The sequence below is a fragment of the Marmota flaviventris genome, chromosome 11 (genome assembly GCF_047511675.1).
Source record: "Marmota flaviventris isolate mMarFla1 chromosome 11, mMarFla1.hap1, whole genome shotgun sequence".
Classification (NCBI taxonomy): Eukaryota; Metazoa; Chordata; class Mammalia; order Rodentia; family Sciuridae; genus Marmota; species Marmota flaviventris.
Genome location: NC_092508.1, coordinates 78,171,922 through 78,592,261, shown reverse-complemented (window position 1 = coordinate 78,592,261; position 420,340 = coordinate 78,171,922). Strand labels below are relative to the sequence as shown.

The following is a 420,340-nucleotide window of genomic DNA, read 5'->3' as shown; positions in this document are numbered from 1 at the left end:
TTCTCCTTATTGAATATTGAATATTGTTCCTTCTACACAATCAATTCAGTTAAAGTTGAATGTGGACACCAAGGTGAGTGAGTAAGAGAGTCTGGACTCCAGGAATAGAGAATATAAATTTCTAAACACTTGGAGAAAAAGCATTTTCAAGCAAAACTCTTAGCGAAGTAAAGGTCAGTAAAGGTCATAGAGCCAAAATGTCAAAAGGGTCAACTGAGGGACTGAGGCTGTGGCTCAGTGGTAGCACACTTGCCTGGCATGTGAGGCACTGAGTTTGATTCTCAGCACCAAGTATAAATAAATAAAATAAAGATCTCTCAACAACTAAAAAAAATTTTTTTTTAAAAGAGTCAACTGAGTTCTGTACTGCTCTAGCATGCTGCAGTTTATCTCACGCTTTGAATTAGAACACATAAAAATAAATCTGTCGATAAATTGTAAGAGAAAAACAGAAACCTCAAGGCAATGGGGTTATTTTCTTCCGGAAAACCATTGGCTTATACGGATTTTTTTCTTTCTTTTCTGTAGCTCTTGTTCAACCCTGAAAGGGAAAAAAAATTTTTTTTAAAGCATTGGTTGAAGTATACATAAGATTATAGGTCTTTGGCTTAAGCTTCTAATTCAGGAACTAACGAAAGGATCTCCCAAGGCCTTTTCAGTCTGATGCCAACAAGTGGGGCCTTCCCATATAAGATGATGATGGCTGGGAGCAGCTGTCCCTTTGCCCAAAGATGCTTGTGTGTAAACCAATACCCCACAGTGGCTGGTTTTATTAAGCTAGCGAAACCACCCCTCCATCTGAGGCCAATGAAGCCCAGTAGAACAGGATAAATATAGGCACATAGGACAAATGTCCTTCTTCATACTAATATACTTAGGGGAAAAACTTGAAGGCAAAAAATGAAAAAAAACATTGTTGGACAAGACAGTCAACTTGGTCAAGCAATAAATCAGTCGGTGTAGGACTTGACTCTGATCAGACATGCTACATGTCAGATATCCATAGGGCCTTTGTAGGGCAATAGGATTACAGGCTTTCTTGGGCGCATTTCTATCACTATTACCCCCAGTTAGGACCCCAAACTTTGAAAATTACTTCAAGGGAAACTGTGGAACGTCTCTTGAGAGAACATTAGAGAAAAAGACATAAACAGACCTTACCTTCAAGCTATCAAATAAACTTCCTCAGCAGCAAATCCTCTCCCAGCTCTCCCCTCCTGAGAACCCCAGGCAAGAGCCTGCTCAGTGCCTGGGCTTCGAATTATCATGTGGCAGGAGCAGCCAATCAGACCTTGAGTTGCTCAAATTTCAGCAGCTAAATATACTGAGTGATCTTCTGAAAACCACCTGTTCAACAGTTCCACTAAAGGATAAAGGGTAACAAATTGCTTGCTTAGAACTATTCCAACGCGATGGAATTTTACCTAACTTCCAAACTCTAGAGGTCAAATTTCGGTTCCATTTTTCATTTTATTGCGGCTTTGTTCAAGATCCTATTCAGGCAAAGGAACTTACAGAAAATAAGCATGACTTTGAGAGACTTTGACCCTTCGATAACTGTGTCGTCACACCATCTGTACAGGATGGTGTGACGCTCACCAGGTGAACTACTGGCAAGTTATACTGGTGCTGCTGTGAGAGAAATAAGATCCAGAAAACATCAGGTTGTCAAAAGCAATTTTTAAAAATGTGATGAATGGAATTATAGGTGAAAATATTTGATGGTGACACTAGATAAGATATCCACAGTATAATGAGGTTAGGCCGTATCATTTTCTGTAACAAAACCAAGGGGTCTGCCTACTCATTTCCCTGACCTCCAACCTAGGTAGGGCCTAATAATGAAGAGCCTCTCAGATGGAACAGGGTCACTGATTTCTAATTTCCTATTAACTTATAACTCCTGGCTCCTGGGGACAAAGTGTGGACATAAGCCTCAAAAGACTCAATTTCTAAACAGCAAGAGCAGAAAAATTGAAAATCAGTAAATTACCACTCAGGATAAAGTAATGTCCTACTAGGCAATTCCGAATGTAATCCATTTACTTTGTAAAAATCATCCAACAATTTTCTTAAAACTTACCTGTTGTTCCTTGCTCTTGCACTTTCTTTGCTCCTGGACTATTCTTTTCATTTAAAATCTAATTCTGTCTGTATGTACCTACATATAGCATAGAAATCACAAGCTCTTATAGGGCAGAGAATTGCCCTTTTTCTCTGGGTTGCTTCTAAATTGAGGCCAAAACCCTACGGGTCATTCCTATCTTGATAAAGATTTGAGATAAACATATTGCAACTGTTGAAATTAAATGTTAGAAAGTAATCTCATATTTTAAACATATTTACTTCTCCTCCTCTTCCTTGATTCATACAGTGGTAATAGTTAACCTCATTTTATCATCTTAACTATTTGTACCTGTTCATCTCATGTGCTCTCACAAGTCTTATGACCAAGGGATATTTGTGTAACATGAGATCATTCACTTGGTAGCTGCAAACTTGAAGAATCGTGACTTCCTATTTCACACATGCTGTAAAAAGTTGTTGTTAAACTGAAAAATAATACATGTTTTTAAAAACAGTACAAAATTATGAAACTAATAAATAAGCATAGACCTTCTTAAAAGTAATCAATTTTAAGTTTTAGATATTTTCAAGAGAGTTATTAACATTCATTTACAAATTTAACAAAATTTAATGGACATGTTTTATGAAAATTTGCATAGCTATATCCTACTCTGTTTCCCATAAGCAATTCTATTGAATAAATAGAGTATAATTTGTTTAATTTTTACTTCATTCATAACCACTAAGATTGTTTTACAATTTTTGCTATGACAAAATAAAACATATAGTAAGTATCTCTGCACATTATCTTTGTATACTCTATGAAATATATCTATAAATAAATCTCTAGAAATAGAATTACTGAGGCAGAGGATATATGCACATATTGAGAACTGATAAATATCATCAAATGCACCATTGAAAATAGTTACACTAGTTTGCTGTGCACACATCTCAATAATATTAGGGATTAACAACCTTTTCAAATATGTACACTCTAATGGGCAAATATTCAACTCCTCTGTTGTAGGATGAATCTTGTGTCCCTTCAAAATCTATATGTTGAAAACCTATCCTCCAATGTGTAGAATCGGGAGGTCAGACTTTGGGAGGTGGTTAGGTCATGAGGGTGCAGCCCTCATGAATGGGATTAGCATCCTTATAAAAGAGGACCCAGAGAGTAGCCTTGCCGTCTTTCTGCCACATGAGGATGCAGGAAGATGGCAATATGCAACCCATATTCCTCTTCAGAATCCAATCATGCTGGTACCCTGATCTCAGACTTCCAGCTTCCAGAACAGATAAAAGTAAATTTCTAATTTTTATAAGCCACAGAATTTATGGTTTTTCTGGTATAGCAGAGCAGAAAAGATATCCTTCATTCATCACTTTTGAAAACACCACAGCAGGCAAAAGAGAGACTCCAGATGAGTAGAATTCCAAAACCCATTTATAAAATGGATGTATCCCAGAAGAACAGGGTCTAACAAGTTATGGGGCCAGGATAATGAGTCTGCATAAATAGACCTTGTCTCAGACTTCTTGGGATGGATCTCTTTCTAAAAGAACAAAGGTCCCAAAGTCCCAGCTACACTGGCCTGAAGAAAGTTGCCCTAATAATTTTCAAAGCACATAAAAAGGGAAAGAGTCACAGGAGAGCAGAACTTCAGGCGATGCTTTCCTAAACATCAAAGTGTAGAAATGTTGGGCCTGGGGAACAGAGGAGATTTGATGGGGGAGAGGGCATTGTGACAGAGTGTTTGTTGTAAGTTCTTTGATTTTATTACTTATTTTGATTAAATTATGTATGCACATAGTTTAAGGATCCGATGTTTTACAAGGCTTGTTAAATCAGTATCCACTTGCACTCTTTCTCCTTTTTTTTTCTTCCCTAGAGTAATCACAAACTCTCCTTTAGCTATCTTTGTTACATATACCTCAAAACATTTTACAAAACACTAGTATGGAGTTCCACATGGCCAGGTGACCAGGAGAGAGACCCACCCCATCACCCCACGGCTGGAGACCAGGAGAGAGGCATCCTGTGCCCACAACCCATGTGGGGGTTCCTTATTCACCAATGCATGGCTCCACAGCCCAACATCAGGTTATATATAGGCTTAAGGCTGCCACTGCCACAAAACTGGGATATTGCCACTTCTATCAAGGGACAACAATAAGGATTTGGTAAGACGTTATCAAGGTTCCTGTGAGCCTGGCTGCACCAGAGGTATCTCTTCTAGGGGTGCTAACGGTTATCCTGTTGCTGAGGTAACAAGGAGTCTTGCACAGGTTGCCTCTCTCTTGTTTCTCCTACAAACAGCCAACTTCTTATGATTACCCTCTCACTAGTCATATATAATCTAATATCTTGTATTCTAACATCCTACCTCATAAACATCTCAGCCAACCCCCCAGCCTCCCATTCTACCATTAGAAACTGTTACCCATTACACAAGCCAATTGACTATATGGTAGAAGATAACCAAACTCAGCATTTCTGATTATAGTGACAAAACTGTAAATGAAAAATAGAAGCTAACTGATCTATGGCTGAATGTTGGGTACACTGAGTGCTTTAATATTGATCTCCCCCTTAAAGGTGAGGCATTGGTAACCTGTGAGGACACCATAAGACAATAGGGCAGAAGCTGTAATACCTCGGATCAACACTGCAAGATAGGAAGACACATGGACATCATGAAAAAACAAGGGAGGAAAGTGGCCCAAACAAACCAAGGTACTACAACAATAGAATCCATAGATAGTGCAGTAGGTGAAATGTCAGAGAAAGAGTTCAGAATATGCGTAACTAAAATAACCTGGGAATTAAAGAATGACCTAAGTGAGCAGATAAAGGCAAAAATCAATCACTTCAAGAAAGAGATAAGAGAACAAATACAGGTAGCAAGAGATTACTTCAAGAAAGAGACAGAGATTGGGTGGAGGGGAAGAACCAAACAGAAATCCTTGAAATGAAAGAAAGAATAAGCCAAATAAAAAACTCAATAGAAAGCATCACCAACAGACTAGATCACTTGGAAGACAGGACCTTAGATAAGAGGCCTACAGGACACGAAAAGTACAAAATTACAACAGATCTACACCAAGACACATTATAATGAAAATGCCTAGCATGCAGAATAAGGATAGAATTTGAAAGGCTGCAAGAGAGAAAAATCAGATTACATATAAGGGAAGACAAATTCGGATCTCAGCAGATTTTTCAACCCAGACCCTCAAAGCCAGGAGATCATGGAACAACATATACCAAGCTCTGAAAAAATGGGTGCTAACCAAGACTTTTACATCCAGCAAAATTAAACTTCATATTTAATGATGAAATAAAAACCTTCCATGATAAACAAAAGCTAAAAGAGGGGTGGGAGGGGAAAGGAGGGGGTATGGGGTTAGAAATGACGGTGGAATGTGATGGACATTATTAACCAAAGTACATATATGTGTAAAAACACAAATTGGTGTGAATATACTTTGTTTACAACCAGAGATATGAAAAATTGTGCTCTATATGTGTAATAAGAATTTTAATGCATTCTGCGGTGAGATATAAATTTAATAAAAAAGAATTTATAGCAAGAAAGCTGCACAACAGAACATTCCGTGGCAAAATATTCCACAAGGAGGAAATGAAAAACAACAATGAAAATCTGCAAAGGGAAGAAATTCATTAAAGGAGAAACCAAGTCAAGTTAAAAACCAAAACTAAACAAAAATGGCCGGAAATACAAGTCATATCTTAATAATAACCCTGAGTGTTAATGGCCTGAAATCACCAATCAAAAGATATAGACTGGTAGATTGGTTAAAAAACAACAAGAACAACAATATGCTGCCTTCAAGAGACTCATCTCATAGAAAAAGACATCCACAGACTAAAGGTTAAAGGTTGGGATAAAATATACCATTCACATGGTCTGAGTAAACAAGCAGGGGTTTCTATCCTCATATCAAATAAAGTAGACTTCAAGCCAAAGTTAATCAAAAGGGATAAAGATGGACATTTCATACTGCTCAAGGGAACCATACATCAATAAGACATAACAGTTAAAAATATATATGCCCCAAACAATGGAGCATCTATGTTCATCACTCAAACTCTTCTCAAGTTCAAGAGTCAAATAGACCACAACACAATAATTCTGGGTGACTTTAACACACCTCTTTCATTCAAACAAAAGCTAAACAAAGGGAGTATATAATAATATAATAGAACTCAATAATATAACCAATAACAGACTATATATATATATATATATATATATATATAGAGAGAGAGAGAGAGAGAGAGAGAGAGAGAGAATATATTATCTATCAATGAGCAAATATACTTTTATCTCAGCAACACATGGATCCTTCTCTAAAGTAGACTATATATTATACCACAAAGCAACTCTTAGTAAATACAAAAAAGTAGAGATACTACCCTGCATTCTATCAGATCACAATGGAATGAAATTAGAAATCAATGATAAAATAAAAAATAAATGCTACTCCAACACCTGAAGACTAAATAATATCATATTGAATGAATAATGGGTTGCAAAAGATATGAAGAAGAAGATTAAAAATTTCTTAGAGATAAATGAGAACAATGATACAACATATCAAAATCTCTGGGACACTATGAAAGCAGTTTTAAGAAGAAAGTTCATTGCATGGAATTTATTCCTTCAAAGGAAAAAAAATTAACAAATAAACGACCTAACATTACATCTCAAAGCCCTAGAAAAAGAACAAATCAACCCCCAAATCAGTAGAAGACAGGAAATAATTAAAATCAGAGCTGAAATCAATGAAATTGAAACAAAAGAAACAATTAAAAAAGTGACGAAATAAAAAGTTGGTCCTTTGAAAAAATAAAAAAATTGATAAACCATTAGCCATATTAATGAAGAGAAGTAGAGAGAAAACTCAAATTACTGAGATCCATGATGAGAAAGGAAATATGACACACACTACAGAAATACAGAAGATAATTAGAAATTATTTTGAAAGTTTGTACTCCAATAATATAGAAAATATGGAAGACATCAACAAATTTCTAGAGATATATAATATACCTAAACTAAATCAGGACTAGATACACAATTTAAACAGATCAATTTCAAGCAAGAAAATAGAAGATGCCATCAGAAGCCTACCAACAAAGAAAAGCCCAGTACTGGATGGATACACAGCTGAGTTCTACAAAACCTTTAAAGAAGAACCAACAACAATACTCCTCAAATTGTTTCATGAAATAGAAAAAGAGGGAACACTTGCAAACACATTTTATGAAGCCAATATCACCCCAATTCCAAAACCAGACAAAGTCACATCAAAGAAAGCAAACTTCAGACCAATATCTCTAAGGAATATAGATGTAAAATTAAAGGGATATGGATAGGAAAAGAAGAACTCAAATTAGCACTATTTGCAGATGATATGATTCTATACATAAAAGATCCAAAAATTCCACAAGAAATCTTCTAGAACTAATAAATGGATTCAGCAAATTAGCAGGATATAAAATCAACACATAAATCAAAGGCAATTCTGTACATCAGTGACAAATACTCAGAAAGAGAAACTAGAAAAACCACCCATTTATAATAGCCTCAAAAAACAATAAAATATTTGGGAATAAACTTAACAAAAGAGATGAAAGTTCTCTACAATGATAGCTATAGAATGCTAAAGAAAGAAATTAAAGAAGACCTTAGAAGATGGAAAGATCTCCCTTGTTCTTGGATAGGCAGAATTAATATTGTCAAAATGATCATACTATACCAAAAGCACTATACATATTAATGCAATCTTTAAATTATACTAGAGAGCAATAGTAACAAAAACAGCATGGTATTGGCACCAAAATAGACCTGTAGACCAGTGGTACAGAATAGAGGACACAGAGACAAACCCACATAATTATAGTTATCTCATATTAGACAAAGGCGCCAAAAACATATATTGGAGAAAAGATAGCTTCTTCAACAAATGGTGTTGGGGAAACTGGAAGTCCACATACAACAAAATGAAATTAAACCTCTAATCTCTCACATGCCTAAAACTTAACTCAAGTGGATCAAGGACCTAGAAATTAAACCAGAGACTTTGTGCCTAATGGAAGAAAAAGTAGGCCCAAATCTCCATCATGTTGGATTAGGCCCCTACTTCCTTAATAAGACTCCTATAGCACAAGAATAAAAACCAAGAATCAATAAATGGGATGGATTCAAATTAAAAAGCTTCTTCTCACAAAAGAAACAATCAGTGAGGTGAATAGAGAGCCTACAGAATGGGAACAAATCTTTACCACATGCACATCAGACAGAGCACTAATCTCTAAGATATATAAAGCACTAAAAAACCTTAACACCAAAAAAAAAAAAAAAAAAAAACCAACCCAGTCAATAAATAAATAGGCCAAGGAACTGAACAGACTCTTCTCAGAAGAGGATATACAATCAGTCAACAAATATGAAAAAATGTTCAACATCTCTAGTAATTATAGAAATGAAAATCAAAACTACTCTAAGATTTCATCTCACTCCAGTCAGAATGGCACCTATCAAGAATACAAACAACAGTAAGTGGTGGAGAGGATGTGGGGAAAAAGTCACACTCATACACTGCTGGTGGGACTGCAAATTGGTGCAGTCAATCTGGAAAGCAGTATGGAGATTCCTTGGAAAACTTGGAATGGAACAACCATTTGACTTAGCTATCCCACTCCTTGGTCTATACCCAAAGGATTTAAAAACAGCATACTACATTGACTCAACCACATCAATGTTTATAGCAGTACAACTCACAATGGCTAAATTGTTGAACCAACCCAGGTGCCCTTCAGTAAATGAACAGATAGGGAAACTTTGGTACATATACACAATGGAACATTACTCAGCATTAAAAGAGAATAAAATCATGGCATTTGCAGGTAAATGGATGGAGTTGGAGAATATAATGCTAAATGAAGTAAGCCAATCCCCAAAAGCCAAAGATCGAATTTTTCTTTGATATGAGGAGGCTGATTCATAATGTCGATGGGAGGGGGGAGCATGGGAGGAATGGAGGAACTTTAGGTAGGTCAAGGGGTGAGGGGAAGGGAGTGGGCATGGAGGTAGGAAAGATGGTGGAATGAATCAGACATCATTACCCTAGGTACATGTATGAAGACACAAATGGTGTGAAAATACTTTGTGTACAACCAGTGACTTGAAATATTGTGCTCTATATGTGTAATATGAAATGAATTGCATTCTGCCATCATATATAACAAATTAGAATAAATAATTTAATAAAAATTAACAAAATCAAAGACAAACAAACAAACCCTAGTATGGCTCTTTTGAGGCTTGTCAATCCTAAGCTTCATCTACTGAGTGTCCACCTGGGAAGGCAAGGCTCACCCACACAGCCTCGCCTCCCACTGCTCCACTCACCCAGTGAATTCAGGATTCCACATTGACATTATTATGACTAACAAAAGGCTAATCACAGTCCAACCCCACATATTTTGATTGCTTTATTTTTCTGCCTCAAGGCTCGTTTTTGTGGGAGTTGATATTTTTCTCATCTCATATTTTCTCCCCTGGCTTGATCTTTCTGGACAAGCAGTCTTCTGAGAACTTCCTGCAATGGTGTGAATGCTCCACCCCAGCATGCCGGGTAGGGTGAGCATTGGCCATTTGCCACCATGGCACATTCACAACGTGCCGAGTGTGGCTGTAGAACTGAATTCTTAAATGTTTTATTTAAACTAAACAGCAGATGGCCATGGTGCTGGGCAGCACGATTATACACACTGGCACTAATTACCTCAAACTTTTTAAAAATTTGCTCCTGGTATTTTTCAAAGACATCAGCCCGCAGCATTTATCAGAAGATCCAGAGAATTCCTTTCTCTGCCCTCCCCAAACCTTACACTTTAGAAGGAGTGACTAGGCACAGTCCAGCCCTAAAGATGAGGAGATCACCCCTCTTCCAGGGTGGAGTGAGTGCCTAAATTATTTGAAATTCTTCAGCATAGGAGGTTTTTATCTTTTCCCCAATCGATCAATTCATTCAACTATTTATTTATATCAGAAAGGGTCATGGGGTTTTATTCTGTACTTTTGAGTTATAATCCCATGCTGCTTTGTTTATTTTGTTACTTCATCAATCTTCTCCTTTTTGACTAGTGCTTTCAATAAGATACTTTGTACTCCAAGGTCACACAAGATATGTTTTAATATACTCTGAAAAGTTTTAGTGTTTTACTTTAACATTTAAATCTTTAACCTATCTGGAAAATATTTTTTATGTGGCATGAAGGAGAGATTTATTTATTTATTTATTTATTTTTTTGCAAAAGGATAGCCAGTTGTCCCAGCACCATTTATTGAGAATTTTGTTTTTCCCCCCGGATGAAATTAGTTTTTCTCTACTAGCAATCTTGCTCTCTTACCCATGAGCTCTCTATGGGCTCCTATCCACAGGTCTGTTTGTCTATCTCTGCACCAACAGACACTGCGTTAATTCCATAGCTTTACAGTAAGCCTTGATTTCTGGAAAGGCAGGCAGCTTAAATAAACTTGCTTCCTGCTAATTCTGCAGGTGTCCACCCTCAACTGTCTTACATCACCACTTTATTCTTCATGTCCAAGAGAGTTTTGACTATTCCTGTCTTGTATATTCCATCTGAATTTTGAAACTACTTTATCAATTTTCCTAAAAATTGTCTTACTCAATTAGTCTCTTAAACTGTTCCTAAGTCAGTGTCACACTATTTTGGGTTACTATAGCTCATTATTGAGCTTTGAGATCTATAGGGCAGGCTGCCTTCATCCTTCACTATTGTTCTTAAAGAAGAGGCATCCAAAAAAATTATCCTTGAATTAAAAAATAATAATTGCATTGAATTTATAGATTGTTTTGCAAGAATTGACACTTTTACAAAGTAATCTTCCCTTCCATACCTCTTTTTATATCCTTCAGCAAAATTTTGATTTCTCTATATAGGTCTTGCATGTTGAATAGTCTGAGAATATTCTTATGCTTTTTTTGGTATTTGCATGTATTATTAAGATTTATTGCAAATTCTTTAATGGAATGACAATACTGCAGATATAGCCTGCCTAATACGATTAGAATGTAGGCTTCTTGGGTAAAGTTACTACATATTTTCCTTGGAGGAAAATAAAATGTGTATCTTCTACCATTAGATAACCAGTGAGACTAAAAAAGCTATTTTGAAAGCTTTTGTACAATTTAACATTTTTCTTTTTCTTTTTTTTTAAATTTGCTCTGTTACAGTACAATTTAGTGATTTTTAGCATATTTACAAAATTGTGCAATCATCACCACTAATTCCAAAACATTTTCATGACTCTTAGAAATTCCATACCTATTAGCAGTTATATCTCCATTCCCTCCTCTCTTAGCCCCTGACAACCATTAATATACTTTCCGCCCTTGTAGATTTTTCTATTCTGGATCTTTTATATGAATGGAATTATAATATGTGGCCTTTTGTGACTGATTTCTTTCACTTAATGGTTATCCATATTATAGCATCTATCCATACTTCATTCCTTTTTATGAGTGAATAATATTCCATAATGTAATATATATTCAGATTCTAATTCTGTTTAGCCATCCACCAGTTTATATTCTCTTAGGTTAATAATAAATACCTTGGGGCTGAGGGCACAACTCAATGGTAGAGTGCTAGCCTAGCATGGCACGGCCCTGGGTTTGATCTCTAGCATTAAATAATAATAATAATAATAACAACAACAAACAAATGCCTTATATCCCAAATTTATCTTAGTGTCTATTTCTGGAGACCTGACCTGCAAACTACCCATACTTGGAACCCTTATGTTCCTATGTATTTTAAAACATTTACTTTCTTTTTTTTTTTAGAGGGAGAAAGAGAGAGAGAGAGAGAGAGAGAGAGAGAGAATTTTTTTAATATTTATTTTTTAGTTTTCGGCGGACACAACATCTTTGTTTGTATGTGGTGCTGAGGATCGAACCTGGGTCGCACGCATGCCAGGCGAGCACGCTACCACTTGAGCCACATCCCCAGCCCATTAAAACATTTACTTTCATTGTGAATAAAATTCTAGTAGAATTTGTAGATTCTGTGAAGAATTTCTAGTAGATACTCTTTATCAAGATTCTTGGTTTTTTATTGCTGTTGTTCATTTATTTATTTATTGTTTTTGTAAATTCATTGAGATTTTGAGAAAGGTTGAACGTTTGAGAGTTTGATGCATGTCACCAATCTTGAACCCAAAGCATGGAGCTAGTGTTCTCTATGAATTTTATATAGGATTTTGAGGACTAGACATGACAGGAGAGCATTCCAGGAGCAGAGGATGGTGTGAGCAATACCATAGAGGCAGAAAGGCATGTTTGGGGAATGTAGATTAATCTGGTTTAGATCAAACATAAGGTATATGTGGCAAAGCAATGGAAGACCATGGTGTAAAGCTACACTAGGAGGATCTCAAGCCCCAGCCTAGCAGTGGAGGATACTATGTTCTGACATTGTCATATTGCTATTCTGTTCTACAAAATGTAAAGCTTTAAGACAAATCAGACACTGAAAAAGTAGAAATACTCCAAAATACATTATTCAGTATACAATTAAACATATTCACTTGTGAAGCATGCAGATTCAAGAACACAGCAGGAACATCAGGATAAGTATAAATTCATGTGAACATTGAAAACAACTTTCACAAACCATCGAACCTCCCAAGTGTTATCTGCTTTTCAAAATCCTTGTGTAACACAATACATTTCGCCAGTGTTGCCCACTCTCCCTTCTAAATACTCCTACCTCCTCCTACTGATGTTCCCTAAAATCAGACCCTGTGAAAAATACATAAACACAAATGAGAAAGAAGAGGTTTAAAAAACATTAAGTTTTCCTCTGACCTTTCCCCCCCCCCTCGGTTTCTTTTTTTCCTGCCCTTTATTTCTTAAGGGACTTGGGCCATAGATTTATCTTCTAAGTGAGTTCTTGTGTTAAATTTTATTATTTGGAGAAGTCTGAATTTTAAGTCACATGTCTTTTGATTTCTGCATTGAAATAAGAATAGCCAATGTTTTCAATGTTTTGCTTCTAATCTTCCCCTCTCACAGCCAATACCAAATTGTTCTTTCAACTACATTATCCAATTATTAATGTGAACAATCAGATGAACCACAATTTACTAACCTTCTCCAACCAGACTCACAAGTGCCCATCCTTAATGGCTAACTTCTAAGGAGTTTCCAATATGCAATATAAAAGATAAAATAGCAAAACTCATTTTCTTGTGTAGCAGATTTATAACTGCATAGGCTATATCTCCAAAGCTTGCTCCTCACATACCAATTATTTGTATATGTATGTGTGGACACACGTGTGCATTTGTATTTATGTGTATATTTTTTCAGAAAAAAAATGACTTATCAAATACTAATTTGAATATGTAAGTCCTTACACTGTTGTCAAAAATAAGTCTGAGCATTAGAAAATGACACATTACATGTATCTAGGTTTTCATGGAAATGTGAATATGAACATAGAGGCAGCTACAGAATTTTTAATACAAGAGGTCCTCTAACTCAGATGACAATTTTTAAAATTTCAGATTTTTCCACATTCATTAGTTTTCATATGAGTTGGTCTTGGGGAGGAAACCATCACACAACTTCTAGTTAGCCAGAAAAGGCTGTGTGGAAGCAGGTGACATTTTACCAGGTCCTTTAAATGCCAAACGAACCCAACTAAGCCTTCCTTGGACAATAATTTATTAAATGGTTCTCTTTTCTTCTTTTTTGTTAAACAATTTGATTATATAGTTATTAATGATCTTTATGAGTTAATGAACAGTCTGGAAATGCCTAAGTCACTTGACCAAGTCTTAACTAATATCTAACTCATATTCCCATCACTGTTACTAAAAGTATCTGGGACCAGAACAGGTCCTTTTCCTAGAAAGTGAAGAGAAGTTTGTCTGTATTCACTTTTTATAATCAATTACATAGCATCTGTTGAAAGCTTGACAATAGAAAATATGGGCAGGTAAACAGTGAAAAACAGTTATCACATTAATTCCCAGATCCATATTAGTTTGGGGAAAATGTCTAGAGCACAGGTCTATTCCTAAAATCCACTTCGTCATATACTGTACAGATGACACATTGAACACTGGTAGTTTGGAAATCACTAAAAAACTAGGTCAATTCTATTGTCTTCAGTGACCTAGAATATACTTATGAAGGGCCAAGGCAGCACTGTGAACCCTGAATTAGACAGATAATCTCAGACCCACAATGAAGCCTGACTTGATACATCCCTGGAATTATCTTTTCAGTAGACTATGGAGTAGGCATGATCTAGACCTTAGTTAAACTTGAGAATTTCTTTTTCTAAAATAGAAATCTGGTCCTATAAAACCTCACTGTGGCTTCCTTTGGGACTGACCTTGTTTCATATGAGTTTTTAAGAATCATTAATCCCATAAATTGATCCATGAGAAGGGGGTTCCACGGTCCGCAAGTGTAGGAGATGCTCAACACTGTAACTCCCCTAAGATATTTGCAGGCATGTCGAGTTGTAATGACTCCAAGAAGCTGATCCTTGAAGTAAAAAAAGAGTCCTACTGGCTTTCTTTCACCTTGCATGTGTGAAATTACACAACTTCAGAATAATATCTTTAAGTAACACCAGTTAGTTTTGTCACCCAACATGTGCTTTGTGAATCCCTACCTTAACCTTGTCAAAGCAGCAGCTCCAGACCTGGCCTGGTCCAAACCCAAATCCTTGGGGCTGACACAGAATAGAACTGGCACCCAGGACTGGGGAGAGAGGCTCATATTATCATCCTCCCCATTTCTGACCTATATGCCATTTAATTGACAACTAAATGTGTTACTCTTGGAAGTCATTCTCCTGCTGTGGGACTCATTTTCCTCATCTGTAAAATGAGTGAGCTTCATGACCCTTTCAGCTCTGTCATTGCATGAAATACTTTCCTCTGGGTCAGGTTCACTTTAGAACTTGACCTCTCTACAGCCCTTAGGCTGCTGAATGACAGACACCACAGCTAATCCTCCATAAATAGATGTTCCATGTCTTGGGTCTCAGGATGAATTTATAGCTGAAGATTGACACTTAGTAACTTTCAAACCAGACCAATTTGACCTCCAAGAATAAGTATTTTGTACTATTTTTAAACCATTGTATTACATTACATTGCAAAACAATCATATATATTTTATTTAACAAAAATGAAGGAAGGTCCTGATTTTTATTTTTTTAAAGGTATGCAAATTTAATAAATACTGGGAAATGTCTCTGGAGAGGACAATACCCAAGAAGAATTTCAGTATAGTTTGGAGTTACACCAGGAGTCATGGGTCTAATAATGACATCTTACCTTAAAGTTTTCTGTTTGCTTTTGCTTTTTTATAAAAATAAAAGACATTTCAATATGATTAGTACAGTCCTTGAAGAGTCATAGGCGCAACTCATTCAATCATCCCAGGACCTTAACAAGTGGTCAAAACATTTTGTTTCTCTCTCGTTTTGCTTAAACTGTAAATGACAGCAAAGAAATATCCTTCTACTCATCTAAAAATGAATTTGAAACTGCAGAGACTGGAAGAAGCCAAAAGTAAAATGCAAATCCAATTCAGATGACCAAGAAAATATAACTTACAGGAACAGGTATTTGTTACAGATGGCATATTTGTATCCTCCCAAATTCATACATTGAAACCCTAACCCCCAATGGGTTGATATTAGGAGAGGGTACATTTGGGATATAATTAGATTTAGATGATCCCATGAGGGTAGAGCCACCATAATATTAGTGATTCTTTAAGAAGAGAAAGTCTAGAGCTCGGGGCTGGGATTGTGGCTCAGCGGTAGAGCGCTTGCCTAGCATGGGCGGGACCCGGGTTCGATCCTCAGCACCACATTAAAAAAAAAAAAAAAAAAGGCATTGTGTTGTGTCCATTAAAAAAAAAAAAAAAAAAAGAAAGTCTGTATGAGGATAATGAGAAAGAAGATGGTCATCTGAAAACCAGGAAGAGGCCTTCACCAGACAATGCATCTGCCAGCAGATGCTGGACTTCCCAGTCTCCAGAACTGTGAGAAATACATTTCTATAGTTTGAATCATTGTGTCTGTGGTATCTAGGTACAGCAAACCAAATTAAGACACGGTATTTTAAAGAATACCCAATGAAAAATACAGATTGAGAATAAGTCATAGGGAGAAACTATGAGATGATAAACAAGCAATGTGTTCATCTCAAATGAATATCCAAAATGAAATCCAAGATCCCAACAGCAGTTTGGAACTTCCTTCTGCTTCTTAGAGTAGGCAAAACAAAACAAAACAAAACTCCCACATGAAGGAAAGATTAACTCCAAAACGCACTATTTCCAGAGGCTAACTATCTGGCATCCTCAGAATACCAAAAGGAATCCTCCCTACCCCACCTCAACCCAAGCGTGATGGATTTCTCTTTCTCTAGATGCACAAAATAAACACAGAATCACAAAGCCCTTTGTTATTGTACCATGGTCACCACAGGTCCAAATCAGAAGCCTTATCAGGGATTTATTACTGGCAGATGGTACTTTATATATAGTCACCCTCTCCTCAGGATCATTGATCCCCACTACTTCTAAAGCTCATATCTGCATATCTGTGTTTGAGGCTCTTTCCCTAGGGCTAAGGGAAGCTGTACTGCTAAAGCAAAGACCAGAAGTATCAAGGGATTAACTCATCTAACATGTCACCTTATATGGCACTTAATAATGATGCTCAAGAATTAGTGTACATATATTCCAGTTCCTTTCCATCTTGGTCAGGAAAATTCCAAGGCATGTGATTTGAACTGATCCCAGTTTCCTGTGGGTTAATAACAACCTTCTCTTCCCTATGCACTATGCCTTTCTCCCTTGAAGTTGTCTATACTTCTTTTTTAAAAAAATATTTATTTTTAGGTATCTATACTTCTTAAATGAAGCATTGTCATTTTCTCTGTGTCTACATCTAGAAGAACAAATAGTAAGTCACATTATGTCTGATGACCATTTCACAACATGAGCAAGAAGAGTTCTCAAAAACAGGTAATGCCACAAAAGCACATGGTTGTGAAAGGAAGTGTCATCTCCACCATACTCTGGTCCTCAAGAGACCGCTTGAATGGGCATGTCACAAACTTTCATTACTGCCTTGCCCATGCCACTTAGGTCTGAAAATGCTTTCCTGTGTTTTCTCAATCTGTGCCTCAGTCTTTCCAACTGATGCTACATCAAACCTAACTCACCATTAAGAGGGATAGTGGTTCTCAAAGTGTGGTCCCAGGATCAAAAGCAACATTGAGACCATCTAGGAACTTGTTAGAAATACAAATTTTTGGATCTCATCCTAGACTATTGAACCAGTACTCTTGGTTGGGGCCCAGCAGTGTATTCTAGCAAGCCCTCCAAGGGATCCTGACACATGCTGGAGCTGGAGAACCATTGCTCTAGGAAGTATTGCTTGTCACCCTCAATCTGACTATAAGAATCTCAAATACAGCTCTCCATCTCTGCCACATCTACCCAGTCAACAGAAACTCTCAGCACTGCCTGGAGAGCTGTCCTAAATCACTTCTTTTCTTCTCCTTTATTGTCACTGTTTAAATTCAAAACAACCAATATTCCTCATTTGGACCCCTGATGGTCTCTCTGAATCAAGGCCTCCTATCTATTCAAGTCAGTGGCTGGAGTTATCTATCTAAAATGTAAATGTGTTAAGTCCCTCTAGTGCTTGAAGGAGTGCCTGGAATATCTCTAATCACAGCTTCATTTCTTAGCTCTAAAGGGCCCCTTTGGTCCCTCCCCTTAAGTGAACAATAGGCATGTGGAAAGCAATCCTTTAAGGCCCAAGCAAACCTTGGAGATGATTATAGTTCAGAGCAATTCAGCAGGTTGGGTGGCTCATGCTGGGGAGGCTGAGATAAGAGGATCACAAGTTTGAGGCCAGCCTGGGCCATTTAATGAGACTGTTTCAAAATAAATAAATAAATAAAGATGGGCCAGAGCTTTTAGGTAGAGCTTGCCTAGCATGGGTGAGGCCTATAGTTCAATCCCAAGTTAAAAAAAAATATATTAAAAAGAGCAATTCAGGCTGCTGCAGTGAAGAATGAGTAAAGGAGGGAGGATCCTTTTACTCAGGGGGTTCTCAGCTCTCAGCGCCTAGTTAGGCACCCTGGCTTCCAGACCCTTCTACATCTATCATTGAGGCTCTAGGATTTCATATGATCCTAAACTCTAGGATATGAATTCCTCCTCTGTAAATTAGTGATCAATACTTTCCTTGTCTATCACATGTGAATGGTTGGGGGTCACTTGAGAAAACACTTACAACAAGCTTTGAAAGCTTTGGCACACAAGATGAAAGTAAGGTCTTACTAAATAATTGTAATAATTATACTCGCCAACATTTAAAGAGCACAAGCTTTTTCTAAGGCCCTAATCTGAGAGTTTAACATACATCATAAGGGGGGATTATAATCCCTCCTCATTAATTGCAAAAAAGGAAACTGAGGCATGCAGATATAAAAAAAAAAAAAATCTGGCCCAAATTAACCCAACTTGGAAATGACACTCAGGTAGTGTCACAAAGAACCCCAAACACTCACCCCTGGGCCTTACTGCTTCATGGCATTTAGACCACACCTGGCCCCCTGTAGAGGAACGTCTATGGAGGACAATAGATGCGTGAGCTGAGAGCGGATAGAAGGATGAATAGACATAGAGCTATAGATTGATCTGTGCCTCCTGAGCTTGACTGACCCACTCAGGATACGTCGGGTCCTCGAGATAATGTCTCACACATCTGCTAAATAAAAATTACAGAAGGGCATGATTTTGAACCAAGCTGTACTAGCCCCAACAGACCAGGCTATAGATCAAAATGGAGTTAGTCATGCTAAATTCCAGTGACTAAACTGAACCTAGTCCGTTTATCTGACCTTAGAAGAAATAAGAATTAGAGGGAAAAAAAAATGACCAAAATTTCCCAAACAGGTCAGTTTCAACTGACATGGAAATGAAGTTAATCCTTACACAAAAGAAGGAACATGAAATAACCCGATATTAACTAATCAGTCATTTTCCTATTGTTGTGTTTCCCTGTCCCCATCTCACAAGAAAAGTAACATTAGAAATGACTGATCCACTTCTCGTTCCTGCCTTGTTCAGCAGTTTGCCTGTAAAAACCAAAATTCATGTTTTAAAACCTATTCTTAATCAGGGCTATTCAAAGGCAGGGCCTTTGAGAGTGAGTTTTCAGGGCATGAGGACAGAGCCCTCTTGAATAGGATCAGAGCCCTTGACAAAAGAGGCCCCAGAGAGCTCCCCTGCCCCTTCTGCCATGAGAGATTACGTCAAGAAGATGGTCATCTGGGAACCAGGAAGTGGCCCTTAGCACACATAATTTCTGTTGGCACCTTGAACTTGGACATTCCAGCCTCCAGAACTGTGAAAAATAAACTGCTGTTTACAATGACTTACTTACAAAATGCCAACAAAAATCTTTTTCTGTTGTTTATAAGCTACCTTTGTCAATGGTATTTTGTGATAGCAGCCTGAAAAGACCAAAACAGAATTAACAGTAGTGAGAGATCTTGTCCCTGGGGTGAGAACTCCTGAGTGGTGGGCCACCTGGCTCTGCAAAGATGCCAACAGTGTGACTGTTGGATAGTCACCTAGCCCACAAGGGACCTGCTTTGTCCCTTGGATTCCTTATCTATAAAATAAGGATAATTTTTATACCTGCTTTGTAAGGATTTGTGCAGATTAAATGAGAGAACCTAGGTACGGAGTTTAGCACGGTGCCCAGTACACAGCTAAGTGTTCAATAAACTTGGTTATTATCACTTCTCTGGGGCCGGGGCAATGGAGTCTGGTGAAGCAATCTCTCTCCATCAGATGTGGAAATTATACTACAGCAGGCACCACAGTGCCTCGAGAGAACACTTGCAGCACTCAGAAAATTGTTCTGGGCCCAGAGACCTCTCAGGTCATGGGACAAGAGCAAACAGGCTTAAGGCCTGGGCTGAGTTGTGTGCAGAGCTCACTGCTGCAAATAGCAGCCACCTGCAGCCTTGATGGTGGCACGTCCACCCTCTGGCAAAGAGCAGGCAGGATGCAGAAGAGGAGAGGGCAGGAGTCAGCCAGATACTGCTCTGAGTCAGAAGCATGAGGCCGGGAGGAAAGCTAAGCCAAGCAATGGCAGTGCAGATGGCTCAGCAGGTAGAAGGGAAGGGACCAGGCACATTCCAATAGAAATTGCTCTGCCAAGCAAGAGCAGCATCCAGGCCCTGTCTCCAAGGACCTCAAGAGTAGGTGTCTGAAGTTATGACTGATGAGCTTCATAGTTGTTGGTGGACAGAAACCAACAAATACATCACCATTCATCTGGGGACTTAACATTTATATCCCACTTCTGACAATACACTATCAATTGGTTGGTTTGGTTTTGTTGGTTTGTTTGTTTTGCGATACTAAGGATTGAACCCAGGGCTTTGCACATGCCAGGCAAGTACTCGATGACCAAATGATATCCCCGGTCCTCAATGAGTATTTTTAAAGTTATATCTGTAATTACCCTGTGAATCACGTACTTGTATTGCCCTCTGCTTTGTGTATTAGAAGTTTACTTCAGATGTTAATTGAAACCATCTGAAGTGTCTCACAGTGTTTATAAGTTTAATGAGCCTGCTGCAGTATTTAAAAAATCTTGTTTTAAAGCAAATCAGAGACTTTGACAAGGAAGTGGAACAGGCCAGACTCAGTCTCCCAAAACTTTATTTTTTTACAAACTAGATCTCAGGGGGTTATCAGTTAAATTCGCCCCCCCAGAAGATAAGCTGAAGGCCCAGCCCCCAGGGGCTCAGATTGCAGCCTCATTTAGAAACAGAATTGTTGAAGATACAATTAGTGAAGATGAGGTTTTGCTGGAGTAGGGTATATCCTTATCCCAAATGACAGGTGTCCTGTGAAAAGTGGAAAGGCACCCAGTGAATAGCACCCAGGAGGAGACAGGGACAAAGGGGAGAGGACATTCATATGCTCCCAGAGGCAGAGATCTGGTGACCCATCAGCAAGCCAAGAAACACCAGGGACCACCAGCAAACATCAGAGGCTAGAAGAAGGAAGGTCCTCCCCTGCAAGTCTTAGGGTGCCTGGCCCTGCTGAGCCCTAATTTGGAATCTTTAACTAGAAGACAAAGATTCTTTATCTTCTAGAACTACAAGGTAATAAATTTCTGTTGTAAGCTACCCAGTGTGTAATATTTTGTTACAATAGCCCTAGGGATCTAAAATACAGAGTTACTCTTACCCTCTGTTTTCACAGCCTATGTTAGATGTTCCAGGCATCTGTTAGAACAGGGTCTCCTGCGTGGTATTGCTTTTGTCACTCATCACTAGGCTGTGAGCAGAAGTGGTGTTATTCATCTGTAACTCAGCACATAGTAGCTGCTCAATGAATGCATATTCAAGCAAATGAATGGATCTACCTCTAGCCTTCAGCCCTTGAATGTTGAACTACTTCCCAATCTAATAGGCATATGGAGATGCCAGTGTGAGAAACCAAGAAAGCAGAAAATAGACCTGGAGGACACTGTGGAACCTGAGACCCTGAGTTAGCTCCTCAGTCTGGGCCTCAGATCTGTCCCTTACCTCGGAGCAACTCAAGCTACACAGCTGGCCTTTGGTTTTTTTTTTTTTAAAGGTAAATTATAAACAGTTGACTTGCCTTACTGTTTCACCTCAGAAATTAGTCTTTGTAATTAAAAAATGAGTATAACTTTGATGTTAACTTTTGAGTTGATAAAAGATGTCATTCAATGTCCCCATATGCTGCACACATGCGTGTACATATACAAACACACATACATGTGGTGGATGTGGGTATAAACTTCTGATATTGGTGTCAATCAACACCATTTGATTTGACATATTATGACCTTTACAATCAAGCTAAGGCAACTATTACTGTATATGCAACCATTGACGGAAAATAATCACATTATTAAACATGTCAGTTATGGAAAGATGACATACATAGCAAAAGGAAAAGGAAAACAAAATTGAAGTCCTGAAAGTTTGTTTTCAGACGTCTCAGACATCTAAAATTCTTCAAAATGTGTCACTTCAAAGATATCCAATTTATGCCTCACTAGAAAAAAGTTGTATTTTCTTATTAATCTTTAAATGCAAATTAAGTTATTTCTAACAGAGAATCATCGTGACTTGAGCTTGGAATCATCCAGTCAGCCACAGACAGTTGCCGGGAGGATCAGATGGGAAAGAGAGTGACTCTGTACTCACCATCTGTTTCCCCTTTTGCCTGAGAAAAGATCGAGAAAAATCCAAGTTTTCAAGGCAGTTAGTTTTTCAAATCAGTCACCAAAAAGAGAAATGGTTCCTGCCACTTCTAAACTGACCACACTAAACACACCTCACGGTCCACAGTCAGAGTCTCCATGGCCTGGTGTGCTCTGAACAATCAGATGTCAAGAAATCTAGAGATCTGTCACCCATCTACATGATGCTTTCAGGCACAGTGACTTATGTGGCAGTTGGTTTCTCTGGGACCTTCTCTTCTCTGACTTGACTCTCAGGACTGTCTATTTGCTAAGTAATATGAGTTCAATAGCTCCCCAAAGAGTTAACTAGACTGTGGTTTAAATTAGTGGCATCTTACTTAAAACTGGCTATTGACATAGAACTGACATGTAACCACCACCACCCACTTTCTAACATTTAAAAATATTCCTTGCTTAGAGGTTTCCTGACAATGGTTTTTGGAGCCCATGGTTGTAAGGTGTTCCCATGAGTTTACCCCAGTAGAAGCTTATCACAGAATTGTAGCGCCCCACCACTCCTTTTTTATATAGTGGGATTTTTCCCTTGAAAAGCAAGGCAGAATTGGATTTTTTTTTAAATTAATTCATTGTAGAACACACTCAGTAAATAGTTATGGAATAATGTAAGACTCAAAATATATGTGCTTGGTAACTTTTGGATTAGCAGATGCTAAGTGATATCACAGCTTATGAATGCAAGCCAGACCCAAAAGACCTTGTCAACAAGAGCTGTGGGAATGATGTACAGGTAGTGACCTTTCTCACGATACTGCCTGAGGGTATTCAAGGAGACCTAGGCATGGCCTCCAGTGGATGAGAGAAGTCCCAGGAAGAGAACTCAGAGATCTTGAGGTCTCTTAAGGACCTTGAACTGTTTCATGTAAACAGAGTAACCACACATTAGTCAAACAACTCCTCAGCCAAGTGGCTGAAGCCAGAGAGCCCTATGGCTGTGTGGGAGATCTGAGATGAAGCTCCATGTGTAACAGTTCGTGTCTCCACCAGCTCATGTGGAATATCTTTGGAGACCTAGCCTTTGTACTGCCTAGGAGCCAAGCACCTCCTGCATCCCTCTCTGTGCTCACCAGGGACACCTGCAAGGCCAAAGGCCTCATTTCCCTCTAGTTGCTGAACAAATGGGTTCCTGACTTTGCATTCATGGCTAATTTGCAATTTTCAAAAATCAAATCAAAGTATCATTTTTAAAGATGGGATCTTACTAAATTGCTTCAGTTGTCTTTGAACTCACAACTCTCCCAGTTCAGCCTCCTAAGTAGTTAGAATGACAGGCATGCACCATTGCACCCAGCTATAAAACTATTCTTCCCAGGTATGGTGGCATATAATCCCAGTGGCTCGGAAGGCTGAGGCAGGAGAATCACATGTTAAAAGCCAGCCTCAGCAATTTAGCAAGTCCCTAAGCGATTTAGCGAGACCCTGTCTCAAAAAATAAAAAGGGCTAGGGATGTGGCTCAGTGGTTATGTGCCCCTAGGATCAATCCCTGGTACCAAAAAACCAACCAACCAACAACTATTCGTAACTCACAAGCACACACACACACTCTCAGACACAGATAGATGACCAAGAGATATGATCAATGCAAGTATTATCCATAGTCATGTGTGCCGACCTCATGCTGGAGAGAGTGGGTAGCCCAACAAGTATGACTCTGCCCCACAAACCAAAGCGTTTTTCCATATTTATGGAATGATAACTGTGCTAGGGACCATTACAGTGCTGAGGACACAGTGATGATAGAATGGACTCTACCCTCTGCTTACATTCTAAGGAGGGAGACAGAATAATATTCTCACAGGGGAGGGAAAAGCTGTTTATGAGAGCCAGGGAGACTGATAAGGTACTGTTGGAGCATTGACCTGAATGCAAGGAGAGAGTGAGCCTGTGAATGTCAGAGGGAGGACATCCCTCCCTCTTTGCAAATGCAAAGGCCCTGAGGGAGGTCTGTGATTGACTCAATCAAGTAAAAGATAAACCAAGGAAGCAGAAAGGGAGAGATGGGAGGAGAGGTGTGGGGACAAGTGCATGGAGTACTGCATACATGGCTTATGTTAAGGGCGTCTGAGTGGCAGGCCATTCCCCTCGTGCTAGGCATGTGAGCAGCAGGCCGCTTACTCTGTAGGCACAGCCCTGGGCATGAGGCCATGTGTTGCAGTCGCTGCTGTTGCTCCACAGCCCACTCCTCTATTGGTCACTGCAAGAGCAGTTGGCAGAAACTGTGTTGGTGGCTGCCTGTAATCTGCTTAGCTACTGCTTGAATATATATACATGCTAACTGTGCAATAAAATCAGACCTGCTTCCTGCTTGGTTTCTGGAGGTCTGAATAGTGACTCTGCAGCCACACTCTCCTCTATCCTGTTCCGTGGACCTCCTCGCTGGACGAGAGAGAGTCCACGCAGAGAGGATGCTTGGGGAAGGTTTTGAGTTATGGAGTGCCCACTCTGTGCAGTGTGTTCTTCCTTGACAACTCTTAGAAAGGGTATCACTTCTGAGGACTAGCCAGTGTCCTTGGCAGAATTTTCAGGAACGGCCAAACAGCCACCATTACTTTCAGAGAGTAAGTTCCGATTCAAGTCTCAAACACCACGGGGCCAATTAGGGGGTGAGCCTGGTTCTACCTGCTCCTCTCTTCTCCCTCCTGCTCCCCACTTTCTGGGACTGTCCCTTCCCTCTAGGCTTCCAGGAAAGGCGAGCTGGGGAAGACACACAACTCAGGCCAGCCAATTCGAATCTTTCCCCTTGGGTGCAAGCGTAGGCAAAGGAAGGGCTATTTAACGGCTGGTCCCAGGTCAGGGATGTAGCTGAGCAACACTGGCCATTTGTGTTGGTCCTGTGCGTTGGATTATTCAAGCCCTAGACTTGCTCTGTTCATTTACTTGTTGAATTATTTTTTTTTAATTGTTTCTGTTGTTCGGTTTTAAAACTTGAACATGCCCCTGTCCCTCCTGGAAAGTAGATGTCCCCTTGTACAGCCCATGCTGCCCATGCCAGGCCACCACCTCACACCTCCACCTTGGGAGAGACTGAGACCAGAAGAGCAGTGGCTTTTTGACTTTAAAAGATTTTATTGAAAGAATGACTTTGGAAGATGATATGGGATCAGTTTCTGCACACACACAATTATTCAGCTTTGCACACATTTTTAAAGTAAACTAAGAAACAAATCATGGGCATTGGCATCGATCCTCTGGGTTCCAACTTCAGAAGGAAATATAAGGGAAAAAAGAAAGGTGGGAGAAAGCAGGGTTTGCCTCCTCATTCCACGTAGTGCCTTCAAGATTTGAAGACATGGGATGAGCTGCGACACAGGCCCTGTCCTTCCTCTGTCATCAACTGCACATGTTCCCCACAGAGCCCTGCCAGCCCCTTGCTCCTTCTCTGCTCCTCCCAGCCTCTGCTCCCACCTTCCAATGCCCAAAACCACCAGCAGGGAGGTGTGGAAGGTGGGGAAAGCATTTTTTTACCTGTGACACATGGGCTGCTCATAAAGCTCTAAGAACTGAAATAAAATGAAAGCATACTTCCAAAGAAACCCAGCCTCCTCCCATCGGTCCTCTTCCTGCCCTCCAGGCTGGTCCTCCCTGGGTGACTGCTCCACGGCCCCTGGACTTCTTTCTGGGAGTTCGGGACTTCAGGACTGCTGTGCCCAATACCTAGGACATTCTACTTCCAGGACACACAGGGCTTCCTCCTCCTGTCCTAAAGCTCACCACCCCATCACTCTCCATCCATCATCCTTCTTAGATTCCTGTCGTGGTGCTCATCACTGTCAGACCTTTTGCCATCTCTGAGTTTATGATCTGTCTGCCTCCCTAGGATACAGGTGTCTGAGAACAGGGACCTTGGGATTGTTCTTCACTGTGAAATCGTTCCTGCCTGGTATGGGTATGCAATAAACTTGAATGAGTGAGGACAAGGATCTAGTTTTGAGACTCATACACTAGAAATTGTTTCCTATTTGCGGTGTTCACCTTAGATCCACACAGCCAGGTAGCAGCAGAAGTCAGGGCTGGAAGTCCAGGAGCCCTGACTCTCGCAGGCAGTGCTCACCACCCCGCCCTGCCCCCAGCTGCTTTGCGCTAGGTTGTGCTTGCTCACTCTTTTCTTTCCCCTTCTTTTGCTTCTAATGAACAACAAGAGAAATCTCAAGTAAATAATATTCAGTAAGTGGTTTTCTGCCTCAGCATTCAGAGTTGGAACTAAGAAAGGCAGACAGGTAAGAACTACAGCAATCATCATATTCTGGAGCCTGTGAAGCAAGGCAGGGATTTTATCCAAGTTGGACAGGTGGACACTGGGTGCAAAGGGAGGAGAGAAGGTGGCTCAGCCGATATGCTGCAGTGCTGACACCAGCCCTCTCTCCTGAATGCCCTGCTGGACTCCCATAAGCAAAGACCCAGCTCCAGGCCTCTGTGTAGGTGATGCCTCTGGGGCTACAGTGACTTGCAGCTTCAGTTTCTTCACGACCACTCAGTTGCTGCTCATCAGCCTTAGGGAGCAGCCCTGCCTTGGATTTGGAGCTCAGGATGTGTGTGTTGGGACTGAGGGACAAGTGGGCAGTGGTGGCACTTTGGGGGATGTGAGCTCATTTGCACACCCATCCTCTGAGGGTTCCAGGGACAGAGAAAACTCCAAAGTTCCTTTCCACAAGTCCCTCTCATCCTCCCTCATGCAGCAACTCACAGGAAGCAGCTGCATGCTCCCAGATGCAGATCACTGGGCAAAATGACCCTTGAGATTGACGAACTCAGCAAGCACCCAGCAAGGGTAGGTGTAAACCTGCGTGCTCCAGCATTAGAGCAAGGGGCTCATCCCTGAGTATCTTCCTAAACTTTATGTTTTCTCCTTCCTTTCCCCAACACACACACACACACACACACACACACACACACACACACACACACAGAGTTTTACTTATTTATTTATTTTTTGGTCAGAAGTAGGCAAACTTGGAGTTAAAACTTGAAAACAGGCATATGTTAGTGCTCCATGGAGGGCAGGTTAGATAGACTCTGAGCTGCTCCCGAGGGCAGAACGAGGCTTCACAGAGGGCAAGAAGAACCACAGAGGACCTAACAGAGATTTTCAGCCAATGAGAGCTGTTTGACAAGGAGTAGCCTTCTTGGGGAGGGAGTAATTGTAGAGCCCCAAAGGGTACAGGGACACCTGCTCAGCCTCTGATTAGGAATACTGGGGGGACCACAGCCTCCCTCATGATCCTTTCACCTCTAAGACATCTTGAAATAACTCACTAGCGGCGGTAGCAGTTGGTTGTCTTGTGTTGAATCGTTTTGCTGAGTCACAATTTCCTAAAGTCACTGTGACTCATAGCTCGTGATAGCAACTTCTATCTCCATATCCCAAATGTACTCACTCTGAGTTTTTAGGAAAGAAAATAATCTTGTACACAGGGAAATTACATTTGCTTCTCAGGCAACTTTCCTACATTTCTCACATTTTTCCTCTTTTCCTGGGGTGTATTTAAAAATCACTTCACTCCAAGTAGTATGCTTAGAGGGCATTGTCAAAATGTCCTCAAAACTCAGGGGTTAAAATTGATGCCAGGCTTTCTGAAATAGCCAGATAAAACCTTTAATTGTCCTAAAACTCTGTTTAGTACCTTGACTCAGTTTGTAGCTGGGAGGTGGAGGACTTGCTAACCTTATCATTGATATTGTGAGCCTACTGTGTGGCCTTCAGAAGATTACTTAGCTTTTCTGATCCTGTTTACTCATAACAAATATGGAGATTAGAATATTACCTACAGTAACAAGTTACTCTTGGCATTAAATTACATAATGCATGTAATTTAATTATAATATCTGTTGCATGACAAATACTCATGAAGGTTAGTAACTATTATGTGAGCCAAAATAAATATTTTTTTTTCCAAATTGATTTGTCTCAGGCATTTGTTACAGTAACAGAAAGGTGAGCTAATACATACTCCCTCTGCATTCCAACTAGCAGAAAATAGGGGGATAGGGTTTGGGAATGGACATGTTACCTTTCCATAGTCCCATAGAACATTTCTGCCTCTATCCCATTGGCTAGAACTCAACCACATGCCCACACTTGACTGTCAAGGAGGTTGGAAAATGTCCTCTTTAATTCTGAGTAGCAAGAAGCTCAGCTAAAAATCAGGTTACTAAGGAAGAAAAGATATGGGGGCAGGCCAAAACTTGAACTCCTTTCAGCTGAACCTACTATCTACTCTCTCTCAACTGTCCTGTCCTACAAAGAGGCTCTTCTGCTCCCACCAGGGAACTTCTGGGTCCCTGCTCATGACCTGGCTTGCAGTGGCTCCCAGCTCAGCTTCTCTTGCTGCCTGCAGTCCTCTTCCACCAGGTTCTGTTGAGCGCTCCCTCCCCTGAGCACCGTGACTTCTCATTTCCCAGGAAGTGCCACTTTTCATGTTTTATCTTACTGCAAATTTACCTTCGGAACAATAGCATGAGGCTATCAGGCTCAGGATTGATCTTACTTTTAACCAAGTTCCTGCCACAGGAAGTTCCTCTCTTATTCTGAATATTCCATATACATTTGATTTTGTTGCCAAGGAACGTGATAGATGAGAGCTGGACTCAGCATTTACAAGTTTGGGTAATTATTTCAGCTTGTCAAACTCTCTCTGCTCCTTTGAGTAGTCTCATGAAACCACCATCTCCCCAACCCTCATTGGAGTATAAATAGTCCAGGTTGCTGTTAGCAAGTCTCAAAGGAATATGAACAAGATTGAGGGAATAGCAAAATTTTATACAAACTTCACAGAAGACATTAAAAAAATTTTTATAATCCCTACTTATGGACAAAGACAGGGTCTTCTGGAAAGTTTTAGGTCTCTGTTTAACTCTACAAAGGTTAATGAAGCTCTTAGGATCAAAGGCTAGAGAAGTCTGTAGGGACCCTATAATGAAGTCTTTTCATCCATTACACAGATTGGCAAACCAAGGTAAGTTGAGACTCGAGATAGAATGTCTTGGCCAATGGACAACCAGAACGAGGAGGCTGCAGGCTCCTACCACATCCCCACATGAGAAGAACTTTGTTTTCTTCACTGAAGTCATAGGATATAATTAACCCCTCCCCTGGACCATTCTGCAATCCCGTCTCTCTCCCTTTACTAGTTTCTCCTCCTTGTCCACAGCCCAGAGACTGACACCCCAAAAAGAGCAAGGCTGGACCTGAGGGATTTAGAGGCTAAACTTGTCTGGACTTCTGCAGGCCTTGATTTAGAAATGGAGACCCCCAAATCTAGGCTCAGCTGCCCCTTCTTTCCCACCGTCTGGATGAGATGGAGCAGTTCCAATATAAGCCAACTTGCCATTTTCATCGCCCTGCCATGTTTACATTTAAGATTTGCCACTGTTTTGTTTTTCTCTTCTCAGATCTGCCCATGGACTAAATAGAGAGGTGACATCAAACAGTTGGGCAAACACAGCTGCCCAGAGCTGCCCCAGTGCACTCTGGGAAAGCAGTTGGTTCTCCTCCAGGAACCTGGACTCACACGGAAAGGTCATTGACTACCAAATGGCAAGTTTGCTCCGAGGTGTCGGAGATGTGACAGTTGTTTGGAGTCCATGAGTGCTGGTTTTACTCAAGAGCTTGTTTGTTTCTTGAGGCAACTGTGGCTTATGACTACCAGCATATGCTATTTATTGAGGGTTGATGGTGAAGCAGGAAAGGGGCTGCCTCTGTCTTCAACAAGAAGCCAGCACACTGCCCCTGCTCTGGGAGGGAGCACCACACTTCATTCTGCTAGATCAACAACAGATGGTCCCGCTGTAGCCCTTGATGTTTCACATGTCAAAAAAAAAATCCTACTCCTCATTCCCCACCTGGACCAGGGAGGGTTCTGACACCTTTAGGAGACAGTTAGGAGGTAGTTTGAGCCATGTGTCTCCAATCGCTTTTCTCTCTGGAAAACCTCTTGAGCTGGAATCTCAGTCAAGACTGAAAATCCCCTAAAACAAGTGCAATTAGCTACAGAACACTGTGGGGACTCAAAGATGCTCAAAATGAAAAACTGAACAGTAACTCCAACCAGATCCTTCATACCGCTGTGGAGTTTACTGAAAAGGGCAGTAACTCCAATATTTCCTAATCCATTCTCCCTGCTTTATACTACATTCCTGTGTACCTGCTGGAAAAATTCCAGAGTCTGGGTTTTCTGAATTTTGTCAGGCAGATTATTTTTTTTTTCCTGGCATATGCATTCATTTATTTCACATTTTTTATTGGTGCATCATAGTTGTACATGATGATGGGATTCGTTGTTACATATTCTTACATGCATACAATATTACAGTCGGGTTTGGCTGATATCATTCCCCAACACTTACTGTCAGGCAGATTTATTAGCAATGTCCTGGACTGATTCTGTAATTGTTCAAGAAATCCTGGAGTGATGAAAACTCAAGATAGACTTAAGGAAGAAAAGAAAAAACAAGTCCAATTCAGCCATCTTGTAACTTAAGAAATGAGGATCCACCTGGGGGTTTTCAGCACCTTGGCATCACCTGGACAACTTTGTTCATCATCTTGCTATAGAAGAGGTGAAGCCTGTGCTTCTAGATGCAGATGTCTCGATTATTCTGTCCAAGAATGGGCAAATTAACTCTCTTTTCTACTAAAGAGAGTTATTTTCCTGGACTTTAAAGAAACCACTCTAGCACCAGAAAGTCTCTCTAGGAAGTAAGTTTCTACTACTGTGTTCCTCCACGAGGTGGAATGAATTATTCCCTCTTCTGTATGCCTAACAGACCCCTGAATGTTTTTCACGGCACAATGGTACTTTATTTGATGGTGTGCCAGAGCTGGCTGGTCCCAACTCCAGTGAGAGTCAGGTGTCCTTTAAGCTCTACTAATATCTGAATTATTTGGTTACTCTAAAACATACAAACCTGGAGAAAGTAGGCACATTAGATATTAAACCATATTATTAAACTATAGAAATTTAAAATAGTTTGTGATATTGTATGCTGATTCAGAAGATAACTACATCATAATAGAGGATAAAATAGACATGATAAAAACAAAATTTTTAATCAAGAAAAACAGATTAATCAGTTAATGATGTCAGAACTTAGTTGGTTGGAAAATTTTTTTAAATTTAGATTTCTTTTTGAACATAAAAATTAATTTCAAATAAATCCAAGATGTATGTACAATATAATGAAGCCATGAAAGTATGAGACATAGTCTTGTGATAAAGAAATACCTTCTTAAAAGCATACAGATATACTTTACATAAAATTAGGTCACGTTATGTACATTATTATGTATGTATATTATTATTTCTTAAATAAGATGCAACCCAGAAATCATATGCAAGTCTGGTAAACTTACTACATAAACTTCACATTAAAAATACTATAGATGAAGTAAAAGAAAATAAACTGGTAAGAAAAATTTGCAATTTATATAAGAATGGGATTAATTTCCCTAAGATATAGAAGCACTTCCATAGCAATTTGAAAAAGGAATCCAGTTTTTTGAAAAATGAGAAGAAACTGTGAAGGTAGTACAAAGTAAAAAAAGAATAGGCCAATAAACAAATGAAAAGAGTTTTTATCTCAAACATAACTAAAGAACTGCAAAATCAAATGAATTAGCTAATGGCTATATTAATTCACTTGATACATCCAGAATATGAGGAAACAGTCACAGTTTTGAAGAGCAATTTAGTTATGTCTTTCAAAATACGAACATATCCTTTGACCTAGCAACCCCATTTCTAGCAATTTTGTTCTGGGAATACTTATACAAATGCATAGAAACCTCTTCAGCGATATTTATATCAGAGAAATGATTGTGATAGGGGAAAGCAAACAACTTAAATGCCCATCAATAAGAAATTGGGGTAGGGGCTAGGGTTGTGACTCAGTGGTAGAGCACTCGCCTAGCATGTGCAAGGCCCCCTGGGTTTGATCCTCAGCACCACATAAAAATAAATAAATATAATAAAGGTATTGTGTTCAACTACAACTAAAAATATTTTTAAAAAAAGAAATTTGGGTAATAAATCAAGGTTCATCTAACACTAAATGCACATGGTTGTTAAACAAACGAGGTGCATCTATATGGGTGAACATAAAAGATGTCTAGGACAGAGTACGTAAAGAACACAAAATGTAGAAAAGTGCACATAACATGACCTGATTTATGTAAAGTATATCTGTATTCTTTTAATTTGTAGAAATTTCTGAAAGAAGACAAACTATTAGCAGTAGTTGCCATTTATTTGAAAGTTAAAATATGCAAAGGCAATATTGTACTTCAGCTATGATTCATACACATAGAGCAAAGGGGTGGAGGAGGCACATGAGAATCTTTAAACATTTTTTAATGTTTCATTAAGAATGTAGCTGTAATATTCTTTACAAATATTTGAAGGTGGAAAACCAAATGAAAACAGTTGGACTCATTTGACTCTAACACCCATTAACCTCTATAAAATCTCTTAAAATAATCAGTGATAGAGTGATGATTCACTTTTTTTTTTAAACGTGATAGCCTGTGGTGAGTAGGGATTAATGTTTACTTAGAGAATTGGATCTACTTGGTGGAAGATTCTTACACTAATCTTTCTTGTTTACCATATTTTTCTATTAATGCAGTCTGAAAGAACAGTTGTGCTTTTATGGCTTGTCTCTGTTTGTTGTCAAACAGCAGCTGATATTTATTAAGTTAGCAGTGTTCCTAGAGCTGAGGAAAGAGCCCCAGGAACCCCTTACCTCTCTCATTCACCTGGGAAATCTCTCACCAAGATTACTAGACCTGTGGGTCTCCAACAAAATATTACTTGCAGATCTTATTTGAAACTTGGAGGGGTGAGGAGTTCTTCATTTTGTGAAGAAACCAAAACATTACAGTTGTTCACTCTGAGCTGTGGAGCAGGATTTTTGAATCTGCACTGCACAATTCTCCCTTAATATTCAAACTCCTACCTGCTTACAAATCCTCACTGATGCCTCTGGGAACTCTCTGTGCAGAATGACTCAGAATCCACCACCCAGGTTGCTCCATTAGAGCCAAGAAGAGGGTTTGATGACTTCCCACTAATTGCCCTTTTGTCCTTCTGATTCAGGAACTCAAAGTGACAAGAGAGAAAGGCAAAGAGCCAGATAAAATGTAACAGTCAAATGTAGGTGGGAGGCAGTTCTTGCTTTGGATACCAGAGTGTCTCATATTTTACTCTCATAGAATGAAAATGGAGTTTTAAATATGCATAATGGAATTTTCTCTCAAGCACTGTACATTGGATATGATGGCAATTATTATCTAGTGAGTGTCTCACATCAAAAAGTCACCTTGTAGGAGACAATTTCTCACCCAGAAACCTGGAGCAACTTCATTTCAAAAGACAGCTGCATTGGCCAGTTCCAGCATCCCAAATGGGAAGCATGTTTACAGAAAGAAAAAAAAAATCCACCAAATAATAGATACCAAAATACAGTTAGATAAAATCCAGTTAGGATAAATTCTAGTATTCTGCAGCACAGTAGGGTGAATATAATTATAACAATTTATTATGTCTTACAAAGAATTAGAAGAGAGGTGTTTGAAGTTTCCCACCGTGATGAAATGATAAATGTTTAAGGCGATGAAAAGCTGATTACCCTAATCTTATCATTATACATTACATACATATATCAAATGATCACACTGTAAAACCCTATTTATGTACAATTTTAAAAGGACAAAAATTATAACCTCTTTTTAAAAAACTGCATTATGTACTGCTGTGGTTGAAAATTAATTACCAATGTGATAGTGTGTGAGGTGGCCCCTTTAGGAAATGACTAAGTCATAAGGATGGAGCCCTCAAAGATGGGATTAAGGACCTAATAAAAGGGTGTGAAAACTCGACTCCACTAGACATGAAACCTGCTGGCAGCTTGATGTTGGATTTCCTAGCCTCCAGAACTATGAAAAATAAATTTGTATTGTTTGTAAGTTACCCAATCTGGCATTTCGTTACAGTGGCACAAACAGGCTGAAAAGCTGCCTTCTGCAAGAAGTAAAATCAAGAATCAATAAATGGGATTGCATCAAACTGAAAAGCTTCTTCACAGCAAAGGAAACAATCAAGAACATGAAGAAAGAGCCTACAGAATGGGAGAAAATCTTTGCCACTACACCTCAGCAAGAGCATTAATCTCCAGGATATATAAAGAACTCAAAAAACTTAACACTAAAAAAACCTTTCAAATAACCCAATCAATAAATGGGCAGGTCTGGGTTGTAGCTCAGTGGTAGAGCACTTACCTAGCATGTGTGAGGCCCTGGGTTTGATCTTTACCACATAAAAATAAATAAATAAAAAATAAATGGCCAAAGAACTGAACACATATTTCACAGAAGAAGAAATACAAATGGTGAACAAATAACTGAAAAAATGTTCAACATCACTAGCAACTAGAGAAATGCAAATTAAAACTACATTGAGATTCTATCCCACTCCAGTCAGAATGGCAATTATCGAGAATACAAGTAACAATGTTGGCAAGGATGTGGGAAAAAAGGTACATTCATACATTGCTGGTGGGACTGCAAATTGGTGAAACTATTCTGGTAAGCAGTATAGAGATTCCTCAGAAAACTTGGAATGGAACCACCAATTTGCCCTGTTATCCCACTCTTCAGCATATACCCAAAGAACTTAAAATCAGCATGCTATAATGATACAGCCACATCAATGTTCATTTCAGCTCAATTCATAATAGCTAAGTTTGGAACCAACCTAGGTGCCCTTCAATAGATAAATGGATAAATAAAATGTGGTATATACACAATGAATATTACTCATCCATAAAGAAGAATGAAAGTATGGCATTTTCCTTTAAATGGATAGAACTGAAGGCTATCATGTTAAGTGAAATAAGCCAATACCAAAAAATACAAAGGCCAAATGTTTTCTCTGATCACAATAGGCAGCGGGCAGGAGTGGAGGTTCACTGGACTGGACAGGGGGAAATAGAGGGAAGGGAGGAGGAATGGGAAGGGAAAGATAGAATGAATAGGACATAAATTTCCTATGTTCATATGTGAATATGTAACTAGTGTAACTTCACATTATGCACAACCACAAGAATGAGAAGTTATATTCCATGTATGTATAATATATAAAAATAATTCTACTGTCATGTATAACTAAAAAGAACAACAAAAAAGTTACTCTGCTTCCAACAAACCCCAGTGAGAACATAGTTCCCTCCCAAGAGTCTCTGCTGGTGGAGACCCTCCTGCTACACCCACCTCCTCCTCCCACGATGTATCAGCCAGTCACCCTCCTGGTGTCCTCTGTTTGCCACTCTGTGAGTTTCTAGAAGGTGGGGGCTCTTGCATATATGTCCATGTTGCTCCCCAGTCCAGGGGCTTTACTCACCCACCAAGGCACTTTAGGTCTTCTTGTCATTTAAGATGTTAGCAGGAATGAAGCCTCAGTTACCCTGTGACTTGGCCAGTGGTACAGCTCTGCATCATCATCATCATCATTATCATCATCATCAACCTTCATCATCTTCATCATCTACCAGCTAGCATATATTGAATACTAGTATGCTGCAGACTTGCATTGTCCAGTAAAGGAGTTATTAGCCACATGTGACTAATGAGCACTTGAAATGTGGCTCATTCAAATTGAAATGAGCTCTCAACATAAAACATGCAATAGATTTTGAAGACTTACTACTGAAAAAATGTAAAATACCTCCTTGATAATTTTTGTGCTGATTATGTGTTACAGTAATAACAGATTGAACATATTGGGTGTGTTAGTCTGCTTTCCATGACTGTAGCAAATACCTAAGTTAATTGACTTACAAAGAGAATAGATTTGGCTCACAGTTTCAGAGATTTCATTCCCACATCATTGGCCTCATTGATTTGGGGCCTGTGGAAGGCAATACCTCGTGGCAAGGAGTGCATGGTAGAGAAAAACTGCTCACCTCATGTCTGGGATGTGAGAGAAGAAGGAAGAGGAGGGTCCTGACTGCCAATGACTAGGAGATCTCCTCCTGGACTCCACCATCTCCCAATAGCAACAACTAAGCCTTTAAGACATGGGTCTCTGGGTGACATTTAGTGTAATAACTACAGCAGTGGATAAGTAAAATATATTAATAACGTTAATTTTACTATTTCTTTTCACCTGTTTTAATGTGCCTAGTAAATATTTGAGCTATATATGTGGCCCACATCATATTTCAATCGAAGAGCTTTGCTCTGAACAACTACTTCTTCTTTCTTGAATGTTATTGCTGTTTTCTCAAAAGGACAATGGTATGGATGCCCAGCTCCTGGGCACAGAGAGTCACTCACATTAATTTTATTTAAACTTTAAATAAAAAGCAGTAGTCTTTTATGGATATACCAGGTTAAAATTAGACCAGATGGCAATTCCTTGAGTTCTCCTAAGTGAGCTCAAGGAAGAGAGGTTTGGGGGTTACAAATACTTCCTCCAACTAGGCAAGGCTATACCAGCATCTCAATGAGAACTAGAAAGCAAAACAGATCAAAGGCTGTTGTTATGGTTTTTATGAGCCCAAAGCTCATGTCTGAGATGATGTGAGAAAGTTTAGAAGTGAAATGATCAGGTTATGAGAGTTTAAACATAATCAGTGCATTGATTCCCTGGTAGGGATTAGCTGAGTGGTAACTCTAGGCAGGTAGGGTGAACAGCTATGCTGGCAGTGAGATTAGACATAGCATGTGCCCAACACTGTGCTGAGCACTTTACCTGTGTCAATGCATTTATAACCTTCACATCAATTCTGTGAAATTATTCTATTAGCATTCTCATTTCACTGCTGAAGAAATTAAGTCTTGGGGAAATTTGCCGACTTGCCCAAGATCATAGAATCTACATGCTATATTTTAAACACATGTGGCTTTCAATGGACCAGAACAGAGGACACAGAGACAGCTGAGGCTGGCTTTGAACTCACAATCCACATAGCTACAGTCATCTGATTCTTAACACAGGGGCCAAAAACATGCATTGAAAAAATAGAAAGCCTCTTTAACAAGTGGTTCTGGGAAAGTTGGGTATCCATACATAGAAGAATGAGACTAGATCCTTAATCTCTCACCATACAAAAAAAAAAAAATCTCAAAATAGATGGAACACCTAAAGTTTTAGACTTGAAACCTAGTAACTATTAGAAAAAAAATAGGTGAAACACTTCAACATATAGGTGTAGGTAAAGATTTTTCCTAATAGGATCTCTATAGTTCAGGAAATAAGAGAAAGAATCAATAAATGGGATTATATCAAGCCAAAACCCTTCTGCATAGCCAAGGAAACAACAGAGTGAAAAGATGACCTACAGAATGAGAGAAAATCTTTGCCAGATACTCTTCCAACAGAGTATATACTGAAATATATAAAGAATTGAACTCATCAGTACAAAATGAGTGGCATAATAAACTGGCAAATAAACTGATAAAACACTTCTCAAAAGAAGAACAAATGGTCAATGATTAGATGAAAAAATATTCCACATATTAGTTATTAGGGAAATGCATTAAAGCTACACTGAGGTGCCATCTCATTCCATTTAGAACGGCAAAGAACCCAAATAAATAACAATAAATGGTGGCAAGGATAAAGGGTGGAGAACACTTATACACTCTTGTTGGGAATATAAATTAATACAGGCCTTATGGAAATCAATATGGAGGTTCTTCAAAAAGCTAAAATAGGCGGTTGTTGTGGTGCATGCCTATAATTCTGATGGCTCTGGAGGCTGAGGCAGGAGGATCTTGAGTTCAAAGCCAACCTTAGCAATTTAGCAAGGCCCTAGGCAACTTATCAAAATCCTGTCTCAGGACCAGGGCTGCAGCTCAGTGGTAAAGCACTTGCCTCGCATGAGTGAGGCACTGAGTTCTATTCTCAGCACCACATAAGAGTAAATAAAGATACAACCAAAATAAAATATTAAAAAAAGAGATCCTGTCCCAAAAATATTTTTAAAAGGGCTGGGAATGTGAGTTAGTAATTAAGCGCCCCTGGGTTCAATCTCTGGACCAAAAAAAAAAAAGAGAAAAAAGAAAACTAAACTAAAAATGGTACTACTGTATGACACAGTTACCTCACTCCTTGGTATTTATCCAAAAGAATTAAAATCAACATACTTTAGAGATACATTTATATCCATGTTTATCTCAGCACAATTCACAATAGTGAGGCTGTAGAATTGGCCTAGGTATCCGTCTACAGATGAATGGATAAATAAAAATATCATCTGTATACATAAGAGAGTTTTATTCCATCACAAATAAGAATGAAATTCTGTCACTTGCAGGAAAATGGATGGAACTGGATATGACAATTTTGAGCAAAATCAGTCAGATTCAGAAAATTATGTTTTCTCTCATATGTGGAAGCTGGGGCCAGGGGGCAGGGGACAAACAGGAAAAAAGGGATTTGGTGAAAGCAGGAGTCCATTTGGGTAGAAGGGGCCCAGGGGGAAGAAGATAGGTGGGGGAAGTATTGAAGAATTAAATTGATCAAATTATGTTTTTATGTATATAGAAATATGTTATGATGAAACTTACCATTCTATATCATTAAGTGCATCAATTTAAAAAATGTCTTCTGAAACACTTCAGTAAGATAAGATGGACAGAAACCTGTGTAAAGATCAGACCCTAAAGCCTCTTCCAGATGACAGTCCAACTATGGATTGAACCCAGGGGTGCTTAACCACTGAGCCACATCCCCAGCCCTTTTTACATCTTATTTAGAGACAAGGTCCTGCTTAGTTGGTTAGGGCCTCACTAAATTGCTGCGGCTTGCTTTGAACTCATAATCTACCTGCCTCAGCCTCCTAAATTGCTGGGAATACAGGCATGTGCCACTGTGCCTCGCTAGAAAAGGCAAACCTTAACTGGGTTATTGAAAGTTGGTGTATAAATCAGATGCCACCATCATACCTACTAAAAAATTAATTAAAACAAAAACAAGTTGTATTTGGTTGCACCATTTAATTGTGGAATATTTATTCCATTTGTCACAATTGAGTGAATGTGATTGATCTATTCATCTACTCATCTATTCATTCACTGATTTGCTGACATATGCTAGGTATTAAAAGACACTGAGGATATAAAAATTCATGAGGGCCTGGTTCAGAAAGTAGGAAGGGGGACAGGACTTTTCTCCATCCATGCCCTCTCAAGTCAAAAACCTCCAAGGAAGGCCAAAGTACAAGGAGTCCTTCTGTGCACAGAGTCGGGCTTTGTTTCAGCAGGTCTGCAATCTTCCAAGTTTGGTTTTCAATTTTTCCACTCTTAGGTCAGTCCCATGTGGTAGCTTCCTCTCCATTCCTCTTTGCACATATTTAAGGATACAATTTGGTAAGTTATAAGGTATGTTTACACTCATGAAACTGTCACACACACACATACAAACATATACCAAGTATATCTATCACTCCCAAAAGTTTCTTCTTGTCCCTCTATAATTCTACCCATACCTTCCCAGGCCCTTTCTTCCCAGGCAACCCCTAATCTGCTTTCTGTCACTATAGATTACTTGGCATTTTCTATAATTTTATACAGATGGAATTATTCAGTATGTAATCTTTTTGTCTGGCTTACACTCAGCATAGTAATTTTGATATTTACATATACTCTTGTGTGTATCAATAGTTCCTTTTTTGGCCAAGTAGTCTTCTATTTTATGGATATTAATAAAATCTGTTATGCATGCATCTGTTAAGTGACATTTGGGTTGTTCCAGTTTGGGAATATTACAGATAAAGCTGCTATGAACATTTATGAACAAATCTTTGTATAGGCATTTTTTTTCACCTGGATATTTTTTTCATTTGATGGGTATTCATTTAACTTTTTGAGAAGCTGCTAAACTATTTTCCAAAGTGGTTGCACTATTTTACACACATCCCAGCAGTGTGTGAGTTCCAGTCCTTCCTCATCCTCACAGACACTTGGTTTAGTTAGCTCCACTCCCAGTGCTTGGGATTGAACCAGGGAACTCTTTGAGCTACATGCCCAGCTCTTTTTATTTTGAGTCAGGGTCTCTCTGAATTGCCTATGCTGGCCTCAAACTTGTGATCCTCCTGCTTCTGCCTCCCAAGTAGCTGGGATTACAGGTGTGCAACACACCAGGCCCAATTTAGTTGGTCTTTTTAATGTTAGCAGTTCCAGTGAGTGCGTCATGATATATCCTGTGATTTTAATTACATTTGCCTAATGATTAATGCTGTTGAGCATATTTTCATGTACTTATTTGTTATCTGCTTTGGTGAAATGTCTGTTCAGATCTTTTGCATATTTTTAAATGGAGTTGTTTATTTCTTTGTGAGTTTTGAGTTCTTAATATTCTGGATACCTGGATACCAGGCATGGTAGTGCCCGCCTATAATCCCAGAGGCTTGGGAGGCTGAGGCAGGAAGATCGTGAGTTCAAACCCAACCTCAGCAACTTAGTGAGGCCCTAAGCAACTTAGCAAAACCCTGTCTCTAAATAAAATATATTAAAAAAGGACTGGGCATGTGGCTCAGTGGTTAAGCACCCCTGGGTTCAATCTCTAATTACCTCCCCCCCAAAAAATGTGGCTACAAGTTCTTTATAAGATAGGTAATTTGCAAATATTTTCTAAATGTGTGGCTTATTTTTTCATATTATTATAAGTATATTTCAAAGAGCAGAAGTTCTTAATTTTGATGATATCCAACTTGCCATTTTTTTTCTTTTATAGCTATATTTTGGTAACATATCTTAACAAAGTTTTGCATAAGATCATGAAGATTTGCTTCTGTTTTCTTATGAAGTTTTAAAGTTTTAAATTTTACAGTTAGGTCTATATTCCACTTGAATTAGTTTTCCTATAAGGTGCAAGGTATGGATCAATGTTCTTTAAAATTAGATTGTGTGAACTCAAGTTTCAAAAACACTAAAATATAATGTTTTCTTAAGGTGCTTGATCAACAAGGGAAGGGGAGAGATTGGATGTGATTTTAGATCATAAAGAAGGAATCACTTTACAGGAAGAGTGAGCAACCAATAAAGAAGACTCCCTTCAATGGAATAAAAACTCTACCTTGATCATCTTAATGGTCAGGACTGTCTTCCCAGCTCTAAGCACAGTAGCATGCACATAGTAGATACTCAATAAAATTTTCTGGAAGGAAGCAAACAAGGAATTAGTAAAAGGAAATGGAAGCAAGGGTATAGTTACAGAAGGAAACCCATATCAGCCTTAGTAACTAGAGGAACCGCCAAATTCCCAGAAAATGGGTAAAAGGAGATAAATGTATAGAAAAGCAGGAAGGAAAATTAAGCAGTTCACACTCACAGCATTTTACTAACATTACTAGTATTATGAAGCGAGGGTATCTGCTGAGGGCAGGGAAAGGACTATGGAGGAGGAGGCCTGAGACCAAGAAGCCTGGCAGTACCCCCTGAGGGTGAAAGGCAGGAGCGCCACTGCGTACCGAGTTGGGTGTTTCAGGATGTTGTAGGAGACAGCATCCCCTACTAATTAATCAGCCTTATAAAAAGAAGGAATCCTGTCATCTGAGACAATGTGGATGCACTTGGAAGTGCTGCACTAAGTGAAATTAGCCAGAAGAGGAAGAACAAATCCTGCATGACTTCACTTACACTGGGAAACTAAAAGCTGAACTCACCAAAGCAGAGAATAGAATGGTGGTTACCAGGGGCTGTGGGGGTGTTGGTCAGAGTACAGACTGTCAGTTAGACAGGAGGAAGGACTTCAAGAGATCTTGGGTCCTACATGGTTACTGCAGTTAGTAACAATGTATTATAACTTGAAAAATCACTGAGTGGAATTTAAATATTCTCATCACACACACACAAATAAGTATGTGACATGGCACATATGTTAATTAGCTTGACTTAGCTATTCCATAATGCATGCAAATTTCAACATTATGTTATATAAAATAAACATATAGAACTTTTGTTAATTAAAAATATACAAAAATATGGGACATCTGTTTGTTATTCAGTGAATGCATCCATTTTCAGGGTAAGGGTATTCCCATTGTGCTCTGAAATAAAAATCTCTCCTTAACCAAAAGAGTGACATTTTAATACCAAGCACTTTGAAAAGTTCTAGGGCTAACAAGGGGTTTTGGAGAGGCATTTTAAATACAGAATCCTCTCAGAAACGCCTTTGTATCACATCCTTTACATAACTGTCTTAAAGTTTGCTTTTTAATTGAGATTTTTCTCTTTCCTAAACTATTGCTTGGTCTAATGAAGGAATTTTTGAACAGTGCAAGACTCCAAGAGAATCAGGTGCCAGCTGTGGGGTGAATGTCATTGTCTTACACAAGAAGGAAGCTTTCTGAATCTTGGTCTTTGCAAAGTCACATCTATAATGTTTCATTTTTGTTTTTTAAAGAATCAAGATGTAGCAATATTTGGCATTATTTTCTTATTCCTTCCTCTGCCTATACCTGTTGTCTTTTTCTATTCCTTCTGCATATGAACCTGTTCCCATTATGAGTCAGCTAAACCGAGAACATTAATTTGAACAAGCATAATGTCACTCTAAAATAATGAGTTTCATACCAGTATATTGCATTGGCCCATACAATTTAGAAAATGTTGTATTTGGGAGGATGGGGCAAAAAATGAATTGTTGGGATGAAATCCTTGGTTTAACCTATTACAGCATGACATCAACCCAACTCCCTGCCTAAAATCCTAATAACTCTCCATTGAATGTAGAATAAAATCTAAAATTTCCTCCATGATTCATAAGACCGGCCATATGGTTTCTCACCGCCTCTCAGACCTCATGTCCCCCAACAGATGCATCAGCCAAGTGGACATTGTTCTCCTCAAGTATACTAACCCCATTCCCATCAGAAGACTTTGTACTTATCAGTGCCTCTGTCCCGTGTCTGGTGGCTCCAGACCCTCACTGAGTTGGTTACTTCTCATTGTTTGGAGAGTGAGACTCCAATCCTTATGGAGTCTACATCCAGCACACAATTTTCCCTTTGACCCTAAAGGCCCTTTAGCTAGACCTTTGTCTCACTTTATCATGGCGGCATAGGAGAGTCCATGAATATTGTACTACTTTTGTTTTCCTCATAGGCCAAATTCTTTCTAGTTTCCTTGTACTTTACAGTTGTTTTCTCTGCCTAAAATATTTTTTTTTCTCTTGCTTCACCTGGTCACCTTCTTTTAAGACACAGCTTGAATGCCTCCTCTTCCCAAAAACCTTTCTTGATCTGTTTTCCACTCTCAATTAACTGAGTTAAACATATACTATCCTGTGGTGTTGTAATTAATTTTTTATTTGCCCATACACGCTCTGTGATAGAGCAGCTCCACTCTTCACATTGCTTGTAACACAATGGTAACTGGGCAGGGGCTGCCCAGCTGCCCAGCTGCCACATGCCTAGTTCTTGACAACAGAATACAAGCAGAAGTGAGGTTTGTTACTTCTGGGGCTAAGGTCTCTAAGAAGCAGATATTCATTGCTATAGTTTGGATCTAGACGGTCCCTCAAAGGCCCATGAATTAAAGGCTTGGTCCCTGCACCTAGCATTACTGGGAGGTGGAAGAACCTTTAAGAGGTGATAGGTCATTGGGGGCATGGCCTTGAAAGGGTCTCCTCCTCTCGCTTCCTGACCACCACAAGGTGAGCAGTTTCCTCTGCTGTTCACTTCCACCATGATATACCATCACAGGCCCACAATCAATGGGACCATCTGATTAAGAATGTACTGAAATCTTCAAAACTGTGAGCCCAAATAAACCTTTCCTCTTTCAATGTTTATCTCAGGTATTTTGTTACAGTAATGGAAAGCTAATTAATATACATACCTCCTCCATGCAGTTCCCTTTTCCAGGCTTGTACAGATGACAAGGCTTTAGGGATGGTGGAGAAACATGATGGAAGGATCTGGCCATCAAACTGTAACAATTACCCTGTATACTTATGGGAGAAATAAACAACTTCAAGGGATCTCTAATCTATTTTTTTTGTAAAGAAAATTTATTAAAAATATAATTCGAAGGCTAGGTGTAGTGGGGCACACCTGTCCCAGTGGCTCAGGAGATGGAGACAGGAGGATGGCAAGTTTGTGGCCAGCCTGGGCAACTTAGTGAGACACTGTCTCAAAATAAAAAAATAAATAGGGCTGGGATTTCAGCTCAGTGGTTGAGTGCTTGCCTATCTTGTGTGAGGCACTGGGTTTGATTCTCAGCACCACATAAAAATGAATAAGTAAAATAATGGTATTGTGTCCATCAACAACTGAAAATGAATGAATGAATGAATGAATAAGGCTGGGGATGTAGCTCAGTGGTAAAGTGCCCTAGGGTTCAATCCCCAGCACACACATACACCCACTGCCAAAAACACACACACACACACACACACACACACACATGCATATATATAATTCAAATAAAGCATTCATTTGTAGGTAAATGAGTAAATTTGTAGAAAATTAGCCAGTTAAATTCAGTAGCATCTGAATCCTTTTATGAGATATTTGTTCTTGTAAACTGAGTCAAAACATTTATTTGATATAGGTGGTTTGAGTATTTGAAGGAAAAATAATAAATGCCAAGACAACTAGAAAATCTGTCAAAACATGTTGAATTTCAATTCAGAGCTATTCTCTAGATGGGTGAAAGAGTGTTAATAGGCACAAATAAGAATAAAAAAAAAAGAAACCTCAATGGAAGAATCACAATTACTACTGACACCTAACTGATAACCTAATAAAACAGAGAGATGTCCTGGCACAGATTTATACTTAGAGGTCTTTGAGTCATTCCAAAATTGCACAGTCAGAAATTTTATTCCTGAACGCAAAAAAATTTACATCAATTGTGTTTTTTTTTTTTTTTGAAGGGGTGGGAGAGAGAGAGAGAGAGAGAGAGAGAGAGAGAGAGAGAGAGAATGAGAATCTTTTTTGTAGATGGACACACACAATGCTTTTATTTTTATGTGGTGCTGAGAATTGAACCTGGGTCCCACCTGTGCTAAATGAGCGCTCTACAGCTGAACCACAATCCCAGCCCAATTATGTTTTTAAAACCACATAAGCTATTCATAAATTTGCTCCACCAGATTAGGCAGCAACAGGGGCATTGAGTGGTTTCATTCTCTACATCCCTGGCCCAAGATTGGGGATGGGACTCAGTGACAGAGCTTTTGCTTAGCGTGAACAAAGCCCTGGGTTTTGATTCCCAGCATCACCAAAAACACTAAAACAAAACCAAAAACATGGCTGGTCCCTAGCACAGTTTCTAAGACACAGTAGGCATCCAAATGTCTGTGGAACTGTATTTTGTTATAAATAAAAATTTGCTATTATATATAGAAAGCCAAATGACACATTTTGGACACTAGGAAAGAGGAGTGAAAGGACATACAAAATCATGTGTAGCTAAAACATTGTCCCAAGACAATAAGATATGCATTTTCAGACTTTTGCCCAGGTTACTGGTTCATTGAATACTAAGCATTTCATTTGTGTTTCAAGCCAACAAGAGGGTGGGAATTTTAACTCTTGCTTTCATGTCACTGGTGTTCAATCATTAACATACTTGACAGTACGCTGAGAGAAAAGAGACGATTAATAAACACCTCTGAAACACATTTCTTAAATCTCAAATGAAATGAGTAATGTAGGTCCAAACAACAAAATAATAATTTCCCCCAAGAGTTCTGCCTCCAAAGAATCTTTCCAAAAAGCAAACTTCTTCACACTCTCAACTTTTCCTGAGTTCCCAAGTAAACTGGCATGGTTACATATTGAAGAAACACAAATATTAAAAAGGAAATAAAAATACTCAAGGTTTCCTTTGATTTTAGTGAGTAGACTTCTACCTCATTTCCTTTAAAATAGTGCCCCTGAATTGCAAATTACTTCACGGTCTTTTTTTAAGTGAGATCTCTTCTCAGACTGACAGAACCAGCTGCAGAATTGTACTGTCTATGGAAATGATATCACCAGCACTCTGTCCTTGAATAAGACCACAATCATTACATTTGGCTCCTTTTCACATAGCAGGAACTGAATACTCGCTTGTTTACAGCAACAGTATTCAGATAGTTATTGCTCTTGCAATTTATCGGTTGGCCATGTCAAATCCAACGAAAGTTTAGCAAAAAATACCTGAATCTCTTTTTAAAGTAAGTCATTTTAATTTCAATACGTTTATTACTAATGCTTAAACTATTAGCTTGTTGTCTAATATTCAAAGAGCATATTATTTATCATCAATGTTGATACTGAGAGTGGAAAACTATAAAAGTATATTTATTTGTTTATATTCATTATATATTCTTATAGTCATTAAGACTTTTCTGTTCCAATATCAAAATTATAGTTAGTATTAACATAAGATTGTAGTCTAATGATTAAATTGAAGTATTAAAAAAACCTAAAATTTAATATAAGTACTTTCTATATTTGGTATAAAAGGTAGTCTTATACCCCTACAGTCCTATTCCTAGAGGCTAATGGAAACCATTGGTGGCATCCTTTCATATCTTTAGTCATATACAAACTTTTCTTTACATGGGCTTTTATATTTAAGGGGCATAAAATTATGTTGTCCAAATCAAATCACTGTGATAGAATCAAAGGATAATATAAAAATAAAATATTTGAGATTCATGTTAATTATAAAGAATGCCGAATAAATCCATGCCATATATATATATTTTATTAAACTGAGGTCCTCACCCGGCAAAATTAGTAAAGTAGTCCATTAAACTATAAATAAATTTAATTTCACTCTCATTTACCAAGCAAAATACAAACAAGTGCCTGGAACAGTGGTTGCAAGTCTGTAACGCTAGAGATTGGGGCAGCTAAGGCAGGAGGATACCAAGTTAGAGGCCAGCCTCAGAAATTTAGCACACTCAGGAATTTAGGGAGAACCTGCCCCCAAAACAAACAAACAAACAAACAAATAAATAAGTAAAACAAAACACACACACACAAGAACAATGAAAAACTTAAAAAAGGAAATAATTTTAAAATCTGAGAAAAGAGTTTGCATCTTCATGAAACAAACAAAGGCAAGCCTGGCACAGTGTTGCATGCCTGTAATCCCAGCAAATTGGGAGGCTGAGGAGGATTGCAAAATCAAGGCCAGCCTCAGCAATTTAGCAATAACTTCTCCCAAAATAAAACATAAAAAAAAAAGACTGGGGAATGTAGCTCGTTGGTAAGGTGGCCCTGGGTTCAATCCCCAGTCCTCCCAAAATAAAATAAAAGATAAAGGCAAAATGTTAACATCATTTACATATAAAAGACCATAAACATTTCTAAATTTGTCATTTCTTTGTTTCTAATGAATAAATTTTTGTTTTTGTCATTTATTTCCCCTTCAAAAGTCGATTAAAGACATTAATAAATTAAAAATAGAAGAGATTTTAATTAAACAGTAAAATTTTAATTAATTTTTACTTACATAATTTCTTGTGGTATTGGGGATTAAACCTACAGCCTCATGCATGACAGGTAAACGCTCTGCCACTGAGCCTTATCCTTAGCTCCCCACCCCTTTTTGAGACAAGGTCTCACCAAGTTGTCAAGACTGACCTTGAACTTGGATTTTCCTGCCTCAGCCTCCTGAGTTGCTGGGATTACAGGCACATGCACCAAACCGGTCTAAATTTACTTCCTTTTAAAATATATATATTTTAGTTTTACATGGATACAATGTCTTCATTTAGTTTATCTATTTTTATGTAGTGCTGAGGATTGAACCCAGTGCCTCACATGTGTGAGGCAAGCACTCTGACACTGAGCCACAACCCCAGCCCCCTAGATTTACTTTTAATTAAACTGCTGAGTTCAAAGTTAACAGCCAGTTTAAACTAAGATAGGGAATCCTTATAACTCAATTACTTTTAGTTTCAGACTGCCATTAGTCAAATTATTTCCCTTAAAACAGAAAATGCACACAAACCAATACATGATCAACTAAAGATTTAAAATCAAATGAAGATTTAATTTTGAATTAAAATTAGTTTAGATCCCTCCCAGGACTTTGAGACTAAAGATGCTACATGTAAAATCTATTTGAAGTTATGGTGCTACTGTGGGGAAGGTAACAAATGGGAGACAGACTCAGTTCCTAATCAAGAACCACGTAATTTCAAAAATATTTAAGAGTAAAGAAACCTCTAAAGCACCATATAAATATCTTTTTATCTATCTATCTATCTATCTATCTACCGTTAATAAGACAGTTCTAGTTGTATTATACTCACATCACTTCATAATAATTATGTTCTAAGTAACTACAAAAATGGCAAAATCCTGAGTGCTCATATTCTTTTAATTTATTCATCAACACCACCAGTGCATGCGGTACTGGTTGTGTGGATCTGAAGTTGAGTGGAACAGAATCACTGTCCTCCAGAGGCTCTCAGTCTAAAACATCCTGAAAACAACCAACAAATAGAATACAACAGAACACAATAGTATGCAACAGAGAAGGATGTACTGAATGGTCTTCCATGTCAAGAGCTCTCCCAGCATGACTGTCAAAGCTTGTATCAAAGATTGATATGTGGGATTGCCATGGGAGAGGAGGTGGAAAAGGCCCTGATGAAGGGAATAAACTGGATCATGGTATGGGACTCAGAAAGAAAGAACACATGTTTAGGACACATTTAATTATATTGCAATTTAATAATCGCATTCAGGGTTTTCTTTCTTTTTTTTTTCTTTTTAGAAATTCTTTAACAAGACAATGGACAAAATGTGTTAGTTATAGAAAGAAAAGTCCAAAGATGTTAAGTTGCTTGCTGAGAGTACTGTGGGCATAATATTCATGTTTCTTTTTCATATTATACTGATGGAATTGCTGTATTAGATTTATCATTGACTTAATTTCCAGGCTTATGATTTTTCTTGGTACTACATCTCATTTACAGTTAGCTTTCTTTAAAAAAAAATCAGGTTAAGTAAAAGCATTTTCTAGTTCTCTGGTCTGACTCTCATCAAATTTAAAATAGCAGTACTCTATATGGCATAAAGGCAGCTAAAATTTCTTCCAGAAGGAGGAGTACAATTTAGGAAATTCCTAGGAGTAGTCACTCCATTGTAGGCCCAATCTGACACATCAATTGCTTGCCATTTCTGACGAACTTAAGTGTTATTACTAACCATTCTTCCTTGCCACTAAATTTGCCTTGTGTTTTTACTTCAAACATAAAACTACCAAGAAAGAAAAGGAGACTCTAAGGTAAAACCATAGACTCATAATTGTAAACTGAGTCACAACTATGTGCTTGGATTACAGAACCAGTTTTAATTTTTTCATCAGATTAACCTAATAGTATCATTATAACATTTGTACAACTGATACAGAAAGTTGGCAGAAATACTGGTTATTACTCTTCCAAGTTGATAAATTAAAAAGGCCCCATGTTTTTTTTTTTTTCTATTAGCAATACTTAATTTTCACTAAAATTCATCACATGACTATGAGCTCATTTTGTTCTTTTAGAGGCTTGGTTTGTAGCTCAGTGGTTGAGCACTTGCCTAGCATATGCAAGGCACTGGGTTCAATACCCAGCACTGCAAATATGTAGTTTTCATTGATACATAAAATTGTACATATTTATGGAGGCCACATAACACATTTATACATGTATATACTGTATAATGTTCAAATCAACATATCTATCGTCTCATTTATCATTTCTTTGTGGAGTACATTCAAAATCCTTTCTTCTAGCTTTTTTGAAATATACATTATTATCTATAGTTATCTACGGTGCAACAGAACACCAGAACTTCTCTCTCCTATCTAATCATAGCTTAGTACCCATTGACCAACTTTCCCCACTCCCCCTTCCCCCATCCTTTCATAACCACTGTTCTTTTAGATTCTACATGGGAGTAAGATCATACAAGATTTATCTTTCTGTGCCTGACTTATTTCATCTATCATGACCTTCAGTTCCATTCATGTTGTCACAAATTCTAGGGTTTTATCTCTTTTATGGTAGGACACTATTCCATTCTGTATATGTTCAATATTTTATTTACCCATACATTAGTTGATAAGACTCTATTTCTTGGCTATTGTAAACAGTGCTGCAATATACATGGGAGTACAGATGTCTCTTTGATGTACTGATTTCATTTCTTTTGGACATATACCCAGTAGTGTGATTGCTGGGTCATGTGAGTTCTATTTTTAATTTTTTTTAGCAACCTCCATACTTTTTTTTCCATAATGGTTGTACTAAAGTACATTCCCACCAACAGTGTGCAAGGCTTTCCTTTCTTCTCATCCTCACCAGTACTTACCTTTTATCTTTTTTTTATAATAGCCACTTTAATTGAAAGTTATAGCTCCTTATGGTTTTTCATATGCATTTTGGCCATTTCTTTTTAAATTTTAAAAAAATTTTGTTACATATGACAACAGAATGCATTACAATTCATATTACACGTATAGAGCACAATTTTTCATATCTCTGGTTGTACACAAAGTAGTCACAGCCTTCGTGTCTTGTCATACATGTACTTAGGATAATCATGACCATCGCATTCCAACGTCTTTCCTACCCCTATGTCCCCTCCCTTCCCTTTTCCCCCTTGCCCTATCTAGAGTTCATTTAATCCTCCCACCACCACCCCGTAACATATTATGAATCAGCATCTATGTCTTCTTAAGAAGTTATCTATGCCTATTGCCTATTTTTAAACTTTTAAAAAAATATTGCTTGGAGTTCTTTTATATATTCTGGATATCAATCCCTTGTCAGATAAGTACATTGCAAATATTTTCTCCCATTCTGTAGGTAAGTTGTCTCTGTACTCTGTTAAGTGTTTCCTTTGTTGTGCAGAAACTTTTGGAGAATGAACTAATCCTATAAATCTTTCTCCTTTTGCTACTTGAGCCTTGGGGTCTTATCCAAAAAAAATCCTTGCCCATTCCAATGGCCTGAAAAGTTTCCCACAAGGTTTTCTTCTAGTAGTTTCACAATTTCAGGTAACTAGTGAAAGACAGGGTTTTAGCTCCATTCTTCTGAATGTAGACATTCAATTTTCCCAGCACCATTTATTGAAGATTGTCCTTTTACCAATGCATGCTCTTAGCACATTTGTTGAAAATCAGTTGGCTGTGGATGCATGGGTTTATGCTCAGGGTCTCTATTCTGTTCCTCTGATTTGTGTCTGCTTTAAGGCCAGCACCAAGCTGTTTTGACTGCTACAGGTTTATAGCATATTTTTTGAAGTCAGGTAGTATAAAATCTCTTGCTTAATTTGTTCAAGATTGCTTTGGTCAATGATATAATGTGATTAATTTCAATTTAAATTAATAACATTAAATGGCTTATTATAGTGTTTCAATATAAACAATGACTGTTCGTTAAAAAGAAAACTTCACAAATGCTGGTCAAGTTTGCTACTACATTCATTCGATTACAGAAAGAATTACCAATTGCCCCTTGAGCTGACAACTCCCCTTTATTACCATCACTGCAAAAACATGTTGCCTATCTGAAAGTGGCACTTTTGGATGAGATTGAGCTAATTCAAAATACACTTCATAATTAACAACATAATTTCACACCATCCTGACTCTTAAGCCTACTCTTTTTGTGCTATTGTTTTAATCCTGTCATCACTTTTCCAGGTATCCAAGCTCAACAATACTTTGTGCCTCCTTTCTCTCTTGCTCCTCATATCTAATCCCACAATTCCTAATTGGCCCAGAACAGTCCTCGAGTAATTTTTTATTACCCATTTTTTAAAACTGGATTTTTACATTAAAACTTTTAATGACAAGTTTTAATTGACAAATTACCACTGAATGTACTCAACCCTCAGTATTATGTTGGGGATTGGTTTCAAGTCCTCCTGTAGCTACAGCATGGTGTTTGCATAAAACCTATGTTCACCCTTACAGTTTATGACATAGAAGTTTGTATGTATTTAGTTTTCTACAATTTTTTTTTCTGAATATTTTTGATTCTTGGTTCCATGGAATCAGAACCTACAGGTATCAGGGGCTGACTGCATTTATGGGGCACAATTTAATGTTTTGATATGCTGGGGTAATTTTTAATAGTGCCCTCTTTGACTCTGAAACGTGTCCTTTTTTGAATAAGTTATATGGTCACCTTACTAATATTCCATCTGATGCCAAGTTGTTATTTCACCCCCATAATGATCTTATATTCATTATCTTTGCTGTTCTTGCTGTCCATGACATTCCAGGTCTTCATCTTCTCTTTCACTAAGGCTATCAGAATAGTCTTTATATGGTGTTATTTCCATCTTCTCTTTTTAAGCCACTTTAAAAGTTGCCACATAAATTTCCATTGAGAGGCTAGTCTTAAAACTGTTTCTACTCAGACTCCCCAATTCTTCTCTTGCTATTACTTAGTTACTCTAGCTTTTGAGGCCTTTTGAATCTTGCTATACTATTGTTCCCCTTCATCCATTTAATCTGAAACATTTGTGTTAAATTTCAGGTATACATTTTAAAATTTAACTTTAATATTGTAGGGGGAAAAGCAATTAAAAATTAGATAACATTAACAATTCAAGTACTATACTGTTTTCCCCCTCAGTACTGGGGATTGAACCCAGAGTGCACTACCACTAAGTTACAACTCCAACCCAACCCCATCTACCCTTTTTATTTAGGCAGGGTCTTGCTATGTTGCTGAGACTGGCTCTGGTCTTGAACTTGAGATTATCCTGACTCAACTTCCGGAGTTGCTAGGATTTCAGGCATGCACCATCATGCCTGGCTCAAGCACTACTTTTAACAAACCATATTAGGTTATTTGAAGAGTGGTATGGTTTGGATGTGAGATGTTCCCCAAAAGCTTATGTGTGAAACAATGCAAGAACAATGCAAGAGGTGAAATGATTGGGTTATGGGAGCCTTAACCCAATCAGCGAATCCCCTGATGGGATTAATTGAGGGGTAACTGAAGGTGGGGAGAATGGCATATTTTGGGGGTATATATTTGGTGAGCTGAGCTTAGCCTCCGTTATCTGATCATAATGTGAGCTGCTTCCCTTCACCACACTCTTCCACTGTGTTGTTCTGCCTCATCTCAACCCCCAGGAGGAGCCGGCTGTCTAGGGGCTGAGACCTCTGAAGCTGTGAACCCCCAAATAAACTTTTCCTCCTCTACAACTGTTCTAGTCAGGGCTTTTAGTCACAGCAGCAAAAAAGCTGACTAAAATGATGAGTATTTAAAAGGTCATTACCATGTACAAGTCCTACTTATAACAGTTAAATCATTTAAAAGGTCATTACCATGAGCACTTGATGTCAACATTATACAACCAAAAGAACCTACCCCCCCAAAAAAAAAACCTAAAACACATAAAATCAGATGCAGAGGTTGATGTATTTTCTTTATACCCAATTACAAATTTTTATGTTCATCAAAATGTCATTGTTTTCACAAAGTAAAATGTCAAATTACAGAAAATGCAGACAACTAAAAGGCAATTTTACCTGTTGTCTTTTACATATAGGGGTTCCACAAACTATGACTTATGAAAAAGTGATTCTGTTGCTGAGAAGGTTTTGAATGATGAGGTTTCACAGCACTGAAAACTGTATATATAAAGTCATGCATTCACTGGTAGCAGACCTATGACCTATGATCAATGGGACTTTTCCTCTGTCATCCAGTCCCGTGTTTCTTTTATTATACCACCCTTGTTGTCTTCCAGTCCCGTATTTGGTTTATCATACCACCCTACTTGTACCTGCGGCTGGAAATAATACCTTTTTTTCTGTCACTGCATTTTAATTGTATCTTTAAAAAATAATCACCATTGTGGAGACTACCTGTGCTCAAGAATTCTTCAAAAGCAGTAAAATGTTAAGTGATAAGCCAAACAGCTAATCTCTTTTTAACTGCAATAATTGATGAGAATTCTCAAAATCAATCAACTTGCACTGGAGTTTGCAAATGGTATTGCACTACTGAATTAATTTTTTACTGATCATATTGATCTCTGAACTGAGAGCTGCATCTCATTAACTTTTGAATTAAAAACTGTTTTTGTCATTATCATGTTTTTTATGGCCTAAGTGAGATTAAAAAATAATTTTCTTTATACCAATCAACAAAAATATTGTATCAGAACAATGTGCTTTAAATAATAAAGCATATTCATGACACATAAAAAAACGAAACAAAACTGTTTTTGTATTCCTTCCCACCTCCATTAACACAATTCTTTAAAGGAAACAAATGATCCAACACTGCTTCCTGATTTCAGTCTGATGTGCTCAATATGGAATATTTGGGTTATACAAAAGCATATTTAAAAAATTTTAAATAAATCAACCATAATGCTGGTGCCTACAATAAACCCTAATGTTATAATACATTTTCTTCCTATGCTTTTTTTCACATGTAACTGAGATGTCCCAGGTACAAAAGTTTGCACCACTTTACTTTCATTTAACATGTTACAATCCTCATTTCCCCATACTATTAAAATCTCCTATATATTTAAGACAGCATGTTTCATATAATTTACCTATTACATTAATATGCTGGACATCGATGGACACCGAATGAATTTTGCAAATGAACTAACATTTTCCTTTTTGCCTTTGAACAATATTCAATGTATGGCTTAAGTAGGGTCTGGAAAAAAACAGAAAAGCCTTAAACACTTTAAGAAAATGCAGGACATTAAAAAAAACAAAGGACATATATTCTGAAGGGTTGAAAATTAAATTATGTCCTCTTTATTGATTCTCTCACATTAACTGCAAAGAGTTCACTGGAAAGAAAAAAAGGAACAAACAGAAAATCACTGTCATCTACTGAAAGTACAGACAAGAACCACCTACAACTGAAACCAATGAGGGGAGAGAAGAGGGGACGGAAGGGGATCCAGAGCTGGTGCTGATTTTAGGTTTCCTTTCTTTTCATGCCTATGTGACCAAAGGCAGGAAGAGAGCCACAGGGGGTGACTGCTTGTGTTGGAAAGTTCAGTCTCTCCCTACACTCCCAGACAGTTAACTGGGTGAAGGGAAGTGTTATCTACCCATTTCCTTTTCTTTGATATCAGTTACCTGTCCTTTGCCTTGTCTAACAACTATTGGTTGTATTATTTTCTTTTTCATTACAAAAATTTTTAACAAGAAGCACAACCATAAAGATAGGCTGATACATTCAACTAATAATTATCTTATTCACCTGAGATCAATTTATAGGTATTTTTTTTTTAACAAAGCCAGTAGCAGAAAATGCAAGGGATGTAGAAAGTTTATATAAGTAATAAAAATCACACACACACACACACACACACACACACACAACTATGATGATGTTCCAAACTCTATAATAGTGACCAAGAAAAGTAAAAGTGAGGTATTACTTTTTACCCAAAGATTGCCTAACATTTTAAAGAATGAAACAGGTACTGCTTAAAAAAAAAAAAAAAAAAAAGGTGTGCCCCTCCAACTTTAAAGCTTATTCACTGAACACAATTTTCTTAAAAGAAATAATGTTGAAATGAGAATTTTAGTCACAGTCGAGGGAAAAGTACAGTTTAGACTATTAATGTAAACTTCTAGAAAACCACCTACATTAGAAAAGCAAAAAGCATTGGCATTGGGGTGGACACTTGTAGATTGACACCTGAGTGGGAAAGCACCATAGGTGCATAAGACTGGTCACCTCTGTTAGAGACTGAAAGGTGCTGAAAATTATATTTTCCCAGCATCAAAAAAAGGTCAGCTGGGAGATTCTTTCTTAGATTTTCCCTTCTGTCTTCCCCCAAATGAGTTCATTTTTAGCATACACTGGTTATACGGGAAGTGGGTTAACAAGTATATGCTTTGCACAACAGATTAAAAGCTAAAAATAACAGAATGCCAGTCCTTTAAAATAAAAGGGAAGCAGAAGGGAGTTAGTTCAGCCCTTCCCTGTGAGGACTGTTGAACATGCAGCATGACCGGAAAGTGTCCAGATACAGTGATGCCTTCTGGGAACAGTGATAACAGGTTAACTTTCGTATGTGTGTGTGGTGCTGGGGATTGAACCAAGCAGGGTCTTGTGCATGCTAAGCAAATATTCTACCACTGATCTACATGCTCAGCTCACTAAATCTTAATTTAATATAAAGTGTCTTAATATACAGATGGCCACATTTATCAGTGAAGAACTGATCAGGATGTGAAGAATGTTTTGGGAAGATACTTGGGTAATAAGCCACCAAAGCCTTTTAAATGTTTGACTTGTGAGAATTCATTCTATGAAAGGGGAATTCACAGGTTAATTAGTTGTTTTCAATGGTAAGAAGGAATGACTTAATGTACGTCAACAGAAGATTGGTTAAATAAAGACATATCCAAACTAGCAAGCATTAAGATAATATTTTACATTAAAAAAACATCATTTCAGGGGCTGGGGTTGTGGTGCAGTGGTAGAGTGCTCGCCTTGCATGTGTGAGACCCTGGGTTCAATCCTCAGCACCACATAAAAATAAATAAGTGAAATAAAGGTACCGAGTCCAACTACAACTAAAAAATATTAAAAAACCCATTTCATAGATGTCCATAGTATGGTGTGAAAAATTTAGCTTTTTAAGGGAAAAAATATATATATATATATATCTACTGAGTGCTGGCTCTCTTAGGATGCTGGGACAATGTACATGTTTTCATTTTCTTTTGACTAATTGTGTTTCTTTTCTAGTTTTCAAAGAATTTTTTTTCAAAAGATAATTATAAAAATAAAGAAGCAAACTAGAAAAAAATCTAAAAAAATATGACAAAGGGTAAATTATGGGTCACCCAAAATTTCCTGTTAATTGCAGGAGGTGAAACGATTAGGTCATGAGGGCTAATCAGTCTATCCTAGTTTGAATGGACTAGGTACCTGGGTGCTAACTGTAGGCAGGGGGGCTATTGCTGCAAGGAGTGGGTCAGTGGGGAGTATGCCATGGAAGGATACATCTTCCCTGTAGAGGGCCCCCTTTACATCTTTGCTTCCCAGCAACCATGAGGTGAATAGTTTTCCTCCTTGCCTCATCTCAAGTCCTCAGGAATGGAGTCAGCAGAACATAGACTGAACATCTGCAACAGTGAGCTCAAAATAAAATTTTCCTTCTCTAAGTTGTTCTTGTTAGTTATTTTAGATGCAGCAACCAAAAGCTAACAAAAAGGGCTAGTATATTTAACATTTAACTTATTCATAACCCCTCCCCCCAAATGATTCTAATAATAAATGAAGTAAAATTCTATCATACCACTTTATCCAATAGTTTCACTTCTGGGATTCTAGTTAAAAGAAATAATGCTTTAAAAAATTATTTAGAATTAAGTGGAAGATGGCCGTCACAGAGTTCCTTGTAATTATATACAATTGAGTAGTACTGGAGGACTTAAATATATTAGAACTGTTTAAAAAGATTTTCAAATAAACATCCTTCTGATACAAAATGGTTTGCCAGAATGTAAACCATGTAGGTAGGGATGTGAATAACTGTCACCTAAGCATCCCAACTCATGGAATCCCAAAAGGATGGTACCAATCATTAAAAAGGAATATCAGGTTATTTTAATATTGTGAAAATCTAATTGATTTTAGGGAACAAGTTATTTAGTAGCAAAAAAGGGGTATTCCAGATATGAAAACTGAAGAAAAGGGGATGAAAGATCAATAAGATGACACTGCTATTTTTTCCAAAAGAGCTATTGTACCATTTACTATTTCAATAGCCACAGATGTTTACAATAAACACTAGTAGGTTACTGACATCCCTAAACATAGACCCATAGATTTAAAATAAATGCAATTTGTATATATTTATCTAACCTTGCATGGTGGTTTTAAGACATGTTTAAGGATATAAATCCTATCTCTATTATAAGAACTCATGTGGAAAACATAGTCACCTTGAATTCATTTTGAAATAGATACGAATCATTAAAGTTAACACCCAGGTTCAAAAGCATTTTGGGTGCTTACCACCTAGTGGAGGGGTAAAAGATAATAGTCAAATATGCATATGCCTGGGGGGGTGACTCCCATCTCTTCATTTTTTGTTCCTTTTTTCTTCTGCTTACTATCATTCATAATCATGGATGTTCACTAATATTAATTTTAAATGAATTGATTCTTTTGACATTTTAAAACAAATCAACCACACATTGGTCACCATTATTAAGCTCAATTTGTTTCCAATTATCAGGTTCATAAGTAAAAAAATAGAAAGCTTTCTTTGAATGAACTAAGTCCTAAAAAGTTTCCAAAAGAACAGTAAGACAATCTTTTGTCATTTACATAATGTATCTATAATACCTTTTCGATTGCCATGGCAGATCCCAGCCCTACCACCAATGAATCTGCAAATTTAGAGAATGAACAAAATAAAAACACTGACAACACAGAGGTGTGAAGAGTAATTATAATTAACCTTTTCTAAAAGAAAAGGAATATATAACAGTACATAATAGAATAACAATTGAAACTCAAGTATGTTTCTTTTTACTTGAAGCATAAAGCAGAGACAATACTTTGTACCAGGTTAACATGCAACTTTTTTGTTTTAAAGATTAATGTACATATCAAACATGGAAATTTACCAGTAAAACTTTGTCATTACTGCTCAAACTACCTTGACATTATTCCTTCACTTCATAATCCACAAGGTCCTATTACTGGTCATCTGGCCAACACCTTACATTTCTGGAGCCTGACATTTCAGTCAATTATGGGCATAAGAACGTTGATGCAAGTATAATGAAGTAGCACATCTGCAAAGCAGCTGATTACACTGCTTTACCAATGAAAAGGTCCCCACTCCAATATGCCCGCTTCCTCCTTTCTTCAGAGTAAACATAAATATCCTCCAGCCATCCATGAAGCTGTCTGGTCAAGCACTGCTTCCTAGACATCTAACACATCTGCACTGAGGAAATACAAAAGCATCAAACAATTTCAACACCCTCATTTCCTGGAATATTCCTTCAGTGTGAAATATCCTCAGTATGTAGAGAAACAGTTCATAAAACAGCAGAGAGGTAAGACAAACTTTCCAACCCTTTTTGCATGCAGACCTCAAGTGAAAACCTTTTGTCATACTGAAAATTTCAAGAAACAAAAATTTTCAAAAGGCTTTCTAACTTGTCAATATTCAGAGAGCTCAATTTGGGGTAGCAATTGTGGTGGAAGTTATATAAACAGGCCAGTTGGAACACATTTTTACTTAGGCTCCTCTGGGAAAATATGATAAGAACAATATCTACAAGGATTTGTCATATTTTAAATCAAGACAATTAATAAAATGTATTTTGTGCAGAAATTAAAACTATTAGTATATACTTTTCTCATCTCTAGCAATCAAAAGAGCCTTCATTAGATATAGCTGCCTCCTCAATGCTGTATCCTGGAGATTAACATAAAAAATATCTTTAAAAGTGCTTTGCAGGTATCACCTTACCTCATGGAACCTAGAGGGGCACAATATAAGAAAAGGCTACTGCAATCTAATGAACTAGAATTCTGTATAACATCAATGTAAGAAGTTTGGGGAAAGGGAATAGTACACATTAATTTAAAATAAGATACACATTTCATTTTTCATGCAAAATGACTTATGAACACAATGTAATGTACATTGCTGAAAATACAGTCAAGCTTTTCTCTAGAATTTACAGTTATTTTATGGTCAGTTTTATAAACAGAACAATATACGAGAAATGTATTGATTTTATCAAATATTTCGGTTAAGCACTATCTAAACAAAGGAAATGAAATGACTGAACACTAAATGTTTTGACACTCAAAACTGCTAACCACTAACCGAGAATGAAGAGGCTCTTACATAAGCAACAAACTCTTATTTTGAGGTCTTCAAATATAAACATTACATTTTTAAAAAAAAACTGTTTAAAAAAACAGGAAGAGTTCAGTTTTCTAGTTGCTGCATTAACGAATGACAAGGTCATGAAAAACTGTTATTAGAAAAGACAAAAAATAATTTTGCTGATGCTTTTATTCTATGCTTGATGAGAGTTAGGTGGATATCTTTAAATTTAAACCTTTTTATTCAAATAAAGCATAAACTGTGACTTAAAAACCCTCAGGTCTGTGTCATCAGTAAGACAAGCACATACAATACCATATAAAACACATAATTTATTAGATGGATTTAAAAATCAACACAAATCAATTTTAGGCACTTCTTGGATACAGACTATGGGAATTTTCTACCAAAGAATGGCATTATCTAGCATACAATACCATAAAGATTTAAACTTTAGCTTTCAGAACAACATGTAAAGGAGGAAAGGCTACAAAATCAATAAGAAATATTGCATAATTAACCCAACTGTATCCTATTACATTTCTTCAAAATTTCATACCATTTTAAGGTTAAAGAGAAGCAGACACTTTTTAGCAAAGTGTTCTATTCTAGCTTGCCTTCCTTGACTCCACTATCATGATCTTAAAATAATCTTTAATACATTCTTTTGTGTAAGTGGAGCTTTAAAGTTTAAAGGCCTTTTTCTTTTTTATACCTGCATTTACACAGCCAATACATAATGGTTGATTATTCTAATGTCTTTTAAAGTCCATCCCAATAGGCTTATTTTGTAAAACTAAGTTTCTTATTACTAATTCCTTTAGAAATCTAATATTGATCTTTGTTCTTTAAGTAAACATGAGGGGGAAAAATGGAATGTGGGCAATGGTTTAAGGATATCTTTAAGTTAAACACTACATAAAGATTTGGTATCTTTTTCCAACTTAAATTACTTGAACTGGTATGCTCCAAAACATAACCATTCTTGGTAGTGGGAAAATAATGCACATATAACTTAATATCCTCCAGACCTTACTAGTAGCTCAAGGAACTGGCAGAGTTTAAGTATTTCTCTTATCTTTCTGAATCTACTTTTGCAGCATATGAAAAATTAAGAAGCATTAAATGTTAAATACAGTATAATATACAGGATTCTACTATTGGCACGTATATGCTGTATACATTGCAATCTGGTCTTCTGATGGACTCAACAACTCTTAAAATGCCCTTTAATGAACAAAATCCAAACAAGCAAACAAAGGCAATGGTGGGTAGATAGCTAGAAACTAGATGAGCTATTTAGAACTAGTGGTTTGGGAAATAATGGTTATAGACAAAGTTTAGTGTACCTTCAGGAGAACAACGGATAATTGAGCTATGGGAAAGGTCAATCCTGAAGCAAGAAGTGGAAGGGATCAAAGTTGAGTCATGAGAAAAATCTTACCTCTACCCAAACCCTGAAAATGAGATTGAGGCCAGGATACCCTGGGCAATTAAGAGAAGATGACAAAAAGTCACAGGTAATCTACAATGTGCTCTTTTCCCCTATATACAAAGCAGAGCAGACTACAGTACATTCCCAAAACTGCCTGCACAGAAAACTAGAAAGTTGTCTATAATTTTTCTATTTACATTACTTTTATAAACAGATTTTGAGGTTGACTGTACTGTATGTGGCTGCTGTACTGACAGCAAGAAATGTAAAGTGCCCATGAGAGAGACAATACAGTCCCATTTCTAGGCATCTTAATACTATACCCTAAAGACAAAAGAAAAAGAACATCTCAAGGACTTCACACCTTTCCTCAAGCTCTCTGCACTTTTCTGTGACTCTGTATCTACCTACCAGGCACTTCTTAAAAGGCCAGAAACTCTTCTGTTCTCTATTTTGTGTCATACTTCTAAAGTCACTTTCTCCACCTGCATTAAATATGCCAACCAACAGTGCTAAACCACTTTTTTACTCTTAAGGCAAAATATCATATAAGGAAATGAATGCCCACTCCCCACTGCCCCTACCCCACTTGTCTTCACTGTATTCTTTGCCCATTGTGAGGGCCACGATGTGCTAGGAAGATAAAGAAAACTGAAAATTTCAAACAAGAATCTTTAATATAATGTGAAAGATATACTTTATAAATGCTATTATGACAAAATTAAGTATATCTTAATGCTTTAGCATATGCTCATTTTTAATTTCTACCAACATATCAAAAGAAGTTATGACTCTCAAAATTAGTATCAAAACAGGTATTTAAATCTTGCTACATGTATAGAGATACAAATCTTCGTTCTTTCCAAAGCTGAGCAACCCCAAATAACATTAAAAACCCAAAAGAATTATTCTTTGCTTATTTCCACTTAAACTACATATAAATTGCCAGAATGACTGTTCATGAGGCTCTCCATCTTATTTGGAAAAATACTGTTAAAATGATTTTGATATTTTCATAGAAGAAATGATATCTTTTTTCACAGTTGCAATTTTGGTTTTACATACAAGCACACAGGTACTGTTTTATTTCTGATGCTCAGTCTAGAAGGGTAGAAAATAAAAAAGTCATGTTTTATTAATGTCATGTAAGATACCAAGCATTCTCATGATATCATGACAGTAGTCAATTACACTAAACCACCTCTTAATAATGCAGTGCATGCTTTCTTTACACATCCAATTAAAATACTTTTCCAACACTTTGATGACAATTGAATGTATCTGTATTGTATTGACAGGACAGCAATCCAAGGATAAGTACATGATTACTCACATTAAAAAATAAAAAGGACAAAGAGTGTAGATTTTGGGACTCTATTAAAGGATATTTGTTTCTGATGAAAATGCAAAATAGAATTGGGTTTTTAAGGGAATTTTTAATATACAACAAGTAATTCCAAAAGTATGAGTACATATGGACAAAGCTTAGTAATTTAGAATTCACTTTTGTAAAAGCATGACAAATATTAAATGTTATATTTGCATTTTGAACACTGCAACATAAATATAAAACACAAAACATCCAAAGTTAACACTGATATACCACACCCAACTTGGATTTAGATACTGAGCATTTTATATTTCATAGAAAGAAATTTTCAGTTTTGTCAATGCTTATAGTATATACTATTATTCCTACCAAAATCTTCATGAAATTTAAAAGGTTGGTATTAAAAGTAATTTCTTTTTTTGAATGTTCTAAAACATGCCAGTATGGATTAACCTTCAAATTTTCAGGGCATAAAAGATACACAAATAGAGTATATATTTTAATACAGGATAATTCTGTTTACAATTATGACAAAAATACCTTCAATTTTCAGACATTAAAAAGAAAGAAAGAAACCTAAGCAAACAAAAGGTATTTTGGGTCAAGTTATTTCTTAGTACGAATAATATATCATACACCAATCAGTTTTCCAGCCAACAGCATTAAAAATTTACCACTATTAATTGTTAAACAATGCATTTACAAGGTGAAAGATCAAAGAAAACTTAAGAACAACAAAAAAACCTCAAAAGGATTCCAAATCCTAAAATAAGAAATAAGAAATCTGCAAATTAAAAAATTTCAAATGTTGCTCAGAATTTTTTTATGCATTACTTGTACTCTCATTTTAACAGCTTGACATATATAATTTTATACTTAAAAAGACTCTAGCTAATTGTTTAATAATATTTATAGAATGTTACCTCTTTGGGTAGACATGTTTCACACAATAGATTTTAATTAAGAAGAAATCACTTGATAGTTTTAATCACAATTTATGATTGATTTATAAGTGGATTAATAATCTATTCAATAATTTAGACCAATACAAGGATTAATCTGATCAATGCTCCACTGTGCAATTCTGTCAACTGGGTAAGCCAAAAATTTGACAGATATTTCACTTAGTTGGATTACACATTTCTATGTGTGTTACTGATCAACAAAAATGGGTATACAATGTCAAGCTTTTTCCTGTATCTTTTTTTTTCTTAAGAGCAGCTCAATGATTGGGGGAGAGGGGACGTTTGATTAGTACAATACAGAAAACAAACAGGAAAAGTATAAAATGGCACTTAATACCAATGCCAGTACTTATCTTATTAGGGCAATAACTAAGGATATTACTAATTTTTGAGTTATTTGCTTTTCTTTAGAACACAAATCAAAGCCATTAACTTGAACTTGAGGTATATACATAATACACACACAACCTTAAGTAAAATACTTTTTTTTTTTCATAACTAACATGACATTTAAAATATTGGAAACAGTATCTGTGCTGATTTGTATTTTGACTTAGTGGAACAAAAAGAGAACAACATTCAGTTGGGGAGGGGTATACTGATAATAAAGCTCTTGAAGTTCAAAACATCTTCCTCTCCCTTTGTACTTACCACAGGCTATACATTGTCCTGAGAGGATTCATTGAGAAAAATGTCAATCACAGCTTTAATAAAGTACTTTGAAAGGAACTAATGAGAAAGCAAATTGGAAGATGAGACTCCCATCTTGTTTTCAAATAAGTGGTCTTAATTTTTCTTCTTATAGAAAAAAATTGAAATCAGTTTATTATAAATATATCTAAACCATTAATTTTTGCAGCTTTCAGGTAAAGTCCAGCACTTTGTTTATACAAAGTCTATGAGAAGAGGTCAGTAGAGATCATCTAATCTTAAGTCGTGACATCATCCATTCAAGTCCTTGGCATAATCTATAAAGAAACCAAAATCATTTGATTAAATTCTGAACTAAAAACTACGGACTACAAACTAAAAGATGATATTTTTAATTTACTTGAACAACAGAGTTTTAAAAATCAACAGTATTCAATGCAGGAGCTGTTGCAGTGAAACCATTCTCTCATATACACAGTACATCCATGCTTTTGGTTTAATTATATCTCTAGTATCTAGAACACTCTGGCTGACATAAAACTGAGCTTACTAATTACACAATGAATACCAACAGAACATAATCTGGCAATAGGATAACAAAAATATTAAAAAATTAGAAAAATTTTTCTAATTCTAGAAATGTATCCTAAAAAAAAAAAAAAAATCAAGGGATTATTTATAAATTTACACATAAGACTGTTCATTAAAGCCTTTTTTGCAGTGCTGGGAATTGAACTCAGGCTCTTATAAAGCCTAGGTAAGCATTCTACCATGGAACTATACCCTCAGTGCTTCATTAAGCATTCTTAACAGGAAAAAAAGAACGAACATTAAAACTGTCCTTTCAAAAATTTTGATACCAAAAATGCTTATGAGATACATGAAACAAGTGGCAGGATATTAAATTAACCATATAGCAGAGTTGTTAACACAAAGTAAACATGTATGTATATTACATTTATATATAAAAATCTGTGGGCAGTAAAATTTTATATCATAACACCAATTAGATTGCTGAACAACGGGTAACTGGATTAATCCAAAACACAGGGATATTCATTGTGATAAGAGAAATTAAATGTTTAGCAAGAAGAAAATGGTTTCAAGTTTTATTACAACAAAATGAAGGTACAATATTAAAGTTTTTTTAAAACTCAGATTTTTCTATCAAATACAAGTCTAATATTATAAAAGAAGATAAAAATAAATGGCAATGAAGTAAACAAATAGTTGTGGCCTATATTTTTCTCCTTTAACTAAATTCTACCTATAAACTACTGATAGGAAATAAGGCACAATAATAAAAGCAACAAATGAACAGTACTTAACTAATAGCAAATTAGTAATTATTACTGTTCTAAGGACTTAACACCCACTATTTTATTTATTTATTTTTATGTGGTGCTGAGGATGGAACCCAGTGCCTCATACATGTGAGGCAAGTGCTCCAGCACTGAGCTACAACCCAGCCCCAACATCTACTATTTTAATTAATCTTCACTACAGTGAGGTCAGAAGCCATCCCATGATTTTGTTTTTTCCATTTATTTGTTTGCTTTGGTACTGGTGATTTTGGGCCCCTGGCATTTTACCACTGAGCTATACTCTCAGCCCTTTTAATTTTTTAAAATCTTAAGTCAGAGTCTTTCCAAGTTGCTTAGTCTAGTCTCAAAGTTGAGATCTTCTGATCTTCCTGCCTTAACCTCTTGAGTATTGGGAATTACAGGTGTACACTACTATATCTGGGAATTTTTTTCCATGTTACAGAGAAAATCCAGGTTTAGCAAGGTTAGCAAATAGCAAAAATAGGTATAAAAATGAGGACAAGCTCCAAAGTTTGTGATCTCAAATTCACTGAATCAAAATGCTGAACAAAACTAAAATCAAGAATTTGGACCAAAGTATCAAGAATTAAGAAGGGAACAGAACATTTTCCCCCAAACTAAACATTTCTCCGGGCTAACTGCTACAAATAGAAACCCACATGAAACAAAGTTTGAAAATACACCTTCATCTATTGTTTTATTCTTTTTAAAATGTAGTTGACTTCATATGTAATCTGTACATATTTTCTAATTAATTATCAAAGAATACAAATTAAATCTTATGTAAATCCTAGATGACTATATTTACTGTTAAATTTAATATTATAATCAAGTGTTTTTGCTTTGAAATATATATATATATCAACATGTATTCAACTTATTTTCATGTGGTGCTGAGGATGGAACCCAGTGCCTCATTCTCTTTCCATTTATATTAAACTATTTGACAAATACATAACTTTTTTTACTTAAATATATGGGTAACTGGTATTGTCTGAGATCTTAAAAAAATTAATAGATTTGCTTTTTTTAAAGTTAAAATTAGCTCTTCTGTCTTCTATTTCAATAAGATATGGCTTCAAAAACTCAATTTAACTAGTTCACTGTTCATCAATCTTGAAAGGAAAAGCATTTTCTTGCCTTACCTATTTCATTCATCTATGCCTCAAGCTTCTGCTCTTTCTGAATACCTCAAGAACCTCAACCAAAAATTTAAGACCTCTTTTTAGAATCCTTCTTCTGTCATTTAACTCTTTATTCTGTGTGCATGCACAAACATATAACACAGAGATTTACCATATCTTTGAAAAAAGAAAAACAAAACCAAACTTTTGCTTGCCCCTTCTTTTAACCATTTTTCTTCCCTTTTTTTCCCCCTAATACTGAGGACTGAGCCCAGGTGCTCTACCATTGAGCTACATCCCCAGCCCTTTGTGACTGGCCTCAAATTTGCAAAGCGCCTGCTTTAGCCTCCTGAGTAGCTGGGGTTATAGGCATGTTCCACTGAGCCTGGCTCTTCTTTTTAGCTTTTTATTCTATTTCCAACCTCCTCTATATCATCCCTCCTTCCAAGAGTTTACAGTTGGTACTCTAAAATCCAATTCTTCTCTGAACTACTCTTATCCTCTGCCCACTTTCCAATACAGAGAATTTGCTCTAACTGAATTTACTTATTCACAGTTAAAGTTAATACATTCTCTCTATCCTCCTTGTTGTTGACCTTGTATTTGACAAAGTTGACTAACACCTCCTTCTGGAAATACTTTCATCTCTGGGCATTAGACCTGGGCAAAATCCTACTGTTAGGCATCAACCTACACTTCAACTCTTCTCACTCCAAAACCAAGGACCCTCATGCCATTGCTATCTCCATGGGCCATACTATCTTCTAACTTTGTTTTGAAAATGTAAAATTTTTCTCTTGACAACACTGGTGGCAATGCAAATATCCCTAAAATAGTCTCATGCATGGGTCTTCTTCTATTTCAGATTCTTTATTCATAAAATGAGTTAACATAGTCTATAGGGCTGCCCTGAGGATTAAATAAGGCACCATATGGAAAGCACCTGAGATGGAATATACTCAGCATTAGTTCTGAGTATATTCTGATGATACATTCCATCATCATCATAAGAAGCATTCCTGACTTCTCCAGCTCTTGATGACACACTCATTTCTCTGAGTTTCTACAGCAACTGCATCATCTATATGCTCAGTTGATTTATATATATTATGTTTATATTGTATGTTTTAGAATTTACAAAAACATCCTAAAAAGTCTAACTGTAGACATCAACCATTTCTTACATCTTTTCCTTAAATATTTATTGGGTTTAAGAAGACATAAACATTTCCATGCTAAATACATGTTACCTAATAGGAAGACTTCTTACCCCTCGCCAGTAAGAGCACAGCATGCCTGGATATGCCACTGATGATCTTTAATAGAAGTTAGCTTCAAAAACTGGGAGATTTCTGCTACACTCATGCATTCTTTAACGTCTTGTTTATTAGCAAAAATCAGTAATCCAGCTTTTCTTAGGTCCTATAAAAGCAAACAAAACTTGAAAGACAAACTTATTTTTCTACATATTTTCCAACTTAACAGACTGATTTTCATCTTATTAACCTAGAATTTCTTAATGATTCTTCACAAAAGTATCTTGTAGCTCACAGGCTGATAGAAGCAAACTTAACACCAAACACATTTTGAAAAAATAAATATATACTAGTATGGATTTACATATTTCTTACAGCCTTAAACTATATTTTTATGATTCTAAGTACTATATTTAACAATCATCTGTTCAAATATAAAATATACCCATCACCCAATGACATGACTAGGCTTATATGGCTAAGAGCTAGCCTTTATCCTGGTACTTAAGAGTTCTCCAAAACCCTACCCTACTTGTACCTTTCTACCTTATCTAGATATTCTGCCTTACCAATCATCACTCACTATATAAAACACTCTAATTAGCAATCTATCTATTGCTCTCTGAACAGTTCTACACAGTCCCAATTCAAAATCATGTTATTCACACCTCTGAGACGATGTTGCTCTCACTTTACCTGCATATATTACCTTCTAAACCAGCCTTTCACAACCACGGTTCCATGAGAACTAAACTGTAGAAAATGATGTGGGTGATTACACTGCAAGTTTCCCAACAATGCACATAGCTAATACCTTTTAGATGCATAGGAAATAAAGGAATTCATTACATAAAATGCATGCCTTAAGGCCTTAGGGCTTAATTCTCAGTTAAGAAGCACTATTCTAAATCAGTCCTATCCATACTGAGATCTAACTCCTGTTTGTCCAGGAAGATTTCTTAGATATAAATATATGATAAGGTCATCTTATTAGCATTAAATTTATCAAATTTACTCGATTAGTAAGTTATACCACTTCTATGCTATGATTCTGAGCAAGTTCTTTTAAAACTTTCTGCATTTGTTCCTTACAATTAACATTTATTGTGTATCTCATCTGAGAAAGACACCATACTATCCTTTTCTAAACATAATAATTGTGCATACTCCAAAATGGTAAGTTTTACTCACAAAACAGGCCCAAGGTTCTTAGTATCTTTCTGGCCACACTTCTTCCCAACCCCAGACTATTTTAAAGCCAGAGACTTACTGGATAATCTAGTCAAAGTTACAGATCTTTTCCTCACAAAAATGCACATATGTATATGTGCCAAAAATGTTTTTAAATTTACATGTAATTTTAATGTTTTAAAAGATACCCTAACTTCCATTTATGGATCGTAGGCCAAGAATCCCTGAAGGATGCAATTCAACTCCCATAAAATTCTGCCTATATATATGAAGAGATACTAACAAAACTAAAGTTATGCTTGCAAGTTTTCTAAATTGTGTTGAATGCTGTCATTCTTCTGAGGGATTTTAAAAGGATAGTTTGGTTTTAATAACATGTACATATATTTAAAGCAATATTCTTCTATAAGCACAAGCTGATAGCTTTACATTACTCCTGTTAGAATATAGTTTTGATGACTTCTTTGATTGTTATATAAATAAAAAATGTAAGTGGTAAATTTTTTATGTGATTAAAAAGAATTATGCAAAATATTTTATATAATAATCAAGATTGATTTTTAGTTAGAGTGCCCTCTGCAGGGTGGCAACTATTAATGCTACTATAGCTAGTGATGTAGCTGCCTGAATACCATGTTCAAAAAGAGATACTGTTAGAATGTGAACAGTTTTTAAAATTTCATGTTCAACTAGTCTCACCTATAGTTCAATTCACATGTTATATAAAAGGCAAAAATATTGAAGGGAAATACTATAACTTAGGTATATATAGTCATCATAAAGGATATAATATTTTTCTCAAGTAGAAAATGGAACCATTATCAATAGTTGATATGTGGCTGAATAACTAAGTAGATGGACTTTCCATGAGATTTAATTCCTATCTTCCTATCTTCTAGGTTTCAATATCTCTTGAAAGTGTGTGTTGAAGTCTTTTATATAGGTCAGGTTTGCTACTGCTGGTATGCTCAAAGAAAAAACTTCTGTTAAATACCTGGCATAAGATGCATAATTAAATTTTATTTGTAAGTAATCTGTGCTCATCACTTAGTGCTGAAATTTACAGAAGCCCTTGAACTGGAAATATAAAAACACAAGAAATAAAGTCATTTATCAAGTCTTCAAACAAAACAAAACAAAAAACTGAATATAATTCTTTCTAGATCACAAAAGCCCAAACTTCACCTAGAGTTCTTGATTAAACAAAGTTATTTTACTTATTTTTAAATATTTAGGGAGAAAAATCTTCCATTGCTTTTTATAAGATAACCTTAAGGCTATTCATTATTAGCTTGACTTAACGAAAGGTCAAAGCATAAGGTGGACAATGGTGATCTTATGTACATATGCCATTTTAAAAACTTTAAGCTAAATATTGCAGATTATCTGATCTTAAGAGTCTAAAATGTATTTTAGTTAAGAAGACAAATAACAGCAGTGGAAGAGACATTTACTTAGTATTTTCTATATGTCATACATGGGTGTCCATTTGTTTCTCAAAGCTTCATTTGTGAAGAAAATTCCTAGAAGTTGAGTCATTCTAAAGAATATTCAGATTTTGGTGCTTGAAACTATTTTAAAATTAGTGTCAAAGTTTTATATTTTATTTAAGAAAAATCTTTCAGAAGGTATTTTAAATTTTTTTATAGTTTTATATTTTGGAATACATGTGAAGAATCATTATCAATGATGATAATAAGGTATTGTTGGTTAATATAATACTATGAAATGTACAACTAACCTCATGTCTAAATTTATTTTTCATTGACATGTTCTCATTCTCTGATCCATTTGTCCCTATTTGGAACTCTGCCTGTTGGGCTCTATTTGACCCCACTGAGCAGTTATGCTAGCTCTCAACTTCATCTGCAATTCCTTTCTTCCATAATCTTCTATTCAGACTCTTTTCACTTTCCAGTTAGGCCTTACTTATGTCTCCCCCGGCCCATCCAGAACAAAGAGGCTGAGCAAGAATGCCTAAATTCAAATCCTTACTCTTAAAAAGCTTAATTAGTCATATAACTTTGTAGGTCTCAAGAGTACACTCACCTGTAACAGAAGAGGTTAAGTGATCTGTCCAAGTTAATGCCCCCAGCTAATAAAATTCAAAAACTTTACTGGAGCCCTACTAATGGGCTCTTCAAATACTTATCCTGCTACATATTGGACAATTAGAACACATATCAAATAGGGATACTACCTATTAACAAATAAAAAACAGCCCAGAGACAACATGTGATATCTATTTTTCTTTCCAAAGTCTTCACAAAACAACCCTTCAAACAAACTGAAGAATGCTGGTAAATTTTTTAAAATACAAAGTTGGAAAGAAAAAAAATTTTTTCTGCCTCTTTTATGGCTTACTGCATATAACCCAAACTAAAACAACTTTTCGTAAATCAATGCACAATGGCAAAATTTACATCTTAAAAACCCCAGAGGTTTAACATGGCTGTCAGAAATTAGAATCAACTAGGAAAAGGTGCAATTTGGTGGGTATGACCACCATAAGAAATGAAGAATCTCAATTACAAAACCACTTCACTGGGTTTCCTTAAGTCTTGAAAGGCTGCCTGAAACATACTAAAATTCTTAAACTTTAAAAAAAAATTACTCAAATCAATAGTAAATTAATATATACCTTCATTATAAAGATATTTAAAATTTTCTTTATAAAAATTTTACTGAAATTAAAAAGTATTCTCTATACATCTAAATATTAACTTTTCTATTCCTACTTATAAATGAGAAAGTGGCATTTGTTATGAAAGACATTCAAAAGAACAATTGCTATTACAGTAAATATTATGATTTTATATTTCTATTTCATTACTAAGTTGACTAAATTATTCAGTTTGTTTGTTTTGCAGGTAAGTGCTCTACCTCTGAGCTACATCACCAGTAGTAGCTTATTTAATTTTTAACTTATATTATTAGTAATATTTTTCAAAGAATAACAGAATGTAGCTAGTCATATAATTTTGTTTGCTTAAAAAAAAAAAAAAACAGTATCAGAGAAGCCTAAGAGCAACAACTACTACATTACTTTACTTTATTCTGTTTTGTTTCATTCCATTTATTTTTAGTATTGGGAATTAAACCCACAGGCATTCTACCACTGGGCTACATCCCCAGCCCTTTTTATTTTTATTTATTTTGAGACAGGATCGTATTAAGTTGCCTACGGTGGTCTCAAATTTGAGATACTCCTGCCTCAGTCTCTCAAGTTGCTGGGATTACAGGCCTCTGCTACCATGTCTGGCAACAAGCAAGACATTTAAATATCTGTCTGATAAATGACAAACATTTTAAGAATTGCAGCTGGGCACAATGGTACACACCTGTAATCCCAGCTGCTTAAGAGGCTGACGCAGGAGGATCACAAGTTCAAAGCCAGCCTTAGCAAGATCCTGTCTTTAAATAAAATATAAAAAGACTGGGGATGTGGTTAAGCACCCCTGGGGGTTCAATCCCTAAATTGCTGTGTACTCAGGTACTTTAAAATCTTTATTTCCAATGATAATACTCTGTATGATAAATTTATTTAAAATGTAAAATAAAAGGTATTTTTAGGAATTATTCTTATCAGTAAAACTTCTACTCCAAATTCATCTATGATAAATGAAATAACATTCTACTGTTAATTCCACAAACTTTCTGCTGTTTCCAGATAATCTGCAAATTTTAGAAGTATCAAAATCATAAAATAGGCATGCCCATCAGGAATAGCCAGCAGACAATTTTTCAAAAAATTTAAAATGGCATCTTCAAGAGAAACTAAAAAGAAATGTAATACACATACTCCTTCTGCCCCCACCCAGCATTTTATGTAAAAAGATAACTTACCTCATGTGCTAACATTTTGTAGAGTTCTTCTCTAGTTACAGAAATCCTCTCTCTGTCTGTACTGTCCACAACTACTATTACAAACTAAAATAATCACCAAAAAAAGTCATTAGTGAGTATATAATTTGATATGTGAAAATTAATAGTGCTTATTTGACTCACGGACTATTAATATCAAGATATTAGAAGCTTATGGTATTGTTGGAAAACCAGAGATATCTAATACATATTGTAAAGTCTAAAAGTCTAATCCATTTCTAATTCAAATATATTTACTAATTTTTAAAAAGATAAGAGAAAAAAGAATACAATGCTAACATTCTAACCAATATACAACATACTTGCTTTCTAAATTAGTATCTTAAATGCTAATGGGCCTAAGTCCATCTTTATGCCCTATAACTTAATAAGAAAAAAAAAAACCACATTATGCCCCTAATTTGAAGATACATCCAAATATTAATATCCATTTGAAAATTTAAAAGGACATGTGCATGGGAGTAATGTCACAGTTAAGAAAACAATTTTTTTTTTAATTAACAAATTGAAAGAACAAATCTGTACCTAAAAACAAGCTCTCTTCCTTATATAAACAGCACTTGCTACCTGAAAAGTAGAACTTTTTCCTGAACTGACGTAACTAATATCAGAAGATGCAATAAAAGACTTAAGGCTCCGAGTGGGATGACCTCTATTAAACCTCTTCCCAACTCCATGAGCATCAAAAAGCAACAGGAAACAGAAGTAAATACATAATTCACTAATTTATGATGGTATTTATGATGCCCAAATTAATTCTGACTGCCTACGATTAAAAAGCACTATTTATTTTTTAGAACTAGATATGAATTTCCATTTTAAGTCTCTTCTATTTTTCAGTTTTCATCAACCATAAGAGATGAATAAGAGAATTACTTTTATCTCTTCTTTCACTTGACAGTTTACTGATAAATTACTTTCATTACTGTAAGATCCATTCTTTTTTTTAAAAAAAATAGTTGCTAATTTTCAAAGTGTTGGCATAATTTAATACCTATAGCATTATAACAGTGGTACCCATGATACTGGGGATTGAACCCAGGACCTCACACATGCTAGGCAAGTAGCTGGTTGCTTGTGCCACTGCAGCCAGCCCATATTTACCTTCATACATATCATTCCTTCTCCAAAAATATATAGTTAAACGCTTAATGGAATGTTTGGGGTCAGACTATTAGAGATACTTAATAGTGTCTTATTGACTTAAAAGATATGTTTAGAGTATATTTTATTAACTTATAATCAACACTACAAAAACAATTAGCACAGTCTTTCAATTTACAGGGCTATACAATGAATACAAATGTCACAGGTCTAAAATTTTCTTGTAGGAAGTAATGTGTAAATAAAAACATATGATTATGTCTAAAGTATTTCATAATCAAAAGAAAAAGATTTCCTTAATGTAAAATTGTGTTGCATAAAAGAAAATGCACAGTAAAATTGGTTAAGATTAAACCACCAAAGCCCTCTCATTTAACTAGGATTTCCAATACTTAACCAAATATAAATAGTAAGAAAGAAATGAAATTACAAACTGGAAGATAAAGTCATTATAAAAATTACCTGAGACAAGTTCTAGGATCAATAAACAATCAGACCAATAAACCACTAATTTTCCCTACAGAGATTCAATGACAATGAATGTACAGAATAATTGACACTGAAACAGGGAATTAAGGATTCTATTATGCTTAAACTCTGTGTGTCAAAATACAGCTATATCTTTATAACTATAAGAATTCAAATCTAAGTGTTTCTCAAGCATTCTCTTTATAGAAAGAAGTTTAAGCATATTAAGAAACATTACCTCCGTGTTAGTATAATAAGTATTCCAGGAAGAACGAAGAGATTCTTGGCCACCAATATCCCACATTAGGAAACGTGTATTATTAATCACTATCTCTTCTACATTACTTCCTATTGTAGGGGATGTATGTACAACTTCATTCATAGAACTGGGGAAAAAAAAGTTCATATATATTACAATTAGTAAAGAGGCTACCTTGTTTGAATAATTTTCTAATCAAGGGACAAAGCAGCATGAACTTTTACATTTTATCCCCAAATACCCTTTTTCCACCAGTTCATACCAAGAGAAAGCTAAGGATTTATAGGGCTGGAAATAGACAAGAGATAATCTAGACTATTATAGATCATTAAAAGAAACTATATAAACAAATATTTTTCTACTTTCTATAAGCAAAAGAGCTTTAGTTCAAAACAACTAAATAATGCACTCGATGTCATATAAATATCTAGCTTTCTATAAAAACTTACTTAAATTTGGCTTCAGATTTATGGACAATCTCTTTTCTTACTGAGTAACTTAGATTCCATACAGTTTTTTCATTATATTCATTAATAGAATATCACCCAGGAAGAAAAAGTTAACTAGAAATTACAAAATAATCTATTAAGGTAGTACTTACAATTGGTAAAGGATGGTAGTTTTTCCTGCATTATCCAATCCAACAATGATAACTTTGTGCTCTGAAATAAAGAAAACACCACTGATTTCAACATGCACATACTATTTCACCCTTCTTTTTTTCTATGGTATATTTCAGTGCATAGCACTATATACCTTTTTTGGAACTCAAAAAAAGGTCCCACCAAGACCAGCAGAAGTGGCTCACTTTCCTTATCCTCCTCATTCTACTGAGACCTCTCATCTTTCCAACATCCTCCCTGGGAAGCCAGAAGCACTGTGTGTTCCTCCTACTCCTATGGAAGTCTATTCTCAGTAAAGTATTCCAAATGTAATCATGACAATTTACAAATGATTTAAGTTATAAGTGTTTCACATTAGAAGTTCTATCTGTGAAATTTTAGGCTTCAATTGAGTATGTATATGAGAATTGCAGTGAATGGGAAGAAAAACAAAAGATGAGTAATTATAAATTATATGTACACTGAAACTACAAAACTGTTATAACACCAAATCTAAGGACCTGAAGCTATGGTGAGAGTATCCACTTCCCCTGGTTAGCTTCTATGGCATCTCTCTCTCTTTTTTTTTTTTGGAACTGGGGGGTCGAACCCAGGGCTTTGCGAATGCAAGGCAGACGCTTTGCCACTGAGCTACATCCCAGCCCGCATCTCTCTCTCTTAACTTTTCTTCTGATCTCTTGACAGCTGTCCTCTCTCCCCGTTTCTTATTGGCTTCTCTTCTTTGAGTCTTCTTTCAAACATTTGTGTTCCCAGGACGTCTTCTTCTACCCTTCTTATAAGCTAGCAAGGCAACTTAGTTTCATCTATTTTCAGGCTATCTATAAATAATTGCCAAAGCAGCAAAGTGTGTGGAGGAAGCTAATCTCCAAAGATGGTGTGATAGTCCCTGGATAGTCATGCCCTTGGCTATCTCCTCTTCTAGAAGCTGAACTGGCCCTGGGACTCACTTTTGATCCACAGAATGCAGCATAAGTGATACTGTATGACTTCTGGGCCTAGATCATCAAAATCCTTTCAGTTGCTACCTGGCTGTTTTAGACAACTCCCTCCCCCACCAAGCCACACACTATATAACAATCCCAAGACTAATGTGCAGTTGAGTGAAGAACATCAGGCTAATCACTTGGTGAGACCTTATTAAGAGAGATAACCAGCCAGCCCCCAGCAGTGATCTCCCCTCACCAGTTCTTCCAGCCATTCCAGCTGAGATGTCAGACACATGAATTAAAGAAGCAAATTTGTACACTGAGTATGGTTGAACCTTGAGATGACTCTATAGTTCCAGTTGCCTCTGATTACAACCAAATAAGAGTCTCCAAGTCAAGAGCTTTCTAGCTGAGGTCACTCATTCTCAGAAACATAAATAATAATAATAAATCACTGGTTTAAGTCACAAAATTAAGGAGTAGTTTGTTTTAATCCCAACAGGTAATGGAAGTATATGGAAAAATTCATGGGAATTATTTGAACAACTATTTGGCAACTATTTCTCTGATTCTAAGTTTCTTTATTGTAAAATAGGGGAAATACTACACATCCTTCAGGGTTGTATAACAATTAAAACAGTATACAATGCTGCCAATCATCAAGAGACAATTCCTAACCTATGTTCCCAAATTTCTCTTCAACTGTACTCTACCTGAGCCAACACACACAATGCCATTTCCCATGTCCAAAACCCAATATTTGAACCTGTTTTACATCTGTCTTACTAAATTGCTTAATGGTGCTACAATTAATTCAGATGCTCTGTACGTTTAGTCTTTTCCTCAATCCCAACATCTGTCACTAAATTCTATTGATTCCTTATCAAAAAATATATCCTCAATCTGTCTCCTTCCCACTGTCCTAGTTGAAATCCTCCCCACCTCTCACTTTAAAACCCTCCCTAAGTAGTGTTATCTCTAATTTATCTTCCCATTGTTTCCAGAGTAATTTTTCTGCAAAACAGAGCTGAAAATTCCACTCTCCATTTTCGTCATGACTCTATTTTTGACAAAGAGAAAAGGTACAAGTTTTCAGGCTTATAAATTAAGACAGTGAAAACTGACTAGACTTCAGCTTTTTCTTACTACTCTATCAGCTATCAACACCAAATTTCAAACACCCTCCTATTCTGCATACATGTTCATAGCAAATAAAGTTTTACTGCTGCTCTTGGGTTCTCTCTATGCTGGGATTACTCTAATTTTCCATTTGAGGAATTCCTACTAATCTTTTAAGTTTCTAGTTTTCCATGAAGAATCACTTTCTCCTGCTTTATTTTTAAATAATACCTCTAACATTGCACTTATAATTATTTACATGTCCACTAATCTTAGCTTAATGAGGTACCCTTCAACTATACAGAATACATATTAATCATCTTATATTCCATGTATTCCTCATGACTATAATTCTTCCTGGCACAAGGTAGGCATTTAATAAATGCTGAATCAATTAAAATTCATTCTATAAATAATAAACTGAGAATTTTAACACCTCAGAATAAGGGGATCTTTACAATTCAAATAGCAACAAATAGCTGCCATTTACCATAGAGGGGGATTCCTAGTGCTATTTCAATTCTCCTGTTACATAACAATAGGAAAACCAATTAAATAAAAAAATTTAATACATCACATTTTATCCAGTTACCTATTTCTCTAAAGAGCACACAGCTTAGAACCACTGGGTCCTTAAGTGTGACATGAGTACTGTCCCCTTATATAGGTTCTTAAGAATCAGGGCCTAGACTATTTCATGTTCAGAGACAATGAGGGTGAAGGAACTGAGAGTAGACTCAATTACAAAGGTAATACTTGTTAAAAGTGAAGGGTTAATAATATATAGAAGACACTTAGGAAAGTTAAGAGATCTTAGTAGCTCATATTCCTCTGGAGAATTTGCCTAAAGTATGGCCGCCTTGGGCCTCCCAGGTCAACAAACTCAATCCTGTTACTATTCCACAGTAGACAGATTCAGAGAAGGCAACTCATAGATGTGAATAATATATAAATAAGAACGCCAAATGAGTAACATATAATAAAACCAAATGTTTAAAACTGCCTGATAAGCCTATTGTGGTGGCACATCCCTGCAATCCCAGCTACTCAGAGGCTGAGGCAGGAAGATCATATGTTTGAGACAAGACTAGGCAACATAACAAGACCCCCATCTCAAAAACAAAACAAAACTACCTAACAAGTGCTATCTCCTTACCCTAGCCTAACACAGCTACAAGCCACACTCATCACCAACTTCTCTATCCACTCCCTCCCCAAACTTGTCCCTATTGAGTTTTCTGGTTTTGTTATTTTAACATTTTCAAAATAAAGCACTAATTACCATGTCTCCCTGAGGAAAAGCATATAATATAGATGAATTAAAACCAAAAGATTATTTGGAGAACACGGAACCCCAAATAAGGGAGTGTTATGGGCTATGACGATCAATTAATCCATTTTTACAGCAAGGCCATGCCTGCATTAGGGGCAGACAATGGAGTTCTCTGGATAGGGTACCTTTTTTCCCCCCCGGCAAGTTTTTAAATTATATGGTAATTCTGCCTCTCGGTTGTGTGTATTTCTGTGTCCCCAAATTAAGCATCTTCCTTTCATGACATAGCTATTCTTCACTTCTATAAATATAAGCACCTCTAGACAATTAATACAACCAGAAAGTCTCCCACCTGAATAATGTTTTTTAATCAGAGGAGTCTCAAAATGTCAGTTTAGTTCTTTATGTTCTAGGAATACATTTTGTAATACCCCAATGTATTAGCTACAGGACAAAATATGGATAGATTCACCAACTGTCTGGAAGAAAACACATTTACAATAAGCAGTAAATAAATAGTACCCTAAAAACAACACAAAATTAATGGGGCAAACCCAAAAATAAACAATAAAAATATATGCAACAATCTGTGATATGTAACTGTAAGTATGAAATAAGTGTGTGTGTGTGTGTGTGTGTGTGTGTATGCAATCATTGAAGGGAAATTAGACACTTGTTTTAATCATGTTATCTTTTTTTCCAAAAAAATTGTTACTTTTCTTTCATAATTGTTTTTAGACCCTGAAGTACACCATTCTAAATATTCTCAATATTGAAACTCTTTCAATCTTTTGATTTTAAAGAGAAGGTCACTTGATATCAACTTGGTTATAAGGGAAAAGGGACCTAAAACAAGTATTATTTTTTTATTGTTTAAGTGTGGTACAGTCTTTGAATAATATGAACGGATTTAAAAATTTGTCTCCAAAGAAATTCTAAAAGAAGTTTCAAAAGATACACTGAATAACAGTAGGATATATCAGTTGAAAAACTATCCAGCCTCTTAAAACGATCCCTTTAAAGTTAAAAAATGCTCATTTGGTTTTGGTATAGGTATTTTAAAAAGTGATCTCCTTATCTTAGCCATGCCCCTACGACTTATTTCTCCATTGGAACATATTGCCTTTCCAAGCTATTAGGTAGGACTAACTAGACCAAAAAAAAAAAAAAAAACTGAAGAAATATTTTTTGTCATACCTGGCCCCATGCTGAATGTGATAAGCAAGGTAAAACTGCTCAGAACAAACCACTCTGCAAAAACTCAAGAGATACTGAGATAATGCAGATGGCAGAAGAGACTCATACCAGAAGAATCTCATCTTCTTGTAACACAAGTCGGTTGCCTGCCAAGGAAAGGACGGAGTTAACAGTTCAAGATGTATCAATTTTTAAGCCATTATACAGAATGAACTAGAGAATCAAAAGGCTGAAATTAGATACCACAACCTGAGGTGAAGACAGATATAAGCTGTTTTAACTGTTAGTAGAGCAGAGAAATTAAGCCATCCTGGGGAGAAAAAGTATGGTAGATGACACAGGGTGAGAATCCATGTCTCTCTCACATGGTAGAAAATAACAGAGTGTTAAGAGATGATGATGAAAATTTAATAAATCAGCAAGCCACAGAATGTAGGTAGGGAAAGAAATTCAGTGTTACCCTACAAGGATAGGAATGACTAGAAGCCCTAGTAAGGTTAGTTAGCTGATTGATAGGGTAGTGCAGGTAAAATGAGAAGGCTATGGACAAAGGAGGAGAAATACCCCAAATCTGAAACCTTGGAGTTTACATACCCTTTGGCCTATGTACTATGATGAAAGATAAAGTAGACAAGTGAATAGAGGTTAGATCAACAGACAAACACAGTAAAAAATAAATATGACAAAGAATAGTTAAAGTCTTAACCAAATCTCTTAATTCTTTCTTTTCTTGACCTCTTTACTAAATTTTTGGTTAACTAGTCTACTCAGTCCCCAGAATGTCTCATAGACTTCCAATCATTTAACTTTGCCAACATGGCTCTCCATCTAGAGACACTTTCTCTCTCCTGCCTATCTAATTTTACAAACTTGGCAAATTCCTATACATAAAAATTCGAACACATAAATATGCAAACATTTCCCACTTCAGATTTCTAAAGTCAATCAGAGCGATATAAGCAAAATAATCAAATACATGAGATTTAAAATAATGGTTAAAATACTTCAAAAAGAAAAAGGAATAAATTCCAATCAAACATGCAGAACTTAGAAAGTCTCCAAGGAGCCACAGACTCTGTAGAACTGTCAAAGACCCTTTGGAGGACTATTCCAATGAAGAATTCATGATCCACAGTATCTTCATCTCCTCACCCCAGCCTATATCTACCTACAAGTCAGATTCATTATCAACATCTCCTTTTGTCCCCTCCCAAAACTAATTTCTATTTGAATTTTGTGTGCGTTTTTACACTGAAACATCAATGGCTATTTTTAACAAATTCCTAAATCTAAGATTTAGAATGTAGGTTACAATAAGAACTATAAAATTAAGACCTAATTGTGTAATGGGCTCAAAGATAAAGGTACCAACTCATTGGTAACAAACTAGTTATTTCTAATGATAGGGGCTAATTATTCATAGATACTTTTATCCTAATACTAAATCAAATTCATAACATCCTTAGGCTCTAATTATCCCAGCCTGTTCTTATCATTACCAAGATGGCACAAGATTCTATGCAAAACATAAATTTGTAGCTAGAAAGTGTTATATAATGTCCTTCAAAACAAATACTCCACAGAACCTTAAAATAAAAAATGTATACTAGGAGATATTGTTATTGTGGACAAATATAATAAAATTTCCTCATTCTAATTCTTTGCTGCATGGGAATCATCAAAAGTTTATTGCTTAGTAAAAATTTTCTTTTAGAATATCTATGTCACAGCATTCCTACATTTACGCAAATAAACCAAAATAACTATAGTTATAATGTTTTGATGAAATTCTAAGTTATTATTTAGGCTTGAGTTTACCAATAAATACTATTTTATCACAAAATGCTTCTTACTGCTGGTGTAGTGTGGCACATGCATGTAATCCCAGCTACTTCAGAGGCGGAGGCAAGAGGCTGATAAATTGAAGGCCAGCTTGCACAACTTAGTGAGACCTTGTCTCAAAATAAACTAAAGGACTGGGGATGTAGGTCAGTGGTAGAGCATTCACTTAGCATATGTGATTCTCTAGATTAACCTCCAGTATGGCAGGAAAAAAATAATAATCTTATTTTTTCTTGTATCACTTTTTCTTTCATTTCCTTTTGACACACTCAGGCAGCTAATCAGTTCCATTTATTTACAGTTGCTGAAGTCTGTATCTCTCCAATTACTAGTCATTAATTTATAAAACCAAAACAAACTGAACTATTGCCTAATCACAAACACCAAGAAAAATACACTATTCTTTATTTTCACTTCATATCCAAATTATTACTTAGCCTTATTAATTCTGTATCCTTTAGAGAGCACAAAATCTATTTGTCATGTTCACTATTGTTCTTCCACTCCACAGCACAAAGCCTGGAATAAAGCATGGGCTTAATAAAGTATCATCAATGAATGAACAAATAAATTAGGAGGCAGGTATCTGATCCAGTCACTTTGTAATAAAAACTCAATTTTCAAAACTTAAAAAGTATCATCAATAAAAAAACAAACATAAAAATAAACTTGCTATTTATAGCAACAGTCATGAAGTTTCATAGGGAAAAAACAAACTTATTTTGTATGAAGAGGTTGCTTAAGAAAAAGCAATTGAATATACATGACAAAATTAGAAATCCAATCAGGAGACATACAATAATTTGAACTTGGAAAGTTTAGAGAAAATAACTGTTACAGGAGACTGGAATAATGAGGAATTGGTTAATAAGAAAGAAAAGAGCTACAAAGATTACAGGAATGACAAATATAAGAAGAATCCACTCCACCTATGGCTGAGACAGAGCTCCTCCATCCCTCTTGAGACTAAGATAAAGACCTTGTCCGACGGCATAGCTATGGATCAATGAATGGCAGAGAAGGTGCCCCAGTGAGTGCTGGAAATCCTCCATCCAGGGGTGCTGGGGAAAATTTTTAATGGAAGGTACTTCTCTGGAGGACAAAGCTGAGGGGTGTGGAGGGTGCTAAGGAAAACTGCTGACTGCTGCCGACCACTATGTAGTGCAAGAGTCAGGCAGGCACTGGTGAGGGTATTTGTGTTGAAAAGACTTTTTTTTTGAGAGCACACTGTAACCATGAAGAAAACCCCTTTCTTTCTGCAAATGTCCCTCCAGTGCTGTCTATCAACAAAGTTTAACACTGTGCCAACTGACAAAAGAAAACTATTTAAAGGACCCAGGTCCACTTCTACATAGTATGAAAAAGGGTTCACTCAGAGCTAAGAGATAATATATTGAAAATGGTATAGTCGACTCCTTGGCTACTTAGTTACTACATGTATTCACCTACATATGTTTGAATTTGTTAAATAAATTTTTAAAAAAACAGAAGCAGAATTCGCTTTATCAGAGCCAGGTTTGTGCAGCATAGGCAGCTTTTCCAGCACTCATTTGTAATATAATTCCTTTTCTAACAACCAATCAGAAAAGCAATACAAGACACCAATGGGGAAATTCCAAAACATCTTTCATAGTTCACGTAAGTGTCAAGAGTTCCTCCTTTTATTTAGCATGAGTCCTTCTTATACAAAAAAAAGGTGTTTGTGTGTGTCTTTAAGAGCACTAACTCTAGCAATAGAAAACCTTGGTTAAAATCCCAGGTTCATCACTTTGAATTATAGTACTTTATGAAAACCACTTAAGAGGATGGGGAATGTAGCTTAGTGTAAAGCACCTGCCTAGCATGTGTGAGGCCCTGGCACTGCAAAAACAAAACAACAAAAATCCCAAAAACAAGACAAAAAAACTGTAAAACAGAGTTGCCTCTGTAGGATAGGAAGAAAAATCAACCAGGTGCAGATTAAATCAACCAACCTGTATGAAATACTGAAAACGTAGCCTTGCAAAAGTCAGTAAATGTTAACTGCTTTTATTTTATCTTTAGAGATGAAGTAAGTTTATTTTCCATCTCCCTATACTATAAAGAAGCTCCATAAAGGCAGGAAAATTTGTTAGCTGGCTTTGTTCTAATTCCTATGACTCAGCACAGGTCCTGATCCAAACAGATGCTCAAAAATATGTTTAGTAAACTACTATTCATATGAAAAGTCACAAATTGCAACTCTTCAAAATCCTAGAGATTTGTAGTTTAGCAACTGAGAGACTGTTAATAAGGATGAAAAATAGGAAAATAATGATGTGAATCTCTTTTTTAAAGATGGACAATAATAATTAGTAACACATTTCTTTGGTGTTTCAAGTTGCTGGGCTCTGTCATATAACAGATATATAGTCTGGGGAAATGACTCTGCATGAGCCTCAGTTTCCTCTTTTCAGGGGAAATAAATAACTACTTCAAAGGACCACTGAAACTTTTTTTTTTTTAAATAAAAAATAATGTAAAAGTAACAGAACAGAGAATAAAGTTTGTGCTCCACTGAATCTAAGTATCACCTAAATATAACCTATAGTTTTTCTTTTGAGCAGTATGCAATTTGCTTTCACTGTGCACTAAATCTAAGCTTTAACTAAAAAAGCTGTTCTGAAAGGATTTCAGAAAAGAGATCTGTCACAGTTTAAGTTTCATCAGCACAGCAAATTCTGCAATCCCCCAAAACCTTCTTTCCAAGAATTTCTGTGAAAAGTACTTAGGATCATGTCCTAACTCTTCTGTAGGTAAACTAATGCACCTAAGATATATCTGATTTACATATGTCCAATTTAGGAGAGAACCAAAAAACCAACAAGTATCTAGCATTAGACTGAGTTGGGAATATTCTGAAAAGTGACTATTGAAAACACAACCAGTGTTTAACAGAAAAGAAACAATTTATTCACTTTCACAATATTGAGATGCAACTTTTTAGAACTTGACTCCATTAATTCCTCTTACTATTAATTTCCCATCACCAAGAAAAATGTCCATCCAATTATCACAGGATACAGCTTATAAGAATAAAACTACTACTAGTGATCTGGAGTGGTACCCATGCACATATTATTGTTTACTACTGGCAAGTATCTGTTGGCAAACATCTAATTTCATTAAACTATAGAAGCAAATATCTATTTTTCTGGCTGTATCAGAGCTCAATTAACAAGAAAAGTTTTTATAAGCCTCATTCCAGAATTGAAACACTAGCTTCATTAAAAATAATTCAAAATTATGGATGTTAAAACTAGATCTTATCTATGATAAACATCACTGGTTTTACAATAATGTAAATACATTAAATCTAGAGATTAAGTTTTCAAGTAGGCCGCACAAATTCCTGGTGTTGCAGGTTAAGAACACCTGCACCGAGAGTTTAAGTGACTACTCTCCCATCACACACAACCAGTCAGAGAGAGTGCTAATTAGAACTAGTTTTCTCCACTTTCTGAAAAATCCCCATGTCACCTTCCATTACATTTAGAATCATGTGCTCTACACTTTTTTTTTAAAGGTAACAGTAGAGACCACAAGGTCCAGTCCCTTCCTTCTATTTACAAGATGAGTTCCATTACTGAAGGGGAAGGAGGCAGCAGTGGGCCTGTGTAATAGATGATACCATTCATTTTAGGTTTTAACTGGAAAACTTTGGGATGTGATAACACCACTACTTTATACAAGAGAAAAACATAAGTTATTGACAGCAGGAATGATGAAACACCTAACTTGAGTTTAAAAAAATAAACACTGCATCTCATAACCATGGAGTCTTTTTTTGTTAAAACTGTCTCCTCTTTCCACAGCTTTACACTCATTTTAAAATAACAAATTTTAATAAACCTGCTATGCATTTCAAGACAATGCTGGTGTTCTGATGAACTTTAAGCATCCCTATACAATACACTCTATACTTAGTAACTTGCTAGTTTCCTACCCTCAACAAACGTTTCATATGGTATGTTTTTTAAAGCTTTCACTGAAACACCCAACCTTAGAAAAAAAAAAAAAACTCTAATAACCCACACAAGTATAACAATGACCTTAAGTTTAACCTTAAACAGATGTATAAATAAGGTAAACGGAGAAAAGTCTATCACTTTTAGGAGGCCTAAGTCTTTAGCCCTCCTCCTCACAGAGGGGGTTGAGGGTGAAGTTAAGGTTCTTAAACCCTAAGTGTACAGGGAAAGTCAAAAGCAATTCCTCACGTTTTCCGCATTCTGCAACCCGAGGTCGCTCAGTAGTGCGGCTAGGGCCATAAGCTACAACCTTCATCTCAGAAGACCCCAGTATTTCTTCTCGTCTCCAATCCTAACTGCTGGCACAAGAAAGGGCCGAAAGAGACAGGGCCAGGCCGTGCCTCTCACACACATCAGACCTGGGGCAAGAAACCTCTTCTACCCTCAATAGAAATCGGAGCAATGGGTGTACTGCTTAATGGACTTCTTAGGAAACTCCCCAAAGACAAAGGGCTGCGAGTCGGGAACCATCCCCAAACTCGCGAGGAGGGGACTGAACGGTCCCAGGCCCGCAGCCGCGCAGCTCGCACCGGCGCAGAGACAGCGCCCGACCGCGCCGCCCACACTACCAAGTATTCGGAAACCCCACCAACCACCCCGCCAGGACTGACCCTCTCCCCAACCCGTACGCCCGCGGCCCGAGCCGCCTCACCCTGGTGATTGAACAGTCTCCATATCCTGGTGAAGAGAATTCCCATTCTCGGGCAGCGGACCCCCTCCAGCCACCCGGGCTGCCTGGCCTCCCTTGGCTCAGGCTAAAGGGTAGAGAGACGCACTGAAGCCTCCGCCTCTGCTGCTGCTGCCGTTCCCGCACTGGCCACCGGCCCGCTTCCAGGGAACCGGGGGGAGGCCAAAACCCAGGCCGCCCTGCCGTGCGCGAGGCCCCGCCGCTGCCGCCGCGGCACTCGCCTGGCTCGCGGACATCGCCGCCGCGTTGTCTGCGACGAGCCTCGCGGGCCACCGTCCTCCCCCAGCTCCTCTCGGACGGCTGCGGTGGAGGCGACCACGCGGGCGGGGGAGGTGAAGAGGCGGAGCGGGCGTGCCGAGAGTGCGCAGGCGCGCGGCCAGAGGGGCGGAGCCTGGGAATGGGCGCCAGCCTAGTCCTTGCTTATTTGTTGAACGAAGTTATCTGAAAGCTGCTGGGCTATGCCTCTGGATCCAGTCTGTGCGGGTTGCGGGCTGCGGGTTGAGTCAGATGGCTCTGATTGCTGGCGGTTGCGTTCGCAACAGGTTTTATGTTCTCCCTGAATATCTTCCATAGAGTCATGATGCAAACATGTAATTTGTGTCTATCTCCAGTCCTACGCTCCCAAAGCCCCACGTCTTGGTCCTGGATGATTCTGTGTTCCAGAGGGCCTTTGAAGGAAACTTAAGAGCTTTCTATTTCGAATTTCTTGTCCCTGGATACCAGCTGAAATCAATGACCTTATCTTGACAGTGGGCTTCTCTTTACTCATCTCTACACCTCAGGGTTCTTTCCTCTTTCATCTCCCTCCACTCCCCTGTTTAAAAACCTTTAGTGGCCTCAAAAGCAGTCTGAGTGGAAGAGTTCAAACACTTGAGATAGATATTGTTCTCTGCAGGATGAACCCAAATATCCTTTCTGGTTATAATTCCAGGCGTTTCCTTGCTATGAAATATATGGCCAAGTATTCTCTCTGATCTTCTTCCTTGCACACTCTGAACAGCTGTGTCCCACGCTATGTGAGTGTCACACTATACAAAGCCCTCTACTTTGGGATATTTAGTTGAAAACTACAATATAAATAAATCATTAAGTAACTTGATAAATCAGAGTTCTTGTTCCACATGTTCTATGTTCCACATAGACAAGTTACTTGACATCTCTAGGGATGTGTACACACATACACATATCTCCAGATTGATCTCAGAAGCCCTTGTTCGGTTCTGGGTCACCTGATGAGTGTGATAAGTCAGTCCTGACTCTTGTTAGAGGTAAAGGGTGGGAAAAAGAAACTGGATTGTTTGCTTCTTTTCTTTCACAAATAATCCAGAAACAGCATCATCCCTTTCTGTTCTCCTTAACTTTGGCTTTAAAAACTAGAGATTGAAAAAGGTGGGAGAGTTGTAAAAGGCATTTTGCCTTCCATCTCCAAAATCCAAATGAAATTAAGCAAAATCAACAATAAATTCCACCTTTCCACCTGACTTCTAGCCAAGCACTATCTTCTCTCAATATATAGAAAAATTTCTTTTGACTTCTTTTGGGGGCTATATTAAAAAGTCAAACTATAGAGGAGACATATGTGAAGGGAAAAAAATCTTTAGAGTAATCCACAAGTAATTTATGAATGGTTTTGTCTGAATTTAAATTTACTTAAGAAAGTACTCCATAGGCTATTTAGAAAAGCAATATTATTTGCATAATCAACATTTCCATTATTGCACATTATAGGTAATGCCTTGGCAACTCCTGAGACATTTTACAAACTTCCACACATCTCTGTCAATTTATTAAATGCCCACATTAACCTGTGAAGCTAGTTTTTTTTTTCTTTTCTTTTTTGTGGGGAAGGATAGTAGGATTGAATTTAGGGCCATTCAATCACTGTACTGCATCCCTGGCACTTTTTTGAGACAGAATCTTGCTAAATTGCTGAGGCTGTCTTCAACCTTGTGATCCTCCTACCTCAGTCTCCAGAGTGGCTGGGATTACAGTAGTATGTCACAGTGCTTAAGTTTATCAAGAAGATAACCTTTCTGATTATTTTCTAAGTGTCTTTCAAAGTAAGAAGTAATGAATATACTTAATAAAATCTTGTCTAACTATATGCTCCATAGGTGAGATACAAATATGGAATTACTATAGATGTAATTTGGAATCTTTGGTGAGTGGTGTGAAGCTATTTGTAAAAGCAGAATCCTCTAAGACCTTTTAAAGACTAATTATAGTAATGTGTAAAATGTCATTGGAGAGATTTCTGCTGCAAGCCATGAGAGAATGGGATGATCCAGATTGATCCCCTACTATTAACAAATTAAACACTTGACACAATACAGGAAACAACTGTTTTCAGATACTGGAAAACACACAGTGCTGAACTGTGACCAAAAGAGAAACAATGGGTTTTACCATTGCTTGGACTTTCTGCCTGAAAGCAATTCACAGACAGCTGCAGAGGCAGTAGAAACCCACCCCCCCCCCAAAAGTAGGATAATCTCTTAAAGACACAGATAAACCTTCCCAGAGATCAGGGGGGCTAGAATTTGTGAAATCGAGTAACTGAAAGGAAGCTATGCAGAGAAAAACTCCAGAAACAGGCATAGGAGACCTCCACTCAACCTTTAGCAACACATCAGTCTATACTTGTGTAGTTTGGAACACCAGGAGGCTGGCCAATAACAATTTCTGTGGAAGAAAACAAGTAAGTGGGAGCTGTAAAACAAATTGTTCTCAGAGATTAGAATGAACCAGAAATCATTTGAGTTCCCTTCAGCCTGGGAGAACCCATTGATATATAGGACATTCAATAGACACCCCCAGAGACCTTAGAAGAAGAACTAAATTAGCCTAAGAAAAAATTCTCCTTTAAACCAGTTCCAAAGGAGCCCGAAAAAGGCTAAACTGTCATACAAGTTGCCTGTCAAACAAGTCCATCATTCTTAAAAGGAATACAGATCAAGTCATCAACATGTAAAATTTATAATATTGAAATATTATATTTCATCAATAAAAACTTACTGGACATGTAAGAAAACAGAAAGATGTGACCATAATCAAAACTCTTTAGACAGATCCAGGTATAGGGAAGTCCAGTGATTGCCCCAAACTGACAGCTGAATCTAGGCTTTGAGTCCAGGCAAGGGTTGGAGTCCACACTCTAACCACTATACTAATCTGTATGTCATATGAGAGAACAAACAAGATGTTTCTTCTGGCAGTCCATTTGCTTAGTAGAAATGTGCTGATGATGAGAGGTGGCTTCAGGCTCATGGCCATTTGATGTGAGCAACTGTAATTCCTCCATTTGGGAGTTTCAGATTGTTGGTTGAAATGTTTTGATAGTTGAGGTAGCCTTATATAATGTCTCTCCAATAACTGAGAAACTGTTCATTCAGCCAACATTTATTAGATGAGCAGCTTAAAGGCATTTAATAAATGAATTTTTAACTGAAAATACTTCAAAGAAAAAAGATACAATGAGTTTTGGTTTCTTCATTCATAGTTGTGTCTAGTAAACTACTTTCTGGGGTGGTCAGAGGGATTAAATTGATAATGTTTGTGAAATAACTTGGCTATAATAAATCACTGTATATTAATCAACAGAGTATCTATTTCTTTTGAACATCTTGAAAAATAACTTTTTTTTCTGAAAAGTTAAGTTCCAATCAATTCATAGCATAGACAAATGACCCTGAGTACATGAAATGTCAAGTAATAATCTATATACTATCCATGGAATTCTTACAAGTATGGGATAGCTTTGGAAACTTTTGAGAACTACTACATTACTCATTTAGGGGTATCTTGTGAACAAAAAGTTTCATGCAGTATATTTTTCTATATTATATTCAATTCTATTTCATGCATTTATTCTAATATAATTCTGTTTCATGTGTATTTAACTTACAAATTCTTTCCCAATAGTACTTCTTTTGTGATTCACTCATAGAACCTAGCAGAATGTTCAGGAAAACAGTCAATTAGTTGAGTTTTTTTTTTTGAAAGTAACTGTTTAGATTTTTAATTTTACCTATAAAAGGTATATAATTATACCCAGTGATTTCCAGTATTTCTTCAATATATCTCTAGAATAATATAAAGGAGAGCTATAACGCTGGTTTCAGTGTTTTTTCATTTATTATATAAAAGAAAAAAATTAATGCAATTGTTTTGTACACATTTAAATTCCATAAAACAAATCCATAGAAATTAGGATACTGTATGCATGCACTCTGCATTTTCTTTGTTAAATGTCTTGTTCACAAAAATAACACCACATTTTTTTTCTTTGAAGCCACTAAAGCAGAGGGAGAACAAAAACATGCAGCACTGTACACATTTGCATAGTATATTTTACCCAGCATGCCTTGTAGAATGCTACACATACCTATATCAGAAAAATAAAAGGGGTTAAATTATCAATATAAATAACTAAAATTTAAAGAAAGAAAAAAATTATTTGACAAAGGCATTTTTTCCCCACTTTATCACTGGAGATATAGCAATAGTCAGGGATATTCAACAGGCCTCAGAATAGAAGGGGAAAACTTTCTGTATTGTTTTGCCATTTTCATTTTTTAATGTTTTATATTAATAACTTTATTTTTATTCCCTCCCCCATCCCTTCCAAAACAAATCTAATGGCTTTAACTTATATTTTAAACTAGTATCCAGTACAAAATAAATTAAGGAATCCCTAACTAAAATTTTTGCATTGGGACATCTTGGTTGATCATTCTAATTTGAGGCTGTGAAAAACAAAAAATTTCAAACATGTCCAAAATTCAGAGGAGCGCTGAGAGCTCACTTGCTGTGACATTTTGTAGTTGTTATTGAAGGAGAAGAAATAAGAACAGAAAATATAGTATGAGTCTTATCACAAAATAAAATTTAATAAGTTTTATGGAAAGGAATAAAATAAATTACAACCACAGATTGCAAGGCTATGAAATAAATTGCTGGAAAGGTATCAAGCAGCAAGTTAAAAAGATGGTAGATGAAACATATAACTAAATCTATTTACTTTTAAAAAATAGGACTGCCAAATTTAACAGTGGATTTTGTTGTAAGTTTGTGCTATAACAAATGTGCTTCTTTCTCCTCAATCTATTTTCATATTATTGGCAAAATATATATATATATATATTTTATAATTTTGTACTGTACAATATATATTTTTGCTACATTATTTATTTTTCTACTGCTATTGCAGAAGTAACAACATAGATTTATTTTGGCAATAAAATGCTTTCATTTTAATAACGTCCCAGAAAATATTGTAAGGCATATGAAAAATAGTATGCAACAATATAGCTTTAATGATCCCGCATCTTTAATACATCCCTTATGCATACAGAATTCACACTGATTTCAGTTAAGTGTGTGAAAGTGGCATGCAAGTAGGGCAAGAGAGGCCCCTACATAAATATAGACATAGCCATTGGTTGAGAAATTTTAAGTGTTCAAAACATAACCAAGAACACTTAGAAAATATTGAAAAGCTAGAGGCCAGCCACTCTTGGTTCTTAGTTCTCATTTTAACTCCTTATCATTTTCAATTGAGGAAGTATCAGTGTATACCCCAAACCACTTTAAATTCATTAGTATCATTTTCTACCATCTTTCTGCAAACATTTTACATCCATCAAAAGAAACAAAAGAAAGTGTCATATGAAACTATGACTCCCCAAAACTCAGTGCTCTTCACTTATATTTATACATTTTTCATGTAGGAGTTACAGCCCTTAATTATAATATCTGATGAGATACTTTCGAATCTTCTCATAGCTAAATTACATGCAGCATTTGAGATTAAATTATCCATAAGTAGTTAGAGACGATTGCTATCAGAGGATGTATTTCATTGGAAAATCCCTTCTAATAAAAGAAGAAAACTTTAAAAAGTAATTTTTTTAATGCTGTAGCTCTGTCTGCCCCTATAAACCAATTTCACTATTTTGACCAATTTGACAGCTTAATTCAAAGAAAAAAGTTGTTTTTGTTGTCTATTGTATTGATTGATTTGATCATGATTATCATTGAAAAGAGGAGGACTGTTCTATGCTGCATAGACACAGCTTAAGTAAGTAACTTAGGAACAGTTACAGTATGACATTAAAGTTATAAGGAACTAATAAAACAGATTTTATTACATAATTTCCTATAAAGTTTTCATTCATATAGTCATTCAAGGATGAGTTTTATATAATTAAAAAAACCAGCATGCAACATTGTCATGAGAGACAAAGGCAGAAATATAAAAGGACTAAGGAATACATATGTATTTATTTGAAACACTGATATGAAATTTGTTCCAATTACATGGGAGTCCAAGATAATGTATACCCTTACCCAGTAATTGGTTAAGTCATGTTCTTGGTGTTCTCAAAAGACAAAAATTTGAATTTGCAAAACAGCTGCATTTAAACATCAAGTCTTTGGAACTACTCTCTTTTAAACTTAGAGCTAGATATCATAACATGTTGTACACAAAGATAAATTACTTTGCAGTTTGTTTTGTTCCCTATTATGATTCATTTGTTAAATTAACCAAATTAACCATACTTCAGGATAATCTGTGAACCAATTCAAAGAAAACTTCACTAATATGGAAGAAATGAAGGGTGACAAGAGCATATGGAAACATGCAGCATCTGGGATAAAATCATCAGTTTAAAATCTAAAGGGAAGGCAAATTTTAACACTTTATGCAATTAGCTTTCAGCAAAGTTAGCAATAATAGTAAGAAATTTGATCACTGGTTTTTGACAAGTTATTTCCCTTTTAAGACCAACTGTCTTCTCTAGAGAAGAGGTAGTATATAAATATCAATATAGAGGGCAAATTCTACAGTGGTATTATGTTTTGTTTTTTAGCAAATACCAAAATAAAATTGTACAACTTAAGAAAATATGCCAGCATGCAAATTAAGATTACCTAAAAACATTCTTAACTGACATCCTGGGTTGCAAAAATATTTTGTGATATGTTCATTTAAAGAATTTAAATTTGCAAACTATCTTTTGCCATAATTTTCTTCTCGCACTCTCTTTCATTACCCCCACTTTATATTATGAATTTTAAGGCCCCCACACAAAAGACAAGTTCAAGTATGCAGGTATGAAAAGAGGTTAACATTCCAAAAATACATTTTGCAAACAACAACAATAATAATTAGAGTAAGTGACATTATTTAAAGGGAACAAATAATTGTCTCATAATTTGTTTCACATTTTAAAAATTCATTTCATTAAGGACTAAATGCAATGACTTGTATAGTCACAACATTAAGACTCTCTTATTAGGAAAGACCATTAGTCTCAATTGTTAAGAATTTCAACCTTTCTTCCAATAGAACTGTATAAAGATAAGAGAGAAACATTAGTCATTTATAAACATTTCTAAGTGTTGCTTTAAATATTGCAGTAAATGAGATAATATTGTTGATTATAATATTAGAGTCACATTATAGCCTTGAGAATTAACATCAGGATTGACAACTTGCATTCCCTTTTTTTTTTTTTTTTTTTTTTGTCTAGGACTACATTTCCACATTGTCCCATGAGTCTTCATTGTTACATGCCTGCTGACTGAAGTGACAGAATTCTAACAGGTATTTTATACTATAAGTTAAAATAGCCCCCAAATATTATAAGACTTGTTTCTCCTACTTGTGATAATTTGCTACTTTAAATAAAATCAATGAAAAACAAAGTATTTGTGGAATACATCTATTCCAAAGGTGCTTAGTGTGCTTGACAAAAATAAAACTTTTCACTTAGTCAATATCTGGATTTTAGTATCATTTACACAGAAACAAACCACTTTGTAATAAAAGGAAGATGCATATTTCTTATTCATTTGGAGGAAATAAACTTACTACAGAAGGAAGATGAAATGTCAAGTTAAAGTGAAATTTTAAATATATCCATTAAGAAAAATATACATTATACCCTTTCCAAGATTGTTAGCTTTTGAATAAGAATGCAAAGCAAAACGGTATGGACATCTGATGGTAAATGATGGATTGAATTTGTACACGGATACTGAATGGGCCTCCCTCTTTTTCAGCATGACATGGAAGTCTAGAAACAAGGCTTTGAGAGACCTTTAAAACTAAGTGACTTTTTAAAAGTTGAAAGAAAATGGTGATCTTGTTGACTAGGAAATATATGTAAACGCTGTTACAGCTACCTGCCATAAAATGTAAATATCTTAAAGTAGTTAAATGACCAAATTGCTAATGCTACTACAGAAAAAGCTGAACAGCTGTCTAGTCTAAATTTATACACCTTGGTGCACTCTTTGCAATTAAATACTTTAATGCACACAAACAAGAAACCAGTAAAGCATATAGAAAAATGTTTGGCTAATGTTTTCTTTCTCATGCAAATATGTGCTGTACATGTAATAAATATATTTTTGTTTGCTGGAAAATGCTCTTCTATGTTCTAACAAAGTATTTAGTAATGGCAGGTTATATATATATATATATTTTTAAGAGCCTAATGGAGATAGCTCTCTTAAATGTCTTAACTGAAAGTTCTGTAAACTTTGCTAGATGACAAAAGAACTTCACAAGCCAGTGTCACGTTAACTTTTAAAATTTACTGAGCCCATGTTTAATTGTATCAAATGTGTGAATGACTTACAGAATTATAGGCATCCTCATTATCAACTAAACAGGTTCATAATGGGGCACACGCAGTGAACGTGAAGGGAGACTGCAGGATGAGACGGCAATGAGGTTCAAGATGAGGGTAACTAATCAAGAATGTGAAACTTTTCTTTTTTCTTGGGGGGGGGTGTTGCTGGGGATTGAACTCAGGGGCACTCAACCACTGAGCCACATCCCTAGCCCTATTTTGTATTTTATTTAGAGGCAGGGTCTCACTGAGTTACTTAGCACCTCACTAAATTGCTGAGGCTGGCTTTGAACTTGCTATCCTCCTGCCTCAGCTTCCAGAGTTGCTGGGATTATAGGCATGCGCCACTGCACCCTGGGACACTTATTTTCTTGATCAGGAAAAATTATTGAACTGGTGCATGCTTTGAGAGTCTAAATATTGAAAAACTTGGGGAAAAATAAAATAATATAAAATTAATTTTCTTGTTTTCAAAAATAGTCTTTATAACATGTACCAGTAGAAAAGGATTTCATGCTTGGTTCCTATCAGGTTTGAGAAAATGCATACATTTTTGGAATTTTAGAAACAGGAGTCTTTTATAAAGACATTTTGTCTTGTATAAAAGGGTCAATTTCCACAACTTTTTGGATCATAGGGAACCTAAGTCTTCCTTGATAATAGAAGACATTTGTCACCAATTCTATAATTATAGTTACTGTAAAAACTGAATAATTAATGAGTGATTAAAAATGCTCACTAGAAGTAAGGTATCTCAATCTCCAAATTCTTCATAATTCTTTGCATTAAAAATGTTGTAATTATAGTGTATATATTCTGCATCTATGCGTTTGCAAGCTTTTGAATTTATCATTTGTTTTAACTTTTCCAATTTGTAAAAAGCTAACTTCCAATACCTAATTTTTATGTGTCATGGAAAAAAAAATCCTTAGCATAATTTAAAACATTTGGCGAAGGGCTAGAATGTTTAGATATTCAAAGACATAAACGGAGTGATGAAATAGAAAGATACTTAACTACGCTAGCAGGAAAAACTGACCCCATGTTTGTATTAAGTGGGATAGCTGATCTCCTACCTGGAGTTGTTAAGCTTTGTACTCAGGAGGATCTATACCACATTCTTGGTGTGACTTCAGTTCCCTGGATGTATGTAGTTGTGCTCAAACTGATTAAAGAAACAACATCTCATTTCCCATTTCTTATAATCAGCTATGCTCGGGCTTCTCTTTACTATTCTTTCTCTCTGCCAATTTTTTTTTTTTTTTGCCAAGTTCAAACGAGCTAACAGTATTGACTGAACAGAAAGCAAAACACTTTGAATACAACAGCTGTGCCAGCAAAGAAATAAAAATATTAAAATCTGAGGCGACTATATAGTTTCTGCATTAAGATTTGAGTTTTTTTTTTTTTTTTTTTTTTTGGCACTATCAATACATTTGGTAAGTTTGAAAAGCCATTCTGGCAACATTAACATATATTAAAATGTTTATACATTCCAACTTTTAAGTGTAAATTTAGCTTCCAGCAAATAAATAGCTAGTTTTGGCTTCTATTGATACTTTGATTTTCTTATTGGTTTTTTTCCCCAAGATTTCAATTGATTGCAACATGCTCAAGTAGACTTTCTAGTCAATTCACCCAAATTCCAACAGGAATTGGTTTATAAATTGGTTCCAACTGGAACTGGTCATTTGGAATTTCCAGCATGGGAAATTATTTTATATGTGCCTTGTTAAGTACCCTAAATTACAAATTGATGTGTTTAAATCTATGAAGAAAACAAAAGGTACTGTTATGTAAATGTAGCACTTAAAATATCTATATGATTGGGCATCTAATATCCATCTAGACTCAAGGGCATAATGTACATTTTTTTGTTGTTGTTTTTTGCCCCTTAGCATCAAATGACAGCAGCCCATAAGCACAGTCAATACTGTGCTGTGCTTGCCAAGTTAAGATGATTGGTTTATCCTAGCAGTGCTATGGCAAATTGTCAACAGATGAATACATATTTTTTTGTTGTTTTGGCAGCCTCAAAGCCTATGCCGGGAGTCATGGCTGTATCCCCCAGGTGAGCCTCGGTTCCTGTGAGGTTTGTAAGTGTCCTGGTATGAGTCAGGGTAATCTTCTTCCACAAGAGGGTAATGATCTCGGCTGTGCTGGGAACTGGAAGACAAACGGTTTCTACTCTTCCGAGCTCTCTCATTGTGATAATTTTCATCAGAGGTCATTAGACTTCGTCTTTCAATCGGAGAGTTCTCTGTGGAGTGGTTGCTGTGCCTCATTCGCTGACTCTAAAATATCAGATAGTTCACTGATTAAATAATGTCAGCTTCATTCACCTAAACATGTAAATGAATGTACAATAATAGGATCTGTCTAATGAGAAGAGAGATATCTGACTTGATAAAACATTTTGATGCACAAATGATCTGCCCCAAATCTCTGGTTTTATTTATTTAGGACACAACATGTAAAGATGCCATAGTGCTGATAATTTATGAATTTAATTACATAGTGCTGCATGACTATGCATCCTATTGAAAACACAGAATTGAAAGTTGACTGTTAAATAGAATTTAACATATTTAGAAAGGCCTAATAATTGTACTTCTACTGCAAAAATGAGGATTATTTTACTATTGGGAAATAAAGTTCAGAATAGCATCATTTATTTTATTTTTCCCTTGAACTGATAAAATCTTTCTTCTTCTAAAATCATATGCTTCACCTTGATCTAGCTGAATTTTCCTAAAAAACATCTCAATGAAATTATTATTTGTGCTATCTATAAAATAGTGCATTTGTTTCTGAAGCCTACATAAACGTTAGACTCTCAACAATATTCTTTCCACAGGAGTATATAGTAATTATGGAGCCTGCTAATTGATGCCTCATAAATCTTGCTTCCTCAATTGAAATGTCCTGCAAAAGTAATTTTCAGATAGAAAGTAAATTTCTCTAATATCATTAATTGAAAGTATCATCTTAAGTCACTTATTTGATGGATCATAAAATGTTATTCAAATATTTTTCTCTCTATGGGAACCATGGATCAGTGTGTATACAAGCTTAGGTAGGCCATCTCAGATAAGGAACAAGATTCTGATGAAACCATGGGCCCAGTCACATCTTCTCCAAAGCACATGCAGCTTCATACAGAAGCAAACTCATTGAGTGGGTCATAGACAGTGCCATCAACTTCAGCCAGGTGTCTAATAATTTAGACCCTATATTCCTGGGAGAAGTACGCCTTGAGACAAAAGCCACCCCATTAACTCATTAAGGAAACTGGGAAAACTACTCTAGGTGGGTGTGTTAGGGATGACAATTCAAGAGTGTTGCATTCATAACAAAGTACAACATTCTACTTCCTCCTACACCAGAGAAGCATACTGTTTCATACATCCATTCCTCATCCCACTAATTTATGCAAAATTCAGAGCCAACTCAAGTGAGCCAATGGAAATGCTATTCTCATCAGCACACAAGAAGGAAAACGAGGCAGGAAATAGTCCTGATGCATACAGATACACCGTACATTGCCATCATACATTTCCAGCCTCAAAAGTGATTCATTTATATGGCAGATTTTCTGCTTACAGAGATGAAATTTTGCAGAAGAGTAATACAGTTATAATAGCATTTCAGAGAGTGCCATTTATCTCAGAGTTAACTCTACATGATCTACAATTATGACTATCATTATAACCCATTAAAACAAAACTAGTCATGATGAAAGAGGGCTCAATTGACTACATGTTCCTCCGTCAGCTGGGGGTTTGGTCATATTCCAGCAGCTGCTTGATAAATGGTAAATAATAATTAATGTAGAAAGGAAAGAGTCATTTTGTATCATAATGCCTCTGGCTCCCTATATATACTTCTGAGTACAGCATGAGAACAGCGGAAGAGAGAAGCTCCTGGTCCTGTGCTCTTTCCTAGCTTCTCTAAAGGACACTTTCCATAGCCACCGAACAAGGTGGACTCCTGGACCCCTCCAAGAAAACTCAGAGACCTGTCACCATTTCCAAACCGAGTAGTTCTACTCACATTCACATGCTGTCTTTTGCAAAGTAAAGGACATGTCTAGCAACCTCAGGGGTGGAAAAAGTTAAGGGCAATCAAAAGCCCTATCTGTCCCCAAATATCTTATTTATCTAGCTATGGTAGCTGAGATTTGCACTGTCCTATAATCATTAAAAAGTGCCACGGAGAAGCCATGGGCAGCTGCACTGAGTAAACACTGAATGATCAGGGATTGATTCATTATAAATTCACAGCAAGAAAGTCTCTAGAAAGGGTTTCTGGGTAACCTGCTGTAGGATGGAACATGATTAGGTAATAGTTTATATTTTCTTTATATAAAGGGCCCCTATGTTTTCCTCTTCAGATAAGGACAACCCTAGTCATCAATTTAATCAAGTTTTCTATAGAATCTTAGTAATGAGGTAGTAAAAGTACAAGGGGCAATACCTGTAACCCAGAAATTGCCGTGGGATATGGTGAGAGTGCTGTGGAGCCCAAATTCCTCCCCAGCAGCGGGGTCATGGGGGTGCTGCTGGTCGTGTGGGTGGCTCGCCAGTACGCCTCAAGGTACTCTCCTAGATGTTCACAAGCATCCTCAAGCTGATTCTCATCCAATATAACATCGAACATTTCCTGTAGGTGACAAGAAAATCCATTGTTTTCCAAAAGTTAGGTTTTAGGCAATGAAACCTAAAATACCCCTTAAGGCAGATAATAGCATTTCTCAAATCTAGATGCTAACATCAAATTTGAGAACATAAATTAGCAGTTTCTAAAGTTAAAATCTAGTAAATACAGTTGCAGTTATCCACATGCAAATGTAGATATTTACAGAAAAATAAGAATACTCATTAAATATTCACATCTTTCATTATTTTAAAAGAAAAAATGAGGTTAATGTGACAATTGTATAGGTGATAAGTGAAAGTGTATAATGAATTCACATTCCCCCCACATTCCTCTGTAACTGAATTCTACTCCAGAATACAAAAGAAGCAAGTTAACAGAACTGAAAGAGGAATTCTAAAAATGTTTTGGGTAGTGACATTATCATTGGAATAAACATTTCATCTCCCAAGGTAACAATGTTGAAGGGAACACCATTTACTTAATTTTCAAAATGTTTGGGGAAATGATATTATTTGCCTCATGATAAAAAAACAAGGAAACAAAGCAGGATTAATGCTAGAAAATCACATTAGAGTGATTGCTGCTACCATAAGATTGTTACAAATGTAAAAAAGAACAGGGTGTTTAACCAGGGTCAAAGGTGTTTATAAAGGAAGTATTTGGGGGTACATGTTTCTGTCAGCAAGGACTTTGCTCAGCATCTGCCCTGTAAGCAGGAAGTTGTTCTTCTACTCCAACAGAAGAGTGGCCCTTCTGTTAGTCTAGTGTGGCTGGGAACATGGACAGGATACACCCAGGATAGATCCCTTGGAGAGCCAGCCAGAAAACCTTGGCACCTCCCTGCAGGTGTTAGTACATGACATAAAAGCAGGTGAGTGGTGGAGGATCTAACTTTCAGTAGCAGGATTGAAACATCTTCTCTCTCACACCACCTCCACCACTACCTGCCTGCTTTTATGAGCTAATTTTACTAAAATAAGAACCTTCCAGTAATGAATCAAATACATGGTTACTGTCATAGCACCAACATCACTGGATGGATTGACCCTTAATAGCAATTTGGAATATAAAGAGTTGACAACCAAGCTCCGTTGGTTCATTCTCTTCAGTGCTTAGAACAGAGCTCCTTGAAGCAGAAGTCACCATAGAAACTCTTTCCCACTATCACCCCAACTTTTACTATTTATTCATTTAGTCAGTTAGTTTTGATGCTTGGGATCAAACCCAGAAACTCAGGCATGCTAAGCACCCGCTATACCCACTGTGCTTCATTGCACCCACACTTACTATTTCAATTTTCCATTATATCCACCTTTACTGTAAAACTCCCCTCTAAATTGGAAAGCTATTTGAAGGTCTTTGGAGTAGAAGTAGGAAAATAATAAGTAACTTCAGTTCAAACTGATGCATATTTAAGAAGACTCAGCCAATTCAATTCATGTAGAAAAATGCCCCCCAAGAGCAGTTACTAGTGGAATTTCTAAATGTTATATTCTATTCATTTTTAAAATATTTATTCAGTACCTATTTAATGCTAGGCACTGTAGATTTACAGTGGCAAAGAAAGCACCTCATCCTATGCTCAAGAAGCATAAAGTCTTGTGAGAGAGACAAGTATTAAAATTCTTAATAATCTATGTCACACTGGGACTTTAGTTCAGAACAATATAGAGAACAATAATGTTCGGGGCTGTAAGCTTAAAGTTTTTGGATTTAGAAGGAGACCCAGAGAGACTTATAAAAATGAAGCTTTGGAAGAAAGGGAAATTATAAGTAAGTTAAAGAATTCTATCTGTAGAGGGAAGAAAACAAAACATAAAGGAAAGCAGAATTACAATAAAAGACAGACACCATGTGGCCCATCAGACAGGGAAAGGAGCTAGTTCCTAGAGCTTCAGTTGACATATATCCTTCCCATAATCTCCTTTCTCACTGAAGTAACCTGTGGGAGTTTCTAGTCTCTTGCCACCAAAAGCCTCCTTCCCCGGTTAATATAAACTTTCCACAGTGCCAAATGTAGAATCCAAGAAGTGCCCATAATGCTCTGATATAAACAGTGGCAGTGCAGTGTTGACCTGAGGGGGAGCAGAATGGCTATACCCTAAAAGCATCCATGAACTCAGATGGCACTGGAGGAAGAAAGAGGAAACTGGCAGCACCAAACAAAGGGTCCTTCAGCTACTGTGGGCTCCAGAATTTCACAAATTCTATGCTGCATGTGATTAGAGCCTGCTGTTTGTATCATTTTATTTATACTTACTGTAAAATTTGATTACATAAATCTTACGCTATAATGTGGGTTTGGTTAGTTCCAGTGAATCATTTTCTTGCTTTAACAAGGTCCATAATAATAATAATAATAATAATAATGGTCCTGACAATGACAGCCTGGATTGCACAATGCTGCTTGGGGGAGGTTTACATCTGCTTGGCTATTTACATGCTACATTGTCACTGTTGTAGACATATTTAAACACACATTTAATTACCAGAATTTTTAAAAAGTATTTTTCTTTGCCAGTGGGTAGACTCTGTATACATCAGCACATGGCTATTTGCTTAAGCCCGATCATTTCTTGCAAACCATGCTTTTGCACTGCTAAAAGACAGTTATACGATGGAAAATGATTTGAAACTGCTTTTATGCTTTCAAAAGCTCAGGGAAAAAAAAGCAAATTTCAGCTTCTGAATGAATACTGACATATGTACCTTATTTCCAACTAGAAGGAATTTCACAGCCTGCATATCTATGACAATTTTTCTTTCTGTTTAGGAAATAACACAGCTGAACAGACTAGAGTGCTAGAAAGTCAGTATAAAGGGAATAAAACACACACACACACACACACACACACACACATTCAAGGAGAAGCAACCCAATGACTTATGCATACGAACTTTGCCAATTCTTTACAAATTTTTTTTGTTTTAATTAGTTACACATGACAGTACAATGATCTTGACATATCATACATTTGAATCAGATGGGATATAATTTCTCATTTTTCTGAGTGTACAAGTTGCAGAATTACATTGGTCATGCAGTCACGTACATACCCACTGCAATAATAATATCTTTATTCTGCTGTCCTTCCATTCCCCCAGTTCTTTACAAATTTAAAGGTTCACATCTAATCAGCACCTAATTTTGCAATATGCAAGATCCATAGTGTGGGCTAGGGATGCAAAAAAAATATTTAATCAGCAAGATCCCAGGAGGTAAACAGTTACCCACTCAGTGACACCAAGCCCTTGGTGACAGCTGAAGATAAAGGTAATGTGGAGTTGTTTTCAAAGAGTTGCTACAGTGACTACCTCTGACATTCTAGGATGGGATATTTTCTACAGCTGGAGTAGGCGGAAATGGTTTGGCTGCCAAAGTAAATAAGTAATGAACAGAGGAATCAAAACAAACCATCAAAAATTCAGGCACAGTAGCTCCTTCTCTGGATAACCTCTTTCAGGAAAATTAAAAACTAAAGCATTGTAAATAACCAAGATCAAAACATGCCTCTAGCTCATCTGGTGGCCTAGAGAACTAATGGCAGGGAAGAAAGAAAGGGAAAGAAAGACTGAAGCTGAATAATAAGAAAACAAAGAAGATTTGTAATATTTTTAAAAAATTGCAAGTATTTAACCCTCTGTCTAGTTCTTCATTCAGAGAGTAATATGTGACAGTCTTTCCTGGGGAAACTATCTGAATTAAGGCAACCAGCCATCTTGGTGTGCTAGGGATTATTTCTGGAGATGGGGGGCTATCACTATTAAAACCTGGCCAACACTGAGCAAATTGTAATGTTTGGTCACCCCAATTTTAATAGAAGTTGTAGTTCTTTTTAGGTCCTACACTGAGGAACAGTGCAAATTCTATTCATTTAAATTCTTTTTGGAGGGAAGATAGAGGGACTGGGTAGATCATCCTTTATAACTATATAATATCCAGTTTCTAGCCTAGAGGGGGTAGTCTCATTAAAATGAATGTATCTTGTCAAATATTTTTATACAGGAAGTTGTTATTGAATGTTTCAATAAAAAGTTTACAAAACTTAAAAACTAATTATGCAGTTTAATTTTAGCTTTTAAAAAGTTTGGTTCAAAAAAAAATAAAAAGTTTGGTTCGTAAAAAAATTTGGTTCATTATTGCATATTAGCTAGACAGGGAATTAAATATATGTCAACTCTTATGGTACATGCATAGCTTTATGTTCATTTGTTGTATATAGATAAAACCTCACATGGGACATCTTTCCTATTTCTAAGTGGATAAAAGGATACAATAGGGATCTGCATGTTTTCATTTCTTTGTTACTGTAATATAAGACTGAAACTGCTACCATTTAGAACAAATGAGTGGCAAATACTGTTTAGTACAATAAAATGACTGAGTGGCACCAATGTTTGTTTCATGTCAAACCTGCATTTTTTCTTTATTAATGCTTTTGAAATCTTGAGTACTAAACTTACTGGTCAACTTGTGATAGGAAACTAGACTCTAAGTTAAAGCATTTATAAAGACCCAGGTCTTGTGGAGATAAAGGAAAACCAACCAAAATTGTGGGGCTCTAGCAGTTCATCTCAGGTAGTTTCTACTTTAATGAGCTAAACATGAAAGACAATTGTAGTTCCTGCCACTAATTAGTGTGAGTAACATGAAAGCAAAGAACGTGGTGACTTTGATCCCTTCCTCCTCTTTATTTGTTATGAATCCAAATTAGTTCTAGTTATGAACCCCAATGTGCTTTCCTCCCCACATTCTTCCATCCCATCTTGTCTTATTCTTCAAAGACTATTGCAACATTGGCCAGTTTTACTGTTTGCAGAAAAGACACCCATTATTCACATTGATCAGTAATATAGCATTTGAGGGAATGAACTATCCTGAACTATCCTGAACTCTACATCCAAGTTGGGTGCCTGAAACCCTAGAAATATGTAGTCTTCTTTGGACTGAGAGAAACTGGATCCCACGTGGCCTTGTTTCATAAAGAAAATATGAAATGTATTATTCCTTTATTTAAAAGCAGTGTTAGGAATTAAATTCTGGACATTCAGACACTCTATAATAGTGAATGCACCAGTAGGGGCTGGCACCTCAAATAGATGACTGAATCTACATGATTCCAACTTATTTAAATAAGATTACTGGAAAAGGGCACTGGAAAATTACTACTATGAGAGAAATACGATCCAATATAGTGGGCACTATCATTTCTTCATTCCCTTCAGAGCTCTTGTGCGTAATAGAATAAATCTGAGTCCATTCAGAAATGGAAAATAAAATGGAATAGAAGAGAACTACTATGGTTACTGTAACACGAGAGGTTTACAAGATTCCGCTGAGGAGATGAGTCTCACAGAGAGAACGATCAATGTCATTTTACACACACACACACACACACACACAAAACCATTACAAAGCTCAAACAGCCACAGGGTCAGCTTTTGGTAACACAAGGCAGCTTGTAACTAAGTAGGATTAAAGGATTACATGTCATTTATATATTCAATTGTCTATCTGCTTTTCTCCACCATACATTATGCAGCTCTTATTATCATAGTACCAGGGCAATCTGGTCTTCTTAAAACATACTATTCTCTGGATCACAAAACAAGACCCAACAATATGCTGCCTACAGGAGACGCATTTGATAGGAAAAGACATACATAGGCTGAAGGTGAAAGGTTGGGAAAAATCATATCACTCATATGGACTTCGGAAACAAGCAGGAGTATCCATACTCATATCAAATAAAATAGATTTTAAGCCAAAGTTAATCAAAAGGGATAAAGAGGGACACTACATACTGCTCAAGGGAACCATACACCAACAAGACATAACAATCATAAATATATATGCCCCAAACAATGGTGCAGCTATGTTCATCAAACAAACTCTTCTCAAGTTCAAGAGTCTAATAGACCACCATACAATAATCATGGGAGACTTCAACACACCTCTCTCACCACTGGACAGATCTTCCAAACAAAAGTTGAATAAGGAAACTATAGAACTCAATAACACAATTAATAACCTAGACTTAATTGACATATATAGAATATACCACCCAACATCAAACAGTTACACTTTTTTCTCAGCAGCACATGGATCCTTCTCAAAAATAGATCATATATTATGTCACAGGGAAACTCTTAGACAATACAAAGGAGTAGAGATAATACCATGCATCCTATCTGATCATAATGGAATGGAACTGAAAATCAATGATAAAAGAAGGAAGGAAAAAGAATATATCACTTGGAGAATGAACAATAGGTTACTGAATGATCAATGGGTTATAGAAGACATCAAGGAGGAAATTAAAAAATTCTTAGAGATTAATGAAAACACAGACACAACATATCGGAATCTATGGGACACATTGAAAGCAGTTCTAAGAGGAAAATTCATTGCTTGGAGTTCATTCCTTAAAAAAAGAAAAAACCAACAAATAAATGATCTCATACTTCATCTCAAAATCCTAGAAAAAGAAGAGCAAAACAACAGCAAAAGAAGTAGAAGGCAAGAAATAATTAAAATCAGAGCTGAAATCAATGAAATCGAAACAAAAGAAACAATTGAAAAAATTGACAAAACTAAAAGTTGGTTCTTTGAAAAAATAAACAAAATCGACAGACCCTTAGCCATGCTAGCGAAGAGAAGAAGAGAGAGAACTCAAATCACTAACATACGGGATGAAAGAGGCAATATCACAACAGACACTTCAGAAATACAGAAGATAATCAAAAATTATTTTGAATCCTTATACTCCAATAAATTAGAAGATAGTGAAGGCATAGATAAATTTCTTAAGTCATATGATCTGCCCAGATTGAGTCAGGAGGATATAGACAACCTAAACAGACCAATATCAATTGAGGAAATAGAAGAAACCATCAAAAGACTACCAACTAAGAAAAGCCCAGGACCGGATGGGTATACAGCAGAGTTTTACAAAACCTTTAAAGAGGAACTAATACCAATACTTTTCAAGCTACTTCGGGAAATAGAAAAAGAGGGAGAACTTCCAAATTCATTCTACGAGGCCAACATCACCCTGATACCTAAACCAGACAAAGACACTTCAAAGAAAGAAAACTACAGACCAATATCTCTAATGAACCTAGATGCAAAAATCCTCAATAAAATTCTGGCCACTCGGATACAAAGGCACATCAAAAAAATTGTGCACCATGATCAAGTAGGATTCATCCCTGGGATGCAAGGCTGGTTCAATATAAGGAAATCAATAAATGTTATTCACCACATCAATAGACTTAAAAATAAGAACCATATGATCATCTCGATAGATGCGGAAAAAGCATTCGACAAAGTACAGCATCCCTTTATGTTCAAAACTCTAGAAAAACTAGGGATAACAGGAACATACCTCAATATTGTAAAAGCAATCTATGCTAAGCCTCAGGCTAGCATCATTCTGAATGGAGAAGAATTGAAGGCATTCCCTCTAAAATCTGGAACAAGACAGGGATGCCCTCTCTCACCACTTCTGTTCAACATAGCTCTCGAAACACTGGCCAGAGCAATTAGACAGACGAAAGAAATTAAAGGCATCAAAATAGGAAAAGAAGAACTTAAATTATCACTATTTGCAGATGACATGATTCTATACCTAGCAGACCCAAAAGGGTCTACAAAGAAACTATTAGAGCTAATAAATGAATTCAGCAAAGTGGCAGGATATAAAATCAACACGCATAAATCAAAGGCATTCCTGTATATCAGCGACAAATCCTCTGAAATGGAAATGAGGACAACCACTCCATTCACAATATCTTCAAAAAAAATAAAATACTTGGGAATCAACCTAACAAAAGAGGTGAAAGACTTATACAATGAAAACTACAGAACCCTAAAGAGATAAATAGAAGAAGATCTTAGAAGATGGAAAAATATACCCTGTTCATGGATAGGCAGAACTAACATCATCAAAATGGCGATATTACCAAAAGTTCTCTATAGGTTTAATGCAATGCCAATCAAAATCCCAACGGCATTTCTTGTAGAAATAGAGAAAGCAATCATGAAATTCATATGGAAAAATAAAAGACCCAGAATAGCAAAAACAATGCTAAGCAGGAAGTGTGAATCAGGCGGTATAGCGATACCAGACTTCAAACTATATTACAGAGCAATAGTAACAAAAACAGCATGGTACTGGTACCAAAACAGGCGGGTGGACCAATGGTACAGAATAGAGGACACAGAAACCAATCCACAAAACTACAACTATCTTATATTTGATAAAGGGTCTAAAAGCATGCAATGGAGGAAGGATAGCATCTTCAACAAATGGTGCTGGGAAAACTGGAAATCCATATGCAACAAAATGAAACTGAATCCCTTTCTCTCGCCATGCACAAAAGTTAATTCAAAATGGATCAAGGAGCTTGATATCAAATCAGAGACGCGCCGTCTGATAGAAGAAAAAGTTGGCTACGATCTACAGTCGGTGGGGTCGGGCTCCAAATTCCTCAATAGGACACCCATAGCACAAAAGTTAATAACTAGAATCAACAAATGGGACTTACTCAAACTAAAAAGTTTTTTCTCAGCAAAAGATACAATAAGAGAGGTAAATAGAGAGCCTACAACCTGGGAACAAATCTTTACTCCTCACACTTCAGATAGAGCCCTAATATCCAGAGTATACAAAGAGCTCAAAAAATTAGACAATAAGAGAACAAACAACCCAATCAACAAATGGGCCAAGGACCTGAACAGACACTTCTCAGAGGAGGACATACAGTCAATCAACAAGTACATGAAAAAATGCTCACCATCTCTAGCAGTCAGAGAAATGCAAATCAAAACCACCCTAAGATACCATCTCACTCCAGTTAGATTGGCAGCCATTATGAAGTCAAACAACAACAAGTGCTGGCGAGGATGTGGGGAAAAGGGTACACTTGTACATTGCTGGTGGGACTGCAAATTGGTGCAGCCAATTTGGAAAGCAGTATGGAGATTTCTTGGAAAGCTGGGAATGGAGCCACCATTTGACCCAGCTATTCCCCTTCTCGGTCTATTCCCTAAAGACCTAAAAAGAGCATGCTACAGGGACACTGCTACATCGATGTTCATAGCAGCACAATTCACAATAGCTAGACTGTGGAACCAACCTAGATGCCCTTCAATGGATGAATGGATAAAAAAATGTGGCATTTATACACAATGGAGTATTACTCTGCATTAAAAAATGACAAAATCATAGAATTTACAGGGAAATGGATGGCATTAGAGTAGATTATGCTAAGTGAAGCTAGCCAATCCCTAAAAAACAAATGTCAAATGTCTTCTTTGATATAAGGAGAGTAGCTAAGAACAGAGTAGGGTCGAAGAGCATGAGAAGAAGATTAACATTAAACAGGGATGAGAGGTGGGAGGGAAAGGGAGAGAGAAGGGAAAATGCATGGAAATGGAAGGAGACCCTCAGAGGTATACAAAAGTACATACAAGAGGAAGTGAGGGGAAGGGGAAAAATAATACAAGGGGGACAAACGAATGTCAGTAAAGGGGGCAGAGAGAGAAGAGGGGAGGGGAGGGGAGGGGAGGGGAGGGGAGGGGGGATAGTAGAGGATAGGAAAGACAGCAGAATACAACAGACACTAGTATGGCAATATGTAAATCAATGGATGTGTAACTGATGTGATTCTGCAATCTGTATATGGGGTAAAAATGGGAGCTCATAACCCACTTGAATCAAATTGTGAAATATGATATATCAAGAACTATGTAATGTTTTGAACAGCCAACAATAAAAAAAAAAAAAAAAAAAAAAAAAAAGACTTTACTTGCCTGGGGTTGGAGAAAGAGGAATGAGAAAATAGAAGAGAGACTGAAACTACAGATGAGGGAGTGGACGAGGCTAAGTAAAAAAAAAAAAAAAAAAAAACATACTATTCTCAACCTCTCTGAAGAAGGGAAATGGTAACAATATTTGGTAGAAGCCCATATGAAAACTAAGTATGCCATATAGATGTATAGTGGTAAAACACATCAGGCTGTGTTTTATGAAAAGAAAAGAATGTTTTATGTTATGAAAAGAAAAATGTATGAGATGGGCTTGTGGGTCCTGGCCCCACAGGCCCCTTTTCCTTGTGTATTCCAGACATCCTCACAGTTTATCTTAGTCTATAGAAGATTAAAAATGGCCATAAGCTCTTTGACACCTCCTGCATTGAGTGGAGGTCTATGTCCCCTCTCCTTGAATCTTGGCAGTCTTTGTAAAACTATTTTGATGAACAGAATGCTGGGGAAGGGATCCTTTGCTGGTATCTGAGATCAAGTCTTAAGAGATTTGGAATACTTGTTCTTGGAGCCCTGGAAGCTATGATGTGAGCAGCCCACATCCCTGTGGAAGGGATGCCACAGAGAGAGCCCAGGACAACTGGCAGAGGGAGAGGAGCTGACTGACTCCCACCTTCCAGCCACCTTCCAGCCACCTCTGCTGGGTGACTAGGTCAGCAGCCAGCTGAAGACTACCAATGGCTGCTGTTTGAAGTCACAAAGTTTTAGGGGAGCTTACTGCACAGTAATAGATAACCACAACTTGTGCCAGGACAAGGGTGGCAACTTCTTTTGGCTAGGTAAATAAGGCCTGCCTCCTGCTTCCACCAAACTTGTTTGGGGCACAAGCCCTCCCATTTGTTTACATATTGCCTATGGCTACTCAAAGGCAGAGCCCACAAAGCTTAAAATACTTATTATCTAAACTTTTGCTAAAAAAGTTCACTGATCCATCTCCTAGAAGAAGCCTTATCCTCGAAATCCATGATTTTCTTTCCAGGAGAATACATAATAACTACTTTATTGCCATTCACCATCTAAAGCATCACCAACCTAAGCATCAGAGATCTTATGCAACTTTGGCCAAGACGTATGACCTTTGGAAAGCCAGGTCACCTCTCTCGGTCTCAGTTACCTCATTTATAAAACAAGGAGACTGGACTGGATTAGTCTTCCCTTGAAACATTCTGCGAAACACTAGACCATAGAATGATCCATGGAAAAACAGCTCTACAGTCACACCAGCAGAAGCACCACATACTACCTATCCTATTGGAAATAGAAAATGCATAGTCAGGATTCTGCAGCAAAGAAAGAAGACCATCTTTGTTACATAAGTATTTTTTTCCCAAACACTTTTGGCATCATAGTCCCTTTCCAAAACCACCTGATATCATCACAGGGAACCCGTATCATAAAGAACACACCCTAGGAAACACTCTACTGGGTTCTCTGTAAGGTCTTTTTTTTTGCTTCAATAGTCCCTGAATCTAGAATCCATTCTTCTGGCTAGAGAGAGTTAACTTTTCCCCCCTGTGTTCTTTTAGATTTCCCTTTCCAAAAACTGCTGCCTTTAATTTCTTTGCAATGTGAAACTCTGCCAGTAAAATCTGCTGACTTTTCAGACTGGAGAAGCACGGGCCAATTAAGCAAGTTGCAAATTCTCCTAAAGGAACTAAAATGACACAGTGATCACCAATCTTTGGATGACAATTATAATTATGGTCTTGAAGTAAAAGGACAAATGCAGACACATTTTTAAATTGTTATTGGTTTTTATAAGCTGAAGATTTCTTTGTGTGTGCCAAAACAGAGTGCACATTCCTTCTCAGCATTACACATGCTATTTATGCAACATCAAATGTTTAGAAAATGTTAAGTATAAGGTAACCTTACATACTCAGACCACTTTGTTTAAAATGGCAAGTTATCTGACCAATTATATTAAACAAGGAGGTGTTTGTCCCACTAAGTTAATAATAGGACAAGGCTGTCTTCCAAGAGCCATTTGAGTGCCATTTGTTCCCCTTGGTGGGGGCACAAGTCCTGAAGAAGCCCACAGTATTAAGTATGCACATGCCTTCTCTTGGTTCCAGCTATTTCAGACTTAACAAGTTATACTAGATGAACAACTCAATGATCAACTTTCTCAGCAAAACACCTCAATTTTAATAGCACACAAGTATTTTCTCTAGTAACTATCAAGAATAAATATTAATAAACTCATTCTCATAAAAAGAAAAGGGATTTTCTACAATAAATCTTCTGCACTTCTATTTCCATTTGAGTATCCACTTCCCAGAACACCAAACTGATAATCAACCTTCTAAGATTGTTCAGGGGGAAAAATGGAAATAATAGCATGGTTCTGGCCTTTGAGCTGGTCAATAAAGATACTCTCCCTTCAACTGTGAAGTATTACTGAGTCAGGGGCTCCGTAATACATTCTTTTATATTCATTCGGTGCTTTAATCACGCATTCCACTGTGAAAGTGACTTCATTAGTAAGAAATTCTGTGTTCTTAACACAGAATTATCTGCATTGTAGGTAGCCAGGTGTGTGCATATTTGCGTGTAGGATAGGTAGGGTTCAGAGGAGAATAAAGTGGTTTTGGAACCAGAAAGATCTAGATGTAATTCTAATCTGCTATGTGACCTTAGAGAAATCCTTGAACCCCTCTGTTTTCAATTGACTCAATTGTAAAATGGGAATTATATTGCTTATTTTATTAGGTAACTGAGGATTACTGACAATCTATGTAAAGCATCTAGCACACACCAGGCCATTGTAAGTATCTAATGAAAGGATGCTTTATTACTCCCTGTCCCTGTACCTCCATTCATTCATTCAACAAATATTTATTATGATGAGTCCACTATGACAATGTAGTGAGTGAGTTACAAGAGTGAGCAAGGGAGACACGGGTCATTACAAAGTCTAACCAACCAGACATCGCATGGCACAAAGTATACCTAGTAATTACAACAGAAACACCTGGACAGTGTGTACTGTGTACCAGGTGCTGTTCTAAGAGCTTTTCCACATATTCACTCACTGAATTCTTACAATAACCTCATGAGGAAGGTACTTGCCTAAGATTACGTAACTAGTCAGTATGGATTTGAACTTAAGCATCTGGCTCCAGAGTCTGCTTTTAAAAGTGATGCTATGTTGCCTCTCTAAACATTTGAATTTAATTTTATGCTTTAAAAGCATAAATGGTCCTTGAACAAGAATATAAAAAAGCCAGTGAATCAGTTGACCAAAAGAGACTGTTATTTCCTTTAGAGAAAAGTCATAGAAACAGTAAGTAGGTCAATTGAGCAAGTGGTGACATGGACTGGCCAATACCCAGTGCCAGGTGATACCATTCACTTCTCCTGACCCTCACTCCATCATTGTTTGCCTTTGAACCCAGCATTTGTTTTCTGGCAATGGCACTAAATATTTACTGTAGTTTTTTATTTCACTCAACCCTGACCCTTTCATCTCCTACAACCACAGGACTCCTCTAGTTCTTATCAATTCTTGACCTTTAACATCATATTTTTTTAATCCTACCAGAACCTTCTAGCAGAAAAAGTTAAAGGAAAGTCAAATTGGCATGCTTTATTTTATTCTGTTCTTTGCTTGAAAGTGTCCATATGACTGGATGCTACCGGCTAAGTGGTTTCCTGAGTGTTTGCCAGGAAATCAAGGGATCAGGAAGGAAAGCAGGTATCAGACCAAGGTTCAGGTCTTATTAAATAGACACCATCTAGTTCTGGAAGTCTGAGCACAATTAACAAGATAGCAGCAGCTTGTTCCAAGAGACCCTTTAGATTTTAAACATACGTCATCACCATTATCATAGAATAAAAATAACAACGCTAATATAAACAAGAACCACCCTTTTCTAACTAGTCAAGAATGATTAAGGGAAAAAAATGGTCATACTTACAGGAGGGCACTGTGCAAGTTTATCAGCTGCTACTAGTTGAACATTCAAGTGTTTACTTTGGGATTTTCCTCTAGATTTAATCAATCGCTGTAAAACCTAAGAGAAGACAGGAGCCGAGCTCTTATCAATGAATTGAAAGAAAATCAAATAAAACGGGATCTTTTTTTAGTCTGTTTAGCCTTAAGGATTAGTAAAGAGGAAATGCAATGTGAGAAATCATATACTATACAAACTCTGTAATGATGTCATCCATTTGCAGTGGCTTTCAGTATAGTGGATTGATTCATGTGTGTTCATGCTGTTCTACCTCTGTGTGAGGTCTTGGAGGGCCCTTGAGTTCCCACTCTGTATTTTATAATTTCCTGGAAATTTCAAAGACAGTCATACAAAAGTGGAGGAACTGCTCTGTACCAGGTCACTTATGTTCGGTAATATTTTGATTTTATTCAGTTGAGTAATATTTTGATTCACCACCTTTATGTCAGATAAATATCACAGTTGTTTACATATTTGTTTATTTTGTCATAAGTAATTAATAGGAAATTCTAGTTTAATTTCATATTAATCAGACTACTCATAATGGAATAATATATTCCTCAAAGAACCCAACCTTCAAACAAATGTCTAGGGCTATGACATTTCCATAAGAAATGTTCATCCAGTGATATTTTACCTTTAATATGATAAGTATAGTATAAATATCATTATCTTTCTTGAACTATGTATTCTCTCAACTGGGGAGAAAATATAGGTGATCCAAGAATCAATGTTATACAAACAATTTACCAAGATAGAACCTGTAGTCTAGGAAAAGCCAGAGTCGTCTACTTCTGACCTTTCTTAAATTTTTTAAAAAATTTCTATTATATACTTGTATAACACTCTGGTTTGAGACCAATGAACATCTTATAAGAATGGACTCTTCTTTATTTGCTATTTCAAAATTCCTAGAACCTGGAGACTGTTTTAAAATGGGCTCATCAAAAAGAACCTCAATTTTTTCTTGCCCACTAACAACAACAACAACAAAACAGAGAGCAAAAAAAATATCTCAAAAGAAATGTGCTAATCCTCAAGACTGAAATGAGCCGATTACCTTTGGAGATGAGACTTTTACATGAACAATAATTGGTGCTAAGGAAGTCTTTATAAGTTGTGCTGGGTGATTGATGGTGTCTGCATCAAGAACAACCAATTGCAAAGATCTTGCCAACTCAAAGATTCTTTCAATTTCACTTTGTACTTCCGCTAAAAGGAGAAACAAGAAATAACAGGTACTCTTTATTCTCATTAGTCAGTATTTCTATTAAAAAAAGTATATATTTCAGATATGTTTGTCTACATTACAAATCAAAATATTCTGAATTTTCCTAACCATGTCTAGTTTAAAGTCTTCTAAAGAGAGAGAGATGGTTTGAGTTTTTCATAAAACAAAACAATTGGTGGAAAAACTCAAGCTTTTTAAAATTTGCTTCTTACATTCAACCTAACATTTAGCTATTTATATAGCCTTGGTGGGGTTTTTTTATGTTGTTTTTTGATTATTGCTTTGTTCTTCTTTACTTTTGTTTCAGCTATCAAAACTGAAACCATATTTAGGAAACAACTGAGATACGTGAAGCAACATCAGAGAGAAAGCAAATTACACTGAAATAACAGCATTATTATTATTATTGCAGTACTTGGAAGGGAGCCCAGGGTAACTCTGCTACTGAGCTACATCCCCAGCCTTTTTTATTTTGAGACAAGGTCTTACTAAGTTGCCTGGTCTGGACTTGAATTTGTGACCCTTCTGCCTCAGTCTCCCTAATCCCTGGGATTCCAGGTGTGCACCACCATGACTGGCACAGTGTAACGGTTCTACTATCAACAAGTTATATATTAATATTTTGTAAACATTCTTTTTAAAAAAAACTAGGAATAACTTGTTTTGACTGTTATGCACATCTTCATACCACAGTTTAATTGTTCAGTGTTTCCTCTTACAATTAACAGATTAGCAATTCTAGCTCAATTTAAGAATTGGAGCCAGTGGACTTTTCTAAAACATAATCATCTTTGGTATTAAAAAATACCCTAAGGCTAATTATATTAAACTGCTGCATTACATCTAGATGCAAATCTTTTCAGCTGTTTATAAGAGTCAAGTGACCCAAATCTGCATGGATTTGGTCAAATGAAAAATCGAGTTCTTTTCAAAGGTCTGAAGCAACCCAACTATTTCTTTTTTAAGGAAAATGGATAATCCAAATACACTATAACTTTCTGAAATATAAGAAAGTTCCTTATATATTTTATAATTCATCTGATTTAATTGCGCCATGTCCAAAACGTGAATTAGACTATTTATTTTCAGAGAGATTATTTTGTTTTGTTGTTTTGGTCTTTCCTTATTTTTATGGATATTGGTGTGACCTAATAATATTTCAATCTGGTGTACTCTATAATGTTTTAATATAGCATACACAAAGCTATTTAAATGATACCAAAGGTGGCCTAGAGAAAAGGTAGTGTTACTCTAAATACCCTCACTGAAAAGTGTTTGTGACAGAATCTCATAATTTACTTTGCTTGTCCAGGATAAACTCAAGTTTGTATCATCCACACACACACACACACACACACACACACACACACACACACACACAATTCTCCTTTCTTTAACCAAAAAGATTAACAGGGTATATGGGGTCATAAATACTCCAGGCTTATCATGTAGCTCTACTTTTTTATGGAAGAAGTTTGTTTTTGTTTTTGTTTTTTTGTACCAGGGACTGAACCCAAGGGTGTTTACATACCTAACTGTATACTCAGTCCTTTTTTTTTTTTTATGTTTTGTGACAGGGTCTCACTAAGTTGTTTAGGGCCTCACTAAGTTGCTGAGTTTGACTTTGAACTTGTGATCCTCCTGCTTCAGCCTCCCAAGCCACTGGGATTACAGGTTTGTGCTACCAAGCCTGGTGAAGAGGGTTTTTTATAATATCAAAAAGCCTTATTTTCTATACAACCACTGATGTTTAACACATAATGTATGAATTTAAAGAGTCAACATATCTGTTGTTTTTCATATTATCTAATATCAATGATTTGAAAAATTTCACATTGCTTTGAGGAGCGACTAGCTTTCAAGTTATCAATTTAAGGACATTAGATAAGTAGATTTATTTGCCAAATTCTTCTGAGACAATATTCTACATTTGTTAGTAATAATAAACATATTTTCCCCTTTTATTTCTGGCATGTTAGAAACAGTTTAAAAAGAAATTTGTCTTGGGGCTGGGCTTGTAGCTCAGTGGTAGAGAGCACTTGCCTCGCATGCGTGAGGCACTGGGTACGATCCTCAGCACTACATAAAAATAAATAAATAAAATAAAGATATTGTGTCCATCTACAACTAAAAAAAAAAAAGAAAGAAAGAAAAAAGAAAAAAAAATTGTCTTAAGAAGGAAGTTTGGAAAATTAAAAACCAATTTTGACTATAGAAAGTTTCAGTCGCAGGATGTTGGAGCATGTCCTCTATGCTGTTTTCATTAAGCTGCCACTGGGTTTAAAGAAGCTTGTCACCAGGACTATCCCTGAACATATCTACATTGTTTTATGCTTCAAATTGGAATGTGATATCTTCAGAAGCAGTGAAAAGGCAGTAACGCTAACTGGACTGCCCTGGTATAAGGATCCTCCAGGTCCTCCAAGTCCCTGTCCAAATAACTCAGAAATATCTGGATCTATTTACTCTGCCCTAGCAATGAAGTTAAGTGTAGTTTCTGACGGAAGAAGAAGCAGGCACACCTATTGCATAACCATCACAGAACCTTTGGGCAATAGGCACTCTGGCATAAGCAGAGAGGTGGAGTTTAGATTGACAGAGGAAGCCAGGAGGCCACATTACTTACTGGGATGAGCCCAAAATTCATAATGTGTGTGTGTGTGTGTGTGTGTGTGTGTGTGTGTGTGTAAGAAAAAGGTATCTTTATTTACATAGATAATTTTCTCTAAAAAAAAAAACCTCAACCATGCCAAACAATCCTGGTTACCTAGACTAATTATAAGAGGGATTCCAAAGGAAGTTTCTTCCTGATCCTATTCTAGGCAAAGGAAGCTGAGGATTCATAGATTATGATCTGGAGGCCCTCAAGGAACATTTCAAAAAGCTGACCACAGGTGACCCAGCCCGTCTTTCTAGCATCTCTTTGACTGGTGATACTCCTATACCCACATCTATTCATATTACTGCCATGGGCCTAGGTAGCATTTCCCAACATTTCCTGGAACAGTAATCCCACAATATTTCCCATGAAAGAAAGGGGTTTAAGCAAGGGACATATTGCATACTAGAATAGCTTCTTTTAGAATTTCAAATGTGTTACCTTTCATATCTTCAGGGCTATAAGAAGTCTTGCAATGAAGAAAACTGCCAACTGTTTAATTCATCATTTCTAAATTTATTTGACCATGGAAAACATTTTAATGTAACAACTATTAATATCTTATAAAATAAACATTTCATAAAATCTATTTAAGAGATCTCTTTAACAAGCAACACTATTTAGCTCTAACAGATTGACGTCAATCTACTCTTTCAGTCTCTTTTCTGGTTCCTCTAAAACCATGCCTGCACTCTCCTTTCTAAGCATGCTCCACACAAATCTAGTTGTTTCTCAATCACGCATGCTTTTTTTTTTAATGGGTCAATGTTTTTATACATTCTTGTGTGCCTTGAAGAACCAGCTCAAATATAACTTCTAAAAAGTCCTCACAAACCGCTCACCCCCACCCTTCTTCATTATCCTCTAGCTTGCTCTTTGTAATTTCATTATCCCAGAGTATTTTAACCATCTGTCCCTTCTTTTTCTTTACCCATGAGCAAAATACTGAGTCTTAGTACTATCTGTATTTCCTGAGTCTAGCATAATGCATGGCACATAACAAGTGTTTGATAGACATTTGATGAAAGAATCTACAAATTATGTATTTAATAAGACAACAAATAAGCAACTCAGTGTTATTTTAGATTGACATTAGATGAATTCCAATTGTTGTGGGTACATGACTTCACAGAGTACAGTTAAAAACCAGTGAACTGAGATCTACTTTGTTTCTTCTGAGTATTAATACTACCCTTCCTCATATACCTCACCAACTCTTATGACAGGTAACTAGAGTATAAGGACCAACTTCAGGGAATATCCATGAACTCCTTAGCTGGTGCAAATGGTTGAAGGAACAGGCAACCTCATTTAGCTTTTTAGCATCTTTAGCCTTTCATAATATACCAGAAGGAGAGGTGGTTAAAAGTTAAAGACACAAAGATAGAAGATAGGAGAACAGAGAATAAGAAGCTTGTTTGAGAAATCTTCAACCTACCTGACTGTCCTCATCACCCATGATATTTTATTTTAGCCAGCTACCTGCTATGATTCACCATCAACATGCCACCATCACTGTCTCAAGGCAAAATACTGTGCCTTTAAGAATGTTTCACTTTGTGGAAGGCTCTAAGCACAGGACTGGACAAGGAAACACTCACCTCTAGGATATACCCCTCACATGCACTGGCATGTGAGGCATCCCCTCACAAGCAACCATCCCACAAATATGTATTGGTGATCACCATGTACCAATCTCATGCCAGGATTATAGAGATAATGCTTTGTATCTTCTTTCCAACCTTAAATCAGGGTCAAGGCAAGCCTTTGGTGGATTCTTTTCTCTCTCTTTTTTTTTAAAGTTATTTTTAAGTTATAGTTGGACACAATATCTTTAATTAATTTATTTTTATGTGGTGCTGAGGATTGAACCCAGGGCCTCGCCTGTGTTAGGCAAGCACTCCACCACTCCCCCTTTTTTGGATTCTTGATGAGACATTAGGACATGCAGCTGGAAACGCTAGTTACTATTATTGTTATTGTTTTTATTATTTAGTTTTCTATCCTCTGTACAGCCTATTTCAGCAACATGGAGGAGTAGCATCTTTCCTAGTTAAAACAAGTTGCCCTTAGAATGTGAATGCAAAAGAAAATTCAAGGAAAGATTCTGCACCACTCTTGATAGTCATGGAGAACAAGAACATACTTTCAGGATGAATAACGTGATTCACCAGCAGCATGGACTCACTTCTATCCATAGCCCTGCTCATCCACAGCTTTTTGCTCTTCTCAATCATGGTGAATTTTAGGATGCTTTCTCACTAGTACCCCAGAAAAGACACATTTTAATTCCCTGCATGTAATTAATGGTGGTTGCCATTACTTCAAGGTGTGACTATTCTGTGTACTATCAGCTAGCAACAGAAGCAACACCAAGAGCACCATTATCGATTTCTTCTAAAGATCTGAGAAGACTGAACTTAGGATTTCCTTTCGTGTCAGCTGTGAGTCAGGTATGACAATTACCATTAGCCTCATTGAGAAGCTTAGGCAAAACAGAGATGAGTGGTTTCCCGTTTTTAGGCAGTAACAGACCAGGGGAGTCGTTGAGGATTCTTCCAACCAGACTACCAATTAGCTAATTGACTAGAGCTGAAAGAGACAGAACAGGCTCTGGCTGCTGCAGAATTCTGCTCCCTTCATGTCCATGCTAGCATTCTCTTCAGTTATTGGCACTTCCTCATTCAGACCAGGGAGCAAACTGGAAAAGACATTCACAAATACATCCTGTGTCATGATAGTCTAAAAGTACAGGATAGAAAAGTACCACATTTGAATATCTTACCTAAGCTGGACCGGGTGTTTGAACGTTCAATTATTGCTCTCTTGCTGGGATTATTTAGGACAGACCTCTTAGCAAGAGAAATGTCAGCTGTCACTCTCGTTATTGATATCCTATGAATAGGAACACAGAAGAGAACAAGCCAGTAAAAATGTTACAGGGCTCTCCAAGTGAATTATAACCACAGTACTTAATAACCATTTTACATACTATAGTAGAACCACAGTATAATAAATATTGGCCACAAGAATTTTAAACAGGCTTTGGCTAGTATTAAAATACAAGCAGAGCAAATAGAGGAAGGTTTTTGGCTATTTAATTGAAAAATTACTCCAGTAAAAATGCTCTTCTCCATTATGGCCGTCCTGGCCAAGTTCCCTTTACAATTCACACCACACCAGGAGGGAATCAAAACATATGCATACACCATGCTCTTTCTAGGAAGCAGCAATACAGTTTCCTCACAATTCACAGATGATCTGCTCTTGAACAAGACCTTCAGGAGCTACCAATACTCTTTTCCAGCATTTCAATGCCTCTGGCTAAAGGAAGAAACCCTCTTCATTTTGATCATCAAAGACGACCAATCGGTGATAGACTAAGTTGTATTCCTATGCTCAATACTTCATTCATGATTCATGGAATGTTTCTCCACAGGCTCAAAGGGAGGCTTCACTTGTAAGAATGTGAGAAATATGGTTTCTTTTCTACAGCCATAGGATTCTTTAGCATATTTGCATATGACTTTGAATGCACATGTTGGGCAGTCCTAAGAGAGTACAGTTGAGGGCAATGTGAATATTATGCCAGGGTTTTGATAAGTTAGAAAGAATCCTGCAATCATGGAAGAAAAGAATAAAGACATTGCAAATGATGAATGGAGACAAGGGTCTATTTGAATATAATTTATCAAATGAGAACATCTGGAATCCACACTTTTAAAACTGTTTTAAGGATTGCTCAATTTCCAGCCATTATCTGCCTGTAGAATCCAAAGCTTGCCTTTCTAAGTCAGTTACTAACATCAGTGGGCCTTTCCCCATTCTCATCTTCACAGCTTCCCAGAAATAGATGAGAAAAGTAGCACCCTCTCGCTTTTATACTCAGTGAACATACCTATTCTTCTCCATAGTCAAAAAATTTTGAGGGTTGGAACAGAGAAGAGGCTAGAGTTATTAGCAATTATTCAATCACATGTCATCTCATACCTGTTTGGGAGATACTGGGTATTGTCAGAAGACTCTTTACCTGACTTACATGATCTGAGCCTTGGAGAGAATTTAAAATAAACCTTTTTGACAAATGGTTGGAAATCACTTCTTTAAACCTACAGACTTTAAACTTCTGGTGTTATTTTAAAGCAAATCACCGCCTGTCTGTGTCATTGTATTTATGTACTGTAGGTGGTCAGGACATTTAAAATTATTTAGCTTTTTAGAATTTTTATGCCCTAATAAGTATTAGATGCATTCTCAAATGTCCTTTGCAGAAAGATCTTGGCAATCATTCTGAACACTAAAGAAAGGCCAAGTGGGTGAGGCTCCAATTTTACCACACAAGGCAAACACTTCTGCATTTCTATTTTCTACATTGGGCTTATATGTGAATTCATTGCAAAACATTGTTCAACTGCTAAAAGACATTGGAAAACACTGGTGTAACAACTTCTTCATTTTACCAAGAAGGAAACTGAGAAACGGAGAGTTTCACATGATTCCACATAGGCTGAGGAGGTCTGAATTAGGTTTCTGAGCACCAGGCCAGGGCTTAGTCATTTGACTTCAGAATTCTCTTTCATTTCAGCTTTCTTATCCAGCAACCCCAAATCTCTAAATAAGGCAAATTATCAAGCACAGATGCACAACCTTGGCCTTGGTCTGAGAGATGGTCAGGATTTAAATCAGTTTAAAGTCAAGCGAACCCACATCTGAGTTTCTATTACTCTGTAGCCCTCTAAAGCTTTGAGGCATGAACTCTCATAGGCAATTCCTTTTCTTTACAGAACAGGGTTTTCATGTTTATTATTGTGATTCTGGGTTTCTTGTATGTTTATTTTAAGAATGGAGCTGCTGGAACACAACAGACACTAGTATGGCAATATGTAAATCAATGGATGTGTAACTGATGTGATTCTGCAATCTGTATATGGGGTAAAAATGGGAGCTCATAACCCACTTGAATCAAAGGGTGAAATATGATATATCAAGAACTATGTAATGTTTTGAATAACCAACAATAAAAAATTAAAAAAAAAAACAGCACCAGATTCTTCATCTAAACAGTTCAGAAAAAGGACATGAGATTTGAAGAAAATTTGTTTGCAAAAGGTAAAACTACATGCTAATATTTAAAAGAATCTTATATTGAAAGTTTAAACTATTATAAACTTTTTTTGTATATTTTTCATTAACAGCTATACCATGGCCTGCCCTCCCCATCCTTTATCTATTATATTCTGTTCATTTTTCTCATTAAACTTTCATGACCTTTTTTTTTTTTTTTTCTGGAAAGCCATGCCATTGGATATGCTGGAGCTTCCTGAGATTGCTCAGGGCCCCCTGACAGCACATGAACTGTGGGCTCTGGGCCATCTCCTAGGGAGGTGACCTGAGGAATTTTGCTGGCTTGTACTGCACTGCCCACATTGCCCATTGTTTCCTTCTTATTCGTTTTAGTCAAAACCTGTTCTACCCCCCATCCTTCTGAAAATACCAGAATTTGTGTGTTAAGTTGAAGCACCTATAACATTCAAACCTAAAAGAGAGATTAGGAGTAACATCATTATTGTAAGTAGTTCTGTGTTACTCTATTCAACCAGCAACCTTCAGATGTATTTATGTGCGTATTATATGTATCAGTCACATTTGCTTTCGAATTCTAAATAAATGATTTCTAAATAAATATTATTACAAATTAAAAGAACAATTTAAAAATCCTATTGGTGATTAGCCTACCTGCAAATTCATTCAATTCACCATATTTTTTGATTCAACATTATTATTTACCAATAAAAGTTCTATTTCTCAAAAAAAAAAAAAAAAAAAAAAAGAATGGAGCTACTGGATAAAAGTCATATCCAGAGCAATCCAGATATCTGATTAAAGACAAATGGGTTGGTTTAAAGACAGAATTCAACTTTCTAGAATAATGATTTTTGGTTTGTTGCAAGATTTTATTCTGCTTACGTGAAAATCAAATATTCTCATTCTACAAGCCAGATAGTAACCCTTGGTTTGGGGTTTTTTGTTTTGTTTTGTGGTACTGGGGATTTAATCCAGGGACATTTAACCAATGAGCCACCTTCCCAGCCCATTTTTTAATTATTATTTTAAATTTTGAGACAGGGTCTCTCTAAGCTGCTTAGGGTATTGCTAAATTGCTGAGGCTGGCTTTGAACTTTCGATCCTCCTGCCTCAGCCTTTCCAGCTTCTGGGACTGTAACCCTTGGTTCTTAACACTTGAAGTGTTTATCAACAGATGCACGGTCTAATTCTGAGTTATTAAAGCACTTTTACAAAGCCCTTTTCAAATACTATCTAAGTCCTAAAAAACAAAGATATAAAACTGTTTCATATGTTTGAAACAGAGGGAAAGGTGTGGGCAATAAAGCATTCTTTCTTATTTTATTTGCTGATAAATTACAAGTTCATTTGCTAATATAAGTTACTTGTTAATAAAATTCAGATGCATAAAGTAGAGATCTGGAACATATAGACACTACCCTAGCAACTCTAATAAGACAAAATAAGTGTTTATCTTACAAGGATGCTCACTATTATCAAAATCAGACATCAAATCCAAATCTTCTTTTTTTAATAAGACTCCCAGCAAAGAACTATCAAATGTAAATACTTTTTAAAAAATTTATGACATCCTTTCTATTTATTTTCTTGCTATAGTCATACCCGGTGTCTTTTGGCCCTTCTATGCATCTCTGGAAAAACTTTGTTAGTAGTTACTGGCCAGTAGGTTAAAAAAAAAAAAAAACAATAGTAGGAGTAGGAGATTGGTTCCTCAGCAGACTGGATGTAGCAGCAAATTCCCTAGAAACTAGCAAAAATAATTCTCTAAATGCAGTAAATCTGAAACACAACCATTGCTTATTTTTACTTTAGAATTCACCTTAATTGCTATAACCCAATATATCATGGGCTATTCATATTAGTTTTCTGTGATAGTCTATGTAAAGATAGTTTTCAGTTATGACACATGCATAAAAAAATAATTTATAGTTCCATGATGGTAATGCAACAGCTGTAAAGCCCTTCAATATTTTACCCTTGCTATATCCTAGTATTTATAGGGAAAAGTGTTTCAAAGAACAAGGGAGTGTGCTGTCAATAGAAATGGATGAAAGGCACAGGAGGACCTGAATATTGCCCTGGATCTTTCTCTTCCTGGTTCTATGGCCACAGAAAGGTCATGACATCTTTTGAGTCTTAGTATCCTAATCAATAAAATGGTAATGGTAGATTTGTCAAAACTGTCTCATGGGTTTGTCATTAGGAGCAAACAAGATAATATATAAAAGTGCTTTCTTAATTATCTTAGTGTTCTATGTTGATAAGCACATGTATAATGTAAGCAAGACAAATGATTATTAGATAGTTGAAGACTTGAAGGAGACAATATCTTTATATCCTGTCCTCAGAAGTTAGTAGAAACCATAGATTCAGCCATCCCAGAGTTGGTAAAATTCAAATACATTGAAAGGAAAGATAAATCAGGTCAGACAACGATGTAATAAAAATCTGTTAATTTACACATTCAAGTCTGGCCCAAAAGTGTTCAATTAGACCCAGTGTTTGTGGACTAATGAGTCCACATTTGAGTGAGAGGGTATGACAGGAACCGAAAGTCACTTGTTCTTTTCCCCTTTGTTCACTGAAATTACAAATTGTGTTCATTCTTCCATGGCTTGGCTGCTTTGTGATAGCATCAATTGTTCCCATTTCCTTTTACAAGTAAATACTATCTATTTTGAGTCTCTCTAAATTGTATTCTCAGCTTCTTCTCTTTCAATTTCTTTCTCAACTACCTGCTTTGTTTTCCTTATATGTTGTCTGGATAATAGCTTCCTTTAGCTGAAGATCCTAACCCTGTAGATTTTGTGCTGTTTAGGATTTTAAGCCATGATTGTGTCAGTTACAATGCGTTGGATAATGCCTAAGAATTGATCTGATCCAGTTGTCAAAAAAGCCTAAAATAACAGACTTCAGAGGCTTTGACATGAATGGCATAGGTCAACAAACTGCAACTGGTTTGACTTCGTGCTATTTGGCCTAAAAATTGTAGATTCAACCAGCTGAGCAAACCTCATAGGAAAGGATCATTCCCAATGAATATGTGAAATGAAGAGAGAAGCCCATAGTGTAATTACTGTGTCCTCACCAGACTGAGTACCATTTTAGCAGATTGTTAGGGCCACTTAATTTATAGTATGGCCACAGGAAGTATTACTATATGTGGATATTCACCTATGCCTTTTATTTTTCTTACATGTACTACAGTTAGGCCTCACAATAGCAACCACAGCAGTAAAACTGTATAGTAACTAGGTCTCAATGATTCAAGGAGAAAATCTTTGCCAGCTGCTCTTCTGATGGGGGACTAATATCTAGAATATATAAAGAACATAAAAAACTTAACATCAGAAAAATGAATAACTCATCGAAAAATGGGCAAATGATCTAAACAAACATTTCTCAAAAGAAGAAATACAAACAGCCAACAAATATATGAAAAAATATGTAACATCCTTAGCAATCAGGGAAATGCAAACCAAAACTAGACTGAGATTTCATCTCATTCCAGTTATAATGGTAAATCATTAAGAATACAAATAATAATAATTACTGGCAAGGAGGTGGGGACAAAGCTTTATTTATACATTGTTGGTGAAACTGAAAATTAGTACAACCACTTTGGAAAGCAGTATGGAGATTCTTCAAAAAACTAGGAATGGAACTACCATATGGCCTAGCTATCCCATTTCTTTAAATTTATACAAAAGAACTAAAATCAGCATACTATAGTGACACAAGCATACCAATGTTTATAGCAGTGCAATTCACAATAGCTAAGTTATGGAACCAGCCCTAGGTATCTGTCAGCAGATGAATAGATGAAGAAAATGTGGTGCCTCTACATGATGGAGTTTTACTCAGTCATAAAAAAAGAATGAAATTATGTCATTTGCTGGTATATGGATGGAACTGGAGAACATAATGATAAGCAAGATAAGCCAGACTTAGAAAGTCAAGGGTTGAATGTTTTTAATGATTCCTTTCATATGTGGAAGTTAGAGGGAAAAAAAAGGAATCTCACAAAAATAATGAGACCAATGGGGATCGAGATGGAGAGAAGAGGAGAGAGTATGGGAATTACGGGGGAATGAAATTAACCAAATCATGCTATGTCCATGTATGAATATACCTCAGTGGATTCAGCTTTTATATATAACTATAATGTACTAATTAAAATAATAATGATGATAATAGAAAGGAGATCAGTAGATTACAGCAAGCAGATCAGGAGGAGAGATAAGGGAAGAGGGGAGGGAAAGCAAAGTACTAAGGAATGAGATCTATCAAATTATGTTATATGCATATATAAATATGACATAATAAATCTCGCTATTACATATAATTATAATGCATCAATATAGAAAAACTAAACTGATCATACCTAAGGTATCAAAAAACCCTCTCAAGTTTATGACTCTAATAGTTAAGCAGTTGGACTCTAGTCTAATTCATTGAATTAATTTTTAACTAAGATCTGAAAAACAGTACTGAATAGAAACACCTCTTAGCTAATGGATAGTTTTGCTCTTTCTGAAAAAAAAAGGCAGGACTTTCTCCTGCCATTTTGTCTAAACAAATTGCATTCACAGTCAATGAAACACTGAGTAGGTTTCCACTAGAACATATTGTTTATGCTGTGTCACTGAGTGAAAGCCTTCCATGTGATTGTTCTCTTGGCTGGTTTCATTTAAAGTCTACTTGTCATTTTCTCTCCTTTTATTAATTGGTAAAACATAATGTAGCATATTTTCATAGCTCAAAACATAAGGATATTCTCCAAGCAACAGACACATCAGAGCCAGTGAGAAGCTACCAGCCAATTTCTTCTTCCTTATTAAAACAATGAGTTCATGCACCAGTGAACTCATTGTTTTACCTGCTGCACTGGCTTCTTATTCTTAACAGTAAGTCCACTCTGTCACATGACCTTTAACATCTTTCTCCCACTGCCACACATGGGTCCTTTCCGGTGCTAAGTCTGTGTGTAGCTACTACCTACACTGTTACTGGCTTCTTCCCCTAGATTCTCTGCCATGTCATCAGACCTCATGGACACTTGGCACTGAAACTTATTCTGTTTCTATCAGAACCAACTTCAGTAGTGTGTATGCAGACCAATGGTACAGAATAGAAGACACAGAGACAAACCCACATAAATACAGTTATCTCATACTAGACAAAGGCACCAAAAACATACAGTGGAAAAAAGATAGCCTCTTCAACAAACGGTGCTGGGAAAACTGGAAATCCATATGCAGTAAAATGAAACTAAAAATCCTGATCTCTCACCATGCACAAAACTCAATTCAAAGTGGATCAAGTAACTAGGAATTAGACCAGAGACCCTGCACCTAATAGATGAAAAAGTAGGCCCAAATCTTCATCATGTCAGATTAAGCCCCAAACTTTCTTAACAAGACCCCTAAAGTGCAAGAAATAAAATGAAGAATCAATAAGTGGGATGGATTCAAACTAAAAAGCTTCTTCGCAGCAAAAAAACAAAACAAAAACAATCAATGAGGTGAAGAGAGAGCCTAAAGAATGGGAGCAAATTTTTGCCACATGCACATCAGATAGAGCACTAATTTCCAGGATATATAAAGAACTCAAAAACTTAACACCAAAAAAGCAAACAACCCAATCAATAAATGGGCTAAGGAACTGAACATACACTTCTCAGAAGAAGATATACAATTGATTAAGGAATATATAAAAATAATGTTCAACATCTCTAGTAATTAGAGAAATATAAATCAAAACTACTCTAAGATTTCATCTCACACCAATCAGAATGGCAGTTATCAAGAATACAAACAACAATAATTGTTGGCAAGGATATGGGGGGAAAGGCACACTCATACATTGCTGGTGGGACTGAAAATTGGTTCAACCACTCTGGAAAGCAGTATGGAGATTCCTTAGAAAACTTGGAATGGAACCACCATTTGACCCAGCTATCCCACTCCTCACTCTATACCCAAAGGACTTAAAATCAGCATATTATAGTATTATAGTACTATAGTAATGCATCAATGTTTATTGCAGCTCAATTCACAATAGCTAAACTGTGGAAGCAACCTAGATGCCCTTCAATAGATAAATGGATAAAGAATCTGTGGTATATATACACAATGGAATATTACTCAGCATTAAAAGAGAATGAAATTATGGCATTTGTAGGTAAATGGATGGAGTTGGAGAACATCATGCTAAGCAAAGTAAGCCAATTCCCCAAAAATCAAAGGCCAAATGTTCTCTCTGATAAGTGGATGCTGATCCATAATAGGTGTGGGGGGGAGATGGGAAAAATGGAGGAACTTTGGGCAAAGGGGAGGGAGAGGAGGAGAAAGGGGCATGAGGGCCGGAAAGATGGCGGAATGAGATGGCCATCATTAATCTAGGTACATGTATGTATGACTGCACATATGAGAAGTTGTGCTGTAATTGTGTATAATGAATCAAAATGCATTCTGATGTCATACATACCTAATTAGAATAAATAATTTTTTTTAAAAAATAGTGTGTATGCTCTCATTGATGCAGACAATTCTACTTGATTCAAGACAAATAACTGCTGATACAACAAAATGAATTTCCTCTTTCTGGGCCAAAGGATTAGGAAGACATCAGATTCTTCATTCTTGAATCCAGTAATTAAGCCACTCATTTTCTCTTTGCTAAATTATCTTTTTTTTTTTTTTGATCAGTGCTATCTGTCAAACTTTTAAATAACATTGCTGTTTATAGGCATGTCATGTGGGGACCAAAACACAAACATAGGCAGTGTTATGGGATGGAATTTGTTCAGATCAAGGGCTGCTATGGGGCCAGAAATTGAGGCACTACTCAGAGCAACCTTAGGTAAAGTCAACACAGGTTAGAACCGAGTGACTCCAAGCATCACTGAAGGAACAGAGGCTGGGCCATGCATGTTAGCTATCTTTAGTCCATGGAGAGTGACAGAAGGATAAGGGTTAGGGCTCAGAACAGCACAAGGCAGGACAAAGACCACTGCTCTTAAGTTATACAGAGCTCAGCTGTTTCTTTATATTGCATTTTTTAGGAAAGGATTTCCCACCAGCCAGAAGTGTTCAAAGGGAAGCTGACTGTCCATCTGACTGTGTTGTGGAAGAGGGAGATTAGAATGAATGAACTTCACCTTGTCTTTCAATACCAATATTCTAATATTTAGCAAGTTTTGCTGGTTTTCTTTGAAACTCTTTCATTTTCTGCCTGTTTTTAAAAAAGAGAATGGGATAAACATGCCTTTCTTATCAAACTCTTTGTGTCCACTAGATGACTGCAGGAGAGACTGTTATTGGTTCAACAAAATCTATTTTATCTTCCTCTTTAGGTATAGAGCAAGACGTACTTCCCAGACTCCTTTGCAAGTAGGTATACCACATGACCAAATTCTAGCCAATTAAATGTGAGAAAAGATGGTCACTACTTCTGGGTCCTGCATGCTCCTTTCTCCAATGGGTTGACTGGAACGGTCACCCCAGACTAAGGGCCACACACAACAGGTGGAACAAACTTTCTGTCCACTTCTCCCCTTCCCCCAACTAAAGTGTCCTTCCCAGGTGGAACAGTTGACTCACTGTTAAGTGAGCAACTATAAGCTTCCACTGTGTTTAAATCATTATGCATTTTGGGGTCAACAAATTAAGGCAGCCTGGCCCATATTAATGTATTTAGAAACTCATATAACAGCACAGAGGTATTCTTATTTCTTCAATTAGAACCTGTATATAACTTGTATTTAAAACATTACCATGTTTGCTTTTTCCTTACAATACCATATTCATTAAAATCTACTTGAAGATATTTAAACATTTTAAAATTAATTAGCCCATTTAAGGTGACAAATTGGATACATTTACCCAGATTTCTCAATACACACTATTTAAATTTTCTTCATTTCTGATAACTCTTCAGGTTTTCTCATGTGGTTACTTTCACATGGAGTGCATTCTGCATTGTGGAAGAGCTTGTACTCAGTATTATGTCAATATGGACTTTTTAACCATTTCTCTGTAAAACACAGAAACCTTCTCTAGACATTTTCACAAGACTTAAATGATAAAATTATTTGATGGTTGGATAATATTGATGATGGATCACAATAGGATACATACAAAACAGATCTATAAGTAGACCAATAAAATAATGAGGTTTCAAAATGACCCCCACTATTGTGTTTAACTATAATGTGTGCATGTGCGTGCAAGTGCACACACATACACACACACAGAGTCATAAATAAAATAAAACTAATCCAGAACTACACATCCAAATAAGCACTATCTCCTACAAAATGGTCATTTTGGAAGTCTTATAATAAAAACAATTTTTTGGAATCCTTCTTTTGAGGAAATTCAGTATTTTATATTTATACTTCATCTCTCTCTCTCTCTCTCTCTCTCTCTCTCTGTCTCTCACACACACACACACACACACACATACACACACACACACACACAATTTCCAAATAATATTACCCAGCATGACCAGTGAACCATCATATTCATGAGAAACATATATTTTAATTATTTTTTTTCCTAAAAATCAGTTTGGTATGAATTCACTAATAAGTGAGAAAATAAAGACAAACATTTCCTTTTCCTTTTGAAGGCCCTTTTCTCCCTTGAGAATTCAATGCCATGCTTCATATTTTCAGAGATCATCATCATTCTTCCCAAGAACACTCTGTTACTCTTTAATTATAGAACTTCTGTAATTACTGGAAACACAGACCCACATATCAATTCATCATACATGTTCGGTTAAAGGAAAATAAAAATACAAAAACATCTATATGTCTCACCTCCCATCAAACCTGTGCTTCAGGAAATCAAAGAGGGCTTTCTGCATCATGTCTGTTACCTTTGCAGAGGTGAGAAAAAAAGAATGAGGCAAACACACGCAGAGAGAGAGGTCAAAAGTGAGAGAGGTGGAAGGGAGGGCACTATGTCCCAGCAGAGACCTTATCACAGCCTAAGGGAGGTTCCCAGGGAAGGTGCTTTCCATGCATCAGGAAGTGCAGTTGCCAATTTCCCCCTTGGTCCTCCTCCAGAGTGCTGAGGAATCAATCAGCAGTGTTCATCAGCCCAAGGCAAACCTTCTTCCCCTTTCCCTTATTAGTGGGTAGAACTGCTGCCAGGAGACAGCAGGCTGGCTTTGGTCTGGAGTGCTGGCCACCCTGGGGGCGCCTGAGTTGTGCTTGCCTAAGGCAGGGCCTGGGCCCAGCTGTCCTGCTAGTCTGTGCAGTTGCTGCAAGTTCTCCATAACCAGGGCAGACCTTTGTTCTGTTCATCACTCTGACATTTCTAACCCAGAGGAAGGCAGAGAGATGGAATTCTTAGATCTGCTTCAAGAGATTAATTAATTCATTCAACCAATGTGCAGTAAGTGCCTACTGTGTGAAGACATTGTCCTAGGTTAGTGGAAACGGTGTCTTGCGGGTTGCCTACCTTCAGATTCAAATGTCACATCACACCTGTTTTGTACCTGTGCTAACTCAAAGCCCAGAAAGCAACATCTGAAATGTCATGTATTTAAGTCTCTACTCTGTCTTGTTTCATAGTACTGTTTAATTCATCTCTAGGGTTCAGTAATGTTTTAATTTTTTTTTCTATATCTGTCCTTAAAAACAAATAAGCCTAAAAAACATTCGGTGGAATAAGCCATAGTGTTATTTACCCAGTAGGGTGAAATTGGTTGGTGCTTTCAGTGTTTGGGTTTTCTGGAAGACTGCTTATCTATTCCCTTGTGCGGATCATTCTCTATTGTTTCTAATAATAATGGGAATGATTGAGACAAATACAGTCCTTTTCTTTGAATTTAATGCAGAGCAAATCTTTTACCAGAACTTCCCATTGTAAATGATTTGAGGGAGACTATTTCTAAACAATGTAATGCATAAAGATGAGACGTGTGCAAGAGAGGAGAGAAAGGACAAAGGGTCACAGAAGCCCCATGTAGTGCCACCCGCCTTCACATCCTGAGAGCTGGCTTCCATTAGTTCTTACATAATGAGACCCTGGAGGAGCAAGTGCACAAAGGACCATGTCCTGGGTTCTCTGTCAAGAACTGAAGAGTAACAGATGATATTTGTACCTCATAACCTTTCAGTGACGGCCCCACTAACACCACCGGACGCATTGATGGCACAACATCGTAAGGAGGAATGTGCTCCGTCTGAAAGAGATGATTCAACATGCGTGACAAGGTGAGGCTGAGCACGCCTCCTCCATAGCCACAACATTCACAGTTCTTGGGTTGAGCCATTAATGATAACCAAAGGTCCCCACTGGGGAGGCTCAGCCCTTACTTTATAGCTATGTGGGTTACTGAGATGGAGATTGCAGGCATGTATGTACAGGAGCCTTAACAGTAAGTTTAAAAAGGAAATACAACTTACCACTTTTTGCTTCTGTTTTGCTAAAAGACAACAATGAGAGCCATATCAAAATACGTAATCTCTGTAAATAATAGTACATGAGTTAACAGAGGGATGAATGTACCGTTGGTCCTTAGTCATCCTTATTGCTTCCCTATCACCCCTCTGGGGAGCTCTGCTCCTTTATTTCATTCTGGACATGTCACTTTTGAAGACACATGAGAAACAGGTAACTCTCCCTGTATAAATGACCTTGTATCCTGATTTTGAGTTGGTGGGGTGGCGGAAGGTTTTGGCTCCCCATTAATCTCTAGGTTGTTCCAGAGCCGAGCACAGCACACAGTTTGGCTGAGGACAGCTGGTCAAATAAAACTTGACACAAAGAAGCAATAATGATTTGAGCAAAAATGACCATCACCTCAATCTTGTCTGTTTATAACTTTGGTGAACCATGAGATAATTCTTCAAATGTTTTTTGGCCATTTTCTGGAACACTAATACTTTCTTTCTACCATGTTGTTTTTAAACTTCAAATCCATTCCTGGTTTTTCTTGTTTGTAATAGTGAAAAGCTGCCACACCCTTCAAAGCCCAGCAAATGGGCTAGCGAAAGGACCAGGCAGGCCCTGTTACTCTGGGGGATAACCTGACATGTAGTTGGGTTCACAGTCCTAGAGATCAGGAAGGATTCATATGAACAAGGACCAGAGCCCCAGAATTGCTTCAGAACCAATCCAGTTTTGACACGCATCAATACAGCCTTGGACCTACCATTCTGAAATGGTACTGGCAGATGCCTTAATGCAGTGTCAGTTCTGGGCCAGAATGACATTAGCCTACGGGAATCAGAGGATGTGATGGAAGAAAAATTCCTGGGTGGTTATTTCCATAATTCCCCAAAGCAAAAGGAATTCCTGATTGAGCTGCCACTGTCCTTTCATTAATATTAGTTCCAGGGCTCAACTCTCTGCTGTCCAAATAGGCAAAAGGGGTCATCTGGGCCCTACTTCATTCTCTGCTTTAACCCTCCCAATCTCCAGCTGTACCAATACATCCTAAAGTTTCACATGGAGACTGATCACAGCATTTCCTTGAGTGTCCAACTTGTTAACTTTTCTGTTGGCCCTTAGCATCTTAAACCTTGTTGGGTTCTTGAGTAGAGTAATGAACTTGTTGTAAATTGGTTTACATAATGAATAGTTATTACCTCTGGTGGTGGGGCAAATAAGAGTTTTTGAGATTATATTTTAATGATCTAAATTTTTAGGTCATTAGTATTCTTTAAACATATCACCATAGAAAACAACTGAGCAATGAAATATTATATAAAAGACCCTGAAAACCAAGCCTTTAACTGATTTCAAAATTAATAAAAATGCTTGCATGTATATTCCAATATTTAAAAAGAAATATATTCCATTAAAATAATTTAACTAAACCCCTCACCTGTTGATGTGGGAGTTGCTCGAAATGTCCCTGATACCATTTCCCCAAGACTTGATGAGGAATTTCCACTTGATTTCCTATGATAGAGAAAGAAACTCCTCAGACTCTTGGAAAATAGAACTTGAGAGTATTAAAAAAAAAATCTTGGCCTTAATTATACTAAATAATTCAAAGCACACCAAATCCTGCTAGAAAGCAACTTCAAGAATCTGTTCAAATGTTTTCTTTGACCTCATTTCTCAGAGGAAGAGGAGAACTAATAGTGGCCTGGAAATACTTTGCAAAAGTTATTGAATGCAGAAATTAGGCAAAAGAATCCATGGCTGGAATGTTCTGGTGAACTGCTTTGCTCACCCCATACCAGTCACCAGGTACCAGTCAGATGTCAACACAGCTCAAAACAAGCAGGAAGACCTAGAGCAACAATTTCTTCTTAAAAGTGATCATGGAGCTATGCGTGGTGGCACACGCCTGTATTCCTAGCAGCTTGGGAGGCTGAGGCAGGAGGATGGCAAGTTCAAAGCCAGCCTCAGCAAAGGCAAAGCACTAAGCAACTCAGTGAGACCCTGTCTCTAAATAAAATACACAATAGGGCTGGAGATGTGGCTCAGTGGTCGAGTGCCCCTGAGTTCATTCCCTGGCATCCCCCCACCAATAAAAAAAAAAACAATTATGGGGGTTCAGAGTTAACAACTCACTATAAGGAGTTCTTGTTATCTGTATCCTGATAACAATAGTGTCCTGTTGGGTGCTTTGGAAAATTTCCTGAACCTGCGGAGGCCTGGGGAGCTGAGCTTCTTACTTCTCTGATGTTCTTGCCTTTCAATACTCTTGAGTATGACCCCGAAGGTCCCCCATTTGATTCTTCATTCTGTCCTTGTCACTCACTAGTTGTGGGACCTTGGCACATACAGCATGTCTTTGAGCCTTAGTTTTCCCATCTATAGATGCAGGAGCTCCCTACTCCTTACAAGGGGATATAAAGGTAAAACAGGATACTGAGTGTGAGCTCATGGCTTTATTACGGCTCCTGCCACAAAGTGATCTTTTAGTTAAAAAATCCATAATGATATTATGGATTAATAATAATAGTTACAACAAAACTTTGACGATAGTAACTCCTTTATTTATTTAACATAAATTGATTTTGTATCTGAAATATAGAAGCTAGGGATACAACAGTGGGAGTGAGGGACAAAATTTTTTCTCTTTGTATGTCACTGTATAGTAGGAGATGTCAGTGCTACACAAAATAAATAGGTAAATATAAGACAATTCTGAGAGTAATAAGTGAAAGAGAAAAAAAATTAAGTCTGGGAAAGGATTAGAAACATGGGGAAGGGGTGGGTATAGTTTTAAATATGGTGGACAGGAAAGGGGTCATTGCAGAGGTGATATTTAACAAAGATTTGAAGAACTTGAAGGAGTGATCTGATGGAAATGTGAAGGAAAGGGTTCCAATGAGAGGGAACAGCAAGTGCAAAGGTCCTGAGACAGAACCATGCATTCCTGGGTGAGTTTAAGGAGGAACATGGAAAGCAAAATAACTAGAGAAGAGGGGGCAAGAGGATTCACAGTAGTAGTTTAGGCATGTTATACATTTAAAAGATTATGATTAAAAGTAGAGTTAACTGTACTTGTATGATCTATTACCATTGAAAATTATTCCCATTAGGACAAAAGCAAAAGAGACCCTAAAACCCAGGAGAGTTTTTAAAATAACAAAAGATTCAATGGAAAATGGAGGTTGAGGGTCAAAAGAAAAAAACAATTACTTCTATTTCAGGGCTTCTGAGGAATTATAATACATCAATCCTTTAGTTCAAGCTGCAACACATACATGCAAGAGTGGGAGGAGGATTTTTTTTTCTCTCAAACTGTGCTTATATTCCTGGGACCTGTAGCCACCTGCCCTCTGAGGCCTACATAGCTGCTTCATTAGTTCACGAGAGGCTGATTCATCTGAGCTAGACAGGGTCTTCGCGCCATTTCCAGGAGATGGCTGATACAGAAAGCTCAGGTGGAGAGGGGGCTACGGGTGTCCATGCACCATCACATTCGGCATCCACTTAAGAAAGAGTCTTTGAAAGTGAACCAAGAAAAGCCACGATGGCAAGTCAGGTCAGCTCGCACTTGTTCTGAGCAACGACTGCCCACTGTGACTCTCACAGAGGAGAGTTTTGAGTTCTGAGGAGGGTTTGATGAGGCCGCAGAAAACCATCTCCACTGTGGCATTTGTGTGGATTGCAGGGGTGCTGGGCTCCAGCATATGCAAGGGGTCCTGGGAAATCCGAAACCTTTTCAACTTCAGAAATACCCCATGCAGACAAGTATCTTTTAAAGCATATATTTTTAACTTAATAAACAAGCAAATCTAAAAAAAAAATCATCTAATTTTCCTACAAGAAAGAAAGAAAAAGAAAGAGCAAGCTAGTTTACAGACAAGATGGGACCTTACCCTCCGTGAAAACGTCCTCGTTTCTGTTCTTGCTGAATCCGTATGTTCTCCAATCTGAGTGGACTTGGGATGAAGCCAATCTCACAGCCCTCTTTCACCAGCCTTCCTATCCACCAATCATTGTTGTATTTCTGGAATGCAGAAGGAAAACTGCTATCAATAGTAATTCACTTATCTTCACATTCCAGGAATTAATTTCAGGGGACCAGAAAAACAAAACACTATTCATATGATATACTATATTATATTGTATCTATGACATACAAATACTATTTATATCACACTATACTATTTACATTACAGTAAATATTTTAGGTTCATAGACTAAAGCAGGGTGCTGCAGATTTTATTCTGCAAAGGCCCAGATAGTAAATATTTTAGGCTTTGCAGGCCGTATGGTCTCTGCCATAACTACTTGAATCTGCTGTCCTAGTGTGCAGTTTTTATTACTATAGCAGACACAGACAAACATAAACAAGACAGCATGGTTATGTTTCAAAACTTCTTTTCAAGTAAGGCAGTGGGCCAGCCTCAACCTGTGGGCTATAGTTTGCCAACCCTTACCAAAGCCAAGTCCTTCCCTTTGGATTCCTTTGTTCCTTGTCAAGAAGCCCTAGCTTAGATATTAACCCCTGGTTCAGAAAAGTAACTGGCAAAGATTTTCTCCCATTCTGTAGGCTTTCTCTTCACACTCATAACTGTCTCCTTCGCTGTTCAGAAGCTTTTTAATTTGATGTGATCCCACTTATTGATTCTTGGTTTTATTTCTTGAGCTTTAGGTGACTTATTAAGGAAGTCAGTCTGTGCCAATACGTCAGAGTGTTGACACTATGTTTTCTTCTAGCTGTTTCAGTGTTTTTGGTTTAATTCCTAAGTCTTTGATCTACTTTGAGTTGATTTTTGTGCAGGGTGAGAGATAAGGATCTAGTTTCATTCTTCTACATATGGATATCCAATTTTCCCAGCACCATTTATTAAAGATTATCTTTTCTCCAACATATGTTTTTGTCAAGGATTGAATGACTGTAACTATGTGAATTTGTCTCTGTGTCTTCTATTCTATTCCTTTGGTCTTCATGTCTGTTTTAAGGCCATGACCATGCAGTTTTTATTACTATAGCTCTGTAGTTAATTTGAAGTCAGGTATTCTGATGCCTCTAGCATAGCTTAAATAGCTTTGGCTATTCTGAGTTTCTTATTTCTCCATATGGATTTTAGGGCTGCTTTTCATTAGAATTCAAAAATCTTAATATCACCAAAACAAATAATCCAATCAATAAATGGGCAAATGAACTAAACAGACATTTCTCCAAAGAAGAAATACAAACAACCAACAAATACATGGAAAAAAAAGTTTAGTTTCCTTAGGAATCAGAGAAAGGCAAATCAAAACAACACTGAGATATCATCTCATTACAGTTAGAAAGGCAATCATCAAGAAAATAAATAATAATAATTGCTGGAATGGATATGGGGATAAAGGTACACCTATATATCTCTGGTGGGACTGAAAATTAGTACAACCACTTTGAAAAGCAGTATGGAGAGTCCTCAAAAGACTGGAATGGAACCACCATGTGACCCAGTCATCCCATTCCTTGGAATTTATCCAAAAGATCTAAAAATGGTGGCACATGCCAACTAATATAAGCAGCACAATTCACAATAGCCAAGGTATGGAACCAGCCTAGGTATCTGTCAGCAGACAAATGGATGAAGAAAATATGGTATATCTACATTATAGGGTTTTACTCCATCATTAAAAAAAGAATGAAATTATGTCATTTGCTGTAAATGGTTAGAACTGGAGAACATTATGCTAAGTGAAATAAGTCAGTCTCCTGAAGTCAAGTCAAATGTTTTCCTTCATGTATGGAAGCTAGAGAGAGGAGAGTGGGAAGGGGAATATTTTTTTTTTCAAAAAGGGGGGTGTATCACAAAAATAGATGGGTGTCCAATAGAGCAGAGGGAGGGGATGGAGAAGGAGGGAAGGGCATGGGGATTTGTTGGGGAATGAAATCTATCAACTATGCTATGTGCATGTACGAATTTACCACAATGAACTATATATATGTATATATACAGATGCACACATATACATACATATGTATATACCCATATATAATTCACTGATTAAAATAAATATAATAGATGGGCAATCCAGAGTAGTGCCAGTGGATATAGGGAGGGTAAGAGAAGGTACTGAGGAATGAGATTGATCAAATTACATTATGTTCATGTACAGATATAATATATCCCATTCTTATGTATAATTACAGTGCACCAATTTAAAAAAATTAAAAAGAAGCCCTAGTCAATTCTTCTGGAATACATTTTATCAGGCAAAATATGAATCAATGTAAATGGAACTATAGAAGCCAAGATAGCTATATCTCAGATGAAATACATCCAATACTATGTTATTTGCTAACAGCTGTCAGGTAAAAATTTCATGATACTATATGTAGTCTACTCTATTTCAAATACAGGTTTCAAATTAGGGTCCATCTTATTATATGAAGAAAAAGAAGTCTACTCTTATAAAGTCTGAGCCTATTTTAGATCTGTAGGAAGAATTTTTGGGAATAATCTTCAAATGGCCTGAAGCCAACAAGAACTCCACAATTTCCACTCAAATAGGCTTCATGACATGTAAACTTGAGACACAAGTCCACACAAAGGTTTCAACCAACATGGGGCAAGACACAGTCAATGGGCCTTATTTGATGTGTCAGCAAAACTACATTTGTAATTATTGATTTGCTGAATCCTGAGGCAGGAGGCAATTTAGTCCAAGCCACCAGCCTCAAGGGAAGGTTTCGACTAGGTCATTTTTAGAAAAAAAGATATCAATTCTATTATTTAAACCCTCTAGAGATGAATATTCCCAAAACTTCCTTCATTATCTTTACCAGTGTTGAAAAATGTGTGTGTGTGTGTGTGTGTGTGTGTGGTGTGTGTGCTGTGTGTATTTCAAAAGGCAATAACTACATGTAGGATGATTTGCTTAGCTTAGAGAAATGCAGAGTTTACATGTCTATGATACTGACACATTTGAAGGAAGCACGGATGGTTTCCTTGGATCTTTACAGCATGAAATTCTGAGTAACTTTGAGTAATTCTGAGTAACCATCTCACATGCAAAAGAAAATGACAGGGTAGGAGCTGGCCTTTTATTATGCACACAGCTCCTGTAAGAGGCATGTAAGGCATGAAGTATGAGCCTGCACTGAAAGAAATGTGAGCTGACCTGATAGAAAAACCTTAACAATGAGGTCTTGGTTTTCCTCACTTTCCGGTCTTTTATTTCAGGATAACAGGCCTGAAATAACAAGCCTGTTTATTTTGTAGTTAAGAAAAGGCAAGTGGACCCTTTTAGAATCTTTGGTGTATAGGTCTGGAATTTAAATTTTACTGTGGTAGGGACAAAACAGAGCATGAGTCATCGTTTCCTAGGGCTTAAGTTATTTCCTGAAATTAAGTTAGCCCACTGGAATACTAATTTGTTAAATAGTACCCAAGCGATCTTAAAGGGCTTCCAAAAATGTTTAATCAAACTCCCCAAAATGTAGGAAACAGCTTAGGCTGAGGCAGAGTCTGACTCAGCGAGGGGGCAAGTTCTGTGAGCTACTTGGTAGTAAGTCACGATGTGAATCCAAGAGCTTAATTCACTCATAATTTGGCTTGGGGGGCAACATAACAGTCACTTTTCTCTGCATGCAAGATTTTTCATTACTGAGAAAGTACTTAGAAGGGTGCCTAAGAGATGGCTGTCTAGGTGACAGATGAGACAAAAGATTATGACTCGATGACAGAAATGTGTGTGTTTGTGTTGTTGATATTCCTGGAGCTTGTGCCAGCTTTCTGGAAAGGTCACCTTAGTGTTGTTCCAATCTTTTTCAACTTCATTCCCTAAAAGGATTAGGATATTCTCTTTCTAAGATCTTTTTTTTTTTTAATCTGATTTTTCAAGAACTGAAAACAAGCGGCTCTGGTCTACATAGGATTACCAGGTCAATACCACACATCAAATGCCAGAGAAAGTCCCTGATGGAAGGTATACAGACCTAAAAGCAACCAACAGGACAAGAGAATATTGATATTAGAATATTGATAAAGAGGAGCATGAAGCCTCCAAACTCAAAGTAATGATAAGGAGATAGAAACATTAATTACCCTGATTTGATCAGTACATAGTATCAATGGATCACACTATACCTGATAAATATGTACCTGACAAATATGATATTAATCTAAAACTTCAAAACAAATGTTAAGGAGATAGAAATGTTAACTATCCTGATTTGATGGCTACATATCATACACATGTATCAAATGATTGAACTGTGCCCCATAAATAAGGACAATCGAAGTAATAATTAATAAAAAAGAGAAATACTGATAGAATGTAGAAAAGCAATCAAGTACAGCAGTGTTAGAATATTTCTTTTTTTTTTTCTTTTTAGTTGTCAACGGACCTTTATTTTATTTATTTATATGCAGTGCTGAGAATCAAACCCAGTGCCTCACACATGCTAGGTAGGTGCTCTACCACTGAGATACAATCCCAGCCCCCTCAGAATATTTCTGTGAGTGTGTGTGTGTGTGTGTGTAATATGGGAGAACTTCCCTTATTTTTTAAAGAGTTGCTTCTCCTTAGAAACACTGGTAGTTGGCAACTAATGAACATGGTTTGTTCTTTTTTTTTGGTACTTGGGATTGAACTCAGGGGCACTTAACTACTGAGCCACATCCCCAGCCCTTTTCTGTATTTTATTTAGTGACAGAGTCTTATTGAGTTGCTCAGGGCCTCCCTAAGTTGCTGAGGCTGGCTTTGAATTCACGATCCTCCTGCTTCAGTCACGTGGGATTACAGGCGTACATCATTGTGCCCAGCAACCTTGATCATTTTTTATGGAAATGGTGAGATAAAATCAACTTAACCAATCTTACGCTGAGGTGCATGTTTCAGGTCAAGGGTCCTTGTCTTCTAGGTAAATGTGGGTATCCTCACCTTGTCCACCATGGAGAAAATGGAAGTCATGAAGTTGATGTCCCTAGTTTCCCATTCCACAGGCTCTATGCCCATAGTCATCTTTTTCCTGAATGTAACTTAACAAGTGCTCCTCTTTCAAGGTCTTTCCCTCTACTCTGGGTCTGAAGCCCACCCTTCTTGCCTACTCAAAAATTTTACCCCTTGGCCCATCTCTCCTATCCACATCTCCCCCTCAGTTGTTAATATCAACATATGTAGATGCTCCAGCAGCTCCCACTGTGAAAGAAAACCTCCTTTGACCTGGACCCTCCAAAGTCTATAGGCTGGTCAGTGTTAACCCCCTTGCAAGCACTGTCCATAAATGCTAACCCATTTCTTTATGCTCCCTTGTCTCCTCACTACATTTTGTTTAGCTTCCATCTCCACAATTCCACAAACAATGGTCCCATTGACCTCCATGCTGCTGAACTAGACTTACAGAATGCAGAGTTTCAAAGACAATGATTTTTAAAAAGGATTATATGTTTGCACATCTCATTTTTGACTGGGGGGGCAGGTAAGGGCAGTTTGGACTCAGTGATGTTAATTGATGTATTTATGTTTATCACATTCTTTGGGACCTCCATTCTCAGGTTTCACTTCATTGTTCTTCCTTCATGCTCACTTTTCTTTAAGATTCTATTTCTCACCTCCAGCAGAGCTAGTGGAGATTATTGAGTGGAAACACCCTCCAATGGATGCCCCTCCCCATTGGGAAATTCTGTACAGAACAAGGAAGTTCAAAGAAGATGAGGCTTTCCACCAGACTCAGCCCAAGTCTCGTGTTCATCTTCCAGATGTTGTCTCCTCCCTTCTTCTCTAGTCCCTCTCTTGGTCATCCCTTTCCCTTCCAATTTATTTTACAGGGTTAAACACCTCAGCATGGAAAACAAACAAATCTTCCTCATCCTGAAAAGCAAAACATGTACAGCAAATTTTAAAAAGGCTTCCACAGCCCTATGCTATCTTCCCCTAGCTAAAAACCATTCTTCTTTCAACCCAAAGCATTTAGGGAAAAAACACAGTTACAATTTCTATTATCTGGCCTCCACATGATGTGGGTAAGGACTTTTCAAGCATCTTTACAGGAACTTTCACAACACCCCAGATCCAGTGCATCTAAGAGCAAATTCATAACCATGTTCACCCTTGCAACAAATCTGCTCCCCTCTCCATCTTCTCTGCTTTGATAGCTGATACTAGAGGCTAATGCTATCTTATATCCTTCCAAGCAAGCCAGAAAAACTGGTCTTCATCCCTCATTTCTCTCTCCCTTATTCTTCACCATGTGCAATCTCCATACTCTATTTGCCCCTTAACTCTCTCTCTCCAAGCCACTCCCTATCTCCATCTTTTCTGCTAACACTACTGTCCAGCCTCCAGAATGTCTTGGCAGGCCTATGCCCTGCTCCCTTGCCCACTGGTGTTACTCTACTTACAAGATTGGTTATATCTGTCCTTTATTTCCAGTTTCTCTTTAGCCTGCTATGTGGTAATAAAGACCAATCTTCTCACCATGGCCCAAGAGATCCTTTTAAAAATCTGACTCTTGCCTCTCTGATCCAGACCTTACTCTCATATCACTTCTACCACTGCCCTCCAACCATAATTCCACCAAGTGCCCAGCCCTGTCCCAGCCTGGACTACCTCAAGTTTCACCACTTCTGTAGAGCTTTATGATCCCCTGACCTTCTTCCTCCCCTACGAGATGGTCCTTCCACCTCTTCCTGTGGGCTTCCACAACATCAATCAAATTTTTTATAATAGAACTTGTCATTCCATGCAGAAACTATGAATACTTCTCTATCCCTCCCATCAGACTCATAGTTCTCTGTCCATGGGGATGGTGATCCTTACGCCTGATCCCCCAATGCCTAGTACAATGTCTGACATGAAGTAGAATTTCAACATACCTGGTTTGAGTAAATAAAAAAGTTTGATGTCACTATTCTGCCTTTCTAGATTTGAGGCCTGAAGTCTTCCTTGCATTATTCAATTCCTGAAGTGCTGTTTCCCAGCATCCTCTGCTATTTTTTAAAACTCTAACATTATCTTCTAATGATGACATACTCTGGTGTTAATTCCAAAATCAGTTCATAGGACTATTACCCAGTGTCTATGATTATAACATCCCTTATGAATAGTCCCATCTAGGTAGGTGCCGTGATACCAAACTTATGATTCCCTAAGCTGGATCCATAGATCAATGGCTCTATAGCCACACAGACTGATTAAAAGATGGTTTGGGAAGTAACTCAATGGTGCAGTGCTTGCTCAGTATGCATAAGATCCTAGATTTGATTCCCTAAATTGTTTTGTTTTGTTAAAAGGTAACCAGAGAACCTAAGGTCTGTCCTAGATCCATCCTATGATTTCAAGGATGGACCAAGATCCAATGTTGTAAGTACATGACAACACCAGCAATGAGCACACGCTCCTGCCTCTCACTGAGACCGAATGCATGTAGAGGGCCCAGAGAATTGAATGAGGCACCTCACTAGCAGCTCCTCAGTTCTCCTCATTGGTGAGTTTAGCTCAGAGTTGATTTCCAGCTTTGGTTTTATGGCAGGTGAAGAGATGCAGTGTGTCCTACATTTACCTCTTTAATGTGTAGAAAGTCCTTGGCATCAAAGGAGATGGCTGTGCTTGGAACAGGCACATCCTCATCCAGAGCTCCACAATAGCTCACATTCGTCTTCACGGCAAAGGCTACGGGTTTGGACTAGAGACAGAACCGCAAAAGAAGGAGTGAGGGAGGGAGGAAGAGAGATGAGCAGTTTTCATATTGCAATGTATCATAAGATGATTGATGGTACCAGACAGCAAGGGAAATCACTTTCCAGAGAGGGATTCTCTTAGGTTTTATATTCCCAGGTAATATCAAGAAATCTGCAGAGTTGACTCTGAAAATGATTCAGTCCTACCAGCCCCATCACTTTTCCTCTCCTGTAGTACTTTCCAACATCCCAAATAAAGAGCTGTCCCCTAAAGTATTAGGGAGGATGGACAGAGGTGGGGACAGTCTCCGCATTGTACTCTAGTCATAAAAGTTATTTCTTTTAAACAGTAACAAACATCCTCCCACCTAAGGTTGCAGGAAATATGTTCTGGGTATTTTTTAAAGGGTTGGGAAGTTGGTAAGGTAAGTATTTTTTAAATAACCTCATATCTGAAAATCAATAAGATCTCATGCAGGAGAATACCTTGTCTGACAGGGGAAAAAGGGGCCAGTCTGGGTGAAACCCAACAGACAGGGCTCTTCATTCATTCCTTCCTAGCTTACAAAAGCTGGTTCTCAAACTCTTCTTATACAAATTCTTAAAGCATTCATGAGTTGGTGCAACCTTGAAGGGGCAAATCAAGACACCAGTCTTAGCTAATGGTGCTGCCGTCAATATCTGGGTGACCATAGTAGCCACAAAATTGATTCCAAAAGAGAATTTTAAAACATAAATTAGCCACATATGAGACACAAGGTTCCTGAAATTCTGGGCTGCTTTTTTACTAGTTCATTTATTTGCATAGGGAATATGGCTGGGGGTCAATGGTTGAGACAGGACACAAGTTAGAGTCTCACTGATGTCCACAGAAACCTCACAGGAATTGCTGAAAACAGAGCACAGATCTATAGATGTCAAAGCTAACAAAGACATCTCAGGCACCTGTATCATTTTCTTGTTGCTCTCTAAAAGATTTTATTGTAAAAAGAGAAAAGGGAAAGAATTCATTTTATTTGGGCTTGAGTTTTTCTTTTTAAAATTAGAAAGGCTAAATCAACGAATCCTTGGAGTCTGTCATAGTGAGCAAAAGGAAAGGCTGGCCATGAGTTCTATTTTTTATGTTGCTACTGTAGATGAAAATTCATTTGACAAAAGGGTCAAAAGAACAAAGGAAAAAAAAATAGAATGGGAGATTGCTAGTGATTCTCCTGGTTCTAAAATTCAACCATGGAATCTATTCTGTGTTGTTTCCTATGGGTCTACCGGGAGAGGAGTATCTGAAGGTCTAATCTGGTAATGGCTTTCGTCACACATCTTTGCTGCTTCTGTCTGAGTTGTTTGAAGTGTGAAACTTAGCCAGGTGTGGTGTTGCACACCTGTAGTCCCAGCTACTCAGAAGGATGAGGCAGGAGGATGGCTTGAGCCCAGATGTTTGAGAACAGCCTGGGCAACGTAATGAGACCCCATCTCAAAACAAACAAAACAAAAGGAAAGTTCTGGACTTCACACTGAACTTGAGATGGAAGATTGAAACCTAGAGCGAGAAGAGGAGAGAAACCAGTAGGGAATCCACAGAGCTACAGTACATGCGTGGCTTGTAATAAAGGCTATGTAACAGACAAGGGGAGGTGGTCAAGATGGCGGGGCACAAGCCGGTACCTTAGGAGGCTCTCTGCCAACACTAGGCATGCAGGCTTGATATTGCCACATTGCTAAGTTACAAGATGACAAAGAATTCACCATCAAACCAAACATAAAAGGATGAAGGGTCTCAGGAAATGGCCCTCTGGGAATGTTACTAATCTATCTTACAAGTGAATGGTCCAGAGAGGTTAACAATCTGGAGCTTTATCATAATGATCAGAAAATGATTATTCTAGAGTAACAATGTAAGGCAGGGAAAGGCAGCTGACAGCTGCTGAGCAACTGTCAGTTTTTGAACCAAAGAAGGGGAAGAAAGTCACCTTTGCTCTCTCAAGTTGGATAGCCGCTTGCTGTTCTCTCTCCTGTCGAATTGCTTCCCGATCCTCTTCCAAAGAGACATCGGAGTCAGACGGCCTGCTTGTGTAGGAATCCGCTGAACCCTGGAAAGAGAACACAGAAAGGTTTAAGTGAGGTGACGTGTAGCTTAACTGTCATAGGCATAACAGTATCTTGGGGTGAGTTCCTTTCATTTGCATAGAATCTGATGCACGCACTCTGAGCCTTATTGCAGATATAAATTTAGATGGCAGAATATAATTATGCATCTGAGTTATTTGGAAGGTAGCAATGTTGTGAAGGGAAATATTTTGAATAGATTAAGTGCTGGGAAGTAAACTGCAAAGAAAACGATGCGATGTTCAGCCCCAATTCTAGTTTAGTGCTATCTTTATAGTAAGCCCATACTCATTTGTGGAACTGAGGTTTCTTTCATTCTCTCCTTTGCATATACTGAACATCTCAAGGAAAAAGAGGCTCAGTTATTATAGGAGCTAAATCCTACCTGTATCTTGGGTTACAGATCATCAATTTGTCTAAGATTTCAACACAGCATAGCAGCATCCTACATTAGTAAAGTGACTTTTCCAGTTTCAAGGTCAACACCATTGAAATCTTTCACTATTAAATTTTCAACCATTGTTCTACACCAGTCAGTATGTAGTTAATATGGACACTGAGAAGAAAAACATTTTGAGACAGAAACAGGGGTGTTCTCAGTTGAAGCCCATGCCCAGAAGGCCTATTTGATCAATACTAACATCTAGCCTGACTCATGTGGTCAGGGGGCTGGAGATGCTCATGCCATAAGGAGAGAGGAATTCCAGAGCAGTAAGTTAAAGTTATCTGCCCCACCCCCACCCCCACCCCAAATAAACAAGCCTGGAGGCTTATCTTCTGGCAGCTCAAGGAACATAGTCACTCTTACAATTCCTTCAGCTGGCATTAGAAGTTGATATTTGCATAGATGATGACATTTATACAGCAGAGGTATTGGTAGGACTGCTGTACTTGGCACATTTCATAAATAGATCTATGTATTTATGACAAGCATAGATCTATCCACATAATGGAGAACTGCAAAAACATTAAAATAAATAAAACATTTTAAGAAATAGTTGACTGGCCCTTTGAAAGTTTTTCCAAACTTGGAAGTGTTTATTGTGGGTCTGTGGGGGTAGCTTAGCAGTAGATCTCTTGCCCAGCATGCACAAGGCCCTGGGTTTGATCCCTAATACCATAGGAAAAATAAAAAACAAAAATGAAAAACATGAAAAAGAAAAAACAATGTTTATTGTGAATTTGCTGCCTATGGGGGCACCTTTGTCTCTCAGTAGAGAGCATCATTCCAGCTATGGTGGTGTTTCCTATAATAGAAAAACCCCAGTACAGATATTCTGGCAGCCTAGAAGAACAACTCTCAGTTAAAGGTTTTATCAGCATTCTCAAGCAAGCCCAGTTTTACACTGTGACTCTGGAACACACTTCTGAAAACTATGCAAGTTACTGGATTACTCTGAGAAAGTCTTCTTCTCTATAGAAGAGGGACATTGAATGCCTACTTCACAGGATTAAATGGAATAAGATACAATGAGGCACTAATGTTTATTGAGTGCTCACTGCTGCACCCGCATGGGGCTAGATGCTTTGCACACCTTATCACTCTGAATCCTTGCAGCAGTGAGGAAGCTGAGATGTCAACTTGATTAGTTCAACCATAAAGCCAGCAGCAGGTTCAAAGTCCATGCTAAGCAGGCACACAATAAATTATCTTTCTTATCTCCATGTCCTAATACCGACATTTCTACATCGACTTAAAAGAAGATCTAAGAAATTATATTCATTTTTCAACATGTACAATAGCCCATCTTGAAATGTAGCCATTCTTCTTAACTGTATTTGCTGCATAGAAAGCATGCTGTAAACTTGATAACTGCAATGTGTCCAAATTCATGTATGGAATTTAGCACTTTTGAAAGTGTCCTTAACAGAGGAAACACATTTGTTAAAAAAATTATAATCAATTCCTCTGTGCAAATCTACAGGAGAAAAAAAAAAAAACTGAACCTACCAAAGGGATAAATGTAGACTGATCCTTACAGATGCATTCATTAGCTAAAAGGATATCTACCTTGAAATCCATTAACACAGTGAGTTCTCTCAGAATATATATTTTGTCCAAAGTTATATACACCTGTATAAAATCCAGGCTAAGAGAGAAAGGAAGTGATGTTTCTAAAATATGTATGGAAAGAATTTGGAGTCGGTCCTTGGCAATGCTTTGCCGGCAGTATGGTCCATGGAGCTGCCCATTCTAACGTGTTAGGATCAGCTCCCCTGAGGACTCTGGACCACAAAATGATTACAGTGTAGAAGCCAGGAGGAAGGCACTTGCCTTGTGTGGGGAAAAGAATAGTGACTATAATTCACAAGAAAGCGGGCTGCCTGCTGGAGCAATGAGTCAAACAGCTATCAAACATACGCAATCCAGCCTTGCTACCAGGAGATGGCTAATTTCCTGAAACTACCTTAATGACTTTCAAATCCTGGCATTCAGTCATCTCTGAGCACAAGAGAAGCAACTCAAGGACTCCTGCAAATACACTTTATTTTGAAATGTGAACTACACTGCAGGAATCCCAAAATTACTTAATAAGTTCTACCATGGCCAAATGGGAGCAGAAGTTTCTGTTTACGTCCCTATTTCTAAGAATATTGATGGAGAGAAAAATAAAGCACTGTGATATCCAGTTTCATAATTAGTATTATATTACCACAACATTCATTCGGTTTCTTTTTCCAATGTCATCTATATTTCTTTGAATATGAAAATCATTCTGGACGTCTCTCAAAGTCCCAGTGAGTGATAGCGGAAGCCCAACATCAAGAGCCCAAATTTGACCCATGGACATAGTTCTGCTGGTTCCGTGATGATTTGGTTTCTTGCTTTTATTTGTTGTTTTTAAAATATTATTTCAACCAGTTAAAAAGAGTACAAACATGTCTCAGAAGAAAGAAGGGGAAAGATAGGAAAGGATCTGGGCCAGAAAAATGCTCATAGACTTCTCGATCTCCAGAAGCAGGGGCCAAATAGATTTCTATTGTGTATAGATTTAAAAAAGAAAAGAATCTGGTTGTTCACAGAGGCAGAGGGGGAAAGAAGGGCAAGCCAGCAACAGGGAAGCCAAGAGGAGACCTCCTGAACCAGACCAGAGGAAGGACCTGGAAAGAAGAGGAGGCTGAGGCAGGCTTGGTGAGACTGGGACGTAGGAGGGGGTTACCCAGAGGTCTGAACAGACTTTTAATGATCAAGAAAAGAGAAATGGCAAGAAGGAAATAAGGCCTAGATGCTAACAGGACAGAACCGAGGACGTGAAGATCAGTAGCCCTGGCCACAGCTGGAAAATGCAGTCCCATGAGCTTATGATTGTTCAGAAATTCATTTCATAAAATGGTTGAGGAGTGATCTACTCAACTCATCAAGTGATCTAAAGTTGGGCTATTGACCCATCGGTGCAAGAGGCAGGACAGTGACTAGGCCCTCAAAGGTTCTTAAGCAGATATCATTGAAGGTCTCATCTTCAAGCTTCCAAGGAGACAATCAAACCAATTGCAGACTTGGAGCCTCCAATGAATAGAATATTTATATATTTATATATAGAGAGGATATTATATAGTTTCTATATAAAGACATAAATGTGTGTGTATACATATATACACACAAACATGAAGAAATATATAGAGACTTTCAGCAAGTGTGAGTGTCTGTGTGTATGTAAGTTATTTTAAAAATTATTAAAAAAAATGCATTGTATCCAGGCCCAGTGGGTTGGGCTTGTAGTTCCAGCAACTCGGGAGGCTGAAGCAGGAGGATAGCTTGAATCCAGGAGTTCCAGGCCAGTCTGGGCAACACAGCAAGCTCTCGTGTCCAAATAAATAAATAAACACAATAAAGAATGCATCCTAGTGAACATCAAAAGAAAGAAACACATACCTTTCCATTAACATAAGGCCCACACTCTTTTTCACTTGAATTCAATTTGAAAAAAAAAAAAGATTCTAGCCTTATTCCTTTCATGAACTTTTGAGTATGAAATACAAAATGCTGACACAATCATTGGAAAATCCTTCTATTGCTGTTTCCAGGTAGAAAAAGATGATCTCTGGTCAAACAATGGAAGAGCTTCACATTCACAGACAGGGTGTGTGAGCAGCCCTAGGCTTTGGTTGCAGGCAGTGCTGGGTTTACACTGTCACCAGCTCTTGTTGGCAGTGGATATTGGGTAAGTTATTTTAAACTTCTGAGTCCCAAATTCCTTCCTTTGTAAACATGGCTAACAATGTACCCACTGCAGAGTTTCTGGGAGTTTGATTTGAGATAAAACATCATTTTTTTATAACTATCATGGGGAAAATTCAGGAAATGTAAGCAATTAATCTTTGACTCCCTAATTAAAGGTTTGGCAGCTTTTCAACAATAATTTTTTGGTCATTCGAGAGTTCTAGGATATAGATCTTTTTTAAAAAAACAGTTTTATTGAGTTATAATTACATAGTATAAAATTCACATGTTTTAAGTGTACAATTCAATGATTTTTAATAAATTTACAGAACATAATTTACATACACCACACTCTAAAATTAGAACATTTCTATCATCTCAAAAGAAACCTTGTGGGGCTGGGGTTGTGGCTCAGTGATACAACACTTGCCTAGCATGTGTGAGGCACTGGGTTGAATTCTCGGCACCACATATAAATAAACAAAATAAAGGTCCATTGACAACTAAAAAAAAGAAAGAAAAGAAACCTTGTGCCCATTTGCAGTCACTCCCCATGCTCATCTCTACACTCCGGTATCCACTTTCTTATCTTATCCTTTTAAAGCTGAAACAAATGTTCTCTTTTTAGGAATAACTTTCAAGTGTATATGTATCATTGAATTAAAGCCAGGAGAAGGGAAGTCTACAAATGTTTGGTTTCAAAATACAATAATAGTGGATCAAAATCTTGCTATTGTTGGGACTGTTGGCCTACGTCATCCAACAGTGCTGGGTCTCTCACTAACTAGCTTAGCTGTCCATTCACAGAACACTGACCACCTTCCAGACATCATAAGAGCAGTGACAAGAGAGAAAAGCTAGAATTTTCCAAGATTCCTTTCCCATATGCAAAATAGGAATGAGATCCTTTTCCAGGGTTATTTTGGGGAATAGATAGATAACATAGATACACATAGCGTACAAGCCTTGTGCTGGTACTCATACCAGTGCGGTTGAACAGAACTTTCTGCAATGATGGAAAGTTTTGGTGACAGACACATGTGATCATTGAGCCACCTGAAACGGGACTAGAGAGACTCAGATACTATTGAAATTTTTAACTTAATTTTTTAAATTGAAAAGTTTTATTTCCTTTTAATGAAATTTAAACATTCATATATTGCTGTGTTTACCCTACTGGGAGGGTAAACAAGAAACTCAAAAGTTTCTCTTCTGGATCAAACAAGTGAATGTTAAATTTGGTATAAATTTAGTACTGTAATGATTGCATTGAGCGGACTGAGCACTGGGAGAATCCCATCACTCCAGGTGGGCGTGAGCCTGCTTCTCCTCACTGAGCTTACAATAATTCAACTATGCACTTTTCCACAGTGGAGAAGGAACACAGCCCTTTCTTTCTTTCTCTCTCTCTCTCTTTTTTAAATTGGTTCTTTTTCGCTATACATGACAGTAGAATCCATTCTGATATAATTATACAACCATGGAATATATCTTATTTGAATTAGAATCCCAGTCTTGTGGATGTATACAATAGTAAGATGCAGTTGGTGTATTCATATATGTACATAAAAAAAATATATCAGATTCATTCTACTGTCTTTCCTCCTTCTCTTCCTTTCACTCTCTTGATCTAATCTAATGAACTTCTATTCTTCTCCTCCCCCACTTATTGTGGGTTAGCATCCACCTATCAGAGAGAATATTTGACCTTTGTTTTGGGGGGATGGGCTTATTTTGCTTAGCATAATAGTCTCCAGATCCATCCATTTACTGGCAAAAGTCACAAAGTCATTCTTTTTATGGATGAATAATATTCCACTGTGTATAGATACCACATTTTCTTTATCCATTCATCTGTTGAAGGGCACCTTAGTTCCATAGCTTAGCTATTGTGAATTGAGTTGCTATAAACATTGATGTGGCTGCATCACTGTAGTGTGCTGATTTTAAGTCCTCTGGGTATATGACAAGAAGTGGGATAATTGGATCAAATGGTGGTTCCATTCCTAGTTTTTTGAGGAATCTCCATACTGCTTTCCATAGTGGTTGCACTAATTTGTAGTCCCACCAGCAATGTATAAATGTATGCTTTCCCCCACATCCTCGCCAACACTTATTGTTAGTTGTATTCTTGATAATTGCCATTCTAACTGGAGTGAGATGTAATCTCAGTGTAGGTTTAATTTGCATTTTTCTAATTACTAATGATGTTGAGCACTTTTTCATATATTTGTTGGCCATTTGTATTTCTTCTTTTGAGAAGTGTCTGTTCAGTTCCTTTGCCCATTGATTGTCTGGATTATTTAGGTTTGGCAGAGGATTTTTTGGTGCTATTGTTTTTTGAGTTCTTTGTATATCCTGAAAATTAATGTTCTGCCTGAGGTGCGGGTGGCAAAGATTTTCTCCATTCTGTAGGCTCTCTTTTCACCTTTTGATTATTTCCTTTGCTGTGAATAAACTTTAGTTTGATGCAATTTATTGATTCTTGATTTTATTTATTGTGCTTTAGGAGTCTTGTTAAAGAAGTCAGTTCCTGAGCCAATATATTGGAGTATTGGGCCTACATTTTCTTCTGGTATGTTTAGGGTTTCTGGTATGTTATGAGTTTTTGTTTTGTTTTGTTTGGCACAGGGGATTGAAGCCAGGGGCACTAAATCACTGAGCCTCATCCCCAACTTTTTTTTTTAATCTTTTATTTAGAGGTAGGGTCTCACTAAGTTGCTTAGGTCCTTCCTAGGTTGAATTTTGTGTAGGATGAGAGATGGGGATCACATTTCATTCTTCTACATATGGATTTCCAGTTTTCCCAGAACCTTTTGTTGAAGAGCCTATGTTTTTCTCCAATATAGGTTTTTGGCACCTTTGTCTAGTATGAGATAACTGTATTTATATAAGTTTGCCTCTATATTCTATTCTGTTCCATTAGTCATCATGCCTGCTTTTGTGCCAATACCATGTTGTTTTCATTACTATAACTCTGTAGAATAATTTAAGGTCTGGTATTGTGATGCCTCATGTTTCACTTTTCTCAGTAAGGATTGCTTTGGCTATTCTAGGCCTCTTGCTTTTCAAATGAATTTCATGACTGTTTTTTCTACTTCTATGAAGAATGTCATTGGAATTTTGATGGGAATTGTTTTGAATCTGTTACCCTTTTGGTAGTATGCCATTTTGACAACATTAATTCTGCCTATCCAAGAACATGGGATGTATTTCCATCTTCTGAGGTCTTCCTCAATTTCTTTCTTCAGTGGAACACAGACCTTCCTTGATGACTTTCTCAGAGTTCCCAGGGTAGCTGGGTGAAAGCCTCAGACCCAAGGGTGCCCTCAGGGTTCTTAGGCAACCTTTATCTTTACAGGTCCACCCCCACCTTTCTGGCAAATAATCTTTTTTCTCCTTCACCAAGCAGGTGTAGAGCTCTTTGCTAGTGGACCCACTAAGGTCCCCACTCCGTCTCAAGTACATAGGCCTGTAGAGTGCAGGGCACAGCAGGACCTCTAGTTTGTAGAAAGAAAGATGCAGACCCCATCAGAATCTATCTTTGTTTCGTGATATCACAGTATTGGGTAACTGGTTCACTGACCAAGGTGGTGCTTAATTATTGCGATGTTAATCATTAACAACCCCATCCTCATAACATGGGTTGCTTTTTAAAAGTGTGGCTTTCCAATGCCTTAATCCAGAGCCCTGGATAATGCATGCATTCCCAGCACCCTAGCAGAACAAGGAATGGTTGAAATTATATTTCTGAGATGACAAGTTAATACCAATCTGAGATTATGGAAAGTGAACTGCAGAGTGCTTTTCAAAAGATATGTTTTACTATTTTTGAGTTCACAAGCTATCTCTAGACTATAAGGTTTTGGCTTGTGATTTCTTTAAACTTCTACCTAAATGATATGGTTTTTCCTCAGCATTTTAGATACTGGTGATGATTCTAAGGTACCTGTAAGAGTTTTCTTTTTAAGTGTAACTCCTCCAATTGTGTGCTCACTACTGATTTACAAATTACCTCATAATTAAAGGGTAATTATATACAAACACACATTTTAGTAAAAAAGTAAAGCACAAGATTTGTATGAATGTTCTCATAAATAGAATACAAAGTAGTGGGTTCTATCATAATGATTTTATATGATTTATTTAAAAGGAAATAATGATCATTTAGAAAAGTTGATAACTTATCCTGCGTGTTGTGCTGACTGATTTCAGACAGGTATTTCTCTCAAAGGTCATTCATGAAGATAATAGCAGAAGAATTTTAATTGACTTCCACAAGTATAAGGAAGCAGGTGACAGAACTACCCAGACAGAAATGGAAGGGAATCTATACCAGCCATGATTATTTAGACACTTCTGGGAAAGAAGCTGAGATGCAGCCACCAGTGGATATGTAAATTAAGCTGAGACGGGAATTTAGGATAAAGACAGAGATATAGCCAGGTGTGATGGCACATGCCCATAATCCCAGCCATTGGGGAGGCTGAGGCTAGAGGATCACAAGTTCAAGGCCAGCCTCAGCAACTTAATAAGACCCCAAGCAACTCAGTGATACCCTGTCTCAATCAATCAATCAATCAATCAATCAATAAATAAGAAGGGCTGGGGATGTGACTCAGAAGTTAAGCATCTCTGGGTTCAATCCCCAGTACCAAGGGGGGCAGGCGTACTGAGTCTCAAAGGAAATATCCGCAAGTCATTGAGTTGCAGAAAGCACGGCTGTAAGTCTTGAGCAGCATGTCCTCTGCAGTGCCCATGTAAAATGAGGGAAATATGCAACTACAGGGAAAATTGGCATGAAACTGTGCATCTCCACCCTGCCTCAACTCCAGCCTGGCCCCTAACTACAACCTCTCTATAAGTATCAGACCCCTAACTCAAGGAGAGGTTTCTTACTCTCAAGATAGCCTTCATTCTTCCTCAAATGTGTACCTACTTCGTAAATAAATCTCTTTCTATGCCTTCGCTGTTGCATTTTGAAATTCCTTTCCATCGTGGATGCCAAGAAAACTGCAGATCCTGAGGCAAAATTCCTCTCCCCCTTGGGAACTCCCTTCTCTAGACAGACATCTCTTCTATCATGACAAAAGCACTGGGGATGATGGTAGCAGAAGGATAGTTCCCTCTATACTGGGTTGAACCTCATGGTTTAACCTAATACATGGGCAAAGAACAAAGATTACTTTATATGAATGCAACTTGGCAAAATCTGCCTTGATATTCAGTGCACGATGCTGTAGATAAAAGAAGTGTGTTATCAATAAGCACAAGCAGCAGTTCACCTGTGAGACTAAAGAGGAACAAGTTGAGAAAAGCCACTAATATTTTTGTTTCCAACAAGAACTCTTTCTTAATGCTAGGGATGATGAGTTTGAGGAGCCTGTCTTCTGGGAAAGGGAAAGTGACCACCTGCTGGGAGAAGGTGGCCTCAAGCAGTCAAGCCTTACTAGTTACAGGCCACAGAATGACATCATGAGCCACTGAGCAGCCAACTGGGAACCAGAGCAGTCAAATCTTTGTGAGAGGTTCTGACAATGTGACACAGGTGAGTGACTGGGCCACTCCACCTGGCTGATCCCAGCACTGATACATGAAAGCATCGATCACAGGACAAGGCCTTCTTCCAAGGGCAGTGTCTCAAGCTGCACTAATCTAGTTCCAGCAGAGACATGAACAAGGAAGCAACAACATTTCTCAGGAAATCCTGGCTGTGCTGCTGGTAGAAGCAGTGCCGCACACCATGGGGCAACTAATAGTTTCTGGTAAATGTGGATTTCTGTGGCCCTTCTGGAAAGATGAATGACTGAAGTGCTTCCTTCCCACACTTGCCCCCAGAGCATTTTACAAAGCTGCCTTAAAACACTACTTTTACTTTGTGGCCTATTTTTCTGAGAGTCAGATTAGAGATGTGACAACAGTAGACATGTTTCTCCTAAAAGTAGCTTTGGGCAATCACTACAGAGTCTTTAAAAAAAAAAGACTTTTCCTTCTATCAAGGGGAAGAGTAATACAGCTTGTTTCAGAAGAGAAGACGAACTTGAACCTTTCCTGTGTGAGCTTTGTAGCCCCGGGAACTGTCTGATGAAAGGCCATCTTTAAATAATTCTTTGGGATGATGTTTTCACTGGTTCAAGTTTCTCATTAAGGGAATACCTGCATACAGCTAATGGAATCCAGGTGTGTCATCCAGAACAGAAGTGCTGGGTGCAGGGTTCAGCTCAGTGCTAGGGCATGTGCTAAGCACGTGTGAGGACCTGGGCTCAATCCCCAACACTACTCCCCCCCAAACCAGAAATGCATTCCCTAGGAAGCTAAAGATACAGTGGCAACCAGAGTCGAGCATCATTTCAGGCAGGGGTTGTGTCACAGTAGGTTTAGTGGTGCCCAGAGTTTCTGGCACAAAGCCCTGTACCTCATAGGAGCTCAAAGATACCTCTTGGATGAAACAGTAAATGAGATGGCTTCAGGGGACAGGGAGGAAACTTACAAGGGGAGCATAATCCTCCTGCCTCCAACTGCTGCTGGAAACATGCTGGAAAGATCCGTGAAAGGCAAAATTAATTTTAACCTGAGTGAAGGATGTGAGAGTTGGCTGAAAAAATTCATTTTCAGAAATTGCTCAGAAAACATATTTAAAAGAAAAAGGAAAATTATCCTTTTAAATAGGTATTGAAATATATTCTAAAATAATAAAAATGAAAAATGTTTGGCACTGGCAACGCGCAAATCAACCCCTAACATGGAAGATTACTATATGATGTAGGAAACAATTCAAATCAATAGGGAAAAAGTGATTGTTCAATAAACAGTGCTGGGACACTTAGCTAGATAACTGGCAAAAAACAAAACACGGATCCCTATTTCATTCCTTATTAAAAACTGAATTTCAGAAGAAGGGATTTAAAGGTAAAATTCACACACCACCACTAGAAGAAACTATGGCTAAAGATTTAAAACAGCATGCCAACATGTTCAGAATTTTTTTAAGGTGGAGAAATTTGACTACGTAAAAACTTTTAACATTTATCTGGGAGAAAACATAATAGTCAAAATGAAACTGACAAAAAAGAACAGACTGTCACCTAAGTAACCTGGGTTTAATGTTCTTTGTATTCATTGAGCTCTAACATATTCATAAGAAAAAGACAAACACCCTATCTCTTCACTCACCCATGTAAGAAAGGATAAAAACAGTAAGGAAATAGAAAAAGAAAAAAGAATACACCCGAAACACATTGAAAAGATGTTCAATCTCTTTCCTAAGTAAAGAAATGTCAATTAAAATATGATAGATCTTTTACCTATTAGATTAGCAAAGATCAAAACATCTGATAATACTCAATGAAAACACAATAAAACTGTCACTTACATGAGTGGTAAGAATGTAATTAGTTTAATAATTTTGGTGGTAATTAGGCAAAAACAACTGAGCCATTCTACTTGAAGAAATTCATCCCATAGATAAGCCTATATCAAATTTGTATATATAAATGTATATGCAAGAATATTCATGGCCATATTGTTAATGAGAGTTGTTACTATTTATACGAGGTCAGCTGGGTACTGAGGTATACCCCTGTAGTTCCAGCTACTCAGGAGGCTGAGGCAGAAGGTCCCTTGAACCCAGGAGTTCAAGGGCCAGCCTGTTCAACATAGCAAGACACCATATAAGGGGGATGGGGAGGGGAGGGATGGAGAGGAGGAGAAAGAGAAAATGAAAGAAAAAAATTTATGGAAGGTCATTGGTTTGGACTCAGCTCCTGCACGAGGTACAACAGAGTCCCTAAGTTGACACTTCAGGTCACCAGACTGAAACTAAGTTGTTTGTCAGACCAGAGAAATCAAGAGAAAGATGAGAGCCAAATTCCTGAACAGGCCAGTTTTTGCTGCCATGGTAAGGAAGTCCTCTGTGCTTTAACGTTTTCAAATAAAGTAACTTCAAATTGACCAGTCTGCTTTTTGTTCCTAGTTTTCGTGTGTGTGTGTGTGTGTGTGTGTGTGTGTGTGTGGTATTGGAGTTTGAACCCAGGGACTTGTGCATGCTAAGCAAGTGCTGTGCCACTGGTTACATCATCAGCCCTTTGAATTTTATTTTGAGACAGTCTTACTAAATTACCCAGGCTGGCCTTAAACTTGTAGTCCTCCTGCCTGGGCCTCAAGAGCAGCTGGAGCCAAAAATACAGGTGTGTGCCACCATACCTGGTTCCTATTTCTACTTTCTTCAGCCCTTTTCTGCCTATGAAGCCAATTCCTTGATTCAGCTCATTGGACTAGTTTTGAGGTGTTGTTTGATTCTAGAATTGCATATAAAAGACAAACAGATCTTTAAGCTGAATTTGTCTTTTGACATAGCAAAACAATCAGAACCTAAATGTTTACCCACAGCAGACATGATTTTAAAAAGTAGAGCTCATTCATACACCACAATAGTGTACAGACATTAAAAAAACATGACGTAGAACTTTAAGTGATGTAGTTTGGAATGTCCTCCAAAGGCTCATGTGTTGAAGGCTTGGTCCCCAGTGCAGCAATGTTCACAGTTGGGGCTTTTTTGGGGAAAGTAATTGGGTTGTGAGGGCTCCGATCTTATCAATGGATTAATCTATTGATGGATTCATAATTTGAAGGCATTTTATTGGGAGGTGGTGAAAACTGTAGAAGGTGGGATCTAGTTGAAGGGAGAAGGTCCTTGGGGGTGTGATCTTGGAGACTGTGTCTTGTCCTAGCCCCTTACTCTCTTGTTCTCTGCTCTCCAACCACCTGTGAGACGAACATCTCTGCTCTGTGACAACCTCCCCAGCGTGATGTTTTACCTCAGGATCAAGGGAGCCAAGTGACCCTGGACTGAAACCATGAGCCAAAATAAAATTTTCCTACTTTAATTGTTTTTCTCAGGTATGCTGTCACAGTGACAAAAAGGTGACTAACACACTAAGTAATGAAATATAAAATTGTGAAGTCACAAGATCAAATTGCAAAACAATCTAGTAGATTGTTTTTAATTGTGTTAAAATAAATACACTGTAGATCTATTGAAGAGGGAAATAAATAATGAATTTCATTCTATACCCTTCTGTATAGTTTGACTTTTTACTTTGAGACATTTTTTTTTAAAAAAGAAACTAATATTATACATATGTTGTATATTTAAAATGAATAAATATTTTTATGAAGTTACGTACCTTGAAATTACCTACATTGACTTCAAAATAGTGATACCGATAGGTAGCATTAAATATGGTAATCATCATCACAAATTATAGCCATTATTATTTATTAAGCACTTGTTATGTTCTACAGTTAGTTTAAAGTACTTCTATTAATAATGTTCTTTAGGGAAAAAAATATTACCCAATGACAGGCTCCTGGGGGCCCAGACAATGGCTATGATAATGGAGTTTTTCTCTTTGATCACTTATGTCTTAAATTTGTGAAGCTGTAGGTCTCTATTAAAAAATGACTAATGCAACTTAATGTAGTAGTTCACTTTAGGTACTGTGAGCTACTTTAGGTTATTAAATGGTGAGCAGTTTGAAAGTATTTGCATGTGTGGTGGGTCCCTTGTGTTCTGCCACCCCAGGAGATATAGCTACTCCTAGTTTCTTACATGGAAGAAGGAACCTTCCAGCAAAGGTACTCAAGAGTCACTCTGTCCCTCAGCATTGCTAGCCCCCCTTCACCCTTGGGGGCCTTGATAAACACTACACTATGCACACACATCCCATCAGCAGGGACCAGCCCCATCTGGAGTTGGCAGTAACTCAAATCCATTCTCTTCCCTGGGTGATGCTCTTCCTCTCTGATCAGGTCAGAAGTAGGAGGAGACAGAAGCAAGGCTTGCTTTTTGACTTTCTATCTGCTAATTCTCTGTTCTCTGAGTTAGAGATTATTATGTTAGAGGAAAAGAAGTTATTCTTTTTAAAAAATATTTATTTTTTAGTTGTAGATGGACACAACACAATACCTTTATTTTTATGTGGTGCTGAGGATAGAACCCGGGCCCCACCCGTATTAGGCGAGCACTCTACTGCTGAGCCACAATCTCAGCCCCAAGAACTTATTCTTAGTTCATCAACCTTTGGAACTAGGAAATGAGACTTTTATCAGAATAAAGCAGCACTTTACCAATGTTATCTAATTTAGTCACCATAAAAACTTGAAAGAGTGCAGTTCATTATCTGCATTAGTGTAAACAAGGCTTAGAAACACCACATTGTATGCCCAAGGTCATGAAACTGACAAAGCTCGGTGAACCCTGGGCAGAGCCCCTCTAAAGACTTTGCTAATGAGCTAATAACCATGCCCAGCTGAGATGCTGGTAGGCACTGTTGGATTAGCAGTTCACTGATGTTAAAGGCATTAAAAAAAAAAATCTTAATATCTCTCTCTGTCTGCATTTAGACTGAATTTGCATTACTGTTCTTGCTATGTTCTCTCCAGGACATTATCTTGATTTCCCCAAAGTTATTTTGAGGACTTACAGGAAGGTTAAACTGCATGCCAAAGTTAGCCATCAGCTGGTGAAGCTAAGACTTGCATTTGAAACAAATGCATCTCTTGGATGATTTCGGAGAGTCCTCTGAGGTCTTTTGTTAAAGACAGTTTCTAGAGTCAGGGATTGGTCTCCCAGTACTTGTTGATGGGAGCATTCATTTGAGCTGATATCAAAACACACACAATCAACAATTACTAATGATCTGATTATCAAACTTGTACATCTTCTCCTTTTCCTTCAGGCCTATCTCTTCACTCATTAATATATTCAAAGTGGTTAGATAGGAAACCCACATTTGTTTTTGTGGTTGTTGTTAAAACTTTTGGGGAACCAAAAAATAAAATAAAGTATAAAGAATCAAATTACTGACTGAAATGAGTCAGGGACAATCACTATGACTTAATTTCCTCTAATCACCTTTATTTTTTATTAGGAAATATAAAGAGAGAAGGCCATTATTCATGTGAGAGCTGGCACTGAATAAGCAGTTCTGAGTAGGGCTTTGTAGGTAGACAGCCTGGGTGGAATCCAAGCTGACTCCGTTTGGTTTTGGCCAAGATCCTTAAGCTTTCAGTGCTCACTCTCCTTCCTGGAAGTGAGCATCTTAACCTAACTGTGGAGCCGTGTGGGATCATGGACTCACCAGTGCAATCGCTCTACTGAGGAACCCCTCCACACAGGTTAGGGTGGCACTGGTTTATAGATTGGCTCTTTGTTTCTTGGGGGAGGCCAATTTGCTGTTTTTAACCCTTCTGTTAAAAAAAAACGGTTAGAGATATAAAGCTTAATCAAAGTGAGTAGGAATCAAATGCTATAGTGAGAACTCAGAGACCATTAAAGATATAGACTAAAATGAAACTTAGGCTTTTTTCCTCCATAATTGTTCTGCCTGTAGGCATCAACTCTTAGGGAATAAGCTAGAAGAGGGTCAGTTCTTCTAGATTCTTCTGTTGTCTGGTCAGAGGGCAACATGAAGAAGTTGCTGTCCTCTACATACGAAGCTTGGGCTCCTGACCTACTCTCCACTCCGAGCACCGTGGCATGACTGAGTGATGCTCCCACCAACTGGGATTGCTCTGGGCTGTCTTCCTCCTGTAGTTGTATTTGATGTGATCATAGGGCAAAATCCAAATCTAGGTGAAGACAGAGGACGGAGAAGAGAAGTTAGGGGTTCTAATCAAAACAAAAGAAGCAGGATGTCCATTCAGTAGGAAAACTTCTTCCTCAGTGGGCTCATCCTGAAAGTTCTCCTCCCACCAATATTTCAGAAATATTGAAACTTCTTCCATGTTTCCATAATAAAGCTCAGAGAGACCCATGGAGAAGAACATAAGAAACCCAGCCAGTATTTAGCAAGTGGAAGTAGATGAGAGCCCTTCCTGTCATTCCAGTGTTGCATGCAACTCTGCATTCAGCATGGGAACAAGAGAGTCAAGTTCAAGAAGTCTGACTCAGGGAGACTCAGTACATTAAAGGACACTTCAGGCTAATGCAGACACAAAGACATAGTTTCCTTATCTTCTCCAAAGCAAGAGTGCTACCAACTTCCATGGATGAGGGACTAGAAGTTACGAGTCACATCTCTGCAGATTCCTTGCAGCTTGTCGTATACTTTAGTGAAATTTTGCTTAGCCACTCAGACCAACCCTACAGTATAGCATGTCATTCTTACCAAGTATTTTATTATCTTTATTAGGTTCCAAATAAAAGAATTCCTTCTGTTATTTATTCACACACACACACACACACACACACACACCACACATACACACACACACATTTATACATACCAGGTGAAACTGATAACTGTTGCCTGGTTCTAGGGACCTTGAGAGGACAGAGCTGGTAATTGGCCCTCCATATGCCAACCACACTCAGTGCCCTAACAGCACCAGGTCAGGTCTGACTGTCTCCTAATATGCAATTCAAATAGACAAACATGTGTTGAAAAATTAGTATGTATGAGGCCTATGCTAAGTGAAACAGCAGGCACAAAGATAAATAAGACATGATCTTTGCCTAACGAGAACTCATAATCTAATAGAGCAGACAATTACATAAATAACCACATTATGGAGGAGAGAATGAGAAGCACTATAACAAAAATACAAAACCAATCAGCAAGTAGGAGAGGACAGGCTAATTCTGTTCAAGGGAATAGAAGGACTCAGGGAGATGGCAGGGCTTTCAGGATGGCAGGCAGTAAAGCTAAAGGGTAGGAAAATAAAGGGTATGTTTGCAGAGATGAATTTTGACCGCTGCATAGTCAGTACAGGGGTGTATACTGAAGAAGCAAAAGGCATATGTCTTGCTTGCCCTTAAACAGCTTATGCTCATGATGGGGAGATGGGATGTATACTCATGAAACAAAGTGATTCAGTGCTATCTATTTTATCTAAGGTCAGAATCAAGGGCAACCGACTTTGTAGTCATAAGAAGGCAGAGGTCAGTCTTGAGGCAATCACACCCAGGAAGACCCCTGAAGAAGGTAGAGTTTGATTTGCATCTTCATGATCTATCTGTTGAGGTCACAGTCGTGTTGCCAAGGCCTATCAAGAGCACACATGCAGGCATGAAAGCAGTACCTTGCGTCACGAATTGAAGAATGAGAAGTTCAGAGACTGATGTTGAGCCGTAGCTGCAAATAAAATTGTAGAGTAGAAAAAAATGTGGATCAGGAAAGCCAGGAGGAAATGTCTGAAACCATATGGCTGGGAGTGGATGGCTGATGCTGCACTTAAGTAAATGAATGAGAGTTTCAGATTGAAATGGATGCATCTGGGAGATCTGTCTGGAAGTGTGAAAAATTACAGTCAGACAGTGACTGGGAGATTGATAGGGTAATGACAGCAGGAAAAGAGAAGAAGCAGTAAACCAGAAACATATTCCAAAAAAGATATGAAAATGGTTGATGGGATATGGGGGATGCAAAAAATTTACTGACAGCTCAGTATGTGCTAATCATTATATTAGATGCTGTATAAAGGTTATAAAAGAGGGTGAAAATACATCTTTTAATTGAATCATTTTCAACTTGAAGACTTCAGTATTTTTCAGAATGTTTTAAAAACTGTGTTAAATCCAGCAACAAATGCTGAACATTTTGTCTATCTTCTGATGTTTAGATGAAGCAAGGAAAACCAAATATCAGAGCTAACGATAAAGAACACAGTCAAGGTGGGAAGGTTTAAAAACATATTGTTATCTAACAAGTCCAGAAAATTATTATTATTAATGTCAACGTTTTGTGAAAAAGGTTCTTCAACAATTTAAGCCTTGAGGGTTTAAGACAATATTATCTACAATATTATGAGATTAAAATAAGTTAAAAAAAAAATCCTTCTTACTAGAAGAAATTACAAAGGATTTTTGAAAGACGGTGACTTGAGTTTTGAAAATTGCTATTGAAATGTGATCTGATACTTGTTCCAAAAGTTATTTATAACCAAAGAGCATAAAAATTGACAATGATGGACAAGCAAAATGACTTCCTGGGTGGAGGCTGGGATTATACGGAGAATAAGAATTGGAAATGCAAGCCTCTCTCATTTTAAGCAATCATTGTTTTCCCAAATGAATTCCAGGGAACTTGGCTTTACTGCAAATCCTATTACTCCACTACAAAATTGGAATACAACAAAACCTATCACCATTTAGCATAAAATGCTATAAAGATGCTGAATATGAGAGAAAAATGAAACACATACTTGCAGAACACACAAATTTTACCAGAAAACAAATCGTTAGGAATTACTGGCAAAGAAGAGCAGTCCTCATAAGAATAAAATAGTTGGAGGTGAAACTGAATCACTTGTTTTTTAATGAATCTTAATTTAAGCCTCCATGAAAACTATGTAGTGAAAGTGCATCATGCATGAAGAACAATGGAAGTGCTCACATTAGTGACAGGGAGACCTGAAACCCCAGGGAAAGTACTCCTCAAAGCATGGAAGTCTGAACCTGTAATTAGCTTATACCTGGATCTCTCAATGAAGAAAGGCTCTTTGCAAGTATTATAACCTTGTGTTATGGATAATCATCTGTCTTAGGATATTTTCTCTCTATGAATGAGGTGCCCATAATTAATTATATTTTGGTTCTTGCTTCAGTCACCAAAAAGCTCAGAGCTAAATTCTACCGTCTTCTTGGTGTGTGTGTGTGTGTATGTGTGTGTGTGTGTGTATATATATATATATATATATATATATATATATATATATATATATATATATATATATAGTGTGTGTGTGTGTATATATATTTCTATCCTAATTTATATTTTCCCTGATCCTGATCTTTTGCTTGTCCCTGTTTTGTGGCTTTGCATAGTCTCCTCAGCCACCAACAACTTTGTGACATGAGATGAGAAGAGAAATTTTTAAAAATCCACCACACTTTTCATCCAATTTTATCTCATTATATGAAATTTTCCCCCATTATACAGATGTCTAGAGAGATCATTCTTTTGGACTCTCAGTTGCTGCTACCTGGTTAAAATAATTGTTAATAGTTTCTCTTTTCCAATGGAAAGTTTTAAATTTCTTTCTTGAAGGATTTCTAGCCATGTTTCTTCGAGCCATTTGAAAATTTCCATATAAGAAATTACGTGGTTTCCTGTGCCATGGTTTGACCTAGTTCTGCCCTTGAATGCTGAGTTTGTGATCCATGTGTATTTACGAAGTTTGGATAAAATGTGTACTAGATCAACTCAAAATATTTGTCCCATTCCACTTCATTTCATCAACATCAAGTTAGAATAAAAATAGGAAAATGTCTGTTCATTCACTTTGAAACAGAAACAAACCATGAGAGACATGATTAAAATATCATTTTAAACTGTCCCTATCAACCTCCAGGTTTATCTTTTCTCTTTCTCCTCCAGCATGCTCTGACCATAGTATGTTTCTCACACTTTTTAAAACATGCTTCATTCCATGTGCAACACATAGTCCAAGATGCTCGGACACACTTGAATGGGGTCTTGACTGTATTTGAAAAGCACCTTTCTTCCTTGCCCATCTGGCAAACTCCAAATGGTGCATCAATTGCACGGTTTCACCTTTCTGACAATAAGTACTCAAGGGCAGGTAGTGTAGCTTTTTCATCTTTAATTCCCCAATGTGGGCTTGGCACGTGGTAGGGATATAACGACTATTTTTAGGAAAACAGGAGAAAGACAAGAAAGAAGGGATAAGCATTTCTTTGCATTACTCCCAAGAACGTATAGCATTTTACAAGCCACTCAGAGTTACAGATGTTACATTCACTAGAAAAAAATACTTGCCTCCAATTTTTCAAAACTACCACTGCACAAGCAGATTGAATGGTATGTTTCACTGAATCCATCCATTCATAATTAATTGGGTAGTTAAGCACTTCCAGTTACATGTGCAGCTGGGAATTCCTCGAGCTGTCATTTTACTAAAGATTCAAATCCTCAGTATTTATCTGCTGAAATGGAGCCACAGTTACTCCTCCGCCAATCAAAATTGAGTAACCTCTCCCATTATTGAATAACAGCGGTGTAATTTACGAATGCTACAACTATGCTAAGTCCAGTTTTGATTATTGTCATAATAAGTGTGGTATTAGTCAAGCTCCTCCTTTCTTTTACTAACCAGATGGGGTAAAATTCCAAGATATATCCCATAAGTTAGTGAACTTTAACATACTCAAAAAGACAGTGATAGAAATAACTTGAAGACAGAAATGAAAGTAAATATATTTCTTTGGCTTCCAGAATTTGTAGAAAGATCTGCACTTGAAACCTATGCACTACCTGGCAATGAAACCCTCTCAAATGTAAAGCAGACTTTTCTAAAAAGAAGCAGCAGAATACTATCCCATACTCTGCAATCAAATAATGAAGCATGAACAAGATCCAGCTCATTTTGGCTGTCAGCCTCTCAGCACAGTTCAAGTGCATGCCATCCAGACTCTTAAGTATAATATAAGATGAACCTAAAATAGTCAACCAATTCTCTAAAGAAGGGGAAAACAGAAAGCTTAGCACCAGGCCTAGGATACCTATAATCGTCATTTCCTTCCCCAAAATTGAGATTTTCACCAGTCAGTAGCTTGTGACCCATTGTCACTCCACTTGTTAATGTGCTTTATTTTCAATTTACAGTTTTTCATGGGCTACAGATAATACAAAATGTGTATTCCACCTAACACACATCTTCCACGTGCACACTCATCTTTCAAACTAAAAGATCCAACTTTCTCTGTAGCCTAGGAGAGCAATTCATAATCTTTTGGGGGAATGGGGATGGTACTAGATTGAATCCAGGGGTGCTTAACCACTGAATCACATCCCCAGCCCCCCTTTTTTTGTATTTTATTTAGTGACAGGGTCTCACTGAATTGCTTAGGGCCTCCCTAACTTGCTGAGTCTGGCTTTGAACCCAGGATCCTCCTGCCTCAGCCTCCTGAGCTGTTGGGATGGGGCATGTGCCACCACACCTGGCACAATTCTTAATCTTAAGAAGGGAATTGTTAATCATCAAAGCCACGCATTTGCAAATCTTGAGGAAACACTGCTCTCTTCAATTCAGGGTCCTAAAGAAAACGACAAAGTGTGTGTGCATGTACAAACACATAACAATAAATCCCATTATTATGTACAACTATAATGCACCAATAAAAAATATGGAGTGAAAAAAATTCAAAATAAAAAAAAGAAAATGATAACATGACAGAAAAACCACAAATGTATTTTATACTTTGTAGCATAGAGTACCGGTCAGGTTTAGCTGATTTACTCCTTCCCATCAGTTGTATGATATACAGGCAAGGTCTTTAGCTAACAAGTGGTTATTCTTTACAATATCCTTGGTATTAGGCTTATCAGGTAAAGATTACTAACTAGGATTGAGATCAGGAGAAACCAACCAGAGAGGCTGGAGCAAGAAGAACTGGATTTCAAGCACTCCCTGACTGGAAATGGGGATATGTCATTTACTGCATGAAGTAATCTAATGAAACTGTTCACTGAAAGAATACTCAACTTCTTACATCAAGTTCATGTTCAATGCAATGGAGTAAACCTGATATAGCCAGATCACTTTTAAATAAGTTTATTCTAAACAACACAAGTGTTTCTATCTGGCTCTGTGAAGGTATCTACCTCATCCTGTCTTTCCACGCATGGCTGTGTACTGCCCTCACACACACACACACACACACACACACACTCATACTATCAAACCTACTCAGTAGTCTCCAGGAATTGCAACAGATCCAGATTAAAAAAATAATTTTCTCCAAAAATTGAGGACTCTGCATCAATAAAAATTATTCAGATGCACTCTTTATTCTTAGCCCCAATTCAAGCATGATCAACAACGTGAGAACATTTTTTAAAAAGCAAATCATCAGTCATTTAGATAAGAACTTCTCATGTTTCATCACAAGGGTTTTTAAAAATATAGCGTTTCAAGATTGGTTGCCCTATGAATAAAAGCAAAAGATTTATTTTCACTCTTTTGCGAGGGTGAGAAAATTATTGTCTTCTGTGTTAGGATTTACATAGAAATCATTATTGACCTTACTACTTAAGTAAACTCTAAAAAGAAAACACTGTTTCCAGCTACTAGGGTAAAAGCTAAAGGCCCAAGAGCTATTCATAAAGCCAGCAACTCCTTTCATTGCATGAACATCTCCTTTGGAGTTAGCCACATTTCTAGGAAACATCTGAGCCATTGTAATTAATGGGAAATAAAGCTGTTCTTTCAGCTGATTATGGTATAAAGGGTGAAACCTCAGCCTTGTCCAGCAACAAAAAGCTCTCCTAGTCCTGATGGCCCTAAGACAGGCTCCCATCTTCCCAGCCTCATCTCATTTTACTCTCTGCCCATTCCGGTCTCTGCTCATGCTGTGCCAAAAGGCTTGTAGCTCCCTTGTTGCCGAATGCTCCTTGTACAGTGGACTCCTACTGGCGGGTGTCTTCCTTACTTCTGTCCTAACTCCTACTCATCCTGAAAGAGACGCGGGTCACCTTCAGGTTGCTTTCATGATAATCCCCCAGGCTTGCTTTATTTCCACTAAAACTGCTGTGTCCACTTCTTATCACTGCACTTACATTATTTAATAGGTACCTTTCTGTATGTTTATTCCCCAGAGCTATGTGCCCTTCGAGGGTGGGAATCATGAGCCCTGGGGAGTGAACATACAGAAAGGTATCTATTAAATAATATAGTGCAGTCATGAGAAGCTCATCTCTTTCCCCCTCAGGGTTAAGCTCAATACTTGGTTTTATAAATGATTATTGAATGAAGAATCACATAAATAAGTAAATAATTTACAGATAAGCAGAGAACACAAGATAGGGGACATAGCATAAGCAAGGACACTAATGATTAGGTATGTTCATTAAGGGTATAAATGAGCTAAAGGCTCAATAATTATTTTCTGTATATTAAAGCTGCACTTTATGTTCATAATTTTTCTCTGAATCAAGTCCTTAATATACTGACCACCAAAAATATACAGGTGAGTAACTCAAATTGCTTTATAGAAAAAGATATGAGGGCTGGGGATATAGCTCAGTTGGTAGAGTGCTTGCTTCACATGCACAAGGCCTGGGGTTCAATTCCTGGGGAGGTGAGGTGGGGAGATATGCTATTGCTTAAAATCAACTTTATTTTGGAATAATTTCAGATTCATAGAAAAGTTGCATAGATAAGAGAATTCCCATATACTCTTCACCCAGTTTCTCCTAATGTTAGCATCTTAAATTAGCAAGGTGTGTTTGTGACAACTAAAAAGCTGACACTGGCACGTTGTTATTAATAAACCTCCAGTCTTCATCAGATTTCACCAGTTTTTCTACCCATATCCTTCTTCTGTCCCAGGAGCCAATTCAGGATACTATATTGCATTTAGAATATGCCTTTAAAAATCAAATATTGAATTAATTTGAAAGAAGAAAAATGACTTTAAAGATTGGTTAAACCTTCCTGCCAGTCCTACAGTTTCCTTCAGCCGAGTGTGCTGGGTGGCTCAGACCCCTCCAGGTCTCGGCCAGGCATCATGCAACAAGTCAAGTCCTGCTTCAAATGCTGGCGCCGCTGTGAATTCATGTGGGCTAAGAATATTTCAATCAGGTCAGCGCACAGTTTCTAAATAAAGGAAACTGAGGTAGAGTAGAGATAATAGCAAATAAGACAACCAGCAATAAAGAGCATCCTGCGTTGGTTTTTCAAAGGGGTCACAGCTGGATCAAAAGTTCTCAAATCTTCTTCAAGAGGATTTTGTCCTGAAACATAGCTTGGTGCCATTGGTTAGGAAATAAAAAAACTGCAGGAAGAGAAGGTGAGGATGGCATGGGCATCTGCTGCTGTCAAAACCTGGGGGTGGGGGGGTGGGGAGGCTGGGGAGGAAAGACAGAGGCGGGGCAGGAACAAAGGCACCAGGAGAGAGTCTGATTTTAGCCAAAGGGCCTTTTAGGGTGTACAGAGCATAAAAAACAAACAAACAAATAGAAAATAAGGAGCTCATTTAGTGCCAATTTCTGTGTTCCCAGACCTTTAAGATTGAGTGGTATATTTAGGGAGAGGTGGTGAACTCGCGAGGGCTTTGGAAAGTTTGAAAGCAGACATCACGCAGGGAGTATTTATAAGGCAAAGAGAAGCTGACCTTTTTGCCTGGTGATAAAGAAGAGAGGGTTTTACTGAAGTTGAAGAGCAGCTTAAAGCCAATCAGGACACTAAACATGTGCTCCAGGTATAGACCTTCCAAGGTATCTCTGGGCACCCCCTGCCCTGTGGTTTCAGGGATCTGCCATTCAAAGGAAAGTGAAGACCTCAGAGGGAGGGAGGGAGGGCTGCAGATGATGAAGGAGTTTATGAAAATCACGGAAAGGAAATCTGGATCAACTCATCTGGAGACGGAAAGCCAAGGGAAATTTTTAAACAACGTGCTTTAAGAACGTGCTTTTTTGTCAAACTCAAGAGCTGGGAATAGCCATTCTTTTTTATTTTGTTTTGTTTTGGTTTTGTTCTTCTTAGTTTTATATGACACACTTCCCTGTAGAGTGAGAGATTTAAGTCAAAAATAAGGATCTATTTCCTGACCAAGACAGCAGAGGTTTAAGGCACAGAACTAAGTTTCTGACATATTTATATAGATATGGAATATATCTTATTCTAATTAGGATTCCAGTCTTGAGGATGTACACAATATTGAGATTCACTGTGGTGTATTTATTTATATATATATACACACACACACACACACACACATAAAAAGTTATGTCAGATTCATTCTACTGTCTTTCCTATTCCCATCGCCTTCCTTCACCTTCATTTCCCTTTGTCTAATCCAATGAACTTCTATTCTTCCCTCTACTCCTCCCTTGTGTGTTAGCATCCACATATCAGAGAGACCACTTGACCTTTGGTTTAGGGGAATTTATTATTTTACTTAGCATGATAAGTCTCCAGATCCTTCTATTTACTGGCAAATGTCCTAAAGTCATTTTTCTTTATGGCTGAGTAATATTCCATTGTGTATACCACATTTTCTTTATTTATTCATCTGTTGAAGGGCACCTCGTTTGGCTCCATAGCTTAGCTATTGTACATTGAGCTTCTATAAACATCCATATGGCTGCATCATTTACTAGGCTTATTTTAACTCCTTTGGATATATGCCAAGGAGTGGTATAACTGTGTTAAATGGTGATTCCATTCCTAGTTTTTTGAGGAATCTCCATGCTGTTTTCCAGAGTGGTTGCACCAATTTGCAGTCCCACCAGCAATGCATGAGTGTGCCCTTTTCCCCACATCCTCGCCAACATTTATTGTTTCTTGTAGTCTTGATAATTGCCATTCTGATAGGAGTGAGGTAAATCTCAGTGTAGTTTTAATTAACATTCTTCTAATTTCTAGAAATGTTGAATTTGCTGACCAGGGGAAGGACCATTCTGCAGTTACAGCAGGGTGAGAAAAAAACCGAACCACAAATACACACTTCCCTGTAGAGTGAGAGATTTAAGTCAAAAATAAGAATCTATTTCCTGACCAAGACAGCAGAGGTTTAAGGCACAGAACTAAGTTTCTGAAGCAGGATGTAAAATCTCATGCCCTGGCATCTTTTCAAATTTCCTTATAGTCCTAGGGTTGTGTCTTAAATGAAAACAGACTGGTATCTTAGATATTTTCCCATTTTTAAAAATTAAGATGCAAAAAAAATCAATATAAAAGATCTATGAATATTTTAGAAGGAAAGTAACAGGAATTAAGCTTGAAAAATATTAACCAGATAATTTATGAAGAAAGAAAGCTTTGGGTAAATTTTTTACTTTTGGCTAGTTTACTTATTTCTTGGTCCTTTCTTAAGGTTTTTCAGCCTTTTTATGTGATTATATTCCTTACACTCTCCTAAAAGCATAAAATGAGAGACTGAGGATCCCTTTCTATATGATTTCCTGTTATAACCCTTCTCTGTTTGTTACAGAGAAAAGCAAATAATTAGAAATACATGAGAAATCAAGAAAGATATATATTAGACCAGTTTATTCTATATTCCTATGAAGGCTTGAAAGAATGAAAGACTGTAAAGCATAAAATTATTTTTGCTATTTTAAATGATTTCCATTGGGAAAAAAGAGCTCTCATGGAATAAAAACATTCAACAAAAGACTATCATCAGTTTTTAAAGAGTCAACTAAAAAATCTTATCTTGATTACAAATTGTTGAAAGTAAGAAATAGTGCATATTTATATTTATCTAAGGATTATACAGCACTTAGTGATCACTCATAGCTAACACAGAAAGCCAAAGTATTGGCAATGTTTGCAACTGGCAGAGCCACAGAGGAAGCACCAGATGTGTGTTTTAGTGCACAGTAAGACTTTTTAACCATGAGCTTAGAATATAGTTCCTCAAGTAGGGGTAATCCCCGTCCCGACTCAGGATATTTGGCAGTGTCCAGAGACATTTTTCATTCTCACAAATTGGGCAATGGAAGAGAGGTTAGGGAGATGCTACTAACATCTGATGGTTAGAAGCCAGGAATCTGCAAAATGCCCTATAATGCACAGGACAAGCCCCCACAACAAAGAATGACAGTCCAAAATGGCAAAAGTATCCAAGTTTGAATCATCAACTCTCCTTAGTAAGCTGTTTAGTGTTTCAAAATTAAATAGATACGTTTAGAAATATGTTTGTGTATTTCTGATTACACAAAAGCTGTTTACCCACAAGTCAAATATAGAATTCTTTACACAAATCCTTCAATAAGAAGGCAGCCAGGATGTAGGCACACGCATACAATGTTAACCAATATGCACAGGCTGAGTTTCAATCACACACCCTTTGAATATCCGGAATAGCTCTCTGTTATGAAAGAATGAAACTATAAAGTTGAAAAGATGACTGTGAACTTGGGAGACTCTGGGAAGATACGAGAAATACCTGTTTGGTTCTCAGCAGGATCCCTACGTGTGACAGCTCTGGAGCATAAGGAATTCACCCATAAAAGGAACACCTCTGGTGGTAATGGGCTAAAAAAGATAATTGCCACATAGAATGAGAGGCTAAATAAGAACTTCGCTCAGGGCCAACACAGTCATTGTTCAAAGACGTTTTAGTGATACCAAGGAGAAGGATGACAACTGCTACTGTTATTCTGAATACCCAATCTAGACAAAAAGAGTTATTTCTGAAATGAACGCTATGGTTTACCCACAAACTTCACAGCTAGAAGGGCATTAAAGAGAAAGTTAGTGGAAACCTCAATGTGCTGATAACTAAGGTCCTCTGTCTTACCTCCTCCTCTCAAAGTGGCAGAAACAAATGTTTTGAAACAAAAGTGAAAAGGGTTGGTGAAAAAGGGTGATACCAATTTCCACATTTGGATACAACAGCCACCCTCGACCATATGCAGTGATTTGTTCTCTGCCAAAATACGGGGTTTGCCCTTATGGAGACATGGCCCATGTTTTCAAGTTGCCACAAAACCTATATGGAAAAAAAAAAAAAAAAACCTATATGGATTTTTTTTTTAATACAGCAGGCACTCAGTATTGATTGAACTCACTCGTTCAGTCGATGAATATGTACTAAGCATTCAACCACAGGCAGAGCACCATGGAAGACACAAAGTTCCTCCCAAAGTGTTTACAACCAGTTAAAGAGAACAGTAAACCTGTGGCTGGCAAGAGGCAAATCTGAATGGCTCCAGAGAACCATTTCCGTCCCTTTGTTGCAAGCTTAGCAGAAAGCTGTCTCAGCTCTGCAAGAAAATAGGCTGATGCCAACTATTGGACTCCAGAGGCTTTCCCTTTCTAATAAGGCCACTGTCCTAACCAGAGAGCTTCCACTGTTATGTAATCACAGGGATGGTCCCTGACCACTGGCTCTGTAAATACCTAGAGCATCACATATCAGAGCTGTCGCTATGCGGCATGCAGACATACACCTAGCCTAAGCTATCAGATGCACGTTAAAGGCATTGTGTGTATGCCACTACAAAATTGCATTCGGATACTTTTCCAAATAAATTCTACATGATATCTGTTCTGTGTAGTGTTAGTATTTCATGCAAGCGACCCCATGCACAATAGCCAGAAACAACAAAGGCAGGATGTCCAGTGATGAAAATATCACATTCACCTCATCACCACTCTGATTTCGTACAGATTTTGTGAAATTTGAAATGTTTCTGTGTGTGCAAAACAAATTCAAGCAAAATGATGGAAAAGTTTTCCTGAAATCAGAAGGTATATTGGAGAGCTGTGTGAATCTCTGTTCCGTGAAGTTTTATTCCACATGGAGGGTGTGATTTCAACTGGACCCAACTGTAGAGTCCAGCACTCCTGAAGGGTGGGCCTTGAACCTTGACCAGGGTAGCCTCGGGAGGTATGCTTCCTAGGAGGTATGGCATTGGATTCTGGATTATCTGGGGCCATCGCAGGTTAAGCCTTCTGTGAATTCTCTCTCGTGGTCCAGAGTTTTCCAAAGAAGGGTGGTACTGAATGTATGAGGAGACCTAGGATAAAGTCTGACTTCTAAGCTAAAAGGATAAAGCAGGCTTACATCCTCATTATAGCATCATCAACCAAGTCCTTACCTCCAGGGTAAGATTACTGAGTCAAGTGAGGCCTCCTTGGGAGCAAAAAGTTCAGAGGCACTCACGCTTTTTAGAAGCACTTTTAAGAAGCACCCTTAGAATCCTGCCTGGTGCAGGCACAGCTTGCCATATTCCAGAGGGTGAGCACCTCCTTGTATTTTCTACCCTGGGCACCTCTCTTTTCTAACTACAGTTCAGGTCCTGCTCACCTCTCCCCTTTTTCTTCCCTCCCACATCAATACTCCCCTTACCTTGTAAACCTTAGTCCTTCATACACACTGTTAAGGACCAGGATCTAGCCACGGCTAAAGAAAACATTAAAACCAGATCACCTGAATAGAAGCATTTCTTAGTGCAATTTGTAAAAAAACAACTACACAGACCTAAATTTTTCTCCTCACACCAAAATCCAGAATACAACTTGGAAATTTCAAACAAAACTTAATTCCTAACGAACTCATTTTTTCTTCCTGCCAATGATGAACACCCAAAAAATCTGGCTACAAACCTCTTGTAAAGGTTGTGATTTCCAAATTAAACGCCTTGTAATTAGCTCCTCCTATATATATTTGGCAATCCTATTATGGTAACCCATTAAATGTCACACCAATTTAGGAATTATTAGGTGTCAGATGTGCTTTTTTTTTTCTTTGTGAATACTAATTAAAAGCACAACTGTAAAAAGACTTCATTTTACATCCCTTTTGACTTCACGAGTCTGGAGTCCTGGTAGTAACCTCAGACATCTACTGATCTCATATAATTTGTAATTTGATTCTCTGTTGACCAAAAAAGAATTTCCACTTAAATATACAACTGTGTTTTATGATCATAGTCACAACTGACAAATGAAATAGTGCCAAGTGGCTAGGTTAGGATGGGTCTTCAAAATATTGAGAGGCAGCCTTAAGAACTTTGACCAATATAAAACTTGGTTAGTTTAGATAGTTGAGCATTTCACCAACAGTATCTTTTGGAAACAAGCCATAATGCATCATTTCAGAAATTAAGGCTGTTGCAAATGCCTAATTATAAACATCAAATGGCGAACCTTGGTTTAAAACAGCATGGATGACAGGAGATGAGCCACACTGATGTATCATGCCTCAGTCACTCTGTTCTCATCTAAGAGTGCATTGTTTCCCATTGCTGCTGAAGCAAATCACCACAAACTTAGTAGTTTACACCATCACTAATTGATTAGTTTATTGTTCTGGGAGTAAGAAGTCCAAAATGGATCTCACTGGCCTAAAATTAAGATGTCAGTAAAATTATGTTCTTTCTAGAGGCTCTAGGGAAGAATCTGTTTTCTTGCCTTTTCCAGCTCCTAGAAGCCACCTGCTTTTCTTGGCTCACAGTCCCCTTCCTCTCTGTTCAAAGAAGTGATGTCGGGATGAATCCTTCTCATACTGCCCTCTCTCTGGTTCTCTCTATTTTGCCTCCCTCTTCTTCTTACAGGACCCTGTATTCGTTTTCTGTTACTGTAACAAAATACATGAGATAAATCAATGTATAAAGAGAAAAGTTATTTTGGTTCACAGCTTTGGAGGATTCAGATTGGTTCTGTTGCTTTGGGCAAGGCAGCACATCATGGTGGGCAACATGGTGGGAGCATGTGGCAAAGCAAAAACACTCACCTCATGGCAAGAAAGAGAATGAGGAAGCATCTGGGGTCCCACGACTCATTTCAACAGCATGCCTCTGAGGATCCTAGAGCCTCCCATTAGGCCCCACCTCTTAAAGGCTCTACCACTTCCCAGTAGCCCAACTCTACCTTTAACACATGAACCTTCAGAGGATCCTTAAGATCCCAACTATAGCAGTAATTATGTTGGGCTAATCCAGGGTAATATGCCCACAATCAAGGTCAACCAACAGCAAACTTAATTCTTTGTCATGAAACTAAACTGCTATCGTTTGAGTATGTTCTCCAATAATTCATGTGCTAAACTTTGAGGTATGGTGGGGGGTGGCACAGAGCCCTCAGTAATGGATTAATGCACTTCTCCTGTGGGTGACTACTCACTCTCATGGGAACAGATCAGTCACCCCAAGAGCAGGTTTTTGAAAAGTAAATTTGTCTTCTTCAACTTTGTCTTGTTTCCTCTCTCTGTGTGATCCTTTGCTTTCTGCCATGAGTTAAAATGGCATAAGACCCTCACTAAAAGCCAAGCAAATGCTAGGACCTGATCTTGGACTTCTTAGTTCCCAAACTATATACCAAAATAAATCTCTTTCCTTTATAAATTACCCAGTCTCAGGTGTTCTGTTATAGCAACAGAAAATAGCCTAAGATACATATTCACCAACACATTAATATGTGGACATCTTTGGGTAGCCATTGTTCTGACCACCACAAGTTTATATAAAATTTTTCCAGTGTAAGGGCAGGGGTTTATGAGATTTATATGTTTCTAATGTCAGACCTTTGGCATGTATAGTCTAATGTTTTTTGACATTCAGAGCTTTCAAAAACTTTGGATTGTGCAGAGGGGATTAAGGGGAGGGGAGGGGCTGTGGAGATGGGAAGGACAGTGGAGTGAGATAGACATTATTACCCTATATGTATATTATTATTATTACATTATTACCCTACATGTATGATTATACTACCAGTGTGACTCTGCACCACGTTCAACCAGAGGAAGGAGAAGTTGTGCTTCATTTGCGTATAATGTGTCAAAATGCATTCTACTGTCATGTATAACTAATTAGAACAAATTTTTAAAAGTTTTTAAGAAAGAGCTTTCAAAAAGATAGTTATTAAGGCAGTTGTATTCTGTAGACTCACATAGTTGGTGAAAATCATAAACCCTCTTCTTATTCCATTGATTTTGAGACTGTCTGAACTTTGCAAGGCAGTTTCATAAAATATTGAGTGGATTCCTAAAGGACCACACCTAGTCGATACCCAAGGTTTGTTGACATAGCCTGTTGCAAAATAACTTCAAGTTGGAATTTATCCACACTCATCTTTGTGAGTTTATGAGGATTGGCACCTTATGTCAAAGAACCACGCTTGCTCCGGGCCAGCTATGCAATACTCAGAACTCTGAAGAAAGAGCAAGCCCAGGCTTACTGAGGACACGTCTGAGTGGGTGTGAGACCACAGGTGGGACTGTGATGAAGGGGAGAGTACCTGACCTGCCTACAGGTATTTTAAAGATAATAGCAACTGTGCTCAACCAAACAACTGAACTGCAGGTTAGGCCCTAGGCTATGCGTTTGGCCCCCACCCCAACCCAGGCTGCCTGTTGCTTCCACTCTGAGCCTGACTCCAACTTCTAAAGTCCCAGAGGATCCCAATACTTTTCCATCAGACCCTCCCCTCACTTGTCATCTCAGCTCCTTGGGGCAGGCTGTCCTTAAAGACCTACATCTCATCTTGCTCTTCACTTATGTACCAGGTCTCCTGTAGACACATCTGAACTCCTGGGCCTTGCTCCGAGTCTTGGCATCAAGCCCATGACCCCGTGTGACCCCTTGCTGCAGCTACGGCTAGGCGCTTAGCCTTTCCTTGTAGCCACCGCGGGGAGCCTGGTCAGAAGCCAGGCCCGCGTCTAGCTGGCATTCCATTCTTCAAGTATGAAATATCAATTCTTGGCCACACCATCTCAGATTTTCCTACACAATTCTGATGGGAAAAGCTGGGGGGTTTTTTGTTGTTGTTTCTGTTGTTGTTATTTTTATGTTTTATTTTCTAAACAGAGACTTTTAAAATTCTATTTTATTTATATTTTTATGCTAGGCAAGCACTCTACCACTGAGCCCCAAACCCAGCCTGGAAAAGCTGTTATAAAGCATCAGCCTGTGAAATCATGTTGACAGAGTGGAAGAAGGAGCACAGGACTGAAGCGGAAACTTGGATCCTATTCCTAATCCTTCTGTGGATCATTTGGGTAATTTAAAGAAAGTTCCTCACCTTCAAATTGGTCACAGTTATCTCTTAAATAAAAGGAGGGAGATTGGGAAATTATTTCTGAGTTCTGTGTAACCGGTTTTTAGTAAAGTAAGTTTAAGAACAAAGTTAATTCTTTAACACACTTGGGCAGCATGCTGTATTTTGTTATGCTGATTAATTCTCCATCATTTACAACTCATCTCCACTCAGGGGAACTGGTTTTTAAACTCGCGGGTATGTTACATGCATATATGCATGTGGTATGTGCGTGTTCTCAAAGCTCCTAACGTACATACGCATACACATAAATACGACTAGGGGAACAGGTGTAACATGATGGAAGCGATTATTTATAATGATGGAAGCGATTATTTTTAAGGTAGGAGTCCCTAAAACATTTTCTGAATCCCTGAATGAATAAGAGAGGTGCATTTTAAAGGGCTGAAAATTCTATACTTTGTGCTGTTGTTGGATCTAGTACTTACCACCTACCTACCTCCTACTTTCTGTGATTTCTGAAGATATTCAATGGTTTTTGTTCATCTTTGTATCCCCAGCACCCACTGGATTGCCTGGCACATAAAAACCATTCAATGGTGTTTATTGAACAAGTGACCTAATTAATAATCGCTAAGAAGTTACTTACACTCCAAGCTATTTGAGGCATTTCTATTATTTTCTGATTCTGTAACAGAGAATGAACAGTAGATGGACATGGCTTATTAGTGAACACATTTTGTGTGCTTGGCAGCCACACAACAGAAATAACAAAATCCCTTAATATTTGAGGGATGTAGGTCACAATTTTATTTCAACATTAAAAAAAAAAATAAGCTCCTAAATTGAGATGCTCTGCTTTTGAAACCATCTTTCTATGGGAAACAAACCTGTAGGGCTGTATTTAAAATCTTATCAGGTTCATAATTTAGCTGCTGAATGAATTCTGTAAGGCACTTAACAGGAAAACACCCATCACTGTGGAATCGCACACATTAGCAATACCTGTAAGGGTTCTGAATTTCATTCGGCACAGCTTATGTTTCTTCTGAATTCAAGGGAGCAGAGTGGATGTTTTGCTTATAAGATCTGTAAACTTTCGAATTTAAGGGTAGAAAAAAGGATCAGCAAGAGGAATGAGGAGGCTGGGACAATATTTCAGGGAAGAGGCCTTAGAGGGGATGGACATTGAGACAGCAGAAAATAGCAACGTCCAAGAAATTTTGACACTAACAGTAATTGCTGATGGATTAAATGTGGGATGTGAGAGAAAGAAGAATTAAACATGACTCCAGTGTGTTTGACCTGGAAGAATGGAGCTGCTATTGGCTGAGGGGAAACAGCACAAGAAAAGCAGGTTTGGAAAAAAACAATGGGAACCCAGATTGGGTCATGACAAGTTGGTTTTCCTATTATGTAACCAAGTGGAGACAGTGAGTAGGCATCTGGACTTTGAGAGCAGGGGTGAAGCTGGAATTACAATTTTAGAGGGGCAATGGAATACAGTGGGCATGTCAAGCCTCCAAGCTGGCAGAGACCAATAAAGAATGCACACAGACACAAAACTGAAGGGTTGAGTTGGCTCATTCCAAGATTTAGCAGTCAGGAGTTGAGGAATCAGCACAAGTATCAGAGAACTGAGTAGTCGAAGATGTGATGTTTTTTCCATCTAAATTAGTGAGCTTTATGAATTCTATCCAAGGATTATTTGGGGACCCCAATTTAAGAAACCCTGCTTTTTAAATCAAATTTCTCTTTAAAAGTTGTTCTATTTTCTGCCTTCTCCTTCTCTTCTCTCTTGAGAAGAGAGGAAGGGGCTAGGTTCCTGACATCCCCCTTCAAGGGTATGCCCCCCATGACCTAAGTTCCTTCCACTAGACCCCATCTCCAAAAAGGCCAGAGGAAAACTAAGACAGTGTATATCCTTGAAGCCAACTAAATAAGAATGTACCAAGAAGAATGATCAATTGCGTCAAATACTCCTGATCAGGTGAGCAAGATCTGTCATCATAGCAACATGGAAGCCACTGGTGGCCTTGGTAAGAACAGCGTCAGTGGATTATGTGGGCAAAAGCCTGATCAAGTGGGCTTAATGGAGCAAGAGAGAGGGGGGCTGGGGTTGTGACTCAGCGGTAGAATGCTCGCCTAGCACGTGCAAGGCCCTGGGCTCGATCCTGCGCACCACATAAAAATTAATAAATAAAATAAGGGTGTTGGGGCTGGGATTGTGGCTTAGTGGTAGAGTGCTCATCTAGCACGTGCAAGACCCTGGGTTCGATCCTCAGCACCACATAAAAATAAATAAGTAAAGGTATTATGTCCAACTACTTCTAAAAAATAAATGCTTTTTTTAAAAAACATGTGTTGTGTCCAACTACAACTTTAGAGAGAGAGAGAGAGAGAGAGAGCAAGAGAGAAGTAGAACGCAGAAAATGGAACAACTTTTAAAGGAACTCTTGTTATAAAAAAACAGGGCTTCTTAAGTTAGGAACCCCAAGTAATTCTCAAATAATAATCTCTGAGATAATTCAGAGATTTAAATGGAAAAATTCCATCTTTATTTTGACTACTCTGTAACTAATCTAGCATTTTCATTACTTACTAATATCAGCAGTATCTATTTACTTTGTGACCCACGGAAATAGTGGATATATTCATACCCATTACAATTGGTACAGAAATTTCAGAATATCATGCTCACTAGTAGTTTAAACTGATAGCATCCTACGTGTCACTAGGTAGATCTCATGTGATTGTGATTTCCTGCACTGTAAGTGTTCAGATAAACGTGGCTGGCAAGTCTTGACACATGTGCCCAGAGTTGCTCAGCGGCCGTGTTAGTCAGTGTTCCAACGCTGTGACAAATACCTGAGAAAATCAACTTACTAGGAGGAATGGTTTATTTGGTTTCATGGTTTCAGAGGTACCGGTCCCTTGCTGGTTGGCCCTATTGATTCTGGGTCTGTGGTGAGGCAGAGCAACATGGCAGGGAGCATCTGGTAGAGCAAAGTTACATTTCATGGTAGCTGGGAAGCACAAAGAGAGGAAGGGCCAGGGTCCCAATATGCCTTTCAAGGGTACACCTCACTAATGTCCTTCCACTAGTCCCTACCTCCTAACATTTCCACCACCTCCCAACAGCATGGTGGGCTGCTGACCAAGCCTTTAACACAGAAGGTTTGGGGGGGTCACTTAAGATCCAACCACAACAGTTATGTATTCTTTCAGTGGCAACTCAGACCACTTCATTGCTTTCCAGTATTCCTTTCTATTCATGTTTGCCAATCAATACATGCAAGAAGATGATTTCCATTGTTTAAGTAACAAAACTTAACAGATCAAGAGAATTCTTAACTCTCATAAGATGACACAATCTTTGGTGAAACAGATAAATGCAAGAGACAGCAATAACTGGAGAGAACTTTTGCAGTTATATGACTTATTTTTATTTGAAAAAAAAATAAAATTGAACTTAAGCTTGCTTGTATATTAAATGTATTATTTAGTACATGAGTAAAAACATGTTTCCATATCACAATAGTTGAATGTTGTTTTGATAACCGTATCCCTATATCATGTATTTCTTTTTAGTCCTGTGTTTTCTGAAGCACTTAAAAACTTTTTTCTGAGACAAATTCCTTAGGCTTCATCAGACCATTAAAGGTATTCAGGGCACAAACCAGTAAAGGATGCCACAGAAACAGAAAAGAGAAATGGATAAAAGGAGGAGGAGGAAGCATCCACAGAGGATGTTCTAACATGGGAGAAATAAAAGGATATTTATACTGCAGATGAGAATGATTCAGTGGAAACTGGTGATGTAAGAAAGAGAGAATTGCTACAGCAACACTCTGAGTAGGCAAGAGGAGATGGATCTAATGCACAAGAGGAGAGGCTGGCTAAGAGAGAACATGGGCCATTCATGCAGCTACAGGAGAGAAGGCAGAGAATATGGGCAGGTATGAAGATGTGATGGGTAGGTATGAAGACGTGATGATGAGATCCTATGGCACTGCTTCTACTTCCCATTAAAATAAAGCAAAGTCATCAGCTGAGACTGAGGATGGAGAGAGGTTCCAGAGGTTTGAGGGGTGAGCAGAAAGCAGGGATGAAAGAAGGGGGAGCAAATGGACTAGTGAGGGTAATGTAACTGGTGAACATCACTGGAGACTCACTTGAGGTCAGTGATTGCAAACATGAAGTAAGTGAGCATGATAGCATGTTTTACTCATCCAGTCACAGGGGTGTGGTGCTGAGTGGGCAGTGTCAGATACTACCAGAATTATGTAAGGGAAGACGATGCAAGAGAATGGCAAGACTGTAGAGCGTGGCCAATGGGCTGGAAGATAAAAAGCTCCTGCACAGAAGAGGTGAACTTGACCAATCACATTCATTTTCTCTGACTGCTTTCTCTACCCTTCTTTCTTGACAGTCAGACATAAGAAAAAGGAAAATTATCTGGCAGGCAGCAACAGATGCAGAAACTGAGAGATTACGGATGGAGGGGCATGAGGGGGCTGTGAGGAAGCCAGTGCTTTAAGCAGAAACTGGCTTGAGTATGAGGTAGTTGCCAGGCATGATGATGCATATCTGTAATCCCAGCAGCTCAGGAAGCTGAGGCAGGAGGATCACAAGTTCAAAGCCAGCCTCAGCAAAAGTGAGGCGATAAGCAACTCAGTGAGAACCTGTCTCTAAATAAAATACAAAATAGGGCTGGCGATGTGGCTCAGTGGCTGAGTCCCCCTGAGTTCAATCCCTAGTACTGCCCCCTACCCTCCCCCCGAAAAAAAGAAGAGCTAACTTGGTCATGTGGATGGTGAACAGTTCCTGCAGCTCAGGGCATGACAGGAGACATTAGTTCCCCAGCTGGCCTCACACTCTGCATGCAGACAGCTATCCACATACAAAGACATAAAAGCAATGAGAAGGAAAGAAAACTAAGAAGAAAGAAAAAACAAACAAACAAACAATAGCCATGTATTTCCTATTTTTACTATTGAATAACTGTCAACTTAAAATGGAAATTTGAATCTCCCTGATGTCTCATCTTATTTTATTTTTAAAATATTTATTTAGTTGTTGATAGACCTTTATTTACTTATATGCCGTGCTGAGAATCAAACCCAGTGCCTCACACGTCCCAGGCAAGTACGCTACTGCTGAGCCCCAGCCCCAGCCCTGATGTCTGCTTTTATAATAAAGCACTTGTTACATTATGAACTGAAGTGTAAATATTTGATTAAATGTAAGTATCTGAATAACCATAAGGGAACAGAACCGAAAGCAGCCCCATGAAGATAAGCACCATGACTTTTACTCCTAGCCCTTCTACAACACCCCTCTGTGCTTGGTTGGCAGTCTATAAATGACAGGTGAGGTAACTTTCAAGGGACTGTGTCCTGATTACATCTCACCTATTTTTGCTTCCTTGAAAAAACTGAGTTACCTAAGTGGTCAGAAAGGTAAGTAGAAAATGAAGTTGTGAATTTGCAGTTCTTCCTCCTACTTAACAGGAGCCAAGAGAAAGAAATGTCCTCCAATTGCCAAAGGAAAAGGATTTGTAAGTTCCGGAAAGAAAACACTTATATACATATACTTCAAACTTTTTTGCTGTAATCTGCAGTAAGAAATTGATTTTAACTATGATCTGGTAAACAAACACACACACATACACATACAATCTGGAACATAAGATTCATAATGCTTACTGTATGTAATGCTGTATTTTTATTCTATTTTATGTGATTTTTAAAACTTCTGATAATAATACAATGTATGAGCTTAATGACCCACAAGTAGGTTGTTACCTGTGGTTTGAAAATGTTAACTTATGTGATGTAGAAAACAAAAGATACTACTGTCTTTATTTTATAACAGTACACAAATAATGTATTAAGATGGAAAGTAAATATTCATAATGGAAAAGAAGAGGCAAGAATTACCATTATTTGCATATAACAAACTTTATACCTGGGAACCTCAAGATAATCAACTGAAAAACTGTTAAGAATTAAGTCAAGAATTGAGTAAATTGTTCACATACATAGTATAGTCAATAGTTTTCCTTTTAACAAATAACAATCCAGTAGGTAACTAAAAGGAAAAAATCCCTACCCATTTATGATTTAAAAAAAAAATAGGAAGAATTCTTGTGGGGAAATAAGCAGTTTTGGGGTCCTGTGTGAAGAAAAACACAAATCTTCATTGATGATCATAAAAGAACTGAAAAGAAGGCCATGCTTTATCCCGAGAGGACTAGATATTTATGAAGCTGCCATTTTAGCCGGGTGGGATAGCACACCTGTAATCCCAGCAACTCTGGAGGCTGAGGCAGGAGGATTGTAGGGTCAAGGCCAGCCTGAGCAACTTAGTGAGACCCTATCTTGTAATAAAAATAATAAGAAGAATAAGGGCTGAGGATGAAGCTCAGTAGCAGAGCACCAATGGGTTCAATCCTCAGTGCCAAAAATAACATAAAATAAAAGTAATCATAATCAAAATGTGAATATAATTCTTTGGAGTGAAAATTAACAAAAGCATACCTAAATTTATATGGAAAATAAATTAACGATAAAGACCAGGAAAAATGTCAGAAAAAAATTTGAACAGAGAAACTAACTCTACTAAATTTTAAAATGTATTAGAGAGCTGTGAAACAGTTGGATGGTAACATATAAATGGAAAAAATGAAAATAAATACACATTTCACATGATCTGAAATGTATATGGGTATTCTGAATATGGTAATGAAGTCCTTCAAAGTCAGGGTGGGGCAGGGAGATGGTGATTTAATTAAGATTGATGTTAGGATGGCTGGTTGGCTCTGGAGGGAGAGGTTACAGTTAATTCCTACTTTGTTATTCTCCCAAAATGTTCATATAGATCAGAGTCTTAAATGAGAAGAAAACTAAACAAACACCATGCCAGAATAAACTATATACAAATTTAAATTTTTTATGTGAGTATTGAAGCATGATCCAAATCACAGAAGTTATAACAATTATGCATGTATTGGTCAGTGTAATTTTTTTTAAAAAAGGTGGGGTCTCACTATGTTGCCCAGGCTGGCCTCAAACTCCTTGGTTCTAGTGACTCTCCTATATCAGGCTCCTGAATAGGTAGAATGACAGGTGTGTGCTATTGCACCCAGCAATCTATCTAGAATTCATTTATTCCTCCCATGCTCCCCCTCCCTACCCCACTATGAGTCAGCCTCCTTGTATCAGAGAAAACATTCGGCATTTGTTTTTTGGGGATTGGCTAATTTCACTTAGCATTGTCTTCTCCAGTGCCATCCATTTACCTGCAAATGTCATGATTTTATTCTCTTTTATTGCTGAGTAAAATTCCATTGTGTATATATGCCATATTTTTTTTCCATTCATCCACTGAAGGGCATCTAGGTTGGCTCCACAGTTTAGCTATTGTGAATTGTGCTGCTATAAACATTGATGTGGCTGGGTCCCTGTAGTATGTTGTTTTTAAGTCTTTGGGGTATAGACTGAGGAGAGGGATAGCTTGGTCAAATGGTGGTTCCATTCCCAGCTTTCCAAGGAATCTCCATACTGCTTTCCATATTGGCTGCACCAATTTGTAGTCCCACCAGCAATGTATGAGTGTGCCTTTTTCCCCACATCCTCGCCAACACTTATTGTTGTTTGTCTTCATAACTGCTGCCATTCTGACTGGAGTGAGATGATATCTTAGAGTAGTTTTGATTTGCATTTCTCTAATTGCTAGAGATGATGAACACTTTTTCATATATTTGTTGATCAATTGTATATCATCTTCTGAGAAGTGTCTGTTCAGGTCCTTGGCCCATTTGCTGATTGGGTTATTTTATTATTATTTTTTTTTTGTGCATCCAGCAATCTAAAACTTAATATGTATAACTGCACAAAGATAGTCCCATAAATATGTTATTTGTAATATTAGTTGTAATATCAAAACACTAAAATCTGTATGAGTGCCATCAGTGGGGGACTGGTAAAACATTATGGAACAACCCAACAGGATTGGTAGGCAGAGCTGATAAGAATAGAGTAGATCTAGGTGTAGTGATAAGGAAATATTCTGAACATGTATTATTTAGTGAAAATGAAAAGTTCCAGAACATTATATACCTTTTTATTTTTTAGACTAATTTCTTTTTAAATATACATGTGTGTGCATATACAAGTGTACCTTTACATATAGTACATATATATATACAATATTACAGATCAACACACAATACATACAGCAGTATACTATGCATAATGTTCTATAACTTTTGTTTTCTCACTTAACAATACATCTTGAAAATAGGATGAGTTAGCAGCCACCTCTGGGGATTAGATTATGGAACTCCAGATTTTCACTTGACATTTTATTCCCTTCTATGCCATTTGAGGTTTGTTTATTTTTACTATGGGCTTATAAGAAAATAACAGTACCATATCCAAGTAAGCCATGCTCCCTCCTTCCCTATTTCAGTCACTATTTTTACATCAGTTAAAATACATAAACCTATACACTCATTTCCTGCAGTGAAACTCTCAGTTTATCCCAGGTCACTACATGGACTAGCTGGCTACTGCCCAAGAATGGATAAGGAATCTGTTCTGGGTTTGCCCTAAAAATAGAATTAGTTTATATGAATGATGCTAACTAGTAGCTAGATCATGATGAATAGGAACCTGTCACTGACATTTCTGTGGACAACCTAAACCCTGAAGAGCCTGTTTGTCCGGTCTAACAGGCAATAACCCGTGTAATAAATTGACACATGAAGTCTATTTTCAGACTTACAAAAGCAATATGGCGACATCAATTAGTAAAACTCAAGCATCATTAAATTAAGGGCTCAAAGAAGCTTCCAAACCAGATTTGGAAGCTTCCCCGCTTGGTTTCTGGCTCCCTCTTTGTCACTTATCCAATAAGGGCATAAGATGAGAAAGTGTCAATGGGTGGGCCAGCTCTTTTATCATGCTATGAAAGCCTCAGGATATTCCTGTATCTGTTAAGAACTTAAATTTGGGGTTTAAAAATAATAATTGTTCAAGTTGCACAGTAGGAAAACAAAGGGATGAGTTTTGCCTCTGCTCAAAATTCATTACAGCTTGAAATGGAAAAATAGCAATCTAAATTTCCATTGGTAAGTGAACAATTGAAAATAAACTGTAGTATACCCATACATTATGCAACTATTAAAAAAAGAAACAGCTCTTTTTCTCTGTTGACCCAGAAACACGAAAGGTAATGAATATGATACAATCTCATTTTCTGTAAAAATAAACAACCCCAAAATGACAAGGTATATTTGCACACGGTTGAGCAGGGAAAAGAAAAAAACCATAAAGGACAGACACCATGCTATTGGTTTAATATTGGAGAGGATGAAAATGGAAGAAAGCTAGGAAGAGGTCGCTAGCTTTTCTTTTATATATTACTGAGTTGTTATAATAAGCACATATTATTTTTCAATTTTAAAAGTATAAAATAAAGGGGGCACTTTAAGAAGACAGTAAAATAGGTCATTGAATAAGTGTACATCTTAAAAAAAAAAAGAATCTATACCAGAATGAACAATTTCTACCAAATCTGAAGGCTACAGATGAAGCATGTCCCCCAAATTCTGAAACATCGAGTTAATAAGAGTTGGTAAATACCAAAAGAGTGAAGGAACATCACCAGCAGAGCTCAAGGTTATAGACAACATTTGAGAATACATGTTGGCTATGAGTTGAATTATGTCCCCTGAAAATAGGTTGAAATTCTAGTCCCTCCATACCCCTGAATCTGATCTTATTTGGAAATAGAGTTTTTATAGTAATCAAGTTAAAATAAGGTCATTAATTACAAACAGCCATTGTAATCATAGAAAGGGGAAATTTGCACACTAGAGGGAAGATGACAGGAAGAGACACCAAAAGAATGCCATTATGTTGCTACAAGCCAATATACACTTAGGTTATCTGAAGCTGGAAGAAGGAAGGATCCTTCCCTTCTAAGTTTCAAAGGGAACACAGATAGCTCTGTTGATACCTTGTGTTTGGACTACTATTCTCTAGAACTGGAAGAAAATGAATTTGTTTTCTAAGCTACCCATTTGGTGGTACTTGGTTAGAGCAGTCCCAAGAAGTTAATACCTAAGAAGATAAACTAGAATTCTCAGCGTCTCGATGTTAGCCTTATCATATATTTTACACAAGTAGTATGCTAATAAAAGGATTATAGCCTCCAGTTGTCCTATGGACACATGCTATTTCTTCAAATGATAGTAAGGCACCTTGACCACATCTCACTTTATTTTTTATTTTATTTCTGATAACACTGAGGATTAAACACATGGCCTCATGCATGCTAGGCAAGTGCTCTACCACTGAGCTATATCCCAGTCCCCATGTCCCATTTTATGCTAATACTGAGTATTTTTTATTACTTACCAAGTATTAAACATTGTGTTTTGCACACATTAGTTTATATAAACCCACCATAAGCTTTGAGATCATTAGTTACATTGTTATCATCATTCTCCTTTGTAGAGACAGGGAAACTGAGGCTCAAAAGACTGAACAAAGTATGCAACATCAAACAGTATAGGATAGGATCTATAACTAGGATTTGAGTCTGTTCAACACCACGTCGTCTCCCAACCACTACACCTCACTGCTGCTACTCAGGCTTGCCCCACAGAACATGGCACTATGGTTAGTAAAGGATAGGCATGCAGTATTTTTGTTTTTCAATCAGATTGTATTGGCGCTCAAAATCCAATTCTATATCTTTTGAGGTGTTTTTTAAAAAATTATAATGTCACAATTAGAGCAATTAGAATGAAGAAAAAAGGTCGTTTTTTTTTCAATTATGGGTAAGGCAGTTATTCCTTATACATAGCAATCCAATTTATGAAATTTCAATGACCAGAGCTGATAATGCAGGAACTGATGTGGAATATGAACTCTGTAATCTCACAACTATAGAATCGGAAGCCCTGAGGAAGATAATACTCCTTTTCTATTCTGAATATAGGAGTACGGTGGCTGAGGAGGAAGGAACCACTGAACTGCATGGATTTTGGAAGATGCAGAGGAAACCAAGTTTTCTGCCCCTCAGGGAAAGATGTGCTTTGTGGGTTGAACAATCAGAACTCAAGGCCATTGTCCCCACCATTTGATCCTGGAGGTGAAATGAAAAAAGAATGTTTCCTATGGGGAATCACAAACATTCTGCCCTCTTCCTTTGTCATATATACCTTGTAAATTTGCAAAATGTGAAAAAAAATGGCTAAAGAAGCAAATGTGCTACTTGGTGTCAGATTTAGAGGCCAACAAGCAAGGCAGGCTATGACCATGCCCAGCTATAGATTCAGTTGAGGTCACAGGTGTTTGGAAGAATAAAATAAGCAAAGTATGGCAGAGTGCTTTATTTTTCAGTCAGCCAGGTACCAGACACTGTGCTAGATGCTTCAGGGGTATTGTTTTAATTTATTTATTTTGCTTTATGAAGATTCAAAGACATAAGAAGCTTAGCCAAGGACCAGAAGTAAAGAATGTAGAGGTGAGACTCAATTAAAACCCTTATTTACTCTTTCCATGATTCCACTTTAATTATAGGAATACAAAATTTGTATGCTAACTGTTGATTAATATGTTATGACTGCACATACACTTCCACTGTGAACATGCCACACATACTTGCTTCATGCTTTCAGAATAAAGGTATCAGAGATGCTCTCCTTCATGTAGTTAATAAAGGACCATCTACCTTCGAAGAACTCACCTGAAACATCACAGGTGGGTGAAAGATAAATGTTTCATTATTGGCCAATTAAATTAGAACTCTCAAAATTACTAGAATTTTGAAATAGTTACTTCGTTTGGATGGTACTGTACAGTGGGAAAGAATGCTTTCTTGTGCAGATGGAGGGAGAGATCTTATACTGTACAGTGAAAGGTTTTAGAATCAGGGACCTTGGTTTAAGTCCTAGCCTCTGCTACATACCAGCTTTACCCCTGGTTACTGGACTCACTAAGACTGTTTCTTAATTCATAACAGGGCAACAACTACAATATACACCATAATGGACTTCTGAAGTAAAGGTGAGGCTATGCATCAAGGCACTTCACATGAGGCTGAATTAATGGCAATTATTACATAGTTTAATGCAATGCTTCTGAATTTGTATAATTTATGCTTTGACTTTTGATTTGTAGAGACTGTCCTATTTTAACATCAGAGTATCTTAAATAAGACCTGGTTGTCTAAACTTTGTGAAGCAAACTATGTTAGTGTTAACAAATTTTGAAAATGATCATTATAGTAACTGTAATACACTGTTACAGACAAATTCATATATGGATAAAAATCCACTTTGTTTTCATGTGGATGCTGAATTAACTCAAGAAAATTCAAGTTATTTATATTCATAATATTTTATTACACATTATCAAATATGTGACATTGACATAGACATGAAAATGGTGACAAGATTTGAAGAGATGGTGTTGATTAGGCTGTTAGATATTTTTCATAGTAAGATACATTCTTTTATTCAACAGAAATACTAACTTTTCAAAAACAAGTTCAAGAAATACGAAGTGCTTAGAAAAAGGAGCTCTGAATTGCTTTTTGAAAGACTGTTACTATCCTTTTACTATGATTTTCCATGTAAGTGAATGTACCTTCTTTTCAAACTCCTAAGCTAGTTTGGATCCAAATTGTGAAGTACTCACAGAAAAACTCTTAAGCCAGCTCTCCAAAACAAGATGAATAAACCCAAACAACTATACCAACTCTACCTTCAGATTTAGTCAATTAAGCAATCTGGTCTACAACAAATTAAAGTTGGAGAGTACAGTGCACTTCATGACTTTCTCTATGCTCTGAAAAGGAAATGTACACAGCAGAATGCCAGAAAGCCCACGTTAATTTTCCAAGGAGCCAAAGTTCAAACAGCATGCAGTTAGTAATCCTTGACTGAAGAATTCCAGAAGCCAACTCTGCTTAATACCCAGAGGATTGTGGCTTCCTTGCAAGAAAAAGTCATATTTAGACTCACAGGAACATTCAGGGATCACAGTACATTCTGCTTTTGCCACTCTTGGGGGAATCTTATCCAAAAACCTCCGAAGAAATTTTGTGCGAACAACTTTGCTTAAATGCTTCCCACCCAACAAAGAATAGCAAGAGTCTATGGGCTGTGCTGTGAGATTATTTTAAATCCTTTCAGTTAATTTCAGCTCTGTAGAGGAATTAACATGTTTTGTGCCTATAATGTCCTGGGACATTTGACACCTTTGTCATTTGTATATCAAGTAGCTCCTTCAGAGATGAAAACCAGCCTTTTTAAGAGCAGGTCTGACTCTAGACAGTGAGAGCTGCCTCCTCCTTTCATCTTTCTCTCTCAGGAGTTCAGGGTTGGGTAGGTTGGGGCTTGACCACCTCTCATTAGGGAAACAAGATGTCTATTACATCATCAGGTATAAATTAGATTCTTTCCCTGCAGATATGTGATTTGGTCTAACATGAACCAGAATAACTACCACTAGAAACCTCAAAAAGCCCTCCTATTTGTTCCAGGATTATAAATGTTCTCTGGGCTCTCAGAGCATAAATCACTGAAGATGCTTCAGTTGATTTATGGAGGCCATGTCATGAGAATACATTTGGTATCTTTATATGTCTCACTGAATAAGATGTTTTTGTGTAGGGATCAGAGGAGGCCTTCTCAGGAGAGACGTGTGGTAGTCATGGAAAAGGCACAATTTACCTTTCAACCCAGTTTCTGCAACAAATAAATTCTACTCCACGTGCCTGTTTGGAAACCATTGAAATTAACACATTTCAGTGAATTCCGATCCGAGTTCGCCTTGTAAGTGACTAGGTTAGATAATGATCTGTAGGCCAGGAAGGCTCTTCTCTCTTACAGTCTCCCTGTCCCCCAGATCTTTGTCTGCAAGTTCCAGGGTCAGGATCTACAATTAGTAAGTAATTTTTCTAATTTGTAATCATTTTGCTTCATTTTTCTTTGATCATCTAGAATTCCCCACGAAAAAGCAAAGATCTCTAGGAGAGGCACGACATTAAGCCTTTTCCTGCTATCAATTCAGAGATGACTTCCCAGTTACCAAGTAGTTAAGAGCTGGAGATAAAGGTGGAGGTAAAAAGAGGGATCTGGGCTGTCAAATTCTCCTTAAAGAAAGGAAACCTTTCTCAGTTAATTTTCATTTGCTATGTACTTCTGCATATCATGGAGAAGAAAAAAAAATATATATATATATATATATATATATATCTTGGAGTGGTACCAGAACAGAAGTCAGAGGAAAAATCTGAAAGCTTTCAAAGAAACCAATGCATCATATCTGCATCTGTATTTAAAACATCTATCTGCAGGGCAAGGGACTGCACGCATTCAATTGTCAGGGAATTCTGACATTTGATTCTTTTGTTTTATAAAATTCTGCCTCCCTGAGACTTCAAGCCACTGGTCCTAACCCCATACTTTGAGTTCTCCCAGAATAAGTTAGACACCTTCTACAAATGACAGTCATTCAAATACCTGAGGACAATTCTTGTGCCCCCTGAGTATTTTATGTACCAGAAATGATGAATAATAAACACATTGGTTTTTGACTTACAGAAATTCTAGCACATTCTCAGCAAATGTGAGCTAATAAGGAGAGTAAAAGTCTTGTCAGAGGTCCTCTCTGAGGGCATATTAATGTGCTAATTCAGCCACATGACCAACCATGGCAATTTTGTCCAGCAGACACAGAGATATGCTGAATGTTCCTGCCTATGTAAAAAGTATGGAGTGTCTATTAAAACTGTTCTGAACTTTATTTCTTCCTCTCAAGCCATATATACTTGTGTTGCTTTTTAGAAGGAATATGAAATAGAACATTTTTAAAATCTTGGACCCAACTTAATTAGCATGTGATTGGTTATATAAAACCCTCTCCAGTAAAAGTTCCCATTGCTCATCTGTGTCTTTCCAGAGTGGCTTTGTATCTGAGGGTGAGACTAGGAAGAAATAAAACCTGCTCTGCCTGTGTATGAAAGGACACAGGATATCACTGGTACTTGCAAATTCATTCATTTCTACTTTTACCTTGGGTTGGATATCTAGAAGTAAGATCTTTCTTCTCGCCTCAGTATGTTATCTGGATACCAGAATATCCGCGAGAATAAAAGAGTTTTTTAAAGTCAAACCAGATATTTGAAGTATGAACAAGATTGAGCTACTATTCTTTTTCTTGCTGCCCTTCCCCTGAATACCCCACAAAAAAATAAGCTTAATCTGGAATTCCCTTGCATCTGGAGAAAGACAGGATAGCATAGTAGCAAACACAGACACAGATGCCTAATCCTGTGGTAAATACAGTGGGAAAAGTCAAGGCGTAGAACGGGCACTGTTCCCTGTTGAAAGGAAAGTTGCATTAACAGCCAGGAGACTTAGATTCTATCAGCTCTGGGACCTTCGTCAGATCTCACATCTCATTTCCCCAAGGAAAACAGATATGATGCTTCCCCTATGTATGTCCCAAGATTCCCCCTGTGACAATCAAAATAAGCTGGTGTACCAAACTGTTGCAAGATATGAATATTTTGGCTTTTCATTTTTGCTATTTCTTGGTGGAGACCCTTCCTCTCAGTAGCATCCTCATTGCCTCAAGGGCATTTAACACTAGCATCCAGACAGCAGGAATGTGGGGAGGGGAAAAAAAAGAATGTGCATTCAGTTTTGATTTCCAAAATAGTTTGGTTTTATTTATTTATTTTAAAAACTTGCATCAGAAATAACAGCTTTGAAAGGTAAAATGCATATTTTAAAGTAGAGGTTCTGGTTGAGAGAAGGAAGTGCCCTTGAGAATCCAAAGAAAATGCTAAAGGGGTAAGGCAGAGAAAACCAGAGCTTGGTAGTGTTAACATGTGCACAGAAGCAGACAGTGAATTCCTTAGCAACAGACTCAAATTTTCTTTAAAGACAGCTTTTTTTTCAGCTAATGATACATTTCTAGACAAACTGTGTTCTGAGTTCTTGTTCCACATCTGAGACATGCGAAGGGCAAGGTGCTGACTTCAAACCAAACCATGACACAAAGGCCTTCTAAAATCTCCCTAAACAGGAACCTTTGGATCTGAGTAGGATTTAGACAGGAAATATGTAAGTTGTACCAGAAGAGAGAAATGGCATGAGTGAAGGTGAAATGTAGGAAGGGGTTAAGTGTTGAGGGACTAGGCAGTTCCTTCTAAAACTGTCTCTCCAAAACAGCATTCCAAAATAGAAGGCCGAGGTTCTGACCACTGATGTCTTGTGATATGGGGCAAGTCTGAGTGCTTGGAGTTTCTTTGGTACATCCAAAGACATGGGAAGTCTAGACCTGAATTTAAGTCTCAACATTTATTACCTGTTGAGCTTTGGCCAAGAAATTTATCATATCTGGACATCAATTTCTGCATGTGTACAATGGAGGCAACACTATCACTACCTGACTCACTGAATCCTTGATGAGAAAATCTGGAACAAGTGTTAAAGATTTGGTCCTCAGCTTGGCATTAATGCAAGATTGTAGAAACCTGTAAGAGATGAAGCCTAGTAGGATGAGCAACACCCTAGTTGGGGTGTGCCCTTGAAGGGGACAGTAGGATGTTAGTCTCTTCCTCTCTCTTTCATTCTGGCTATGAAATAAACAGGTTGCCTCTGCCACATGCTTCTTCCACAATGTGCCAAAACAATGGGGCCAATAAACCATGGACTGTAACCTCTGAAACCATGGGCCAAAATAAACCTTTCCTCCTGATAAGTTGATTATCTCAGGTATTTTGTTACACTAATACAAAGGTTACTTATACCAGGTCTGTTGTCAACTATAAGGCATCAAGAAATACAAGGGACAGCTAAATGTCATTAATTCTCGAAAGTACAAATAAAATACCTTTGCCAAGTGGTAGTAGTGTTATAAAGGACCTTGGAACAAAAACATATTAATATATTGTTTCATTATTGTCACCATCACTGTAGCACTCTTAGGCAGACAAAATTAGCTAGGAAGACATCTGAAGCAGAGTACTTTGGAGCTACTAAATGGAAATATACTTTCTAAGTGCTATTTGCTCATCCAGAAGAGCTCTTTGTCTCTCAAATAATAGCATGGGAGAATCTAATACTTTTAGAATAAGGCTTCCTTCAGTCCACAACTTAAGAGTTTCCAAAAATAAAACACTAGCTATGTTTGTAAATCCGCTTCAAAGGATATGAGTAATTAGTTATTAGTCACCGTGCACTTATAGAGGAAACCGATAGATTAACATATCGGTCACTGTTAGCAAATGCCTATTTGAGTACCTTTTGTGTGCCCAGGTCTGTGCCATGCATTGTGTAGGAGTTTAAAACAACTAGAAGCAATGTACTGTTCATTTTAAAAATCACTAATTTTAGGCTTTGAATTTTACCTTGATAAAAAAAGTGAAGAAAATTATTAGACTAGGGGCTGGGGATGTGGCTCAAGCAGTAGCGTGCTCGCCTGGCATGCACGGGGCGCTGGGTTCAATCCTCAGCACCACATAAAAAAATAAAATAAAGATGTTGTGTCCACCGAAAACTAAAAAATAAATATCAAAAAATTCTCTCTCACTCTCTCTCTAAAAAAAAAATTATTAGACTAGCATCTCTCCTCAAGGAAAGTATGGTTTTGGTCCGATCCAGACGGCAAGACTTAACGTCCATCCAACAAACATTCACCGAGTGTGCACTTCTTCACTCTTGGCACACTCACAATACCAGGCAATGTACAAAGAATGCAAAGCACCTGAAGGTTAAATGTTAATTTGTATTCTATACTAAAAATTAATGCTTGGAATTAAGGGAGAGAAAGCAGTGCTGGCTTCTTGGAGGAGGTAGAACTGTCCTGAGAACATTATGACTATAAGAAAAGATGGAAAAAATTTAGACAGAAAGAATAAAAACCCGCACCAAAGTCACTCTAGCATGGACAGCAAGGGATCAACCCTTGATCTCAGTACTCTTCTGTGAACTCAATGCTATCTCAAATTCATCAAGAATTTTTCAGAAGAGGCAGAAATGCAAATGGTATGATACATAGCTAGATTCTCATGTGCCTGAACAATCATAGGATGCCTACTATCTAATACTGTGCTCCTGGATCCATGATGTGTCCTAATTGTCATGATCAAAAACTCAACTGAAAACATAAATGATATCATTCAAATTGAGGGTTGACCATGACATTGGGAGAGAACATTCACACATAGGATAACAGATGGAAGATCCAGAAAAGAATTCTTCTAGTTGAAATAATGGCCAAATTAAACAAGATTATATTTAATATAGATAAATTAACAATTTATGAGAAAACAAAAACACTATCCAAGTATAGTCATGAGAGGCATGACTTAAAAGTAACACAAATATTAATATTAAAATGGATTGTTGGCTATAAAGCTCATATCAATCTCACCTTTCACAGAAATGTGGGGTTCCATTCCTCACCTTAGAAGAAACTCTATTAGACAAGAAAACTTCCAGAAGAGAATAACCCACAGGAAAGGAACTTCTGAGAATCATTTGAAGAATGTGTTCATGTATCATTTGGGGAAGAAAAAAACCTGTAACCATGTGCAAATCTTTAAAGGATAGCAAATGAAAAAGGGAAGAATGAAGTCCACTAGATAATTGTAGAGTCCCTCATTTTACCTGTACTTGAAAAAGGGATTTCTGAAAAAGTGATTAAAAAGCGGAATGGACATGATAAAAGTTACATGTGAATACAGTTCTAGCAAAAGCATATGAAATAGAGAAGGAGAAGGAATGGAACCCAGGAAGTCATAAATGGGTTTGTGGCAGTAAACCTGTTGTGAGAAAAGAAGGCCTGAGTTGGACAATAATTAACAGATATGAGAAGGAAATGTCATAATACATAACATGAGAAAAGACTCGAGGATTTAGTCATCAGCCACTTACAGGGAATAGAGTAGTGATATAATCTTATTCAGGATACCAGAACAGAAGAGGTAAGATTCTCATGAGGAAACATCTAGTAAGCCATTGGAGACATGGTACTAGAGACCAGATGGTCAATCAAAGATAGAGTAACATATTTAAGATTTATTAGAATAAATAGGATGGTTGAAACTGAAATAAAGGAGCCATTGAAGGAAGATTCGATGAGAACAAGATAAAGATCTAAAATAAATCTAAAAAAGAATAGGTGTTGGGGATTCAGAGGTGATGTAGGAGGGATTACAGGATTAGAAGACTCTGGAGAGCAAATCTCATGAAAACCAGTGAAGGAAAGTTTACTAGTCCATTTCTGTTACTATGATGAAATACCTGAACGCTGGACAACTTAAAAATAAATGACTTCTTTAGCACAAAGTTCTAAAGGTTTAGGGGCATGGTGTCAGCATCAGTTTGGCTCTGGTGAAGGCCAATGGTAGATGGAATCACAATGGTGGGGACAATTGAAAAATAGAGATCACAGCATCAGAGAGAAGTCAGTGTGAGGACAGGAGGCCAGTCTGGACCTTTTTATAACAACCCTCTGTTGAAATGAATTCAGAGATCGCAGAACTTACCCTCTCCCTTCCAAGGACAGCACCCTCAGTAACCTGCCATTAGGCTCCAGTTCTTAAAGGTCTACCACCTCCTAACCCTGCCACAATGAGAACCAAGCCTCCAATACATGAACCCTGGGGGACACACTCAAACTACAACCAAACCATAGCAAAAGATCTAGGAAGGGGGAGCCATTGTACCAAATAGCTGTTCTTAAAGTCTTAAATCTGTTGTCTCAAGAAAACTAATAATGGAAGAAGTAGTTTACTACAGAGGGGCCACTTGTTTTGGCACTCCACAATAGCTCTGCTCCCTGTGGGATTTTGCGCCACTCTAATCACTTTATGTTACATGGCTGTAAGTTCCAACTAGACTCACATATGTGCACATACACGAACACGCCCAAAACCACCACCACCACCCATAGTCTGAATTGTGGAATTGGAGAACCTAAGCATAAACAAGATGGATCCAAGTTAAGACTATGCCACATTTTTCATAAAATGGCAATATTTTATCAGTTTAATATATAGAATTAACAATTTAAGGAGTCATATAATCACCCTTCACTCATGAGGCACACCAGTGATGGTACTAAACCCTGAAGCAGGGAGTTCTGCCATCCAGATTGTTATGGGCTGAATTGTGTCTCTCCAAAATTCATTATGTTGAGGCTAGTCCTAACTTCTAACGTGACTGCTTCTGGATAGAGGGCCTTCTAAGGGAAATAAAATGAGGTCAAAAGGGTGGGGCCCTGCTCCAATAGGATTCGTTCTTACAAGAGGAAGAGACATTTGTGTGTGTGCATGCACATACATACACAGAAACACACACACTCACAGACACTCACACATGCATGCATATGCAAAAAAGCTATGTGAGGAGACAGTGAGAAGGTACTGTCTGCAAGATGAAGAAAGAAGCCTCACCAGAAGCCAACCTAACTGACACCTTTACCTTGGAATTACAACCTCAAGAACTGTGAAAACATAAAATTCTGTTATTTAAGCCACCTAGTATGTGGTATTTGATAGGGAAGCCTGACTATCTGTTGACTATTATACAGATAATGGGTCTACTTTATGTCTTGCTTCAATAACTTGAGCAACGTTTAATATCTTTACCTGGGGTCTCAATCACTCACTGAGACTAAGTTCAATATTTATTGAAAAAGAAACCCAACGTACTAGTCAGCTTTCCATTGCTCTGACAAAATACTAGAGATAAACAACTTGAAGGAGGAAAGATTTGTTTGGGCTCATGGCTTCTGAGGTTTCAGTCCATGGTCAGCTTTCTCCATTGTTTCTAGTTCTGTATTAAGGCAGCATGTCATGGTGGAAGATCATGGTGAAGTAAAGCTGCTCACCTTGTAGCAGTGAGAATCAAAGAGGGTTGGAGAGAGGAAGGGGCCAGGAACAAGATAATACACCCTTTGAGGGCAGGCCCCAGTGACTTACTTCCTCCACTAGGCCCCGCCTACTACAGTTTCCATCGTCTCCCAACAGTCCATTCAGTTATGAACCCATTCATTGATGAACATAAGAGAACAAGATCAAGGTTTAAAATAAATCTTAGGAAAGAACAAATTTTAAAAATGAGGGAGTGCTATAGCAGTTTGGATGACATGTTATTTTTAATAATTATTATGGATTAGTTCTTCATAATATCAAAAATATCTGATAAGGAAATTTTGGAATTAATATATTAAAATTCTTAAGACTGAAGAAATAGGTATTTCATTTTATGCCATAGGTTTGGATATTGGAAGAGCATGTGTTTGTTTATTTTCATTTTAGGAAGCCAATTATGATAAAATACAGAGTGCACTAATTAACAGTTAATTAGGTGGTTTTCATTTTTGCTGAGTTAGGAATCTCTGCAACAAAGGAAAACAGGAGAAATACAGAAATCTGTCTTGAAGATTGACTCCAAGACTTTAAGTAGCATAATCTTTCTGATCCTCCGCTAGGCATTCCAAATAGCTAAATATGCATTTGTGAAGTACAGCATAGTTTGCAAAACTAAAATTTCAGTATATATTTTTTGTATTTCTGAAGGTACATGATAGTTAAGGAGAAAAATCCAGTTTAGAGACACAGACCACATATGTTGGTTATATGTGCCAGTTCAATATACTTCAGCTTATTTTCACAATGATGACAGAGCATTGGGACAAATAAATATCAAATATGCAACTAATACCCTACATGAAGGAAAATAATAGAAATGCATAATTTGGACCCAGAACTAAAACACTGACTTACATGATAAAGTTCTAATCTGAAAGCATGAACATCCATTTAAAGGCAAAAAAAAAAAAGTATAATATGAGACCAAAAAACAGAAAGTTTTTGTTAGTATAAATAAAGTTTCTGTTAATATAAATTGAAGTTTGTTAATATAAATGAAGTTGTTGAATGCAAAAATTTCCATTGGTTTTTTAAAAATTCCTATTCAATAATATATCAGTTACATTGATCTGATTGATTTGTTTAAGTCAAGTGTTTTGTTATTTTGCTTTTTGTTTTTTTAGCACTCCCTCATTTTTAGTTATGGGTTTCTCTGAGGTCATGACATGGCTTGGATTATAATAGGACACAATGATGAAAAAGATACAGTCTAAATGTGATATGTGCCTATTGAAATAATTGCTTTCATTTAAAAATAGTTATTTAATTCCATTAAGTTTCATCATATCTTTCAAAATTTTTAATTATTATGGATAAAAATGAATGTATTTAAATCAAAATTATTATTACTTTAAAAAGAAAATCATGCAATTTCAAATGCCATGTGTAATAGGACAATATAATATGTAGTAAACATTTGCATAATTGACTCAGAATTTTAATAAAGAAAGAATATTGATTTTTATACCATCCTTCCTATAAAGCATAAAACAGATATGTGAAGCACTGTTGTGTTTTTTCATGGATAATTAAATATAATTATATTTAATAAACAGAGTAATCACCCACTGCATATATATTAATAATTTATTATGAAAGATGTAAATATAAATATATTTATATAAATATGTATTTTAATATAGTTATTAAGATAAGCAATTTTCTGTATCTTAGGTTAATGCATGTATTATGCATTGTCCATTATAAGTTTTACATACTGAAATTAGTTATGTGGACACAATTTTGAAATAAAAATTCAGTAATTATTGATTTAACTTTAAAAAAAAAAAAAAGAAAGAACAAATTTTGGGGTGAAGTAGGTGGGATCATGGGATCAATCCATTGATGAGAATAGAACCCTTGTGATTCAATCACTTCCTAAAAGCCCCACCTCTGAGCACTGCTGTATTGGAGACCATGCTTTCAACACAATGATTCTTTGGGGGACACTCCAGATCCAAATTATAATACCCAGATTGCAAGCACCAAGGAATCTTCTGAAGATGCTCCAAAGTATTTGTTTGCTGAAATTATTTTTTAACTTTACCACTAACCTGAAAATACATTGAAAAGAAAGCTACATGGGATAATGGAAAATTGTTTTGAAGACAATTTTATCCAAGAACTACAGGAATAAAATTTCAGGGTGTCCTGATACAGAGGTAGAACAGGCAGGCACATGGCTGCTAATTTATGGAATTCCAGAAGATCTACTTTGCTGCATGAATTTGGGCAGGTATGTCTGTATCTGGGATAATGATAATACGTATGCCATAGGGTTGTTGAGAGGAACAGATGAGGTAATATATACAAAGAAGTTAGAATAGCACTTGGCACAAGGCACCATGTTAAACATTAGCTGTTATTATTACTGTTGCTGCTGCTGCTGCTATTGCTGTTATTATAAAATGGCTCTTCAGTGGGAATTCTCCGCTTGCCTGGGAAGGAGTGTCTCCCAAGGCACACGATAGTTCCAGTCAAACCCAGATGGTGGTCACCTTAAGGGGCCTCAAATTCCGACATCTCTTTCTCCTCTGGAGGTTGTTACTGAGATGCAAATGTTAGTGTGCACTTTAAACCATTAGCATTCCTTAATGCTTTATAATGAGATCATCCACATAGCTAGTGAAATTCTGAGGACAAGAGTCACAGGACAGCTAAGTTCTGCTGGGCAATCAGCAGTCAGAAAAAGATTAGAGCTTCAGGTTGTATCTTAAACAACAAGAGCTCCAGCAGGTCATTAGAAATCTGGCACACCAAGATGGAAAGGGGGCCAGAATGCCCAACAGGGAGAAGAGAAAGAGATGCACTGCCCGTGCCTTGTGGTTTTATCAGAAACCATCCATAGGTGAAGGGTACTCTCCCAGGCTTGTGAGACTCTCTTCTATAGATCCTTATAGAAGGAAGATTATGACTCTGAAGGACTGTGGTAATTCTGAGCCCTTTAAAAACAAAATCTGAGTAAATCCTTTTGTCCGGTGCCATAAATCCTGGTGTGACATGTGCTCCCAGCCTGAGATTTGATTTCAGTCCAGTCCCCCAAGGAGAGACACCGGATGAAAAACATTCTGTGTATGGCCAATGCAAAAAAAAAGGAGCAGTCATCAGAAAAAGCAGCCCAGCTGAGAGGGGATTAAATCATATCTCCAGAAGAGCCTTCTATGGCCAGCAGCAGGTGCTGTACCCGTGGGCATGTCATCCTGGACCACGGGATCACCCAGGTGAGAGAACACAAAATAGGCTGCACAGGCATGTAAACAGAGATGTCTGGAGCCTGCTTGTCTCTGGATCTGCAGCTCTGCAAAGCTGCAAAGACTGTGGTTCTGGATCTCACCTGGGGGGCTTATCAAAGAATGGGCTCTCTGCTGCCCCTGGTAGAGTCCTGAATAGGGTACCAGAAACCACCTTCCTAACCAGCTTTCCACAGGATTCTACTGCAGTTCCCTGGGGACCACACCTTGAGAATTGCTGCTGCAGGAATTCTGGATCAAGCATAGACTAAATAACTTTAGAAACAGGTCCCAAGTGGTCCTGAGAACATCTATGCACTTGCCAAAAGTGCTTCTGGAAACATTCACTCAGGGCTCCCTTGGGAAGAAGGTTCTTTGATTTGCAAAGAGCTGTGAGGTCCTCTGGGTCTGCAATGAGGTTTCTAATGGGAGTGGGCACTGCCAGCTCTACTTACCTACTGAGCCCACCCAGCACTTTTTGCAGGCACCTACCCCAGCACGAAACCAAATAAGGAAACAGATGAGATCTGATTTTGATCCTTATTATAAGAAACCAATTTGTTGGCTCAGAATCCCTAGTTTAACAGAAACAATCAGCAGTAGCCTTAAAAAGAGAAGAAAGGCAAACCAAGGAGTGCAAAAGTAGCATATTGAGGACCTTTTCTTGGCTGAGATTGCTTTCTGGTGCTCTACTGAGGAGTTCAGGCCTCAAGGAGGCAACAACTCACTTGGAGATTTGCTTGGGCTTTCAATTTGAGGCATGCACAAAGCAATAGGTCTTTCGTACATTCATTGCATTTGAATTGGTTGCTTAAAAATTCCTTATGAGAAACTAGGAACAACCCTGGTGTCATTTTTCTCTTAGAGATCTGACTTTAGAAAGCTTCCTCACCCAAGGCCAGAATTTCCTAGAGTCTTTCCTGTTTAGCTGCAACCAAAGGCAGCACATCACCCAGCAGATGCTCACAAAGGTGCAAATCATATAACATGTGCTGTTAAACAGAGGGAAGAAGACAGCCACTCCCACTTCAATTTTGAATGTCCCTTTTTGTGCTCCAACCTGGTGATCTCAAAAACAGACTAAAATGACGGATGTACCGGAAGCAGCTATTCCTGCCAAGCATCCTGAATCCTCAGGGTATCCTTCCCCTGGTCACAGAGCAGAATGTGGGGAATGGGGTGCGGGAGGGGAGACACTCATTCCAAGCTTCCACCTTCACTCCAGCTTTTCTCTCTTCACACTTACAATATGCAAGCTCCTGCTTTAATGTAATAAGTTTGTGAGGCATAGGATGAACAAAACTTCATATTTTTGAAGCTCAGTGCCACTGGTATCTATTTCTTGCTTTCTTCATTTGCAGTCATTTTTCTCCCTCACTTTTTACTTTTGTCTTTTTATTTGCCTCTTCTGCTTTCTTCTCCTCTCATCTCTCCTTCTCCTCTCTCTTCCTCTGTTCCTCCCTCCTTCTTCACCCCTTCTATTTCCCTTCCACCCTTTCTTTCATCCAACTAACATTATTGGTTACCTATTACCTCCCAGTTAGCAGGAAAATGAGAAATGCCATCTCAACCTAAGAGGGTGATGCTCATTCAGCCAACACCTATTTTGAGAATCTTTTTGCCAAGCACAGTTGTAGGTGTTTGAGACACAAGATGAACTAAATAGAGTAATAATCCTTGCCGTTATGGAGTGAAAAATATAGAGAAGTAAACAAGAAGTTAAAATACAAAGAGGACCAAAAGTTCAGACTAGAGAATCATGAGGGGCTTCTGGCAGCATATGGTGTTGAGTTGAGCCTTGAAACGTTCAGTTTTGTAGACAAAGGAGGTCAAGGGGGAAAAGGCAGGAAGGAATGAAGGAATATGACCGACTTAGGGACCTACAAGTTGGTGAAGAGGGAGAAACTGAGGCTAGAGCCCTCAGGAAAGGCCAAGACATGTCAAAGCCCTGATGTGCCAAGGAAAAGCATCTACAGTGGAATCTGAAAGCCATGCTGAACCATTCAAAGATTTCATACAGGTAAATAACAAGATTAGATTTGCATTTTTAAAAGATTATTCTGAGATAAACCACTCCAAAGGAAGGAATGGAAAATGACAAGGCCAGACGGAGAGAGACCAAAGAAGTTATTTTAATAATCCCAGTGAGAGATAGATAGACAGGGGTTACTTAATAAAACTCTGCTCCAACATGGATCCACAGCCATATTTTTATGGCTCAATAATGGCCTCTAAAAGGCATCCTAAGGGACATTATTAATCATGTTCCAAGAGGAATATACTTTGTGTAGAGACAGAATCATAGGTGCTTACTTGTCTTCATAGTGTCTATCCTAAAAATCTCTATTAAGGGGCTGTGGTTATAGCTCAGTGGTAGAGTGCTTGCCTAACATAGAGAAGTAAACAAGAAGTTAAAATACAAAGAGGACCAAGTTAAAAAGGTGAGGCACTGGGTTTCATCCTCAGCACCACATCAAAATAAATAAATAAAATAAAGGTATAAAAAAATACAATAATATTTTTAAAATCTCTATTCAACGTAATGACCCATGCTTCACTTCCTGTGGAAAATCTTTTGGTGGTTTCTCAAAAGCTTATTAGAATCACCATATTTCCTAGCCATCCACTCCTAAGTATATCCCCATTATAAGCAAAAACAGTACCCCAACAAATACTTGTATGTGACTATTCCCAGCAGTACTGTTCTCAATAACCAAAAGGTAGAAACAGCCCAGATCTTCATCAGTGGATGAAGGTGGCATCTCCACACAGTGGACATTATTCATTTGGTCATAAAAAGGAAGCACTGACGCATACTATAAATGGATGAACCTCAAAAATGTTACACTATGCAAAAGTCAGAGACAAAAAGACATATATTATGTGATTCCCATGTATATGAATATTCAGAACAGGTGAATCCATAGAAGCAGAAAGCAAATTGGTAGCGGCAAAGGGGGGGAAAGGAGGGGAGTGGGGAATAACTGCTTAATGGATAGAATGGTTTATTTGATAAAAATGCTTTAAAACTAGATAGAGGTGATCACACATTTTGAATGGACTAAATGCCACTGAATTTGCTCATTTTGAAATGACTACTCTCGGGTATATGAATTTTCCCTCAATTTTTGAACATTAAGAAACCTAATAACCCAATTTCTCCCTCCTCTTTCTCCAACTCTCTTCTCCTCCAACCAATCTCCTGAAGACTGAGTGTTAAAGGCTGGCATTGGCTGGAGGAACCCTAGACAGTTGGCACACAGCCACAGATGCCCACGTTTTCCAATTCCTGTCAAGGATGCTGAGTTAAGAAGAGCTGGCAGGATCAGAGAGGTCAGTATGAATAGGTTTCAGTTTACTCCTTGGAGTGATGGAATCTGATCGTTTAAGAAAATGAGACATGTCATAAATCAGGGCAACAAGATGAGATACAGGCAAGAGGGAAGCACAAGAAAAAAACTTAGGTCCTGTTGCAGAGGCAGGCCAGACAAGGTTTCAACCAAAGAGCGCAAGAGATGCCTGCGGACTGCAGTGATGCACATGATGGACTGCCATGATGCGCCCGTTTCTTCCTAACAGAAAAGACTAATGAGGAGGCTGGAGCACTGTGCACAAGGAATCTGATTAAACCTCCCACCTCCAGACTTGGAGAAGGAGGCTTTCTCAGAGACCTTGCCTAGTGAATAAAGCTGCAAGACATTCCTTAGGTGCACCGAGAACTGAAAAGATATTTTACAGGGATTAGAAAGTAGCAATGCTTAATAGAAAGGCCTGGAGGCTCTGGGTATAAATACACACCAGTTCTGCCACAGAATTGTGACTGAACAGAAGCCATTTAACCTCTGTGTGCCTCAATTTCCTCATTTGTAAAACAGAATAATACCACCTACCTCATCTGTTTTTAGGAGAATAAAAATATACCCTGTATTCAGAATAGTGCAGAGTACCATGAAATTATTTGATAAATGGTGTGATACAAATACCAACTAATCAGAATAAACAATGAAATAAGCAATTAATCAGAATGGACACCAGCCATGTCCCACCTGTGTGCCGCACAAGTAACATACAGAATGTCCCTGAAATTCTCTGGTTCGTGGTAAGCCTTTATTGGTAATGAGAATTTGGAAGAGACAGCTGGAAACTGGATTCTCTGGGTCATCTTTTCTGTAAAACGGACCATTCTTGGATAGCTCTAAGACAGACAAACAGACAAAACTAAGTACAGGGTGGAAAAGATCTCTGCAGGTCCCCCTGTACCTCTGGGCCTCCTCTTTTACCCATTCCTTTACCACACTCACCTCCAGAGACAGGCGATCTCCAGGGAGGGCAGCAAAATGGATCCTGTTTCCCAGATGTTAAAAGAAAAGTAAAAGGGAAATGGAAATGTGCCTGAGGTATATTTAAAATGACTAATAACCTGCGTTAGAACTCCACAGGCTCCAATGAAGGGACCTCACAAGCAGCTAATCTAGGACTTAGAGGCTGCCCCAGAAGGAGACAGGAGCTTGCACCCGAATGCAAATCCATGCCCCTGATTCCTTCATCAGAGAATGATTGCTACAGGGGGAAATGTCAGCTGAGCAGAAAGTGTGTTTGTTGATGTACTGGATCATACTCTGGCACTATTTACTTATTAACATTTGAAACATTTATATTCCTGGGAATGAGAGGTAAGTTTAAGGGAATTGTGCTAGAAGGATGAAAAACAGTCTCTGGATTTGCCATTGCTTTTTGCTAGCACAGGCTTCAAGCACCCTGACCAGACTAAATAAAAACATGAAAAAGCAAGTGAATGGCTTGTGGAGAAGTGGAGACAGGGGACGTCTAACAAGAAGAAAATGAATATTAGGTGGGGTGTTCGGAATGCAATTTCTGCACCAAACTTAACAAAATTAGGGACGACTCAGCTGATAGAAGATTCTGCCCTTATGAGGAAATGCACATTAAGAGGCTCCATCAGCAGCAGCAGGAACAAACACAGAGAATGGATGTGATCATAGGAGACCACCATGTTCCCAGGATTCTTCCAGTGCAAAGGAAGCTCCCTGTTGAGAGGCAGAGGACCCTCCTGCCACTACCCTATCCTCATTAGTCTGCCAATACCTGGTTTATCCCTTCTGTTTTTGTTCTCCTTTTCCATTTGATCTGCCCTGCTCTCCTTTCTGGCCACATCAATCCTTTGTTTCCCTGTTTTAGGAAGAGGCTTTGGAGTCAGACACCTGGGTTCAAATTCTGGTGCCACCATTTACTAGCTTTGTGAATGTGGATGAATCGGGTAGCATTTTTAATGCCTAGAAAATGGATGATGGAAATGTATGCATCATAAGGTCATTGTGAAAATTAACCCTTAGAGCCAATCCACATGAGCCACTTAGAGCCATTTGGGCCCTCAATCAATGGTAACTATTATGGTAGTTACATTAGTCAGGCTTAATATTTTTTTACTTGTATGTCATTTCATACAGCCTAGTTCATGCCTCCAAATCTCTTTATAATTCCCAGTTCCTTGGAGCTATGAATCCAACTGCAAACACCCTCCGCTGTTTTTCAATTATTAATGATAATATCTAAAAATTATTAAACTACTACACACCAAGAATTTCATTTAGCTCTTGACGTATATTATCTACACTGATTTCATTACCATGATCACCAAGCAAGGACATTATCATCCACATTTTACTGATAAGGAAATTCTCAAGGAAGTAAATAATTTGTTGAATCCAGCGGGTAAATGAAAAGCACTGGGAATTAAGTTATATTTGCAAACATAAAGCCCATCTCATCATTCTTTGCTCCTCCTTGTTTCACATGCATGATCTGGTCCTCTTGACTTAACTCCAAAAATTTTCAGGCTAAGAACATCTTCTATTCCTATTATTCTTATAAGAATTGTCACCCTTAGCATGGTGTTGGAAGTGGTACTCAGTAATATTGAGATGCTCAGAAAGCAGTGTATCTGTAAACAATTTCTTCAGTAACATTTTGACTAATGTATGTATTGGCCCTCTACGAAGGTCATCAAGAGATAGATCTAGGGTTAATTTACGAAGCTCAGATGACTTCATGACAAATTGTTTTTGAACAACTACATTAACATATTGCATATGAATGTCTTAAGATGAAGGACCTGAAGATTCAAGGATAACTTCCAGTTAAAGGGATATGCCATTTCTCTACCTACTACCACTGTGACAAAGGAAATTGGTGGGGCTCTGAAGTAACAACCACAACTTCACTGTGATATACACCTTCTCTAGACCCCTCAGCAAGCCCCTCATTCTTCACTAGGGTAGCAGTGACCAACAGAGACTGTCTTGGTCCTAAGTTCTTTTCAACATCACACAAAAATTAAAGCTATGAATTAATAGAGCGTTTTTATCTAGGCAGAATTATCCATGGAGCTATTTATAAATAGCTCATAAGAAACAAACTAGGATTATTTCTTTAACTCTTTCATCCACAGGAAGATATCTGGTTTTATAAAGAAATGGGTAAAAATTTCATTGCCAAGTATCAGAAAAACTAAAATATCGTCATTTTAGTTCAAATTGTTATAACTTTCTACCTGATTTCCGGTTAATTTTTGTTTTGTTCCCATGTGGCTTTTGATATTAACATGAGAAGTTTCATTTGTGTGTGGCTCGTTCTAAGAACTGACCTTGTTTGTGAAGTCAGAGATTTTGGATGTAACTATCACAGACACAATGGGTCTGATAATAATACAGTTGCTAAATTATGATCTTGAGTTCAGAAATAAAAGAGGAAATTGCAAGGATCTTATTTTCAAGACAATGTCCCTGAACATATTCTTGCAAATGCTAACAAGTAAGAAGAAATGAAGAGAATATATGATGTATAGACAAGATTGTTTCTAAACAGAATGCCTTTCAGCATTTTCTGTGACCAATCAGCAACTCTTTTTTTCTTTTTTCTTTTTTTTTAACTTTCTACTGCTTTATTTAATACATTTTAAGAGCTCTTAAGAGGTCTGGGTGTGAATTTTTTCAGACCAAATCTGATAACACCTTAGCCGCCCCCCTCCCAAGCTAACATAAAAAGTTTGTGCTGTATCAAGAACAAATGTTCCAGTCTTCAGCACAACACAGCCATGACAACTTGGGTGAGTTCTGATAACATAATCCTGGTGTGGATGTCGCTGAGATGTGACTTTACACAGAGAATGTTTTTCCATTGTTTTCCAGTCAACAACTTTTCAAATGTGCCCCTCACAGTATCAGAGCTGTACCTGGTTTAATTGATGACCCTTATCATTCCCTCCCTGGTTGGTGTAAGCTGGTCCCGAGAACATCCACATCCCAGAACTACAGCTTTCACTCACTTACTCAACACTGAGTTGTTGAGTGTCATTGTGCAACATGTTTTTCTATTCATGTCTCTATGCTCACAGTTGGGGTTGGGAAAGGGAAGCACAAAAGACCAGTAGGACTTGATCCTTGTCCTCTATTGTCTTTTATTTGCAGAGATGAGATGCAGACACATACAACAGTGAAGGAGCCACGGAGGTTGGAGGAGGTTAGTGGGTCAAATTCAGAAGCTGACAAGAGTCACCTGAAAGAAGTAAAATAAGGTTGGGCTTTGCACAGTGCAAAGTCTTTAAAGGGGATATGGGTGAAGAGGAGCTTCCCAAAGGGTGGAAATGGTGTCCCTAGTTGTTGGACTTGAGACAGCATTGTTTACTCACATAGCTGAGAGAGGGTCACACTAACTAAAGCAAAATTGCACAGAATTAGCTAAGAGAGAGTCACATAGGTCATTGGGGCAGGATTCAATATATCTTGAGTTATTAAAATTGACTTACATTATAATGTGACAGGCAAAAAGAAGGTCCACATATGCATAAGGATTTGTACACAAATGTTCAAGGCAGCATTATTTAAAACAATCAAAACTTGGAAACAACCCAAGTAGCCATCAATAGATGAAACAGATGAACAGGTTAAAAAAACAAAAGGTGATATATCCATAAAATGCAATATTATTTGGCAATAAAAAGAAATGAAATGCTGACACATGCTGCAATACAGCTGAATGCTGAAAACAGTATGCTAAGTGAAAAAAGCCAGTCACAAAAGGAAACTCTGTGATTCTGTATATTTGAAATGTCCAGAATAAGCAAATAGAGACAGGCTAGGAAAATTGGGGGAAATTAAGGAAATGGGGAGTGACTACTAATAGGTATGAGTTTTCTTTGGGAAATGAGAAAATGTTCTGATATTGATTGTGATGGTTGCACAACTCTGAATATTACTAAAACCCACTGACTTGTATCTTATATAGGTGAATTGTATGGTACATGAATTACATATAATAAAGCTATTATTTAAAAAAACACTTAAAATTGGTGGGCCCTAGAGTGTAGGTCTAGGAGTGTGGGTAACAGGGAAATTTACATTATCATGAATATGTTCAGAACCCAATACAGCTCAGTTGGTAATATAGAAGAGAAAGAATGAGCTTCCCTTATCACACTCTGGCTTTCTTCAAAATCTAGGCCTTTCAACTTCCTAAACCTTCTAACGCCCAATTTATGAATTTACTTTGAATTTTCAAAGAAAAAATTAATAGAGGGCTGGGCATAGACATGAGAGAAAGACACAGAGAGAGAATTGTGTGTTGGGGGGGGGCGTGAGTGCATGCGCAGCATTTGCACACACATTCCTTGGGAATCCCTGACAAATATATCTGTTTAGTTATTTCTGACCACTTTCCTAGAACCTTCTAGATTCCTGGTGGAATTAAAGTCATTGAAATTCAATACATTCTAGCAACCTTTTATCAAGTGCCTGTCTATAGAAGCAAGCAAGACTACGCCAAGGTAGGGGAATGGATAAAAAGGATATTCCTATTTCAAAGTTCTGACCATTCCACATACAAGTATCCAGGGACCTAAAAGGAAAGGGAAACTCAGTGCCATGCACACAGTAATCACCTCTCAAAGTATCTATGTGAGTATTTGCAAAATGCAAAATCCTAAGCCCCACCCCAACTAACTGAATCAAAGTCCCTGAGAGACTTTGGCCAGTCCCATGCCAATCCCACAAAATCCACCCAGTCTAAGACACTGAGATGATCTGCAGCAAATATGAGGTTTGGTGTAAATAATCAAGCCAGCATTTCCCCAGTTGCATTTTGCAGAATGCAAATTTTTCAAGTAGTTAATAGACATTCCTTAGGAAAAACATGGGTTCTGAGATCAAATAAGGTGGGATATTTTGGAGCTGAGTAAAATTTAATTAGCTTATTACTGCAGAATACTAAGAGACACTATCTCACAAGGGTACAGTGGGCTATTGTGTGCTGTGGACATTTAAGAAAGGCATGAGACTGTGGTGATTACCGCACTTATTGGACTGGGGGCTCATCTTTTTCCACATGTGTCCATGGGCATACAAAACCCATAACTAGAAACTCATTTACCAAAATTAAAAGATGATAGAGTCTGGAAAAATGTTACAGTCTATTTCTAAATAGAAAAAAAAAACATATTTTTGAGACAAATATACAGAAATTTCCTCTAGAGTTTCCAAACACAGCTCAATAGGCTGTGTAAGGATGGGTACAGGGTCAAGCAGTCTAAAGCAAAACTATTTCATGATTTTAGGGTGAAATTGTTCAATTTCTTAGCCAAAAATCCAGATCAGCAACTAAGAATTGAGGACTTTCAAACCTGGACCTGGTTCCTGACCTGTGCTCCCCTGGGTCAGTTCTGAAAGGCATCACAAGAAATGGCCCAGTTTCTCAATCTCAGTGGCATCACTGTCCAACCAGTCTGTCATCCAAGCCAAAAGCAGAGGAGTTCCTCTTCCTTCCTGGGCTAATTAGTCATTAGACAGCTGCGCTGATGACTTACATATTTCTCAGTTCATCTCCTCCTCTCTATCCCCACTACTACTGCCCTAATTCAGCCTCCATCATCTCACACCTGTGCTATTTCCACAGCTTTCCCATTGGACTCCCTGCCTGAGTTCTTCTTCTACCTGACCAACACACAGGTGATCACACCGTTTTCCAGTTTTTAAAAAATCCCATAACAGGCCTGGGTTTGTGGCTCAGCAGTAGAGCGCTCACCTAACACTTGCGAGACCTTGGGTTCGATCCTCAGCACCACATAAAAATAAATAAATAAAGGTGTTGTGTCCAACTACAACTAAAAAATAAATAAATACATTTTTAAAAATCCTATAACAGCTCCCAACTACCAATTGTAAATAATCTCTGCTAAATATGTTCTGTAAAAATTAATATAGTATGTGATCCATGAAAAAGGTGTGTAGGGGCCAGCTCTTTTCAAATAGGAAGCTGGATCTTTTTGATTGAACTTATTAATTTTACATATTAATGGGGTTCAGTGTGATATTTCCATCCATGCATACATACAGTACGCAGGTGTTCAAATTCAAGCCCCTCTTTTTTAAACCCTCCCACCACCCTCCATACTAGTCACTATTCTACTTTTAAGGAAATTTTTGTTAGCTAGCATATATGGAAGAGAATATGTGATACTTGTATTTCTGTGTCTGGCTTGTTTCATTTAATATAATGCCCTCCGGTCCCATCCATTTTTGCTGCGAATGACAGGATTTCATTCTTCTTCATGTCCATAAAATACTCCATTACATATATACCATATTTTCTTTATCCACTCATTGTGGATTTTGAGCACCCAGGCTATTTCCATATCTTAGCTATTGTGAATAGTGCCACAATAAACATGGGTGTGCAAGTATCTCTCCAGTTGGCTGATTTCATTTCTACCAGATCCATACCCAGAACTAGGATAGCTGAATTATGTGGTAGATCTATATTTATTTATTTATGTTTTGAGGACCCTCTACACTGTTTTCCTTAGTGGTTGTACTAATTCACCTTCCCAGTACCAGTGTATAAGAGTTATTTTCACCACATCCTCAGAGGTGAGGGTTTTTATGTATAGGTACAATAAAGAGGCTCCTTTATTAGTGTTTAATCTGTCATTAGTATAGAAGAAAGTTCCAATAATTCATTAGTGCTATAGTTTGGATCCTGAGTGTACCCCAAAGGTCCATGCATTAAAGGTTCAGTCCCCAGTATGGTGCTGCTATTGAGAGGGAGTGGAATCTTCATGAGGTGGGGCCTTGTGGGAGGTCCTTATGTAATTAGGGACATGCCACTGAAAGGGACAGTGGGACCCTAGCCACTCCTTTCTCTTTTGCTTCCTGTCTGTGAAGTGAGCAGTTTGCTCCACCAGGCTCTTCCAGCAATTGTCATCTGGCACCCCACCAAAGACCTGACAGGCCCATCAAGGACTAGAGCCCGTAAAACTATGAACCAAAATAAACTGTTCTCTTCATAAACTGGTTACCTCAGGTATTTTGTAATAGTGATGAAAAACTGACTAACACACTTGAGGATTAAGGACCTACAGAGAGGCCCAATTAGTAAACTGAGAAATGTTTCCAGTCTATTGATACCCTCAGTTAGGGAAGCTCAGAAGTCATTTAACACAAATACTTACAGGATGATGGTCACTTTTTATACCTCCAAAGAAATTATAGAGCTAACAGTTAAAGCCTGCTGAATATTCTCATTTCCCCAGAAAGGCAATCTGGAACTTTGAAATCATACATCTTCCATTTAATACATGGAGGTGAGGCTTTGTGTTCACAGCACCTTTGCAAGCTCCACTAGGAACTCAAAATTCAAATACACTGAGAATCACATCAATCACAGCTGATAAAATTCTGGCTGAGTTTCCAGAAGGTCTCTGATGTGTGCCCTCCTCCCAACCTCCTTAAGATATCTTCTTTCTAAACCAGTCACCAAGTTACACAAATCCATATTTGAATTGGCTGCTGGCTGGCATTTTGAAAGCCAGCTTCTCTATGTAAATGCAACACTCAAATGAAAAAATCTAGCAACTAGTTGCACATCTTACAGTCAGAACATATTTTAGTTAAAAGGGATATGAATCAAAACATTCATAAAATCTAGGTTATGCATTTCCTTGTCTGCTTTCAACTTTATTTGTATCTCTCTCTCTCTCTCTCTTAACTTTTTGGGAGAAATTCACCTACTAAACTTAGTATGTGGCATGAACAATTTTTTTAGCTACCTTTATACCCATGTATATTTTAAAATCAGAGCAAAACAAGATATTTATCAACATATTATTTAATCTTAATAAAATCCTGACAGTTAACAATATCTTGCACTTGTTATATTGTAGCTTTGATACAAGGAGCTTAACATTCACACACACGCACACGCACATGTATGCACATACACATGCACCATTCAAAAATACTACAGTTGATGAAAGCATCTATAATAACAAATGGTAATAAGTATACTTCAATTATAAGACCTACTTCACCCTTCTTACAACACTGCACTCTGCACTAGCAATAATTTAATAATTAGAGCTATCAGAATAGTAAAAAATCTTTTAAAATAATAAATAATATTTTGCAAATATATAAATCTTGAAAATGAAGACATTCAAGCAGTGTTCATATGCTATGAATGCCAGCTTGACCTTAATACAACTATATATATATATATATATATATATATATATATATATATATATATATATATATAAAGACTTACGCAGCACCTCTCTTCTGAGTGTCTCTGAACACCTCTGTTCAGGAGTAAACATATGAAACTTAGAAACTTATTAAAAATAAACCTCAAAGGAGACTCATGACAATTATTTCATTCCTTATCACTGGAATTAGTTCTCTGCTGTGGCCATTGGCACAGTTTTGTAAGCATAAGGACCAGCTCTCACCACTGAGAACAGCCTGGCTCTGACCCTGCAGAAACAGCTAAAGGCAGGGAGAAATTCTACTCCCAGAGTCTTCCTTTCCTTAAGAACTATGGTTATTCAGAGAGATGAGGCATCTGCTGGCATTGGCATGTGACCACTATGGTGATCTGTCCCGGTGAGCGCAGTGAAGCAAAAGATCTGGACACCACCAAGGACAGTGCCTTCTGTTCCAGGCACAGGAGGATTGTGATCTCCCCATGGCCTAGGAATGGGTCATGGGTCCCCCATCCATGGCCAACTGGTCTACCAGTCAAAGGCTAGTCCCCTTCTATACTCAGGACTCAGTCAGCATATGAATCTACTCCCTTCTGCATCTCAAAATCCCTAAAATGAGAAACAAGGGCCCTCATTATATCCATAGTAATCCTGATGTCAACTTCCAGAATTTCACTAATTCAATATTTTTTCTCAAAAGACCCCCAAAACTTCTAACTAAAGAAGAAAACATGTACAGAAATGTACACAGATCATATATGCACAGCTCAATGAGTTTTCACAAATTTTACATACCGTGCAACCAGGAACCAATCAAAATTGAGTTTGTTAGGGTGTTTTTTTTTTTTTCTGTAGTTGTAGATGGAGAGCATGTCTTTATTTTATTTGTTCATTTTTTTATGCAGTGCTAAGGATCAAACCCAGTGTCTCAAACATGCTAGGAAAGTGCTCTGCCATTGAGGTACAGCCCAGCCCTCAAAATAGAATTTTTAATAGAAACACACAGGGTCTGTTTAGCCTCACTAAAATTGGCAAGGCTGACCTCCAAGCAAGTACTTTCTGTGGCCTTCCTATACCTTGCAAAACAAGTTCAGCTTTCAATACCTTTTGGCTTTCCCACCCCTGCCCAGTCAATGTCTTTTAATAAGGAGGCTGTGAACAGAACTGTAAAGTCTCAGGTTGACAATCCCTACCCTCACCAACCCTCCCACTGTTTTATGTGGTGGGAATCATAATGTAATGGCATTTGAAAAGATCCTAAGAATTATTCTGATCTGGCCATGCCAAGAGAGCACATGGTCTGTTATATAATTTAAAAAAAAAAATTTTAATATCTTCTCATTATCTGAAAATACTTTTTTGTGTTTAAAAGTAGTCATGGAAGTCTTCTGTCTTACTCCATTTTCTGCTACTTTAGCGGAATACCACAAACAGGGTAATTTATAAAGAAATTTATTTGGGTTGGGATTTTAGAGGCTGGGAAGTCCAAGAGCATGAGACGGGCATCTGTTCAGTGTCTGGCGAGGGCCTTCCTGCTGCATCACATCATGGTGGAAGACATCACATGGCAAGAGAGCACCAGCTTGCTAGCTCAAGTCTCTCCTCCTCTTCTTTTAATTTCAAAGCTATCGTCAGGACTCTGACCTCATTACCTCATCTAATCTTAATTACCTCTCAGACGCATCACTCCGAACACATTAACATATGAGTTTGAGGATGAAGTTTCCAACACAGGAACATTGGGTGTGGGGGACACATTCAAACCACAGCACTCTCTCAGCTTTGCTTCTTAAGCTTTTTCTAAAATCTAACTTTTGAATCTTCTATTTCTTCCTATTGCTAGACTGTGTTAAAGTACCCAGGTATTCATTAAAAAAAAAAAAAACAGATCAGGAATTAAAATCCAGGTAACTATTTGTAGTGTGACTATGTCCACATATGAAAGTCAACACATATCTCCAATGGAAAATGACCAAGAGCAGTTCCTTCATAGCTTCGCTAACATCTTCAGAGGTGTGTTGTAGGGATGTTTTTAAAGGGCATGCTTTCATCCATGGATGTGAATATACACTCAGACAATACATTAATTGGACAAAACCAACATTACTTTTCCTTTCCAAATCACCCTCCACCCTACCCCACTCTGCTCATGTGCTGTGTGGCTGACCTATACGCTCAGCTCTTTAGCTTCTGGTTGGGTTTGGCCATTGGATGCCCTTGCAGAGATCAGAATAAAGGAGGAGAGTGAGAGTAAGGTATTTGTCCCCTAGCTTCCTCCCTGGTAATGCCCCCAGGCTAGCTCTATCCTTCTATAGAGAAAGCTGCAACTTTTTCAAGGTAACTTTTTAAGCAGAACTCAGTCCTCCTGGGTTCCTGTAAATATGACTTTTCTTAGTTCTTCTGGGTCTAGGTGTGTTAACAACTTTACAGTTACCAGCCCTAGGGTAGTATATGGTTCTCCTTGTTTCCTTACATCACTGACACCTTTTTATCTTATTAAACCCGCTGAAATTATCCTAATTTGAGCAGGTTATCTGTTGTTTGTTTGTTTTTGTGTGTGTGTTTTTGTAGGAAACTTGACTGATAGAGGAACACCTCTTGCCTCAGAACTTAGAGTTCCCTATACATTTAACAAATATGGATGTCCATTTTGACCTTTAAAAATATGTTCCTGAATCATGCAAATATGTTTTTGAATTGGAGTTCATGGTGATGAATCAAAAATGAGAAAGGGAATAAAAATGGAACTTGGATTCTCTTGGCTAAGACCAAATGTAGCATTAACTTGTAACTATCATCAAGATCTGCCTACAAATCACAAGAACACTAAAACACAAACCCCTTTCTGACATTCTCTAGCACTGAGATTTTATGTTCATTTAAGTTTTAGGAATGTATTTTCATTTTAATCCATTAATGACTCAGGGCTTCAGTCCATATAATAAAGCAATATTTTTAAAAAGACTTGAAAGAAAGTGAGAAGTGTTGTGTGTGGTGGTATATGCCTGTAATTCCAGTGACTCAGGAGCTAAGGCAGGAGAATTGCAAATTTGAGGCCAGATTCAGCAATTTAGCAAGGCCCTAAGCAACACAGTAAGACCCTGCATCAAAATAAAAATAAAACTGGGAATGTAACTCAGTAGTAGAGCACCCCTGAGGTTCAATCCCTAGTATAAGAAAAAAAGAAAAAGAAAGAAGGAAAGAAAGAAAGAAATCAGGAAGCAAATCCAGTCTCCAAGTAGCTAAAGGTCTGACCATTTAGGTCAGAGAGCAATCTGTTCTGTTTTGAGATCCTCCCAACTCCCAACTGCTTTGTAAACTGTCAAGCACCAAATAACATAATTATACCATGCTTCAGAGGGTTAACATAGTTTTTTTATATTACGAACCCTTGGATTATGGCATCATACAAAAGAACATTGCTTCAGAAAGAGATGTGAGAGGCATTCCAGGTCCAGTTCTTCCACAATTCGTTTGGGTCATTCTGAACAAGTCACCTAATCTCTCCAGCACTCAGTTTTGTTTTGTTTTTCATCTATGAAATGAAGTGGGGTGGATGTAACTTCTCAAGATTTGTGGTTTGTTTGTTTTGTTTTAAACCAAATTATTATAACAAAGAATTAAAAAATTCCTCCTACAGAATCAGGAAGTCATAGCCTCCTTGATTGTTTTCCACAATCAAAAAACTTCTTGTAAAAGTTTTACATTTCAGGATAAAAATTTCAAGCTAGCTTAATTTTTTTTGTCAATTAAAAAAAAAATGTTTATTTTGCTGGATGGGATGGCACATGCCTGTAATCTCAGATACTCCAGAGGCTGATAGAGGAGGATCACAAGTTGGCAGCCAGCCTCAGCAATTTGGTGAGACCCTGTCTCAAAATAAAATAAAAGGGCTGGGGAGGTAGCTCTATGATAGAGCATTTGCCTAGCACGCAGAAAGTCCTGGATTCAATCCCTAGAATGATGCAATAAAAAGAAAAAATAATATTTTAATATAAAAATGTTTCATAATACTCATCAATATATGAATCTTAAAAATGTGCTAATCCCTTTATCCAGCAATTCTTTTTTTGAGATGAGGTCTCACTTTGTTGCCCAGGTTGGTCTCAAATTCTTGGGCATAAATGATCTTCCTGACTCAGCCTCCTAAGTAGCTGAAACTATAGACGTGTGCCACTGTACCTGGCTTTATCCAGGAATTTCTACTTTCAGAATTATTTTAGAAAAATGCCCCATGTGTATACAAAAATTCATGTAAGAAATGTTAACTATTGGCTTTTTCTGCCAGACTGAAAAATGAGAAATACTGTAAATCTCTCTCAGTAGGTGACATTCACTCTAGTAAGTCCACACTGTAAAAATGGTATGTCACTCAAGTTGCTGTAAGCAATCAATTAATATGAAAAAACATTCATGGTACATTTTTAGGTGAGGAAGAAAAGTTAGGAAATAATATTTATAATGATCTTATTTGTGTTTTTAAAAATATAATTATGACACAATGTGTGTTTTTAAGTATATTTTGCTAAATCCTAGAGTTTATCAAAGCATTAGAAAAGATCTAAATTGAATTCAATTCAATTCAATTCAATTGTTGAAAATTGCCACTGGTGGGGAAAGGAGCAGTTGAGGTGTCATCATAGAAGACTAATTTTCCCCCTATGCAGTTTTGTACTCTTTAATTTTTTCCCTCAAATATTTCACTGAATTTAATATGCTAACTATTTTAAGATTTAACATTAGATCATGTACCACTAAAGGAGAGAAAAACTGCTAGTAAAACTATGAGACACAATTAGTTTCAAAATACATTTCCATGGTAGCTATGTTAAATGTAAAACAGAAGTGTATGTGTGGATCAATAAAATACAGTATACTCTTTAGAAATTTTACAATATAGGGAAAAAACTACCATTGGCACTCTAGGAACATGCATTACATTTTATGTACCCAATTTTTGACATTTGACCTAATGATGACATTTGACCATCAAATGGTCCTTTTTGTTTAGAATCTAATGTACATCTAGTCTTCTTTGATCTGTGTGGTTAATTCATTACTTCACTCTGCAGTATCTCAGTACTTTGCAAAGGGCCCTATGTATCACGATAACCAAAATGTTCTGCATTTTCCTACCTTATCAACTTTACCTTGATCCCATCCTTATATTCTAAGCATTACCAACATGATCAAGTGTGAGATGACTGAAATGACAGATGAGTTCTAAATTCTGTCACTCGGATCAATAGAGCCATTGAATCAAATAAATACCAAGACATTAATCCCTGTGATATTTTTCAAAATTGACCCTATCAAGCTTCCAATAGCAGCTGTTTGGAAATAAACTAGGGAACTCATTTATTTACTCACTTACCATTTCAGCATGATATTCACCATATTTTTCTAGCTTGATCTTAATATTTCCCTCTAGCTCATGCTTTCTTCACACAATATTTAAGGGGATATTTCAAAGACTGAGTTCAAGTTAAGATTGCCTCTTTGTCCTTCATCTTTGTGTCCTTTCACCTTATTGTAGATGAAAAAATTTTTAAAAAGTTACCATTACTCCTTTTAAAATGATTGCATGATTGTTTTAAAATAATGAATATTTCTTATTATAATCCTTAGGTTTTCCATTTGGTTTATTATTGGTTTAAAATAGCCTAAGGATAACAAAGATGAGTAGAGGACAATTTTTAAAGCAAGAAAACAAAGAACAAGAGATATTCTTGATGTCAAGGCATCACAATGATCAGAAAACATTTAAAACATTTTTCTGTCAACATCTCTTTAATGTACATCTCAGACACCTTAGCCTGAAGGAAAGAAAATTTAGAGCAGAAATGCTTTTCGTGATCATCGGAAAAAAGTTAGGAGAAACTTCTCAGAAAGCTTTTGCCTTTGGATTTTTTCTTAGAGATGAGACTCATATTTCCAGCTCAAATCGCTGTGGGTTGGAGGTACATTGTGAGTATTGGCAGAAAAACAAGCAATAGACAAAGGTTTTTTGTTTTGTTTTGTTTTTGCTTCTAGAGTTAAAAATCTTTCGTAAAACAGTTCCCTCTTCACTCTCAAAGAAGTGCACCACACACATGTGTTTCTCTCAAGGATTCTGAAAAGGCCAAACATCCAGACTTAAGGTCCAGACGCTGATACCTTGGTTAGTATGTACAAAATAACACGGTCATTGATCATATCAGAAAGTAAATGGCATATGGTGGCATTTGTATCCCAATGGAAGAAGTTGCTCACCAGAAAATGGAATCAAATTTTGGATGTGAAAAAACCTTAGACATTTTCTAATCAACCTTTTTCACTTTGTAGGAAGGAAAAATGAGCATTAAAGAGACTAAGCGACTTGCCCAAGGTCACTGCTAATAAGTAGCAAAGACCAAAACCTCCAACTCCTAGTGTTCTTTCAATCATCTCTCCTGACCGCTTTTCCAAAACAAGATACAATGAACTAATCATAAGGGTTCAGGAGATAAATACACACTTTTATCTGTCAATAGGTATAATAAGATTTTTGGAAATCTCTGTCAAAAAAAACATGTGAAAATAAACCAAAGTTCTGTATGGGAATATAAGACCCTGTAAAGAAAGGGTCTTGTTTAGTTCCAAAAAAATAAAGGCATAATTATTATATGTATAATATAATATTTTTCTATATTTTAAGGGTTCACACATATTAACTAACTTAATATCCAAAACCACACAAGATGTAGATTGCATCATTACTGGCATTTTGCAAATGAGGAAACTAAGGCACAGAGAGTTTAAGAAATGTCCTTAGGGCCACAGGTAAGAAGGAGAAAGTCAGGACCCAGGCCTTAACAATTTGGCATTGAGTCTCCACTGTTAATCACAACACCATTACACTACATTATTGTTTCATGATACAAAGTATGAACGTGCACTTGACATTTTCTTGGCTGACAGACATGCTCACTAGAAGATAAAATTTTTAAAGTCCTATGAAGATTTAAAAAGATTGAGAAACACTTCTAACTACAACCTTATCATTCACCAAAATTTCAGCAAAGTTTCTGGTAGAGTAATAACACCAAAAGTCACAATCTTTTTCCTAGATGATGCTCAAGCTAAAAAGAAAAAAGAGATTAAGACATAATTGGAATAAAAAGGATACAATCAGAAAACTGTTGTTCATAAACTACGCAATCAAGTCACAAAATCAATAAGTGGCAGTTACCAATATTCATATTGGGGTATATCCTCATCTCAATTCCATTGAATACAAAGGCTAAAAGCAAATCCAAAATATTCTGTTTTAAATGTTAAGGCTCTTCAATATTTCTGATAACAGATTAAAAAAACAATATTCAGGAAGTGCTTGTAGTGTCTCATCATTTAAGAAAGGAAAATATTTATAACTAAAACATTTATGTTATAAAAATATATAAATGTAGAGCAAGAACAAGTATCTATTTAGATCTCAAAAATTATCTCATGTGCTATCTGGGCTACCTTCTTTTGACAAACCAATAAGTGTTGTAAAAATAGCAACACAGTTTTATCTTGGACTCATATTCTTCAAAGTCTTAAAAGTTCAAAGTCCAAGGCATAAAAATCTACAACTCCCAATCTGTTGTCATCATTTTATATTAACTGTAAACTCCTTCAGTGTGCCCACTCAGCTCTGGCCTCCTAGTGCCCTGTCCTCCACACGAGACCCAGGCATTCACTCCACGTATCCTTTCAGGGTGGAAGATGAGAGCTGCTGTCTTCACAGCCCCATGCCTGAACGCACCTAAATCAGCCCAATTTAGAGCAGAATACAGAGCCCACATCTGAAGAGATTCCTTGAACAATTCTAACTGAATTTCGTGGGTATGCAAGCTCATGACTTGATGATTATCTGAAAGGACAAGTGAGAGAGAGAAGAGAGTGAAAAATGAAAACCAATGCAGTTATGTCCTCTAGTCCCCTGCAGGTGGCTTTGTTTATCTATATAAGGGATATTAAAGGGAGATGGTAAACAGAATGACAAGAACTGTCCACACAGAAATAAGGTCCAAGTTGAACTTGGCGGCAAGGGAAAAGCTAAGGTGATGGAAATCCTCCTCACCATCTCCCTAAAAGAATGGTTTTGTGCAGTTACTACGACTTTCCCATAAAGCATCCTGTGCCTCGGAACAATGTAATGTTCATGGAGGACGTACAGACGGAATCTTGGGACCATATTCTAAAATCCTGGACTGACTTTTGTAATCCAAGAACTCCACAGGAAGAGGATATACAGAAGTACCCAGGGAAGGGTGAGGATTGGTCCTCATACTTCCCTATGTCACTCGGAAGTGGAAAATTAAGAAGATAGCACAAAGATGGATGACCCTGGAGTGCCAAACTCATGGTTTCTGGTCAGATTTAAGGAGTTTCTCCCCTTAGTTCCATGACAATTCCATGTGGAAAACATTTTAATATATATTTTAGAGAACCATCATGTCTAAGAATTGATTGAAGAAAAAGTTCTGTTCATCATTTACTTCACAGACCCTAGCTAAACACCAAAATAGCTTAGTGGAGTAAAACAAATTGACTTTCTCAAATTCCTTACACAAACCATGAGTGGCATTTGGTTTACTTCTCTAGTTAGTGATGCCCATAAACAGGCTTTGTATTACGGACCAGTCCTCACTCCCTATATGTAGGCCGTGAAGACTTTCAGACTCCAGAAGGGATGCTCTGATCCACCAAACCAAAAACATTTCTTGTCTTGTTTCCAAAAGGAATCCAATCCTTAATATCCCTACAGTGTTTTTCTGAAGGCCGTTGAATATATCAATCCTTCCGTTTGAAGTTTATTCTCCTCCCTAACAAGCACAAGGACATGTCTTCATATTTAAAATAGCTTTATTATATCTTTGAAAATAGCAAGCCTTCATTCTCTTGTGGATACGTTGCCTTTCAACCCTCTTGGGTTTCCTTCTTCACATCAAAGGCAGTTAATTTTCCCTCTCCAAAAGCTCTACAGTAGAAATCTCCAGCTTAGCATTAACCATCAGTTAGCAAAATATGAAGCATGTCTACAGATGAACATGTATAATGTTCCAAGTATACAGTGTACATGCATGTGTGGGTGCACAGACATTTAAACAAACACACATAGTAACACAGTTTATAGAAAATGAATAGTTTAAATAATTAAAATGTAGTTATCCATATTATAGTATACAGGTACACAAAAATTTAAATATGTGCTTTTATACATGCATTCAGATATTACATTCATGTTAAAATCTGTAAAATCTACCTTCACTTTTAACTTTTACATCTGTAAGATTTCTGACAGTATTATGGCTCCTTCCTATGGTTGAAAACATTTAAGGAATATATTTTCCTCTATAGTAAATGCCCTGAAATATGATATGATCATCCTTTTCAATGAAATAGATCAGGTCTTTCCTTCTAAATACTTTAGTATTTAAACATTTGGAAGGGAAGCAATTGTGTCAGAGAAATCAACCGCTAATTTTATGTGCAGCAAACCCTGGCTTCTCTTTACAAGTAAGAATCTCTTTCCTTCAAGTTGCTCAAAATCCCAGAAGAGCCATGTAGGAGCTTTAAATTTTGCAATGCGTCGCCTCCCAGGCCAATCCTAGAGTATTATGCTCAGTATTTTATCATGTAAGAACAACATTTAACAGAATAGGATGCAACAGCAGTAGCCGGTTGTGAACAAACTATTTACATATTGTGCACTAAGTCTGAAAGCAATAGTTAACAGTAAACAGAGACTATTTCTGGGTGGTGGGTTTCAGGTAACTCTTCTGCTTCTCTGCTTCTCCCATGTATCTCTATAAAACATCCCTCCTGTTATTTGTAAAATAAACCTATTGAATAAAAAAAAAAGAAATCTATTCCTAGAATGATTCCACAAACATAGAAATACACAATGAATCCATTTATAAAACATGTACACCGAGGAACAGGTCTACCGGAATCCACTGTGAATCAGACAAAAATAGTGTCCATTGGTGGCTTAGTCAGTCAGTGAAAAACCTTTTGGCCTCCAGGGCCTGTATTAAGACACATTGGGGACAGTAAAGATAGAACAGGGCAACACTTATGCAAAAGTCAAGAAAAATAATCTGTGCACAACCCATCAGAACTGCCTGGTCTCAGTATGGACTCATCTGGACCACACACTCCTTATCCATATAAAGGTAACAGAAGATGTGCCACTCTGCATGGAATCTGTTCCCAGGGAAAACCTTGCTGTGGGACACTGAATGATCTTTTATATTACCTTATAATTCTGAATCATGCCAATTCTTAGCTACCCTAGTGGAAATGAGAGCAGAAATTACCAGACTTGCCCAAAAAAGGCTCCACAGGACTAAGAAATCTAAAATGCCACACTCAAGTGTGTTCCAGCATTTTTCCAGTTCTTCTCTTTGTATAGACAGTGTATGAAATACAGAAGTTAAAGGCTAACATTTAGGGGATTATGAGTGCAACATCTACCTGCAGACCAGACTCTTAAGGAAAACCTCACATCACAGTCCGAATCTCTCTCCTACTGTGGGAATAGGGGGTGCTAACAGTGTATAATAATGCTTTATTCTTACTTAGCATAAAATCTCAGTCCCTAGGTGAGATTATCTTATTACAGGCTTACTGTGTGGACACATGAATATAATCACTTATCACATGCTAACCCTCACACACCCCACCATGATATTTCCAACAGCACAGAGTTGGTAGGATGTATGTGGACGACTTCCCAAACCCCCTCCCAAAGGAAGTGCCATACTCAGCTCTTAGTGCCTCTATATTCTCGGGCTGCAGGTGGCCATCTGAAAGAAGCCTCTCCACACCTATCTACCAGACCTGCGCCGAGTGATTTGCTTCAATCTGGACAAACCCCACACTTACAGCCATAAATGCATTGGCACTGAGAAAGGCTGTTGAGGATGTGGCACTCCAGGTGTGGCTTTATCTGTTACTTCACCGGTTCAGCTATTTAGGCCTAGTCTTCTCCATTGGCTTGAAGCTCTGTTCACACCATCTTGGGTAACACATCACATTATTCTTCCTTATAAAAACAAATAAACTCAAATGAGCATTCAGAGTCAGTTCACCCCTCCGAACATCTCTGTCTTCCCCTCTTGATTTATGAGACATGGTTTCGATCCCACCCCAGAAAGCTTCCCATATAAACCAAGTCTCTCAACTGAGGGTTGGCCAAATGCTTTCCTCCACTCCTCTGGCTGCCCACTTTCCTCACCTCTGCAGATGTGCACAGCCCCAGGATCTCAGCCTGCTGGCCACCACTGAGTCACCAGGAGCACAGCACTGCAGTACCTAGCACTACCCACATCAACTACCACCGCGACTCAAGTCACTGCAATCTGCGCTTCCCACCCTACGGGAAAATTCAGCTGCCCTATGAAGCTGGACCAAAAAGAAAAACAAATGTTTTCATACTTATAATGGCTCCCCTCTGAACCAGTGCATCTGAAATTTATACAGTTCTAGAGAACAAGGAGCTGGATACATTAGTTCCTAGCCGACTCTCTGCTCATAACAGCTGTTCACACAGGCATTTCTGAAATAAGTCCAATCCACTTCAGTGCGATACACTGTCCAAGTTTAAAATCCATGGTCAAAAATAAAACTTACAATTCAATAAGACATCACATATTTCATAACTGAGTGTGGAGACAGGGTGTAAGAAATAATCAGGCCTCCTGCATAACCCAGTCAGGGAAGCTGGTTAACTGAACTCCTATAGTTGCTTTTGCCATTCCCCCACCCCACCTGCAAGTGTGGACCTTCTTGATTTCAGCCACCAATGTTTCAGACTACAGTCCCTTGAAATAAACTGACAGTCTGATCATTTACAAGAACATTGGACAACATGCAGACAGACTTTGCGGAAACAGAGTTAGAGTTAGAGCTAACACAGACAGGAAGGAAAAATGGAATGCCTTATCAGAACTAGGATTTCTGTCTTCCATGGGTTGCACACCTCATTTGAAACATACGTCTGCATTGACATATACCATAGGTTTTTGTTGTTGTTGTGTTATAATCTGTTTATTGGGTGGTTTAGTCAGAGAATCTTATATAACACATTCTGGTTTTGAATGTAGCAACATGCATGGCATTGCACTCATATAAAATTCAGACCATCCACAGAATGTCCCATTAACCACCCAGAGTCAATCTACCTTGCAAGGTTTCTATGTAACTGATAAAAACAGGTACTACCACCACCAGCAATAGTAAGAAGAAAAAAGATTCAGCAATCAGCTTTACCCTATATTCAAAAGCTAGCATCTCATGGTATGGTTTTAGGGAACTCAGAAAACCATTTCATCCTGATTTTAATATTACATGAGCCTGACCTATGAGGAGAAAACAGTCCAGTTTATTAAGCCCAAACACACGTGAGCCGACTTCAGTCTTCCAGGGTAGAGTATGGAAACACTGCCTACTGCCTCTGCACTAGGGTGCTGTGTGACTACAACCCTTGCATCTGATTTCCTTAACAAAGAAGCAGTAGATCTGCACTGCTTGTTTGGCCAGAAAGAACATAATAATACAGCTACAGCTTAGTAACTTCCATTCATGCTAGCTCAACAAACAATGTGTATTATATAATGAATGAGTCTTTTCTATGAACCCTGCTATTGGAAAACACAGGCACTTTCTGCATAGTTTAAAGCAGTCTACGAGGAACAGTTACCCCTTGCGAGATCAAACGTGGACCAGGTAACAGAAATACGAACAGCCCACACTCTTAGATGCCTTTGCTATCACTCTAATTTCCTTTTTGCTTGACAGTACATAATTTTAGTTAACTGCAAACTGCACAGAGAACATTTACAAAGCAGCCAGCAAGCACCCGAATGATGTTGGCTTTCAGCTCCATATTCCCTGCGTTGCCTAAGAAATGGGGGGCGGGGGGGGGGGGGGGAGTGGGAGGAGGAAGAGGAGGGGAGAGGGAATCAGCTATCTATGAAATACTTACAGCCTCCGAGTCTTCAATTCCATGCAGGTACAAATTGTCATACATGGAGGTCTGATAATCCAGAGCACCTCTCTTAAGGCAAAAACAAAACTGCTGCAGAAACCACAGCTAGAGCTAAAAGAGAAAAGGCCTGTTTGGAAGAGCTGCGCCTGCCTTATCAATTCCTGTGGATTTGCCAGGCAAGATGCTATTCATTCACATCACACAGGGTGAGGTTATCCCCAGAGGCAGTCCAGACCTGGCATTTTTATCTGCCTTCCCAATACAGAGCATAAAAAGCAAAACCCTTCCTTAACCACAGACTGGTAACTGAGCTAGGAAAGCGGCCTCTGATTGGCTCGGCTCCCCTGCTTCAGTCAGCTGAAGAGCGTTCCCTGGGAGAGTGGAGGGTGACTCGGAGCATCCTACCCAGCAAAGAGCTGCTTCCTGTTTCGCCTGTATTGTTAGTTCTACAATAAACAACTTATCCATATCCAAAAGGCTGCTTGGAATGTTTAGAAAGGCAGACTACTGAATACTCTAAACACAACCACTCGTCTTCTTGACTTCACAGTTGGAGGGCAGAGGGCAACGGAGTGATTTTATTTTGGGAGAATACTGTGTAAAGACGGGCAAACAGTTAATAATCTCTGTCCAACATCTGAATTTAACAGATGTGATTTAAGTCAAAAGTGCCATAGGTCATACAGAATTTTTTTTTTAATTTAGTGAAGAAAAAATGAATAGGGTAAACAGATGGTAAGATTTCTTGTGGGAATTTCTATAGTAAAAGTTTTCAATATTCTCACTGAAGTCTCTCTGCCTCCCTGGCAAGAAAATACCTCTGTGTTACAACTAGCAAAGTTTTAAAAGGAAGCCCCAAATCTCTCAACTTTTAGATGCAAAATTGTTGAATGTCTCTTGAATTTGTTTAGCAACCTTTAGATAACAGCCAAAGTTTTTGCTTAAATCCTTCATTCACTTTCCCATACATAAATCTTTAATAGCCCTAAAGTAACAAAAGTCCTACTCGCACGCCCTGCTCCTACCACACCATAACTCAGGTTGACTGAAGCCAGGTCCCATGTTGGGGTCACATGATACGAAGCTTCCCTAGATACTTATAGCTTTCTGGTCAACCAATAACAACCTCAGAACTCACTCTAAAAAAGTAGCTAAATTTGGAGGAAAAAAAAATAAGAAGTTGGTGAGGGGCAAAAAACATAATCTGAAGAAGCTGCATGAATTACTGGGGTAAGAAATGACCTAGAAACTCAGAGCCTCTGAGTCCAATATGGGCTTCTTCATTAACCAGTCACATGACTCTGGACCAGTCACCATCTCAATGGGCTTTCCTTCACCTGCAAAACTGGGGTAAGAAATAACTCAAAGAACTTTGCAAATCTAAAGTGCAACATAAACACTTGTCAATGACAACCCTGCTTTGTCAGCTGAAGGCACTGGCTGCAGTTCATGGGAGCTCAGCACAGGAGAGACTGGCTGGCCCTAGACCTAGGAAATGAGGCCGGTCCTTCTAGCCAGTGGCTCTAAAAAGTGTAAGCCTTAGAGGAATCAACCTGAGTCACAAAAAGCAAAACAAGACCTACCAACACTGAGAAAAGCACATTCTTCCAGGTCTGAGCTGACCTGCTAATATCTTTCAACCACAGCTGCACACCTTGAAAACAATATTGAGTCACTTTCAAATATAAAAGATGGTGGGGGGGAATCAGCTCTGCTCCAGAATCCCAAAATGATAGAATTCACTCACGATGTCATCTTTAATGCTGTGCTTGCACAGAGGGAGGACTGCAGAACAGGGTGAGTGAAATCAACAGGCGCTACCTGTTGACAACTGTGTGTGTTAGAACAAAACCCTGCCCAGGTGAAATTTTAGCTTCTCTTGCCCCCATACAGAGAGAGGGCTGGGTCAAAGGATTTGTGAGCTCAAATTCATATATCAGATTCTGTTGTTTTAATTAACTCTCTAATTACAGACGTACAAAGTTTTAGCCAGAATCTATAGATACTTGAGATTAGAAGGTCTTTTATTCTCCTTAAATTCTCCAGATCATTTCTTTACTTTACCACTTCAATTGAGAGAATAGATATTTCCTAATTATTTTAAAATGGGAATCAATTAAAGAGAGATGAAAGAGGCAGTCCTCTGTTGTCATTCACCAAGATGAGAGAAATTGTACCTGCTGGGAAAATTGTGCATGGCTCAACTCCTTTCCAGCATTTGGCTGCCTTGGAGGGCTCCCTGGTTAATGTAAGGGTAGAAAGGAAGTTCTTAAAGAGTAGGGGCCTGTCTTAGGATATACTAATACACACAGACAGTGAGTCTGATTCAGGGTAGGATGCTAGCAGGGAGGTACCAGATCAAACACAGCAGCTGAGGTTACCCCTTGCAAACCTACACCCAGCTCCTCAAGAACAAGAACTGATGTGTAGCAGGAGCAATCTGTCTCTGACCACTTCCCAGGAACACAGAAAAATGCTGGGCTCAGAAACACAAACTATTAGGGAACCAGAGAAGTCACCTCATCCAGCCCTTTTCATACCCAGAAAGAGTCAGCTCAGTGGTGGAGTACTTGTCTAGCGTGCATGAGACCCTGGGTTCCAATTCCAGGGGTGGAAAAACAATGTAGAAGGAATTAAAAAAAAAGCCATATCTTTTATACAACTTGAATGTTCCTTCCCCACTCCTTTCTTGCTATAGCTTTCAAGATAAGGGAGGAGGGAGAGAGGGCATATTCCCCAGAGGAATTTGGTGGAATATAGAAAGGTGACCCTGTTCCTTCCCATTCCTTTCATTCCCAAAACTGTGTAATCAAAAATCATTTGGTCGCACTTGCAGACAGCCAAAAATTAAACAACATATTGAGAAGTCTGCCACTAAGGTCTGGATCTATACAGAGTGAGCATCACACCTACAGATCACCTTAAGGTTTTAACCCAATGCTCAGGCTCATGCTAGAGCCCAGAGGAATCCCAGTGAGTAACAGTTCTGGATCTCCCCAAAGGAACTCGGAGGAGTTCCCAGAGAAGTAAACTCAGAACTCTGGAAGGATCTCAGAACTGGCCACCTCTGTCCCAAGATTCTCTGCACTGAGACACAACTGAGAACTACTGAGAGGTTACTGAGAGCCTCCTATTTCAGATCACCTCAAATCCTCAGGTTTTGGTGCAAAGGCCCCATGATTCCAACAGGTTCAAGTTCCAAGGGCCAAATTTCAAAGGAATCACACTCCACCGCAGCAAGAGATAGAAAAGCAACCAAGGAACTGGCACACTCTTGGTTTTGACTGTAAGGCTTCAGTTGAGTGAGGGGTCGAGAGGAGGAGGAAGAAAGCACTCCATCCCCTGATCTTCTCCTATCTAGACCAAAGTGAAAACAAGTCTGAAAACCCTGCGGCTCACCTTGTGTCGGTGTTTCCGTCACCAGGTAGCCTCGAACACTACATAACCTCAAGGAGACTGCCTCCAACTCTGAGGTCACTCTCTTGACTATGTTTCTGACCCATTTCCTTTCAAGTCATCTCTCATTACAATCCACGATTCAGTCAAAAGACGCTGTAAAAAGTCATTGCCTGTATGATTCTGTCTATAATGCCCACACAATTCTTGTCAGGAGATTATCCTTGCAATTTGACAAATGTCTCAGCTGACCTCAGTTCAATGGAGGAACGGCGTGGCTCTCAACAATTCAGGAAAGCTTTATTTGGTATTGCAAGGCAACATTACTTTCAGTTAGCCCTTGTTGGCTTCAAACTTAGAAATAAGGAGTTCATTTTCCTCACCTTGCTCTGGGCTATTCGGTACAGCAAACCACAGTGGACTCAACAACAAAATACAAAGCTCAAGTATTTCTCTTTTCCGTTTGTTTGGAAAGGGAAAAGAAGAGGGACAGAAAAGTCGAGAATGAGATGATCACCTGTGAATTGTAGAGATCAAGACAAAAGGTGCAGATTTAAAAATGAAAAGGAACTTTGCTAACCAATTTTCTACCCAGACTTCTCTGGATTTTCCTTCTTCTAAGCCAGTATAATTATGTATTCTATAGCAGGACTCTGAAAGTTAAGGAAAGAAGAGGCAAAGGGAAACAATGTTTGGATTTTGCAAAGGCTAGCCTTCCTGTTGCCTGTATGGGCTAGAACAGCCCAAGGCCTTTGTCAAGTCAGTCTTGGGAATTATTTTCTCTTTGTTTAAATTTTACTAAGGGACCACAGTGTGCAAAATGATTTGCTTCTCTTCTGCTCTGCAAGTACTAGACTACACCTTTGCCTCTAGAAATGTGTGAGGCACTGCAAGTGTTAATAGCATTCCCTTGTTTGCTCCCGGATGACCCTCAGACAGGTAGTAGCAACAGGGCTGGGCAGACAAGGGAATGAAAATGAAATAAAGCAAAACCTGTAGACAATAGATTCCGCTACTAGTTCTCTGTTATAGTCCTCTGAGTTTGAATTTAGACCTCACTGTCTGGTTAGGCATGTCTTTGTGCCCCTCTGGGCTTCACATGTAACGTGGCAAGAATCATAATTCCAAAATTAATGAGCTAACAGATGAAAGACAGAGGAAGTAGCAGGGAAGAACTGTTATATTTGTTAAAGAAAGTAATACGGAGCCAGGGCTGCCTATGATGCCCAGCTCCGGGGACCCGTGCGCACTTTGTTCTATGGAAATGGTACTCTCGGTGTGTAGCAGGAATACTCTGGGGCAGGGTGATGAAGAGCAGGACCACTTCTCAGCTGTGTGAACCTCAGCAAACAACTTTGCCCTTCTGTATCTCCACTTCCTCATTTACAGAATCATTATACCAAAATTCTTGCACAGATTAAGTAGAGATATTAAAAAAAATGCCCCAAAGATGTCTGATGGTGTGGTTCTTATTAGGTTCTCCTCCTAGGCTCTGGCCTGAACTCCTGGTACCCTTTGATTCTGGGGCAGGATGATACCCAGCACTTGCCCCTGATGCCAACCTGGTCCTCTTGTACCTGCCTGGGTCCCCAGTTTCAGCCATCAGAGCTGAGTCCAGCACCCTGCCTCCTGCTGCCCTACTTAACTTCATGCCAGCTCCTTCCGGCTGCCTCCCAGCTTCATCTGGCCAGGCCGACTGCTCCTTATGCTAATGCTGGCATGCCTGCCCAGGCCTCCTCTGTCTCGGGACAACACCCTCCCCACAGCTCTCTGCATCTTTCTACCCTGCCTTGATGCTGAATCTCACACTGGCCTCTGCCATCACCTGGCCTCCGGCCTCCATAGCCCCCTCTAAGCACCCCTAGACTGCCCTATCCTGTCACAAGCCACAGCCCAGAAAACCGTCCTCATGAAAATCCTGTGACAAATGCTACTAATGGATGATACCAAGGAACTAAGCTGAGAGTGAAAAAGGCAGAGACAGAGAGATGGGAATAAAAGGGCAGAGACAGACAACCCTACAGACACTCAGAGGAAGACTGAGTATGTGGACTAACTCCGCTCCTCCCTGCCATTCTCAATAGCTTCAGGAGAAAATAATACTTCATAATTCATAAAGGAGTGAGTGTAGGTAAGGTTAAAAAAAAATTGCCAGAAAATGACAGATCTCTCCCTGTGATTGACGTATTACTCAGAATCTCCTGCTCTCTGAAATTTCTGTTAAAAAAAATAATAATAATACAAAAGCCAGTCTTTTGGCAAAAACATTCCAGAAAGCCACAGTTTTCATGCATGCCACACAACTTTATTTCCAAAATAAACCTAGGAGACGAGGCCAGCTGGTTTCCTCCCTGTTGCCCACATATCGTTTAAGCTCATGTCATCGATACTAATTTAACAATTAACTCTCAGTCAGTCGTTGACTGCTCCACAAAGCCACCATGCAGATGGGGGACAATGGGACCAGCAAGACATGGCTGCATCCCCTGGAAGCAGACAGGAGGATGGGATGGCAGCAACAATGGAGATCCTGAAAGACAGGGATTGAACCAAGGAGATGGTTGCCACCAAAGCTCTCACATTTGAAAGCTGGGGAGTAATTTGATTCCTTTATCTGCAAAGCTTCAGCAGGAGTGGGAGGCAGGAAAGGGGGAAGGAAGGGAACAGCTCCACTCACAGTACAGGGCAGAAATGAATCAGCTGCCAACTTACTACTTGGCCTTGGGCAAACCACCTCCCGCAAAGGTAGGACTCCTTCAGTCCCTGCCATTCCAAGTTTGCTCTAAAGAGTAAATGGTCTTGTTTGTTTGTTTTAAATATAAAATTTGTAAAAAATTTTTCTTTTCTATTTTGTTACTACTGTTAGAACAAAAATCAAGCTTTTCCCTTTCAGGAGAAGTTTTTCTTTTTGATTTGATGACACCATTAATAACAAGCCTCCAGAAGTGCTTCTTGAGTACCCAATGTCTCCACTAAACAGATATCACATGTGCTGACTCCTATTCAAAATCTCTCAATGGCTCCCCATTGCTCTTAGGTTAAAGACCCAAATCCTTGATGTGGCCTACAGGGCCCCAACATGGCTCTTCTTGCACCCTTATTTTGCTTGTCTCTCCCCTCTACAGACAACCTGGCCTTCTGGAACACATCACTGTCCCCCACCCCTGGGCTCTGTCTATTGTGAGCCCTTTGCCTAGACCCCTAACTCCCCACGAGCCCCCACGTGCACACATTAGAGATTGATGGATTCCTGCCTGTTACTTGAATGTGAGTCCTATGGGAAGAGAGACCAGGTAGCTTTTCACCACCATTACAATCCCTCTGCCTGGCAGAGTGCCTTGCACATGGATGGCTTTCCATAAATACATCAATAATTCATGATGGCCTTGAACTCCTTGGCTACGTCTGCACTTTGGCTGCCAAAACAGTGCAGTGACTAACAGAAAAGCTCGCAAAGTGAAATGTGGGTATTTTATGGAGCTAAGAAAACCTAGAACATGAGCATCCCTAGAGGGGCCTCACCAAATTGTTTCCATGCCCCGATTGGAAGATATAGATCCTGTTCAAATTCAAATTCTTACAAATTATATAATCTAGGTATGAGGTGGAGATATTATTTTAGTAACATCCTTATTTCAAAGAAAACACAGTTTACAAGGTGTCAATGGAAAACTTTTCGGTTGTTTGGTTTTGTTAATGGAGACAGGATGCCACAATCTTCCACATCTTTACACTTGGCATATGCTGCCCCCTCTGTCTAGAAGGCCACTACCTCCACTCTGCCACCCCTAACCATGACTTTTGCTATCTGGTGGTCTCATTTAAGACCTTCTTTAAGACCTTCCCTCAGACATTAGGTAGACCTTGTATCCAGCCATAGCACTCCGTTCTCCTGAACTACTTCTGCAGGGCTAACCACTCTAGAGTAATGCATCCAGGAGATCTGGTTCTTTCACAACAAGATAAACAGCTCAGAAGCAAGAACCAGGTCTTATTCGGCTTTCTATCCATATGCTTCATCCATAGAAGATCCTCAATAAATACCGGTTGCCAAGAACTGAACAACAAATATGAATAGTCACATTTGAGCTCTGATGTTCTTTCCTCCTCCATAATCCAGGCAGCCTCATTTAGAAGATGTTTGAGATCTTAAAGCAAGTCAACAGAGAAAGAAATAAGCTGGGGATCTGTAAAGTCGATTTTAGAGCTGCTGGGGATTTAGAAAACAAGAAAACAAACCACAGAAATGGAAAGGAATGAACTCTGGTCTGAGTTGGACTCATGTCCATTGGTAGGGGCTCTTCTTGGGTAGAATCTATGGGCAGAGAGGATATTGGTGGAGGATGGGTTGATGGTAGTCTTAGGGACTGGGATATTTCCCCACCAAAACTTGGAGGAAAACCTAACTCCCTTAGGAAAAGAATGTCATTACCACACAAACCTCAGAGGCAGAAATTATGTCTGACTCATCTTGTAAATATATCCTTCTCTGATCCAGTGCCTATTGCAATAACTGAAAAACAGTAGCAGTTCAAAAAGCCAAGATAACCTCCATGATGGAAGATAACATTAAGGGGACCCTGTGTCAGCAAGAAAACAAAAATTGCAAACTCCAAAATCCTGAGATTAGAGTAGCAACACTCATTCTAGATTCTTCCTGACAGTGGAACCCTGTGAGATCAGTAGAGAATGGTGGTTTTGGTATACACTGAAAAGCACTGACTTCTCCTATATTGTATGTGGAAAAGATGATTAAAAGCCCTAGTACCCCTTCTCCCTTTCTTCCACTTAACAATAAGCCCAGTTTGCTCTCCAGTATTAGCAAAGCATATGACTCTTCAATAAAAAACCACACTTCACAGCATCTCTTACCACTAAATGTGACATTCCTGCCAACAGAACAAGTGAAAAGTATCGTGACCTAATTACCCTTAACATCCTTACTACATATTTTCTTCCCTATTTTCCTTTAGGCATGGTGCAAATGAACTAGCTTCCATCATATGATGAGGACCTTACACAGAGGATAAAGGATAAAGAAAGCTCTGCATTAATAAGTGATAAAGAAAGACATTTCCTTTTTATTAGAGTAAATTTATTTGGGGATCTTTTGTTGAAGCAGCTCAACCTAACTAATACCAACTGCAGAAGTAACTAAAATATTGAGGTCATTAGAACAGGAATAAAGACAGCCAGAGAAATATGTCCAGAAGGCAAGAGCTGGACTCAGAAAGGGGCATCTCACTAGGTTAGTTTATGTCATTTCTTGTACTACTTCTTTCACAAAATGCTGTCAAGTCTAAGATGGTGGTCAATGAATCCCTACTAAAACATCATATTGCTATGTACATATTTAGCCTATTATTTTCTGAAACTAAAGACTAGGGGAGGAGAGGCTTGTAAGCTGCATGCATAAATACACTGCCAACTTTACACTGCTTTTTCAAAGCCCAAGTGAGGTTTAAAATTTAAGTAGACCAAAGAGAAAAATATTCACCACCTTTTAGCAAAAGCTCATAAGGATTTCCTCAGGAAGATTTGGATTTTCAATATCAATTTCTTTTAGATCCCAGTCTGTTTGGCCATTTCCTTTGCTGTATTGGATAGAAAATTGGTTGGAGCACTAAATCCAAAGTCTTTCTTCAAAAGGCACAAATGGAAACAAACTAAATTTCTTGATCTAAATTCCAATTCTCAAAAGTGATTCTTACATCAAATATTCAAGGAAAATAACAATCATCTCCATAGAAAATAGCATAAATTTGAAGACAAATAACATGTAGTTGTATTTGTAGAAAATAGAGGAAAATGAAAAACATAATCAGTAATCCCTTATATTTCATAGGCGTGTTTCATAAGTCCAAAAGCACAAACAAACTATGAGCTTTTGGAACACACACACACACACACACACACACACACACACACAAATACACACAGGGCTTTGCAAATTTGTTTGGCAATGCATTTTTCTTAATAACAGAAGGTGAATTCTCACATATTTAAGAAAGATGGACTGAAGAATTTAAAATAGCCATATCCAAATAAAAATTTAGCTGTTGTGTGCCTTAGAGCACCCTACCCTCACTGCATTTCTGAATTGTGTGGGAGGTAAGCTGCAAATACGACTTGACCCTCCCGTCTTGTATACTTCAGAAATCCATTTCCTTTTAAACTGGGAGCAACAACAGTATCACAATTTTCAAAAACAGTAGTTTAAACAAATTATTTCTAATAGTTCTTCTAAGTTCTTCTTTCAACACCAAATTAGCCTTAACTAAATATTCAACATTACCAGACAGTAAAGTAATAACAAGTCAGAGCAGAAGCGCTGTCAATTCATAATGCTCCTGCATTTCATGGGCTCCACTCACCACCCATTTAAGCCTACGGATCACATGCACACGGAGGAGCTGTTCACATGATTTGGAAATGTCAACATGCAACAAAAGAGAAACTAACAGACACTAACCATCCATTCCAGAAAGCATAGAGAAATTCATAAACACATTGCTATGACTCTCAGAATACTATAAGCAGGCATTAGGAAAAGGACTATTAGAAGTGAATGTTCAAATTGACCTAACTTAATGAGAAATTATGAACATTTCTTAACCAGAAATGTTCTGGTTCTGTAGGCTTTCTATTAAAGTGTCGAACTGAAAGACAATGTCAGGCACATGATTGATGGGCCTCAACTAACACAGGTTCACTTTTGAAAAAGACACCTACTAGAATAGTAAGCAATGTTAATCAACAAAGCAACTTTGGAAATCTTGATCCTATCCTCATCCAAGCAAAGCAGCTACCAAAAAAAAAAAAAAAAACGGGTAGAAGAATAGAAGGCCCAGAAGGAAATGGGATGACCCAACTAATTTCATAACCAGCTGAGTCATCTGTTTCCTTCCACATTCAGCTTTTGGTTTTTGTTTTTTGTTGTTGTTGTTGTTGTTTTTTATTTTTTTATCTTATTTTAATTTTCAGCAGACACAACATCTTTGTTTGTATGTGGTGCTGAGGATCCAACCCTGGCCGCACACATGCCAGGTGAGCGCGCTACTGCTTGAGCTACATTCCCAGCCCCATTCAGCTTTTGGTAGTTCGCTTCATTTAACTATCTCATTGATGAACAGAAAATAATCAAAAAGACCTGAAGAGTTAGAAATCACAGAAAAGCTTCTAATGCTACACAACTCTGAAACTATAAAAGAATATAAAATATATTTTCCAATATATTCGTCTTCCATCTACCTGCCTCCTGGACCTCTACAACATATTTCTCACATTATTCATGTTTTATCATTCAATACACCTTCCACAAAACACGTGATTATGATCTAACCTCCTGCTGCTTTTTATGCTTCAAAGCAACTAAAGCATGTTTCTGGCCTACTGAAAATCTGCCCCCCAATTTCTCCCCCACCCCACCAATCTTCTTTTCACAGATCCACTCTCTATAATGAGGTCCTCCAAAGCCAATTCTTCCACAAAATTTTTGCCTTTAATGCATTTCCAATACATGTGTTTCCTTTTCTGGTTATAAAAATAAAATATGTGTTCTAAAAAGTGATATTGTAGAAAACTTGGGATATTCAGAAAAGTACAAAGAATAAAAAGTTGTAGTCTTATGACTAAAAGATATTATTGATTATTGTTATTTTTCTGTTTGCATTTTATTTTACATTAGAACATACTTGATGTAAACTTGTATTCTTGCAGCAATAACAATAGCATTTCTTCACATTACTAAAAACTTCTTATAAACTCAGCTTATTGCAATTACATAATATTGCATCATAAGTATATTTATGCAGTTCTCATTGTTTTGCTAATATAAATAATGTTGGAGTTATATTAGTCTGAAATTCAGATTATTTTCCTGGGCTATATTCCCAGACATTCTTAGGCCAAAGTGCATGAACATTTTTAAGCCCCTTGATCACACCGCCAAATGTCTTATGGAAAAATTGTACCTACTAGCTTGATGTGAAGTGCTATCCCTTAGGGTCTGATATTTTAATGTATTAATTTGATATTCAGTAGTTGCATCTCACTGCTATCATAATTTTCATTTTTTTGCTAGGGAACAAACATATGAATATATCTAACATTTATTCTCAAGCATGGCTAACTTACTGTCTTTGAGTGAGGAATTTCTATATCTACATAACAGATACTATCATGTTCTTATCTCCACCCTTTTTCTGGAAAGTCTCATGGAAATCGCATCTAAGGTAATGGCTCTCAAACATAGCAGGAGAACAGAATCATCACACTCCAGACACTCAAACTCAATACAGGCTCTATAATCCATATTTTCTAAAAATTCCAGTCATTCTATTGGGCAACTGAATAAGAAGGTTATTGAGCTAAGACTACAATAGTTAACTACCACTTCCATTAGATCTATGAGCTACTACATGAAATTCCTTAGGCATATGAAGAAAATAATTATTCCCTAAACTATCATTTGTTCTAGAGTTATGACCTGACACCCACAAAACAACTTATTCACCCTGTGAAATCTACTTTTATAGGGTGAATAACATTGCTCATAGCTGTTAGTCTAAGAATAATCTTGTTTTATATGTTGTTTTATTTGAAAAGGAAGTAATCTAAACACTGATATACCTTTTATTTATATACACAGCACTTGGCAGAAGTATTTACACAGTGGATAGGATGAGACCTAGTCTGAATTTTCAAATTGTCACTTTTCCCAACTCAAGGAGAGCCTCTGCCTGCATTCCATGGATGGGGAATATGTGTTCACGTTATTTATTGACTTACAGTGAAGTTCACAAAAATAGGAAACCCCAGCAAACTTTTCAACCCACCCTCAGTCCCACTCCCAACTCCAAACTGCCAATTCTCCCCCTTGACCACAATTAAGTGCCATAGTGAAATAGTCTGTGGCTACTGATACTGGTATCACATTTAATATACTCATCAATTTGAAATACCTGGGCTTAGGAAGTGTCTCATCTCACTCTCTGAGCTTGGTGACCTAACACTCTCATGGGGAAAAATATGTGTAGGAGCAGGGGTAGGGAAGAAGGCTGGATGTTAGAGAGAAAAGTTCTCTGCATGTCAACTCTGGTATAATCCTGATTTGCTGGAGTCTACCAGCATAAGAACAGCACAGTTCAATCATACTGCTAGCATTGTTGGGACCCGGGAGCCACCTGTAGACTAGTCCCTTACTGGGGGTACAAACTGAGGTACTGGGGGTCCTATAAATCATTAACATGAGAAGCTCTGCAAGACTAGTTTCAGAAATTGCTCCTTTTCCTCTCAATGCTAAACGTGGTTGTCCCCTACCACCACAGAGATCATTCTGGAAGGAAGAGATGGAAGAATAACACCAAGTTAAGTGCCAACAACCAGCACTCACAGTAACTTTTGGGTCAGATGAACAAGTAAACTGATATTTTTGACAAATCTACCAGTGGAGAACTTTATCTAATTTTCCAACAAGAGAAGAACAGACTTTCAAAATTAGGTAAAATATGAATCCAAATGAAATATTTTATCTGCTCTGCAGATAACCTCCACCATGTATCAGCATTACCATGCCAACCATCTTGCACTCTTGGTACAAAATTAATTGGTAATGATGGATAGGCTATTTGAACCTCAAAAATTAAATCTCTCTATGGCGATGAATATTCTTTATGGTATACTACTACAGCTCAGGGGGTGCTTCAATCTCTGGGCTTGGCTGAGTTCAGAGAAGCAAAGTGAACATTCTGTTTCCTTCTGTTCATCTCTCTCCAGGGGCTATTTTGCCTGACTTTGGATTGTTCCTACCATAGACATCGTCCTCAAAAAAGCCTCAGGACAGAAAAGCTTAGATGTTGCTTAGTGAAAAAAGCTGTGATGATGCATCCAAAAGAAGAGCACTTTGTTGATGTTTGCAGCTAAACAGAAGAAAACGCATTAACAAGTGCACCCAACTTGGTGTCTGGAATTAGCAAACCAGGACACATATCCAAAAGCATAATCACAAGGTCACACATTCACACCTCAGCATTAGCTGTGTGTCACTGTAAATCACCATGCCAGCACTTTCTCTCCTCTTCATTTTATTTTTCTAAATTTAGTGCCATTACAAATGCTGCTACTCAGATAACTTAGTACCTATGAGCAAGGAGAGTGAATCATAGTTTCGATGAGACCCACCAATTTAAATGCAGATTTCCATTTCTAATGACAATATCTCAGACACTATGTATGTATCATATTCTGGTGTTCATTCTTGCAAATTTATACACATGTATAAAATATCCCTTTAAATACATTCATTAGAGACTAGATCCTAATTTGAAAATTCAATTTCATAGTCATTTTATATGTTCCTTTTATTACCAAATAACTTACTACCAACTGAAATATGACTTTTTAAAAAATATCTGAAGACAAGAATACACTGCTAAATTAATCTAGATATCAGAGTAAATTAAAATTTTAGTGGGAAATTTTTATAGGTGATCAGCTATAACTTAATGTTACTGTCTCCCCACTCCCCCCAAAAAAAGCAGTGCAAAAGGACAACAGAAAGAAAGGGACAGATAAACTAGGCTTCTTTGCCAAAGGATACAACTGCCTCTATTTATCCCACTGAATTTGTTCTCCTTTACTCATACTCAATTGCTCTTGCCCCACTGAGCTCTCAGGTCCTAACTGCCTCCAGTTTTACCCAACACATCAGCCTTTTCTATGTTCACTTCACCCACAATCTGGTGGAATTTTAAAACTTTCTCCACACTGCACCTGGGTGGACAATACACTGATTTTTTTTTTTAATCTCAAAAATAGCTTGGCACAGTGGTGCACATCTATAATCTCAGCTACACTGGAGGCAAAGGCAGGAGGACCACAAGTTCAAGGATAGTCTGTGCAATTTAGACAGACCCTGTCTCAAAATAAAAAATAAGGGCTAAGGATGCAGCTCAGTGATAGGAACCTTGGGTTCAATCTCCAATAAGAACAACAACAAAGAAAAACCTCCTCACACTTAGGTAGATGCAGGCTTATAAACTCAAGCTTCTTCTGATCTCTCAATACTACTATTTTAGTCAGCCTGGACTTCTCTAAAACTAATACCATAGACTGGACAGTTTGAAAAACAAAGATTTCTCTCTTTCAGTTCTAGAGATGGGGAGAGCAAAATCAAGGCACTGGTTTATTTGGTGAGGGCTCCCTTCTTAGTTTGCAGAAGGCCACCTTCTTACTGTGTCTTACAAGGTATGGAGAGAAAGTTCCTCTTCTTGTAGGGCACTAAGCCCATCATGAGGGCCCCACCCTCATGACCTAATTACCTCTCAAAAATGCCAGCTCCAAATACCAAATACATTGGACATAAAGACTTCAACATTTAAATTTTTTAGGAAGACACAAACATTTGGTCCATAAAAATTTCCCAGCATGCCTTTCCTATCTATTATCAGTTTCTACCTCAGTCTATCCGTAGCTCCATAAATCTCAAAACTCTAACCTCATTTCTCTTTTGCTATTAACAAATTATCTCACCCTCTACACAAAAATCAACATTCCCTCAATTTCCAGTTCTACCCTCCAAATTAGACCTCCTTTTATTCCATTTTGGTCAGAGGTATCCCTCTTCCTTCTAAGTTGATTTTTTTTCACTGGAGTTTAGAATCCCAATTTCTCTGGGCTTGATATGAACCTACTTCCATATGCTCTCTTGACTGTAATGTCAACCTGCACCAGTCTTCTGGCCATAACCCTTCACACATAAAAATGCTGAAGTCCCATGCACTTTAAAGAATAACCTTTCCATGGCTTTGCCTCTTTCAGCTATCAACCTATTCCTACCTGTCCTTCATACCCAACATCCAGAGAGTATATCTGAATTTTCTGTCTCCATATCATATGCACAATTCACTCTTCATAATCTAGCCTTTCTCCCCATCTCTGATTCAAACTGTTTTTGCCAATGTCACCAACAACTGAGGTCACTATATCTAACAGAGTCTTACATGGCCCCTGGTGCTGCTGACCTCCCTTCTACCAGAAAATCTCCTGTTTCTGGTGCCTGTAGCATGACCTTCCCTGGTTTTTCTTCTACATCTCAGGTCATTCTTTCTCCATTTCCTGTAAGTTCTTCAATCTCTGTGAATCTCTCAAATATTCCTGAGTTCCATCTCCCATCTTCTGATGATTCATAAATAAATATGTCCAGTTAAATATAGGTCTGGAGTTCTAGACCACATATCCAACTGCCTACCAGGCGCCTCTCCTTAGATGCCCCATAACCCAAATATATTAGACTCAGCATATCCAACAATGAACACAGCTCCACCTCCTTCAAAATTAAATCCCTGTATATAAAAAAGAATAGCACTATCCACACCCAGATGTCTGATTTAGAAATGTGGAAATGATTATTCACTCCTCCCATCTCCCTCACCACTGAATTCCATGTTCCATTATTATTCTCCATAGCATCTTTTGAACATTTCCTCTTCTTCAATCCCTTCAGTTTACGGTCTCCTAATTTTCCCCTACATTATTGCAACGGCCTTCCTAATGGTCATCCTGACTCCACCTGTGCCTACTTCTTGTGTCCCATGCATCTTTCTATCTAAAAACCAAAATATTCTGAAGATCTAATCTTATGATTCTGCTGAGACAACATCCATGCTGCCCTTTCTTTGGGATAAAATGTGAATTCTTTCAAGGGTAGAGCACAAGCCACTTTCTGGTGTGACCAGCATCATCTCTTGCCATGGTTCCTTATGCCACTTGCCCAGTCTGGAAGGAAGAGATGGAAGAATAATTAGTTTTGCTAACTAATTCCACACTTCTAATTTTCTACTCTTGGTCATTCAAAGGTCATGCACATCTCTTCACTCAAAAGCGTTGCTAAAAGACACTCCTTCTCAGTCAGAGATTGCAATGTCCCTGTGTGGGATATCCCAGGCCAGGGATCATCACACCAGAGCATTTAACATGCTGCACCCTCCTCATGCAGGCACAAGCATGAGCTCCAGAAGGCAGAAACAGGATAATGTCAAACCACCTCATATATTTAAAAAAAAAAAAAAAAAAAAAAACACTGAATTCTTGACAACTTCTAACTACAGTGTCTGCTATATAGAAAGTGCCCTCAACATTGTTAACACATGGAAGAGTTCTGCAGGTTCTGGAATTAACCTGGTTATTAGCAAAACAATTCACATGAAACACATTTGATACCTTTTACTCTCTGGTTCTATCTTAACAGCATAGGCACAACACTGATCCTGACCAGAAGCTACATCTTTAACTGAGCAAACAAAGAGGACAAGGAAGCAGTTAACCACATCACAAAGAGATCACTGTATATGAGACACAGAACAAGGAATGTGAAGAGAACTAGAATCTAAAATTTCATTTAACAAAATAGCACATATGTGCACCTAAAATCCTGTTAATATCTGCTAAAAATGTCACTTTAAGATGATGGGTATGGGTGATTTATGTAGCTATATAAAAATGATATATAATATCATGATAGTAAGTCATGGGAATAAATTTGCAATGTATACCATGTATAATACAAGTTTTAATAAACTTTTTTTTAACAAATGCATATCTAGTCCTACTTATCTTTAAACCTTTGGTTATAACAGAAAATGTCTCTCAGGAATCTACTCATGATGAGATTCAGATTACCTCTATCCCACAGCTGCCAAACTAAAAATTACTAAATCTTTTTTAGAAAGAGAGCTTGGACCCTGAACACTTGAGTTGAGTAGCTTATTAGCTTCTAACTCAAGAGTTCAGCTCCAGATTAGATTTAGGACTCTGAGTATGCTAGTTCCATTATGGAGATCCAATTTAGATTTTATTAATCAATAACACTCAAAACCAAAACTCCAGATTGGATGGAGCCTGGCCTACGAAACCAGTCTTTGCAGAAGCTGGTCTGCACAGTTCTGGGAAGCCCAGTATGGCATGTCTTTATGTTGCTTCCTAACAAGACAACTGGAAGGTTTGGGTTTCACTCTCACCAGCCTTAAGACAGAGGGTTAACCAGATGACTTTCCACTATCTCCTTTTACAATTTGACACATGTGGTTCTGAATTGGGAGGAGCCATTGGGTTCCAAATTCTGAAAATGTGCCAAGTGACACATCAATAACTGAAAATGAGGTGTGAAGAACGGGCTTCTTGCCATGTGAATGCAGGCACTCTGGAAGTCTTCCCCCCCACCCCCATCTTTCTTTTACATGAGCATAACAAACACACATTCCTTTTCTTCATCTTTCCATGGTTTGAAAATTTTTTAAAAATCTAATAAAACTATCTTTCTCTACATGGACTTAAAAGGAGATAATGAAAGAGATGTTTCTAGTGCTTTCTAGTCCTACTTATCTTTAAACCTTTGGTTATAACAGAAGTTGTCTTAATTTACCTTCCCCAAGAGCAGAACCTAAAATAAGGACTTTAGGAGGGAATCTCAATGCAGGAATGAAGAGATAAGAGAATCAGGAAAGAAGAAAAGGGCAATAAAGAATGTACCGTGGGGTGGGGCGGGGCTGGGTTGTGGCCCTGTGGGAGAGCACTTGCCTAGCATGTGTGTGAGGCACTGGGTTTGATTCTCAGCACCACATATAAATAAATAAATAGAATAAAGGTCCATCAACTATAAATATAAAAGATATATATATATATATACATATATAAATGAATGCACTGTGAATTTACCATTACAAGTAAATGGGGCTCAGTCCCTCTAGGACTTCTGAGCAAAAGCAAATTGCCTCTCTGAAGGACAATGGACTAGGTAGGTCACTTCATCATCAATACTTCAGCTCCCTTGGTGAACAGGAAGTCAGCCACCCTGCATGTGAGGACAGACTTGGATTTGTAAACTCTTGAGGATTCAAGGGAGATCGCCGAGGTGAAAAGGAGAGGGTAAATGGGCTGTGTGAACAGGAACTGCCCACCACACCAGCAGCTGAAATCCAAGGTCAGCCAAGGAGATGTGGCACAAGGCCCCAAAAGTGCCAGCGGTAGCTATATGTGGGTATAAGACTCTGTGCAGTGTGGCGAGTTACACTACTGGTTTTTTTTTTTTTTTTTTTTTTTTTTTAATAAAGCACTTTTCTCTTCAGTTTATCCCATTTCCTGGGGATTTTAATGAATAAACAGTACACATTTTCTCCATGCATTATTAGTTTACCTTACTAGAATTAAGAATGAAATGTAAAGGCAACTATAGCTTTGGGAGGTTGTTAGTACATAACTATGGAGAGAAAATAAATACAACAACCATTGGCAGGAATGACTAAATGAATTCCTGCTCTGGAGGGCTTTAACTTACCAACACAAAGTTCTAGCTTTTCCCATCAACAGCATGGCTATTTCACATATCATTGTGACAGTTCTTGAGATGTATGCATGCAAACTAGCACACGGGGGAGCAAATATAAGTTTCTGAGAAAGTCACTATAGCCACTGTGTGCAACAGAGGATGCAATGCTCAGAGTCACTCTTTATACTTTATTTAAGCTGGGACCCATTCTGTCACCCAGAGGAAAAGTTGATGCTATGAGCACTTAACCAATGTAAGTTGAGCATTTTACAGCCTTTGACTTTTACTCCTCCAAAGTCAAGGTCAAGGTACATCACTAAAGAAGCTTCAAAAATATTCCACTTCCTAAATTGCAAATGGGTTTGCAAGCAATGCAAACAGCAAACTTCAGTTCTCAGTACTGTCAAAATGACACCTTCATCAGCTCCCAAATTCAGTAATTACTGTTTTCCTCACACCCACTGACAGGGCTGAAATTGAGTGGAACTCACAAGGTTCTCAACTCTGGCTCTTTTTTTTGGTAAGTGTGGGAAGAAAGGACAAGAAAACATCTTGAATAAGGTCAGGGTCAGAGTAGTAAGCTGTGTTTTAACATCTTTTTACTATCAAGGCTTTATCCACAAGAAACACTTTTTTTTTTTTTGATCACTAACTATATCTAGAAGCACTCTTGGAGACAAAGTAATTTGTAGATCCCATTTATGTTTGACCCAGGAAGCCCAGACCTACTTTCAAGGACAGGAAATAGGAGCTTGGGGCCCAGGAGAGATGATATTCACGGTAGCAGATGAAAGTTGAGTCAGACCAGAAGGTGCATAGGGCAAACAGAGCAGAGTGAGGAGAAACAACACAGCAGAGAGGGATCTGTAGGTCAGAGGAGGAAAACAAGTGGCCTGAGGGGCCAGGAAAGGCCAAAGAAAAATAGGCTTGTTCCAGGAGCCACTGCTCTGCACAAAGAGCCATAGGCTGGGGACCACTTGAAATGGATAATCCCCAAGAAAAACACTCAGAGAAAATCAGTCAAATGTGCCAAAACATCCTTATGTTGTTGTTTAAACTTTACTACCTGTAATCTGGAAAAGGGTATCTTTGCTATAACCTTGTTATAGGCTCAGGCAAGTGGCACTGCCCGTGTCACCTACAACTAGCAGGCACAGCATTTAGACCAGGTTCTCTTTAGCCAACCCCAGCCCCCACCAATTCCTACCAGCCTTGCAAATTCTTGCCATGATTTTTGTGCCCAAGTGAATATAGAAAACAAATAGACTTGAGGCCTACAGGCCGATTAAACAAGAAAAGTAGACAGATTTTCAGAAACTTTGGCTTTTATGTTTTCCAAAGTTTATACTTAATAAGACATATTCCAAATTACCCCTGGCCAGCCAAGTTGGCAAGCTCAAGTGCCAAAAGGTTGGTAAGCATCAAGGCCAAAGTAACCACTAATGTGACTCTCCCCTTAGACACACACCAGGAGTGGTCTTGGGTCCTTTATGTGGCAAAAGTAAAAGAGTACTTTGAAAATTTTCCCAGACAGTGGCAATAAACCACAAGGCCAAGGTCGTTAGGAGGTCAAATAGCACTAACAAGTATTCTTCCTTAAAGTCTGTTTGTCATTTAGGGGCCTGTGGAGGCTGGCAATTTCACCTGAAAGTTGAGTCTTAACAACGTGACACCACCACCTGTTAGAGCTATCAGGGGCACCAGAGATCACGACAGACTTTCCTTGGACCCACTTACTTAAAAAACATTTACTCCAGCTCCCAAATAGCTTTGATCCTACCAAATTGTTGGAGAACTGGCCTCACAGAGAAGTTCAAAGCAGTTCAAAGTCTGCACAGGGAAAATTTGCTTTTAGTTAAATGGTTGGACCAAGTCCTTATTAAGAAAGAAGAAAGGCTGGGTTGAGTGGCGGGAGGAGCCCTTATGGGAGCTGGAGCTGCCGACTGACTGATCAAGAGGACATCCTCCCAAAAGCTTTGTGGCAGAGACCCTGGTGGAAAATCCAGTGGGGAGCCTGGCCAGGATGGGTGAAGTCCTGGGCAAGACGCTGGAGGGAAGGGGCTTGGGGCAAGGCCTGTGTGGTCCTTGGCCAGCTTCTGGTGCTAAAGAAAGATGAGGACCTCTTCAAGGAGTGGCTGAAGGACATGAGTGGTACCAGCACCAAAAAGCCCTAGGACTGCTGTGGGTGCCTTCAAGAGAGGTATGACACCTTCTTCTGAAGTTCTCCAGGGAGCCTTCAATCCCCAGTCCCAGCCTCAAGTCTCCTGGGTTTGCAGCTGAGTGGGAGCTCCTCCCTGTCCCCTACAAAGGAAAAGATCACTGTTGTACTTGCCTCCTGTGCACCCTAAAGGGTTTGGGGGAGTTCTCTCTCCCACCACTTCATCCTTTGTGGAATCCCTCACTCTCACACATCTCCCTTCATCGCCTCCCCTGCAGCTCCATGGCCACAGTCGCCAGCCTTCCTAACTGGATTCCTGGCCTCTTCCCTCATCCCAACTTCACCTCTGATCTGTTTTGATGACATTTGATACCTTTTTTTTTTTTTTATTTTGGCAGAACAGTCATTGTCCTTGCAAAGTTTTTAGATCCATAAAGTCAGTGGCCTTCATGAGAAGAAAAAAAAAAAAAGAGGCAAAACTGTTTTGCTATTCTTCTCTAATATCACTTCACCTCCCTGACTCCAGCCACAGTAATCCTGGAAACAACTTACTTGGGTCTAAGGAGGGCATTGTCAGTGATTGATACTAGTATGGAATGAAAAATCCATTGGCTTACAGACCCCAAGCCACAAGCCAGCTTAGAGACAGCCTGAGCAACAAAACACTTGTTTCTTTTATTCATTTACTGAATGAGGATCAAAGTCAAGGTTTAACTTCCCCATGTGTTCATCTGGCCGAGTGTCCAGACCCTCGTGGACTATCCAGACAAGCAGGGATTTATGGGGTAAGAAGCTCTCGAGATACAAACTGCGATCCAGGGGCTCAGGACAAAGAACTCAGAAAGCCCTGAGTGTTACTGCTGGGTCAGCCCATGACTTGCCAAGTGACCTTACATAATCCTTCTGGCTTTCCAGTTTTTCCATCTACAAACTGAAGAATGTGAGCTACTCAAAAATAAATAGCCCAGTATCTGCTTCTTCCCCAAGGTTTTTACCTTTCTTTCCAACCTTGGAGCTAAGTAAACCTGCCAATCCTTCCCAAGACTAAAGAATACAGAAGCCACAGAACAGTTTTCTCATTTTCTTTTGCTTGATTTTTTTTTTCTCATTTGTATTGCAGTTTTCATGACTGAGAAATCCAAATGTCTTACCCAAGAAAAGGAAAGAGTGAAGGGATCATCAGAAATGTCAACACAGACACAAGGAAGACCCATAAAAACCTCTGGTTTTCAACAGTCAGCTGTCCCCATTGATATTCAAGAAACAGTAACACAGACCCAATCACTAGGGATGAAGTATTTCTGTGGTTAAGTAAATACATAATGCAGGGCTTAAGGGCTGAGGGATTTTTTATTTCACTGTCAAAAATAAGTAAATAAAATATTTATACCCTACTGTGGGTTGAATGGTGACCCCTCCCCCAAAAAGATGCCCACGTTCAATCCCTAACCTTTAAATGTGACCTAATTTGGAGAAAAGATGTTTGCAAATGTAACTAACTTAAGGATATTGAAATGAGGTCATTCTGGATGACCCCGGTGGGTCCTAAATCCAGTGGCATGTGTCCCTGTGAGAGAAGAAAGAAGACAGAGACAGAGAAGAGAAGACAATGTGAACATGGAGGCTGGAGGGATGGGGTCACGCAGAGGAGTGCCTACAGCCGCCAGAAACCGGAAAAGCAAGGAACAGAGTCTCCCCCACAGCCTTCAGAATATGAAACCCTTCGTCACACCTTGATTTCAGACTTCTGACCTCTGGAACTGTGAGCAAACAAATGCCTATTTTTTTTAACACTAAGTTTGAGGTAGTTAGTTACAGCAGCCTCAGGAAACCAATGTATACTCCATCCACCTCCAATCAGATTCCTAAATTAACCCCAATAACTTTTACCATGTCAAACTGCTCTTCAGGGAGAGGGGTGTAGCTCAGTGGTAGAGCTTCTGTATGTCCTGGCTTCAGTCTCTAGAGCGACACACTGCCTCTCCAACAACAATAACGAAAAATCTGTTCTTTTTACAACTGCTGCTTCCCTATGAAGAAATGAGCCACCATTTGAGAAAACTTCTCAATAGTTTTCGACTTCTTTAGGATATTACATTGGCACATGCAACAAATTTTATCCAAAGACCCCCAAGTCTGCCAGGCACCGTGGTGCATGCCTATAATCCCAGTGGCTCGAGGGGATGAGAGTAGGAGGATTGTGAGTTCAAAGCCAGCCTCAGCAATTCAGCAACGCCCTAAGCAACTCAGCAAGACCCTGTCTCTGAATTAAAAAATGTAAAACGGGCTAGAGATGTGGCCCAGGGGTTAAGCAGCTCTGGGTTCAATCCTTGATACAAAAAAAAAAAACCCAAGTCTGTTCTATATTCCAGAAATGGGTGTTCAGCAAACAATTGAAGTTAAGTAAACTGGAAACTATGAGACAAGTGGAAAGATGACACCTGATTTTATATTCGAACTCACATATGATCGGTATGAACTTGAATTAGTCTCCTTAACTTCTTGGGAGCCTTAACTGCCTTATTTGTATATAAAAGAAATAGGAATAAAAGTGCCATTTAACTGTTGGAATTATTATAAGACTCAAATCCCAGATGAGAGAGTGACAGACACTGGATAGAAATCAACAGTGCTTGTCATCCTTGCTCTATTTCTTCTTCCCTCTACAAACCAGCAAACAGCACTAAGTCCATCCAGGAAAATCAGTGATGCATGTGGCTAAGGCTGTGCCTGTGCCACGTGTGGATTATCGGGATGTTGGTGTGATCAGCACATACCCTAGAACATCTATTTTTACAGCTGGCCTCTCCCCTGATTTCAAGTCAAGTCTGTGGTAATTGGCAAGTAAGTGGGCAAACCAGCTGATGGCCAAGCTTCCCTTTGGGCAAACTAGCAAGTGGTTGACCAACCCCTCCACCAAAGTAGGAAACACTTTACTAAGGGTTCGGTGAGCTCACTCCCATGAAAGTGCAAAGGTGCCTTCTGCTTCTGTCACCTAGGTGCCAATGTTAGGAACTCTCACCTGAAGGCAGATCCAAAATTATATTTTGAGAACAGTTCTTGCAGCATTAGCCTGGGGACAAATGCTGCTGTCAGCTGCTTGGCATGAGGAAGCAGGTGGGAACAGGGTGTCTTTTAATTAAATACCCTGGTAATCAATCACTCCAAGACCTAGTCCTGACCTCCACTAGATGGCGCCCGCATGCTTCTTACCATTTCTGGTGCCAAGACAGGAAGTTCAGGCTAGCTCCTTTGGGGTTTTATTCTCTCTCTTTTAATCCAATCCCATCTTCTGGCATCTTCCAGAAAAGACTCAAAATTTCCTGTCAGTTGAATGTATATTTTCTGCTATGGATCTTACCCCCTATTTCCTTAGGGGAAATCATTTCAAATAGATTGTGAGGTGAATAAGAAATAAATATTTATGTCATTCCATCAATCTGACAGAAATATACCTAATTTTAAAATGCATTAGACCAAAAAAAAAAAAAAATAGATAAAAATTCCACAGTCCATTCCTCTACCTCCTTTAATTTAATGAACCCAAAACTCACAGGGGCAAGAAACATGCGTTTCTTGGTTCTTTAACTTAATGAACCAAAACTCTCCTAAACGTGCAGTTTCTTAAAGCTCCTTGGTGATTCTGAAGCACAGAGACGAGAGCCATGGTGTCCAACCCCTTCTTAGTGCTACTGAGGCGGTTGTAAAGTCATTGGCAATCACTTCATGCTGTTTAGGTGCCAGACTGTGCACCCTAAAGGTTAATTGAAAATGACCAACCCAACTCCAGGACTTAACTTTGCAATCTGCACCCTCTCTCAGTGTTTGCTTTTTCAAATACTGACACTCAGTATTTGACATTCAGTATTTGACTCCCACTCAGTGGGGAATATCTAGCTGGGATTCTATTCATATATTCATTTCTTCCTATGTACCCCTAATAATAACACTTCCCACCTACTCACCTCACAAGAGTATTAATTTAAGCAATGCAAAGGTGATAAGAAACCTTGCTGACTGAAATGGACAACGAAAGTACCATATCAAATCAGTGCATTTAACAAGAACTTTTAACAAGAACATCACCCTCTTACTTGACCTTTCCTCCCAGAAAAAAAAAAAAAAAGTCAAAACAACTTTGATTTACGTTAACTCCACTCTCTGATTTACATATAACTCCTTATATTGATCCTGTATCTGATTTACGTATAACTCCTTATATACTTCAACAATGGTGCTCACTTACACCAACAGAGGAGTTTCTTTCAGCCAACACCCACCTCACTCTGCAGGGTCTTTCCCTCCCCACACCTACATGTGCACACCTTCTGTCCTCTGAAAATACAGATACAGGGCTATGGAGAGTAGTGGCTAATATGCAAGCTCCATAACCAGACTCCCAATCTCTGCACTATTCCTAATTAGTAGCACAGCCTTACACAAGTGACATAACCACTCCACATCTAGTTTTCTCATCTGTACAATGATAATAAGGATAGTAGCTCCTTCATTAAGGTAGTTGTGAGAAAAAGTGGTATAGAATCTCTGAAGAGCTGAGACAGGGACTGGGACACTATAGTCTATATATGTCACATGTCATTGTCATTTCATATGAGCTATTGTTGTTATCGATGCATCCCAAACACTACAAATTCAACATTATAACTAAATTCATTGCCAACCCTTCTACACTGCTTCCAATTTTGGATCCCTTTCTCATGGTGTCACTGTCAACCTTGTCATCCAATCTGAAAATCTGGAAAGTACTCTGAACTCTCCATCTACTTCCCTATGTCCACTCAGCCATCAAGCCCTATCCCCTCTACCTCAGAATTCTCTCTGAGACAGCACTGTGCCCCTACTTCCCCAGCAAATACACACCGCCAGCTGGGACAAAGAGGCTTGAGCTGGGGCAAGACTGCAGCAGTACTGGGAAGTGCAGCAGGTCATAGGCCTTGGGCCAGTGCTGACAGGCTCTTCCACAGCCTCTCCTGGGCCTCCAGTCTAGGAACAGGCATCACTAGGAACAGCAGCAGCTAAGGCTCCTGTTGCACTGACTGAGTGCCAGGTACCACCTAAGCACTTTTCCCGTTGCACTGCACTGAATCACTCCACAACCTGTGCAATAGGTACCATTAGGATTTCCACTTTACAGATGAAGAGGCTGAGCTACCAAAGGCCAGGGTCAGGAACCAGCAAACAGGATTCACACCTAGGAGGTTGGGCTCAGAGTGCAAGTCCTAATGAGTGCCACCCTCTGACTCTCAACAAACTGGGCCTGACCCAGGGCCCAGAGCATAGAGCCCAGAGCCCAGAGCTGAGGAGAGGTAGAAGAACCCAGTAACTGGAGTAGAGCCTAAGACTCAGATCCCCAAATCCTGTCCTCCTGAGGCTTACACTCAAGTAGGGGGGATGCAACAAGAATAAAACTACCATCAGTCAAGGCAGGGTCCATTTAATAAGTCATAGGGGTAACAAGTGCTTTTGGAGAGTGAAGTTGACAACATGCTGGGATTTCAGGTAAGAAGTTCAAGAAAAGTGGTTCTGATGGGCGATTGAGCAAAGTGTATATAAGTGTAAAGGGCCAGTGGGAGCGTTCGAGTCAGGTGGAATGGCAAGGTAAAGAAAGCTACCAGGGAGGTACTTGAGGTGTAGTTGTTTTAGGAAATCAGCCTCTAGCCCGGTGCAGTGTATGCACCTGTAGTCCTGGGAAGCAAAAGGATCACTTTAGCATAGATGTTGGAGGCCAGCCTGGGTAACACAGCAAAAACCCAAAAGGGAGAGAAGGAAGGAGTGGGGAAGACGGTGGAAGGAAGGAAAACTGACTACTGTCATCCTGCCAGGCAAAGACCTAAAAAAGCTAACAAGGAGCAGCCCTCCGTGGCACCCAAAATCTTTGCACACGGTACAGCACTGCAAGAGGGGCGGCTCACACCCACTCTTGTTTGCTTCAATCATGATCACAGGTAGGAATAACAATGCTGTGCCTTACTATCTGCAAGTACCAAGCAGATAAGTAAAAGCTGTTTCACAGCCTCACCAGTGGCTGACGTGCAATACAGGACCATTTTTCAAGAGACAATTTTTTTTTCATTCCTCCCTCCTCCCTCTCTCCCTTGATTTAAACACACACATACTGGCGCTTCTAAATTCAATCAATTAGGAGTAACAATTTTTTACGATGATAATTTCTGAAGTACCAAGTCATGTGGAGTTAACGTAAATCAAAGTTGTATTGACTTGGTTTTTTTCTCTGCACACATATATATGTAACAAATACTGCTGAGGTTAAAGAGTAACTGTGGCCTAAATATCTGCAATGGAAGATTTTGCAGATACTTCCCCAAAGCAAAATGTTTATTAATGGAATCTATTAATTTTAATAAGAATTCATCAGAGATCAAATATGCAACTTATCCAATTAGCTAATTGTGGCCTTGGGCAAATTAATTAACCTCTTGGAGCCAAGCCTTGGTGCATTCATTGTCCTACCATCTATCAAATATAATTAACAATGTATACCTCACACCACACGGGGTTGCTGTAAGAACTAAATGTAATCACATATGACAATGTGTGACTCAAATGCGTGGTAGAACCATTATTATTCTTACCAAATAGACACAGAGGCATCCAGATGATCCTGATGCTATTCTGTGGGGTGTTGGCGATGACTTGGGACTCAAACGGAAGTAACCACAGTTCACACAGCAGAGGGGTTATATTTCACGTGGTTAGTAGAAAGTCTTCATTTCAATTCAGAAAGGTGGAACATTTCTTCAGAGTACCACCTATATTGTCCCAAATTCGCAAAACACATTCTACCAATGAACATAAAGCAAGTATGGTTTCTCCTTCTGTGCAAGTGAATTTCAACTTCCAGGTGCCCTTCAAAAATACGAAGTTTGCCTAATATATATATTTCCTTCCTATAATTTAAAGACATTCATCTCTACCACTTGCTTTATTTTCCAGATTTTAAAAAAAAGATTTCTGCAGATGTTCTCATAACTTTTGCAGCCTGTTTTTCAAAACAGCTCCTGATATGCCTATTATACTTTGACCTTCTCTCCAAAAGAAAGGAGATGCATTTTGGTAAAAGCTCTGAATTTTTTTTTCCCCAGCATTTTTCCCCTTTGCTCTACTTTTGTATGGGTTACATTTCATCATATTTTATAGAACTCTCTTTACTCATTTTCCTGCCTCAAGTGAACTGAGATCAAAAAAGCAATTCATCACTGTATTGATTTTATTTAGATATAAGTATAGAATTCTCGAGAAGTTTACAGTAGAGAAAGAAGGTTTTAAAATTCTTTGGAGGATGCTGGGAGAGCGGAAGAAGGCTCTGAGGAGGAAAATAATCTTACACGATTGATTTGCTCAATCTTGACAAATGTTTGTGGGTGCTTGAAGTAAAACATGTACATTCTGGAGCTCTATTCTGAATCAGTGAGTCCCCCATAAGGAGAGAACTATCGGCTTCTTCTGTCTCCTTCTCTTTCCCTGAATGAGCCCTTGGTGTACTCTCCTCAACCATTCACTGGCCCCGGGAGTCTAGGACACCCATAACTCCCTTCCCAGTTCCTCTTCTCTTTTCCTGGCACCGTGTGCACAAGCCCCATTGCTGCCCTTCTGTGCAGTTTAATTGAGCCTCTACTTGTTGCTCTTCTATCTATATAAGCATGTTGTCAGGGAAGGCCTTAACTTAAAGCACTAGCCCAATTTGCAAGAGCACATCTCAGGATATTTGAAACTAGAAACAAGGCTCTCTCTTTTCCAGGGTCCCTCTCTCTTTCTCTAACATGCATGCTCACGTGCACACACGCACACATAGACACACAGACACACCACCAATAAAACCCCCTTTGACCAATCCTGTCTTTCCTGCCTTCAGTGGAGCAGATGTAGGAGGGAGCTGACTTATGAAATGACAGAGTTCCTATTGTTTTTTTTGTTTTTTTTTTGCAAAATTGCAAAGTCCATCTGTAGAATGGAATTCCAGCAGCACAAGCTAGCTGAGCTGGACCAAGATGGGAGCAGGAAGGAGACAGAGTGCTGTGGCAACAGGTCACATCGAATTTTCCAACAGGAAGACCACAAATACCAGTGATCAAATGTTTGTTGGTTCTGTTTTCTTCAAGGTGAAGTTACTGCATTCCCTGTTTGTGTCACTTTTTTAAGGAGCACTGGGTAGTGCCATCTAGTGGTCCTTATTTAAATTACCCTTGGACTACAGTCCAAGGGGGGAAAAATCAAACACAGCTTTCAGGAAACTTAAGAGTTAATTATAAGTACAAGAATCATTGTATCCTGCTGCAATCACCTCGGGCAACTTACTTCCCTCTGGGCCCCTCCACTTCCTCATCTGCAAACCGTGATGATAAGGATACATAGGCTGTTAGGAAGACTGAGGGAAACAATATATGCAAAGTGCTCACTGGGGTGCCCAGGACATAGCTATCATTAGTATTCTACTCCACCTGTCTTTGTCATACCACAAAAATAATATTTTAAGTACTTAGTGACATTGCATTAGTTTTTATCCACAATGATCTAGTGTTACTGACACAGTCCCAAAGAGATGCCACGTGCCTCTCATGGCCATGCATGCCCTTGTCACTCCTCTGCACACTTTCAGGGAGACAGCAACCTTACCTTCAAAGGTCACTCACTACTCACCAAGCCTATCTGTGGTCTACACTGCTCAGGATTTACATTTGCCATCTGCATGTCTTAAGTGGGCCGTCTCTGTTCAGTTTTCCATAATCCACACCACTCCCTATCACCTTGCACTAAGACGTCTCCCATGCATGCTGCATGCTGGCCTCTAAAAACACTTGAATTTGACACTCCCTGTTTATGGTCCATATCTCCTTCCTTGGAATTGAAGGTCTTTCCTGGTTTTCCCTTCTAGTCACATCTCATGTGAACCGTCCACATCAGCCATAATCCTGCTGGCTAAATAGCTAAATCTACATACAGCCTCCATGTCTTTCCTTAGCCAGTTTCTATTATCCATCTAGAATATCTCCTTCCTTCTTTCCAGGAAAATCCTGTCGCTCTTCCAAGGCCCACCTAAATTCCAGAGATTCCTTGGAGACCTCTCCCTGCATGAGCCTTAAGTAATCTCTTCCCTTCCTTAGTCTTGTCATCTATGAAGCAAGGCCAATCAGTGCCTGCTCCACAGGGTTGGAGACTGAATGTGTTCACAAGCACTTCAGGCCTGGTGAGTCACCCATGATCAATAAATGAGGCCATACTGTTAACATGTATCCATCTCATGTGACAAAACTTTTATGACCTATTATGTTTTTGTATATGTCTTTTTAATCATGTTTTAAGTTATGATAAAATAGACACAACAGAAAATTTTACAATTTTAATCATTTTTAAGCATACAGTTTAGTGGTATTAATTACATTCGCATTTTTGTGCAACGATCATTACCACTCATCTATAGAATTTTCTTGACTTCTAAAACTAAAACTCTGTACCTATGAAACACTACCAAGACCCTGGCCACCACCATTTTACCTTCTGTCTCTGAATTTGACTACTCTGGGTACTTCACATATGTGGAATCCTATAGAATCTGTCCTTTTGTGACTGGCTTCTTTGACTTAGCATCATGTTCTCAAAGTTCATACATGTTGTAGCACATGACAAAGAGTTCCTTCCTTTTAAGGCTGAATAATATTCCATGTATCTATCCACAATATTTTGTTTATCCATTCATTGGTTGATGGACATTTGGGTTGCTTCCCATTTTGAGCTATTGTGAATAATACTGATATGAACATGGGTGTATTGTTAAAGTTCCTGCTTTTTCTCTGGGGTGTATAACCAGAAGTGAAATTGCTAAATCATATATGGTGATTCTATGTTTAATTTTTTAGGTAGTTGCAATGCTGTTTTCCACAGTGGCATTTTACATTCACACCAGCAATGCATACGCAAGAGTTCCAGTTTCTCCACATCCTCTCCAACACCTGTTATTTGTTTTGTTTTGTTTTAATAGCCCATCCTGATATATGTGAACTATCTACCAATTATTATCTTAGTCTCCATCTTGTATGTTGCATTTACTCTTTGTTTTGTTCAGTCTTATTGTTTTCCTAAGAGAACTACAAACTGCTTGATGACAGAGACCGTCCTATGCAATTTATCTAACTTTTCCTCACCTTCCACACCAGTCCTCTGGCTCTCACTGGCACTGCATATGAAACTTTACATAAATCTGGTGTCTTGATTATCCAAGTGTGGTTCCATGAGGTATGACTGCACCAGAGAACTTATTAGAAATGCAAAATTTCAGCCCTGGCCATGGAAGAACAAGGTCTTTTTTTAACAAGGTGTTCAGGGGATCTATAAGAATCTTGAAGGCTGAGTGGCAGTGGCATGGAGGAGGACAATTTACTATGCTTCTGTCATTAGTTTCAGTGACCTCATCTCTTAAGAACTCTATAAATGTTTGCTCACTGAAGAATTAATGGGAAAATTCAAGAGCCGTTAACATTCACCATTAGACATGTACCAAAAATGTGGGAAAGCATCTCTTAAAAAGTAGCTCAAAGCAGGCTAAAAAATAGGGCAGAGAAAATTGTCACAGCCAAAAGGAGTCTAGGAGACATGACAACTAAGTGTCATGTGGGATCATGAATGGTATCCTGGGACAGAAAAAGGTCATTCGGCAAAAACTAAGGAAATCTGAATAAAGTATCAACTTTAGTTTATAAGAATGTATCATTGTGACAAAGGTACCATAATGTTAATAATGAGGAAATCTGGGTGTACAGTATATAGGAAGTCTCTGTACTGCCATCACAGTTTTTCTGTAAATCTAAAACTTCTCTCAAATAGTTTATTTAAATTGGGAGGCAGAGAAGATACAGGACATTTAGAGATGTGCACAAAGTGACATTTGTGGCATTAATCCCTCTGTAAAATGTGCTGGCCACTCTAGGACCCTATATCATCAACATGACACACGAAAAGATGATCACCAGCTGGTTGTTTTCAAATATGAGATCAGTTCTGCCTCCCTCTGCAGGACCTGCTGCTGGCCTCTACTCTCCTACTTATCTTTTCTCGTGGAGGCAATAGTTCCCTGCTCAAACATCATCAAGAAACTGGGGTTAAAAATATAGCAGACTAAGAAATAATTCAACACTATCTTATCTGGCTTTCTTGGGTTGAAATGTAACTTCTTGAGATTGAAATGTAAGTTATATCAATTCTTAAAAGAAAGCATTGATACTGAGTCACAACTAAAGTCAATGTCACGGGGAGCTAAGTTTTATGAGTAGTTACTATATCCAGGCAGTGTACCAACCCTTTATACAAGCTCATCTTCTTTAAGTGGAGTGATTTATTTCTCTCTTAGCTTCTCAAATAATCTTCTTTGTTGATCACGTTGTATTTTGTCTGTGTCAAAATATGACCTTTGGGAATAAACACCATTAAAATCAATCTGTACTAAATGAAATAGTAATAACAATAAAGATTGCAGCTAGCATTTCTTGTTTTTACTATTTTTTAGATACTGTGTTACCTGTATTACGTGTATTATTGCATTTCATTTACTCTGTGAAGCAGGTGCTGTCATTATCTGCATAAGATGCTTGCCTCATTTTCATCAGGTCAGAAGAGACTGGCTTAACAACAGGGTGTGGGGAAGACTTTGGAACTTGAGCTAATTTCAAGTTCAGTGGCAAAGGAATGATGTGGCTACCAAAAAGCTGATGCAATATTAACCTGAATTATAAAAGCATAATACCCAGAACAATGGGACAAACATGGACTGAGAACAGAATCTACAGCACACACTGATGTGAGATATTCCAAACAGCCCCCTGCTCAGCACTCAAGTCCCACGTTTATTCCAGGCCCAGCACTGTGAAAGGTAGGGCCAAGGATGCACAGAATTGTACCTCCAGGACAGCAACCAGAGGAAAAAGAAAGCAAAACTATTTACTGTAAGAAATGGTGAGGGGGAAAACTTGGCTTAGAGAAAAGACATTACATGGAGATATGACTGCTCTTCTCATATTTAAAGATACCCCCCCGACCTCCGCCACCCATGCAGTAAAAGAAGCAGATATTCTGAGTGACCAAAGAAAGCAGAAACAAGGCAAAAGAAGCCATAACTCAAGACATATTTAAGTTCAATAATAATAATTATTCCAAAAGAGAATGTCTCATGAAGTAGTGAGGTCTATATCCCTACAGTTGAGAGGCCACCAATGATCTAGATGTGTGAACAGGCATCTAGAACTCTAAATAAACTTCAGTATCTCTTCAAATTGAAATTCAAGATTCAGTTTTCCTAGGGAAGGTTCCCCCATTACCCCTGATTATTTTATTTTTCCTAAATAAGAAACTCAAAGTACCTTGACCACTCCGTGACCTGGATGGCCACATGTCATCCTCTGCAGGCTTAAACCCAAGCCAGGGCCTTGAAGTCCTACGTTTATTCCAGGTACTGAACATTTCCAAACACTGATAAAGGTGGTTAGGGTGGTTGCTCAAAGCATAAAAAAAAATGAACCGTGTTGCTAAACACGTAGAAACTAGCTTCATCACTTAAACCCAAGCCAAATTACTTAAACTCTTATATAAACTCTCATGACCAACTCCCTTGTTACAGACATACATGGGAAGACTTTCTTTTCTTGCTGTCCAAAGGACACTACCACCCTGGGGTCAATTCCCCTAATAAAGCCTGTGAACTCATCATCCTGGCATTTAGTGCTGCTTCCTTTGGAATCCCAGGCGGCCCTCATCTCAGGATGCAATGGGGCAGTCCCCAGAGGGAACTCCACTACCACTGCTTTTTGGGTGACTCCAGCCATGGGTTCAGCCAAACAGAACCCCCTAACACAGAGTCTTGCCACACAGCCCATTATATACACAGGCCACATAAAGATTATAAGTTTTCAAGAGATCAAGTTATAAAATACGCCCACTTTATACCAAACACACTGAAGTCTTTCTCAGCAGGTCAGGGACATCAAGTAGGAATATTAAATTTCATTAATCAGTAGGTATTCAGAAATGTCAGCAAAAGAGAATCTTGGGTTACAAAGAAAACTTGACCAAGAGGTGTCCATAAGACTGATGGGTCTCATACGGTGCCCTGGTGATGGAATTTCTAGGCTTCTCTTAGCAGAGTGGCTTCCAAGTGGGTACCAGGAGGGCCTATCACGCACCAGGCCCACAACAAAGCACCTTGCAGGAGACTCCTCTGGCATATAAGGAAGTCCTCTTCAATCCTCTCCATGTAACCATTATGAAGGAATTGGCCAAGGGCTGAGGTTGTGGCTCAGAGGTAGAGCGCTCACCTCCCAGGCATGAGGCACTGGGTTCGATCCTCAGCACCACATAAAAATAAAATAAAGATATTATTATAAGTAAAAAAAAAAAAATCGGCCAACATGTTTGAGACTTGTCATGTTATACTCACAAGGCCATGGTCACTGTAGTAAGAGGGCTCGCTCTCCTATTACTCATTATGGGATGGGATGGTGCTTTCCTTCTGAAGAATGTCACCTTCACAGCACACTTTTGCACATTTCCCAATTTCACTCCATAGAAGGCTTCTAGGGCTCCAGGAACAATATGTCTCTTCCACTTAGCCTCCCTACTTATTTCATATATCAGTTCTCTGGTGAAGCAAGATAGGCCTTTCCTAACTGACTGAAAAAATACTGACACTCCTCTGTGAGCAGACTCTTCCATGCAAACAGTGACAAAGAAGCATCGACTTAGCTGCTTTACCTAAAGTAGTAGAAAGGCTGATGGCAAACAGCTTATGTTTTCTCCTGGGCTAACATCACACAAAGCAAAGGGTCAGACATAATTCATAAATAATTAGTCATGCACCTCCATCTTGTACCCACAGTTCACACAATGCCCCTTGGTTATTCAACGTTGCAGGACAGTTCTCCAGGTAGCCTTAGGCTGACATGTTTCTCTCCCCTTTCTCCCTTGTAGCTCTTTTTTTTTCTTTTTCTTTTTTTAAAATTTTTATTAATGGTTGTTCAAAACATTACATAGTTCTTGACATATCATATTTCATACATTTGATTCAAGTGGGTTATGAACTCCCATTTTTACCCTGTATACAGATTGCAGAATCACATCGGTTACACATCCACTGTTTTACATATTGCCATACTAGTGTCTGTTGTATTCTGTTGCCTTTCCTATCCTCTACTATCCCCCTCCCCTCCTCTCCCCTCCCATCTTCTCTCTCTACCCCATCTACTGTAATTCATTTCTCCCCCTTGTTTTTTTTCCCTTTCCCCTCACATCCTCTTATATGTAATTTTGTGTAACAATGATGGTCTCCTTCCATTTCCATGCAATTTCCCTTGTAGAACAGTTGTAGAATGTGCTGGGAAGGTGACATCCTATGATAAGGGAGGGACTGGCTGGAATAGCCAGGCTCTGTTTCAGTGACCCACCCCCCTCCAGAAACAAGATGCCCTTCAGAGCTTTACCCCAATGTGTTGTATTGCCCCCATGTATACAAACGAGGGTAGTCTGCCCTTCCGTGTCCTTCATAGCAGTGCAAGTGGGGTACATACAGACAAGACTCCATGTTCCCCAGGGACTTTTCCAGAGCTGTGTGGGACTGGCTCACAGTGACTCCTAGACTTCTGTTGTCCCTTGCTGCCTTTTGTATAAACCTGCTTTATGTCATCTCCTGGGTGTGAGCACTCTGTCTCAGACTCACACAAGTTGGGAACCAGAACACAGTGCACCTACTTCACTAGTGTTACTCAAGCACAGCTCGAGTGTGCCAATCAACAGCACCTTATGTTTCAAAAAGTCCTAGGCACAGTACAAACCTCTTTCTAGATCATTCTTCTTACTGATGATTTCAGTGTAATCCAAAGAATCATAATTTCAAGTCAATATAGAAAACTACTGTGAGAAAAATGTCCAATTAGCCCTTTTCATCTCTTGGAGGTACTATGCCTCAGAGAACTAATTATAAAAACATTTATGCAGTCACTATGTTCCACTGTTAGAAATTAAAATGTTTAGCTTAATTTAATTATCCAAAGTAATGTTAATCAAAGGACAAAAACAAATGGAAGACATGGTACTTTAACCTAAGGCTGAAGATGTTGTTATCTTACACAAAGAACTCTTCTGTCAATACCAGGAGACCCAGCTTCCTAATTCTAGGGAGAAAAAAATGCTAGACTCAGGCTAAAAAAATGTTAACAGGGATTTTGGGGGGTTTGTTTGCATGTGTGTGTGTGTGTGTGTGTGTGTTGCATGCCCAGGGCCTCACACAGGTGAGGCACACACTTGGTCTATTACTGAGCTAAAACATTAGTGTCCATTCTGCCACTAAATGACTACACGGAGTCTATAATCCCCCAGACCTGCAAGCACCATTACTCCCACCACCAACACTTCTAAGGAAAAAACCTATTCTCTACAAGCTGCAGTGTCCCTGCTATGGCAGACTTTCTGACCACAGGAGGGATGACATTCACTGCCTTGCAGAGGGGTTCTATCTTCCCCACCTGTGGATATAGGCCCAGACCAGGGATTCACTTTGGACAATGACTTGTGAGCACAAACGTGTGTCCCAGAAGCTTTAGGAGTCAGCAATTGCTTCATTGTGCTCTTTTCCCTTTGCCATGAAGATGGCAATGTTCCAGATAGGAGCTACTCTGCCAGCCCAGGTCTCAGAATGATGATGACAGGGAGAGGAACTACGGCAAACCTGTAATGGGCAGGAAGCAAAAATGACAAACTTTGGTTGTCGTAAGTCACTGATGGCTGCAGGTATGTTTGTTACTGTGAAACTTAGCCTGTCTTCACCAATATGACTTGCAGTTGCCAATCCGTTAGTCAATATCAGCAAAAGATTTTTGTCTTGGCTATTATGAGATCCAATTTTTGAATTGTTTCAGAAAAAAATACATGCTAAAATTAATCTGTTCAAAATTAGGTGTTTACTCTAAAGCTTTTTCTTCCAAGTTGCCACTAAAAATAGGTTGACTTGCTAACCTGGGAACTGGGTAACAGTTGCTCTCTCCTCTTTCTCATTACTATAGTATTAGTCAGAAAAATCAAAAATACATAGTGCATCTGTTATGAGCAACAAAGTGAAACATTAGCTATTCACAGCAAAATGAGCACTTTAGGGCAGCTTGAGATGCTCATTCAGAGACACAGAAAAATTATAGGAATGTAGTACTATGAAATTGTTAAAATCATTAATAGTAAGCTATAAGAAGATAAAAATTCCATTTAGAAAGTACTTTGCACAAACTATATATTCCATAACTACAGAAGGAATGAAACCTGCCTTTTCTACTCTGAAGAAGCTTCTAAGATCCTATTTTGAATTCAGGTTGCCATAGATACCAGTAGAATTCTGTATGGGATTCCATCAAAATTAACTGCATAATTTGGTTCACACAGAAGAGCTCTACCTACTTCAATGCCTTAACCTAAAGTCACTACTCTCCTTTAATCCTTTGATGAGTCTCACAAATTTAGGCTAAATTATCTATTTTAAAAAATCACAGCTCATAACAATGATATTCCTTCAAATGTAGACACTTTACTTTCCAAGAGGTGAGAGCAAACACCAACATGACCATGATATACCCTCATGCTATTTCAAGCCAGTTCACAATATGTTATTCCTGTGTGTCAATGTATACCTGCTCAGGCACAAAGGTGATTTAGAAAAATATTTTTATATACATTAGCAATAACTGCATTTTGGATAAGCCACAGAAACTACAATAAGCCACTGTGTGAAAATATGATAGCTAACAATCACTCTTGATACTGTTTCAAATATTTTTCTATATTAATGCAACAACCCCATGAGATAGGTATTATTATCATCTCCATTTTACATGCTGAGAAACTGAGGCACAAAGGGTTTACATAGGCTGCTAAATATCATATATTTGTCAGAGGTAGAAGGGGGATTTTTAAACGGGGCAGTGTATCTCCAGTGTCTGTACTTTTCAGCACGAGGTTTTTTTTTCTATTTCTTCAGAACATCTCATAAATTTGCAACTATAGGTCAAGCATCTCTAATTTGAATACGTCAGATCCGAAATGCTCCCAAATCATGTTGGTTTGAGCACCAACATGGCACCTCAAGTGGAAAATTCCACACCTAACATCGTGTGACAGGTCACAGTCAAAATGCAGGTGCACTAAAAATACTGTATAAAATTGCCTCCACGCTCTGTGTATATTGTATATATAAAACACAAATGGTCTTTGTGTTTAGACTTGGGTCCCATTTCCAAGACATCTCATTATGAATATGCAGATATCCCAAATATGTTTAAAAACCCAAAATCCAAGACACTTCTAGTTCCAAGCATTTCAATACATGTACTCAACCTGTACAAATAAAAAGACAAGCTTAACTGAGATTAAAAACAAGCATAGCACCCATCCCGATAGTTCTCAAGCTCTAGGGCATACAAATAGCTAAAGCTGCTGAATAAAAATGTATGATTCTTCGGCCCTCCATCCAGAAATCCTCATGTGACATGTCTGAGGTGACTCATACTCCTGCATTTTAGCAGCACCCCTAGTCATCATGACACAGGTGGCTCAGCAGGATATGCTTTGAAAAATAATGACCTATTCAAACTCAGCAAAGGAGTGGTTACAGATAGATGAGTTGAAATAGGGGACAGCCTCAAAAGCAACAAACAAACAAAACTCGGAGTAGAGAAAAGCAGAAAACAAAGTTCTAAAACAATAAATCTCTGTACTTTATTCCTTCAATTCTTCTCAGGCCTTTGGTCAGTATCTATTTCTTCTAATTTGACACATAATTCTAAGAAGTCATCTCATTTTCAAGACAATTGAAGATTAGAAGCAAAAAATGGGGAGGGGATATGGGGCAATGATGGACCTCAAGCAGAAACGCTGGCAGCAATGAAGGAAGGTAGGCAGACAGGGAGGAAGGAGGAGGAGAAAAAGTTTCAAAACCCAAACATTCAAAGAACCCAAGACCTGGGAGAGTCAGCATTGAGACCAGGAGTCCTCCACACACCTGAGAGAAAGGACTATTTTTCAGAAGACAGTAAAAAATAACGTTCTTGATGCTAAGCCATCCAACAATATAAAGGACAGGGAGATCATCATTGCTTATATTTTGCATATTATTTCAAAAGACAAGATAGCAAGTATTTGAGGAAACATCTCATTTACAATAGTTGGAAGTAGGAAAATGTGGGTGCTTAGAAGTAGGAAAATGTGGGTGCTTAGAAGCTGGTATGTGGCATATTCTCCCTCTCTCTCTCTCTCTCTCTTTCTCTCCCTCTCTCTCTCTCTCTCTCTCTCTCTCTCTCTCTCTCTAGCTAGAGGGATGCTAAAAAATTCACTGATGGGGTGGGTGAAGTCCAGGGAAAGGGTTGGTTGGTGGTCAGCACTGGGGTGGGGATGTACACATACTATAAAGCGTTTTGTCTTCTGCTTCATTGCACTGACAATGGCACAAGGAGCAGATTTTCAGGTTGAAGGAGGACCAGTATGGCATTGGCACTTAATGGTTGGGAATATTTTTTATTAGAGTGCCAGCTTCTCAGGACACTTACTCACATGGGGATTTTCAACCAGACTCCAATTTCTGTAGTAAAAATTGGATAAAAGAAGTTATTTCGGATCATTTCTTGTTTCCTCTATGCTTTGGGAATCTGATTTTCTTTATGAGCACCTTTCCAATCTCACTTCTACTCCTAAAGTCAGAACCAATTCAAAAAGTTAGGTGTACACGAGTTCAAGGTAAGGGAGAGCAAAAGGAAGGGACACTAGTCTCAGATGTTGAGTCCCCTATATTGAGTGGTGATGGTACAGCACAGTTGCACAGCAAATGTTTAATGAGCAAATGATGAGTAGAGGGATGGATGGATGGATGGATGGATGGATAAATAAATCTGTGAATGTCTGGAAGGATGGATAGATAAATGAATGAGAAGTTTTTCTGAAAATACAGAAGATGGCACCTCCCCAACACAGATACACATACAAATTAGGCTAACAAGAATTCAAATGGCAAGTGAATTTAATATAGTTAGGTGACCACCAAATACATAATGTGTGTGCATCCAAGTATACGTGTATATACACTTACACAGTTTGGAGGTGCTTCTTAACAAGTTAGCTTTCACCGTCTTCTCTCTTAATATTTCAGGAATGTAAAACAACTCATACCGCTGCCATGAGACAGGTAGCAGGACCTCACAATGGCAACGTGGGCCAAGTCAGCATATCTGTGGTTGTCCAACGGAGCAAGCGGCAGTCCAGAATGAGAGCTGGAATGGTACTGAGAGCTCAGGCAGCAAATGAAACCCTAAAAGTCTCAGGGGAAAAAAATCACGGTGCTTCTATGTATCCCCAACTCAAGGATTTTAATCCTGCAGTACGGTGCTGATTCCTGACCTTTCCCAAGTCAATGTCTCTAGAGCTTGAAAGCATAGAGTTCTGTGTCTGGTTCTGTTTACTAAGGGCTCTAGCCTTTTGAGAAAGGACATCTTCCTCAGAATAATGAGAAGTAACAGACACTATCCACGTAAGGTGCCAGGGCCATGACAGTTTAACTGCCAGGCGTCTCAATGTCCATTTGGGTTTGGGTGGGATCCAGCTGGTGATCTTCACTCTGAGAAAGTCCTCCAAGGATTTCTCCCAGCATTGGCTCTCAAAGAATTGGTCAAGATCTAAGAGTAGAGAGTGTGCACTATTTCTATTGCTCTGGACATGATAATAGATAATAGGTAATAGAGAGCACAAATAGCCCCAGAAACTGTCCTTGTGACCATAGCCCTCCAATGTTATAAGCATTTTTGTTGCCTCTGGTGATTCTTTTTCTTGGTTCCAAAGTCAAGGAGAAATCAGAGACCCCCTCTGTATAACGGCAAAGAAAAAGATAAGACCATGAGATATTCACTATGCTACAGAATGTTACTAACGAGGTCATCATACAAGTGGGATTCCAAATTTCAACCAGGAATATGAGTGGGAAGGCAAGAATATCAGTTAAAAGAAGAAAAATATACTTGAACATTAAATGGAAAGGGAAGCAAAGAGATAACTCTGGCCTGGTAACATGTCTTCACCACTGGGATGGCTATAAAAGAGTGGCAATATTTCTAAATCATACGTAGCTGTCTGTTGAACAAAAGCCTAACTCAAAGAGAGGAATTTCCTGGTCCTTTGGGAAGGGACATTTCCAAATGACTGAGAAGCTTTGACTGCTTAAATGGTAGCATCAACAGACCAATTTGTCTTTGTCTTTCCAAAAACACTTTGTAAGTAACGTTGTCTGAGAAAAAAAAAATGATTTGGGAGCCTTCAGCACATAAAATGAATATGGCTGTCCATAAAAAATGAAGAGTGAAAATGTGATTGGGTCTGGACTCTGGAGAACTCTTAACAATTATGAGACAGTTGTTAAAGAGAAGGCAGCTAGAAAAAAAAAAAGCAAAGCAGGAAGAGGGGTTGGAGTATGGTCAAGACAGAGAGGAATAGCTCAGAAGCCAAGGGAGAGAGTTTTCAGAAAGATGAAATGCTCTAGAGAGAATAAGCAGAGGTCTAGAACATCACTGGCAGTGATGTTACAATAACTGTTCAGAGAGCATTTCCACGTGGGGTAATGAGACAAGAAGCCAAGTACACTCATCTGAGAAGTGAGTTGGACAGGAGGGAACAGGCACTGGATGATAAGGAAGAAAGGAAGGAGAGACCCAGCAGGAGTCTGAGGAGAACACTGTAGGGAATTAGTGGGGTTTTGATTTTACTCCAATACAGTCATGCAGGACAGAAGTTCTTGGAGGACAGGGAGAGTCTCAGGTCCAAGAGCAAAACCAACAGGGGTAATTGACAGATAGTGACGGGTTAGAATTGAGAGTACACCTGGAAGAGATGGCCCTGGAGAGAAAAACACTAGGCACTTCCTCATATGAAACAACACTGGAAGAAGGTAAAACTCTAAACTGGGATACCTAAAAAGTATCTTATATTTTTAAAAGTATGTATTTAATTTTCCATCTGCATCTATGGATTGTTCCCAAAGTAATGCTTAAAGTAACCCTGGGATGTTAATATATTTTTTTCCAAATTATGTTCTCTGCCTTCTATTTAAGTATACAGAAAAACAAAATCCATTAGAATGATTTTAAATAAAATAAAAACATAGATTGGGTATGCAAAGAGTTAAAACTCCAAAGAAGAAGAAATGTTGCCATTCTGGTGATCAAAATTTTGACTTAATAAAAACAGGGGTATTAACAGCACTGACCCATCATTTCTTAACATTTGGTTCACCACAAAATTTCAGTTAGCTACCAGTGAACTTGAGACAAAAAGAAATCTCTTAAAATGAAAATATTGTTCTTTTAAGAATACTGTCAAAACTTGTAAGAATATTTGATAGCCATTCTAAATATTAAAACAATGCCTATCTTCCCTTCTTAAACATTTGTGTGATAATGTATCAAGGATAAAAATATCATTAGACTTAGACTTCACAGAACTAGAGACAATTCACAGGGAACTAGACACTGAGTCATAAAGATGAAAGGAAGAAGACTAACAAGCTGAAAATAATTGGATGTTTCCTCTTTCTTCAATTATCATACCTCACTCTTAAGAAGGACAGCTTCTTCTTCTTCTCCTTCTCCTTCTCCTTCTTCTTCATGGCACTGAGAATTGAATCCCTACACATTCTTCTACTGAGCCACATCCCCAGCCCTTTTTATCTTTTACTTTGAGATAGGTTCTCACTAGGTTGCTGAGGCTGGCCTCAAATTTGCGATCCTTCTGCCTCAGCCTCTTGAGCCACTGAGATTATGGGTGTGCACCATCTAATTTTTACCTTACCAACATTGGCTTTTTATATTTTCTTCCTGAAAAGATTTTCTTTACTACAATATATTCTTACACTATACTTAAGACTATATAGCTTCAAGAAGTATAAGATCCTTGTTTTAGAACATGCCATTTTGATCCAGCATCCCAAGTTTTATTAAAAACCATGTCTACAGGGCTGGAGTTGTGGCTCAGTGGTAGATCACTTGCCTAGCATGTGTGAGGCACTGGGTTCAATTTTCAGCACTAAATATAAATAAACAAAATAAACAGTCCATTAATGACTAAAAATTTTTTTAAAAAAAGAAAAAAAACATGTCTACAGACAAATTCCTTCACAATTGTGGTGACTACACATGAGCCCACCACAGAAAACTCAAGGGGAACAAAGACCCTCTTAACCCCTCTTTGGCCATCTGCTGTGTACTTGATCATCCTCAACCACACCGACACCCACAGTTCAAACTGCTACTTTTCACTTATAAATAAGTCCTGTTTGTTTTGTGTCTGCCATTCATTGCACTCTGGGTGAAGGGCAGAGATGACTCATACACAGGCCATAGTCATCAAAGGAAGAGAAGTAGTGGAGGGAACGTGAAACCAAAACCTATTTTATAAAGAAGAACACAATCAATGTCTCCAATCATACAAAGACAAGTGCTTCAAAGTGCTTTGCAAAAAGCAACTATTTCAGTCTGAGTACGATATAAAACACAAACAGTGACCCAAAATAATTGCTACCGCTACAATTTCTTAAAACATTCTTGTTTTATTTACTTGGTACTGGGGATTAAAACCAGAGGCATTTTGCCACTAAACTACACCCCAGCCCTTTTTATTTCAGAATCTCACTAAGTTACTTAGGGCCTCTCTAAATTGCTGATCTGGCCTCGAACTTGCAGTCCTCCTGCCTCGGGCTAGGGATATAGCTCAGTTGATAAGAGTGCTGGCCTCTGGGGCTGGGGTTGTAGCTCAGCTGCAGAAAGCTTGCCTCGCACATGTGAGGCACTGCGTTTGATCCTCAGCACCATATAAAAATAATTAAAATAAGTAAAGAAAAGATATTGTGTCCATATTTTTTAAAAATCTTTAAAAAAAAAAAGAGTGCTGGCCTCACATGCACAAGGCCCTGGGTTCAATCCCCAGCACCACAAGAAAGAAAAAGAAAGTATGTCTGGGGGCTGGAGTTGTAACTCAAGGGTAGAGTGCTTGCCTCGTAAGTGTGAGGCACTGAGTTCGATTCCCAGAACCACATCTAAATAAGTAAATAAAATAAAGGTCCATCAACAACTAAAAAAAATTTAAAAGTATGTCTGATTTGGGGCTGGGGATGTACCTCAGTGGCAGCATATTTGCCAAGCATGTGCAAGACCCTGGGTTCAATTCCCAGTACTGACAAGAAAAAAAGTGTTGAGCTCCTGCCTCAGCCTCCAGAGTTGCTGGGATTACAGGCATATACCACTGCACCCAGCCTTGGAAGTAACTTTCAAATAACTTTCCTCCAAAAAAAAAAAATAGTTGACTCTCTGATTTGGAAAACAAATTTAGTGTATAACTCAAAGAACTGAAAGTATTTATGTTATCAAAGCCAAAAGAAGCTTACCTTAGAGGGCAGGTAAATTAGAAGTATGTCCTAGAAACACACAAGTGATATTATGTTGACAACTGCTTACCTACTGACAAGTGATATTAAAGTATAATAAATGGGGTGCAAAAATATCAGCAGCATCCTAATATGTCTAGTTTAAGGACTAATTGTTTTCTGGTTTGAGGTGAATTGAGAAAAACACAAAGTGGTTAGGAAAGGAATGTGTAGAAACTGATTTTGTAATTATTTAGCTTACGATAGCTACTTTAGACATTTTTTATTGTTTCTTTTATATTTAAGCAGCTTTCATAGAGCCTTTACATAGATGACTTTGTAATTTTTATTGGATAGTGCTAAAAGTGGAATTCAAACATTATATATTAATTTAGCTTTGAACTGTTAAATATAGAATTAAGAAACACTTGCTTCAATTATTGCTTAGTGATTTAGCATACCAACCAATAGGCATCATTGTATCTTTCCCCACCAGCGTATTATTACAAAGTGAAAGTTATTACACCCTTCATGACCTGTCACTGTTGTAATATGGTAGACATCACCCAATTAAAAATTACAAAACCATAAATCTAAATCCCAGTATTAACTTCTAACTTGTCATTTTATCTAGATTATTTGCAACCACTAGTTTCTATATTGCTAAGCCTGTAAGTAAATTCTGTTCTTTTCCAATTCTACCCTAACTCCAAAACCTCCACTTCTATTTGTACAAATTAAGTCTGAGGCCTTTACTGAAAGCAGGATATATTCAAAAGGCTTAATTTTTCTTTCAGACCATACAATGCATAACAGTGCAAGCTTCAGGCTAAGAGCTGGGAAATGGTGGGGTAGGAATCAAGAAAGACAAGGACATTTTATCCCCATTCTCTCAAATTGGGTACTTCCAACTACCTTATTCCAGAAAGGAACACAAATTAGCTTGACTGCTAGCCCACAGCATGTATTGAAGCATATGACAGAGCAGAAAGAAAAATCTGCACTGTGCTTTAAATGCAAAGGAGGTGGCTGTAAAAGTAAAAGAATGATTACTCAGGGGTCAAATTAAATTAAATGTCCAGGAGTACGGCATATTTTAAATGCTCTATGAGGTGCAGAAACTATTTTGCTATTGTGACACAAGAGCTTCTCATTTAAAAGGAAAATAATCTTCAGGAAATTGAATGTCAAAAATGCCATTGTTTCAATCATCCAAATTGGATATAAACAGTACTATGGTTTTAGAGTAATAGTGCCCCCGTGTGGCTTTTGAGGCAATTTCAGAAAACGATGGGTCGTCCCAGAAGTCACACACTATCAAACCGTGAGTTTCTCTTGCGTGCATTTATTTTTGTTTACATTTCTTTTCGGAAGTGATTACAGATGTGCCTAGAGCATCGTAGAAAGTTTTAAGTACAAGTGCAGCGCTGTCAGCTTGGGAGGCCAAGGCAGGAGAATAGAGAGTTCAAAGCCAGCCTCAGAAAAGGCGAGGCGCTAACCCTGTCTCTAAATAAATACAAAATAGATCTGGGGATGTGGCTCAGGGGTCAAGTGTGCTAAATACAACCCCCAGTACCTCTGCCCCCTCAAAAAAAAAAGTGGCACGCTGTACTTACAGCAGAAGAGCTGTGCCACCAATTCCTATGTTTCTGAAAACAGATGGAAGTGCATGCCAAGGGCACCACTGAAGCGCCGATGCACCTCTGGAGGGCCGCCAGGGGTCACTTCACAGGACTATCCATCAGAGCTTCCTAAGAGACGCCAGAAGGGAACCTCCACATCTACCCTTCTTCCTGCAATGGATGCTAACACTTCCCTTTCTCCTATTATGAACAAACTCCCCAAACCCAGTACAGACCAAACCCCCACATGCCCAAATCTTACTCAGAGACTAGGCTCCAGCGAGTCTCCCTCTTTGTCCTGAATCATCAGTTTTCTTTTCCACTGGATTAGTCCCATCAGCATCACTTATAAACATGCTATCATTAAACCCTCCATGGCCCCACAGTCACTCCCTCCAGTGAGTATCCCATTTCTCCACTCCCTTTTCCTGCCATACTCCTTAAAGAATTGCTGATATAAAACTGACTCCAGTTTCAATCTTTCTATTCTCTCTTGTACCCATTCCAGTAAGGCTTTTCTGCTCCCTGGTCTTATTGAGGTCACCAATGGTGTCAACAGGCTCAATCCATAAGTGAACCTCAGCACATCTAACTTGGCTCTCTGACAGCATCTGATACAAGTACCTCTCCTACTTCTTGGAACCCTTCTTTCCAGGAAACTCCTCCTACTTTTCTTGCCAATCCTTAGTTTCCTTTGCTGGGTCTTGACTACTCCACCTCTAAACCTGAGGTTCTCAATCCTGACTGCGCATTAGACTCACCCAGGAAACTTTTAAAAGGTCGTGATGCCAGAGCCTGCTCCCAGGAATTCTGTTCTAATTCATCAAGGAAGGTCCCCAGGCATGGGGGGTTATTAAGTTGCCATGGGTGAGTGCTCTAAATGATGAACTGCCCCAGGGCTCAGTTCCCAGACCCCTTCTGTTTCAGTCTACCCTTACTCTCTGGGAGATTACAGGCAGTCTAGTGGCTTTCAAAGCCCTTTACAAGTTCTCTTGGTTTGGATTCACCTGAGAGCAGAGTCTGAGACCAGGGCTTGGGTATAGGGGGTTTATCTGGAAAGTGATCCTTTTAATCAGGAATGAGGAGATGGGGAGGGGGAATTCAAGTGTGGGTGGAAAAAGCCCGCATAAATGTGTGTTTTCAGGGTCACTCCTGCAAGGACCTGAAGGGTGCACAGAGCACCCGCCCCCAGGGTATTGAAGCACTTACCCACTGGCTGCATCTCCCACAGGTGGGAGGTTTCCCTGGAGGCATTCACTTTTATGTACAGCAAGGTTGCGGTGAGCTTCAGAATAGAATGTAAAGAGAGAGGCACTGAGGCGAGTCTGTGTGACTGCAGCCTGCCCCGTGCAGCTGTGGCAGAATCAAAGACAGGTCGACTGGCACCCAAGATATGTGCCATGTCTGAAGCCTCCAAAATGTACACAGTAGTCCCTCCTTTGCCTGCAACTTCAACTGAAACATTCCAAAGTTTCAGTTACCACAGCCAACCATAAAGTAATAAGTGGAAACCAAAGTAATAAATGGAAAATTCCAGAAGTAAACAGAAGTAAAATTTCAGAAGTTCTAAATTGCATACCTGAGCAGTGTGATAACATCTCTCACTGTCCTGCTACATCTCACCTGGGACATGAATCATTCCTCTGTCCAGAGCACTCTTTCTGTACATACCACCCACCTGTTAGTCATTCAGTAACCATCTCCATTATCAGATCCAATCCCACAGTACCACAGTGCTTGTGTTCAAGTAACCCCTATCCTACTTAATATTGGTCCCAAAGCACAAGAGGAATGATGCTGGAAATGTAATCATACCATGTTGTTATAAGTGTTCAATTTTAGCATTAGTTATCATTGTTATTCTTTCATTATGTCTAATTTATAAACCGAAATGTGTCACAAGTATGTATTCATGGGGAAAAGAACAGTATATATAAAGTTTGGAATACCCATATTTTCAGGCATCTGCTGGGGTCTTAGAATGGATCCCCCAGGGACAAGGGGAGACTACTGTATATCCAGCCCCCAACCTTGTCTTTGAACTTCAGAATTCCATATCCAACTTGGATATTTAATAGGTATCTCAAACTTAACCTGCCTAAAATAAAGTTCCTGGGCTACTGCCTTCCTCCAAAAAACCTACTCCCGTCACTAATTTTTAAAAATGGAAACCCCATTCTTCCAGTTGTTCAGGCCAAAACCTTCAAAGTCACCCTTGACTCTACTTTTTCCCAGTCTCCACATTGAATCCGTCAATAAATCCCCTTCACTCTACCTCCAAAATATTTTCAGAACCCAATCACTTTTCACGCCCCTCTACTAACCTGGTCCAAGCCATTAGCATCTCTTGCCTGAATTATTGCTATGGCCTCCTGACTAGTATCTCTGCTTCCACCCTTCCTTTTCCCCTTGACTTAATTCTCAATTCAGCAGCCAGGGAGATCCTATTAAAACATAAATGAGATAGTAGAGGGAACTGGGACCAAACACAGAGCAGGCCCAGCGGCCTGCTGAGGGGCAGAGCCGCCCCCCACCCCCCTCGCCTGCCAGGTAGGGGAAGGGTGACCACCGACAGAAAAGGCCCAGTGGCCCGCGGCGGGACAGAGCTTCCAATCACTCCTGCAAGGTAGGCGGGCCTGCGACCCACCGGCAGAAGAGGAGCAGCTGCCTGCTGAGAGGCTGAGCCGCCCCCTCCCCCTGCGCCGGCATAGTAGAGGGAACTGGGACCAAACACAGAGCAGGCCCAGCGGCCTGCTGAGGGGCAGAGCCGCCCCCCACCCCCCTCGCCTGCCAGGTAGGGGAAGGGTGACCACCGACAGAAAAGGCCCAGTGGCCCGCAGCAGGACAGAGCTTCCAATCACTCCTGCAAGGTAGGCGGGCCTGCGACCCACCGGCAGAAGAGGAGCAGCTGCCTGCTGAGAGGCTGAGCCGCCCCCTCCCCCTACGCCGGCATAGTAGAGGGAACTGGGACCAAACACAGAGCAGGCCCAGCGGCCTGCTGAGGGGCAGAGCCGCCCCCCACCCCCCTCGCCTGCCAGGTAGGGGAAGGGTGACCACCGACAGAAAAGGCCCAGTGGCCCGCGGCGGGACAGAGCTTCCAATCACTCCTGCAAGGTAGGCGGGCCTGCGACCCACCGGCAGAAGAGGAGCAGCGGCCTGCTGAGAGGCAGAGCCGCCCACTCCCCCCCGCGCCTGCAAGGTAGTCGGAACTGAGACCACCATCAGAACAGGTCAGACCTGCAACCGAGAGACAGAACAGGCCCAGTGGCCTGAGGAAGGGTAGAGCCGCCCCCCCCCCACGCCTGCAAAGTAGGCGGACCTGCGACCCACTGGCACTACAGCCCCAGAGGCCTGCAGAGGGGCAGTGCCACTGCCTGCGCCTGCAAAGTAGGCAGAACTGCGACCACCGACAGAACAAGCCTAGCGGCCCGCAGAGGGACAGAGCCGCCGCCCGCGCCTGCAAGGTCGGCGGACCTGCTACCGACTGGCATAGCAGGCCCAGCGGCCTGCCGGCGTGGTAGGCACATTGCCCCAATTGGAGGAGGGGCAGAGCCGCCGCCCGCGCCTGCGAGGGAGACTTTGCAACTATACAAGACCAATATAAATATATAGGGGGAAAATTCAATAGCACAACAGTTTCACCAAGAAGAAAGGAACGGGAACAGTATGAAGAGACAAGGAAAGAAAGGACCACAAGCATTGCAGGTCAACTCAAAGTTAGAAGAGGTAATAACTGCAGCTGATGGAATGTCAGATAAAGAATTCAGGATATACATGCTTCAGATGATCTGGAGTCTCAAGGAAGACATCAGACAGCAAAATCAGACAATGAAAGATCACTTCAACAATGAATTACATAAACAAATCCAAGAAGCAAAAGATCAACTATACAGGGAAATAGAGGTTATAAAAAACAAACAAACAGAAATCCTAGAAATGCAGGAAGCAATAAGCCAACTTAAAAACTCAATTGAGAATACTACCAGCAGAGTAGAACACTTAGAAGACAGAACATCAGACAATGAAGATAAAGTATTTCAACTTGAAAAGAACATAGACACCTCAGCAAGACTGTTAAGAAACCATGAGCAGAACATCCAAGAAATATGGGATAACATCAAGAGACCAAATTTAAGAGTCATTGGGATACAGGAAGGAACAGAGTTTCAAACCAAAGGAATGAGCAATCTATTCAATGAAATAATTCGAGAAAACTTCCCAGACTTGAAGAATGAGACAGAACCCCAAATCCTAGAAGCCTACAGGACGCCGAATGTGCAAAATCATAAGAGACCCACACCTAGACACATTATAATGAAGATGCCCAACATACAGAATAAGGAGAGAATTTTAAAAGCTACAAGAGAAAGGAAGCAGATCACATTTAGGGGTAAGCCAATCAGGATAACAGCTGATCTTTCAACACAGACTCTGAAAGCTAGAAGATCCTGGAATAACATATTTCAAACACTGAAAGAAAATGGGTTCCAACCAAGAATTGTGTTTCCAGCGAAATTAAGCTTCAGGATGGAAGATGAAATTAAAACCTTCCACGATAAACAAAAGTTAAAAGAATTTGCAGCTAGAAAACCATCTCTTCAAAACATCCTCGGCAAAACATTACAGGAAGAGGAAATGGAAAATAACAATGAAAACCAACAGTGGGAGGTAGGACACTAAAGGGGGGAAAATAATCAAAGTGGAAAACAAACCATGTTTAGTAACATAAATAAACAAATATGGCTGGAAGAACAACCCATATCTCAATAATAACCCTAAATGTTAATGGCTTAAACTCACCAATCAAGAGACACAGGCTAGTAGAATGGATCACAAAACAAGACCCAACAATATGCTGCCTACAGGAGACGCATTTGATAGGAAAAGACATACATAGGCTGAAGGTGAAAGGTTGGGAAAAATCATATCACTCATATGGACTTCGGAAACAAGCAGGAGTATCCATACTCATATCAAATAAAATAGATTTTAAGCCAAAGTTAATCAAAAGGGATAAAGAGGGACACTACATACTGCTCAAGGGAACCATACACCAACAAGACATAACAATCATAAATATATATGCCCCAAACAATGGTGCAGCTATGTTCATCAAACAAACTCTTCTCAAGTTCAAGAGTCTAATAGACCACCATACAATAATCATGGGAGACTTCAACACACCTCTATCACCACTGGACAGATCTTCCAAACAAAAGTTGAATAAGGAAACTATAGAACTCAATAACACAATTAATAACCTAGACTTAATTGACATATATAGAATATACCACCCAACATCAAGCAGTTACACTTTTTTCTCAGCAGCACATGGATCCTTCTCAAAAATAGATCATATATTATGTCACAGGGAAACTCTTAGACAATACAAAGGAGTAGAGATAATACCATGCATCCTATCTGATCATAATGGAATGGAACTGAAAATCAACGATAAAAGAAGGAAGGAAAAAGAATACATCACTTGGAGAATGAACAATAGGTTACTGAATGATCAATGGGTTATAGAAGACATCAAGGAGGAAATTAAAAAATTCTTAGAGATTAATGAAAACACAGACACAACATATCGGAATCTATGGGACACATTGAAAGCAGTTCTAAGAGGAAAATTCATTGCTTGGAGTTCATTCCTTAAAAAAAGAAAAAACCAACAAATAAATGATCTCATACTTCATCTCAAAATCCTAGAAAAAGAAGAGCAAAACAACAGCAAAAGAAGTAGAAGGCAAGAAATAATTAAAATCAGAGCTGAAATTAATGAAATCGAAACAAAAGAAACAATTGAAAAAATTGACAAAACTAAAAGTTGGTTCTTTGAAAAAATAAACAAAATCGACAGACCCTTAGCCATGCTAGCGAAGAGAAGAAGAGAGAGAACTCAAATCACTAACATACGGGATGAAAGAGGCAATATCACAACAGACACTTCAGAAATACAGAAGATAATCAAAAATTATTTTGAATCCTTATACTCCAATAAATTAGAAGATAGTGAAGGCATAGATAAATTTCTTAAGTCATATGATCTGCCCAGATTGAGTCAGGAGGATATAGACAACCTAAACAGACCAATATCAATTGAGGAAATAGAAGAAACCATCAAAAGACTACCAACTAAGAAAAGCCCAGGACCGGATGGGTATACAGCAGAGTTTTACAAAACCTTTAAAGAGGAACTAATACCAATACTTTTCAAGCTACTTCGGGAAATAGAAAAAGAGGGAGAACTTCCAAATTCATTCTACGAGGCCAACATCACCCTGATACCTAAACCAGACAAAGACACTTCAAAGAAAGAAAACTACAGACCAATATCTCTAATGAACCTAGATGCAAAAATCCTCAATAAAATTCTGGCCACTCGGATACAAAGGCACATCAAAAAAATTGTGCACCATGATCAAGTAGGATTCATCCCTGGGATGCAAGGCTGGTTCAATATAAGGAAATCAATAAATGTTATTCACCACATCAATAGACTTAAAAATAAGAACCATATGATCATCTCGATAGATGCGGAAAAAGCATTCGACAAAGTACAGCATCCCTTTATGTTCAAAACTCTAGAAAAACTAGGGATAACAGGAACATACCTCAATATTGTAAAAGCAATCTATGCTAAGCCTCAGGCTAGCATCATTCTGAATGGAGAAAAATTGAAGGCATTCCCTCTAAAATCTGGAACAAGACAGGGATGCCCTCTCTCACCACTTCTGTTCAACATAGTTCTCAAAACACTGGCCAGAGCAATTAGACAGACGAAAGAAATTAAAGGCATCAAAATAGGAAAAGAAGAACTTAAATTATCACTATTTGCAGATGACATGATTCTATACCTAGCAGACCCAAAAGGGTCTACAAAGAAACTATTAGAGCTAATAAATGAATTCAGCAAAGTGGCAGGATATAAAATCAACACGCATAAATCAAAGGCATTCCTGTATATCAGCGACAAATCCTCTGAAATGGAAATGAGGACAACCACTCCATTCACAATATCTTCAAAAAAAATAAAATACTTGGGAATCAACCTAACAAAAGAGGTGAAAGACTTATACAATGAAAACTACAGAACCCTAAAGAGAGAAATAGAAGAAGATCTTAGAAGATGGAAAAATATACCCTGTTCATGGATAGGCAGAACTAACATCATCAAAATGGCGATATTACCAAAAGTTCTCTATAGGTTTAATGCAATGCCAATCAAAATCCCAACGGCATTTCTTGTAGAAATAGAGAAAGCAATCATGAAATTCATATGGAAAAATAAAAGACCCAGAATAGCAAAAACAATGCTAAGCAGGAAGTGTGAATCAGGCGGTATAGCGATACCAGACTTCAAACTATATTACAGAGCAATAGTAACAAAAACAGCATGGTACTGGTACCAAAACAGGCGGGTGGACCAATGGTACAGAATAGAGGACACAGAAACCAATCCACAAAACTACAACTATCTTATATTTGATAAAGGGTCTAAAAGCATGCAATGGAGGAAGGATAGCATCTTCAACAAATGGTGCTGGGAAAACTGGAAATCCATATGCAACAAAATGAAACTGAATCCCTTTCTCTCGCCATGCACAAAAGTTAATTCAAAATGGATCAAGGAGCTTGATATCAAATCAGAGACGCGCCGTCTGATAGAAGAAAAAGTTGGCTACGATCTACAGTCGGTGGGGTCGGGCTCCAAATTCCTCAATAGGACACCCATAGCACAAAAGTTAATAACTAGAATCAACAAATGGGACTTACTCAAACTAAAAAGTTTTTTCTCAGCAAAAGATACAATAAGAGAGGTAAATAGAGAGCCTACATCCTGGGAACAAATCTTTACTCCTCACACTTCAGATAGAGCCCTAATATCCAGAGTATACAAAGAGCTCAAAAAATTAGACAATAAGAGAACAAACAACCCAATCAACAAATGGGCCAAGGACCTGAACAGACACTTCTCAGAGGAGGACATACAGTCAATCAACAAGTACATGAAAAAATGCTCACCATCTCTAGCAGTCAGAGAAATGCAAATCAAAACCACCCTAAGATACCATCTCACTCCAGTTAGATTGGCAGCCATTATGAAGTCAAACAACAACAAGTGCTGGCGAGGATGTGGGGAAAAGGGTACACTTGTACATTGCTGGTGGGACTGCAAATTGGTGCAGCCAATTTGGAAAGCAGTATGGAGATTTCTTGGAAAGCTGGGAATGGAGCCACCATTTGACCCAGCTATTCCCCTTCTCGGTCTATTCCCTAAAGACCTAAAAAGAGCATGCTACAGGGACACTGCTACATCGATGTTCATAGCAGCACAATTCACAATAGCTAGACTGTGGAACCAACCTAGATGCCCTTCAATGGATGAATGGATAAAAAAAATGTGGCATTTATACACAATGGAGTATTACTCTGCATTAAAAAATGACAAAATCATAGAATTTACAGGGAAATGGATGGCATTAGAGCAGATTATGCTAAGTGAAGCTAGCCAATCCCTAAAAAACAAATGTCAAATGTCTTCTTTGATATAAGGAGAGTAACTAAGAACAGAGTAGGGTCGAAGAGCATGAGAAGAAGATTAACATTAAACAGGGATGAGAGGTGGGAGGGAAAGGGAGAGAGAAGGGAAAATGCATGGAAATGGAAGGAGACCCTCAGAGTTATACAAAAGTACATACAAGAGGAAGTGAGGGGAAGGGGAAAAATAATACAAGGGGGACAAACGAATGTCAGTAAAGGGGGCAGAGAGAGAAGAGGGGAGGGGAGGGGAGGGGAGGGGGGATAGTAGAGGATAGGAAAGACAGCAGAATACAACAGACACTAGTATGGCAATATGTAAATCAATGGATGTGTAACTGATGTGATTCTGCAATCTGTATATGGGGTAAAAATGGGAGCTCATAACCCACTTGAATCAAATTGTGAAATATGATATATCAAGAACTATGTAATGTTTTGAACAGCCAACAATAAAAAATTAAAAAAAAAAAAAAAAAAAAAAAGAGAACAAACAACCCAATCAACAAATGGGCCAAGGACCTGAACAGACACTTCTCAGAGGAGGACATACAATCAATCAACAAGTACATGAAAAAATGCTCACCATCTCTAGCAGTCAGAGAAATGCAAATCAAAACCACCCTAAGATACCATCTCACTCCAGTTAGATTGGCAGCCATTATGAAGTCAAACAACAACAAGTGCTGGCGAGGATGTGGGGAAAAGGGTACACTTGTACATTGCTGGTGGGACTGCAAATTGGTGCAGCCAATTTGGAAAGCAGTATGGAGATTTCTTGGAAAGCTGGGAATGGAGCCACCATTTGACCCAGCTATTCCCCTTCTCGGTCTATTCCCTAAAGACCTAAAAAGAGCATGCTACAGGGACACTGCTACATCGATGTTCATAGCAGCACAATTCACAATAGCTAGACTGTGGAACCAACCTAGATGCCCTTCAATGGATGAATGGATAAAAAAAATGTGGCATTTATACACAATGGAGTATTACTCTGCATTAAAAAATGACAAAATCATAGAATTTACAGGGAAATGGATGGCATTAGAGCAGATTATGCTAAGTGAAGCTAGCCAATCCCTAAAAAACAAATGCCAAATGTCTTCTTTGATATAAGGAGAGTAACTAAGAACAGAGTAGGGTCGAAGAGCATGAGAAGAAGATTAACATTAAACAGGGATGAGAGGTGGGAGGGAAAGGGAGAGAGAAGGGAAAAAGCATGGAAACGGAAGGAGACCCTCAGAGTTATACAAAAGTACATACAAGAGGAAGTGAGGGGAAGGGGAAAAATAATACAAGGGGGACAAACGAATGTCAGTAGAGGGGGCAGAGAGAGAAGAGGGGAGGGGAGGGGAGGGGAGGGGGGATAGTAGAGGATAGGAAAGGCAGCAGAATACAACAGACACTAGTATGGCAATATGTAAATCAATGGATGTGTAACTGATGTGATTCTGCAATCTGTATATGGGGTAAAAATGGGAGCTCATAACCCACTTGAATCAAATTGTGAAATATGATATATCAAGAACTATGTAATGTTTTGAACAGCCAACAATAAAAAATTAAAAAAAATAAAATAAAATAAAATAAATCTAAAAAAACAAAACAAAAAAAAAAAAAAACATAAATGAGAAAAGATAGTTCCTCTGCTCCAAACTCCCCAAAGGTTTCTATTCTCAGAGTAAAAATCAGCATCCGACATGACCTAGCGCCCTCTGCCATAACCTCTTGGATCACATCTACTACTCACCCTTTTTGCTCCTCAAACATCAGGTATGATTCTGCCTGGGGTCCTTTGCACATACTATGACCTCTGCTTAGAACATTTCCACTTACCCACTTGCCTCCCTCTCTCATCTCCTTCAGCTCTTTACTTAAATGTCACCTTCTTACTGAAGTCTTTCTTCTGCCACCCCGATTTAAAATTGCAGCACTTTTCTGACCTTACTTTACTTTTCTTCTTAGCACATTTCACATTCTAACATAGTATAAACATTTCAAATTTATCTTGTTTATTTTCAGTCTCTCCTATGGATTTTTTTTAATATTTATTTTTTAGTTGTAGTTGGACACAATACCTTTGTTTTATTTATTTATTTTTATGTGGTGCTCAGGATCGAACCCAGGGCCTCACATATGCTAGGCAAGTGCTCTACCGCTGAGCCACAACCCCAGCCCCTCTCTTATGGATTTTGATCCATTTTGCTCACTGCTAATCCCCAGCACCTAGTCTAGTTCCTGCTTATAGTCGGCACTTGAACGGGAGTTGAATGAATGAATTCAAGACTAATAATTATAACAGTATTTATTGAATTACTGAGTATTTTCCATGTGCCAGGCACTATTAAGCATTTACATATATTAACTCATTTAAACCTTACAACGAGTTTAAAAGCTGAGTTCTATTATCATTTCCATTTACATTTGAAAACATGTATGCAGGGCTGGGGTTGTAGCTCAGTGGTAGAGTGTTTGCCTTGCACACGTGAGACCCTGGGTTCTATCCGCAGCACCACATAAAAGTAAATAAATAAAAATAAAGATATTGTGTCCATCTACAACTAAAAATTAAAAGAAAATATGTATGCAGAGAATCACTGAGTAAATTGTCAGTTCTGCCATTATTAAGTAGCCTGGATAAATCCATGTAGAGCCTAGTCCAAGGTTCAGACTCTTAACCACTAAAAAAACAGAGATGATAACTGCTGCTCCCCACGTTTAATCACACCCCAAATCTTCTGGGGAAACAAATGCTACTCCAACAATGATGCCAATGTGGATAAACTCCTGATGCAAAATAGGGTCCACTAGGTGACGTGGGAGCCACAGATATGAAAGACTAGAAAAGAACGCCCAGGAGGAGGAGTGAGAGATGTGGACAGGTCTCTGGGCATCAAATCTGTTCATGCCACAGCACTCATCCAGCAGACATCTACAGAGATCCTCTCTACCACGCGGCCTGCGCAATGGTTTCATTAATGAGGTTCTAGGCATAAAGTTAGTTAGAAGAGATCGAAATAAAACACACAGACACAGTTACCTTATTTCTATTGCCAGGTCCGAGACGGCTCCCCTCTCTGGCTCCGACCTCTAACCGCCCAGCAGGGCAGCAAGGATTACTCAGGGCTAGCAGGAGAGAGAGAGAGTGAACACGCCAGGGAGTAGCCTTTTATTGGGGAACAAGAAATTCAGGGGATAATTCCATCCAATGAAGGTTGAGGGGGGACTGCACTCCAAGGTCAGGGTCAGTGATTGGGCCCCTGGGGTCAGTGGTCAGTCACACCCCCACACGGACGGGTTCTCTCATCAGGAAAGGGCCGGGAAAATTCCGACACAGCCAGAAGCCTCAGACCCTTAACGGGAGTCGCCCAGTCACGTGTCAGGATGGCTTCCCACATATTCCCCCTTTCTATTCTTAAAAATGAGGCGGCGGTTCACTCTTTGGAGTTTCTGTATTCTTGTTCCGAAGACTCGCCATCCTATAATTATAACACAAAAGAGAATTAACAGCAAAGAGAATAATCCAATAATGTACCAGGCCGAGTGTTTAAGAATATTTCCAGGGTTGAATCCATTTAACTCCTTCAATATTTGGTTTGCCAGAGAAGAAGGATCTGAAAAATCAGCTCTATTATTTTGAATGTCTTGGATATGGTGATGAAGTTCCAGAATATCCAAGCTATTATTACTATTTTGCCAAATACCTAATAAATGGTTTTTAACCTTCTCCCAATCCCAGAGAGAAGCATTGTACTTGGCAGCTGTAACACAAACATACTTATAATTGGCATGGCATTTAAGCCTTTCCTTAAATTTTAAGGCTGAAAGTTCATTACCTATGTCTATAACAGTCGCCTCTAAGGCGTTTAATTTAGTCTCAATCCTTTCATCAATATTTACTTGATTACTCAGAGCCTTGGAAGTATTTTGAGCTAAATTATTAAGAAATTTGGCATGCTGAATATTTTGAGACAATGTCAGAGACGCAGAGACAGTTGAGGCAATAAAGGAGACTAGCGCCAAAACACCAACAATTATAACTCCAATAGCACGTTTTGGTCTTGTTAACTGGGCATGAATTTGCTGTAAGACTTGTAAACCAGTATCAGCATACCATGGCTCTGAAATATTAGCAGGTAATAAAACAAAAGAGGGCTGATGAAGTATCAGCACTCCTTTTCCTCCATTATATCTAGTAATACAATTGGTTAGGTTACATTTATTACAAGTAACAATATATCTGTCATCTATCCATTTAACTTTTACATTTCCAATAATTAAAACATAAGGAGATTGGACACAGGCTCGTAAGCCATAGCAAGATCCCTCTTTACAGTTCTTGCCAACAAATTTTGGTAAAGGTTTGTCTGTAAAATGTAAGAATTCTGAGGCAGCAATTAAACGCCAAACATCTTTCTGAACTCCTCCTTTACTATAAGTCAAAATATTACTAACAAATCCTGCAGGTGTCATAGCAGAATTTCTTCGTAATTGTCTTTTATCAATTTTTGGAGACCAGTCTAAAATATACCCACTATCTTTAGACACCTTATGTTGTACAGGAAAGGTATTTACACAATCCATCCATCTAGGAAAGGTGCCAATCTCAATTGTAGAACTATTTGGACAGTGGGGCATCCGTGGAGGTTTTGCAGAAATGACTGGCTTGTTATGGGAAAGTCCCATCTTAATTACTGATCTAGTATAAGGTCTTAAGTCCCCATAAAAAGAATTATTTGTCAGTCTATGTCTACCAATCGCTGTCTTTTCTTCGAATGATACTTTTAGACAGCCGGCATGTTTATCATGTGACCAACACAAAGGTAATTGGGCACTGTAGCCAGAATAATTAAATCTAGTCACATGATTGGGAGTAATATGGGTATCTGTAAATCCTCCCATCATGAATGAGTCATTAGTAAATACTGGAATAGATTCTCCAGTCCACACAGCTGGGTGTACCAGGGGTGGATCTGGGAAATATGTCCAGTAAGTGTCTACTTGATCCCCCTTTACCTGACAGCCCAACAGGGCAATTACTGTTGCTACCATCATCACTGGGGTCCTGTTCTCTCCTAGGTGTCGAAGTATTCGGGAAGCCTGGGTTGTTAGCTTCTTCAAGTCTTCCCATGAAATCAGCTTTTCGGCTGGGTCAATCTGGTCTTTCTTCATCCTTTTCCGATATCTCCTCCTTCTGGATAGGGCCTCCTCCTGGTCAATCCTCAGTCGCTTGAATCTGGGTTCTATCTCTTCCATATCTGATAGCACGTTCAGGTACCCAAATAGGACGAAATGCACCTTCTGGGAAAATACAAGCATGACCTCTACCCCACATTATCACTGGGTCTGGGCCCTTCCACTGACCAGTCTGTAAATCTTTCCACAAAATTCTGCCTAAAGGGCCTGTTACTGAGGGAGACATTTGTCTCTCAGCAGCAGTGTGACCTTCTGCGTCACAGTTTAAAAAATTTAAAACAAACAAGGCATGATTAAGGCTATTTTGGGGAGTCATAAACCTATTCCCCCCCTTTAATTTTTGTAATTGAAGCTTAATAGATAAATGAGCTCGTTCCACAATGGCTTGGCCTTGAGGGTTATAAGGAATTCCTGTTTTATGATTAATTTTAAACTCTTGGCAAAATTGTTGAAAAGAAGAGCTTACATAAGCTGGAGCATTATCTGTTTTAATCTGCATAGGGCACCCTAAAACAGAAAAAGCTGCTAGGCAATGAGAAATTACATGTTGAGTATTTTCCTTAGTACGTGCTGTGGCAAAAATAAATCTAAAATAAGTGTCCACTATGACATGTACATAACATTGCTTACCAAATTGAGGAATATGAGTTACATCCATTTGCCATATTTGATTTGGTTTTAATCCACGGGGATTTACCCCTGATGGCAGAGATGGAGTGTGAATAACACACTTAGGGCATTGGCTTACAATCTGACGAGCTTGTTCTCTAGTAATATTAAATTTTTTACGTAAGCTAGAAGCATTTTGATGATGTAAGGAATGGGAAGCTAGTGCACAGTCATATGAAGACATCTGTTGACAAAAAGCTACTAATTTATCAATCTTGTCATTACCAGAAACTAAGGGTCCTGGAAGATTAGTATGAGCCCGTATGTGCCCTATGAAACATGGGTACTTTCGCATTAGCACTGTCTTTTGTAAATTATGAAATAACTCAAATAACTCTTGTGATGAAGTATACCCAATAACTGAAGTTTCAATATTTTTAGTAACTCCGACTGCATATAAGCTGTCAGAATAAACATTAATAGGCTCATTTGAAAAGTAATTTAAGGCACAAATCAGAGCTTGAAGCTCTGCTCTTTGGGCAGAAGTATAAGAAGTTTGTATTACCTCTGTGTGAACACGACTATAAAAACCTGCTTTACCTGAGTTAGAACCATCCGTGAACACTGATAAAGCTTCATCTATAGGATGTGCACGTACAATCTTTGGAAAAATAAGTGACGTTAATGATGCAAATTGTATAATCTTATCACGAGGATAATGGCTATCTATCTGGCCAGGAAAATCAGCAAAAGCTATCTGCCATGAGCTAGAAGTTTGAAAAAGCCAATTAGTCTGTTGAATAGAAAATGGAATAATTATGATATCAGGCTCAGATCCAATTAATTGTAAAATCCTAGTTCTACCTTTAATTACTAATTGAGCTATAGAATCATGAAAAGGAATTAATGTCTTTTGAGGAGAGTGGGATAAATAAATCCACTCAATAACTCCTAATCTTTGCCATATGGCTCCTGTTGGGGTATGTTCAGTTGGAAATATTAATAAATACACTATTTCTTTAGGATCAACTCTAGTAAGCTGTGCATTTTTAATTGCATGTTCAACTCTCCTTAAAGCCATTCTAGCCTCTAAGGTTAGCTGACGTGGAGAGGTTGGAGAGGGATTTCCTTGTAATATCTGAAATAAGGGACTTAAATTAGAAGTAGTTAGTTTTAAAGATGGCTTCAGCCGATTAGTATCTCTTAAAAGCCTTGAAAATCATTAGGGGTTTGTACGGAAACTGTTCGTTTCGCTCCGGTAAAATTAAAGATGGCGGCCCCCATGGTCGGCGCGATGACGTCACATTGCGCGACCACCTACTTCCTCATTTTCGGCCCGGGGGGCGGGCCGACCGGAAGTTTGTGTTCCGGCCAGGCGGAAATGATGACAAGAAGGCGGGCTCATCCGCGCCATCTTGATCTGCCGCACGGGGCTGAGCCTTGCAATATCTATTATCGCCAGTAGATGGAGCCCTGAACTTAGAATTGCGCATGCGACAATCCCGCGCAAAATGATTATTTCTCCCGCAAATGTAACATTTTCCGCGGGGTTTTCGTACTAAATCCTGTGGTTTCAAAGTTTCTTTTATTGCTGCAGCTAGGGCCACTGTTTGTAAATGAGTAGAGTCTATGTCAGAACATAAGCGAATAAACTCAGAAACTGTCCCTTTTTTACGGTGCGGTCTAAGAATATCCTGACAGTATTTATTTGCGTTTTCGAATGCCAATTGCCTAACAATGAACTCACTCGCTCCCGAGTCCCCGATTGACCTGTTTGCAGCCTGGTACAACCGGGCTACGAAATCTGAGTAAGGTTCACTCGCACCTTGCCTGATTTTGGTAAGAACTAAATTGGACTGGTCCTTGGAGACAATCTGCCTCCAGGCACGTTTGGCACAATCAGTTATTTGATTGTACACTACAAAATCATAATTTAACTGTCTTTCTAGGTCAGTAAATTCACCTGTCCCTAGAAACATTTCTACTGGCGTTTCTATATCCTGTCTTTTGTTCTTTTCTGCCTGTTCAGTACAGAAATCAGTCCAGTAAGTCCTCCAAAGTAAGAAATCTCCCCCGCTCAGACAAGATCTGGCTAAAGAAATCCAATCGCTAGGAGGAAGGGGTTGTGAGCAAATATTTTCTATCAGGCTCTGTACAAAAGGCGAATTGGGACCATACGTCTCACATGCACTTTTTAGTTCCTTAATGGTTTTAAATGGGATTACAGCATGAACTCTAACTCTCTGATCTTGTTCATTAACTTGCTCAAAAACTGGAAAAAGTTGAAAACCGCTAGTATCCTCCCCATCTTCCTGTGCTTTCTTAATACCTCGCTGGAACGGGGTAAGAAAAGTCATTGTTAACCCAGCGCACCTGTTAAATTTTGTCCTTTTAGCAGGTACCGGCCGAATTCGAATAGTCTGGACAGGCGGTGTTAAACGCAGCCTGTTAAGATTCCTCTGTAAGTCCTGAATTTCCATGTCTGATTCTTCTCCCTCAGATTGCAAGTCATGGTCAGACTCTGTACTATCGTCATTTTGAATTTGGTTTTCTAAACCACGTGGCGGAGAAGAACTCTGAGCCCCTCTAGGAATCTCTTCCGGATTTTCCTCTGTAGGAAGATCCTCTACCTCTTCCTGAGGGCTTTCTAAGATCTCGGAGGTTTGTCCTCTATGATATTCGTCCCTAGAATCTCCCTGCGGGCTAGTCTGGTCTTGCAAGTTTAAAGTCACATTCCTAACCTTGGGTTTGGCTTTTAGCGTTGTCTTTGTTTTTAAACGGCCTAAGGGAAAAGGAATTAACTTAGCCTCAGGCGAATTTTCCATTTGAATAGACTTAATAGCCCTTTGCAAGCCTTTTAACAGGTCTTCAGGGGGCCACGAACTTTGACCCATATATTCAAAAAGACAAATTTCTAGAGCTGTCCAAGTTTTCTGAATACTTTCTATGCCTCCAGGTAGTTCATTAGAAAAATAAACTTTTTGTAACTTTCTTCCTAATTTCTCCCAAGTAGATAAATTTGGAGACTCTTGTTCACAAAACCAAGGACAATATTCACCTACAATCTTTAAGAATTGTAATAACTGAGCTTTCTTTATCTGTTTTCCTTTCTGATTAATTATACTGTCTAAAATACTCAGATACATTTCCTTATCCGTAGAAGTTGAATTTCCCATTTTAATTAATTTAACGTCTCTTTCCTTCAATAGCTCCAGGTACTTTTGTGACCCAAATTGTCACCTCTTCCTTTATCTTTATCTTTATCCTTATCTTTATAGCGCGCTCCCACTCAATCTAACTAATCTAGAATGCCCCACGTTGGGCGCCAATTCTACCACGCGGCCTGCGCAATGGTTTCATTAATGAGGTTCTAGGCATAAAGTTAGTTAGAAGAGATCGAAATAAAACACACAGACACAGTTACCTTATTTCTATTGCCAGGTCCGAGACGGCTCCCCTCTCTGGCTCCGACCTCTAACCGCCCAGCAGGGCAGCAAGGATTACTCAGGGCTAGCAGGAGAGAGAGAGAGTGAACACGCCAGGGAGTAGCCTTTTATTGGGGAACAAGAAATTCAGGGGATAATTCCATCCAATGAAGGTTGAGGGGGGACTGCACTCCAAGGTCAGGGTCAGTGATTGGGCCCCTGGGGTCAGTGGTCAGTCACACCCCCACACGGACGGGTTCTCTCATCAGGAAAGGGCCGGGAAAATTCCGACACAGCCAGAAGCCTCAGACCCTTAACGGGAGTCGCCCAGTCACGTGTCAGGATGGCTTCCCACAATCCTCCCACTGCCCAGCATGGTTCTCAGCCCTGGGAGCTGGGTACTGAACAAACCAAAGCTCTTAGAGCCCAATGGGAGAAAAAGCAATCAGATATATCTTCAATTTAAAAAAAAAAATCAAGGAGTGATTCATGAGTGGTCAGAGAAGGCCTTCCAGAGAGGCCAGCTCCATTTTGATGACTGCTGACAGCTTTCAAGTCCCTCCCCTCCCTTTTCCCCTGCTGACCCAGTAGAAAGCTCAAAATAAGCCTCAGCCCCAGACCCAACCAACAGCCACTACGGAAGCCAAAGCCAGGTGAGCACAGTGGTGCACGTGTGACCCCAGTCCCTTGGGAAACTGAGGCAGAAGAATTGCAAGCTCAAGGCCAGCCTAGGATACTCAGCCAGAGGATGTCTCAAGAGAAAAATAAAAAGGGTTGGGTGTGGCTCAGTGACAGAGTGCCTGCCCAGCAGGTGCAGGGCCCTGGGTTCAATCCCAGGACTGCAAATACAAAAAAGCCAAAGCCAGTTGTCCCTCCCTGGTCTGTCAAGCCATTTTTCTAACAAGGGAGAGCCTGCCCAGCTCACTCCAGAGTGATAATCTTTTCATATCATCTCAGAGCATGTGAGGCACCATCTCAACATCAGAACCAAATTTTGAGAGGTCAATTCCCCATTCCACAGAGCAACCACAAGACAAGAGCCATCTGAGCCAAGACCTAAGTGAAGTGACAGCATGAAAGAAGAACAAATGAGGGGGTAACTCACAGTCTTCTTTTAACTGACAGAAATGATTTAGGACTGGAGACTCCAGGGATTTTGATGGTGCACACTGAACCAAAGTGTTACTGATTTTGCTGGTTATCGTAACCTCCCGGTCAGCAAAGGGCTCGACCAGGAAAAGCTACTTTAGAAAATTAAACTTAAAACATGTAGCTGGAACATGAGCCAGAAATTTATCGTTAACTTATGTGAACTTATTTTTGATTTATGTTAAGACTGTCTTCCTATATTCTGCAAAGGACCTGCCTTCTTGCCATTTCCACCAGTGGTTCTGGTTTGGCCTACAAAGAGGAAGCTCAACAGCCCTTTTAACAGGTCTTTGACTATTTGGAGAATTGGTCCTGCAATTGGTCGTGCACACTATGTGAATCAATGTGCACATCCCGACACCTAGTGACGCCTCCCTTTTTACAACAGACAATAGCACAAAGCGAATCCCTATCCTACCGTTCTACCTCACCCTACAGACAAATCACTTTGTAAGTGCACCTGTGAAGAGTTAATCTCCACCATGTCCAGATAATGATGCAGTCACTTTATCACAATGATGCCAACTCTATCACTGTATCATTTATTTATTAGCCTTCCTGTGAAAGAAGCAGACAGACGAGAGTATTATTTTAATTCATTCTCCTTGGCATGGGACCAAGACTGAGACTAAATGAGCAATCTGTTGGTCAAAAACATTTCATGTGTAACCACGTGGTGAACAGCTTGCACTGAGGTTTGAGGAAATCACAACGAAAGGAATTGAGCCTTGTAATTAGTGCTTAGAATCTAATAAGCAGGAAAATGATAGATATATAAAAATGCTCTGTTGTATCTAAGTGCTAGGGGTAGAAAACTAAAGAGAGTATTTTTTTGGTGCTTGGAATACTGATCATCCATTTGGAGAAGAATAAGAGTAGAACTGTCTCTCTCACCCTGCACAAATGTCAACTCCAGAAGGCTCAAAGGCCTAGGAATTAAACCAGAAACTGCAACTGCTAAAAGAAAATGTAGGGTCAATAACCCAATATACAGGCACAGGCAACGATTTCTTTAATAGGAGTCCTAAACCTCAGGAAATAATGCCAAGGATTAATAAATGGGATGGAATCATATTAAAAAGCTTTAATTTGATGTACAATTTGATGTACAATGGAAATAATTAAGAATGTGAAGTGAGAACCTACAGAAAAATAAAATACTTGCTAGCAACTCTTCTGACAGAAGATTAATAACCAGAACATATAAAGAACTAAAAAAAAAAAATCACCACCAACAAAACCCCACAAACAAATAACCCAATGAACACATGAGCAAATGAACTAAACAGACACTTCTCAAAAGAAGAATACAAATGGCCAACAAATACATAAAAAGATATTCAACATCTTTAGCAATTAGAGAAATGCAAACCAAAAATATACTGATACTTCATTAAAAATGCAAACAATAAATGGGGGAGAGGATGTAGAGAAAAAGAAATATTTCCTACACTGTTGGGGGGTTGAAAATTATTACAACCACTACAGAAATCAGTATGGAGGTTTTTCAAAAGACTAGGCATGAAACCACCATATGACCCTGCTATACCATGCCTCAGTATTCATCCTAAAGAATAAAGTCTGTATCTACAGTGATACATGCATACGCATGTTTATAGCAGAATGATTCATAATAACCAAGTAATGGAATCAGCCTAGGTGCCCATCAAAGGATGAAAGGATCAAGAGAAGGTGGTATATACACACAATGGAATTTTATTCATTCATAAAGAAGTGGAGCCTTTGGGAGGTGATGAGGCCACACAAGTGGAGCACTCATGATAGAATTAGAGCCTTTATAAAAGGGCCCTCTAACATTTTCCATCCTGTGAGGACAGACCCTGTACAAACCAGAAAATTGGCCCTCACAGCACCTGACTCTGTTAACGCTTTGATCTTGACTTCTTAGCCTCCGGGGCTGTGAGAAATAAATCCTTGTTGTTTGAGGCCTTCTGTCTATGATGTTTGTTGTGGCAGCCTGAGACAATTAGTATAGGCATGTATTAGGATGATCGGCAAAGAGGAAATTACAGATAAAAAGGTACATGGAGGAGAGAATTTTGAAGTCCAAGTTCGAGAAGCCTCATTTTCCTTTGAAGAAAACTCTGAGCACTCTCACCTCTGAGACGGAAACACAAATCAGAGAAGGCTGGGGACGGTATTTCAATCACTGAAGTCTTGGACCTGAGCAAAAGACAAGGCAGTAACAGGGAGGCAGACATAAGCTCTCTAGGGGACAAAATGTTTGGAGTAAGCAAGATATTTCATAGATAAAAGAAATAATAATTTATTGAGAAACTTCTGGCCAGAGAGAAAGAGAGGACCTAAAGCAAGGAGACCATCTATCCTGGTCTGCCAAGAACTGTTTCAGTTTTAGCATCTAACATCCTGTATCCTGGCAAGCCCCTTGGTCCTGGGGACAACTGGTCACCCTACAAAGGGCACTTCACAAATTATTAAGTCTCTGCAAATAATAGGGATAAGGTATTATAAAGACAATAAAGTAAGAACAGGATAAAAGTCTGAGTGAATCATGATTTAAATCTCATTCGTGTGTTATATGTGACATGTTGTTCAGGTTGGCAGGAGGACGTTCCAGAGACTAGATAAGCATGGGATATCCGGGGTGAGAGAGCACCGGGAGTGGAGAGTTCCTTCTCTCCTCATCTGCCATTTACAGTCCCTGTGATTCCTGTGCTGTGGACCCCAGTGTGGCCTCCCGGGCTGCACAGCTTGAGGTAGGAAGGCAGGTCAGAGATGAACAGGTCTTGCTCAAAGGCCTGGGACTGGGCAGAGGAGTCTTCACAGAGGGAGCTCAGGACTCCTCATCCTTAATCCGGGGCTATCTCACCTGCCCCAAGAGCCCCTCCTAGTGGCTACTTACCCCCTTATATCAGTGTCCTGAGGGCCTCTAGGGAGTGAGAGGGTCAGTGGGGGCTCTGGAAGCTCTCAAAGAGAGACCTGGAGGTAACCATAGGGAACTTCAGAGCAGGCAAAGAAAAAAGAAAAACACCTCAATGATCGGATTTTTTTTAAATGGATAGATCCTCCATCACTAAAAATCTGCCCTTTCTTCAGCATCAGGCTCTCTAAAAGGTAAGCGCTGTGACAATGGCCTGCCACGCCAAGGGTGGAGGCTGTCAGCCCTGTGGCTTGCTTTAACTAGGGCCCAGCAAACTCCCTTACTTCACATTCAGGCAAGTACAGAGTGTAGCGGAGCCTTGATGAGTCAAGAGTCTGGATCCTTCCAGGGAGGGAGGTGGGTAGGGGGAAGGCGGAAGGTGGCAAATAAGGGAGAAAGAAAAGGTATGAAAAGCATGTGAAGATGTCTGATTTTTCAGAACTTCTGTTAAAAATGTCCTGAATGTGGCTTCACAATATGAATCCCAAGACCGCTGGAGGTGAAGGATCCTCTTTCCACCCATCTTCATTGCACAAATAAGGAAATTGCCTCAGGAGGGAGAGACCTGGCCCAGGCCAAGCAGCCAAGAAAGGGCCAAAGCCAAGTCTTCAGCGACTCATTTTTAACCTTCTTGCCCCAAAAGGACATTGGATCTGCAGCCCACAGAAATCCACGAGCCATTGCTAACTTGCAGTTAATTTAATCCATCAACTATTGAAAACAGCACATCTAACTCAGTGGGTCACAATTTGAAAAAAAGCCGCAGTGAATTACAAATTCCTTAAGGAGTATTGTATTAAGAAGTGAAATACACCAGATTCAGAAGTTCAAGGGTCATATGCCTCTTGCATGTGGAAGCTAGAGAGGAAAAAGGAAACAAAAGGTAGGGGGTGGGTATCTAATGACAATCAAAGGGAGACCTTAAAGTAAGGGGGCCAAACGGAGGGAGGAGGAGAGAGAAATGGGGAATAATATTGGCCAAACTGTTATATTGTGTGCATATATGAATTTATAACAAGTTACACCATCATGTACAGTTATGATACACCCATAAAAATGCAGAAAAGAAAATGAATTCCTTAAAGACAATGAATAAAGACTGTGGTTTAACCATATATTATTGATATGTTTTAATAAAACTTAATTTTGATTAGTAGGGAATTTAAAAATATGAATGCTTTTCTATTCAAAGTACTTTATATCTTTCCATCTTAAAAAAGTTTTTTGCTTTGCAGCTGCAAGATTGATAAGCAGATCAAATAAAAACAGCAAGCACTAAACTCACTGGTTTACATGTATTAATTCATTCATCCTCACAATGCTATGAGGTAAGCCATTCCAGATGAGGAAACTGAGGCCCCCAAACTCGACCAAGGTACACAGTTCTTTGAGAGGACCAGGATTTGAACAACAGAAATTTGATTCTGGATCTGTTATAATACAAACTTTTCCAATTCCCATTTTGTCAAGCTTTCCAGGCCTGGCCCACCCTTCCCCCCACCCGCATACTGGAACCTTGTTGAATAAATCACTATTTCAACTAAATTAGCTTAGACATCTTTTTAGGCATTTGCCAATTTTTCTTCTTTGGAATCAGTCCCACAGTTTCATTTCCCTTGTATAATCAGGGCACTGACTGCTGTATGAGTAATTAGGATTGTTAAAACAGGTTGCAAGATCTTCATTATCAGAAACTCCCTAGAAAATAAATGAAGTATAACAGATTTTTTTAAGCAGTCTACTTTGCACAAAACATTAATTTATGTGTATTCACTAAATCTTTAAATCACCCCAAACCTTTTATACATATAAAGACTAAATGACTCTTATTTACTGTCTCATCCTCCTATCCCTCCTTCCCACTCTCCTGCTTTAGCCTAAGTACAGTCCATGGTTCAATAAATCCATAGACCAAGACTGCAGCTACATAAAACCATACTACTCCTGCTAAATACTAAGAGGAGTCCAAAAAACATTTTAAGGATTGATTCAATGCATTCATCAAATAGTTCAACTGCCACTGTGATCCAAAAGACACAGAACAAAGATACATTTTTCATCCTTTAAAAAGGTGGATAGTGCATTTATTAGGCTATATATTGTACTTTCAAACAAATTAATTTCAAGTGAAAAATAATATTCACTAGCTAAGTATTATAACATTATGAAATCTACATTACCCCCAACATATGCTCTAGAGTTATAAGCAACCTTGAAACTTAAGTTTTTCCTAACTGATGGGTTTATATGAAGCCCCAAAGAGAAACCTGTCCAGTTAAAACCATGATTTGGGATTTGTTTGTTTGTTTTTTCCAAGTAGGAAAAGTTGGATTGAAAACCAAATGCCGAATGTTTTCTCTGATACGAGGATGCTGATCCATAATGGGGATGGGGTTGGGGGGAGCATAGGAGGAAACTTTACATAGGGCAAAGGGGAGGGAGGCGGGGGAGAGAGGAGGGAGGTAGGAAAGACGGTGGAATGAGATGGACATCATTACCCTAAGCACATATGTGAAGACAAAAAGAGAGAGAGAGAGAGAGAGGAAAAGTTGGATTGAGATTTTGAAAAATACGGACAATTTAATAAACACATTTACTAAACTGAAAATTAGCAAATTCAAAACTAATAAGGGTTGATAAAATCAATGTTTATTTAAAATTTTTAAATTAATCTCACTTTGCAAATATTATAGATTCAAGTGAAGTTCATTTATAATTAATAAGTGATTTTTATAACAAAACTTGACACATGCAAGGAATGTTTCTTGAACTGAAATTTATTATTGAAATAGAGTTTCTGGTTGAGAGCCAGTTTAAGTAAATAAATAAATATAATATTTAAAGTCTATATAACACATGTTAGAGAGTTTACTTCCATTTCTCTGCAATGCCGGAGGGCATCTTCGAAATACATATTAACAATCTGCTAAATATTTCATCACTGGGAACACACAGTTTATCATAGTTTTATTTAGCCAGCTTTTTCAAAAATATCTATTTGCTAGAAAATGCTCTCCTATTTACAACCTGATTTCTGGTCTCTGGTTTAAATCCTGAAATTTAAAGTTTTCCCAATAGCTTGCTGTTCCTTTCCGCACATCAGGCTGCGTTTGTGTTTTTCTCATGGGCTGCCCAACAAGGCAAGATACATTCTCATAATAGGAAGCAGGACAGGAGACTGACAGGCAGTTCTGGGGCTCATCCACCTGGCTCAGGCTGGTCTGAGCCAGGTGACTATGCAGAGTCCAGCTCAGAGGGGTCTCAGGCTAGGAACACCCAGCTGACTCCAGACACGGACAGCCAAAGACAGAGAAAGAGCAAGAGGTTGGAGGTAGAAGGGCAGGAAGGCAAGGAGGAGGCCTGGGGTAAGCTCCTTCATCTTGGGGACATCTCTGCTATGGGACTGGCAACGATACTTCTTGGTATTCCTTAAGAGGCCTTCAGGTACAAGTCTGTTAGGAAAGAGGCATCTACATAGCCATTTCCAAGAGCCAAGAGGGGGTTAAAAACAACCACCACAACCAAAACCATACACACCTTGAGTGTGTCTACGGATCAGGCACTTTCTAGAATCTGGGACTGCAGCAAGAAGATAGGCCCTATTCCCCTGGAGCATGCATTCCAGTGGGGGCAAGGGCAGCAAAACAAAGGTAAACAGACCCATCATCATCACTGTGATAAAAATAACAGCAGCTGTGTACATAATACCAAGCGCCAGGCACCCTGCCTGTATCAACTCATTTAATCCTCCAGAAAAACTCTGTGGAGGTGCTGTTACTGTGTGCACTGCACAGGGGAGGTAACTGGGGCACAGAGAGGCTGATTTATCCCAAGTTCATTTAGTGGTTATATTCCCCTGTGAGAAGTAAATGGCACTCTCAAACTGATTGATTTGGGGGGATTTAATAAATGGTCTTTTTACAAAGGTGTAGGAAAGGTCTCCAGAGACCAACAGGAGATTGTGCAGAACCCTGGGGCACAAACAGGGGGCTCTGCCGACCTGAGCAAGAAGGGGCAAGGGCAAGGCTCCAGGAACTCGGAGCAGGTGGCTGTATGGAGAGTGCTGCCCCCACTGAGGTGGGGCCTCGGAGGCCTTCCACGGAGGGGTAGAGGACGTGGGCTGGGAGAAAGCTCAGGGTCCAGCACTGGCCACAGTTCCCCTCCAAGTAAGGAAGTCTGTTGATGTGGCTCCTCAGGTCGGCCTCCTGCCATGCAGGGAGACCCGGGAGAACAGATCACATCCAGCACTAAGGTATGGTGATGAGATAGTCTAAGAAATCTCACAGCAGAAACTCTTCTTTTAATGAGCATCTAAGGTGATTTCTGGAACCGAAAATGCTTCGAAGATAGAAAATAGCAAAACAAATAACCAGGTTGCTGTGGGAAAACCATCACCCAACCCCCACCTAGGTGATCTTTCTCTTAAGGCCTGAGTGAGGAGGAGGGAGCCAGGAAAAGATCTGGAGAGCATCAGGGCAGGCAGAGGCGACCCACAGGGTAAAGGTCCCCAGGTGGATGGGGCTTGGCCTATCTGAGGGATGAAAAGAAGGTCCACATGGCTGGTTAAATAAGGGGAATGAGCAAGATGGGATGAGAAGGGGTGCTGACAGCTGTTTTTGTGAAAGAACAGATTTCTACCAGCTGGTGAAAACTAAATCCTTGGGTTAAATTCTCCCCTTGGTGCGTGGATGAGCTGCCACCCCTTTACACTGACCCCAGACAAGGGCGAGAGTGCTGTGGGGTTGAGACTCGCATGTGAAGAGCATCCTCAGCCTCTCCTTCGGCCAGCCTCGGCAGCCGCTGTTGCTTGGTTACCTTGCCGTGCAGGTCTCCTAAGGTCTCGAGGTGGTCTCCAGCTGCCTCTGCAGCACATGAAGATTTTAGCCTATCCTCATCTGCCACGGAAAGTGAGAGGCAGATTCACTGCGATCTGAGTAAATACCATTTCTAAAAAGGAAACAGGCACCCAAACCTCCCATCTTATAAATTCTCCTGCACAGACGGTATATTCTCAAAGGACAGAGGCGCCAAACTTGCGGGGGGGGGGGGGGGGTTTGAAAAACATCATCTACCCTATTTAGAAAGTTCTAAATAATCTGACACAACATTTAGCTAGTGTGGGTGGGAGGAAGTGAGGAGGAAGACTATGAGGCAAGTCACATGAAACAGAGAAAAATGAAAAATGTAAGCTTTTGCCCTTTTGCAAGGTCTCCTCTAAGTCTTGTGATATTTCAAGTTTCCCCAAATAGAAATTATTCACTCCTTTAGTTTTTAGGTAACAGATATTTCCATTGCTTATTAAAAGGATGCAGGTAGTCAGCAACATGATAGAGGCAGGAACTTTTTATTATTCGAAGTGTCTGGGTCACATACTATTTTTAATTCCTGTTTCCTAACACCTGGGAGAAAAATGAAGTTCAATAGCTCCTTATGCAGTGGGGGAAAAAATGAGCATTTCCACCTCACTAACAACTCTTCCAAATAAATCCTGTCAGGCTCAGAGTGATGTTCTCATTACTTGTCTCCCAACAGGGGCTACTGAATTATCAGAATGCACTGGGTTGGTCCACTTGAATTTCATTTCAAATAAAAATCGCAACAGAAGTCAGGTCTTACAAAGTAGGTCTTAAAAATACTTCCAAGCTGGGCTGGGCAGCAGAGATCTACAGGGAGAAGAGCAGCAGAAGCTGAGATTCAGATGGCAACACTTCATGGACTGAATGTTCTTGAAGTCTCCATTAGGGCCACCAAACAGGACTCCAGTGAAGTGGAGATGATGAAGGGAGGCCACAGTGAGAGGAATTAGGAGTAAGGACAGCCTGCATCATGCAAGAGCAAGTTCACCTCATGGCCTCCTTATTTTAAGCCTTGTTACCACAAATGACCAGGTAGCTCCTCCAGCAAAAAAAAAAAAAAAAAAAAAAAGCATCACATAAATGTTAATTTTCACTCAATGCTTACAAGTGAATTAGTGGATGTGGTTTCTCTCCTCTCTCCAACCCTCTATCTTTTCTTTCTTTCTTTTTGGTGCTGGGAATTGAACCAGGGCTTCAGACATGCTAAGCACAGGCTCTTCAACTGAGATCCACACACCTCCCCACCCCTTCTCCTTTTAAAAATATGGTCTGGCTTTAAAAGACTAATGGCAGTCATCGGGTACAGGGTTGCTGTACTCTACAATAGTGTCCCCCACAACTCTCAAACACAGCTAAGCTCCAGGGCAAGGAAAAGTAGTTATAGAGCACAGGGTTTCCTCGAGACCTCCTGTTCTTTAATAAGTGCTGGGTGGTGTTGCTTCACTGGTACTAACTGGTTTTGACTTTCTGTTTTCCCTGGGATCAACAGCAGGCTTGAGGCAGAGGAGCTGACTAACAGAACCTCAAGGGCAGCTGGGAGTCCTGGGAACACAGTGGCAAAAGCATTTGAAGTGGCCAGTAAAGTGGCCCCTGTTGTTAAGTGAAGAAACTACCAACGCCCAGACCAAGTCGTAAAATAGCTAGTTCATTTTACAACTGAATGCCCTTCAAAAGCCCAGACCTCTGAGAAGAAGGGAAGTTTAACATTCGATGAAACAGAAAACTTCTGACATTATCTCCACCACACATAGTATTCTAATGCCTCATAAGAGGCAAGACCTTTACTAAATATTTTATTTTGTATATTTATTCTCTTCCTTGGTCCAAGAATGATTTAAGACGACATTTTAAAATACATTCACTATATTAAGATGCACCTGATATGGATTAAGACTGTCCTTGTAAGACAAACCACAAGATTACCTAAGATTAATCAATGAAAATTTCTATCGAGCTTTTGCCATCAAGCATTTCTGAGTTTACAACACTAAGAATAAATTAAATTCTTGCCCGATGCTGTGGCACACGTCAGTAATCCCAGCAGCTCGGGAGACTGAGATGGGAGAATTGCGAGCTCACAGCCTCAGCAACGGCAAGGTCCTAAGCAACTCAGTGAGACCCTATCTAAATAAAATACAAAGTAGGGCTGGGGATGCGGTTCAGTGGTCAAGTGCCCCTGACTTCAATCCCCAGCATCAAAAAAGAAAGAAAGAAGGAAGGAAGAAATTAAATTCTTAAATTGTCATTGCAGTATTATCAAAATAACTAAGTGATAAACCCAATCCAAATGTCCATCTGTGGATGAAGGGATAAACACAGCATGGTAGACACCTATGATGAAATATTATTCAGCCTTTAAAAAAGAAAGTCTGCCATATGTCACAGCAGGAGTGAATGTTGACATCACGCTAAGTGAAATAATCCAGGCATAAAAAAGACAAATATTGTATGATTCTACATGTATGAGGTTTCTAAGGCAGTTCAACTCTTAGAAATAGAAAATAGAAGAGTAGTTTCCAGGGGCTGGGAGAAGGGACAACAGGGGCATAGATGAATGGGTATGAGTTTCAATTTTGCAATATGAAAAAGTTCTAGATATCTGTTGCATAACAGAACATATGATGAATACTGCTATACAGTACACTTAAAATTATTATGATGGCAAATTTTATGTTACTTTTTTATTAAAATAAAATTTTAGAAGGTGTTAAGTGTGATCAAGGGCAAAATTCAACAAGGCTGTCAACCTCCAGAAGCAGAGTTCCAAGGGTCCAGGAAGTGACACTCTCAGGACCCTTGAGACTGCTCTGACAATATGTATAGAATTCTAGTTCAGTGGTCAAGTGCTGTCCTTTGTCTTACAAGGACAGTCTTAATCCATATCAGGTGCATCTTAATATAGTGAATGTATTTTAAAATGTCATCTTAAATCATTCTTGGACCAAGGAAGAGAATAAATATACAAAATAAAATTATTCTGGACACAATGGTCTATGAACTATGCTATAAAGATTGACAGCAAAGTCTTGGCTCTACTTTCTTATATAATGGAACAGTTTTCCTGTGCCACCATGCAAAATCCCTTCAAAACGTTTCATTTGAAAAAAAATATTAAGTAAACCAGAAATGGCACTAGATGCTAGAAAGCAGCTACCAAGAATTCTACTTTCAAAAAAGCAGTGAACTAACTGGCAGAATGCCTCAGTATTGCTGTCTCAAAACGTTTATGCCAACCTCCACCAGAAGGTGGCGCACTTAGACCACACTGCACACTTGCTGTCTTGGCCACGGGTTGTTCTTGCCAATGGGGTGAGATAGCCAGGTTCCCAAGTGCTTATTTAGGGCCTTATACCCTCTTATTCTGTTTTGTTTCTTCTCAAGTATTCTAATGCCTCATAAGAGGCAAGACCTCTCAAGACCTTGAGAATCTTGGTTTGGGCAGAAATGATAACACCCTGCCCACCTACTTCGATAAGTGCTCAAAGGTGGGTGTAAAAGTAATATTATACCCAGTAATACAACAAGGTCTCTTTTGTGTATGAATCTGGGAACACATTTGTGTGGCATTCTCTATCCTGTTGATTTACCAACTGAGTCATTCCAAAAATAAATAAATAAATCATGCTGGGTCCAAATTTCAATCTTCGCTAAAGAAATGTGTCTGCAAACATTATATAACTGTGCTGCTCTTGAGTCTCCTTAAGCCCTTGGTCCTCAAGTGCTTATATATCTGACTTTTTGTTTTAGTGAATTTCAGAGCACAGAAGTACATGCTGAGCATTTTTAAAATTATTCCATGAACTACTAAATAATGTGACCTGCTGACTTTGGTGGATCTTTGTCTCATTCTTGCTTTGACAAAAGCACCCATCCCCTCCTGGATGGGGTGTAGGATTTAGAATGGCATTCTTCTTTTCCTAGGGATGGGAGGGAGAAAAGGAAATGCTACAGGGCAGCCACTGCTTCCTTCTGAGACTTGAAGGGAGGAGGTGCTTAACCAGGAGATTTTTCTCCTCCTAGTTGGTTGAAAGTCAGCCAGGGCAGCCACCCCACAGCCAAAACATCAGCAGGTCTGCAGGACTGCTGCACATCCCTGTTCCTTAGAGCTGCCTGCCAAATGCTACAGCAGGGAGCTGGCAGAGCCCCAACACCCACAGGGAAGATAGATCCAGGCTTCAACAGCTGGATGTGAAAGGCAGTGACCCCCAAAGAGGTTGTGACAAAATGCAGGGCCCAGGGAATGTGTTCAACCTTCATGCTGATTGAGAAAATTGGGGAGGGTGAAGGGACCCCAAAAGAAATGCTTGTCAGGGACCTACAGTGATCTACCATGTTGTCTGGGGGCAAGAGGTAGGAGAGCTGGTAGCTTTCATAAGCCCTCCCAATGGCAAATTTCCTAAATTTTTCAAAGCATCAACAAAGCTAGCCTGCAACAGGAACACAGAACAAAAAGCTTTGGGAAGCAAGGGGTTGGTAGCTTGTAATTCTAGGGTTTACTAATTCTCACATCAGAGCCTGCACAAGTTGCTGGGAGCAGAGAAACAGCCCTTCCCAGGCCCTTTCCAAGTTCTGCAGCTTGCCTTTGGTCTAATGGGCCAAATTCAGACTGAAAATCTCCAATTCAGTTTCTACTCAAGACAACCAGTGTTTGATGGCTGGCCAGAAGACACAGCGCGTCCTGATTGCAGATAATGAGTGTGTTCAACAGAGATGATGAGCACTTAGGACGGAGGCTTCTACCTCAGCCCGAATCTGGCTCAAAAAACATATTTAGGTGTGGGGGAGCAGCTGGAAGTACAGAAGAGGAAAGGCTGTCCTCACCTGGCCCGGCCATTTACCATGGTCCAGCATCTCCTTTTACAGCTCATTAACAGCAATCGCAGGCTTGGGTTTCTTCTTGAATCTCTCACCACAAAAGACACAAGCAAAGAGAGCAGGACATGCTGCAAACTCAGTCATTTTCAAAGACGTATGCAACATGAGACTGTGGAGAGGTCAATTTCCTAAGTGAGCAGGGACATCTTAGATGGACAGGTATAGAAGAAATTGAAAGACAATTTATTGGGTAATTAAGCCGCACATTGTTGGCAGTTCAGCTCTATAAGCTAACATTTCCTCGTATTTAGAAATAATCCAGACCTGGGTCTGGGGTTGTGGCTCAGTGGTAGAGCACTCACCCAGCATGCATGAGGCACTGGGTTCGATCCTCAGCACCACATAAAAATAAACAAATAAAGGTATTATGCCTGCCTATGACCAAAAGATATATATTAAAAAGAAAGAAATATTTTAAAAAATAAAATCAATTAAATAAATAAAATAAAAAGAAAGAATCCATACCTGTAGCTTTCTGATCTCACTACCTATATACAGGTTTTATTTTCCTCCATGCTGAACTCAAGTCTTTCCTTGCCAAGTCTTTTGCAGAAAGCCTACACTCATATGCTCTTTACATATGGAAGCCTAGAATATTCTTAATTGTTTTCATACCGTTTCTATATTATCATCTAATACAGCTTGCTCTTGTTCTATGCTTCTTTTTATCTCTTAATGAAAACATCTGCTTGAGAATTCTGGGCATGTGCTTATAGGTTCCATCTGGGAATAAAAAACAACCAAAGGTCCATGAGTTAAAGACTGAGTCCCCAAGGTGACACTATGGGGAGGTGACAGATCTTTGAGACATGGGGCCTAGTAAGAGGCCCTTAGGTCATTGAAGGGTGTCCTCAAAAAGGATTGTGAGACCCCATCTCTTTTCTCCTCTCATTTGCTCCCTGACTCATAATGTAAAAAGTCTTGCTCTGGCCATGGCAGGCTGCCTTGCCACAGCCCCAAAATAATGAGGCCAATTGATCATAGAGCAGAACCTTCAAAACTGTGAGTCAAAAGGAACTTCTTTTCTTTATAAGTTTATTATCTCAGGTGTTTTATTATAATAACTGGAATCTGACTAACACATCAGGGCAGGTGTGCACGGCAAGGGAGTCCAGTGGGATCCATGTGGCTCATAAAAATGTAGAAATTCTTTATAACCCTGGACAAGCAGAGCAAACCTCTAAGAAAACTAAATAAGTCCTCAGAAACACAATCTTTAATCATCTATAAAGTAAAATTCATTTTCCAAAAGAATTTTAAATAAAGAATACAGAGCAAATGAAGATACAGATGACAACATGCATCTTGTGCACAGTTGAGACATAATCTGTTGACACAGATAAAAGACCCTTCATTGTATTAGGGCAATGAAAATACTTTCTGTCCAGAGTATGAATTCTACTTACACTCTACAAACTGTTATGGGCTAAGTGATGGCTCACTGTTTTCATTGCAGCTAAGTGGGAATGTCTCATTTATGGGTTATTCTGTATAAACTAGGTAGGAGATTTTTTTTAAGTATCAAAAAATACCAAGAGGTCTAACCCATATACTAGTTTAAAAGTATAATTTTATACATCTGCTGTATCAGAAACTTCATGATTCTCATATTTGTGGTGTTTAACTCCTAAATCTTATAAACAAGTCAATAACATCTACAACCTTTAAACTTATAAATCCCTATCATCAAATCTGATTTAAATAAGAACTGCCTCAAAGGACATGATGCCATGCCTGTCCAAGTCGTCATACTCTAATGATAGTTCCTTCCGTTCATTAAATTCAAAAAGAATTTTTCCAGATTACTCAAACATCCAGACTTTACCTAAAACTATGCTCATACCCAAAGTGCACCCTGCCAGAGCCACATGATGGTAATTAACCTCCGGCTGAAATTTCTGTGGAACAAATTGATATTTCCTAGTGAGAAAATGGTCACAGAAACAAAACAGCATTATTATAAAGCCCATGTTGGTCATCTCTGCAAAACCCTCAACACCCCAACAGTACAGCAGGAGCTGTGATCCCTGATCTCAGCCTACCGGGGTCCCTCCAATAAGCCAGAGCAGAGTCTGTGTATTCCATGGAAGGAATACAAGGAGTGTAAGCCAGATAAAGTCCTTCAAATTTCTCTCAACAAACCTATGGTATTTAATATAATGATTCCAAGACATTAAGAAAGACAGATGATTTTCCCTTTCCCATTAGCTAATTTCCCCCCTTTGGAATTTTTCACTGCAGATTCCTTGCATATAGGTGGATCTGTGTTCTTAGGGTGAAGAATCTGTTTAATAAAGCATGAATTTGGGCTGGGGATGTGGCTCAAGCGGTAGCGCGCTCGCCTGGCATGCGTGCGGCCTGGGTTCGATCCTCAGCACCACATACAAACAAAGATGTTGTGTCCGCTGAGAACTAAAAAATAAATAAATAAATACTAAAGTTTCTTTCTCTCTCTCTCTCTCTCTCTCTCTCTCTCTCTCTCTCTCTCTCTCTTTAAAAAAAAATTAAAAAAATAAAGCATGAATTTATAAGTCATTACCGTATATTTGTTGCATAAACTGAATACTCAAGGGAAACATTCGTGGAATAAAATAAAGGGAAATCTGTAACAGGGACTATAAATTCCCATTTAAGTTTGCCATGAGTGATTAAAGCCAGCAAATAACAACAATATGACAGTGGCAAGAAACAGAAGGCAGGCAATTGGCCAGGCCTGGGCTGAAAAGCCATGATTGCTGGGTATGAGAGAGTTTCCTAAAATCACTACCATGAATGGTCAGAGTCTGGAGACTTTGCAGAAAGAAAGAAAAGGTGCCAAGATCAGTTCATGTACCCCCTCAAAAACAAACAAACAAAAAACCCTGGAGAGTATATTACTGGAAATACCTCCTTGTCAGTATAATCCTCTGATCTTCTGAGAGCGATTGAACTGAGAATCAAAAAAAGGAAACTTCTGCAATGTTTGAATAATGGTGGACAAAGGCAGTGTTTTGTCCATCATTTCTGGAAGGTATGTTCACCTGGAAGTCAGAAGACCAGGTGTTGCACTAGCTCCCCTATTAACTCCATCAGAACATCAGCGCCGGAGGGTAGAGCCTTGGTCTGGCTCACGTTCCCACCGCTTGAAATGATGCTGACACAAGGGAAGTGCTCAGGTATTAATTAGTCGAAGGCATGAATGAAAGAGAAAAGTGTGTAATCTGTAAAGTCGGATGCTCTTATGGTCAAACCTCATCCCATATGCAGGGATAACTAAGGGCTGACTCTGCTTCAGGAGCAAAACTGTCTTCCCCAAGCTCAGGTCAATGACTCTGGAAGGAACAGGCTCCCAGAAGATTCCAAAGCACTTGTCACTAGAATGGTGAGAAGGCCATAAAGCCCTTTTGGGTCAGCCGACTACCCCCTCTGGGGTCACCAACAGGGTCCCATACAGCATGGCCTTCCTCTCCCTCTGCAGCCGGAGGCAGGCTTTCCAATCTTGTTTCTTCTTTCCATCCATCTGTTCCCTCCCCAAGCCCTATCCCCATATGTATGCCGTTTTTCCAGGGGGTTGGAATGTATTTCTCTGCCCAGATTCTTCACTTCTTCAGGCTCCAGCTTAAGCAAAGACACTGACCTCTCAGACCTCTGAGGCTGAGAAGTTCACCTGGAAGGACCGAGTCCTACAGTCCAGGCAGGCTGAGCTCAAAGGAGCTAGAATGGCAGTACCACTGACCTGGATCATCAGCTGAATTTACTACATTATTTACTGCTCATAAGTGTGGCCATCTGCTGATAGCACATAATCATTAGAAAATGATCAAGATTCCCCTTCTGGATAAAAGTGCTAATTTTTTTACCTTCACACTAAAATTAAAAGAGAGTGGGCTGGGGGTATAGCTCAGTGGTAGAGCATAGCATGTGTGAGGCCCTGGGTTCAATAACCAGTAACACAGAAAAAAAGAAAAAGGGTATGCGTGTGCACATGTGTGTATACATATGCATATACATACATACACATATACACACCTGGGGTTTTATTCATATTTGTGTAAAGATATCTAGAATTCACTTGTTTCCTTTGTTAAATAAGTCACTAGAAAATTATCCATTCTTCAAATACTAAACTATTCAACTAAACAACATATATTCTTCAAATATTTGATTGTTAAATTGAGAAGGCTTCCCATTTTCCACACTTCACAAACATTTGATTCAATTGGATTTCATTAACTAAAAAAAAATCAAAAAACAATAAAAGTACATGGGAAAAAAATCATAATAATTTGCAAAACTTCACTCTTTGAGCCATGGAAAATATCTAAAATTGTATCAAACAAAAATGTACTTCTCTTAATACAATTTTTAAAAATTTGTTCTTTTTAGTTATACATGACAATAGAATGTATTTTGACATATCATACATACATGGGGTATAACTTCCCATTTTTGTGGTTGTACATGATGTGGAGTTGCACTGGTCGTGTACTCATATATGAACATAGTTACGTTATGCCCAATTCATCCTGCTATCTTTCCTATACCCATCCCCCCTTTCCTCCCCCCATACCCCTAGTCCAATCTGGTAAACCTCCACACACCCTCACACCTGCCTATTGTTAATCAGCATCCACATATCAGAGAGAACATCCAGCCTTTGGGTTTTGGGGATTGGCTTATTTCATTTAGCATAATAATCTCCAGTTCCATCCATTTGCCTGCAAATGCCATAATTTCATTCTTCTTTATGGCTGAGCAATATTCCACTGTGTATATATATCACATTTTTTATCCATTTATCTGTTGAAGAGCACCTAGATTGATTCCATAGCTTAGCTACTGTGAATTGAGCTACTATGAACATTGATGTGGCTGCATTATTATAGTGTGCTGATTGTAAATTCTTTGGATATATGCCAAGGAGTTGGATAACTGGGTCAAATGGTGGTTCCATTTCAAGTTTTCTGAGGAATCTCCATACTGCTTTCCAGAGTGGTTGCACCAATTTGCAGTCCCAGCAATGTCACCAGCAGTGTATGAGAGTGCCTTTCCCCCATATCCTTGCCAACATTTATTGTTACTTGTGTTCTTGATAATTGCTATTCTGACTGGAGTGAGATGTTGAACATTTTTTCATATATTTGTTAACCAATTGTATTTCTTCTTCTGTGAAGTGTCTTTTTTTTTTTAGTTCCTTTTGCCCATTTATTGATTAAGTTATTTGTCTTTTTTTTTTTTTTTTTTTTTTTTTGGTGTTAGGTTTATTTGAATTCTTTATATATCCTAGAGAGTAATGCTGTATCTAAGGTGCAGGTGGCAAAGATTTTTCTCCCATTCTGTAGGCTCTCTCTTCACCTTCTTGATTGTTTCCTTTGCTGTGAAGAAGCTTTTTAGTTTTGATGCCATCCCATTTATTGGTTCTTGATTTTATTTCTTGTGCTTTAGTAGTCTTGTTGAGGTTCCTGAGCCAACACGATGAAGGATTGGGCTTACTTTTTCTTCTAGTAGGAGCAGGGTCTCTGATCTAATGCCTAGGTCCTTGATTCACTTTGAGTTGAGTTAAAACAAATTATTATACTGAAACTTCCTATATAAAATCTACAATATAGAACATAGAAAAGAAGTCACCAATTGCTCCCAGGTAGAAAACTTATCAAGCACATCCTACTAATAAAAAATATTTGAAGCCCACCATACAAACACAATAACTTAAAACAAATATTCCCAATATTTTTCATCCCACATCCTTTGCTTGAGTTATTTTCTCTGGCTGGAATATTGTCCCTCATCTCTCCATCCCTTTGGAAGCCTGGCCACCATTACATGCACATGGCCTGGCTCACTTGACTTGGTATCATGGGTCTCGTTTCTAATAACAGACCAGGAACTACCCAAGGGCAGTTTTTATACTTCTTCAAATCTCCCAGAATGCCTTTCACACAAAAAGTTAGCAATAATAGAAGTTTGCTAAAGTGAACTGAACTAAGAGATGGAGAAGATGGGGGGCCTGGACAGAGAGTAGGTGGAGAGGAAAGAGGATATGAATGAAGCAAAGGTATAAAATGATGCTGTTCTGGTTCAGGATTTCAGGCTAGCAAAATCATTTACTACCATGTAACTATTCCCAATGCATATGACTAGATAAATACACGAGCATATGCATATGTGTATGGACATGGACAGGAATCATTTGCCAACTTTCAGAGTTTTCACAAAGCAACTGAGGCTTTTGATACGCTTTTAAAGATAAAGATTTGGGGAATACAGAAGAGTCCACAGCTATTGTTTACCATAGTCAAAGTGGAAATGATCCAAGGGTCCACTAACAGGGGAAAGGATAAAGAAAACATGGTATATGTCTACAAATGGAATATTATTCAACTTTTAAAAGGAAAGAAATCCTCTCACATGCTACAATATGGATGAACCTTGAGGACATTACGCCAAGTGAAATAAGTCAGATATACAAGGACAAATACAGTATGATTCTGCTTATATGTAGCACATGGTCAAATTCATGGAGACAAAAGTTAGGGAAAGGAGATTGAAGAGGCAGGAAGGAAGGATAGGGAAAGGAAAGAAAGGTAGAATGAAATTCACCAAATGATGCTATGTGCATATGTGAATATACCACAGTGAATTTCACCTTTATGTGTATCTATAAAGCACCAATTTTAAAAACTATAAATAAGTAGAAAGAAGACCACTAGAGTAGAGGAAGAACAGGGGAATGGATGAGGGGAGAGAAAGGGGAAATGCTGGGGACTGAAGTGGAACAAGTCATACATGCATGGAATTTAATTTGCCCCATTTCAATTCCCAGTGTTCCCCATTCCCTCTTCTGCTGGTCTTTCTTCTATTTATTTATTTTTATGATTTATAATTTAGTATTATAATTTTGGCTCTTTATAGATATATATAAAGGTGGATGGAATACATTGTGGTATATGTACATAGCACAGTTTGGTCAAATTCATTCCATATTTCCTCCCCTTTCCCATCCCTCCTACCCACTCAATCTCCCTCTTCTATTCCACTGATCTTTCCTCTATCCTTATGAGGTCCAACCCCCTTGCCTTTCTCCTTTATTTTGTTCTAGCTTCTGCATATGGAAAAAAAAACAAAACACTAAACCCTTGATTTTCTGAGTCTGGCTTATTTCACTTAGCATGATGTTCTCCAATTCCAACCATTTACTGTCAAATGCCATAATTTCATTCTTCTTTGTGGCTAAGTAAAACTCTATTGTGTACATGTACCACATTTTCTTAATCCTTTCATTTATGGACAGGCACGGAGGGGGGCTGGTTCCATAACTTGGCTATTGTGAATTGTTCTACTAAAAACATTGATGTGCCTGTATCACTATAGTATGCTGATTTTCACTCTTTGGATAAATAACGAGGAATGGGATAGTTGGGTCACATGGTGGTTCTATTCTTCATCTTTCGAGGAATCTCCATACTGCTTTCCAAAGTAGTCATACTAATTTACAGCCCCACCAACAATATGAGTGTACTTTTTCCCAACACCTCACCAGCATTTATTTGTATTCTTGATGACTGCCATTTTAACTGGAGTGAAATGGAATCTCAATGTAGTTTTGATTTGTATTTCCCTGATTGCAAGGGATGTTGAATATATTTTTAATGTATTTGTTGGCCACCTGCATTTCTTCTTTTGAGAAATGTCTGCTTAGTTCTTTTGCCCATTTATGTTTAGATGATTTTGGTTTTCTAGTTTGGGGGGTTTTGTTATTGTTTGGTTTTGGTGTTAAACATTTTGAGTTCTTTATATTTTCTGTATATTAATCCCCTGCTGGAGGAGGAGCTCTTTCTTCCCACTTATTTGTTTCCTTTACTGTACAGAAGCTTATTTTAATTTTTGTGCAGAAGCTTTTTAATTTGAGGCCATCCCACTTATTGATTCTTGGTTTTATTTCTTGAGCTTTAAGGGCCTTGTAAAGGAAGTCGGCGCCTGCATCAATATGTTGGAGTGTTGAGCCTATGTTTTCTTTAAGCAGTTGCAAAATTTCTGGTCTAATTCTTAACTTTGATCTACTTTAGGTTGATCTTTGTGCGAGGTCAGAGATAGATTTAGCTTCATTCTTCTACATATGGATATCCAGGTTTCCCAGCACCATTTGTTTAAAAAAAAAAAAAACTGTCTTTTCTCTAACATGTATTATTGGCACCTTCGTCAAGTATCAGATGACTGTAACTATGTCATCACACTTTAAAAAAAGATAAGGATTGGGAAAGAGGATCTGAAGTGTAACCTTATAGATAAAAAAATAATTCTTCCTCTTCACATGCTGAAAGCAGACTAGGAATTTCCAGGCCTGTGGTTCAAGAATTAAGACGATGCCTTATGTATAGCTGTACATTTTGCAGCTCTAAATACCTGGACTTGGGCTGGGGCTATAGCTCAGTTGGTAGAGTACTTGCCTAGCATGTGTGAGGCACTGGGTTCCATCCTCAGCACCATATAAAAATAAAATAAAGGTATTGTGTTTATCTACTATAAAAAATATTTTACAAAAATAAATACAGGGACTTGCAACTAGCAGGGATTCATTAAACATCTGCAGATTCATCAAAGAGGAAGAAACTCAGGTAATGAACAGTCGGGAGGATTTTTGTTTTTTGAACAGAGCTTCAAATACAGTGGGTAAAAAGTTCTGATAAATGAACTAGAATAATGAGTCAGATTAGAAATCAACAAGTCTTGATCTTTAGAATAAATGACAATAGATGAAAGGATGAAAAACTTTTTCCTTAGTAACAACTTCTATTAGAGGAAAAAATAAATCAAGTCATAAATAAGTAAAGTCAGGGGCTGGGGAAGTAGCTCAGTGATAGAGTGACTGCCTAGTGTGCAGGAGACCTTGGGTTCAATCCCCAGTAACACCTAAATAAATAAATAAGATCAACTTGAGCTAGCTTTTTAATAGATGGTAAGAAGTGAGTTCTTAGGGAGGAAATGACAACTGTTTTACCTGGAACCTCAGATTATGTAATAGTACATTTTTAAACCCCACTGAGCGTCCATTCACAACAGACTAGAATGTCCTGGAACACAGAGCACCTATTTTCTCAAACATGAGCAGAGCAGAAACACACCAAGAACTCCTTCCTGGAGAAAGACAGCATGTCAGAAATACAAATGCACTCTGTGCCTCAGCAAGGTAAAAAGAGGTTAAATTATAAAAACCGCCTTTGGCCTAGAGCAGTTTTACAGAACAATAACTAAGATGGTAATCTTCTCTCCATAATTTCTTCCCTGCAGCTGTGGCTGGTTTCAACTTGAGTGCTGCAAATAGGACAATCTATTTTGCCCTCTTAAAAATCTCTCACCCTTCAATCTCGTGTTCATTTCCTTTCTCACTGAATTCTCCCACACCTGACAGCTGTATCCATTCCACAACAAACTCTGACCGCAGGAGGACTACAGCCAAGGCGGTCCTTGCTTCCGTCTGTGTAGCACGTCACACTAGGCAGACCTCTGCATGGGGAGTGGGTAAGACATGTTTGCTGCTCTGCAGATGTGGAAGAGAGAATTCTGCCTGCTCTTCATCAATCCTTTGCTTTTTAAAGTTAAATAACTTGAAAGTTCTGAGTTGCCACCTCAGTCAGTTTGCTGGAACCCCAGGCACCCCAACAAAACTGTCCCTAGGAAAAAAGGGTCCTTGACTGTCCTGAGTTGCAGGTATTGAACTTCCATCTATGACAACAAAATGTCTCCAAATATTGCTAAAAGTCCCCTGAAGAGCAAAATCACCCCAGCTGAGAATCAATGGGGTAAATTGAGATTGCAACCTGCTGCCCACCATGAGAAGGTCTCCCCAGCCCCATCCACCACTGCTCCAGAGAACCTGTGTTAGATCCAGGAGGCACGCCCAGCAGGCAGCTGAGCAAGATCCCAGTTAGAAAGGGTGAAATCTGTCCAACTGGCCTCCACTTACCATCCCCAAGCTAAATGGAAAGAATAAGAAGTAACTGAAATGCCCAGCTCCCAAATCTGAAGAAAGCTCTAGACTGCATTAGCTGCCTTCTCTCCCACCCTCTTCTTTACCCTAGAGATTTCTTCAGGATGTGAGCAGCAGGAGCCAGCTCTCTTTGTACAGAGAGTGGGCCCCTGCACCCATGGGATAGAAGTTCTGAATTGTACTCCAGTTTTGCAATCCACCAGTTATAAGACCTTGAGTAAATCATAGTATTGCTGGATTTCATTTTTCTTAGCTGTAAAAGCCAAAGAGCCAAATCTTAGAGCATCTCTGAAGTTACTTCTAGAATTAAAGTACTACTATTAGAAACCAAGCGCTTGAGGATGATAAAGAAAAGAAGGGAGACAATAAAGGCAGAGGAACCAGGGAAGAAATGGATACTCTGAGTAACTGCATGGTGTGCATAAGGGAGAACATGAGTTGTGAAGAGTCAGGGATAGCAAGGGGCAGTGGAGCATGTCTGTAATGCAGTGACTTGGGAGGCAGAGGCTGGAGGATTGTAGACTCCTCCAGGCCAACTGCAGCAAGACCCTCAGTCAAAATAAAAAATAAATAAAAGGGGCTGGGAATGTAGTTTAGTGGTAGAGCACCCCTGAATTCCATCAAAAAAAAAAAACTAAGGAATAGAAAACCTGAACAGACCAGTAACAAGTAGCAAGATTAAAGCAGTAAAGCCTCTCATCAAAGAAAACCCCAAATATTCAAGGTAAGATACAGAAACAGACTAGGTAACCATCAAAAGAGAAATGAATAAAGAAAATATGGTGTATACATATCTAATGAAAGATTCAGTCATAAAGAAGAATGAAATCCTATCATTTACAGGAAAGTGGATGGAACTGGAAGACATCATATTAAGCAAATAAGCCAGACACAGAAAGAAAAGAATCACAAGCTTTCTTCCACACATGGGAACTAAAAAATTTCAAAAAATTTAAAAAGATGGCCCAAAAGTAGAAGACAGACTATTAGGGACTGGGAAGAGGGCCAGAGGTATGGAGAAGGGGAAGGCAGAAGAGGGTGGATGGACATGATCAATGCATGATATATGCACATATGGAAATACCCATTAATTTAAGTATTTCCTCCCAAATTATTGTTACAAACTAAATCCAATTAATTTATACAATTAATATCATTAATAATTATAATTTAAAAAAGAAAAAGTTGAGCATGGCAGCACATGCCTATGATCTTAGCTACTCCAGAGCCTTAGGCAGAAGGATCACAAATTTGAGGCCAGAGTGGGCAACTGAGTGAGACCCTATATCAAAATAAAATAAAGGACTGGAGTGTAGCCCAATACCTCAGTGATAGAGCACTTGCCTAGGATGTACTAGGGCTAGGTTTAATCCTTAGGATTGAATTTTAAAAATAATAATAGTAAGAAAAGAAACAAAATGAAAGAGGGAAAGAAGGAAGAAAATCTCAAAGTATCTAAAACAGAAATCAAGAAAACAATCTTATTTATGATAGATACCAAAAATAAAATAAAATACTCAGGAACAAATTTAGCCAAAGAGGAAAAAAATAAAAAAAAACTCTACCCATAAAATTATAAAGCACTGATGAGAGAAACTGAAGAAGACATTTAGAAAACAAAACAGTGGAAAGACATCCCATGTTCATGGATTGGAAGAATCAATATTGTTAAAATCTTAATACTACCCAAAAGACTTACAGATTCAGTGTGATCCCTATCAAAATACCAAGGGTATTCTGAACAGAACTAGAAAAAAACAATTCTAAAATTTATATGGAAACACAAAAAACTTAAATTGTCAAAGCCATTTTGAACAAAAAGAATATAACAGAAGGCATTGTGTTACCAGACTTCAAAATATACTAAAAAGCTGTAATAATCAAAACAGCAATGGTATTGGTATTTAAAAAGCAGACAGACACACAGACCATTGAAATAGAATAGAGAACCTAGAAGTAAAGCCACACACCTACCGTCAACTGATTATTTTGGTAGGGGGAGGTACTAGAGATTGAACTCAGGGACACTCAGCCACTACTTTGTATTTTATTTAGAGACAGGTTCTCACTGAGTTGCTTAGCGCCTTGCTTTTGCTGAGGCTGGCTTTGAATTTGTGATCCTCCTATCTCAGCCTCCAGAGCCTCTAGGATTACAGGTGTCTGCTGCTGTGCGGAACCAGTCAACTGATTTTTTTTAAGTTGGGCAAATATCTTTTTTGTTTATTTTCATGTGGTGCTGAGGATTGAACCCAGGGCATCATACATGACAGGCAAAAGCTCTACCACTGAGCCACAACCCCAGCCCAAGTCAGTCAACTGATTTTTGACAAAGGTGCTAAGAACATGCATTGGAGAATCTTTTCAATAAATAGTGTTGGGAAAATTGAATATGCATGTGCTGAATTAAGGTAGGCCCCTATCTCTCACCAGTTTAAAAAAAAATCAACAACAATTAAAGACTTAAACGTAAGACCTGGACATATGAAACTACTAAAAGAAAACATAGGGAAAATACTTCAGGATGTTGGAATGGTCAAGGAAGTTTTTTTTTTTTTTTTTTTTTGAGAGAGAGAATTTTAAATATTTATTTATTTTATTTTTTGGCGGACACAACATCTTTGTTTGTATGTGGTACTGAGGATCGAACCCGGGCCACACGTATGATAGGCGAGCGCTCTACCGCTTAACCCACAACCCCAGTCCCAGTTTTTTGTTTTTGACAAGACCCTCAAAACACAGAAAATGAAAGCAAAAGTAGAAAATTAGCATTACATAAAATTAAAAAGCTTCTGCATAGCAAAGGAAACACCACAGTACAGAGATAACCTACAGAATAGGAGAAAATATTTGCAAAGTATACCTCTGACAAGGGGTTAATATTCAGAATACAAGGAACTCCAAAAACTTCATAACAGTGTAACAAATAATCTGCTTTAAAATGGGCAATATATCTAAATAGATATTTCTCAAAAGAAGATAAACAAATGGCTACCAGGTACATAAAAAAATGCTAAAATCAATAATCATCAGATAAATGCAAATCAAAACCACAAGGAGATATCTCCTCATCCCAATAAAAATGGGCTAATATCCAAAAGACTAAAGATAACAAAGTTCTGGCAAGAATGTGGCAAAAGAGAGTACCCTTGCAACACTATTTGTGGGAATGTAAATCATGGAAAATAGTATGGAGATTCCTTAAAAATTAAAAATAGAACTCCCCATTGTGATCCAGCAATTCCACTGGATTTACATCTAAAGGAAATGAATCAGTGTGCTGATTCATTTGCACTCCCGTGTTCACTGCTACAGTATTGACAATAGCCAAGAAGTGGAAACAACCCCCGTGTCTATCAATTGATAAATGGATAAAGAAAATGTGTTGAATCAAATTGTGAAATATGATATATCAAGAACTATGTAATGTTTTGAACAGCCAACAATAAAAAATTAAAAAAAAATAAATAAATAAATATACAAAAAAAAAAAAAAGAAAATGTGGCACATATCACAACGGAGGTCATGGAAAAAAGAATAAAATCCTGTCATTTGAGACAACATGGATGGAACTGGATGTCACTGCATAAGTGAAATAAGTCAGGCACGGAAAGACAAGTGCCACATAATCTCACTCACAAATGAATCTAAAACAGTTGATCTTACAGAAATTGGGAATAGAATAGTGGTTACCAGGGGCTGGGGACAGTGGGGCTGGGGGTGGGGTGGGGGAGTGTCAATCAACGGGGACTAAGTTACAGTTAGGTAGCAACAAGAGGCCCTGGAGTACTACTGTACAGTGTGGTGACTATAGATGACAATTATGTACTGTACGTTTCAAAAAGCTAGAAGAAAAGATTTTGAATGTTTTCGCCCACAAAGAGTTGACAAGTGTTTGAGGATATCTCAGATTACTTAGCTTGACTTAAACATTATGCAAGGTACACATGTGTCAAATATTACATGGTACTTCATTGATATGTATGACTTATGTTTTTCTGAATTAGTTAAAATCTTTTTAAAACAGAAAAATTGACATAATCCACTTAAAAAGAGAGAGAGAGAGAAAAAGAAATATCAGGGAAGCTCAAGGCCAACCCCAATCAAATGCAATTTCTGGGACATAAGAAGAAAGAATCCATTAAAAGTAGCTTTTTGTATTTTGCAGAACTCCCTACATGATTCCCCATCATATTTACATTTTCTTATTTCTTATTTCTCCTTCTTTCTCACTGTTTTTTTTTCTCCCATCCCTTAATTTCTTTTCATTTGTTGTGATTCTCGGTGGCTCTCTGGCTTGTTTGCTTCTCTCTTGCTTCTTCTCTTCTCCCTCCCTCTTTTTCTTATTCTCTCTCTCTGACCTTCTTTACCATAAAAAGGAAGTAGGCCAGCAGCCCTGGCCCTAGATTCTATCTCCTCATATTACTCAAATCTATAGAAAGCAAGACGAGCTGTGCTCTGAAGGACGACAGCAAGGAGCCCAGGCGACATGCTACAGTGCTGCTTTAGAACATGAGTGATAAACAGGGAACCGACGGTTCTACTCCCTTCAGAGGACTGAGTTGGGACCTGTTGGCTTGACAAATGAGCACCGTGAATCTAAGATGAGAAACTCCTTGTGAGCCACAGACGTGTGGACTTGGTTGTGAGGCAACCAGAACACCGCAGAGAGGTGGGGACCCAAATGTCTTGATTGGACCTGCAGAAGCCCCCATGCACCTGCCTGTGCTGTGTGGATGCATCTTACCCAAGATGGCACCACTTCAGGACACAGGCTGGGCAAAGGCCACAGATTTCTTGTGAACTGCATCTCCCAGCTGTGCCAAGAAAATGACTTTCCAAAGGAACGGGCCACAGGCCACGCTGCGCCCACTGACTGTTTAGACACAAGGAAGGAGTGCTTCAGGCTCTCCCCTGCCCAGGTGCAGCCCTCACTCTGCTCTCCCTCCATATCCAACACTGGCCAATCAGGACGCAGCCTGGTAAGGAGGGCTCTTAAGAATGCTGATCATGGGAGCGAATCACAAAGTAGATTTGCTCCAAATGAGCCAAATCAGCACAAATGGAACACGAACAAAACCTCTAATCAGTCACAATCAAATAAAAAGAGCCTCCTGGAGAGTAACAGCCAGATGGGAAGTTAATGTAGTTCAGGCCATTAACATTCCACTAATGCTCACTGCCTTCCCAACAAGCAATGGGACCAGGTCTGGCAGACAGAGGAAAGAAAAATGCAGACACATCCACTTTTTCTTAAACACACACACACACACACTGATCTATATATAGACAGGTGGCTGCTGAAGCCAATCTACCTAATGACGTCATTTTCCTTGACCACCCCATTCCTGCCAGCAGCCCAGCTTTCTCTTTGGCCCTTTACTAACAACTTACTTCTTTGCGGGGGGGCGGGGGGGAGCAGCTTTATTGAGAAACAATTCACATAGCACTGCATTTATCCATTTAAAGTGAACAAGTCAATAGTCTCCATATGTTTATAAAGTTGTACATCCATTACCACAGTCAGTTTTAGGATATTTTCGTTACTGCAAAAAGAAATCCTTTCTTTGGACTGAATGCTTAAGCTCCCCATCAAATTCATATATTGGAACCCTCATTCCCAGTGAGGGATAATTAGGTCATGATGGCAGAGCCTCTGTGATGGCATTACTGCCCTGGAAAGAAGAGAAGAGAGAGAGCTTGGTTTCTTTCTCTTTGCAGTCTGCTATGTGACAAGATGAGGATACCATAAGGAAACAGAGAAAGCAACTGTCCACAAAATCAGAAAAGGGCCCTTACCACAAAAGCCTCCATGCTGGTACCCTGATCTCAGACTTTCAGCCTCCAGAATGGTGAGAAATATATTTCTGTTGTTTAAGCTGCCCACCTATGGTAACTTGTTATAGCAGCCCAAGCACTAATACTCCTGTTTCCGCTAGCAGTCACTCCCCAATCTCCTCATCCCCCGTATCACAGGCAATCACTAATCTCTCTTTCATAATTAGAAATATGCAATATGTGTTTTTTGTACGTCTGGCTTATTTCGTTTAGCATGTTTTCGAGGTTCTTCCATATCAGAGCATTTAAGCACACTTCATTCCTTTTCATTGTCAAATAACATCCCATTGTACAGATATTCCACTTGTGATATTATGAGAAATATATATCTGATCTCTTCCTAGCTCCTGACATACAGCTCCCAAATGATGAGTATATTTTGTATACTAAGGGAATGAGTGGTCCCCAGCAGCTTCAGGGTGGGGACTAGAAAGACCAAGGCATGACTGGAGAGTGGGCTGAATGTTGAGTTGTTCACCAATGACCATTGATGTAATTAATCATGCCTGTGTACTAAAGCCTCCATTAAAAACCCAAAAGGACAGGGTTTAGAATGTCTGAATAGCTGAACTGCAAAGGCCCTTGGAGGGTAGCATACTCAGAGAGCTCCACATCACCACCCCTGTTCTGGCTGTTCATTTGTATCCTTTGTGATATCCTTTATAATTGACCAGTAAATTTAAGTATTTCCCTGAGTTCTGGGAGGCAGTCTAACAAACTAATGCAACCTGAGGAAGAGGCTGTGGAAACCCCCAATTTATAGTCAGTAGGTTAGAAGTATAGATGACAACCTACTACTTGCCATTGACATCTGCAAGGATCGGCAATATTGTGGCACCAGACCCTTGATCTGGGAGTCTAAAACTAAATTCAGGTAGACAATGTTCAGAACTGAATTAAGATATAAGGTAGGCAGTTGGGATCCAATGGAGAATTGATTGGAATGGGGGAAAAAAAAACAATCCGGTATCAGAAATTGCTGAGTGACTATGTGAGAGTAGAGAAATAGTTTTTTATTTCAGACCATGTTTTATTTACCCATTCACCAGCTGATGGCCACCTAGGAATAGAACTGCTAGGTAATAAGGTAACATTATATTTACTCTTTTGAAGAACTACCAAAGTGTTTTCTAAGGTATTTGCACCAGTTTACATTCCTAACATCACTGGGTGGGGATTCCAATTTCTCCACATTCTTGCCCAAAATTGTCTTTTTTTTTTTTTTTAAACCAGCATAGAGGTACGAAATGGTATCTCTTTGTGGTTTTCATTTGCACTTCCTGGGTGGCTCATGACATTGAACATCTTTTCATGGGATTATTGATCATTAGTATATCTTCTTTGGAGAAATGTCTGTTCAGATCCTCTGGTATTTTTGAAAGGTGTTATCTTATTATTGGGTTGTAAGAATTCTTTATATATCCTAGATATATAAAGTTCCTTACCAGATATATGATTTGCAAACACTTTCCCCCATTCTGTGGGTTGTCTTCTCACTTTCTTAATAGCATCTTCTGAAACACAAAATTTTTAATTTTTTTTTTAATGCTGGGGACTGAACCAATGACCTTGCACATGCCAAACACACTCTACCACTGAGCAACAGTTGCAGTGTTTAATTTTGATGCACTCCAAATTATCTAGTTTTCCTTTGGCTACTTGTGTTTTGGTTTCATATATTAAGATCAACGTCTTTTTTAAACAAGCTATTTTCAGCTTGTTTCTCAGTCTCAGGCACTGATTCTTTTTTATCATAGCAGCAGGGCTTCTCCTTGGCTGGACTCATTCACTTGTGGAGAAACAACAGCAACCCAGCCCACAGGCCACACAAGCAGAGAACTGGCTTTCACTCCCCGCTGAGTCCTGCTGCTCTCTGATTATTACTGAAAGCTCATAAGTCTAGGTAAGGCTTTTAAGCTTCTTGGGGCTTTCCAAATTATTAATTAATCCTTAAAATAGCTTTGCAGGCTAGGAAGGAGGGTGATTTTCCCCTGGTTCTAACAAGACAATTAAGAAGCTACTGTGGAGACAAATAACTTTCTTCAATGTAATTCTACCCTCATAAATTCTCTAGTTTAAACTACAAAGGAGGAAAAAGATAGAAATTGTGCCTTGAAAAGCAGTCAAGGCACACAGCAAGTTAGGTGGTAGAGGCTTAAGGTCTTCTATCACCACACACCTGAGTTAGTATATAAACACCTTCTAACGCAGTTTCTTTTCACTACCACTCCTTTCAAATATCTGGTTATATCAATTAGCTCATCAATAATTGCAAGTTTGTTCAAAAATTAGGAATTTTCAGAAATTTCACAGTTTCAAGTACTTCTTCAGCTCATTTGCAGCAATTATCTCCTGTATCTCAGACACTTGAGCATCATCAAATTTCCCTCTGTTTACCAAAACCATGGACCACTGAAACTCCCCGGAGCCTGCTCTCCATCTCCCCATTCCAGATTCTGACTCACGTGTGAAGACACAGACATGCCACATCTCTAGCCAAGTCAACATGTTTCATCAGGCAACTAACAGATTCTACGTGTAGGATACCCTTGGCATTTTCTTCAGAGTCCTGTCATGGTTATAACCCCGTTGGTAACTGGAACCACACTGCCCTTTATACTCTAGTAACCACTGGCTCACCCTGCGATTCCATATCCTGTGGGAAATTCAATACCCACCCAAAATCTCTGAGGTTCCTAGAAGGCGAGGAGAGAATGGTGCTTCATCCTTGTGGACACTATCACCTTTGACTTTCTGCCTCTACTGAGGTCTTGTTCTCAGCTGTGTGTCTTATGGCTATTTCTTACTGCAACAAAGATGGACCTTCAACCCCTTATACTGATTTCCATTGAAAACCATGCTAGATAGCCTCTAAGATGACCCCATCAATCCCAGTCTCCTAGTATTCCTGGTCTCGGGCAATCCCCTCCCCATGAGTAATGTTTCCAACCAACAGAATACAACAACATGCCAGGACATCACTTTCTTGATCAGATTACAAGATATTACTACTTTGGTCCTGCTAGCAGACTCCGTCTCCCTCCATAGCAAGATACTGACGGCCCACATAGTAAGGTACTAACAGTGGTCTCCAGTTAGCAGCCAGCAAGGAACTGAAACCCTCAGTGTAGCAGACCTGAAGGGAGTTCATCCTGCCACCATCTACATATGTGAGCTCAGAAGCAGATGCTTCCCCTCACAAGTCTTCAGATGTCGCTCCAACCTTAGGTGACACCTTGACTGCAGCCTTATGACTGAAGGTGATGCAGAGGACCCAGTCATCCATGCTCAGATACAATGATGAAAAAACTAACAAGTAAACAACCTATGCATTCAGGACTTAAGTGTATACAAAAGACTTTATTCATGATGTAGAGAGACAGGCTTTAAAAATCACAGAAATGCTAACACCGCAAAACTGAATACTAGACATTTAGTTGGTGAGAATCCATTAGCCAATAGATTATGTCAGTCTCTCTCCCACTTTTCTCTCCCTTCTCTTCCATGAGTCTTCTATTTATATCTTCTATACATAAAAATATCTCATGCACACTGAACTTCCGCAGACATTGTGAGTTGATCTGACCCTGGGAAGTCCTAATGAGGTAGGTACATTGACAGAGACCACTCTTCTCCCTAATCTCTGCCTGGTGGGTCGTAGGGAGAGGGGCTTTTATTTTTCCAAAAAATAGTATAATATAATTCAACTTACCATGATGTTTTATAATTATTTGTTTACACAACTGTCTCTCCTATTAGAATATTTGTCAGGGAAAACTATTCAGTTTCATTCATCTTTATAGCCTTCATGCACAGTAAAAAGTTGATTAAACAGGATTCAGTAAGTGTTTGCTGAATGCTTATTCATTAAATACCATTACACTAAAAATCTGAAATTAATTATTAATGCAGTATTAATTCACAGGAGAACCACTGTGCTGGGCTACAAGGAAAACTATATTACTAATGAAATCCTCAGGTATTTCAAATAACTATAACTCCTTTGAATAGATTCAAGAAAAACTATTGCTCTGATAAATCCAATGCTCTAGCATGCTGTGAGGCTCAAAATGTATTAATTAGACACATTTAAAAAACATATGATCCACATTACTAAATAATCTACAATTCCTAGCAGGGGGTGAGGGGGTAGTGTGTGTTAGATTCTCATATTAGACTACAATTGCTCAGGCATTCCAATTCTAGGAATTTATCATAAGAAAATGAAACATCGGTATCATTTTTGCAAATGAAAAATTGGAAAACCAAATATGCAGCAACAGGAGCAAGTTAAGTTGTAAATCATGGTACATCCACATGTTGGATTAACAGTGATAAACCAGATCTCATTAACTGGGAAAGATGACATAGTCATGTGAAAAGAACAAGCAATAAAATGATATGTAAATTTTTGTAAAAAAAAATGCACTTGCCTCTACGTGTGCATATGCACAGGAAAATACAGAGACATACACCAAAATATTAACAGATAGTAGTTACCACATTATAGAGGATCTGTATACTTTTCTACATTTCTCAGATGTTTTGCAATGAATATTTCTTTCTTCTTTTTTCCTTTATTTTATTTTTTAAAAATATTTAAGTTGTTGATAGACCTTTATTTATTTATATGTGGTGCTGAGAATCGAATCCAGTGTCTCACACATGCCAGGCAAGTGGACTACCACTGAGCCACTGCTCCAGCCCTGAATATTTTTAATAGAAAATATTTTAAAATATTTTTTTAGTTGGAAATGGACACAATATCTTTATTTATTTATTTTTATGTAGTGCTGAGGATCAAACCTAGTGCCTCACATATGTGAGGCAAGCACTCTACCACTGAGCTATAGCCCCAGCCCCAAAAATATTTTAAGTGATTTCAAAATATAGCAGAGAGTTAATTAGTATTATTCTAGTTTAGCAAATATGGATTACCAATGGACATTTACTAAATTAATATTCCAGAATGTTAAAACAACTTATATAATCTATCACGTTTTATTTTTATTTTTTTTAGATAATCTTTTTTTATATCTTTATTTTATTTATTTATTTATTTTTATGTGGTGCTAAGAATCAAACCCAGTGCATGTGAGGCAAGCGCTCTACCACTGAGCTACAGCCTCAGCCTTCACATTTTATTTTTAAAAACTTTAGGTAAGTAGACTTAGTTGAGCTTCCTAAATTTTGTGAAATAGAAAGAGCTTATTAAGCATATTTTATAAATATCAAATGACTTGCCCAAGTCACATTCCAAGTAACTAAAAAATAAATAAAAAGCCAGATCTAGAGATCATGGTTTCTGACCACCAAAGTAGGAAAGAGAAATGTTATGAATGACTCCAGATGCAGTTGATTATGTCAATGACAACGGGAGGAATGACCATAAAAATCATGATTTTTGAATAATACTATATGAGTTTTCCGATACCCTGAATAATTCTTAGCAAATACTTAGTATTACTAGATAAATTCAATTTCTATCTACATTATTTGGAAAAATTTCTCCAACTTTTCAGTTAACTATTCTTTCCATCGATCCAACAAATGAGTAAAAGCTGATATATGGAACTCCAAATGCATCACAACAGATAGAAAGAAAAAACTAGGCAGAGAGTTTAGAGAGCACAGGTGAAGATGCTGTGAACATCCCCCCAGCCAGAGATTTAGTAACACTGTTGAGACCACATTACCAACATTTCACTAACTCTTTGAAACCATTTTATAGTTTTATTTTTTAACAATTTCTTAGTTGTAGATGGACACAATATCTTTGTTTTATTTATTAACTTTTTTTTTTTTTTTTTAAAAAGGAGGCTTAGACAGGAAGATTGTTAAGATTGTGGTCCTAAGGATTGAACCCAGTGCCTCTTACATGTGAGGCAAGAACTCAACCCCTGAGCTACAACCCCAGCCCTATTATTTTATTTTTGATTATCTTTTCCCAAACTGTGTCAATTGTAAATTGTAAATCACCACAATAGAGAAATACCCAGGAAGACAGCACTCTGATAGACATGTGCATTCCCAAAGCCAAAGTGGTACACACAGATGGGCATGGAGGCAGGACCCCTTGTGACTAAACCAAATTGGAAATGAGGTGGCGTCAATCAATCTCCTCATCTCTCAAGAGTGAAGAAGGCTGCTCTTCAAGGAGCACTGAACTTGGAGCCTCTCTTCCTACCAGCAGCAGCAGAGCTGCTCTTCACCTCACCCATCACAGCCAGACAGAGGCTGAGCTTTTGCCAAGGACAGACTACAGGCATTTGGCTGAGGACACGGGGGAGGAGAGGGAACTTCCTTAAAATCTAGCTTTGCACAGACCCGTGTAATGACAAATTAGGAAGGAAACCAAGCAGAAGACAAGGCATGAGGTGTGAGTTGTAAGCAAATTTAGACAGAAAGTTAGCACTTCTCTGAAATTAGCATATCGGCTCTGGGACAAGGAAGTGCCCCAAAGTGCCTTTGGAACTCAGATCAGCATGAGGGCAGCACAGGCCAGCCAACCATCTAGAAGAGGATCAGCAGATGAATTGAGAAATGGTCAGATACAAGGACAAAGACAGTTCCCTTGGTTGCTCCACACTGAGGAATTCACTGATCCCTTAGTAAACAGGGGTTGGTTTTAACCTCAACTACATTGAAATGCCACTGGGAGTTTATTGCATGTGTATGTGATTGGTTAATTGTTCAGTGAACTGGATACAGATCATTCCACATTGTGGATTTATTCTCACTAGTTTAGATATTCTCTAACAGCTACAAATGTGTACATAATCACGATCGAATACCTAATAAATTGAATTAGTAAATTAAAGATAATATAATATAAACTGAGCACGGTGGCGCATGGCTGTAATTCCAGCGATTCAGGAGGCTAAGACAGAAAGATTGTTAAGTTTGAGGCCAGCCTCAGCAACTTAGCAAGACCCTGTCTTAGAATAAAAAAATAAAAAGCTGGAGATGTAGTTCAGTGATAAAGTGCCCCTGGCTTATAGCCCCAGTACCAAAAAAAAAGATAATACAACAGCCAGTATGTATTAAATGCTTATTATGCACTTATGCGCCAAGCAATGTTATTAGCCTGATATTTTACACACATTCATTTATTATTACCTCCGTTTTGCAGGGGAGGGAAATGAGGCAGAGAGTGGTTAACTAATGTGCCTAAGGTCTCAAAGTTAGGAAACGAAAAAGTCGGAATCTGAATCCAGACAGTTTTGCTCCAAGGAATGTGCAGTAAGCCTCACAACACCAAGTCAACTCCATCTGGTGTGCTCAATCAAGATGCTAGAGCTCTGTGCAAATAAGCCAGGTAAGGTCTGAATGGGTTTTCTGCATGAGACATAATTTTAAGAAAGCTCTCTTAACATAAACAACTCACAAACTTTAGACCAAAAGAAACTACTTAAATTCTATAGAAGACACACAGGTAACAAGTGGGTGAAGCATTTTGGGTGTGAGACATGAGCAGAGTGAGTGTTAGTGAGGACCAAGAGGGCAGATGCCTATCTAAATGAGGCTGCCACTGATCATCTGCAAGCAACTTTCTTCCTAGAAGTGAAGAGCCAGTTTGTCAGTATTCTTGGGTTTTCCAGAGAAGCTGAAAATTCAGATTCTTGTGCAAAATTCCCCGACTTTCAAGTCTTGGCAGTCATTCAAAATATTTTTTTCTGAATGATGAGCCAAACAAAACCTATCTGCAAACACAGGCTGTCACCTCTGTTCTAGATTTATTGCAGTTCTGGGCAGACAATGCAATAACAGTCTTTTGAATGACAGAGTACTAGAAATTAGAAACTCTGAAATGTTAGCACAACGGTCTTCAGCATTTAACAAGACACAGAGATTAGTTTAGATCCTATGTCACTGGCAAGTGCATGGACCCAAACATCTCTCAAGCTTCCTACCTGCTGTAGTAAATAAATGTAGCCACAGACATGCAAGTGTCTCCAATGTGAATGGCAGGCTCCCCAAGTGGTATACAAAAACATCAACTGGAGGGCAGGAAGAAAATATTCAAATCTATAATTATTTGCTTCATTCTTTTAAAATTTTATCTTTATGTGTTCCAGAATATTCATAACATACTTCAAGTCATACATGTCTGTTTTCTTCAAATAATAAATATTCATAAAAAAGAAAAGACTTCTTGGGGGTGGGAATATAGCTCAGTGGTAGAGCACTTGCCTAACATGTGTAAGGCCTGGGTTTGCTATCAGCACTGAAGGGGAAAAAAAAAAAAGCAACCATGACTGTGATTAATAGAAAAAAATAACAAAAAAAGGAAGACTTCTTCCTAACAGTCAGCAATGACAGGTATACCAACAATGGTATCGAATACAGGCAGGCAAAGAAACTAGATCAGAAAATCCAAGAAATTGTCTTGATGATCATAAAATCCAAGAAATCCTGTCTACATACTGTATTGTAAATTCACCAGCAAACTAGACACCCAGTATTAAATCAAAAAGCTTGACCTTTCACTATCCAATCAGCTGCTCCACAGCAGAGCTCCTACAAACCTCATGACTGGCAGAAGGAAATGCTCTTGAGGGCAAGGGCAGATTTTTATTCATCTTTGAATGCCAGGTACCTAGCACAAAATAGCAACATAATGCATACTTTTACTTGTATAGTAAATATTACCTTGTCCCCAACCCTAACAACCAGAACACTTCCAATTTAACCTACAAATATGTATAAAATTTGCTCCAATTTAAAAAAAAAAAAATACTTTTTTCTCATGGAATTTCACTTCTGGCAAGTGCCTTGACTGGTAACAACATCCATTCTAAAGTCTTGATTAGATCTGTTGAAAACACACACACACACACACACACCAAGTAAAAGGGATAGGAAAAATACCAGAAAGAGGAATTGTTAGCAATGAGCTGTTCTAACCAAGACTTTAAGGACTTCACACAGTACAAATTCAGGCTCTTTGTTATAATGTCTAACTTCCCCACATTCCACTCAGAAAATAACAGCAAGCAGCAATTTAATTACATGATTTTTTCTCTCCTCTCTGCACTCCTCACTTTTCCTTCCCTCCAGGCAGTACTATATATCCTCACTTTAAGCCTACAATATTTTTTAAGAAGGGAGTAATAAATTTAAGGAACATTATTCCTGATTAGAACAGCTAAGAATATTCATATTATAAAAATGACAGGAAAACATGCATACATTAATTAGCATAATACATGAATGCACCTAATCATGGGTTAAATGGAATGAAGCCCATATCAGACATTTCTCAAGTACTTCATGACTTCTCAACCCACATCTTACTCCAGCCCCTGCTGAGGTGACCAGATCCATGCAGAGCCAACCAGATTCAAGCAGGTGTAGTCTGAGACAGTGCCCTGCCTCTGCCTCCCCACCCTTCACCTCCAGCTTCAGCTTTCTAAACCAGCCCAGGCTTAGGAGCCCACAGGACCTCCACTCTCATGCATTTGCAACCTGTGGACCACCCTTGATCAATGGTGACAGAAGCCAACAGATGATTCTGCATCAGTGCTCAGCTGCATTTGGGGTAGGGGTATGGGTACTAGGGATTAAACCCAGATTTTGCAAGTGCTCTACACTGAGTTGCATTCATGTTTTTTTTTTTCTTTTTTCGTACTTAGGATTGAACCCAGGGGGCATTTAAACACTGAGCCACATCCCCAGCCCTTTTTATTTTTAATTTTGAGACAGGGTATCACTTAATTGCTTAGGTACCAATAAGTTGCTGAGACTGGCCTCAAATTTGTAAACCTCCTGCCTCAGCCTCCCAAGTTGCTATTATCGCAGGTGTGTGCCACTGCAACTGGTCCACGGCCCTATTATAAATTTTCTTTTCAGACAGAGTCTCGCTAAATTTCCCAAGATGGCCTCAAACTTGTGATCATCCTGCCTCAGTCTCCCAAGTAGCTGGAATTACAGGGATGCAACATCACACCTGGCCTGAAATGCATTTTATATGGCTTCTCAAACGTTTCTGAGATCAAATACTCATTAGTCTCAGCAGTGGTGGTCAATTAATAATAGATGCTTGTATTGGCTTTCTTTCCTTCCTTTTTCTCTTAATAGGTCCCTTATTCCAACTGGAACTATGTCCCAAACAAACTACCTTTATGCAAACATTTGTTTTAGGCACCGCTTTTGAAATGACCTAGACTAAGAGTTGATAATCAAGTGGCCTTAGAAAGCAGACTCTCTGGATTACAGAGCTGGATCACCTACCAAGTTGCTGGTGGTAAGTAGGCTGGTCATACTCCCTGGTATACAACAGCATTGCATTTGCTAATACTCATAGCTATAGTGAATTGGGATAAGGTACAGAGGGAATGTGAAATAACAAATTAGTTGTGGTATTTGAATGACACGGGGTCAGTAATAATTCTAAAAATTATATAGTTGTCTAGCTTTTGTTAACTCCTTTGAAAGCCTCAAAAAGATAAAATTAAAATTACATGTTCAGTAATTACAGGTCAGTTGACTATCAACGCAGGACACTAAAAGGCCTCTTTGACAGCATTTTGGTTGACTCATTTCCTACAGCCATAGAGAAAATGGTGCTGAAAATCAGGCTCAGGGACTAATTATAAAGTTGCGGGACCTGCATAGAAGACTGAATGCATAGTCTATGTCAAAGTCAGGGTACTGACAGGAAAAGAGGGGACTCAATGACCTGGAACTGGGGCATTTAGATGGATGAGTTTAGAACTCTTCTATCCTCAATTTCCCCTGAAATCTCCAAGCCATTAACATCTCCCTCCTCCTTGGTAGGGAAGAGCACCCTGCTCTTAGAGAGACTGCAAAGTCCTCACACAAGGTGGGTACCTAACAAGGTCATTCTTGTCCTTTTTAAAATCCATGACTACTTCATCATTTTCCCTCTGAGCCAATAACTAGTCTGGCCTTGGCACAAGTCAAAGCAGAAAAATAAACTTCCTGCTGCAGAATAAACTGCTTATACAACGAAGGAATATGTATCAGCAGGAACCAACACAGGATTATTTGAAGAGGATCCTGAGGATTTTAGACTAGGGGGTACTAAATATCAAACTGGATAAAGAATAATTTATTGACATGGGCACACTCTCTTGGTTCGAGGTACTGACAATGAACGCCTGAAACTGTGTCCTAAAACCCAGCTGTAATGGCTCCAAGGAGCTTGGACAGCATGCTGTTAAAGAAGAAGAAATTCTGTAATTAAGGAAGGTATCAGAAGGGCCAGGGTGGAAAGACTGTTAGTATGTATTTAGTAAATGAGACTGAGGAATTCATACCTGTTTCCTGTACAGACAGAATTCTCCCTTCCCAGAGGCTGTAAGAAGTGAACTGATGAAGGAGGCACTGGTGTCATTGAGATGTACACTTGCATCATTTAGGAACCACTTCATGTCCTGTAGGTCCCACCATTCCAGCCACTCATATAGCAATCCCTTCCACACAGGCTTTGACCAGATTCACACAGGTGCATGGACCTTTGGCTTCCTGGCCCTGGGTTTCTCTGACAATGAGGTATAGAATGATTGGCACTTGAATATGTACAACCTGGTAGTATGACAGACCTAACTCTGCAGGGCTACTGGAGATCAGTGGGGGATAAAAGCTTCACCCTTTCCTTGTCCTAGTGGACAGTTCTGTTTGTTTGTTTGGGGTGTTTTGTTTTGTTTTGGATTTTAAAGGTGTCCAGTTCTGACATGCATGTCATAGGGCTCCACGGGGAGACATGCATTATCAATTGCTAGTTGCTCCCAGCAATCTGGTATTGGTTTTTCACCATTTCTACTCCTGCTTCTTAGAATCACTTCCCAAGTAAACTACCTACACACAGGCTTTCAGAGAAAATGAGCATTTAATAATGCTTCTGTAGTTGGGGGAAGGAGGGAGAGAAGGTGTTCTGATATGGGTCAAGAGCTCCCTAGGAAACGGGTCCTGCAGCAGAAGTAGCAGTGAGAAGAGTGTTATCAGCAGATACCCACCCCCAACCAACCTCCCACTAACTCTCATCACAAGCAAATAAACAACACCCTTCTTCTTCCCCAGTAGAATCAAACGCTACTTTCACACACCTCCACACTGGGTCTTTTACAGCTCAACCTGATCAGCTGACAATAAAGTAAGTAAATACAGAGACATGACAGTGAAAAACTAGGAGGAAAAAGTTTTTAACAGATATTTACATAAACTCACACAATCTTGCAAGAGGAGTTTAGCTCCAAAATATTTAAAAGAACCCATCACAGGGCCAAGCACTCAAGATATGCTTAGTGCATGTCTGCTGTTTGACAGAAATTTCTCCTTCATTCTAGATCTTTTAATATAGAATGATCTAAATATTAACAACCTCTATTAATATTTACAACTAAACAAACAAGAATATTTCATGACTTCAGAAAAATAAACATGTAAAAGTAGACCCGAGAGACAGGAGGAATGCCTCCGTGCTAGAGTGTGTGTCCAGCATGCCTGAGGCCCACAGTTCAACCCTTAGCAACAACAGTAGACCCAAGAATAAGAATTGCTCTAGGGCTGGGGCTGGGGCTCAGTGGTAGAGCACTTGCCTAGTAACATGAGGCACTGGGTTTGATCCTCAGCATACACATAAAAATAGATAAATAAAATAAAGGTATTGTGTCCATCTACATTTTAAAAATATTTTTTTAAAAAAAGAAGAATTGTTCCAAACACCACATAGTACCAGTACCTCATTTTCACATGTTAGTCAAGGATTGATTTTTCCTTAATTAACTAACCAACTATCCTCAGTCAAGAATAGGGCACTTCTTAGAAAAACAATTTTTTTTTTAAATTATCAGGGTGCTCTACTACTGAGCTACAAACCCTCCCCCTCTTTTTTTTTTTTTCAGTTGTAGATGAACACAATATCTCCATTTAACTTATTTATTTTTATGTGGTACTGAGGATGGAACCCAGTGTCTCACATGGGCTGGGCAAGCACTCTACCACTGAGCTATAACCCCAGCCCCCTTTTTATTTTTTTAGACAAGTTCTCACTAAGTTGTCCAGGCTGGCCTCAAACTTGTGATCCTCCTGCCTGAGCCTCCAGAGTAGCTGGGGATTATAAGTATAGGCCACTGCACCCATAGAATTTTAGCAAACCAAACTCATTCTTTGAATTATTATTATTATTTTTTTTTTTGAGAAACTATCTCACTATGTTGTCCAGGATAGTCATGAATTTGTGGGCTCAAGTGAACCTACCACCTCAGCCTCCCAAGTATCTGAGACTACAGGCCTGTGCTAGCATACCTGGCTACATGTCTTTTTTACAAATACATTTTCATGCCACATTAGTCTATCTGCCTTAAAGAATCATTTATGCACTATCTGGGATTGGGGAATGTTTTTGGTGGGGGTATACAATTATTTATCATTGATGCTTAGAATCCAAGCATGGGGCTGAGGCCTTATGAAGTCATATAGACTTTTTCTATTTAGCACAAAATCACACTTAAGACAAAAATGGGTGTCATAGAAACTGTGCAGCAACAAGAGACTTTGGTTTTATCTTCCAAATAGATGTTAAAATAACTTGGTGCATTATTACTATACTGTTGACTCTTCAGTATAGTACATAATTTGACTTGGCTAGCAAATGAAAGTTGGGAAGTAGAGTCTACTTTAAACAGGTTGTCTAACAATTAACCATTTCATCAAACTAATTGCTGCATCCTAATCTGCATGAGTATAAAAATTGTTATTCATATATGCTTCATCATAGTTGTTATATCTCACAAATGACTTTGGATCAGAAACAAGTAATCAAAGTCTGCATATTTAATAACTGTTGTTCACATTGAAATTTCTATGCTATTAATATCTAAGTTCCCTTCTGTGACTTTAGGCTGTTTTAAAAAGGGGGGGAAATAAAGAAACCTTGTTACCATGGAGACCATAAGCCGGTCAGCCCATCTGCTGAAGAGGATATAAAATTTTGTAAGTAGAATTTTAAAAACCTTACTATGAGAAAGATTTCCTCAAACACAGCAGTGGGGAGGGAGCTATAGACAGTCTGGAAAATAATCATTTGCAAAATTGGGGCTATCATTACTTTGCTACTAACCAGGAATTTGCAACAATTCTCATTGGAAGAAAACTATAAGATCTATAGGTTAAGATGCTAAAGGTGTGAAACATATTTAGTATATTCTATGTTAATGATATTATGTCATTTTTAGGGGAAAAAATAAAAACATATAAAAAAATCCAGGGTTGATTCAGTTTTGAACAACTGTTCCAGATGTTTATCACATTTTATAAAAATAGCCTATAGCAATCAAAAAATAAAATTAAGATTATGTATTTTAAACAATTATGGTATGAAAGTACAACAGTATTGTTAGTACTTTATAATATTTAGCTGCCGCCTTCTGTTTTCTAACTATATGAATTTCTAGTCCAGAAACATATCCATTCAACAAACACAGTGCAAACATATCAGGCAGGGACCAGGCTCTGACCAAAATGAAGGCACGAGAAACATCAATGTTCATCCTTTAGGAACCGATAGAGGTGACTTATCTTCATTCATCCACCCATTCCATACAGATTTACTGAATACTAAGGGCCAAGCACAGTTCTAAGCACTGGGAATGTCACAGTGATCAAAAGCAACAAAAATCCCTCCCTTCCTGAAGCTGACATTCAGGTAAAATTCACAATTAGATGATAATAATTGAGAGAGGCAGTTTAGAGATAAGAATAAGGAACTGGAACATGACAGAAAGACTCCTTCTTCCAAAAGCAGTCTGATAAAGATTTCAAGATTTCAGAACAGGTGACTTTTATTTTGTTTTCTGGTACTAGGGATCAACCCCACGGCCTCACACACATGCTAGGCAAGCACTCTACCGCTGAGTTATAATACTTTTGGTCCCTCCCTCCTTCCCTCCCTCCCACTAGGGAGCACTTAACCACTGAGCAACATCTTTAGTACTCCCCCCCCCTTTCTTTTTTGTATTTTGTTTAGAGACAAGGTCTCACCAAGTTGCTCAGGTCCTTACTAAGTTGCCAAGGCTAGCTTTGAACTTGAAATCCTCCTGCCTTGGCCTCCCAAGCCACTGGGATTAGCGGTGTGTACCACTGCCCCCAGCCTTTTCTAAATTTTATTTTTAGAGAGGGTCTGGTCAAATTGCCCAGTTTGGCCTTGAACTTGTGATCAGGACTCCTGCCTCAGCTACCCCAGTGGCTGTGATTACAGGCATGAGTCACCTTGCCTGGTAAGAGGTGACTTCTGATCTAAGATCTGACAAGTAAACAGTAGTATACTTGACAAGAATGGGGACTATTATTCAAGCCAAGGGAGCATAGAACTGAGATAATGTCTAACACAGGGCCATCTTTTATTTCCCCAACTCCAAGAAACCTTGAGAAATTCATGTGGCTAGAATGGCTTCATGAATATTAGATTTTAGAGAAATTTATGTACACAAAGTGATTTAAGAGTATAATTAGTTTTCCTAAATAACAAAATTCTAATTAAAGAGCATTCTTGCCTCAAGATAAGATCACAATCAAATTTAATAGTACTAGTTACCTTTTAATGTTTTAAATCTTTTTCACAGGTAACATCTCAGTCAAAAGCTCTAAGAAAAAAAATCTTTATGATGAGGCATTGAAATTAATTATCTCCATTCTACAAAGGTGGAAATTAATTCAAATGACTTTCTCCAGGTTTTGTAATTGACTAAACTAGACCTTGAACTCGAGATGTTGCTGAAAATACTGTGTTCCTTCAACTACAGCAGAATTTAGTGCCAATTCCAGCGTTTTCACAAAATATCAAGAAAATCCTTTCAGAGAGCAATATATCACAAACACTACAGGTCTAGGAAAAAATCTATACAGATCTATTTCATGCACTTGGCAAAGAGAGTAAAGCCTAGGAGAACTGAGGATAGTCAGCTATCAGCAAACTCCAGCATCACTAATACAGCACAATGATTTCCTTAAGGAGGGGAGCCAGTCAAGAAGAAAGACCATCTTCTTTGTCATCAAAGATTTTTAAAAAGTGTCTCCCATCCCACCCTCCACTCCCAACCCCTGCACCAAAGTTAAATCCTGCCCACGAGGACATCCCCCAATTGGAAAGGCTGCTTCATCTCAGTGCCACTTCTCCCATGTAATAAGCTTGCAATTATGATTTTGCTATGTTTATATGAGAATCTAGCCACCACCCCCAGATTCTAGTGCCATCACCAAGTCTGGCATCAGTTAGCAGAAGAATGGAATAATTATGAATTTTGAACAGAGACCGAAACATAAACAACTAAATTACCAAGAAAATAAATAAGTAAACAAGTTAAATAATGTTAAGAGATTGTAATACAATGCAGGATAATGAAAACTTACTGCGAAGATAATTAAATACACTTTTTTAAAACAACCAAAGAGATCAGGGTGGGCAGATCTGTCAATCTGCTATTACTGCTTTTAAACAAAAGTCCATTCTTCATTGCCAGCTGTGTTCCCCGAGAGGGGGACTCTCAGAACTTCAGGCACATCCTCCAGCAACTATTGCAATCCTTTAACATAAAGTTTTTTATGTAATAATTAATTCAAAGGAAGTGTCTCTGACCGCTAGGTGCAGAGCAGGAAAGAGGACCAGAAGAGGCAAGACTGTATGAAGCGGAAGAAAGGGACAGGTAGGATAGGATTCTATGCTAGATCCAGGAGACTGCACCACAGCTAATGTCCAAATAAACTAAAGGGTGGAAAGTCAGGTGAAGAGCCCTATAGAGGCCCATGTGAAGGGGCTGAGTTCAGAATCAAGTAGGCAGGGGAGAAAAAAACAAATTCAATGAAACTGTGAATATCACTATAGGAGTTGGGGGCCATGAATCCCAACTTGTAAGGCTACGCAACAAAGGTGCGGAACTCAAAGTAAGTGCCAGAAACTAATTTGTTTCCCCCAAACTTCAGAGCTACCAACACCACCACTATCAACACCACCATTATCATTTCTACCTCCATCAGAACCCCACCCTTTCCATTCCCACCAGCACCCCCATAACCATCAGCACCAACACTTTAACACTACTGTATCTTCATCATCACTACCAGCACAATTATCATCACCATCACCATGCCATCATCACTACCACTACTAACACCCGTCCTCATCTACACCTTCAACTCCACATCACCTCTTTACCACTACCACCTCTATCACCATCACCACCACCACCATCACCAACTCCACCACTTCTTCCCCATCCTTGCCATCACTCCCATTGTCATCACCATCACCACGGCCACCCCACTTTCATCACCAACCCATCCTGACCTCAGTACTACCAACACCATCATTATCACTACTGTCACCATCACCACCCTCACTGTCCGCATCACTGTAGGACATTCCCTTCACAAGAACAGAAGACACAGCAGAAGCTTTGAACTGTCAGCCTTCCCACCCACCTCTAAAAATGAAGGCAGCAGTACTAACACAAACTGTGGTCCTGGCCCTGCTGAAAAGAGGGAATGGCTACTGTGGACAATGCTTTTAAATCATCATCATCATCATCATCATCATCATCATCATCATCCATCCAGTATATACATATATCATCTCATTTTTCAAAATTCTCATACCACCTTCTGAGAAAGGTATCATGATCCCCATTTTATAGAAGAGGAAAAATGAGCCTCAGGGACATTATTGCTTGCCAAAGGTCACACAAATGGAACTCTACGGCTGATTCCAGCAACAGCTCTGCTTTACTGCCTGCAGAGAAAATTAAGATACAGCCAAGTCCTTGAGGGGCTCACTGTCAACAGGAGAGACCTGTAAACATATCATGTCAATACTGTGTAGACGTGCTCTGCGTGCACTAAAGGAGGAAGAAACTAATTCTGCCTGGGGGTGTTGAGAAGACTATACAGAGGATGTGACATTTATGCAAATGTGAAGAAAAGGAGTAGGAGTTCACCAGAAAAAGCAGTGGAGGGGACAGCATTCCAGGAGCAGCACTAACGCACCAAATGACACAAGACAGTGTGGACTTCCTCCTACTGGCTCTGCTGGCTTTCCAATGTCTGAGCTCTGGCCTGACAGACAGCCTCCTTTGGGTCCAGTTCAACTGAGCCCTACACCCCTCAGCCATGCCCACAGACCTCTGTCTCAACCTTGCCCTACCTAGAGTCCAAATTCCAGAGCCCAATAAGCCTTTTCATCCCTAAGGAAGTCTGGGACAAAAGGGATCTGATCTGCAGGAACCCAGGCACCCAATTCTGGGCACCAGACCAAGCATCAGCCACAGGAGATTAAGAGCTGAGGCCAGAGGTTGTGCTGACCAAGGAGCTACCTTGATGCCTTTTATTAGGGCCAAAATAGTCTTGAAATAGATCCAGGATAAAATGCCCTAAGGACCTAAGTAAGACAGTAAAATATTTGCCCACCTACATTTCACCAAACTGCACCAATATTCTTAACATTAAGTCACCTAACTCAGGGTTTGGAGTGTGCGTTTTGTTTTGAGGTCTTCGGGGAAAGTAAATTAGGAAGGAAATTGCCCAAAGCTAACAGGCAATGGGAGCAACTAATAAGGTAGGCATGTGATTACAACCATATTTAATTTCTTTCCACACAAAAATTAATGCACCTATACATTTGGGATTGTGGCCCATGAACAACCACTTCATGTTTTCAAGCAACTCCAAACACGTTTCTGAGAAGTCCCTCTAAGCCTTCTTTTCAGGAACCCTCTTTTCTCATACACCTTGATTCTTCAATATCATATAACATCCTTAGCACAATTCCTCACTTAACAACAAAGAGTTAAGTCTTACCCATATTCTTACCCAGCTTCCAAATCTTAAAAATCACTGTCACTCTATTCACCTACCAATCATTATTTTTAAAACACTTATGTTCCAGATGCCTATTCTGTCAGCCTGGAAGGTACAAGGACAAGGACAGATCACTTGTCTGCCTTTTTGCAGTTTTCGTTCCAATGAGGATTGACAGGAATGAAGTAAAATGAAAACTACATAAAGTAATTTCTGATAATAAAGAAATATGATAGAGAGTAAAGGGCGGGGATCTATCTTAGATTGGGTAGCCAGAGGAAGTCGAAGAAGGTGATGTTTGTATCAAAATAGGAAGAGTAAGAAGGATCCAGTCAAGAAAAGCACTGGGGGGGTGGGTGGGGGGGAAGCATTCTGGAAAGAGAGCAGGAGTACAGAAATGTCGAGGCAGGATTAATCTGGACTTAGCCAAAGGACATAAGTCCAGAGATAAGGGGAGGAGGGCTGAAAGGTAAAAACTACATAAGATAGTTTGGCAAGAGTTAAACCATTACAGAGCCTTATGACCCACAATAAGATGTTTAGGTTACATTTTAAACCAGATTGAAATCCACTGGAAGGTTTAAACAGTGGAATGACAAGATCTAATTTCCTTTTTATTTATTTTTTTATTTTTTTGGTAGTTGTAGATAGACAGGCTGTCTTTATTAGTTTATTTTTATGTGGTGCTGAGGATCCAATCCAGTGTCTCACATGTGCAAGGCAGGCACTCTGCCACTGAGCTACAACCCCAGCCCCTGATTTCCTTTTTAAAAAGATACCTCTGACAATTGTGTGCAGAATAGAACTTGGGTAGTGAAAGGAAAGAGGAAGATTCAGCAGATCAGAAGAGAGATAGCAGTAACTCAAGCTGGGAACTACGTGGCAGGAAGAGAGATTGACAGATATAAGATGGTTTTCTGCAACTGAACTGACTGGAGTTCATTCAGGTTCATCAATTCCATTACAAAGTTTTTTCTGTGAAGAACAATAGTTAGGGAGGATGCTTTACAGCATATGTAAAATCTCAGTTCATCTACATCCATAATTTTCATAGAGTCCTCAATTTCCTTGAAGATGCCTCTGGAACTGCTGCAGACAGCATGAGGAAGAAACTGGGAGGGTGGTCCAGGATATAGCCCCCCCATCCCATCTGAGCATCTTCAAATATGCTGAGTACCAAGGATGACATCTGCAGTTTCACTTGAAGAAAAGGATTTCCAATGCTAAAATCAAACTTTGAAAACCACTATTGTGATAAGGCAGAATCTGCCTAACTGGCTCCAACATCCGTTTTCTCCTTCCTTCCAAAAATAGAGCTGTCCTGATTTTTAGTCTTTACATGGCAACTGAGTTTCAGATGACATTTCTCAGCATCCTTTGAAGATGGAGGTGACAATATGACAAAGTTCAGGCCACGAAGGGTTGTGAGTAGAAGAATCTTTAACTCCTGGTCATCCCTTTAAAAATGAAGTTACTTATCCTCCTCTTTCTTCTTTGAGGTGTTTAGGAAATGGTGACAACTGTAACAGCCACATTGGACGCATACATTCCAAATGTTGAGAACCGTAGGGCCACACACAAGTCCGCATTTTGTACCACTGGTCTCTTGATATAAAGCCATCTCCCCACCCTAAACATCCAATGTACCTGTGGACTATTAATTGACTAAGAAAACAGTATATTTTTGGTTTCAGTGTAATTGCATCTTAGTATCTATGAGCTTCAAGAGCCAATGCATGATCTGTCTGTCTTTCATTCCTGCTTCTGCAGCCAAACAGTCACATTCCAAATGGTGATTGCTCTACTGGAGAAAGAACAACAACAAGCAAATCCCCAGCTAACCCAGGAGACACATGTAAAGTGAGTATAAAGCAAACTTTTATTGTTGTTGTTGTTGTTGTTCTGGAGATGTGTTTATTACTGCAGCATCACTAAACCTATCCTGACTGATAATTCTGGAAGAAAAGAACTACCCCAGACTCTCTCCCTAGATTTCATCAGACCAGAGATTTCATCAGACCAGAGATTTCCTAGATTTCATCAGACTAGATTTCATCAGACTATATTCATCATCTGGAGTTTCAGAAAGTATTGATATCTGAGTCCCATTCACCATTTTTTTCTTTTGGTTTTGCAATACTGGGGATTGAGCCCAGAGCCTCAATCATGCTAAGCAAGCAGTCAACCACTGAGCCACATCCTCAGCCCTTTTTTTATTTTTCATTTTAAGGCAGGGTCTCCCTAAGTTGCCTAGGCTGGCTTCAAACTTGAGATCCTCCTGCCTCAGTCTCCTGAGTAGCAAAGATGACAGGTATGTGCCACTGCAATGACTGACAAAGGATTTTTAAGATTCCTCTGGTGATTCTATCATGCAGCCAAGGTTGAGAATCACACTGTAAACCATAGAGCAACAGCTATCACATAATTGTTTTTATTGAATTGTATTCCAGCGTGATGAGACATTTTCTGGATACTAAAGGATTCAAGAAACAACTCCAGAATTATGATAAGATGTAATTATTCAGAGTCTAATTTTGTAGAGTGTCAAGTCTATGAGGACATGGGAGAAATTTCTCTCTAGTTCTAGTGTAGGAAATATTTGTGCTTTTTCTAAATGAGTTTACTTTTACTCTTGAACACTGTAAATCTTGTAAATGACCTTTCTTTCTTCTCTGAGTAGTTGCTAGAGTTCAAAGTCAAACCAGTGAATAGGGTTTCATTTTCACACATTTTATGATTCAACACACTATGTTACCTATATTTTCTCTTCAGTTCGTGATATAAACTTGTGATATCATATAAGCTAACTTAAATAATTTTCAAAATAAGGGAGGATATGAAAATATTCTCTACGTAATAAATAAAGAAAGAGCTTGTGCTACTGACTAGAAGGGATTGAGAAGGTAAACAGTGAAGCATGCTAGCTTACCAAGTATGTTAGTCAACTCAAGCTGCTCTAACAAAATACCACAGAATAGGTGGAATGAACAACAGGAATTTATTTCATTAATTTTCTGATCTCTCTTCATTTTACAAGAGCCCTAATGCCATCATGCGAACCCTACCTCATAATCTCATCTAAGCCTCATTACCTCCCAAAGATCTTACCTCCAAATGTCCCATCACATCAGTTACAGATTCAACCTATGAATCTCAGGGGATCACAAACTGTCAGTCTAGAATACCCAGATGACTTGAAGTAAGATCTGTTATTCCAAAAATATCCACCAGAGTCCACTTATTAGTTAATGTCACTTAAAAATAGAAATCCCTGCCTCATTTATTGGAAAATAGGCAACCATGATGAACTATGTATTCAAATGTCAGGCCCCTGAGAAACAAGAGATGCAGGAAAGTCAGCATTGAAAGCTCCTAATGCAGCATTTTCAAATAAGGACAATCAATCTTGTGGTTCCACTCACCTTCAGCAAAGTTCCAATATGGCAACTTTTGTTATTCTTTATTACAGATTTAAAGCCCCATTAGATAGCTGCTCTTCCTGAGGCTGTAATAATTATAATAGCAGGAGCTACACTACTCCTCGGCAGACTTCCTCTTAATAGCTTCCAGGACACGTATCTGAGAACCACCTCACTATATTTCACAAACACTTCATTCTTGACAACCCACTCTCTTCTCTGCACATCCTTTCATGCCTCATGCATATGCTTGAAAGGGTTATAAATTCCAGCTTATCCCAAATTAACCTTCCTCCTGTAAACTTCTCCATATCATCTCCTTGCTATGTTTTAGAAGAATGTCCTCGTTTAAAGTTTGCAAGGACCCTATGTTTATAAGTTCATCCCGGCAGCTAAGTGTCACACGCTTTCTGCAGAAGCCACTATTGGGTCTGAGAACATTATACCCCAAAATACGGTGCTTTGCTATGCTGAGTATCTGGAAGTAGAAGAGTCTGGAAGGCCTCGGAAGCAAAGTCTCTCTGATCTTCTACTACCCTCTGGTTTCCTACCCCTTTTCCTCCCCTGTGGTGAGTCATGGAAACCAAAATTCCTCTTTGCCAAGGTAGGTCACAGAACCTAGAACCCCTACAAGCCATGAAACCTAGAAAGGTTATTTTCTCCGTTCTCCTCTCTAGACCCTCCTTTCAGACAGGTCCTGCCCCATATCCAGGAGAAGGAATGGTACACAGAGAGATCAAAAAGGCTCAGCAAGGACTTCCTGGGTTTCCCCCACTTGATCTATTACCTTAGACCAGGCCCTTTTGTCCAATTGCAGTTCCACATAGATGTCTAATATTCATACAAACTAATCAAGATAGTCTTGCAGGGCATGGTGGCATATGCCTATAATCCTAGAAACTCTGGAGGCTTAGGCAGGAGGATCACAAGTTGGAGGCCAGCCTGGGAAACTTAGTGAGACCCTGTCTCAAAATAAAAAGTAAAAAGGGCTGGGGGGTAAACCTCAGTGGTAAAGCACCCCTGGGTGGAAACCCCAGTACCAAAAAAATTAAAACATACAAGAAATAGTCTTCCCTGGACCTTTGGGTCCCCATTTCTGAAGGCTCCTGAGACATCTAAAACTTTGATTAGATAAATCTGCTATATTATTCTCTTATTAACTTGTCTTTTGTTACAGAAATGTCAGCCATGACCCTTATCATGGATGAAGAAAGATATCAAGTCTTTCCACCACTATGCTACAGATACAGCGTTTTCTACTAAAGTTAACGAGTTGACCACACCCTTCTATGGATACATATTAACCTCTATAAAGTATAGCTTTTTGGAGGTTACCTAGTCCACCCCAATCTCACCCTAACTTTGCAGAAAGGAAAATGGAGGCCTGAGAAATATTAATTCCAGTAGTAACCCCATGTCTGTACTTATGTGGTGCCCCAGAAGCTCACAGTTTAGTTAGTTGAAACTCCATGCATATTTTCTCATTAAAAAACTGTTATAGGCAGGCTGGGGTTGTGGCTCAGTGGTAGAGCACTCACCTAGCATGTGCGAGGTCCTGGGTTCGATCCTCAGAGCCCCATAAAAATAAATAAAATAAAGTTATTGTGTCCAACTACAACTAAATATTTTTTTTTTAAAAAAACTGTTACAACAGAAATTCCAGCTACCAATTTAATCTATTAAATCCTATTTAGGATGAATGGTGATAACAGAGGTAGCACAGCCATGTGAATGTATTTTACTGTCACTGAACTGTCTTAAAAAATGGTAACGGTGGTAAATTTTATATTATATGCATCTTACTATAATTTTTTTTTAATCCAGGAAAAGACTGAAAAACACTGGGTACCAGAGGAAGGAGGAGCCAGACTTCCCACCCTCTTGCCTGGGTCCCTCTCCCTGAGAGTGGGGGCCCTCCCCATCCTCAGCCAGGGCAGAGCCAACCTCAGCCTCGTCTCTAGGAGTGGCCAACTTTACCTGCAACTGGAAGATTCCTAACAGATACAGTTTCAGAATAAAGTTTGATTCTCAGTCATTTCCTTTTCTTATACCATCTCCCACCAACCACTGTCTTTTTCTCTCCACCTTCTGTCCCAAGGTCCCTATTCTGACACCCTATCCAGGCCCCAATATTACCTTTCCCTTTCTGTTTTCTTCTTCTACTACCCACCCTTTTCTCTACCACAAGTGTAAATGCATAAAGTAAAAATATATAAAGTGTTATCAATATGTAGCAGCCAAGCCTAAAAGGGGATGCAAAGATTGTCAACGTGTCTATCAATGTGTGCAGGTTGACGTGCATCTGTGGGACAGTTGTTGCTAGAGGCAAATTTTGTGCACTCGCCTAGCACGTTCTGAGCAAAGGCAGAATATCTCCTCCCACAGGGGCACCCTACAGAGAGACGCAGGCCAAAGCTGCAGAAGCTGGCCTTACAAGGGAATCTGGGAGATGTGGGGCACAGGAATTGGCCCTTGAGGGCCCTGGGGAAAGAGTGCTGAAGAAGTCTGGAACACAGCTTCTCTAGAGACGCCAAAGAGTATGGAGCTGAGAAACAGGATCTAAGTTAAAAAGAAGCCACAGTGGTCTCTCAGGGGAAGACCAGAACTGCATCAGAGCCTCCTTCAAAGCCTTGGCAGCAGACATCTATGAGGGGACAGTGCTCTGAGCACTCAGGGGTCAACACCTGGGCTCACAGAAAAGATGTTAGGGGGCAAGGTGTCAAGGTCTGTTTTAGTCAGCTTTGCTTCTCTGTGACTAAAATATTCAACAAGAACAACCTGGAGGAGGAAAAATTGGGGGGGAGGGGCTCCCAGCTCCAGGTCTCAGTCCATAGACTCCATTGCTCTGGACCCAAGGTAAGCAGCACACCATGCGGGAAGGGCCCAGCAGAGGAAAGCTGCTCAAGTCACAGGGTCAGGAAGCAGGGGTGGAGAAGGGGCTGCAGAGAAGATGTACCCTTTCAGGGCACCTCCAGTGACCTACCTCCTCCAGTCACATCCCACCTACCTACAGTTACCACCTAGTCAGTCCATTCAAAGTCTAACCAGATTACAGCTCTCACAATCCAACCATTTTACCTATGAATATCCCTGCATTAACAGAAGCTTTTGGGGGACACCTCATATCTAAATCATAACAAGGATACTATATCTCCATGTAGAATAGATGAACAAGTAAAATGTGATCGTTGATGTGACAGGTTACAACTTCTCTGCTCCTCCTCCCTCCGGTCCCACATGTACCTCAGCAATGATGCCAGTGTGGACCTGAAGCCTCGCAGGGCCTAGGGACATGTAGAATACACAAAGGAGGATTTAACCAGGGAAGAGTCCCAACAGAGTGTCGGGGCAGTGACCGAGAAGCGCCCTATGAATGAGCCTCACAGAGGAAGAGATTCCAGAGGCTTTTGACAGATGAAAAGATTATATTCTTGAGGGAAAACGGGGAGACCCTTTTTAGGAAAAGGAATGGCGTGGTGGAGAGAGTGGAGGGAAGACAGTGGGGACTGAGTCCAACTCTGGTACTGTGGTTGCCCTGGAAGCAGGAAAAGCAGAGGGGAATGAGGGGAGGACACTGTGTAAAAGAGTAAAGGAACTCAGGACCTGTTTGGGAGCTGCCGGCTTTGTTGTGATGGGGTTTTTAAAGAGAATAACATGGGGGGCGGGGGGAAGAGAGAGAGGATAACATGAGCCTACTTGGAAGCAATAATGTGTGAATGAGAAGAGCCTCCTAAGACTCCTGGGAACCTTTATATGTTTTAAATAGGCTGCTCATTAACCCAAATCATCTTGAAACTGTTCAAATTTCAGACAGAGAAGGAAAAAGGAAAGCAGTCAGCTTGTGAAAACAGATATTGGGGGCAGGGGTCCACCCCAGGAGTTCCCACCCTAAAAGCCTGGGACTTAATCTCTTCTTGACTGTGGAACCTGAATTATGGTGAAGCAGTCCAAGGGCTGATTTTTTGTTGCTCTTATTGCTTTGACCAAGTCCAGAGAGGTGGTGGAGGCCTGGATAATGGTGGATGTTTTAAGCCTTTTTATAAGTTGGATATGTATAAGTTTTACTTGTCTTTTAAAATCACCTGCCACACCCATTAAGAATAAAACAAAAAGCACTTGTGGATGTACTTAATGCCCCTTAACTTTATACTTAACAAGGGTTAAAATGGAAAATTTTATGTCATGCTTATTATAACACAGTGAATATGTTTTTAAAACACACCAATGTCCTTGCTTTTTTAAACAACTAACACTCTTTACTCTTATGTAGAATTATTAAATGAAATGCTTAGAAATATGACATTTTTTGAGCATCTCTACCAATATAGAAATAACAGTTATAATAATATAATAATATAGAAATAACAGCATACATTACTCTTACAATGCAGGTTTGTTGTCATGTTTTTAAAAAAGATACATGGCCTGATTCTCACTTTACCTCTTCAAAAGAAACTTTATTTTGTATTAAGGTAAAGAAATGTGACAATACCAAATGAAAAACTGAGCCTTCCCTACCAGAGTCCTCAACATAGAGACCAAAGAATCAAACATCCCCAAACAAAATCAACCCTCGAGCTTTCTGAAATTAGCAAAGAATGTTTGCAGCTGACCTATTTCTCTCCTAAATGACTGTGTTGATAATTGACTTTTGTCCCCCAGGGAAGTGCTCAAATATAATTGAGCAGCACCTGCCACATAGAGAGTACAGTTTTATATACCAAATAATTCCCATAAATATTGTACTTAGCTTGGGACTCAAGCACTCTGCTTTATCCTTAATTGTATTTCTTAAAGAAGGAATATTATAATTACCAAAGCTGCATTATTATAAAAAAAAACCTAGATAAAAGCACAAGAAGCATTTTGAATTACAAGTACCCAAGACATTTCTATGACTGGAAATTATTGGAAATAATGGCAATAACCATTTCTATTGCTCAGATACTTTTATTTTAATTCTGTCAGTGACATCCTATTTATAAACTCTGTCTGTAGGTGGGAGCCACTAATGACAAGGAGGCCAGGGGGTCAGGCTTGGTTTCCACACAGGTCATATAGTTTTGCCAAAAGAACTCTTCAGCTTTATGACCTGAGACTGTGACTCCTAATAAATGACCCACCAACACCATGACTTGAATAGCTCCGGTGGACATCAGCTTAAGGAAAGGCAAGTCCATTTCCAAATGCAAGCCAACACCTGCACATTTAGACTAGGGGCAGCCACTGAAACCCCGTGGGTTGGTGTAGAGAATATGTTAATGAAAAATCAGTCACAAAAGACCACTTAATTGTATGATTCTGTTTATGTGAAAGATCTAGAATAGACAAATATACAGAAACAGAGGGTATATTTGTAGCTGCCCAGTAGCTGCCTATGGTAGAGGGTGAGAAAGAGGATGAGGAAAAATTGCTAATGGGAATAAAGTTTCAAAGTGGGTGATGAAAATAGTAGATTTGGGTGATAATAGAACACAGTCCCCAAATTCCTGAGGAAAATGCCTTCTGCCTTTCTGCTCAACACACACACAAACACACACACTCACACATACATACATAAAGAGGCCAAATAAAAGAGCCGTTGCTATGGAGCCTCCTAGCCATGACATGGCCATTTTATCCACCTGTGTGATTCTGAACCATAATCACCATTCGGGTTGTTAATGATGCCACTGGGCCATTTGAAAAGATAGTAGAAGGAATGATAAATATCCAGACAAGGTGTTATACATTTCCATGGCTACTAGGTTTTCCAAGTATTGAAAAAGAAACTACTAAAAATTTTTCCATAATGAGTTTAAAAATATTATCTTAATATATGGACACAGTTAACACCATGAAATTTACCACTTCTAGTGATTCTGCCAACCCAGAAAAATGCATAATCTTTTTGAAGTTCATGTTTATAAAATACTTCCTTTCAAAACAAATACTGCTATAGTAATTAAACTGCAGCCCTGGAGAAAGATATCTCCACCAACAGAGCAAAATATAAAATGAGAAACAGACACAATTTGTCTTCCAAATGAAATGATCAGGAAGGTTCAGTAGCTGTCGAATAAGTTTTACAGCCCCTACAAATTAACATTCTTTCAGAACAGAAAGTACAAATGCTGAATGTCATCACTTCAAATTCAAATATTCACCCCTACTCTATATATGTGTGTAATAGGAAAAGTTATGTAAAAAAAATGGGAATGTTTAAAGAGGAACATGTTTACTCTAGTAGAACTGAGAATTATCCTCAAGGAATTCCAAAGCACTGTTTATAGTCAAACCAAGTGTTGATAATACATCAGCTTTATCTATTCCGAAAGCAGGTTGCCATAGTACACAGCTTGTCATCATTGTTACTTGAAAGCAACAAAACTCTTCCCTTAAAATTGAGTCTATAATTTTGCCTTCTGTGAATTCTGGCTTCTTTTTCTGGTCTGTCATGATTTGGGTAAGTATCTCAAGGTCCATATGTTAAAGGCTTAGTCCTCAGGGTAGTACTACTGGGAGGTGGTAGACCCTTTAAGAGATGGGCCAAGTGGGAAGTCTTTAAGTGATTGGGTAATGCTCTTGAAGTGGACAGTGGGACCCCCAGCCCTTTACTATTCCACTCTTTTTGGTATCCTGGCCACAAGGTGATACCTTGCTCCTCCTCTAGGCACTCCCACCAAGATGCATTCCCTCCCCACAGGACTAAAATCCATGGGGCCAACCCATCATGGACTGATATCTCTGAAATTATGAGCCAAAACAAACCTTTCTCTTTATAAGCTGATTAACTCAGGTATTTGTTATTGTGATGAAAAGCTGACCACACAGAGTCCTACCTCTCCTCAGCATCCCTCTGCCTTCCCCCAGAATCATGGTTAAATCCACGCAAAATTCCTGATGCGTTTCTGTGTAGTCAAGTGTAGAACTTACACTCTTCTAGAAGGAAGAGCACTGCACTCTTCCTCACTGTTTTCCTGGTTCACGAAGTGGGAGGGCATATGACCACGTGAAGGCAGGACACTACCAACTGTTCAAACCAGAATGGTTTTTCTGGGGGTTTGTTGGGGATAACAGTGTAGCTCTCCCTCAGACTTATCAATTTGGTGTATTATAATCTGGATAGGTATTAGACAGAGTGTATGCCTGGGGATGGTTGCAAGCTTTGTCATGCCATGGCCCACAGAGGAAATACTTGTGTAACACACTGGATCCAAAGGAAATGGGGAGTCCAGAGGCTCAGCATATGCCAGACATAACCCACTAAAGGACTAACTCAGAGGACTGATGGTTTTGAGACCCACTACCCATTCTCAACCCATACAGTCAGATTGGCAAAGAAGCTCCAGCCAAGGGCAAGCAAAGGAAGCATTCTGCTCCAAAATATTGCTAGAAAGCATGGGGAGGCCAAACAGAGAAAGCTACAGAGCAGAATGGGGCCTGCATCCCACCCCACACACATCTGTAGACATTTCAGTGAATCTGAGTAAGCTGCAAGCTGCAAGCCCTGGTTAGGGATTGAGCTTCAGAAGTGAGACCAAGGGTTTTATTCTGTGGTTGAGCTTCAGAAATGAGACTAAGAAAGGGCTGGACTTTGAGGAAGAGGATGATCTTGGACGATGCTACCACCACACCCAGAGAAGAGGCCACATCCAGACTTCATTGGCCCAGGGAAATCCAATAAGTTAGTAGCCTCACCAGGAGTGGAGAGATGGTTCCTACAACTAGCCATACCCTGTGGTTTGACTGAATGACACTCTCTTCAGCTCTGCCCCTGCTTTTTTTTTAATGAAGTAGTAGTTTGGACTCCTTGAAACCCAGGGACACTAGGGCAGCAGGTGAAAGGAAGGGCCGAGGCAAAGTCAACCATTTTCAGCTTAGGTTTCCACACAGCTTCCTAGAAAGTTGAAAACTTGAATAAGAAGTTTTAAGTTTGAATAAAACCCTATCACTATAAACTGAAGGATAAATATTTGTTTATTCTACAGAAGTGAAATTTAGGGAACTCTGGGCCAAGAACAGAATCTTGGAGATAAGCAAATATGACTGCTTAATTGGTTAGCTGCCCCGTAATTAAATTTCTTAATAGTGAGTTTTGTAAATCCAGTTTAACTTATTCAAGCCCCCCAAAAAAGAACAAAGCCCAGTTTGCCAGGAGAGACAGAGTTCTTCCTTGCTCTATCAGATCTCTTTGGAAAGGTTCATTCCACAAAAAAATTTACAAAGGAAGTGTGAATTTTTCCTTAGAGTTCATTGTAACTGGACCATACCATTTAACAAGGGAGTAAGTGGAAACTTACAGAGCAAGAAAAACTGCCGACTTGGCTGATGAAAATAATTCCTCATCCATACAGTCTCTAAAATATAATGGTTGTGCTGGTCCTAGCCTGTTTCCCTCAGAGGCACTCCTGCCCTTCCCCAGGCAGCTGTCTATATCAGGGAGCCAGTGTTGCAGGCTGCTTCCCAGGCTCCCTGGTCAGCCAAAGCAGAGGACTGGAGGGTGCGCGAGGAGAAGCAAGGGAGTTCTCCCCATTCTGTCTACCTCAAGCAGCTGCTTTGACAGAGGCTGCATCTATTCTTTATCTAGCTCTCATCAAATGGGATCCCTATGGTTCTAGCTCTTGCCAAGTGACTCTGACCATTGAACCCCAGTAACAGTTTCCTCCCCTTGTCCTTCCAGCCTAAAGGTGACAGTGGCTTCTTGCTTTGGCCAACTTCTGGGTCTAGCTTCTAAGTTGTCATCACCTGTTTACTCGTGTCCACAGTTGTCAAAACCAGTTTTATTAAACTGGCCAGACTAATACAACTACTAGTTAAGTAAGTAAATATACAAACAAATCAAGGCCCCAATGTGAACTGTGAACCATGCAAACAAAACGTGTCATCCATGATGGAATTCGGGAGAAACCATGGTCTCCAGATTCTCCAACTGATGCTTTGTTCTTCACAACAACCATATAGATTAAGAATACTTCCTAGATTTAAGAGGAATAAACTTCTATGTCCTTTAATGTACCTATATCTCTGGAAGTTTGTGTGTCTATCTTGATTATCCAGGGATAAGCGTGCTGTGGTGAGAAAACAGCAGTATGAGTCAGGGTCCGCTGTTTCAGTTCCACCACTACCTATTGGTGTGATCTTTATGTCCCTGGGCCTATGTTTTATTTATTTGAAAAGAAGAAACTGAAGTATTTTCTTTTTGCAATCTCTTCCTGTTCTAAAATTCTGTGATTCTATGTTTATGGAAAAATTTTGCATATATACATGCCTCCAGGCATATAATTATTCTTAGAGCTAGGCACAAGGCAGATACCTTCTGTTGATGAATTTGCATTTCATCAGAGAAACGTGTCTATATCCAGTGCTCAAATTATAATCCAAAGAATTTGTCTGCCAACTTGTTTTATTATACTATCAACTTAGAATCTGAATATGTTTTAGATCTCTAAATACAATGTGGGCTCAATGAATTATTGTAAGGATCATCTGATTAGCATACCTTAAAAAACACTAGGTTTCTTGTTCTAAGGTAGATGGTTCCAAAGATAGCTACAATCATATATTCCATCCCACAAGTTCTTTCTTTTAATGGAAGTTTATTACATATTATTCTATAACTTTCTTTTCATTTGAACATATTTCAAATGAATGTCTAAAATGTATTTCCATACCATTACATTCATTTGTACTTCATTTTTCTCTTTAAAGGCCAAATAGTACTTTGTAGGTATGCTGTTATTTAAACACTTACTGATTGGTGAATACAAAAGTTGTTTCTAGTTTCTCAACTTAATATGGTATTTGCTGTGAAATGATAGTTTTTATTAGATTTAATTTTTACTTTTAATTTTTATTAGATTTATTTATTTATGTATGTATGTATGTATTTATTTTAGAGGAGTCTCACTATGTTGCCCAAGCTGGTCTTCAACTCCTGGGCATAAGTGATATTCCTGTTTCAGCTTCCTGAATAGCTATGACTAGAGACATGTACCACCACACCCACCCAGCTCCTTTAAATATATCAAATGCCCCCTTTTTTGGCATCTATTGAATATATATATATTTTTTTCCTTTAATTTGTCATTTTGATTGAATAACATTTAACTTACTCGATGTGTAACATTCTATTAACACTGAATTTGATTTCCTATTTTATTTTGGTTCTTTTGCAATATGACCTTGTAGTACTCTAACAAGAGACAATCTCTTTTCCCTCCCCCTAAAATGGGACAGGATCTTAGATGGGTTTTGACTTAAGAGAATGCAAGAAAAGTGATGTCATGTCACTTTTGAAACTGAGACTCAGGAGACCTGCAGCTTTCAGCCTTTGATTTTGGGGATGTTCCTGCTTGGAATCCAGCCACCATATTATCAAGAAGCTCAGGCAGCCATGCTGAAGCCCAGGTGGAGGAAAACTGAACCCCCTGCCAAGAGCTCTAGCTGAGCTCTCAGCCAGCAGCCAGCACCAACTGCCAACCACATGTGTGAGGCTATTTTGGACCTTCTAGCCATCTTAGTGCCTACATAACATCATATGAAGCAAAAGAACTGTCTGGTCAGTGCACAGAAATAAATTGTTGTTTTAAGCTACTAAGTTTTGGTGGAGATTTGTCAAGAAGCAATTTCTTCCATTAAATGAAGCATTTAATGTTGAAGCAGAACTCCATGCCTAACACAGGTCAAGTTAGTCCTCCATTACCCACTCCTTCGTTCATTCCAGTGTTTATTGAACATGCACTATGCTAAATGCTGGGGACACAAAGAAGGTCAAATACAGACATGTCTTTGTCCTCGTGGATCTCATCATCTGGATGGAGAGACAGACATTAACAGAGAAATCTAAGTACACACTAAATTATAACAATGGGTGGTGCTACTGAAAACTAGCATAAAGCACTCAACTCTGGGAGCCCCTAGTTGGGTAACTGATATTTAATAGGGTGGTTAGAAAGGGAAGTGAAGACTAAACTCCCAGATATCAAGGAAGATTAAAAGTTAACTAGGCAAAGGAGATAGCAAGAGTACTCCAGTCAAAGGGCTCATCACGTGCAAAGGGAGGATGGTATTTTCAAGCTCTGTATACATATATAAGAGATCATGGCTCAAGATGAGGCTGGAAGCAAATAGGGGCCAGGCCATGTGAGACCTGCACAGTCCTCACAAAGGCAGACTTAACAAGAAGAGATCAACAACAAATCCCACTTGGATCAGATTTTCTCTTCAAACCCCAGTGGGAAGAGGACTAACCTGAAGTCCTCCATCATAGATACTGCATATACAGTGACACCCATGGGTGTTTCAGCACTCAGTGTACACGGTTATTGTGACCCTCTCCCTGTTACATTTCATTATACTATTTGCATACATCTCCATCTCCATAACTAGACTATAAAATACTCTTTGTGTGCAGAAGCTGAGCCTCATTCATCTTGTTATTCTTCTCCCATAATATCTAACACAGTACTGGGCACACAGCAAATATTTAAGTGTTTCCTAAAAACGCAAAAGACGAATAAATAATTCATTCACAAATAACCTGTCAGAAGGAATCTCCTGGAGGAAAATTCTATGGCCACATGCGGAAAGCCATTCCAATGAGAGCAATATTCTTAGCAAAGTCTTGCTGTAAAACATCATTCCTTTCTAATTTTAGCCAATTTTGAGTTTCATCCTCAATGAAGAACAAGAACACTCCATCACATTTTCAAAGAATGCTTTTGTGTACACTTTGAAGATGATTTCTGGGTCACCCCTAGTTTTCTCTCCTTTCAGTGGCAAAATATTTAATCTTGTCACCTTTCCTCAAAAAAGCCATTAGTTGCTCCCTGGATTCATTCCAAAACCTCCATCCCTCTTAAATTGTGGAAGCCAGCAATCTAGTAGACCAGGAAACAAGGTCAAAGATGCCTGAGGGACTTTGTGAGCAGCCCTCAGTGTGGAGGCAGGCTCTCAGTCTGCTCGTTTTCAGGCCAGCTCAAATGAGTGCATGTGTATGCGTGTACACACATGTGCACAGCACACACAAGCAATGAAATTCATTTACCAGCTTGAAGAACAGTGTTTTTATTAAGTTTGCCAAATTCCCTCTGCTCTTCACCAGTCTTCCTCATCTGATGTGACACATGGTTTGTGTGTGTGTGTGTGTGAGAACTTTTCCTCCATATCTTTGTAAATGACATGACAAAGAAATGAGCAGCATTATTTTTATTGGTATCCCACCATCTTCTTCTGTGTGAAGGCACTGAACAGACTGTGAAATATCACCAAAAGTTCCACACTTCAACATTTCAAAAATTTAAATATCAATAAATCACTGGTCATTCTACAAATAATGAAGCTCTATTAACTCAAACAGCTGTTGTGCTTTTTGAAAAAAATATTTTTGACATTTGGGTGAAAAACTGTACAATTTTATTCTAAACATACTGTTAAATTTCATTTACAATTTCCCATATTATCAAAGAAATATAAATCACCCAGTTTTTTAAATTGTAGCCATTAGAGAAGTCTGTATGATCCATTTAAATGAGATCACATGTAGGATACTCATTCTGAGCTGTAAAGTGCTCAAAAAATTAGGTACTATTTTTGTGCCAAAAAAAGGAAGATTATGTACATAATATTATTACAAGTAACTCTTAAATTTAAGTTAGACCATTTTATCAATTCAACAAATCCCAGTTTCAGAAAGATTTATGAAATATATTTATTTTTAAGGCCTACACTGATCCAAATTGCTCCAAAAATTACTTTTGCAATAATCATTACATTTTTAAAACAACACATAGCAACACACTTAACAAGAGTTTATGCATACATTATTTCAATCATTTATTGGCATAAGAATAAAAAAATTAGAGAAAATATTGTTTTATTTGTGATTTGAAGACAAAAGTGTTAGTGCAGTAATGATGAACTGAAAAGTTTTATTTTATCAGCTCATATAATGCACTGCTATATAATTAGTATTTCCAAGAATTTGCAACAATAGAGCACTACCAAAAATAGACACCTACAAAATAAACATCTGCAAGACCTCAAACAGTTGCATAACTCAAATTTTTTTTAAAAAAATGAACATCTTTACCTTATCAAACACATAAATAATCTAAGCAACTGCAAAAAGCAAAGAACATACTTTTAGATTAATCCAGAATCCAAAGTGTATTTTAATAATGCACAAACTGAGTGAATGAAAGGGTAGTAATAATCATTTCTGTTTCTGCAGAAAGTAAAATTCTGCAAATATCCAAACATGCTTTATAGACCCTTTAGGAGAAGATGGAGTCCAATTTTTAATCTAAAACCTCATTCCAAGTTGAAAATCTGTTGAGTTTGATGATAATCAGGAAAGAAATACCACAGCTGTCATCACAGGTTAGAAACACATTACACAATGTTCTGAGTGACCTAGAGGGAAGAGAACTTCTCAAGGTCACTCCAGCAGCCCACAGCGGAACCTGGGAAAAAAGTGTCTGGGTGAGGTGATCTGTCTTTCCAACTCATGCTCAAACACACACGACCCAACATTTTCTGCTCCAAAGAGAGATCAAGGTGACTTACTTTTGCATAATTTTTCTAGCACCCAGCAGCTAGGGATGGTTTCATTTACAGCACAGGGACAGTATAAAAATTGAGGACCAATTTTCTGTGTCGGGGTGAAAGGCACCTAAGAATCGAGCATTATCAACCACCCTCAGCTCAAACAACTCGCACTAGACTCACGCAGAAGAAGGCAAGCACAAAGAAAGCAAACACAAGTGTAATTCCACTGAGACACCCCCCCCCCCCCCCCCCCGGACTGAGTTGCCCGCCTCTGCTCATTTTAGGTTTAACCTGATCCGGCGGTCCTTCCCTAATTAAAGGAATCAAAGATGTGGTCCCAAAGAGAGATCAAACTTTCTGCTCAGGGTCTTTCTTTTGACAAGAGCTTGGAGATCTCTCCAAGAACTAGACAGAGAAGAGTATTAAAAATGAGATAAAAATAGGAGAAACCACCTATCTCTCACTGTGAATCAGCTCCATGGCCCAGGGATCAGGGTACACAAAGTCGAGTTACACCCCTTAAAGATGTTTCTCCACACACTGACGGTGTAATCAGATACATTTCTAGCTCTTAAATTCAAAGTCCCTGACCAAATGTCCTGTTTCCGCTGACCTGTGTCCACAAGTACAAACTAACTTCCCAAGCTATGAGGAGACACCTGGACCCGAACACCTGCAGCCCAGGATACAGGGAGACGGACGGAGCCCCAAAAGGCGCGCGCGGGGATGAAGATGCCTGGATTAGAAGACTTTGGGAGCCAAAGCTAGAGGGAGAGGAAACGAGTCCGAAGAGGCGCGCGTGGGGACCGGACCTGCGGCTCCCGCACACCGGAGTAGCGCTCGGCTGCAGGACCCCAGCACCGCGCGCTCGGGCTCCTCCCCACCCTGCTCCTGGGTAGCCGCAGCCTCCTACCTGTCTGAGGATGAAGCTGGTCGAAGTGGTACTGCCATCGGATCTTTTCAACCTGCTCCTCCGGGTCGTGGTGCCTCGGGCCACCTGGACTCGACACACGGGGCCAGAGAGAAGCCAGTGAGGAACGCAGCGAGGAGCCGGGCGACCACCCCCGGCTAGAATCCACCTCCGGACCAGCACCCTGGGGTCCCCCAGAGCCCGCACCCAGGTCTCCTTTGCTTCTCCCAAATGCAACCTACGCTCCCTCCCACCCACTCCAAGCCTCGACGGCTAAAAAAAAATTCCCAAGAACAGCCCAGGAGCACCCACCACATCCATTAACAAAGACTCCCAAGGTGCGGGGTCCGAGTCCCCGGCATCGGCTGGGGGAGACTGCGGGCTCCGGAGCGGGAGCGCGGAGACCCGGACGCGGGTGAGGAGGAGGAGGAGGAGGAGAAAAAGAAGAAGGAGGAGAAAGAGGAGGAGCGGGAGGAGAAAGAGACGCGGAGAAGGGGTGGGGGAGCCGGGCCGCCGACTCCCGGACCCGGGGCCGGCACTCCCGGCACAAAGGCGGGGCGCTGTCGAGCGGCAGAGGCGGCGGCTAGGAGGAGGAGGAGGAGGGGGCGGTACCTGCGAGGTGGGGGAGTGCGGCCCGTCCGCGGTCCCGTTCTTGGCGTAGGAGGACATGGTTCAGAGCCGCCGCATGGCCCGCCCGTGCGCGGTGGGCGGAGGGCCGGCGGCCCCCGGAGGCCGGGATGCGGGCGGAGGGGGAGGGCGGCAGGACTTCCCCACCCGGCTCCTGGACCCGCGCCGGCTCCCGGGCTGCCTGCCCGCACTTCGGGGAGCACGGCACCTTAAAGGGACCGAGGCGCTTCCCCCGCGCCTGCAGCGGGGTCCCACGGAGGGGGCTTCTCCCGATCTCGCCTACTCGAGCCGTTTGGGAGAAGCGCTCTCCCACCCCAGCGAGCGCTCTACCTCAGAGCTTTCCAAAGGATGAAGGGAGGGGAAAATCTGGGATGGGGGTGGGAGGATTAAAATAGTCTGCACAGTTTAAAATGAGACAAAGGTGGCACGGTTCATGAATCAGGACTTGGGGAGTGGAGCTGGTGCAATGTGGCGGGGAGTGGGGGGAACCAAGCGGAGAGAGTGTGTCTCTGTGTGTGGTGTCCCTGCACTAGAAATTTAAAAGAGCAAGGGTCGAACCTTCCCTCAGAGATTTCACTCCTGTGCCCACTGTGGTAGGGCACAAGATTTTGTGGTTTACCTTTTGTCCATGTTTTTGTATTGTTTTGGCAACTCTAGTCCCATAACCGCGAGTCACACACAGCCAGGCTCGGGTGGGAGACCCTGCCAGCCCAGGTCTGACGGGAGATGCAGCCCCGCTAAAGACCAGCGTGTCCTAAGGAGTTTTGAAGGTCACATTAAACCTGCTAAAAAGCAGGAGTTGGCCACGTGCCTCCCATATTTGTACGCTGATAGCTGTTTTCAAGGGAGGAAACTCTCTGAAACCATACACAACCTTTGCATTGCAAACCTTGGTTTCCCGCAAATCCGTGCTGAAGATGAATTTGAGATGAAATTAAAAGCAAGGGATTGTAGAAAGAAAGAATTTTAAGTATTAGGGGAGGGAATACAAAATTAGAGACTCCATTTAACTATAGTTTCAGCAGGAGGAATCCATTAAAATATATATAGTATTTGAACCAGCTAAGTTAGCCCAACTCACCTGGCATTCTAGTATTTTATTTATTTGAGGAAACAATTGCCATGTTTGTTTTAACAATTGATTGGCCTTATTAAAGTCCTGGTTACATTTTTAACATCCACAAAACCCTTCCTTCCACTCCTAACGACTTCACTTATTTCAGACTTTTTCTAACAGCCTTTTAACTAATCAATCTCCTTGCTTCCAGGGTCTTCACTGCCAGCCACATGTATGTACTCATGTGCATACACACACACACACACACACACACACACACACTCATTCCATCCACACTACAAACAAAGCCAATTTCTAAAATCTCTTTTGCCTCTCTAAGATAAAAGTCCATCGACCAAGTCTCTTGGCATTTCTGGTCACCTACCACTTCATGGCTCCAAACTGAACTCTCTATACCAACCTTCCAGCAAGAAGGCAGGTCTACAGATTGCTATTACCCAAACATACCAAACACAACCCCACTTCAGCAACTCTGCCTTAGAATGCCTCCTTGGAATATACCCTCCATTCACCTACACACACACACACACACACACACACACACACACACACACTGAATCATATCCTTCTCCAAACCTCACTCAGCTCACTCTTCCTTTATAGAAATCTGCCTAGACCATTACAGTTTGGGATAGTTCAAACTGAAGCATTTATTCTCTGGGCACTTGGCATAGGCTGCCTTGGTTTATCTATCTATCTATCTATCTCTGAAAGTCAAATTTCCAAAAATATTTTCAGCTCTTTCTCTTCATTTCTACACCTTACATATATTAGATACGCCATAAGTTTTATGGGTGAGGATGTATCTAATAATGCAGAACTCCCTACTTTAGTTACTGTCAACCCAATCCTTTTTAGTTCTGAGGCATTTTCATAGTTGAAAATCAATATATACAGAATGAATTATTATGTGGGCACTGGAATTTGAATTTTCTGATTTTCTGCTGCCCACAGTCTGAGTTGTCAAAACAATCCATAATTGCTCTACAGCATGAGGAATGATGCCACCCTTCTATGGTATCACCAATTCCACCCAAGAGTATAGAACCCTTATGGTGTAATCAGCTTTGAAAGATTCTGTCTCTTAATAATGTTAGAATGGCAATTAAATGTCAACATGAGTTTTAGAGGGGACATTCAAACCACTGTAGTAGCTTATTGTGGTTTATTTGCATTTTCAAGATGACCAATAACATTGAATCTTTTTTTTACATGCTTCTTGTCTTCTTTGGAAAAAAATACCTATTCATATCCTCTGCCCATTTAAAAAATTTGTTTTCTTATTCTGTGGGTTATTTTCCAATTATTGATAGTATCCTTTGAAGCACAAAAGTTTTGAATACAAAAATCTTTATTTTATTTCTTTATTTTTATGTCGTGTTGAGGATCAAACCCAGTGCCTCACATGTGCTAGGCAAGTACTCTACCACTGAGCTACAACTCCAGCCCAAAGTTTTAAATTTTAATGAAGTCCAGTTTGCTTATTTTTTTCTTTTTGTTTTTTATGTTTTTTCTTTTGTTTTTGATGTCATGTCTAAAAATCCATTGCCTTTTGTTCTCTTGTGGCCCTTCTTCCTTCTGCTATGTTACAACACAGCAAGAAGGCCCTCACCAGAGGCTAGCACCTTGATCTTGGACTTTCCAGCTTCCAGAACTGTGAGAAAATAAATTACTCTTCATTATAAACTACCAGTCTCTAGTATTCTGTTATACCTGCAAAAAAAAAAAAAAACTGAGACAGCTAATTACCACTTTACACCAACTAGGATAATGTCAGGCAATAACAAGTGTTGGTGGGAATGTATAGAAATTAGAATCATAATATACAGCTTAAGGGAATATAAAATGGTATAGCCACTTTGAAAAAAGTCTGAGATTTACTTGAATGGTTTTAAATAAGTTATATGACCCAGCAATTCCACTGTATTCCACAAGTCACATAGTGTGATCACCTTTATCTGAAATGTTCAGAATAGGCAAATCTATAGAGATAGAAAATAGGTTAGGGGTGACTTAGGGTTGGGAGGCTCAGAGGATACTAAAGGTGATAGCTAAAATTTATGGCTTTTTTAAAAGAATTTATTTTTAAGCTGTAGATGGACAGAATACCTTTGTTCTGTTTATTTATTTTGTATGTGGTGTTGAGGATCAAACCCAGTGTCTCACGCATACTGGGAGAGCACTCTACCACTGAGTCACAACCTCAGCCCCAAGGTTTTTGTTATATATGAAGGCTCTAAAAATGAGCATTGTGATGGTTGCACACATTTGTACATATATTAAATACCACTGGATTAGCAGGACATAGTAGCGACACTTATTGTCCTAGCCACTAGGGAGGCTGAGGTGGGAGGATCACATGATCCCAGGGGTTCAAGACCAGCCTGGGCAACTTATCAAGACCCCATCTCAAAAAACAAAACTAACAAAAAGAAACCTCAATGAATTGTATACTTCAATTGGGTAAACTGTAAGACATGTGAATTATATGTTAATAAATTATTATTTTTTAAATCTTAAGATCTTTAAAAAAAAATAACAACACAAGCTAGGCACAGTATGGAAGAACATGCCTATAATTCCAATGACTTGGGAGGCTGAGGCAGGAGGACTGCAAATTTAAGCTAGCCTCAGCAATTTGGTGAGACTCTGTTTCAAAAAATTTTAAAAAAATTAAAAGGGCTGGAAATTTCATTCAGTGTTAGAGCACCCCTGGTTCAATTCCCAGTGCCATACACACATGCGCGCGCGCGCGCGCACACACACACACACACACACACACACACAAAGACCTTAAAATGGATTGTAGGCCTACGTGTAAATGGAAAATTTAAAAACTTCTGGAGAAAATCTTTGTTGGTGATGAGGTTTTACTTTTAATTATCTTATTAACACATATTAATTGTACAAATTAATGGGTTTTGCTGTGACATTTCCACATATGCATATATTATGCCTTGATCATGTCCACCCTCCTTTGTAACTTCTCTTCCCCTTCCCTCTAACCTCCCATCCAGCTCCTTTCTCATTCCCTATGATCATGAAGTTTGAAATATACCACCACATAAAGCATAACCCAAGAAATTAAAAATTGATATGTTGGGCTTAATTAAAATTAAAATCTGTGAAAGATTTTAATTTTAAAGATTTTAAGGCTTTGTGAAAAACCTTGTTAAGAAAATGAAAAGACATACTAAATACTAGGAGAAAAAAAAATTTGCTGGACACAAATCTGATAAAGAACTTGTAAATAAAACATATAAGCAATTCTCAAAACTCAGGAATAAAAAAATAAACAACCTAATTAAAATGACAAAAATTTTGAATAGACATCCTACCAGAGAAGTCAGAATTCAGAGAAGCCATATAGATAACAAATAAGCATATAAAAGATGCTCAACATCATTTATTATTAGATGCTAATTAAAACAATAATATAATACCACTAATACATATTTATCAGAACGGCTTAAAAAAGAAAAACTGACACTACCAAATGCTTGTAAGTAACAGGAACTCTATTCACTACTGATGAGAATGCTAAAAAGAAAGTATAGGGGCTGGGATTGTGGCTCAGCAGTAGAGTGCTCGCCTAGCACGGGTGGGACCTGGGTTCGATCTTCAGCACCACATAAAAATAAAGGCATTGTGTTGTGTCCATCTACACCTAAAAAATAAATGTTAAAAAAAAAAAAGAGAGCTTAAAAAAAAAAAGAATGTATACCCACTTCAGAAGATAAGTTTGTCAGTTTCTTTCTTTCTTTCTTCTTCTTCCCCCTCCCTCTCCCCCTTCTCCTTCCCCTTTCCCTTCCCCTTCTTCACCTATCTTTGAATCTGTGATCCTTCTGCCTCAGCCTCCCAAGTAAGTAAGACTACCGGCATGTACCACCACACCAGCTTGGTTTAGCAGTTTCTTAATAAGCTAAACCATCTTACCATGCAATCCAACAACTGGGCACTTAAATATTTACTCAACTAATATAAAAACTATGTCCACTCAAAAACCAGCAGGCAAATGTTTATATGGTTTTATATGTAATAGCCCCAAACTGGAAGCAACCAAAACATCCTTCAGTAGGTTGAATAGATAAACAAACTGGTATAACCATACAATGGAATCCTATTCAGCTAACAAGCCCTAAAAAAAAACATAAATGAATATTGCTAAGTGACAGAAGCCAGTCTGAAATATATATTCTACTATTAGATTTCTATGAGCCCAAAAAAGGCAGAGCTATTAATAGATCACTGGTTCTGAAGGAAGTGATAAAGATGAAAAGTTGAGTAGGTGAAGCACAGGGGATATTTTAGGGTGATGAAACTATTCTGCTTAACACTATTAATAATGATGTTATGCACAGTCCAAATCTATAAAATTTTAAAGGACAGTGAACCTTGATGTATACAAATTTTAAAAAATCATGTAGGAAAGTGGGAGGTTCCAGGATATAATTCAGAGTGACTCCCCCCACCAAATATGTATGTATGTATACATATATATGTGTATTATGTATATGTGTGGGTATTATGTATATGTGTGCATATATATCTGTAGTACAAATACAAGACATGACATCACTGAAGGGCATAAAGGAAAACAGTGCTGGCCTCAAGAACTCTGGAAGTGAGTGGAGTGTGTAGGCTAAAGTGAGTAGTACTGCTACTGTAAAAGCTATTTCTGAAGAGTATGGACTAACAATTCTGAAATCACAATACATATATTCTGGAATTGGAAAATTCAGTAAAGGAATGGCAAATAATAGGAGCCAGGTTTTCTGCTGTTAGAGTAGATTATAGATAAGCATGGGAAAATGATTAGAAAGATTTCATGTGGTAATGGATGAGAATCAGAGACATTTTTATGAACTCAGGTCTTTAACATAGGTACAGATGGTTTGGTTATAAACAAAAAAGACATTTATAGATATATTGTACTTATTTGGGTTAATACACACTTATATATTTTCCTGTTTTCAGCTAAGGGACTGGAAGCAATAATACCTAGTAGCAATAAATACATATAGTATCAAAATCTTGGTTTTTTTTTTTTTCTTTTTTAGTGGTACTGGAGATCAAATCTAGGGCCTTATTCATTGTAGGCAAGTGCTCTACATCAACCTACATTCCCAGCCTTTTTATTTTGGGGCAGGGTTTCACTAAGTTACCCAGGCTAGCCTGGAACTTGGAATCTTCCACCTCAGCCTTCCCAGTAGTTGGGATTACAGGTATCTGACACCAAGGCCACCTCAAAATCTTGGTTTCTAATACCATATGCTAATAAAACTGCCCAAGGGACCTTAGAGAAATAGCTGATTCTAGGACTGGGACAGGAAATTCATGAAATGAATCTGAAGCACTTTATGGTTCTAGAAAGAAAAGAAGTGCTTTAAAAACAAAAAACAAAACCACAATGATGGAGACATGTCAAAGGGACACAGGAACAAATTGAAAGATCTCCCAGTGGCCAACACTAGAACAATTTGAGCAATAAAACAAAGTAGAATTGAAATATAACTCAAAGTATAAAATAAATCCATAATAATAAAAGTAGTAAAATAAATAAAGGAGACAAATCTTCACTGCAGAATTCCAAATAATTTATGTAGCTACTTCACCTTCAAGTGAGGGAAGCATAACTCTTACCCTGTTAAATGTGGGCTTTGCATAGTAACTGCCTTCCAGAGTACAGGATGGAAAGAGAAACATGGGGAAAACTGACAAACAGTGTCCTTTACTAGGTGATCAAGATTAACATCAACAGTATGTCAGGGTGATAGTATGCACTCTTGGGCTGGGAGTGGCTCAGTGGTATGGCACGTGCCTAGCATGTTTAAGGACCTGGGTTCAATCCCCAAATACACAAAAAAAGAGTTGGGGAGAAGATAGTATATGCCCTTGATATAACGTGGTAAGAATGGCATTTTACCTATGTGATCTTCTTCCAATCCCACAACCCAACTCTAACCATGAGAAAAACATCAGACAAATTCTACTTGAGGGACCTTCAACAAAATATTCTAGAGAGAGATGTTTTTAAAACAAAACAAAATGAATCATTGGACTTAACACTTATCAACTGGGCCCCAAGGTCCCTTTGTCTCTCAGTAGTTAAAATGATGCCATATTCCTCCATTTCTAAGTCAACTTGGATTTTAAGATGTATCAAGTTAAATAGCCTTAAGAAAATAAAATGAAATCCTACAGTAAATTCTGATTTCAGAAATGTTAAAATGGAATGATGATAAACAATCACAGGGTTAAGAAAAGGTCAAAGAAAACTCAAGTTTATTGAATACCAGGCACTGTGAAGTTCCATGCAGCTTTCTGTTAGATCCATTTTCATTCTTCATTCTATACAAGTTTTATGTGCCTATGCTAGTCCCTGGGAAAACAATGAATAAAACATAGCTCTAAGTTCTAGATAGTAATGCTTTCAGATAGAAAAAGCAAAACCCTATCCAGTAACAGTTTAGACAAATAAGGTTAACAGATAAAAATTTTACTTTCTTCCACATGTGAAACCCAGAAGAAGACAATCTAGAACTGGTATAGCCACTTAAAAATATTAAGGAAACAGGGGCTGGGGTTGTGGCTCAGTGAGAGAGTGCTTGCCTAGCATGTTTGAGGCACTAGGTTCGATTTTCAGCACTGAATATAAAAAAACTAAAAAAAAAAAAAAATTAAGGAAACCGGTACCTTCAATCTTCCTAAATCATCATACTTTCTCACTCATATTCACAGTACTAAATCTCCTGGCACTGAATCTGCTTTCTAAGCCAAAAGAAGTGAAAAGAGTTTTTTTTTTTTTATAAACATGTTTTATCATTAACATTTATTGATAGGATGGATAAAAACAGATTGAAAAACATACTTGACAATAAGATACCAAACTGATAGCCAGCTATAAGATGTATACAACATACTTCTTTAAAATTTAAAGAAAAGTTTTTTGACTTTTTTACAAAGAGCCCTTATACTAATGATCACTAACATCCTACCATTCACATAATAGCAATAGAGATCCCAAGAATTGAATCCAAAACTGAGGTCCCCTACAGAGAACAGAGACAAGAGCAGAATAATATGCTGAGAAGAACTCTTAAGAGCAATAGAGACAACATGCTCACCATAAAATTGTACCTGAGTGACATAAATTGATAGACTTGTTTTTGTTTTCTTTTTCCTTTTGGTCAGAACAGCCTCTTCTTCTTTCAAAAGTTTTTTCTTTCCTCCCAGAATGTTCTCCCCAAAACCTCTGACCTAAATATTTTTTTTCTTTTAATTAATTTTTTATTTATATATGACAACAGAATGCATTACAATTCTTAATACACATATAGAGCGCAATTTTTCATATCTGGTTGTATACAAAGTATATTCACACCAATTTATGTCTTCATACATGTACTTTGGATAATAATGTCCATCACATTCCACCATTATTTTCTAATCCCATGCCCCCTCCCTTCCCACCCCTCTGCCCTATCTTAGAGTTCGTCTATTCCTCCCATGCTCCCCCTCCCTACCCCACTATGAATCAGCCTCCTTATATTAGAGAAAACATTCGGCATTTGGTTTTTTTAGGATTGGCCAACTTCACTTAGCATTATCTTCTCTGACTCCATCCATTTACCTGCAAATGCCATGATTTTATTCTCTTTTATTGCTGAATAATATTCCACTGTGTATATATGCCATAATTTTTTATCCACTCATCTATTGAAGGGCATCTAGGTTGGTTCCACAGTTTAGCTATTGTGAATTGTGCTGCTACAAACATTGATATGGCTGTGCTCTGACCTAAATCTTATTGGCCAAAGCCGTGTCATGTGGCCAACCCTGACTGCAATGGATTTTAGGAAGGGAAGTACAATTATATTGTTTACTGACTTTCATATAGAGCAATCTAAATAAGAAGATGGTTGGAAACACATGTTGAATGAGCCAAACTGTAGCATCTGCCACACAGACAGATTTATAAACAGCTCATTCCAATGCACATGACAAATGTTACAAGATTCTTCAGAAGCACAGCATGGTTTGGGAGCTAGTGAAATTTGGGATGACATTTGATAATCAGATGGACAAAAGTATTTCAGTCAGAAAAAAAAATATAACAGGGTCAAATAGGTACGAAAAAGAAAAATTGACTCCTGAGGAATTTTGAGTTGGTGGTTATAGTCTAGCATATGTGAGAGTAGAAGAGGTTAGAAAGATTGCCAAGAAGTATGGCAAGAAGGTTCAGAGGTAGGATGTTTGTCCAGCATGCATGAGGCCCTGGGTTCAATCCCCAATACATAATGTATGTTGATTCTAAAGCATTTGGCCCTCATCCAAAATATAACAGAACCTGGAGCTCAGGCTGGACTTTTTCTCAGCAATCTTGGCTCATGCAGAAACCAGGTTTTGCCTGGGCTCCCAGTCCACAAGTCTTCAACTCCACTACTCTGATCTTGATGTCACCTACTTCTTCCTCACAGCAACCCTGAATTTAGCTCTTTTCTGCTTGTAAAACTGTACACTGGAAGCTTTCTCGTTTCCATTGCTGCAATGTTTAACTCAATCTGTATGAGAGCCACATCAATTCTCAGAATGAGCCCATCTATTTATCTCAACAAGCTCTGGATTCCCCAATCTACCTGTGTGACAGAGCTAATTGCACTATAATGTACAAATTAAATAGATATATCCACTATTTTGCTCTTCCATGCATTACTATTCTCATATCTGAAGGCATTTTCTACCCAGTAAACCATTTGGGACCCCACCCATCTCACAGTGATGTATGGCAAAAGAAGGTGAAGAAAGTGGAACTCTCGTTAATTATTAACAGAAATGTAAAATGGTTCAGCTGAGGAAAAATTCAGCAGTTCCTCAAAAGGTCATATGTAGGATTAATATATGATTCAGCACTTTCATTTTTAGGTATATATCCAAAAGAACTGGAAATTGTTACTCAAATCTACATATTCATAGTACTGTTCACAATAGTCAAAAAGTAGAAATAGCTCAAATATTCATCAATAGGTGAACAGATAAACTGTGGTATATACGTAAAATGGATATTACTATGCCATGAAAAGAAATAAAATCCTAGTAAACACACTATAATAGAAATGAACAGCAAAAACATTATGCTAAGTACAAGACAACGTCATTAAAGTCAAAGAATCCAGACACAAAAAGGTCTAGTTTTTGAACTAGAGGTGACAATTGTACAGAATTATAAAAGCCATGAAATTGTTTACTTTAAAGTGGTTAATTTTGTTATGTAGACCAAAATGTAATCAGTAAAGATCACTTTCCTGCTTTGAAAGTATTGGAAAGCCTTTATTTTCCCCATTAGAATAGTAAATGGTATAAATAAGAACAAAACCAAATCTTCATTCTTTGTAGGGGAATATTCAACCAATTTTTTTTTCTTATCTGTTTTTCTGTTCACCTTTTAAGATTTTCCCCATCATTAAATATCCATTAATCAAGAGGGGCAGAGGAGTGGACAGTAAATGGGAAAAAAAATTGTAACCTCATAAACACTTCTAGCACAAAGAAATATATTCCTGAAATGTAGGCATGGGATTAAGAATCCGTAAAATGGAGCAGGATGCAGTGGCATACACCTGTAATCTCAGCAGCTCAGCAGGCCGAGGCAAGAGGATCACAAGTTCAAAGCCACCTTCAGCAACTTAGGGAAGGCCTAAGCAACTCAGTGAGACCCTATATCAAAATAAAATTTAAAATAGAGTGGGGATGTGGCTCAATGGTTGAGTGCCCTTGAGTTCAATCCCTGGTATCAAAAATAAAAAACAAAAACAGTAAAATGGAATTATGGAATTTACAGGAGTCTTAGCTTCATCTATCCAAGCAATTTCATTGTTTTAGCAAAAATCAAAAGAATGCTACTGGCTAGGTGTGGTGGCGGACACCTGTAATCCCAGCAGTTCGGGAGGCTGAGGCAGGAGGACTGCAAGTTCAAAGCCAGCCTCAGCAAAAGCAAGGCTTTAAGCAACTCAGTGAGAAAAAAATGGCTGGGTGTGGGGTGGCGTTGTGGCTCAGTGGCAGAGCACTTGCCTAGTATGTGTGAGGCACTGGGTTCGATTCTCAGAACCACATATAAATAAAGATCCACTGACAACTAAAATATATTTTTAAAAAATGGCTGGGGATGTGGCTCAGTGGTTGAATGCCCCTGAGTTTAATCCCTGGTACCAAAAAACAAACAACAACAACAACAAAAAAGAACCTGTTACTAGACTATATATTTTTCTCAGAACTCTTGGGCTGATTTTAGGCAAACTACAAGTTCCACGTGTTTGATACTCAGAATTCTTTGCACATTTTTAGCCATGTGTGTTAGTCTCCTAAGATTGCGTAACAAAGTACCATACACTTGGAGGCTTAATGGTCAAAGTTTATTTTCTCACAGTTCTGAAGACCAGGAGTCTGAAATTGAAGTGCTAGGTAGGCCATGTTCCTTCTGCAGGCTCTAGGGAAGAATCCTTTCCCTCTTGCATACTCTGATGATCTTAGTCAGTCCTTGCTTTGTGGCAGCATAGTTGCAACTTCTGCCCCCATTTCACATGACCTTGTTCACTGGGTCTTCTCTTAAGGACCTCAGCATTGGATTTAGAGCCCACTCTAAATCCAGAATGATTTCTACCCAAGATCCTTAACTAACTGCATCTACACAGACTGTTTCCAAATAAGGTTATATTCTGACATTCCAGGTAGACATAAATCTGAGAGGGCTACTATTCATTTTTTTATACTATGTAAGCAGCAGCATATTTCTTTTAGACCCAGTAAGTTTAAAAAAAAAAAAAAAACTTCCAAATTCAAATTTAGCTTGATAAAATTAGAATAATTTCATCTCTGGGGAAAATTTTTTAAAATAAACTTTGAATCTTCAAAAGAAAACTAAATCAAATAAAAATTAAATGAGTCCTCCTTTTACTTACTGAAACTGATGTAAATAAAACTACCTTTTGATATAAACAAATGATAAATCAGTGCTATGTCATTTATAATTTAAAATTTTTAAAAATAACTTCAGCTTTCTCATAATATTGACAATTCAATAGATCCTCTCCTGGAATTCAAGAAACCCTAATATATATATATATAATTTTTTTTTAATTCACAAGCCTATTTATTTATTTATAGCACTGGCGATCAATCTCAGGGATGTGCACATGCTCTACCACTGAGCTACATCTCCAACCCAACCACATTATTTATTTATTTATTTATTTATTTTTATTTTTGCAGTACTAGGGATTGAACCTAGGGGCATTCTACCACTGAACTACTACCCCAGACCTTTGTATTTTATTTTGAGAAAGGATCTCCACTCAAAATAGTACAAAATGACAATGTACCTGTAAATAATTTCAAATGAATGATATTATATAATTATTTAATGTTCAGGTAATTTTCTACATAAAGTTCCACAAATTAGGCAATATTGGTTGGCTGTACATTTTTCAAACTATATGAACATATCCCACACTTCATGTATTTTAATACCAGTGGCATTTTTCTACATTAAAATCAATTCCATTATAAATTTGCAGGAATTCCTTCTAAGGTACTAAGATTTCATATGAAAAAGAAATTATTTTTAAAATTTTTGATATTAAAACAGTAAGTGTGAACCCAATGTAGAAATCTCAAGTTAGACCATTCCTTTGGCAAAAACATTTAGTTATAAATGTCTTAAAATAAATATAATCCATAAAATTATGGAAAGAAAAGAACAACCTTGCCATTCTTATTAATAGTAAGAGTCAGGTCAATTCAAATTTAACATAATTTTTATACTATCAACCTGCAACACAAAACTCCTTATAATGGCAAAAATAAAATTATTTTTAAGAGGAATAAATTTTTACATATATAAATGTTCACAGATTAATGCCAATATACACCATTTATATACATGTCATATATTTTATTATTCCAAATCTACATTAGCTGAATTGGTCAATTCCAATTTAGTGGGTGTGCAGTATTTATACTGGCTCAAAGGCTTATGATGAACTAAACTTTTCCAATTTGACACAATTAAATATAGTATATTTACACAAACATTAAAATTAATTTATTAAATACAGTTTGGAAGAAAAATGTAAAATTTTTTCTCTATATATATGCAAATACTAACTTGAATTACCAAAAGCAGCTTTGGATGTTTTTTACATTTTGTTTTCTTTCTTAAAGAACAAATAATTTGTTTCTAAAAAGTAAGGTGCCATTTTAGGGGCTGGGGTTATGGCTCACTGGTACAGCACTCGCCTAGCATGTGTGAGGTACTGGATTTGATCCTCAGCACTACATAAAAAAATAAATAAACAAAATAAAGATATTGTATCCATCTACAACTAAAAAAAGCAATTAAAAAAAAGGAAGGTGCCATTTTAGAATATTTTTTATAAGTATATAGCTGAATTTATCTGAAAGGAAAATACTAAATGAAAAAGTAAAAATGGTGTGGAAGGTTAAAACTTTCTTTTGATACCTGATTAGAAATAATACAACAAAAACTAAGTTTTCAAATACTGCTTGTTTTCCTTTTAAAATGTAGACCAAGTATTATATACAGTATTTTGTTCTGGAACAAAGTATCTTCGAAAAAGGTACATCCTTACAATAAAATTACTGTAAATAGATAAATGACAAAATTTTTAGTCTGTTTTCAAATGGATTCTTAGTAGAAAGATTATTTTCTTTAAAAAACCAATATAGAAATCTAGAATCCATGCAAAAAAGTTTTAACTTTTTAAATATTCAACTTATGTCCATTATTTTTCCAGTCTAAATATCATTTATCTATAAGTATATGCATTTTCAATATTATACTATGTAAAAAGTTGGTAGATAATAAAGTAGTGTGCAAATTTTGAAGAGAGAAAAAAATCCTTATTGGTTTTCTACCAACTTCTACAGTATGTGGAATCTATTAGCTATAAACTAATTTTTAAAACATGGGCTTCAGAAAAACTGACTGAACTGTCTATCAATCCATTGTTCTATCAAATCATCACCTGCTATTATTCCAAAGGTTCAGAATTACTTGTGAAAGTAAAGATGATATTTTTCAATAGCTTGGCACGATGACATCTTAGCAGTGGTATTTGAATCACTTCTTTTACAATAACAAGACTTCAATAAAAACTCACTCATCATCCATGCTTGGTTTATATCACATCAAATTATTAGGTATGTCTCATGGCTCAAAGTCAGGTATAATCCATAAAAAAGAAACGCAGAATCTCTGCATATCACAACACAGGAAGTAAAATAAATGGATCATATTGCATTAGACAATGACCAAAGTGATTTGATAAGGTCATTAGTGACAATTTTAAATATAAAGATGCTTGTAGAGAAGAAAATGTTTTTCCTCAGGGAATGGAAATTCTTTAGCCCACTATGGGCATGAGCAGGGAAATGGCTAAGTGCTTTCTCACACATCTGCATTTACATGGTTTTTCCTATTAATAACAGAAAACATTTTTGTTCCTTCCAAATCGCTCTTGTTTCTGTAGACAATTATATGCTAATTATTACTCAACATAACACTGAGAGCAAAACTGACAGTACTGCAAACACAACTGCAATTTAAGGAGCCAAAAGGAAGCATGTTGGCAAACGAAATGCTTATACAAAAAAAGATGTTCCCTCGCCTTTTAATACAACAGTGTGTGGGAAATGGTAAAAAAAAAAAAAAAAAAAAAATGCAGACAAAAAATATTTAAAGGTCTTCAATTCTCTCATTAAGACATTTTGCGGATAAACAATGGTAACAATGGTTTCTTTAAAGTAAAATTTTTACACTTTTATCTCATACTGTTTAGTGTCATAAAGCTACTTATTGGGTGTCCAGATTCACGGAAAGACATTTGAAAGTATGACAAAACTAACTGGAAGCATCTTTAAGCTGCCTCTGACTTCAAACAAACTGGTCTGAAAAAAACTTTTATGGCCTTTAGAGTAAGTTAGGTTTTGTGCTTTTATTTACTCATTGTCCTTTTGAGTTCAGAAGGAAAAAGTTTCCTTTTAATATTTTCAGATTAGAATCACAAGTGACACTTATGAAGGTTTCCACGAAAATGCTTGGTTTTTCTCTAAAGGAGAGGTTGCTGATAGTTTGTTTGCCGCTGTGCAACCGACTGAGCTGGGACTGCCATGGGAAAGCCTGCCAGATGCGGCATATTGGAAGTAGTGTTCTGGTAAGATGACATATCCACAGACATCCCCATCTGCTGTGAGTAAGCAGCTGTACCAGTAGCTGACTGAAGGTTAGAGTTCTGGTTCATATAAGGAGGACTGGAAATAGTGTCTTGTCCAGTGCTACAAACAAAATTTAAAGAAGAAAATCATATTTACTTTACATTATCTAGATTATGGTCAGGATCAATCATCATGACAAAAATTGACTTTTCAATCTTTATGTAGCTCTGCTGTTCTGGTTATAATTTAATCACTCCAACTACCAAATACTGTATATAATTTTTATATTTGGTAAGAAGAGAAGAGTGCTCAAAAAGCAAGATAATATAAAAGTATAAATCTTATTTAATTTGCTTTCTTGAAAATCTCTCACCAAAAACATTTAAAAACTGAGAAGATGCTGTTCTGACTGTGGCCAACTCCAATGAGGACAGAGTTGGTTCAATGTATATTTTCCAGCCCATATTCTCCCTTCCCCATTTTCCAACACAGCACTGGGACTATTTCACTAGGTGGATTATAGTACAGTGCTAAAGCACAACAAAGGCTTAGTCCTCACAAAGGACAGTTAGCTTTATTTTGTTCTAGGGAACTAAACTGTAGGCTTATATCTAGGCAACCATCACAGTATGAGTAGCAAAGTTAAGGGTAGCAACATTTCAGTTCATGGGACTATGAATGGGCATTTCTATATAATTTTATGTGTGTGCGTGTATGGTACTAGGGATTGAACCTAGGAGAGCACTATCATTGAGCTATATCCTCAGCCCGTTTTGATACAGGGTCTCCTTAAGTTGCCCAGGCTGGCCTTGAACTTGTGATCCTCCTGACTCAGCCTCCCAACTAGCTGGGATTACAGTATGCACCACCACACCCACATTATGATTTCATTTTAAAAGTAAAAATTGGAACTATTATTACAAAGTGTAGGGTCAGTATATTCTGATTTTAAAAGTCTGTGGAAAATTAAGATGGCTCTCAAAACTTACCTTAAATATGGAGTTTGAGCAGGCTGTGTTGTTACTGAGGAATTTACACTTGGAGGCAGAGATCTCAGCGAACCAATATGATCTGTTCCCAGGCTGTAGTTTTGGGCAACAGTTACTTGGTGAATGTTTTGACCTACGTAGTTTCCACCATGTGATTGAACTGGATATGTCTATTAACCAAAAAGAAAAAGTTGACTTCACTGCTATCCCAAACATCTCCTTCACACACTCTTTTACATACTAGTTTTCATAAATTAACATAAAATTTGTTCATTCAAGATCATTTTGATTGGTTAACTAGCTAAAATTTGAAAAAGCCTTCAGAATGGGGATACTGATATAAGTATTCATGTTATCTGGCAAGCACAAAAAAGAGTGAGAAGTATTGCAAAAAGATGCTGTTTACAGATAGCTTATGGCACCTACATCTCATAGAACTGTATCATATTTTTATTATGCATGAATTTTTTAACAATTTAAGTCATGCACTAACAAAAAATAAATATGTTCTGAGACCAAAAGTTCATTAACTAAGTGCTGTTATAATTATACGTCAAAGAAATCTTGAAAAAAGATTTTTAAAGAAATGTTCAATCTTCTTGCTGAATAGCAACAACAGCACTAGTACCTCACGCAGAGAACCTTTGGTACACCAGATCCTAAATCAAAGGATGTGTAGTTTATACTTACAAAGGATTTATATTTAAAGATTTTTATGTTTTATTCTTACAAAAGCACATGAAGAACCAGAATTCCCCCTATATATTTAATACTGTTTTCATTCATGATAAAATTGAACTAAGTGTTTTTGTGACATTATCAGTAACTAATTTGTCCTGGTGAACATTAATGTTCAGCCAATATTTCTAGAAACAAAGACTGGTTTTATAATTTTATTCAGGGACCACAGAAATTTCAATATTTCAAAACATTTTTTTAAATTCAAAACCATGTTCTCAGAAAACATGCTCACCTGCACTGGAACCCCAGCTGATGTAGATGGATAATGTGCTGGAGGATGGAGTTTTGAATAGACTGAATATACTGGTGCTTCATTCACCAATTTGTTATATAGTTCCAGAGCTTCCAGGACTTTTACATTCAATTCAGACAATTCTGAATGCTTCCTGATACAGAAGAGAAAAGTATTTTCATACTCTTCTCATTTTAGGTATATATTTAGCAATGTAAATTATTTTTTAAATTTAGCACACTCTTTATTCATATTTTAAAAGGTTCTTTTCATATACAATGAAAGAATATTCACAATGAGAAACCGGGAAGAAAAATTATTTAATTCTTGTAGTAGCCAGGCTAATATAACTTCATAATATCCTTTCCACATATCATAAAATGCAATCAATTCATAATTCTGGTACTAGAAGAATTTAGTTTAATATATTACAGGTTTATGTTGAAAATTTAATTATAAAGAAAAAGTTCCTGAGTGGAGGGAATTATAAAGACCCACAGCCCCTGTGAAGTACAATATGACTAAAATGAGAGCAAACTCTTATTTAAAAAATAAAAATCACCTTTTATTTGCTTATATGGTAAAAAGATCAACTGAAAAAATTATTTAAATAAAAAATTACTCTTGAAAATACAAATAAAAGCAATGTATATGCATGGAGATCTCTACTGTTCTTATCTATTGGTTGATTTTGAGAAATTAGGTGAAACCAGGCACCTTATTGTGAAATAACAAATCCAAATAAGAGCATTTTCACATTTGTTCAAGGAACTCCACAGCAAATCCTTCCCTTCTGACTTGGTACAATTTTGTCTGTTCCCTTGGGAATAATAAACAACTTTTTTTTTTTTTTGCAATTTCCAAGTTTAAGTCAAATGGCCACTTTTTATCTGGCTTAAAGCATCCAAAAGCCTGTTTATTGGATGTGGTTCTTTCAATGTAACCGAAAAAGGTAGGAGGCACAGGCAGGCAAAAAGATACAGAGTAACCAAGTAAATGATCTGTCTGTGCTCTATCAAAATTTATAAGCCCTTTCCTTTATAATACTATTTACCTCTGAACAACAAAAACAGAAAGTGCTTGTTTCCTGTTGCATGAATGTATAAAAACTACTTTCAGATGTATCTGTGACAAACCACCTAAATCTACAGAAATTAGGTGTGTATGAAATCACCTTTAAAGATCTGAGATATATAACTTCGAATCAATAACAAATTTTTACTAAACTATACTCAAAACTATACTGAAAGAAAGAGAAAAAGCAGAAAATAAATCACAACCTATCAGGGAGACCAGGTTAAGAAAATAGCAAATGACATAACATATAACTGAATGCAAAATTACATGAAATAGGTAGAAAACAGAAGAATTTAGAAGAGTTTATTCTGGGCTACAGTAGACCAAAAAGGCTTTATGGTAAAGCTGGGACTAAAGATATCCCCTGAGGAAGGATGGACAGACCAAACTGAAATACTAGTGAATAAAGGCAGACAAAAGTAACACATGGAATACACAGGAAAAGAATGAAGAAGCATCTAGATCAGGGCTACAGAAATTACTTCAGAAGTATAGTACAAGTTTAGAACAGTTCAGATAATAGATATCTCTTACCTATCTAAACATTTTTGGAGTTGTTTTCATGTTTATCCAAAATTCTCTCTTAAGGTGATGTGAATTATTTTTAGGCTCCAGAAAAGTTTGTAACTGTACTGCTAGTCATACCTACTTCATGCTGACCATTTTTCTTTTAAATCTTTTCCAATTTGATTATACACTAACCATTAACTCCTTGCAGTGAAACAAAGCAATACATATTTACTGCTTTCTCTAAAAATATGATGAAACTGTCACCATCATGTCATTAACTGTCACAGGGATTTATTTTTAACTTTTGTAGAAAACACAAAAGATTTATGAAAAATGCTCCATGGAACAAAGATTATAATTTTTAGTGACTGGAAAGCCTTGCTGAAGGTACTTCTCTGTAGAGACAGGAAAAAAGTAAAGTACTTTCTGTTCTCCTTCACACTTTGGTCCCACTTGATCCCTTTCTTCTTGTGTTGTTTACATAGCATTTCAATAAAGAGAGGCTAAGGCTAGAGATATAATTCAGCAGTAGCCCGTTCACTTAGCTTGTGTAGGGCTAGAAAGGATGACAATAGAATAAGAAGGTCTAATCTCCTGCCTTTCCTCTACTATAGCTTCTTCCTCTAACTTCAGAGAGAAAACTCGGAAGAATAACAGATATCAGAACCAAGTTAAAAGCTTACAACTCTGATAGCCCATCCTCCAGTGCTGCTGCTATTTCTAGGAACAGTAAAACTAGCTGGGATAACAAAATTAGAAGGACAACAGAAACACAGGAACATAGGAAGAGAAAAAGAAGAAAAAAATTGTTGCTTTGGATTAGCTTCCCAAATCAGGAAAATTTCACTTGAAACTACGTTTCACATAATGATATTAATGATATTTGCCTAAGATTCCTGTTCATCTTGTTCTTTATTCACTTTATTCTTCATTGCTCAATATCCCCTCAATTCCAGCCCAAGTAAAAAAATGGAATGATAAGAACAAGAGTCCAGGATTTTATGTATACTATTCATACTGCCATGAAAAAAACTGTTACCAAAATGAAAAGCACCTCCTTGCTATTAGCTTCTGGAGTCTATAAAATAATTGCAACAGATAATACAGTTTGCCCAAAACTATCACTAGTTCTAAGCGTGCCCAAACAAGTAAACCTATAAAAACTCTACTTATCATTGTTTGCATGAAAAATCTCACCTATCAATCTCTTCAAGTTTTTCATCTATCATTGGACCCATCTGTTGACAGATATCTGTAAATACAAAAATGCTTAAAACTGTAAGAATTTCAGTTTAAGCCAATTTCAACAATTTTTAAAAATACAACACCATCCATAATACACTGAGAATTAACTTTTTGCTAGAAAAGGGACTATAAAAGATTGACTGTTAATACTATTCAGCACCAATGCTATTACATATTTCTATCATGTAATCAAAGGCAAGATCAAAATTAAAATAAAAATCTCATCATGTTCCTATTAACTAAGTTTACAGACTATGACATTTGAAATCATCCCCAAAAGTTATCTAGAAAACAAATTAACTACATAAAACAAACTTAAGCTATAATATAAAATATGTAACTACCATGTGCAGATTAAAAATGAACACTTTTATTTAAGGCATTTCAAAATTTAAAAATTTTATATATTTCCAAATCTAAACACAGATAAAATATTCTATACCCATAATCAGTTTTTCATCTATAAAAAGATTTAAGATTTATTCATTTATTATAGACATTTTTCTCACAAAAGACTTTAGAAAAGCATGAAAAAAAATTTGTTTTAATTGCTTTACTTACAAACTAAAGGACACATTAGCATGCATCAAATATCTACCTTTCAAAGTTAACATTGAACATGCACATGTGGACCTTTAGAGTCACCTTTAAATTAAGACTTTTAAACTTTTTGGTTAAATTAATTTAATAGGCTTTTATTTCTAATTCTGTCCTTTGGACACCAAAACTCCAATTTCACCAATGGGCTTACAGAAATACCAAGATCTCCTTCTTAAAAAGGATATGAAGGAACAGCAACATCTTTCAAATGATACTTTTACTATTTTACTGCACTAGTCTGTTCTCCACCTTGGATTTCTAATCTCAAGGCAGAAGAAACTCATAATATTATGAGTAGCTAAAATAATAAACATTATTAAAGTAATCTCAATATTCACTAAGTACCTTCCAAATCCAAAAGGTCTTGGGAATCTGGTTTTGAATCTGCTGGATCTATACTTTGGAGTACCTGCAGGGCTCTATCCATCTTATCCTAATAAAAAGTCAAAGAAGTTTTAACTTCAGTGAATACAAAATTACTCTTCCCAAGCAATCTCAAAGATAATACAATTGAAAAGTCTTGATAGTTTAACTATTAAAACAAAAGAAGGACTCTACCTCATCAATATAAATAGGCTCGGGCTCTGATTTCTTAATTTCCTCCACATCATCATCAATTACATTCAATTTGTCCACAGCTGCAATGGAAACAAAGTAAACTTTAAGTTCTATAGCATTTACTTTGATATCTAGTCATTAATTTAGAAGTGGCCTATGATATCCATAATAAAAAAATTAAAAATTCTTTAGTTATCCCATTTCATAATCAATGTTATTACTTATGTTCATATCATAATGTGATTATATACATTCATATTATAAATATTAATTTAGCTCTTATTATGTGCCAAGCATCACTTTAGGCATTTACACATAGTAGATAAAATAGACAAGAATCCTGTACTTATGGAACTTACATTAAGGGAAGCAAATAAGCATTATTAGTGTGTGTTTTCCTAAAAACTGAGTGTTACCAATGGGGTAACTAAATAAACAAGAGAGTAGATTATTATCCTAATACTTAATTTCATAGTTACATCTATAGTGCCCCTCTATCAAAGAAAAACTGTTTTTTCCTATATAAACAAAACAAGACCTGATTTTAACCTAATTTTGATACTCTGATAATAGTTGAAACAACACAAAATGAAAAAATATTTTTTGTGTGTGTGGTGCTAGGTTCCAACCCCAGGGCCTTGTGCACACTAGGTCAGCACTTTACCACTAAACTGCATTCCCAGTTCAACAAAATATTCTTTCATAAAAAGACAGATAAAAGATAATTTACAAGCCAGGCATGGTGGTGCATGCTTGTAATCACAGCAACTAGGGAGACTGAGGCAGGAGGATTGCAAGGCCCTGTTTTAAAAAAGTTTTTAAAAAAGGCCAGGAGTGCTGGGGTTGTGGCTCAGAGGTAGAGCGCTCACCTAGCATGTGTGAGGCACTAGGTTTGATCCTTAGCACCACATAAAAAAATAAAATATTATATCCACCTATGACTAAAAAATAAATATTTTTTTAAAAAGGGGGGGCCAGGAACACCACTGCGCCCGCCTATAATCCCAATGGCTCAGGAGGCTGAGGCAGGAGGATCGCAAGTTCAAAACCAGCCTCAGCAATGGTGAGGTGCTAAGCAACTTCAAGAGACTCTACCTCTAAATAAAATACAGAATCAGGCTTGGGATGTGGCTCAGTGGTTGAGTGCCCCCAAGTTCAATCCCTGGTACCCAAAAGTAGTAAACAGACAGATAAATTTAAAAATAATCAATATTTTTAAAAAGATAAAAAGGGTCAGGGACTTAGCTCAGTGGTAAAGTGCCCCTGAATTCAATTGGAAGGAGGGAAGGAAGGAAGGAAGTTGCCAGAATATTCTAAATTTTAATAAAACAAAAAATTACAACAAAAATCTGTATAACCAACTGGGCATGGTGGCACAGGCCTATAATCCCAGCTACTCAGAAGACTGTTGGGGCCAGTCTGGGCAACTTAGTGAAACCCTGTCTCAAAATAAAATAGGGCTGGAGTTGTGGCTCAGTGGTAGAGTGCTTGCCTGGTATGTGTGAGGCCCTGGGTTCGATCCTTAGCACTACATAAAAATAAATAGATAAATATATAGATAGATAAAAGATCCATTGACAACTAAAAAAATATTTTAAAAAAATATAATAAAAGGACTGGAGATGTAGCTCAGTGAAGAGCATTTGTCCAGCATGTATAAAGTTCTGGCTTCAATCCCCAGTACCACACAAACACAAACAAAAAATGTGTGTAACCAAAGGATTTTAAAATCTTAATTAATGGTTATTGCTTAATTCAAGTATCTGGCAAACTTTCAATTATGTCCTAAAGAACAGAGCTCAGCATAACACAAGGACATACTGAAAACCAAGAATGTGTTTTACTTTCAAGATTGTAGTTCAATCTCTCCAGATCATGATAAGGGGAAATCACTATATAGGATCCCTTAAGTATTGTTTAATTAAAAAATGTCCTCAAATCCAACTACTATGTATAACTATAAAGATCTAATTTAAAAAAATGTTCAATATTCCTGTTTACTAAAAAGAGTCAGACTAGAAGAATAAAACAGTAACTAGTGGCAAAGAACCCAGTCTTCAAATGAATGAATATCCACCTCTCAGAACTTGATTTTTCTGAATGCATCACTCTACACAAAAAGATAATAGTACACACAATGTACAAAGCTTTCATTTTAAGTTCTTTCTTTAGAACTGGTAAGGATAAGCACTGATATATCCCTTAGTAAGTCAAGTTTTGAATTCTGGCTCTATCAGTTATTAGACACGTTACACCTCTGCTTCAGATTCCTATCAGTAAACAGGGCAACACACAATCTATCACCCAGAATCTTTAGAATTAAGTGAAACAGCACAAAAGATTTAGCACAATGTTGATAAAATAATTACTGTTCAAAATCTGTTAACTATTTTACTTCTAGGTATCACAATTAGCATTATTACGAGCTGTTCTGAATAACTGAGATCTCCTGCCTCCCTGCCTGTATAACAAATGGCATGCTTTCTCAACATGGCTGACAGTGGCTGAGGGGGACCAGTGTGTGGCTACAGAATGGAGTGGTGTTCAGAAGAACTGAACTGGGGAACTTCAGTGACTTCATTACATTACTTTATTCTTGCCTGAGTTTTCTAGGATCAAACTGAGGTGAGGTAAAGTCTAAAATCTAACTCCTGTAATCACACTTGGCTCTTGTCAACAAGGTATGCCCCCTTACGCCCCCAGTTATCCCTTTCACTATGTCTCAGTAAAGAATAACAACATTCTTTGTAAAGGACAGACACCAAACTGCCTCTTATACTATAGGTTGATTTAAATATTTATGTACATGGTCACTAAATATATTAAGTCTCAGAGATTTAAAATATGAGAAGAGTCTAAATTAATCCCTAAAGAAGTAGGTTAAATTATAATGTCTATAAATAAATGACAGAAAACAAATTAGATGCCAATCAAAAAATTTAAGCAAAACAACTTTGTAGATTTAATCTTCTCTAAAATTTAACTTACCTGCCTCAGACTCCATGTTTAAATTAGTTGTTACAAAATTAGATGGGAAAAGACCTATTCCTCTGTGATTTTCTCCTTTCCACCAATTGGCATCACTGAAAATAAAATGAAAAAAAATGTCATTTTTCTTTAACATTTTCAAACTGTAATGTTGAGAGATTAAAAAAAAAATCAAATTTATCCTATTTTGAAAATCAATTCACATTCAGCTATACTTAAAAGTTGTTCTTTTTAAAAGATATTAAAAGGTACAAATAAAAAAAAAATACATATCCTTATTTCTAAATTTAGAACTAATTAGCAATTGGCCATATATCATACTGGGCTTTTTAAAAAACATAAAACACAGATAACAATAAAGTTCTCTCTATCAGTGACCCTAAGTCCCAACCTCACATCCTTCTTACCACACCATCAACATAAAGCTGGTATGTAACTTCCTGACAGTCTATTTTTCATTCTTTTGCATATATTTACACTCAACTGACAAACATAGAAGACAGCTAGCTAATGCTTATAGATCTTTTTAATTTTATATACTAATACTTGCTTATTTATTTTAAAGTTTGATTATAAGAACATGCTGTATTTCTGTATAAATGCACATTTATTTGTTCCTAGTCTTTCAACATAAAGATTGGGGTCATGATTATCCTGAATTAGAGGGCACAATCCGACAGTTTTTCTAGGCTTACTGAAGCATGGATTTGCAAGCTGGGCATACATAATAGGGTCCACCTTTCGTGCTCAACTACTGGAGAGGCAGAGGTGGAAGACAGCCTGAGCCCAGGAATTTGAGGCCAGCCTGAGCAACACAGTGAGACTGTATCTTTAAAACAAAATACAAAACAAAATGACAACAATGGACTTGCTGGGCCATGAGATATAACCATTTTCAATTTTATTAGTCATTGTCAAATGTTCCCCATAGTAGTTGTGGAAGTTTACCTTCTTCCTCCCATTACTGTCCCCCCAATCCCATATATGGTAAATATTTAAGTTTACACTTGCTATCAGGAGAGAAAATCATATTCCATTGTACTTATTTCCACTTGTGTTTGGTGACTATTTGAGATGGCTTCTTCTGTAAAATGTTTTTATTTATATATTTTGTCCATTTTTCTTCTTCCACAGGGTTATCTTTTTTTCATGGATCTGTAAGGGTTCCTTACATATCCTGGATAGCAACTATTTCTCTGAATCAAGCTGATTTCTTCTCAAGGCTATCATTTCCTTTAAGTATATGTTTATGGTTCTTTATTCTATGGTGGGTTTTTTTCCCCCTGTAATAAAATTTAGTAATCTACCCTTGAACCAATATCTAATAGTTTTAGTTTTTTATCTAATAGTTTTAGGCTTTTTTTTAACCCCTTTCCCACCTTTATCTGAAACAAAATTTTAGGTACTGTGTGAAGCTCAAATTTTATCTTCTTTGTACCAAAAGAAGAGTCATTCATTCCAGCAAAACTTACTGAATAGCCCATTACTTTTTTTCTACTAACTTATGATACAAAAACAGCATACTATCAAAATAGCTTTCTGTGTATGAGCCTATTTCTGTATTCCATTCTGTTGTATAATAGTCCACAAAGTAGTCCCTCCTTTATTTGCAGTGTTGGTCTGTGATTCCAGATTACTTGAGGTCAATCATGACCCAAAAATATTAGATGGAAAATTCCAGAAGCAGATAATTCATAGGTTTTTAAAATTCATAGGTTTTTCAGGTGCACCATCCTGCCCTGAAAAGTCAGCCATTCCTTTGTCTAGCATATCCACACTACATATGCTACCCTGATGTTAAAACTTAGCAACTGTCTTGGTTATCAAATTGACTGCTATGTTCCATAGTACATGTTCAAATAATCTTTATTTCATTAAATAATGGACCCAAAGCACAAGAATGGTACTGCTAGTACAATTCAAATAAGTCACAAAGAAGCATCCTTTAAGTGAAAAGTGGCTCTTTTTTTTTTCCCCCAGTGCTGGAGACTAATTCATGCTAGGCAAGCACTGTACCATTGAGCTACATCACCAGCCAAAGTTCTTGACCTTCTAAGTAAGCAAAGGAAGAAAATTATATGCTGAGGTTGCTAAGATCTATAATACAATATGATATTTGGAGAGACCATATTCACATAATTTTTATTACTTTTATAACTTTGTTTTAATTGTTGTATTTTAGTATTGTTTTCAGTCTCTTACAATGCCTTATTTATAAGTTAAACTTTTTCGTAAGAATGTATGTATAGGAAAAAACACAGTATATACAAGGTTCAGTACCATCCTGTTTCAAGCATCCACTGGAGGAGGCTTGCAACATATCCCTCATAAGAGGGAACTACTATATATTTGTTTATTAAAGCCTATTAATACACCTTGATATCTGGCAAGGGAAATACTCTTGTTATTCTTTTTCATTTATTATACATCTTCACATGTTTATATCTATATTAAAATATTTTTCAAGGACTCTGGAAAAAATTTCTATAGGAATTTTAACTGCATATGTACTAAATTTATGCAATAACATAAGAAAAACTAAATCTTTCTAATATTAAGGTTTACCATGTCTCTCTCCAATTGTACTTTTATAAATATAAACATAATAAAGAATACTTATATTCTTTTCTATCTTTCCAAGAATTTTATAATTTCTCCATAAAGACTTTACATATTTTTTAGGTTTATTCATTCCTAGTTCATTCATTTGATTTTTTTTTTTTTTTAACTATCGAGAATGACTTTTCTATTACATTTTCTAATTGGGATTAAAGCATATCACTGATTTTTGCATACTGAGGTTGTATCTAACAAACTTGATAAACTCTTACCAGTTTTAGGAAAGAGGAAGGAAAGGAAGGAAGGAAGGAGAAAACTTGACACTTTCCCATAAGCTACTGACTTTAATGAAAACAACTCAACCCATTGACTGAACTTTCTATTCAAAGTATCTGAAAATAACAATAATTTTGTCTATTTCTTTCTAACAAAGAAATTTGTTATTTACAAATACCCAATACCTGTTTCTTACTAAACAGGTATTTGTAAGTAACAATCTTTTATTGTGTGTGTGGTTTTAGGAATCAAAACTTTGAGCTTTGCATTCTAAAAAGTAAAACTAAACTTAAGAGGATTTTAAAGATAAAACCAGACAATTCACACTTCTGAAATGGATACATGGGATTTATTTGAACCTATCAACAATTGTATGGACAGCCTTACCAGTAGTCCTAATAATGTATCACAACTTTCTTCCCAACTACTACCACAAACTCTCTGATGAGGCATAAAAGCACATAAAACAACCAAAAACCACCTCAAAGCATGATGATTCCTTTCCAATCTTTATCTGGCTCTATATTCTTTCCACTGACTACGAGTTTATTTTATAAAATGTTAATGGCACAAAATATTGTTCAAGTTTAAATTCCTAAATTAAAGTGATTCAGTACTATAATTTCATATAAATCATTAGATGATTAAGGAAATTTTCAAATGTGTCCTTTACATTTGGAGCTTTCTGTATTAGGGAAGAATAAATCAAAACTAAGCAAAAAATAATGTAAGTATAAGGAATAAACTTTACGTTCAATTAATTGATTATTCAGTTAATATTAATGAAATTCTATCAAGGACTAAACAGTGCTTTCTGGCTAAGCAATGAAGTTGCAAAGATAATTAAAACATTATTTCTGCCCTCAAGAAATTTAAAATCCAGTGTTTCAACTTCTCCTACCAACTAAGAGTGTTATTTACTTTACTTTCTCCTGCTCCCTCCTCCCAGCCAAAGAAGGGGGTCACTTCTTCAATCAACTGATTAAGTAGGAGAGATATGTAAAACACATAGTATGAGAAATATTGTTATATATGTCCAGAGAGCTACAGCAGCACAGAGAAGGAAACTCCTAACTCTACTGGAAGCTAAAAGTGGGAAGGATTTAAAGGTTTCTCAGAAAAGATAGTCTGACATGGGTAGGTTTTGAAGATTTAAGTAGTTACTCATCAAAAGGAAAAGAAAGCTGGACAAGGTAGCACACACCTGTAATCCCAACAGCTTTTGAGACTGAGGCAGGAGAATTCTGAGTTTAAATCCAGCTTCAGTAAAAGTGAAGTACTAAGCAACGCAGTGAGATTTTTGTCTCTAAATAAAATACAAAATAGGGCTGGGGACATGGCTTAGTGGCCAAGTGCACCTGAATTTGATACCCAATACAAAAAAAAAAAAAAAAGGAAAAGAAAATTAAGGCTATGGAATATGGAAATAAAAATGGCATCTGTCTGCTGCTGACACAGATAAACAAGAAAATATGAAGAAACAAAAATTTTGCATTCTTAACCAAAAGAAAAAAATGCAAGGATATCTTATCTAGTTTTAGGAAAGAGGAAGGAAAGGAAAGAAGGAAGGAAGGAGAAAACTTGACACTCTCCCATAAGCCATTGACTTAATGAAAACAACTCATCTATAGGGTTTTGCAATGGCAATAAATAAAGGTCAGTTATGTCCTTTATGGATAAAATCATGCGAAAAAAACTGTTATTTTTACCTCAAACATACAGATAGAAAGCTAGAAACCCTGGTAATCTTCTGGGGAGTCTTTTCCTTAAAATACCTTTTGTATTTTTTAATATGAGGAGCCAATTCTTGTAAAACTTGGACTCCTTTGCAAACCTCCCTTGCTAGTAAACTTCTTTTTCTTTTCTAAATGCTTTTGTCTTCTTTGACAGGGCATTCCAGGCAGAGAACCAAATGTACAAGAGGTCTAATCAGAACATGGCATTTTTCATACTGCAATAATTCCACTTGATTATTTGAAATGCTTACATAAAGAACAAAACAGGAGCAATGAGTTACAGTTAAAAATGTAGAAAATTAAAGGGTTTTTTTGGTATACTTTCTGTTAATAAGAAATATGTGCCTTTTAAAATCAACTGAGTATTTCTTAAAATGAGACTCAAGAGTGATAAACTTTCAAGGGACTTGAAGTTCTGCATGTGAAAATTTTATGTTTTCAACTCCATAGCAATCTAAAAACAATGAAGAGAATCATTTTCTGGATCATCTGGATGACTTCTTTTTAACTGAAGAATGACATTTAATAGTACCATCCAATCTGCATTTATGTTTAGAATTTTGCTAGTGATTATCAATCACATAAAATGACAACATTTAACCCAAATTTACTAGTAAGCATTCCTATGGCAACTGTAAGACTGGGGTATCCTATTATAAAAATGACAGCAATCCGCCTATCTATTCCATCATCCTCATGTTTAATTCTCTTAGCAGTTACAAGAGTTCTTTTTTGCAGTAACAAGACAACTGAAAATTATATTAGTCTAAGTTATTTAATAAGTTCGTGCTTTAAATGGACGTCCGTGAAAAAGAAATGGTGTAGAATAATAATGTAACCCCCCTCTATTTGATGGAGGTCAGTAGACTACAATAGGGATATAATGCCTCAGAAAAGCCAAATAATATCACCCGAAACTGTATGAAAGACTCCTAGCAGTTTCAACAGAAAAAAAAAAAAAAAAAAGAACCGATTATTACATAGGACAGGGCAGTACAGATCTGCTAAAATATCTGTGCTATTAAGCAGTACTATATTTACTTTGGAAACAGCAGTTTAAGAAATTTTATTACGTACACATAATGTTCTAAATTTAAAACAGAAAAAGTATTCATTTTATAGTTTTGTTTCTATGTATAAATGTCTTAAATTTTATAGTTATATAAAAGTATCAATGTGTAAACCTAGTTCTTTGGTAACTATTCTAACTTAAACATACTGAGAAGATGGGCACCTAAAGACTATAAGTGTTTAGAACATGTCACCTCTTTATTTCTATTTATTCCCCTTCAGGGATCATGTGCTGCAATTCAAATAATTATTTTAAAACAAATTTGATGGCAAAAAGATTATTTTCTCACTAAACACAGTGCTACCTACCTTGACTGCCTATGAGGCCTTCCCTTTCCTGTTCTCAATTTCTTGCAAAATTTTCCTTTCTTTTCAAAATCAATCAGGGTTCATCTGAAATGGAGCCCCTGGATAAGCCATCTCCCTGGATACCTGCACCAAGTATAAATCTGCTCTCTTCCAGTATCCAACGGTATCCCTTTTATGGTATTCATCACATTTTGCCTTACATACAACTGTGTATAGTAATTTTAATTCCCATTTTTTTCTAGGTTTGATGAAAATAGAACTAAGTCCCCATTCGTTTCCTATTAAAGAGTCTACAACATAACATTTTCTCAAATATTAACTGCAACAAAGTAAAACCATTATGTATCTACTCATTTAAAAATATACTAGACTAGTATATTCTGACTGAATTATTTATAACAGTTAAGAAATACATTTGCAATCTCTGTTCATAGCAACAAGCTGTCAGGTCTCACACTTGCTAAATTCATCAATTTCTTTCTTTCTTTCTTTTTTTTTTTTTTTGGTACTGGGATTGAACCCAGAAACATTTAACCACTGAGTTGCATCCCCAGCACCCTTTTTATTATTTTGAGACAGGGTATCACTAAGTTGCTGAGGTTGGCTTTGAACTTTCTATCCTCCTACCTCAGGCTCCTGAATTACTGGGATTATAGGTGTGCATCACTGTGCCCAACTTCATCAATTTCTTTTAAAAGTAAAAAAAAAAAAAAAAAGAATTAGGCTCAATATAGATCGATCTATTTTTTTCTTACACTTTTAAACTACAGAGAACCTATAAGGAGGGAAGAGTAGTAGATTTAAGGAATGAGGAGGAGCCAAGCATAGCTTGTGGTTGCTTTGATCAAGATAATGCAGTAATATTTCTTCCCAAAGATTTGCTGCCAATAATTTTGTAATATACAAATACCAAGGCAAATGCATTCAGATGACTGAATATTCATTTCTTAACTGTGCTAGTCAACAATATCAACACATCATTCATATAAGAGATAAAGAATACTTTACTAGTAAATTTAACAACAAAACAAGAAACTAACATCTTGTCTAACATTTACCTAAAAAAAAAAAAAAAAGCAAGGTGTTGAAAATGTTCTGTTATGATTTAAATACACCAAAAATCAAGAAACTGAATATTCAGGATTCTCAGTTAAGAACACTGTGCTTCAAAACTTCAGAAAATTCCATAGATAAATATTTAAAACATACCTGTCATCCAAAACAATAATGATTTCACCATGTTTAAAGGTGAGTTCATTGTCCTCAACAGCTTCAAAATCGTATAAAGCTCTCACTTTTCGTGCAACCTTATTATTTAACTGAATTTCTGCAGATGGATATAAAGATTTTGTCTCTGTGTGTTGTAGTTTCTGCTCTTGCAAAGATAATTCAATAGCTGGTTTGAAAAATTAAAATGCAAAAAAAGAAAACATAAGATAGCAAGGATTAATTCTGATTTTTAAAAAAGTTTAAAAAGAAATATCAGATAAGATAGTTAACAATAAATCAAATGAATATTTTATTTGCCCAATTAAATGCTAAACAGTTAATTTTCTGTGGGGCAGGGAAACACGACATTTTTAAAATAGTTTTTGCTCATTCCTTATTATCACAGTCTGTCATATACAGCAGCTATTATTTTTATAGCAAACAGATTGTGACATTATAATATGGGTAACTTTCCATATAGGACAAACCGTGAACATATTTCTGTGTTTGACTCATAACTTTGGCATTACAGAAAAGGTGAAATGTAATCTCTCCAAAGGTAGGACATTAAATACAAATTACTGAAAAGGAAAATGAATTAAATCCATCCTGTCATTTTTTTCCCCTTTACTTAAGACCCTACTGATTTTTATATTTGAGCTACCTCAACTAAAAGCACACCTAGTTTTATTATAATTTTTATTTCATTAAAATTTTCAGGTGAGGATATTTTAATTGATGCTAAATTATACATGCTTGATCATTTTACCTTTAGCTATGTCTTCATCTTCTTTGTTTTTGTTCAATGATGTTCCATTCTTGGCAGCAGCTGATACAGTCTGTAAATGTATGAGTAAAATGAATGTAAGTATCTTTTCAAAGGAAACACAAGCACTATAATTACTTGCAAATGCTAATTTTAAAAAATACTGATATAACTTGAGTTTCATTTAAAAGTCAAGCACTTTATGACAATTTTAAGTAACTGTTTTCAAATACTAAAACATCAGAGTTTTCAAGAAAAAAATTATAAGTGCACAAAGGGCACACACTGGCTTACTTTTTTTTGGTATATAACACAGAACTTGGCATAAAGAAAGTACTTAAAAATTTATAGAATGAATAAATGTGAGTCTTTCCTGATTACACTTCCTGATTTCAACTGAGATCTCTTCTTCAATGAGAGGTGCTCTACTGCTATTGGCATAGAGCTACAGAAGAGATACCAACAAGAAGTCATAAATACTGAAGGGGACAGAGAAAACAGGTACAGTTCTAGGAATACATCTGAAGTCCTCTTCAACTAGTTGATGATGGTGGCTTTCCACTATAGCAGAATAAAGAAGGTAATGCTTAAATTTAATGGCATGTAAAGACAGATATCCAGGACTATGAACCACCAATCAGTTTTCTTTTTTCCCAGTGCTAGGCAAGCATTCTACCACTGAGCCACCTTCCCAGTACTATTAACTAGTTCTTTAACACCAATTTTTGAGAACAATATATAGAAAGGGCACAACAGTTGCTTTTTATTACTTATAAGGTATCTGTCTCAAAACTCAACCCTGTATCTTTAGGTCTAAGCGGCTAAACCTAAAGCTGCTTTGTCTCTTAAAATCTAAAACAAAAGAAAATATAGTATTCTCCTCCTTAGTTTCTTTCTCTAGCCCACAGCTTAATATTAACTGGAGGGAAAAAAGACACTGACAGCAAAGCACTCAGACAATGGTTTCCCACAAACTTGAAGAACTAGCCCACTCCATGAGTCATTATTCCTGTCTCCTCTTCCCGCCATCCTACTATTCCCTAGCTCCCCCATGCCAAAATTTCTAATTTTATAGATCCACTTTCCAAAGTTCCAATATAGAGGAAAAACACTGAACAATTAGAATGTCTACTAAATGTAAGGCACTATGTTAGATTGTCACTTCAAGAATGGAGGTGGGAAATGATGATCAAGACATCCCTTGCCTAGGGCTGGGGTTGTGGCTCAGTGTTACAGCACTTGCCTAGCATGCATGAGGTACTGGGTTCAATCTCTAGCAGCACATAAAAAAAAAACTAAATAAACAAAATAAAGGTATTGTGTCCATCTACAACTAAAAATATTTTTAAAAATTTTTAAAAAGACATCTCTTGCCTATAATCTTTCATACAAAATTAATACTTCAAACTAGTATAGGCCAATCATGAATCTGAATGAATCTCTCACCTGAGAACCTGCCGAAGGAAAAGTAATTCCTTCTTCTTTCATAGACTTAATAGTTGCAGATATGAGACTAAACTGGGGATCCTTCTGAAATTCTTCTGACCATTCCACCATTAAAGATTTCAGTTTTTCACATACTTTAGGATGAGCCTTTTAAAGAAAGGGGGAGGGGGTGAAAAACCCACTGTAGTTACAATAAATACCAAAATTATTTAACTAACAGAATTCTCACCAAAATTCTCTTTAATTATATGAACATCAACAAAAATCTGGCAATACCTGGTGTGAATAATTGATAGATGCCTGTTTAGACTGTAAGATAGAGTTGTTCCATGTAAAATCACCTTTCTGGAACATTAATTTCTAAGTCTTGGATGACTAATAAATCCCTCATATTCCAAGGCTATACCCTCTATGTTTCTTCAACATTCTCTATATTACATTATGATTTTTATATCAACTTGACTAAATTTCTGGGATTTTTACCACTAAAAACATGAGAATGGTGCTTCTAAGTGTCTGTCTCAAAGAAATTGGTAACAACCTTATGAGGGCCCCCTCCAAAGATCCCCTTTGCTCACCAATGCTGATGGGAGTCAACATAGAATGGTAGTTAGAGGTAGGAATCTAGAGTCACAGAAACCTAGATCTAAATCTTGGCTTGCCACTTAATAGCTACATGACCATAGAAAGTTACTTCCCTTTAAGCCTCAGTTTCTGCATGTATAAAACTGGAAAAAGAGAATCTAACTTCCAAAAGTGGTGAGGAACATTAAACAAGACACACTATCCAAAAAGGTTAAAGCAGTGACTACTTACTAGATCTCAAAGATTAGCTAAATTAACAACATAAATTCCTTAGGGAGAAAAAAGATTTTAGTGCTATAAATTTTTTTAAAATCAAATTTCTAACAAGAAGCTTCTTTTCAATTTATCTAAAATATTTATTTAAATTTATAATACATTATTATATATAATTAAAATAACGAACATATATATTTTTAATGACTTAAATTTCTTCTCTTTTTAAAATTTACCTTATTTTTTATCACAGCACGTACTTCTGTTGCAAAATCACGGGAACACACTTCTAAATGAAATATCTTTCCACAGTTTGCCACACAAGCCCCAAGAAGCTATTAATTAAAATAAAAATTCATATATAAATGTTGAAATATTATCTTCCTTATTGAAATAAACGTCATTTTCATAATTTAGTCAAATAACATGATTTTTACTCACAGTTAATGCCTGCAGAGCAACATGAGGAACCTTATGATTTACCCTTTTCATGATGGCTTTTAGGCAATCCTTTGCTCTAAGAAAAAAATGGAGAAAGTATTTTTTGACAATTTTAACTCCAACATTAAAAAATATAAGAAATTTTCAAGCAAATAACTTTAAAAATAAATCCCAGTAACTTTACTTTGTTAAGGAATAAGTCTATAAATTTATGATTTTACACAATCTTTTGCTAACAAACTTGTAGATCTTAAAAAAAAAAAATTGTTGTAAACATTATATAGCCCCAAATCAAGAGACAAATCATTCCAAAAAATGTCAGTCAACACAAGAGAACCATATCATACTAATTCTCTCTTCATTTCTTCAAGACAAAGAGCTTTCAAACAGCAAGTTCTTCTCTTGAAAAGAATTAGTACAATGTACATTCTTTTTTTTTTTAAAGAGAGACAGAGAGAGAGAGAGAGAATTTTAATATTTATATTTTAGTTTTCGGCGGACACAAAATCTTTGTTTGTATGTGGTGCTGAGGATCGAACCCGGGCTGCACGCATGCCAGGCGAGCCTACCGCTTGAGCCACATCCCCAGTGCCAATGTACATTCTTAAAAGGTTCACATGAAAAAGCTGAATATTGTTGTCAGGCACAGTGGTGTACACCTGGAATTTACTCAGAAGGCAGAAAGATCATAAGTTTGTAGCCAGATGAGCAACTTGGTTAAGACCCTGTCCTAAAATATAATTTAAAAAGGGCTGGGGGAGTAGCTTAGCATTACAGCACTTTCTAGTATATGTGAGGCCTCAGTACTACAAAAAAGAAAAAAAAAATTAAAAGAGTTTAATGTTAAAAAAAATGCTTTCACAATTTCTACACTTTTAGTGTATAATCAGCTGTGCATAATTACCATACCTTCCTGAAAAGCACTCTAAATTTTGGAGTTTTTTTGGTACTGGGGAACTGAACCCAGGGGTGTTTTGCCACCAAGTTACATCCCCAGTCCTTCTTATTTTTTATTTTGAGGCAGAGTCTCCCTAGATTACTGAGAGTCTTGCTAAATTGCTGAGGCTGGGATCAAACTTGCAATCCTCCTGCCTCAGTCTTTTGAATCACTAGGATTACAAGCGTGGGCTACCACGCCCAGCAGCATTCTTTTCTTACATTCACCTTTTTCATCAAAAGACCTATTTACCTTTTTACTATGGAAAGACTCTCATATATGTCTAAGTATAGGGAAATTCCCCCAGTAACTAATCTATTCATTTTTATAACATGTGTCCCTATTGTGTCAAACCTTTAATTACCTATGCCAACATAGCTCAAGTTTTCAGTTGAACTCTTTTCCATTTGCTCTTTCAGGATAAGGTTAATCTCATAAACCCAGCCTACTGGCTCTCTCTACTTTATCTCTCAAAATTAAACAGTTTCAATAACAGTTAAGTTAAATAATTTTGTTAAAACTAAAACCTCGATTCACTTTCAAAGTTGCATCATGAAGATACACAGGTTAATTAAGCTCCTAAATGTTTACTGAGTATCTTACCCATTAGGAGTGGTTCCAACTTTGTCACATATGTCCATAATAAGACTCCAATCTTCCGTGGTGTTGTACTCATTTGTGGCTTTTTCTAAGATATATTAACATACATGATAATTAGTGTATAATTTTGTGTTACAAAACACTAAAAACCAATAAAGGCACAATAGTTAAGAAGCCCTACCTCTTCTCTTGCCAAGAAAAAAAAAACTACAGAAAAACTTCAGAAGATAGAGTACTTCTACTAACTTCAATTTTAGAATTATATAATTAAATATTCTCAGGTATGGTATATTTTACTGATAGTAAAATGCCTCCTAAACAACTAAATAAATTATGCATCATCAATATTCCTGTCAAATTCTAAATTGGGAGAAAGCTTTAAAAATGTATCATCATAAGGAAATATTTATTAAACTGTTCACTGAATCATTTTCAATAGCAAAACAAAACAGATTAATGAAATACAGTAAAGTCATGCAATGGAATGTAAAAATGATATGCAAAATGAAATGTGCAAAAATGCATGAATATCACAATACAATGACTTGCTTGGGCTCATAATAAATAGCATTAGCTTATAATGAGAAGTCAAAAAAAGTTAATCACTGAAGAATTTCTAACATTCACGTGAACTTTTAAAAACAGCTTTAACTCACATACCAATACAATCCACACATTTAAAGTGTACAGTTCAATGTTTTCAGTACACAGATCTGTGCAACCATCACTAATAATTATAAAACATTTCATCACCCCCCCCCCAAAAAAAAATCTGCACCCACTGGCAGTCAGTGTTCATTCTCTTCCATATCAACTTTCCGTCCCTACACATTCACCTATTTGGGACTTTTCACATGAAGAAAATTATGTATCGGGGGCTGGGGATATAGCTCAGTTGGCAGAATGCTCGCATCACATGCACAAGGCCATGGGTTCAATCCCCAGCACCACAAAGAAAAAGAAAAGAAAACCATGTATCATGTATATTCTTGTGTAACAGGCTTGTTTTATAGCATATTTTCAAAGTTCATACATGTTGTATCATGTATCAATATGTCTTTTATTGTTGCATAATATTCCATTGAATAGATATAGCACATTTTATTCATCCAATCAACAGTTTATGAACACCTTGGTTTGCTTTTTCTTTTAAACTTTTTGGCTAATATAAATAAATAATACTGCTGCTATGAACATTCATGTATAAGTTCTTGTGTGGGCATATGTTCCATTCTCTTTGACACAGCCCTGCTGGGTCATATGGTTAATTATTTAATTTTTTAAGGATATGGCAAATGGTGTTTCAAAGTATCTATAATATTTTACATTACCAGAAGTATAAGTAATATATGAATATTTTCCCTAAAGTTTTAAAATATTCAAAACATTTATATTTTTATTTGGTGGTGGGGGGGTAGTTGGGAATTGAACCCAGAGGCACTCTATCAATGAGCTATATCCAAAGACCTTTTTATTTTTTATTTTGAGTCAGGGTCTCACTAAACTGTTGAGGCTAGCCTCAAACTTGTGGTCCTCCTGCCTCAGCCTCCAAGCTGCTGGGATTACCAGTATGTGCCACCACACCAGATATACCCTGCATTTTTACAGAAACACACAAAGATAGTTAAAAGAGTAAACATGCATAAGAATGTTAAACATTAAACTAGAGGGGGGATCAAAAATAGATTACACAGTGGCTTCTGTATATTAATTTGACAGTGTACATCTAGAAGTTCTTTATTTTGTTCTCAAAATCTTTTTTGTAGTGTGATACATTTCACGATCAAAGTAAAAATTAAACAGCAAACTGTTAAAAAAATGATTAGAATATGACTGAATCATTGTATTTTCACTGTACTGAATCTTATAAAATTTCAATATGAATTCATGCAATTATTTTGGATAATGATATTAAAAAGTAGCCAGGCCCAGCGGCATATAGGTGGCAATCCCAATGTCATGAAAGGCTGAGGCAGGAGGATCACAAGTTTGAGGCTAGTCTCCACAACTTAGTGAAACCCTCAAAAAAATAAATAAATAACAAGGCTAAGAATATAAATATAGCTCAGTGGTAGAGCATCACCGGGTTCAACCTCCAATACCAAAAAGCAAACAACAATTAAGAGATATACAGACACAGACACATATATATGGTAACACCCTAAAGAATTTTATGTGCTGGGAGTACAGAGGTGCACCTGAGGCCCTGGGTTCCATCCCAGCACTACAAAGAAAAAAAATAATATATATATGCATTTTCCCCTCTAAACTAATATATCCTGTAATTTCAAACACAGTAAAACCTACACACACACACACACACAAATACATAGGAAGAATATATGAATCCAGAATAATGTTCTTTTTTATGGCAAGGAAAAATTTTTTTATTAGAGCTTTATAGTTATACATAGTAGCTGGGTTCATCCTGACAAATTCATATATGCACTAAATTTGATTTCAGTTCATGATCCCACTGTTTCTTTTCCCTCCCTTCTCCCATTCTCCTTCCTCTACTCTACTAGACGCCCTTTCACTTGTCTATTAACTATTAATTTATATTTGATTGGTTCTTTCTACCTATGCATAAAAGTGAAGTTCCCTGTGGTATATTTATATATATACACATGATTTTTTAAGAATTCATTCTGCGGGCTGGGGAGGTGGCTCAAGCAGTAGCGCGCTCGCCTGGCATGCGTGCGGCCCGGGTTCGATCCTCAGCACCACATACAAACAAAGATGTTGTGTCCGCCGAAAAACTAAAAAATAAATATTAAAAAATTCTCTCTCTCAAAAAAAAAAAAAAAAAAAAGAATTCATTCTGCATTGCTTCCCCTCTGCTCTGCCTTTCCATCTCCCCCTTCTACAATATTGATCTTCCCTTTGTTATCCTATTCTTCCCTCCCCCCCACTTTATTTTACCCTAGCTTCCGCATATGAAAGAAAACATTTGACCCTTGAGTTTAGTTTTTAGCTTGGCTTATTTCACTAAGCATGTTATTCTCCATTTCCATCCATTTACCAACAAATGCCATAATTTCATTCTTTTTATGGCTAAGTAGAAACTATACACACATACACACACATCACCATTTCTTAATCCATTTATCTACTGATGGACATCTGAGTTGATTCCATAATTTAGCTATTGTGAATTGTGCTGCTATAAACATTGAAGTGGCTGTATTGCTATAGTATGCCAATTTTAGATCATTTGGGAAAATATCAAGGAGTGGGATGGCTGGGTCATATGGTGGTTCCATCCCTAATTTTTTTTTTTTAAATCAAGTCTTGCCATTTCTTTTTTTTAAGATTTTTTTTTTTTAGTTGTAGATGGGCACAATATCTTCATTTTATTTATTTATGTGGTGCTAAGGATCAAACTCAGTGCCTCACGCATGCAAGACAAGTGGCTCTACCACTGAGCCACAACCCCAGTCCCCAGCCCTAGTTTTTTGAGGAATTTTCATACTGCTTTCCAGAGTGGTTGTATTAGTCCATCATCCCATCAAGTATACCTTTTCCCCCACAACCTCATCAGCATTTATTATTGTTTATGTTCTTTATCAATGCCATTCAGACTGGAGTGAGATGAAATCTTAAGCATAGCTTTGATTTGCATTTCCCTGATTACTAGAGATGTTGAATATTTTTTCATATATTTGATGGCCATTTGTGTTTCTTCTTTTGAGAAGTTTCTGTTTAATTTTTTGCCCATTTATTGATTAGGTTATATATATTTTGGTGTTAAGTTTTTTGAGTTCTTTTTATAACGAATATCAATCCCCTATTGGAGGAGTAGCTGGCCAAGATTTTCTTCCATTCTGTAAGCTCTCTCTTCATGCTCTTAATTGTTTTCCTTGCTGTGCAGAAGTTTTTTAGCTTGATGGTATCTCACTTATTAATTCCTGGTTTTATTTGTGCTTTGGGGGTCTTGTTAAGGAAGTCGGTGCCAACACATATAAGGGAGTGTTGAACTTATGATTTCTTCTAGCACTTGTAAGGTTTCTGGTCTAATTCCTAAGTCTTCTATCCATTTCAATTTGAGTTTTGTGCAGGGTGACAGATAGGGATCTACTTTCATTTTTCTACATATTGGTATCCAATTTTAAAAAGAAAAAGAAGCTTAGAGAACAGCTCTATTTTCCAAGAAGGAAAGAGAAATCAGTTAACTTCAGTTAAATGTTGGAACTCACTTTTTAAAAAACCATGCAAATGGCCTAACACTATGGACAGAATGCAAAAACACATATTATTTTAACATGATGAAATGGCAAATCCATAATATTGGAAAAGTAATATATTCTTGCCTCTTTTAAGTTTTAGACCCAAGTACCAATTATAAAGGTAGAAGAATATCAGGTCCAGCTTATTTCCTGTAAAGAGAAGAATTCTACATGGAAAATCAGACCTGATTATATTTTTTAAAGGTTTTAAATGCTTCCCCACCCCACCCCACTCCCCTGTACTGAGGATTGAACTAGAGGTGTTTTTCTACTAAGCTACTACATTCCCAGCCCTTTTTATTTTATTTTGGCATAGGTCAAAGTTTCCCATACTGGCCTGGAACTTGCAATCCTCTTGCCTCAATCTCCTGAGTAGCTGAGAATACAGGAATATGGCACTGTATCCATCTTAATTATGTCTTAATTACATATTTTATGAATTCAAAAAAATAAGAAAAAAACATCAACCAGTCCCTTTTAAAATCATGATATATCTTTGTAGACTTCCTTTTTTTTGGAGGGGGGGGGGGTGCCAGGATTTGAACCCAGGGTCTTATGCATGCAAGGCAAGCACTTTGCCAACTGAGCTATATCCCCAGCCCTCTTTGTAGACTTTTTTCTATACATGTAGATAACAAATAACCCTTTCCTGGTTAAATTATGAACAAGATGAGAAACAAAAGAAATAATAAAATAAAATATCAGGAGTCAACCAAGCAAATAGACTTGCTACTGTGAACCACAGAAATGGGCATGCCTTAGCACCAGACAGGGGCAAGCCTCTCCCTGCAGGGGAAAGCCTCTGCAAAAACTCATCCAAAGAGAAGTAAATGCATAATCACTCAATGGAGATTCCATCTCACTTCAGTCAAAATGGCAATTATCAACTGCCTGCCTGAGTCCCACACTGGGAGGGAAGCAGGAAGACATCATCCTCCTTTCCTAGCCCACCCATCAGCCATGTTTTCAGGGTGGGTCTGGCTTGGTTCTCCCCCACTCTGCCTGCTAAGGAAATGGCCAGGGAGCTCCAGGGAACCCAGGCCCACTGCTTAGGTGGAGCTGGGGCTAACAGGCAGGACAGCGAGAAAACCCCAACAGTTCTGGGCAAGGAGGGAGGCCACAGCATACAGTAGTAACTGGATGTTTGGGGTGAATATCGTGCTGGTTATGGCCTACGGGAGCCTGGTATTTGTACTACTATTTATTTTTGTGAAGAGGCAAAACATGCGTTTTGCAATGAAATCTAGAAGGGGACCTCATGTCCCTGTGGGACACAATGCCCCCAAGAACTTGAAAGAGGATACTGATATTCTACTATCCAGGATTCAGGATATCATGTATGAACCCCACCTCCCTGCAGATGATGATGCAAAACTGCAACTGGAAAGTCAGGAAAATCAAAGTTGCTACAACTACCTCTATAAGCTCTGGATGCTATCCATACTTCTGAGATCCCATTTCATGCTGAATTTCCACTCCTACTTGCTAGATCTGCAAAACACTAGTACTCTTTTTTCAAGGGTGTGTGGAAGGTACTTGTCAATACCCTGCTGGATGGATATGAGATAGCTCACTATGGGACATGGGTGTTTGGCCCGAGAGAGTACCTGTGCTATCAAGAGGCCTGAGTGAGTTGGCCACTGTGGTCAAAGCAAGAATTGGGAGCTCTCAGCGACAGCACCAGTCAGTAGCCAAAGACCTAACTCAGTCCCCTGAATTCTCCCCAACTACAATCCAAATGACATACCTTCCCTCCAGTCAGAGAAGAGTAAATGTGCCAAGCATTTCTTGGAATTGAAGAGCTTTAAGGACAACTATAACACATTGGAGAGCACTCTGTGATGGAGCTGAAGGACTCTCGCTGCAGACTGAACCAGACAGCTGTGGTATTCAAGATAGGCTGTCTGCTGGGCAGCCCTCAGGAAATCTGGCTCAGCAGGCCCAGACTGTGTTAGCCAAAGCTCCTGTAGTATCCAGGGTTCTTAAAGTCGCATCTGAAAGGTCATTCCCCAACTCTTTATTACAGGCATTTTCAGAACATCAGCTAAGATTTTCCCCCCCAATAGAATTTTTTTTTCTATATTTGAGTTCAGATGTCATTTCTATTTCTGTCACAGCTTTCTTTAAAATCTTCAATTGTTTTTGGCCATGGTTCACCTATTCCAGCCTATTTAATCCCAAATGTGAAAGGTATCTTCATGTCTATCCTATTGTACTCAATTGAACAAGAACTGCTTGGTTTTAGGGTGTCTCAAGAGTTGTTTGGTAGAAAAGGTGGACAGAATTGGGGATAGAGCAAGGACGTAGGTGGTATGTGGAACAACCTAACCTGACACTCCACTTAAATCAGGATGTGTTGAAACATTAACACAATTTTCCTCATGTATAAGGATCTGCCCTTTCACCTTCATTCAATCTCTGTTGTGAATAAATGAACAAAAGGAAATGTTCTGATACCTGGACTAATCTATGCCAAGATACAAGATGATCATAGAGCAGTGTACTGGTCTGGTTTTATGGATTAGTTATTTAATAAAATGAACTATTAAAAAATAAAAAAAGAATGGAAATTATCAAGAATACAAATAATTAAAAAAGAATGAAATTATGGCATCTGCCAGTAAATGGAAGGAAATGGAGAATATTAAGCTAAGCAAAATAAGCCAATCCCAAAGAACCAAAGGCCAAATGTCTTCTCTGATATGCCGATGCAAATTCACAATGGGGTGGGGGGATAGAGGTGATTTGGACTAGACAGAGGGGAGTGAATGGACGGGAGGGGACATGGATGGTAGGAATTATAGTAGATTGAATCTCAGATTATTACCCTAAGTGCATATATAATTACATGTTCTGTGTAACTCTACATCATGTACAACCCATAATTGAGAAGTTATACTCCATTTATGTATGATGTGTCAAAATGCATTCTACTGTCATGTCTAATTAGTATATATTTATATTTTATACATATATATATATATGTATATAAAGAATACAAGAAACAGTAAATATTGGAGAGGATATGGGGGAAAAGGTACATTAATACATTGCTAGTGGGACAGCAAATTGGTGCAACCCACTCTGAAAAGCAGTTAGGAGATTCCTCAGAAAAGCTGGACTGAAACCACCATTTGCCCTTTTATCCCACTCTTCAGCATATGCCCAAAGGATTTAAAGTCAGCATACTATAGTGACTTGGCCACATCAATATTTACAGCCACTCAATTCACAATAGCTAAGCTATGGAGCTAAACTAGGTGCCCTTCAATAGATAAATGGATAAAGAAAATGTGGTACATATACACAATGGAATATTACTACTCAGCTATAAAGAAGAATGAAATTATGGCATCTGCCAGTAAATGGATGAAACTGAAGACTATCATGTTAAGTGAAATAAGCCAATCCAAAAAATAAACCAAAGGTCTAATGTTCTCTCTGATATGCATCTGCATCAGAGATATGCTAATACACAATAAAGGGGAGGGGAGGGAAGAATATAAGTTTATTGGATTTGACACATGGGAATGAAAGGAAGGGAGGAAGGATGGGCATGGGAAAGACAGTAGAATGAATCAGACATAACTTTACTATGTTCATATATGAACACCCAACCGGTGTAACTCCACATCATGTTCAACCACAAGAATGGGATTTAATTAGAATAAGTTATACTCCATGTATATATGTCAAAATACACTCTATGGTCATGTATATTTTGACATATATATTGTCATGTGTATTTTTTAGATTAAAAAAAAATTTTTTTAAAGACTTGAGGAGGCAGCAGCACAGGCTCTGAGTAACAATACTGAAACTCAGAGTTAGAAAGTCTTCCCCATTAATTCTGTGATCACACGAAATGTATCTTTTTGAAACTTAGGTTTGCACTTATCATAAATATTTCTCCATGTTTATAAATATAGATTTATATCAATACTTTTAACAGCTGCATGATGTACCATTGTAGCGGGAAGGGAAAGGCAGCCAGAGAAGGAGAGAGGTGAAGAGAATGGGCACAAAATCAAGCTGGTGAAAAGTTATCTGTACATTATGATTTTATATCTATTAGGTACTCAGACTCTTTCTTTGTTATGGGTAACATTCATATCAGGCCCCATAAAGACAAAATATTAAAATCAAAGGAGGGCAGGATTTTGTGCATAGGCCTTTCTGTAGCTACTTCACAGCATAATACTTTATCTTGTTTATTGTCTGTCTCCCTACTCAGGAAAATTAATATAAGCTCCATTCTGGCAGAAATTTTGTTACCAATATTATTTCTAGTACATAAAACAGTATCTAGGGCCATAGTAAATATCAATAAGTACTTGTTCAATGAGTAAATGAATAATGCTGGCTGCTCCTCCATGCCCTATTATCCTGGTTAACAATAGTTATAATGTAGAAAACATTAGAGCACTTTGGAATAAATGAAGCAAAAGAGCTATGATGTTCAGTGTAACCCTATGAAGCCTATACAAAGTTCTAGACCAGCTTCAATATTGAGCAGACAAACATCAAAGGGACTTTAGGACCAAGTTTCAACAGCAACACCAAGTGGTAGGTAGTAAAAGGCAGCAGTGCACGTGGGCTTCTGCAGTTCCAGGTCTCTCCTTGCTTCTCTGCCAAGACTCAAGTAGAAGACAGAGTTAAGCAGTGAAGACAATGCTTCAGAGGGAGGCAAAGGACTGTATGTGTGTGTGTGTGTGTGCGAGAGAGAGAGAGAGAGAGAGAGAGAGAGAGAGAGAGAGAGAGACTGGTTTTGTATTCTGCATCTGAAGAGAAAATCACACGTATTACATATAATTTACTGGTTTCATGCTGCTCTTTCCTCTTAAGGTGAAGTTTTGTTTCTTTTTGCTGTAGGACATTACCATACTTTCTTTTTACAGTATTACTTGACATCCTGTTTGAACTACCTTAAGATTAAAAATTCACTCAGATTATCTTTTGTATGTATGTTATTTATTTTTTTCCATGTAAATCTTTAGTGAATATGAATTTCATTTGGCCTATCTAGAACTTCACATATGGTATAAGGTAGGAATAGAAAAATGTTAGCACAAATTTTTGGTCAGTGGTTTCAACATATAATAATCTACCCTTTGCTCATGAATTTGAGAAACTAGCATCAGGAACTACCGAATTGCAAGTACCCAAGTGTAGGAGTACAAACACAAACACACAAACACACACAATTAAATTTTAGACTATCTAATAACCCACTCAGTTCTACTAGAACTTAACTTTTCACGATTATTTTAAGACATGTAATTCAATCAAATATGAAGCCTATTGTGACACCCCCAAATGCCTTCCGATAATTTCAAAAGTATAGGAAAAAAACATTGTTTACTTGATTTGATTTTTATAGAAAATGGAAAAATCCTGATTTGAATGCTCTGTCAAACCTAGTTTACTCTTTACAAATAAAGGACTCATAATTATTCTTTTAAAAAAGTATAAAATCTGAAGACTTTATAATGGCCTGCCAAAAAGGACTTCATTTTTCAAGTGAACTAAATAGCAGTTAAATTACGTACTCAGTAGTATTTTAAACTCCTGGAAAATTTTAAATATTATAATTAAGAAACCATTCTTTTATAGCATGTCACTGTGCCCAGTCTTGGAGCCATACCTTTCATTATCCTGTGTCAAAGGCAAAGAGAGGGAGAGTGTTGAAAGAGCCTGCCTAGAGCCTAAATTCTAAACTGTCAGGGCCGGAGGGTGTAAATCATAACATTTCATCACCAGGCTTTGATAGAAAGCCTCAAATACACTGTAAAATAGTTCAGAAAGACTCTAACAATATCATATGAATCATTCCATCAATAACTACAAGGAACAAAAAGGCTCCCCCTCTACACAGTCCCATTATGTTCAAAACACAGCTCTAAAAAGAATCCAAATCTCCACAAAACTTTTAATAAAATAGGCTCTATCGATAATGAAAAATTTTTTATAACTATACAAAACAAGAATTCCTGTAAGAAATCTTTAAAGTTCCTCCTATTATGTTAGGAAATAAAAACTGAGGACTGGTCTTCTGCTTCCAAGTCTGACAAAGTATCTGGTATCATACTTGCTATCCTACTAAAAACAACTATAAAACAAGTCAAAATAGATAAGGTTACTGTTTTCAGAAAATGAATAATAGGCAGTGCAGTTTTGAGATCTTTGAGGGAAGAGAAATATGAGGTGAACCTCTAGCTGTAAACACTGTCCTATCCCAACACAAGGAAGATGAGCCCAAGTAAAAGAACCAGGAGACAGAAACCAGTCTTCTAAGCACAGGAATCTGCCACAAGTTCTTGGTCAAGAGTTGAACTACACACACACTATTTGAGTCTAGGAGGTCAACCAGAGATCACCTACTATGCAGCTGAAAGTTCATATCCTAGGATTATCCTGCCTATTAAGGACTGAAATGTTTATGTCCCTTCCAAAACTCCTACAATGAAGCCCCAATCCTAGTGAGGCTGAATATGGAGGTAGGGACACTCTGAAGGTTAAATGAGATCATAACAATGGGGCCCTCATCCCAAGATAAACCTACTTTTCAAAAGAGAGACCATGCCAAGGGATGTAACTCAGTGGCACAGTGCTCATGAGACCCTGGATTTGATCCCCAGTAGAAAAAATTTAAAAAAGATAAACAAGAAGAGGAGAAAGAAACAGGAGAGGAGCAGGAGGGAGGCAGGGAGACAGAGAACTAAGGCACTGTCTTCATGTGCATACACCCAACAAAAGCCATATGACAACATGGGTTGGTGTGGGGAAAGACTGCCTCCAACCCAAGCAACCCAAAGGAGGAGCCTCAGACACTAGCCCTTCTGGTTCCTTGATCTTAAGACTTTCATTACCTAGAACCATGAGGGAACAAATATCAAACCACTCAATCTATGGTATGGTATGATATAGTATAGTATGTCATATGGTATTTGTATGCTTGCATGTTTAGCCTGATTGACCTAACTAAAGGCAAAGAGAACACATCAGACATTTAGATATAACCCTCCAAAGGCTACACCTTAGAAGTAAAAGTCCTCTAGAATTTAAAAAATTCAAAGTTCATAATTGAAATGGGCCTGCCTTACAAAGAATAGAATCAAGCCTGACAAAACCTAAAAGATCCTTTAATTAAACAACTTACCCAACAGAACAAAACTCAATACCCTTTACAGAAAGACCATGTAATCCAGCCTCTCTACAAAGAACAATCAGTGTCCAGCATAAAAGTAACAATTATTAGATATGCAAAAGACTGCTCCATAGTCAAAATAGTAGTTAACAAAAGTAGATGTCAGTATGATCCAAATAATAGAATTAGAAAAATAAAAAGAATCTTAGAGCAATCATTACACATATTTTCAAAAACTTAAGGTACAATAAGTTAGTAGACAGTACTCAGCAGAAAAAACAAACTATAAAAATGGAATCTCTGAACTGAAAAGTTCAAAATCTTAAAAGTCATTAAGTGAACTTTTTAAATCTAAGATTGTAGAAATAGGCTTAGGAAACATGAATAGAAGTCAATAGAAGTCATAAAATTTAAATAGGAAGAAAGGAAGATTGAAAAATAATCAGAATCTCACTGTGCTTTTAAACTTGCTAAGGAACAAATTACCACAAATTAACAATGCACTATTAGCTCATAGTTCTGTAGTTTAAAAATGAGATAGGTTCTGTAAAATTCTATGCCCATGGGATTATAAGGTTTGTTGTTGGAGTAAAAATGTTACTGAACTATAAAAATTGGAAATAATCTAGAACAATTTATTCAGCATATTATCTAATCACCACATATTTTTATTTTCCAGCCACATGGAAAATAACAGAACATATAGATAAAATTCTATAACAGAAGACAACATAAAAATTTCTGATGATATGTCAATGTCTTTAGACATAACTGAAAGTAATGCTTAGATTTTTGTCTTAATTCATTTTTTGATGCTATAACAGAATTCTTGAGATTGGGTAATTTTCAGAAGAGACATTTACTTCTAACATTCCTGGAAGTTAGAAAGTCCAAGACTGAGAATCCTTCATTTGGGAAAATATTCTTGCTGCATTGTCATATAGCAGAAGGTGGAAAGGCAAGAGAGCAAATCACTCCCATACGCACCCCTTCCTTTTTTGGTAATGGGGATTGAACATAGGGGTGTTTAGCCAATGAGCCACATCCGCAGATCTTTTTTTTTTTTTTTTTGTATTTTAAGACAGGGTCTTGATCTCGCTAAATTGCTGAGGCTGGCTTTGAATTTGCAATCCTCCTGCCTCAGTCTCCGAAGTTGCTGGGATTAGAGGCATGGGTCACTACACCCAGCCATAAGCCCTTTTTATAGCGGCATCAACCACTCTTGGAAGCAGCGCCATCATGACTGAAACACCTCCCGGAAGCCCCAACTTCCAACATGGGTGCACTAGGAACTAAGTTTCCAACAGATTAAATTTGGGGGACACATTCAGAGCACAGCAATCTAAGGGAGAAAATATAGCTTCATATGTATTAGTTGAAGAAAACCCAATTTTTAAAAAAATGTTACAATTACACTTTGAAAACAGGGAGAAAGAGTTAAAAAAAAAAAAAAGACAAATTTTTCTTTCCCCACAAGCAGAAACACTACAATATGGAAAGCAAGTAAATGAAAGAAGAATTCATTCTGGGATCTAACAGGTAACCATATTTGACAGCTTCTAAAGACAGAATCATGCCCTTGAACCACTTTATTATAAACTAAACAATTATTTTAAAATGTAAGAACCACGGGGCATGGCAGCACACACCTGCAACTCAGGCTGAGGCAGGAGGATCACAAGTTCAAAGCCAGCCTCAGCAATTTAGCGAGGTCCTAAGCAACTCAGTGAGACCCAGTCTCCAAATAAAATACCAAAAGGGATGGGGATATGGCTCAGTGGTTAAGCATCCCTGGATTCAATCCCTGATACCCACCCCCAATTTTTCCTAGTTTGTGAATAAATCATACATTTACACTAAAATTATATGATTGTTATTTTATAGACACAATTCTTAAGTAGTTAAATTTAGATTAAAATATTCAAATGTCCAATATCTCAATCTTATAGACTATTACATTTCACCTCCTTCTCTGTCTCCAATGACAATAACCATACTTAGCATTCTGTAGTAATTAGGTTAAATAAATACATTTTCTCATTAATCTTCCTTTCCATTTAATGTTCTTATTTGGGTAAACTTTTATGAATGTATTTCTTCAGTTTATTCTGGGAAAAGGAGCAATATAAATCCTACTTACACTATGAATACCTTCAAAAACCAACTTACAATCCTGAGAACTGGATAATAGATAATTTAGTTAAAAATATTAATAGCAATTAAAGTAATAGCTTTCAGTATTTTACATACTGAAATATTTCAGTATTTTACATAGGCTAACTCATTTATTCTCTCACAAAAGAGAGGATTCCCATTATATAAATGAGGAAACAGGTACAGAAAAGTAACTAGCACAAGATTATAAAGTCAATAAGTAGAATAATAGATTTCACTCTGAGCAGTCTGGCTCAGGGTATATGCTTCAATTTCAAACCACTATACTACACTGCCTTTCCCCCAACAAGTTAGTCTTCAGTTTCCCTATGTGTGAACATCTTAAACATGCAGAATAGGACAAATTCAAGTTCAACTCCTGTTTATAAGTGAAGGACTAGGCAAAATGGCATAATTAACTCCATTTATTAAAACATCATATAATAACATGATATATTTAAGAGCTTCTTCTGGTAGAATTCAGAACAGTGATTGCCAGTCTTTTTACATTTCTCATGTCATCACCAACATTTTTTACAGGGACTAGGAGGAATTGGGAGTTAGGCATATAGAGCAGATTAAAGGAAAGCGGCGTGACGGGGGTGGGGGGATCAAAATCACCTTGTATTGCTTTTTATTATTTAAAACCACCTGTTAAAATGAAGGCAAATAAAGTCTAGAGGCATATTTTATATGTGGGCAAATTTACTTTCTTCTTGGCTGTTTCTGCCCAAATGTCCTTTGTGATCCTGTTAGGTGAGAATCACAACCCTTCTAAACTCCACATACACTCTTACATTAGAGAATTAGAATTCTCTCTACAGAACAGGACAGAAGCATAAATAAGTACAATTTCTATTGTAATAGGCCTATCAGGAAGCATCATGTGTAAGACACTAATGGCTAGGAAAAAGGAAAAATGAATCTATAAAGAAGTCACTAACAGGGGCTGGGGATATGGCTCAAGCGGTAACGTGCTCGCCTGGCATGCGTGAGGTGCTGGGTTCGATCCTCAGCACCACATAAAAATAAAAAATAAAGATGCTGTGTCCACTGGAAACTAAAAAATAAATATTAAAAAAATTCTCTCTTAAAAAAAAAGAAAAAAAGAAGAAGTCACTAACACCTCAAAAAAGTCACAGATGAAGAATCAAAGTGGATAGGCTGGAGGTAAGTGTATGTCCTCTGCAGACTGAGATGATCGGCATACTATGTGGTGTACCTGTGGAGTACCTGCACAGCACCAACTAAACAGGGAAGACCTGTCTTCTCTACATTCAGCTCCAAAACTTACTAGTGTAAGAACTTTGTGTTATCTCAGCTCTGACTCAAATTTGAATCTATGTTCTCATTTGTAATATGGAAATTAAGATGGCTTCACGCTTAAAAGAGTTGTGAAAATTAAAAGAAAAATGAGCAAAAGATTTAAATAAGCACTTTGAAAGAGAGGATATACATTTAGCAAATACATACATATAAAGGTGCCCAACATCAATATTTGTCAGGTAAATTCATTTTAAAACCACAATGAGATACACACTTGAATGGCTAAAAAAATTTTAAAACTACACTATCAGATACTGACAAAATTATGACATGAAACTGAAATAATAGTGGCTAAAAATAAATAGGTGGCTATTTCAAAACAGCAATAATTTTCAGGGGATAATAGACCATTCCCTGATATCTGTCACAATGACCTTCAATTTCTATATTAAATACAAACAGTTATTATTAGGTAACAGATTCAAATAAAGCAATAACATAAAAAAAAAAGTTCTTCTTCAGCCTCCACTTCAAGTATTTAGCATTACCAGGAAAATTATAATACTGCACATGCAAGATTTCTTTAAGCAGAGCTGCCAAGAACAAGAATTAAATATCTGTTTAGTGCAACTGAACTAAAATTAAGTCACTACAATTCTCAAGTTGCAAACTAGTGCTCCATATGGAACAATGTTTTGCTTTCTGTTTTCTCTTTTGTACTAGGGACTGAACACCCAGGTATGCTTTACTACTGAGCTACATCTCTAGCTCCCTTTTTAAATTTTGAGACAGGATCTCGATAAATTGCTTAGGACCTCACTAAGTTGTGAAGGCTGGCCTCAAACTTTCAATCCTCCTCCCTTAGCCTCCTGAATTGCTGGGATTATAGATGTGTGCCACTGTGCCTGGCCATATGGGATTATTTACTAAGAAAAGAAAAAGCTCACATGTTTTCAATTGAATAAAAAGTTTACTAAATAGCCAGGCACAGGTGGCACATACCTGTATTCCTAGTTACTCAGGAGGCTGAAGCAGGAGGATCATCAGTTCCAGGTCAGTCTGGGAAACTAAGCAAGACCCACTGCAAAATAAAAAACAAAAATGTCTGTGGGGAATAGCTCAGTAATAGAGCAGCCCCAGGTTCAATCCCCAGTACCACCAAAAAAGTTGTTTTGTTTTTTTTTTTAACTAAATAAGATTTATATCCTACATGCATTCATTTAAAAACTACACTAAATAATGCCAAGGGCAGTGACATGAAAAGGCTAAGTCAGGAAGACCACTTAAACCCAGGGTATTCAAAATCAGACTCAGAAACAAGCAAAAGCCCATCTCAAAAACAAAAACAAAATACGAATAAAACTTTGCATAACAAAATTTTATAATTCTTCATCATTTCATCCTTACCACAACCCCTCCCCCACAGTGCTAGGGATAGAACCCAGGGCCTTGCAAATCCTAAGCAAATGCTCTATTACTGAACCACATCCCCAACCCCGTGCTTTTTATTTATTTATTTATTTTGTTAAATGAGAGCTATTAATTAAACACAGCTTTGTGTTTCCATTAAAAGTCATAACTAGAACTACTTCAAGTATTCCTTAACTGCAAGTAACTAAAGGGCTCAACAAAACTAACAATAGCTAGAATTGTAAATGTTCCATAGGCTGTTAAAGGGACAGAGATGTGCCTGTTCTTCATGCACCAGAAGTTTACAAGACCATTAAGAAAACATTAACAAAACAGTCAAAAAAATAAGCAATATTTATTACAGCAAGAAGAGCTGAAGATGCCAATAAGCCAATATGAAACTAAGTCCTAAAAGAGAAAGGATAAGGGAAAAGAATGTTTGGGCAATATCAACTGTCTCAGACTTCTAGAAACAATATTCTTTATCCATGATGGAGTCTGACAAATGCTGCTGATTAGCTGATATTTCGGTAACAGGAAAAGGACTATAACCAAAAATGCTTTTGTAATTTTGATAACAAAGTGAAAAATCAAGCTTGGCTGGGCTAGTCCAATGGCTTGAGCCAAAGAGCCTGAGGCCTGCCCAGGCCACAGAGACAGTTAAACTCCATTCTTCAAAGAGATTTAAAAAAAAAAAAGCAGCTAACAATAAAAAAGTAAAATATCAACATCAAGCCAGAAGAAGGGAGGTGGGGACAAGAAGCAATCAAGGAGAAAGTTAGAAATGAAGCCCCGTGATAATAGTGCTTGCCTAATATGCATGAGGCCCGAGTTTTGATCCCCTAGGGCTGCACATCACACACATGAAGGCAACCATGGAGGGAAAAATTAACAGAAGTTAAAGAAATGATACATCCTTAAGTTTTATTTTGATATGTGAGTAATAGATGTTAGGACTATCAACTGTTGATCAACTTAGACTCTGATATTTCTTACTATATGCCTGTGAACAAAATTTACTTTCAACACTATAAAAAAATCCCTAACATCTTATTTAAACAAACAAAAAGCAGTGCTAGAAACACATTCACCTAACACCAATTCCACAGTATTATACTGCATGCTCACTTGTAGAAAACCATTCTCTTGCTGGGCGCGGTGGTGCACGCCTGCAATCCCAGCGGCTCAGGAGGTAGAGGCAAGAGGAACATAAGTTCAAAGCCAGATTCAGCAATTTAGCGAGGCACTAAGCAACTCAGTGAGACCCTGTCTCTAATAAAATACAAAATAGGGCTAGGGATGTGGCTCAGCGGTGAAGTGCCCCTGAGTTCAATCCCTGGTGCCCCCCTGCCCCCTCAAAAAAGGAAAACCATCCTATTGCCCTCTTGCCTTACTTTCAAACTATAAGTTTGTTATCAAGGAATTAAATGTGGAATTTATTACCAGGTGATATGAAACAACAAGAAATTACAATGCATTCTATCTTAAATTCTAAAAGACTCTACAAGAAATTCCCTTTTATAATGATGTTAACTACCCTGTCATAAAATTCACACAAAAGAACAAAAGCCAAAAAAAGGAAGAAAAACAAGAAAGGGGGATTTGTACTACCAACTGTAAAGGCTCCTGATGTTAGAAAGTGGTCCTGGTGCAGGGATAAAGAGAATAGTGTAAAACAGAAAGCACAAGCATAGGACTCATGAGAAAACAGACTGCAGAGAGAAAGGGTTGTAAAATAGTAGTGAAAGAACAGATAATTCAAAACATGATGAGTAGGTGACTAATTGTTGTCTATTATTAACTGATCATCCAATTAAATCCCTCACGGGGACCCATACAAAGTCTTGATGGATTAAAGACTCAAATGCAAAAATCAAAACTTTATAAAACTTTCAGAAGAAACTAAGACAGGATCCTCACAACTCTCAATAGAGAAGTCTTTCTGTAAAATAATAAAAATAAAATCAAAATGGAATGACAAATATCACTATATTAAAACGATTTTTCTGGGGCTGGGGTTGTGGCTCAGCAGTAGAGCACTCGCCTAGCACGTGCAAGGCCCTGGGTTCAATCCTCAGCACCACATAAAAACAAATTAATTAATTAATGATATCGTATCCAACTACAACTAAAAAATAAATATTAAAAAAAATACTTGAAAAAAACCACACAATTTTCCTTACAATAAAAGACACCAAAGACAAAAGGCAGCAACAAACTAGAATATAAAGTTGCAAATTTCCATCATCAAAGATTAGTAGAAAATATATAAAGAACTCTACAAGTCAAAAAGAAAAAGTAATCCATCAGCATAATGAGCAAAAGTAACCAGCAGGTCATTTACAGAAAAAAACACAATGACTGAGAAATATATGAAAAGATGCTCAACTTCCATGAAGTTGAAATGAAATGAAAGCAATGTATGACTTCGTACCTGTATAATGAGCATAAATTTAAAATTCTAACAATACCTAGAATTAGTGAAGATTTGGAACAATAGGAACTTCACTTCCATTGCTGCTGGAAGTAAAACCTCAGACATACATTTGAAAGGGTAATTCTGCGTTATTATTATTTTTCAACTTTTCATTCCCTATACTAAGGAATTCTTCAATCACATCCTTAGAGATATCTCTCACTCATGAACACAAGAAAATGTGGATAAGAACTTTTTAAGAACTTTCAAATACAATGTTGTTTGTAATATAAAAAAACTGAAAACAATTATGTCCATCAATAGGTGACTGGATAAAAATATGACACATTCACACAATGGAACATCTCATAACCATTAAAATTAATCAACTAGAACTATAAACATCTATGTGAATAACTCATAAAAAATGCTAAATGATAACAGAATAAAAAGGGTGTTTTTAAGAAATTTGAAAACAGGCAAAACAATATGTAGTATATTTATATGTGTGGTGTACATATTTGTAAAATAGAATTCCTCCTAATTGGAGAATATTTAACAGAGAAACAAGAAAAAAATGGAACCAGAGAGGTGCTAAAAATACTAAAGTACTTCAACTATCTTGAACGTTCTATTAAAAGAATCCAATACATCAAAATATTAGGAACTTACACAGTTGGCTGATAAAAGTGGAAGTTTATATTATTTCTTATACTTTATGCTCAAAATTTCATATTTTTAAAAACTTCAAAATACATTAATTACAATTTGTAACCACTGAAAGTAATGTTTTTTGGTACCATGCAAGCAAAATATAGAAAAAATTGTGTCAAAGGTACCTTTTCATCCATAACTAGAATTTTAACATTTTACAAAGATTATAACAGCCATATTGCATTTAAGGATTGACTTAAGTTATAAATTTGAATGTATAAAAGTATGCTATTGAAATGCTATCACTTTTACTTTTATGTTGGGGTTTCTTATAAAATTTTATGGGAGAAAAAGATTGCATGACTGAAAACCCCAAGCTACTTCACTGTTCAAGTTCTTTTAACTCAACAAAAGCCAAAAATATAGCAATACACACGTTCAACTTTCACTTGGAAAAGTATCCTCTTAACATAAAAGTGTACACTTTGAACTGCTGTCTCAGAAGAGTTTTGTAGAGGGAGAATTGCATTCAACTTGAGGGACACAGGTGAATATATATTTAAGAAAGGAAATAACAAGGTTGTTGAAAAGTGAAAACGAATAGAAAGGAATGGTAAATAGCAGAGGCAGAAACTAGCCAAAAAAAAAAAAAAAATCGTCTGGCTTGAGAAAAAAGAAAAAAAGATATGCAAACAAAGACTGGAGTTAGGGTACAGAACAGAGAAAGAAGTCATAACTCAGGAACCATTGTAGTAAGACTGGAAAAATTAGTACAGAATACAAGGAAATGACATCTTTAATACTAACCACCATAATCTTCCTATTGTGGTTTTGCTCCTCATGTGCTTTTAGTTTTTTTGTTTTGTTTTGTTGAGATAGGATTTTAATATGTTGCACAGGCTGGGCTAGAACTTGAGATCCTCCTATCTCAACTTCCCCAGCTGGGATTACAGGCATGTTACCATGCCCAGCCTACCCCTTATGTTTTACTTTTTCCTTGAAAAGTCCTTTGGTAGGTAATTATTACTATATAGGAGGTGGTTTCTTCCTGATATAAGAGGTAGTCACTTCCTGCTAATAGAAGAACTGTCAGGAAAGAATGGAGGAAGTAGATAGTGTTAACCTTTATAGAGACAGTGTCTACCTTATTAAAACAATAAAGGGAAGATGTAAAGCATTTCATATATTCCTCCTATCTTTCTTGTACTATATTTATCACTTTATATAATAATTATCTACTTAAAGGATGTGTCCTATGTTAAACTGAGAATTCCTTGAGGGCAGGTACTCATAGTGTATTCATTTCTTTGTGGCTCCAGACCTTTACAATGTCTGGCACACATAGTGATTCAATGCATGTTTGCCAAATGAAAAGTGAACCAATGTATGACCAAAAAAGAAAAAAAAAAAACAACACAAATAATAAAATGGAAAACAGATGATAAAGACAATGACACTATAAAGGAACATTCCTATCGAAATTTTGAGTTTAACAATGCTCTGTATACTTAACTAAAATTCAAAGGGGCTTTTAAGATTTGGAAAATGCAATAAATAAATTTTTTTCAATGACATAAGTTTAAGGCCAATTTGAGATCCTTACTATTCCATCCTACTTTTTCTGATTTCATTGACTTGAATAAAAGTTACAGGTCAGCCTCAATCAAACTCTTTCACCCTTAACTTGCCTTTTAGATACTGAATTCTGTTATATCTGAGATGATCAACACTTGGAACTTTGGCTGATGGCACTGCCCATGAAATAATCAATACAAATTCACCAATGCCTCTTTTACTGCATCAACAAACAGTGATCTGTTAAACTATATATGAACCTCAGGTGTCAATGAAAGGAAGATTTAGAAAAGAGAAACTCTCAGAGCAACTCAACCTATTTTTATAAGTGTTCAATTAGAAAATAATGGGTTTACAGGAAAGACTACTATTAAACGAAAGTTGTCTTTTTAAAAATTATTATTACAGCATTATAGTTATACTGTAATGTAGTTTGGTTCATTTTTGACAAAATCATACATGCATGGAGCTTGATTCAATCTCCATCCCCTCACTTTACAACACCTCCTTTAGAACACCTACTCCATTAATATCCCTGTATATTTTTGATATCCAATGCCTCCCTCCCCCCTATCATTTTGCTCTAGTTTACACAAGAGAGAAAACTATTAGACACTTGATTTTCTGAGTCTGCTGGTTTATTGCACTTAGCATGATGTTCTCCATTTCCATCCATTTACAGCAACTGCCTTAATTTCATTCTCTTGAAGAAAGTTTACAGTTATCAAATTTTAAAATACTTTGCCTTAGCTAGGCACAGTGGCTATGCCTGTAATCCCAGACGCTAGGGAGGCTGAGGCAGGAGGATCAGGGTTCAAAGCTAGCCTCAACAAAAGCCAGGAGCTAAGCAACTCAGTGAGATCCTATCTCTAAATAAAATATAAAATAGGGCTGAGAATGTGGCTCAGTGGTTGAGTGCCCCTGGATTCAATCCCAAGTGCCTTATTCTATCTTGCCTCTTTTATTTCATTTCATTAGAACAAAATGAAAACCCTCACAATAACAATTAAAAAAAATAACAGTCTCACAAATGTAGTACAATTGAAATAAATAATTTAGTGTTCCAAAAGCAGAAACTGAACCCCAGAATGAAGCTTCCTAAATTTATGACAGTCACTTGTGTTCATCTACCAATTTAAAAATTGAATGAAATAATAGAAATACATATTTGAAGACTGACTAAGGATAAATACATAATTATAAATATTTACCTTCATATTACTTGATTCTTTTGAACATAGTTGGGGATTACATAACATGCCAAAATGGGGCACCTTGTACAGACTTCACAACTAAGAAATTCTTACTACAAAACAGATGGCTCACTGCTAAGATGTACAGTATTTTGTGTGTCTCAGGCAATTTTAAGTCAATTTTTTTTATTCTGAAGCCTACAAATCTACCTATAATTCCGTTAATTACTGCTACAAAAAATGTTTTCTTAGCCGGTTTGTATTTAATGTTACCCTAATGCCCCCAAATAAGTTCTTATATCGCATCCTCCTTTTTCTCATTCTAGACTCGTTGAAAGACCAGCTCTATTAGACCAAATAATATTTAATCCCACCTAAAATTATTTGCTGGGGGCTGTTTTGAGATTCTACAGTTTTCTTTTTCATATTCTAAAACAGAACATCCGGTAGCACCTTCACAATCGCAAATCCTGAAGCTGCATTAGCAGGGCTTGGATGCATACATAAACAACATGAAGTTCCAATTCAGAGGGAGTAAGTTCACGTCTCCAGTTCTGGGAGGCCCGAACAGGGTCTACCCACTTCGGCAGCGCGTTCGGGGCAGCTCTGGAAGAAGCAGGAAGTTTGTATCAACTCCCCAATTACTTGGTCTCCAGTGAAATGCAGGACCTTCTCCATTTCTGCAGTTGACGGAGAACGGCCCTTTCAGAGTCCCCAACTTCAGGCAGGAGGTACTCCCCAAGCCACTAGTCACGCGCCCAGGTTACCCCCAGAGAAACCCCGACGTCAAGGCGGCGGCACCGCCCCTTCCCTCTCGCCGCTCAGTTAGCTTTCCAATCTCCAGAGTCGCCGCCGCCCACTTTCTAGCTAGACAAACACCAGCACAGGGCCGGGCACAGCACTTACCCACGTCTTGCTCAAAGGGGTTGGCCGCGAACAAAGGCATCCTGTCAGCACCCGAGCCCGGTTCTCTGAGATGCGCTAAGGCCGGGCAGTTGCTCCCTGCTGGGTGACCCACCGAGGCTTCCTAGACCGCTAGACTCAACTCTGGCCGTCTTGCCCACACTTCCGCCACCGCACCTGCCCGGTTCCTGCCTGACAGGCCCGCTCCAAGTCCGCGCTCCGCCCCCGGGCTCCGCCCCCAACTCTCCTCTCGAGACGAGATCCAGAAGGCCTCGAACATCTTCGCAGCGCACCTGTTGCTGTCATCCTTCAGGAAGAAGTGGCAGCCCCTGACCCAGATCCTTTCAAAGGTCAGGCAGCCGCCGAAGCCACCTTTTCTTTGCTAGGACCCCGTGAGCCACGGAGCCGGGGACCTTCAGGCCGGAAGTTGTCTCCCCAAGAATTGGAAGATGCCGGAGACCCGGAAGCTGCAGTGTTGGCGGAGGCGCAGCTGGGGGCGCTGTCGCCTTGGACTTTTCGCGCGAAGCAAACTGGCTCTGAGAGCTACTTTCTTTTCACAAATAAATTTAATTTATTCCTGGGCGGCGGGTTCCGTCCCTGGCAGCCGTGGGTCCTGAGACACGTTCCCGTCACAGTTCAGTTGCCCTGGAAACGGAGCCCCCGGCACAGATGTGGTTTTGAGCGTTTGCTAAGTGCCTGGCTCTGCTCTTGTGCGCATTTACAGAGCCCAGACCAAA

The 420,340-nt window shown here is 38.2% G+C and overlaps 4 protein-coding genes and 1 pseudogene across 9 annotated transcripts; 1 reads left to right on the top strand and 4 right to left on the bottom strand.

The window, feature by feature from the left end:
• Positions 1-62,810: 62,810 nt before the first annotated feature.
• On the bottom strand, positions 62,811-87,341 carry Arl5a (ARF like GTPase 5A). 2 transcript variants are annotated; one of them, XM_027938000.2, is made up of 6 exons: positions 86,998-87,341; positions 75,921-75,981; positions 75,299-75,446; positions 73,450-73,533; positions 68,407-68,578; positions 62,811-65,024 (listed from the first exon to the last, which is right to left on the bottom strand). In XM_027938000.2, the coding sequence occupies exons 1-5, from the start codon at positions 87,041-87,043 to the stop codon at positions 68,423-68,425; spliced, it is 495 nt and encodes a 164-aa protein (XP_027793801.1). In that variant the 5' UTR covers positions 87,044-87,341; the 3' UTR covers positions 62,811-65,024; positions 68,407-68,422. The 2 variants fall into 2 exon arrangements, with proteins under 2 accessions (XP_027793801.1, XP_027793800.1); XM_027937999.2 differs by having other exon boundaries at positions 68,427-68,578.
• Positions 87,342-97,708: 10,367 nt separating this feature from the next.
• Cacnb4 (calcium voltage-gated channel auxiliary subunit beta 4) lies at positions 97,709-360,071 on the bottom strand. Its single transcript, XM_027937973.2, has 14 exons — positions 359,947-360,071; positions 359,638-359,721; positions 147,122-147,241; positions 145,037-145,159; positions 137,403-137,533; positions 134,945-135,021; positions 133,521-133,540; positions 133,217-133,297; positions 131,925-131,983; positions 120,795-120,904; positions 115,180-115,331; positions 114,084-114,179; positions 100,152-100,337; positions 97,709-97,969 (listed from the first exon to the last, which is right to left on the bottom strand). The coding sequence occupies exons 1-14, from the start codon at positions 359,953-359,955 to the stop codon at positions 97,709-97,711; spliced, it is 1,509 nt and encodes a 502-aa protein (XP_027793774.1). The 5' UTR covers positions 359,956-360,071.
• LOC139707656 (endogenous retrovirus group K member 113 Env polyprotein-like) lies at positions 287,124-292,413 on the bottom strand. 2 transcript variants are annotated; one of them, XM_071619178.1, is made up of 2 exons: positions 292,327-292,413; positions 287,124-289,449 (listed from the first exon to the last, which is right to left on the bottom strand). In XM_071619178.1, the coding sequence occupies exon 2, from the start codon at positions 289,402-289,404 to the stop codon at positions 287,521-287,523; it is 1,884 nt and encodes a 627-aa protein (XP_071475279.1). In that variant the 5' UTR covers positions 289,405-289,449; positions 292,327-292,413; the 3' UTR covers positions 287,124-287,520. The 2 variants fall into 2 exon arrangements, with proteins under 2 accessions (XP_071475279.1, XP_071475280.1); XM_071619179.1 differs by lacking the exon at positions 292,327-292,413 and having other exon boundaries at positions 287,539-287,627; positions 289,165-289,915.
• A 2,601-nt stretch (positions 360,072-362,672) lies between the features above and the next one.
• On the bottom strand, positions 362,673-419,765 carry Stam2 (signal transducing adaptor molecule 2). 4 transcript variants are annotated; one of them, XM_071619175.1, is made up of 15 exons: positions 419,607-419,669; positions 419,154-419,306; positions 396,663-396,747; positions 395,123-395,198; positions 394,918-395,016; positions 393,884-394,030; positions 392,441-392,510; positions 391,672-391,858; positions 384,512-384,606; positions 381,524-381,603; positions 381,311-381,398; positions 380,318-380,372; positions 377,534-377,687; positions 376,561-376,730; positions 371,481-375,691 (listed from the first exon to the last, which is right to left on the bottom strand). In XM_071619175.1, the coding sequence occupies exons 3-15, from the start codon at positions 396,698-396,700 to the stop codon at positions 375,466-375,468; spliced, it is 1,485 nt and encodes a 494-aa protein (XP_071475276.1). In that variant the 5' UTR covers positions 396,701-396,747; positions 419,154-419,306; positions 419,607-419,669; the 3' UTR covers positions 371,481-375,465. The 4 variants fall into 4 exon arrangements, with proteins under 4 accessions (XP_071475278.1, XP_071475276.1, XP_027793791.1 ...); XM_071619177.1 differs by lacking the exons at positions 371,481-375,691; positions 419,154-419,306 and adding an exon at positions 362,673-363,052 and having other exon boundaries at positions 419,607-419,765; XM_027937990.2 differs by lacking the exon at positions 419,154-419,306 and having other exon boundaries at positions 419,607-419,765.
• On the top strand, positions 402,020-402,727 carry LOC114094800 (protein C1orf43 pseudogene; annotated as a pseudogene).
• Positions 419,766-420,340: the final 575 nt, after the last annotated feature.

Excerpts from the sequence above, each read along its gene's own strand:
- Arl5a (XM_027937999.2), bottom strand. The coding sequence starts at position 87,043 with ATGGGAATTCTCTTCACCAGGATATGGAGACTGTTCAATCACCAGG. Across the intron at positions 75,447-75,920 it reads ACTACCATCCTTTACCAATT|TTCTATGAATGAAGTTGTAC; the intron begins GTAAGTACTACC and ends TTTTTTCCCCAG. Across the intron at positions 65,025-68,426 it reads TGTGCTCTTACTGGCGAGGG|ATTATGCCAAGGACTTGAAT; the intron begins GTAAGAAGTCTT and ends GTTTCTTTATAG.
- LOC139707656 (XM_071619178.1), bottom strand. The coding sequence starts at position 289,404 with ATGGAAGAGATAGAACCCAGATTCAAGCGACTGAGGATTGACCAGGAG.
- Cacnb4 (XM_027937973.2), bottom strand. Across the intron at positions 147,242-359,637 it reads CCAGCTTCATCCTCAGACAG|GGTTCAGCGGATTCCTACAC; the intron begins GTAGGAGGCTGC and ends TTCTCTTTCCAG. Across the intron at positions 145,160-147,121 it reads TCCAACTTGAGAGAGCAAAG|TCCAAACCCGTAGCCTTTGC; the intron begins GTGACTTTCTTC and ends TTCTGTCTCTAG.
- Stam2 (XM_027937990.2), bottom strand. The coding sequence starts at position 419,646 with ATGCCTTTGTTCGCGGCCAACCCCTTTGAGCAAGACGTGG. Across the intron at positions 395,199-396,662 it reads GTTGGAACCACTCCTAATGG|AGCAAAGGATTGCCTAAAAG; the intron begins GTAAGATACTCA and ends TTTTTTTCTTAG. Across the intron at positions 392,511-393,883 it reads TTCCTTCGGCAGGTTCTCAG|ACTGTATCAGCTGCTGCCAA; the intron begins GTGAGAGATTCA and ends ATACATTTACAG.